The 502,500-nt window shown below is 43.6% G+C and overlaps 3 protein-coding genes and 1 long non-coding RNA gene across 6 annotated transcripts in view; 2 read left to right on the top strand and 2 right to left on the bottom strand.

Moving 5' to 3' along the window:
• Positions 1 to 62,913: 62,913 nt before the first annotated feature.
• LOC117501203 lies at positions 62,914 to 68,991 on the top strand. Its single transcript, XR_004557962.1, has 3 exons — positions 62,914 to 62,931; positions 63,172 to 63,174; positions 68,916 to 68,991. It is a non-coding gene; the product is annotated as an uncharacterized LOC117501203 (long non-coding RNA).
• A 4,279-nt stretch (positions 68,992 to 73,270) lies between these two features.
• daam1a (dishevelled associated activator of morphogenesis 1a) lies at positions 73,271 to 348,706 on the bottom strand. 2 transcript variants are annotated; one of them, XM_034159463.1, is made up of 26 exons: positions 348,418 to 348,706; positions 296,781 to 296,994; positions 296,567 to 296,656; positions 292,712 to 292,783; positions 292,531 to 292,625; positions 276,156 to 276,375; positions 274,293 to 274,406; positions 268,733 to 268,843; positions 258,344 to 258,447; positions 256,088 to 256,154; positions 233,131 to 233,248; positions 225,794 to 225,932; positions 217,484 to 217,542; positions 217,122 to 217,309; positions 179,373 to 179,606; positions 172,588 to 172,695; positions 170,687 to 170,784; positions 158,985 to 159,069; positions 147,009 to 147,115; positions 117,162 to 117,250; positions 115,676 to 115,844; positions 115,481 to 115,588; positions 108,726 to 108,786; positions 95,115 to 95,249; positions 94,219 to 94,389; positions 73,271 to 74,373 (listed from the first exon to the last, which is right to left on the bottom strand). In XM_034159463.1, the coding sequence occupies exons 2-26, from the start codon at positions 296,964 to 296,966 to the stop codon at positions 74,164 to 74,166; spliced, it is 3,138 nt and encodes a 1,045-aa protein (XP_034015354.1). In that variant the 5' UTR covers positions 296,967 to 296,994; positions 348,418 to 348,706; the 3' UTR covers positions 73,271 to 74,163. The 2 variants fall into 2 exon arrangements, with proteins under 2 accessions (XP_034015354.1, XP_034015353.1); XM_034159462.1 differs by lacking the exon at positions 348,418 to 348,706 and adding an exon at positions 338,744 to 339,005.
• A 22,084-nt stretch (positions 348,707 to 370,790) lies between these two features.
• On the bottom strand, positions 370,791 to 372,288 carry LOC117500870 (G-protein coupled receptor 135). Its single transcript, XM_034159653.1, has 2 exons — positions 372,175 to 372,288; positions 370,791 to 372,142 (listed from the first exon to the last, which is right to left on the bottom strand). The coding sequence occupies exons 1-2, from the start codon at positions 372,184 to 372,186 to the stop codon at positions 370,796 to 370,798; spliced, it is 1,359 nt and encodes a 452-aa protein (XP_034015544.1). The 5' UTR covers positions 372,187 to 372,288; the 3' UTR covers positions 370,791 to 370,795.
• Positions 372,289 to 490,896: 118,608 nt separating this feature from the next.
• jkamp (jnk1/mapk8 associated membrane protein) overlaps positions 490,897 to 502,500 on the top strand; it is a 186,456-nt gene continuing 174,852 nt past the window's right edge. For both annotated transcript variants that reach the window (XM_034195228.1, XM_034195227.1), the window contains exon 1: positions 490,897 to 491,029. The gene's annotated coding sequence lies outside the window, so the exon portion shown is untranslated. The remainder of the gene's footprint in view (positions 491,030 to 502,500) is intronic.

Raw genomic sequence — 502,500 nt, 5'->3', positions numbered from 1 at the left:
TGCAACAGCTGCTTAGTCTCACCTATGTAGTGTTCATTACAGTTTTCCTGACATCTGAGAGAATACACTACATTGCTCTGTTTGTAACTAGGGCTCCTGTCCTTAGCATGAACTAATTTCTGTCTCAAGGTGTTAACCGGTTTAAAGTAAACTGAGATTTTGTGCAGTCTGAAGATCCTCTGTAGTTTTTCCCCTATTCTTGCTAAATAAGGGAGAGTTTTCAAAATCATTGTTAATCAATCATCTAATTATTGATCATCACTTAGATATGATTGGGCTAAGTGAAACCTGGCTTAAACCTACAGCTGTCCTCCCCTTAATGAGGCCTGCCCACCAGCATATACATTTAGTCACGTCCCTCATGATGCGAAGCAAGGCGGGGGTGTTGCTCTTATTTATAAATCTAGGTTTAGCTTATTAGCTGTTGGGGGTTACAAATATCACTCATTTGAGCATCTGATTCTCCGCTCTGCTCAGGATATTATACATTGCCAAGGTCAGAAGAATAAAAATCAGTCGTATTACTTTGTCACTGTATATAGGCCTACTGGCACATATTCTGAATTCTTAGATGAATTTGGTGCATTCATCTCTAACTTGTCAACTAGTGTAGATAACATTCTGATCATTGGTGACTTTAACATTCATATAAATAAGCCTTCTGATCCCCTCTGCAAATCATTTATGGAAATTGTGGATGCATTAGGATTTCGGCAATGCATTCGAGATTCGACGCACATTAGTGGAAGTACCTTGGATCTGGTTCTCGCACGTGGTATTGCTGTTGCGAATATTGACATCATGCCTCTTACATCAGTGGTGTCTGATCACTCACTTATTAAGTTTACAGTTTCGCTGCCATGTTTAGTGGAACACAACCTTATATATCATTACGGCGATGCCATCAACTCCTCAACTAAGACTGAACTCGAAGCTAGACTGCCTGATGTCTGAGCTTCACATTTGACAAATACCCAGTCAGTAGACAGACTTGTGGATAGTTTAAACTCAGTACTCAAAACTACACTCGACATGATTGCACCACCTGTGTTAAAACCATGCTCCCCCAAATCACAGTCACCTTGGTTCAATGATTATCTGCGTGACCTCAAGCATAAAGCAAGAGGTCTAGAACGGAAATGGCGTCGTTCAAAATTAGAAGTATTTCACCTTGTGTGGTGTGATGCTATCTTAGACTATAGACTATAAGCATGCATTATTGGCTACAAAGCAGACTTACTATTCTGATTTGATCAACAAAAACAAGCATAACTCAAAGTTCTTGTTCGACACGGTGGCAGCACTTTTGCATGGACAACCACCTGTAGTTCAGTCTCCTTTTACAGCACAAGATTTCCTGGATGACTTTGGGAAGAAAATAGAAGACATCAGGTTAAACATATCCTGGCATGCCTTAATCCAGCCACTACACCCTGCTATTGAGGTGGGTGCCACTACTGAGGTATTACCTAGATTTACAGAATTTGACAGTATCTCACTAGGCATGCTGACAAAACTCATAATGTCAACAAAAAGCACAACCTGTTTATTTGATCCTATACCAACAAAACTGTTTAAGGACCTGTGGCCCACTCTTGGGCCGAATGTGCTGGAAATTATTAATCTGTCTTTAACTTCTGGATCTGTTCCTAAATGTTTCAAATCTGCAGTGATTAAACCATTACTTAAGAAACCTAATCTTGACCCTAGTGTATTGACAAACTATCGGCCGATATCAAATCTACCATTTTTCTCTAAAATTCTGGAAAAAGTGGTGTCACGGCAGCTCGTAGACTATCTTACTGAGAATAATCTCTTTGAGCCACTGCAGTCTGCTTTTAGAAAATATCATTCAACAGATACCACTCTCACCAAAGTGGTGAATGATCTTCTGCTTACAATGGATTCGGACACCACTATGGTTCTGTTGCTGTTAGATCTCAGTGCTGCATTTGATACAGTGGATCATCATATTCTACTTGATAGGCTGGAAAATCATTTTGGGATTACTGGGAGTGCCCATGCATGGCTGACGTCATACTTGACCAGTCGTTCTCACTGTGCTTTGTCCAGTAATACTACCTCTAACCTTAGTGACATGAAATTTGGGGTTCCACAGGGGTCTGTCTTAGGCCCCCTGCTTTTCTCCCTTTATATAGCACCCCTTGGGCACATATTGCGGCGTTTTGGGATTACCTTTCACTGCTATGCAGATGATACTCAGTATACATGCCAATAACTGCTGGTAATCTCGTTCACATAAAATCCTTAGAAGATTGCCTTGCAGGAGTGAGAAGTTGGATGTCTATAAACGTCCTACTTTTAAACTCTGATAAGACTGAAATGATGGTTCTTGGTCCAGTGAGACATTGGCATCAATTTGACCAGTTAACACTCAGCCTCAGCTCGTGTGTCATACATCACACTGACAAAGTGAGGAACCTTGGGGTAATTTTGATCCTTTGTTGTCTTTTGGCCTCCACATTAGAAATATTACTAGGACTGCTTTCTTCCACCTGCGAAATACAGCGAAGATTCATCCCATCCTGTCTATGGCTGATGCTGAGACCCTGATCCATGCGTTTATCTCTTCCAGATTGGACTACTGCAGTGTTCTATTTTCTGGTTTACCACAGTCCAGCATTAGTGGTCTCCAATTGGTTCAAAGTGCTGGTGTCAGACTTTTGACACGAAGCAGAAAGTTTGACCAGATTACACCCATTTTGGCATCTCTTCACTGGCTTCCTGTCCCAGTGAGATCAGATTTTAAGGTTCTGCTACTAACCTATAAAATTATTCATGGACTGGCACCTCCATACCTAGCTGACCTAATTAAACTTTACGTACCAGCCCGGGCTTTACGTTCTCAGGGTGCAGGACTACTTTGTGTCCCTAAGGTGAATAAGAAGTCTGCAGGTCACAGAGCTTTCTCTTATCGTGCCCCTGTTCTGTGGAATGATCTCCCTGCGTCAATAAACAGTCAGATTCTGTGGAGACTTTCAAGTCCAGACTTAAGACGCACTTATGCCTTATCCCTTTCGCACTTATCCCTTTCATATGGCTAGCATACTGGTACAGTTTTGTTTTACGCTTTTTACTCTTTTAATTCATTTTATTAGTAATTGGAGCGGGCCGCGGCCTCAACTTTACCTAAATTGTGGGTCTTTTAGTGAAGTTTAGGGATAGTGGCCGGCGATCACCTTAGTATTTCTCTGTTTTTCTTGTTGTTTAATGCTGACAAATTATACAATATTTCTTGTCTTTCTGATGCCTAATTCTGTTTTTTCTCTCTGTTTAAGGTACAGCTCCATCCAGAGATGGGAGTTGTATTCGTGTTGGCAATCCTCCTGTCCTGTGCGCCAACTGCATTTCTTGTATATTCGTCCGTGAATTGTTCTGTGAATTGTTCTGTAATTTATGTTTTGTAGTATGGCCCAAGCAGAGGGTCACCCCTTTGAGTCTGGTCTGCTTGAGGTTTCTTCTTCAGAGGGAGTTTTTCCTTACCACTGTTGCTCTGGGGGTTGGTAAGGTTAGACCTTACCTGTGTGAAGCGCTTTGAGGCAACTATACAAATGAAAATAAATTGAAATTGAAGATGTGTCAGGCAGCCTCACTATAATCACATTTCCACATACTATACGGGTGGTGATTGAGACGTTTTGAGCCTGACTCAGAAAAATATGTGATAGTTCTCCACCTTTTGCTTTCTGAGAAACCAACATTTCTCAAGAACATGTGACATTTTATCTCACTGGGTGCAATGTTGAGAAATGCTGGTGAAGAGCAGGCACAGATGGTGGGGTAAGCAACCAAATAAACCTGGAAAAAGAAGAGAAATTATGAGAGTTCCTCAGGAGCATTTGGTGGAAGAACCTGTCCAGATAGCCTTTATCTCACATCTCCAAAAGAACATATATATCCCACAGGAGGTTGGGGACTTTGAAATGTAGCAGCCCATGTTCAAGGCCTCCTTTGCCAAGTTGAGCGGTGGCCAGACATTTGTTGGCAGTTGTCATGGTGGCAACTCAAGAATCCGCTGGTGGACACCAGCGGTGACAGAAGCAGTCAGGGTGAAGAAGGAGGCCTTTCGTGTCTGGTTGGCACAGAGATCTCTGGAGTCAGCAAATGGGTACCGGGAACCCAGAAGAACTGCAGCTTCAGTGATGGCTGAGGCAAACGCTCCGGTGTGGGAGGAGTTTTAAGACGGCATGGAGAATGTCTTTCGGTCAACCCCAAACTGGTTTTGGAAAACTGTCAGGCGACTCAGAAAAAGGAGGGTGTTCTTAGCCCAGGTTGTGTTCAGCGAGGGAGGCGAGTTGCTAAACTGGACTGGGGATCATGCGGTGGCAGGATATGCCATCCTTTGAGGAGACAGGGATGGCAGAGTCAGGCCTGATCTGGTGCCATCTCCCTAGGGGAAGTCATTGAGGTCGTCAAAAACCCCTTAGTGGAAAGTCACTAGGAATGGACAAGACTCACCCCGAGACACTGAAGTCTCTGGATGTTGTTGGGCTGTCATGGCTGACATGTCTATACAATGTTACATGGAAGTCGGGACAGTACCTCTGGACTGACAAACTGGGGGAGTGGTCCCCATCTTAAAACTAAGGGGACTGGAGAGTGTGCATTGTGGTCTGTCCTTTGTCCATGCATTTTGTCCCATCTACTCATTGCTGTGGCTTCTCTGAGTTTGTTTTCTTTTTTTCATACTTTAGCCCTGGTGTGCCCAACCAGTCGATCGTGATCAACCGGTTGATCATGGGCTGGGTTGTATTTTTTTCTGTGAAGACTCTCAGTTGTCCAGGTGGTTTCCATAGGAGAGAAGCTTGAATCTTTGACTGGACTGGGTTGCTTGACGTGAGGACGTTTCACTTCTAATCACATAAGCTTCCTCAGCTAAAATTCTTGCTCTGGTAGTCTAACTTCTGTCTTGACTCTTGTAGAGAAGAACAACAGAAGCCCGTAAAGCTGGAGTTTTAAACCTAACCAGACCGCTCCTACTGAGAGGCAGACTGCTAATGGCTAGTGACTAACAATTGCTCTAATTAGCACCAGTTGTGCTCTAGTTAGCACCTTCCTAATGACAGGGTAGCTGTCCCTCCTTACGATGGGACTGACACCTCTCCTGATGACATGAATGACTCATTACCATGAACAAAAGACTGAAACTGCTTTGACCTGAATACCCCATTGTAAACAGGGGACAAAGCGTGTCTCAGGCCCAATCTCCGGTTAAGGCTGGGTTTCAGCTGTTTCACATACAATGCTTCCTTCACTCTCCTCTCAAACCATTTCGTTTCTCTGGCTGATTTTATCTTCCTTGTCCCCAAACATGTGGCTAGTATCTTTGAGGAGGAGATGAACTGCAGACTGAGGTCCACCGGTGCTCTCTCTGCGGTGCTGGTATAGCCTTTTGTGCAACGTCTCCTCACCCATTGAGGATACCGATACCAACTCTCTTGGATCTAGCAGACTGGTTGGAATACGAGCTCCAGGTCCAGAAAGACATGTCACATTACGGGTCTCGCACCAAGAGGAACATATCTAAAGGAAGCGACCTTAAGAGGGGAACCAAGCCACCTGCCAAGGCATCAGTCCTTCTCCTCAGTATTGAAGCCAAGCCCACAGGGGAAGCAGTCTAAGCTACAGTTCCTACCCCACCTCTGAAGAACTTCTGTCAATTCTGTGACAACAATAAACACTCCCTCAATAATTGCTCCAACTTTAAGATTCTCAACACTGCCCAAAAGCGCACTTGGATTCAAGACAAGAGATGTTGGCGGTGTGGCAGGAATCATAGGTCTATCGACTGTGATTTAAAAATGTGCTGCAAGACATGCAACAATCAGCACCTAATCACCCTTCATGGGATTGGAGAAAAGGCCTCCATCAAAACTGACAACGCTGGTCACCTTGAGTCTGCAACGTATGGCAAGCCAATGTCACCTCATGAGGGAGAAGAGGTTCTCTACATTGGTAAGCCACCTCAAGGGCACTGTGTCCTTCTGAAGGTCAGAAATGTGATCCTCAGAAATGGAGCTCGAAGTCTGGAGACCTTTCCTATTCTGGATGATGATTCAATCAATCAATCAATCAATTTTTTTATATAGCGCCAAATCACAACAAACAGTTGCCCCAAGGCGCTTTATATTGTAAGGCAAGGCCATACAATAATTATGTAAAACCCCAACGGTCAAAACGACCCCCTGTGAGCAAGCACTTGGCTACAGTGGGAAGGAAAAACTCCCTTTTAACAGGAAGAAACCTCCAGCAGAACCAGGCTCAGGGAGGGGCAGTCTTCTGTTGGGACTGGTTGGGGCTGAGGGAGAGAACCAGGAAAAAGACATGCTGTGGAGGGGAGCAGAGATTGATCACTAATGATTAAATGCAGAGTGGTGCATACAGAGCAAAAAGAGAAAGAAACAGTGCATCATGGGAACCCCCCAGCAGTCTACGTCTATAGCAGCATAACTAAGGGATGGTTCAGGGTCACCTGATCCAGCCCTAACTATAAGCTTTAGCAAAAAGGAAAGTTTTAAGTCTAATCTTAAAAGTAGAGAGGGTGTCTGTCTCCCTGATCTGAATTGGGAGCTGGTTCCACAGGAGAGGAGCCTGAAAGCTGAAGGCTCTGCCTCCCATTCTACTCTTACAAACCCTAGGAACTACAAGTAAGCCTGCAGTCTGAGAGCGAAGCGCTCTATTGGGGTGATATGGTACTACGAGGTCCCTAAGATAAGATGGGACCTGATTATTCAAACCCTTATAAGTAAGAAGAAGAATTTTAAATTCTATTCTAGAATTAACAGGAAGCCAATGAAGAGAGGCCAATATGGGTGAGATATGCTCTCTCCTTCTAGTCCCCATCAGTACTCTAGCTGCAGCATTTTGAATTAACTGAAGGCTTTTTAGGGAACTTTTAGGACAACCTGATAATAATGAATTACAATAGTCCAGCCTAGAGGAAATAAATGCATGAATTAGTTTTTCAGCATCACTCTGAGACAAGACCTTTCTGATTTTAGAGATATTGCGTAAATGCAAAAAAGCAGTCCTACATATTTGTTTAATATGCGCTTTGAATGACATATCCTGATCAAAAATGACTCCAAGATTTCTCACAGTATTACTAGAGGTCAGGGTAATGCCATCCAGAGTAAGGATCTGGTTAGACACCATGTTTCTAAGATTTGTGGGGCCAAGTACAATAACTTCAGTTTTATCTGAGTTTAAAAGCAGGAAATTAGAGGTCATCCATGTCTTTATGTCTGTAAGACAATCCTGCAGTTTAGCTAATTGGTGTGTGTCCTCTGGCTTCATGGATAGATAAAGCTGGGTATCATCTGCGTAACAATGAAAATTTAAGCAATACCGTCTAATAATACTGCCTAAGGGAAGCATGTATAAAGTGAATAAAATTGGTCCTAGCACAGAACCTTGTGGAACTCCATAATTAACTTTAGTCTGTGAAGAAGATTCCCCATTTACATGAACAAATTGTAATCTATTAGACAAATATGATTCAAACCACCGCAGCGCAGTGCCTTTAATACCTATGGCATGCTCTAATAGAGCATACATTGCTCCTCCAGGCTGCAGCTCAATGCCTAGGTCTTCATGGTCAGCCTGAGGATTTTCCCCTTCAGACAGTGAGACAGGAACTCAAGATGCTCCATGGGGCAACTGTCTCCTTCACAGTCTCACCAGCAAGTTCGCTGTTGGGTAATTTCGCCTCCAAACATTCTTAAAACCTTGATAAGACAAACAGAGTCAAGAAACACCAGTGAGACAGAATGTCAAATTTAGCTCGCGAGGAGTGCAGACAGTCCGTACACGTAGTACCACTGAGAGCACTCCGGACTGCTGCACGCTCACTCTTTTTATTAGGAGAAGCCCTACCCACATTGTGAAACTTGTCCTAAAGGTGGGGGGAACATCGCATGACAAGTTTCCTCCCGTAATACAAAACATCTTATGGCACGTATACCAATGATTGCAGCTGCGTGGAGAAACAGTTTCGCTTCCTTTTGTTTAGTCTTATCATTGACGGTCAGCACATCCTGTTCTCTGTGGTTGACCCAGCCGCTAGCTGGGTGTCGGCTGTACATCCTGTTCTTGCAGCTCGTCTGTTTACACTTATCATCTGTTCTGCATCTGCTTGGAGTGTCCTGTTTTGCACAGTAAGCACTTGCGCAGCATAAGGTCATAAAAGTCACCACAGTCAAAATAAACAATGTGACAGATACCACACAACAGGCCTGTACAAATAAATGAACAAAAGAGAAAGGTACAAATGTTTAACAGTGATAACGTATATACAAAATCTTTAACATTCGCCCAAACAGCACTTCAACATTATTGATGCTTTCACTGCAACAAATGTTGGTTTGGCAGAACATACCTACCATACCTACCTACCCCATAAAAGCTCTGCATCAGAAGTTCAAGTATCTAAGGGAACTGCCTATTCAACCCTTCAAAGGTGTCTGTCCTCTCCTGCTCATTGGATCCGATCACCCTCATCTCATAACACCAGCAGAGCCAGTGCATGTGGGGCAACCAGGAGCACCAGTGGCAGTTCGAACCCATCTCGGATGGACCCTCCAAGGGCCAACACCCCACCTCAAACACAATCTCCTGGAACAACAATGTCTCTTCACAGCCCACATAACTCCACCCCCAGACCTTCAACAACACACTGAGCAATTATGACAGCTGGATGTTCTTCCTTGGCACAATGAAAAGGCTAGCATGAGATCACGTCAAGATCATGAGGCTCTCAGTTGTCTAGAGGCAAAGACACATAGGGTGGAAGTCGATGGTGTTCAGCGCTATGCCACTCCACTCCTGAGGGTAAAGAACTTCCTTTCCCTTTGTGCCCCCAAGACAGCAGTTCTCTCACACCTCAGAAGCAGAGATGGCTCGCCAAATCACCTGAGGCGTCCATAGCCTACATCTCAGAAATAAACAGACTGGAGCAAGCTGGTTATGTGGTCAGATTAGAACCTGAAGCAGAAGACACATCTACCAGGTGGTACATCCCACACTATCTGGTAGAACACAATGGAAAACCTTGTGTTGTCTTCAGCTGCTCTTTCCAGTACCAGGGCATTGACCTTAACAGGCTGTTGCTTAACAAGCCCTGGGACCTTCCTTGCTTTCTGTCCTCCTGCGCTTCAGGGAACATACGGTGGCTATCAGTAGTGACAAAGACGGTATGTTCCACCAAGTATGGCTTCTACCCAAGGATCAGCCACTTCTTCACTTTCTCTGGAGAGATCTTTGATGAGAGGAACAGCCTGCAGTATATGAGTGGACAGTGCTACTGTTTGGTGCAAATAGCAGTCCCTGCTGTGCCATATATGCACTCCAGAAACATATCCTGGATCACACTCAACCAGGAGATGCTGCCAAGGAAGCTGTGTTGAAATGTTTCTACGTTGACAACTGTCTCCAGAGTGTGGCTACAGTGGAGGATGCCACAGCTTTAGTGAACACGCTTCTGGCCCAAGGTGGTTTCAAGCTGAGGCAGTGGGCAAGCAACTACCCTGACACCATTAGGTACCTACCGGCTGAAGCAAAGGCAGATAACATTGAGAAGTGGATCTCTCATAGTCAGGTGGACCAGCAGGAATCAGCCCTTGGCCTCCAGTGGCATTGTCAGGCAGACACTTTGTCCTACAAGACTCGCATTCCCCAACTGAACAAGATCATCATGCGCTCCATTTATAAAGTGTTAGCCAGTCAGTATGACCTCCTCGGATTTCTTGACCCATATATTACATGAGCCAAAGTCCTAGTGCGATGTCTGTGGGACAAGAAACGAGAGTGGGATGATCCTGCTCTACTAGAGTCTTTGCTTCAAGCTTGGAGAGAATGGGAAGATGAGCTGCCTAATCTACAAAGCATCACCCTGCCAAGATGCTACACCAGCCCCAGACCAGATTACTCTACCAGCCATCGTGAAATCCATGTGTTCTGCAATGCCTCTGAGCAAGCATATGGCTTTGTGGTAAACCTCAGAACTGTCAGTTGTAGTGGTGAGATGGAGGTAGCCTTCCTCACTACAAGGTCATGAATAGCTCCAAAGAAGCAACAGTCCATTCTGCTTCTTGAACTGTGTGCTGCTTTGACAGGGGCTCAGATGGCCAAACTCCTTAACACAGAGCTAACCCTTTCCATCCAGCAGACCGTGTTGTGAACTGATTCTACCACTGTCATCGCCTGGTTGCCATAGGTATTAAAGGCACTGCGCTGCGGTGGTTTGAATCATATTTGTCTAATAGATTACAATTTGTTCATGTAAATGGGGTCTTCTTCACAGACTAAGATTAATTATGGAGTTCCACAAGGTTCTGTGCTAGGACCAATTTTATTCACTTTATACATGCTTCCCTTAGGCAGTATTATTAGAAAGCATTGCTTAAATTTTCATTGTTACGCAGATGATACCCAGCTTTATCTATCCATGAAGCCAGAGGACACACACCAATTAGTTAAACTGCAGGATTGTCTTACAGACATAAAGACATGGATGACCTCTAATTTCCTGCTTTTAAACTCAGATAAAACTGAAGTTATTGTACTTGGCCCCACAAATCTTAGAAACATGGTGTCTAACTAGATCCTTACTCTGGATGGCATTACCCTGACCTCCAGTAATACTGTGAGAAATCGTAGAGTCATTTTTGATCAGGATATGTCCTTCAATGCGCATATTAAGCAAATATGTAGGACTGCTTTTTTGCATTTGCGCAATATCTCTAAAATTAGAAAGGTCTTGTCTCAGAGTGATGCTGAAAAACTAATTCATGCATTTATTTCTTCTAGGCTGGACTATTGTAATTCATTATTATCAGGTTGTCCTAAAAGTTCCCTGAAAAGCCTTCAGTTAATTCAAAATGCTGCAGCTAGAGTACTGACAGGGACTAGAAGGAGAAAGCATATCTCACCCATATTGGCCTCTCTTCATTGGCTTCCTGTTAATTCTAGAATAGAATTTAAAATTCTTCTTCTTACTTATAAGGTTTTGAATAATCAGGTCCCATCTTATCTTAGGGACCTCATAGTACCATATCACCCCAATAGAGCGCTTCACTCTCAGACTGCAGGCTTACTTGTAGTTCCTAGGGTTTGTAAGAGTAGAATGGGAGGCAGAGCCTTCAGCTTTCAGGCTCCTCTCCTGTGGAACCAGCTCCCAATTCAGATCAGGGAGACAGACACCCTCTCTACTTTTAAGATTAGGCTTAAAACTTTCCTTTTTGCTAAAGCTTATAGTTAGGGCTGGATCAGGTGACCCTGAACCATCCCTTAGTTATGCTGCTATAGACGTAGACTGCTGGGGGGTTCCCATGATGCACTGAGTGTTTCTTTCTCTTTTTGCTCTGTATGCACCACTCTGCATTTAATCATTAGTGATTGATCTCTGCTCTCTTCCACAGCATGTCTTTTTCATGATTCTCTCCCCTCAGCCCCAACCAGTCCCAGCAGAAGACTGCCCCTCCCTGAGCCTGGTTCTGCTGGAGGTTTCTTCCTGTTAAAAGGGAGTTTTTCCTTCCCACTGTCGCCAAGTGCTTACTCATAGGGGGTCGTTTTGACCGTTGGGGTTTTTCTGTAATTATTGTATGGCTTTTGCCTTACAATATAAAGCGCCTTGGGGCAACTGTTTGTTGTGATTTGGCACTATATAAATAAAATTGATTTGATTTGGTTGAATTCAGAATCATGCCGCTTCAAAGTGTTTGTGGCCACCAGAGTCATAGAGATCCAGGATCTTACAGTCGATGCCACCTGACGCTATGTGGAGTCTTCTTTTAATCCAGCAGATGACATCACGCGAGGAAAGCCACTTTCCTCACGAACAGAACACAGCCGCTGGAGTAGTGGTCCCCCCTTCCTGCTCCAATGTTCAACTCAACTGAGGAAGCCTACCTTTTTTGGCCTCACAGGTGTACCTCCCATACACCCTGTTTGAGATGCCACTCAGTTCACTACCTTTGAGGATCTCAAAGGAGCTACTACACAATCCTTACATAGGGCGGCCTGGGATGAGTTGATAGCAGAACACTATCATCAAGCCCAAACCTTACTCTTGTGACAGATCCAGCTTGATTGTTTCTCCACTGAGTTCAATGTCCTGAAAGCTGGAAATGCTGGGCAGTGCTCTTCAAATGCATGACTACATGTGCTGTGCACTTAGACCTCCTCTCCAGCCTTGACAGTGATGCCTTCCTAATGGCTCTAAGGCTTTTCACAGCCAGGACAGGCAAACCATTCAAACTGCTCTCTGATCAGGGAACCAACTGTAAAGGAAGTGAACGAGAACTACGAGAAGCCTTTGCTGCTCTTCAGCCAGACCTCCAAGCACTTCTTGCATCCCAACAGATCAACTGGAAGTACAACCCACCGAACGCTCCCCATTTTGGAGGTTGTTGGGAACATGAAATCCGTTCTATCAAGGAAGCCTTGCGGGTTACTAATGGTGGTCAGCTGGTGACAGAGGAGGCACTGAGAATGCACCTAATCGAGGTTGAAGGTATTCTCAATTCTAAACCTTTGGGCTACACCTCGACCGACATTGCAGACCCTGATCCAATAGCACCCAATTCCTTGCTTATTGGACACCCAGATGCCACCCTTCCACCAGTGGTATATCCTGAGTCAGAACTTCGAGGTTGCAGACGTTGGCGACATTGTCAGCTCCTTGCTGACCACTTCTGGAAGCACTTCATTAAGTTCTACCTCCCCAGCCTTCAGGCCCGCGAGAAGTGGCATACCAACCATAGTTGGTAAGACTGTCATGATCATGGACCATCGATTACCTTGTTTGTTGTGACCAGTGGGCAAGGTCATCAATGTCTCAACAGGATTAGATGGGAAAGTACGATCAGCTGACATACAAGTTGACAACCGACCTACTCCCGTCCAGTTAGTAGGCTCATCCAACTCTCATTTGTACCCAACAGATTCTGCAACCTTGCTATTATCAACATGGGCCTTTTTGGTTATAGTTCAGATTTCTTATGGGAAATCTGGGGGCGGCTGTGGAAAAGGCCCTCTCTAGTGGACATTTTGGATCTTTAACTCACCGTCATTGGGCACTCGATCTCTCTCCTCTACTGTAACTCAACCATTTGCCGTAGTCTGGAGCTCAACACGGAGCGGGGCTACAAATCACATCAATCGCCAATATCAGCCTAACCAGCCATTTTGGCAACAGTGCATACAGTGCAAGTGAGTCAGAGAATCCATTTGTCTTCCTTTGATTCTTTGATGATGTATTTGGTGTTGTTTATAAGCTGTTTAGCCTAGCACATGTGTGGTGTTGACTTAATTGCATGATAGCAGCCAATAGCCTTAGCAGGGGCTAGTTCCCCTCATGGTTTCAACTGCCAGTGTGTTCAATGGCCAGTAGATGGCAGTGTTGGTTTGGAAATGGCTGTAGGAGCACAGAAATGTATCTGACAGACTTTATCTATTTGCCATCTTTGCTGTTATAGGTTTGCCATATTTCTTAGTGTTATCTGTTAGGTACATACACCATTTCTGTATTTGATTTAACGATTACATCTCATTTGTGTTCATATATGTTTGATTCATAGAACCACATCATAAGTTGCCAGACAGATGCAATAAAGCATCTGGAAAAAAGACACTGGAGTGATTCTTACCGATCACCTGCTGAGGGTTCTAACAAACCAGATCCAGCATAAATAATCAGGGACTATTCGGCGGCCCTACAATATTGTGCACAATAAATTGTGGCTACACTGTGGTTTTCAATATGGCTTGGTAGATCTTGATACACTTTCAACTTTAAAAGTAGCTCTTGGTTAAAAAAAGTTTGGGCACTGCTTTAGCCAGTCTTGAGTCTCTCTTTAGGTTCAGTATACGTTTCTTTCATTGGATACTTATTTATGGTTTGCTATAGGTGTTTCTCATCCTGAGTTCTTTGTGGTTTGACGTTGGACTCTGTCAGTTGCTGTGTGTGTTTGTAGGTGTGGTCTGTCACTATATTCCTCACAGCTGTTTCTTGTCACAATCACCTCACCTGTTGCTTGTCAACTTGTTAAATGTCTCTATATTTGTCAGCATCACTGGTAAGAAGGTGGATCAGATGATGTAAGGAGACACAGATGAGGTCACTGAGCTAAACCTGTTCAACAGGTTTGACAGCACGGACTCTGCCAACCCTTCCCCCAGCTCCTCTCACTGCTCCCCCTCCACTGGGCACTCACCACACACCTCTCGCATAATTACCACCCCCTTCTCCCACCAACCTGCCCCCACTCCCATTACTCCACGACTTGCTCATTTTCTTTGACGCCTCCCATCATCATCACTGCAGAGGATGTAAGAAGAGAATTTAGTCACCTGTGTCCAGGAAACGCTGCAGGTCCTGAGGGCCTCAGCCCCAGAGTGCTGAAGGGATGCACTGTCCAGCTGTGTGGGATTTTCCAGCACATCTTCAACTTGAGCCTGAACCAGATGGTTGTTACTGGGTGGTGGAAAACCTCATGTCTGGTTCCTGTGCCCAAGAAGTAGAACCCCAACACACTTAATGACAGACCTGTGGCCCTAACATCACATGTTATGAAGTTACTGGAGAGGCTCACCCTGAGGCTCCTCCACACAGTCACTAGATCCCCTGCAGTTTACGGACCAACCGAACAGGGGAGTGGAGGATGCTATCATCTTCATGCTGCACAGAGCTTATTCTCACCTGAAAGAGGCAGGCTGCACTGTGAGAGTCATGTTCTTTGAGTCCTTCAGTGCTTGCAATACCATCTGGCCTGACCTGCTCAGTGATAAGCTACAGGACATGAAGGTGGACGTTCTACCGGTGGCCCGATTACATCTACCTCATGGGCTGCCCACAGTATGTGATACTTCAGGACATTATGTCGGACACCATCGGGAGAACCACAGGGGATGGTCCTGTCTCCCTTTCTGTTCACACTCTACACCTCAGACTTCAGGTTCTGGTCACAGTCCTGCCGTCTGCAGAAGTTTTTGGACGACTCTGCCATTGTGGGCTGCATCGGCAGTGACCAGGAGGCTGAGTACAGGAGTGTGGTGGACAGGTTTGTGGAGTGGTGTAGACTCAACCACCTGCAGCTCAATGTATCTAAGACAAAAGAGCTGTTGGTGGACTTCAGAAGACGAAAGACCCGTCCAAACCCAGTTACCATTAATGGAACTGAAGTGGACATTATGGACTACTACAAGTACCTGGGTGTCCACATAGACAACAAACTGCACTGGACTGTAAACACGGATGTGTATAAGAAAAGTCAGAGCCAAGTGTACTTCCTTGGGAGGCTCAGATCTTTCAATATCTGCAGAAATATGTTGCAGATGTTTTGTCACTCAGTGGTCTCCAGCGTCATCTGTAGTGTGGTGGAGCAGCAGGCTGAAGGCAGCTGACATGAACAAACTCAACAAGCTCATCAGGAGAGCTGGCTCTGTCCTGGGGTGGAGCTGGAGTCTGTGGTGGAGGTGTCAGAGAAGAAGATGCTGAGGAAACTGCTCACCAACCTGGACAACACCTCCCACCCCCTGCATGCTACACTGATGTCCTGTCAGAGCACCTTCAGCCACAGACTGACACCACCGAGGTGCACCACAGAAGGTCCTTCCTACCTGTGGCAATTAAACTGTATAACTCCTCCCACCTCTGCAGGATGAACACAACGATCAGAGTTATTCAGTTAGTCAGAATTATTTATGTGCAATGTTCTTGAACATCTTGTGCAAATGTCTTAAAAAAACATTCACTGTTTCAGTATTCTGGCAAAATAACTTCCTTCTGGATGAATAAAGTTGATCTTATTCTTATTCTTTTTGTGGATGATGTGGTTCTGTTGGTTTCTGCAGGCAGTGACCTCTGATTAGCACAGAGCAGGTTTGAGGCAGAGTGTGAAGTGACTGGGAGGAGAACAGGGATGGTATCGAGAACCGGTTCCTTTCGGGTATCGTTAAGAAATTATTCGATCCACTGACATCGATAACTTTTTTGCTCAACGATTTCCTTATCAGTCCTTCAGAGTGGCCATTGTTTGGAAAATGATAATTTCTCTACATTGATTACAGACCCTGCAGCGGGTCTGTAATCAGCTTTTCTGCAGCGCGGCTTTGCTTTGAACCTTGAACCAATCGAAGCAGTGATTCGCAGATCGACCTACTGCTTTGTTGATTCATTGTTTTCTTTCGCTTTATCTTAATTTTCCCCACTAAAACCCTAAAGAGCATATGTCTGTGAGTAATAGTTACATTTTTTAATGTTAAACCAACCTGTTGTGTTCTTCTGAAACAGTTGATAGATGTATTTTATAACTTAAAAACAGGGCTGATGCTAAGGCATTAGCATGTCTATGACATTTTCAATGTTAAAGTTAGCATTAAGCTGTCTGCATCTCAGCATGTTTGTGTGCATGTTTTCTGTATAACAATTAATGGCTCAGCATTTGTTGTCGTTAAAGAGGCAAATGTATTACAAATTGTAATATTTTTTAAATTTATTTTTGTTTATATATTAGTAATAATAATAATAAACAACAATAATAATAATAATAACAGTAATAGTAATAATAATAGTAATAATAACTAATAATGCTACAATACAGTTTTAGAGAAAGAGACAAAAAGAACCTGATTAAAAACACAACAGAAAATATAAAAACAACCAACAATGAACATAAATAAATAAGTGTTTCCTGTGAACACCTAATGACTCTAAGGCCCCTGTACCACTGGGGAGAGGATTAATTGCACATGAATTGAGTATACAAAGTACGGGCATTCGTTGTCGTCCGCAACAAAAATGGCCAAAAATGACAAATGTCCCAGTATGAATTACGGATATATTAATAATATACAGCGAATATATGATGAACAATCATGGTTATATAACGCATGTAGTGAGGAAACCGATCCGACACATTGAGATTATCACAGCAGTATTACGGGTGTATTATGATGCATCGCGCACGTGTTGCGTGTGCACGGCATCTGCATTACGGTCATAAAAGAAGCGCACTCGGGCCGTTGGCATCACTATTCACACCAACAATACAGCCTCTGGAGCATTTGCTGGACTTGGACAAGTTGATCACAGAGTTAATATTCATGTTGTCATGCGAGGGTTAACTGTTCTCATGAGTTTGGGGAGCGGGAGGGGGGAAGCTTCTCGGTGTGAGACGTTTTTTTTTTTTTTGAGAGTGTCACAGAAAACAGACGGCAGTGTGAGTTGTGGCTAAACAGCAACTCTTCCTTTTGTTGGTGTTAAATAAAAGTCCTGGAGGAGACCCGATTGCAGCAGCTACATCTTTGTGGATCTACACAGCTGGACCAGCACTGACTGGCTGGTATGTCACTTTCTGCCAAATATAGTATTTTGGGTTTATGTGACGTGTTTGTTATGCATTCACAGATTGTCCACAAATCAGATGCAAAGCTGATGTAATACAAACGCTTTATTTGTGGCCAATCTGTATGCAGTCGCTACAACTTATTTTAGTTTGTGATGTGGACATGATGGGCACGCTACATATCTGTTTTACACACTGTCCCAGTCCGCTGCCAAGCTGCAAATCCCCATCAGTTGCGAATATCAGCGGTTAATGGCAGATATACAGCACATAGAGTGAGTATGTATTGTGTATGTAAGGCAGATGTCATCCACAAGCAAAATTTTGTGCAGCTCAAAAATCCTGGAAATGGAAAAACGTGCCTCTGCAGATAATTGCGGATGTGTGCGGGTGTGGGCCGACTCATACAAGCATGTTTCACGCATATTGTGGTTGTTTAGCGAATATGAGCCAATTTTGTGCGCAATCCATACGCAAATCCTCCTAAACGCCAGTGGAACAGGGCTCTTACACCTCCACTTCATCCCTGTCTTATTTAAGTTTAATGACATTTTGTTTCAGTCAAACCATATTTTCAGTTTGTTAATTTCTTCAGTGATTTCCTCCAGAACTTTCTGCCAAACTAGAAAACTGCTGCATCCTAGTAAGAGCAGAATACTACTGGAATGAATCTGAATGAGGAAAGTTGAGTTTTTTCTCACTAAATGGATGCTGCACTCACTGCAGTTTATTGTCTGGAATAGTCCCAGTTTGCATTTCAGAGCTTCTAGAATTCAAACATTTTCGTGCAGGTGGTGTTGGGGGTTAATTTTGGGTTTCAGCGTTTTTTGTTTTTCACCACTTTCATCCCTGAATATGTGAAACCGTGAGTCACTTTTGTGCAGATTAAAGTTACTAACTGGGACTCCTGTCTTGTTGGGAGAAAGAAACGAGAATCATCCTCCGTTCTGTTCACACAGCTCCAAACGCTGTGCGGCTCTCTGACGAGTCAAGTTAGAACGATAGAGTCCAGTCGGAATTAATAACTTCAAAGCAAAACACCGTTTAAATCAAATGACACCTCTTTCCAAATGTCGTAATACAAATAAACTGCAAATTGATCAAAACTTTTTTTTTTCCTCCCAAAATGAGACGTCCTGTGCTGACATGCAGCAGCCGGCTGAGCTCACCTCAGAGGTATGGAGAGACATTATGCCAAAATGTCTGAAAGGAAATGCTTTTGGCAAAAACTGCAAATTTTGTTTATTTTTATTTTTGTCCAGAGATCAAGGATCCAGTGACCAATTTCAGATTTATTTACGTTAAGACTCAATAAAATACATAGAAAACCTGTAAAGCCTACTTTTAGTACACAGAAAATTCACAAGAGGCATCGATAAGGAATCATATCGATAAAATCTTAGCAGTACACATCCCTAGAGGAGAATCAGCACCTCCAAATCTGAGGTCATGGTCCTCTGTCAGAAAACAGTGGATTGGCCCCTCTGGGTCAGGGGTGAGCTACTGCCCCAATTAGACAAGTTTAAGTATCGCTGGGTCTTGTTCAGGAGTGGGGGCAAGTTGGAAAATGAGATCCACAGATGGAATGGGGGGTGGGGGTGGGGGGTCTGATGTTTAACAGATGCTTTTTTGGCCAAACGTGGTGAAGGCGAAGCTTTCAGCTTACCAGTCAATTTATGCTCCTATCCTCACCTATGGTCATGAAATTTGGGTAAAGACTGAACGAACAAGATCACAGACACAAGCAGCAGAAATGGGATTCCTCCATCAACTACGAGTATCTGGGCTTACACTCCGGGACAGAGTGAGAAGTTTGTCTACCTCGAAGGGACTCCAAGTAGAACATTGTAAGGAGCCAGCTGAGGTGATTCAGGCATGTGGTGAAGATGCTCCCTGGCGGGTTCCCGAGGAAGGTCTTCCAGGTATGGTCAATTGGGAGGAAGCCCCAGACATAGATGGCTTGGGAAGGCCTTGGGATCCCACAGGAAGCATTACAGGACTTGGCTGAGAATAGGCGTGTGTGTCCAAACATCTGACTGGTTCTGTTGTGTGTGTGTGTGTGTGTGTGTGTGTGTGTGTGTGTGTGTATATATATATATATATATATATATATATATATATATATATATATATACACACACACTCACCTAGATTTGCTCTTTCAGTCTTTAAAGTTAATTTTCATGTCTCCCTCACAGAGCATGTTTCTGGATATTTCTTCGATCATGAAGAAGTGAAGCATTTGGCGCTAACAGACACAGCAGCTGTGCAGATGACCCAACTGTCAACATCTCACTCTGGGGCTAGAACCAGTCCAGCACGATCTGTGGTGAGGCAGCAGATCCAGTAACAAAGTCCAGCACATTCTGGATTATAAGCTCCTTGCAAACGGGAACGGACACAAACAGGCTTGTATCGTCTTGTTTTTCTTCAACTGTGGACATCTTTCAAAGCCTCAACTTGTTTTTTACGGTGATGCAGGAACAACACCGTGGACTCAGACAATCGGTTCCCTTTTACAGTGGACTTAACTCATCATTCAGATCTTAGAAACTATTTTTCTAGTGTTTGTATATGTGTGTAGTTATTTCATTGTATTATATTCAAATTAAAAGCTTCTTAATAAAACAGCAAACATGAGAGATTTAATGAAAACCCACCGACATAAAACTGTCAGACTTTCATTTAAACAAATATGGTCTCGACAAAGTGCTATTTTTCTTACTAAATAAAGCATACTAATGACAAAAACAAAACATAAGGCCATTTTCACCTAAAAAGAAGAAAAATATTCCAGAGGCTCATCTGCATATAACAGTCATGGTTCATGTACTCAAAAAAGAAAATGTTTAAAAAAAAAAAAATCACCAAAATCTAATCAGAAGTACAAACTTTCAAACTGCACATCAACACGTCTCCATTATCCTCACAAATCACCATGGAAATGTGTTCAACTATGGAAATGTGTTCAACTATTCAAAAGTTCAAAGCGAAATTCTAAATCCCACTTTGGGCGAAATCGATAACGACCAATCAGAAACATTCCACTGATGCTGCCATTTAAAATTATAGTTGGAACCTTCTTAGTTCCCATGACATTAACTATGTTTTGTGTGAAATACTGATCTTTTGAACAACTTCCTCTGATGGTGCACTGAACCCTAACTCTAACCCTAACCCAAACGCTAACCCGAACCTAACCTCACCCTAACTCTAACTTACCCTAACTCTAACCTAACCCTAACTTCACCTAACCCAAACGCTAACCCAAACCTAACCTCACCCTAACTCTAACTTACCCTAACTCTAACCTAACCCTAACTTCACCTAACCCAAACGCTAAACTAACTTAATGCTAACGTCACCCTAACTATACACTAACGCTAACCCTTAAGGTCCTGTCACACCTTGATGATTTAGCCAGTGTATGCCAACTCTATTAATAAAAATGCCGGCATAAGTACAATAAGTTAAGGGTAAGTTTTTGATAAGTTAAGAGCACATTGACGCAGGTTGAAACACATTGAAGCTCACCGATGTACATCCTGATAAGCTGAGCTCCTCCAAAATTTTTGGAGGAGCTCTGCTTATCAGTGCCAGCATGTGACTCACACGTTCTGCACATGCTGGACATAAGTTGTAGGTACGTTATGTGATTGTTGGCACATGTTTCTTGTAATTTGCTCATAAGTCTAAATTTGTCCATCAATGCTGGCCACTTAGTCATTCACCATCACAGATGGACATGAATCCACATAAAGCTCCTGATTTTTCAAAATGGTGTCTGAAAATACGTTAACTCATGGCTAGAAATGTCATGTTTTAAAGCAAGTCCCTCTGTGATTTTTCTGCTGCAGGTACGTTTCTCATGCCATTGTCATGCTCTGATCACACAGAAGCACTGTCATGATTTAAACTTTTAAAGCACCGTCGCTGTGGTGTGATCATCAGACAACCTAATCGATCAATCAATGAGTGCGGATAACATTCTGATTATTGGTGACTTTAACATTAATATAAATAAGCCTTCTATAATAATAATAATCCAGGAAATCTTGTGCTGTAAAAGGAACCCGAACTACAGGTGGTTGTCCATGAATAAGTGTTGCCACTGTGTCGAACAAGAACTTTGAGTTATGCTTGTTTTTGTTGATCAAATCAGAGTAATGGGTCCACTTTGTAGCCAGTAACGCATGATTATAGTCTAAGATAGCATCACGCCACGCAAGGTGGAATACTTCTAATTTAATAATAATGATTTAGCATTTGTTTGTCCTCATTGAATAAACTTGTTATTAGAAAAAAAAAACTTGTGTAGTTCATGCAGTTTCTCTTTATAAATACATTTGCTGAAGATCTAAGGGTTTAACCCTCTGGGGCCGATGCCGTCGTAGATGACGGCTGAGACCAAGCTTTGCGAAATTATAAATAACTTTTTAATGATATGAGATAGAAACTTACTTTTTTTTGCTGAAAAGTTAACGCCACAGACTTTCGAGCCACCGTCCACCATCTTTGTACTCCTCATAGAAGCTGTGTGATGACGTGAGCAATGTGAGTGTCCAATCGGAATTGGCTCACCATCACATGGTTTTCCAAAATCCAATCGTAGTGCAGATTCACCTCACATGACACACCAAAGATTGTTTTTAGGAGTGATGTGTTACTAGTTTATTATATTTTGCCGTGTGTTTTGAATAAATGTGTGTGGGAAATAATTCCGCTTTACTTATTCTTTTCTTATTTCTGATTGTAAACCTTTATTACACTTATAAAACACAACTATAGCATATATATTTTGAAAGTACAGGTTGTCCTGAAAAAAAAAGAGACATAAAACTTGATTGTGGGATGCAGGGAGAGCTGTTAACAGCAATAATAAAACATTTATGCCAGGCGAGTGAACTGTCCAAAAAATGCCCTCGGACCTCATAGGGTTAACCACTGAATCTGAAACATGATGACAGGTGCGTGAAACAATGTGGAATAAGTCTCTTTGCCAAAGGGTGTTCTATGTGACGTCAGTGACCCTATGGCCTTGGCGGAGGTTTGCGCTCTCCGAGTGCTTCTAGTTTACCTGTTGCTCCACTCTCCCCTCAAAAATGTAATGTCAACCCAACATTATGAAAAACCTCTCAAGGACACTCAATTTTCAAGAGTCCACACTTGGTCTCCAAGCATTCCATGTGTGTTGTGATTTAAAACACTCAAGAACAAGGTTGGACCCCACAATGCAAGGCAGCGGACACAGGAGGACTGAAGAACTCAGGGCTTTATTCTACCCAGGTGATTAGGAGAGTTTGAAGTAAACACAATCCAATGGCAAAATCTGAAGTGCCAACTACGAGGTCTGTCCATAAAGTAATGGACCTTTTTATTTTTTTCAAAAACTATATGGATTTGAATCACGTGTGATTGCATGAGCCAAGCTTGAACCTTCGTGCGCATGTGTGAGTTTTTCCACGCCTGTCGGTTGCGTCATTCACCTGTGGGCAGGCTTTGAGTGAGCACTGGTCCACCCCTCCTGTCGGATTTCTTTTGTCTGAGAACTTGCTGAGAGACTGCCGCTTTGCTCCATGAAATTTTTTTCAGAAACTGTTAGAGACAGGCAGTTGGAAACCATTCGATAGATTCAGTTGGATATTGGTGAAGATTCTGTCGGCGTCACGCGGATTATGGACTGTTAAAACCTTTTTAAAGATGGCCCACAGTGGCGGAGGGCGCGCGGCGCGCCGAGCGGCCATCGACAGGCTGGAACAACCAGATCATTTCTAAACTGAACGCTGTGTTGATCCGGGACATCATGTGACTACCACAGAAATGGCAAGAGAGCTGGACATAGCACTTTTGCAGCACATTCCATTGTTACAGGAGATTTTGTAATGAAAGACGTGCGGAAGATTTCGCACGTCGGCACGAAGCAGCTCAGGACGCGCAGCAAAAAAAACACCTCCGTCTTGAAAGTCTCACAGGACATGTTGGGGCATGCCCAGCTGTTAAACAATTTCTCGGATACTCACTCAACTGAAAAGCCATCAAAAGCCATCTGAATCTTCTGAATGGTTTCCAACATGGAGGTGTTTTTTTTTTTTTTTTTTGCTGTGTGTCCTGAGCTGCTTCGTGCCGACGAGCGAAATCCTTCGCATGTCTTTCATTACAAAATCTCCTGTAACAGTGGAATGTGCCGCAAAATTGCTATGTCCAGCTCTCCTGCCATTTCTGTGGTAGTCACACGATGTCCCAGATCAGCACAGCCTTCAGTTTAGAAATTATCTGGTCGTTCCAGCCTGTCGATGGCCGCTCGGCGCGCCGCGCGCCCTCCGCTGCTGTGGGCCGTCTTTAAAAAGGTTTTAACAAGTCCATAATCCGCGTGACGCCGACAGAATCTTCACCGATATCCAACTGAATCTATCGAATGGTTTATAACTGGCTGTCTCTAACAGTTTCTGAAAAAAATTTCATGGAGCAAAGCGGCAGTCTCTCAGCAAGTTCTCAGACAAAAGAAATCTGACGGGAGGGATGGACCAGTGCTCACTCAAAGCCTGCCCACAGGCGAATGACACAACCGACAGGCGTGGAAAAACTCACGCATGCGCACGAAGGTTCAAGCTTGGCTCATGCAATCACACGTGATTCAAATCCATATAGTTTTTGAAAAAAATAAAAAGGTACGTTACTTTATGGACAGACCTCATAAAACAATAATTGCAACAAAAGTCTTTAGTCGAGAAACAAAAATCCAAAGTGATAACTAAAATAGTTAATCCAACAAAAGACTTTTGTCGAGAAACAAAAATCCAGTGATCAAATTCACAAGACAGTCAAAATGAAACAAACACTCAAAATGATGACCCAAAACAATCATCAACACTACGAGAGAGGACGTAACTTAAATAGACTGCATTTATATAGCGCTTTTCCATCTGCATCACGGTGGACAGTTGTAAGGTCATGTGCTTCAAAACACTGTACGTGTTCCCCAGCTGTTTTGGTGTTATGTGGTCATTCATTTTAGCTATTTGTTATGTAATTGTGTATGCAGTTATTGTAGGAATTATTTATATACCTGTCCTGGCTGTGGTCTCTGTGTTTTTAATGTGACACGTCGTGTGCACTGAGCTGTCATTTCCAGCTGTCTGAGTCTCAGCTGAGATGCACCTTGCCATGCTGTGTGCGCTCAGACGTGGCTGACTGGTCCTCATCTGTATGTACATACATATCAGCATTTCATGCAAATGCCCCCCCACATGCCACATGTGTTGCCAGGGGATGGGGGGGCGACACGCGCGATAACATGTACGCCACATGTGTTGAGGGGGGAGCTGACACTCTGGCATGCCACATGTGTGTTGCTTGCTAACGCCACACTCGTGGGATAATTAAACAAATTTCACAGCCAGGTCAAAAGTAGTCGCCAGCTCTCGTTTTTCATGTTGACTGCGGCGAATGGCACCACATTTTCTATGTGCTCCGCAAGTGCTATTGAATGTTCATGCGTGGCAACTGGAATTTGGCCTGCCAAGAGAGGGGTCAAATAGGCACTGACAGGGCATTCGCTGTATTTTGGCCACTTGTGTGTGTGAATGGTTGTAGCAACAGGTGTACGAGGCGGCTCTGATTTTTCACGAATGGCATGCAATTCCTCCTTCATGCATTAGTCGGCTTCAGTCGTGTTATGTGTGAAGGGGTCCTTACAGATGAAGTGTATAGTGGACGTGTCTGGCAGATGTGAACAATGGATTTATTCAGGAAGCCCTCGGTTGTGGTGCATAACATAAGGACAGCTAAATTACAAAAGACTGACAAATGTGTGATGACACCTGTTACTTGACACAGTTTGGACAAAAAAAAAAAAAAAATTGTCACATGACCCAAAGTCTGTTGTAGCGTACTTTTATTATTACACTTGTTCTTTTATTATTGCTTTGATTTCTGGGAAAGCTCTGTTTGAATTATTATCATTGTTATGAATGTGGAATTTTTCTGGTATACAAGTGGCACATAGGATCGTGGTCGTAGGATATTGCAGTGAAAGTCAGAGCACGTGTTCACATGAACGCAGTGTGTTAAAAGCATATATCTGCAGTCTGACACATGCTGCCGGCTTCTATTCCGCTCAGACCACAAAGAATGACTGCCATCACTCAGGAACCGAGAACGGAGGGAATGTGCAGCTTTTATCATTTGTGGTTTTCTTCATGCTGCCTCAGTTCAATAAGCCAAGCGTGGGTGGTGCTCTGGTGTCATATCTGGAAGACTCCAAGTGCAACCAGGCTCAGCAATCAGCTGAAGTGCAAAACTATGGGTTAGTCACAGCCCACGGCTGCACTGGCAGCTGCCGCCAGGCCCCGGGCTGCAGCATCAGCTGCCAGTTCGTCAGCCCTGTCGGGAAGCTGGGACTTCACACGCTAAGCTAACAGCAAGCTTTGTGGTAAGCTTTCGGTGTTTGGGGCTGTAGTAGTGAGATTTGCTTTTAATAGAGATCTACTGTGTCCTGAAAATAACACGACTTTAAAAATCCTTCAAAAAGACATGGAGGAATTACAGGAGCTCATGAATATGATGTCTATGGAAGCGGCGTCTTTGACAAAACAAAGCCACATCATCACAGAGCTGCTTGGACAAATCAAACAGCTAAAATGACAGAAACCTGAACAAGAACAGAAAATGTTATATCTGGAAAATCGGGTGTCTGACTTGGAACAGTATTCTCGGATGAACGATGTCAGCATCTCTGGACTAACCATCAAACCAAGGAAAATACAGAGGAACAGGTGATTCCTTCATAGTAAACACACTGACATTAAGAAACCAGATCTGTCTGACTCTGTGCAATTTCAATAAATTGTCTTTTCTGTATTTAAAGTATAGCTCCCTGGGCCATTTGTCCGGGACAGTTACACTAAAGAGCTGGGTCATTACAGGCTGACGATCATGATTATGTTGCCATCACTGAAATAAATACACCTCCAAGACCAGACTTGCAACAAACACTAACTGAAAATGCACAGGATTCTATGCACTGACTGTTCTTCTTGCAGACGCAGCAATGTAAGCATCTGGCTGGTTATGCAGTTGTAAATGGTTGGAAAGTGCTAGACGCAGGAGCTTTACCCGCTGGTCCTGTGTTCTTGCTGCAGGGAAAATAGCAAACATTTATGCTGATTCCAGATATGCATTTGGCCAGCCACAGAGAAATGAGAAGGTTTCTTATTTCCTCTGGAAAACCTATTCAACATCATACTTTGGTAGCTGAACAGCCATTATGTTACCATCACAAACAGCAATTGCCAAATGTGCTGCTCATTCTTCAGGTTCTGATCCCGTTTTAAAGGGAAATGCACTGGAAGACCCAGCTGCCACACAAGCAGTGCCTTCCTCTTCCCCCATGGAGCCGCAGCCGTGTTCTGTCCACACTACATGCAGATCCAAAAGATGTTCCTTCTTTTTATGATGTCATGGAAATGCAAGACTGCATTGACAATCACTATAGTGCCATGAGGGTGTGCACATGACTCGAAGTCTTGTGGCTTCAACCTGATGGTCATCCTGTCTGCCCATGTTCTGTACTACTCCATGTGTTGGCCCATGTTGCACACAGATGTTCACATGTAGGAATGGGGGGTGGGGGGGGGAGTGAGATAATTCCTTCGCAATGAATTCATTTGCAATAATTTGCGTGAGGCATCTCAAAAGCTTCACAAACACTTGTAGAAAGATGCATGACATGCCAACAAAACAGAAAAAGTATGATTGCTTGGAACCAACCATCGGGTCCTTTTATAAACATACGAGGTCTGTTAGAAAAGTATCCGACCTTTTTATTTTTTTCAAAAACCATATGGATTTGAATCACATGTGATTGCATCAGCCAAGCTTGAATCTTCGTGCACATGCGTGAGTTTTTTCACGCCTGTCGGTGCGTCATTAGCCTGTGAGCAGGCTTTGTGTGAGCAGTGGTCCACCCCTCTCGTTGTTTTTTTATTGCGAATAAATGTCTGAACGATTCGGAGCTTTGCTGTATCAAATTTTTTCCAGAAACTGTGAGAGACCTCCAGGTGGACACCGTTCGGAAAATTAATATGGCTTTCAGGGACGATTTTATGGGGATTACACAGATTAAGGAGTGATCCAGACGGTTTAAAGACCCGCCCACAACTGCTGAGAGCGCGCCGCGCTCCGAGCGCCGATCGACAGGTTCACACCTTGCTGAAACAATCAGATCATTTCCAACGTGAAGCCTTTGTTGATCCAGGACGTCGTCTGACTTTCACAAAAAGGCAGAAGGCGTGGACATCAGCACTTTTTTGGCACATTCCACTGTTACAGGAGTGTTTTCATGGAAAGAAAAGCGGAGGGACGCGCCACGGAGCCATTCATTACGCGGCACAAAACCACCTCCGTGTTGGTCTCACAGGACGGCTTTCAGGTGGATTTCAGACGGCTGTCGGTTGCTTTTCAGTCGTGTGATTATCCGAGAAATTGAGCATGAGCTGGACATGCCCCAACATGTCCTGTGAGGCTTCATCACGGCATTGCTTTGTGCCATGCGGCTCCACCACGACGCGTGGAATTCCGCTCCTCTTTCCATGACAAAAACTCCTGTAACAGTGGAATGTGCTGTTCATTTCTAAACTGGATGCTGTCTTGATCCGGTATGTCGTCTGACTAGCACAGGAATTGTGAAAAGACGTGGACATCAGCACTTTTTTCGGCACATTGAGACAGACGTGCGGAGGAGTTCCGCGCGTCGTGGTGGAGCCGCATGGCGCAAAGCAACACAATCTAATTATGACGACATTCAATTAACAATGATTATATGATGTTCTAATAGTTTGGTTTCGTAGCGGGAGTTTTGGAATAAAATTCGTCCTAATTTAACATGTAGTTTACTTTCGTATTTGTCAACCTGAGAGAGAGTTAATGATTTTGAATAGAGTTAAATAAAGCCACTCTGTTTATCTGACAACATAGCCCAGAGTCTTACTTTGTGCCGTCTCCGTGAGGTCCGATGCTGGAATCGTCTGGTTCAGTCGACGCTCTGTCCACCACACAGCTTCGTCAGGGACCTTGACAAAGGCTCTGCTGGTCCGACCCGCTCAGTCTCATCAGCAGCGGGGATCAATTCTGTTATTGCTGTGATTTTGCGGTGGCAGTTCAAGTCGATTTGGACGTCTCAGCTGACCTGGATGTTTTCTTCTGCAGCACTCTAGTGTATGGCTCATCAGAATAAAAGTTTGAGCGTCTTTATTCTCTATCAAAAATCAAAAATTCGTCTTTCGTCGTCGTCTTTTGGAAACTTGGTCGAATCAGAATTCAATGTAAAAATAGCTGACTTTAGAAGAAAAGGTTCGTGAAAGGAATTTGGAGTTTAAAAAAGAAAAAAAGGTTTTAATCTGAAAATTCGACAAGGGAAGTTAAATGCGCCCAGCGCATTTAACTTGACAAAGGTTGCAAAATTTATCTGTCGGAAAAACAAAGTAAATTCTTGTCAGTATGCCAAACAAGAATTAGTCTTAAGTAGCACATGGCTTCAGACAAAGGGTCATAAAATCTGGACGGCGAGGCGCGTCCTTAAACCCAAGGAAAAGAAGAGAGAACGGTAAGGAGCGTAAGAGGTAAGCGTAAGAGAGCGAATTCCCGGGCGCGAGCTCTTTTTAAAAGGGTTAATAAGCTCCACCCCCAAGAACTCTGGGTAACGTCGTTTCTGGAGTTCCTTTGTCTAGTTTTTATATATATAAATCAGCGAGGTTCCAACATTCCGCTTTGAAACCAAACCAAGTCCTGCAGAATAAATCTTGTAACTGGTTTACCTGGAATTATAAACCACACGGTTCTGGGACCTATTTTATTTCTTTTGTATATCATCCCTCTTGGCAAGTTGATCCAGCAGTTTTGTGACGTATCCTATCATCTCTATGCTGATGACCTGCAGCTGTACTGCTCCTTTAAAACAACTGAGACCCAGAAACTCAATTCTTTAACCAGTTGTCTCACCAAAGTTAAGGAATGGCTCAGTGAAAACAGCTTGCAGCTGAACTCTGATAAGACTGAAACATCGATTGTTGCTCCGGCTAGTGCCGTGCCTGCTATTAGGCTGCACCTTGGTGAACTGAATAGTTCAGTTAAGGGCAGCCTGCGCAATCTTGGCATTATCTTGGATAAAGTGATGTCTCTGGAACATCATACGAAACAGTTAGTTAGGAATTGTTTTTTCCAGATCCGGAATATCTCTAAACTTCGAAAAATGGTGTCTTTTCAATCAACTCAATCAACTTTCTTCTTATATAGCGCCAAATCACAACAAACAGTTGTCCCAAGGCGCTAATCATCTCTAACTCTTTTGAAGAGTTAGAGATGATTGTACATGCTTTTATATCTTTGCGACTGGATTACTGTAACAGCCTGTTCACGTGTCTTAATAAGAAAGAACTGGCTCGTTTGCAGGTTGTGCAAAACTCCGCTGCACGGCTTCTGACCTGCACCCACAGGAGAGCCCATATTAGCCCAATACTCAAGTCCCTGCATTGGCTCCCTGTCTCGTTTAGGACAAATTATAAGTTCCTGGTGCTTACATTTAGAGCTCTGCATGGGCAGGCTCCGGAATACATCAAGGAACTGATCCAACCGTATGTGTCCACCAGGGGCCTGAGGTCCTCCAACCTGAACCTGCTGATGGTTCCCCGTACCTGTTTTAAAACTCAAGGGGACAGATCTTTTAAAGCCGTGGCACCGCGCCTTTGGAATGAGCTTCCCTGCTCCCTTCGCTCGATAGACTCTGTCGATGTTTTTAAAAAGCAACTTAAGACTCACCTTTTTAAAATAGCATTTTAGCTTGATTTTCTTTTAAATGTTTGTATGTGTTATTTGTATTATTGATTTTATCATGTGAAGCACTTTGTGACCCTGGTCTGTGAAAAGTGCTATATAAATAAAGTTTACTTACTTACTTACTTACTTACTTACACACACACATATATAACACACACACACACACACACACACACACACACACACACACATATATATATATATATATATATATATATATTATATATGCTGCAGCTAGAGTACTGACGGGGACTAGAAGGAGAGAGCATATCTCACCCATATTGGCCTCTCTTCATTGGCTTCCTGTTAATTCTAGAATAGAATTTAAAAATTCTTCTTCTTACTTATAAGGTTTTGAATAATCAGGTCCCATCTTGTCTTAGGGACCTCGTAGTACCATATCACCCCAATATAGCGCTTCGCTCTCAGACTGCAGGCTTACTTGTAGTTCCTAGGGTTTTGTAAGAGTAGAATGGGAGGCAGAGCCTTCAGCTTTCAGGCTCCTCTCCTGTGGAACCAGCTCCCAATTCAGATCAGGGAGACAGACACCCTCTCGTACTTTTAAGATTAGGCTTAAAACTTTCCTTTTTGCTAAAGCTTATAGTTAGGGCTGGATCAGGTGACCCTGAACCATCCCTTAGTTATGCTGCTATAGACGTAGACTGCTGGGGGGTTCCCATGATGCACTGTTTCTTTCTCTTTTGCTCTGTATGCACCACTCTGCATTTAATCATTAGTGATTGATCTCTGCTCCCCTCCACAAGCATGTCTTTTTCCTGGTTCCTCCCTCAGCCCCAACCAGTCCCAGCAGAAGACTGCCCCTCCCTGAGCCTGGTTCTGCTGGAGGTTTCTTCCTGTTAAAAGGGAGTTTTTCCTTCCCACTTTTATATATATATATATATATATATATATATATATATATATATATATATATATATCAAAGAGAACGCATTAAGTAAACATTTCCCAATGAGCAAAGTATAACACAAATATAAAACTTTCATGCATGCATAAAGAAAAGAGTGACATGTTTACTTTTCTTCTTTTTTTTTTGTTCTTTTGTCACGACAACACAATGAATTTTCCTTTCTTTAAAATGTAGTCAGACGATTAAAGTTTGCAGGATGTCCATAACCTGCCCTTTCCAAATCGTTCCACAGGGGTCGCTCTTGTTCCATGGTCAGAAATGGCATTTATCTAATTGTGATATAAAATTTGTAATTTGGGTCAATTTCAACCACAAAACCTTTGAAATGATTGTCCCATTGAGGGTAATCTTTAAGTGAGCTGTTTCTTTTGGGTTTAGTGTGGAAAACCTCTTTTTCAGGATTTTTTGTTGAGAAAGGTGTCTTTCTGTGAAGGCCTTTTTATGTGAGAGGGGAGTTGAGTCACATCTGGTCTGGAGTGCTGATAAGCATTCACGGCTCCTTGTGGAATGCTTTCTTGGTGATCTTAAATCCTTAAAGTGTTGGGGGGTTTGTTGACAGATCCAAGCCGTGCCGGGCTTAAAAGTCTCTTCTTTGACACCTGGAGATATACCAGGCCTTGTTGTATGGAGCTTATGTTTGTTTAAAGGAATTCAAGGGCCCCATATTAATGCAAGCTGAAGATGGTGGTTGTTTGATCACAGCTTTCCGCTACATTCCCCCACTCGATTCGACTTTGGGTCTCCAAAGGAAGGCTGTGATGGTTGGTGGGTGATGTCTTCCACTGGTGGTGAGGCTGAGGAGGGTTAGTGTCAGACTAGCAGAGTGGTTACTACATGCTAAAGTGGTCCAACTGTGGTACTACATCCTACATTTGCCTAATTATTTACATTATTCACCACTGGTTTGGCTAATCCAAATCAGTTCAGATACCTGGTCGGTTTCGGATTCTTGGTCCAAATTTGGGTTAGCTTCAATATCTTGAGACGGTTCGGCCGCATGTCGTTTTCTTCGGGCTAGTCTGGCAAGGGCTCGAGAACACCTGGTTATACATTCTGAAGAGTATTGGCATATCTGCGCGCCCATAGAGCTAAGCCGAGGGTGGTCAAGTAACTGACGATTGTGGCTACAAACAACAATGTGTCAGGTGTAGACCAAGCATACGAGTAGGGCTTGGTAGGGTTTGAGATCTTGATTTTGAATCTATTTCAATGTTTTATCTATTGGGCCACGTCGATGACTTGAGAGCCCTCCTACTGGATTTTCTCCAGAGTCTATTGGTCTATTTCGATAGCGGTTTGATTGTAAAAGTCGGACACTTCGATGGCTCCTTCGTATTGGTCAGGATGCAGGCGATAGAGAGATACCTCACCAATACAGAGCAGGGTGTTTTCGGGTACCATGACTCACAAGGTTTTACGCGGAAGTTCGATGCGAGTTAACGTGTCATGACGGTCGTACACTAGCAGGGCTGATTTTTCGGGGGTGTTGACGAACCAGCATTCCTACTATTTACCTGAGTGTCCGTGACTTGGCGGAATGGCGTGATGGTCGTTGGACAACGATTTGTCCCAGTGAGTGTTTTGAGACCGCAGATGCCGGCAGTGTCATCTCGGATGAACGGTTTGCAAGTGGTGTGTGGATCTTAAGGTGATTGTCTCCTTGCCAGAGACCTACGTTCATGACACTTTGAGCCTATAGATGTTTTCTGTAGTGACAATCGGTAAGTTAATTAGAAACGCCATTTCAAGATCCTCCGGGTCTACATAGATTGGGATTGAGCTTCCCAATGCGTACGCGAGGTGAGCTTGTAATGGCATAACTAGACTATGAGTTGCGGACTCGAGAATTTGGTGGACCAGGGTTAAAGGGACAATGTAGGGTGGAATCCTACCGATGGCGAGGCTGTCAATGGAAGATCCGACGTCCCTGGTCATGTCTGCCATGAGCATATTCAACCTGTGTGGGGGTTCCCATGATCACTGAGTGTTTCTTTCTCTTTTTTGCTCTGTATTGCACCACTCTGCATTTATCATTAGTGATTGATCTCTGCTCTCTTCCACAGCATGTCTTTTTCATGATTCTCTCCCCCTCAGCCCCAACCAGTCCCAGCAGAAGACTGCCCCTGCCCTGAGCCTGGTTCTGCTGAGGTTTCTTCTTCCTGTGTAAAGGGAGTTTTTTCCTTCCTCCCACTGTCGCCAATGTGCTTACTCATAGGGGGTCGTTTTGACCGTTGGGGTTTTTTCTGTAATTATTGTATGGGCTTTTGCCTTACAATATAAACGCCTTGGGCAACTGTTTGTTGTGATTTGGCACTATAAATAAATAAATTGATTTGATTTGGTTGAATTCAGAATCATGCCGCTTAAAGTGTTTGTGGCCACCAGAGTCCATAGAGATCCAGGATCTTACCGTCGATGCCACCTGACGCTATGTGGATCCTTCTTTTAATCCACAGATGACATCACGCGGGAAAGCCACTTTCCTCACGAACGAACACGCCGCGGAGTAGTTGGTCCCCCCTTCCTGCTCCAATGTTCAACTCAACTGAGGAAGCCTACCTTTTTTGGCCTCACAGGTGTACCTCCCATACACCCTGTTTGAGATGCCACTCAGTTCACTACCTTTGAGGATCTCAAGGAGCTACTACACAATCCTTACATAGGGCGGCCTGGGATGATTGATAGCAGAACACTATCAAGCCCAAACCTTACTCTTGTGACAGATCCAGCTTGATTGTTCTCCCACTGAGTTCAATGTCCTGAAAGCTGAAATGCTGGGCAGTGCTCTTCATGCATGACTACATGTGCTGTGCACTTAGACCTCCTCTCCAGCCTTGACAGTGATGCCTTCCTAATGGCTCTAAGGCTTTTCACAGCCAGGACAGGCAAACCATTCAAACTGCTCTCTGATCAGGGAACCAACTGTAAGGAAGTGAACGAGAACTACGATAGAAGCCTTTGCTGCTCTTCAGCCAGACCTCCAAGCACTTCTTGCATCCCAACAATCAACTGGAGTACAACCCACCGAACGCTCCCCATTTTGGAGGTTGTTGGGAACATGAAATCCGTTCTATCAAGGAACCTTGCGGGTTACTAATGGTGGTCAGCTGGTGACAGAGGGCACTGAGAATGCACCTAATCGAGGTTGAAGGTATTCTCAATTCTAAACCTTTGGGCTACACCTCGACCGACTTGCAGACCCTGATCCAATAGCACCCAATTCCTTGCTTATTGGACACCCAATGCCACCCTTCCACCAGTGGTATATCCTGAGTCAGAACTTCGAGGTTGCAGACTTTGGCGACATTGTCAGCTCCTTGCTGACCACTTCTGGAAGCACTTCATTAAGTTCTACCTCCCCAGCCTTCAGGCCCGCGAGAAGTGGCATACCAACCATAGTTGGTAAGACTGTCATGATCATGGACCATCGATTACCTTGTTTGTTGTGACCAGTGGGCAAGGTCATCAATGTCTCAACAGGATTAGATGGGAAAGTACGATCAGCTGACATACAAGTTGACAACCGACCTACTCCCGTCCAGTTAGTAGGCTCATCCAACTCTCATTTGTACCCAACAGATTCTGCAACCTTGCTATTATCAACATGGGCCTTTTTGGTTATAGTCAGATTTCTTATGGGAATCTGGGGGCGGCTGTGGAAAAGGCCCTCTCTAGGGACATTTTGGATCTTTAACTCACCGTCATTGGGCACTCGATCTCTCTCCTCTACTGTAACTCAACCATTTGCCGTAGTCTGGAGCTCAACACGGAGCGGGGCTACAAATCACATCAATCGCCAATATCAGCCTAACCAGCCATTTTGGCAACAGTGCATACAGTGCAAGTGAGTCAGAGAATCCATTTGTCTTCCTTTGATTCTTTGATGATGTATTTGGTGTTGTTTATAAGCTGTTTAGCCTAGCACATGTGTGGTGTTGACTTAATGCATGATAGCAGCCAATAGCCTTAGCAGGGGCTAGTTCCCCTCATGGTTTCAACTGCCAGTGTGTTCAATGGCCAGTAGATGGCAGTGTTGGTTTGGAAATGGCTGTAGGAGCACAGAAATGTATCTGACAGACTTTATCTATTTGCCATCTTTGCTGTTATAGGTTTGCCATATTTCTTAGTGTTATCTGTTAGGTACATACACCATTTCTGTATTTGATTTAACGATTACATTCATTTGTGTTATATGTTTGATTCATAGAACCACATCATAAGTTGCCAGACAGATGCAATAAAGCATCTGGAAAAAAGACACTGGAGTGATTCTTACCGATCACCTGCTGAGGGTTCTAACAAACCAGATCCAGCATAAATAATCAGGGACTATTCGGCGGCCCTACAATATTGTGCACAATAAATTGTGGCTACACTGTGGTTTTCAATATGGCTTGGTAGATCTTGATACACTTTCAACTTTAAAAGTAGCTCTTGGTTAAAAAAAGTTTGGGCACTGCTTTAGCCAGTCTTGAGTCTCTCTTTAGGTTCAGTATACGTTTCTTTCATTGGATACTTATTTATGGTTTGCTATGGTGTTTCTCATCCTGAGTTCTTTGTGGTTTGACGTTGGACTCTGTCAGTTGCTGTGTGGTTTGTAGGTGTGGTCTGTCACTATATTCCTCACAGCTGTTTCTTGTCACAATCACCTCACCTGTTGCTTGTCAACTTGTTAAATGTCTCTATATTTGTCAGCATCACTGGTAAGAAGGTGGATCAGATGATGTAAGGAGACACAGATGAGGTCACTGAGCTAAACCTGTTCAACAGGTTTGACAGCACGGACTCTGCCAACCCTTCCCCCAGCTCCTCTCACTGCTCCCCCTCCACTGGGCACTCACCACACACCTCTCGCATAATTACCACCCCTTCTCCCACCAACCTGCCCCCACTCCCATTACTCCACGACTTGCTCATTTTCTTTGACGCCTCCCATCATCATCACTGCAGAGGATGTAAGAAGAGAATTTAGTCACCTGTGTCCAGGAAACGCTGCAGGTCCTGAGGGCCTCAGCCCCAGAGTGCTGAAGGGATGCACTGTCCAGCTGTGTGGGATTTTCCAGCACATCTTCAACTTGAGCCTGAACCAGATGGTTGTTACTGGGTGGTGGAAAACCTCATGTCTGGTTCCTGTGCCCAGAAGTAGAACCAACAATCAACTGACGAGTGGCCCTAACATCACATGTTATGAAGTTACTGGAGAGGCTCACCCTGAGGCTCCTCCACACAGTCACTAGATCCCCTGCAGTTTACGGACCCACCGAACAGGGAGTGGAGGATGCTATCATCTTCATGCTGCACAGAGCTTATTCTCACCTGAAAGAGGCAGGCTGCACTGTGAGAGTCATGTTCTTTGAGTCCTTCAGTGCTTGCATACCATCTGGCCTGGACCTGCTCAGTGATAAGCTACAGGACATGAGGGTGACGTTCTACCGGTGGCCGATTACATCTACCTCATGGGCTGCCCACAGTATGTGATACGTCAGGACCTCTATGTCGGACACCATCGGGAGAACCACAGGGATGGTCCTGCTATCCTTTCTGTTCACACTTACACCTCGACTTTCAGGTTCTGGTCACACGTCTCCTGCCGTCTGCAGAAGTTTTTTGGACGACTCTGCCATTGTGGCTGCATCGGCAGTGACCAGGAGGCTGAGTACAAGGAGTGTGGTGGACAGGTTTGTGGAGTGGTGTAGACTCAACCACCTGCAGCTCAATGTATCTAAGACAAAAGAGCTGTTGTGGACTCAGAAGACGAAAGACCCGTCCCAAACCCAGTTACCATTAATGGAACTGAAGTGGACATTATGGACTACTACAAGTTACCTGGGTGTCCACATAGACAACAAACTTGCACTGGACTGTAACACGGATGTGTATAAGAAAAGTCGAGCCAAGTGTACTTCCTTGGAGGGCTCAGATCTTTCAATATCTGCAGAAATATGTTGCAGATGTTTTGTCACTCAGTGGTCTCCAGCGTCATCTGTAGTGTGGTGGAGCAGCAGGCTGAAGGCAGCTGACAGAACAAACTCAACAAGCTCATCTAGGCAGAGCTGGCTCTGTTCCTGGGTGGAGCTGGAGTCTGTGGTGGAGGTGTCAGAGAAGAAGATGCTGATGGCAACGCTTCCACCAACCTGGACCAACACCTCCCACCCCCTGCATGCTACACTGATGTCCTGTCAGAGCCACCTTCAGCCACAGACTGACACCACCGAGGTGCAACCCACAGAAGGTCCTTCCTACCTGTGGCAATTAAACTGTATAACCTCCTCCCACCTCTGCAGGATTGAACACAACGATCAGAGTTATTCAGTTAGTCAGAATTATTTATGTGCAATGTTCTTGAACATCTTGTGCAAATGTCTTAAAAAAACATTCACTGTTTCAGTATTCTGGCAAAATAACTTCCTTCTGGATGAATAAAGTGACTTATTCTTATTCTTTTTGTGGATGATGTGGTTTCTGCTTGGTTTCTGCAGGCAGTGACCTCTGATTAGCACAGAGCAGGTTTGAGGCAGAGTGTGAAGTGACGGGAGGAGAACAGGATGGTATTCGAGAACCGGTTCCTTCGGGTATGCGTTAAGAAATTATCGATCCACTGACATCGATAACTTTTTTGCTCAACGATTTCCTTATCAGTCCTTCAGAGTGGCCCATTGTTTGGAAAATGATAATTTCTCTACATTGATTACAGACCCTGCAGCGGGTCTGTAATCAGCTTTTCTGCAGCGCGGCTTTGCTTTGAACCTTGAACCCATCGAAGCAGTGATTCGCAGATCGACCTACTGCTTTGTTGATTCATTGTTTTCTTTCGCTTTATCTTAATTTTCCCCACTAAAACCCTAAAGAGCATATGTCTGTGAGTATAGTTACATTTTTAATGTTAAACCAACCTGTTGTGTTCTTCTGAAACAGTTGATAGATGTATTTTATAACTTAAAAACAGGGCTGATGCTAAGGCATTAGCATGTCTATGACATTTCAATGTTAAAGTTAGCATTAAGCTGTCTGCATCTCAGCATGTTGTGTGCATGTTTTCTGTATAACAATTAATGGCTCAGCATTTGTTGTCGTTAAAGAGGCAAATGTATTACAAATTGTAATATTTTTTAAATTTATTTTGTTTATATATTAGTAATAATAATAATATAACAACAATAATAATAATAATAACAGTAATAGTAATAATAATAGTAATAATAACTAATAATGCTACAATACAGTTTAGAGAAAGAGACAAAAAGAACCTGATTAAAAACCAACAGAAAATATAAAACAACCAACAATGAACATAAATAAATAAGTGTTTCCTGTGAACACCTAATGACTCTAAGGCCCCTGTACCACTGGGGAGAGGATTAATTGCACATGAATTGAGTATACAAAGTACGTGCATTCGTGTCGTCCGCAACACAAATGGCCAAAAATGACAAATGTCCCAGTATGAATTACGGATATATTAATAATATACAGCGAATATATGATGAACAATCATGGTTATATAACGCATGTAGTGAGGAAAACCGTATCCGACACATTGAGATTATCACAGCAGTATTACGGGTGTATTATGATGCATCGCGCACGGTTGCTGTGTGCACGGCATCTGCATACGGTCATAAAAGAAGGCACTCGGGCCGTTGGCATCACTATTCACACCAACAATACAGCCTCTGGAGCATTTGCTGGACTTGGACAAGTTGATCACAGAGTTAATATTCATGTTGTCATGCGAGGTTAACTGTTCTCATGAGTTTGGGGAGCGGGAGGGGGGAAGCTTCTCGGTGTGAGACGTTTTTTTTTTTTTTTTGAGAGTGTCACAGAAAAACAGACGGCAGTGTGAGGTTGTGGCTAAACAGCAACTCTTCCTTTTGTTGGTGTTAAATAAAAGTCCTGGAGGAGACCCGATTGCAGCAGCTACATCTTTGTGGATCTACACAGCTGGACCAGCACTGACTGGCTGGTATGTCACTTTCTGCCAAAATATAGTATTTGGGTTATGTGACGTGTTTGTTATGCATTCACAGATTGTCCACAAATCAGATGCAAAGCTGATGTAATACAAACGCTTTATTTGTGGCCAATCTGTATGCAGTCGCTACAACTTATTTTAGTTTGTGATGTGGACATGATGGGCACGCTACATATCTGTTTTACACACTGTCCCAGTCCGCTGCCAAGCTGCAATCCCCATCAGTTGCGAATATCAGCGGTTAATGGCAGATATACAGCACATAGAGTGAGTATGTATTGTGTATGTAAGGCAGAATGTCATCCACAAGCAAAATTTGTGGCAGCTCAAAAATCCTGGAAATGGAAAAACGTGCCTCTGCAGATAATTGCGGATGTGTGCGGGTGTGGGCCGACTCATACAAGCATGTTTCACGCATATTGTGGGTTGTTTAGCGAATATGAGCCAATTTTGTGCGCAATCCATACGCAAATCCTCCTAAACGCCAGTGGAACAGGGCTCTTACACCTCCACTTCATCCTGTCTTATTTAAGTTTAATGACATTTGTTTCAGTCAAACCATATTTCAGTTTGTTAATTTCTTCAGTGATTTCCTCCAGAACTTTCTGCCAAACTAGAAAACTGCTGCATCCTAGTAAGAGCAGAATACTACTGGAATGAATCTGAATGAGGAAAGTTGAGTTTTTTCTCACTAAATGGATGCTGCACTCACTGCAGTTTATTGTCTGGAATAGTCCCAGTTTGCATTTCAGAGCTTCTAGAATTCAAACATTTTCGTGCAGGGTGGTGTTGGGGGTTAATTTTGGGTTTCAGCGTTTTTGTTTTTCACCACTTTCATCCCTGAATATGTGAAACCGTGAGTCACTTTTGTGCAGATTAAAGTTACTAACTGGGACTCCTGTCTTGTTGGGAGAAAGAAACGAGAATCATCCTCCGTTCTGTTCACACAGCTCCAAACGCTGTGCGGCTCTCTGACGAGTCAAGTTAGAACGATAGAGTCCAGTCGGAATTAATAACTTCAAAGCAAAACACCGTTTAAATCAAATGACACCTCTTTCCAAATGTCGTAATACAAATAAACTGCAAATTGATCAAAACTTTTTTTTTTTCCTCCCAAAATGAGACGTCCTGTGCTGACATGCAGCAGCCGGCTGAGCTCACCTCAGAGGTATGAGAGACATTATGCCAAAATGTCTGAAAGGAAATGCTTTTGGCAAAAACTGCAAATTTTGTTTATTTTTATTTTTGTCCAGAGATCAAGGATCCAGTGACCAATTTCAGATGTATTACGTTAAGACTCAATAAAATACATAGAAAACCTGTAAGCCTACTTTTAGTACACAGAAAATTCACAAGAGGCATCGATAAGGAATCATATCGATAAAATCTTAGCAGTACACATCCCTAGAGGAGAATCAGCACCTCCAAATCTGAGGTCATGGTCCTCTGTCAGAAACAGTGGATTGGCCCCCTCTGGGTCAGGGGTGAGCTACTGCCCCAATTAGACAAGTTTAAGTATCGCTGGGTCTTGTTCAGGAGTGGGGGCAAGTTGGAAAATGAGATCCACAGATGGAATGGGGGGTGGGGGTGGGGGGTCTGATGTTTAACAGATGCTTTTTTGGCCAAACGTGGTGAAGGCGAAGCTTTCAGCTTACCAGTCAATTTATGCTCCTATCCTCACCTATGGTCATGAAATTGGGTAAAGACTGAACGAACAAGATCACAGACACAAGCAGCAGAAATGGGATTCCTCCATCAACTACGAGTATCTGGGCTTACACTCCGGGACAGAGTGAGAAGTTTGTCTACCTCGAAGGGACTCCAAGTAGAACATTGTAAGGAGCCAGCTGAGGTGATTCAGGCATGTGGTGAAGATGCTCCCTGGCGGGTTCCCGAGGAAGGTCTTCCAGGTATGGTCAATTGGGAGGAAGCCCCAGACATAGATGGCTTGGGAAGGCCTTGGGATCCCACAGGAAGCATTACAGGACTTGGCTGAGAATAGGCGTGTGTGTCCAAACATCTGACTGGTTCTGTTGTGTGTGTGTGTGTGTGTGTGTGTGTGTGTGTGTGTGTGTATATATATATATATATATATATATATATATATATATATATTATATATACACACACACTCACCTAGATTTGCTCTTTCAGTCTTTAAAGTTAATTTTCATGTCTCCCTCACAGAGCATGTTTCTGGATATTTCTTCGATCATGAAGAAGTGAAGCATTTGGCGCTAACAGACACAGCAGCTGTGCAGATGACCCAACTGTCAACATCTCACTCTGGGGCTAGAACCAGTCCAGCACGATCTGTGGTGAGGCAGCAGATCCAGTAACAAAGTCCAGCACATTCTGGATTATAAGCTCCTTGCAAACGGGAACGGACACAAACAGGCTTGTATCGTCTTGTTTTTCTTCAACTGTGGACATCTTTCAAAGCCTCAACTTGTTTTTTACGGTGATGCAGGAACAACACCGTGGACTCAGACAATCGGTTCCCTTTTACAGTGGACTTAACTCATCATTCAGATCTTAGAAACTATTTTTCTAGTGTTTGTATATGTGTGTAGTTATTTCATTGTATTATATTCAAATTAAAAGCTTCTTAATAAAACAGCAAACATGAGAGATTTAATGAAAACCCACCGACATAAAACTGTCAGACTTTCATTTAAACAAATATGGTCTCGACAAAGTGCTATTTTTCTTACTAAATAAAGCATACTAATGACAAAAACAAAACATAAGGCCATTTTCACCTAAAAAGAAGAAAAATATTCCAGAGGCTCATCTGCATATAACAGTCATGGTTCATGTACTCAAAAAAGAAAATGTTTAAAAAAAAAAAAATCACCAAAATCTAATCAGAAGTACAAACTTTCAAACTGCACATCAACACGTCTCCATTATCCTCACAATCACCATGGAAATGTGTTCAACTATGGAAATGTGTTCAACTATTCAAAAGTTCAAAGCGAAATTCTAAATCCCACTTTGGGCGAAATCGATAACGACCAATCAGAAACATTCCACTGATGCTGCCATTTAAAATTATAGTTGGAACCTTCTTAGTTCCCATGACATTAACTATGTTTTGTGTGAAATATTGATCTTTTGAACAACTTCCTCTGATGGTGCACTGAACCCTAACTCTAACCCTAACCCAAACGCTAACCCGAACCTAACCTCACCCTAACTCTAACTTACCCTAACTCTAACCTAACCCTAACTTCACCTAACCCAAACGCTAACCCAAACCTAACCTCACCCTAACTCTAACTTACCCTAACTCTAACCTAACCCTAACTTCACCTAACCCAAACGCTAAACTAACTTAATGCTAACGTCACCCTAACTATACACTAACGCTAACCCTTAAGGTCCTGTCACACCTTGATGATTTAGCCAGTGTATGCCAACTCTATTAATAAAAATGCCGGCATAAGTACAATAAGTTAAGGGTAAGTTTTTGATAAGTTAAGAGCACATTGACGCAGGTTGAAACACATTGAAGCTCACCGATGTACATCCTGATAAGCTGAGCTCCTCCAAAATTTTTGGAGGAGCTCTGCTTATCAGTGCCAGCATGTGACTCACACGTTCTGCACATGCTGGACATAAGTTGTAGGTACGTTATGTGATTGTTGGCACATGTTTCTTGTAATTTGCTCATAAGTCTAAATTTGTCCATCAATGCTGGCCACTTAGTCATTCACCATCACAGATGGACATGAATCCACATAAAGCTCCTGATTTTTCAAAATGGTGTCTGAAAATACGTTAACTCATGGCTAGAAATGTCATGTTTTAAAGCAAGTCCCTCTGTGATTTTTCTGCTGCAGGTACGTTTCTCATGCCATTGTCATGCTCTGATCACACAGAAGCACTGTCATGATTTAAACTTTTAAAGCACCGTCGCTGTGGTGTGATCATCAGACAACCTAATCGATCAATCAATGAGTGCGGATAACATTCTGATTATTGGTGACTTTAACATTAATATAAATAAGCCTTCTATAATAATAATAATCCAGGAAATCTTGTGCTGTAAAAGGAACCCGAACTACAGGTGGTTGTCCATGAATAAGTGTTGCCACTGTGTCGAACAAGAACTTTGAGTTATGCTTGTTTTTGTTGATCAAATCAGAGTAATGGGTCCACTTTGTAGCCAGTAACGCATGATTATAGTCTAAGATAGCATCACGCCACGCAAGGTGGAATACTTCTAATTTAATAATAATGATTTAGCATTTGTTTGTCCTCATTGAATAAACTTGTTATTAGAAAAAAAAAACTTGTGTAGTTCATGCAGTTTCTCTTTATAAATACATTTGCTGAAGATCTAAGGGTTTAACCCTCTGGGGCCGATGCCGTCGTAGATGACGGCTGAGACCAAGCTTTGCGAAATTATAAATAACTTTTTAATGATATGAGATAGAAACTTACTTTTTTTTGCTGAAAAGTTAACGCCACAGACTTTCGAGCCACCGTCCACCATCTTTGTACTCCTCATAGAAGCTGTGTGATGACGTGAGCAATGTGAGTGTCCAATCGGAATTGGCTCACCATCACATGGTTTTCCAAAATCCAATCGTAGTGCAGATTCACCTCACATGACACACCAAAGATTGTTTTTAGGAGTGATGTGTTACTAGTTTATTATATTTTGCCGTGTGTTTTGAATAAATGTGTGTGGGAAATAATTCCGCTTTACTTATTCTTTTCTTATTTCTGATTGTAAACCTTTATTACACTTATAAAACACAACTATAGCATATATATTTTGAAAGTACAGGTTGTCCTGAAAAAAAAAGAGACATAAACTTGATTGTGGGATGCAGGGAGAGCTGTTAACAGCAATAATAAAACATTTATGCCAGGCGAGTGAACTGTCCAAAAAATGCCCTCGGACCTCATAGGGTTAACCACTGAATCTGAAACATGATGACAGGTGCGTGAAACAATGTGGAATAAGTCTCTTTGCCAAAGGGTGTTCTATGTGACGTCAGTGACCCTATGGCCTTGGCGGAGGTTTGCGCTCTCCGAGTGCTTCTAGTTTACCTGTTGCTCCACTCTCCCCTCAAAAATGTAATGTCAACCCAACATTATGAAAAACCTCTCAAGGACACTCAATTTTCAAGAGTCCACACTTGGTCTCCAAGCATTCCATGTGTGTTGTGATTTAAAACACTCAAGAACAAGGTTGGACCCCACAATGCAAGGCAGCGGACACAGGAGGACTGAAGAACTCAGGGCTTTATTCTACCCAGGTGATTAGGAGAGTTTGAAGTAACACAATCCAATGGCAAAATCTGAAGTGCCAACTACGAGGTCTGTCCATAAAGTAATGGACCTTTTTATTTTTTTCAAAAACTATATGGATTTGAATCACGTGTGATTGCATGAGCCAAGCTTGAACCTTCGTGCGCATGTGTGAGTTTTTCCACGCCTGTCGGTTGCGTCATTCACCTGTGGGCAGGCTTTGAGTGAGCACTGGTCCACCCCTCCTGTCGGATTTCTTTTGTCTGAGAACTTGCTGAGAGACTGCCGCTTTGCTCCATGAAATTTTTTTCAGAAACTGTTAGAGACAGGCAGTTGGAAACCATTCGATAGATTCAGTTGGATATTGGTGAAGATTCTGTCGGCGTCACGCGGATTATGGACTGTTAAAACCTTTTTAAAGATGGCCCACAGTGGCGGAGGGCGCGCGGCGCGCCGAGCGGCCATCGACAGGCTGGAACAACCAGATCATTTCTAAACTGAACGCTGTGTTGATCCGGGACATCATGTGACTACCACAGAAATGGCAAGAGAGCTGGACATAGCACTTTTGCAGCACATTCCATTGTTACAGGAGATTTTGTAATGAAAGACGTGCGGAAGATTTCGCACGTCGGCACGAAGCAGCTCAGGACGCGCAGCAAAAAAACACCTCCGTCTTGAAAGTCTCACAGGACATGTTGGGGCATGCCCAGCTGTTAAACAATTTCTCGGATACTCACTCAACTGAAAAGCCATCAAAAGCCATCTGAATCTTCTGAATGGTTTCCAACATGGAGGTGTTTTTTTTTTTTTTTTTTTGCTGTGTGTCCTGAGCTGCTTCGTGCCGACGAGCGAAATCCTTCGCATGTCTTTCATTACAAAATCTCCTGTAACAGTGGAATGTGCCGCAAAATTGCTATGTCCAGCTCTCCTGCCATTTCTGTGGTAGTCACACGATGTCCCAGATCAGCACAGCCTTCAGTTTAGAAATTATCTGGTCGTTCCAGCCTGTCGATGGCCGCTCGGCGCGCCGCGCGCCCTCCGCTGCTGTGGGCCGTCTTTAAAAAGGTTTTAACAATCCATAATCCGCGTGACGCCGACAGAATCTTCACCGATATCCAACTGAATCTATCGAATGGTTTATAACTGGCTGTCTCTAACAGTTTCTGAAAAAAATTTCATGGAGCAAAGCGGCAGTCTCTCAGCAAGTTCTCAGACAAAAGAAATCTGACGGGAGGGATGGACCAGTGCTCACTCAAAGCCTGCCCACAGGCGAATGACACAACCGACAGGCGTGGAAAAACTCACGCATGCGCACGAAGGTTCAAGCTTGGCTCATGCAATCACACGTGATTCAAATCCATATAGTTTTTGAAAAAAATAAAAAGGTACGTTACTTTATGGACAGACCTCATAAAACAATAATTGCAACAAAAGTCTTTAGTCGAGAAACAAAAATCCAAAGTGATAACTAAAATAGTTAATCCAACAAAAGACTTTTGTCGAGAAACAAAAATCCAGTGATCAAATTCACAAGACAGTCAAAATGAAACAAACACTCAAAATGATGACCCAAAACAATCATCAACACTACGAGAGAGGACGTAACTTAAATAGACTGCATTTATATAGCGCTTTTCCATCTGCATCACGGTGGACAGTTGTAAGGTCATGTGCTTCAAAACACTGTACGTGTTCCCCAGCTGTTTTGGTGTTATGTGGTCATTCATTTTAGCTATTTGTTATGTAATTGTGTATGCAGTTATTGTAGGAATTATTTATATACCTGTCCTGGCTGTGGTCTCTGTGTTTTTAATGTGACACGTCGTGTGCACTGAGCTGTCATTTCCAGCTGTCTGAGTCTCAGCTGAGATGCACCTTGCCATGCTGTGTGCGCTCAGACGTGGCTGACTGGTCCTCATCTGTATGTACATACATATCAGCATTTCATGCAAATGCCCCCCCACATGCCACATGTGTTGCCAGGGGATGGGGGGGCGACACGCGCGATAACATGTACGCCACATGTGTTGAGGGGGGAGCTGACACTCTGGCATGCCACATGTGTGTTGCTTGCTAACGCCACACTCGTGGGATAATTAAACAAATTTCACAGCCAGGTCAAAAGTAGTCGCCAGCTCTCGTTTTTCATGTTGACTGCGGCGAATGGCACCACATTTTCTATGTGCTCCGCAAGTGCTATTGAATGTTCATGCGTGGCAACTGGAATTTGGCCTGCCAAGAGAGGGGTCAAATAGGCACTGACAGGGCATTCGCTGTATTTTGGCCACTTGTGTGTGTGAATGGTTGTAGCAACAGGTGTACGAGGCGGCTCTGATTTTTCACGAATGGCATGCAATTCCTCCTTCATGCATTAGTCGGCTTCAGTCGTGTTATGTGTGAAGGGGTCCTTACAGATGAAGTGTATAGTGGACGTGTCTGGCAGATGTGAACAATGGATTTATTCAGGAAGCCCTCGGTTGTGGTGCATAACATAAGGACAGCTAAATTACAAAAGACTGACAAATGTGTGATGACACCTGTTACTTGACACAGTTTGGACAAAAAAAAAAAAAAATTGTCACATGACCCAAAGTCTGTTGTAGCGTACTTTTATTATTACACTTGTTCTTTTATTATTGCTTTGATTTCTGGGAAAGCTCTGTTTGAATTATTATCATTGTTATGAATGTGGAATTTTTCTGGTATACAAGTGGCACATAGGATCGTGGTCGTAGGATATTGCAGTGAAAGTCAGAGCACGTGTTCACATGAACGCAGTGTGTTAAAAGCATATATCTGCAGTCTGACACATGCTGCCGGCTTCTATTCCGCTCAGACCACAAAGAATGACTGCCATCACTCAGGAACCGAGAACGGAGGGAATGTGCAGCTTTTATCATTTGTGGTTTTCTTCATGCTGCCTCAGTTCAATAAGCCAAGCGTGGGTGGTGCTCTGGTGTCATATCTGGAAGACTCCAAGTGCAACCAGGCTCAGCAATCAGCTGAAGTGCAAAACTATGGGTTAGTCACAGCCCACGGCTGCACTGGCAGCTGCCGCCAGGCCCCGGGCTGCAGCATCAGCTGCCAGTTCGTCAGCCCTGTCGGGAAGCTGGGACTTCACACGCTAAGCTAACAGCAAGCTTTGTGGTAAGCTTTCGGTGTTTGGGGCTGTAGTAGTGAGATTTGCTTTTAATAGAGATCTACTGTGTCCTGAAAATAACACGACTTTAAAAATCCTTCAAAAAGACATGGAGGAATTACAGGAGCTCATGAATATGATGTCTATGGAAGCGGCGTCTTTGACAAAACAAAGCCACATCATCACAGAGCTGCTTGGACAAATCAAACAGCTAAAATGACAGAAACCTGAACAAGAACAGAAAATGTTATATCTGGAAAATCGGGTGTCTGACTTGGAACAGTATTCTCGGATGAACGATGTCAGCATCTCTGGACTAACCATCAAACCAAGGAAAATACAGAGGAACAGGTGATTCCTTCATAGTAAACACACTGACATTAAGAAACCAGATCTGTCTGACTCTGTGCAATTTCAATAAATTGTCTTTTCTGTATTTAAAGTATAGCTCCCTGGGCCATTTGTCCGGGACAGTTACACTAAAGAGCTGGGTCATTACAGGCTGACGATCATGATTATGTTGCCATCACTGAAATAAATACACCTCCAAGACCAGACTTGCAACAAACACTAACTGAAAATGCACAGGATTCTATGCACTGACTGTTCTTCTTGCAGACGCAGCAATGTAAGCATCTGGCTGGTTATGCAGTTGTAAATGGTTGGAAAGTGCTAGACGCAGGAGCTTTACCCGCTGGTCCTGTGTTCTTGCTGCAGGGAAAATAGCAAACATTTATGCTGATTCCAGATATGCATTTGGCCAGCCACAGAGAAATGAGAAGGTTTCTTATTTCCTCTGGAAAACCTATTCAACATCATACTTTGGTAGCTGAACAGCCATTATGTTACCATCACAAACAGCAATTGCCAAATGTGCTGCTCATTCTTCAGGTTCTGATCCCGTTTTAAAGGGAAATGCACTGGAAGACCCAGCTGCCACACAAGCAGTGCCTTCCTCTTCCCCCATGGAGCCGCAGCCGTGTTCTGTCCACACTACATGCAGATCCAAAAGATGTTCCTTCTTTTTATGATGTCATGGAAATGCAAGACTGCATTGACAATCACTATAGTGCCATGAGGGTGTGCACATGACTCGAAGTCTTGTGGCTTCAACCTGATGGTCATCCTGTCTGCCCATGTTCTGTACTACTCCATGTGTTGGCCCATGTTGCACACAGATGTTCACATGTAGGAATGGGGGGTGGGGGGGGGAGTGAGATAATTCCTTCGCAATGAATTCATTTGCAATAATTTGCGTGAGGCATCTCAAAAGCTTCACAAACACTTGTAGAAAGATGCATGACATGCCAACAAAACAGAAAAAGTATGATTGCTTGGAACCAACCATCGGGTCCTTTTATAAACATACGAGGTCTGTTAGAAAAGTATCCGACCTTTTTATTTTTTTCAAAAACCATATGGATTTGAATCACATGTGATTGCATCAGCCAAGCTTGAATCTTCGTGCACATGCGTGAGTTTTTTCACGCCTGTCGGTTGCGTCATTAGCCTGTGAGCAGGCTTTGTGTGAGCAGTGGTCCACCCCTCTCGTTGTTTTTTTATTGCGAATAAATGTCTGAACGATTCGGAGCTTTGCTGTATCAAATTTTTTCCAGAAACTGTGAGAGACCTCCAGGTGGACACCGTTCGGAAAATTAATATGGCTTTCAGGGACGATTTTATGGGGATTACACAGATTAAGGAGTGATCCAGACGGTTTAAAGACCGCCCACAACTGCTGAGAGCGCGCCGCGCTCCGAGCGCCGATCGACAGGTTCACACCTTGCTGAAACAATCAGATCATTTCCAACGTGAAGCCTTTGTTGATCCAGGACGTCGTCTGACTTTCACAAAAAGGCAGAAGGCGTGGACATCAGCACTTTTTTGGCACATTCCACTGTTACAGGAGTGTTTTCATGGAAAGAAAAGCGGAGGGACGCGCCACGGAGCCATTCATTACGCGGCACAAAACCACCTCCGTGTTGGTCTCACAGGACGGCTTTCAGGTGGATTTCAGACGGCTGTCGGTTGCTTTTCAGTCGTGTGATTATCCGAGAAATTGAGCATGAGCTGGACATGCCCCAACATGTCCTGTGAGGCTTCATCACGGCATTGCTTTGTGCCATGCGGCTCCACCACGACGCGTGGAATTCCGCTCCTCTTTCCATGACAAAAACTCCTGTAACAGTGGAATGTGCTGTTCATTTCTAAACTGGATGCTGTCTTGATCCGGTATGTCGTCTGACTAGCACAGGAATTGTGAAAAGACGTGGACATCAGCACTTTTTCGGCACATTGAGACAGACGTGCGGAGGAGTTCCGCGCGTCGTGGTGGAGCCGCATGGCGCAAAGCAACACAATCTAATTATGACGACATTCAATTAACAATGATTATATGATGTTCTAATAGTTTGGTTTCGTAGCGGGAGTTTTGGAATAAAATTCGTCCTAATTTAACATGTAGTTTACTTTCGTATTTGTCAACCTGAGAGAGAGTTAATGATTTTGAATAGAGTTAAATAAAGCCACTCTGTTTATCTGACAACATAGCCCAGAGTCTTACTTTGTGCCGTCTCCGTGAGGTCCGATGCTGGAATCGTCTGGTTCAGTCGACGCTCTGTCCACCACACAGCTTCGTCAGGGACCTTGACAAAGGCTCTGCTGGTCCGACCCGCTCAGTCTCATCAGCAGCGGGGATCAATTCTGTTATTGCTGTGATTTTGCGGTGGCAGTTCAAGTCGATTTGGACGTCTCAGCTGACCTGGATGTTTTTCTTCTGCAGCACTCTAGTGTATGGCTCATCAGAATAAAAGTTTGAGCGTCTTTATTCTCTATCAAAAATCAAAAATTCGTCTTTCGTCGTCGTCTTTTGGAAACTTGGTCGAATCAGAATTCAATGTAAAAATAGCTGACTTTAGAAGAAAAGGTTCGTGAAAGGAATTTGGAGTTTAAAAAAGAAAAAAAGGTTTTAATCTGAAAATTCGACAAGGGAAGTTAAATGCGCCCAGCGCATTTAACTTGACAAAGGTTGCAAAATTTATCTGTCGGAAAAACAAAGTAAATTCTTGTCAGTATGCCAAACAAGAATTAGTCTTAAGTAGCACATGGCTTCAGACAAAGGGTCATAAAATCTGGACGGCGAGGCGCGTCCTTAAACCCAAGGAAAAGAAGAGAGAACGGTAAGGAGCGTAAGAGGTAAGCGTAAGAGAGCGAATTCCCGGGCGCGAGCTCTTTTTAAAAGGGTTAATAAGCTCCACCCCCAAGAACTCTGGGTAACGTCGTTTCTGGAGTTCCTTTGTCTAGTTTTTATATATATAAATCAGCGAGGTTCCAACATTCCGCTTTGAAACCAAACCAAGTCCTGCAGAATAAATCTTGTAACTGGTTTACCTGGAATTATAAACCACACGGTTCTGGGACCTATTTTATTTCTTTTGTATATCATCCCTCTTGGCAAGTTGATCCAGCAGTTTTGTGACGTATCCTATCATCTCTATGCTGATGACCTGCAGCTGTACTGCTCCTTTAAAACAACTGAGACCCAGAAACTCAATTCTTTAACCAGTTGTCTCACCAAAGTTAAGGAATGGCTCAGTGAAAACAGCTTGCAGCTGAACTCTGATAAGACTGAAACATCGATTGTTGCTCCGGCTAGTGCCGTGCCTGCTATTAGGCTGCACCTTGGTGAACTGAATAGTTCAGTTAAGGGCAGCCTGCGCAATCTTGGCATTATCTTGGATAAAGTGATGTCTCTGGAACATCATACGAAACAGTTAGTTAGGAATTGTTTTTTCCAGATCCGGAATATCTCTAAACTTCGAAAAATGGTGTCTTTTCAATCAACTCAATCAACTTTCTTCTTATATAGCGCCAAATCACAACAAACAGTTGTCCCAAGGCGCTAATCATCTCTAACTCTTTTGAAGAGTTAGAGATGATTGTACATGCTTTTATATCTTTGCGACTGGATTACTGTAACAGCCTGTTCACGTGTCTTAATAAGAAAGAACTGGCTCGTTTGCAGGTTGTGCAAAACTCCGCTGCACGGCTTCTGACCTGCACCCACAGGAGAGCCCATATTAGCCCAATACTCAAGTCCCTGCATTGGCTCCCTGTCTCGTTTAGGACAAATTATAAGTTCCTGGTGCTTACATTTAGAGCTCTGCATGGGCAGGCTCCGGAATACATCAAGGAACTGATCCAACCGTATGTGTCCACCAGGGGCCTGAGGTCCTCCAACCTGAACCTGCTGATGGTTCCCCGTACCTGTTTTAAAACTCAAGGGGACAGATCTTTTAAAGCCGTGGCACCGCGCCTTTGGAATGAGCTTCCCTGCTCCCTTCGCTCGATAGACTCTGTCGATGTTTTTAAAAAGCAACTTAAGACTCACCTTTTTAAAATAGCATTTTAGCTTGATTTTCTTTTAAATGTTTGTATGTGTTATTTTGTATTTATTGATTTTATCATGTGAAGCACTTTGTGACCCTGGTCTGTGAAAAGTGCTATATAAATAAAGTTTACTTACTTACTTACTTACTTACTTACACACACACATATATACACACACACACACACACACACACACACACACACACACACATATATATATATATATATATATATATATATATATATATATGCTGCAGCTAGAGTACTGACGGGGACTAGAAGGAGAGAGCATATCTCACCCATATTGGCCTCTCTTCATTGGCTTCCTGTTAATTCTAGAATAGAATTTAAAATTCTTCTTCTTACTTATAAGGTTTTGAATAATCAGGTCCCATCTTGTCTTAGGGACCTCGTAGTACCATATCACCCCAATAGAGCGCTTCGCTCTCAGACTGCAGGCTTACTTGTAGTTCCTAGGGTTTGTAAGAGTAGAATGGGAGGCAGAGCCTTCAGCTTTCAGGCTCCTCTCCTGTGGAACCAGCTCCCAATTCAGATCAGGGAGACAGACACCCTCTCTACTTTTAAGATTAGGCTTAAAACTTTCCTTTTTGCTAAAGCTTATAGTTAGGGCTGGATCAGGTGACCCTGAACCATCCCTTAGTTATGCTGCTATAGACGTAGACTGCTGGGGGGTTCCCATGATGCACTGTTTCTTTCTCTTTTTGCTCTGTATGCACCACTCTGCATTTAATCATTAGTGATTGATCTCTGCTCCCCTCCACAGCATGTCTTTTTCCTGGTTCTCTCCCTCAGCCCCAACCAGTCCCAGCAGAAGACTGCCCCTCCCTGAGCCTGGTTCTGCTGGAGGTTTCTTCCTGTTAAAAGGGAGTTTTTCCTTCCCACTTTTATATATATATATATATATATATATATATATATATATATATATATATATATATATCAAAGAGAACGCATTAAGTAAACATTTCCCAATGAGCAAAGTATAACACAAATATAAAACTTTCATGCATGCATAAAGAAAAGAGTGACATGTTTACTTTTCTTCTTTTTTTTTTTGTTCTTTTGTCACGACAACACAATGAATTTTCCTTTCTTTAAAATGTAGTCAGACGATTAAAGTTTGCAGGATGTCCATAACCTGCCCTTTCCAAATCGTTCCACAGGGGTCGCTCTTGTTCCATGGTCAGAAATGGCATTTATCTAATTGTGATATAAAATTTGTAATTTTGGGTCAATTTCAACCACAAAACCTTTGAAATGATTGTCCCATTGAGGGTAATCTTTAAGTGAGCTGTTTTCTTTTGGGTTTAGTGTGGAAAACCTCTTTTTCAGGATTTTTTGTTGAGAAAGGTGTCTTTCTGTGAAGGCCTTTTTTATGTGAGAGGGGAGTTGAGTCACATCTGGTCTGGAGTGCTGATAAGCATTCACGGCTCCTTGTGGAATGCTTTCTTGGTGATCTTAAATCCTTAAAGTGTTGGGGGTTTGTTGACAGATCCAAGCCGTGCCGGGCTTAAAAGTCTCTTCTTTGACACCTGGAGATATACCAGGCCTTGTTGTATGGAGCTTATGTTTGTTTAAAGGAATTCAAGGGCCCCATATTAATGCAAGCTGAAGATGGTGGTTGTTTGATCACAGCTTTCCGCTACATTCCCCCACTCGATTCGACTTTGGGTCTCCAAAGGAAGGCTGTGATGGTTGGTGGGTGATGTCTTCCACTGGTGGTGAGGCTGAGGAGGGTTAGTGTCAGACTAGCAGAGTGGTTACTACATGCTAAAGTGGTCCAACTGTGGTACTACATCCTACATTTGCCTAATTATTTACATTATTCACCACTGGTTTGGCTAATCCAAATCAGTTCAGATACCTGGTCGGTTTCGGATTCTTGGTCCAAATTTGGGTTAGCTTCAATATCTTGAGACGGTTCGGCCGCATGTCGTTTTCTTCGGGCTAGTCTGGCAAGGGCTCGAGAACACCTGGTTATACCATTCTGAAGAGTATTGGCATATCTGCGCGCCCATAGAGCTAAGCCGAGGGTGGTCAAGTAACCGACGATTGTGGCTACAAACAACAATGTGTCAGGTGTAGACCAAGCATACGATAGGGCTTGGTAGGGTTTGAGATCTTGATTTTGAATCTATTTCAATGTTTTATCTATTGGGGCCACGTCGATGACTTGAGAGCCCTCCTACTGGATTTTCTCCAGAGTCTATTGGTCTATTTCGATAGCGGTTTGATTGTAAAAGTCGGACACTTCGATGGCTCCTTCGTATTGGTCAGGATGCAGGCGATAGAGAGATACCTCACCAATACAGAGCAGGGTGTTTTCGGGTACCATGACTCACAAGGTTTTACGCGGAAGTTCGATGCGAGTTAACGTGTCATGACGGTCGTACACTAGCAGGGCTGATTTTTCGGGGGTGTTGACGAACCAGCATTCCTACTATTTCTACCTGAGTGTCCGTGACTTGGCGGAATGGCGTGATGGTCGTTGGACAACGATTTGTCCCAGTGAGTGTTTTGAGACCGCAGATGCCGGCAGTGTCATCTCGGATGAACGGTTTGCAAGTGGTGTGTGGATCTTAAGGTGATTGTCTCCTTGCCAGAGACCTACGTTCATGACACTTTGAGCCTATAGATGTTTTCTGTAGTGACAATCGGTAAGTTAATTAGAAACGCCATTTCAAGATCCTCCGGGTCTACATAGATTGGGATTGAGCTTCCCAATGCGTACGCGAGGTGAGCTTGTAATGGCATAACTAGACTATGAGTTGCGGACTCGAGAATTTGGTGGACCAGGGTTAAAGGGACAATGTAGGGTGGAATCCTACCGATGGCGAGGCTGTCAATGGAAGATCCGACGTCCCTGGTCATGTCTGCCATGAGCATATTCAACATCTGTGTGTGTTGCATAGTGTTCCTGAAACACTGACGTTAGATGGTCAATTATGCCCACGGTCTTTTTGAGCATGTTGGTATGGGTGTTAAGGATTACCACGGTGTCTCGTACAGTTTGTCCGATGGTCTCAAGACCCTCTCTCTGCGTGTTAAGCTGAGCCTGTATTTCAGGGATTACCTCTTGGAGCTCGCTAATGTGTCTCTTTACTGTTGATAGTGTGACGGTGTTAACTGCTGATAAGCCAAAACTGAAGAGGGATCCTACAGCTGAGGCTGCCATTAGCAGACCTCCAATAAACCTCTTCTCTCTTTTGTTGAGTCCACTCAGTTCTGCCTGTGTTACTGTGAACTTCTCCATCTGGCGTAGCATGTGGACTATGTCTGCCTCAGCGTGCTTCAGGACAGACTTGGTCCACCAGCTACCTGCCCAGGAGACCAGGTTCACTGTACTGCTGGTGAAGTTGGCCCTGTACACTTCTGTGGGGTCGAGTCTGACGAACACCCTCTGTGTGTGCAGGCGGCAGTTTGTTATCAATAAGCCGGGCTGGTCCTTCAGGACGATGCCCGATTCTGGTCCAAATTCAACCACGTCTGGGGAGCTGTTGGCGACGGTTGTGCTGAAGAGCAGCAGGGTCACGAGCCAGGTCATCCTGGCAAACACAACAAGCATGGTTAGAAATTTGTCTTAAAGTGGTCAGAGATTTTCTTTTGCTTTTCTGGCTTATAGCACAGAGCTTAAGCTATCTGACTGATTCTTAAATAGAGTGTTAGGCTGTCGCCTCTTTTTCTTTTTGATGTTAAGGACGGAATTCACGTGGTGGTTCACCCCCACTACGGTGGTGTTGGTGAGATCACCTGAGTTGTTTTATTTGTTCTGTTGGAAGTTAAAGTGATTTTTTTAATTTGTCTCGATCGGTATGATTTTCAGGCTCCTCTCCTGTGGAACCAGCTCCCAATTCAGATCAGGGAGACAGACACCCTCTCTACTTTTAAGATTAGGCTTAAAACTTTCCTTTTTGCTAAAGTTTATAGTTAGGGCTGGATCAGGTGACCCTGAACCATCCCTTAGTTATGCTGCTATAGACTTAGACTGCTGGGGGGTTCCCATGATGCACTGTTTCTTTCTCTTTTTGCTCTGTATGCACCACTCTGCATTTAATCATTAGTGATTGATCTCTGCTCCCCTCCACAGCATGTCTTTTTCTTGGTTCTCTCCCTCAGCCCCAACCAGTCCCAGCAGAAGACTGCCCCTCCCTGAGCCTGGTTCTGCTGGAGGTTTCTTCCTGTTAAAAGGGAGTTTTTCCTTCCCACTGTCGCCAAGTGCTTGCTCACAGGGGGTCGTTTTGACCGTTGGGGTTTTTACGTAATTATTGTATGGCCTTGCCTTGCAATATAAAGCGCCTTGGGGCAACTGTTTGTTGTGATTTGGCGCTATATAAATAAAATTGATGATGATGATGATTGTTTGGGATGCGGCAGGTGTCGATATTCCTTCTTTGCATCCTCTCGACCTAGTGAGTTGTTTTAAGTTCTATTGGCGACGGTGACGTCCCCGGCGAGTCCCATGGGGTTTTTGTGAGGCTTAATTTGGTTGCAGTGTACCCACTTGAAAACTGGTTCTCTTTGACCCTTGCTGACCTTAATTTGGTATACGACAGCGGAGAGTTTGTCAGTCACCAAATACGGTCCAGTCCAATGGGGTAGCAAATTCCGAGTTAACCTGGTTGTTTTCTGGCTGGGTTGCCCGAATGAGTAGTACCACACCTTGCCCCCACTTGTATCTCATGGTGGGACGCCTTCTGGTCATAGTAGGCTTTTCGGCCTTCTGCGCTTTTGTTCAAGTGTTTCTGAGCCAAGGAGAAGATCGCTTTCAGATATTCAGTCAGGTCGGTCATGTATTGTTGAGCTGTATACGCTGTCGCAATGTTTGCCTCACCTGGCTGATACAGCAGGTGGAGGGGGAGCGTCATTTGACGGACTGTCATCATTTGAAAAGGGGAGAACCCCGCCGATTCGTGAGGGGTTGCCCGGATGGCCATGAGGACCAGGGGAAGTTTCACATCCCAGTCTCTGTGGTTGTCTGCCACATATTTGCGCAGGATGGTCACCACAGTTCGGTTGGCCCTTTCCACCTGTCCTGACAACTGAGGGTGGTGGCTGCTGTGGAAGTTTGCCTTTACCCCCAGCACTTGCCAGAGCTGTTGCATGACTTCACTGGTGAAGTGGGTGCCTCTATCCGAGTTTATGCGGATAGGTAGTCCAAATCGCAAGAAGATGTGATTCATCAACAAATAGGCTTTCGTCAAGGCTGTATCGGTCGGAGCCGGTAGACATTCCAACCATTTGGTGAAGTCACATGTGACAGTGAGGAAATATTTGTTTCCTCTTGCAGACTTCGTGAGGGGTCCTACCCAGTCAATTTGTAGATCTGACCAAGGGAAGGAAATACCTTTTTGTAAGGGAGCTCTGTGAATCGGGTTCACAGGTTGGAATTGGCAACAGACCAAGCAGCCTTTGATGTAATCGCTTATGTCCTTCTGCATTTTTGGCCAATATGCCACCTGTCGTATCGCATTGTATGTTGCTTTCGTTCCTCTGTGACCTGTGCATGCTGAATCGTGTCCGTGCATCAACATCACCCCCCGGTGGTTGCGAGGAACCACTAACGCAGGTGAAGAGAGATCCTCAGAAGCATAGAACAAGATGCCATGGAGCACTTGTAGGTTATGGTACAGCTGTTTTAAGTCAGGGACGGAAGCAAAATCATCCTCGGTGAGTGGGTGAACCTGAGGATTAGTGAGGTGTAACACCATTTTGTTTATGGCCGGATCCAGAGCCTGGAGTGAAGCCAGGTCGGGGTCGGAGAAAGCTGGAGCGACCGAGGCTGTTGTGGGGACAGGGGCTGTGGCAGGGTCTGCAGCAGCAGTCCTGGCACGAGTCACCACTGATACAGCATGGGTGGGTGGGTGGGGCAAAAGTGCCTCATCGAATGCCCACGGCGTGCCGTCCAGAGCGCCTTGCTTGACTAGTGTGTCGGCCAAGTCATTAAATTCTTTGTCTTGGCCTGGTGTGTGGGAGTGGCCTCTGACCTTTTTCCAGTGTATCTGGAGGTCATGCGTGGTTATGAGGTGATCACAAGCAGCAAACAGCTCTTTGTGTTTGACCAATTTCTTGTTGGAGGTCATGAAACCATTGCGTTTCCAGCAGGGTAGATGGCACAAGAAGCTAAGGTGTGCATAGTTTGAATCTGTGCATAGCACAAATGTTTTGACATTTTGCGCCACAGCTAACTGGCATGTTATGAGTATGCCCGCAATTTCGGCATACTGAGAGGACTGTGGTCCCAGCTGGAATTTTTGTGGCTCATGTGCTGTGTTGTCAATCCACGCAACCCCCACTCTTGCCCAGGCGACTGTTTCATGGTGAAATGAGCAGCCGTCCATATACGCAGTGATCATGCCTTGGCAGGCATTGTGGTTGAAGTAGTGGTGATTAGTGGAGTCAGGTGGTGACACGTCTTTGTTAAACGGGTTTGCAGCCGGTGTGTCTTTGGTGCAGCACTGGCAAGCAGCTAACCCTGTGCTTAGGGGAGTTTTGTGGCCTTGTGCGTACCGCACCTCCATTTCAAAGCTTTACAGTGCCATCAACCACGGGGCAACTCGTGAGTTGGATACTACACCTTCTCGCAGTCTTTGACTGTTAAGGAATGTCACTGGTTGATGATTGGTTTCTACAATGACTTTTTGTCCGTCCAGGTAGTTGGCGAAATGCTTCACAGCCCAGACTGTTGCTAGTAGGGCTTTTTCACTGTCACTGAATTTAAGTTCTGGCGGTTGTAGCGTTTTGCTCGTGTATGCGACCACTCGCCTATCTTTGTCGTACATCTGGTACAGTCCCGCGCTTAGGCATTGATTGGAGAATCCCACCTCTAGGAGGAATTCTTTGCTACAATCAGGGTATGCTAGGCATGGGGCTGAGCAGAGTTTGTCTTTCAGAGCCTGCATGGCCTGTTCTTGGGGTTCACCCCATAGGAATGGTGTATCATTTTTGAGCAGGTCTCTCAATGGTTTTGCCAAATCTGCATAGTTTTCAATGAACTGGCGGGAGTAATTGCACACTCCCAGAAAGCTGCGCAGTTCTGTTATGTTTGTAGGCGTTTTGATGTTGGTGATGCCTTGGACTCATCCAACTTGTGGTTGCACTCCGTCTGGTCCGACAAGGAGGCCCACATAGTCGACCTTGGTCCGATACCATTGACACTTTGAAAGTGAGATTTTTGCACCAGTATTCGTGAGTTGGCTCAGGATGTGGTCTATCTCGTCCAAATGTGTGTCTAATGTTGGGTTTCACATTTGGACATTGTCAACATAGATAAGGGTGCCTCGCTCGTTTGCATCGGGGCACACCTTGTTCAAGAAGATGTTAAATTCTGCAGGTGAGTTGGCATAGCCAAATGGACACCTGGTGAAAGTGTACTGGCGGTTGGCGAAGGTGAATGCCAGTTTATGTTGATCATCTTCATGGACAGGGATTGTCCAGAACCCAGAGGTCACATCAAGCGTGGAAAAATATTCTGCGTCTTTTACCTTAGGAAGTTCCTGCTCTAACCGAGTCACTGGCCATCGAGATAGCGACACCTGTTGGTTGAGTTTGCGGTAATCGATGGTAAGTCTCCACTTACCATTTGGTTTGATTACTGGCCATACAGGGGCTGAATAGGTGCTGTTGCACGGTCTTATGATCCCTTTTTCCAATAGGTCATCTATGATTTCCTGTACAGGTTCATAGGATGCTAGAGGAATTTTGTACTGTCGCACGAAGGTGGGCGGTGCATTTGGAGGAGTTGGAATGCGCACAGAGTGGATGTGGGTGAGCCCACAATCCAACGAATCAGTAGCAAAGGACGCTCGGTATTTATAGAGTAGGTCTCTTAGACGTCCTTGTTCCTCATCATTCTTTAAGGCATCTGCTGTTGCTACGACTTGTTCTATCTGAGATGCAAATTCAGAATCAGAACCTGGGTTAAGGTTCAGAACTGGTTCAGTGTCATTTCCAGCACTCGTTTTGTTTTTAGAATTGACCGTGAGGACCGTAAGGGTCTGGAGGACCATGTGGTCAGGATCATCAAGGTCTATTCTGCTGACAGTGTCTTCCTCGGAGATGTTTGCTGGAAATACAGTGATCGCTCCTGAGGGTTTTGAAAAGGCAACCCCCCCCATTGTGAACAGGGAAGAAGCGATGGAGGGACTTGGCCAAGAACTGGGATGTTCAGCTGAAAGTCCTGGAATTCAGTGCTGATTAACCAATCCAGTGGGGTGGCTTTGGGAATCAGAATGGCTTTGCCAGTGTCGTTATGCACCATCAAGCGAGTTGTCCGACTTCCTAGACTCAGAAGTGGAGTAGCTTCCAGAGATAGTCCCAGTTTGATGAAGAGCGGGGATGGCTGGAAGACTGCCTGTGAGTGTCGGAGCCATTGTCCTGGGCGTATCACGAGGTGGAGTGGTGCATTTTTCAGGTTGGCGGGTATCGTGATGTGACCATCACTCACTACCTGACATGCATCAGGGATCAATTGTCCAGACCTTAGATACTCCGGATCGGAGTAAACGGGGTCATTGCACGCTCTGGTTACGGACCAGAGGACCTGATTGACTCTGTTAACCTGCACCTCCAAGGAGGTCACCTCCTATATAGACAAAGTGTGGTAAGTTTGGTATGACTAAGAATGAGTGGTTCAATTCTCGTCGGTTCCAATGCATTCTGAGTGTGCAGATTCCAGCTGCCTTGAGTATGGTCTGGGGTAGAGGGTCCTTTGGAAAGCGTAAAGATTTTTCCACATATAAAATGTCTGTATTGGGTTTGCTCAATGAGTCAAACAGACTTTGACTAATAACTGATCTTTCAGCCCAAAGAGCCAGAGCTACGTCAGCAGTGTGTGTGTTTTCCAAATGGAGACCATCTACTACCAGAGGGCAGTACTCACTCGCATTAGTGTCCTCTGACAGCTTAGAGAGGAAAGTGTCCTTCTCGGCCAGCAGTGCATCTGGGGACATGAAGCGTTCCGCGGGTCTACAGCAGATGGAATGTCCGCTGTGACCATGTCGCATGGAAGTTCTGCATCATTTTGGATCTCAATGGCATAACATTGGGGCTTGGCCGGTTGAGTCACCTCAGGTGGGTGAGGGTGACGGACCTGTGCCCACAGTTTTAACCATTTGAAATCGATGAGGGGTTCAAACCGGTTGAGAAAATCTTTCCCTATGAGGAAGGGAATGGTGTCAAGTGCGGATATGTACACGGGGTGTACCAGACTCATGGGTCCAACAGTGATGTTGACCAGAGCCATTGAGGACAAAGTTGTTCATGTAGGGCTGGATCTCCAACGAACACGGCGATAGTTTGAGGCTTCTGTTGGCCTGCCGTGCTGCTACCTGCAGTTGTTTAAACAGTGAAGTAGACATCAAGGTGACATCTGTAGCGGTGTCCAGAAGAGCCTCATGTCTTAGTGAGTTTTCCAGAATTAGGGACAAATAGAATTTCTTTGTAATCCCCTTCTCAGAGAGGTTGCCTAAGAATTTCCATACGGGTGGTTGTGCAGTTATAATGGACGCTGGATCAGTGCATGATCTCTGGTCCTGATCAACCTGGACTACCAAGATGGCACCGGGAGGACCAGACTTGGTCTCTCCTGGTTCTTGATCCCCATCTGAAAGGTACAGCGTCTCAGGATGTGGATCCTGAGATGGTGACGCTAACGGGTTGTCTACACTCCGGTATAGGTCTTCCTCAGACGCCTCTGGTGGAGTTTGTGAAGACACCGGGTGGGTGGTTGGAGCTATACGGTTTACACACAGCACGTTAGCTTTCTTTTTGGCCTTTTCGTCCTCAAATTCCTGGAGGAGGCCTTTCATGATCTTCCGGATTTCTTGGTGGAGACTTGAGTCTACATACATTGGACAGGTCTCTTTCTCGGAAGTCTCGATTCCAAGTGCTCTTATTATTGCATCCAGGTGGTCCCTGATGTGGGTGTCTGGAACCCTGCCATCCTTGGGATCGGTCACCTGGGTATCCACGTTTGTCATCGGGGTGATCTTCCCATGTGGTGGGCTTCTCCCACTGTCTGGGTTTGAACTTATTTCCCCGATTTTCAGCATTTTCGGAGCCCTCTCTGGTTCCAAAGTCACTTTGGTTTTGTGGGGACCACTGCGGTTTTGCTCGTGGTCCTTGGGTCGGCTTCTAACAGATGGTTTCTTCTGTCGAGAGGAGGTCGTGGCAGAGCCAGTATAAAGATTAAATGACCCCCCGGAGGTGCTTTCAAGCTCGAGGGTAGGCCTAGGTGCTTCAAGGCTGAGGATCATTTTGTCCTCGGATTTACCCTCTCTCCTAATTTGTTTAGCAAAACCTTTCGCAGCAAGGTCACGCAGGTACTGTATGGGAGCCTCATTGGGATCTCCCAGGATTCCCAGATGATGACCCGTGTTAGGGTGGAGGTTCTCAAGGAACAAGGTTTTAAAATTAAGGACCTCTGCCATACCTGGTTCATTTCGGGTGCCGAAATAGGTACAGAGAAGCCTGTTGTAATATTGTTGGGGCGGTTCACGCCTGCCTTGTTTGACAGCCATAGCGGCGGCTAGGCCTGTCCGAACGGAGTGATCTGAATATTCTTTTTCTAATGCTAAGCTAAGTTTAGCAAAGTCTTGTCGTACCTCAGCAGGTTGACGCTCAACGAACCGGCTGACCTTGCGGCTGGAAGTCCGCTTGATGAGGTAAATGTAATGTTCACCGGTAGCATGAGTGAAATCCCTGAGGTAATAGCGTATGTCGTTTAAATATGCACATGTGTCAGGGGAGCCTCCTGGAGTTGGCTCAAAACGGTTAATAAGCCGTGCAATCTTGTCCAGCTCTCTGTCATTAAGGACTGTGATAGGCCGTATCTGAGGGTGAAGGAGAGGCGGTGTCTCTCGATACCCATGATAAGGCGATTGGGACTCCTGAGGATACGGCATGGGTCCTGACAGGGGTTCAGGGTGCACTTCCTTGCGGTCTGTGGTGGTGAACGTTTGCGTTCCACTTTTCCACATGACCTTTTGTTCAGGGTCTCCCAGTGGTTGGGAGTTTAATTGTCGTTCGCGCTTTATTGATTGCTCTTCAGCATTGAGGCACTCATTTTGTTCTCGAGTATCGTCTAGAAGATTTTGTGTGTCTGTCAGACGTCTCAGCACCTCACGAGTTTTCAGCTTTTCAGACTCCAAAATGTCTTCATGCTTTCCCACATGTCTCTTTAATGTTTTAAGCTCACCATACGCCTGTTGGAGTAAATCATGAGCTTGTCCTTGTTCTCGATACGCGGCGCTAAGTTCAGTCTGTAACTCCTTAACTTCATTGTCACGTTCCTGAAGAGTTTCTTTTAGGAGTAAGGTTTGGTCTTTAGTTCCAGGATCAGATGTGGTATCTGATTCATTGGACTGATTTGGGGAAGCCTGTAGGTCTTCCAACGTTTCTTCAACAAGGGTCAAAAACTGTTGTTTTTCTTCCAATTGCTGTCTCAGGAGTTTATTCTCCTCACGGAATTCAGCATTTTGTTCTTTCTGCCTTTTTATAGAAAGAACTGATTTGTCCATGAGTGATTATGCATTTTTGAGCTTCAGGGCTGTGGCAATGGCTAGCTTGCCAAGCACTGTAGCCAGGTTTTTCTTTTCCACAGTTGCTGCTCATGTCTGACTGATGAGTTCAGACATCTCAGCAACTATGCTTTCGCGCGTGGTTTGTTGCATGTCATGCAAGTAGCCAGGCAATATTTTGGCGGTCAGGTCAGATAAGACCTCTTCTAAAAGCTCACCTGAGTCGCTACGACCTTGGCTTTCCAGGTCGGTAGAAGTTCTTGGTTTGTTGTCACTGGGCGTGGCCATGTTGGCTTTCTTGGATGACGGTTAGACGGCGTCCACCAGAAACAAATCAAATCAATTTTATTTATATAGCACCAAATCCCACCAAATTCCCAGCAGAAGACTGCCCCTCCCTGAGCCTGGTTCTGCTGGAGGTTTCTTCCTGTTAAAAGGGAGTTTTTCCTTCCCACTGTAGCCAAGTACTTGCTCACAGGGGGTCGTTTTGACCGTTGGGGTTTTACATAATTATTGTATGGCCTTGCCTTACAATATAAAGCGCCTTGGGGCAACTGTTTGTTGTGATTTGGCGCTACATAAATAAAATTGATTGATTGATTGATTGATATTGAGGAGTGTTATTTGTTGTGTTATGTACACACAAGTAGAACTTTACTTTGTTTAGTTATTGTGATGTAACACCAATGTTCTCTGTTTAGAACTGCTATGGGTTACACTTCGGTAAAGTTTCAGTGCTTTCGCTTTAAAAAGAAATCACTCCTAAAGGAGGTGTTCTTTTAATGATAAACAATAAAAAAAAAAAAAATTTTTCTTTATTGTTATTAATGATCTCCTGATTATTCCTAATTAAACAGGATTGAAACTGTAAAGTTCATTAGTTAGTTGTGAAAACAACAAGATTAAAAATATAGGTGTGTACACTTGGTTAGTATCCAGACAGTAGAATAAAAGATTAATTTTTCCAATTAGAATTGGAAAAGCGACATCAAAGAGTTTAAAAAAAATTATTATGCAAGATAAGACTTGATAATAAATGTTTCAGTTAATAGTAGTTATTCTTTTAAGTGGTAGGAAAAAGTTAAAAAGTCGCTGGAAATTATTTACATGCAGTAGTCAGGTGCTTAGCTGCGGTGGTTAGCACCTGGGTTAATTCAATGATCGGCGCCTCTGCGTTTGAGAGCGGCTAATGGCCTGTTAGCACGCTATTGCTTCCGGCTTTCCGATGGCTGATGAGTGTTCAATCCGAGTTAAGGGGCTGTTAGCACGGCTGTAGAAGCTAGTGCGTATTAGCGCTCTTTAGCAGGCCCGTACTGTCGCGCATCGCGCCGGCAGCGGAAATCGATTGAACGAAATTATACAGACTGATTAACATGCATGTTTCATGCAGTTAGTGACCGTTAGAAGCAGCTTGGTTCACCAAGTAATGCTTAATGAAAACAAATCGTTTATGATTTTCAACACCGCTCGTGGGCTGCTAAGCCATTCGGAGCGGGCGTACTAAGATGGCGATTGTTTACGTCGTGCGTTTGACATGGTGCAGTGTGAGCAAGCACTTGGCTACAGTGGGAAGGAAAAACTCCCTTTTAACAGGAAGAAACCTCCAGCAGAACCAGGCTCAGGGAGGGGCAGTCTTCTGCTGGGACTGGTTGGGGCTGAGGGAGAGAACCAGGAAAAAGACATGCTGTGGAGGGGAGCAGAGATCGATCACTAATGATTAAATGCAGAGTGGTGCATACAGAGCAAAAAGAGAAAGAAACAGTGCATCATGGGAACCCCCCAGCAGTCTACGTCTATAGCAGCATAACTAAGGGATGGTTCAGGGTCACCTGATCCAGCCCTAACTATAAGCTTTAGCAAAAAGGAAAGTTTTAAGCCTAATCTTAAAAGTAGAGAGGGTGTCTGTCTCCCTGATCTGAATTGGGAGCTGGTTCCACAGGAGAGGAGCCTGAAAGCTGAAGGCTCTGCCTCCCATTCTACTCTTACAAACCCTAGGAACTACAAGTAAGCCTGCAGTCTGAGAGCGAAGCGCTCTATTGGGGTGATATGGTACTACGAGGTCCCTAAGATAAGATGGGACCTGATTATTCAAAACCTTATAAGTAAGAAGAAGAATTTTAAATTCTATTCTAGAATTAACAGGAAGCCAATGAAGAGAGGCCAATATGGGTGAGATATGCTCTCTCCTTCTAGTCCCCGTCAGTACTCCAGCTGCAGCATTTTGAATTAACTGAAGGCTTTTTAGGGAACTTTTAGGACAACCTGATAATAATGAATTACAATAGTCCAGCCTAGAGGAAATAAATGCATGAATTAGTTTTTCAGCATCACTCTGAGACAAGACCTTTCTGATTTTAGAGATATTGCGTAAATGCAAAAAAGCAGTCCTACATATTTGTTTAATATGCGCTTTGAATGACATATCCTGATCAAAAATGACTCCAAGATTTCTCACAGTATTACTAGAGGTCAGGGTAATGCCATCCAGAGTAAGGATCTGGTTAGACACCATGTTTCTAAGATTTGTGGGGCCAAGTACAATAACTTCAGTTTTATCTGAGTTTAAAAGCAGGAAATTAGAGGTCATCCATGTCTTTATGTCTGTAAGACAATCCTGCAGTTTAGCTAATTGGTGTGTGTCCTCTGGCTTCATGGATAGATAAAGCTGGGTATCATCTGCGTAACAATGAAAATTTAAGCAATACCGTCTAATAATACTGCCTAAGGGAAGCATGTATAAAAGATGGTGGACACGGCGGTCCCCCTCCCTTTTCTCTCAAACAAGCTTTTGATCAGGACGTCTCCTGGTTAGGCAAGCTACCACTGGCAATCCATTCTGGACTATAGGCTCAGTGTAACATCAGAATCTCAGCTCACGCAAACCGTGGCTGGACACTCAGAGCACAACGTGCTGACTGACTCACAAGTTTTGTGACTGGTTAAGTAGCTAATTTAACTAGTCCCTTGGAGTCAAGAATACAGTGATTACAATAATTGGAATCTCGCAATTTTACAATATGTATCCGGGTGACCAATTTAAATCTGGAAACTCGCATAATTTAACTGTCACCGAGGCCTCACATTAAACATGAATTTCTCATGTGGAAATCACACAGCACTTTCTTTGTTTTTTCTCTCACATGCACATGCACACAGTTTGAATGAAGGACAGATTAAGTTGCTCTATATGCTTCCAACTTAATTGACTGTATTTTCTGTATGACTCACAGAGGTTCAGACCCGATAAGTGCGCCTCACACGGGTTTGCACCAATATACTGTAGAGAAGGAAAGGCTACAGGATGAATATTACAATGTTTTGGAATGTTGAAAATTATCACTGGTGGATCATTTTAATGTCGGGGCACCACCTATTTCCAAGGATAGGTCCTTCTGAGTTAAAGCATTAATTAATTGATTAGCCTCAATTTAATTAATCAGTTTCAGTTTCAAAAGGAGTAAGCTCCGCAAGTCAGATCTGACACCCTCTGTAAAACCATACAAAAATCACAGACAACTTCATAAGTTTAAGATATTTATTTAACCCTGGCAGGAGTTAAATGACAGGACATATCACAGTGAGCAATTTAATTATGACGACATTCAATTAACAATGATTATATGATGTTCTAATAGTTTGGTTTCGTAGCGGGAGTTTTGGAATAAAATTCGTCCTAATTTAACAGGTTGTTTACTTTGGTATTTGTCAACCTGAGAGAGAGTTAATGATTTTGAATAGAGTTAAATAAAGCCACTCTGTTTATCTGACAACATAGCCCAGAGTCTTACTTTGCGCCGTCTCTGTGAGGTCCGATGCTGTAATCGTCTGGTTCAGTCGATGCTCTGTCCACCACACAGCTTCGTCAGGGACCTTGACAAAGGCTCTGCCAGTCCAACCCGCTCGGTCTCGTCAGTGGCGGGGATGAATTCTGTTATTCTGTATTGCGGTGGCAGTTCAAGTCGCTTTGGATGTCTCAGCTGACCTGGATATTTTTCTTTTGCAGCGCTCTAGTGTATGGCTCGTCAGAATAAAAGTTTGAGCGTCTTTATTCTCTATCAAAAATCAAAACTTCATCTTTTGTCGTCGTCTTTTGGAAGCTTGGTCGAATCAGAATTCAATGTAAAAATAGCTGACTTTAGAAGAAAAGGTTCGTGAAAGGAATTTGGAGTTTAAAAAAGAAAAAAGGTTTTAATCTGAAAATTCGAAAAGGGAAGTTGAATGCGCCTAGCGCATTTAACTTGACAAAGGTTGCAAAAGTTATCTGTCGGAAAAATAAATTCTTGTCGGTACACCAAACAAGAATTAGTCTTAAGTAGCACGTGGCTTCAGACAAAGGGTCATAAAATCTGGACGGCAAGGCACGTCCTTAAACCCAAGGAAAAGAAGAGAAAAAGGTAAGGAGTGTAAGAGGTAAGCGTAAGAGAGCGTATTCCCGAACGCGAGCTCTTTTTAAAAGGGTTAATAAGCTCCACCCCCAAGAACTCTGGGTAACGTAGTTTCTGGAGTTCCTTTGTCTAGTTTTTATATATATAAATCAGCGAGGTTCCAACATTCTTGAAACCAAACCAAGTCCTGCAGAATAAATCTTGTAATTGGTTTACCTGGAATTTTACAATTGGACAACCTGATAATAATGAATTACAATAGTCCAGCCTAGAGGAAATAAATGCATTAATTAGTTTTTCAGCATCACTCTGAGACAAGACCTTGACACACACACACACACACACACACACACACACACACACACACACACACACACACACACACACACATATATATATATATATATATATATATATATATATATATATATATATATATATATATATAAAAGCGAACGCATTAAGTAAACATTTCTCAATGAGCAAAGTATAACACATCAAATATTTTTGTTCTTTTGTCACGACAACACAATGAATTTTCCTTTCTTTAAAATGTAGTCAGATGATTGAAGTTTGCAGGATGTCCATAACCTGCCCTTTCCAAATCATTCCACAGGGGTCGCTCTTGTTCCATGGTCAGAAATGGCTTTTAACTAATTGTGATATAAAATTGGTAATTTTGGGTCGATTTCAACCACAAAACCTTTGAAATGATTGTCCCATTGAGGGTAATCTTTCAGTGAGCTGTTTTCTTTTGGGTTTAGTGTGGAAAACCTCTTTTCAGGACTTTTTGTTGAGAAAGGTGTCTTTCTGTGAAGGCCTTTTTTATGTGAGAGGGGAGTTGAGTCACATCTGGTCTGGAGTGCTGATAAGCATTCACATCTCCTTGTGGAATGCTTTCTTGGTGATCTTAAATCCTTAAAGTGTTGGGGGTTTGTTGACAGATCCAAGCCGTGCCGGGCTTAAAAGTCTCTTCTTTGACACATGAAGATACACCAGGCCTTGCTGTATGGAGCTTATCTTTGTTTAAAGGAATTCAAGGGCCCCATCTTAACGCAAGCTGAAGATGGTGGTTGTTTGATCACAGCTTTCAGCTACAGAATTCCATAGGTGTGTATCTTGCACTGAGAGGGATGATTGGCCAAATGTTGTTTTGCACCTTCACATTTTACAGTTTTTGATTGGTTATGCTCCTTGTCATTTTCCTACAGTTATGTATCTATTTAAAACAACTTACAGAAAGGAGAATTTTATAAGCTAGAAAAAGTCAACAAACTGTTTTCCTCAATTTGGCAGTGGTGCCATTTTTGTGGCTTCTGGTTTAAAATTTTCAGCCTGAAGTATATGAAGTGCTAAAAGAGGTCATTCCTAGGTTTGGAGTTCTGGCTGGAATAAACAATATAGATACATAAATTAAGTAGAATAAGATGTTTGTGAATTCACAAATGATTTGACAGGACAAAAGACAGACTGTTAACCTGGTTGTTGGAGTTTGTGTGTTCTGTGTTCTTATTCGGTGTCTAAAGCATTCTCTGACTGTGTAATCAAATACTCATGGCTGAATATTGTAAAATGCCTAAGTGTTTGCTGTTACAGTGTGTGTGTGTGTGTGTGTGTGTGTGTGTGTGTGTGTGTGTGTGTGTGTGTGTGTGTGTGTGTGTGTGTGTGTGTGTGTGTGTGTGTGTGTGTGTGTGTGTGTGAACACTTGCTTCTGCACTTTGGAGTGTTTGGTGTCTGCAGCTCCCATCATATCAGGTTGTTTAGGAACAAAGTGTGATTAAACACTCAAGTCAGAGGGAATAGAACAGAATAAAGTCTTTATTGTCATTGCACACATACATACAACACAATTTGTCCTCTGCATTTAAACCATCCTAACTACAGTTAGACACTGACAGCTCTCTGCGCTGAAAAAAAATTAAATTTAAAGTTTACGGGAAACAATGGTTATTGTAAAGGTATCAAAAGGTATTGAGATTTGGGAAAAGCAGGTATCCATCTTTCTCTACAGTATCCTGGAAACTTTGACGGCCTTCAGATGAACCTATTCATCCATCTCCATTATGTGTTATTCAGGTCTTGTTGTATGGCTGGGGGGCCTGGCTGCCTTTTTGTTTCTGTCTTTTGTTTTTCCTTCCAGGTGGCTTGCATTTGGGACTGAGTGGCTGTGTAGCTGAGTTTATCAGGACCTCACCCTGATCACCTGCGGCTCGTCAGGACTCACAGCTGTGGTGCATCTACATGGATTGGAACATGGTGGCATTTAAGACTGGAGTACACAGTGTGTATTTGCCAGAGACTCGACCTTGTGACCAGACGGGTGAGATCGTCGTCTCGGGAGCCATCTCATCATCAGTGGATGCAGAGAACGTCCAGGTTTGATGCATGGTCTGTGAAAGAGGAGAGGGTGAGGTCTCACGCTCGTCAGCACACTTCCTGAGGTACGTTAGATTTTGTGACTAACATTTATACAGTCAGTAAATGTGGTGTCCCTCACACCTTATTATATTGAGCTGTATGTTGGTCGTTTAAATCAGCTTCCGCTGCAGTGAGTTTGTGAACTGGATGTTCCATGCCTGCAGGGTGGGAAGCTGATTAGTAATTAAGCCAGGAAGTGTTTGCTGTTTGTACACCTTTGAGCGTTCTCTCTGTGTGTTGAGTGTGGACTCACATAATGATTCCTTCTTTCACAGACTCGGTTTGTCGCGGCCACCTGGGGGGTGTCGGCGGGGTCCTTGGGTCCGAACCAGTTCTGGCTCCGGACCGTTAGCGCTGCTGGGAGCGCACCGCAATCCACCACGCCAGACCGCGCACTTTTATATTTTTCACAGCACTGTTATGTTCATTAAACTCTGTTATCCTTTGTACCGTGCTCTGCTTATTTTATACTGGGTCCTTCAAACGCTGGTCGGTTCTCCGGGCTGCGTCCGACACATAACAGGTCTCTCAACAAAGTGTCTTTGAGTCCCCGGTGAAAAGGTCCATACCAAGTTTTGGTGCTGACAAGGACCAGAATGGGTTCATGTGACAAGATGGCATCTGTCACCTCAGGCTGGCTCAAAAGCTGACACTGTTATGGTGTGGGAACAAGTAACTAATCAAAAATCAAATGTCAATATGCAGGACAGCTGGGACACAAAAGGTAAATTCCAAAAACAGTGTTTTATTAACAAAGCACTCCATCCAGGGGAGAGGAGGTCTGAACAAAAACAGCCTATATTCATTGAGGTGAAGGTTACCAAAAAAATACAGAAAGGTGAAGACTGGAGTTCAACAAAAATACAAACTCAACCCAGAAAGGGCGAGGGAAATCTGGGATGTGAGGAAGTGAGGAAAAACTCTTAAGACAACCAACAACAAAGGGGAATACAGAAATCCAGAACTCAGTCAGTACAAAAAATCCAAAAGTAACTACTCACTGATACAAGAGCACTGGAAGACACATGAGAACAAGACTGCTCAACACAACACCAACAACAATGGACCTCCAAAGACCAAGCCCAACTGTGACCTTAAATAACCAGCTGCACTGACTGAACACGAGTGTGCTGATTACATGGCACAACATGTAGTAACAAAAGAGAACACCAGAGTGCAGCAGAGATTAAGAAACAACCAAACATGAAGAAACCTCATGAAAATGTACACAGGAAAAAACCTACATAAGGGAAATGCAACGTAATGAAAATGAACATAATGAGACCTAAAGACTAGACTACACTAAAACTGAATAAGAAAAGAGTTCACCTGAAAGCGGGCACACAGACCACTGGCAGACGGAACAACAAGACAAGCATGCACACACAACGATAAAACAGCAGCACATTCATCCAAATAACGTCACACACATCCACAGATGACAGACTAAGGAAATAGACCAGACTTGATAGAAAGACAGAGGAAGACGCCCATGCCCACCACACTCACAGTGACAGAGTGGAAAAGGGACATGTAGCACAGTTCTACATGCACTGGCGTGCAAACCAGAGGTGAAACAGACATGACACAAGGACTCACAGAAAGACATGAGCGATGAGGGAACAGGACATCAGATCAGAGACGTAAGACACAGGGACAACTAAAAAAACCCCTAGCCACAGACCAAACCCCAACAGGCACAGAGGCTGTCGAAGGAGGTCCAGGGTGATCTGAACACCTTGAAGGAGGACAAGCGAGATGATGGATGCACCAACTCTGGCAGGTGATCTGACCTGTCATTCTGAGTGAACTAACACTCGCAACAAATGAACTCTGATAAAGGAGTGGCGGGCACACTAGTGCCTAGCAGTGATAATGGAACGGTGAGGTTTGGCTTCATAAACATGAAGAAAAAAAGGTTGTACAACATGTACATGCTAAACTTTGTCCTGTTCTTTGTCCCTGTCCAACTCTCCTCTGCACACTCTTCGTTCTCGCTTGACTCAGGTGACTGTCGACCTGTCACAGCTGCCACTCTGTGTAACGGTAAGAACGATTCTTTATATCCTTTGTATTTTTAATGAGGAATATCATTATTACCAAAAACATTCCAGTTAAAACCAGTTTTGGTTGGCATATGATGTCCACATCACACTTGAACCTTGTGGGATCATCTTGTGAGACGCTTGAGGGTGAGTGCTATTGATGATGGCGAAAATAGTTTTGATCAATGAATTTTTGTGTATTGCAGAGGAAATGCACCTGAGGAAGAGAGGACTCTGAGGGGCGTGGTCACGGCTTCGGAGGAGAGAGCAGTAAAGATGGAGGGCAGCAGCATGACACTGGCTACAAATGTAGCAAACCTGACTGCTGAATGTTCTTATGCTTCATCTTAAAAATCAGCAGTGAAAAATACAGTATACGAGGTCTGTCCGTAAAGTATCGTACCTTTTTATTTTTTTCAAAAACTATATGGATTTCATTCATATGTTTTTACGTCAGACATGCTTGAACCCTCATGCGCATGCGTGAGTTTTTCCACGCCTGTCGGTGACGTCATTCGCCTGTGAGCACGCCTTGTGGAAGGAGTGGTCCCGCCCCCTCGTCGGATTTTCATTGTCTGGAAATGGCGGAATGAAAAGGACTTTTTTTCCATCAGAATTTTTTCAGAAGCTGTTAGAGACTGGCACCTGGAAACCATTCGAAACATTTATCTGGCTTTCAGTGAAAATTTTACGGGCTTCACAGAGAATAAGGACTTTAACTACAGGTTTAAGGACCCCTTTAAAGGACGGTCGGTGAGCCGCGCTGCGAGCTGCGACGATGCGGCACAAACCACTGGATCATTTCTAAGCTGATGGCTCTGTGGATACGAGACCGTCGTGTGCTCTTTCTCTGGTTATCACAAGACCTGGACATCAGCCATTTTCCGGCAGATTTCACTTTTAACAAGAGATTTTGTCATGGAAAGCCGCGCGGAGGCTTCGCGCGTCACGACCGATTTGCTGATGAAGCGAGACAAAGGAACACCTCCGTTTCGGCGTGTTAGAGGACAAGTTGGGACATGTCTATCTCGGCTTTCAGTGCTTACCAGTCGAGTGAGTATAAAAGAACTTGTGGAGAGCTGGACTTACGGACAGACCTCGTACATTATGCTCAGTAATTACTAGGAAGATCAATTACAGTCTACTGCAACACAGTGTGTGTGTGTGTGTGTGTGTGTGTGTGTGTGTGTGTGTGTGTGTGTGTGTGTGTGTGTGTGTGTGTGTGTGTTACAAAACCAGGAAGTAATATTCAGAGAAAATTCTGAATTTCACAGAAATTAAAGGCATAATTGTATGAGGAAAAAAAAAAAAAAACAGAAAAATATTTTTGGTGCATCTTTGACAACCAAAGATACTGATCACACCAAAGATGGCGCCAGTAAGGAGGACGTGCAAAAGTGTCTGTGTCATAATATAATTTCATTATATAATCAAATATGGTAATAATAATGTGACAGTGTCTATGTTCCTTGGTGACAAAAACATTATTAGGGTTCTGATTTAATTTTCTTTAGTCCGTCTTAGATGTGACTGTGAAGTCTTTATTGATTTGGAGTAAATATAACGCAAATAACCACCAGGTGCTTGCAACAGTGAATGCTCGTCATCACAATGACACTGTAACAGGGGGCGGGGCCATCACAGACTTTAGGACACGCTGAGATAATCCTGATAAACCGCGAACTGTTCTCTGTGCTCTGTGTGTGTGTTTCTTCAGCTTTGTACAGAAACACACACAGTGTCATAATTCATCATGACGTGTAAATAAGTTTAACCTTGATCCAGGTGTTGTCAGGTACCACTGCAGAGCTGGTGATTTGTTGTGTGAGCAGTCTGCAGGATGCTGACAGCCACATGGAGGCGCTGTTGTCCACAGAGCCTTCTTTCAGCAGCTGAAGGTGGTGGCTGACTGTTCGCCCTCACCCTGACTGGAATGGTGTATTGGCTGCTTTCTCAGCTTCATCATGGACAGATCCTTGGTGAAGACCTCTCCAGAGCGCAGAGCAGACACCAAGTCATCGAACTCGCCACCCCCCTCTTCTCTGCCTTCATTTGCTTTGGCTTTCCTCATCTTCTGCTCCCGGTCTCGCTTCAGCTGGATGAGTGAGAGACATGGAGAAATAAATCTGCTGCTACAGCACGGTACGGACGGACCAGTGCAGGAACGTGTTCATTTCACTCAATGTGCTGAAGAAAACTGTCATTTCTGCTAAATGCATAACATGTCTTTTCAACTTGATACCAACAAAACTGTTTAAAGACCTGTGGTCCACTCTTGGGCTGACTGTGTTGAAAATTATTAATCTGTCATTAACCTCTGGGTAAATGTTTCAAATCTGCAGTGATTAAACCAGGGGTCACCAACCCTGTTCCTGAATGGCACCTGTCCTGCATGTTTTCTAACTTTCCCTGTTCCACTCCCAGGCAATTAACTCTATCAGGTGTGCTCAGCCAATCTAAAGCTGGAAGACACCACTTAAACAAAAGCAGGTGTGACTTGAGTAGGTTGATGTGGAAAACAAACAGGGCAGGGTCTCTCCAGGAACAGGGTTGGTGACCCCTGTTTTGTGACTTCATCATCAATCAATCACAAATACTGACCATTCTGAGCTTTTGTTCAAATCTGTATCTCAGGGGTCACCTACCCTGTTCCTGGAGAGCCTCTGCCCTGTTTGTTTTCCACAGCAACCTACTCAATTCACACCTGTTTTTTTTTTTTTTGTTTTGAAAGTGGTGTCTTCCAGCTCTTTATTGGCTGAGCACAACTGACAGTTAATTGCCTGGGAGTGGAACAGGGAGAGTTAGAATACGTGCAGGACAGGTGCCCTCCAGGAACAGGGTTAGCAACCCCTGGATTAAATGGACTGCATTTATATAGCGCTTTTCCATCTGCATCAGACGCTCAAAGCACTTTATAATAATGCCTCACATTCACCCCAATGTCAGTGTGCTGCCATACAAGGTGCTCACTACACACCAGGAGCAACTAGGGGATTAAGGACCTTGCCTAAGGGCCCTTAGTGATTTTCTGGTCAGGCTGGGATTTGAATCAAGGATCCTCTGAGACATGAGACACGTGTCAGAACACAAACTGGAAAATCCAGCAACAAAATGGAAAAACTATGATCATTGAAAAAGGAAAAGTTTTTCCTTTTTCCTTCCTTAAATCATTACTTAAGAAATCTAATTTTGATCCTAGTGTACTGAAAAACTATCGGCTGATATCAAATCTATCATTTTGCTCTAAAATTCTGGAAAAAGTGGTGTCACGGCAGCTCGTGGACTATCTTACTGAGAATAATCTTCCACACAGACGGCTCTCACTAAAGTGGTGAATGATCTGCTTACAATGGATTCAGACACCACTATGGTTCTGGTGTTGTTAGATCTTAGTGCTGCATTTGATACTGTGGACTTTTTTAATTTAATTAATTTTGTTTATACAGTGCCAAATCACAACAAAAGCTGCCTCAAGGTGCTTCATACAAGTAAGGTCTAACCTTACCAACCCCTAGAGCAAGCACAGGTGGCAGTGGTAAGGAAAAAACTCCCTCTGATGAAGAAACCTCAAGCAGACCATACTCAAAGGGGTGACCCTCTGCTTCAGCCATTCTAACAATTACAATGTTCTGCAAAGTTTTTCAAAACTGAAGAAACAGAAAACAGGAAATCAAAAATATTATAAAAAAGACAAGAAGTCCACACAGCCGTCAGCACCACAGGCAGGGGTCATCCAACATTTCTTATGCCATCAGTGGGCCTGTCCCCGCAACAGGGTCACCCCCGAATGCAGACTGCAGCATGCAGCACCAGCATCAGGCCTTGTAACTCATGATCAGTCCAGCCCCTTGCGGGTTTGATCTCTCAATTCTGCAATTCCACGTTATGCAGTTCATGCCTCTGACAGAGAGAAAAACAGAATCATCAGCATCATAATTCATCAGCAGTAAGCACTATATGGATTACCCCATTCTACTTGATAGCCTGGAGAATCATTTTGGAGTTACTGGGAATGTCCTTGCATGGTTGACATCATACCTAACTGCCTCTAACTTTGGTGACATGAAATATGGGGTTCCACAGGGGTCCGTCTTAGGCCCCCTACTTTTCTCACTTTATATAGCATCCCTCGGGCACATACTGCGGTGTTTTGGGATTACCTTTCATTGTTATGCTGATGATACTCAGTTGTACATGTTGTGTGTTGCCCTGGTATCTGCTCCTCTGCTCTCTCTCTCTCTCTCTCTCTCTCTCTCTTCCAGGTGGCATTCCTTGTGGGGCTGATGAGCACACCTGTCTACAATCAACCTGCCTCCATAAAAACCCTGGTCCAATGGCTCATCGGCGCCAGAAACTCAGTGTTCACAACCTGATACCTGGCCTTTCTATTTCTGAATAGAATCTACTGTTTGCATTCCGTCGCAGTTATTTCTGGACTCTCTGTTTGCTATCTGCTGGTTTTTTGACACCTGTGCTATTTTGGTTCTGAGAAGTTGTACACTGCCACCCTCATACAGTATCTCCTCCTCTGTAGTGACACCACTCTCCATCAGCTCCACTGGGGGCCACCTGGATCACGGACCACGCACAACTCCACACCTTGGAACTCCACCTGCACACTGGATCCACTTGGGCTGCGATCACCGCAATGCGGGCCGGGTCTCCACTCTGCTAAACTCCAAAGCTGTATTCACCATTCAGACTGCATTTGTTCTTGTACAATCCTTGTACAATAAATCTGGTTTTCTTTATCCATTCAGCCTCCCTGCATTGGAGTCTAACCCAGGTGTTTGGGGATCAAATCCATAACAGAAGTTTCTGGCCAACATCATGGACTCCGCAGGGTCAGACAAACTACAACAGGCCTTTTCCACCCAGGGCATCTTCCTGGGTCAGCAACAACAACATCTCGCTGCACTGTTGGATCATGTTCGGGACCTCTCCCAACAGGTTACACACACACACACACACACACACCATATTGTCCTCATTAGCCGCTACCGTTGAGAAGCTTACCTTGGTTCCACCTCCTGCTCCAGTTTCCGCTCCAGTTCAACTCATACAGGCCTCCGCATCCCCCAGTTTAGTCCCCGAACCATTTATCTGTCATCCAGAACCATATTCCGGTGATGTTGATACATGCTCTTCCTTCCTCATGCAGTGTTCCTTTGTTTTTTCCCAGCGTCCATCTCAGTATTCCACTGACCTCAGTAAGATTTATTACGTCATCAACTTGCTCCGGGGAGAGGCCCTCAAGTGGGCTACTGCCCTCTGGAGCACAGAATCCTCTCTGCTGCACTCCTTTTCACTTTTTTCCAAAGCGTTTCAGTTAGTTTTCGATCAGCCCCAACGTAGTCACTCAGTTTCCCAGCAATTATTGTCCCTGAGGCAGGAGCAGCGGAGCGCTGCGGAGTATGCAGTCGACTTTTTTAGGACTTTTTTCTGGTTCCGGAGCACAGCGGTGTTCTGCTGTATCTGTTAGCTGTTTGAACTGAGCTGTTTGAGTTCTTTGAATTAACAGTCTTTTTCAAGACTTTTTTACTTTTTTTTACTTTTTCACCGTGCTCCAACGCCTAAAGAAGACCTCTAACGGTCGAAGCATCGCGACGGAGCTCTTTTATCAGCTAACCTTCATCAGCGTTGGCAAGCTAACTAGCTTGCTAACGCTTTCGTTTTTATTTTTATTTTATTTTTTAGCACTGTTGTCGTGCTGCTCCACAGCCTGTCCAGTGGATTTTTATTTAATTTTTTAGCACTGTTGTCGTGCGTTACCTGTGCTGGTACACAGCCTGTCTAGTGGATTTTTATTTTATTTTTTCCACTGTTGTCGTGTGTTACCTGTGCTGCTCCGCAGCCTGTCTAGTGGATTTTTATTTTATTTTTAGCACTGTTGTCGTGTGTTACCTGTGCTGCTCCACAGCCTGTCTAGTGGATTTTTATTTTATTTTTACCACTGTTGTCGTGTGTTACCTGTGCTGCTCCACAGCCTGTCTAGTGGATTTTTATTTTATTTTTACCACTGTTGTCGTGTGTTACCTGTGCTGCTCCGCAGCCTGTCCAGTGGATTTTTATTTTATTATTTTAGTTTTTATTTTTTTTAGCACTGTTGCTGAGAATGACAGCCTCAACACTGCATTTAATCTATTATTAGACTCTATCGGCTTTGCTCAAAAAGTAAATGAGTCCACCCACCACTTTAATCATATTTTAGATCTTGTTCTGACTTATGGTATGGAAATAGAAGACTTAACAGTATTCCCTGAAAACTCCCTTTTGTCTGATCATTTTTTAATAACATTTACATTTACCCTGATGGACTACCCTGCAGTGGGGAATAAGTTTCATTACACTAGAAGTCTTTCAGAAAGCGCTGTAACTAGGTTTAAGGATATGATTCCTTCTTTATGTTCTCTAATGTCATATACCAACACAGAGCAGAGTAGCTACCTAAACTCTGTAAGGGAGTTAGAGTATCTTGTCAATAGTTTTACATCCTCATTGAAGACAACTTTGGATGCTGTAGCTCCTCTGAAAAAGAGAGCTTTAAATCAGAAGTGTCTGACTCCGTGGTATAACTCACAAACTCGTAGCTTAAAGCAGATAACCCATAAGTTGGAGAGGAAATGGCGTCTCACTAATTTAGAAGATCTTCACTTAGCCTGGAAAAAGAGTTTGTTGCTCTATAAGAAAGCCCTTCGTGAAGCTAGGACATCTTTCTACTCATCACTAATTGAAGAAAATAAGAACAACCCCAGGTTTCTTTTCAGCACTGTAGCCAGGCTGACAAAGAGTCAGAGCTCTATTGAGCTGAGTATTCCATTAACTTTAACTAGTAATGACTTCATGACTTTCTTTGCTAACAAAATTTTGACTATTAGAGAAAAAATTACTCATAACCATCCCAAAGATGTATCGTTATCTTTGGCTGCTTTCAGTGATGCCGGTATTTGGTTAGACTCTTTCTCTCCGATTGTTCTGTCTGAGTTATTTTCATTAGTTACTTCATCCAAACCATCAACATGCTTATTAGACCCCATTCCTGCCAGGCTGCTCAAGGAAGTCCTACCATTATTTAATGCTTCAATCTTAAATATGATCAATCTATCTTTGTTAGTTGGTTATGTACCACAGGCCTTTAAGGTGGCAGTAATTAAACCATTACTTAAAAAGCCATCACTTGACCCAGCTATCTTAGCTAATTATAGGCCAATCTCCAACCTTCCTTTTCTCTCAAAGATTCTTGAGAGGGTAGTTGTAAAACAGCTAACTGATCACCTGCAGAGGAATGGTCTATTTGAAGAGTTTCAGTCAGGTTTTAGAATTCATCATAGTACAGAAACAGCATTAGTGAAGGTTACAAATGATCTTCTTATGGCTTCGGACAGTGGACTTATCTCTGTGCTTGTTCTGTTGGACCTCAGTGCTGCTTTTGATACTGTTGACCATAAAATTTTATTACAGAGATTAGAGCATGTCATAGGTATTAAAGGCATTGCGCTGCGGTGGTTTGAATCATATTTGTCTAATAGATTACAGTTTGTTCATGTAAATGGGGAATCTTCTTCACAGACTAAAGTTAATTATGGAGTTCCACAAGGTTCTGTGCTAGGACCAATTTTATTCACTTTATACATGCTTCCCTTGGGCAGTATGATTAGACGGTATTGCTTAAATTTTCATTGTTACGCAGATGATACCCAGCTTTATCTATCCATGATGCCAGAGGATACGCACCAATTAGCTAAACTGCAGGATTGTCTTACAGACATAAAGACATGGATGACCTCTAATTTCCTGCTTTTAAACTCAGATAAAACTGAAGTTATTGTACTTGGCCCCACAAATCTTAGAAGCATGGTGTCTAACCAGATCGTTACTCTGGATGGCATTTCCCTGATCTCTAGTAATACTGTGAGAAATCTTGGAGTTATTTTTGATCAGGATATGTCATTCAAAGCGCATATTAAACAAATATGTAGGACTGCCTTTTTGCATTTACGCAATATCTCTAAAATCAGAAAGGTCTTGTCTCAGAGTGATGCTGAAAAACTAATTCATGCATTTGTTTCCTCTAGGCTGGACTATTGTAATTCATTATTATCAGGTTGTCCTAAAAGTTCCCTAAAAAGCCTTCAGTTGGTTCAGAATGCTGCAGCTAGAGTACTGACGGGGACTAGCAGGAGAGAGCATATCTCACCCGTGTTGGCCTCCCTTCATTGGCTTCCTGTTAATGCTAGAATAGAATTTAAAATTCTTCTTCTTACTTATAAGGTTTTGAATAATCAGGTCCCATCTTATCTTAGGGACCTCGTAGTACCATATTACCCCATTAGAGCGCTTCGCTCTCAGACTGCGGGCTTACTTGTAGTTCCTAGGGTTTGTAAGAGTAGAATGGGAGGCAGAGCCTTCAGCTTTCAGGCTCCTCTCCTGTGGAACCAGCTCCCAATTCAGATCAGGGAGACAGATACCCTCTCTACTTTTAAGATTAGGCTTAAAACTTTCCTTTTCGCTAAGGCTTATAGTTAGGGCTGGATCGGGTGACCCTGGACCATCCCTTGGTTATGTTGCTTTAGACGTAGACTGTGTTTCATAATTATTGTATGGCCTTGCCTTGCAATGTGGAGCGCCTTGGGGCAACTGTTTGTTGTGATTTGGCGCTATACAAGAAAAAAGTTGATTGATTGATTGATTGACTTCCCGGTTCTCACTGCGGAGGCCAGCTGGGACTCTCTGGTGCTGCAAAGCGTATTCGTTAACGGTCTATCGGAGGCATTAAAGGACGAACTGGTGGTCCATGATTCACCAGAATCAATGGACCAATGAATCTCATTAGCCATCCGTAGTGATAACCAGCTGAGGGAGTGTCAGCGGGAGAAAAGCCGGAAGGCTGACCGGAGTGCTGCCGCTCGGATCCCTCCATGGTCTGGACCGGGCCCTTCTTTCCCAAGCTCCACTGCTGTGTCTATTCCCAGACCTCCAGCTCCCCCTGCTGATGAGCCAATGCAACTCGGCAGGGCCAAATTATCACCACAGGAGCGCCAGTGGAGACTGGAGGCTGGGGAATGTTTATATTGTGCTGCCACTGGCCACATCCGCAGTTCTTGTCCCATGCGGCCAAAAACCAATGCTCATCCTTAGACTCCGGGCTAAGGATGAGCGTAAGATAACATTCACGGGTGTTCAATCCGGATGCACCCAAATCCCGGGTACTCTTTTGTTTAATGACTGTTCTTTATCTATTCCTGCACTAATTTACACTGGGGCAGAAGGGAATTTTTTGGATCGCAAGGTTGTAATCAATTCTTGCATCCCGGTGGTGGCACTGGACACGCCCCTTTCAGTGCATGCTTTAGACGGCACTCCCCTTCCTGCCATAACACATCAAACCAAACCGGTCACTCTAGTGGTATCTGGGAACCACCGGGAGACAATCCAGTTCTTTGTGTTTTCTTCCCTGTCCCCCCTGGTTTTAGGTAATCCTTGGGTTATCAAACACAATCCCCGGATTGACTGGTCGATCGGGTCAGTCACACAGTGGAGCGAGGCCTGCCACAGTGAGTGTCTTCGATCATCCATTCTGCCCAGTGTTAAGGTCAGGGAGGAGGTCACTTCACCTCCTGATCTGTCTGTAGTCCCCATAGAGTATCACGATCTTGCTGAGGTGTTCAGTAAGGATCATGCTCTGTCACTCCCCCAGCACCGTCCTTATGACTGCGCCATTGACTTACTTCTAGGCGCCAAGTATCCCGTCAGTCGGCTCTACAATCTGTCGCGCCTGGAACGTGAGGCAATGGAGACCTATATCCGGGACTCCTTGTCTGCTGGGCTGATACGTCACTCGTCATCCCCTCTGGGGGCAGGTTTTTTGTTTGTCGGGAAGAAGGATGGTACTCTGTGCCCCTGCATTGATTTCCGGGGCATGAATGCCATAACGGTCCGCAATCGGTACCCACTCCCCCTTTTAGATTCTGCATTCAGTCCCCTGCAGGGGGCCTCAATTTTTTCCAAATTAGACGTCAGAAACGCCTATCACCTGGTCCGGGTCAGGGAGGGTGATGAGTGGAAGACTGCCTTCAACACTCCTCTCAGACATTTTGAAGATCTGGTCATGACTTTCTGTCTCACAAACGCTCCCGCCACCTTCCAAGCTCTAGTCAACGATGTCCTTCGGGACTTCTTCAGCCGGTTTGTTTTCATCTATCTTGACGATATCCTCATTTTTTCTCCTACTCTCTGTGAACACATCAAGCACGTGCGTTTAGTACTCCAGCAGTTGTTGGAGAACCGGTTGTTTGTGAAGGCCCAGAAATGTGAATTCCATCAGTCAACTATTTCCTTCCTTGGCTTCGTTATTTCTCCCAACTCAGTTAAGCCAGATCCCAGTAAAGTCACAGCTGTAACTCAATGGCCAGTTCCGACATCCCGAAAACCGTTACAACAGTTTCTTGGTTTTGCCAATTTTTATCGCAGATTCATTCGAAACTTCAGTATTGTTGCCTCGCCTCTCACAGCACTCACTTCCCCTAAAGTCCCGTTTCAGTGGTCCGCCTCAGCTGACAGAGCCTTCCAGGACCTTAAACACCAGTTCTCCACAGCACCTATCTTGCTCCAAGCTGATCCGGACCGCCAGTTTGTTGTGGAGGTTGATGCCTCAGATTCCGGTATTGGTGCTGTCCTGTCTCAGCAGTCCGCCACAGACAACAAACTCCATCCTTTTGTTTTCTTCTCCCGCCGGCTGACCTTAGTGGAGAGGAACTATGATGTTGGGAACTGGGAACTTCTGGCTGTGAAGGAGGCTCTGGCAGAGTGGAGACACTGGCTGAAGGGGGCCGCAGTTCCATTCACTGTTTGGACAGATCACAAAAACCTGGAATACATAAAAACAGCCAAACGTCTCAATTCCCGTCAGTCCAGGTGGTCCTTGTTTTTTGGACGCTTCAACTTCAACCTTACCTACCAGCCCGGAACCAAGAACAGAAAACCTGACGCCTTATCCCACCAGTTTGAACTCACAGATCCCCCCTCCACGTCGGACCTAATTCTGCCTTGTTCCATGGTCGTGGGGGCCCTTACCTGGGGTGTTGAGAGAGTCGTCCGGGAGGCTTTGGACAGACATCCGGATCCTGGAGGAGGACCTCCCGGGCGGCTTTTCGTTCCGCCAGAAGCTCGATTGGAAGTCCTCACCTTCTGCCATGCGTCTAAGCTCACCTGCCATCCTGGGGTTTCCCGAACTGTAGACCTGTAGATCGTCACTTCTGGTGACCCTCAGTCCAGGTGGACGTGCGTGCCTATGTTCAAGCTTGTACCATCTGCGCCAGGGGCAAGTTTCTTCATCATCCACCTGCTGAGTTTCTTCAACTGCTTCCCACGCCAAGCCACCCCTGGTCCCACATCTGCCTGGACTTTGTCACAGGCCTACGTCCATCCCAGGGTAACACCGTGGTCCTCACGATTGTGGATCGGTTTTCCAAGGCGGCACACTTTGTGGCTCTGCCGGTGATTCCAACGGCCCAGGAGACTGCTGACTTCCTAGTTCACCACGTGGTGCGGTTGCATGGCATACCCTCGGATGTGGTGTCAGACCGAGGTCCCCAATTCACCTCTCAGGTCTGGAGGTGATTCTGTGCGCCGCTTGGGGCCTCCGTAAGCCTCTCCTCTGGTTACCATCCACAGAGCAATGGTCAGGCAGAACGGGCCAACCAGGACCTGGAATCCACTCTTGGGTGTGTCTCGTCCTCCCACCCGAATGAATGGAGCACCCACCTCCTTGGATTGAATATGCTCACAATTCTCAGATCTCCTCAGCGACTGGACTTGCTCCTTTTGAAGTGTCACTTGACTATCAACCTCCCCTGTTTCCGCTACAGGAAGCGGACATTGCAGTACCGTCAGTTCAGGCCCACCTCAGGCATTGCCGTTGGGTGTGGAGGACAGCCCGTTCCGCCCTTCTGTGGGCTAAGGAGAGGATGGAACGTCATGCCAACCATCACTGCGCCCCAGCCCCTGTCTACCAGCCCGGGCAGGAGGTATGGCTCTCTTCGGGGGCATTTCTCTACAGACAGAGTCCCCCAAGCTCGCTCCTCGCTACATTGGTCTGTTTGTGGTTGATCGGGTGGTCAACCCTACCTCTGTGCGTCTCCGTCTGCCTCATTCCCTGGAGATCCACCCAGTCTTCCACGTGTCCCAACTCAAGCCTGTCTGCTCCAGTCGGCTGTCTCCACCAGCTTCACCACCTCCTCCTGCCCGGATTGTCAACGGTCATCCTACCTGGATGGTCAACAAGATCTTGGATGTTCGTCGGCACGGTCAGGGTTTCCAATATCTGGTGGACTGGGACGCTCCTGGGTCAAGGGAAGCCTCATCTTGGACCCTTCCCTCCTCCGGGACTTCTACCATTAGCATCCTGATCAGCCCGGTAGGTCACCTGGGGGCTCCCATTGAGGGGGACGTACTATTGTATGTCGCCCTGGTACCTGTTCCTCTGCTCTCTCTCTCTCTATCTCTCTCTCTCTCTCTCTCTCTCTCTCTCTCTCTCTCTCTCTCTCTCTCTCTCTCTCTCGCTCGCTCTCTCTTCCAGGTGGCATTCCTTGTGCAGCTGATGAACACACCTGTCTACAATCAACCTGCCTCCATAAAAAACCCTGGTCCAATGGCTCATCGGCGCCAGAAACTCAGTGTTCACGACCTGGTACCTGGCCTCTCTATTTCTGAATAGAATCTACTGTTTGCGTTCCATCGCAGTTATTTCTGGACTCTCTGTTTGCTGTCTGCTGGTTTTTTGACACCTGTGCTATTTTGGTTCTGAGCAATTGTACACTGCCACCCTCATACAGTATCTCCTCCTCTGTAGTGACACCGCTCTCCGTCAGCTCCACTGGGGGCCACCTAGACCACAGACCATGCACAACTCCATACCTTGGAACTCCACCTGCACACCGGATCCACTTGGGCTGCGACCACCGGTTTCCACCGCAACACGGGCCGGGTCTCCACTCTGATAACTGCTGGTAATCTTGTTCACATAAAATCTTTAGAAGATTGCCCTACAGCAGTGAGAAGTTGGATGTCTAGAAACTTCCTACTTTTAAACTGAAATGATGGTTCTTGGTCCAGTGAGATATCGGCATCAATTTGACCAGTAAACACTCAGCCTGGGCTTGTGTGTCATACATCACACTGACAAAGTGAGGAACCTTGGGCTAATTTTTGATCCTTCATTGTCCTTTGGCCTCCATATTAGAAATATTACTAGGACTGCTTTCTTCCACCTGTGAAATATAGTGAAGATTCGTCCCATTCTGTCTATGGCTGATGCTGAGACCCTGATCCATGCGTTCATCTCTTCTAGATTGGACTACTGCAATGTTCTATTTTCTGGTTTACCGCAGTCTAGCATTAGGGCTCTCCAATTGGTTCAAAATGCTGCAGCTAGACTTTTGACACGAAGCAGAAAGTTCGACCACATTACACCCATTCTGGCGTCTCTTCACTGGCTTCCTGTCCCAGTGAGATCAGATTTTAAGGTTCTGCTACTAACCTATAAAATTATTCATGGACTGGCACCTCCCTACCGAGCTGACCTAATTAAATCTTATGTACCAGCCCGGGCTTTACGTTCTCAGGGTGCAGGACTATTTTGTGTCCCTAAGGTGAATAAGAAGTCTGTGGGTCACAGAGCTTTCTCTTATCGTGCCCCTGTTCTGTGGAATGGTCTCCCTGCATCAATAAAACAATCAGATTCTGTGGAGATTTTCAAGTCCAGACTTAAGACGCACTTCTTTTCCCTTTCATATGGCTAGCATACTGGTACAGTTTTGTTTTACGCCTTTTACTCTTTAAATTCATTTTTTTTGTAATTGGAGCGGGCCCCGGCCTCAACTTTACCTAAATTCTGGGTGTTTTAGTGAAGTTTAGGGCTAGCGGCCGGCGATCACCTTACTATTTCTTCTGTTTTTCTTGTTGATTAATGCTGGCAAATTATACAGTATTTTTTGTCTTTCTGATGCCTGATTCTGTTTTTTCTCTGTTTAAGGTGCAGCTCCATCCAGAGATGGGAGTTGTATTTGTGTTGGCGACCCTCCTGTCCTATGCTCCAATAGCATTTCTTGTATATTCGTCCGTGAATTGTTCTGTGAATTGTTCTGTAATTTATGTTTGTCGCATGGCCCAAGCAGAGGGTCACCCCTTTGAGTCTGGTCTGCTTGAGGTTTCTTCGTCAGAGGGAGTTTTTCCTTACCACTGTTGCTCTGGGGGTTGGTAAGGTTAGACCTTACCTGTGTGAAGCACCTTGAGGCAACTCTGTTGTGATTTGGCGCTATATAAGGGAAATAAATTGAAATTGAAAATTGCTAATCTCCAAAGCTGTATTCACCATTCACACTGCATTTGGTCTTGTACAATCCTTGTACAATAAATCTGGTTTTCTTTATCCATTCAGCCTCCCTGCATTGGAGTCTAACCCAGGTGTTTGGGGATCAAATCCATAACAGTACATGCTGATAACTGCTGGTAATCTCCTACACATAAAATCCTTAGAGAATTGCACTGCATCAGTGAAAAGCTGGATGTCCAGCAATTTATTGCTTTTAAATTCAGAGATGATGAAAATGATGGTCCTTGGTCCAGTGTGTCATTGGCATCACCTAACACTTAACTTAGAATTGTGTCATGCAGTGAGGCAAATAAGTACTTGATCCACTGACAATTTTGCAAGTTTCCCTACCTACAAAGAATGTAGAGGTCTGTAATTTTTTATCGTTGGTACACTTCAACTTTGAGAGACAGAATCCAAAAAAAACCACAAAATCACATTGTATGATTTTTAAATAATTAATTAGTATTTTATTGCATGAAATAAGTATTTGATCACCAACTAACCAGCAAGAACTTTGGCTCTTACAGACCTGTTAGTTTTTCTTTAAGAAGTCCTCTTATTCTGCACTCTTTACCTGTATTAACTGCACCTGTTTGAACTGGTTACCTGTATAAAGGACACCTGTTCACACACTCAATCAATCACACTCCAACCTGTCCACCATGGCCAAGACCAAAGAGCTGTCTAAGGACACCAGGGATAAACTGTAGACCTGCACAAGGCTGGGATGGACTACAGGACAACAAGCAAGCAGCTTGGTGAGAAGGCAACAGCTGTTGGTGTCATTATTAGAAAATGGAAGAAACACGAGATGACTGTCAAGCTTCCTCTGCCTGGGGCTCCATGCAAGATCTCACCTCGTGGGGTAAGGATGATTCTGAGAAAGCCCAGAACTACACAGGAGGACCTGGTCAATGACCTGAAGAGAACTGGGACCACAGTCACAAAGATTATATTAGTAACACATGACGCCATCATGGTTTAAAATCCTGCAGGGCAGCAGGGTCCCCCTGCTCACGCCAGCACATGTCCAGGCTGTTTGAAGTTCACCAGTGACCATCTGGATGATCCAGAGGAGGCATGGGAGAAGGTCATGTGGTCAGATGAGACCAGAATAGAGCTTTTTGGAATCAACTCCACTTACCATGTTTAGAGGATGAGAACAACCCTAAGAAAACCGTCCCAACTGTGAAGCATGGGGGTGGAAACATCATACTCTGGGGGTGCTCTTCTGCAAAGGGGACAGGACGACTGCACCGTATTGAAGGGAGGATAGATGGGGTCATGTATCGCTAGATTTTGGGAAACAACCTCCTTCCCTCAGAAGGGGAAAAAAGGGTCGTGAAGATGGGCCATGTAGATGGGTCATGAAGATGGGTCGTGAAGATGGGTTGTGAAGATGGGTTGTGAAGATGGGTCATGGCTGGGTCTTCCAGCATGACACTGATCCGACGCACACAGCCAGGGCAACTAAGGAGGGGCTCCGTAAGAAGCATTTCAAGGTCCTGGAGTGACCGAGCCAGTCTCCAAACCTGAACCCAATAGAAAATCTTTGGAGGAAGCTGAAACTCCAAACCTGAAAGATTTGGAGAAGATCTGTGTGGAGGAGTGGACCAAAATCCCTGCTGCAGTGTGCAAACTTGATCAAGTACTACAGGAAACGTCTGACCTCTGTAACTGCAAGCAAAGATTAGATTAGATTACACAGAACTCTGTTGACCCCTTGGGAAGACTCTCTCAGGGAAATTGAGGTTCCAGCAGCATTGTATAGCTGCACACAGGGTAAGAAGCACACAGAGTATCAAAAGCTGAAAACAAACAAACAAACAAAACAGTTTGCAAATATAAATACCAGACATACTGATCAATACTGGTTTACTGGCTACTACTGTTCCTCTCCTTCCCATCCTCTGTCTTCCTGTTACTCCTCCTCCTCCTGAATGAGGAGTTGTACAGTCTGTTGGTCTGAGGGTCAAAGGAGTTTTTCAGTCTGTTGGTCCTGCACTTGCAAAGGAGCAGTCTGTGGCTGAAGAGGCTCCTCTGGTTGCTGATGACGGTATGCAGAGGGTGAGTGGTATCGTCCATAATGTCCAGCAGTTTGCCAAGTGTTCTCTTCTCTGCCACCGTCACCAGCGAGTCCAGCTTCATGACAACCACTGATCAGTTTGTCCAGACTGGATGTGTCCTTCTTGGATGTGCTGCCCTCCCTCCCCCAGCATACCACAGTGTAAAATATTACACTGCCTACTATGAACTGGTATAACAGGTTTCTGTACCAAATTCTAAGGTCTGTTTTTCTATTGTATCAAATACTTATTTCATGCAGTAAAATACAAACTAATTATTTAAAAATCATACAGTGTGATTTTCTGATTTTTTTATTTTATTTTTTTATTTTTTTAGATTCTGTCTCTCACAGTTGAAGTGTACCTACAATAAAAATTATAGACCTCTCTATTCTTTGTAGGTGGGAAAACTTGCAAAATCAGCAGTGGATCTAGGTGGCTGGTGCAATTTTGTAGACAGCAAGGCTTTAGTTTTATTGATAACTGGCATTCGTTCTGGGGCCGCCATGGCTTGCTGATGCTGGACGGCCTTCACCCTACTGGGGACGGTGGTGCCATCTTGTCTGTGAACATAGATAGAGCTCTATAGGGAGGGTAACATTTGGACTTTACAGCAGGCCATGGAGCAGGTGATTAAAGACCATGCAAGGCTTATAACAAACGTGGGTGTGGGGAAATTAGTGCAGAAAATCCACTATGGTGATAGTGCAGTTCATGTGGCAGGGAGGGAAATTCATCAAGTTGAGACTGTGGCCTGTTTCCGCAGATGTGTCCATAAAAATCACAGAGGGATATGCTTTGCAAACTTAATACCCATTACTACATTGGATGACACTGAACTTGAGTATGGCTGTTCCAGCAATATTCAAATATTTTGTGTCTGATACCTACAACCCACGTGGAATGTCCCAAACCTAAACCTACTTCCAGGCATCTTATATATGCTGCTCTGGAACCACCCCTAAATCCAAACAGTCCAACTCTCAACCTCACTAAGGTCCTTAGCCTGGGTCACTGTCCTCAAAATCATTTTTGATTAATGATCTAATTATGGGTCATCACTTAGATATGATTGGGTTATGTGAAACCTGGCTTAAACCTATAGCTGTCCTCCCCTTAAATGAGGCCTGCCCACCAGCATACACTCTCTCTTCTAAGTCCCTGTTAGTAAATGATATAATAATTGATCAACATATTGATTTATTCTGCCTTACAGAAACCTGGTTACAGCAGGATGAATATGTTAGTTTAAATGAGTCAACACCCCCGAGTCACACTAACTGCCAGAATGCTCGTAGCACGGGCCGAGGCGGAGGGTTAGCAGCAATCTTCCATTCCAGCTTATTAATTAATCAAAAACCCAGACAGAGCTTTAATTCATTTGAAAGCTTGACTCTTAGTCTTGTCCATCCAAATTGGAAGTCCCAAAAACCAGTTTTATTTGTTATTATCTATCATCCTCCTGGTCGTTACTGTGAGTTTCTCTGTGAATTTTCAGACCTTCTGTCTGACTTAGTGCTTAGCTCAGATAAGATAATTATAGTGGGCGATTTTAACATCCACACAGATGCTGAGAATGACAGCCTCAACACTGCATTTAATCTATTATTAGACTCAATTGGCTTTGCTCAAAATGTAAGTGAGTCCACCCACCACTTTAATCATATCTTAGATCTTGTTCTGACTTATGGTATGGAAATTGAAGACTTAACAGTATTCCCTGAAAACTCCCTTCTGTCTGATCATTTCTTAATAACATTTACATTTACTCTGATGGACTACCCAGCAGTGGGGCATGTTTCATTACACTAGAAGTCTTTCAGAAAGCGCTGTAACTAGGTTTAAGGATATGATTCCTTCTTTATGTTCTCTAATGCCATATACCAACACAGTGCAGAGTAGCTACCTAAACTCTGTAAATGAGATAGAGTATCTCGTCAATAGTTTTACATCCTCATTGAAGACAACTTTGGATGCTGTAGCTCCTCTGAAAAAGAGAGCTTTAAATCAGAAGTGCCTGACTCCGTGGTATAACTCACAAACTCACAGCTTAAAGCAGATAACCCGTAAGTTGGAGAGGAAATGGCGTCTCACTAATTTAGAAGATCTTCACTTAGCCTGGAAAAAGAGTCTGTTGCTCTATAAAAAAGCCCTCCGTAAAGCTAGGACATCTTACTACTCATCACTAATTGAAGAAAATAAGAACAACCCCAGGTTTCTTTTCAGCACTGTAGCCAGGCTGACAAAGAGTCAGAGCTCTATTGAGCCGAGTATTCCTTTAAGTTTAACTAGTAATGACTTCATGACTTTCTTTGCTAATAAAATTTTAACTATTAGAGAAAAAATTACTCATAACCATCCCAAAGATGTATCGTTATCTTTGGCTGCTTTCAGTGATGCTGGTATTTGGTTAGACTCTTTCTCTCAGATTGTTCTGTCTGAGTTATTTTCATTAGTTACTTCATCCAAACCATCAACATGTCTATTAGACCCCACTCCTACCAGGCTGCTCAAGGAAGCCCTACCATTATTTAATGCTTCAATCTTAAATATGATCAATCTATCTTTATTAGTTGGCTATATACCACAGGCTTTTAAGGTGGCAGTAATTAAACCATTACTTAAAAAGCCATCACTTGACCCAGCTATCTTAGCTAATTACAGGCCAATCTCCAACCTTCCTTTTCTCTCAAAAATTCTTGAAAGGGTAGTTGTAAAACAGCTAACTGATCATCTGCAGAGGAATGGTCTATTTGAAGAGTTTCAGTCAGGTTTTAGAATTCATCATAGTACAGAAACAGCATTAGTGAAGGTTACAAATGATCTTATGGCCTCGGACAGTGGACTCATCTCTGTGCTTGTTCTGTTAGACCTCAGTGCTGCTTTTGATACTGTTGACCATAAAATTTTATTACAGAGATTAGAGCATGCCATAGGTATTAAAGGCACTGCGCTGCGGTGGTTTGAATCATATTTGTCTAATAGATTACAATTTGTTCATGTAAATGGGGAATCTTCGTCACAGACTAAAGTTAATTATGGAGTTCCACAAGGTTCTGTGCTAGGACCAATTTTATTCACTTTATACATGCTTCCCTTAGGCAGTATTATTAGACGGTATTGCTTAAATTTTCATTGTTACGCAGATGATACCCAGCTTTATCTATCCATGAAGCCAGAGGACACACACCAATTAGCTAAACTGCAGGATTGTCTTACAGACATAAAGACATGGATGACCTCTAATTTCCTGCTTTTAAACTCAGATAAAACTGAAGTTATTGTACTTGGCCCCACAAATCTTAGAAACATGGTGTCTAACCAGATCCTTACTCTGGATGGCATTACCCTGACCTCTAGTAATACTGTGAGAAATCTTGGAGTCATTTTTGATCAGGATATGTCATTCAAAGCGCATATTAAACAAATATGTAGGACTGCTTTTTTGCATTTACGCAATATCTCTAAAATCAGAAAGGTCTTGTCTCAGAGTGATGCTGAAAAACTAATTCATGCATTTATTTCCTCTAGGCTGGACTATTGTAATTCATTATTATTAGGTTGTCCTAAAAGTTCCCTAAAAAGCCTTCAGTTAATTCAAAATGCTGCAGCTAGAGTACTGACGGGGACTAGAAGGAGAGAGCATATCTCACCCATATTGGCCTCTCTTCATTGGCTTCCTGTTAATTCTAGAATAGAATTTAAAATTCTTCTTCTTACTTATAAGGTTTTGAATAATCAGGTCCCATCTTATCTTAGGGACCTCGTAGTACCATATCACCCAAATAGAGCGCTTCGCTCTCAGACTGCAGGCTTACTTGTAGTTCCTAGGGTTTGTAAGAGTAGAATGGGAGGCAGAGCCTTCAGCTTTCAGGCTCCTCTCCTGTGGAACCAGCTCCCAATTCATATCAGGGAGACAGACACCTTCTCTACTTTTAAGATTAGGCTTAAAACTTTCCTTTTTGCTAAAGCTTATAGTTAGGGCTGGATCAGGTGACCCTGAACCATCCCTTAGTTATGCTGCTATAGACGTAGACTGCTGGGGGGTTCCCATGATGCACTGTTTCTTTCTCTTTTTGCTCTGTATGCACCACTCTGCATTTAATCATTAGTGATCGATCTCTGCTCCCCTCCACAGCATGTCTTTTTCCTGGTTCTCTCCCTCAGCCCCAACCAGTCCCAGCAGAAGACTGCCCCTCCCTGAGCCTGGTTCTGCTGGAGGTTTCTTCCTGTTAAAAGGGAGTTTTTCCTTCCCACTGTAGCCAAGTGCTTGCTCACAGGGGGTCGTTTTGACCGTTGGGGTTTTACATAATTATTGTATGGCCTTGCCTTACAATATAAAGCGCCTTGGGGCAACTGTTTGTTGTGATTTGGCGCTATATAAAAAAATTAATTGATTGATTGATTGACTAGCGCCTCCCTACTTAGCTGACCTAATTAAACCCTACATACCGGCCCGGGCTCTGTGTTCTCAGGGTGCAGGACTACTTTGTTTCCCTAGGCTAAATAAAAAATATGAAGGCCACAGAGCCTTCTCTTATTGTGCACCTGTTTTGTGGAGTATTCTCTCTGCAGAGATCAGTCAGATTCCGTCGAGACATTCAAGTGCAGACTAAAGGTGCATCTCCCTCTCATATGACTAGCATACTGGCATAGTTTAGAATTATATTTGCTGTCCTTTACATTCATCTTATTAACAACAGAACTGGTCTTGGCCTCACTCATCTAAATTCTGGGTCTGTTAGTGAAGCTCAGTTCTACCTGCCAGCAACCACCTTAGTATTCTCTCTGTTTCTCTGCTGATTTGCTGATGATGAATTAATGCCCCAGGTACAGTTATTTCCGGCCAACAAGTTCTGCTCTTTTCTCTCTGTCTGAGGCACTGACAAGACCTTCAGTGGATCCTGGTGCTGCACCCCAGGGTGCTGGACTTACCCTGGGATGCCATGCCCATTGCACCACTGACCGGAGGTCCTGCCCTACAGCCTACTGGTACTGGACATGGATGCCTATGTATTAGAGACCCAAGATGGACTCTGCTTTATTTTCAATTAAATACACCATTTTTGTTGCTGCTCTGTTTCTTCTGTTTGTAAAGAAATTCTTCTACAATCTGTAAACTGTTAGAATGGTCTTAGCAGTGGGTCACCCCTCTGAGTCTGGTCTGCGAGGCTTCTTCCTCATTATCACCAGAGGGAGTTTTTTTCTTACCACGGTCACCTGTGTTCTTGCTCTTGGAAAGGGGTCTTGAACTCCAGTCCTTGAGGGCCCTTGGCCTGCAACTTTTAGATGTGTCATTGCTTCAACACACCTGAGTCAAGTAATGAGGAGATTAAGACCCCTGCTCTAGGGGATGTTAAGCTCAGATGTTACGCATGTGAAGCGCCTTGAGGCAGCTTTGTTGTAATTTGGCACTATACAAATAAAAGAAATTAAGTTGAATTGACACTGAAGATCCCATCAGCAGTGATAATATTGAACATAAGTGCAGTCGTCAAACCTTTGCTTCCATGAGTGCCCGTCTCTCGTCCTCCTCCTTGCGTCGGACCATGTTCACATTGTCTTGTTTGGCCTCTGAGAAGGCTGCAAAGAAAGTGTTGAAGATCTCAAAGAAGTCATCAGGCTGCAGCTTGGAAGAATCTTCTCCAAAGTGTCTGAGCGCCTGTCCAAACTGGCATCAAACAGCCAGGGTGCAGGAGAAACACCATGTATTTAATCATGGCATTGCAGAGAACAGAGGGGATGCACATTTAAATCATGTAATCAGTTTGTTCTCATGACCACAGAGACAACAACAGTTCAGTGGCATATAACGGCAGCCTGGAATATGGATAAACAACATTATCATTATTATCAGGGGTGCACATACGTAAGTGGTACTCATGGCACTCGTGCATGCTAAAAATAAATGATGACCAGTAGAACATGGAGGGAAGGCTTTTATCCTTCTCAGGGTGAAAGTGGCGATGACAGATTGTTGGAAAAGCACTTCCCTCCATGAAGGGTGCTTGTTCTGGTGAGACGCTTTATTTGGAACCTATTTTCTTGATCTCACTTGCTCACTCACTCACTCACCCAATCCGCTACCCTGTACGTACACATTATTTATAAAGAAGGCCCGAGAATCTGAGGCTGTGCACTGCTCCTTGTGTTTGTTCAGTTTTGTTCGGACAGATTTCAGTATGCATCCTGTACCTTGACCATAAAAGGGTTATCGTCTTCTTCTAATCAATCTTTGCTTGTCAATTACTCAATAAACATTGAAGCAAATTAAGTCATATTCAGGTGGATATTTGGCAAGCTGGGTGCATCCATCACATGGCCAATCAGACAGGGACATGGTGAAGTTCTAGAATATTGTTCCTGTGAAACATGTTGTCTTGTTTGTCCACTCACTAGTTGCTTTGCGTTGATGAGAGACTCCTCGACATCAGAGACAGTGAAGGATGCCACAGTGACAAACTGGCTCATCACAAGAACAAACTTGTCAGCAGAGACATGAGTGGACCTGCTTTGCTGGTACTGCAGTTCCTAGAGAGAGAGAGAGAGACGGGGGGGGGGGGGGGGGGGGGGACCATCCACAGAGCAACACTCAACCTCTCAATATGGCAGTACATCAATATGTTAAAACACCATGATGTTCACACGCCAAAGTGTCAATATGATAATACATCAATGTGTTAATATGTCAATGCATCAATTCATCAATGTGTCAATTAATCAATATGCCAATACAGCAATGCATCAATTCAATTCAATTTCAATTTATTTAATTTATATAGCGCCAAATCACAACAAAGTTGCCTGAAGGCGCTTCACACAAGTACGGTCTAACCTTATCATATGTTAGCATGCCAATTCATCTATATGTTAATACATCCATCCATCCATTTTCTTCCGCTTTATCCGGAGTCGGGTCACAGGCTAGCAGCTCAAGCAAAGCCACCCAGACCTCCCAATCCACACACACCTCCCCCAGCTCCTCCGGGGTAACCCCAAGGCGTTCCCAAGCCAGCCGAGAGATGTAGTCCCTCCAGTGTGTCCAGGGTCTTCCCCGGGGCCTCCTCCTGATGGGACGTGGCTGGAACACCTCTCCAGCGAGGCGTCCAGGGGGCATCCGGAAAAGATGCCCGAGCCACCTCAACTGGCTCCTTTCAACGTAGAGGAGCAGCGGCTCAACTCCGAGCTCCTCCCGAGTGACCGAGCTCCTCACCCTATCTCTAAGGGTTAGGGTTAGTTGTCACTTTACACTCCAACCTGTCCACCATGGCGAAGACCAAAGAGCTGTCTAAGGACATCAGGAACAAAACTGTAAACCTGCACAAGGCTGGCATGGACTACAGGACAACAGGCAAGCAGCTTGGTAGAATACAACAACTGTTATGATTATTTATTAGAAAGTGGAAGAAACACAAGATGACTGTCAATCTCCCTCAGTCTGGGATTCCATGCAAGATCTCACTTTCTGGGGTAAGGATGATTCTGAGAAAGCTCAGAACTTCACAGGAGGACCTGGTCAATGGTCAAAGAGAGCTGGGACCACAGTCACAAAGATTACATTAGTAACACATGATGCTGTCATGGTTTAAAATCCTGCAGGTCACACAAGGTCCCCCTGCTCAAGGCAGCACATGTCCAGGCCCGTTTGAAGTTCACCAGTGACCATCTGGATGATCCAGAAGAGGCATGGGAGAAGGTCATGTGGCCAAATGAGATGAGAATAGAGCTTTTTGGAATCAACTCCACTCGCCGTGTTTGGAGGATGAGAACAACCCCAAGAAAACCATCTCAACCATGAAGCATGGGGGTGGAAACATCATACTCTGGGGGTGCTCTTCTGCAAAGGGGACAGGATGACTGCACCGTATTAAAGGGAGGATGGATGGGGTCATGTATTGTGAGATTTTGGCAAACAACCTCCTTCCCTCAGTAAGAGCATTGAAGATGGGTCATGGCTGGGTCTTCCAGCATGACAGTGACCTCAAACACACAGCCAGGGCAACTACGGAGGGGCTCCATAAGAAGCATTTCAAGGTCCTGAGTGGCTAAGCTAGTCTCCAGACCTGAACTCAATAGAAAATCATTGGAGGGAGCTGAAACTCCAAACCTGAAAGATCTAGAGATGATCTGTATGGAGGAGTGGACCAAAATCCTTGTTGCAGTGTGTGAAAACCTGGTCAAGAACTACAGGAAACGTCTGACCACTGTAATGGCAGACAAAGGTTTCTGTACCAATTGTTAAGGTCTGTTTTTCTGGGGGATCAAATACTTATTTCATGCAATAAAATGCAAATTAATTATTTAAAAATCATACAATGTGATTTACTGGATTGTTTTTTTTTTTTAGATTCTGTCTCTTACCTACGATAAAAAAAATACAGACCTTTCCATTCTTTGTTGGCGGAAAAACCTGCAAAATTGACAGGGGGTCAAATACTTGTTTCCCCCACTGTATGTGGTGATATGTGAGGCAGGCAAAAAGGATGACCTGACCTACAATGGACATAAGATTCAGTTCTATGAAGATTACAGGTCTGAAGTGGTGAGAGTGCACAGAGTTCAAAGGTGCCATGTTGGAACTCTACAAGTGGGGATTCAGGCCTGCGCTGCTGTACCCGGCCAAACTGCACATTATTTTGCCATCCAGGGAGAGAAGGAGGCTGTAATCTGTATTGGATGGAGACCAGTTTGTGCAGGACTTGTGCAAAGGCTAGAGCTTTTTTGTTTTGTTTTGTTTGTTTTTCTCTCTCATTTCAATGACTGCCATCTGCACTGTTAAAGGTAAAGTGGACTGATTGTGGCCATTGCTGTATTTTTTTTTGGTTAGACTGAGTTGAGACACTTTGTGGTGTGTTCAGTGCCTTCTCATAATTACCTTTTTTAATCAGTCCTTTTTTCTCCCTGCAATATCATTCAGATAACTTTGAGCACAATAACTGCCTCTGCAGAAAATGTCCCAGTGATCACTGAAGAATGAAAATGGAAGAAGAGGGGAAAAAGGAGGAAAAAAGGAAACTGTCTCAGCCATCTCTGCCTGTCTGTTTTTCCTTCACCTGTCTGGACAATACCGCCTTCTTGTGGGAACTCAGTACAGCAGTTGCTTTGTTCTGAAGAGGTTTTTGTTGTTGTTCTTTATATTGAGACCTTTATCATCTGAGGTCAACTTTTTTGTTGTGTTTGTATAAAGTCATGAGGATAGTGTGGTTGGAGCCTGCGGCAGGAAGTCAGATGTATAGTTTAAGCTGCAGTCCTCTTCTTTTGGGGAAGGGGATCAAGAGGGTGGGGGTGTTCTGGCCTTAGTTTTTTTTTTTCCATCTCATTTTTTTTTTATACTATTTGTTTTTACGTTTGTTTATTGTGTTTTGTCTCTTTCACACTTTGGCCCACTGTTTGTATCACCCTTTTTTGTCAATGTGGGACCATACCCACCCAGTAATACTGCTGAAAAAGTGCACGTATGGTTGACTGTAGTATAATGGATTTTATCCTGGAAAATGAAGTGCAAGAATGGTCCTGTAAAAAGTTCAAGGGTTTTCATTCATTTGAAACATCTTAAAACAGAAGTGATTTTTCTCCAGGAAACTCATTTACATATTAAAGATCGTAACAGGCTTAAAAACTTGTGGGTAGGCCACATCTATCAGGCCAATGTTGACTCCAGAGCAACAGGGATTGCAATTTTAATTTGTAACAAAATACATTTCTCGCTTTTAAAAATGATCACAGACACAAATGGAAGATATTTATTGATTGTAGGGATGATCCTGCACAATCCTGTTGTTCTGGTGAATGTCTATGCTCCAAATTTTGATAATACCCAGTTTGCTGATAACCTTTTGGGGATGACTCAAATTCACACCTTCTGATTTTTGGTGGTGATCCAAATTGCATCTTTTTCAGACTACATGACTGAAACTGGACATATTGATCCATGAAGAATTCATAATCCGAAAGCCAGAGAATATTCTTTTTTTTCTGATGTTCATCACACATATTCTCACATCAATTTTTTTTTTTATTGATGACTCTTTAATTTGAAAAATTCGTAATTCTGAATATCTCTAAATTAACTCCAAAGGCTTATCTTAGAGGCTAAATTATTTCTTATTCAGAGTCAGACAAAAAGACCTTACTACAGAAATTTAAAAAAATTACCTTCACTTTGCCCAGGAACCTTCCCCAGATGTTTACAGTGCATCTTGACATGTTGATATGTCAATAAAAATAAATTATGCCCAGTCAGGTGGCCCACGAGCTGCTGTGAAACCACTATTTCAAGGATATTGGAGCAAAAGGATACATTCAGTATTGGTCTATAATTTTTCAGTAAACCCATGTTCAGGTTAGATTTCTTAAGCACTCGGTTAATTACTACAGATTTAAAACATTTAGGAAGAGATCCCAGAGTTAGTTACATATTTTCCAACACAGTAGGCCCAAGTGTAGGCTGCTGCCATGCAAGACACCTAGGGGATTAAGCACCTTGTCCAAGGGCTCTTAGTGATTTTCCAGTCAGGCCTGGGATTTGAAAGAAGGATCCCCTGGTCTTAAACCCAACACTTAGCCACTAGACCATCACCTCCCCTCCCCTTAATACCTGCTTAGACCATTTAAGGGTCACGGTAGGGGAGGGGGGGAGAGGGCTGGAACCGGTGTCGCCAAACGAACGGTCCCCTCTAAACATTGGTCTGCCTTGCCTTCACTTTGCATGCGTGATTTCGGACCACAGTAGCATGTCCAAGTCTGACTCTCTACACCCAAAGTGATCAAAGGGAATAATGTGATTATTAACCATCAGATGACAAATTAAAACCTCTTAAATCATTGTAAAGTCAGTTTAAAGCAGAAATGAGGCGATAATCTGTGGATCACTACTGATGATAAATGATGGCGACAATTATCCATGGCCAGTGAAATATAACTTTCAATGCTCTTTATCAAGGCCCATCATCATTGTAAAATGACAGATGCTTTGATCATATGCTTTATGGTGGGGAAAATGTAGTCCATTCACTGTTTTGCCAAGAACTAGGACATTGAAGAGCAAAGAGAAGAACCAGTTCATCATTACCTCTGGTGGCCAAAAAAAGGTGTTTTTATGTTTAAATTGTTATTATTTACTATGTCTGTTTGCTGTCCATATGTTACCAGAGCTGCAGGGTCTGAGAGTCTCTACCATCACTGCTAGTGACTGGGACAGTGCAGGCGAAATGTTATGTCCAACAATATAGAGTGATAGCATGACCAGGAATCAAACCTATCCATCCATCCATCCTTCCATCCATCCATTTTCTTCCGCTTTATCCGGAGTCGGGTCGTGGGGGCAGCAGCTCAAGCAAAGCCGCCCAGACCTCCCGATCCACACACACCTCCCCCAGCTCCTCAGGGGGAACCCCAAGGCGTTCCCAAGCCAGCCGAGAGATGTAGTCCCTCCAGCATGTCCTGGGTCTTCCCCGGGGCCTCCTCCCAATGGGACGTGCCCGGAACACCTCTCCAGCGAGGCGTCCAGAAAAGATGCCTGAGCCACCTCAACTGACTCCTTTCGATGTGGAGGAGCAGCGGCTCGACTCCGAGCTCCTCCCGAGTGACCGAGCTCCTCACCCTATCTCTAAGGGAGCGCCCAGCCACCCTGCGGAGGAAACTCATCTTGGCCGCTTGTACTCGCGATCTCGTTCTTTCGGTCATGAGCCAAATCTCATGACCATAGGTGAGGATCGGAACGTAGATCGATCGGTAAATAGAATCAAACCTAGGTCCACATATTGGTAGCACAGTGGTCTACCAGTGGGAAAAGCATAGCACCAGTGCACGTTCCCAGATGAGACTTGTTTGAGCTACCTGCTCGACAACAGTAATTTCTTTTGGCTTCTCTCTTTTTGCTTGGGGTCACTTGCTGTATTGGCACAAGTTTTAGGGTGAATCTTAATTCTACCCTTGGCCCTTCCCCTTACCTCTTCAATCAATCAATCAATCAATTTTATTTATATAGCGCCAAATCACAACAAACAGTTGCCCCAAGGCGCTTTATATTGTAAGGCAAGGCCATACAATAATTATGTAAAAACCCCAACGGTCAAAATGACCCCCTATGAGCAAGCAATTGGCGACAGTGGAAAGGAAAAACTCCCATTTAACAGGAAGAAACCTCCAGCAGAACCAGGCTCAGGGAGGGGCAGTCTTCTGCTGGGACTGGTTGGGGCTGAGGGAGAGAACCAGGAAAAAGACATGCTGTGGAGGGGAGCAGAGATCAATCACTAATGATTAAATGCAGAGTGGTGCATACAGAGCAAAAAGAGAAAGAAACACTCAGTGCATCATGGGAACCCCCCAGCAGTCTAAGTCTATAGCAGCATAACTAAGGGATGGTTCAGGGTCACCTGATCCAGCCCTAACTATAAGCTTTAGCAAAAAGGAAAGTTTTAAGCCTAATCTTAAAAGTAGAGAGGGTGTCTGTCTCCCTGATCTGAATTGGGAGCTGGTTCCACAGGAGAGGAGCCTGAAAGCTGAAGGCACTGCCTCCCATTCTACTCTTAAAAACCCTAGGAACTACAAGTAAGCCTGCAGTCTGAGAGCGAAGCGCTCTATTAGGGTGATATGGTACTATGAGGTCCCTAAGATAAGATGGGACCTGATTATTCAAAACCTTATAAGTAAAAAGAAGAATTTTAAATTCTATTCTAGAATTAACAGGAAGCCAATGAAGAGATGCCAATATGGGTGAAATATGCTCTCTCCTTCTAGTCCCCGTCAGTACTCTAGCTGCAGCATTTTGAATTGACTGAAGGCTTTTCAGGGAACTTTTAGGACAACCTGATAATAATGAATTACAATAGTCCAGCCTAGAGGAAATAAATGCATGAATTAGTTTTTCAGCATCACTCTGAGACAAGACCTTTCTAATTTTAGAGATATTGCGTAAATGCAAAAAAGCAGTCCTACATATTTGTTTAATATGCGCATTGAAGGACATATCCTGATCAAAAATGACTCCAAGATTTCTCACAGTATTACTAGAGGTCAGGGTAATGCCATCCAGAGTAAGGATCTGGTTAGACACCATGTTTCTAAGATTTGTGGGGCCAAGTACAATAACTTCAGTTTTATCTGAGTTTAAAAGCAGGAAATTAGAGGTCATCCATGTCTTTATGTCTGTAAGACAATCCTGCAGTTTAGCTAATTGGTGTGTGTCCTCTGGCTTCATGGATAGATAAAGCTGGGTATCATCTTCGTAACAATGAAAATTTAAGCAATGCCGTCTAATAATACTGCCTAAGGGAAGCATGTATAAAGTGAATAAAATTGGTCCTAGCACAGAACCTTGTCGAACTCCATAATTAACCTTAGTCTGTGAAGAAGATTTCCCATTTACATGAACAAATTGTAATCTATTAGACAAATATGATTCAAATCACCGCAGTGCAGTGCCTTTAATACCTATGGCATGCTCTAATCTCTGTAATAAAATTTTATGGTCAACAGTATCAAAAGCAGCACTGAGGTCTAACAGAACAAGCACAGAGATGAGTCCACTGTCTGAGGCCATAAGAAGATCATTTGTAACCTTCACTAATGCTGTTTCTGTACTATGATGAATTCTAAAACCTGACTGAAACTCTTCAAATAGACCATTCCTCTGCAGATGATCAGTTAGCTGTTTTACAACTACCCTTTCAAGAATTTTTGAGAGAAAAGATTGGCCTATAATTAGCTAAGATAGCTGGGTCAAGTGATGGCTTTTTAAGTAATGGTTTAATTACTGCCACCTTAAAAGCCTGTGGTACATAGCCAACTAATAAAGATAGATTGATCATATTTAAGATCGAAGCATTAAATAATGGTAGGGCTTCCTTGAGCAGCCTGGTAGGAATGGGGTCTAATAGACCTGTTGATGGTTTGGAGGAAGTAACTAATGAAAATAACTCAGACAGAACAATCGGAGAGAAAGAGTCTAACCAAATACCGGCATCACTGAAAGCAGCCAAAGATAACGATACGTCTTTGGGATGGTTATGAGTAATTTTTTCTCTAATAGTTAAAATTTTATTAGCAAAGAAAGTCATGAAGTCATTACTAGTTAAACTTAAAGGAATACTCGGCTCAATAGAGCTCTGACTCTTTGTCAGCCTGGCTACAGTGCTGAAAAGAAACCTGGGGTTGTTCTTATTTTCTTCAATTAGTGATGAGTAGTAAGATGTCCTAGCTTTACAGAGGGCTTTTTTTATAGAGCAACAGACTCTTTTTCCAGGCTAAGTGAAGATCTTCTAAATGAGTGAGACACCATTTCCTCTGCAACTTACGGGTTATCTGCTTTAAGCTGCGAGTTTGTGAGTTATACCACGGAGTCAGGCACTTCTGATTTAAAGCTCTCTTTTTCAGAGGAGCTACAGCATCCAAAGTTGTCTTCAATGAGGATGTAAAACTATTGACGAGATACTCTATCTCACTTACAGAGTTTAGGTAGCTACTCTGGACTGTGTTGGTATATGGCATTAGAGAACATAAAGATGGAATCATATCCTTAAACCTAGTTACAGCGCTTTCTGAAAGACTTCTAGTGTAATGAAACTTATTCCCCACTGCTGGGTAGTCCATCAGAGTAAATGTAAATGTTATTAAGAAATGATCAGACAGAAGGGAGTTTTCAGGGAATACTGTTAAGTCTTCAATTTCCATACCATAAGTCAGAACAAGATCTAAGATATGATTAAAGTGGTGGGTGGACTCATTTACATTTTGAGCAAAGCCAATTGAGTCTAATAATAGATTAAATGCAGTGTTGAGGCTGTCATTCTCAGCATCTGTGTGGATGTTAAAATTGCCCACTATAATTATCTTATCTGAGCTAAGCACTAAGTCAGACAAAAGGTCTGAAAATTCACAGAGAAACTCACAGTAGCGACCAGGTGGACGATAGATAATAACAAATAAAACTGGTTTTTGGGACTTCCAATTTGGATGGACAAGACTAAGAGTCAAGCTTTCAAATGAATTAAAGCTCTGTCTGGGTTTTTGATTAATTAATAAGCTGGAATGGAAGATTGCTGCTAATCCTCCACCTCGGCCCATGCTACGAGCGTTCTGGCAGTTAGTATGACTCGGGGGTGTTGACTCATTTAAACTAACATATTCATCCTGCTGTAACCAGGTTTCTGTAAGGCAGAATAAATCAATATGTTGATCAATTATTATATCATTTACTAACAGGGGCTTAGAAGAGAGAGACCTAATGTTTAATAGACCACATTTAACTGTTTTAGTCTGTGGTGCAGTTGAAGGTGCTATATTATTTTTTCTTTTTGAATTTTTATGCTTAAATAGATTTTTGCTGGTTATTGGTGGTCTGGGAGCAGGCACCGTCTCTACGGGGATGGGGTAATGAGGGGATGGCAGGGGGAGAGAAGCTGCAGAGAGGTGTGTAAAACTACAACTCTGCTTCCTGGTCCCAACCCTGGATAGTCACGGTTTGGAGGATTTAAGAAAATTGGCCAGATTTCTAGAAATGAGAGCTGCTCCATCCAAAGTGGGATGGATGCTGTCTCTCCTAACAAGGCCAGGTTTTCCACAGAAGCTTTGCCAATTATCTATGAAGCCCACCTCATTTTTTGGACACCACTCAGACAGCCAGCAATTCAAGGAGAACATGCGGCTAAACATGTCACTCCCGGTCCGATTGGGGAGGGGCCCAGAGAAAACTACAGAGTCCGACATTGTTTTTGCAAAGTTACACACCGATTCAATGTTAATTTTAGTGATCTCCGATTGGCGTAACCGGGTGTCATTACTGCCGACATGAATTACAATCTTACCAAATTTATGCTTAGCCTTAGCCAGCAGTTTCAAATTTCCTTCAATGTCACCTGCTCTGGCCCCCGGAAGACAATTGACTATGGTTGCTGGTGTCGCTAACTTCACATTTCTCAAAACAGAGTCGCCAATAACCAGAGTTTGATCCTCGGCGGGTGTGTCGTCGAGTGGGGAAAAACGGTTAGAAATGTGAACGGGTTGGTGGTGTACATGGGGCTTCTGTTTAGGACTACGCTTCCTCCTCACAGTCACCCAGTCGGCCTGCTTTCCCGGCTGCTCGGGATCTGCCAGAGGGAAACTAACGGCGGCTAAGCTACCTTGATCCGCACCGACTACAGGGGCCTGGCTAGCTGTAGAATTTTCCACGGTGCGGAGCCGAGTCTCCAATTCGCCCAGCCTGGCCTCCAAAGCTACGAATAAGCTACACTTATTACAAGTACCGTTACTGCTAAAGGAGGCCGAGGAATAACTAAACATTTCACACCCAGAGCAGAAAAGTGTGGGAGAGACAGGAGAAGCCGCCATGCTAAACCGGCTAAGAGCTAGTAGCTGCACTAAGCTAGCAGATTCCTAAAAACACACAAAGTGAATAATGTGTAAATAATTTAGAGGTGATTCAGCAGAGGGAGTGCTTTAGTTAAGGCACGTAAAGATTACACTGTGAAACAAATCGTAATCTAGATAACTAGATCAATCTAACTGTGCAGATTAAACAGCTAACAGATACAGAAAAACACCGCTGTGCTCCGGAACAGGAAGTGATACAATACCGCAGTGAGAGCCAACCACCAGTAGAGGCCTTCCCCTCCATTTTGCGCGGGCACGAGACAGAGGGGTGTCTCAGTTCTCTTTTTGGAGCGAGGGGGAGGAGTAGGTGGAGGGCTTCAAACCCCTTCAAATGGAGTGAATCTGGATGCACACTCCGTTTGGAGGGGTAGGAGGAGCTTACTACTGTCTCCAAAGAAACAAACATGACACTGAAAGAGCCGCACAAATGAAACGGCTTTCATTACAAATTACACTGTTTAGAAAGTTATAACTTGAACAAAAACTTTACAGGCAGTTGTCTATGACAGTAACGTGTCTGCTGCTGGATGCATGTTGTGTATATTGTCGTTCTGAAGAATATCGTAACTTCGCTCGTGCGCTGAGGCGTTATAATGCACATACACACGAACGCTATGATAAGACACTTTTATATCTCACAATGGAGAAAATCATGATAAAAGATAAGGACGTTAATTTGTATGTTCATTAATCTTTGGGTAATAGCGCCCCCTGCTGTTGGACTTCAAGGTCTGTAACGTGTGTGTATTTAGTAAACAAACAGGGAGCCCTGAACACACTCGACTCCTAATAAGAAAATGAGGCAGAAAATGAGGAGAAGTTTCATCAATGGGAACAAAAATATAAACGCAACACTTTTGGTTTTGCTCCCATTTTGTATGAGATGAACTCAAAGATCTAAAACTTTTTCCACATACACAATATCACCATTTCTCTCAAATATTGTTCACAAACCAGTCTAAATGTGTGATAGTGAACACTTCTCCTTTGCTGAGATAATCCATCCCACCTCACAGGTGTGCCATACCAAGATGCTGATTAGACACCATGATTAGTGCACAGGTGTGCCTTAGACTGCCCACAATAAAAGGCCACTCTGAAAGGTGCAGTTTTATCACACAGCACAATGCCACAGATGTCGCAAGATTTGAGGGAGCGTGCAATTGGCATGCTGACAGCAGGAATGTCAACCAGAGCTGTTGCTCGTGTATTGAATGTTCATGTCTCTACCATAAGCCATCTCCAAAGTCGTTTCAGAGAATTTGGCAGTACATCCAAGCAGCCTCACAACCACAGACCACGTGTAACCACACCAGCCCAGGACCTCCACATCCAGCATGTTCACCTCCAAGATCGTCTGAGACCAGCCACTCGGACAGCTGCTGGAACAATCGGTTTGCATAACCAAAGAATTTCTGCACAAACTGTCAGAAACCGTCTCAGGGAAGCTCATCTGCATGCTCGTCGTCCTCATCGGGGTCTCGACCTGACTCCAGTTCGTCGTCGTAACCAACTTGAGTGGGCAAATGCTCACATTCGCTGGCGTTTGGCACGTTGGAGAGGTGTTCTCTTCACGGATGATGCGAAGGAGATGTGTTGCACTGCATGAGGCAAATGGTGGTCACACCAGATACTGACTGGTATCCCCCCCAATAAAACAAAACTGCACCTTTCAGAGTGGCCTTTTATTGTGGACAGTCTAAGGCACACCTGTGCACTAATCATGGTGTCTAATCAGCATCTTGATATGGCACACCTGTGAGGTGGGATGGATTATCTCAGCAAAGGAGAAGTGCTCACTATCACAGATTTCGACTGGTTTGTCAACAATATTTGAGGGGAAATGGTGATACTGTGTATGTGGAAAAAGTTTTAGATCTTTGAGTTCATCTCATACAAAATGGGAGCAAAACCAAAAGTGTTGCATTTATATTTTTGTTGAGTATATATACAGATGCACATGTACATGTGTAACACACAACCTGATGTCCTGATATTATTTGTCAAGGAAATTTCTAAAGGAAATAGTGCTGGATGCAAAAATGGTAGAATTTGAAAAAGAAATATCAGGTTAACCAAACTAGATGCAGCCCAAAACATACATACAGGTGCTGGTCATATAATTAGAATATCATGAAAAAGTTGATTTCTTTCAGTCATTCATTCAAAAAGTCAAACTTGTATAATGTGTACATTCACTGCACACAGACTGATATATTTCAAGTGTTTATTTTAATTACTAGTTAATTAATTAATTACTAATCAATCAATTAATGATTAATCAAACAAAATTAATTATTACTATTATTGATTAATAATTATTAGTATTATTAATATAAATGAATTACTAATTAATTAATTATTGATACTATTAACTATTATTATTATTATAAATTACAAATTAATTAAATGAATTAACATGACATGATTGCGATGCGTCAAAGAAATCTGTGACTTCTTCTATTTCTTTGCATTTACGCAGAAAGGCGAGAAAATAAAAAGAGCAAACAGGCTACTGTAACAAGTTACATTTCGGTTACCATGTTAGCAAACAGTGAAGATGGCAGTTTGACACGGCAGTTTTTTTCTCCTAAGGTGGAGGGGTGTCTCAATTCTTAGGGTTAGAGGCATACCCCTTCACCTTACCCCTTGTTTTAAAGGGGTAGGGGTAGGGCCAAGGGGAAGGGGAAGGAGTACAAAAGAGAATTGAGATTGGGGGTTAGTCATGATTCCCTTCCTGATGCAAATTGAGATGTATATGTAGAATGGGCACAGGTGGTTTTAAGCTGAGGGACCCTCTGGCTTGGGAAGAAGTGCACGTGTGCCGCCGTGCTGCCTGAACTGTGAACCAATGCTTATGTTTTCTGTTCTGGCAGGATATGTTCACATCCCTAAAGCAGAGATGCCTCTGTTGGGCGTGGTTCACAGACACTGTATGCAAAATATCAGAATTCCCAAAGGCCTCCTTTGGAGACCCCACAGGGTTTCAAAGACCTAGCAACACTCTGTAAATGTGAGCTGAAAGCCACAAACATCAACAGAGACGTCTGGGAAGCCAAAAATAAAAACAAATGAAGACGAGAAGAACAGAAGTGCCAACAAAGCTTTGAAGACATGCTGGGACAAAAACACAACCAGAAGGAAACTAGTGCTGTAGCTGAAAGATCACCAACTCAGTTCTTCTGTGGGTCCAGGGTAGGACTCCAAAACCATACAAAATGCTGTTCCAGACGAGTAGGTGCTTCTACAAAGGTCCGACTACATTACACTCATTAATGACATAAACAGCTTTCAGTGTGTTTGCAGGCTGCTGTGGGCAAAAATACAGGGAACTGTCCAATCTGCAAAGAACGTCCTCACTCACCTCGCTCTGACTGTCCACTTTTACCAGAATGTTGTGGGGAATGAAAGGGGGCATGATTTGACTTTGGGGCAGACCCTCAAAATTTGATGGATCCTTTGCTAACTTGGTGATGCCATGCATCTTAAGAAGTTATTTATTGGTCCACAACTATAGCACATGGCCAAGAATATATATTTTTTTCATTTTCAGATGACTTATTTTTCACCCAGAAGAGTTCAAATGTAATTAGAACTAGTTTACACATAGTCAATGAGTCCACTGAGGTTCCTCACCGCCTCCACAGACTTCAGTCCAGATCTCAGGTTCACCGTGTCCTTGTCCAGCTCTGTCATGCTGGAGATGAAAGAAGAACAGGGACAGCATGGAACGTAAAGGCAGTGAGAATCAAAGCCACATCTTAAGATAAAAAACCCCTATACTCAGATACTCATCAATACTAAAACATAGGATCCGATTACATATTCATTTGCAGTAGTATCAATGCCAAGAGAGCGCCTTTGCCCTCCATTGGAAAAAAATGTACAATTTTTTTGTTATTCAGTTTGTATTTTTTTTATCATTTGTGGTTTTACTATTACCTCCGCTAACTAAGTTGGGCTGAGGTTATGTTTTTGCACTTTGGTTTATTTGTTTGTTTGTTTTTGAGCAACTTACAGTGTACATTTTGCAGTATATACAGACTGAAAAACAATTTCTTTCCAAGAGCCATCACGACCCTGAACTCTCACATGCAACAACCCCAGCCATCAATATAATATACAATATATGTATCACTGTCACTGTTGCTAATCTGCTTTAAACATTTATTCATCCTGTGCAATACAATCACATGTGACATATATAACCATCTGTGAGTATCAATTACCATGTGTACTATAAATATTCTGTGTATATTCAACTATCCTGTGCATTATATTTCTATAACCTATAACCTATGACCACATGACCTTCCAACCACATGAAGGAGGTTGTTTGCCAAAATCTCGCAATACATGACCCCATCCATCCTCCCTTCAATACGGTGCAGTCGTCCTGTCCCCTTTTCAGAAGAGCACCCCCAGAGTATAATGTTTCCACCCCCATGCTTCACGGTTGGGATGGTTTTCTTGGGGTTGTTCTCATCCTCTAAACATGGTAAGTGGAGTTGATACCACAAAGCTCTATTTTGGTCTCATCTGACCACATGACCTTCTCCCATGCCTCTTCTGGATCATCCAGATGGTCACTGGTGAACTTCAAACGGGCCTGGACATGTGCTGGCTTGAGCAGGGGGACCTTGTGTGACCTGCAGGATTTTAAACCATGACAGCATCATGTGTTACTAATGTAATCTTTGTGACTGTGGTCCCAGCTCTCTTCAGGTCATTGACCAGGTCCTCCTGTGTAGTTCTGGGCTTTCTCAGAATCATCCTTACCCCACAAAGTGAGATCTTGCATGGAATCCCAGACCGAGGGAGACTGACAGTCATCTTGTGTTTGTTCCACTTTCTAATAAATAATCATAACAGTTGTTGTCTTCTACCAAGCTGCTTGCCTGTTGTCCTGTAGTCCATCCCAGCCTTGTGCAGGTCTACAGTAAATGTAAACCTGATAAGTGAGTGGTCTGAGTCCATAGATGTGAGAGGCAAGATGAGGCAAGATTTGTGACAGCAAACCCACTTGCAAGAACCAGATCCAGGGTATTTCCACTAATGTGTGTTGGGTCCTGAATGCATTGCTGGAATCCTAAAGCATCCACAATTTGCATAAATGGTTTGCTAAGGGGATCAGAGGGCTTATTTATATGAATGTTAAAGTCACCAATAATCAAAATGTTATCTGCACTAGTTGACAAACTAGAGATGAACGCACCAAATTAATCTAAGAATTCAGAATATGGGCCAGGAGGCCTATAAACAGTGACAAAGTAATATAGCTGATCTCCAGTTTTATGACCCTGTCAGTACTTAGCATCACAGACATAGCGGAGAGTCAGATGCTCAAACCCCCAATGACCCCCAATACCCAATAAAGAAAACCGAGATTTATAAATAAAAGCAACACCCCCACCTTGCTTCACACGAGACACGTGACTAAATGTATACGCTGGTGGACAGGCCTCATTCAAACGAAGGAGAATTGTGGGTTTGAGCCAGGTTTCACATAAGCCAATCATATCTAAATGAGGATCCATGATTAGATCATTAATCAACAAAGATTTTGAGGACAGTGATCTGATGTTAATGAGACCCAGGGTAAGGACCTCAGTGGGGATGACAGACTGAGTGTTTGTAACCCGGCAAAGCAAGCCCAGGTTCCAAGAGCGCCGCTGGTGCACATCAATCCGGCAAAGACGTGGATGGCCGGGCCGACAGTCCTCAGAGCCAACCAGTGGCACCACACAGGCTTTGACTGGATCCACAAGGCCCAGGGCAGGACAAATCCCACCAGAATTCTGTGCACAGCTCATCCAGATGCCAAACAGCAAGCCAAACAGAGCTTCAGCTTCACCAGCTGGCCACTTCGTCTCCCGCGGTGACGACTGCGCTTTCGGCCCAAAGGCAGCGCAGGAGCCTGGCACAAAAAAAGCCAGAACGTCCGATAAAAATGGGGGCGGAAACTTCTGTCCACCCTCCAATAACCGCACCGCACCCCAAAACAGGGGCTGGAGATCCAGCAGCATTTGGCGATCATACAGTGACTCTGATTCAAAAACAGCATAAGTTAAAAACAATAAAATAACAAACAGACTGGAGAGCAGCAGACGAGCAGCCAGACACAACGGTGCCATCTTGGCACTCCCTCCACTGAATGACTGACCAAATCACTGTCACCTCCACATCAGGGATGTTACTAGGACTGCTTTTTTCCAACTGCGAAATATAGCGAGGATCCGCCCCATCCTGTCTATGGCTGATGCTGAGACCCTGATTCATGCTTTTGTTTTTCTAGACTGGATTATTGTTATGTTCTATTTTCAGGGTTACCACAGTCCAGCATTAGGGGTCTTCAGCTGGTTCAGAATGCTGCCGCCAGACTTTTGACACGTAGCAGAAGATCTGAACATATCACACCCATTTTGGCATCTTTACACTGGCTCCCTGTCTCTGTGAGAGCAGATTTTAAGGTTTTGTTATTGACTTATAAAGTTGATCATGGACTGGCACCATCTTATCTGGCTGATCTGGTGTAACCTTACATGCCGGCCGGGGCTTTGCAGTTGCAGGATGCGGGACTTCTCTGTGTTCTCAGGGTTAAGAAGAAGTCAGCGGGTCAAAGAGCTTTTTCTCATCATGCACCCACCCTGTGGAACGGTCTTCCTGCAACCATGAGGCAGTCGGAGTCCATGGACATTTTTAAGTCAAAACTTAAAGTTATCAACACCTCCGTGTTGATAACCATTCGTAAGATTCAGGTGGTTTTCGATGGCTTTCAGTCGAGTGAGTATCCGAGAAATTGTTTAACAGCTGGGCATGTTCAAACTTGTCCTGTAATGCTTTGGAGGTGTTTTGCTGTGGTGTCGCACGATGAGCGGCTGGGTGCTGACGCGCGAATCCGTCCACACATCTTTCATTACAAAATCTCCTTTAACAGTGGAATGTCCGGATAAACTGCTGATCCCAACCTCTTCTGAAACTTCTCTGTTCTCTCATGATGTCCTGGGTCAACAGAGGCTTAAATTTGGAAGTTTTCAGCTCTAAACAGGCTGACGACGGTGGCTCGGGGTGCGGCGCTGTGGGACATCCTTAAAGCGATAGTAACACTCCTTAATCTCTCATCAGCCGTTAAAATTTTCACCGAAAACCATCTGAATTTCTCAAATGGTGTCCACTTGGATGTGCCTTACAGTTTCTGAAAAAATTTTGATCAAGCAAAGCGCCAGTCTCTCAGGAAGTCAGACAAAGGAATTCCGACAAGGGGGGTGGACCAGTGCTCACTCAAAGCCTGCCCACAGGCGAATGACGCAACCGGCAGGCGTGAAAAAACTCACGCATGCGCACAAGGGTTCAACCTTGACGCAATCACACGTGATTCAAATCCATATAGTTTTTGAAAAAAAATAAAAAGGTCGGTTTCTTTTCTAATAGACCTCGTATATATATATATAAAGCCAGAGTGGATCCTTGTCATTTGATTGGTGCTTTGTATGTCACATGCAGGCTCGGACTGGTAATCTGTGATTTTGGGCATTTGCCCGGTGGGCCGCTGCATGTTTAGACGTGCATGGGCCGGCCGTCCCATAGAATCCTAGCAGTGGTTACACATTACCTCTCTCTCTCTCTTTCTCACTCACACACACACTTTGGAGACACAAAAACTTTTTTTCCGCTTGTGTGCTGCTTTTGCTTCCGTTTTGTCAGACCCGGTGCCAGAAAAAAAAAATATTAAGGGGGCGATGAGTTTATCATCACCCCCCCCACACAAAAAAAGTGCGCACCGGAGGAGACGTGCGCTCCTGTAAAGCTCGTGTATTTACGCTGCACCGTTGTAAGAGAGTGACCAAGAGTGAAGAGTGATGACAGTATTTTTTTAAATTATTATTTGAACGTATAGACCCTTGGTCAAGTGATCTCCTGCATACCACAGAGCCGGTGTTCTGTCGAGATGAGGTGCGCCAACTTTCGACACGCTGAGCTGTGACGTACCTTCGCATTGTACAATAGGAACAACGCGTCGGGCCAAAACACGGAAGACTCGTGGCAGAAACCACTGATCTCTACAAAATGGATCAGACCAATCTGATTGGTGCAGAAACCACTGATCTGTACAAAACATTAACGTGTGACAGGACTGCTCATTTAGAGAGCAGTTTTCTGAAGAAAAATCATTGGAAAATTTTTTTTGTTGTTGCTACCTCAAAATTTCTGATTACTGTTAAAAAAGTTTAGAACACTTGTAATTAAAACAGGTAAATAAATCAATAAATGGTTCTTTAGAAACCTTTCATCTGTATTAAAACCACCTGTTATTTCAGATTAGATAATTTCTTGTTTAACATAAGGAACCTCAGACATTTATTTTAGACAAATAAAATAACATGGAAACTTGTATATTTTTTGAAGTCTGGTAGATTATTTATATCTTATTTCAACCAGAAAAACAAACACTAAATAAATACAAATGTTTATTATAAATGCAAAAGGAAATAATTTAACAATGACTGCAGTGTGATTGTAAAGTAGGATTTCTGTCACATAAACCTCATGATGTGTTATATATATATATATATATATATATATATATATATATATAGTCATTTAAACTTGTAATCGTCAAAATATGTAATTGCCTTTAATGTTATCAGGACGCCCCCTCGTGGTGCCGGGTCCACGTTTTGTACTATGATCAAGGTGAAATGACAGTGAAAGTGTGTGTTTAGGTGTGTGTTCATGGTGTTTAGGTGTATAGTATTTGTTCATTGGGGGTTCAGTATGGACGGGTGGGTGTGCGTGTTTGGGGGTGGATTCGTCGGGCCAATAGTGGGCTGGTCCAGAGGAAAAATGCCAGGGCCAAAATTTGTTCCCAGTCCGACCCTGGTCACATGACATGGATTATTCATCCCATTTGTGTTGCATTGCTTTTAGAGTGCAGTTTGGTTCCATTTAGAGTGCAAATTTGGTTACGTACATTTGGTACCATTGCACTCTTCACACTCACACACACACACACACACACACACACACACTGAGGATGTACACAGTCTTTTTTTTTAGTAGTAGTACACATGTGCGTGAGACAACGACACACGCGAGACAGTGATTTGATTGAGCTAACTGATGGTGCTAATTCTTGTAACTAACACAGACACAGACACGCACACCCACACCCACCCACACCCACACACACACACACAAAATCCACTCCGCTGTAAGCCGTCTGGATGCATGAAGAGCTGTTCAGATGAAAAGCTGACGTGATTTTTGGCTGGACTGAGGGACTACACAAAGTCTTTTTTTTAATTGAAATCTGAAGTCAGTGCACAGCATCAATGGACTACACGTCACAATTTGGACTTCAGCAGCAGTGGAACACCAAAATGTAAGTCCCTTTTCTGTTGTTTATAAATTAATAAAACATCAAAAGTCAAGAATCTATTTTAGCCGTTATATAAAACAAATAATGAATGTTTTTACATCCTTTCAATGGAACTCAACGAATTCAACGAGATGAGCCAAATTAAATATTATTTGGCTCATCTCGTTGAATGGTTTGTTCCAGCTTTCACCTCATGAAATATTCATACCATTGAACTCATAAACATTCATTATTTGTACATTACGTTGTAACTTACGAAAAGTCACGTCTAACAGGACTTCCACATTGAAATTTTTTCCAAGGTAATCATTTGTGTAATTAGAAACTAGTGTTGGCAAAAGTTTGTGCTCTATAAGTGTGGCGCTCTAGTTTTCTACTGGTATAGTTCTTAACTGTGCTGTGCTGAAAATGGATCCTCAATTTTCCTGAGGGACCTTGCTTAAGGGATCAGTAAAGGTTTTATCTTTATAAAAATGAAAGCTGGCAAAGGAAATGAAGTGGAACAGTTGTCCACCTGCGTGGTTGCCGTTCAGGGACACTTGACTTGCTAAAGGAGCCGTGTCAGATTTGATAGCTTTATTTTAATGCTGCCTTTGAATGAGTCAGTAACATATTCAAACTTTGTTGTCTTTACAAGGAAAACATAAATACTTGTTAATCCAATTATGGGTCACGGGGGGGGGGGGGGGGAGTCATAGGGCCAGAGTCAGGGTTCACTGTGGACAGGACGATGGTCTGTGACAGGATCACAAACACAGACAGACACATGCACATTATCATCAGTTTAGAGTCACCAGATCACGAATCCTGCATGTTTGTAGAAGTGGGCGGAGCCAAAACGTCTGGAAGGAACCCTCGTGAACACGGGGAGAACATGTAAACTACACACAGAAAGGATCAGGCGGGAAGAGAACCCATGGCCTTCTCATGATGAAACAGTGCTATCCACTGAGACACCGCGCGCGTGTGTGTGTGTGTGTGTGTGTGTGTGTGTGTGTGTGTGTGTTCTTACTTGACTTTGGCAGCTTCAGGCACACTCTCTAGCTCTTGACTGAAGGTCAACACCTTTGGATATTTCTTCTCCAGTGTGGTGATGATGTAGTGGAGCAGCGTAATGTTTCTATAACACAAATGTTCAAACCCAGAAATCAATGCAGAATGTTGGAACCCTGCAGAAGATGGAGAAGGATCTGTCTGTTAACTGTACTTGTCGGTGCTGGACTTGGTGTCGGCCAGCTTGTTAAGACTGGACACTTTGAATCCATAAGCGTTCCCTCGCTGGCCTTTGTTCATGTAGTTCCCAAAAGCCAGAACAACTTCCAAAAGCTGACGCAAGGAGTCACTGCTCACCACCTCCCTGGATGCAGAGCACACAGCTGAAAGTAGAAAGAGCAGAACCCATGTGAGCGCCTGCACGTACAGACACAAGTTTGGACAAGCTGGACTAAAAACCTTCAAACAGACATGTTCCACCCTATCAACAAAATGTCAGTCCGAATGACTTTAATTTTCTAAAGTCATTTAAAAATAATAAGAACAAGGTGGATTTTTTTCCCCTGCACACTGGCGAAGCAGTGACAGTGAGTTATTTTCACTTAAGTGAATCTGGATTAGATATCCTGGGAAAGGTCAGACAGATTTCCTTCAAACTTAGTGGGAATATTACTTGGACAGATATCTAGAGGTGATTAGATTCAGGGGTAGTTTGGTCAAAGGTCACAGAAAACATGGTCTGAAAAAGCCAAGAAGCCAAGATGGATGATCTAAAGAAGGCATGGGTCAGCACAATATCTGTGATTGATTGGTATGAATGACTTCATATAAAGTCACGTGATGACACCACAGTCAAAAACGCAGTTATAGACAGGTGTGTATTTACTTGTATATGGTTTTGGGCAGCGTGGGGGTTCATGGAACCACCAGTGACTGTACATTCTGTTATATATACACCAAAAAAAGAAGACTGGGTCCACACAGACATTACACCACTGAGGAAGGTGGACCAAATTAATGCCCAGGAATTTATGACGTTCTGTACCAAAGCTCCAACAGAAGTTCAGGACAGCAACAAAGGAACTGACAGAGCTGGAAGTATCAGATAGAAACACAGCATCTTCAACCTGTAAAAGATGCTTTGTTTCCATGTCCTAAAAGGTTGTCTCCCAAAGAGAAGACATCAGGATGGCAACTGGACTGAAAACTCCACACTTTCCACAGTTCATGTCAACCACATAGTCTCTGAAAAGACGCATCTGAAGAACTGCTGCATCTTTAGATACATTAAAAGAATACTGGCAGTTATGCTTCCCAACTTTTGAACTGCAGGGTTTCTAAATGAAATGTTGATGTGTTTTGTGGATGATTGCTTATGTTATGGAAATAAAAAACCTGCTGATACTGATAAAAAAAATAAATAACTTTACGGCTTCTGGGGGATAATAAATTACAATGATCAATTTGCTGTTCCATGAATTGGGAGAACTCAGGCCCCGAGTTCCCCCAATTCCCCCAATTACCCAGATCCCCTGAGACTCAGGGGATCTGGGTAAACCTGGTCACTCTATTTGGAACTTGTCCAAGGTGCACTCATTTGGATGTCCAGTTCAAATTTGGTGAAAATCCAGCACATTTCCACATTACCATGTGCACACTGATCTTACGGCTGATGGAATAATAAACACTGGAGGTCATACCTTCGATTTTAGGTTTGATGTCAGCAACTCTTTCAGCAAACGTCTTTTTGAAGTGGAGAGCCTGCAGTCTCTGCTGATAGTGGTCAATTCTGGACAAGACAGAAAATAAAAATGGTTAAAACGTGTTTGAGCTGAAATACCTCTGAAGACTGTGGAAGGTTTTACTCTTCATATGCTTTTCAAGCTGAGGTGGGGCCCTTGTGGAGTGGCGTGTGGCCAATAACCTGCTGTTAAATGATGATAAATAAGGAAATGATTATTGATTGCTGATGGAATCAGATGGTCATCAGATGGTCATCTCCTCACTGGTCATAAATAATTGAACATTCAAGAACTGTGATGTTTTCAAATATTAAACATCATCAGTAAAGCTCAGCGGACACTCTTTCAAAGCTTTGGGGTAAAGCAGGAGGCAGTACAACACTTTTATAGTGCAACTACAGAGACTGTCCAAATCAGACACAGTGTGGTGCCTCTGAAAAAGAGTAGTTTGCATGGAAGATAAAATGCTCAAATGTAGTCGGCCGTCTCTCTCTCCTCCACATCACACACGTAACAGATGCAAGGCGCAGAGAAGGACTGAGCTCATTGAATTTTTAAATGCATTCCCTCAGGAACAGCACATATCCTGAGTCCATTGATCTGAACTTTAAGAGCATCAGCTTTACAGAGCATCTGCAAAGTATTCACAGAGCTTCACTTTTTCACATTTTATTATGTTACAGCCTTATTCCAAAATGGAGAAGAAAAAATTCCCCACAAAATTCTACTCACAACACCCCATAATAACAACATAAAAAGTTGTTTCTTAATTTTTTGCAAATTTATTAAAAAATAAAAAAAAATAAGAAATCACATGTCCATAAGTATTCACAGTCTTTGCTCAATACTTTGTTGATGCACCTTTGGCAGCAATTCCAGCCTCAAGTCTTCTTGAATATGATGCCAAAAGCTTGTTGCACCTATCTTTTGAGAAGTTTAGCCCATTCCTCTTTACAGCACCTCTCAAGCTCCATCAGGTTGGATGGGGAGCGCCGGTGCCAGGTCTGGGCTCTGACTGGACCACTCAAGGACATTCACAGAGTTGTCCTGAAACCACACCTTTGATATCGTGGCTGTGTGCTTAGGGTCATTGTCCTATGAAAGATGAACCGTCACCCCAGTCTGAGGTCAAGAGCACTCTGGAGCAGGTTTTCATCCAGGATGTCTCTGTACGTTGCTGCATTCATCTTTCCCTCAATCCTGACTAGTCTCCCAGTTCCTGCTGCTGAAAACATCTCAACAGCATGATGTTTCCACCACCATGCCTCACTGTAGGGATGGTGCCTGGTTTCTTCAAAAAAATAATGCCAAAGAGTTCAATCTTTGTCTCATCAGACCAGAGAATTTTGTTTCTCCTGGTCTGAGAGTCCTTCAGGTGCCTTTTGTCAAACTCCAGGTGGGCTGCCATGTGCCTTTCACTAAGGAGTGGCTTCCGTCTGGTCACTCTACCATACAGGCCTGATTGGTGGATTGCTGCAGAGATGGTTGTCCTTCTGGAAGGTTCTCCTCTCTCCACAGAGGAATGCTGGAGCTCTGACAGAGTAACCATCAGGTTCTTGGTCACCTCCCTGACTAAGGCCCTTCTCTCCCGATTGCTCAGTTTAGACGGGCGGCCAGCTCTAGGAAGAGTCCTGATGGATCTGAACTTCTTCCATTTACAGATGATGGAGGCCACTGTGCTCATTGGGACCTTCAAAGCAGTAGAAATGTTTCTGTGCCCTTCACCAGATTTGTGCCTCCAGACAATCCTGTCTCTGAGGTCTACAGACAATTCCTTTGACTTCATGCTTGGTTTGTGCTCTGACTGTCAGCTGTGGGACCTTATATGTAGACAGGTGTGTTTCTTTCTAAATTGTGTCCAATCAACTGAATTTACCCCAGGTGGACTCCAATTAAGCTGTAGAAACATCTTAAGGAGGATCAGTGGAAACGGGAGGCACCTAAATTTTAAGCTTCATGGCAAAGACTGCAAATACATGTGATTTCTTTTTTTGTTGTTGCTGTTGTTTGTTTGTTTTTTCAAAAATTTGAAAGAAATCTAAAAAAAAAACTTTTTTCACTTTGTCATTATTGGGTATTGTGTGTAGAATTTTGAGGAAAAAAATAATTTAATCTATTTTGGAATAAAGCTGTAACATAACAAAATGTGAAAAAAGTGAAGGGCTGTGAATACTTTCTGGATGATCTGTACGTAGCAGTTTTAATATTTTAATTAAAAATACAGAAACACTAGTATTTTATTAATTCTGATTTCAAATTCTCCAAATGCATGATAATTACAGGCATGAGAATGACAATGCTGAAAGTTGGCGGGGGGTCTGCGACAGACTTTAGGGGTCCAAACAGGTCCAGGATGGAGCTCTGGTGAGAGGCAAGCTCTGGACTGGTTTTTATGCAAAATTATGTTTTGACCTGAATACAGAAACAAACAAACAATAACCCAGTCTTATAACCCAGTCTTTTTTTTTTTTTTAGGTACATGGAATCTGCAGACTGCCAACAAGATGGAAATCATTTGAAAATGAGATACTGAGTTATTTGTTTTCATGAAAACACATGACTGGACAAAGTCTTCTGGCCATACATGCCAACCCCCACCGTGACTCTTAATTGGAGTAAACAGGTATATAAAATGGATGGATAATATGAGTGAAGCATTGCGCAGCGGCGTGAAGCTCACTCATGGTACAGGGCATCCTAAACAGGAAGTACCAATTTTTAAATCCACAGTAAAACAGGAAATGTTCAAATGTCAAACACTTCCTGGATTGACAGACGAGATCCCATGAAATCTCGTGGGAACTCAGTGGCAAGCTCACACTCAAACAGGAAGTGCCAATTTATCAGTCACAGTGAAACAGGAAATGTTCAAATGTCAAACACTTCCTGGCATGGGTGGAGCTAGAATGGAGGCCGGGATTTCACTGGACTCCCCTGAAATCTGATTGGACACAGATGATTGACATGTCACAGCACCACACGTCTGGTTGAAAGAGCTGCATTTTCAAATCAGTGAGTCACATTGATTGCTAGGTTCTTCCTGTCAAGTAGTTGGTGCTGTGTACCACAAAAAGTTCTAATCCACCTTAGTAGAAGAAGAAAAATGTTTGCCCCAGATTTGAACTGAACATGTCGTTTGAACTATGGACTTCTAATCACACCAAACTTATATTGGTGAGTAGACGGCCGTATTTCATGCCAGAAATGAGGTCCAGGTTGTTAAAAGCAGCATTTCTCCTTTAATTCGGGTTGCCTTATATACACATGTTTAAGCTAACAGACAGCAGCTGGTTCATGCTCTGTTGGCTTATTAGTGCAGCAGATAACTGAAACAATCCTTCAAATGGTGATACAAGCATCAAATTCAGCACAAATACAGCTGGAGCAAAATTAATGGAGCAACTTTAACTTTTGACCCCTGTACAAACTGAAACTGACCTTTGTCACCATTCTTGCTGCTTTTACCTCATAACTCCATAACATTCAGTCACAGATTGTCCAAACTATACCTTTTTTGGAATCTTTATGATCAGGCAAATAATGTGGTGTAGTTTTCTATATGATTGGAGCATCTTTTAATTTAGGCCAGGGGTGGGCAACTTGTTCCAGAAAGGGCCAAGAGGGAGCAGGTTTTCTTTGCAGCCACTGACTCCACCAGGTGATTTCACTGTGAAATCACCTGGTGGAGTCAGTGGCTGCAAAGAAAACCTGCTCCCTCTTGGCCCTTTCTGGAACAAGTTGCCCACCCCTGATTTTGACCCCTGTGTAATTCTTCAATTGACCACTAACTGGCTGCCTATTGAAAATTCAAGTGGCCAATCAGTTTTAAAAGAGTTAATGTCTGTGTGTAAGTTGTCCATGCCATGGGCACTAACACACCCCCATACCATCACAGATGTGTAAGTTGTCTATGCCATGGGCACTAACACACCCCCATACAGTCACAGATGCTGGCTTTTGAACTTTGCGCTGGTAACAATCTGGATGGTCTTTTTCCTCTTTTGTCTCGAGGACACAACGTCCATGATTTCCAAAAAGAATGTGAAATGTGGACTCATCAGACCACAGCACACTTTTCCACTTTGCGTCTGTCCATTTCAAATGAGCTCGGGCCCAGAGAAGGGGGCTGCGTTTCTGGATGTTGTTGATGTTTGGCTTTCACTTTGCATGGTAGAGTTTTAACTTGCACTTGTAGATGTAGTGACAAACTGTGTTAACTGACAATGGTTTTCTGAAGTGTTCCTGAGCCCACGTGGTAAGAGCCTTTACACAATGATGTCGGTTTTTAATGCAGTGCAGCATGAGGGATCAAAGGTCATGGGCATTCAGTTTTGGTTTTCAGCTTTGCCACTTACGTGTAGAAAGTTCTCCAGATTCTCTGAATCTTCTGATTATATTATGGACTGTAGATGATGGAATCCCTAAATTCCTTGCAACTGAACGTTGAGAAACATTGTTCTTAAACTGTTGGACAATTTTTTCACGCACTTGTTCACAAAGTGGTGATCCTCACCCCATTTTTGATGGTAAACGGTTGAGCCTTTTGGGGATGCTCCTTTAATACCCAATCATGACACTCACCTGTTTCCAATTAACCTGTTCACCTGTGGAATGTTCCAAACAGGTGTTCTTTTAGCATTTATCAACTTTTCCAGTCTTTTGTTGCCACTGTCCCAACTTTTTTGAAACATGTTGCAGGCATCCATTTCAGAATGAGTAAATATTTGCACAAAAACAATAAAGTTTATCAGTTTGAACATTAAATATCTTGTTTTTGTGGTGTATTCAATTGAATATAGGTTGAAGAGCATTTGCAAATCATTGTATTCTGATTTTATTTACATTTTACACAACGTCCCAACTTCATTGGAATTGAGGTTGTACAAGAGGAGCAAATGGTGCAGAACCCTCTTGGCCGACCATTATATGTTTTCAACTCACAGTTAGATGGTACAAGTTCAAACCTTGAAAATCTGCGGTTATACAGTTTTTCAGAAATAACTGATACTGAAGCACCAGTGTCCAACTCCATCTTGAGTTTCTGACCTTTTAAGCTACCTTCTTTGGTTTTACCCTTTGAATCTGAATTCATTCTACCCTTGGCTTTTGGTGCATTGGATGACTTCAATTGTCACTGTGGCACCCTGTGCCAGTGCCATTGTGCAGTTGCTTATGCCATGGCGTTGCATGGTCTGCAGCCATGCCTTCTGCTGGGTGTGGCCTTTTGTGGTGAAACCACTCCTTTCTGCAGTCACCACCTCTTCTCAGAAGACTTCTCCTTTCATGCTCCTGCTGCTTCTCTGGCGGGCTTTTGGTCTCTGGTTTCAGATGATTACTTTTCAGCCTGGTCATGCCCTTCTTGCCCAGTGGAGTTTGCATCCTTTCTGTCTGTCTGTTGTAACAAGCACACTGATCGTGGTCATATTTAAATGAGCGGCATTGTGCACTCTTAAAACAGCATTCATAGGATGTATGTCCACCTTTTCCACAGCAACAGAGTTGGCCTTCTTTTTCCTGACTTCCTGTTTCCTGTTAGGAAAGTTTGTTGCTGGACAATGGTGCCGGAATATCACATAAACATTGTAATATGCTCTTTTGCTGTTTTTTTCTGATGGGACTGTACAGTGGAGACACTTTGATGAAGTAAGTTCGAAAGCAGCACGGCTTTGTGGAAATGTCAGTGATGGGAGGAAAGGGTTAGCTCATGCTAACATCTTTAGCTGACTGTCAATAACATCTGGCTCCATGGGACTAAAGAAAGCCCCACAGCTGAGGAAGTCGAGAACATTAAAAGGTTGCTTGACTTTTTTGCAGAGGAAATTTCTGCTGTCAAGCTGCAGCAGGAAGGTATCCTGGAGTTGGTCGAGGAGGTGAAATTGCTCCGCATCCAGAATGCAGAGAAAGAGAAGTGGATCGTCTTTTTGGAGAGCAGGGTTGCAGAGCCGGAGCAGTACACCTGGATAACTGACGTGATCATCACAGGACTCCGGATAAAACCCCGCACGTATGCTTGGGCAGTGAGCAGCACTGCTGAGCCTGACAAGCTGGACGTCCAATCCACGGAGGAGCAAGTTGCTGCTTTTCTGGAGTCCATAGGGATCCAACTGGACTGCAACAACATTGAGGCGGGTCACCTGCTGCCCAGGAAAAGTGCCACCGACAAGCCAACTATCATCATAAGATTCGTTAACAGAAAACACAAGTTGGCGCTTCTGAAACAGGGGAGAAATTTAAAGGGAACAAATGTTTTCATGAATGACCATCTAACGAAATACAACACTGACACAGCCAGAAAAGCACGCTACCTGAGGAAGCAGAGAAAAATAATGAACACATGGACAAGCAACTGTAAAGTATTCATAAAACTGAACGGGCCACAAGACAAAGTGCTGGTCATCAGGAGGATGGAGGAGCTGGAAAAATACCAGTGATCAACATGAACTGGACCATTAGATAACAACCATGACACACCAGAGGATCTCATTCATCTTCATCTGAAAACAATATTAAGCACTTAACTATAAATGATCATCATCTGCTGGAACTGAGAACTTTTGAATTCACTGAACACTGTTGGGAAGGTGTCGTAGCACGGACCCACCTCAGGGGGCGCAAATGAACGGACAATGAATAAGCCAAAAAGTAACAATTTAATGTTGTGACAACACACAACTAAATACACAAAATTTGCAAAGTCAATTAACACCAGGTGACGTGTGGGCAGGCTCGAAGATAGAAGACCCCCGACGAGAGAGAAGCCGCGTCCCACACGGCTTCCACCACCAACGGTCTGAAGAACACCGGAGCCGCCAAGTCCCGAGTCCCCAGGTGGCCTCCGTCTTTGGCTGTCGACCCTGGTACTGCTGGCAGAAAGACAAGATGAATGAGTGTGAGTCCGCACACTCAGCAATCCACAGTCTGCACACAGTTAGGAGGGAGCACCTCCACCTCCAGTCACACACTCGTGCAGCTCCTGTTTAATCCACTTATCTGGTTTGGGGTGTGAGGCGAAGCCGTCGCTGTCACACCAAACGCCAAACCCACAGATAATGACGAACACCACAGGATAACGGCTGCAAAAGAAGTTCAGGTTATCACTCAGTTTAAATTCAGCAGAGAAATTACCTCTTCGGTAGTCGATTTCTCGGCGGGGAGGTGGAGTTGCAGTCCGGCTTATATAGTGGTGTAGAATGAGTGACAGCTGGTGCGATGAGTGACAGCTGTCACTTCTTCTGGGTCTGGCGCCCTCTCGTGCTTGGAGTCCGCACTCCAAGCAGAGCGCCCTCTGGTGGTGGTGGGCCAGCAGTACCTCCTCTTCAGCGGCCCACATAACAGGACTCCCCGCCTCAACGGGCGCCTCCTGGCGCCCGACCTGGCTTGTCCGGGTGTCTTTTGTAGAAATTGGCCAGGAGGGCCGGGTCCAGGATGAAGCTCCTCTTCACCCAGGAGCGTTCTTCAGGTCCATACCCCTCCCAGTCCACCAGATATTGGAAACCCCGGCCCTTACGACGGACGTCCAGGAGCCTGCGGACTGTCCAAGCAGGCTCCCCGTCGATGAGCCGGGCAGGAGGCGGCGTAGGTCCAGGTGCACAGAGGGGCGAGGTGTGGTGTGGCTTGATGCGGGACACATGGGCAACAGGGCAGAGCGGGCGGTCCGCCACACCCGGCGGCACCTCCTGAGGTGGGCCTGGAGCGAGGGCACACCGACCTCTGCCTCCACCAGCGGGAACAATGGGGGCTGGTACCCCAAACATGCCTCAAAAGGGGAGAGGCCGGTAGCAGACGAGACTTGGCTGTTATGGGCATACTCGATCCAGGCCAGATGGTGACTCCAGTCCGCCGGGCGCGCGGAGGTGACGCAGCAAAGGGCCTGCTCCAACTCCTGGTTAGCCCGCTCTGCCTGGCCGTTTGTCTGGGGGTGGTACCCGGACGAGAGGCTCACGGTGGCCCCCAGCTCCTTACAGAAGCTCCTCCAAACTTGCGAAGAGAACTGGGGACCACGATCTGATACGATGTCCGATGGTATCCCATGCAGCCGCATGACGTGGTGGACCAGGAGGTCTGCCGTCTCCTGGGTCGTCGGGAGCTTCGGGAGGGCCACGAAGTGGGCCGCCTTGGAGAACCGGTCCACTATCGTGAGGATGATGGTGTTGCCCTGGGACGGCGGGAGGCCCGTGATGAAGTCCAGGCCGAAGTGAGACCAGGGGCGGTGAGGCACCGACAGGGGTTGGAGGAGTCCCGAGGTCCTCCGATGGTCTGCCTTGCCCCTGGCGCAGATGGTACAGGCCTGGACGTAGTCCCGAACATCGGTTTCCAGGGACGCCCACCAGAAGCGCTGCTGGACCACTGCCACGGTCCTACGCACTCCCGGATGACAGGAGAGCTTGGATCCATGACAGAAGTCCAATACGGCAGCTCTGGCCTCTGGTGGGACGTACAGTCTGTTCTTGGGGCCGGTCCCCAGGTCTGGGCTCCTTACCAGGGCCTCCCGGACGGTCTTCTCCACGTCCCAGGTAAGGGAGGCCACGACAGTGGACTCGGGGATGATGGTCTCGGTGGGGTTCGACAGCCCTGACTTGGCTTCCTCTTTGTGCACCCGGGACAACGCATCCGATCTTGGTCCCGGGGCGGTACGTGATCCGGAAGTCAAAGCGCCCGAAGAACAGAGACCAGCGGGCTTGCCTGGGGTTCAGCTGCTTGGCGGTGCGGATGTACTCCAGGTTCCGATGGTCCGTGAAAACCGTGAAAGGCAACGACGCCCCCTCCAGTAGGCGTCTCCACTCTTCAAGAGCCTCCTTCACCGCGAGGAGCTCCCGATTGCCGACGTCATAGTTCCGTTCAGCTGGGGTCAACCTGCGGGAAAAATAGGCACAAGGATGGAGAACCTTATCAGCCTCCACGCTCTGGGACAGCACGGCTCCTATCCCTGAGTCAGAGGCGTCCACTTCCACTATGTACTGGCGATCAGGATCAGGATGCACCAGAACTGGTGCAGTCGAGAACCGGCGTTTCAACTCCTTGAACGCGGCTTCGCACCGGTCTGACCAGGTGAAGGGGACCTTGGTGGAGGTCAGGGCAGTCAGGGGGCTAACTACCTGACTGTAGCCTTTAATGAACCTCCTGTAGAAATTTGCAAAGCCGAGGAACTGCTGCAGTTTCCTGCGGCTTGTTGGTTGGGGCCAATCTCTCACCGCCGCAACCTTGGATCAGGGGCAACGGAGTTGGAGGAGATGATGAACCCCAAGAAGGACAAAGAAGTGCGGTGGAACTCGCACTTCTCGCCCTTCACAAACAGCCGGTTCTCCAACAACCGCTGTAGGTCCTGTCGTACATGCTGGACATGGGTCTCAGGGTCCGGGGAAAAGATGAGTATATCGTCCAGATATACGAAGACGAACCAATGCAGGAAGTCCCGCAAGACGTCATTTACCAAAGCTTGGAACGTCGCGGGGGTGTTAGTGAGGCCGAACGGCATGACCAGGTACTCAAAGTGACCTAACGGGGTGTTAAATGCCGTCTTCCACTCGTCTCCCTTCCGGATCCGAACCAGGTGGTACGCGTTTCTAAGATCCAATTTTGTGAAAATTTGGGCTCCATGCAGGGGCGTGAACACTGAATCCAACAGAGGTAATGGGTATCGGTTGCGAACCGTGATCTTGTTCAGCCCTCTGTAATCAATGCATGGACAGAGTCCGCCGTCCTTTTTGCCCACAAAAAAGAAACCAGCACCCATCGGGGAGGTGGAGATCCGGATCAGCCCGGCAGCTAAAGAGTCCCGGATGTAGGTCTCCATTGATTCGCGTTCCGGACGTGAGAGGTTGTACAACCTACTGGACGGGTACTCAGCGCCCGGGACCAAATCGATGGCACAATCGTACGGTCGGTGCGGGGGAAGAGTCAATCAATCAATCAATCAATTTTTTTTATATAGCGCCAAATCACAACAAACAGTTGCCCCAAGGCGCTTTATATTGTAAGGCAAGGCCATACAATAATTATGTAAAACCCCAACGGTCAAAACGACCCCCTATGAGCAAGCACTTGGCTACAGTGGGAAGGAAAAACTCCCTTTTAACAGGAAGAAACCTCCAGCAGAACCAGGCTCAGGGAGGGGCAGTCTTCTGCTGGGACTGGTTGGGGCTGAGGGAGAGAACCAGGAAAAAGACATGCTGTGGAGGGGAGCAGAGATCGATCACTAATGATTAAATGCAGAGTGGTGCATACAGAGCAAAAAGAGAAAGAAACAGTGCATCATGGGAACCCCCCAGCAGTCTACGTCTATAGCAGCATAACTAAGGGATGGTTCAGGGTCACCTGATCCAGCCCTAACTATAAGCTTTAGCAAAAAGGAAAGTTTTAAGCCTAATCTTAAAAGTAGAGAGGGTGTCTGTCTCCCTGATCTGAATTGGGAGCTGGTTCCACAGGAGAGGAGCCTGAAAGCTGAAGGCTCTGCCTCCCATTCTACTCTTACAAACCCTAGGAACTACAAGTAAGCCTGCAGTCTGAGAGCGAAGCGCTCTATTGGGGTGATATGGTACTACGAGGTCCCTAAGATAAGATGGGACCTGATTATTCAAAACCTTATAAGTAAGAAGAAGAATTTTAAATTCTATTCTAGAATTAACAGGAAGCCAATGAAGAGAGGCCAATATGGGTGAGATATGCTCTCTCCTTCTAGTCCCCGTCAGTACTCTAGCTGCAGCATTTTGAATTAACTGAAGACTTTTTAGGGAACTTTTAGGACAACCTGATAATAATGAATTACAATAGTCCAGCCTAGAGGAAATAAATGCATGAATTAGTTTTTCAGCATCACTCTGAGACAAGACCTTTCTGACTTTAGAGATATTGCGTAAATGCAAAAAAGCAGTCCTACATATTTGTTTAATATGCGCTTTGAATGACATATCCTGATCAAAAATGACTCCAAGATTTCTCACAGTATTACTAGAGGTCAGGGTAATGCCATCCACAGTAAGGATCTGGTTAGACACCATGTTTCTAAGATTTGTGGGGCCAAGTACAATAACTTCAGTTTTATCTGAGTTTAAAAGCAGGAAATTAGAGGTCATCCATGTCTTTATGTCTGTAAGACAATCCTGCAGTTTAGCTAATTGGTGTGTGTCCTCTGGCTTCATGGATAGATAAAGCTGGGTATCATCTGCGTAACAATGAAAATTTAAGCAATACCGTCTAATAATACTGCCTAAGGGAAGCATGTATAAAGTGAATAAAATTGGTCCTAGCACAGAACCTTGTGGAACTCCATAATTAACTTTAGTCTGTGAAGAAGATTCCCCATTTACATGAACAAATTGTAATCTATTAGACAAATATGATTCAAACCACCGCAGCGCAGTGCCTTTAATACCTATGGCATGCTCTAATCTCTGTAACAAAATTTTATGGTCAACAGTATCAAAAGCAGCACTGAGGTCTAACAGAACAAGCATAGAGATGAGTCCACTGTCCGAGGCCATAAGAAGATCATTTGTAACCTTCACTAATGCTGTTTCTGTACTATGATGAATTCTAAAACCTGACTGAAACTCTTCAAATAGACCATTCCTCTGCAGATGATCAGTTAGCTGTTTTACAACTACCCTTTCAAGAATTTTTGAGAGAAAAGGAAGGTTGGAGATTGGCCTATAATTAGCTAAGATAGCTGGGTCAAGTGATGGCTTTTTAAGTAATGGTTTAATTACTGCCACCTTAAAAGCCTGTGGTACATGGCCAACTAACAAAGATAGATTGATCATATTTAAGATCGAAGCATTAAATAATGGTAGGGCTTCCTTGAGCAGCCTGGTAGGAATGGGGTCTAATAAACATGTTGATGGTTTGGATGAATTAACTAATGAAAATAACTCAGACAGAACAATCAGAGAGAAAGAGTCTAACCAAATACCGGCATCACTGAAAGCAGCCAAAGATAACGATACATCTTTGGGATGGTTATGAGTAATTTTTTCTCTAATAGTTAAAATTTTGTTAGCAAAGAAAGTCATGAAGTCATTACTAGTTAAAGTTAATGGAATACTCAGCTCAATAGAGCTCTGACTCTTTGTCAGCCTGGCTACAGTGCTGAAAAGAAACCTGGGGTTGTTCTTATTTTCTTCAATTAGTGATGAGTAGAAAGATGTCCTAGCTTTACGGAGGGCTTTTTTTTTATAGAGCAACAGACTCTTTTTCCAGGCTAAGTGAAGATCTTCTAAATTAGTGAGATGCCATTTCCTCTCCAACTTACGGGTTATCTGCTTTAAGCTACGAGTTTGTGAGTTATACCACGGAGTCAGGCACTTCTGATTTAAAGCTCTCTTTTTTAGAGGAGCTACAGCATCCAAAGTTGTCTTCAATGAGGATGTAAAACTATTGACGAGATACTGTATCTCACTTACAGAGTTTAGGTAGCTACTCTGCACTGTGTTGGTATATGGCATTAGAGAACATAAAGAAGGAATCATATCCTTAAACCTAGTTACAGCGCTTTCTGAAAGACTTCTAGTGTAATGAAACTTATTCCCCACTGCTGGGTAGTCCATCAGAGTAAATGTAAATGTTATTAAGAAATGATCAGACAGAAGGGAGTTTTCAGGGAATACTGTTAAGTCTTCTATTTCCATACCATAAGTCAGAACAAGATCTAAGATATGATTAAAGTGGTGGGTGGACTCATTTACTTTTTGAGCAAAGCCAATAGAGTCTAATAATAGATTAAATGCAGTGTTGAGGCTGTCATTCTCAGCATCTGTGTGGATGTTAAAATCGCCCACTATAATTATCTTATCTGAGCTAAGCACTAAGTCAGACAAAAGGTCTGAAAATTCACAGAGAAACTCACAGTCACGACCAGGTGGACGATAGATAATAACAAATAAAACTGGTTTTTGGGACTTCCAATTTGGATGGACAAGACTAAGAGTCAAGCTTTCAAATGAATTAAAGCTCTGTCTGGGTTTTTGATTAATTAATAAGCTGGAATGGAAGATTGCTGCTAATCCTCCGCCCCAGCCCGTGCTACGAGCATTCTGACAGTTAGTGTGACTCGGGGGTGTTGACTCATTTAAACTAACATATTCATCCTGCTGTAACCAGGTTTCTGTAAGGCAGAATAAATCAATATGTTGATCAATTATTATATCATTTACTAACAGGGACTTAGAAGAGAGAGACCTAATGTTTAATAGACCACATTTAACTGTTTTAGTCTGTGGTGCAGTTGAAGGTGCTATATTATTTTTTCTTTTTGAATTTTTATGCTTAAATAGATTTTTGCTGGTTATTGGTAGTCTGGGAGCAGGCACCGTCTCTACGGGGATGGGGTAATGAGGGGATGGCAGGGGGAGAGAAGCTGCAGAGAGGTGTGTAAGACTACAACTCTGCTTCCTGGTCCCAACCCTGGATAGTCACGGTTTGGAGGATTTAAGAAAATTGGCCAGATTTCTAGAAATGAGAGCTGCTCCATCCAAAGTGGGATGGATGCCGTCTTTCCTAACAAGACCAGGTTTTCCCCAGAAGCTTTGCCAATTATCTATGAAGCCCACCTCATTTTTTGGACACCACTCAGACAGCCAGCAATTCAAGGAGTGAGCGCCAGATCTTTGCTGAAGACTTCAGCAAGATCGTGGTACTCCTTTGGCACCGCCGATAGATTGGGGGGGACTTTAACCTCCTCATTAGCCGTCGTGCCGGGAGGAACCGAGGATCCTAAACACTCCCGGTGGCAGGTTTCGCTCCACTGCGTCACAACCCCGGACGGCCAGTGTATCCGGGGATTGTGCTTCACCATCCATGGAAATCGCAAAATCACTCGGGAGGTAGAAGGTGTTACATGGAACACTATCTCCTCCCTGTGATTTCCAGACACAACCAAGGTCACTGGCTGTGTCTGATGTGTGATTAATGGAAGCAGGGTGCCATCTAGTGCTCACACCTGCAATGGTGCCGGCAGAGCCACCAGGGGGAGCCCTACTTCCTTTGCCCATCTGCTATCCAGCAGATTCCCTTCCGACCCTGTGTCTACCAGTGCTGGGGCGTGAAGGGTTAGATCCCCACAAAGGATCGTCACTGAGATTCGTGCAGATTTGCGGGATTTCCCCGCGTGCGTGTTATGACCCATCCTTAGCCCAGTTTCTAAGGACGGGCGTTGTAGTTTGACCGTTTTGGGGCAGTCCTTCTGCATATGCTCACAAGAGCCGCAGACAAAACACTCCCCGCGGGCCAGCCTCCTTTGTCTGATGTTTGTTTTTACTTTGGCCCTGCTCGTGTCCATAGCCTCCTCAGCAAGGGGAGCTGTAGCCACACGGAGCTCTCTGGCAGTGAAGCGTGGGGACGACGTCACCTTTTCGGAACCGGAAGGGGGAGGGATGGCTCGTGCCCGGTCACGCCCCCCGGCCTGCTCCCGACGATGCTCATTTAAACGGTTGTCTAAGCGTATAACCAAATCGACAAGCCCGTCAAAATCCCGCAGTTCCTCCTTAGCCAGCAGGTGCTCCTTCAGGACCGGAGACAGTCCATTTACGAAGGCGGTGCGGAGCGCAACGTTATTCCAGCCGGACCTCGCTGCCGCGATGCGGAAGTCGACTGCATACTCGGCTGCGCTGCAACGCCCCTGTCTCATTGACAGCAGCACGCTCGAAGCGGTCTCGCCTCTGTTGGGATGGTCAAACACTTGTTTGAACTCCCGTATAAACCCAGCATAAGATGTTAGGAGCCGTGAATTCTGCTCCCAAAGTGCCGTAGCCCAGGCGCGTGCCTCTCCTCGAAGCAGACTAATAACATAAGCCACCCGGCTGGCGTCTGACTCGTACATGACAGGATGCTGTGAAAAGACGAGCGAACACTGCATGAGGAAGTCTGCGCACGTCTCAACACAGCCCCCGTATGGTTCCGGAGGGCTTATGTATGCTTCAGGGGACGGTGGGGGGGTCGTTGAACGACCAGTGGAACGTCTGTTACGGGCCCAGGACCAGCAAGAGGAGTGGCTGCAGCAGCGCCCTGATCGCGCGCTTCCACCCTGGCGGTGAGAGCCTCCACCCTCCGGTTAAGGAGAACATTCTGCTCGGTCACTAAATCTAGCTGAGCCGTGAAGGCGGTTAAGATCTGCTGCAGCTCACTCAACACGCCTCCCGCTGACGCCTGCGCTCCTGGCTCTTCCATTGGCCGTTCAAGCTCGGGTTGACGCCCCTCGGAATCCATGACGAATGGCCGAGAAATCCTGTTGGGAAGGTGTCGTAGCACGGACCCACAACAGGGGGCGCAAATGAACGGACAATGAATAAGCCAAAAAGTAACAATTTAATGTTGTGACAACACACAACTAAATACACAAAATTTGCAAAGTCAATTAACACCAGGTGACGTGTGGGCAGGCTCGAAGATAGAAGACCCCCGACGAGAGAGAAGCCGCGTCCCACACGGCTTCCACCACCAACGGTCTGAAGAACACCGGAGTCGCCAAGTCCCGAGTCCCCAGGTGGCCTCCGTCTTCGGCTGTCGACCCTCGTACTGCTGGCAGAAAGCAAAGACAAGATGAATGAGTGTGAGTCCGCACACTCAGCAATCTACAGTCTGCACACAGTTAGGAGGGAGCACCTCCACCTCCAGTCACACACTCGTGCAGCTCCTGTTTAATCCACTTATCTGGTTTGGGGTGTGAGGCGAAGCCGTCGCTGTCACACCAAATGCCAATCCCACAGATAATGATGAACACCACAGGATAACGGCTGCAAAAGAAGTTCAGGTTATCACTCAGTTTAAATTCAGCAGAGAAATTACTTCTTCGGTAGTCGATTTCTCGGCGGGGAGGTGGAGTTGCAGTCCGGCTTATATAGTGGTGTAGAATGAGTGACAGCTGGTGCGATGAATGACAGCTGTCACTTCTTCTGGGTCTGGTGCCCTCTCGTGCTTGGAGCCCACACTCCAAGCAGGGCGCCCTCTGGGGGTGGTGGGCCAGCAGTACCTCCTCTTCAGCGGCCCACATAACAGAACACAATGCACAGGATTTGGAACAGAATATTGACCCAAATAATAATTTTTTCTACGGCAGTAACAACAATTGCACCTACTACAGTGATGAACAAGTCAATGGGAACATTACATCAAAGGATCGATTATCAATTATCCATTTCAACAGCAGAAGCCTCGACACCAACTTCAATAACATTAAGGAATAGTTACAAACTTTTTCACAGCCATTTAGTCTAATTGCAGTATCAGAAACCTGGATCAATACAGAAAAAGGAATGGACTTTGAGCTGGAAGGATACGAATTAATTGATTGAAAGTATGACAACTGTGGTTGATAACTTACTACAATGTATAACTATTGAAATATGTGAAGAAAAGAAAAATAATATTATTGTTAGCTGCATATACAGTGGTCCCTCGCTATAACGCGGTTCACCTTTCGCGGCCTCGGAGTTTCGTGGATTTTTTTTAGTGCAATTTTGCATGTTTTTTTTGTTTTTTTTTACAGCGCATTGTGTTCTGCATCCTGATTGGCTAACCCTAACCCTAACCCTAACCCTGACAATGTCAATCAGTCTCCTCCTTGCCGTGTCTTTTTTTTTTTTTTTTTACCGTGTCTCCTGTACAGTACAGAATGCGGTCAGCTTACTTACAAAAATCTTCGATTTCTAGCAGTGTGACTCTGAAGTGCTGTATGTTTGCAAGTTTTCTCCCCCAACAAAAACCCACATTGTCGACGAAACGTTCTGCGCCGTCAAAGGCACCTGCGGTCACACCCAAAAGGCAGAGGAAGATGCTGACCATCGCTGAAAAAGTTGCACTTCTCGACATGCTAAAGGAAGGTAGAAGTTACGCAGCTGTAGGGCGCCATTACGGAATAAATGAATCTTCGGTTCGTTACATAAAAAAGGAGGAAAATAACATAAGGAGGACAGCAGCAATAAGTTTTAACAATGATGCAAAAAGGGTTGTAACTTAACAAGACCATTGTAAGGATGGAGTCTGCTTTAGCTTTGTGGATCAGTGACTGCAGGAAAAAGAACATTACGCTAAGAACATTATACCAACATTATCCGCGCAAAAGCTAAAAAGCTTTATGAAACGTTTGCTGACAGCGATGACATCCATGACAGTGAGGAGCAGGATGATGCTGAGCCCAGGCCATCAACGAGTGCTTTTCACACAGAACCAAGCCCATTTAATGCCAGCAAGGGCTGGTTTGACAAATTTCAGAAACACTTTGGACTTAAAAGTGTTTCTCTGCATGGAGAGGCCGCCTCTGCGGATACCGCTGCGGCAGAGGCATATGCACGCAACAAATTTAAAGCAATCATCGAGGAAGGGGGATATCAGCCTGAACAAGTTTTTAATATGGATGAGACAGGCTTATTTTGGAAACAAATGCCCTCTTGCACCTTTATAATGCAGGATGAAGCCAAAGCCCCAGGATTTAAGGCCCAAAAAGATCACATCTCTGGTTATGTGTGGAAATGCCACGGGCTTTATGATAAAACCAGGGGTTATTTATAGGTCAAAAAATCCAAGAGCCCTAAAAAACAAAAATAAGAACGCATTGCCCGTTTACTGGATGCACAATGCAAAGGCTTGGATGACAAAAGCGCTCAATCTGGAATAGTTCAGTGTTTCATCCCGGAGGTCAAGTGTTATTTGAGAGGAAAAGGACTAGACTTTAAAGTGCTTCTGCTCTTAGACAATGCCGGAGGCCATACTGATGATTTGTCGTATGATGTTGTGCAAATCAAATTTCTGCTGACAAACACGACATCGCTCATTCAGCCCATGGACCAAGGCATCATCCACGCTTTCAAGGCTCTCTATGCGCACAACACCCTGCAACATCTTGTTGAGGCTATAGACTCGGATCAAGATTTCTCATTAAAGGCCTACTGGCATGAATACACCATTGCATCATGTCTCTAAAATATTCAAAGGGCCATTCAGGAGATGAAAACTGAAACTTTAAATGCCTGCTGGAAAAAACTGTGGCCAGAGGCAGTGCACAACTCTACCAGATGCTCTCCTGTTGAGATCCATCACTCTGCGTTAGATGCAGCTGTGAATCTGGCTAAACAGCTCGGCTTTAATGGCTTTAATGATATGACTCCTGATGACATAAATGCCCTGATTGATACCCACTCACAACCGCTGACTGATGAAGATCTGACAGAGATGACAAAGCCACCAGGAGAGGATGAGGGAGAAGAGGATGAAGAGGACGCAAGTGTTGATAAAGAGGAGGAGGAGGATGGACTAACACTTGATCGCTTGGCAACCATGGTGAGAATGGCCAATGAACTTCAGCTTTGATGTTTCGTTCATTACAGTTCTTAAACATAATCGAAGGTGGCATGTCTGTCTATAAGAATCTTCTCGCCCAGAAGAAAAATTACCAACAGCTCTCACCAACAATTACCAATCACTATGTTCTTCACTCGGAAAATGACACCTGCGCCTTCAGTGGAAAAAAACGCAACAGCGGAGCAGCGCCAGGACGAAGTGGCACGATCAGAGGAACTGTGAAATATTGATTAGTCACTATTAATAATTTCTTATGTGTCAGGTTGATCGATAAAATTAAATTCGTTAGTTCTAAAAGCCATCATAATTATTTATAGGAAAACGTTCTATTTTTATTTCTCAAACAAATGTTTGGGCCTGAAAACAGTTCTGATCTTTGTTTTCATTCTATAATACTGGACTTGTTTTTCTACTAAGGTTTGAACGTTGAGAGTGTTTACACAGGAGAGAAAAGTGAGAAAATTTTAATGCTTGTTTGAGAAAAGTGTATAAAGTGTGTAGTGAGGGGTTTTACAGCCTAAAAACATCTATAATAATTGTAAAGACTAACGCTGGCTACTTCGCGGATTTCACCTATTGCAGGCTATTTTTAGAACGTAACTCGCGTGATAAACGAGGGACCACTGTACAGGACACCAGGTGCAAATATTGATACTTTCAGGGAATGGATAGAGGGTACATTTGCAAAACGAAGCAACAACGTAGTTTTCATATGTGGTAATTTCAACATTGATATATTAAATCCATATAAGCATAGTACAACACATGACTTTGTCAGTGCAATGTATAGTATGAGTCTATTTCCAGAAATCACCAGACCAACCAGAATCACCTTCAATTGTGCCACCTTGACTGACAACATATACAACCCCTGGCAAAAATGATGGAATCACCGGCCTCGGAGGATGTTCATTCAGTTGTTTAATTTTGTAGAAAAAAAGCTGATCACAGACATGACACAAAACTAAAGTCATTTCAAATGGCAACTTTCTGGCTTTAAGAAACACTATAAGAAATCAAGAAAAAAAGATTGTGGCAGTCAGTAACGGTTACTTTTTTAGACCAAGCAGAGGAAAAAAATATGGAATCACTCAATTCTGAGGAATAAATTATGGAATCACCCTGTAAATTTTCATCCCCAAAACTAACACCTGCATCATATCAGATCTGCTCGTTAGTCTGCATCTAAAAAGGAGTGATCACACCTTGGAGAGCTGTTGCACCAAGTGGACTGACATGAATCATGGCTCCAACACGAGAGATGTCAATTGAAACAAAGGAGAGGATTATCAAACTCTTAAAAGAGAGTAAATCATCACGCAATGTTGCAAAAGATGTTGGTTGTTCACAGTCAGCTGTGTCTAAACTCTGGACCAAATACAAACAACATGGGAAGGTTGTTAAAGGCAAACATACTGGCAGACCAAGGAAGACATCAAAGCGTCAAGACAGAAAACTTAAAGCAATATGTCTCAAAAATCGAAAAATGTACAACAAAACAAATGAGGAACGAATGGGAGGAAACTGGAGTCAACGTCTGTGACCGAACTATAAGAAACCGCCTAAAGGAAATGGGATTTACATACAGAAAAGCTAAACGAAAGGCATCATTAACACCTAAACAGAAAAAAACAAGGTTACAATGGGCTAAGGAAAAGCAATCGTGGACTGTGGATGACTGGATGAAAGTCATATTCAGTGATGAATCTCGAATCTGCATTGGGCAAGGTGATGATGCTGGAACTTTTGTTTGGTGCCTTTCCAATGAGATTTATAAAGATGACTGCCTGAAGAGAACATGTAAATTTCCACAGTCATTGATGATATGGGGCTGCATGTCAGGTAAAGGCACTGGGGAGATGACTGTCATTACATCATCAATAAATGCACAAGTTTATGTTGATATTTTGGACAATTGAAAGGATGTTTGGGGATGATGAAATCATTTTTCAAGATGATAATGCATCTTGCCATAGAGCAAAAACTGCAAAAACATTCCTTGCAAAAAAACACATAGGGTCACTGTCATGGCATAGGGTCAATGTCAATGAGCAGATCTGATTTGATGCAGGTGTTAATTTGGGGGATGAAAATTTACAGGGTGATTCCATAATTTTTTCCTCAGAATTGAGTGATTCCATATTTTTTTCCTCTGCTTGGTCTAAAAAAGTAACCATTACTGACTGCCACAATCTTTTTTTTCTTGATTTCTTATAGTGTTTCTTAAAGCCAGAAAGTTGCCATTTGAAATGTCTTTAGTTTTGTGTCATGTCTGTGATCTGCTTTTTTTCTACAAAATTAAACAACTGAATGAACATCCTCTGAGGCCGGTGATTCCATCATTTTTGCCAGGGGTTGTACACTAATGAACTTGAGGATAAAACAATAAGTGGTGTTCTAATTAATGACATCAGTGATCATCTACCAGTCTTTATCATCTATGATTACAACCACACCAATAGAAAGAAAAATAATAAAAAAGAATATCGGAGGTCAGGGGAATCAATAAACGCATTCAGGAATGAATTATTGGCACAAAACTGGGAAGCAGTATACCAAGAAAACAATGTGGACAATGCATATGAAATATTTCTGAAGGCATTTAAGCAATTATATGACAAATGCTCTCCAATTAAAGAATACACAAGAAAACTGAAGTTTGGCAACTGTCCATGGATCACAAAATGTTTTCAAAACTCCTGCAAGAAGAAAAATGCGCTATACAGAGAATTCATAAGACTGAGAACTAAAGAGGCAGAAAATAAATATAAATGATATAGAAATAAGTTAACAAATATCATAAGGTATAGCAAAAAAGGTTATTATAGGACATTATTAGATAATAACAAACATAATATAAGGGGAATGTGGGATATACTAACAGCATTATAAGAAATAGTTCTAAAGAGTTACAATTTCCTGAGTATTTTATTGATGAGGGTAATGTAATTTGTAATAAAAATGATGTGGCTGACAATCTAAATAATTTTTTTGTAAATGTGGGACCTGATCTTGCAGGAAAAATCTCTGATCCAGGGACAGTTGGGGAAAAAACATGGATGTATTGATACAAAATTATAATTCAATGTTTCTCAAAGCGGTGGAGGAGAAAGAAATATTAGATATTGTTAAAAAAATGTAAAAACAAAACAACTGATTATAATGACACTATGACAACAGTAAAATAGGTCATTGAAGGGATCTCAAAACCTTTAACATACATCTGTAATTTATCATTTCAAACTGGTTCATTCCCAAACAAGATGAAAATAGCTAAGTCATTCCACTGTACAAAACTGGGAAGGAGCATCATTTTAACAACTACTAGCCTGTGTCTTTACTTCTGCAATTTTCCAAAATACTAGAAAAACTCTTTAATAATAGATTGGATATATTCATTGAAAAGCACAAATTACTCTCTGATAACCAATATGGTTTTCGATCAAGCGGCACAACATAATTAGCAATAATACAAGCAACTGAAGAAATCACAAATGCCATTGAACAAAAGAAATATGCATTTGGAATATTTATTGACATTAAGAAAGCTTTTGACACAATCAATCATGAAATATTGATTAGAAAACTGGAAAGATATGGAATCAGAGGTATTGTATCAGACTGGGTTAGAAGCTATTTCCAACAGAGACAGCAGTTTGTTAAGAAGGGTGATGTCAGTTCTGAATGTTTGGGCATTATTTGTGGGGTACCACAGGGGTCAGTGTTGGGGCCCAAACTATTTATATTGTATATTAATGATATTTGTAAAGTGTCACAGATACTCAAACTGGTGTTGTTTGCTGATGACACAAATATTTTCTGTTCTGGGGAGAATTTAAAAGAAGTGGTGGAGGAAATCACTGAAGAAATGAACAAATTGAAAATATGGTTTGACCGAAACAAACTGTCACTGAACTTGAATAAAACAAAACTAATATTATTTGGGAACTGCAGAGCCAATGAGAAAGTACAAATACAGATAGATGGGGTGTAGATTGAAAGGGTTGATGAAAATATAATCCTTGGGGTAATAATAGAAGAGAAAATCAGTTGGAAACCACACATCAAATTATTTCAGTGTTAAATAAACAAAGCAAAACATGTTCTGGATCATAAATCACTCTGCATCCTACACTCTTCCACCCTCTGACTGGATTTCAATGACTATGTGGAGATCCGGGGCAATAACTACATGAGTCCAATAAAATCACTAACGAGTCTTCAAAAAAGGGCAATACGGGTCATTCATAATGTCGCTATCAAGACCAGACTCACTCACTGTTCTTAAATTCAAAACTATTAAAATTAACAGACAAAGTAAAATTCCAAACAGCACAGATCTTGTACAAAGCAAAAAAAAATAATAATAATAACTTTTTACCAAAAAACATACAGAAATTGTTCAGGGATCGGGGGAGGGGGGTGGGGGTATCAATTATGTCATATGTGTTCACATGAGCACCTGAAAAAAAAACAGAAGATTGACATTTTTGTGTTTTCCAAATATACATATGCATGTAAACTGAACAGCCTGTTTTTTTTCAGACATCTGTTCATTCAAAGTAGATTAGATGTGATACAATTTATGATTACAGATGTTCTGTATGTGTATTTTAGACAGGAAAAGTCTCCATTTAGAATAAACATTTTTCTACAATATTATGCCCGATAAAATTTGACAGCAGATATAGAAGTAAAATTTTCTTTTAATTAGAAATCTTTTTTCCCATCCCATGTGGGTCTACAGCTTTTCAGATAAAGATTTGCAATCATTTGCTTTGAATAAAATGTGAAGAATTAGCAATCACAAAAAACTGACTTATAAATGATTAAATATATACAGAATGTACAGAAACCTTATTTTCAGTGATTTTAGAACAAACTCCTGAATTTAAGCACGCTGTGCTGCTGAAATAATTTTTATCATACACAAACACACCATGCCAGGAATAAATGATCATTTATAAGAAAAGGTGGTGAGTGAACAAACCATTCTGTTTTGTAAGCAGCTTACATCCGACAGTGTTATTGTTGTCAGCTGACAGCTGTGCTTCATATCCTCTTTCTGTCGCATTCGGCTGGAACATACACGGTTTGGAGCCGCTCATTATTTTCACCGTTAATCTCGTCATCAGAAAATTCCTCATCTTCTTCAAAAACAATTGATATGTCACTTAAATAATCGCTCACTTGTTATTGTTGCTATTAGTATTATTGTTGTTGTTATTATTATTATTATTATTAATATCATGATTGTCAATAGTAGTATTTTTAAGGAAACAGGGATTGATATATAAATCATTATAGAGGGAGAAGGGGTGAGATTAGATAAGTTTTGACTTCTCAGTCCTTTTTTAACTAACTTTAATTTTATGTTGTCCGTTTTATTTTTTCTTTTGTTATGTTCAAAATAAATCTTCTTCAATTCAATTCAATTTTTCTTGCTTAAAAACAGCCTTTGCCCTGCTAGGTAATTCTCCACAGCTCACTGCATTTTTCTGCACGATTTCAAAAGTCAAACTTATTTTGAGTTTGCGTGTTCTCCTGAAGTTTGCTTGGGTTTCCTCCGGATGCTCCGGTTTGAGGTCTTGGTCTCAACGGGACTAGCCTGGTTGAATTAAAACATTTCAATTTAGCAAGGCGGTCTCTTAATGTTGAATTCTTTACACCAACAACAAACTGGCCTCTTGAAAAAGTTCTGAAATTTACAAGTTGCTGCCAGTTTTCTTGAGCTGGCCAAAACGTCACTTACTGAATCATTTTCTCTCTGCTTTTGGGTGTGAAATTTATGATGTTCGGCGATGTAGTTCATCTTAGGAATAAAATGTTTCCTCAATAATTGAAACAACCTGCAGGCTTGCTGGGTCCTTTAGCAGTGCATGTGTTTTCCGACTGACCATGATTAAAAACACTGCCTTTGACTGACTGCTGTCCATCTTTAAGCCTTTTGTCAAAAAGAATTACGTCAGATGGTCTTCATAGTCCGCAAAACATTCTTCGTCTGGCTGGAACTGGAGCTCCCCTGCACCAAACCACGAGTGCATCATTGTGCTGTGTTCCACAGGCACTGCAAGTGCATCGTGCGCCATCCTCCTGTTGTCATCTATTACATCTTATACATGGAATATCCCATCCTTGTCACAAACAAATACTGTTGTGCATAACAGTACGTGTCGTGGGTCTTCCAGGAAAATGACTTGCGTTGCAACAAATGACAAATTTAAAAAATAAATAACAGAGCTCTTTTGTGTGTATATATATATATATATATATATATATATATATATATATATATATATATATAAAGGCTGGATCTACCCCTGACTGAGAGAGAGTGTCGGAGATGAGCTGATGAGCAGAACAGGTGGAGCTGTATGTGTATATATCTGTTCTGCTCATCAGCTCATCTCCGACACTCTCTCTCAGTCAGGGGTAGATCCAGCCTTTTTATATAGGGCTGAGGCCCCCTACTGGTGCCTCTGTGTGAGACACCACAGCTGTAATTGCTGCCAAAGTATTGAGCAAAGGGTGTGAGCACTCATGTACATTTCACAGTTTTTTATTTTTAATAAATTAGCAACAATTTCACGAATACTTTTTCATGTTGTCATTATAGGGTGTTGTGAGCAGACATTTGAGGGGAAAATGAATTTCATATATTTTGGAATAAGGCTGTAACATAAAATGTGCTATGAATACTTTCTGGATGTACTGTACCTCTGTTGTGAACTGAACTGTCACCTGTCTCATGCTGCAATGAATCGAGTATGGACATCTAAGAAGAAGTAGTTTCACTAAAAAAAAAAAAAAAAAAAAAAAAACTGACCACATGTATTTTTTGTGTGTTTTCTTTCAAAGTATTTCCATTTGTGTTCATTTTATATGTCTTATCATCAAGTAAAATCAAAGCATTTTACACCAAAGGACATTATTTTATGCCCACCTTGTATGTCTTATTATCAAGCATAAACCGAAGTAGAATTGAAACCTAATGACAAGACTGAACCTCGCTGTCTTTGGATTACTGTAACACAGTGGACTGTGATGAACCCTCATGGGCCACAGTAAGCTCGATGTTGTGTATGGATCCTTGTTAGTGCTAATATGGATCAATGACTCCTCACTCCTTTACCCTCTGGATCATATGGTTCTGATATGGTTATTGATGGGGTACCATGAAACAGACAGATAACGAGTGTGACCTTTTGTCACAAAGGGTAGAATGTAGTGTAAGTGTAATGTTTTCCAAAGACAATCAATGTGCTAACAACAACCATTATGACGATATGCAAATACCAGAAGATGATTACAGGTGCTGGTCATATAATTAGAATATCAAGAAAAAGTTGATTTATTTCAACAATTCCATTCAAAAAGTGAAACTTGTATATTATATTCATTCATTACAGACTGATATATTTCAAGTGTCTATTTCTTTTAATTTTGATGACTATAACTGACAACTAATGAAAATCCCAAATTCAGTATCTCAGAAAATTAGAATATTACTTAAGACTAGGGATGGGTATCGAGAACCGGTTCCTTTCGGGTATCGCTAAGAAATGATTCGATCGACCGACATCAATAAGCTTTGTGCTTAACGATTCTGTTATCAGTCCTTCAGAGTGGCTGTTGTTTTGGCGAGTGTTTGTCAGGAAAATGATAATTTCTCTACATTGATTACAGACCCTGCAGCGGGTCCTTAACTTTGGCTTTGCTTTGAACCTTGAACCAATCGAAGCAATGGTTCACAGATTGAAACAATGCTTCGATTGATTGCTTCATTTATTTCTTTCTTTTGCTTAATTTTCCCCCGCTAAAACCCTAAAGAGCATACTTCTGTGAGTATTATTTACCTTTTCTATGTTAAGCTGACCTGTTATGGTCTTGTGAAACAGTTGATAGATGTAGTTTATAACTTAAAAACGGGAGCAATGCTTACACGTTAGCATGTCTATGGCGTTTTCAATGTTAAAAGTTAGCATTTAGCAATTGCAGCCGTCGTCATGTTCAGGTGCCTTTGTTTTCAAATTGTAATATTCCTTAAATTTATTTTTGCTTATATATTAATAATCTAATGATTATTATATACAATTTTAGAGAAAGAGACAAAAAGAACCTGAATAGAAACACAACAGAAAATATATAATAGCAACTAACAATGAACATAAATAAATAAATAAATACATACATACAGAAATAAATGTTTCCTGTGAACACCTAGTGACTCTTACTCCTCCATTTCATCCCTGTTTTATTTAAGTTTAATGACAGTTTGTTTCAGTCAAACCATATTGACAATGTGTTAATTTCTTCAGTTATTTCCTCCAGAACTTTCTGCCAAACTAGAAAACTGCTGCATCCTAGTAAGAGCAGAATACTACTGGAATGAATCTGAATAAGGAAAGTTTTTTTTTTTTTCTCACCTAAATGGATGCTGCACTCACTGCAGTTTATTGTCTGGAATAGTCCCAGTTTGCATTTCAGAGCTTCTAGAATTCAAACATTCTCGTGCAGGTGGTGCTGGGGGGTAATTTTGGGTTTCAGCTTTTTTTGTTTTTCACCACTTTCATCATGAGTCACTTTTGTGCAGATTAAAGTTACTAACTGGGACTCCTGTCTTGTTGGAGAAAGAAACGAGAATCGTCCTCCGTTCTGTTCACACAGCTCCAAACGCTGCGCGGCTCTCTGACAAGTCAAGTTAGAACGATAGAATCCAGTCAGAATTAATAAATTCGAAGTGAAACACTGTTTTGTTTATTTTTATTTATGTCCAGAGATCAAGGATACAGTGACCAATTTCATATTTATTTACTTTAAGACTCAATGAAATACATAGAAAACCTGTAAAGCCTACTTTTAGTACAAAATTCAAGAGGTATCGATAAGGGAATTGACAAGGAATCGGATCGATAAGCAGAATCGATAATGGCATCGATAGAGATAAAATCTTATCAATACCCATCCCTACTTAAGACCAATACAAAAACGGGTTTCTAGAAATTTTGGCCAACTGAAAAGTATGAACATGAACAGTATGAACATGTCCAGCACTCAATATGTAGCTGGGGCTCCTTTTGCCTGAATGACTGCAGCAATGCGGCATGGCACGGAGTCGATCAGTCTGTGGCACTGCTCAGGTGGTATGAGAGCCTAGGTTGCTCTGATAGTGGCCTTCAGCTCTTCTGCATTGTTGGGTCTGACATGTGGCATCTTCCTCTTCACAGTACTGGGGTTAAAGGTCAGGTGAGTTTGCTGGTTAATTAAGAACAGGGATACCATGGTCCTTAAACCAGGTACTGGTAGCTTTGGCACTGTGTGCAGGTGCCAAGTCCTGTTGGAAAATGAAATCTGCATCTCCATAAAGTTGGTCAGCAGCAGGAAGCATGAAGTGCTCTACAACTTCCTGGAAGATGACTGCGTTGACCTTGGACCTTAGAAAACACAGTGGACCAACACCAGCAGATAACATGGCCCCAAACCATCACTGACCGTGGAAACCTTACACTGGACCTCAAGCAATGGGGATTCTGTGCCTCTCCTCTCTTCCTCCAGACTCTGGGACCTTGATTTCCAAAGGAAATGCAAAATGTACTTTAATCAGAGAACATAACTTTGGAGCACTCAGCAGCAGTCCAGAGTCCTTTTTGTCTTCAGTCTTCAGACAAGACGTCAAGTCAGCAGTGTTCCCCATGATTGTGTCGCCCACAGAACTAGACTGAGAGACCAGTTAAAGGACTTTGCAGGTGTTTGGAGTTAATCAGCTGATTAGAGTCTGACACCAGGTGTCTTCAATATTTAACCTTTTCACAATATTCTCATTTTCTGAGATACTGAATTTGGGGTTTTCATTAGTTGTCAGTTATAATCATCAAAATTAAAAGAAATAAACACTTGAAATATATCAGTCTGTGTGGAATGAATGGATATAATATACAAGTTTCACTTTTTGAATGGAATTACTAAAATAAATCAACTTTTTCATGCTATTCTAATTATATGACCAGCACCTCTATGTTGTGTATTACTGATACCATTTGACAGATGTTTAGAAGAATAAGAATTTCATCTTTTCAGCACAGAGTAGTTAGCAGCATTTAGAAAAAACACACCTGATATATTCAAATGTATGCAAAAACATATGTTCTATGAAAAATGTATGCCGTTTTTTTTTTTTTTTTTTTTTTTAAAGCCATGAGACAAGAAATTGGAAGTAAGTGTGAAATGCTGAGTAAAGCACTATTTTTTTTTTAACGCATGCTGAATTAAAATCAAACATACCAGTGGAAAATTATGAGAATTTGTTTGTTTTTTTAAAGGGTGAATGCCCATGACCCAGAGTTTAACTCTCAAGACCTGGGTACCTTCCAGAACATAATATGATCTACAGTTGTTTTTGCTGTAAGATTTGCTATATTTAGAAAAGACGTCCCTTTGGGGCGGAGAAATCGCCCTCTTTACAGTGTTTAAGATGAACACAAACCAGAGTAAATCAAAGCTGTTCTGGTGTTCTTGATGACTATGAATTTTGCTTCCTTTGCCAGCAAATAAAAACTGTTGCTTTGAGACTTTGATCTTTTTCTGACTTTTCTGGACACCTTTAAGGAGATCTGTGTAAACAACTGAGCACAGTTAAAACACTTAGACTCTCGTGTGGTGATCAAGGACTCTGTCCAAATTCTCCATGACACCTCCTCTGGCACAAGCTGAGTAATTCTTTCAGGTGTGCTGCCAACCACAAACTAACAGACACCTGAATGAGCCAATCAGGTTGTGGCAGAGCAGGGAGAAAAAGACGATGTGTTGGTTAGGTGGAACTTGAGGCTCGGTTTGAGGACCACAGCATTATACTCCATGTAAGTACCTTAAAATGACAATTACTGAAGGTTTAGTAAAATGACCTGGATGCACCAGAGAGTCCATGGACCACAGGCGACTCATCCCGCAGCGCCAGTTCTGCTTACCAAAAGTGGCCCACGAGGCGGCTTGCATTCCAGGCCTGACTGCAAGCCAGCAAGCCAGACCTCTTACCCATTTAAATTTTGAGAATAGGTTGAGATTGTTTCGGCCCCAAGGCCTCGAGTTATTCACTTTATCAAGTAAAACTGTGAGCGAGGAGTGCCAGCGGTCCTGAGAGAAACTTCGGAGGGAACCGGCTACTAGATGGTTCAATTAGTCTTTCGCCCCCATACCCAGGTCAGACAACCGATTTTCATGTCAGAACCACTGTGAGCCTCCACCAGAGTTTCCTCTAGCTTCACCCTGCCCAGGCATAATTCATCTTTCAGGTCCTACTGCCAGACTATGGCTGCCCACTGCTCCTAGTGGTTGGATTGTGACGAACTGTAACTAGGATGGTTAAATGCAGAGGAAAAGTTTCGTTGTATGTATATACATGCACAATGACAATAAAGGCTATATTCATTCATTAATTCATTCATTCATTCATTCATTCACAGAGGGTTAAACTCACTCCTGTACACTGATATGTGAATAAAGCATTATTGACTGTCATACCTGTTCATGTCAAACAGGAATCGGTCAGCTTTGGCCATGCGCTCCAGCTCATGTTTGTGCTCCTCTAAAACCTCAGTGTCACTCTTCTCAGGAACAAACTTCAGCAGCTTCATGTGCAGAGAAACACACACATACATGTCACAGTGCAAAGGTGCTCAACTGCACATCAGGAGCAAGTGGTGGCTTAAGGACCCTCCCCAAGGGCCCCCCATGCTTTTCTGATCTAGCTGGGATTTGAAATACGGATCCTAAACTCACCGCTGAACCATGAGACCATCACCTCCCAGGTTATTTCCCCAGCTTAAGCCAGTACCCATTTTTACACAAGGGTGGTCCTGGTTTGGGACAGGGGGCCAGTGCCCCTATAACACTGAGACTGGACCCTCCTGTGGCCCCAGTCCAAGCAGAGATTATACAGTAATTATTATAATTGTGATTTTTGCCGACGCAAAAGGTGGAATTAATGCATGTGGCTTAACATTGTAGTCGGATCCTTTAGTGAGTTGCACCGCTGAAACCGGCAGTCAGTTTTGTAGGTATACAGTGAAAAAGATGAGCGTGAAGTTACCGTCCACCCAACGAGAGGCAGTAAGCAGCAAGAAACAATTACCACGACAAACAATATTATGAATTATAATAGCAGCACAGGCGTTAATGTTAATGTCGTCGAAAGTCATGCAGGGCAGGTGAATTGGAAACTTTAAAAAAACTGTCCAGGTTTTCCTTGTAAAAGAGGTCTTGACCTCAATGGGACTAACCTGGTTAAATAAAGCTTCAATTAAATTGTCATCTTGGGTTGATTGCATGTTTGTCACTAACATTAGCTAACTTTACCACAGCACAAAACCAAGCAAGCCTGTTATAATAAATGTTCTGAAGTGTGTGTGTGTGTATGTGTCTGTGTGTGTGTGTGTGTGTGTGTGTGTGTGTGTGTGTGTGTGTGTGTGTGTGTGTGTGTGTGTGTGTGTGTGTATGTGTCTGTGTGTGTGTGTGTGCGTGCTTAAGCAGTGTCAGTGTAATTGCAGTTTCTATGCGGTGTCCATGCAGAATTTATTTTTATTTACATATATTGATGACCTGGGGTGTGAACTAAATCAGTTCAGAATGCTGTTAAACAGGAAAATACAGATGGGGATGCAGAGACCCTGCAGTACAGTAGAGCTGCTATAGTTCAGTGTTTTTTGAGCTCTGCAGACTCTGTAAAATAGCAGTTGCAATGCTTCTTGTGAAAGGAGTTTTTCTACACAATATAACACCTTGTTACAGATTATGTAAAAGCTAGTGAGAAATAAACACTTCTAAAACTGAAAATGCTGTTTTTGTACCCTGGTAACACTTCTGGAAGGATTTACAAGACATTTCTCGGACATCAGCATGCACACTAACTTCTGCTAACACAAAGCTAACTTCCGCTCTTGTCAAAAGCTCAGGTACACATACACGCACATACACGCACACCCTCCTGCAGATGCCATAAAAACGGAAATATTTTTTATGATTGATTGATTGATGGGTGGGGAGCTCTTGACCCTGGCTGGGGATGTTGATGGGCGGTGGAAGGAATACTTCGAAGACTTCAAAGACTGGGGACTCAGAGGCGGACTCGTCCATCACCCAGGCCGAAGTCACCGAGGTGGTCAGAAAGCTCCTTGGTGGCAAGGCTCCTGGGGTGGACAAAATCTGTCCTGAGTACCTTAAGTCTCTGGATGTTGTGGGACTGTCCTGGTTGACACGTCTCTGCAACATCGCGTGGCGGTAGGGGACAGTACCCCTGGATTGGCAGACCGGGGTGGTGGTCCCTCTGTTTAAGAAGGGGGACCGGAGGGTGTGTTCCAACGACAGGGGGATCACACTCCTCAGCCTCCCCGGTAAGGTCTATTCCAGGGTGCTGGAGAGGAGAATTCGACCGATAGTCGAATCTCGGATTCAGGAGGAGCAGTGTGGTTTTCGTCCTGGTTGTGGTACACTGGACCAGCTCTACACGCTCCATCGGGTGCTTGAGGGTTCATGGGAGTTCACCCAGCCAGTCCACATGTGCTTTGTGGATCTGGAGAAGGCGTTTGACCGTGTCCCTTGAGGCACCCTGTGGGGGGTGCTCCGGGAGTACAGGGTCCGGGGTCCTTTGCTAAGGGATATCTGGTCCCTGTACGACCGCAGCAGGAGCTTGGTTCACATTGCCAGTAGTAAGTCAAACCTGTTTCCAGTGCACGTTGGCCTCTGCCAGGGCTGCCCTTTGTCACCAGTCATGTTCATTACCTTTATGGACAGAATTTCTAGGCACAGCCAGGGTGTAGAGGGGGTCCGGTTTGGGAACCACAGAATCTCATCTCTGCTGTTTGCAGATGATGTGGTCCTGTTGGCTTCGTCAAACCAGGACCTTCAGCATGCACTGGGGCAGTTTGCAGCTGAGTGTGAAGCATCCGGGATGAAGATCAGCACCTCCAAATCTGAGGCCATGGTTCTCGACCGGAAAAAGGTGTCTTGCCCTCTTCAGGTCGGTGGAGTGTCCTTGCCTCAGATAGAGGAGTTTAAGTATCTTGGGGACTTGTTCACGAGTGAGGGACGGATGGAGCGTGAGATTGATAGACGGATCAGTGCAGCATCTGCAGTGATGCTGTAGAGACGGTGCCTGCTCCCAGACCACCAATAACCAGCAAAAATCTATTTAAGCATAAAAATTCAAAAAGAAAAAAATAATATAGCACCTTCAACTGCACCACAGACTAAAACAGTTAAATGTGGTCTATTAAACATTAGGTCTCTCTCTTCTAAGTCCCTGTTAGTAAATGATATAATAATTGATCAACATATTGATTTATTCTGCCTTACAGAAACCTGGTTACAGCAGGATGAATATGTTAGTTTAAATGAGTCAACACCCCCGAGTCACACTAACTGCCAGAATGCTCGTAGCACGGGCCGAGGCGGAGGGTTAGCAGCAATCTTCCATTCCAGCTTATTAATTAATCAAAAACCCAGACAGAGCTTTAATTCATTTGAAAGCTTGACTCTTAGTCTTGTCCATCCAAATTGGAAGTCCCAAAAAACAGTTTTATTTGTTATTATCTATCGTCCACCTGGTCGTTACTGTGAGTTTCTCTGTGAATTTTCAGACCTTTTGTCTGACTTAGTGCTTAAGTAAATAAGTCCACCCACCACTTTAATCATATCTTAGATCTTGTTCTGACTTATGGTATGGAAATAGAAGACTTAACAGTATTCCCTGAAAACTCCCTTCTGTCTGATCATTTCTTAATAACATTTACATTTACTCTGATGGACTACCCAGCAGTGGGGAATAAGTTTCATTACACTAGAAGTCTTTCAGAAAGCGCTGTAACTAGGTTTAAGGATATGATTCCTTCTTTATGTTCTCTAATGCCATATACCAACACAGTGCAGAGTAGCTACCTAAACTCTGTAAGTGAGATAGAGTATCTCGTCAATAGTTTTACATCCTCATTGAAGACAACTTTGGATGCTGTAGCTCCTCTGAAAAAGAGAGCTTTAAATCAGAAGTGCCTGACTCTGTGGTATAACTCAAACTCGCAGCTTAAAGCAGATAACCCGTAAGTTGGAGAGGAAATGGCGTCTCACTAATTTAGAAGATCTTCACTTAGCCTGGAAAAAGAGTCTGTTGCTCTATAAAAAAGCCCTCCGTAAAGCTAGGACATCTTACTACTCATCACTAATTGAAGAAAATAAGAACAACCCCAGGTTTCTTTTCAGCACTGTAGCCAGGCTGACAAAGAGTCAGAGCTCTGTTGAGCCGAGTATTCCTTTAACTTTAACTAGTAATGACTTCATGACTTTCTTTGCTAATAAAATTTTAACTATTAGAGAAAAAATTACTCATAACCATCCCAAAGACGTATCGTTATCTTTGGCTGCTTTCGGTGATGCCGGTATTTGGTTAGACTCTTTCTCTCCGATTGTTCTGTCTGAGTTATTTTCATTAGTTACTTCATCCAAACCATCAACATGTCTATTAGACCCCATTCCTACCAGGCTGCTCAAGGAAGCCCTACCATTATTTAATGCTTCGATCTTAAATATGATCAATCTATCTTTAGCCAGCTTGCACTCGACTGAGACGGACGCACTTTTCTCCTCTCCCTCCCTCCTTATCTTTCCTGCTTTTGTGGCGTGTTGTCTGTGAGGCTGCAGCTTTGCTCTTCTGGAAACGACAAAAATGGATCTGTTAAAGTGGTCTCTGAACGCAATTGACACTATTTTTTCTACAAGACATTCGGGAGCGGAGGACCCGACCTGTCCTGCTGGGACGCATGTGATGGGTTACGTGATGGACTCGTGGAGGAGATGGCAGGTCATGTGCCTTTACATGCTTTCTGTGGAGGACGTCGAAGATGTGTACATATTCGGCTTGGTGGTGACAGGCTTTCTGATGTGTGGTGCGGGCACTCTGCTGGTTTACCGGAAAATCAAGAAAGTGGAAGCAGCTTTGATTGGTCGTTCCAAACTGCCCTATATGATTGATTCGATTGGGAAGGCAGTGGCTGCACAGTCGGCGGGGGTTAACCGCGCGTTGGAAGACATCTCAAGGAAGATCGCAGCCCTGGAAACCCGCTATGACCGTCTGTGAAGACCACATTCTACATTCAGATGCATTGAGAGCCACTCTGTTCTCAGAACTGTGTAATCTTTCAGGCGTCTGTTAATCTGGCTATTCATTTGGCTTCCCCAAATACAGCTGCATTTCAAGGTCGCTGTGATAAAAACCTCCCCAGAAGATCAACACTTAAGCCTCGCTCCCTGGTCTTCCCCCCTCCCCTCAGCTTCTCCAGCTCTGACGTGAACTGTGTTAGAACTGTCCAGAACTTTCTCAGACTGCGCAGGGCTGTTCCCTTCCCCCTCCAGACTGTCGGACAACGCCGTTGACGGCGCCGAACTGGCTGCCTTCCGGAGTGTTCTGATAAACTGGTCCTTTCAAATCTCGGTTGTCGTCCTGTGTCCTTGTTTTGTCTCTGTGATTATTGTTTTTTGTGCTGATGGGATTTTTTTTTCCTCATTGCCGCTGTGTAATGCAGCAGCTATGAGGGTTTTTTTTCTTCTCCTTTTCCCTCGTGTTTTGCTTTCATATATATGTTTTATGTACCGGGCCGGCCTATGTGTTGTGTGTTGTGTGTGTTGTTTGTTATGGGTCGGTGTTGGTTTGCTCAGCCCTGCTGTTGACCAAGGCAGGGATGTACATCTGGAGCTGGTCCCCGGGTGCCTAATGGCGACCTCTGCTCCTACTGGCAAATAGGATGGGTTAAATGCAGTAGCCACATTTCATTGTGCAGGGAAGATGTTCTTCTATTCTGTGCATATGACAATAAAATTTCCTTGATTCCTTCCTTGATTCCTTGATTCCTTCCTTTATTAGTTGGCTATGTGCCACAGGCTTTTAAGGTGGCAGTAATTAAACCATTACTTAAAAAGCCATCACTTGACCCAGCTATCTTAGCTAATTATAGACCAATCTCCAACCTTCCTTTTCTCTCAAAAATTCTTGAAAGGGTAGTTGTAAAACAGCTAACTGATCATCTGCAGAGGAATGGTCTATTTGAAGAGTTTCAGTCAGGTTTTAGAATTCATCATAGTACAGAAAAAGCATTAGTGAAGGTTACAAATGATCTTCTTATGGCCTCAGACAGTGGACTCATCTCTGTGCTTGTTCTGTTAGACCTCAGTGCTGCTTTTGATACTGTTGACCATACAATTTTATTACAGAGATTAGAGTATGCCATAGGTATTAAAGGCACTGCGCTGCGGTGGTTTGAATCATATTTATCTAAAAGATTACAATTTGTTCATGTAAATGGGGAATATTCTTCACAGACTAAGGTTAATTATGGAGTTCCACAAGGTTCTGTGCTAGGACCAATTTTATTCACTTTATACATGCTTCCCTTAGGCAGTATTATTAGACGGTATTGCTTAAATTTTCATTGTTACGCAGATGATACCCAGCTTTATCTATCCATGAAGCCAGAGGACACACACCAATTAGCTAAACTGCAGGATTGTCTTACAGACATAAAGACATGGATGACCTCTAATTTCCTGCTTTTAAACTCAGATAAAACTGAAGTTATTGTACTTGGCCCCACAAATCTTAGAAACATGGTGTCTAACCAGATCCTTACTCTGGATGGCATTACCCTGACCTCTAGTAATACTGTGAGAAATCTTGGAGTCATTTTTGATCAGGATATGTCATTCAAAGCGCATATTAAACAAATATGTAGGACTGCTTTTTTGCATTTACGCAATATCTCTAAAATTAGAAAGGTCTTGTCTCAGAGTGATGCTGAAAAACTAATTCATGCATTTATTTCATCTATGCTGGACTATTGTAATTCATTATTATCAGGTTGTCCTAAAAGTTCCCTGAAAAGCCTTCAGTTAATTCAAAATGCTGCAGCTAGAGTACTGACGGGGACTAGAAGGAGAGAGCATATCTCACCCATATTGGCCTCTCTTCATTGGCTTCCTGTTAATTCTAGAATAGAATTTAAAATTCTTCTTCTTACTTATAAGGTTTTGAATAATCAGGTCCCATCTTATCTTAGGGACCTCATAGTACCATATCACCCCAATAGAGCGCTTCGCTCTCAGACTGCAGGCTTACTTGTAGATCCTAGCGTTTGTAAGAGTAGAATGGGAGGCAGAGCCTTCAGCTTTCAGGCTCCTCTCCTCTGGAACCAGCTCCCAATTCGGATCAGGGAGACAGACACCCTCTCTACTTTTAAGATTAGGCTTAAAACTTTCCTTTTTGCTAAAGCTTATAGTTAGGGCTGGATCAGGTGACCCTGAACCATCCCTTAGTTATGCTGCTATAGACTTAGACTGCTGGGGAGTTCCCATGATGCACTGAGTGTTTCTTTCTCTTTTTGCTCTGTATGCACCACTCTGCATTTAATCATTAGTGATTGATCTCTGCTCCTCTCCACAGCATGTCTTTTTCCTGGTTCTCTCCCTCAGCCCCAACCAGTCCCAGCAGAAGACTGCCCCTCCCTGAGCCCGGTTCTGCTGGAGGTTTCTTCCTGTTAAAAGGGAGTTTTTCCTTCCCACTGTCGCCAAGTGCTTGCTCACAGGGGGTCGTTTTGACCGTTGGGGTTTTTCTGTAATTATTGTATGGCCTTGCCTTGCAATATAAGGTGCGTTGGGGCAACTGTTTGTTGTGATTTGGCGGTATATAAATAAAATTGAGTGATTGATTGATTGATGCGGTCGCTGTATCGGACCGTCGTGGTGAAGATAGAGCTGAGCAGGGGGGCAAAGCTCTCGATTTACTGATCGATCTAGGTTTCGACCCTCACCTATGGTCATGAGATTTGGCTCAGGACCGAAAGAACAAGATCGCGAGTACAAGCGGCCGAGATGAGTTTCCTCCACAGGGTGGCTGGGCACTCCCTTAGAGATAGGGTGAGGAGCTCTGTCACTCGGGAGGAGCTCGGAGTCGAGCAGCTGCTCCCCCACATCGAAAGGAGCCAGCTGAGGTGGCTTGGGCATCTTTTCCGGATGCCCCCTGGAGGCCTCGCTGGAGAGGTGTTCCGGGCACGTCCCATCGGGAGGAGGCCCTGGGGAAGACCCAGATCACGCTGGAGGGACTACGTCTCTCAGCTGGCTTGGGAACGCCTCGGGGTGTGTGTGGATCGGGAGGTCTGAGCGGCTTTGCTTGAGCTGCTGCCCTCGCGACCTGACCTAGGATAAGCGGAAGAAAATGGATGGATGGATGGATTGATTGATTGATCGGGGGCTTAATTGAACATGTACAAATTGAACGTAAGACAATAGGATCTTAACAACTACAAAATATAAAGAAGACAATGTTCATATGGCCAAGGGTATTTTAGCATTGCGTTATTTTTTATATTTGTATCTCAGATGTGATATTTTGAACCATTCACTTTGGTTACAATGGTTAATTGTTGTGGTTCCACCCAGTGGCCCATTTGACTGTGGTTTTTATCATGTCTTTGTTTTTAGTAGTTTAGTTGGTGAATTTAAGTATTATAATTTGTATCTAAATCAAATCAAATCAAATCAATTTTATTTATATAGCGCCAAATCACAACAAACAGTTGCCCCAAGGCGCTTTATATTGTAAGGCAAAAGCCATACAATAATTACAGAAAAACCCCAATGGTCAAAACGACCCCCTGTGAGCAAGCACTTGGTGACAGTGGGAAGACATGATGTGGAAGAGAGCAGAGATCAATCACTAATGATTAAATGCAGAGTGCTGCATACAGAGCAAAAAGAGAAAGAAACACTCAGTGCATCATGGGAACCCCCCAGCAGTCTAAGTCTATAGCAGCATAACTAAGGGATGGTTCAGGGTCACCTGATACAGCCCTAACTATAAGCTTTAGCAAAAAGGAAAGTTTTAAGCCTAATCTTAAAAGTAGAGAGGGTGTCTGTCTCCCTGATCCAAATTGGGATCTGCTTCCAGAGGAGAGGAGCCTGAAAGCTGAAGGCTCTGCCTCCCATTCTACTCTTACAAACCCTAGGAACTACAAGTAAGCCTGCAGTCTGAGAGCGAAGCGCTCTATTGGGGTGATATGGTACTATGAGGTCCCTAAGATAAGATGGGACCTGATTATTCAAAACCTTATAAGTAAGAAGAAGAATTTTAAATTCTATTCTAGAATTAACAGGAAGCCAATGAAGAGAGGCCAATATGGGTGAGATATGCTCTCTCCTTCTAGTCCCCGTCAGTACTCTAGCTGCAGCATTTTGAATTAACTGAAGGCTTTTTAGGGAACTTTTAGGACAACCTGATAATAATGAATTACAATAGTCCAGCCTAGAGGAAATAAATGCATGAATTAGTTTTTCAGCATCACTCTGAGACAAGACCTTTGTAATTTTAGAGATATTGCGCAAATGCAAAAAAGCAGTCCTACATATTTGCTTAATATGCGCATTGAAGGACATATCCTGATCAATAATGACTCCAAGATTTCTCACAGTATTACTAGAGGTCAGGGTAATGCCATCCAGAGTAAGGATCTGGTTAGACACCATGTTTCTAAGATTTGTGGGGCCAAGTACAATAACTTCAGTTGTATCTGAATTTAAAAGCAGGAAATTAGAGGTCATCCATGTCTTTATGTCTGTAAGACAATCCTGCAGTTTAGCTAATTGGTGTGTGTCCTCTGGCTTCATGGATAGATAAAGCTGGGTATCATCTGCATAACAATGAAAATTTAAGCAATGCCGTCTAATAATACTGCCTAAGGGAAGCATGTATAAAGTGAATAAAATTGGTCCTAGCACAGAACCTTGTGGAACTCCATAATTAACCTTAGTCTGTGAAGAAGATTCCCCATTTACATGAACAAATTGTAATCTATTAGATAAATATGATTCAAACCACTGCAGCGCAGTGCCTTTAATACCTATGGCATGCTGTAATCTCTGTAATAAAATTTTATGGTCAACAGTATCAAAAGCAGCACTGAGGTCTAACAGAACATGCACAGAGATGAGTCCACTGTCTGAGGCCATAAGAAGATCATTTGTAACCTTCACTAATGCTGTTTCTGTACTATGATGAATTCTAAAACCTGACTGAAACTCTTCAAATAGACCATTCCTCTGCAGATGATCAGTTAGCTGTTTTACAACTACCCTTTCAAGAATTTTTGAGAGAAAAGGAAGGTTGGAGATTGGCCTATAATTAGCTAAGATAGCTGGGTCAAGTGATGGCTTTTTAAGTAATGGTTTAATTACTGCCACCTTAAAAGCCTGTGGTACATAGCCAACTAATAAAGATAGATTGATCATATTTAAGATCGAAGCATTAATTAATGGTAGGGCTTCCTTGAGCAGCCTGGTAGGAATGGGGTCTAATAGACATGTTGATGGTTTGGAGGAAGTAACTAATGAAAATAACTCAGACAGAACAATCTGAGAGAAAGAGTCTAACCAAATACCGGCATCACTGAAAGCATCCAAAGATAACGATACGTCTTGTCATTCTCAGCATCTGTGTGGATGTTAAAATCGCCCACTATAATTATCTTATCTGAGCTAAGCACTAAGTCAGACAAAAGGTCTGAAAATTCACAGAGAAACTCACAGTAACGACCAGGAGGACGATAGATAACAACAAATAAAACTGGTTTTTGGGACTTCCAATTTGGATGGACAAGACTAAGAGTCAAGCTTTCAAATGAATTAAAGCTCTGTCTAGGTTTTTGATTAATTAATAAGCTGGAATGGAAGATTGCTGCTAATCCTCCGCCTCGGCCCGTGCTACGAGCATTCTGGCAGTTAGTGTGACTCTGGGGTGTTGACTCATTTAAACTAACATATTCATCCTGCTGTAACCAGGTTTCTGTAAGGCAGAATAAATCAATATGTTGATCAATTATTATATCATTTACTAACAGGGACTTAGAAGAGAGAGACCTAATGTTTAATAGACCACATTTAACTGTTTTAGTCTGTAGTGCAGTTGAAGGTGCTATATTATTTTTTATTTTTGAATTTTTATGCTTAAATAGATTTTTACTGGTTATTGGTGGTCTGGGAGCAGGCACCGTCTCTACGGGGATGGGGTAATGAGGGGATGGCAGGGGGAGAGAAGCTGCAGAGAGGTGTGTAAGACTACAACTCTGCTTCCTGGTCCCAACCCTGGATAGTCACGGTTTGGAGGATTTCAGAAAATTGGCCAGATTTCTAGAAATGAGAGCTGCTCCATCCAAAGTGGGATGGATGCCGTCTCTCCTAACAAGACCAGGTTTTCCCCAGAAGCTTTGCCAATTATCTATGAAGCCCACCTCATTTTTTGGACACCACTCAGACAGCCAGCAATTCAAGGAGAACATGCGGCTAAACATGTCACTCCCGGTCCGATTGGGGAGGGGCCCAGAGAAAACTACAGAGTCCGACATTGTTTTTGCAAAGTTACACACTGATTCAATGTTAATTTTAGTGACCTCCGATTGGCGTAACCGGGTGTCATTACTGCCGACGTGAATTACAGTCTTACCAAATTTACGCTTAGCCTTAGCCAGCAGTTTCAAATTTCCTTCAATGTCACCTGCTCTGGCCCCTGGAAGACAATTGACTATGGTTGCTGGTGTCGCTAACTTCACATTTCTCAAAACAGAGTCGCCATAACCAGAGTTTGAGCCTCGGCGGGTGTGTCACCGAGTGGGGAAAAACAGTTAGAAAGGTGAACGGGTTGGCGGTGTACACGGGGCTTCTGTTTAGGGCTACGCTAACAATCTAACAATCTAGGACAATCTAACTGCGCAGATTAAACAGCTAACAGATACAGCAAAACACCGCTGTGCTCCGGAACAGGAAGTGATACAATACCGCAGTGAGAGCCAACCACCAGTAGAGGCCTCTGAAGAGAGGGGCGTGTTCAGGCTTCTTTCCGATCGTAACGCCAGCACAAATGTTTTGAAAACATTAGGCCAAACATTCTGGGAATGTTTTCAAGGAAAGTTTATTTTTGGTTATCAGAACATTCTGGTGATGTTACATAAAATCACCTAAATATATATTTCATCCAAATGTTTCCAGAACATTCTGGTAATGTTACCTGAAGTCATAGTTTAGTCACTGAAATGAATTTGGAGTAAGAAAGGCAGTGAGACTAGTATTAATATATTTGTCAAATTTCCCTCAACTATAAATGTGAACTGTCAATAAATAAAAGGAAGCAATAATGTTATGAAAATGTTCTAGCAGTTTCCGATAACCATACCATAAATATAACCTGTGTATAACGTTACCGAAACCTTATGTGTTAGCGGGGTATATAGCATGTAGGACTTTCGCCTTACATGATGGAAAAAGTTAAGCAGACTGTTAGTGGAGGACACATGACCTGAAATGACCACACTGTCTTGACCTCTTCTTTTCAGAAGAAACCTTTTGTGTAAGAGGATATGATGGCTCCATTTTAAACATAAGTCATCATTTTGGATATATTTGTGTGTGGTTTACCTGTTCCAACATGTCTTTAGGCAAATCTTCCTGTTCATCCATAGTCAGGACAGCTTGGTGGATCTCCTCATTGGTTAACTTCAGCCTGCAGTTCACAAATGACTGATTAACTTATATTCTTCAGCAGTGACTGATGAATCTCTTTGAAATTACATATAGACATCACATTAAATGCGTAATTATTGCACAAGTGTGCCTAAGACACACCTGTGCAATAATGATGTCTAATCAGCATCTTGATAAGGCACACCTGTGAGGTGGGATTGATTATCTCTGCAAAAGAGAAGTGCTCACTAACACAGATTTAGACAGATCTGTGAACAATATCTGAGAGAAACAGGTATTTTGTGTATATAGAAATGTTTTGGATATTTGAGTTCAGTTCATGAAAAATGGGAACAAAAACAAAAGTGTTGCATTCATATTTTTGTTCAGTGTATCATGTAGACCTGGTATGTTGTAGTATGGGACAACATGAGATTTCATCGTCCAAATGAATCTTATATAAACTCCATATGACGCGGTGTTCCGCGGGCCACTGCGCCTCATGCCATGTGACACGCGATCACAGTGTCCACACAGTCCATCCGTCATGTGGACATTAACTGAGAGCCAGGACACACGTGTTTAGCAGTGTGGACAGCTCATGGGACCCACATCCTGGAGGGGGAGAAAGTCATGACCCCATTCATGGGAGTGCTTTGCTGCAATGGACAGGGGTGCATGTCTATTGACATGATTACATGTGATCACATTCACTACAGTTATGCATTTGTCATGGGTTGGATGTCATTTGAAATAAAGCAGTGAGGGAGCTGACCACAACCCACAGCCAGTGACTGCATTCCTGCACCTCTTTGAGGTGCTCCACATCGCAGCTGTCACGAAGTGCGGCTGCCCGGCACCAGGAGTGGCTGGACCCGTGAAGCAGACTCCCAGACTTGGTTTAGGCGTGTGAGAAATCATGGTCTTTATTCCAGGCTCAGGTTCAGTACACAGGTGATCAGTCAGCAGAGCAGAGGCACAATACGGGTTAGGCAAAAACGCAGTCATATTCAGGCAGGGTTCAAAGGCATGAGCAAACACAGTTTTCAAGGATGAGGCAAAAAGGCGTGGTCGAGGAGGACAGAGCAAAACATAGTACACGACAAGGCAAGAAATCAGGACTAAATACAAAGGCTGGGATGTGTGCATGAAGCGACAACAAACTGGCAAAAGTGTGGTGGCCAGGAGGAGATTAAATAGGCAGGTGTTAACAAGGTGCACGTGAGGAGAAGGATGTAGAAAGGGGGCATGGCTAGTGAACAAAGAGTATGGATGGGGCAAGTGAGGAAGGGAGTGCGCAAAGTGAAGTGATGTAATAGACAAAGACACGTGAGCTGACACAAGAGCGTGAGTGAATGGAAACAAAACAGACTGAATCAAAGTGAGGGAAAAAACATAATGGTGGGTGCAGGGTGTGGATTGAACATAATTAACTGGGTGTGAGGGAAACTGAGAACTATGAAGAAAAGTAAAATAAAAACTGAAGGCAGAATAACATAACCAAGAACAGGGCATGAACATGAGAACTGAAAATGGAACATAAATACTTAAGCAAAACTAAACTAAGAAAACAAGGTGGTAAACAAGCTAAAAGAAAAATAAACTACATGAAAATGGAAAGCAAAACAAACAAGTGATAATGATGAATAATGCAAACACAAGTAACAAAGAAAAGTGACAACATAAAACATAACAGAATAAACCATGATGAAAAATAAACAACTAATAAATCAAACCTGGGGCACGTGAAGGAAAAAGAAAGAGGAAAAAACTGAATTGACGCCCAGAGCCGGCCAAAATCGTGACAGTACCCCTCCCCCATGCGGCCGACTTTCAGCGGTCGCACAAGTAACACACCTACACTGGGCATCCGGCGGGGGAAAACATAAAGTGGAGGGCAACCAGATGCCAGGGTGACAAACAGAAGGCCTATACGGCAGGGGACCCCACGGATAACCCTAACCCATTCGCACAAGGATGGAAAACCAAAGACTTAATGTAATCAGTAGAGGCTTAACTGATTCAAGTAGAGCATTACGGAGAACATCAAAAGAGGGCATAAATGATGCAGTAAGGTGCTCAATCCAAAAACATAATGAGTTCCCAGTCCCAAACCATCCCAAATACCCACTGAGAGAGAAAACCACACATGGTCTCCCAATCCCATTTCCAGATTACAAACCATTCGAACAAGTATGGGGACCCGTAATTTATGAATGCGTAAAAGGTTTTAATAATCCAACTAGAGTGCTAAGGTGAGAAGCAAAGGAGAGCTTATATGAAGCACACAGGTGTGTAATCCAAAAACTTAAAAAAAACTCCATACCCACTTACTTGATGCAAAAGACCACCAGAGATGAGGAATCTTACCAGAGACTGAACTATCCCAGAAAACCTTCTTCCTTAAAAAATGCGAAACATAACAGATTCCTCTCGAAAAAGTCAAAACGTGATCGGAACAATTTCGGAACCAATGAGAGGATTCTGCAGCTATATGGGTGAAGTTAAATCCCATTAAATCACCATCTCTTTAATTAAATAATTCTGTAGTTAATCATTAAGCACATGGTAATTGTTCAATTCAAAAAATACGCATGAGAAAACCATCTCAAGCTCTGACGTGGCGCTTGTAACAGATTACCAATGGATTCACAAGAAACCCATCTCGGGGCCAGATGAGGCACTTTTAACAGATTTCCAACAGATGTACAGGCATGAAAACAGATCAGCAAAAACCAGGTGAAAAAAGAACAGCTACTAACCGTTCCACAGTTACTGTTCTCAGAGGTTGTCTTCAGGACAAACGGTGGAGCTGGCTGAAGAAGCCTCGGGATGGCTGAACCGTTTGTCTGCGTGTGCATGTGACACGCATCCACAGGAGCCGCTGATGGCAGTGAAGCAGAGCGCGCGGAGACTCTTCCTACTGGTGTAAAAACAGCAGCGGAATGTGCAGAGGCTAACTTGATAGCAGGAGACGTCTCGGCTGGCCTCACCATAGCTGCAGAACTGAGTGACATCACCAGTGATGTCGCAGCGGCATCCACTGTAGCAGAGTCACTTGCTGATGATGTGAAGCCAGCAGTAAACAAAGGTAAAGATGAGACGATCCTGGTGTGTGCAGAGACAGAACCAGCTGGAGCTGTCGAGAGAGCAGGTCCGGGTAGCGTCGCTGAAGCAGCTGCAGTGGTACTTCCTGAGGCAGAGCCAATTGGTGAGGATGAGGCCGCTGGTCCATGAAGCACCCCCGGGGTGATCACCAACATGCTTGAGGAGGCAGGGCTGGCAGGCGTCATCGTGTACGTAGATCCAGATGATTTCACAGGAGAGGCTACAGCTGACCGCACTGAAGCCAAACTGACAGGAGCAACAGAAGATGTAGAGGCTCCCAGAGAGGATGGGATCATGGTTCTCTTGGTCGGAACCGCAGGTAATGGCTTGCACGTTCCTGAAGGCCCAACTGGCAACATTGCAAACATGGACTGTCCTAAAGGACTGATGGGTGTGGCTGCCATTGGGAAGTTGGGCAAAGCTGGTGCCTCGGAGTTCATTGACGGAGCGATCCCTGAAGCAGGAGTCGGCGATATCAGCTGAGGTGCCCATTCTTTCCGAGGCACAGGAACTGGGATGTCATGGAGCTGACGAGCTACGGTGCTTGTGACTGGGATGTGCTGCTCTGCTGGATCAGAAGGCATGACTTGAGATACCACTCGGTTTCTTTGTGAAGCAGGTTTTGGAGGAATCTAGAGTGAGGCTGGCTTCACAGGCTGCATTTCTGGAACTGACGGCAGGAGGTAAGAGATCAGGTTCTGTGTTTCTGCATGCTGATGAGGTGCTATGGCAGCATCTGAGAGTGTGATTATATGTGGTTCGTCACAGTAGGTGACAGTAATTTCAGACTCAACCAAAAAGTTCATTGGGTCTTCTATACATGGAGGCACCCAACCCTGCTGGAACTGCGTTTTAATGTCCTTCAGTTCTGGGAAAGTGGTTAACAACTCAGGCTTGGAATAAATGATCTGTTCAAGAACTGAGAGAATCTATCTGCTGTTTGCTCCACTGACTGCAGCAGTCCTGATACTCAAAAAATAAGTCCTGTATTTTAAATAATACAGTAGCCATGTCCTGGAGTGCTGTCTGCTCTGACTTAGAATTTTCATCCTTTTCCACATCAACCCAGTCAGCCTCATCATCATCAGAAGGCAGGTAGGCCTCAAGGTGCTTCATCCAATCTGGAAGTTTCTGTTCACAAAAAACATCATCCAGGCTCAGTAGCTCTGGGAAAAAGTCAAAAAGCCATGGGTGCAAATTAACCAACTGTCAGGCTTGCTCCAGATAATCAGACTTTTCTCTGGGTGCGTAACAGTCACAAAAACAGATTATAAAAATAAGAGGTCCGAAAAAATCCTCTTTTTATCCTCATGTTATAGCCAGTTTGTTCTGTCACGACAGGCGGCTGCCCAGCACCAGGAGCGGCTGAACCCGTGAAGCAGACTTCCAGACTTGGTTTAGGCATGTGAGAAATCATGGTCTTTATTCCAGGCTCAGGTTCAGTACACAGGTGATCAGTCAGTGGAGCAGAGGCACAATTAGGGTTAGGCAAAAACGCAGTCATATTCAGGAAGGGTTCAAAGGCATGAGCAAACAGTTTTCAAGAATGAGGCAAAAAGGCGTGGTCGAGGAGGACAGAGCAATACGGTACATGGCAAGGAAAGAAATCATGACTAAATACAAAGGCTGGGATGTGTGCAAGAAGTGACAACAAACTGGCAAAAGTGTGGTGGCCAGGGGGAGATTAAATAGGCAGGTGTTAACAAGGTGACCATGAAAAGGATCTAGAAAGGGGGTGTGGCTAGTAAACAGAGTATGGATGGGGCCAGATAGTGAGGAACGGAGTGCACAAAGTGAAGTGAGGTAATAGACAAAGACACTTGAGCTGTTGCAAGAATGTGAGTGAATGGAAACAAAACAGACAATCAAAGTGAGGGAAAAACATAAAGGCAGGTGCAGGGTGTGGAGTGAACATAATTAACTGGGCGTGAGGGAAACTGAGAACTATGACCAAAAGTAAAATAAAAACTGAGGGCAGAATAACATAACCAAGAACAGGGCATGAACATGAGAACTGAAAATGGAACATAAATACTTAAGCAAAACTAAACTAGGAAAACAAGGTGGTAAACAAGCTAAAAGAAAAAATAAACTACATGAAAACAGAAAGCAAAACAAACAAGTGATAAACAATGATCAATAATGCAAACACAAGTAACAAAGAAAAGTGACAACGTAAAACATAACAAAATAAACAACTAATAAATCAGCTGGGGCACGTGAAGGGAAAAGAGGAAAAAACTGAATCGACGCCCAGAGCCGGCCAAAATTGCAGCTGACCACCGTGTCAGTGCACTGCCAAGCTGAGGAACACATACTGTCACATGTGCTCCAACCAACCATGTACAAGGCATGGTGGTGCATGCACGTGTGCAAACAATGATGACATGGGGAAAAATCTAAACAAAAGAAATCTTCTTTGGATCACCCCCAGCCATGCATGGTGATGACCATGAAGCCAGGCTGGACCATCTGAAATTATCCATGTGATCTTTGTGATCAGCCAGCTGGCGAGGTTAATGGCACATCCACCACGTAAGTTATAGTCCACATGACACAGTGTCCTTCAGCACAGCACATGCCACATGGCCAGAAACAGCTGGATGCGCAGACCCTCCAAGTGACCGGCTGCTTTCACTTCCCTGTGGTTGGCTGATGTGTTCATGATGTGACTACAGGAACACCTCACGTTTGTGCGGTCAGAGCTGCTCCAGGCACAAAACCATCGTTGCGGGATCGTAGGGCATCTGTACACGGCTGTCTGACCGTCTGTCCTTCCCGACTGCAGCTCGAATTTTTCAGGTTTCACCCATTCAGTCTGTTTGAGCGTGATTTGGTCTGATTCACCCAACTTTGTGTTATGTGTGAAGGGGCCTTAAGGCACTCAAGGCGCTTCTTCCCTCAATGTCTGGCAAGGGAAGATCTTGCCTGTGATGTGAATGAGGCGTTGTGGCCAGACCCAGCTGTGCAGCAAGACACTGCCTAATTTTTCTTACCTTTTTTTCCATATCTTTTTTCTGCACATTTTTTCTGCAATTGTCTTTCAGTTTGCTATATCTTGTGAGCATATTTTTGTTCACTCCAATGTAAACATACAGTGCATCCGGGAAGTATTCATTCACAGCGTTTCATTTTTTCCATATTTTGTTATGTTACAGCCTTATTTCAAAATGGAGAAAATTCAGTTTTCCCTCAAAACACCCCATAATGACAAGATGAAAAAAGCTTTCTTTATTTTTATTTTTTGCAAATTTATTAAAATAAAAAAAACTAATAACTCACTTGGGGTATTTTTTTTTAATTCCCTTTGCAACCTCCAGCCTTGGCGCGCCTCTGTGCCGTTTGCCATTGGCGTTGCTGGGGTGGTGCAGTTCGGTTATGCTGGGCGTTTTCCAGGTAACCTCTGCACCCGGGTGGGGGGGTTTAGGGTTTTTTTTTTTTGTTGCTTCCCTGTTCCACCTCTGGCTTCAGCGCGCCTTTGAGCCGTATGCCATCGGTGTAGCTGAGGTTTGGGGCAGTGGAATATACCCGCAGCTGGTGGCTGGTTTAAAAGTCGGAGGGGTGGCACCGTTTTGTGCCGTCTGCCATTACCGCTGTTCCACTCCTCCCGGTTGACTTTTGGGGTATAGTCATGGTTGGTGACACTGGACGTACTTCCAGTTTCCACTGCGCTGAGGGGGTGGGGTTGGGGTTGTTGTTTTGTTTGTATGTTTTTTTTTGTTTTTCCCCCGGTTTCCGCCCTCAGGGTGTGACTGTGGTGTCCTCTGGGGGGGGGAAAGGACTGTGGGTCCATCTAGCTGTGGATGGCCAGGGCTGGGTCTGTTAGTCATGAGGGGGGGGCGACTCCTGGGGTTTGATGGAACGGTCCTCTGGGAGGCGCTGGGAGACCCCGTGGGTGACTTTGGGTCCCAGAGGGACCTCGGCTGTGGTTATTACTCCTGGAGCTGGCGGGATGTCCTCTGGGGGGTGTTGGTCCCTACATGTCGTCCGGGGGGGGGGGGGGGGGGGGGGGTTAGCGTTTTTTTGTTTGCAAGCTTAAGTTTGGGTTGTGTTTTTTCTTTTCTCCTCTTCCCGGGGTTTGATGGAACGGTCCTCTGGGGAGGGGGGGTTGGTATGGTTGTTTGTGTTTGTCTTTTTTTTGTTTATGACTAAGCAGACTTTAACACATAGTCGGAAGAAGGCTGAGTGCACAGGTTTAAGAACTCCTGGCCAAACTTATGCAAAGTGAACTAAAGCAAGAGTCGACAGGAATGAACGCAAAGGTGGAGACTCTAACAGGTTTGCTAAACAAAACAGAGGGCAAGACCATTCAAGTCAACAAGGGATGTCTCTGCACTGGAGTGTCAGCTGCGGAGCAGTCTGCTGCAGACAGGCTCAGGATGGGAAAGGACGGGCTCCAGGATGAGAGTGATGGTCTCGGCACGGAGTTCCCTGTTGACAGAGAAGAGGCGGCTGGGAGCGTGCGTTATCCAGCTGAGGGAAGAGCTGGAGAGGCTCAACATTGAGATGATCAATGACTGCATGAAGAGATTAACGTTGCAGGTGGAGCAGCTGATGATGGAGCTGTCATCAGAGCACAGTAACGCACAGCTCCTGGAGATGGGCCTTTCCCAGCTGGATCGTCAGCACAAGGAGCTGAAGCTGCAGGAGGTGTTTTTTGTTCCCAGCCAACTTTCCAGCCATGGTCCCTGGAGGGGGGCTTTGTTTTTCCTGGCCCAGGTCCGTGTGGTCGCCGGGAGGCTTCCCGTGAGGGTGGGGTACTGTTGTGGGCTGGGGTGTTTGGCTGGTTTGGTTTTTGTTTTCTGTTTCTCTCACCAGGTGGTATGCATTCAGGACTGAGTGGCTGAGCATCAGGACCTCACCCTGAACACCTGAGGCTTGTTATCACGTGCAGGTCATCAGGACTCACAGCTGTGGTGTATTTTGTCTTAATCAGAGATTGTTGCATTTAAACCTTGAATGCACAGTGTGTGATTGCCAGAGACTCGACCTTGTGAGCAGACGTGTGAGATCGACGTCAGGAGAGCAATCTCACCATCACGGACGCAGAGACCGCTCCAGGTTTGATGCCACAGTCTGTGAAGGAGGATTGGGTGAGGTCTCATGCTCTTCAGCACACTTCCTGAGGTAATTTGGTTTTGGTGACTTTTATGAAGTAATGACAGTGGATTAGGTGTCCCTCACACCTTGTGTTAGTGAGCTGTCACGTTATGCTAATTGTCTAATCAGCTTCTGCTGCAGTGGAGATTTGAACTGAGTTGTTCCGTGCCTGCAGGGTAAGAAGCTGATGTATAGATTTAAGCCAGGAAGTGTTTGCTGATTGCGTGCACCTTTGAGTTGTGTCTCTCTGTGTGGAGTTGGACTCACCTCATGTTTTCTTTCTTCACAGACTCAGTTTGTCGCGGCCACCTGGGGGGTGTCGGCGGGGTCCCTGGGTCCGAACTGCTGTAGCTCCGGACCGTTTGCGCTGCTGAGAGCGCGCCGTGTTTTCACCTCACCAGACCGCGGACTGTTTAGTTGTTTAGCACTGTATCACCCCACTGTTATGTTTATTAAATTCTGTTACCTTTTGAACCGTGCTCTGCTTATTTTATGCTGGGTCCTTCAAATGCTGGGTCGGTTCTCCGACCACATCCGAAACATAACACCGTCACCCCAGTCTGAGGTCAAGAGCACTCTGGAGCAGGTTTTCATCCAGGATGTCTCTGTGCATTGCTGCATTCATCTTTCCCTCAATCCTGACTAGTCTCCCAGTTCCCACTGCTGAAAAACATCCCCACAGCATGATGCTGCCACCACCATGCTTCACTGTAGGGATGGTGCCTGGTTTCCTCCAAACATGACGCCAAAGAGTTCAATCTTTGTCTCATCAGACCAGAGAATTTTGTTTCTCCTGGTCTGAGAGTCCTTCAGGTGCCTATAGTCAAACTCCAGGTGGGCTGCCATGTGCCTTTTACTAAGGAGTGGCTTCCATCTGGCCACTCTACCATACAGGCCTGATTGGTGGATTGCTGCACAGATGGTTGTCCTTCTGGAAGGTTCTCCTCTCTCCACAGAGGAATGCTGGATCTCTGACAGAGTGACCATTTGGTTCTCGGTCACCTCCCCGACTAAGGCCCTTCTCCCCAATCGCTCTGTTTAGATGGTTGGCCAGCTCTAGCTAGTTTATCTGAACTTCTTCCTTTTACAGATGATAGAGGCCACTGTGTTCATTTGGATTCTCAAAGCAGCAGAAATGTTTCTGTACCCTTCCCCATATTTGTGACTCGAGACAGTCCTGTCTCAGAGGCTCTGACATGCACAGTCAAGTGTGGGACCTTACATGTAGACAGGTGTGTGTCTTTCCTAATCATGTCCAATCAAGTGAATTTACCCCAGGTGGACTCCAATTAAACTGTAGAAACATCTTAAGAATAGAGTATAAAAATCTTAAGAACGATCAGCAGAAACAGGAGGCACCCGAGCTAAATTTAGAGCATCAGGCTGTGAATACTTTTGTATATGGGATTTATTAATTTCTTTATTTTTAACAAATTTGCAAAAATCTCAAAAACCTTTTTACATTGTCATTTTAATCCATTTTGGAATATAGCTGTAACAAAACAAAATGTGGAAAATGTCATGGTTGAGCTGGCCCCGTTCCTGCTCTTTGCTCCTCACCTGTTTCCTATTACTTCTGATCACCACCTGTATTTATGGCTCATGTTTCCCTACTGTCTTCGACAGATCATTTGTGCTTTATACCAGCGTTTCCAACCTTATTCCACAGTGTTCTTGTTTTCTTGCTCATGTCTTGCCTTGTACCAAGTGTCTGCCTTTTTGACCTCGCCTGCCGTCTCGTGTTTTGGACACTTTCTGATTTTTGTTTGCTGCCCTGTGTACAGAACCCTGCCTGGTAACCAAGTAAAGCCTTTTGAAGTTCCTATTTTGAGTCTGAGTCCTGTGATTGTGTCCAGCCTTTTCGTGTCTGAATTCCTGAGAGAACAGTCTGGCCATGACATGGACACAGCAGACTCTGGGTCATTACACTTGACACTGGGCGCAAGGACAGCAATTGCCACAGTAAGAAGACAAAGTAGCTGCACTGTGCTCTCAGCAAACTAGCTAAATGCCAAGACACATTGATGGCCACCTTCAGCTCTCAAGTCGGGTGCCTGGTTGACAAACTTAATACGGACACGCCCTCTGCAGTGCAATCCAAATCAGCTTCCAGCCAGCTGATGGGTTTGTCAGCAGGGGCTACACCCTCTGTGGGGACAATATTTGCTGCAGCCAGCTCTCCTGTCCAGAATGTTTTTGTTTTTTTTCTGGGGAATGAGGTGACATAAAGCCCTTCATCACTCAGTATGCACTGCACTTTGAACTCATGAAATCTGCTGTCCCATCAGACTGAGCGAAGATCACCTTCATGATTTCTCACCTGCAAGGACATGCGAGTGCTTGGGCTACGGCTGAGTAGAGTCACCAGTCGGCATCCTGTGAGATGCTCCACTGCTTTATCTGTGCTCAAGCAGGTATTTCAGCACACTTCTGAGAGATGCAGCAAGGTCTTTGATTAAGTTGAGACAAGGCACACAGAAGCTCTCTGACTATGCCATCGACTTCCGCATTCTCACCGCTCAGAGTGAGTGGAAGACGGCAGCCCTGACAAACATTTTGTTTTGAATTGCCTGAGGATTTGGATTCGCTCATCTCGCTGGCAATCAAGATTGACAAGTGGCTGTCTGACAGACAGTGAGTGGGGGGTGGTACCAGCGGCCAACGATCGCCAGCCCACAGGAGCAAAGTCACTTCCTCTCATCTTCCCACTTCAACCATCCCCTACAACACGGCATCCAGAATCAGCACAGACGAACCCATGTTATGCTTTTACTGTGGACAGCAGGGTCACCTGATCTCTGGATGTGCGATCAGGGGTGCCAGGATGCAGACCAAGCTGGTGTTCAGGATGAGTCAGAATCTTGTCATCAATTGTCCTGCACACAATATGACCAAGGCTGACATCACCACTAAAGTTTCATCTGTGACTGTGCCTGTTTTCATTGACTAGTTCTGACACTAACCTGCTGCATCCCTCTCTCATCACAGAACTACACCTTAAGCAGTATCATCCAAGCAACCTGTCCAATGATGTAGCAATCAAACGTGGTTGCACAAGTGTGCGGCACGCTTAACCTTCCCCTGATCAGTTGGTTGCTGCATCTCCAGGTAAACAGTCAAAGGCACAACAAGATTCACTGCAATCACCAGGTGACCACCACTTTTACCTCGGTGCAGGGACGGTGCCGTTCAGTTCTCAGTTCATCATCTGAGAATATTTTTCGTGGTGTTTACATCACCTGTTGTTCTGGAGTTATGCACCCATTCCTTCATATCTACTTGGAGTAGATGAGTTTATGACCATCAGCAGGAGTGATTGTACAAACAAACAGGAGTCACCACATAAGCTCCACCCTGAGCTGTCAGTCTGCTATGCGATGTTTGGAGCTATGCATGTGAACTCGTGAGCAGCAACACATTGACCTCTCACATTCCAAACACAGACTGACCGTGACAGCAGAATGTTACAGTTCTGTGCTCGACGACCATCGATAACAGACAGTTCTTTGACTTTCTTTGCAGTAAAGGCATCGTCCTCAGCATCCTTCTGTTAATATACAGAGACCCGTTAAAATGCAAATCAGTACAACAGCAGACATACTCAGTGCAACAAAACAATGATTATCTGGCAACACACACTTCCACTGACACCTTAATCACTTTTTAAAGCTTGTGTATAGAATTAACATGTGGTTACAGATCACAGTAAAATCACACGTACTGTGGTGACCATTTGGATTCATATCACATGTGGCACATCCCACTTTAGAACATGAAATCTCCACCCCCACTAAGAGGTGGGGGTGGAGATTGTCCATCTCGGCTTTCAGTGCTTACCAGTCCAGTAAGTATCACAGAAATTGTGGAGAACTGGACATGTCCAAACTTGTCCTCTGACATGCCGAAATGGAGGTGTTCCTTTGTCTCGCTTCCAAAGCGAATCGGTCGTGACGCACGAAGCCTCCGCGCGGCTTTCCATGACAAAATCTCTTGTTAAAAGTGAAATCTGCCAGAAAATGGCTGATGTCCAGCTCTTGTGATAACCAGAAAAAGAGCACACGACGGTCTCGTATCCACAGAGCCATCCGTTTAGAAATGGTCCGGTGGCTTGTGCCGCGTCGTCGCAGCTCGGAGCGCGGCGTGCCGAGCGTCCTTAAAGGGGTCCTTAAAGCTGTACTACCAGACCTTATTATCTGTGAAGCCCGTAAAATTTTCACCGAAAGCCAGATAAGTTTTTCGAATGGCTTCCAGGTGCCAGTTTCTAACAGCTTCTGAAAAAATTCTGATGGAAAAAAAGTCCTTTTCATTCCGCCATTTCCAGACAATGAAAATCCGACAAGGGGGCGGGACCACTCCTTCCACAAGGCGTGCTCACAGGCGAATGACGTCACCGACAGGCGTGGAAAAAGTCACGCATGCGCACGAGGGTTCAAGCATGTCTGACGTAAAAACATATGAATGAAATCCATATAGTTTTTGAAAAAAATAAAAAGGTCCGTTACTTTATTGACAGACCTCGTATATAAAACATGATAAAAATAGAAAATGGCATCAAAAACAAGTCTAGCTAGAAAATCATTGTATAAATGTCGTCTTCTTTCGGCTGCTCATTTTTCTCATTCATCAGCTCCTCAAAATATTCCCGCCACCTTCTCAACACACTCTCCTCGCTTGTCAGCACATTACCATCTGCATCTTTTACCACCCTAACCTGCTGCACATCCTTTCCAGCTCTGTCCCTTTGTCTGGTCAATCAGTACAAGTCCTTTTCTCCTTCTTTACGATTTAACTTCTTGTACAGCTTGCTAAATGCCTTTTCCTTAGCTTCTGCCACTTCTGTTTTTCCTTACACCACATCTCCTTGTACTCCTGTCTACTTTATTCATCTCTCTGACTATCCCCACCTCTTTCTCCCTATGCTTTCCTGGACATCTTTGTTCCACCACCAAGTCTCCTTGTCTTCTTTCCACTGTCCAGATGTCATACCCAGTACTGTCCTAGCTGTCTCCCTCACCACATCTGCAGTACTTTATCAGTTGTCCAAAACTGCTTCCCCTCCATCCAGTGCCTCTCTCACCTGCTCACTGAATTTCATACAACATAATAATAATATATATAAAAATTGTTGTAATTAATGCATTGATTAATGACAGAAATGCAGGAAACTTTTAATAAAGTAACAGACACACATGTATGGCTGTAGATATGGTATACATTTAAACCTACAGTGGATATATAAAGTACATATTACTGGGCTTCCATTTAGGTTTATAATTATTAGTGATGGTTAACCCCCATAATCCACTGCTTCAGTCTTTGTATTATGTTAGTGTGTATTTTGTTCTTTTACCTGTGACTTCTGGTATGCCGAGAAGGTCCTCTGGAACTCCTCTAAATCCAGAACTGTAAACACCAGAAGATCATCGATTTCTGCCCATATGGTTCCTTCTATTTTGTTCTAAAAAGATAAACATCAATAAATCAGACAATGTTGATATAAAACTCAACATATGCTGGGATGAAAGAAATTATAAAATGAAGACATGAGGCATGCTGAGGACAGGAGATAATCAGCCACAATTCTACACAGTCATGGTCAGGTTATGTTTGGTTTCACATGAAAAGACATTCAGGACAACTCATTCTTCTTTTCTGCATTGTTGCAATTCTTGAAGATTAAACAGGTTGATAAACTTCAAGAGAAAACCAAAAAGCACATCAAACATATTTCTTCAATAATAGTTATCTGGAGTCAGGCAGCTTTGCATCATTGTTGCTGACATTTAACCTCCTGTCAGCAACAACATGATTCCTTAATCATACAAATGTAAATCACAACAGCAACATCTTCCACTGAAACCTTGAGCTGTTTCTTCTGACTCCCTTGGCTCTGTGTGCCAGTCAATGAATGGTCCAAACAGGTGTTAAAAATGCTTTGATTACTTTCTGCTCTCACCCAGAGCTGTTTTCTTCCTCTCCATGCTCACTGTTGTGAATCACCATCAGCTGGGCTGGAGTCTGTATTGCATTTCTCAATCTGACTCAGTTTAACTGAACAGTCATTTTGTCTCATCAGTTCTGTGCTTCTCCTCAAAATACTCAAAACATGGGACTCCACCGATATACCGTGCATCCAGAAAGTATTCACAGCACTTCACTTTTTCCACATTTTGTTATGTTATAGCCTTATTTTAAAATGGAGAAAATTATGTTCTTCCCTCTAAATTCTACTCACAACACCCCGTAATGACAACATGAAAAAGGATTTTTTTTCACATTTTATCTGAAATTTAAAACAAAATACAACTGAATCAAATTGCACGTTTGAAGTTTTTCAGAATAAATGAAAGTCTGTCTTTGTCTGCCTCTCTCCTTCCCTTTTTTAACCTCTTGTGTATAGTTTGTCTGTTTTCTCTCCAGGGGGCGCACTTCAGAGCCGTGGAACATCTGCAGCTCATCATATCCTCGCACCTGACGAGCATGAACTCCAGATAATGAGCTGGCTACTTAAACACTGGCTCTGAGCTCAGTCTTGGCCAGAGTCTTTGTTCCGTAACCCTGACCAGCTGGATTCGGCTCTTCTGTGAGCCTTCCATGTTGAATCTGTGTCCTTGACATGCCAGATTCTACACGACGTCATTCATGCCACTTCCATGTGCTCTGATGTCTGAGCTTCCCGTGGCTCATCTAAAGGTAACCTGGCCATCTCTAATTCCCGTATTAGAGCTCGTTCATCCTTTTGTGTTTCCAGACACTTTCCTGTGTGGCTCCCACGCTGCTCTCTGCACAACGTCACTTTGGAACTCATCTGCTCCCTGCCTCTGAAGCGCACAGCTCTGCTCACGTTCAGTTAAGTTCCTGCATGTCTGTGAGATCCCGTTCTCACACTGCTCCTGTTTGTGACTGTGCATAACTAAGAACTGTTTCCAAGAACTAATTCCAAGAACTGTATGAGCTCTGATGCAAAACAGCTAAGAACTTTCAAAGTCTTTTCTAAAGTCAAGTCCTGATTAATTGGAACTGCATCACAAGACGTGCAGCACCTCACCTCTGACCTCTGAAGATAATTCATGAACTGTGAACAATTCCTGAACAGAGAACCTTATTTTCTAGACAGTGAACTTTATTACTGGACCTGAGAACATTCCTGTTTAAGCATTCAGTGAACTGTTTGTTGGTTAAGGCTTCCAAGGTTATGAGTGCAGTCACTCACCTGTGTTCTCCTCCATCCTCTTAGTTCCTCAGTTCTCTGTGTCCCACCTGGCCCCTGTTCCAACTCCATATACTCCAGAACTCCAGCTCGTTCTCAGACTCCCAAGTCTGGCCCTGTGTGCACTGCGGCTCCCGAACGTCCACCACTATGCAGTTGTATGTAAAAGTTTGGCCCCCCTGATGATTTCCATGATTTTCCTTTAGAAATCATTGGTTGTCTGGATCAGAAATTTCAGTTAAATATATCATATAGCAGAACACAGTGATATTTGAGAATTGGAATGAAGTTTATAGGATTTACAGAAAGTGTGCAATAATTCTTTAAACAAAATTAGGCAGGTCCATAAATTTGGGCACCCCAACAGAAAAAAATACATCAATATTTAGTAGATCCTCCTTTTGCAGAAATAACAGCCTCTAAATGCTTCCTATAGCTTCCAATGAGAGTCTGGATTCTGGTTGAAGGTATTTTGGACCATTCTTCTTTACAAAACATCTCAGGTTTGTTGGTTTCTGAGCATGGGTGGCCCGCTTAAAATCACACCACACATTTTCAATAATATTCAGGTCTGGAACTGAGATGGCCATTCCAGAGCATTGTACCTGTTCCTCTGCATGAATGCCTTAGTAGATTTTGAGCAGTGTTTAGGGTCATTGCCTTGTTGAAAGATCCAGCCCCGGTGCAACTTCAACTTTGTCACTGACTCTTGAACATTGTACTCAGGAATCTGCTGATATTGACTGGAATCCATGTAACCCTCAACTTTAACAAGATTCCCAGTACCTGCACTGGCCACACAGCCACACAGCATGATGGAACCACCTTTAAATTTTACTGTAGGTAGCAAGTGTTTTTCTTGGAATGCTGTGTTCTTTTTCAGCCATGCATACCGCCCCTTGTTTTGTCCAAATAACTCAATTTTAGTTTCATCAGTCCACAGCACCTTATTCCAAAATTAAGCTGGGTTGTCCAAATGCGTTTTAGCATACCTCAAGTGACTCTGTTTGTGAGGTGTACGCAGAAAAGGCTTCCTCTGCATTACAGCATCATACAGCATTTCTTTGTGCAAAGTGCACTGTATAGTTATAGTACAATGCACAGAGACACTATCTGCAGCAAGATCATGTAGATCTTTGGAGCAGGTCTGTGGGTTGACTATGACTGTTTTCACCATCCTTCGCTTCAGCTTATCTGATATTTTTCTTGGCCTGCCACTTCAGGCCTTAACTAGTACTGTGCCTGTGGTCTTCCATTTCCTCATTATGTTCCCCACAGTGGAAACTGACAGCTGAAATCTCCGGGATAGCTTTTTGTATCCTTCCCCTAAACCATGATGTTGAACAAGCTTTGTTTTCAGGTAATTTGAGAGTTGTTTAGAGGCTCCCATGTTGCCACTCATTCAGAGAGATGCAAAGAGGGCAAACATTTGCAAATGGGCACCTTAAATACCCTTTCTCATGATTGGATTCACCTGTGTAAGGAGGTCAAGAGTCAATGAATTTGAATTTATCAGGGACACGTATGCTTAACAAAATCACTCATACACACACAACAAAACTCATAGACAAAGTAGTTAAAAGAAAGAAAAGAAAAAAGAAAACAATGTACACAGTACCCAAAAGGCGCAGGCAGAAGCAACACTTATCAACACCTACACCCCTCCATACGGTAAAATTAAACCAGGCTATGTGCCTGATCATGAACGAACATTTCCAAACAAAATCTCAAGTGAAGTCACATATTTCCCAAACAGCTCCTATTACGTGCTAGTTACCACCATAAAATTTCAGTAGTAAGGATTCAAGTGTAGCAGATTCTTCATACAGCACAAAAACTTAACCTGTTTCATCAAACACATATCCAGAGAACTGTTGTGTGTTGGGGGGTTTGACTGGACATTTTGGTGCTGTTTTCTTTTCTTTGCTCTCCAGGTGGTATGCAAACTGTTTTTTTCTGTGGAGAAGGTGCTGGCGGAACCCTCATCAGAACTATTGGCTGCACCTGTGGAGGATGTTCACGTGCAGACTTAAAGACTTTCAGCTGAAGCAGATAATGAGATGGCGTTCTGCATTTAAGCCATGAGTGATTTGAGCAGACCTTGTGACGTTCGGTTGTGAGATGCTGAGGACCGCGCCAGGGTTTGACACATCATGCCTGTGAAGGAGGACGGGTGAGGGACACATGCTGTCAGCACACATCAGAGGTGATTATCGTCTGTATAATCGTTAATAGTAATTTGGCGTTTTGTTACGCAGTATATTTGAACATTGATGAGAATTGTGCAGTTTGCTTCTCACTGCCGTGGCGTACGGATTGATGATCCTCCACCTGTTGTGAGAAGCTACTCATTTACATAAAGCTTAAATTCAGACCTGAATGTGTTGCTGATAGTGTGTGCCTCTGAAGGATATTTGTTGTAGCTCTGTTGACTTACCTCACCTTTTCCGTCTTTCACAGAATCAGTTTGTCGTATCCACCTGGGGGGTGTTCGGCGGTGAATCTGAGTCCAGAAGTGCCGGGCTTTGATCCATTTGGGCGCTGGAGAGCGCGCCGTCCTTCACCTTGCCAAGACAGCTGAATATTTATGTTGTACACGAATTATTGCACATGAGGGGGAATAAATTTGTTTCTTGGAACCGCTTTCTGGTTATTTAGCGCTGGGCCATTGTCAGATGCTGGTTCGGTTCTCTGACCCGCATCAGCACATAACAAGAACACCATTTCTTTGTATAAATATTTGAACCGGTTAATATTTGGACATAGTTTGAGTTCCTCAGGTAGATTATTCCATTTTTTGGGCCACAAATGGAGACACAGAAGCATTTCCTGGTCGTCTGAGCACCCACAATTTTAAAATGGTATAAACCCCTTCGTTCTCTTTGCGTAAAAAGTTTTTTGAATTCTAAATGAGCTTACCAAACCAATTTTGTGTTCCAAGAATTACTGCTAAATGTATTCAAATTAATAAAAAGACAAGGCTGCCCAAATTTTTGCACCTTCCCAATTTTGTTTAAATAATTATTGCACACTTTCTGTAAATACTGGAAACTTCATTTCACTTCTCAAACATCAGTATTTTCATCTGCTATATGATATACTGTATTTAACTGAAATTTCTGATCCAGACAATCAATGATTTACGAGGGCTGTCAATAAAGTATAGGTCCTTTTTATTTTTTTCAAAAACTATATGGATTTCATTCATATGTTTTTACGTCAGACATGCTTGAACCCTCGTGCGCATGCGTGAGTTTTTCCACGCCTGTCGGTGACGTCATTCGCCTGTGAGCACTCCTTGTGGGAGGAGTCGTCCAGCCCCTCGTCGGAATTCCTTTGTCTGAGAAGTTGCTGAGAGACTGGCGCTTTGTTTGATCAAAATTTTTTCTAAACCTGTGAGACACATCGAAGTGGACACGGTTCGAAAAATTAAGCTGGTTTTCGGTGAAAATCTTAACGGCTGATGAGAGATTTTGAGGTGATACTGTCGCTTTAAGGACTTCCCATGGTGCGAGACGTCGCGCAGCGGCCCCAGGCGCCGTCGTCAGCCTGTTTCAAGCTGAAAACCTCCACATTTCAGGCTCTATTGATCCAGGACGTCGTGAGAGAAGAGAGAAGTTTCAGAAGAAGTCGGTTTCAGCATTTTATCCGGATATTCCACTGTTAAAGGAGATTTTTTTTAATGAAAGACGTGTGGACGGGTCCGCGCGTCGGGACGCAGCCGGCGCGGTGCGGCGGCACAGGAAAAACACCTCCGTGTTGATAACCATTTGTAAAATCCAGGCGGCTTTTGATGGCTTTCAGTGGAGTGAGTATATGAGAAATTGTTTAACAGCTGGACATGTTCCAACTTGTCCTTAAGGCTTCCAACAGAGGTGTTTTTCCTGTGGCGGAGCGTTGCGGCGGCTGCGAGCCGACGCTGCAATCCGTCCACACGTCTTTCATTAAAAAAATCTCCTTTAACAGTGGAATATCCGGATAAAATGCTGAAACCGACTTCTTCTGAAACTTCTCTGTTCTCTCACGACGTCCTGGATCAATAGAGCCTGAAATGTGGAGGTTTTCAGCTTGAAACAGGCTGACGACGGCACCTGGGAGCGCTGCACGACGTCTCACACCGTGGGAAGTCCTTAAAGCGACAGTATCACCTCAAAGTCTCTCATCAGCCGTTAAAATTTTCACCGAAAACCAGCTTAATTTTTCGAACTGTGTCCACTTCGATGTGTCTCACAGGTTTAGAAAAAATTTTGATCAAACAAAGTGCCAGTCTCTCAGCAACTTCTCAGACAAAGGAATTCCGACGAGGGGCTGGACGACTCCTCCCACAAGGAGTGCTCACAGGCGAATGACATCACCGACAGGCGTGGAAAAACTCACGCATGCGCATGAGGGTTCAAGCATGTCTGACGTAAAAACGTATGAATGAAATCCATATAGTTTTTGAAAAAAATTAAAAGGACCTATACTTTATTGACAGACCTCGTATAAAGGAAAATCATGAAAATTATCAGGGGGGCCCAAACTTTTGTATACAACTGTATGTGGGCCTGGTCTCAGCTCAGCAGGCTTCCTCCACCTCAGCACAGTACTTTAAGTTATTGAGTGTTGTAAATAAAGCTCTTTTTGTTCACAGCCTGTTCTGGTTCTTGCTTCCAGTGCTTGAGTCCAGCACCTTGTCACGGTCCAGTTCCATCCAGACCTCTAACCACAACATCATCTGTGATTTCTTTTTGAATTTGTTTTATATAAAGCTAATTTATATTTTCACAACCTGACAAACTTTGTGTGTTCGTATCATTCAAAAATTTTTAAGCAGTGATGTGATTTTGAAAGGAAGTGTTAGACTGTGATGTTGAAGAGAGTCATGCAGTAGAAATACTGTAATAGGGACAGCAGTACTGGCAGTGCTGGTACTAAAACCATACCTCAGGCATTTTGCTCCAGTTGAATGATTTCATTGGGTTCGGTGGCCGTGGAATATTCTTCTTCTGAGCAGTTCCAAATAGAGATCCAGGAAGAGGTGGAGCAAAAGGAGGCATGCCAAAGCCAATGGGTGGGCCTCCTGGAGGAGGCGGGGGCGCGAGTGGAGGCATGGGGGGGATATGGAACGGAGGACCTAAACCAGCAATGACAGGAGGTCCACCCGGAACACTGGATGTCTTAACAAAAGCAGAGAACAAAAGAAAATGATTCACCTTACGCAGCTGATCAGTGAATGAATGCAGAGTGTGGTCCAGGACAGGAATGTGCTCTGCTCCCAGACATCCCCTTGCCATGCAATTTCCAATGTCCTGATGTTCTCCTAAACTCAGTCACACCTCCCTACATCACCTGGTGTCTTCTGGAGAATCTGATGCATATACCGTACCAGTCAAATGTTTGAACATACTTTCCCACCTGGCACAGTCCTCTTTAAAATGGAAGGACAGACATCATGTGCGTTTAGCTGTGTGCCAGTATTTCCTGCCACTTAAATAAACTACTCAGACAAGCTCCAAACTGACTTGTAGTCTCTTTGCAAGTACTTTTAAACCACCATAAATTTAGGGCCCACAGTCAACAGTGTTTAACTTACACAAATTGACTATGCTATGTGATTCATGTGATTGGTCTTGGTGTGGACCAGGTCATGAAGTTCATTCAGCAGTTTGCTTGAGGTTCCTCTCATTGGTGTTAGCACAAATATTTTGAAATACCCCCTTAAAAATACAGAGATTGTTGTGTGGGCCGCTGAAGAGGAGGTACTGCTGGCCCACCACCACAAGATGGCGCCCTGCTTGAAGTGCGGGCTTCAAGCACGAGAGGGCGTCGGCTTTGCTGGAGGTGACAGCTGTCATCAATCAACACAAGCTGTCACCCATCACCACCACTACAAAGACCGGACTGCAACTCCACCTCCTCGCCGAGAAATCAACTACCATTCAGGTAATTTCTCTGCTGACTGACACTGTGTGTGTTTAACCTGAACTTCTATTTGCAGCCGTTTTCCTGGAGTGTTTCCTTATCTGGAGGATTAGCGTTTGGTGTGACAGCGACGGCTTCGCCTCACAACCCAACTCAGATAAGTGGTTGACCAGGAGCTGCACGAGTGTGTGTGATTGGAGGTGGAGGTTTTCCCTCCTTTACTTAATACAGACTGTGGGATTACTGAGTGTGCGAACTCACACTCATCTGGACTGTCTCTGTTCTCTGCCAGCAGTACCGGGTCTGACTGCTGAAGACAGCGGCCACTTGGGGCGCAGGGCTTGGCGGCTCCGGTGTTCTTCAGCTCCGTTGGTGGTGGAAGCTGTGTGGGGATCCAGCTCTTCTCTCTCCAGGCGTCTTCTATCGTCGAGCCTGCCCACACGTCACCTGGTGCATGATTGACAGTCCACCATATTGTTATTGTCTGTACGTTGTTGTGCGATTCACAACATTAAATTGTTACTTTTTGGCTTATCCATTGTCCATTCATTAACGCCCCCTGTTGTGGGTCCGTGTCACGTCACTTTCACAACAGGATTTCTCGGCCAGCGTCATGGATCCCGAGGGGCGTCAACCATCGCTTGAACAGCCAATGGGAGAGCGAGGTGCACAGGCAGGAGGCGTGTTGGGTGAGCTGCAGCACATCTTAACCGCCTTTGCCGCTCGGTTGGACTTAGTTACCGAGCAGAGCAGTGTTCTCAATCGCAGGATAGAGGCTCTCACCGCCCAGGTGGATGCGCGTGCTCAGGGCGCTGCTGCAGCACCTCCTCCTGCTGACTGTGTGCCAGAAACAGACATTCCGCTGGTCGTTCAACGACCCCCCCCCCCCCCCCACCTTCCCCTGAAGCATACATAAGCCCTCCGGAGCTGTACGGAGGCTGTGTGGAGATGTGCGCGGACTTCTTGATGCAGTGCTCACTCGTCTTTTCACAGCGTCCCGTCATGTACGCGTCAGACGCCAGCCAGGTGGCTTACGTTATAAACTTGCTTCGAGGAGATGCACGCGCCTGGGCTACGGCGCTTTGGGAGCAGAATTCACGGCTCCTAACGGTTTATACTGAGTTTGTGAGGGAGTTCCGACAGGTGTTCGACCACCCTCATAGAGGCGAGACCGCTTCAAGTGTGCTGCTGTCGTTAAGACAGGGGTGTCGGAGCGCAGCTAAGTATGCAGTCGACTTCCGCATCGCGGCAGCGCGAGCTGGCTGGAATGCTGTTGCGCTCCGCGCCGCTTTTGTAAACGGACTGTCTCTGGTCCTCAAGGAGCACCTGGTGGCGAAGGACGAGCCGCGGGATTTAGATGGGCTTATCGACCTGGTTATACGGTTAGACAACCGATTAACAGAACACCGACGGGAGCGAGACGAAGGGCGTGGTCAGGCACAAGCCGTCCCTCTTCCTCCCGGGTCTGAAAGGGAGCCGACTTCCCCACGCTCCACTGCCAGGGCTCTCCACGTGACAACAGCTCCCCCTGCTGACGTTGCTATGGAAACGAGCAGGGCCAAAAAACGATCAGATCAGAGACAAAGGAGGCTGATCCGTGGAGAGTGTTTTCTCTGCAGCTCTACTGAGCACACACAGAGAGAATGCCCCAAACAATCAAAACAGCAGCACTCGTCCTTAGAGACTGGGCTAAGGGTGGGTCACAATACCCACGCGGGGAGACCCCGTAAATCTGCACGAATCCCAGTCACGATCCTGAGTGAGGATTTAACCTTTCACGCCCCAGCACTGGTGGACACGGGGTCGGAGGGAAATCTGCTGGATAGCAGATGGGCAAAGGAGGTTGGGCTCCCTCTAGTGGCCTTACCGTCACCATTGTCGGTGCGGGCACTAGATGGCACCCTTCTTCCACTAATCACACACCAGACTCAGCCAGTGACATTGGTGGTGTCTGGGAATCACAGGGAGGAGATTGTGTTTTATGTAACACCTTCTACTTCCCAAGTGATATTGGGTTTTCCATGGGTGTTAAAACACAATCCCCGGATTGATTGGCCGTCTGGGGTTGTGGTTCAGTGGAGTGAAACCTGCCACCGGGAGTGTTTAGGATCCTCGGTTCCACCCGGTGTGACAGCTAAGGAGGAGGTTTTAGTCCCCCCCAATCTGGCAGGGGTGCCAGCCGAGTACCACGACCTTGCTGACGTCTTCAGCAAGGATCTGGCACTCACGCTGCCCCCGCACCGTCCGTACGATTGTGCCATTGATTTGATACCGGGCGCTGAGTACCCGTCCAGCAGGCTGTACAACCTCTCACGTCCGGAACGTGAATCAATGGAGACCTACATCCGGGACTCGTTAGCTGCCGGGTTGATCCGGAACTCCACCTCCCTGATGGGTGCTGGTTTCTTTTTTGTGGGCAAGAAGGACGGCGGACTCCGTCCATGCATTGATTACAGAGGGCTGAACGAGATCACGGTTCGAAACCGATACCCGTTACCTCTGTTGGATTCAGTGTTCACGCCCCTGCATGGAGCCCAAATTTTCATGAAATTGGATCTTAGGAATGCTTATCACCTGGTTCGGATCCGGGAGGGAGACGAGTGGAAGACAGCATTTAACACCCCGTTAGGTCACTTTGAGTACCTGGTCATGCCGTTCGGCCTCACCAATGCGCCCGCGACGTTCCAAGCATTGGTTAATGACGTCTTGCGGGACTTCCTGCATCGGTTTGTCTTCGTATATCTAGACGATATACTCATTTTTTCTCCGGATCCTGAGACCCATGTTAAGCATGTACGTCAGGTCCTACAGCGGTTGTTGGAGAACCGGCTGTTTGTGAAGGGCGAGAAGTGTGAGTTCCACCACACTTCTTTGTCCTTCTTGGGGTTCATAATCTCCTCCAACTCCGTCGCCCCTGATCCGGCCAAGGTTGCGGCGGTGAGAGATTGGCCCCAACCAACGAACCGTAGGAAACTACAACAGTTCCTCGGTTTTGCAAATTTCTACCAGAGGTTCATCAAGGGCTACAGTCAGGTAGTTAGCCCCCTGACAGCCCTGACCTCCACAAAAGTCCCCTTCACCTGGTCGGATCGGTGCGAAGCCGCGTTTAGGGAGTTGAAACGCCGGTTCTCAACTGCACCAGTTCTGGTGCAGCCCGATCCCAAGCGCCAGTTTGTTGTTGAAGTGGATGCCTCTGACTCAGGGATAGGAGCCGTGCTATCCCAGAGCGGGGAGTCCGACAAGGTTCTCCATCCATGTGCCTACTTTTCCCGCAGGTTGACCCCAGCTGAACGGAACTATGACGTCGGCAATCGGGAACTTCTTGCGGTGAAGGAGGCTCTTGAAGAGTGGAGACACCTGTTGGAGGGAGCATCGGTACCATTTACAGTTTTCACGGACCATCGGAACCTGGAGTACATCCGGACCGCGAAGCGTCTGAACCCCAGGCAAGCCCGCTGGTCGCTGTTATTCGGGCGTTTTGACTTCCGGATCACCTACCGCCCCGGGACAAAGAACCAACGATCTGATGCCCTGTCCCGGGTGCACGAAGAGGAGGTCAAGACTGAGCTGTCAGACCCCCCTGACACCATCATCCCCGAGTCCACTGTCGTGGCCGCCCTTACCTGGGACGTGGAGAAGACCGTCTGGGAGGCCCTGACACGGAGCCCGGACCCGGGGACCGGTCCGAAGAACAAACTGTACGTCCCACCAGAGGCCAGGGCTGCGGTCCTTGACTTCTGTCATGGTTCCAAGCTCTCCTGTCACCCAGGGGTGCGAAGAACCGTGGCAGTGGTCCGGCAGCACTTCTGGTGGGCATCTATGGAAGCCGACGTCCGGGAGTATGTCCAGGCCTGCGCCAGGGGCAAAGCTGACCATCAGAAGGCCCAAGGCCTCCTCCAGCCTCTGCCAGTGCCTCGTCGCCCCTGGTCTCATATCAGCCTGGACTTTGTCACGGGCCTCCCGCCGTCCCAGGGAAACACCACCATCCTAACGATAGTGGACCGGTTTTCCAAGGCGGCCCACTTCGTGGCCCTCCCGAAGCTCCCGACGGCCCAGGAGACTGCAGACCTCCTGGTCCACCACGTCGTGCGTCTGCATGGGATTCCATCAGACATTGTCTCGGATCATGGTCCTCAGTTCTCCTCCCAGGTCTGGAGGAGTTTCTGTAGGGAACTGGGGGCCACCGTCAGTCTCTCGTCTGGGTACCACCCCCAGACGAACGGGCAGGCAGAGCGGACAAACCAGGAACTGGAGCAGGCCCTCCGTTGCGTGACCTCCGCGCACCTGACGGCCTGGAGTGACCATCTGGCCTGGATCGAGTACGCTCATAACAGCCAAGTCTCATCTGCCACCGGCCTCTCCCCATTTGAAGTGTGTTTGGGGTACCAGCCCCCATTGTTCCCGCTAGTGGAGGGAGAGATCGGGGTGCCCTCGGTCCAGGCCCATCTGAGAAGGTGCCGCCGGGTGTGGCGTACCGCCCGCTCTGCCCTGCTCAAAGCCCGGACGAGGGCCAAGAACCATGCAGACCGCCGGCGTGCCCTGGCCCCTGCGTACCAGCCTGGGCAGGAGGTTTGGCTTTCTACAAAGGACATTCCCCTGCAAGTGGAGTCCCAAAAGTTGAAGGACAGATACATCGGACCTTTCCCTATCCTCAAGGTCCTCAGTCCAGCCGCAGTGAAGCTGGCAGCTTCAGCTTCACTGCGGATCCACCCGGTTTTCCATGTGTCCCACATCAAACCTCACCACGTGTCACCCCTCTGTACCCCCAGACCGGCGCCGCCTCCTGCCCGGATCATCGACGGGGAGCCGGCTTGGACCATGCGCCGGCTCCTGGATGTCCGTCGGAAGGGCCGGGGGTTCCAGTATTTGGTGGACTGGGAGGGGTATGGACCCGAAGAACGCTCCTGGGTGAAGAGGAGCTTCATCCTGGACCCGGCCCTCCTGGCCGACTTCTACCGGCGGCACCCGGACAAGCCTGGTTGGGCGCCAGGAGGCGCCCGTTGAGGGGGGGGTCCTGTTGTGTGGGCCGCTGAAGAGGAGGTACTGCTGGCCCACCACCACAAGATGGCGCCCTGCTTGAAGTGCGGGCTTCAAGCACGAGAGGGCGTTGGCTTTGCTGGAGGTGACAGCTGTCATCAATCAACACAAGCTGTCACCCATCACCACCACTACAAAGACCGGACTGCAACTCCACCTCCTCGCCGAGAAATCAACTACCATTCAGGTAATTTCTCTGCTGACTGACACTGTGTGTGTTTAACCTGAACTTCTATTTGCAGCCGTTTTCCTGGAGTGTTTCCTTATCTGGAGGATTGGTGTTTGGTGTGACAGCGACGGCTTCGCCTCACACCCCAACTCAGATAAGTGGTTGACCAGGAGCTGCACGAGTGTGTGTGATTGGAGGTGGAGGTTTTCCCTCCTTTACTTAATACAGACTGTGGGATTATTGAGTGTGCGAACTCACACTCATCTGGACTGTCTCTGTTCTCTGCCAGCAGTACCGGGTCTGACTGCTGAAGACAGCGGCCACCTGGGGCGCAGGGCTTGGCAGCTCCGGTGTTCTTCAGCTCCGTTGGTGGTGGAAGCTGTGTGGGGATCCAGCTCTTCTCTCTCCAGGCATCTTCTATCGTCGAGCCTGCCCACACGTCACCTGGTGTATGATTGACAGTCTATCAATCAATCAATCAATCAATTTTTTTATATAGCGCCAAATCACAACAAACAGTTGCCCCAAGGCGCTTTATATTGTAAGGCAAGGCCATACAATAATTATGTAAAACCCCAACGGTCAAAACGACCCCCTGTGAGCAAGCACTTGGCTACAGTGGGAAGGAAAAACTCCCTTTTAACAGGAAGAAACCTCCAGCAGAACCAGGCTCAGGGAGGGGCAGTCTTCTGCTGGGACTGGTTGGGGCTGAGGGAGAGAACCAGGAAAAAGACATGCTGTGGAGGGGAGCAGAGATCGATCACTAATGATTAAATGCAGAGTGGTGCATACAGAGCAAAAAGAGAAAGAAACAGTGCATCATGGGAACCCCCCAGCAGTCTACGTCTATAGCAGCATAACTAAGGGATGGTTCAGGGTCACCTGATCCAGCCCTAACTATAAGCTTTAGCAAAAAGGAAAGTTTTAAGCCTAATCTTAAAAGTAGAGAGGGTGTCTGTCTCCCTGATCTGAATTGGGAGCTGGTTCCACAGGAGAGGAGCCTGAAAGCTGAAGGCTCTGCCTCCCATTCTACTCTTACAAACCCTAGGAACTACAAGAATGCCTGCAGTCTGAGAGCGAAGTGCTCTATTGGGGTGATATGGGACCTGATTATTCAAAACCTTATAAGTAAGAAGAAGAATTTTAAATTCTATTCTAGAATTAACAGGAAGCCAATGAAGAGAGGCCAATATGGGTGAGATATGCTCTCTCCTTCTAGTCCCCGTCAGCACTCTAGCTGCAGTGAAGCTGAAGCTGCAGTCCACCATATTGTTATTGTCTGTACGTTGTTGTGCGATTCACAACATTAAATTGTTACTTTTTGGCTTATCCATTGTCCGTTCATTAATGCCCCCTGTTGTGGGTCCGTGTCACGTCACTTTCACAACAGAGATGTTATTATGCACAAGAACCGGTCATGTAGGTCATGTATGGAACAAGTAATGAATGATATAACATACCTAATGAGTGTTGGGAGAGGAAGTCTTGTGCTTTATACAAAATGGCAATGATCTTTGACAATTTAGATTTAACATAATTTATATGTGTTTTCCAACTTAGATTATCGTCAATAAAGACCCCAAGAAATTTAGTTTCATTCATGAGTTCAATTTCAACAATTTTTTTATCACACAAAAATATTACAGGAACATTGTAGATATTGAAAACACCATTTTCTTGGTGTTTCCGCCCGGTTGCCAACATACCCGGTCGCTGACAGGAGGAGGGGGACATGCCAAAGCTGTCGCGACGGCCGGTCCTTACTAGTGGGACTGAAGCAAAGACCTGGGAGGGTTCGTTCCTCGCCAGGCCGGCGATTTAGAGTCACCTCCGAATGTCAACGGCGGATTGACCGCATCCGGACCCAGACGAGTGGAACAGAGTCAGCAAAACAAGTAAGGTGTTGGATTTTTTAAGATATACAGCTGTTTTAGCATGGTCATGCTGAAATGACCCTTTGAGAATAGTGGCGCTGAAGGACCACAGTAATAGTGAATGCATTCTAGTGAAGTGTGAGTTTTGGAAATCACGTAGTTATTATGGGAAATTGTTGTTGCTCCAAGGAGGAGCCTAGACTTACAGGAGATGTGAAGTTTATGTTGTCTTTAAATCCTGATACTGTTAAGTTTTTGCCAAAGTGGAAGAGGAAATATGGTGTTTCTGGGAAGCTGAAGTTGGAAGACTGGAAGGATGTTGTGGGAAAGTTAGAAGTAAGTGTGGCAGGGAAGACAGGGAAAGTGAAGTGACAGAAAGAGGAAGAGCTGAAAGTAGCAAGGTTGTGGCTGGAACAATGTGTGAAAAGAAAGAAAGGAGTCACAGAGACTAAAGCAATGTTTGTAAGAAAGGAGGATAATGAAGGTGTGGTTGTGGTTAGAAGGAAGAAAAAAGTAAAGGTAGAGGAACCACAGACTGAACCGTCTGCTTCACAAGAACCTGAAGCAGAGACAGATAAAATGCCCACAACAGCCAAACTGTCTCCTGAACCAGATGAGATTGCCGGTACCCAAATGGTGCTACCAGACAGACAGCAAATTAAAAACCACAGCATTACCGAAGTGAATCATTTCCTCAAATCCAGGTTCCTAATCCTGATCCAGGGGAGGACCGTGAAACCATTATGTATGTTTTATGTATTTATTCATTATTTATTCATTTCATTATTTATTCATTTTATTCATTCAATTCATTTATTCATTATGTATTTATTATGTATGTATTATGTATGCATTTTCTGAGGTCACCAACAAATTGCTAACGATGCCTCAAGCCACACTGCAACAACCAGAAGACGTTATGTTGGCAGAAAAGTTACGTTACCATGTGCATCACAAAGCAGCCTGATTGTGCTTATCAAGAGAAACTGATGTCACATGACCCAGCTGCCCTCCGCATTCCTTATTTGTACACAGACAGGAAATCCACTGCGGGTACTGACACTATGTTACCTCCTGAAGTTAACCCGTTGTTTTTCATGCCGTGGAGCCCTCACGTGTCATTGTGTAAGCCTCAGGCTCTGCAGTGGAAAGATGTAGGTCAATTTGTGACCTGAGCTGTGTGTGCTTATTAAGTCTATAGCTCCAGTGCAGTTGAAACCTAAATCCGACTGGAGACCCAGAGTGCACCAATATCCACTCAAAGCAGACGCAGAAGAAGGTATTAAACCTGTGATTGATGGGTTGTTGAAAGCAGGAATTCTTAGAGAATGTCCTGATTCACCATGTAGCACTCCTATATTTCCTGTCAAAAAGGCAAATGGTGTCGACTGGCACATGGTGCAAGATCTCAGGCTCGTTAATGCAGCTGTTGAAACAAGAGCTCCATTGGTGCCAGATCCACACACACTTTTGAACTCTTTGAGACCAGATAGTGCATTTTTTACAGTGATCGATCTTAGTAATGTTTTTTTCTCAGTTCTGATTCATCCAGATTCTCAGTTTTGGTTTGCGTTCACACATGCTGGTAAACAATATACATACACCAGATTGCCCCAGGGTTTCACAGACAGCCCAGCCATCTTCACACAGGCCATTACTAGTTGTTTGTCCACATTTACATCCCCACGAGGAAGTCAAGTTCTCGTGTATGTTGATGACATTTTGATTGCATCCGACACTGCTGAGAGCTGTAAAGTTAGCTCTCTAGCCCTTTTAGCTCATTTGGCAAAAACAGGGAATAAAGTGAAAAAGGAGAAGCTGCAATGGGTGCAACCAAGGGTTGACTATTTGGGTCACACACTTACTGCCGAAGGGAGGCAAATTCAGCAGCAGAGAAAGTTGGCTATTTCAAACACTCCCAAACCTGTGACTAAGAAACAGATGATGGCTTTTTTGGGTCTCTGTAATTATTGCAGAGCTTGGATCCCATCCTATGCTGCTAAAACACAATTGCTACTAAATTTGATCTATGACACCCCCATGGGACTGTCAGATAAAAATTACGTGGACCAAAGAGGCAGAAAAACAGTTTTGTAATTTGAAAGTAGAACTAACGTCTTCTACTGTGCTGTCACTTCCTGATTACCGTTCACACAAACAGTTGACTGCAGGTCAGGTTTCATGCAATCAGTGCTTCTACAACCTCATGGAGGAAAATTGAAACCGATTGCGTTCTATTCAAAAAGATTGGATCCTGCAGCACAGGCGCTGCCCCCTTGTGTTCAAGCTGTTTGTGCTGCAGCCATGGCTATTGATTCATCAGCTGATGTTGTATTATTTCATCCAACTACACTGTTAGTACCACATGCTGTAGATGTGTTGCTGCAGGCTAAAATGAACTTTCTATCGCCAGCCAGACATTTATCTTATACTGCTACACTGTTGTCACAACCCCACGTGGTCATAAAGCGATGCACCACACTAAATCCAGCTACTCTCCTCCCCACCGAGGAGGATGGAGACCCACACAGCTGTATTGCTGTTACTGAAAGTCTCCAGCTCCCCAGAGCCGATCTGACAGATTCTCCCCTGCCTGAGGGAGAAGTCCGGTTTGTTGACAGTTCTTGTTCCAAGAATGATAAGGGAGAGACGCAGACAAGATATGCTGTAGTGACATCACAGAATGGTGTTATTGAAGCAAAACAAATAACACCTACACATTCTGCACAAGCTGCTGAACTCATTGCTCTGACTAGAGCTTGTATTTTGGCCAAAGATAAAAAAGTGACTATTTATACAGACAGCCGGTATGCGTTCTCAACAGTCTTTTTCTTCGCTAAACAATGGGAGCGAAGGGGAATGGTGACATCTACTGGCAAACCCGTAACACATGCTGCTCTTCTATAAGACCTTTTATCTGCTATTTGTTTACCCACCTCATTGGCTCTGTGCAAATGTGCAGCACACACTAAAGGCACAGATATGGTGTCTAATGGTAATAGATTTGCTGATGAAATTGCTAAAACCGCTGTCTCAGGTACATTTGGAGTGTCTGATATTTACTCAGCTGAGACTGACACATCCTTGACTGATGTTGAGGTACTGAGGAGCTGCCAACAGGGGGCTCCGCTCACAGAAAAAAGACTGAATAGACAAAGGCGCTACATTTGACAATAAACAACTCTATTGTATACGTGACATGCCGGTTTTACCTCAAAGTTTATTTAAAGCAACAGCCATTTTATTGCACGGGCCATGCCATGTGTCCACAGGAGGGATGGTAACCCTCATTAGTAAACATTTTGCAACATTTGGATTTAGTTCCTACTCCAAAAATTACTGCAGAATGTGCCCAACATGCATTCGACACAACCCACAAGGAAATGTGAGACCAAAACGTGGCCAGTTTCCACAACCATGGTATCCATTTCAAATGCTCCACATGGATTTCATTGAACTCAACCAGAGTGGACCATATAAATACTGCCCGGTCCTTATTGATGCATTTTCCAAATGGGTTGAGATCGTTCCATCCAAAAATGCGGATGCATTATCTGTAGCAAAGGCCATTTGCAAAACTATTGTACCGAATTATGGCATTCCGGAGATTATTTACAGTGATAATGGACCTCAATTTGTGAACAAAGTGATTTCACGAATGGCAGAAAATTTACAAATGGTTTTGAAAAACCATTGTGCCCACCACCCACAAAGTGCAGGGTTGGTGGAAAGAACTAATGGTACAGTTAAAGGCAGACTTAAAAAATGCATGGAAGAGATGAGGAGACCATGGCCAGAATGTTTGGAACTGGTTAAACTCTATATGCGTATCACACCTGCAGGAACAGGCCTCACACCATTTGAGGTTTTATATGGTAGACCTTATAGGTTGCCATTGTTCCCAAAAGACCTAGAAACTGCTGATGAGGAGATCACATTAGCAGACTATATGAGGAGATTGTTGCAAGAAAGAGATGTGTCAAAAACAAACTTACTGCCGTCTGATTCTTTGCCTCTACAGGTCAGTCCACTGGTTCAGCCCAGTGATTGGGTGTTCGTGAAAGTCATCAAAAGGAAGTGCTGGTCCATACCAAGTGCTGTTGACGACACCCACCGCTGTGAAAATCACCGAGCAACCCAGTTGGATCCACCTAAGCCACTGTAAGCTACAGCGTGTGCCAGACCCTCCAAAGAGTAGTGGGGAAGTCTGACTTCAAAGGGATTTCACCATCTAGAAGTGATTCGTCTCAACGTCAGTGAAGTAACCACCTGATCCCTACTCATTTAGTGTGAGGTGTTTTGGTGACACTGTAAGCTGAGCAACAATGCTACTGGAGGACGCTCTGGTGGGGCGCCATGTTCCGGCTGGACAGTGGCAGCAGGAACGGCGCTGTCACCGGCATTGCGAAGGTAGCTGTTGTGTTGTGGGCTTAGTGTGTGTGATACTGTTTGGACTCCTTATGTGGTGGCTGACCCAAGAGTGGGAGAGAAGAAGTGGGCTTCATGACAGACACCGCCGTTCTGAAGCACTTCCCAATGGCACATTGATGCATCATTACCAAGGTAACATGTGGTGGCGCTTTATCAACTACACCGCCACCTTCAACAACATGACCAACTGTTATGTCTGTGCTTGCATGCCAACATCGACATCCCACCACAGCATCTACACCACTAGTCCTAGGACTGTGGCCCCAGGATGTCTGATAGCAGCAACAACAAACCCTGGCAGGGGAAAGACAATGGCACAAACATATACGCCAATTTACCTACCAACTGGTCTGGAGTCTGCTGCTTGGTGATTTTACATCAGGCTCTGGTCTACATCCCGAAAGACCAGCTCCTCAAGCTACCAGACCGTCTCCGTCCGAGCCATCACCGGACCATGCGAGGATATGCAGAAATCCCAAACGATCAACATATCTTTTCCACAGGACGAGACATCGCCATAGCACTGTTTCCCAACTTTGGAATCTCCGATGTAAGAAGAGAAGTGGAATTCACCAGATACAAGTTCCTACAGTTCATGAACTCATCACTGACTTTTGCAAAGGCCACTTCGGAAGAACTCACCGCTCTATGATTGATGCTGCTACAGAACCGCATGGTTCTCGACCTCCTAACCGCACCACAAGGAGGTGTGTGCGTGATAGTGGGAACTGCATGCTGCACCTTTATTCCGGACAACAGTGCTGACTGCGAGGCCATTCAAAAGGCCATCGCTGAAATGACTGCTGTGCAGGCTTCCATGAATTCAAAGAGCTGGGACATTTGGTCTTGGTTCACATCTGGAACTTGGTGGCAACTCCTTTTGAAAACTTGTATTCCTCTCCTTGCTGTTGTGATTCTGTTTTGTGTTCTGATGACTCGTGTGCTTCCATGTATCCATAGCATGCTCACCCGCACGGTGAACCGTTCTTTTTTGCAGTACCAAGTCCTGATACAACAGCAGAATAGAAGCTATGAGCCTATGCGGCAACAAATTGACAATGTCAGTGCAGGATATGAGAATGTGTAATGCTTTTATGATGTGCCTATTGAAAGTGTGAAAGCAAGTGATAGGCATCTGATGTTCTGCATTCACAAATGATAAACAGGAGGGACATGTCAGAAAAATTATGCTCATACCATCATAACACTTATGTTTTTATTATCGTTTGTTCTGCATCACATATCTTATGCATGCTTATATTTTTGCACTGTGCTGTGTTGCACATCTCTGCTGGGATTGCTGGCCTTGAAACGAGGAAAGTTCTTGTGAGAAGACAGTGAAACAACAAAACTGATGAGCACCAGTAGGTTCCACATCCTGCCTGGAGACGGGTTGTTTGATGGGAAGAGTTGATGGGAAGAGAAGGGAGTACAAGCTAGCAACCAAAACAAATCCACAGATGGGACATGTAATAGATCTTTGTTCAACAGTTGCACAGGATGTTTTGCATATGTATCAACTCAAGGTACCTGACAAATTGTGAGATGCATGTGAGTTTTCAACCAATGACTATATGATCACACCCTGCTTGTACATCACACTGTTCGAGTGAATAAAAGATGCTGAGCAGAGGGAGACCGTCGAAGAGAGTCAAAAAGAGAGAGGTGGAGACTGACTGCTCTGAGACTGCTCTTCCCTTTGCATGCAAAGCTGACAGAAAAGATTTGCTGCGTCTTGTGTCCATTAATTTCTTTGGTGTCTAAAGGTGTTTGACCCTGACAGTGAAGTTTACATAATGTGAACATTTATGTCCATAATGGTCCGTTTCTGAACACATCAGTCATAGTCCATGGAAAGAGAAGCTCCTCAGCCCACAGCTAGTCAGAACTGTATCCATGGCTTGGCAAAAATCATCCAAAGTGACCTCTGCATTTGAGATAATGTTGAGGTAGAGCTTCAGATTCAGTGCATATGTGTTCATGGGGAGCTTCCTGTGGTGCTTCATGACGAGAAAGAGGTCACTTGATTTTGGCAGGGAAAGTGAGGTATCTGGAGCATAGCATAGCATGGACCTCCAGGTGGAGACGCCCCACCTTGGTATGTTCATCTATGTCAGTGGCTGCTATATTTTCTTCAAGTGCAGCAGCATCCCACTTGGAAACTCTGCCTTCACTAAGTGGTCGACACCACAAAGTGTCTTTTTGGACTGTGACTTGTAAAGGATTTATTAGCAGCCATTTTTCACTTGCTACAAGTATACAAATAACCAACATCTGAAATACAGCAATGATATACTCTTATTTTTCACTAGTTATGCCCTTTATTAAATTCTGTCACTTTTACTGAAAATGAGTTTCTAGTGACATATGGCACACATAACCATCATATTAAAATAGCCTCCTGTGCTGAAAATAATTCCAAGAGACCAAAAAAAAAAGTCATATTTTAAGCATTATGCATCTTTTTTTTTTTTTTTTTTTTGTCATTTTTAACAGTCCTGTCTTTCAGAGGGTATATACATGGGGTGAGGTTGGGTCAATTTTTTAAGACTTCATACATTCCTGTTCAGAAGTTCTATGCCCATATTTTTAAGGGGGTAATACACAGCAACGTTTAATTTCACAAAACAGTACCACCTCCTACTGCAGTCACTGTAACTTCCCTTCTGCCTGTGGATTCTATATGTCAACACATTTCTGTCCTCTGCAAAAAATCTCTCACATCATCCTTCACCTACTAATCAGCAACACACCAGCTTCCAGCACATCCTGGATCTTAAAGGATAACAACGAGACTGGATAATTTTATGGTGGCACACAAAATATGTGACTTTCTACAACCCTGTTGCACTTTAGTGGACAAAGACATGTCCTCAAAGCATTTGCACCACACAATATGAGCATATGCTTTGCACATAGCACTTAAATCGGCTGCTACTATGCACTTGCTGTCAGGTTTCAGCCCAGATCTGGAGTTTGGAGTACATGTTTGCCTCCTTTCTCTTTCTCACCTTTCTGCTCCAGCTTTGATTTACTAATTATTTTATTTTCATCATGTGTTTATTCCCTGTTCAATTTTGCTTTGACACTTTGTTTCTTTGTTACTTTTATACTTTGGCCATGGATCAGTTCCATTCTAGCTTTGTTCTGTCAGTTTGTGTATTCATTATTGATCATTAGTTTATCACTTGTTTATTTTGCTTTTCTCATTTGTGTAATCAGTTATGCTGTAATGTCGGGTTTTGTTTTCTGTTATCATGTAGTCTGTTTTTCTTATAGTTTGTTTAGCCACTTTGTTTTTTTAAAAAAAAAAAATCAAATCAATTTTATTTATATAGCGCCAAATCACAACAAACAGTTGCCCCAAGGCGCTTTATATTGTAAGGCAAAAGCCATACAATAATTACGGAAAAACCCCAACGGTCAAAACGACCCCCTGTGAGCAAGCACTTGGCGACAGTGGGAAGGAAAAACTCCCTTTTAACAGGAAGAAACCTCCAGCAGAACCAGGCTCAGGGAAGGGCAGTCTTCTGCTGGGACTGGTTGGGGCTGAGGGAGAGAACCAGGAAAAAGACATGCTGTGAAAGGAAGCAGAGATCAATCACTAATGATTAAATGCAGAGTGGTGCATACAGAGCAAAAACAGAAAGAAGGCGTACTATGATGAATTCTGAAACCTGACTGAAACTCTTCAAATAGACCATTCCTCTGCAGATGATCAGTTAGCTGTTTTACAACTACCCTTTCAAGAATTTTTGAGAGAAAAGAAAGGTTGGAGATTGGCCTATAATTAGCTAAGATAGCTGGGTCAAGTGATGGCTTTTTAAGTAATGGTTTAATTACTGCCACCTTAAAAGCCTGTGGTACATAGCCAACTAATAAAGATAGATTGATCATATTTAAGATTGAAGCATTAATTAATGGTAGGGCTTCCTTGAGCAGCCTGGTAGGAATGGGGTCTAATGGTTTGGAGGAAGTAACTAATGAAAATAACTCAGACAGAACAATCGGAGAGAAAGAGTCTAACTAAATACCGGCATCACTGAAAGCAGCCAAAGAGAACGATATGTCTTTGGGATGGTTATGAGTAATTTTTTCTCTAATAGTTAAAATTTTATTAACAAAGAAAGTTATGAAGTCATTACTAGTTAAAGTTAAAGGAATACTCGGCTCAATAGAGCTTTGACTCTTTGTCAGCCTGGCTACAGTGCTGAAAAGAAACCTGGGGTTGTTCTTATTTTCTTCAATTAGTGATGAGTAGTAAGATGTCCTAGCTTTACGGAGGGCTTTTTTATAGAGCAACAGACTCTTTTTCCAGGCTAAGTGAAGATCTTCTAAATTAGTGAGACGCCATTTCCTCTCCAACTTACGGGTTATCTGCTTTAAGCTGCGAGTTTGTGAGTTATACCACGGAGTCAGGCACTTCTGATTTAAAGCTCTCTTTTTCAGAGGAGCTACAGCACCCAAAGTTGTCTTCAATGAGGATGTAAAACTATTGACGAGATACTCTATCTCACTTACAGAGTTTAGGTAGCTACTCTGCACTGTGTTGGTATATGGCATTAGAGAACATAAAGAAGGAATCATATCTTTAAACCTAGTTACAACGCTTTCTGAAAGACTTCTAGTGTAATGAAACTTATTCCCCACTGCTGGGTAGTCCATCAGAGTAAATGTAAATGTTATTAAGAAATGATCAGACAGAAGGGAGTTTTCAGGGAATACTGTTAAGTCTTCAATTTCCATACCATAAGTCAGAACAAGATCTAAGATATCATTAAAGTGGTGGGTGGACTCTTTTACATTTTGAGCAAAGCCAATTGAGTCTAATAATGGATTAAATGCAGTGTTGAGGCTGTCATTCTCAGCATCTGTGTGGATGTTAAAATTGCCCACTATAATTATCTTATCTGAGCTAAGCACTAAGTCAGACAAAAGGTCTGAAAATTCACAGAGAAACTCACAGTAACGACCAGGAGGACGATAAATAATAACAAATAAAACTGTTTTTTGGGACTTCCAATTTGGATGGACAAGACTAAGAGTCAAGCTTTCAAATGAATTAAAGCTTTGTCTGGGTTTTTGATTAATTAATAAGCTGGAATGGAAGATTGCTGCTAACCCTCCGCCTCGGCCCGTGCTACGAGCATTCTGGCAGTTAGTGTGACTCAGGGGTGTTGACTCATTTAAACTAACATATTCATCCTGCTGTAACCAGGTTTCTGTAAGGCAGAATAAATCAATATGTTGATCAATTATTATATCATTTACTAACAGGGACTTAGAAGAGAGAGACCTAATGTTTAATAGACCACATTTAACTGTTTTAGTCTGTAGTGCAGTTGAAGGTGCTATATTAGTTTTTCTTTTTGAGTTTTTATGCTTAAATAGATTTTTGCTGGTTATTGTTGGTCTGGGAGCAGGCACTGTCTCTACGGGGATGGGGTAATGAGGGGATGGCAGGGGGAGAGAAGCTGCAGAGAGGTGTGTAAGACTACAACTCTGCTTCCTGGTCCCAACCCTGGATAGTCACGGTTTGGAGGATTTAAGAAAATTGGCCAGATTTCAAGAAATGAGAGCTGCTCCATCCAAAGTGGGATGGATGCCGTCTCTCCTAACAAGTCCAGGTTTTCCCCAGAAGCTTTGCCAATTATCTATGAAGCCCACCTCATTTTTTGGACACCACTCAGACAGACAGCAATTCAAGGAGAACATGCGGCTAAACATTTCACTCCCGGTCCGATTGGGGAGGGGCCCAGAGAAAACTACAGAGTCCGACATTGTTTTTGCAAAGTTACACACCGATTCAATGTTAATTTTAGTGACCTCCGATTGGCGTAACCGGGTGTCATTACTGCCAACGTGAATTACAATCTTACCAAATTTACGCTTAGCCTTAGCCAGCAGTTTCAAATTTCCTTCAATGTCGCCTGCTCTGGCCCCCGGAAGACAATTGACTATGGTTGCTGGTGTCACTAACTTCACATTTCTCAAAACAGAGTCGCCAATAACCAGAGTTTGATCCTCGGTGGGTGTGTTGCCGAGTGGGGAAAAACGGTTAGAAAGGTGAACGGGTTGGCGGTGTACATGGGGCTTCTGTTTAGGGCTACGCTTCCTCCTCACAGTCACCCAGTCGGCCTGCTTTCCCGGCTGCTCGGGATCTGCCAGAGGGAAACTAACGGCGGCTAAGCTACCTTGGTCCGCACCGACTACAGGGGCCTGGCTAGCTGTAGAATTTTCCACGGTGCGGAGCCGAGTCTCCAATTCGCCCAGCCTGGCCTCCAAAGCTACGAATAAGCTACACTTATTACAAGTACCATTACTGCTAAAGGAGGCCAAGGAATAACTAAACATTTCACACCCAGAGCAGAAAAGTGCGGGAGAGACAGGAGAAGCCGCCATGCTAAACTGGCTAAGAGCTAGTAGCTGTGCTAAGCTAGCGGATTCCTAAAAACACACAAAATGAATAATGTGTAAATAATTTAGAGGTGATTCAGCAGAGGGAGTGCTTTAGTTTAAGGCACGTGAAGATTACACTGTGAAGCAAATCGTTATCTAGGTAACTAGATCAATCTAACTGCACAGATTAAACAGCTAACAGATACAGCAAAACACCGCTGTGCTTCGGAACAGGAAGTGATACAATACCGCAGTGAGAGCCAACCACCAGTAGAGGCAAGCAAGAGCTTGAATTCTCAGTGTCCTTTACAACACTGTTACACTATAATTATCTTATCTGAGCTAAGCACTAAGTCAGACAAAAGGTCCGAAAATTCACAGAGAAACTCACAGTAACGACCAGGAGGACAATAGATAACAACAAATAAAACTGGTTTTTGGAACTTCCAATTTGGATGGACAAGACTAAGAGTCAAGCTTTCAAATGAATTAAAGCTCTGTTTGGGTTTTTGATTAATTAATAAGGTGGAATGGAAGATTGCTGCTAATCCTCCGCCTCGGCCCGTGCTACGAGCATTCTGGCAGTTAGTGTGACTCGGGGGTGTTGACTCATTTAAACTAACATATTCATCCTGCTGTAACCAGGTTTCTGTAAGGCAGAATAGTCAATTATTATATCATTTACTAACAGGGACTTAGAAGAGAGAGATCTAATGTTTAATAGACCACATTTAACTGTTTTTTATGCCTAAATAGTTTTTTGCTGGTTATTGGTGGTCTGGTTTTAGTCACTTCCAGTTTAGCTTTGTCTTTGCATTTATTTTCTTATTATTCTCTGATTAGTTCTCATGTCTCCCCCTCTAGCTGCCACCTTATCATGGTGGGGGAGTTTGCGTACCCAGATGATCCTAGGAGCTATGTTGTCGGGGGCTTTGTGCCCCTTGTAGGGTCTCCCAAGGCAAACAGGTCCTAGGTGACGGGTCAGACTAAGGGCAGTTCAAAACCTCCATGACCAGTAAAAAATCAAGGACCGAGACGTCACCCGGTATGGCGGAGCTGGGGCCCCACCCTGGAGCCAGGCCTGGGGTTGGGGCTCGCGCGCGAGTACCTGGTGGTCGGGCCTTAGCCCATGGGGCCCGGCCGAGCTCAGCCCGAAAGAGCGACGTGGGCCCGCCCTCCTGTGGGTTAACCACCTGCAGAGGGGGCCATGGGGGTCAGGTGCAGAGAGGATTGGGTGGCCCCTGGCTGTTGGGACATGGAATGTCACCTCGCTGGGGGGGAAGGAGCCTGAGCTTGTGCGGGAGGTTGAGAGATACCGACTAGAGATAGTTGGGCTCACCTCCACGCACAGCTTGGGCTCTGGTACCCAACTCCTGGAGAGGGGCTGGATGCTTCATTTTTCTGGTGTTGCCCATGGGGAGAGGCAGAGAGCTGGGGTAGCATTGCTTATTGTTCCCCAGCTCAGTCGCCATGTGTTGGAGTTCACTCCAGTGAATGAGAGGGTCGCGTCCCTATGCCTTCGGGTCGGGGACAGGTCTCTCACCATTGTCTCAGCCTACAAGCCGAGCGGCAGTGCAGAGTACCTGACCTTCTTGGAGTCCCTGGAAGGGGTACTAGATAGCACTCAGACTGGGGACTCCATTGTTCTCCTGGGGGATTTCAACGCCCACGTGAGACCTGGAGGGGGATGATTGGGAAGCAGGGCCTCCCCGATCTGAACCCGAGTGGTGTTCAGTTATTGGACTTCTGTGCTAGTCACAGTTTGTCCATCACGAACACCATGTTCGAACACAAGGGTGTCCATAAGTGCATGTGGCACCAGGACACCCTGAGCTGGAGGTCGATGATTGACTTTGTAGTCATATCATCTGACCTTTGGCCACATGTCTCGGACACTCGGGTGAAGAGAGGGGCAGAGCTGTTGACCAATCACAACCTGGTGGTGAGTTGGATCCGCTGGGAGGGGAGGAATCCAGTCAGACCTAGCAGACCCAAAAGTATCATGAGGGTCTGCTGGGAACAACTGGCAGAACCCTCTGTCAGCAAGGTCTTCAACTCCCACCTCCGGGAGAGCTTCTCCCAGATCCCCAGGGAGGTTGGAGACATGGAGTCCAAGTGGACCATGTTCTCCACCTCCACTGTCGATGCGGCCGCTCGTAGCTGTGGTCGCAAGGTGTCTGGTGCCTGGCGCAGTGGCAATCCCCGAACCCGGTGCTGGACGCCGGAAGTAAGGGATGCCATCAAGCTGAAGAAGGAGTCCTACTTATCTTTGTTGGTAGGTGGGACCCCAGAGGCAGCTGACAGGTACCGGCAGGCCAAGCGTGCCTCAGCCCGTGCGGTCGCAGAGGCAAAAACTTGGGTCTGGGAGGAGTTCGGGGAGGCCATTGGAGGAGGACTATCGTTCGGCCTCGAAGAAATTTTGGCAAACCGTCCGACGCCTCAGGAGGCGGAAGCAACTTTCCACCGGCACTGTTTACGGTGCGGGTGGGGAGCTGTTGACCCTGACTGGTGATGTTGTCGGGCGGTGGAAGGAGTACTTCGAGGATCTCCTCAATCCCATCATCACGTCTTCCGAAGAGGAAGCAGAGACTGGAGACTCAGAGGCAGACTCATCCATTACCCAGGCCGAAGTCACCGAGGTGGTTAGAAAGCTCCTCGGTGGCAAGGCTCCTGGGGTGGATGAAATCCATCCTGAGTACCTTAAATCTCTGGATGTTGTGGGACTGTCTTGGCTGACACGCCTCTGCAAAATCACGTGGCGATCGGGGACAGTGCCTCTGGATTGGCAGACCGGGGTGGTGGTCCCTTTGTTAAAGAAGGGGGACCGGCGGGTGTGTTCCAACTATGGGGGATCACACTCCTCAGCCTCCCCGGTAAGGTCTATTCCAGAGTACTGGAGAGGAGAATTCGACCAAAGGTTGAACCTCGGATTCAGGAGGAGCAGTGTGGCTTTTGTCCTGGTTGCGGCACACTGGACCAGCTCTACACGCTCCATCGGGTGCTCGAGGGTTCATGGGAGTTCGCCCAACCAGTCCACATGTGTTTTGTGGATCTGGAGAAGGCGTTCGACCATGTCCCTCGGGGCACCCTGTGGGGAGTGCTCCGGGAGTACGGGGTCCGGGGTCCTTTGCTAAGGGCTATCCTGCCCCTGTACGACCACAGCAGGAGCTTGGTTTGCATTGCCGGTAGTAAGTCAAACCTGTTTCCAGTGCACGTTGACCTCCGCCAGGGCTGCCCTTTGTCACCGGTTCTGTTCATTATTTTATCGACAGAATTTCTAGGCGCAGGCAGGGTGTAGAGGGGGTCTGGTTTGGGAAGCACAGAATCTCGTCTCTGCTGTTTGCGGACGATGTGGTTCTGTTGGCTTCGTCAAATCAGGACCTTCAGCGTACACTGGGGCGGTTTGCAGCCGAGTGTGAAGCGTCCGGGATGAAAATCAGCACCTCCAAATCCGAGGCCATGGTTCTCGACTGGAAAAAGGTGCTTTGCCCTCATCAGGTCGGTGAAGTGTCCTTGCCTCAAGTGGAGGAGTTTAAGTATCTCGGGGTCTTGTTCACGAGTGAGGGACGGATGGAGCGTGAGATTGTTAGACGGATCAGTGCAGCATCTGCAGTGATGCGGTCGCTGTATCCGACCATCGTGGTGAAGAGAGCGCTGAGTAGGGGGGCAAAGCTCTCGATTTACCGATCAATCTACGTTACGATCCTCACCTATGGTCATGAGATTTGGCTCATGACCGAAAGAACGAGATCGCAAGTACAAGCGCCCGAGATGAGTTTCCTCCGCAGGGTGGCTGGGCGCTCCCTTAGAGATAGGGTGAGGAGCTCCTCCACGTCGAAAGGAGTCAGTTGAGGTGGCTCGGGCATCTTTTCCGGATGACCCCTGGACACCTTGCTGGAGAGGTGTTCCGGGCACGTCCCATTGGGAGGAGGCCCCGGGGAAGACCCAGGACACGCTGGAGGGACTACATCTCTTGGCTGGCTTGGGAACGCCTTGGGGTACCCCTGGAGGAGCTGGGGGATGTGTGTGTGGATCGGGAAGTCTGGGCGGCTTTGCTTGAGCTGCTGCCCCCGCGACCCGACTCCGAATAAAGCGGAAGAAAATGGATGGATGGATAGATAGTTCTCATGTAGGTTTTTCTTCTGTGCTTATTTTTCTGCTCTCATGTTCATGCTCTGTTATGGTCCGGTTCATAGTTGTATTTTACTCTGTCCTAGGTTTCCGGTTGATCTGTGTTCTCTGTTTTTCTCATGTCCATCTGATTGTGTTCCCACTCCATATCACTGCACCTGCCATTGTGTCTTTGTCTGTCACTTTTATGCTGTCGGCCTTGTGTTTTCCTTCACTCACTCTCTTGGCACCTGTTCACGTATGTCTGACTTTTCATAACTCCACTTTGTGTTGTCCTCCCTATGTTGCACCATGGATCATCTTGGATTCACCTAGCCACTCCCCTTTCTAGAAACTTCTCCCCAAACGTGCAGCTTGTTTACCAATCACTTCCTGTTCTTAGGTCCATTGTGTTCACCTCCTCACTGCTAGTGTAAATGTACGTAAGCTGTACACTAGATGGCGCCTGCACTAAATTAATCTTTCTTTTTCACATATGGAAGTGAAGGGACGAGCCTGTGTGCTGTAATGGCTAAAGCCATGCTGTACTTTGGCTGAAGACCGAAAGCAGTAATAACTTGCAGCCCTTGGAGAGCAGAGCGAGGTGTGTGTTTAGTGTTTGTGACATGTGAACATGCAAATGTATTATATTTTGGACATTTTGGTCAAATTAATTTACCTTTGTGGTTCAAGTGCATGTGCATATGGCCAATTATTGAAGTTATTTTGTATATATTATGTGCCAATTGCATTTGTTTTTGTTTTCATTTTAGTTTTCACGGTGCCACTTGGTGCTTGGTGTTTGGTACTGATTCTCAATGATGCCAGTAAAAGAATTTTGCACCCGTCAGAAAATCTCTCTTATTTCTTCCGGGACTGCTACAGTGAAAACTCTACCGTTGACGAGTGAATACTTAGCCATTGATGAGTGAATACCCAATCCCAGAGAATGACGGTCCATTGCCCAGAGAGAAGACCCCTTCAGCCAGGATACCTGAGTGTGGCCAGTTGATCTATAAGCCAGCCAACAGAGACTACGCCGGTCAAGCTCGTTGCTAGCTTGTCGCCAGCTCGTCGCCAGCTGCCATCTTGAGTTCTGGAGTCCTACATTAAAGGCTGAGTCCAATGCTGAGACTGTTGTTAGTCATAACTTGCCCGCGTTCGTATCGAGTCAGTGCAATCTCTTAAACTGTTTAGGTCTGTCTGCTATTGCTGTTTTAAGAGCTAAAGAGCAAGCCTCAGTATTGTATCAGCAGTATTTGAGTTCACAACATTTTGCCATACATGTGTTTGCTTTACCCAGTACCAAAAAAGGTGTAAATGTCTAAGTTGAGCATTGTGTTCTGAAGTGTAAAAGGTAAAACACAAAACTCATAATAGTAAGTCAAGACTTTATACCAAAGGCAACATACAAGTTAAGAAAACAAAATGTCAATTTCTACTGAAGAAACAAATACCTCAGAGCAGCTACAGGTCAGATCCAGCAGTCGTGAACAAAACCCAACAGAAAAGGGTAAAGAGATGCAAATACAGGAAGCAAAGAAACATGAAAAGGCGTTTAATAAAGCTTATGAGTCTTGGAGAGAAGTAGCCAAAAATATAAGAACAGGGCTAAAATGTTTCTGCTCCCTTGAAGAGCTCATCAGAGTCAGTCATGACATTAGAGCAAAGCACGATACAGTAAAACTAAACTATGAGCCCATCCACCGTAACCACTGTATGACACAAGAAATAGAGATGGAAAGGATGGATGCGTGCAATGTGATTACAACTGACATATGCGAGCTCATTCAAAAATGGCAAGATACCACTGAAGAAGCCTTTAATGATTGTCTTGAAAAGGACAGAGTCAGAATGATATTAAGCAAAGAAGAGTACGGCTCAGTATTTGGCAATACTAAAACTGAAACAGCAATTTCTGTTCCCCCCACAAAGGCATCTGGTGGCTCAGGTAATCGTGTAGAGGCAAAAGCTGAACTTTCTGCCAAAGAACAGCAGGCCAGTATCTCAATGGAAATACTTGTGCAGGAAGCTAAAGTTACCAAAATGGAGTGTGAGTGGAAAATCAAAGAATCTGAAGCGCTAGCAATTATCAAAAAGGAGGAGCTTGAAACAAAAGCAAAGATAGAGGAGGAGAAAACTAAATTGCAACTACTAAAAGCAGACAGTGAGGTAAAGGTGGCAGCTGCTCGAGTCAGAGTTTATGATGCCCTAGACGGGGTTGAAAGTATTGAGCTGTCATTCTACCACCCAGATAATCCTGTAAATGGTCACACTGCTGCGCAGTCCTCCCTAAATCCTCAGGCCCCAACATTCCAGCCTCTCCCAGCCGAGCAAGAGCTCAGTATAGCTCAAGCCCTCGCAAGTTCTCTCACAATGAACCGCCTTCCCTTACCTGAGCCTGCCATCTTTAGTGGTGATCCACTCGAGTTTATGGACTGGAAAGTATCCTTTATGGCACTAATAGGCAACAAACCACTACCTGTGTGTGAGAAAATGTTGTACCTAAAGGGTTATCTCGCAGGTGAAGCAAAGAAAGCCATGGAGGGCTACTTCTATTGTAACACTGAGCAGGCATATCAAGGCATTTGGGATGTGTTACAGGAAAGATATGGCAGTCCATTCATGATTCAAAGAGCCTTTAGAGCTAAGCCTTTGAAAAGGCCAAAAATAAGTTCTAATGATCCTCTAGCTTTAAGAGAGTTTGCAGATTTCCTACGAAGCTGTGCAGAGGCTATTCCTCAAGTCGAGGGCCTAGAGATTCTAAATGATTGCGAAGAAAATCATAAGCTACTAAAGAAACTGCCTGATTGGATTGTACAAAGGTGGAGTCGTATTGTTTTGGATGAAATGGATAAAAGGCAAGAGTATCCTAGCTTTGCTCATTTTACACAGTTCATGCAAACGGAAGCCAAGGTAGCTTGCAATCCTGTTGCCTCGCCATTCTTAATTATCAATCAATCAATCAATTTTATTTATATAGCGCCAAATCACAACAAACACTTGCCCCAAGGCACTTTATATTGTAAGGCAAGGCCATACAATAATTACGGAAAAACCCCAACGGTCAAAACGACCCCCTGTGAGCAAGCACTTGGCAACAGTGGGAAGGAAAAACTCCCTTTTAACAGGAAGAAACCTCCAGCAGAACCAGGCTCAGGGAGGGGCAGTCTTCTGCTGGGACTGGTTGGGGCTGAGGGAGAGAACCAGGAAAAAGACATGACCTCCTGACTGGAAAATCACTAAGGGCCCTTGGGCAAGGCCTTTAATCCCCTATTGCTCCCGGTGTGTAGTAAGCGCCTTGTACGGCAGCACCCTGACATCGGGGTGAATGTGAGGCATTATTGTAAAGCACTTTGAGCGTCTGATACAGATGGGAAAGCGCTATATAAATGCAGTCCATTTACCATTTACATGCTGTGGAGGGGAGCAGAGATCAATCACTAATGATTAAATGCAGAGTGGTGCATACAGAGCAAAAAGAGAAAGAAACACTCAGTGCATTATAGGAACCCCCCAGCAGTCTAAGTCTATAGCAGCATAACTAAGGGATGGTTCAGGGTCACCTGATCCAGCCCTAACTATAAGCTTTAGCAAAAAGGAAAGTTTTAAGCCTAATCTTAAAAGTAGAGAGGGTGTCTGTCTCCCTGATCTGAATTGGGAGCTGGTTCCACAGGAGAGAAGCCTGAAAGCTGAAGGCTCTGCCTCCCATTCTACTCTTACAAACCCTAGGAACTACAAGTAAGCCTGCAGTCTGAGGGCGAAGCGCTCTATTGGGGTGATATGGTACTATGAGGTCCCTAAGATAAAATGGGACCTGATTATTCAAAACCTTATAAGTAAGAAGAAGAATTTTAAATTCTATTCTAGAATTAACAGGAAGCCAATGAAGAGAGGCCAATATGGGTGAGATATGCTCTCTCCTTCTAGTCCCTGTCAGTACTCTAGCTGCAGCATTTTGAATTAACTGAAGGCTTTTCAGGGAACTTTTAGGACAACCTGATAATAATGAATTACAATAGTCCAGCCTAGAGGAAATAAATGCATGAATTAGTTTTTCAGCATAACTCTGAGACAAGACCTTTCTAATTTTAGAGATATTGCGCAAATGCAAAAAAGCAGTCCTACATATTTGTTTAATATGCGCATTGAATGACATATCCTGATCAAAAATGACTCCAAGATTTCTCACAGTATTACTAGAGGTCAGGGTAATGCCATCCAGAGTAAGGATCTGGTTAGACACCATGTTTCTAAGATTTGTGGGGCCAAGTACAATAACTTCAGTTTTATCTGAGTTTAAAAGCAGGAAATTAGAGGTCATCCATGTCTTTATGTCTGTAAGACAATCCTGCAGTTTAGCTAATTGGTGTGTGTCCTCTGGCTTCATGGATAGATAAAGCTGGGTATCATCTGCGTAACAATGAAAATTTAAGTAATGCCGTCTAATAATACTGCCTAAGGGAAACATGTATAAAGTGAATAAAATTGGTCCTAGCACAGAACCTTGTGGAACTCCATAATTAACCTTAGTCTGTGAAGAAGATTCCCCATTTACATGAACAAATTGTAATCTATTAGATAAATATGATTCAAACCACTGCAGCGCAGTGCCTTTAATACCTATGGCATTGCCTAATCTCTGTAATAAAATTTTATGGTCAACAGTATCAAAAGCAGCACTGAGGTCTAACAGAACAAGCACAGAGATGAGTCCACTGTCTGAGGCCATAAGAAGATCATTTGTAACCTTCACTAATGCTGTTTCTGTACTATGATGAATTCTAAAACCTGACTGAAACTCTTCAAATAGACCATTCCTCTGCAGATGATCAGTTAGCTGTTTTACAACTACCCTTTCAAGAATTTTTGAGAGAAAAGGAAGGTTGGAGATTGGTCTATAATTAGCTAAGATAGCTGGGTCAAGTGATGGCTTTTTAAGTAATGGTTTAATTACTGCCACCTTAAAAGCCTGTGGTACATAGCCAACTAATAAAGATAGATTGATCATATTTAAGATTGAAGCATTAAATAATGGTAGGGCTTCCTTGAGCAGCCTGGTAGGAATGGGGTCTAATAGACATGTTGATGGTTTGGAGGAAGTAACTAATGAAAATAACTCAGACAGAACAATCGGAGAGAAAGAGTCTAACCAAATACCGGCATCACTGAAAGCAGCCAAAGATAACGGTACGTCTTTGGGATGGTTATGAGTGATTTTTTCTCTAATAGTTAAAATTTTATTAGCAAAGAAAGTCATGAAGTCATTACTAGTTAAAGTTAAAGGAATACTCGGCTCAATAGAGCTTTGACTCTTTGTCAGCCTGGCTACAGTGCTGAAAAGAAACCTGGGGTTGTTCTTATTTTCTTCAATTAGTGATGAGTAGTAAGATGTCCTAGCTTTACGGAGGGCTTTTTATAGAGCAACAGACTCTTTTTCCAGGCTAAGTGAAGATCTTCTAAATTAGTGAGACGCCATTTCCTCTCCAACTTACGGGTTATCTGCTTTAAGCTGCGAGTTTGTGAGTTATACCACGGAGTCAGGCACTTCTGATTTAAAGCTCTCTTTTTCAGAGGAGCTACAGCATCCAAAGTTGTCTTCAATGAGGATGTAAAACTATTGACGAGATACTGTATCTCACTTACAGAGTTTAGGTAGCTACTCTGCACTGTGTTGGTATATGGCATTAGAGAACATAAAGAAGGAATCATATCCTTAAACCTAGTTACAGCACTTTCTGAAAGACTTCTAGTGTAATGAAACTTATTCCCCACTGCTGGGTAGTCCATCAGAGTAAATGTAAATGTTATTAAGACATGATCAGACAGATGGGAGTTTTCAGGGAATACTGTTAAGTCTTCAATTTCCATACCATAAGTCAGAACAAGATCTAAGATATGATTAAAGTGGTGGGTGGACTCATTTACATTTTGAGCAAAGCCAACTGAGTCTAATAATGGATTAAATGCAGTGTTGAGGCTGTCATTCTCAGCATCTGTGTGGATGTTAAAATCGCCCACTATAATTATCTTATCTGAGCTAAGCACTAAGTCAGACAATAGGTCTGAAAATTCACAGAGAAACTCACAGTAACGACCAGGAGGACGACAGATAACAACAAATAAAACTGGTTTTTGGGACTTCCAATTTGGATGGACAAGACTAAGAGTCAAGCTTTCAAATGAATTAAAGCTCTGTTTGGGTTTTTGATTAATTAATAAGGTGGAATGGAAGATTGCTGCTAATCCTCCGCCTCGGCCCGTGCTACGAGCATTCTGGCAGTTAGTGTGACTCGGGGGTGTTGACTCATTTAAACTAACATATTCATCCTGCTGTAACCAGGTTTCTGTAAGGCAGAATAAATCAATATGTTGATCAATTATTATATCATTTACTAACAGGGACTTAGAAGAGAGAGACCTAATGTTTAATAGACCACATTTAACTGTTTTAGTCTGTGGTGCAGTTGAAGGTGCTATATTATTTTTTCTTTTTTAATTTTTATGCTTAAATAGATTTTTGCTGGTTATTGGTGGTTCCCCAGAAGCTTTGCCAATTATCTATGAAGCCCACCTCATTTTTTGGACACCACTCAGACAGCCAGCAATTCAAGGAGAACATGCGGCTAAACATGTCACTCCCGGTCCGATTGGGGAGGGGCCCAGAGAAAACTACAGAGTCCGACATTGTTTTTGCAAAGTTACACACCGATTCAATGTTCATTTTAGTGACCTCCGATTGGCGTAACCGGGTGTGATTACTGCCGAGGTGAATTACAATCTTACCAAATTTACGCTTAGCCTTAGCCAGCAGTTTCAAATTTCCTTCAATGTCGCCTGCTCTGGCCCCCGGAAGACAATTGACTATGGTTGCTGGTGTCGCTAACTTCAAATTTCTCAAAACAGAGTCGGCAATAACCAGAGTTTGATCCTCGGTGAGTGTGTCGCCGATTGGGGAAAAACGGTTAGAAATGTGAACGGGTTGGCGGTGTACACGGGGCTTCTGTTTAGGGCTACGCTTCCTCCTCACAGTCACCCAGTCGGCCTGCTTTCCCGGCTGCTCGGGATCTGCCAGAGGGAAACTAACGGCGGCTAAGCTACCTTGGTCCGCACCGACTACAGGGGCCTGGCTAGCTGTAGAATTTTCCACGGTGCGGAGCCGAGTCTCCAATTCGCCCAGCCTGGCCTCCAAAGCTACGAATAAGCTACACTTATTACAAGTACCATTACTGCTAAAGGAGGCCGAGGAATAACTAAACATTTCACACCCAGAGCAGAAAAGTGTGGGAGAGACAGGAGAAGCCGCCATGCTAAATCGGCTAAGAGCTAGTAGCTACGCTAAGCTAGCGGATTCCTAAAAACACACAAAGTGAATAATGTGTAAATAATTTAGAGGTGATTCAGCAGAGGGAGTGCTTTAGTTAAGGCACGTGAAGATTACACTGTGAAGCAAATCGTTATCTAGGTAACTAGATCAATCTAACTGCACAGATTAAACAGCTAACAGATAGAGCAAAACACCGCTGTGCTCCGGAACAGGAAGTGATACAATAATGCAGTGAGAGCCAACCACCAGTAGAGGCCTGGTGGTTGGTCCAATGAAAGGCTCATTAAAAGTCTGCTAACGAGTCTTTCATTGGATGCAGGTGTGTTGGAGCAGGGAGACAACTAAGAGTGTCAGGAATGTGGCTCCCAAGGACCGAACTTGGCCACCCCTGCGCTAAAGAATTTATCCCAGTTGACAAGTCTCATATTCCCACCAGACAAACTGCACTTCAGTGGCCTCACCTTAAAGCACTGGCTAATGAAATGAAACCACTTCAAGATTGTGATATGGGGTTATTAATTAGTTATGAGTGCCCATCAGCCCTAGCACCCCTAGAGGTAGTTGCTGGTAATGTAAACGAGCCATTTGCTCAAACGACTATACTGGGCTGGAGTATTATTGGGTCAGCAAATCCCCACTTAGACAGAAAAGGCAATCAGAGCTCTGTGCATTGTATTACGGTAAAGGAAATGCCCACACCGTCAGCTGCCGATGTGCTCAAAATCTTAGAGTCAGACTTTAATGAGAGAAACTATGAGGACAAGTATGTGTCTCAAGATGATGTTCGCTTCATACAACTTCTGAGTGTGACAATTACGCAAAGGCCAGATGGGCACTATGAAATGCCCCTCCCTTTCAAAGACAACTCCCCACCAGACCTCCCAAACAACAAGAGGCTAGCCACTGTCTTACTGCAGCACCTCAAGAAAAGATTAAAGGCTGACAAACTGTATTTTGAACATTACATAGCCTTCATGAGAGACATTATTAGTAACGGTGACGCAGAACTAGCCCGTCCTGCATCTGACAGTGAAACTGTGTGGTACATCCCACACCACGGGGTGTACCACCCGAAGAAGCGCACTAAATTGAGAGTAGGTTTTGATTGTTCAGCTAAGTTTCTTGGCATTTCACTAAATGATACACTTCTCACCGGCCCTGACATGACTAACTCACTGGTGGGAGTGCTTTGTCGCTTTAGAAGAGAGGTTGTAGCCATAATCTGTGACATCCAAAAGATGTTTCACCAGTTCTTTGTCAGTACTGACATGCGTAACTATTTGAGATTCTTGTGGAGGGAAAAGGGCCAGCTTGACACAGAACCCAAATAATATAGAATGGCTGTTCACTTGTTCGATGCTGGCTCCTCACCAGGTTGTGCAAATTTTGGTCTTAAGTATTTAGCACAACAACACAAATCTGACTTTCCAAAAGCAGCAGCCTTTGTCGAAAAGAACTTTTATGTCGATGATGGGTTAACTAGTGTCCCCTCTGTCAGTGAGGCCAAGGAGCTCATAACAGAAGCTCAACAGCTATGCATGCAAGCAGGTTTGTGTTTCCACAAGTTTAACTCAAACCACAGTGATGCTCTTTCCTATCTTGAACCCTCAGAAAGAGTCGATACCACTGAGCCTCTCAATCTCAAACCTGACACATCAGCAGAAGGACATGTGCTTGGTATCCAGTGGTCAATCGAAAATGACACTTTTAGTTTTAACATCAGCGCAAAGGAGCAAACCCCCACTCGCTGAAGCATACTATCTGTAGTCTCATCCCTGTTTGACCCACTCGGTTTCATAGCTCCCTTTATCCTGAGTGGTAAAAGCATTCTGCAGGAGTTATGCCGCAGAGGCATTGGGTGGGATGATCCCATTCCTGAAAACTTGTGCTCACGGTGGGAGGAATGGAAAGGTGGTTTGCAAATTTTAAAGACGTTAACAGTTCCCAGATGTTGTCATCCATCTGATTTTGACAACATTGTAAGAGTAGAGCTGCATCACTTTAGCGATGCCAGCAATGTAGGCTATGGTGCTTGCTCTTACTTGAGGTACAAAAATGACAAAGGTCAAGTGCATTGTAGTTTATTGATTGCCAAAGCAAGGGTCACACCCACAAAAATCACTAGCATTCCGCATTTACAGCTCTCAGCTGCAGTCACCTCAGCTAAGATAAGTGTTATGCTAAAGGCAGTGCTTGAAATGCACATTGACAAAGAATACTCGTACTTTTGAGCCGACTCCCAAGTGGCCCTTGCCTATATTAACAATGAAGCGCAAAGGTTTCACGTCTTTGTTGCAAATCGTGTCCAGTTAATTAGACAAACCACTGATCCCAAACAGTAGCATTATGTTGATACAGCACAAAACCCAGCAGATTATGCCTTTCGAAGGCTCAGTGCGGCAGATCTCATGTCAACTAGCTGGCTATCAGGCCCAAAGTTTCTGTGGGAGCCGGAAATCCCTGTCACAACAAACAACACAGCTGAATTGCTAGTTGGAGATCCAGAAGTCAAAGCAGTTAAGGTACTTGCAACCCATGCTGCAAACCAAAGTGAATTTTTAGATCGTCTCACAAATTTCTATAGTTGGTCAATGCTTCTCAAAGTGATCGCTAGAATAAAGAGACTAAGATCAAAGCAAAGTCAACATGCCAATCTCATAACTGTCAAAGAAAGAAAAGAAGCTGCTGATACAGCAATAAATCTCTTGCAGCAGCATGCCTTTCCCCAAGAGCTAGAAAAGTTGAAGGTGGGAGAAAACCTTCCAAGTTCAAGCCCCCTGTTCGCATTAGACACAGTCCCTGATCTAACACAGAAGTGTTAGATCAGATCAGATCTAACACAGAAGTGTTAGATCAGGGACTCCTCCGTGTTGGAGGCAGGTTAAAGAAATCTACTCTTGGTCAAGAACTCAAACATCTGATTATTCTCCCTAAAGACCATCACATATCTAAATTGATAATGTCACACTACCACTCCAAAATCTGACACCAGGGCAGAAGCCAAACACTGATGGAACTGAGAGCAAATGGATTTTGGATGATGGGTGGAAGTAAGGAAGTGTCAAAGTTAATTAACAAATGTGTACAATGTCGTAAGCTACGATGTCCAACTGAAGAACAATGCATGTCAGAACTTCCAAAGGAACGAACCTCTTACTCCGAATCACCTCATACTCATGAAATCCAAAGTCGCTTTGCCCCTTCCTGGGAAGTTTGTAAAAGAGGACTTGTATGCAAGGAAAAGGTGGCATAGAGTTGAATATCTCACTGAACAATTCTGGAGTAGGTGGAAAAGAGAATACCTTTTGAATATATCCACAAGACAAAAATGGCATGTACCATGTCAAAACCTAAAGGTTAATGACATCATAATTATCAAGGAAGAGATGCTTCCTAGAAGCCAATGGCAACTGGGCCGAGTTGTAGAAGCATTACAAGAAGATGATGGTTTGGTGCATAGAGTTAAACTCCAACCAGGTGATTGTAATGCACCAAATAAACAAGGCACACCACATAAGCCCCATATAATAGAGTGGCAAATCCAAAAACTAGTTGTTCTCTTAGAAAGTAACTAATCCCTTAGGTCACGGTGAACGTTCCTGTCTGATATTTTCTTGTTAGACATGATCTTTTGTTTGTTTGAGTTTCTGTAAAGTTTGGTTTACGTCCATTTGGAAAGTGGAATCGTATTTATTTACATTGTTATACGATTGGTGAGAGTGTAAATGTACATAAGCTGTCCACTAGATGGCGCATGCACTAAATTAATCTTTCTTCTTCACATACGGAAGTGAAGGGACTTTCTTTACATGCGGTCTGCAGAGCCTGTGTGCTGTAATGGCTAAAGCCACGCTGGACTTTGGCTGAAAACCGAAGGCAATAACAACTTGCAGCCCTTGTAGAGCGGAGTGAGGTGTGTGTTTAGTGTTTATGACGTGAACATGCAAATGTATTATACAAGGGTAGGCTGAAAAGTTCTAAGGCTCACTATGATACAGTTAATGCATTAACTGCATCATAGTGAGACTTAGAACTTTTCCGCCTACCCTCGTATTTTGGACATTTTGGTCGAATTAATTTACATTTGTGGTTCAAGTGCATGTGCATATGGCCAACAGTGATGCCGGTAACTCGTTACTTAGTAACACGTTACTCTAATCTGACCACTTTTTTTAGTAACGAGTAATCTAACGCGTTAATCTTTCCAAATCAGTAATCAGATTAAAGTTACTTCTCCAAGTCACTGTGCGTTACTATTATTTTTGCATTGTGGGTCGATAGCAGCATTAAACTTGGTCCATGGGCAGGGGGTCGGGTTCAACTGAACTGTCCACTTTAAGCGAGCTGTGAGCTTTTCATCCGCGGTTTTCTGCAGCAGCTACGACTCGTCCTCACCTATTAAAGCGGGGTGACAACAGCACACCTGCACTGAGCTTTACAAAGACATTTTTATGCTTTTTTCCTCCTTTATTTAGAATTCTGAGGTGAGCCGCTTCGTATCTGTTCGTTAAAAACAGCTGATCCACCGCGACACGTCAACAACTAACACTATTTTCCACTCAAATGCACCTGAACTCTCTTTCTGAGGACCACGTGATGTGAAAACGCAATAAAACTTTCTTACCTGTAAATCTGGTCATGTTTTCTGCATAAATAAATGTTATCCATTCTTTGTGCTCAAACGCCAAAGCAGGGGCGAATGCAGATGGAATGGAGGGATGTGCCCCCCCACAGCACCCCTAGATTAAAGGTCCAGTTTTGAAGCCTTTTTCTTACTACAACTACTAATACTACTTATAATAATAATAATTTCGACAAGTAAAATATTTAGAGAGAATTTAAATGTTAGAAAAATGTTAGAAAGAATTTAATAGTTACATTTATAAACAATGTAGGTTAGAAATTGCAAGTTTTACTGTTACAGTGCTGTCAACAGTTAAATATGAGGTCAAGAAAGACGTCTTTATTTTACTTTTTATAAAACAAGTATTTATTTTCATTGAAGTCAAGAAAGGGTGACTATAAAATGAGTTTTGGCAAAACAGGTATCATTGTCATGTTGAGGTGGCAGAGGGTTGTTGTCAGCAGCTGGGGAAAGTAACTAAAAAAGTAACTAGTAATCTAACTTAGTTACTTTTCCAATTGAATAATCAATAAAGTAACTAAGTTACTTTTTCAAGGAGTAATCAGTAATCAGTAATTGGCTTACTTTTTCAAAGTAACTGTAGCAACACTGATGGACAATTATTGAAGTTATTTTGTATATATTATGTGCCAATTGCATTTGTTTTTGTTTTCATTTTAGTTTTCACGGTGCCACTTGGTGCTTGGTGTTTGGGACTGATGCTCAATGATGCCAGTAAAAGAATTTTGCACCCCTCAGAAAATCTCTCTTATTTCTTCCGGGGGACTGCTACAGGTAGTTCGTTGTACTTCACCGTCTTTGTCCCAGCTCTGTTCTCTGCCTTTTGCCTGATTGCCAGCCTGTGTTTGACCCTGCCTTGTTTTTTGGACTTAGCCTTCATCTCACCCTCTGATCTCTCTGACACCAGTTTCCTGTGAACTTTGCTCATTGTTTAACCACACCCCAGCCTGTCGTTTTTCTGTACTTCTGCCACGTTGACTGCCTAACTGTGTACCATATCCCTATCTGTGATTTTTGGATAAAGCCCTTTTACTCTTACACCTGTGTCCGTGAGTCCTGCATTGGTGCCCAATCAATCAATCAATCAAGTTTTATTTCTATAGCACTTTACAACAGTTTTCACTGAACCAAAGTGCTTTCCAATAGCACCACCTAGAGATAAAATAAAAAGAAAAGTACGAAAAACACAATACAACACAATAAGAGCATCCAAAATAGAATAAAAATAGACAAAAAAAGTGTCAAAGCAATTATGTGCAAAAAGCTGCCCTGAACAAGTATGTTTTTAACTTAGCTTTAAACAGAGGCAAGCTATTAATGGACCTCAGTTCAGGAGGTAATGCATTCCACAACTTAGGACCTGCTACTGCAGGTCTAGCAGGTCCTAAGTCAGTCACCCAGTGTCTGCAGTCTTGAGACTTGCACAAACATCTGGGAGCTGAGTGAGCGCTGGAGACATCAGCATCATGATGCTGAAGGTGGAAGATCACCAATGTACAGGCTGAATAGTATGGGGACAAGTACTGAGCAACTCTGTTTCTGAGGTATAGAGGCTGACTGGATTGCCCATCACTTCAGAATGAAGCTGCGGTTGACAAACGTTTGATATGTTCGAGCTTCAGGATCAGGTGCCACACACTGTCATAAGTGGATGTAAAGTGGACCAGAATAGAGCCCACCCATCCATCCATCCATCCATCCATTTTCTTCCGCTTTATCCGGAGTCGGGTCGCGGGGGCAGCAGCTCAAGCAAAGCCACCCAGACCTCCCGATCCACACACACCTCCCCCAGCTCCTCCGGGGGAACCCCAAGGCGTTCCCAAGCCAGCCGAGAGATGTAGTCTCTCCAGCGTGTCCTGGGTCTTCCCCGGGGCCTCCTCCCAATGGGACGTGCCCGGAACACCTCTCCAGCGAGGCGTCCAGGGGGCATCCGGAAAAGATGCCCGAGCCACCTCAACTGACTCCTTTCGATATGGAGGAGCAGCGGCTCGACTCGGAGCTCCTCCCGAGTGACCGAGCTCCTCACCCTATCTCTAAGGGAGCGCCCAGCCACCCTGCGGAGGAAACTCATCTCGGCCGCTTGTACTCGCAATCTCGTTCTTTCGGTCATGAGCCAAATCTCATGACCATAGGTGAGGATCGGAACGTAGATCGATCGGTAAATCGAGAGCTTTGCCCCCCGACTCAGCTCTTGCTTCACCACGACGGTCCGATACAGCGACCGCATCACTGCAGACGCTGCACCGATCCATCTATCGATCTCACGTTCCATCCATCCCTCACTCGTGAACAAGACCCCGAGATACTTAAACTCCTCCACTTGAGGCAAGGACACTCCACCGACCTGAAGAGGGCAAAGCACCTTTTTCCGGTCGAGAACCATGGCCTCAGATTTGGAGGTGCTGATTTTCATTCCGGACGCTTCACACTCGGCTGTAAACTGCCCCACCCAATAACTGCAAAAGGTCTAACATGGGAAATAGGGCATCAGTAGCAGTGCATAAATTCTGAACATGCTGGACTTGCTGCAATGTGGTCTGATGCCATGAACACATGATCCTCTTGCAGTTACTCCATACATGCTGCAATAGAGTCTGGTCCTCCCTATGACCTGGTGCAGCATCCTGCAGCGTACTGCTGTGGACACGAAGGACATGGCCAAGGTCTCTGAATGGTGTTCACATACATGAGTGTGTTTCTTCACTGAGGAGCATCAGGGCCCATCAGAACCACAGGCACTAACCACTCCACACCAGTGTGCCAGCTCGCTGTTCTTACCGAGCCGAACTGCTGCAGCCTGGCTGAAAGTTCAGCTGCTTCTGCTTTAGCCATTCTGTGATTGCTGCTCTCTCGCTCCAGGTTCTCCTTCATTTTGTTCAACATCTCCATCATGTCTTCTTTCTCCTTTTTCTTAACATCACACTCTCTCTCTTTCACTTCAAAATGTTGCTGTAAATTCTGATACTCTGTGGACAAAAGAAAAGAAGAGAGTTCAAATGAATTGACATATTTGTCTGTTAAAGCAAAGTCTCCACTGTATCCCATGATGCTTCACCTTCAACATGTCTGCACACACACACACGCGCATGTGTGTGTGTATGTGTCTCTGTGTCTGTCTGTGTGTGTGTCTTTGTCCACACCTTTCCTCATGTTGTCTGCTTGTTCCTTCCAACGTCTGACTTCATTTTCTTTGACCAGCCTGTGGACACACAGAGAGCTGCTCAATCACTCTGGTTCTTCTTAACTACTCCGCCTCCGCTCAGTTGCTCTGTCTCCATTCAAACACTTTGTCTCAGCTCACTCCGTCTCTGCTCAAACACTCCGTTTCTGCTCAATCACTCAGTCTCTGCTCAAACACTCACCACTCAATCACACCATCTCCGATCAATCACACCGTTTCTGCTCAAATACTCTGTCTCAGCTCACTCTCTCCCTGCTGAAACACTCTGTCTCCATTCATACACTCTGCTCAATCACTCCATCTCTGCTCACTCACTCTGTCTCCACTCACTCACTCCATCTGTGCTCAATCACTCCGTCTCCGATCAATCATGCCGTTTCTACTCAAACACTCCGTCTCTGCACACTCACTCCCTCTACACTGAATCACTCCACCTCCACTCAAACACTCCATCTCTGCTTCATCACTCTGTCTCTGCTCAACCCCTCCATCTCCAATTATTCACTCCGTCTCTGCTTAATCACTCCATCTCAGCTCACTCTGTCTCTATTCACTGACTCACTCACTCCATCTATGCTCAATCACTCCGTCTCCGCTCAAACACTCTGCTGAATCATTCCATCTCTGCTCACTTACTCTGTCTCTGATCAATCACTCAGTTTCTGCTCACTTACTCTGACTCTGCTCAATCGCTCCATCTCCGCTCAATCACTCAATTTCCGCTCACTCACTCCATCTCTGCTCAATCACTCCATCTCCGATCAATCATACCGATTCTACTCAAACACTCTGTCTTTGCACAAATACTCCATGTCCGCTCAAATACTCTGTCTCTGCTCAACCCCTCCATCTCCAATTATTCACTCCGTCTCTGCTTAATCACTCCATCTCAGCTCACTCTGTCTCTATTCACTGACTCACTCACTCCATCTATGCTCAATCACTCCGTCTCCGCTCAAACACTCTGCTGAATCATTCCATCTCTGCTCACTTACTCTGTCTCTGATCAATCACTCAGTTTCTGCTCACTTACTCTGACTCTGCTCAATCGCTCCATCTCCGCTCAATCACTCAATTTCCGCTCACTCACTCCATCTCTGCTCAATCACTCCATCTCCGATCAATCATACCGATTCTACTCAAACACTCTGTCTTTGCACAAATACTCCATGTCCGCTCAAATACTCTGTCTCTGCTCACTCACTCCATCTCAACTCAAACACTTTGTCTCAGCTCACTTTCTCCCTGCTGAAACACTCTGTCTCCAATCATACACTCTGCTCAATCACTCCATCTCTGCTCATTCAGTCCATCTCTGCTCAATCACTCAGTTTCTGCTCACTTACTCTGACTTTGCTCAATCACTCCATCTCCGCTCAATCACTGAGTTTCCGCTCAGTCACTCATCTCTGCTCAAACACTCGTTCTCCGATCAATCACGCCGTTTCTACTCAAAACACTCCGTCTCTGCACAAAGACTCCGTCTCTGCTCACTCACTCTGTCTCTGCTCAACCCCTCCATCTCCAATTATTCACTCTGTCTCGGCTTAATCACTCCATCTCAGCTCACTCTGTCTCTATTCACTGACTCACTCACTCCTTCTCTGCTCAAACACTCTGTCTCTGCTCGCTCACCCCGTCTCTGCTTACTCACTCCATCCTTGCTCACTCACAATGTCTCTGCTCAATCATTCCATCCCTGCTCACTCACTCCATCGCCGCTCAAACACTCCACCTCTGCTCAAACTCTCCACCTCTGTGCAAGCACTCTGTCTATGCACAACAACTCCATCTCCACTCACTCACTCTCTCTGCTCACTCACTCCATCTCTGCTCAATTGCTCCGTCTCGACTCAAACACTTTGTCTCAGCTCACTCTCTCCCTGCTGAAACACTCTGTCTCCACTCATACACTCTGCTGAATCACTCCATCTCTGCTCACTCAGTCCGTCTCTGATCAATCACTCAGTTTCTGCTCACTTACTCTGACTCTGCTTAATCACTCCGTCTACGCTCAAACACTCCATCTCCACTCAATCATTCCATCTCCACTCAATCACTCTATCTCTGATCAATCACTCCGTTTCAACTCAAACACTGTCTCTGCACAAAGACTCCATCTCTGCTCAAACTCTCCACCTCTGCTCAAACACTCTGTCTCTTCTCGCTCACCCCGTCTCTGCTCACTCACAAAGTCTCTACTCAATCACTCAATCTCCGATCAATCACACCATTTCTACTCAAACACTCTGTCTCTGCACAAAGACTCCGACTCCGCTCAAATACTCTGTCTCTGCTCACTCACTCCATCTCTGCTCAATTGCTCCGTCTCGACTCAAACACTTTGTCTCAGCTCACTCTCTCCCTGCTGAAACACTCTGTCTCCAATAATACACTCTGCTGAATCACTCCATCTGTGCTCACTCTGTCTCTACTCACTGACTCACTCACTCCTTCTCTGCTCAAACACTCCATCCCTGCTCACTCACTCCATCTCTGCTCAAACACTCCACCTCTGTACAAACACTCTGTCTTTGCACGACTCCGTCTCCACTCGCTCACTCTGTCTCTGCTCACTCACTCTGTCACCACTCAATTGCTCCATCTCCATTCAAACACTTCGTCTCAGCTCACTGCTCAAACACTCTGACTCCAGTCTTCCACTCTGCTCAATACTCGGTCTCTGCTCACTCAGTCCATCTCTGGTCAATCACTTCTTCAGTTGCTACCTAAACTCTGTAAGTGAGATAGAGTATCTCGTCAATAGTTTTACATCCTCATTGAAGACAACTTTGGATGCTGTAGCTCCTCTAAAAAAGAGAGCTTTAAATCAGAAGTGCCTGACTCCGTGGTATAACTCACAAACTCGTAGCTTAAAGCAGATAACCCGTAAGTTGGAGAGGAAATGGCATCTCACTAATTTAGAAGATCTTCACTTAGCCTGGAAAAAGAGTCTGTTGCTCTATAAAAAAGCCCTCCGTAAAGCTAGGACATCTTTCTACTCATCACTAATTGAAGAAAATAAGAACAACCCCAGGTTTCTTTTCAGCACTGTAGCCAGGCTGACAAAGAGTCAGAGCTCTATTGAGCTGAGTATTCCATTAACTTTAACTAGTAATGACTTCATGACTTTCTTTGCTAACAAAATTTTAACTATTAGAGAAAAAATTACTCATAACCATCCCAAAGACGTATCGTTATCTTTGGCTGCTTTCAGTGATGCCGGTATTTGGTTAGACTCTTTCTCTCTGATTGTTCTGTCTGAGTTATTTTCATTAGTTACTTCATCCAAACCATCAACATGTTTATTAGACCCCATTCCTACCAGGCTGCTCAAGGAAGCCCTACCATTATTTAATGCTTCGATCTTAAATATGATCAATCTATCTTTGTTAGTTGGCTATGTACCACAGGCTTTTAAGGTGGCAGTAATTAAACCATTACTTAAAAAGCCATCACTTGACCCAGCTATCTTAGCTAATTATAGGCCAATCTCCAACCTTCCTTTTCTCTCAAAAATTCTTGAAAGGGTAGTTGTAAAACAGCTAACTGATCATCTGCAGAGGAATGGTCTATTTGAAGAGTTTCAGTCAGGTTTTAGAATTCATCATAGTACAGAAACAGTATTAGTGAAGGTTACAAATGATCTTCTTATGGCCTCAGACAGTGGACTCATCTCTGTGCTTGTTCTGTTAGACCTCAGTGCTGCTTTTGATACTGTTGACCATAAAATTTTATTACAGAGATTAGAGCATGCCATAGGTATTAAAGGCACTGCGCTGCGGTGGTTTGAATCATATTTGTCTAATAGATTACAATTTGTTCATGTAAATGGGGAATCTTCTTCACAGACTAAAGTTAATTATGGAGTTCCACAAGGTTCTGTGCTAGGACCAATTTTATTCACTTTATACATGCTTCCCTTAGGCAGTATTATTAGACGGTATTGCTTAAATTTTCATTGTTATGCAGATGATACCCAGCTTTATCTATCCATGAAGCCAGAGGACACACACCAATTAGCTAAACTGCAGGATTGTCTTACAGACATAAAGACATGGATGACCTCTAATTTCCTGCTTTTAAACTCAGATAAAACTGAAGTTATTGTACTTGGCCCCACAAATCTTAGAAACATGGTGTCTAACCAGATCCTTACTCTGGATGGCATTACCCTGACCTCTAGTAATACTGTGAGAAATCTTGGAGTCATTTTTGATCAGGATATGTCATTCAAAGCGCATATTAAACAAATATGTAGGACTGCTTTTTTGCATTTACGCAATATCTCTAAAATCAGAAAGGTCTTGTCTCAGAGTGATGCTGAAAAACTAATTCATGCATTTATTTCCTGTAGGCTGGACTATTGTAATTCATTATTATCAGGTTGTCCTAAAAGTTCCCTAAAAAGCCTTCAGTTAATTCAAAATGCTGCAGCTAGAGTACTGACGGGGACTAGAAGGAGAGAGCATATCTCACCCATATTGGCCTCTCTTCATTGGCTTCCTGTTAATTCTAGAATAGAATTTAAAATTCTTCTTCTTACTTATAAGGTTTTGAATAATCAGGTCCCATCTTATCTTAGGGACCTCGTAGTACCATATCACCCCAATAGAGCGCTTCGCTCTCAGACTGCAGGCTTACTTGTAGTTCCTAGGGTTTGTAAGAGTAGAATGGGAGGCAGAGCCTTCAGCTTTCAGGCTCCTCTCCTGTGGAACCAGCTCCCAATTCAGATCAGGGAGACAGACACCCTCTCTACTTTTAAGATTAGGCTTAAAACTTTCCTTTTTGCTAAAGCTTATAGTTAGGGCTGGATCAGGTGACCCTGAACCATCCCTTAGTTATGCTGCTATAGACGTAGACTGCTGGGGGGTTCCCATGATGCACTGTTTCTTTCTCTTTTTGCTCTGTATGCACCACTCTGCATTTAATCATTAGTGATCGATCTCTGCTCCCCTCCACAGCATGTCTTTTTCCTGGTTCTCTCCCTCAGCCCCAACCAGTCCCAGCAGAAGACTGCCCCTCCCTGAGCCTGGCTCTGCTGGAGGTTTCTTCCTGTTAAAAGGGAGTTTTTCCTTCCCACTGTAGCCAAGTGCTTGCTCACAGGGGGTCGTTTTGACCGTTGGGGTTTTACATAATTATTGTATGGCCTTGTCTTACAATATAAAGCGCCTTGGGGCAACTGTTTGTTGTGATTTGGCGCTATATAAAAAAATTGATTGATTGATTGATTGATTGACTTCATCTCTGCTCAAACACTACATCTCTGCACAATCACTCCATCTTTGCTCAATCACTCCATCTCCGCTCAATCACTCCGTCTCTGCTCAATCACCCCATCTTTGCTCAATCACTCTGTCTACACTCAATCACTCCATCCATGGTCAATCACTCCGCCTCTGCTCAGTCACTCCATCTCTGCTCAATCACTTCGTCTCTACTCAAAGACTCTGTTTCAGTTCGCTCACTCTGTCTCTGCTCATGCACTCCGTGTCTGTTAAATCACTCCGTTGCCACTCAATTGCTCTGCCTCCACTCAAACACTTCGTCTCAGCTCACTCTGTCCAGCTCACTCTGTCTCTGCTCAAACCCTCCATCTCCACTCACTCACTCCATCTCTGCTTAATCACTCCATCTCAGCTCACTCAATCAATTCAATCAATTTATTCATTTATATAGCGCCAACTCATGACAAAGTCGCCCCAAGGTGCTCCACACAATTCACAACAACACAAATTAATCTAAAATCAAAATTAAAAGCAAGAAAAGCACAATAAAAAGGTAAAACACAGTAGAATAAAAAGAAATTACAAACCAAACACAAACAGATTAAATTAGTGATAAGTGGGTCTTCAGTCTTGATTTAAAAGTCTCCACCGTGTCAGACTGCCGAATAACAGCAGGTAGATCGTTCCAAAGAGCCGGACCACGGTAGGAGAAGGCTCTATACCCCACAGACGTTTTGTTCATCCTCGGAACACACAGAAGCCCTGCGCCCTGCGAATGCAAGGGCCTCACAGGTATGTAGGGCTTAACCAAGTCCGCCAGGTAGGAAGGTGCCAGTCCATGAACAATTTTATAAACCAACAATAAAACTTTAAAATCCAATCTGGCAGAAACTGGTAGCCAATGAAGGGATGCCAGAATGGTAGTAATGTGGTCAAAGCTTCTACTTTGTGTCCAAAGTCTGGCAGCAGCATTCTGTACCAACTGAAGTCCTCGAATGCTAGACTGCGGCAGGCCAGAAAATAAAGCATTACAACAATCCAGTCTGGAAGAAATAAACGCATGTATCAAAGTCTTAGCATCAGCTGTAGACAGGATGGGACGAATCCTCACCACATTTCACAGATGAAAGAAGGCAGTCCTCATAATGTCTTTAATGTGGGGGCCAAAAGACAATGTAGGATCAAAAAGTACTCCAAGATTCCTCACTTTGTCCGTATGATGCACAACACACGAACAAAAATTAAGCGGCAACTGATCAAAATGATGCCGATGTCTGGCTGGACCAAGAACCATCATTTCAGTCTTATCAGAATTCAAGAGTAGGAAATTACTAGACAACCAACTTCTCACAGATATAAGGAAATCTTCCAAGGCTTTTATATGGGCAAGATTGCCAGCAGGTATCGGCATGTACAATTGAGTATCATCAGCATAACAATGAAAGGCAATCCCGTAATGCCACAGAATATGCCCAAGGGGCGCTATATAAAGTGAGAAAAGCAAGGGGCCTAACACAGACTCCTGTGGAACCCCAAAATTCATTTTACCAAGGCCAGAAGTAGTGTTATTAAACCGAGACTTATAAATAAAAGCAATACCCCCGCCCTGCTTCATACCACGGGAAACATGACTAAATGTGTATGCCGGTGGGCACGCTTCATTCAGGGGAAGAACAACTGTAGGTTTGAGCCAGGTTTCACACAAACCAATCATATCCAAATGGTGATCGACAATTAAATCATTGATCCACATAGATTTTGAAGACAATGATCTAACATTTATAAGACCCAAACTAAGGACCTCGGCAGAGCTGACAATTGGAATATTTGGGTTTATGGGTGGTTCCAAAATAACATTTCTAAGATACATAAAAATAGGTTTAGGCCTGACACAGTCCACACGGATCGCAGGCATCAGACATGAAATATTTAATACAGCAGGAACAATCTCACACCATCTCTGATCACTCAATCCATCTCCACTCAATCACTCCGTCTCTGCTCACTCACTCGTCTCTGCTCAATCACTCCGTCTCTGCTTGCTCACTCCATCACTGCTCAATCACTCCCTCTCCACTCAGTCACTCCATTTCTGTTCAAACATTCCATCTCCGCTCGCTCACTCTGTCTCTGCTCACTCACTCCATCTCTGCTCAATCACTCCGTCTCCACTCAATTGCTCCGTCTCGACTCAAACACTTTGTGTCAGCTCACTCTGTCTAGCTCACTCTGTCCCTGCTCAAACACTCTGTCTCCACTCATAGACTCTGCTCAATCACTCCATCTCTGCTCACTTACTCTGACTCTGCTCAATCACTCTGTCTCTGCTCAAACACTCCGTCTCCGCTCAAACACTCCGTCTATGCACAAAGACTCCGTCTCCGCTCAAACACTCCGTCTCTGCACAATCACTCTCTCTCTGCTCAATCAGTCCATCTCCACTCAATCACGCCATCTAAGCTGAATCACTCCACCTCTGCTCAAACACGCCACCTCTGCTCACTCACTCCATCTATGCAAAAGACTCCATCTCCGCTCAAACACTACGTTTCTGCTCACTCACTCCACCTCCGCTCAATCACTCTGTCTCTGCTCAAACCCTCCATCTCCACTCACTCACTCCATCTCTGCTCACTCCATCTCTGCTAACCCACTCCGTCTCTGTACAATCACTCTGTCTCCACTCATTCACTCCATCTCCGTTCAATCACTCCACCTCTGCTCAAACACTCCGTCTATGCAAAAGACTCCATCTCCGCTCAAACGCTCCGTTTCTGCTCAAACACGCAGTTCACATTGTTTGTTTTTTCACTAATTCTGGATTTGCAGGCTTGCATATTTTGCCATCATTCTGTGACATTACTGAAAAGATTGAGTCATGTTTTGATGTGTTTGAACCTCAGTGTTTGTCTCAAATGTCCACCTGTTGGTGGTTTTGGTAAAGACCTGTTGTGGACACAGATTAAATTTTTCTTATTTGTGGACTCGCTGTTATCATCTTTAGTACTAAGACTTCCCATATCTGAACCCGCTACACTTACATGTTCAGAATATTTTTAACGTTGAAGTCTTCGAGGGGAGCAACATCTGGATTTTCACCTTTTTCAGTCTGGACCACCAGCTGCTGAACAATCCGGTCCAGCAGCATCCAGTACTGAAGGGCTGCACTGTTCTGCTTATCTGGTAGCACAGAAAGACAGGGATGAGTCAGTAGATCCAGGGAACAGGTCAACCTGCATCAAACTCTGCCACATCCATCTTTACTTTTCTCAAGAGGAAACAGCCAAAATATCAAAGAACACACAACCCAGGACAAAGGAACTCTGAAGCTTCCATCAAGACAACTGTGGATGGGAGTGATACAGTTCTATGCTAAAGTTTAGGCATGCATGATAATTTTCATGATTTTCATGATCAGAAATTTCATGTTGGGAAGGTGTCGTAACACGGACCCGCAACAGGGGGCGCAAATGAACAGACAATGGATAAGACAAAGAGTAACAATTTAATGTTGTGAAACGCACAACTGGATACAGACAAAAATATATAATGCCAATTAAACACAAGGTGACGTGCGGGCAGGCTCGAAGATAGGAGACCTCTGGCGATCGAAGAGCCGGGACCCACACAGCTTCCACCACCAACGGCCTGAAGAACCCCGAGCCGCCAAGTCCTGAGTCCCCAGGTGGTCACCGTCTTCTGTTGCAGACCCTGGTACTGCTGGCAGAAGATGAAAACAGTTAATGGTGAGTGTGTATCCACACACCCAGTAATCCTTCACCCACAGGTCTTCAGGGAGGGAAAACCTCCACCTCTGATACAGAATCACCCGTGCAGCTCCTGACAGTTGCTCCTTGGATGGAGTGAGAGGCGAAGACGTCGCAGACTCTCACTGCACGCCAATCCAATTATGACAGACTTCAGGAATACGGCTGCACACAGAACAATAATTAGTCTCAAAAAGTATGACTTGCAGAGAATTACCTTAAATGGTAGCTGATTTCTCGGCGAGGAGGTGGAGTAATAATCCGGCTTTTGTAGGGAAGGTGGTGATTGGTGACAGCTGGTGTAAATGAGTGACAGCTGTCACTCTCTGTTGTCTCGGCGCCCTCTCATGCTTGAAGCCCGCACTCCAAGCAGGGCGCCGACTAGTGGTGGTGGGCCAGCAGTACCTCCTCTTCAGCGGCCCACACAACAGGACCCCCCCCTCAACGGGCGCCTCCTGGCGCCCGACCAGGCTTGTCCGGGTGTCGGCGGTAGAAATCGGCCAGGAGGGCCGGGTCCAGGATGAACCTCCTCTTCACCCAGGAGCGTTCTTCGGGTCCGTACCCCTCCCAGTCCACCAGGTATTGAAAACCCCGGCCCTTCCGACGGACGTCCAGGAGCCGACAAACAGTCCATGCCGGCTCCCCGTCGATGATACGGGCAGGAGGTGGTACGGGTCCAGGGGTGCAGAGTGGTGAGGCGTGGTATGGTTTTAATCTGGAGACGTGAAACACTGGGTGAATCCGCAGTGAAGCTGGGAGTTTCAGCTTCAGCCTGGAGCGAGGGGACCCCGACCTCTCCCTCCACAAGTGGGAACAATGGGGGCTGATACCCCAAACACGCCTCAAAAGGGGAGAGGCCGGTACCTGATAAGACTTGGCTATTGTGGGCGTACTCGATCCAGGCCAGATGGTCACTCCAAGCTGCCGGATGCGCGGAGGTTACGCAGCGGAGGGCCTGCTCCAACTCCTGGTTCGCCCACTCTGCCTGGCCGTTCGTCTGTGGGTGATACCCGGACGAGAGACTCACAGTGGCCCCCAGGTCCTTACAAAAACTCCTCCAGACCTGCGAGGAGAACTGGGGACCACGATCCGAAACGATGTCCGATGGTATCCCATGCAGACGCACGACGTGGTGGACCAGGAGGTCTGCTGTCTCCTGGGCCGTCGGGAGCTTCGGAAGGGCCACGAAGTGGGCCGCCTTGGAGAACCGGTCCACTATCATGAGGATGACGGTGTTGCCCTGGGACGGCGGGAGGCCCGTGACGAAGTCCAGGCCGATGTGAGACCAGGGGCGATGAGGCACAGGCAGGGGCTGGAGGAGGCCCCTGATCTTATGGTGATCCGCCTTGCCCCTAGCACAGGTGGTACAGGCCTGGACACAGTCCCAGACGTCGGCTTCCAGTGACGCCCACCAGAAGTGCTGCTGGACCACTGCCACGGTCCTATGCACTCCGGGATGACAGGAGAGCTTGGATCGATGGCAGAAGTCCAAGACGGCAGCCCTGGCCTCTGGTGGGACGTAGAGTCTGTTCTTAGGACCGTTCCCCGGGTCCGGGTTCCTTGCCAGGGCCTCCCGGACGGTCTTCTCCACATCCCAGGTGAGGGTGGCCACGACAGTGGACTCGGGAACGATGGTCTCGATGGGGTCTGATAACTCGGCCTTGGCTTCCTCTTCGTGCACCCGGGACAGTGCATCGGATCGTTGGTTCCTAGTCCCGGGACGGTAGGTGATCCGGAAGTCAAAGCGTCCGAAGAACAGGGACCAGCGGGCTTGCCTGGGGTTCAGCCGCTTGGCGGTCCGGATGTACTCCAGGTTCCGATGGTCTGTGAAAACCGTGAAAGGCACCGTAGCTCCCTCCAACAGGTGTCTCCACTCTTCAAGAGCCTCCTTCACCGCGAGGAGTTCCCGATTGCCCACGTCATAGTTGCGTTCAGCGGGGGTCAACCTGCGGGAAAAGTAGGCACATGGATGGAGAACCTTGTTGGACTCCCTGCTCTGGGACAGCACGGCTCCTATCCCTGAGTCAGAGGCGTCCACCTCCACTATGAACTGGCGAGTAGGATCAGGCTGCACCAGAACTGGTGCAGACGAAAACCGGCGTTTCAACTCCCTAAACGCGGCTTCGCACCGATCCGACCAGGTGAAAGGGACTTTAGTGGAGGTCAGGGCAGTCAGGGGGCTAACAACCTGACTGTAACCTTTAATGAACCTCCGGTAGAAATTTGCAAAGCCGAGGAACTGTTGCAGCTTCCTACGGCTTGTTGGTTGGGGCCAATCTCTCACCGCCGCAACCTTGGCCGGATCCGGCGTGACGGAGTTGGAGGAGATTATGAACCCCAGGAAGGACAAAGACGTGCGGTGGAACTCACACTTCTCGCCCTTCACAAACAACCGGTTCTCTAGTAACCGCTGCAGGACCTGACGTACATGCTGGACATGAGTCTCAGGGTCCGGAGAAAAGATGAGTATATCATCCAGATATACGAAGACAAACCGGTGCAGGAAGTCCCGCAAGACGTCATTAACCAATGCTTGGAACGTCGCAGGGGCATTAGTGAGGCCGAACGGCATGACCAGGTACTCAAAGTGACCTAACAGGGTGTTAAATGCCGTCTTCCATTCGTCTCCCTTCTGGATCCGAACCAGGTGGTACGCATTCCTAAGATCTAGTTTGGTGAACATTTTGGCTCCATGCAGGGGCGTGAACACCGAATCCAACAGGGGCAACGGGTATCGATTGCGAACCGTAATCTCGTTCAGCCCTCTGTAGTCAATGCATGGACGGAGTCCGCCGTCTTTTTTACCCACAAAAAAGAAACCCGCACCCATCGGGGAGGTGGAGTTCCGAATCAACCCAGCGGCTAAGGAGTCCCGGATGTAGGTCTCCATCGATTCGCGTTCCGGACGTGAGAGGTTGTACAATCTACTGGACGGGTACTCAGCGCCCGAGATCAAATCGATGGCACAATCGTACGGTCGGTGCGGGGGAAGAGTGAGTGCAAGATCTTTGCTGAAGACATCAGCAAGATCGTGGTACTCCTCGGGCACCGCCGTCAGATTGGGGGGGACTTTGACCTCCTCTTTAGCTGTGATTCCGGGTGGAACCGAGGATCCAAGACACTCCCAGTGGCAGGTTTCGCTCCACTGCGTCACCACCCTAGACGGCCAGTCAATCCGGGGATTGTGCTTCACCATCCGTGGAAATCCCAAAATCACTCGGGAGGTAGAAGGTGTCACAAAAAACACGATCTCCTCCCTGTGATTCCCAGACACAACCAAGGTCACGGGTTGTGTCTGATGTGTAATTAACGGGAGTAGAGTGCCATCTAGTGCTCGCACCTTCAATGGTGAAGGCAGAGCCACCAGAGGAAGCCCTACTTCCCTTGCCCATCTGCTATCCAGCAGATTCCCTTCTGAACCCGTGTCTACCAGTGCTGGGGCGTGAAGGGTTAAATCCCCACTCAGGATTGTTACTGGGATTCGTGCAGATTTATGGGTTTTCCCTGTGTACATATTATGGCCCACCCTTAGCCCAGTTCCTAAGGATGGGCGTTGGAGTTTGATCGTTTGGGGCAGTCTTTTAACATGTGCTCACAAGAGCCACAGAAAAAACACTCCCCGCGGGCCAGCCTCCTTTGTCTGATATTTGATTTTAATTTGGCCCTGCTCGTGTCCATAGCTTCGTCAGCAGGGGGAGCTGTTGCCACAGGGAGCCCTCTGGCAGTGGAACGTGGGGACGACGACACCCTTTCGGACCCGGAGGAAAGAGGGACAGCTTGTGCCCGACCACGCCCCCCGACCTGCTCCCGACGGTGTTCATTCAACCGGTTGTCTAAGCATATAACCAAATTGATAAGCCCGTCGAAATCTTGCGGTTCCTCCTTAGCCAGCAAATGCTCCTTCAGGACCGGAGACAGTCCGTTTACGAAGGCGGCGCGAAGCGCAACCTTATTCCAGCCGGACCTCGCAGCCGCGATGCGGAAGTCGACTGCATAATCAGCTGCGCTCCGGCGCCCCTGTCTCATTGACAGCAGCACGCTCGAGGCGGTCTCGCCTCTGTTGGGATGATCAAACACCTGTTTGAATTCCCATACAAACCCAGCGTATGACGTCAGGAGCCACGAATTCTGTTCCCAAAGCGCCGTAGCCCAGGCGCGTGCCTCACCTCGAAGCAAATTAATCACATAAGCCACCCGGCTGGCATCTGATGCATACATAACTGGACACTGTGCGAAAACGAGCGAACACTGCATTAAAAAGTATGCGCACGTTTCGACACAGCCTCCATACAGTTCTGGAGGGCTTATGTAAGCTTCAGGGGACGGTGGGGGAGTTTGTTGAACGGCCAGTGGAACGTCTGTCTGTGGCCCAGGGCCAGCAGGAGGAGTCACTGCAGCAGCGCTCGAGTCGCGCGCTTCCACTCTGGCGGTGAGAGCCTCCACCCTCCGATTGAGGACTGCATTCTGCTTGGCTACCAGATTTAACTGAGCGGTGAAAGCGGTAAGGATTTGCTGCAGATCACTTACCACGCCTCCTGCTGATGCCTGCACTCCTTGTTCTCCCATTGGCTGTTCAAGCTGTGGTTGACGCCCCTCGGGATCCATGACGAATGGCCGAGAAATCCTGTTGGGAAGGTGTCGTAACACGGACCCGCAACAGGGGGCACAAATGAACGGACAATGGATAAGACAAAGAGTAACAATTTAATGTTGTGAAACGCACAACTGGATACAGACAAAAATATATAATGCCAATTAAACACAAGGTGACGTGCGGGCAGGCTCGAAGATAGGAGACCTCTGGTGATCGAAGAGCCGGGACCCACACAGCTTCCACCACCAACGGCCTGAAGAACACCGGAGCCGCCAAGTCCTGAGTCCCCAGGTGGTCGCCGTCTTCTGTTGCAGACCCTGGTACTGCTGGCAGAAGATGAAAACAGTTAATGGTGAGTGTGTATCCACACACCCAGTAATCCTTCACCCACAGGTCTTCAGGGAGGGAAAACCTCCACCTCTGATACAGAATCACCCGTGCAGCTCCTGACAGTTGCTCTCTCATGCTTGAAGCCTGCACTCCAAGCAGGGCGCCGACTGGTGGTGGTGGGCCAGCAGTACCTCCTCTTCAGCGGCCCACACAACATTTCAGTTAAATATATCATATAGCCAACAAACACACTGATATTTGAGAAGTGAAATTAAGTTTCTCGTATTTACAGAAAGTATGCAATAATTATTTAAAGAAAATTGGGCAGGTGCATAAATTTGGGCATCCTTGTCATTTTCTTGATTTGAATACATTTAGCACTAATTATTGGAACAGAAAATTGGTTTGGTAAGCTCATTGACCCATGACCTCCTTACACAGGTGAATCCAATCACGAGAAAGGGTATTTAAGGTGGCTATTTGCAGATCTTTTAAGATAAGCTGAAGCGAAGTATTAAACAGACCTGCTCCAAAGACCTACAACATGATCTTGCTGCAGATAGTGTCTTTGTGCATCGTTCAACTATACAGCGCACTTTGCACAAAAAGATGCTGTATGATGTTGTAATGCAGAGGAAGCCTTTTCTGCATACACGCCACAAACAGAGTTGTTTGAGGTATGCTAAAACATGTTTGGACAAGCCAGCTTCATTTTGGAATGAGGTGCTGTGGACTGATGAAACTAAATTTGAGTTATTTGGACAAAACAAGGGGCGGCATGCATGGCTGAAAAAGAACTCAACAGTCCAAGAAAAACACTTGCTACCGACAGTAAAATTTGGAGGTGGTTCCATCATGCTGTGGGGCTGTGTGGCCAGTGCAGGTACTGGGAATCTTGTTAAAGATGACGGTCACATGGATGGATCTTTCAACAAGACAATAACCCTAAACACTGCTCAAAATCTGCTAAGGCATTCATGCAGAGGAACAAGTACAACGTTCTGGAATGGCGATCTCAGTCCCCAGACCTGAATATTATTGAAAATCTGTGGTGTGATTTTAAGCGGGCTGTCCATCCTTGGAAACCAACAAACCTGAGATGTTTTGTAAAGAAGAATGGTCCAAAATACCTTCAACCAGAATCCAGACTCTTACTGGAAGCTATAGGATGCATTTAGAGGCTGTTACTTCTGCAAAAGGAGGATCTACTAAATATTGATGTTTTTTTTCTGTTGGGTACCCAAATTTGTGCACCTGTCTAATTTTGTTTAAAGAATTATTGCACACTTTCTATAAATCCTATGAAATTCATTTCACTTTTCAAATATCACTGTGTTTGTCTGCTATATTATATACGAGTATTTAACTGAAATTGCTGATTCAAACAACCAATGATTTAGAAAGGAAAATCTTGGAAATCATCAGGGGTGCCCAAACTTTTACATACAACTGTACCTAACCACTGACAGTTACAGACAACTGATGGTATGTTCTGAGCAGCTTCATAGGACCTATACGAGCAAAGAAAGTTTTGCAGGATTCTTTCACAAAGAGCTGAATGTTTTCATGTGAGAGGACAAAGTGCAGTTTGTCCCTTCTGTTATTTTTCCCTATTTGGGAACAAACATTTCAAACAACACCGGTTGCGTTTCTGTGCATCCAGACAATAAAAGTTATTCTCGCTTACGTGGCATCATCAGACAGTGCTGCAGTGCAGACAGGAAGTGAGGGTACGCCTCCGTGTGACTCAGACTCCTCCTGATCAACTCAAACATCTGGCCGGCACTTTTAGTCTCCAGATGGACCTGAGAAAGTTCACCAACACACATCTTTCACATTTTACTGTCGAACCAAGCAGTCAGGTGACCGCCAACACAACACCATGTTTTGCCAGGTACATGTTATGAAAACTTTGCACATCCTCTTTCATTCATTTTCTTTCCAGTCTTATTCCAATTAAAGGTCAGAAAACTCATTTTATAATGTTTCTGTAATCCCATCTCCCAGTTGAGACACAAAACATCCTGAGACACATCTCCTTGGTTTTCTTAATTACGACATCAGGCAAGGAGCAAGAATTCACAAAAACTAAGCAAACATGCAGTAGATAAAAACAAAGTAGTTTAACACCATGGTGTTAAAAGGCAGTTTAATTAAATAAGTCTTGAACTTTGATTTCAAAAGTGCTTGGTCAGGAATAGCGCATCAATCAGGAGGTTGCTTGTTCCACAGTCTGGGTTCAGCTAATACAAAAATACGATCACCGCAGTTTGTATTTTGACTTCAGAACATCTAAGTAAAATTGACCAAACACCCATAATGTCCTGCTGTATGTGAGGAGAGTTAAAATTTCAGACAAGTAGGAAGGCACAAGAACCTTAATAGCTTTAAAAACATTAAAATCTTAAAATCAATTCTGTAACACACTCAAAGCCAGTGGAGTGAGTAAAGTACAGGTGTAATATGGTCACTTCTGGAAGTGTTTATTAAAAGACAAGCGGTAGCATTTTGCACTAGCTGGAGGTGTGCAAGAAAAGATAGGTTAACACCAGTATAATGTGCATTACAGTCATCAAGCCTGGAGCTGATGAAAGCATTAATGACCATCTGAAGATCACGTCTAATGATAATGTATAATGTCTTCAATGATGAAGCATTTTACTTTAGCCAGAAGATGTAGCTGGAAAAAAAACTTGCTTTGACAACAGTTTGTTTGTTGAGTGAACCTCAAACAGCGGTCAAATATCACTAATTAGTCAGAACACTAAAGTTTGAGGGGACAACATTTGGCATGCCAGAATGTCCAAATGCAACCGTCTCAGTTTTTACATTATTCAGGTTAAGAAAATATTGGCACAGCCACTAATTTATATCATGAATACAATTAAATAATCATGACAAAGCATCACTTCCATTGGTTTCCAAAGGCAGATAGATTTGCAGACCATCTGCATAACATTGAAAGAACGGGTTGTGCTTGGCTATAATGGCCACATGTACATTGAAAATAGGGCCAAGAATAGAAGGGTTAGGGTTATGGAGTGATTGATTAAACCACATAAGTACAGTACCGTGAATGCCAACAAGATGTTCTAACTGGGAAACAAGTACTGTGTGATCCAGTGTCAAAAAGCTGCTGTGAGGTCCAACAGAACCAGCACAGCAGGATTCCCTGCATCCACAGACAGAGTGATGTCATTATGTATTTTTAAAAGTGCTGACTCAGTGCTGTGTTGTGATCTAAACTCAAACTGGAATTTTTCAAGGATGTAACTGTTTTCTAAAAATGACTGTAACTGTATAAAAACCTTTTCTAAAACCTAATAAAGAACCAGCTGGTGTGAGACAGAACTGGAACTGGATAAAACTGATGATTCCAGGTGAGGTTTGTTAAGAAGGGGTCGAACCACAGCATTTTTAAAAGCAGCTGGAACAGACAATGAACTAAGACAACACTTGATAAAAGTTAGGAGACCCAAATCGACAGGACTAAAAACCTCCTTCAGCACCTTTGCTGGAACAACATCTAAAGGACAACCTTTAGGTTTTTGTTCCTCACTGAGGGACAAAAGAGACAGAGACTCAAACTGCTCGTGCATATTCTGCTGTGCTGTGGGACGATGACAACTGCTGGAAATAATACAAGACAGATATTGCGCCTTGGGGCAACTGTTTGTTGTGATTTGGCGCTATATAAGAAAAAAGTTGATTGATTGATTGATATTGTATTGTATTTTATAGCTGCTGCTTTTTTACCTGTTTAATACTTCTGTTAGTTTCTCAGTGTAACTGCTGTGAATTTCAATTAATTTATCTACATCTGTGTGAGCCTTAGGAGTGGTTAGTTTATCCATTATTGGTTAGCTCGTGTTTGCTTGGCTACATTTTTTAATTTCTTAGTGCACAAAGTACACTACTAATTCTACTTTACACCCTCCGTAAATCCTGCGTGATGTTGGAAGATAGGGTGGCTCTCTTAGAGAGCCGTGTTCGTAAGTTAGAGCAACTTCTTAGCGCAGTGGAGTTAGATGTTACGGGCACACCAGATGAGGTTAGTGTTGGGCCGGCTAGCGAGCCCATTAGCATCAGCTTAGAAACGCCAGCTGTGGAGGACGGCTTTCGGACTGTGGCTAGGCGGAGGAAGCCCCGTAGGGCTTGGTGCCCGGTTGTGGCACCATGATCACACTCACCAGTGCGAACTGTGAATCGGTTCTCCCCCTTGGATTTGCCAGATGTGAATTCTCTGAGCCCACGAGTGACTTCCACCCCTGTCTCCAGGCCGAAACACTGGACTTTAGTGATAGGGGATTCTATCACCTGCAAAGTCAGGTTACAGACGCCGGCTGACGTTAAATGTATTCCTGGGGCTAGAGCTCCCGACATTGCATCTCATCTTAGGGTGCTGACACTGCAAAAGGGAAGACAGATGAAGGAACATGACATGAGATATAGTCATATAGTATAGTATATATATTCACGTTGGCACCAAAGATATCAGGATGAAGCACTCAGAGGTCACAAAAATGGACATAGAAAGGACTTGTGACCTTGCCAGAAAGATGTGTCGGCATCAATTAATAGTCACTGGTCCCCTCCCCTCCTGGGGTACTGATGAGGCATTTAGCAGGCTGACATCATTAAATAGGTGGCTGGCGCAGTTTTGTAGACAGCAAGGCTTTAGCTTTATTGATAACTGGCCTTCGTTCTGGGGCCACCGTGGCTTGCTGATGCCGGACGGCCTCCACCCTACCGGGGAAGGCGCCGCCATCTTGTCTGCAAACATAAATAGAGCTCTACAGGGAGGGTAACATTAGGAGTCTACAGCAAGCCACGGAGCAGGTGATTAGAGACCATGCAAGGCTTATGACAAATGTGGGTGTGGAATCCATTAGCTTAGCGGGAAATTTAGTGCAGAAAATTCACTATGGTGATAGTGCAGTTTATTTGCCAGGGAGGGAATGTCAACAAGTTGAGACTGTGGCCTGCTTCCGTAGACGTGTCCATAAAAATCATAGAGGGATATGCTTTCCAAACGTAATACCCATTGCTATATTGGATGATGTTGAAATTGAGGATGGCCCAGTGGTTGTTCCAGCAATAGCAAAGATTTCGTGTCTGCTACCTACAACACCCGTGGAATGTCTTAAACCCAAACCTACTTCTAGGCATCTTATATATGCTACTCTGGAACCACCCCTAAACCAAAACAGTTCAGTGTCAACCCCACTGAGGTCCTTAGACTGGGTCTCATTAACATAAGATCACTGTCCTCAAAATCATTGTTGATCAATGATCTAATTATTGATCATCACTTAGATATGATTGGGCTATGTGAAACCTGGCTTAAACCTACAGCTGTCCTCCCCTTAAATGAGGCCTGTCCACCAGCATATACATTTAGTCACGGCCCTCGTGATGCGAAGCAAGGCGGGGGTGTTGCTCTTATTTATAAATCTAGGTTTAGCTTATTAGCTGTTGGGGGTTACAAATATCACTCATTTGAGCATCTGATTACACATTGGCAAGGTCAGAAGAATAAAAATCAGTCATATTACTTTGTCACTGTATATAGGTCTCCTGGCCCATATTCTGAATCCTTCGATGAATTTGGTGCGTTCATCTCTAACTTGTCAACTTGTGTAGATAACATTCTGATCATTGGTGACTTTAACATTCATATAAATAGCCTTCTGATCCCCGCTGCAAGTGATTTATGGAAATTGTGGATGCATTAGGATTTCGGCAATGCATTCGGGATTTGACGCACATTAGTGTAAATACCCTGGAGCTCGTTCTTGCACGTGGTATTGCTGTCACGAATATTGACATCATGCCGCTTACATCAGTGGTGTCTGATCACTCATTTATTAAGTTTACAGTTTCGCTGCCGTGTTTAGTGGAACAACAACTTTATATATCTTTACGGCGATGCATCAACTCCTCAACTAAGACTGAACTTGAAGCTAGACTGCCTGATGGCTTAGCTTCACATTTGACAAATACCCAGTCAGTAGACAGACTTGTGGATAGTTTAAACTCAGTGCTCAAAACTACACTCGACATGATTGCACCACCTGTGTTAAAACCGCGCACCCCCAAATCACAGTCACCTTGGTTCAGTGATTATCTGCATGACCTCAAGCATAAATCAAGAGGTCTAGAACGGAAATGGCGTCGTTCAAAATTAGAAGTATTTCACCTTGCGTGGCATGATGTTATCTTAGACTATAAGCATGTATTATTGGCTACAAAGCGGATTTATTACTCTGATTTGATCAACAAAAACAAGCATAACTCAAAGTTCTTGTTTGACACGGTGGCAACACTTTTGCATGGACAACCACCTGTAGTTCGCTTTCCTTTTACAGCACAAGATTTCCTGGATTACTTTGGGAAGAAAATAGAAGACATCAGGTTAAACATATCCCGGCATGCCTTAATCCAGCCACTACACCCTGCTATTGATGTGGGTGCCACTACTGAGGTATTACCTAGATTTACAGAATTTGATAGTATCTCACTAGGCATGCTGACAAAACTCGTAATGTCAACAAAAAGCACAACCTGTTTATTTTATCCTATACCAACAAAACTGTTTAAGGACCTGTGGCCCACTCTTGGGCCGACTGTGCTGGAAATTATTAATCTTTCTTTAATTTCTGGATCTGTTCCTAAATGTTTCAAATCTACCGTGATTAAACCATTACTTAAGAAATCTAATCTTGACCCTAGTATATTGACAAACTATCGGCCGATATTAAATCTATAATTTTTCTCTAAAATTCTGGAAAAAGTGGTGTCACAGCAGCTCGTAGACTATCTTACTGAGAATAATCTCTTTGAGCCACTGCAGTCTGCTTTTAGAAAATATCATTCCACAGAGACAGCTCTCACTAAAGTGGTGAATGATCTTCTGTTTACAATGGATTCGGACACCACTACGGTTCTGTTGCTGTTAGATCTCAGTGCTGCATTTGATACAGGCTGGAAAATCATTTTGGGATTACTGGGAGTGCCCTTGCATGGCTGACACCATACTTGACCAGTTGTTCTCACTGTGTTTTGTACAGTAACACTAGCTCTAACCTTAGTGACATGAAATTTGGGGTTCCACAGGGGTCTGTCTTAGGCCCCTGCTTTTCTCCCTTTATATAGCACCCCTTGGGCACATATTGCGGCGTTTTGGGATTACCTTTCACTGCTATGCAGATGATACTCAGTTATACATGCCAATAACTGCTGGTAATCTCGTTCAGACCGGGAGTGACATGTTTAGCCGCATGTTCTCCTTGAATTGCTGGCTGTCTGAGTGGTGTCCAAAAAATGAGGTGGGCTTCATAGATAATTGGCAAAGCTTCTGGGGAAAACCTGGTCTTGTTAGGAGAGACGGCATCCATCCCACTTTGGATGGAGCAGCTCTCATTTCTAGAAATCTAGCCAATTTTCTTAAATCCTCCAAACCGTGACTATCCAGGGTTGGTGTTGGAGTTATTCTGTAGATACACTGTTTTATTTTATCATGCATGTTTTGTGTTCTCTGCTCTGGTAGAATGTAGTTCTCTCTGCTCTGATAAAGTGTACTGTACTGATGTGATGGGTGAAGGTTACTTAAGATATGTGACATGACGTGCTTCTGCAAGTTGTGGTATCTCTGTGTGCACGCTAAGCTCTTTTTCAGGACATGTGAAGATAACCCAGGCAGAATGCAGCCATAAGCGGAGCAGTGAGATAAAGAATAGAGAATTGAATGTTCCAACCACAGTGTGATTATGATACATTAGTCCTTGTGTCAGAAGAAGTGTGATTAATCGTTAGATGTCTTAAACACATCTTAATCGAGCCCAAGATTAAAAAGGTTCTGAAAGTCCTGAATGTATTGTGCAATCAGCGGTTCTGCGGCAACAGCTCACGCGCTATCACTCCTCCCCTTAGGAGCTGTACCGCCCATGTATGTAGGGAAGTCCTAAATAAAAGAGCAGGAGCGCAGGCCAGACTTTAGTGTAGCCTTGGTGTACAGCCTGGCTGCACTCCGCGCGTGATTAATTTGACTTTCTGTCTCACTGGTGTTTCTTGACTCTGTTTGTCTTATCAAAAGTTTTAAGAATGTTTGGAGGAGAAAATACCCAACATTGACTGGGGGCTACGTCCGGGATCTCAACAACACCGGAGGTGTCCGGCGGGGGTCGCCAAGTCCAGACGTAAATCCTTGGCCAAGGTCCGATCGATTGATCGTGTCTGCAATTGTCGACCACCGTTGGCATCGTCTGGTTGACGAGATTTTCCCGAAGAAGACAGACAGGAGGTCGAGTCAGTGAGTAGAATTTCTTTGTAACAGTACTGAGTGAGTGGTGATCAGATCACATAAAACAGTTAAACTCCGTAAGTGATGGCGTGGAATCGTCTGTTAATGTAAAGCAGTTAAAATCCGCGAGGAGGGCGGACTCCTCTATGGTTGCGAGGGACGCCCGTAGTTAAATTCCGGAAGGAGGGTACGGACTCCTCTGTTTTAATACGTAAAGGAAATCCCGGGTAGAAATACGTGCACTGTAAAAAAGCAGTTAAATCTGGCAGGGACGGCGGAGTCCCCTAATGCAGGACATTAGTTAAATTTCACGGGAGGGCGAGCTCCCCTGGCCTAAGAATACGCGTACGATTATTAAAAAGTGTTTTTATGTGTAAATAGTGTTTTGTGTAAGTGTAAATAGAATAACTGTGTGAAAGTGTAATACTTTGGACAACATTAGTGACAACCGTGTGTGTGGATGCAGAGGCAAGTGATTCCGCTTCCTACGGGGAGGTGAAAGGAATCAACCACACGACGGCAAATTAATTGTCACGTCCAAAGAAAGTGTGAAAACTTCAGATTTAGAACACCCTAGGTGTGCCCCCGTCTGAAGTCCAAATTATAACAAGGGATAATAAAAATGGGGGGTAAGACGTCTAAAAATAAGGAAAATTTATCAACTGACGACTGGAAATTTATGGAAGCAAAAAATCCAAAAGCAACAAAGAAATTGGAGACCTGGATAAATAAACATGACTTTGACGGACGACTGAACCTGATCAGTATACAGAAGCTAAAGAAGGAGTTAGAACAGGAACATAAAGGTGATGAGGAAAAAGATGCAGAAAGTAGGGGCAGATTTAGTGGCATTTTGGGAGGAGGAAGCAGAGAACAGACAGAAGGGAGCAGAGAAGCGACGATTAGAGAAAGCAAGGAAAAAGAAAGCTGTAGGTAAGGCAGAAGAAGATGTGATAATTCAGCACAGAGAACCAGAACAGCCTCAACAACCACCGCCGGCTGGATCGTCGGTGACAACAACACCTTTATCTCCTCTACCAGAGGATGACGATGTACCGCCACCACAGTATGATTTGGCAGTAAAACCTAAGGTAAAAAGTGAAAAACCAGAAAAACCAGAAAAACCACAAACACGCAGTCAAGCGAAAGTGCCTACAGCCCCTCCCATGGTGGAACACAGTGACCAGGGAGGTGCCTATCCTATGATAGAAGTACCAAATCCACGTGCAGGAACAGCAGGACATCGATCAACCATGCTCGTATATCGAACATGGAATGCTGATGATATCAAAGCAGCAGTCGACATGATACCATCGCCACATGTCGATATCGAGGGATTTATGCAGGATATAGAAAACATTAGAAATTCTTACCACCTTAGTGGACCTGAAGTCCAACAGGTGTGGATGAAAGCATGTGGCCCTAAATGGAGTCAGATACGCGGAGACTGGAATCCTGCAGACCAGGATGGCGTACCGTTGCCACATGATGATCCAGTCTTGCAAACAAGAGTGGAAGCTATGATTACACGTGCAAAAGGTGTGTTAGGACCAAAGATAAATTATACTGAAATTACCAGGACAACTCAGAAAGAAGGAGAGCCATGGACAGAGTTTAGATGCAGATTTGAGAGTGTATTTAGAGTCCATAGTGGCATATTGCCAGGAACACCAGTGTATGAAAACAAATTGAAAAATATTTCACCTGTGAAGCTGACAATGACCGATTTGATTCATGATGGCAACTCAACAGCTGTCATAACAGTAACAGGTGCCACTGAAGATGTTTTAACATTGAGATTCACAGGTATGCCATTACATGTGTCACTTTGTAAGCCATATTTGACAGAATGGCAAGAATTGGGACTGACAGTCATAACAGCTTTGTCAGCCACTGATTGGAGCAGAGTTGGACCACGAACGGAGTTCAGTCCATCAACTAAATTGTATAAAGTGCCAGTTAATGTCTCATTGGTGCTGACAGCTGGAACACACATTGATGTGTCCACTTCACAATCCTGAGTGTATCAGTTGAGTCCTGAAGAGGATGATCTTCTCTCTTCTGTACCATCAGGATTGTGGACAACAGGTCCTTCAGACGTAGGACTGATAAAAAATGCACAACCTGTAGTTATAAGACCAAAAACAGAATACAGACCATGTGTAAGACAGTATCCATTGAAACCTGATGCAATTGAAGGAATCAGGCCAGTAATAGAGAATTTATTAACAGCAGGAGTAATAGTGCCATGTCCAGATTCACCATGTAACACACCCATATTTCTTGTAAAAAAGGCTCCGCCCTCAGTGGGGTGGAGAATGATTCAACATCTGCAGGCAGTAAATGCTGCTGTGATTAAAAGAGCACCATGCGTTCCGGATCCACACACCCTGTTAAATTCGCTGAGACCAAATTCTAATAGTTTCTCAGTAATTGACATAAGTAATGCATTTTTCTCTGTGCCAGTACACCCAGATAGTCAATTCTGGTTTGCTTTTACCTTTAAAGGACAACGATATACATTCACCAGATTACCGCAGGGTTACGCAGAGAGTCCAACTATTTATTCTCAAGTCATGTCAGCATGTTTAGCCAATTTTGTTCCACCGGCAGATAGCCAACTATTAGTGTATGTTGATGACATTTTGATTGCCTCTGACACACGAGAAAACTGCATAACTGACACAGTAGCATTATTATGTTTCTTATTTGATAATGGCCACAAAAGTGAGTAAAAACAAAGTTAAGTTGTGTAGGGATAAAGTAAAATATTTAGGACATGAATTATCAGCCACAGGGCGCATGATCCTGTCTGACAGGAAGGAAGCAATTTTGCACGCTCCAAAACCACAAACCAAAAAGCAGATGATGTCATTTCTTGGACTGACTAATTACTGCAGGGCATGGATTCCCTGCTATGCAGAATTGACTAGTCCACTTTCTGATTTGATGTACAAGGATGATATTTCAATGTCAACCGTGTTGGAATGGAACAAAGATGCTGAGGAAGCTTTTGTAAAAGTAAAACAAACATTAGTGTCATCCACAGTTTTGGCACTACCAGATTATAGTAAACCATTCATTCAAACAGTTGATTGTAAGAATAAGTTCATGACTAGTGTTTTGGTTCAAGTGTATGGCTCAAAATTGAGGCCAGTTGCCTACTACTCATCTAAATTGGATGCAGTGGCAAGTGCTCTACCACCATGCGTACAAGCTGTTATTGCAGCCTCTATGGCTGTTCAAAGTAGCAGTAATGTTGTTCTATTCCATCAGTTGACATTGAAAGTTCCACATGCAGTTTCTGCACTTCTGTTGCAGACAAACATGAGCCTTTTGTCCCCAGCAAGACATCTTTCGTGTATGTCCTTGCTATTATCACAACCACATCTTACGGTAGAGCGCTGTACAACATTGAATCCATCCACATTGATACCTTTACCTGAGGATGGTGAGCCGCACAATTGTCTTGATGTAGCTACAGTCTGTACGAAAGCACGCCCGGACCTCCGGGACACACCCATCCCAAACAGTACAATTGTGTATGTGGATGGTTCTTCCACTAAAAATGCTTATGGACAACCACAATCTGGATATGCTGTTGTCACAAATTCAGAGGTATTGGATTCTGCTTCATTGCCATTGTCATTTTCAGCACAAGCAGCTGAATTAGTTGCTTTAACTGCAGCTTGCTATCTGTTTAAAGGTACGGCTGTAACAATTTATACAGACAGCCAGTACGCTTTCAGCACAGTGCATGTGTTTGCAAAACTGTGGGAAGAGCGTGGAATGGTGACATCATCTGGAAAGCCAGTGACTCATGCCACTCTCCTAACTGCACTACTGAAGGCTGTGAGATTGCCTAACCAAATTGCTATATGCAAATGTGCGGCTCACACCAAAGGCTCTGACAGTATTTCAAAAGGAAATGATTTTGCTGACACAGCAGCAAAAGAGGCAGCAGCAGCTTCTTCTATTTTTGTTGTACAGGAAACCACTCCAGATTTGCATTTAGGTCATACACTGCTTGCTGACATGCAACAGCAGGCAACTGAAAGAGAAAAACAAATGTGGATAAATAAAGGAGCTACGTATGCAAATGATTTGTACGTGTGACCACAAAAGAAACCCATATTGCCAAAAAATATGTTTAAATGGGCAGCTATTATGAGCCATGGCGTGACGCATGTCTCATCAGGGGGTATGATATCGCAATTGCAATCTATTTTTTGTCTTTATGGGTTCGATGCATATGCAAAACAGCATTGTAGAGCATGCATGACATGTGCAAAACACAATTCACAAGGCAATTTGAGACCCCAAAGAGGCAAATTTCCAACACCACAATATCCCTTTCAAGTGATTCATATGGATTATATACAGCTGAGTAAACATGAAGGGAAGGAATTTTGTTTAGTCATAATTGATGCCTTCTCAAAATGGGTAGAATTGTTCCCTACAAAACATGCAGATGCACTTACAGTGGAAAGGCATTGTGCAAAGACATCATTCCACTATTTGGAATACCAGAAACAGTTTATTCAGATAATGGAGCGCATTTTGTTAATACAATAATGCAATACGTAGGAGAAGCGCTACAGGTCAATCTCAAAAATCATTGTGCTTATCATCCACACAGTGCAGGATTAGTGGAAAGGACAAAGGGCACAATAAAAATAAGATTAAGGAAATGTATAGAAGAGACAAAACGAACCTGGATTGAATGTTTGGACCTAGTAAAATTGTATATGAGAATAACACCAACACCATCAGGGTTAACACCATTTGAGATACTTTATGGACGACCATATCGTCTACCAATTTTGACATGGATACTAAAACAGCAGATGAGGAACAAACATTAGCAAATTTTATGAAAAAGACATTAACACAGAAAGAGATAACTTAAACACATTTACTGCCGAATAATTTTGATCTTCCACAGGATGGCCTTCCAGTAGTCCAGCCAGGAGACTGGGTGTTCATCAGAGTGATTAAGAGGAAGAACTGGTCCAGTCCTCGTTGGGAAGGTCTATACCAAGTGCTGTTAACAACACCAACTGCAGTAAAGATAGCGGAGAGATCAACGTGGATACATCACTGTAAGATACAGCGTGTGTTGGCTGCCTCCACAGTGTAAGGGGAAGTCTGGCTACAAAGGGAGTCTATTTAATTAGCAATAGATTGTCTCAATGCCAGTGAAGCAGGGAGATCCTTGCACTATTAGGTGAGGTGGTTAACAACACTGTATCCTAGCAATCATGACTGAACTACAGCAGACCCCGGAGCGGCGTGCTCAGCGCCGCCGCTGCCGGACTGTTGGTAGGGCAGCCGGTTGCGTTGTGATCTTAGTGTGTTTCGTGCTCCTCGGATTCCTGGCCTGGTGGTTGACCCAAGAATTGCAGCTCACTGTGGACCGAGCCAGAGAACAACGCAAGCAACGTCAGAAGAGGTTTATTCATAATGTGAATGAGACAGATGGACACCCTCATATATACCATACTAATTTGTGGTACAGAGATGTTCATTTATTGGCTATGGAATTACGTTACTAATTGTTATGTTTGTTCGCAAATACCTATATCCTCAACACACCCAGCTCTGACGGCTAAACCGTACCCTGCTAGGGTGACAGAATGTCTTATCATACGGATGCATAATCAAACTGTATTTCGGGGGCAGTTCTAACACCACTTGCCTCAGTGCAACCACTTATATGATAGGGATTTCAACAGAGGACGTACAAGCGTGCCCAAGTGCTGCTCCATTGACTAGACTGAAGGGAAACGCAAAAATATCATCACGTTAACTTGTCATCACAACGGCCATTCCCAATTTGCTTTTACGGGACAGGGAATAAAACTGTAGGTAAAATTAAGAAACGTCTGTGTACCCAAACGTATGTTTTATCAAATAATTTAAGCCTAACCAAAACATAATATGTGGATGGTACTTATCTTCTTCACATTGGACGGGGATGTAATTATACAGGCTCCTGTCCATGGGGAACGGATGAATCATGTGCTTATGTTAGTAAGTTTTTGCTACCACCTGTAAATGGTACTCCGGTGTATGATGACATCTATTGGCTTTGTGGTTCCAGACTGTACATGAGTCTCCCACCAAATTGGGGTGGTGTGTGTGCACCTACCCAGGTGACTGACCATACATATGTGGTAGTGCCAAGGACCTCCGCAGAGAAGAATGGCAGCACCAGACGGAGGAGATTGATATACCCAGATGTGTTACCACATGATCACATGTGGGGCTCGGATGTACCAAAGGACCAAAAATTGTGGTCTGTAGGAGATAAAATAGCACATTCATTGTTCCCCTGGATAGGAGTGGGAAAAAATTCATTAATGATTGAAACTCTGAATTATCGATTGGGTCTGTTCATGAATGTAACTGAAAAAATAGTAGCAGCTCAAAACACTGAAATAGATGCTTTACGTACCATGGTGATGCAAAATCGCATGGTTTTAGACTTGCTTACTGGTTCACAGGGAGGAGTTTGTGTTCTGCTGAACACAACATGCTGTACTTTCATCCCAGACTCCATTCATTCAGTGGATATGCAGGACGCATTGGAAGAGCTGAATAAACTTCATGATGCAATGCATAAAGACACCCTAGCCGTGAACCGGTGGAATCCCTGGTCCTGGTTGACTTCAGGACCATGTTGGCAGTTACTATTGAAAATGGTGACACCAGTTATTATAGTCCTAATTCTGATTGGACTTTGCATGTGTTGTGTGATCCCTTATATCAAAACAATGGTTGGCAAAATGGTGTCAAATACATTTGTACAGTGTAATCTGGCCTTCCAACAAACTATGCCAAGATATCAAGCATTGAAACAGTCAGACCTTAGTGGAGAAAACTGTAATGACTGTACTGAGAATTATGATGATATTGAAAAGCTCATAACTCCAGTTCAAGCTTGAACTGTTGACGTGATGAGTTAACACACTCTTAGCCTATGAAGCTTTAGCTGAAAATGTAGTAAGACAAGTGGTGTAGTCGAATAATACAGATAAACGGTTCATTTATACCAGTCAGCCGAAGTGGCGTGTGGTGGTGGTGTGGAGATAATAGAATTTTTGACAGATTGCCTAGGAATGTGTCAGGCTACTGTGCTTTAGTGTCCCTACTCCTCCCAGTAAAAGCCATTCCCATTTTAGCCAAGGACTTGTTGACGCACCTAAAGTCTGTGGTGCCTGAAAATTGCAGCTGAAAATCTGAATAAGAAGTGGTTGCTTAGTAACAATTGTTTACTTTTAGGTGAAGCTGTAATACCGTTGGAATGCATGATAAACAGAGGGGAATGTTGGAGTTATTCTGTAGATACACTGTTTTATTTTATCATGCATGTTTTGTGTTCTCTGCTCTGGTAGAATGTAGTTCTCTCTGCTCTGATAAAGTGTACTGTACTGATGTGATGGGTGAAGGTTACTTAAGATATGTGACATGACGTGCTTCTGCAAGTTGTGGTATCTCTGTGTGCACGCTAAGCTCTTTTTCAGGACATGTGAAGATGACCCAGGCAGAATGCAGCCATAAGCGGAGCAGTGAGATAAAGAATAGAGAATTGAATGTTCCAACCACAGTGTGATTATGATACATTAGTCCTTGTGTCAGAAGAAGTGTGATTAATCGTTAGATGTCTTAAACACATCTTAATCGAGCCCAAGATTAAAAAGGTTCTGAAAGTCCTGAATGTATTGTGCAATCAGCAGTTCTGCGGCAACAGCTCACGCGCTATCACTCCTCCCCTTAGGAGCTGTACCGCCCATGTATGTAGGGAAGTCCTAAATAAAAGAGCAGGAGCGCAGGCCAGACTTTAGTGTAGCCTTGGTGTACAGCCTGGCTGCACTCCGCGCGTGATTAATTTGACTTTCTGTCTCACTGGTGTTTCTTGACTCTGTTTGTCTTATCAAAAGTTTTAAGAATGTTTGGAGGAGAAAATACCCAACAGTTGGGACCAGGAAGCAGAGTTGTAGTCTTACACACCTCTCTGCAGCTTCTCTCCCCCTGCCATCCCCTCATTACCCCATCCCCGTAGAGACGGTGCCTGCTCCCAGACTACCAGTAACCAGCAAAAATCTATTTAAGCATAAAAACCTGGTTACAGCAGGATGAATATGTTAGTTTAAATGAGTCAACACCCCCGAGTCACACTAACTGTCAGAATACTCGTAGCACGGGCCGAGGCGGAGGATTAGCAGCAATCTTCCATTCCAGCTTATTAATTAATCAAAAACCCAGACAGAGCTTTAATTCATTTGAAAGCTTGACTCTTAGTCTTGTCCATCCAAATTGGAAGTCCCAAAAACCAGTTTTATTTGTTATTATCTATCGTCCACCTGGTCATTACTGTGAGTTTCTCTGTGAATTTTCAGACCTTTTGTCTGACTTAGTGCTTAGCTCAGATAAGATAATTATAGTGGGCGATTTTAACATCCACACAGATGCTGAGAATGACAGCCTCAACACTGCATTTAATCTATTATTAGACTCTATTGGCTTTGCTCAAAATGTAAATGAGTCCACCCACCACTTTAATCATATCTTAGATCTTGTTCTGACTTATGGTATGGAAATAGAAGACTTAACAGTATTCCCTGAAAACTCCCTTCTGTCTGATCATTTCTTAATAACATTTACATTTACTCTGATGGACTACCCAGCAGTGGGGAATAAGTTTCATTACACTAGAAGTCTTTCAGAAAGCGCTGTAACTAGGTTTAAGGATATGATTCCTTCTTTATGTTCTCTAATGCCATATACCAACACAGTGCAGAGTAGCTACCTAAACTCTGTAAGTGAGATAGAGTATCTCGTCAATAGTTTTACATCCTCATTGAAGACAACTTTGGATGCTGTAGCTCCTCTAAAAAAGAGAGCTTTAAATCAGAAGTGCCTGACTCCGTGGTATAACTCACAAACTCGTAGCTTAAAGCAGATAACCCGTAAGTTGGAGAGGAAATGACGTCTCACTAATTTAGAAGATCTTCACTTAGCCTGGAAAAAGAGTCTGTTGCTCTATAAAAAAGCCCTCCGTAAAGCTAGGACATCTTTCTACTCATCACTAATTGAAGAAAATAAGAACAACCCCAGGTTTCTTTTCAGCACTGTAGCCAGGCTGACAAAGAGTCAGAGCTCTATTGAGCTGAGTATTCCATTAACTTTAACTAGTAATGACTTCATGACTTTCTTTGCTAACAAAATTTTAACTATTAGAGAAAAAATTACTCATAACCATCCCAAAGACGTATCGTTATCTTTGGCTGCTTTCAGTGATGCCGGTATTTGGTTAGACTCTTTCTCTCCGATTGTTCTGTCTGAGTTATTTTCATTAGTTACTTCATCCAAACCATCAACATGTTTATTAGACCCCATTCCTACCAGGCTGCTCAAGGAAGCCCTACCATTATTTAATGCTTCGATCTTAAATATGATCAATCTATCTTTATTAGTTGGCCATGTACCACAGGCTTTTAAGGTGGCAGTAATTAAACCATTACTTAAAAAGCCATCACTTGACCCAGCTATCTTAGCTAATTATAGGCCAATCTCCAACCTTCCTTTTCTCTCAAAAATTCTTGAAAGGGTAGTTGTAAAACAGCTAACTGATCATCTGCAGAGGAATGGTCTATTTGAAGAGTTTCAGTCAGGTTTTAGAATTCATCATAGTACAGAAACAGCATTAGTGAAGGTTACAAATGATCTTCTTATGGCCTCGGACAGTGGACTCATCTCTGTGCTTGTTCTGTTAGACCTCAGTGCTGCTTTTGATACTGTTGACCATAAAATTTTATTACAGAGATTAGAGCATGCCATAGGTATTAAAGGCACTGCGCTGCGGTGGTTTGAATCATATTTGTCTAATAGATTACAATTTGTTCATGTAAATGGGGAATCTTCTTCACAGACTAAAGTTAATTATGGAGTTCCACAAGGTTCTGTGCTAGGACCAATTTTATTCACTTTATACATGCTTCCCTTAGGCAGTATTATTAGATGGTATTGCTTAAATTTTCATGGTTACGTAGATGATACCCAGCTTTATCTATCCATGAAGCCAGAGGACACACACCAATTAGCTAAACTGCAGGATTGTCTTACAGACATAAAGACGTGGATGACCTCTAATTTCCTGCTTTTAAACTCAGATAAAACTGAAGTTATTGTACTTGGCCCCACAAATCTTAGAAACATGGTGTCTAACCAGATCCTTACTCTGGATGGCATTACCCTGACCTCTAGTAATACTGTGAGAAATCTTGGAGTCATTTTTGATCAGGATATGTCATTCAAAGTGCATATTAAACAAATATGTAGGACTGCTTTTTTGCATTTACGCAATATCTCTAAAATCAGAAAGGTCTTGTCTCAGAGTGATGCTGAAAAACTAATTCATGCATTTATTTCCTCTAGGCTGGACTATTGTAATTCATTATTATCAGGTTGTCCTAAAAGTTCCCTAAAAAGCCTTCAGTTAATTCAAAATGCTGCAGCTAGAGTACTGACGGGGACTAGAAGGAGAGAGCATATCTCACCCATATTGGCCTCTCTTCATTGGCTTCCTGTTAATTCTAGAATAGAATTTAAAATTCTTCTTCTTACTTATAAGGTTTTGAATAATCAGGTCCCATCTTATCTTAGGGACCTCGTAGTACCATATCACCCCAATAGAGCGCTTCGCTCTCAGACTGCAGGCTTACTTGTAGTTCCTAGGGTTTGTAAGAGTAGAATGGGAGGCAGAGCCTTCAGCTTTCAGGCTCCTCTCCTGTGGAACCAGCTCCCAATTCAGATCAGGGAGACAGACACCCTCTCTACTTTTAAGATTAGGCTTAAAACTTTCCTTTTTGCTAAAGCTTATAGTTAGGGCTGGATCAGGTGACCCTGAACCATCCCTTAGTTATGCTGCTATAGACGTAGACTGCTGGGGGGTTCCCATGATGCACTGTTTCTTTCTCTTTTTGCTCTGTATGCACCACTCTGCATTTAATCATTAGTGATCGATCTCTGCTCCCCTCCACAGCATGTCTTTTTCCTGGTTCTCTCCCTCAGCCCCAACCAGTCCCAGCAGAAGACTGCCCCTCCCTGAGCCTGGTTCTGCTGGAGGTTTCTTCCTGTTAAAAGGGAGTTTTTCCTTCCCACTGTAGCCAAGTGCTTGCTCACAGGGGGTCGTTTTGACCGTTGGGGTTTTACATAATTATTGTATGGCCTTGCCTTACAATATAAAGCGCCTTGGGGCAACTGTTTGCTGTGATTTGGCGCTATATAAAAAAATTGATTGATTGATTGATTGATTGATTCACATAAAATCCTTAGAAGATTGCCTTGCAGCAGTGAGAAGTTGGATGTCGAGAAACTTCCTACTTTTAAACTCTGATAAGACTGAAATGATGGTTCTTGGTCCAGTGAGACATCGGGATCAATTTGACCAGTTAATGCTCAGCCTCGGCTCGTGTGTCATACATCACACTGACAAAGTGAGGAACCTTGGGGTAATTTTTGATCCTTCGTTGTCTTTTGGCCTCCACATTAGAAATATTACTAGGACTGCTTTCTTCCACCTGCGAAATATAGCGAAGATTCGTCCCATCCTGTCTATGGCTAATGCTGAGACCCTGATCCATGCATTTATCTCTTCTAGAATGGACTACTGCAATGTTCTATTTTCTGGTTTACCGCAGTCTAGCATTATGCTGCAGCCAGACTTTTGACGCAAAGCAGAAAGTTCTACCACATTACACCCATTTTGGCATCTCTTCACTGGCTTCCTGTCCCAGTGAGATCAGATTTTAAGGTTCTGCTACTAACCTATAAAATTATTCATGGACTGGCACCCTCCTACCTAGCTGGCCTAATTAAACCTTACGTACCGGCCCGGGCTTTACGTTCACAGGGTGCAGGACTACTTTGTGTCCCTAAGGTGAATAAGAAGTCTGCGGGTCACAGAGCTTTCTCTTCTCGTGCCCCTGTTCTGTGGAATGATCTCCCTGCATCAATAAAACAGTCAGATTCTGTGGAGACTTTCAAGTCCAGACTTAAGACACACTTATTTTCCCTTTCATATGTCTAGCATACTGGTACAGTTTTGTTTTACGCTTTTTACTCTTTTAATTCATTTTATTAGTAATTGGAGCGGGCTGCGGGCTCAACTTTACCTAAATTGTGGGTCTTTTAGTAAAGTTTAGGGCTAGTGGCCGGCGATCACCTTAGTATTTCTCTGTTTTTTTTGTTGTTTAATGTTCACAAATTATACAGTATTTTTTTTTTTTTTGTCTTTCTGATGCCTGATTCTGTTTTTTTTTTCTCTGTTTAAGGTGCAGCTCCATCCAGAGATGGGAGTTGTGTTCGTGTTAGCGATCCTCCTGTCCTGTGCGCCAATAGCATTTCTTGTATATTCGTCCGTGAATCGTTCTGTGAATTGTTCTTTAATTTATGTTTTGTAACATGGCCCAAGCAGAGGGTCACCCCTTTGAGTCTGGTCTGCTTGAGGTTTCTTCCTCAGAGGGAGTTTTTCTTTACCACTGTTGCTCTGGGGGTTGGTAAGGTTTGACCTTACCTGTGTGAAGCGTTTGAGACAACTCTGTTATGATTTGGTGCTATATAAATGAAAATAAATTGAAACTGAAAATTGAAAAATATTGAGCTTTTGTCTCCTTCACACACTATCCCTCAGAATAAACACAGACACCTGTAGTTTGTCCTTTTTCCAACTTCTTTCTACCTGTCTGCAGCATTGCCTGAGGGCACGAGTTCGGGGCGGCTCAGACGAGGCACCCTTTTCACCTGGATTCAGTCTCCGTTAACAGGAGAGAGTTCAGAGCAGGAGTGTAGAAAAAGTCATTCCGGATGAAAGTCTTACTTGTCAGTGATCTGGTGTTGATGAGCACCAGATGAACAGAGTGTCAGTCTGCTGAGAGACACGACTGAGTGGGCGGAGGTTCTCCTGCACACAGCCCCATCTGCAGAGCCTCACAGGCCGGCGATGAGAATAAATAGAAGTCACACCTTTTCCCAGAATTATCAGTTTGCTTATTTGGGACATTTGTGGGTTTATTCTTTTATTATTGTTGGACAGTATGTCTCATGGCCACTTCATATCTCTGCTGGGACACCATGATGCGTACTGTTCTTTTGCTTACCACGCTACACAAACAAAACACAGTTTTACTTTTAGACATATTGTTTTTATACAAGGGTCCAGCCCCTCTCCAGGAGTTGGGTACCAGAGCCCAAGCTGTGCGTGGAGGTGAGCCCGACTATCTCTAGTCGGTATCTCTCAACCTCCCGCACAAGCTCAGGCTCCTTCCCCCCTAGCGAGGTGACATTCCATGTCCAAACAGCCAGGGGCTGTGAGCATGGACCGAGCCACCGGGCCACAACCCCCCCCGAGACCGCCACCCAATCCTCTCTGCACCCGACCCCCATGGCCCCCTCTGCAGGTGGTGAACCCACAGGAGACTGGCGGAACCCTATGTCAGCGAGGTGTTCAACTCCCACCTCCGGGAGAGCTTCTCCCAGATCCCGGCAGAGGTTGGAGACATGGAGTCTGAGTGGACCATGTCTTCCACCTCCATTGTCGATGCGGCCGCTCGTAGCTGTGGTTGCAAGGTCTCTGGTGCCTGTCGCAGTGGCAATCCCCGAACCCAGTGGTGGACACCGGAAGTAAGGGATGTCGTCAAGCTGAAGAAGGAGTCCTACTTATCTTTGTTGGTAGGTGGGACCCCAGAGGCAGCTAACAGGTACCGGCAGGCCAAGCGTGCCACAGCCCGTGCAGTCGCAGAGGCAAAACCTCGGGTCTGGGAGGAGTTCGGGGAGGCTATGAAGGAGGACTATCGGTCAGCCTCGAAGAGATTCTGGCAAACCGTCCGACGCCTCAGGAGGCGGAAGCAGCTCTCCACCAGCACTGTTTATGGTGCAGGTGGGGAGCTGTTGACTCTGACTGGGGATGTTGTTGGGTGGTGGAAGGAGTACTTCGAGGATCTCCTCAATCCCATCGTCACGTCTTCCGAAGAGGAAGCAGAGACTGGGGACTCAGAGGCGGACTCATCCATTACCCAGGCCGAAGTCACCGAGGTGGTTGGAAAGCTCCTCGGTGGCAAGGCTCCTGGGGTGGATGAGATCCGTCCTGAGTACCTTAAGTCTCTGGATGTTGTGGGACTGTCTTGGCTGACACGCCTCTGCAACATTGCGTGGTGACTGGGGACAGTGCCTCTGGATTGGCAGACCGGTAAGGTCTATTCCAGAGTACTGGAGAGGAGAATTCGACCGATGGTCGAACCTCGGATTCAGGAGGAGCAGTGTGGTTTTCGTCCTGGTCGCAGCACACTGGACCAGCTCTACACACTCCATCGGGTGCTCGAGGGTTCATGGGAGTTCTCCCAACCAGCCCACATGTGTTTTGTGGATCTGGAGAAGGCGTTCTACTGTGTCCCTCGGAGCACCCTGTGGGGAGTGCTCCAGGAGTACGTGGTCCGGGGTCCTTTGCTAAGGGCTATCCGGTCCCTGTACAACCACAGCAGGAGCTTGGTTCGCATTGCCGGTAGTAAGTCAAACCTGTTTCCAGTGCACGTTGGCCTCCGCCAGGGCTGCCCTTTGTCACCAGTTCTGTTCATTATTTTTATGGACAGAATTTCTAGGTGCAGCCAGGGTGTAGAGGGGGTCTGGTTTGGGAACCAAAGAATCTTGTCTCTGCTGTTTGCAGACGATGTGGTTCTGTTGGCTTCGTCAAATCAGGACCTTCAGCGTGCACTGGGGCGGTCTGCAGCCGAGTGTGAAGCGTCCGGGATGAAAATCAGCACCTCCAAATCCGAGGCCATGGTTCTCGACCGGAAAAAGGTGCTTTGCCCTCTTCAGGTCGGTGGAGTGTCCTTGCCTCAAGTGGAGGAGTTTAAGTATCTCGGGGTCTTGTTCACGAGTGAGGGATGGATGGAGCGTGAGATCGATAGATGGATCACTGCAGCATCTGCAGTGATGCGATTGCTGTAACGGACCATCGTGGTGAAGAGAGAGCTGAGTAGGGGGGCAAAGCTCTTGATTTACCGATCGAGCTATGTTCCAATCCTCACCTATGGTCATGAGATTTGGCTCATGACCAAAAGAACGAGATTGCGAGTATAAGCGGCCGAGATGAGTTTCCTCCGCAGGGTGGCTGGGCGCTCCCTTAGAGATAGGGTGAGGAGCTTGGTCACTCAGGAGGAGCTCGGAGTCGAGCCGCTGTTCCTCCACGTCGAAAGGAGTCAGTTGAGGTGGTTCGGGCATCTTTTCTGGATGCCCCCTGGACGCCTCGCTGGAGAGGTGTTCCGGGCACGTCCCATTGGGAGGAGGCCCCGGGGAAGACTCGGGACACGCTGGAGGGACTACATCTCTCGGCTGGCTTGGGAACGCCTTGGGGTTCCTCCTGAGGAGCTCGGGGAGGTGTGTGTGGATCGGGAGGTCTGGGCGGCTTTGCTTGAGCTGCTGCCCCCGCGACCCGACTCCGGATAAAGCGGAAGAAAATGGATGGATGGATGGGTTTTTATACAACACGAGCACTCACAGCACATAAATGTCAAATTACTCATTTTTCAACCAATCACATAAATTTACTGATCCACACTGAGGGCAATGGCCCGCCCATCTGGGTGCAGAGCTGGAGAGCAGGTGGAAGAGGCCGGCAGAGCACCGTGTGATCAGCTTGCAAGCTGGTTGTAGCAACTTACAACATCAAAAACTGAAGCCCGTTTCCTATCAGTTTTTGAGTCTTCTGAGTTTGCTCCCCACAACTTACACATTAAGCCGTGAAAACCGGGGAAACCCACCTTAATATCGAGCTTATTTTGTTTCCTGCGTTGCACATTTTTCATTTGTCCCTGAACTAATCAGAGCAGTCAGGAGTGTTCAGTGAGTCAGCCGCTGACTGACTATTATTATCATCATCATCAAAAATGAATGGGATTTTTTTTGTTGTTGTTTTTTGGTTGACCTACCACATGAATAAAAACTGTCATACATGTTTAATCAAATTTAGATCATGATTTCACCTTGAATTTAAGGAAACATTATTTAATGATGTATTATTTACATCATAAAACAATAAATAAATGAAACTGCTCCTTTGTGTCTGTGGTTTTTAAAGGTCACTGGCCTTGGCTTGGAACCAGCAGCCCTCCAGTCTGAGATTAAATGTGGTTTAGAAGTTGTTTTTCTCTGCTGTTCATGGTGTAAACATGTATGTCAGAGGGTCTGAGGGCGCATTAAGGCAGGATGGTGTGGACAACTGTGATGTGTGGATGTTTTAAGCGTATAGCGTACAGGTCTGAACAAACATGAAGCCACTTACAGCTTCAAAGCCTTTGGACATCATGTGCTCATCTTCATTTCTCAACATCTCAAAGAAGTCCAGATGTCTGCAACACAAAAACAAAGCTTTAATGAGAATTAAACATCTTATCACAAACAAATCTTACTGCTCTTATCAGTGAAAAACCACGACATTATAACCAAGCACTTTATTATGTCCACAATGCAGCATGACAAGGTTACGTCCTGGTGCCACACTTCACCACTCGACAGTACTGCCTCCTGCCATGGATACCAAGCACCCCAGTAGGCAACTAGTCTGTGTCTTTGTCCTGTTCCAGCTACTGGGGTTCTCAGCACGGTGAAGCCTACATGTCCAGAGAAATGCTCACAAAATGTCATAGCTGATGTTCCCTCACAATGTCAGTGATTCTCCTCATATTAGTCTCTCTTAGTAACAGTCATTTGACACAAAGTCATTCCACCAGAAACCACAGATCCTCCACAGAGACCTGGAACTAAAGACATCCAGTCATCATCTTAGGTTAGTATCTAAGTCTCATAACCATATGGTAATTGGGGGAGAGTGTGTAGTGAGCGCCTTACATGCCAGAACCCTGACATCGGTGTATGAGTGTGTCTGTGTGAATGGGTAAATGTGAGGCATAATTGAAAAGCACTTTGAGCTTCTGATGCAGATGGAAAAGTGCTACATAAATTTTCCATTTACCCTTTAAGACAGGCAGCACCAGGACCTTAAAGGCTCTTCGTTCTGCTGCCAAGATATCAGTATCACCCGTGATGTCAAGGTCAGTTAACCTTTCACCTACAATAAAAGCACCCAAGTCACTGGTTGGTTTGCATAACCCAACCCAACACTCAATCCATACAAGAAGGAGCCGGGACACGAGTGAGGAATGACCATCTCTAGTCTTTGCCTCATTGTGTGCAGTGGTCACAGTGTCTGTGTCCAGGCTGGCTAAAATGTCCAGTAACTTCCTGCAATCTTTACGTTTACATTTCCAAATTTTAAAATTTTAATTCAGTCTTCTTTATATTAGAATTTTGCATTGTAAAATATAAATATATATAATAATTTTTCAGGAAGAAAACTGGTGAGAGAACTCTGAAGTAATTATAGGCTTCTGTGGCTGCAGGTGGAGAAACTGCACAAAATGTAACTTTTGATTGTTGCACTCGAGTTACTCTGTGGTTCCACCAGCCACCGAAACCAGAGCTTACCCTGGAACCAGATTAAGCAGAACCTGGATATGATCCACTGGAACAGAGAGTTGTTTCAGCTTTGATGCTTTTATTACATTTATGTTGTGTGGGCCGCTGAAGAGGAGGTACTGCTGGCCCACCACCACCAGATGGCGCCCTGCTTGGAGTGCGGGCTTCAAGCACGAGAGGGCGTCGGAGCCACTGGGAGTGACAGCTGTCACTCATCATCAGCACCAGCTGTCACTCATACAACTCATCACCATCACCATAAAGGCCGGACTGCAACTCCACCTCCTCGCCAAGAAATCAGCTACCATAAGAGGTAATTTTCTCTGCAGTAAAAGTATAGTCAGAACCGCTTTGCAGCCGTTTTCCTGTGGTGTTGCCTTATCTGAGGGATTGGCGTTAGGTGTGACCAGCGACGGCTTCGCTACACACTCCAACCAGATAAGTGGTTAGACAGGAGCTGCACAAGTGTGTGATTGGAGGTGGAGGTGCTCCCTCCAAAAAGAACACAGACTGTGGGATTACTGAGTGTGCGAACTCACACTCATCAACTCTGTTTCTGTTCTCTGCCAGCAGTACCAGGTCTGACAGCTGGAGACGGTGGCCACCTGGGGATCCAGGACTTGGCGGCTCCGGTGTTCTTCAGATCTGTTGGCGGTGGGGGCCGTGTGGGATCCGGCTCGGTTCTGGACGGACATCTCCTATCCTCAAGCCTGCCCACACGTCACTCAACATATAATTTGTCTGTAGTACCAAAAACTGTATTTGTCTGTATTCCGTTGTGCACTTCACAACATTAAATTGTTACTGTTTGGCTTATCCATTGCCCGTTCATTTAACGCCCCCTGTTGTGGGTCCGTGTTCCTACACTTTCACAACAATTTATGTCATGTCATGGACAGTCGTTGGCACTCTATAAAGAAACATGAACTCTCATTAGAAATTTGATGTCAAAACACTTATCTCAACACAGTAAAAAAACTGTCGGAACCTGATGGACGTTTGATGTGCTCCCTGAGTTATGTTCTACTTTTATTCCTGTTTCATTTATGTTGAAATTAAGTACCTGTCAAGGGTCTCATTTTCATGAGAGTGTAGTTTATCAATAACTGGCTGAATACCCAACATCAGGAACTCGTAGCGTAAATGGATACGGAACACCAGACTTTTCTGAAAATACAAGATGGCATGAGATCAAAAGAACAAATTAAGGTGACAGTCCATTTTCACAACATTCTTCTTAAAGCAAGAAAGAAATCTAGAGAATCAAGACAAGGCATCTGGAGCATAATTTTGGATCTCAACATGTTAAGTTCCTCTTCTGATGCCACCTCAAAAAAAGTACAAAATAAACAAGGTGTGGAACCATACACAGTCAATTTCAATTTATTTTGAATTTATTTCCTTTATATAGCACCAAATCACAACAGAGTTGCCTCAAGGTGCTTCACACAGGTAAGGTCTAACCTTACCAACCCCCAGAGCAACAGTGGTAAGAGGAAGAAACCTCAAGCAGACCAGACTCAAAGGGGTGACCCTCTGCCTGGGCCATGCTATAAACATAAACTCATAAGCTAAAGTCAACTCTGCAGGGTAAAGTTTACTCTGCTTGGATTACATTTGGACTCACTACAAACAGAAATATCAAAACTATCACTGGCAACAGGACTCTTAGGAGTTGAATAACTTCATTTAACTCTATGACAGTTGATTCCTACAAAAAAAGACCCTTGACTTACTGGAAGGATGTGTGCTACAGTTTCATGCCACTGTTCTGGAACTGTTTGTAGGGCCACAGGTATTTCTCAGGGCAGCACAGTGGCTTAGTGGTTAGCACTGTTGCCTCACAGCAAGGAGGTCATGGGTTCGATTCCCACCTGTGGCCTTTCTGTGTGGAGTTTGCATGTTCTCCCCATATTTGTGTGGGTTCCCTCCGAGTGCTCCGGCTTCCTCCCACATCCAAAGACACGCAAGTTAGGTGAACTGGAAACTTTAAATTGTCCATAGATGTGAATGTGGGTGTATATGTGTTTGTTTGTCTATATGTGGCCCTGTGACAGACTGGCGTCCTGTCCAGGGTGAACCCCACCTCACGCTCTATGACTGCTGGGATAGGCTCCAGCCCCCTGCAACCCTTAATTGGAGTAAGCAGTTGACGATGAGTGAGTGAATGAGGTATTTCTCGCTGACCACTTTTGTTTTTGTAAAAACGAAAACCAGAAACAGTTCGGATGGTATGGAAAATAGGAGGAAAATATCCACATTGATTCTTACATTTCCTTTGTTTTCTGTTTCACTGCAGACAGAATGAACCCAAAATATTTAAAGTCCCCTTCACACAAAGCACGAATGAGGCAGAATCCGGCCAATGGGCAAAATTGCAAAGTTTGAGTTGGGAGGAACAGACATTCGGCCAGCCATGTACAAATGCTGTCCAAATACCCAGAATGTGTGTTGAAGCCCCTTCAAATGATTTGTGCACATTCGGAATGCAGCAGCTCCAGAATCCAAGGAGACTGTTACCGGAATACAGTACAAAAAAGGAATAAATACAATAAAAAATAAAACAAAGGAAAAAAAAAAGGAAAACAGTACAAAACCCCAGAATGCAGCAGGAATATGGAGAATGCACCTCCACTGCTGTACGTGGCACCCAAAGTCTGGGTGGAAGGCAACCGGGGGGAGGGGGGCAACACAAGCACTGTGGTCCGCTCCTCGGAAGACCTGCTGTGTCCCACATTACATGTCAGTTCATGGGTTGGATGCTCCCCCATTGCATGTGTGCCCTCTCTCTCATGGAAATCAGCTGTTTACAGGGACATAGCAAAGCGTGATCCACTCACTCCCTGCTAGATTTTAAATGACATCCAAGCCATGATGTGATTACATGTCAACCAGGGTCTCCTGGCAAAGAATAACTGTAGTGGATGTGATCACGTGTGTTCATATTAATATGGCCATCACATCACCACCGTGCACTCCCACAGCTGTTATTATGGGTAATAGGCACCAGTCTGTGGTGCATCGCAGATACTCAACCCATGATCATGGGACTGTGGTTCACATACATCAATCGACGTAATCCAGAGGACAGGTAAAGCAGATCCAGTTATCAAAGCATCATAGAGGCTACACCCCCCCAGACGCATGAGCACTCTCGCACTCTCTCCATGTCACTCCCTCTCTCTCCCCTTTGTTTTTCATTTTACCCTATTTTTTCACCCCCCTCTCAGTATTTTCTTTGTTTCCTATTTTACACCTTCAGCAACATGCCCCTCTGTCCTGACAGACGGACTGTGTGGACGTTGCGATTGCACGATACGTGCCGTGACACACAACAGGCCATCGTGCTGTCTGGTGGGATAGCGCACTGGCCGCAGAATGCCGTGTCATATGGGATTTATATGTCATGGTAGACAACGCTTTTACGAGGTCTGTCCATAAAGTATCGTACCTTTTTATTTTTTTCAAAAACTATATGGATTTCATTCATATGTTTTTACGTCAGACATGCTTGAACCCTCGTGCGCATGCGTGAGTTTTTCCAGAGGACAAGTTGGGACATGTCTATCTCAGCTTTCAGTGCTTACCAGTCGAGTGAGTATAAAAGAACTTGTGGAGAGCTGGACACGTCCCAACTTGTCCTCTAACACTCTGAAACGGAGGTGTTCCTTTGTCTCGCTTCATCAGCGAATCGGTCGTGACGCGCGAAGCCTCCGCGCGGCTTTCCATGACAAAATCTCTTGTTAAAAGTGAAATCTGACAGAAAATGGCTGATGTCCAGGTCTTGTGATAACCAGAGAAAGAGCACACGACAGTCTTGTATCCACAGAGCCATCAGCTTAGAAATGATCCAGTGGTTTGTGCCGCATCATCGCAGCTCGCAGCGCGGTGCACCGACCGTCCTTAAAGGGGTCCTTAAACCTGTAGTTAAAGTCCTTATTCTCTGTGAAGCCCGTAAAATTTTCACTGAAAGCCAGATAAATTTTTCGAATGGTTTCTAGGTGCCAGTCTCTAACAGCTTCTGAAAAAATTCTGATGGAAAAAAGTCCTTTTCATTCCGCCATTTCCAGACAATGAAAATCCGACGAGGGGGCGGGACCACTCCTTCCACAAGGCGTGCTCACAGGCGAATGACGTCACCGACAGGCGTGGAAAAACTCACGCATGCGCACGAGGGTTCAAGCATGTCTGACGTAAAAACATATGAATGAAATCCATATAGTTTTAAAAAAAAAATTAAAAGGACCGTTAATTTATGGACAGACCACGTATAAGCTGATGTTGGGCGCTGACAGCAGGAATGCTGTGACTCGCACCTGGAGGCATTTCATAGTTGAGGTTTTATTTTTATTTCTGTTGAGATGGCCTGGCCATGCTGGCCTTTGCTGTGGGCCAGCAGCGTGCTGCATGCACCTGCACATTGTGTTACTGCTGTGATGATCATAATGTCTCACATACATTATGTAAACCCATGGGAGGGGATGACAATGTATTTGTTAAAATTAGGTCCATGATATCAGCCCGTTCAGATGTGCATGCTGTGCTGGACAGCGATTGCACTGCACTCCAACTGCTGTTCCAGCTTTCACCCCTTCAATTGTACCTCAATAGTAGCAGGCTGTGCTCTACATTCAGGCTGGCCGCGCGACTGGGCCCTACTGTTGAATGTGCACTGAGACTGCTGTTGGGGGTCTGTGGAGTGTGCCTTGACTTTGGCTGGGTGGAACAGCCATTTAGGTGCCATTTGCCCTCATTGGGTCTCTAGTGTGAAGGCTGGCTCGGCCGGGATATTTGGCCAGGATTCGAAGTGGCCGAACATTTCGTACAGCCCCTCGCCGTATGAATGGTTCAACTTGTGTACAACTTGCCATACAAATATTGTGACTCTATTCAGATTTTGGTACTGCTGCAACTCAACCGCCATTTGATTGTTTTCGAAGTGCAGTACAAATGTAGAGTGCATGTACTCTAGCCACACGGATGTGCGGACTGCTGTGAGACTGCTGTACGAGGTGTTCAAGTGCAATTCGAATTTGCGGAACTGTCGTCCGAATCCTCCTTCGTGTGCCATTCGGCTTCATTCGTGCTATACGAGGTCTGTCCAAAAAGTAACGTACCTTTTTATTTTTCCCAAACTATATGGATTTGAATCACGTGTGATTGCATGAGCCAAGCTTGAACCTTCGTGCGCATGTGTCAGTTTTTCTATGCCTGTCGGTTGCGTCATTCGCCTGTGGGCAGGCTTTGAGTGAGCACTGGTCCACCCCTCCCGTCGGATTTCTTTTGTCTGAGAACTTGCTGAGAGACTGCCGCTTTACTCCATGAAATTTTTCTCAGAAACTGTTAGAGACAGGCAGTTGGAAACCATTCGAAAGATTCAGTTGGATATCGGTGAAAATTCTGTTGCCGTCACGCGGATTATGGACTGTTAAAACCTTTTTAAAGACGGCCCACAGCGGCGGAGGGCGTGCGGCGCGCCAAGCGGCCATCGACAGGCTGGATCGACTGGATCATTTCTAAACTGAACACTGTGTTGATCCAGGACATCAATCAACTCAATCAATCAACTTTTTTTTTATATAGCGCCAAATCACAACAAACAGTTGCCCCAAGGCGCTTTACACTGTAAGGCAAGGCCATACAATAATTATGAAAAACCCCAACGGTCAAAACGACCCCCTGTGAGCAAGCACTTGGCTACAGTGGGAAGGAAAAACTCCCTTTTAACAGGAAGAAACCTCCAGCAGAACCAGGCTCAGGGAGGGGCAGTCTTCTGCTGAGACTGGTTGGGGGCTGAGGGAAAGAACCAGGAAAAAGACATGCTGTGGAAGGGGGCAGAGATCGATCACTAATGATTAAATGCGGAGTGATGCATACAGAGCAAAAAGAGAAAGAACAGTGCTCATGGAACCCCCCACAGTCTACGTCTAAAGCAGCATAACCAAGGGATAGTCCAGGGTCACCTGATCCAGCCCTAACTATAAGCCTTAGCGAAAAGGAACGTTTTAAGCCTAATCTTAAAAGTAGAGAGGGTATCTGTCCCCTGATCTGAATTGGGAGCTGGTTCCACAGGAGAGGAGCCTGAAAGCTGAAGGCTCTGCCTCCCATTCTACTCTTACAAACCCGAGGAACTACAAGTAAGCCTGCAGTCTGAGAGCGAAGCGCTCTAATGGGGTAATATGGTACTACGAGGTCCCTAAGATAAGATGGGACCTGATTATTCAAAACCTTATAAGTAAGAAGAAGAATTTTAAATTCTATTCTAGAATTAACAGGAAGCCAATGAAGAGAGGCCAACACGGGTGAGATATGCTCTCTCCTTCTAGTCCCCGTCAGTACTCTAGCTGCAGCATTTTGAACTAACTGAAGGCTTTTTAGGGAACTTTTAGGACAACCTGATAATAATGAATTACAATAGTCCAGCCTAGAGGAAATAAATGCATGAATTAGTTTTTCAGCATCACTCTGAGACAAGACCTTTCTGATTTTAGAGATATTGCGTAAATGCAAAAAGGCAGTCCTACATATTTGTTTAATATGCGCTTTGAATGACATATCCTGATCAAAAATGACTCCAAGATTTCTCACAGTATTACTAGAGGTCAGGGAAATGCCATCCAGAGTAAAGATCTGGTTAGAGACCATGCTTCTAAGATTTGTGGGGCCAAGTACAATAACTTCAGTTTTATCTGAGTTTAAAAGCAGGAAATTAGAGGTCATCCATGTCTTTATGTCTGTAAGACAATCCTGTAGTTTAGCTAATTGGTGTGTGTCCTCTGGTTTCATGGATAGATAAAGCTGGGTATCATCTGCGTAACAATGAAAATTTAAGCAATACCGTCTAATAATACTGCCTAAGGGAAGCATGTATAAAGTGAATAAAATTGGTCCTAGCACAGAACCTTGTGGAACTCCATAATTACTTTAGTCCGTGAAGAAGATTCCCCATTTACATGAACAAACTGTAATCTATTAGACAAATATGATTCAAACCACCGCAGCGCAGTGCCCTTAATACCTATGACATGCTCTAATCTCTGTAATAGAATTTTATGGTCAACAGTATCAAAAGCAGCACTGAGGTCCAACAGAACAAGCACAGAGATAAGTCCACTGTCCGAAAGCCATAAGAAGATCATTTGTAACCTTCACTAATGCTGTTTCTGTACTATGATGAATTCTAAAACCTGACGGAACCTCTTCAATAGACCATTCCTCTGCAGGTGATCAGTTAGCTGTTTTACAACTACCCTCTCAAGAATCTTTGAGAGAAAAGGAAGGTTGGAGATTGGCCTATAATTAGCTAAGATAGCTGGGTCAAGTGATGGCTTTTTAAGTAATGGTTTAATTACTGCCACCTTAAAAGCCTGTGGTACATAGCCAACTAACAAAGATAAGTTGATCATATTTAAGATTGAAGCATTAAATAATGGTAGGACTTCCTTGAGCAGCCTGGCAGGAATGGGGTCTAATAAACATGTTGATGGTTTGGATGAAGTAACTAATGAAAATAACTCAGACAGAACAATCGGAGAGAAAGAGTCTAACCAAATACCGGCATCACTGAAAGCAGCCAAAGATAACGATACATCTTTGGGATGATTATGAGTAATTTTTTCTCTAATAGTCAAAATTTTGTTAGCAAAGAAAGTCATGAAGTCATTACTAGTTAAAGTTAATGGAATACTCAGCTCAATAGAGCTCTGACTCTTTGTCAGCCTGGCTACAGTGCTGAAAAGAAACCTGGGTTTGTTCTTATTTTCTTCAATTAGTGATGAGTAGAAAGATGTCCTAGCTTTACGGAGGGCTTTTTTTTATAGAGCAACAAACTCTTTTTCCAGGCTAAGTGAAGATCTTCTAAATTAGTGAGACGCCATTTCCTCTCCAACTTACGGGTTATCTGCTTTAAGCTACGAGTTTGTGAGTTATACCACGGAGTCAGGCACTTCTGATTTAAAGCTCTCTTTTTCAGAGGAGCTACAGCATCCAAAGTTGTCTTCAATGAGGATGTAAAACTATTGATGAGATACTCTAACTCCCTTACAGAGTTTAGGTAGCTACTCTGCTCTGTGTTGGTATATGACATTAGAGAACACAAAGAAGGAATCATATCCTTAAACCTAGTTACAGCGCTTTCTGAAAGACCTCTAGTGTAATGAAACGTATTCCCCACTGCAGGGTAGTCCATCAGGGTAAATGTAAATGTTATTAAAAAATGATCAGACAGAAGGGAGTTTTCAGGGAATACTGTTAAGTCTTCTATTTCTATACCATAAGTCAAAACAAGATCTAAGATATGATTAAAGTGGTGGGTGGACTCATTTACTTTTTGAGCAAAGCCAATAGAGTCTAATAATAGATTAAATGCAGTGTTGAGGCTGTCATTCTCAGCATCTGTGTGGATGTTAAAATCGCCCACTATAAGTATCTTATCTGAGCTAAGCACTAAGTCAGACAGAAGGTCTGAAAATTCACAGAGAAAACTCACAGTAACGACCAGGTGGACGATAGATAATAACAATAAAACTGGTTTTTGGGACTTCCAATTTGGATGGAAAAGACTAAGAGACAAGCTTTCAAATGAATTAAAGCTCTGTCTAGGTTTTTGATTAATTAATAAGCTGGAATGGAAGATTGCTGCTAATCCTCCGCCCCGGCCCGTACTACGAGCATTCTGACAGTTAGTGTGACTCGGGGGTGTTGACTCATTTAAACTAACATATTCATCCTGCTGTAACCAGGTTTCTGTTAGGCAGAATAAATCTATACGTTGATCAATTATTATATCATTTACCAACAGGGACTTAGAAGAGAGAGACCTAATGTTTAATAGACCACATTTAACTGTTTTAGTCTGTGGTGCAGTTGAAGGTGCTATATTATTTTTTCTTTTTGAATTTTTTGCTTAATAGATTTTTGCTGGTTATTGGTGGTCTGGGAGCAGGCACCGTCTCTACGGGGAGGGGGTAATGAGGGGATGGCAGGGGGAGAGAAGCTGCAGAGAGGTGTATAAGACCACAGCTCTGCCTCCTGGTCCCAACGCTGGACAGTCACAGTTTAGAGGATCCAAGAAAATTGGCCAGATTTCTAGAAATGAGAGCTGCTCCATCTAAAGTGGGATGGATGCCGTCTCTCCTAACAAGACCAGGTTTTCCCCAGAAGCTTTGCCAATTATCTATGAAGCCCACCTCATTTTTTGGACACCACTCAGACAGCCAGCAATTCAAGGAGAACATGCGGCTAAACATGTCACTCCCGGTCTGATTGGGGAGGGGCCCAGAGAAGACAACAGAGTCCGACATTGTTTTTGCAAAGTTACATACCGATTTAATGTTAATTTTAGTGACCTCCGATTGGCGTAACCGAGTGTCATTACTGCCGACGTGAATTACAATCTTACCAAATTTACGCTTAGCCTTAGCCAGCAATTTCAAATTTCCTTCAATGTCGCTTGCTCTGGCCCCCGGAAGACAATTGACAATGGTTGCTGGTGTCGCTAACTTCACATTTCTCAAAACAGAGTCGCCAATAACCAGAGTTTGATCCTCGGCGAGTGTATCGTCGAGTGGGGAAAAACGGTTAGAGATGTGAACGGGTTGACGGTGTACACGGGGCTTCTGTTTAGGGCTACGCTTCCTCCTCACTGACATCATGTGACTACCAAAGAAATGGCAAGAGAGCTGGACATAGCACTTTTGCAGCACATTCCACTGTTACAGGAGATTTTGTAATGAAAGATGTGCGGAGGATTTCGCGCGTCGGCACGAAGCAGCTCAGGACGCGCAGCAAAAAAAACACCTCCGTCCTGGAAGTCTCACAGGACATGTTGGGGCATGCCCAGCTGTTACACAATTTCTCGGATACTCACTCGACTGAAAGCCATCGAAAGCCGTCTGAATCTTCTGAATGGTTTCCAACATGGAGGTGTTTTTTTTTTTGCTGCGCGTCCTGAGCTGCTTCGTGCCGACGCGCGAAATCCTCCGCACGTCTTTCATTACAAAATCTCCTGTAACAGTGGAATGTGCCGCAAAAGTGCTATGTCCAGCTCTGTTGCCATTTCTGTGGTAGTCACATGATGTCCCGGATCAACACAGCGTTCAGTTTAGAAATGATCTGGTTGATCCAGCCTATCGATGGCCGCTCGGCACACCGCGCGCCCTCTGCCGCTGTGGGCCGTCTTTAAAAAGGTTTTAACAGTCCACAATCCATGTGACGCCGACAGAATCTTCACCAATATCCAACTGAATCTTTTGAATGGTTTCCAACTGGCTGTCTCTAACAGTTTCTGAAAAAAATTTCATGGAGCAAAGCGGCAGTCTCTCAGCAAGTTCTCAGACAAAAGAAATCCGACGGGAGGGGTGGACCAGTGCTCACTCAAAGCCTGCCCACAGGCGAATGACGCAACCGACAGGCGTGGAAAAACTCACGCATGCGCACGAAGGTTCAAGCTTGGCTCATGCAATCACACGTGATTCAAATCCATATAGTTTTTGAAAAAAATAAAAAGGTACGATACTTTTTGGACAGACCTCGTATGTGAAAGGGCCTGAATGGTTGTTTTTGGTCAGCTTCATTTTATTTGTTAATACTCATCCATTCCTACATTTAAGGCCTGAAACACTTTCCAAAAAAGCTGGGACTTTAAAAGCATTTCTCACTTGCTCACAATGATGTCATTCTTTTGCTTAAAAACATTTTGGCATTAATAACACCAAGAGATAAAATGTTTCAGGTGTTAGTTTCTCCCATTATTCCAGCAAATACATATTAAGGTGTCCAACAGCAGAATGTTTTTTTGCATTGTCTTGTTGACAAATGCATGGATGTCCCTGGAAAAAATGTCATCTGGAAGACAGCATATGTTGTTCTGAAATGTCGATGTATTTGTCTGCATTAATATTGCCATCACAGACAATGAATAAGAAGGAAAAAAATAACAAAGAATTTGTATAAATCAGAGTCTCAGGCTCAAACGTAGTCAGATTTTTATGCAGTGGAAATGATGACTTCTGTCAGAGATCCAGGAGAACAGTTTTTTTTTTTTTAAAAAATGGAAGAAATGGACAACCTATTGAGCCTTATGTACCATTTTGTGCTACAGGGCCTGAGATAACTTTGTGTTCCTGAGGCCAAAAAGAGGTCAGTGGGTGATGGAGCTTTTCCTGTTATTATTACTCTGCTGGTGTCAGGGGACACCGGAAAATTAAACACTTTTGGATTCTTTAAGGTCAACCTCAAACTTTCTATTACAACATCATAAATTATTTTGTTATTTGAACAATTATTGCTCTTATTATTTTGTTCATATAAGTACTTTTAATCAGTTATGCTTAATTTTTTAATGATTTTTTAATGGTTTGATATTGTGGGATTTTGATATTTTGGGAACACTGTGGGATTTCTGTTCTGAAAATGCTGTATAAATAAAGTTGTCATTATTACACGTCTTCACCTCTCCTGCTCCCTGGCTGAGAACAGCATTAATAAAGGACATGATGGCAGTCTTCAGATTCACTTCATCTCTGTAATGGCCCATGGATCTGTCCAAGTCTGTCACCAGAGTCTACACAGAAAACAGAAAAAAGGAGAAAAGCATCTGAGGGCTGATGCACAGAGGCCTGCTGGCCCAACACGCCACAATATGAATGCCAAAGTAAACATTCGTACAGCTGTCTGGAACTATGAATTTGCCATGACATCAGTCATACAACTCACTCATCTTCAACCGCTTACTCCAATTAAGGGTCACGGGGGGCTGGAGCCTATCCTAGGAGTAATAGGGCATGAAGTGGGGTTCACCCTGGACAGGACACCACTCTGTCGTCAATCATACCAATAAATCACAAATATTTAGCTGATCAGGATGTTTTTCAGATCATTCATCTAAGTTTAAATCAGATCATTTATCTAAGCTTCATGGCTGTTGAGATACACAAAGAAATGTTTTTCAGGCCATGCTTTCCTTGACCTTGAGCTCTGACCAAACTACTTCAAAATCTTGTATATACACACACACACACACACACACACACACACACACACACACACACACACACACACACACAAACAAGTGAAAACAATACTCTGCTATCGTCATATGGCTATTAGTTTATGTGGACCTGTTGTCTGCCTATGTGGCTGTGATCCAGGACCCAGAGCGGTCTTGTGGTTTATCGAATATGTGGCACCAGAACATGCAGGGTGTGTGAATGACTTGGATTTTTGGGGGGATTTGGACTTTAGAACAAAATCGATGGCTGAAGAAGTAGTGGCCTGATCCAGCTCATACGAGTGGAAATGAACATGAAAAGAAGGAATGACAAGCAGCTTGTTGGAAGTGAGATGAAGTAGACATGAAGAGGAAGAATAGATATTTTTGGGGAAACTGATAAATGCAGGTGACAGTTTTCATGGATATGAGCTCATTGATTTGACCTCTGGAATGTGGAAATGTTTGGGAGACATATGAGGCTTGATATTTTGGTGGAATTAGTCACTGCTGGGGCAGAATGGTTTGTTCAAGCTGAAGAAGGAGTCCTACTTATCTTTGTTGGTAGGTGGGACCCCGGAGGCAGCTGACAGGTAGCGGCAGGCCAAGCGTGCCGGAGCCCGTGCAGTCACAGATGCAAAAACTCCGGTCTGGGAGGAGTTCGGGGAGGCCATGGAGGAGGACTATCGGTCAGCCTCAAAGAGATTCTGGCAAACCGTCCAACGCCTTGGGAGGCAGAAGCAGCTCTCCACCAGCACTGTTTACGGTGCGGGTGGGGAGCTGTTGACACTGACTGGGGATGTTGTTGGGCAGTGGAAGGAATACTTCGAGGATCTCCTCAATCCCATCATCACGTCTTCCGAAGAGGAAACAGAGACTGGGGACTCAGAGGCGGACTCATCCATTACCCAGGCCGAAGTCACCGAGGTGGTGGCTCCTGGGGTGGATGAAGTCCGTCCTGAGTACCTTAAGTCTCTGGATGTTGTGGGACTGTCTTGGCTGACATGCCTCTGCAACATCGTATGGCGATCGGGGACAGTGCCTCTGGATTGGCAGACCAGGGTGGTGGTCCCTCTGTTTAAGAAGGGGGACCGGAGGGTGTGTTCCAACTATAGGGGGATCACACTCCTCAGCCTCCCCGGTAAGGTCTATTCCAGAGTACTGGAGAGGAGAATTCGACCGATGGTCGAACCTCGGATTCAGGAGGAGCAGTGTGGTTTTCATCCTGGTCACGGCACACTGGACCAGCTCTACACACTCCATCGGGTGCTCAAGGGTTCATGGGACTTTGCCCAACCAGTCCACATGTGTTTTGTGGATAAGGAGAAGGTGTTCAACTGTGTCCCTCAGAGCACCCTGTGGGGGGTGCTCCGGGAGTATGGGGTCCAGGGTCCTTTGCTAAGGACTATCCGGTCCCTCTACAACCACAGCAGGAGCTTGGTTCGCATTGCCGGTAGTAAGTCAAACCTGTTTCCAGTGCACGTTGGCCTCCGCCAGGGCTGCCCTTTGTCACCGGTTCTGTTAATTATTTTTATGGACAGAATTTCTAGGCGCAGCCAGGGTGTAGAAGGGGTCTGGTTTGGGAACCACAGAATCTCATCTCTGCTGTTTACGGACGATGTGGTTCTGCTGGCTTCCTCAAATCAGGACCTTCAGCGTGCACTGGGGCAGTTTGCAGCCGAGTGTGAAGCGTCCGGGATGAAAATCAGCACCTCCAAATCCAAGGCCATGGTTCTCGACTGGAAAAAGGTGTCTTGCCCTCTTCAGGTTGGTGGGGTGTCCTTGCCTCAGATGGAGGAGTTTAAGTATCTTGGGGTCTTGTTCAGGAGTGAGGGACAGATGGAGAGTGAGATCGATAGACGATCGGTGCAACATCTGCAGTGATGCGGCCGCTGTATCGGACCGTTGTGGTGAAGAGAGAGCTGAGTAGGGGGGCAAAGCTCTCGATTTACCGATCGATCTACGTTCCGATCCTCACCTATGGTCATGAGATTTGGATGACGTTAACAAGATCGCGAGCACAAGCAGCCGAGATGAGTTTCCTCCGCAGGGTGGCTGGGCGCTCCCTTAGAGCTAGGGTGAGCTAGGAGCTCGGTCACTTAGGAGGAGCTCGGAGTCAAGCCGCTGCTCCCCACATCGAAAGGAGTCAGTTGAGGTGGCTCGGGCATCTTTTCCGGATGCCCCCTGGACGCCTTGCTGGAGAGGTGTTCCGGGCACCTCCCATTGTGAGGAGGCCCCGGGAAAGACCCAGGACACACTGGAGGGACTACATCTCTCGGCTAGCTTGGGAACGCCTTGGGGTTCCCCCGGAGGAGCTGGGGGAGGTGTGTGTGGATCGGGAGGTCTGGGCGGCTTTGCTTGAGCTGCTGCCCCCGTGACCCGACTCCGGATAAAGCGGAAGAAAATGGATGCATGGATGGATGGGGCAGAATGGTGGATTAGTGGTTAGCACTGTTGCCTCACAGCAAGAAGGTCATGGGTTTGATTCCTACCTGTGGCCTTTCTGTGTGGAGTTTGCGTGTTCTCCTCGTGTTTGTGTGGGTTCCCTCCGGGTGCTCTGGCTTCCTCCCACATCCAAAGACACGCAGGTTAGCTGGATTGTAAACTTTAAATTGTCCGTAGGTGTGAATGCGTTTGTTTGTCTGTATGTGTACTGCCGTCCTGTCCAGGATGTACCCCCCTCACACTCTATGACTGCTGGGATAGGCTCCAGCCCCCGTGACCCTTAACTGGAGTAAGCAGTTGAAGATGAGAGAGTGAGCAGTCACTGCTGGATGTTTATTGGGACAATCATTTATTGGGGTTTCAGAAGGTGTTAGGTAAGAGGAGGTGGACTGAGTGGTTTTTCAGGATAAAGGCTGGTGACAGGTGTCATTTCAAGCGTACCAATGCCTGTGAAAATTGCTGACATTATGGATAACCTGGATATTGTGGCATTAAGACTTTAAAGTCACAGGCATCCTGCTCTATGTGCTCCTGAGCCATCAGATCTCAGAAGTTAAGTAGAGTCGGTTCTGATTAGTACTTGACTGAAAGACCACTTGGAACTGTGTGTGCTTCAGCACGTATGACTGGGGTTGTGTCAGGAAAGGCGTCTGGTGTAAAATTTCAATCTGGAGAAATGCTGTTTATGCTATGGACACCCAAGCAACTGGCACACAGATGCACCCAGTGCAGGAAAGTAGTCCAACTTGAAGCCTGGACCAGTGGCTTGTGGCACATTCCCCAGCCCCCAGGCCAGCACAGACAAGCATGAAACCATATGATTCCATTTAAACTCTATCATACCATAAGTCTCCCCTAACCCTCCTGAGTAAGCATGGAGGTGACAGTGGTCAGGAAAAACATCATCAGGTGTTTTTGAGAAAGAATCCTCAAGTAGATAAGACTCAGAGGGAGGACCATACAGTTGTATGTAAAAGTCTGGGCACCCCTGATGATGTCCATAATTGTCCTTTATAAATCATTGGTTGTTTGGATCAGCAATTTCAGTTAAATATATCATATAGCAGACAAACAGTGATATTTGAGAGTGAAATGAAATTTATAGGATTTACAGAAAGTGTGCAATAATTCTTTAAACAAAATTAGGCAGGTGGATAAATTTGGGAACCCCAACAGAAAAAACATACATCAATATTTAGTAGATCCTCCTTTTGCAGAAATAACAGCCTCTAAATGCTTCCTATAGCTTCCAATGAGAGTCAGGATTCTGGTTGAAGGTATTTTGGACCATTCTTCTTTACAAAACATCTCAGGTTTGTTGGTTTCCAAGCATGGACAGCCCACTTAGTAGATTTTGAGCAGTGTTTAGGGTCATTGTCTTGTTGAAAGATCCAGCCCCAGCACAACATCTGTTTTGTCACTGATTCATGAACAATGTTCTCAAGAATCTGTTAATATTGACTGGAATCCATGTAACTCTCAACTTTAGCAAGATTCCCAGTACCTGCACTGGCCACACAGCATGATGGAACCACCTCCAAATTTTACTGTAGGTAGCAAGTGTTTTTTTTTTTTTTTTGGAATGCTGTGTTCTTTTTCTGCCCCTTGTTATGTAAAAATAACTCAGTTTTAGTTTCATCAGTCCACAGCGCCTCATTCCAAAATGAAGCTGGCTTGCCCAAATGTGATTTAGCATACCTCAAGTGACTCTGTTTGTGGCATGTATGCAGAAAAGGCTTCCTCTGCATTACAGCATCATACAGCATCTCCTTGTGCAAAGTGCGCTGGACAGTTGAATGATGCACAGAGACACTATCTGCAGCAAGATCATGTTGCAGGTCTTTGAAGCAGGTCTGTGGGTTGACTGACTGTTCTCATCATCCTTCGCTTCACCTTATCTGAGATTTTTCTTGGCCTGCCACTTCGGGCCTTAACTAGTACTGTGCCTGTGGTCTTCCATTTCCTCACTATGTTCCTCACAGTGGAAACTGACATCTGAAATCTCTGAGATAGTTTTTTGTATCCTTCCCCTAATCCATGATGTTGAACAATCTTTGTTTTCAGGTCATTTGAGAGTTGTTTAGAGGCTCCCATGTTGCCACTCATTAGAAGAGATGCAAAGAGGAAAAGATTTGCAAATGGCCACCTTAAATACCCTTTCTCATGTTTGGATTCACCTGTGTAAGGAGGTCAAGGATCAATGAGTTTACCAAACCAATTTTGTCTTCCAATAATTAGTGCTAAATGTATTCAAATCAATAAAATGACAAGGGTGCCCAAATTGATGCACCTGCCTAATTTTGTTTAGTGTGTTCATTTGCTATATGATATATTTAACTGAAATTTCTGATCCAGACAACGAATGATTTATAAAGGAAAATCATGAAAATTATCAGGGGGGCCCAAACTTTAGCATACAACTGTATTCTTTGGTCAAACTACCTAAAAACATCAATCAGGTGAACAACATACAACAAATGCAAACAAAAATGAACATCCTTATTGGAATTCCCTGAAAAGGAGGTTGACCCATAATTCATCTAAAAATAATATCAAAAACATACAGGTAAAGACGGACCTGAAAGCGTGTTCTCTCTGAGGCAAACGTCTGGTAGTACAGCATGGCTTCTAGGACTTTCTTGTGGCCTCCAGGCACCAAGCACACTGCACCAAGAATCTCCAACACTGCAACCTGAGGACAGAGACAAGGGTGAAACCAACATAAAAAAATGCTCTGAACTGAACCACAGCGGTCCGCACCAAAAAACAAACAACAACAAACAAAGACATCCACGTTATCGTAATGTAGTGCACGTTTTAATCAAGAGAATAATGATGTTTGAGCTATTTGTTATCATTGATAACAGTGATCAGGATAACGGAGACACGTAGTTGTGTGATTGAAGGCTGTCACGGTTCAGACTGTTGCTCCCTCACTACACTCCAAAACCATCCTGTTTGTCTTTATTCTCCTTTTACTATCACAACCTCAGAAAGTTTCTGTCACACACACGACACAACACTACTACATAAAATGTGCTGCAGACAAGTTGTTGCATGAAGTGCTCGAGAGATGACAGCAAAACCAAAGGGTCACAGACAGTTTGTCCATGAGCAGTATGTTACAATGGGAGCAATGCTAGTATCAGACCAAAGCAGTGAACTCATCTGGACACCCGCGGACATGTTTGTCTTCAAAGAAGGTGCAGTCAGCTGCTGCCATGAGGCAGTGTAAGGTGATTGTGCCATTGAGCAACAAAAACTTTGTCTGTGTAAAATACAGATATGTCTTAAAAAGCTGGCTTCATGATACACACACACACACACACACACACACACACACACACACACACACACACACACACACACACACACACACACACACACACACACACACACCCTGCTGCTGCACACAGAGAAGCACTCATCCTCCTCTTCATACTGCAAACCAAAGGGAAACTATTGTATTTTCTGGATAAGTCACGGGGTTTTTAATTATTTTTTTATTAGTTTGGAAACACAAATGCATTGAACAAGACTCACAGACTGAATGGTCAAGATTAGGACAAGAACTACCTGAAGACAGATTCTTCAAAGGTTTTGTGGAGGAATAGAGTGACTTTTGATGGATCCACGGCTGGACCACTAATGGACACACAGCATCACTTCCAGCCAGATGCCAGTAAGAAGGGGGGCTGGGATGGATGCAGCAATTAAGGATGAGCAAGTTGGACACTTTCAGGTTGAAGATGGACTTAAAATCAACTCTCATATGGTTTTTAGAAGATACTTTCTTTAAGCAGTGGTTCAGGAAAAAGTCTGCATCATTCAAGAAGGTTGTGATTTTTATCCAGGACAGAATGCTCCGTCACATGCAGCCAAGTCCTCCACTGCTTGGTAAGTAAAGTCCTCAAAGAAGACTACAAGAATAATGTCACAACCCTAACCCTATGTGTGGGTCCTTCTTCCAGGTGAGATTTACAGTGAAGGGAAACGATGCACCTCTTTGAACAGCGTTTGGGAGACTGTGGACACTGCTGCACCAAGAACTGACCATCAACAGCCGAAGACAGTGACAGAGTCCACAGATGGATGGATCACTGCAGATACTACAAAGAGCAGATATATTGGTCACTAAGTATTTTGGACTGCCAAAGGTGTTTAGTTGTTACTTTTGAGATATTTGCTATATTCACTCAAATAAATGAAAATAAGGTAAGAAGAGAAAGTTTTAGTTTTTTCATTTAGTTGCATCATAATTGTGCAGACGTGTTCCACTGAGGAAGACAAAACTCATGTTTCCTTCATCAGACATTCAGCTTTTAGCTTTGACATGTTACACTGACTGAGAGCTCTGTGTGTGTCCAACAATGAAATTAACCTGAGAAAGACAACTGTCTGAAGACGACACAGCAGTTGACGGTGTGGTGTGCAGGCGTACCTTAGTTTTGATGTTTTCACTGGCGAGGCTTTGTGCGATGATGCTGATGCTCTCGTCATGTCCGAGGACGTGCGCTCTGCTCTGCGAGTTATTCATCAGCGCTTTGATGCAGCCAATCAGCGAAGTGTGGATCTGAGATTCACGAGTCTCGAAATCCATTGATTTGAGGAAATTCAGGATACATGTCAGTCCGTCCAAATCAATGAACCGGACCACAAAGCTGTGGACGTATGGCAGCTTCAGGTTACACCAGAGACATCGTCCTCATTATGTAAATATCAATGTAAAAATTTGTGAACATTTAAAGACACTGTGTGAATGGTCTTTATTCCAGGCTTGGTTTCGGCACACATGTAGTCAGTCAGCGCAGCAGAACTACAAGCAGGATTAGGCAGAGACGCAGTCATGAATGAGCAGGGGTCAGAGGCATGAGCAAACACCAACATCTGGGATGAGGCAAGAGGCGTGGTCGAGGAAACACAAAGCAGTAGTTCAATACACGGCTTGACAAAAAAAAAACAGGACTGTAAAGGGCGCTGGAAAGTGTACTGAGACAACAATCTGGTCGGGAAGTAAAGGACTGTGGGGTTTAAATGGATGTGGATTACTTAGTGTGAAACAAGGGACAGGTGGTGTCAACGAGGTGCATGTGAGGAACAATCAGGATAAGGGGCGTGGCTCGTGAACAAAGATTATACACTGGCAAGATTGTGAGGAGGGGAGTGCACAAAGTGGAGCAGTGTTGTATAGCAATGAAGTAAAAATACTTCATTACTGTACTTAAGTACGTTCTGGGAGACTTTGTACTTTACTTGAGTTTTTTTAATTCATCTTACTTTCACTTTTACTTCACTACATTTCTGACCTTAATTGCATACTTCTACTCTGATATATTTTCTACAAAATAAAACAAAAAAAAAAACCACAAACACACACACACAAAAAAAGTCATGTTTTCACGCAGAGACACCATTGATTACTAGTGACTGCAACAAAGTCAGGCCGATTTGTCATGAGGCATGTCCAATAGGCTTTTTTGCAGTTGCGCACTTGGGGGGTGTTTGTCAGGAAAATGATAATTTCTCTACATTGATTACAGACCTGCAGTGGGTTTGTAATCAACTTTTCTGCAGCGCGGCTTTGCTTTGAACGTAGAACCAATCGAAGCAGTGATTCGCAGGTTGAAGCGGTACTTCGATCTACGATTCGTGGATTGATTGTTTTATTTTGTTTTTCCTCATTTTTCCCCTCTAAACCCTGAAGAGCATATGTCTGTGACTAACATTTAATATTTTTATGTTAAACCAACCTGTTATGGTCTTCTGAAACAGTTGATAGATGTATTTTGTAACTTAAAAACGGGACCGATGCTAATGCGTTAGCATGTCTATGGCATTTTCAATGTTAAAGTTAGCATTAAGCTGTTCGCATCAGCACATTTGTGTTGATTTGTTTTCTGTATAATTAATGGCTCAGCGTTCGTTGTCGTAAAAGAGTCAAATTGTAATTTTTTAAATTTATTTTTATTTGTATATTAATAATAATAGCAACAATAATAGTCTACATAATAGACAATAATAGTCAATAATAATAGACTAATAATGTTACAATACAGTTTTAGAGAAAGAGACAAAAAGAACCTAATGAAACAAAACACAACAGAAAAGATAAAACCATCCAACAATGAAAATAAAGAAATACATATAGAAATAAATGTGTTTCTTGTAAACACCTAGTGAGTAGCCTACTCTAGTTTAGGTTTTGAAACCTTGTTTCTGAAGTGTTTTTGTGTGATGTGCACAATTTTCAGTATTTTGACTAATACTGCTAGTCATTTACAAGCCTAGATAAACTTTGTAATATTAAAAAAATCACTCCGTTTTTGATTATTAACATTTACTTGTACTTTTACTTTCAATACTTGAGTACATTTAGTTGTACATTACTTTCATACTTAAGTACAATAAATACTAGATACTTTAATGCGTTTACTTGAGTCACATTTCAGTCGGTGACTTGAACTTCTACCAAAGTCATTTTTTTTAATGGGTATCCAATTATCTATTAAGATAATTATAGTGGGCGATTTTAACATCCACATAGATGCTGAGAATGACAGCCTCAACACTGCATTTGATCTATTATTAGATTCAGTTGGCTTCGCTCAAAATGTAAATGAGTCCACCCACCACTTTAATCATATCTTAGATCTTGTTCTGACATATGGCATAGAAATTGAAGACTTAACAGTATTCCCTGAAAACCCCTTTTTGTCTGATCATTTCTTAATAACATTTACATTTACTTTAATGGACTACCCAGCAGTGGGGAATAAGTTTCATTACAGTAGAAGTCTTTCGGAAAGCGCTGTAACTAGATTTAAGGATATGATTCCTTCTTTGTTATGTTCTCCAATGCCATATACCAACACAGTGCAGAGTAGCTACCTAAAGTCTGTGAGTGAGATAGATTATCTCATCAATAGCTTTACATCCTCATTGGGCACAACTTTGGATGCTGTAGCTCCTCTGAAAAAGAGAGCCTTAAATCAGAAGTGCCTGACTCCGTGGTATAACTCACAAACTCACAGCATAAAGCAGATAACCCGTAAGCTGGAGAGGAAATGGCATCTCACTAATTTAGAAGATCTTCATTTAGCCTGGGAAAAGAGTCTGTTGCTCTACAAAAAAGCCCTCCGTAAAGCTAGGACATCTTACTATTCATCACTAATTAAAGAAAATAATTTTCAGCACTGTAGCCAGGCTGACAAATGGTAAATGGTAAATGGACTGCATTTATATGGCGCTTTTCCATCTGCATCAGATGCTCAAAGTGCTTTATAATCATGCCTCACATTCACGCCGATGTCAGGGTGCTGCCATACAAGGTGCTCACTACACACCAGGAGCAATAGGGGATTAAAGGCCTTGCCCAAGAGCCCTTAGTGATTTTCCAGTCAGGCAGGGATTTGAAGCCATGATCTTCTGGACTCAAGCCCAACACCCTAACCACTAGACCATCACCTCCCCTCACCTTCCTTTAACTTTATCTAGTAATGACTTTATGACTTTCTTTGGAAATAAAATTTAACTATTAGAGAAAAAAATTATTCATAACCATCCCAAAGACATACATATCTTTATGTTCGACTGCTTTCAGTAATGCTGGTATTTGGTTAGACTCTTTCTCTCCGATTGTTCTGTCTGAGTTACTTTCATTAGTCACTTCCTCCAAACCATCAACATGTCTATTAGACCCCATTCCTAACAGGCTGCTCAAGTAAGCCCTACCGTTAATTAATGCTTCGATCTTAAATATGATCAATCTATCTTTATTAGTTGGCTATGTACCACAGGCTTTTAAGGTGGCAGTAATTAAATCATTACTTAAAAAGCCATCACTTGACCCAGCTATCTTAGCTAATTATATGCCAATCTCCAACCTTCCTTTTCTCTCAAAAATTCTTGAAAGGGTAGTTGTAAAACAGCTAACTGATCATCTGCAGAGGAATGGTCTATTTGAAGAGTTTCAGTCAGGTTTTAGAATTCATCAAAGTACAGAAACAGCATTAGTAAAGGTTACAAATGATCTTCTTATGGCCTCGGACAGTGGACTCATCTCTGTGCTTGTTCTGTTAGACCTCAGTGCTGCTTTTGATACTGTTGACCATAAAATTTTATTACAGAGATTAGAGCATGCCATAGGTATTAAAGGCACTGCACTGCAGTGGTTTGAATCATATTTATCTAATAGATTATAATTTGTTCATGTAAATGGGGAATCTTCTTCACAGACTAAGGTTAATTATGGAGTTCCACAAGGTTCTGTGCTAGGACCAATTTTATTCACTTTATACATGCTTCCCTTAGGCAGTATTATTAGAAAGCATTGCTTAAATTTTCATTGTTACGCAGATGATACCCAGCTTTATCTATCCATGAATCCAGAGGACACACACTAATTAGTTAAACTGCAGGAATGTCTTTCAGACATAAAGACATGGATGACCTCTAATTTCCTGCTTTTAAACTCAGATAAAACTGAAGTTATTGTACTTGGCCCCACAAATCTTAGAAACATGGTGTCTAACCAGACCCTTACTCTGGATGGCATTAGCCTGACCTCTAGTAATACTGTGAGAAATCTTGGAGTCATTTTTGATCAGGATATGTCATTCAAAGCGCATATTAAACAAATATGTAGGACTGCTTTTTTGCATTTGCGCAATATCTCTAAAATTAGAAAGGTCTTGTCTCAGAGTGATGCTGAAAAACTAATTCATGCATTTATTTCCTCTAGGCTGGACTATTGTAATTCATTATTATCAGGGTGTCCTAAAAGTTCCCTGAAAAGCCTTCATTTAATTCAAAATGCTGCAGCTAGAGTACTGACGGGGACTAAATCAAATCAAATCAAATCAATCACGTGTCTTTGTCTATTACATCACTCAACTTCAGTGTTGTATAAAGTACCGGAAAATCACACTTAAGTAAAAGTACAGGTAAATCAAATCAAATCAAATCAATTTTATTTATATAGCGCCAAATCACAACAAACAGTTGCCCCAAGGCGCTTTATACTGTAAGGCAAAAGCCATACAATAATTACAGAAAAACCCCAATGGTCAAAACGACCCCCTGTGAGCAAGCACTTGGTGACAGTGGGAAGGAAAAACTCCCTTTTAACAGGAAGAAACCTCCAGCAGAACCAGGCTCAGGGAGGGGCAGTCTTCTGCTGGGACTGGTTGGGGCTGAGGGAGAGAACCAGGAAAAAGACATGCTGTGGAGGGGAGCAGAGATTGATCACTAATGATTAAATGCAGAGTGGTGCATACAGAGCAAAAAGAGAAAGAAACACTCAGTGCATCATGGGAACCCCCCAGCAGTCTAAGTCTATAGCAGCATAACTAAGGGATGGTTCAGGGTCACCTAATCCAGCCCTAACTATAAGCTTTAGCAAAAAGGAAAGTTTTAAGCCTAATCTTAAAAGTAGAGAGGGTGTCTGTCTCCCTGATCCGAATTGGGAGCTGGTTCCACAGGAGAGGAGCCTGAAAGCTGAAGGCTCTGCCTCCCATTCTACTCTTACAAACCCTAGGAACTACAAGTAAGCCTGCAGTCTGAGAGCGAAGCGCTCTATTGGGGTGATATGGTACTATGAGGTCCCTAAGATAAGATGGGACCTGATTATACAAAACCTTATAAGTAAGAAGAAGAATTTTAAATTCTATTCTAGAATTAACAGGAAGCCAATGAAGAGAGGCCAACATGTGTGAGATATGCTCTCTCTTTCTAGTCCCTGTCAGTACTCTAGCTGCAACATTTTGAATTAACTGAAGGCTTTTCAGGGAACTTTTAGGACAACCTGATAATAATGAATTACAATAGTCCAGCCTAGAGGAAATAAATGCATGAATTAGTCATATCCTTAAACCTAGTTACAGCTCTTTCTGAAAGACTTCTACTGTAATGAAACTTATTCTTCACTGCTGGGTAGTCCATCAGAGTAAATGTAAATGTTATTAAGAAATGATCAGACAGAAGGGGGTTTTCAGGGAATACTGTTAAGTCTTCAATTTCCATACCATAAGTCAGAACGAGATCTAAGGTATGATTAAAGTGGTGGGTGGACTCATTTACATTTTGAGCAAAGCCAGTCGAGTCTAACAATAGATTAAATGCAGTGTTGAGGCTGTCATTCTCAGCATCTGTGTGGATGTTAAAATTGCCCACTATAATTATCTTATCTGGGCTAAGCACTAAGTCAGACAAAAGGTCCGAAAAGTCACAGAGAAACTCACAGTAGAAGAGAGGGAGAAGGAGAGAGCATATTTCACCCATATTGGCCACTCTTCATTGGCTTCCTGTTAATTCTAGAATAGAATTTAAAATTCTTCTTCTTACTTATAAGGTTTTGAATAATCAGGTCCCATCTTATCTTAGGGACCTCATAGTACCATATCACCCCAATAGAGCGCTTCGCTCTCAGACTGCAGGCTTACTTGTAGTTCCTAGGGTTTGTAAGAGTATAATGGGAGGCAGAGCCTTCAGCTTTCAGGCTCCTCTCCTGTGGAACCAGCTCCCAATTCAGATCAGGGAGACAGACACCCTCTCTACTTTTAAGATTAGGCTTAAAACTTTCCTTTTTGCTAAAGCTTATAGTTAGGGCTGGATCAGGTGACCCTGAACCATCCCTGCTATAGACTTAGACTGCTGGGGGGTTCCCATGATGCACTGAGTGTTTCTTTCTCTTTTTGCTCTGTATGCACCACTCTGCATTTAATCATTAGTGATCAATCTCTGCTCCCCTCCACAGCATGTCTTTTTCCTGGTTCTCTCCCTCAGCCCCAACCAGTCCCAGCAGAAGACTGCCCCTCCCTGAGCCTGGTTCTGCTGGAGGTTTCTTCCTGTTAAAAGGGAGTTTTTCCTTCCCACTGTCACCAAGTGCTTGCTCACAGGGGGTCGTTTTGACCATTGGGGTTTTTCTGTAATTATTGTATGGCTTTTGCCTTACAGTATAAAGCGCCTTGGGGCAACTGTTTGTTGTGATTTGGCGCTATATAAATAAAATTGATTTGATTTGATTTGATTTACCTGTACTTTTACTTAAGTGTGATTTTCCGGTACTTTATACAACACTGAAGTTGAGTGATGTAATAGACAAAGACACGTGAGCGGGTGCCAAGAGTGTGAGTAAAAGAACGAGACCGGTTCAGTGAACACAATCAAATATGAGTGAGGGATGAAGACATGATATGGAAGGTGCAGGGGTGTGGAGAGGAAACAAATGGCAAAAAAACAGAACAGAGCTAAAACGGAAATCAAGGGCAGAATATAATACAACGACAAACTGGGCATGAACATGAGAACTGAAAGAAAATATCACTAAGACAAAACTAAACTGGAACTGACTAAGATAACAAAGTGACTAAAGAAACTAAAAATAAAACAGAGACTGTGATTAACAAAACCTGACACTGAAGCACAACAGATCATAAAACAAATGAGAACAAAATAAACAAGTGGTAAACAATGAAAACACAAACTGGCTGAACAAAACAAGAACGGAACTAGACAATGGCGAAAGAATAAAGGTAGCAAAGAAACAAAGTGACAAAGCAAAATAGAACATAGAATAAACACATGATAAAAACAACTAATAAATCAAAGGGGGAACAGAAGATGCGGCAAAGAAAGGGGCAAAAACGGGATCAAAGCCTGGATCAGGGCCAGGCATGACAGTAAATAATTGGATAAATGGAATGTGCTCAATGATAAATTATCATAGTGCATTTTGATCTTTGTTACGATTTATGTTGGCAGTAGGGGGCAGTGTTGTTGTTGTAAGGCTATGACAAAAAACCCCAATGGAGAGAGTTTTTTTGAAAATTTTTAGGGGGCACCATTTCACTGCGACCATGTGCGCTACCCCCAAAATATCAAATTTTGGATCCGGCTGTGTCATGTACTGTGTTTTTGTCCAGTTACCTGCCATGTTTAGTTTAGGTCTTCATTTCATTTTGTTCTAATTTTGTGCTGTTTTGGTTTTGTTTTTACTGTTTTTTTAGTTTCGATTTTGGATTGTGTTGTCTGTGACTTCTCTGGCTGGGTGTTTCCTGCTTGGGCTTTATCTGTCCTCATTTCTCTTGTCTGTTTCTCTTGGAGCTTGGTGGGGTGGTGTTGCACTCTGTTTGGGCCACACCCTGTTCTGGACCTTTCCACACGTGTTTCCAATCTGCAGCTCATCACTAGGTGTATTTAAGCTCCACTGGTTGCACTGGTTTTTCGCCTGATCATTGTGCCTTGTGCCTTCGCTTCTAGCTTCTGTTTCATTGTGTTTTCAAGTCCTGCTGCCACGTTGTGTTTTGACCGCCTGCCTGTTTATACCGACCACACCCTTTACCTGATTGCCTCTCTGTGTACTGGACCCCACTGATTTATTCAGTAAATGCCTCTTTGAACCAGAGCTACTGTGTCGAGTCCTGCATTTGTCTCCAGGCTTCTCTGTTTGACAAACCTGACAGGCCGGACGACTTTGCAAAGTTTGGTGACTTTTTGAGCATTGGAAAGTGCCAAAATTGGGCCTTTCAAAGGGAATACTAATACTAATACTAATAATAAAAAACAGCACAATTACAATAGGGTCTTTGCAGAACTTTGTCCTACTCAGGCCCTAATAATAACTAGGACTGCAAGCAGTCATATACGGGCCCTCGTGTCTGCACCACCACCTCCCCGGGCCAGCGAGATTTCTGTTCAGGTGCCGAAGCTCATCACCCAGTTCAACTTTCAAACAAATCAGACAATACATGAAAGAGTTATGACAAGTTGATGTTTAACCCACTAGGCAGCGCACAGAGCACAAACAGATGGGTCAGGTGTGTATAGGGGCAGACACTCATCACACAGTTCAAGTTTCAAGCAAATCAGACAATGCATGAAGGAGTTAGGACATGTTGATTGGACATCCACTAGGAGGTACTCAGAGCACAAACAGAAGGGTGCAGTTGTGTACGGGGCAGACACGTATCACACATTTCGAGTATCAAGGAAATCAGACAATGCATTAAGGAGTGCTCCGAAACGCTCGCCAAAGTTTGATGAACCATAGCAGCCATGCCGTTTGACCTACCGAAGTTCTTTTGATACCTTTTGATCAGCATGGGGTCATGAAGATGTCTACCAAATTTGAAGGCGATTGGATGAAATCTCTAGGATGAGTTCATTCAAAAGTAAGTAGTGGAAATGTCCAAAAATGGCAAAAATTACCTCAAAATCGAAACTTAAAATCAAAATGGCTGACTTCCTGTTGACATTTCACCATGATATAGGTATGTATATATTCACATATAGGGCACAATTTTTTTCGTTTTTTTTTAAAGGCCATGAACTTAGAGCAGTGGTGTCCAAACTCCAGAAAGGGCTGAGAGGGTGCAGGTTTTCTTTGCAGCCACCGACTCTAGCAGGTGATTTCACTGATTAACATCACTTTGAGCAGGTGGGATGAGTTCATCAGTGAAATCACCTGCTGAAGTCAGTGGCTGCAAAGAAAACCTGCACCCTCTCGGCCCTTTCTGGAATAGTTTGGACACCACTGACTTAGAGGTTGAGGATGTATTCTGTGTTTCCATTTTCCTTTTTCTTCTTCTATCAATTTTTATTATTTTTATTTTAATGAGCTTTTAAGCTTTTTGATTGTCTGCTCATTATTCTACATTATGAATTACAGCACATTATTTATGAGGCATGGGGCTAGGAATCCTGGGTGCCCCTGTTAGCCCTCCCCAGTGAAGATGTGTCCTAGACACCCACATCAGGCCCCGAGGTGTGATGACCTGGGTGTTTACAGAACATATTGTTGGCAATATTTAGCTTTTTTTTATGGGAATGTAATCATACTGTAATTTGTTGTTGGATGATTGTAGCATTGCAGCATTCATTCATCCATCAGATCTATTCTTAGGTAAATTATTAGAGAGGTCATTCAATTCATATTCAATGATTCCACAAATTTAACGATCTGTAAAAATTTAACCTATTTGGATATGACACCTCAAATGGTTGTTCCCCTTCACTCCTTGGTGACCCTGCCTTGTCGGCATCCTTTATTAAGTGAGTATGGAAGGCTGGATAGTCCATGATGGGCAAGATCCCATCTTATACCCCGCAACAACCTAAGGCAGGCACAGTCACGATTACTTGACCTTGTCTCTGTGAGGCCCTGACTCACTAAGGACTGGCTATGAGAGCACAGCATGGGAGCACTATGGTGGGATAAGTTGAGGCTTGCCCATATGCCTACATGTTTGGCAGTATATTGGTTTAGTTGGAGCATTGGATCATAGACGCTGCCTTGGTCAGGGCCAGAGAAGGAGTAGACCCATGACTTAAACATGACACAATGTTTTTGATTATGCACACACCTCTCGGTGGCGACTAGCCAATGGAAATCTGGGTCCACCCATTGTCTCCGACGGTCTATAAAATATTTCTGTAAACTGTGTTCAGGGTCCTTTCTCAGGTGGAGTTCATGCATGAGCTCTACATGGTGATGACCCAGATCTTATTAACCTCACATGAAATCTAATAATGTAATTGTAATTGTAATTGTAATAACAGAGTCTCTTTGATTCAGGACAGAGACAAAAGAACCAGGTTTAATATGTGCTATATTATGAAACATTCTTTCTGCTTGTATATAGCGTAATCTGTTCTACTGTATATAGGGGAAACCAGGGCACGGTGAATCAAGGGGCACAGTGAATCAGTACCGACAGTGGTGGGCACAGCTAACCAAAAAGTTAGCTTCGATAACTGCTAATCAGCTAACTGAAAAGTTATCTTTTATAATGCTAAATTGACAAACTGCCTAAAAATTTATTGGAAGCTACAGCTAACCGATAACATTTTGTCTCCGGTACACGCTCAGCTACTAGCAAGTCGATTTTAGTTTAAACACCGCAAAAGCTTCTAACAGAATCAAAGGCGATCACAAACCCAAACACAGCCAATGAATCAGTGCTTCTGTCTTTGTGCACCCTGCCCACTGCTGTAGGGAAGCGTCATTTACCTGGACAGCATACAGTGGTCCAGCCATGAGGCAGAGGTCTTGAAAAGGAAAACAAGTTTGACTTATGGTTTTGATTTATAAATCAAATTAATTCAGATAGAATAACTACATTAATGTAAACTCTTAAAATGTACAAAATGATATACAGTTGTGCTCAAATGTTTACATACCCTGGCAAAATTTTTGCTTTTTTTGGCCATTTCTAAGAGAATATGAATGACAACACAAAAACTCAAAAACTTTTTTTTCACTCATGGTTAGTGGTTGGGTGAAGCCATTTATTGTCCAATAACTGTGTTTCCTCTTTTTAACTCAAAATGTCAACAGAACTACCCAAATGAACGTGATCAAAAGTTTACATACACCTGTACTTAATACTGTGTATTGCCCCCTTTAACATCACTGACAGCTTGGAGTCTTTTGTGGTGGTTGTGGACGAGGCTCTCTAATGGTAACGCTGCCACTGAATATGTTTCGGACTTTATTTACATTAATTACAAAGAAATACAAACAGTATGACACTTTATGGTAAATCTGCATGGAGTAGACAGTTCTCAAAAACTGAGTGACTGTGCAAGTAGGAGGAGAGTGAGGAAAACCACCAAGACACCCAGACAACCCAGGAGAAGTTATGGGCTGATGTGGCTGTGATTGGAGAAATTATGCACAGTGCAAGCTTTGCATTTTGTATCACGACTGTTAGCTTCATAGTGGAGTAGAGCAGAGAAGGATTTTCTTTCACCAAAACAGATCAAATCCAGGCTTGCATCTCAGATGTACCTTGTGGCAATTTGTAGCTAAACTTTCAGGTCTTCTTTTTAAGAAAATCCTCCTCTAGACCACTTCATCATGAAGATGGATAATTGGTGATACAAGCCACACATTCACGTAAGCCTATAACTTCTTCTGGGTTGTGTGGGTGTCTTGGTGGCTTTCCTCACTCTTCTACTTCTTGCACAGTCACACAGTTTTTGAGAACTGTCTACTCCATGCAGATTTACCATAGAGTGCCATATTGTTTGTATTTATTTGTAATTGATGTAAATAAAGTCTGAAACATATTCAGTGGCAGCTTCACCATCAGAGAGCCTCGTCCACAACCACCACAAAAGACTCCAAGCTGTCATTGATGTTAAAGGTGGCAACACACAGTATTAAGAACAGAGGTATGTAAACCTTTGATCAGGTTCATTTGGGTAGTTCTCTTGTCATTATGATTTAAAAAGAGGAAACCTGGTTGTTTGACAATAAATGGTTTCACCCAACCACTAACCATGAGTGAAAAAAAAAGTTTTTGTGTTGTCATTCATATTCTCTGAAAAATGGCCAAAAAAGCAAAAAAAAATAAAAAATAAAAAAAATCTGCCAGGGTATGTAAACTTGTGAGCACAACTGTATAACACATATCTCTTAATTTTAAAATAATGAACGAATTCTGAAGTTTTGAACATATTAACACACACAGATGCCAAACTGCATTATGGGTAAACTGAGCCTCCGTTCATACTGATTGGTTGACTAATTCATTCTGTGTAAAAACCAACACAAGTGAATCAATGTAATGTGTATTGGTGTTTACAAATAAATGTGCTTTTATAAAATATGTCTTTTTTTTTTTTTTTTTTTTTGCAAACAAAAGGCTTTTGTAAAGCCAAAAAGTCTGTTAAATTGTAATGGAGGATTTTCAAGATCCCGCTAGACAGTGTCTAAGTGCATGCGTGATGACATCACAACTGTGAAGGGAGGGTTAGGGTTAGGGTTAGGGTTACCCTAACCCTCCGGTTAGGGAGATGCGGTTTCTTTCAATAACAAGAACTGTCAAAAAACTTTCTTGTGTGTGGTTGGAGTTGTGTGGTGATAGGAATAGCCTTTTGAATGTTTGAATAACGATGTCAGTTACACAAAGAAATTAAATAATAGTGAAAACATGTTCATTGCAGCCACAATGTTGTTATTTTGGTCGCTGAACTTTGCGGTGCGGTGTCATAACAACGCATCAATCAGTCGCTCCATGAGGTGTTATAACAACGAATCTGTTAAGCCTGGTTTGTACACCAAGATAATTAGGCTGATATGGGACCCGATCTTCCCCTTCCGACAATCTTAAGGATGCCCTGACAATCGTGATGGCGCTAAAGATAATCTTATCAGATATTCCTACCGTGTGTGGTGTTTTAAGAGCGCTCTGATCTGCTCAGAAGGATGACAGGAGCGCTCCAATCGCAAATCAGGGATATTCAACATGTTGGATTGTCTTGGTCTGATATCGCAGCATGTGTGGTGTCCTCTAACTACAAACAAGCACACAGCCTGCTGAATGTGACGTGCAGCCAATCAGAAAGCAAGGTGACGGATGCACGGAGCAAAATTTTAAATCAAAATGGCTTACCAGAAAGTTTGGTGGTCGTGCTGTCTCCACTCCTTTAAAGAACGCCTTTTCTTTTTCTTTTTGTATTGTTTTTCCCCTCTGTTGTAAAAAAAAAACTATCTCCATTTGTTTACTCTGAAGTCACATTTGATCTTGAGAGATTTTGTGAGATTTCCTGTCTGACCTGGGAATGTTCGTGTGTGAAATCTGTTCGTATGTGGTGTGTTGTTTTTACTTTGTGGCTGCACACCACACACTGTACGACCAAACCTGTCAGATCTATGATTTTTTTGTCTCCACATGTGTGGTCTCAGGTGTTGGAAACCTACAGATAATTTTAACATCCTGCAGTCGACCACACTGTGATATAACGGGTCACAAGTAAATGTCAGAAGGTCAGAAGTATCGAGATCAGTCATGTTATTTTGTCACTGTTTATAGGCCTCCTGGCCCATATTCTGAATTCTTAGGTGAATTTGGTGCGTTCATCTCTAGCCTGTCAGCTAGTGTGGACAATGTTTTCATTATTGGTGACTTTAACATTCATATAAATAAGCCCTCTGATCCCCTTTGCAAATCATTTATGGAACTTGTGGATGTGTTAGGATTCCAGCAATGCATTCAGGACTCAATGCACATTAGTGGAAATACCTTTGATTTGGTTCTCATGCGTGGCCTTGCTGTCACGAACATCGACATTTTGCCTCTTGCCTCCGTGGTCTCTGACCACTCATTTATTAGGTTTACATTTACGTTGCCACATCTAGTGGAGCGAAAGCCTTGTCTACTTCTGCGGTGAAGTATTAATCCCTCAACTATGACTGAACTCGAAACAAGACTGCCTGAAATTTTGGCTTTAGGGTTGGAGAATGTTCAATCAGTGGATAGTCTTGCGGATGGCTTGAATTCAGCGCTCAAGGCTACACTGGTTAAGGCTACACCTCCTCTTTTAAGGCCACGCCTTCCCAAGGCACAGTCATCTTGGTTCAGTGGTTACTTGCGTGACCTTAGGCAGAAGGCTACAGGTATGGAACAGAAATGGCATAGTTCCAAATTAGAGGTGTTCCACCTTGCATGGTGTGATGCTATCTTAGATTATAAGCATGCACTCCTGGCTACAAAGCGTGCCTATTATTCTGATTAGATCAATAAAAACAAGCATAACGCAAAGATTTGTTTGAAACTGTTATTCACTCTCCCTTTCAGCACAGGACGTCTTGGACTATTTAGAGAAGTAAATTGAGGATATTAGGTAGAGCTTATCTCAGCAACCCTTGGTCCAACCACCGCATACCGCTATGGAGGTGGATAGTCCCACTGAGGTGTTACCCAGATTTACAGATTTTGATGGTATCTCGCTAGGCATGCTGATGAAGCTTGTGATGTCAACAAAAAGCACAACCTGCTTATTTGATCCCATACCAACAAAACTGTTTGAGGACCCATGGCCCATTCTTGGGCCGACTGTCCTGGAAATTATAAATCTCTCATTAACTTCTGGATCTGTTCCTAAATGTTTCAAGTCTGCAGTGATTAAACCATTGCTTAAGAAATCCAATCTTGACCCACATGTATTGAAAAATTATAGACCAATATCAAATCTATCATTTTCTTCTAAAATCCTGGAAAAAGTGGTTTCGCGACAGCCTCACTGAGAATAATCTTTTTGAGCCATTGCAGTCTGCTTTTAGAAAATATCACTCCACAGAGACACCACTTACTAAAGTTGTGAATGACCTTTTGCAAGCAATGGACTCGGATATCACTACAGTCTTGGTGCTGTTAGATCTCAGTGCTGCGTTTGATACTGTGGATCATCATATTTTACTCGACAGGCTGGAGAATCAATTTGGGATTACGGGAACTGCCCTTGCATGGTTGATGTCATACCTGTCTAGTCATTCTTACTGTGTGTTGTGCAATGGCACTTCTTCTGATCTTAGGGACATGAAGTTTGGGGTTCTGCAGGGATCCATTTTAGGCCACCTGCTTTTTTCCCTATATGTAGCACCCCTTGGGAATATACTGCGGCGTTTTGGGATTGCCTTTCATTGCTATGCTGATGACACCCAATTGTACATGCTGATAACTGCTGGTAATCTCATGCACATACAATCTTTGGAAGATTGCCTTGCATCAGTGAAAAGTTGGATGTCTAGTAACTCCCTACTTTTAAATTCTGATAAGACTGTTGGGAAAGTGTAGGTACACGGACCCACAACAGGGGGCGCAAATGAACGGACAATGGAGGAAGTCAAATAACAACACTTTACTGTTGTGAATGGGCACAACAAACACAACAGATTACAACAATAGACAACAAGTCAAATCACAGAAGGTGTCGTGTGGGCAGGCTCGAAGATAGAAGACGTCTGTCCAAAGCAGAACCGGAACCACACGATTTCCTCCGCCACCAGACCCCGGGAATACTGGAGCCGCCAAGTCCCGAACTCCCAGGTGGCCACTGCCTCCGCGTGTCGGACCTGGTACTGCTGGCGAGGAACAAAAAAAAACAATTAAATGTGGGCGCGTTTACACCCAGCAATCCACACGGCAGGAAAACTACCTCCACCTCTCGTTGGAAAGAGTCTGCTATATAATGCACAAAAGTCACAAAAGGTTACTGAAAAGATCTCACGGTCAGCTGAGAACGTTACCTTCCAGGTAGAACAATATCTCGGCAAAGAGGTGGAGACGTCGTCCTGCTGATGTACCCCTGCTGATCAGGTGATTGGTAACAGCTGTTGCAGGTGATGCGTGACAGCTGTCACCCTGGCTGCTCCTGTGAGGCGGCTGCGCCCTCTGGTGCCTGGAGCCCGCACTCCAGACAGGGCGCCCTCTGGTGGTGGGCCAGCAGTACCTCCTCTTCTGGCGGCCCACACAACAAAGACTGAAGTTATGGTTCTTGGTCCAGCGAGGTATTGGCATCAATAAAAAAAGTGGAGCCACTTAGGTTCCTGGTCTTGAGAACCAGGGATGGTCGGTTGAAAAGCTTTTTTATCCCATGGGAACTCTCCCTACCCACCTAAGCGGCTCAAGAATATGGACAGCAGGTATATAAGTGACATTTACATGACAATTTATATGACAATATTGAGATACGATAATTTGGCCGTATTGTACAGCCCTACTGTCAACTAGCTGAAAACTTTGAATATTAATTTACATCTACATTAAAAAAAATACTTAAAGCGGCAGGGGGTTAAGAGCGCTGTAATTAGGGGGTCAGCTGAAAAGCAAAAAAGAAAAATGCTTAAAAAGGTGGAGAGTATGGGGGGCAGAGCCCCTCCAGAAGCTGAAAGGCAAAATAAGGAAAATGCTTAAAAAGGCAGGGGGTCTGGGGAGCACTGTATTTATAGGAAGTATTTCATTGGATTATCTCCATTACCATTGGGAGTCATTGTACAGCATGCAGTGAAACAATGCAGAGTTTGAAGCCACCTGATGGGTTGTGTCCTCAGCGCCGTCTTCAGACCCTCTGTGATCTTATGTCTTCCATCGTCTTCTTCTCCCTCCGGCAACACCAGAGTCTTCCTCTAAGGTTGAAAGGATGGAAGCATCACATTATTTTAGCAATTCTAAAATGCAAGTGTAACAACTGAAAACCCTCAGCTGGACTCACAGCAGCCATCAATGTGAGGTGGTCGATATAAAATTCAGGCCAGCTGGTGGCGCCTTTGTTCTCCTCCAGCTCCTGAAATACACATTACTATTTCATTACTATTGTCCAACAAAACACACACAGGACAAACAGTTCATAGGTGTCAACCTGACTCCAGAAAGGGCAAAGAGGGGGCAGGTTGCTTTGTAACCACCAATTCCACCAGGTGATTTCACTGAATAACAGCAGACTGGATGACTTCATCAATGAAATCAGCCCCTCGTTGTCCTTTCTTTCTGACACCTATGCAAACAAAACGCACAAAAGCCCCATGTGGAGTCTGGAAAATGAGAAAACCAGAACCTGCCTCAGGTCCAAGGACTAACAGCAACTTTAAGTCAGACGGTTCTTTTTTATTTCTCTCCTCCTCTGTGTCCCTGTCCACTTTTAAACTGTTATGCTGGAAGTCGTTCCATGTCTTCAAACTCTTACAGTTGTTCAAAGGTCAGCATGACATTTGAGCAAGACTGGTCTCACAGTTAAATGTAAATTCAAAATTTTAAAACAGATTTGGTTTTTATTATAAATATTCCATGGGCCAAGCAGGTTTTCGGTACCACTTATGGTGTCCAATCAACACTTCCAGTCCAGCATCAATGCACCATGGTTGACACAAAAGGTATGGTGGCCATCCCAGGGTGGTAGCTGTAGCCAGGCAGGGGTCAAACATTTAAAATGCTCCAATCAGTTTGAAAAGAAAACCAAATCATTTGTCTGATCATAATGATTCCACAAAGGTGTCATTTGGGCTATCTGTGCCTGAACGTTCTGGAGGTATGGAGTAAAAACAGCAAAACATGTGACAAAGGTCAAGTTCAAGTTTAAATTTCTTGTTTAACGAGGGAAATGTTGTGTGTGGCCTTGGTTCCTGCTGGGTCCCCCCTCTGAGCTGATCATCACAGCTGTCACTCTTCATCAACCCCGGTTCTACACTTCTGCCTTTGCAGAAACTCAGTCCTCAACTCCAGAGATCCGGCAGCTCGCCAGCTCTGTGAACTGCCACCTGGCTTCAGACTTCATCCTCACCTTCTCATCTTAAACAAAGTCACAAATGTGATACGCATTCCGATTGTCATGGTAACCGGTCTGATATATCAGACTGGAAATCAACTTATCAGAGCACACGTAGCATTGCAGCCATATAATGAGTGAGCGCGAGGTCTGTACGGGAAAATATCAGACTGAGGTGTTGACAGTACGAAAAACACAGAGGTCTGATATTCCAGTACAGACCGAGAAAGTGAGGTTAACAATTAGTTTATTATATTGCTATTATATATATATCAACATCCGAACTTACAGTATCGCCTGAATACTAATATGTATATGTCATATGACATGAACAAGCGAAGCTTTTCAGCATCTCAACATGTCATTTAGATATTCAGACTTATTTTTCAGTAAATGCTAACACCAACCCCAGACCCCCAACTATGGCACTCTTAGCCCCCCACCATTTTAAGCATTTTTCTTACTTTGCATCTCACATGCCCAGAAAAAGTCCTCACCATTTCATTTAAGTCCATCAGACTTATTTTTCAGTAAATCCTTCGGGGCAGCATTAGCATGGCTAAAAAACATCAGCTTCTGAGGGGCTTTGCTCCCTGACCCCCAACTACAGCCCTTTTAACCCCCCGTCACTTCAATCATTTTTCTTTATTTGCATCTCAAATGCCTGGAAAGTCCTCATCACAGTGACGGCTCCAGGGATTTGTTTTTCTGTGGTGATTTGGGGTAGCTTGATATTTTTATGAGGGTGTTATGAAATAAGGGCTTGTGTGCCGTGACGGCACTCTGCAACACCTTTGTCATGTTCACGAGCATGCGTACACATACCCACATTCTGATCTGCAACAGTTACTGATGACATGCAGAATGAACAAAATCACAGACAAACCTAGGCTACTGTTCAATACAGATATCCACAGGCCTACACATGTAGCCTATAGCCTCAGTGAAAAAATGCCAACTACAGGCAGAGAGAAAATCTTTCCCTGACCAATGATGTCTTCATAACACCACAATGCGCCTGTTGTTGTGGTTAAGGTTTTCTGCCTCTATGGTGAAGACATTGTTGTATCCCCCCTCGCTGACCTCTCTTTTGTTGTTTTAACTTCCAACTTAGCTGAACACCCAGGGAGCCACGGCACTGTCAGATTATGTCCAGGACTTCACCCAGCAGGTTTCTCACACACACACCACTCTTTCATCACTGTCAGCTAAAGTCGATAAGCTTACCTCGGTGACGCCTCCAGCTCCGGTTCCCTCTCCAATTCAGCTCCTACAGGCCTACGCATCCTCCAACCTAGTCCCTGAACCGTTTATCTGTCATCCTGAACCATATCCCGGTGATGTTAATACGTGCTCCTCCTTCCTCATGCAGTGGTCTTTTGTTTTCTCCCAGCGTCCATCCCAGTACTCCTCCGATCACAGCAAAGTTTATTACGTCATCAACCTGCTTCGGGGGGAGGCTCTCAAGTGGGCTACTGCCCTCTGGACCATGGATTTGCCTCTGCTCTACTCATTTTCATTTTTTTCCCGAGAGTTTTGTTTAGTTTTTGATCACTTTTTTGATCAATGTTGTGGATTGCAAGATTGTAACCAAATCTTTCATCCCGGTGGGAGCACTAGACATGCCCCTCTCAGTGCATACTTTAAAAAAGCACTCCACTTCCAGCTATAACACACCAAATCAAACCAGTCACTTTAGTGGTGTCAGGGAACCTTGAGGAGATGATCCAGTTCTTTATTTTTTCCTCTACATCTCCCCTTGTTTTAGGTCATCCCTGGGTAGTCAAACACAATCACTGGATTGATTGGCCGACTGGAGCAGTTACACCGTGGAGCGAAGTCTGCCACCGCGAGTGTCACTGAAATGCATTTGAGTGTCTCAAATGCATTTCTACTGTCGTGAATGTACTGAGATTACCCATAATGCACCTGGACGCAGCATATCCACACTAAAACCTTCAAAATTAGTGCATTACTTTAAAACTAAAATATATATGTGATATTTTCACTTTATAAAACTTCAGATGTGAAGTTAATTTAAATAACTTGTCCAAAATTAGTTTGGTTAAAATTTTAACCATAAGTTAAAACTGTATGCCTCTGGATGACTAGAATGGGGTCAAATGAAATGAGGTTTTTTTTGTTGTTGTTTTCCTGTGAGCAGTTCTCCGTTCTCTGTGGAGGATAGCGCAGTTTCTTCTGAAACTAGCTCTCCTCTGTTTGCAGAGGATAGAAATGCCCATCTACTCCACTCAGATCTTTGATGTCAGACTTTATAAATGTTAGTGGTCTAAAAATTATCCGACCAAAGGTTATCGGAAGATAATTAGTCCGCTGATGGTTTTCAAAATTATCTGCAAAGCCAATCCGTTAATCAAAACATTAGCTTCGATAATTAGCAGTTAGCAGATTAGCAGGACTGTGCCCACCACTGGTTCTGACACCCTGCAACTACCAGCGATTTCTTTGTCTTGTTACTGAGTGAACTGTTAGCCATGGTGGGTCAGGTGTTCCTACATCTGCGCTCAAACGGTCTCTCCTCCTCTGCAGTGACACCCCCCTCCGTCAGCTCCACAGGGAGCCACCTGGCCCGCCAACAACCACCATCTCATCTCTACAACTGGCCTGGATTTATACACAGTTATATTTCCCACTGCTTAACTAGAAAAGTGCAGTAGGACATGCTCCAAGCAGGCTGACCCTCTGCATTAGTCCATTTTTCATCAACCATTAAAATAAGGCCCTGTTTGGAGTAAACCTACTGAAACACAAACTGCATCAAAAACATTATCAACACTGACTTACAATTTTCTTACTACAGTAGATCTGCCACTTTTTCTCTGCTGGCAAAGCAAACATAGCAGCTTTGTTCTCCTCAGCCAGGTCCAGTTCATCCTGCAAGGGCACCAAAAGAAAGGGGTCACAGGCAAAAGACAAAGACCAACAAAGTCATGAATAAATGTAAAGTTCTGTGCTGCAGGCAGGATTTGTTTGTCTCTTGAGTCCCATCTTGACTTACCACCAGTTCCATGAACATGGTGTCCAGCTCCTGCTGTGGGGGCATGGGCAGGCTGGGCTCTAGTCCACTCACAGTATTAATGTTATCATGGCAATAGGTGATCTCTGGTTGGTCGCTCGCTTTGAAGCAGCAAGGCAGGAGAGATGATAGGACACGCCCCTTGCGTTGTTTTTTCCTGGAAGCCATATTTGTCGACGTGGATCCAGAATCACAACTACAGAAAGAAAGTTGACAACTTGTAATGAAGAATCAGGCTGTCAGTGCGCTCACTGTGTAGAAATAATTAGCTCCAAAGGATAACAAAGTTTCTTGGTTTTTGTGTCTCCTGTTGAAATACACTAATGTGTCCCATGGTACTGTAACATAGGAAGTCCCAGAATACTATTGCATAAAGTAGATGAGTTTCTGACTCTTTTGGATGGGACACCATTCCATCACAGGTTAATTCCACAGTGAGAAGCTTTTTACTTCATATATATTTACTGTAGTTAAAACGTTATTTCAACTCAGAGACCTCATATTGCTTCACTACATTTTCATCAAATACTTGGAGTAAATACAGGTGTACAGCCAGTATATTCATGAGCGTCAGTCGCAGGTTTTTCAGATAAATGAGGAAGGTAGGAGACAGGAAATATATGGTCAAATCACAGCTACACTGGGTGTACAGACAACACATTCTGAGTGCTGGTCCCAACCCAATAAGTATGGTTGTATCAGGAAAGACATCCATTGTACAGCTTGCGAAACTAAACATGCAGGTCACAAATCAAATTCCCATACAGGATTGGTCTAGGCCTCTGTGACTAAAGACCACCAGAGGCGCTGTTTTCCAACAATCAATCAATCAATCAATTTTATTTATATAGCGCCAACGGTCAAAACGACCCCCTGTCAGCAAGCACTTGCCGACAGCGGGAAGGAAAAACTCCCTTTTAACAGGAAGAAACCTCCAGCAGAACCAGGCTCAGGGAGGGGCAGTCTTCTGCTGGGACTGGTTGGGGCTGAGGGAGAGAATCAGGAAAAAGACATGCTGTGGAGGGGAGCAGAGATCAATCACTAATGATTAAATGCAGAGTGGTGCATACAGAGCAAAAAGAGAAAGAAACACTCAGTGCATCATGGGAACCCCCCAGCAGTCTAAGTCTATAGCAGCATAACTAAGGGATGGTTCAGGGTCACCTGATCCAGCCCTAACTATAAGCTTTAGCAAAAAGGAAAGTTTTAAGCCTAATCTTAAAAGTAGAGAGGGTGTCTGTCTCCCTGATCTGAATTGGGAGCTGGTTCCACAGGAGAGGAGCCTGAAAGCTGAAGGCTCTGCCTCCCATTCTACTCTTACAAACCCTAGGAATTACAAGTAAGCCTGCAGTCTGAGGGCGAAGCGCTCTATTGGGGTGATATGGTACTATGAGGTCCCTAAGATAAAATGGGACCTGATTATTCAAAACCTTATAAGTAAGAAGAAGAATTTTAAATTCTATACTAGAATTAACAGGAAGCCAATGAAGAGAGGCCAATATGGGTGAGATATGCTCTCTCCTTCTAGTCCCTGTCAGTACTCTAGCTGCAGCATTTTGAATTAACTGAAGGCTTTTCAGGGAACTTTTAGGACAACCTGATAATAATGAATTACAATAGTCCAGCCTAGAGGAAATAAATGCATGAATTAGTTTTTCAGCATAACTCTGAGACAAGACCTTTCTAATTTTAGAGATATTACGCAAATGCAAAAAAGCAGTTCTACATATTTGTTTAATATGCGCATTGAATGACATATCCTGATCAAAAATGACTCCAAGATTTCTCACAGTATTACTAGAGGTCAGGGTAATGCCATCCAGAGTAAGGATCTGGTTAGACACCATGTTTCTAAGATTTGTGGGGCCAAGTACAATAACTTCAGTTTTATCTGAGTTTAAAAGCAGGAAATTAGAGGTCATCCATGTCTTTATGTCTGTAAGACAATCCTGCAGTTTAGCTAATTGGTGTGTGTCCTCTGGCTTCATGGATAGATAAAGCTGGGTATCATCTGCGTAACAATGAAAATTTAAGCAATGCCGTCTAATAATACTGCCTAAGGGAAACATGTATAAAGTGAATAAAATTGGTCCTAGCACAGAACCTTGTGGAACTCCATAATTAACCTTAGTCTGTGAAGAAGATTTCCCATTTACATGAACAAATTGTAATCTATTAGATAAATATGATTCAAACCACCACAGCGGAGTGCCTTTAATACCTATGGCATGCTCTAATCTCTGTAATAAAATTTTATGGTCAACAGTATCAAAAGCAGCACTGAGGTCTAACAGAACAAGCACAGAGATGAGTCCACTGTCTGAGGCCATAAGAAGATCATTTGTAACCTTCACTAATGCTGTTTCTGTACTATGATGATTTCTAAAACCTGACTGAAACTCTTCAAATAGACCATTCCTCTGCAGATGATCAGTTAGCTGTTTTACAACTACCTTTTCAAGAATTTTTGAGAGAAAAGGAAGGTTGGAGATTGGCCTATAATTAGCTAAGATAGCTGGGTCAAGTGATGGCTTTTTAAGTAATGGTTTAATTACTGCCACCTTAAAAGCCTGTGGTACATTGCCAACTAATAAAGATAGATTGATCATATTTAAGATCGAAGCATTAATTAATGGTAGGGCTTCCTTGAGTAGCCTGGTAGGAATGGGGTCTAATAGACATGTTGATGGTTTGGAGGAAGTAACTAATGAAAATAACTCAGACAGAACAATCGGAGAGAAAGAGTCTAACCAAATACCGGCATCACTGAAAGCAGCCAAAGATAACGATACGTCTTTGGGATGGTTATGAGTAATTTTTTCTCTAATAGTTAAAATTTTATTAGCAAAGAAAGTCAAGAAGTCATTACTAGTTAAAGTTAAAGGAATACTCAGCTCAATAGAGCTCTGACTCTTTGTCAGCCTGGCTACAGTGCTGAAAAGAAACCTGGGGTTGTTCTTATTTTCTTAAATTAGTGATGAGTAGAAAGATGTCCTAGCTTTACGGAGGGCTTTTTTATAGAGCAACAGACTCTTTTTCCAGGCTAAGTGAAGATCTAAATTAGTGAGACGCCATTTCCTCTCCAACGTACGGGTTATCTGCTTTAAGCTGTGAGTTTGTGAGTTATACCACAGAGTCAGGCACTTCTGATTTAAGGCTCTCTTTTTCAGAGGAGCTACAGCATCCAAAGTTGTCTTCAATGAGGATGTAAATCTATTGAAGAGATACTCTATCTCACTTACAGAGTTTAGGTAGCTACTCTGCACTGTGTTGGTATATGGCATTAGAGAACATAAAGAAGGAATCATATCCTTAAACCTAGTTACAGCGCTTTCTGAAAGACTTCTAGTGTAATGAAACTTATTCCCCACTGCTGGGTAGTCCATCAGAGTAAATGTAAATGTTATTAAGAAATGATCAGACAGATGGGAGTTTTCAGGGAATACTGTTAAGTCTTCAATTTCCATACCATAAGTCAGAACAAGATCTAAGATATGATTAAAGTGGTGGGTGGACTCATTTACATTTTGAGCAAAGCCAATTGAGTCTAATAATGGATTAAATGCAGTGTTGAGGCTGTCATTCTCAGCATCTGTGTGGATGTTAAAATCGCCCACTATAATTATCTTATCTGAGCTAAGCACTAAGTCAGACAAAAGGTCTGAAAATTCACAGAGAAACTCACAGTAATGACCAGGTGGACGATAGATAATAACAAATAAAACTGGTTTTTGAGACTTCCAATTTGGATGGACAGTTAGTGTGACTCGGGGGTGTTGACTCATTTAAACTAACATATTCATCCTGCTGTAACCAGGTTTCTGTAAGGCAGAATAAATCAATATGTTGATCAATTATTACATCATTTACTAACAGGGACTTAGAAGAGAGAGATCTAATGTTTAATAGACCACATTTAACTGTTTTAGTCTGTGGTGCAGTTGAAGGTGCTATATTATTTTTTCTTTTTGAATTTTTATGCTTAAATAGATTTTTACTGGTTGTTGGTGGTCTGGGAGCAGGCACCGTCTCTACAGGGATGGGGTAATGAGGGGATGGCAGGGGGAGAGAAGCTGCAGAGAGGTGTGTAAGACTACAACTCTGCTTCCTGGTCCCAACCCTGGATAGTCATGGTTTGTAGGATTCAAGAAAATTGGCCAGATTTCTAGAAATGAGAGCTACTCCATCCAAAGTGGGATGGATGCCGTCTCTCCTAACAAGACCAGGTTTTCCCCAGAAGCTTTGCCAATTATCAATGAAGCCCACCTCATTTTTTGGACACCACTCAGACAGCCAGCAATTCAAGGAGAACATGCGGCTAAACATGTCACTCCCGGTCTGACTGGGGAGGGGCCCAGAGAAAACTACAGAGTCCGACATTGTTTTTGCAAAGTTACACACCGATTCAATGTTAATTTTAGTGACCTCCGATTGGCGTAACCGGGTGTCATTACTGCCGACGTGAATTACAATCTTACCAAATTTACGCTTAGCCTTAGCCAGCAGTTTCAAATTTCCTTCAATGTCGCCTGCTTTGGCCCCCGGAAGACAATTGACTATGGTTGCTGGTGTCGCTAACTTCACATTTCTCAAAACAGAGTCGCCAATAACCAGAGTTTGATCCTCGGTGGGTGTGTCGCCGAGTGGGGAAAAACGGTTAGAAATGTGAACGGGTTGGCGGTGTACACGGGGCTTCTGTTTAGGACTACGCTTCCTCCTCACAGTCACCCAGTCGGCCTGCTTTCCCGGCTGATCGGGATCTGCCGGAGGGGAACTAACGGCGGCTAAGCTACCTTGGTCTGCACCAACTACAGGGGCCTGGCTAGCTGTAGGATTTTCCAAGGTGCGGAGCCGAGTCTCCAATTCGCCCAGCCTGGCCTCCAAAGCTACGAATAAGCTACACTTATTACAAGTACCATTACTGCTAAAGGAGGCCGAGGAATAACTAAACACTTCACACCCAGAGCAGAAAAGTGCGGGAGAGACAGGAGAAGCCGCCATGCTAAATTGGCTAAGAGCTAGTAGCTGCGCTAAGCTAGCGGATTCCTATAAACACACGAAGTGAATAATGTGTAAATAATTTAGAGGTGATTCAGCAGAGGGAGTGCTTTAGTTAAGGCACGTGAAGATTACACTGTGAAACAAATCGTTATCTAGTTAACTAGATCAATCTAACTGCGCAGATTAAACAGCTAACAGATACAGCAAAACACCGCTGTGCTCCGGAACAGGAAGTGATACAATACCGCAGTGAGAGCCAACCACCAGTAGAGGCAAGCAAGAGCTCAAGACTCCGTGAGCTCAGACTCGGGGAACTTTTCAAGACTCAGTTTCAAAGAAAAATGTGAAGGCAACAGGATAGATAGATAGATAGATAGATAGATAGATAGATAGATAGATAGATAGATAGATAGATAGATAGATAGATAGATAGATAGATAGATAGATAGATAGATAGATAGATAGATAGATAAGAACAATAACTGAAAAACGAGCTAAAACAATACAAGGACAAGGAGTTATTAGCTCTACAGGTCCTACTTTATTTTCCTATCTTCACATTTAACTGAACATACATAACAAACCAACAACAGAACAACAAGAGCAGCAACAACAAATACAACTTTAAATGCCCCCCCAGGCTTAGGGAGGAAAAAAAAGGGGGAGCACAAAACTGGGCAGTCTTTTTTACAATCGGGCTGTGTTTGTTGTGTGGGCTGCTGAAGAGGAGGTACTGCTGGCCCACCACCAGAGGGTGCCCTGCCTGAAGTGCGGGCTTCAGGCACAAGAGAGCGCAGTCGCCCCTCAGGATCAGCTGGGAGTGACAGCTGTCAGTCATCAGCCACAATCACCTCATCCCATAAAAGCTGGGCAGCAACTCCACCTCGCTGCCGAGAAATCTTTCTGCCCGTCAGATAAACTTCTCAGCCTGTTTGTGCCATATGAACACATTTGCTCAGCTAAGCATCAACAGTTGTAACGTCCTTGCTTCTGTGCTTGACTAATTAATTCTGAGTTTGCAGATGTACCTTTTGTACACCTCGAGTTGTAGCTGTGTTTGGGGAGTTGGCGTCTCCGCTCCTCATTCCAGACTCTGCTAAGTGTAACATTAGGATCTGCACTAGCTCCGAGAGAATTGTGATTAGGAGGTGGAGGTTTTTTCCACCAAGAGGGAACTGTGCTGACTGTTTGCTGTGTGTGCACGCACCCACCATCACCTGTCTGTTCTTCCTGCCAGCAGTACCAGATCTGACAGTCGGAGGCAGTGGCCACCTGAGGACTCGGACTTGGCGGCTCCGTTGTGCTCCAGATCCGCTGGTAGTGGAAATCGCGTGGGACCCGGCTCTTCTCTGGACAGGCGTCTTCTATCCTCGAGCCTGCCCACACATCACCTTTGTATTATTGACTATTGTTCCAAAATTGCATTTGTCTGTTTTCCGTTGTGCACATTCACAACATTAAATTGTTGTATTTTGGCTTATCCATTGTCCGTTCATTTATGCCCCCTGTTGTGGGTCCGTGTCACTACACTTTCCCAACAGGATTTCTCGGCCAATGTCATGGACTCCGAGGGGCATCATCCACCGCTTGAACAACCAATGGAAAAGCAGGGTGCACAGGCGCCAGCAGGAGGCGTGTTAGGTGAGTTGCAGCAAATCTTAACCGCCTTCACTGCTTGGTTGGACTTAGTGACCGAGCAGAGCGCAATATTCAACCGCAGGATGGAGGCTCTCACCGCACAGGTGGAAGCGCCCACACAGGGCATGGCTGCAGCACCTCCTCCTGCTGACCTGGTGCCGAATACAGATATTCCAGTGGTCGTTCAACGAACCCCCCCACCATCCCCTGAAGCATACATATGCCCCCCGGAACCGTACGGAGGTTGTGTAGAGACGTGTTCAGACTTCTTAATGCAGTGTTCGCTCGTCTTTGCACAACGTCCTGTCATGTACACGTCAGATGTTATTAATTTGCTTCGAGGAGAGGCACGCTCCTGGGCTACGGTGCTCTGGGAGCAGAACTCACGGCTTCTATCAGCATATACTGAGTTTGTGAGGGAGTTCAGACTAGTGTTCGATCACCCAAATAGAGGCGAAACCGCTTCGAGTATGCTGCTGTCTATGAGACAGGGGCGTCGGAGTGCAGCCGAGTATGCAGTCAACTTCTGCATCATGGTAGCGAGGGCCGGCTGGAATACTGTTGCACTCCGCGCCGCCTTTGTAAACGGACTGTCTCTGGTCCTTAAGGAGCACCTGGTGGCTAAGGACGAGCCGCAGGATTTAGACAGGCTTATCGACCTGGTAGTACGGTTAGACAACCGATTAGCGGAACATCGACGGGAGCGAGGCGAAGGGTGTGGTCAGGCACGAGCCATCCCTCTTCCTTCCGGGTCCGAAAGGGAGCCGTCTTCCCCACGCTCCACAGCCAGAGGGCTCCGTGTGGCAACAGCTCCCCCTGCTGACGTTGTTAGGGAGACGAGCAGGGCCAAAATAACTGAGGAAGCTGGATCGTGGGGAGTGTTTTCTCTGCAGCTCAAAGGAGCACACACAGAAAAACTGCCCCAAATGGTTAAAACAATGCCCACCCTTAGAGACTGGGCTGAGGGTGGGCCATAATACTCACGCGGGGAAACCCCGTAAATCCGCACGCATCCCAGTTACGATCCTGAGTGGGATCTAACCCGTCACACCCCAGCACTGGTGGACACGGGTCGGAGGGGAATCTGCTGGACATTAGATGGGCAAAGGAAGTTGGGCTCCCTCTAGTGGCCTTACCGTCACCATTGTCGGTACGGGCACTAGATGGCACCCTTCTCCCATTAATCACACACCAGACACAGCCAGTGACATTGGTTGTGTCTGGAAATCACAGGGAGGAGACTGTGTTTTATGTGACACCTTCTACCTCCCGAGTGATTTTGGGCTTTCCATGAATGTTAAAGCACAATCCCCGGATTGATTGGCCGTCTGGGGTTGTGACGCAGTGGAGCAAAACCTGCCACCGGGAGTGTTTAGGATCCTCGGTTCCACCTGGTGTGACAGCTAAGGAGGAGGTTCTAGTCCCCCCCAATCTGGCGGCGGTGCCAGGCGAGTACCATGACCTTGCTGACGTCTTCAGCAAGGATCTGGCACTCACGCTGCCCCCGCACCGTCCGTACGATTGTGCCATTGATTTGATACTGGGCGCTGAGTACCCGTCCAGCAGGCTATACAACCTCTCACGTCCGGAACGCGAATCAATGGAGATCTACATGCGGGATCTCGTTAGCTGCCAGGCTGATCCGGAACTCCACCTCCCCGATGGGTGCTGGTTTCTTTTTTGTGGGCAAGAAAGACGGCGGACTCCATCCATGCATTGATTACAGAGGGCTGAACGAGATCACAGTTTGCAACCGATACCAGTTACCTCTGTTAGTTTCAGTGTTCATGCCCTTGCATGGAGCCCAAATTTTCACAAAACTGGATCTTAGAAATCTGGTTTGGATGGAGGGAGACGAGTGGAAAACGGCATTTAACACCCCGTTAGGTCATTTTGAGTACCTGGTCATGCTGTTCAGCCTCACCAATGCGCCCGCGACGTTCCAAGCGTTGGTTAATGACGTCTTGCGGGACTTTCTGCATCGGTTTGTCTTTGTATACCTTGACGATATCCACATCTTCTCCCCAGATCCTGAGACTCATGTGCAGCATGTACGTCAGGTCCTGCAGCGGTTGTTGGAGAACCGGCTGTTTGTGAAGGGCGAGAAGTGTGAGTTCCACCGCACTTCTTTGTCCTTCCTGGGGTTCATAATCTCCTCCAACTCCGTCTCCCCTGATCCGGCCAAGGTTGCGGCGGTGAGAGATTTGCCCCAACCGACAAGCCGTAGGAAATTGCAGCAGTTCCTCGGCTTTGCAAATTTCTACCAGAGGTTCATAAACGGCTATAGCCAGGTAGTTAACCCCCTGACGGCCCTAACCTCCACTAAAGTCCCCTTCACCTGGTCGAATCGGTGCGAAGCTGCGTTTAGGGAGTTGAAACGCCGGTTCTCAACTGCACCAGTTCTGGTGCAGCCCGATCCCAATCGCCAGTTTGTAGTCGAAATGGATGCCTCTGACTCAGGGATAGTCCCAGAGCGGGGAGTCCGATAAGGTCCTCCACCCTTGTGCCTATTTTTCCCGCAGGTTGACCCCGGCAGAACGGAACTATGATGTCGGCAATCGGGAACTCCTAGCGGTGAAAGAGGCTCTTGAGGAGTGGAGACACCTCAGAGCAGAGTTGTAGTCTTACACACCTCTCTGCAGCTTCTCTCCCCCTGCCATCCCCTCATTACCCCATCCCCGTAGAGACGGTGCCTGCTCCCAGACTAACAATAACCAGCAAAAATCTATTTAAGCATAAAAATTCAAAAAGAAAAAATAATATAGCACCTTCAACTGCACCACAGACTAAAACAGTTAAATGTGGTCTATTAAACATTAGGTCTCTCTCTTCTAGGTCCCTGTTGGTAAATGATATAATAATTGATCAACATATTGATTTATTCTGCCTTACAGAAACCTGGTTACAGCAGGATGAATATGTTAGTTTAAATGAGTCAACACCCCCGAGTCACACTAACTGTCAGAATGCTCGTAGCACGGGCCGGGGTGGAGGATTAGCAGCAATCTTCCATTCCAGCTTATTAATTAATCAAAAACCCAGATAGAGCTTTAATTCATTTGAAAGCTTGACTCTTAGTCTTGTCCATCCAAATTGGAAGTCCCAAAAACCAGTTTTATTTGTTATTATCTATCGTCCACCTGGTCGTTACTGTGAGTTTCTCTGTGAATTTTCAGACCTTTTGTCTGACTTAGTGCTTAGCTCAGATAAGATAATTATAGTGGGCGATTTTAACATCCACACAGATGCTGAGAATGACAGCCTCAACACTGCATTTAATCTATTATTAGACTCTATTGGCTTTGCTCAAAGAGTAAATGAGTCCACCCACCACTTTAATCATATCTTAGATCTTGTTCTGACCTATGGTATGGAAATAGAAGACTTAACAGTATTCCCTGAAAACTCCCTTCTGTCTGATCATTTCTTAATAACATTTACATTTACTCTGATGGACTACCCAGCAGTGGGGAATAAGTTTCATTACACTAGAAGTCTTTCAGAAAGCGCTGTAACTAGGTTTAAGGATATGATTCCTTCTTTATGTTCTCTAATGCCATATACCAACACAGTGCAGAGTAGCTACCTAAACTCTGTAAGTGAGATAGAGTATCTCGTCAATAGTTTTACATCCTCATTGAAGACAACTTTGGATGCTGTAGCTCCTCTAAAAAAGAGAGCTTTAAATCAGAAGTGCCTGACTCCGTGGTATAACTCACAAACTTGTAGCTTAAAGCAGATAACCCGTAAGTTGGAGAGGAAATGGCGTCTCACTAATTTAGAAGATCTTCACTTAGCCTGGAAAAAGAGTCTGTTGCTCTATAAAAAAAAGCCCTCCGTAAAGCTAGGACATCTTTCTACTCATCACTAATTGAAGAAAATAAGAACAACCCCAGGTTTCTTTTCAGCACTGTAGCCAGGCTGACAAAGAGTCAGAGCTCTATTGAACTGAGTATTCCATTAACTTTAACAAGTAATGACTTCATGACTTTCTTTGCTAACAAAAGTTTAACTATTAGAGAAAAAATTACTCATAACCATCCCAAAGACGTATCGTTATCTTTGGCTGCTTTCAGTGATGCCGGTATTTGGTTAGACTCTTTCTCTCCGATTGTTCTGTCTGAGTTATTTTCATTAGTTACTTCATCCAAACCATCAACATGTTTATTAGACCCCATTCCTACCAGGCTGCTCAAGGAAGCCCTACCATTATTTAATGCTTCGATCTTAAATATGATCAATCTATCTTTGTTAGTTGGCTATGTACCACAGGCTTTTAAGGTGGCAGTAATTAAACCATTACTTAAAAAGCCATCACTTGACCCAGCTATCTTAGCTAATTATAGGCCAATCTCCAAGCTTCCTTTTCTCTCAAAAATTCTTGAAAGGGTAGTTGTAAAACAGCTAACTGATCATCTGCAGAGAAATGGTCTATTTGAAGAGTTTCAGTCAGGTTTTAGAATTCATCATAGTACAGAAACAGCATTAGTGAAGGTTACAAATGATCTTCTTATGGCCTCGGACAGTGGACTCATCTCTGTGCTTGTTCTGTTAGACCTCAGTGCTGCTTTTGATACTGTTGACCATAAAATTTTATTACAGAGATTAGAGCATGCCATAGGTATTAAAGGCACTGCGCTGCGGTGGTTTGAATCATATTTGTCTAATAGATTGCAATTTGTTCATGTAAATGGGGAATCTTCTTCACAGACTAAAGTTAATTATGGAGTTCCACAAGGTTCTGTGCTAGGACCAATTTTATTCACTTTATACATGCTTCCCTTAGGCAGTATTATTAGACGGTATTGCTTAAATTTTCATTGTTACGCAGATGATACCCAGCTTTATCTATCCATGAAGCCAGAGGACACACACCAGTTAGCTAAACTGCAGGATTGTCTTACAGACATAAAGACATGGATGACCTCTAATTTCCTGCTTTTAAACTCAGATAAAACTGAAGTTATTGTACTTGGCCCCACAAATCTTAGAAACATGGTGTCTAACCAGATCCTTACTCTGGATGGCATTACCCTGACCTCTAGTAATACTGTGAGAAATCCTGGAGTCATTTTTGATCAGGATATGTCATTCAAAGTGCATATTAAACAAATATGTAGGACTGCTTTTTTGCATTTACGCAATATCTCTAAAATCAGAAAGGTCTTGTCTCAGAGTGATGCTGAAAAACTAATTCATGCATTTATTTCCTCTAGGCTGGACTATTGTAATTCATTATTATCAGGTTGTCCTAAAAGTTCCCTAAAAAGCCTTCAGTTAATTCAAAATGCTGCAGCTAGAGTACTGACAGGGAAGGAGAGAGCATATCTCACCCATATTGGCCTCTCTTCATTGGCTTCCTGTTAATTCTAGAATAGAATTTAAAATTCTTCTTCTTACTTATAAGGTTTTGAATAATCAGGTCCCATCTTATCTTAGGGACCTCGTAGTACCATATCACCCCAATAGAGCGCTTCGCTCTCAGACTGCAGGCTTACTTGTAGTTCCTAGGGTTTGTAAGAGTAGAATGAGAGGCAGAGCCTTCAGCTTTCAGGCTCCTCTCCTGTGGAACCAGCTCCCAATTCAGATCAGGGAGACAGACACCCTCTCTACTTTTAAGATTAGGCTTAAAACTTTCCTTTTTGCTAAAGCTTATAGTTAGGGCTGGATCAGGTGACCCTGAACCATCCCTTAGTTATGCTGCTATAGATGTAGACTGCTGGGGGGTTCCCATGATGCACTGTTTCTTTCTCTTTTTGCTCTGTATGCACCACTCTGCATTTAATCATTAGTGATCGATCTCTGCTCCCCTCCACAGCATGTCTTTTTCCTGGTTCTCTCCCTCAGCCCCAACCAGTCCCAGCAGAAGACTGCCCCTCCCTGAGCCTGGTTCTGCTGGAGGTTTCTTCCTGTTAAAAGGGAGTTTTTCCTTCCCACTGTAGCCAAGTGCTTGCTCACAGGGGGTTGTTTTGACCGTTGGGGTTTTACATAATTATTGTATGGCCTTGCCTTACAATATAAAGCGCCTTGGGGCAACTGTTTGTTGTGATTTGGCGCTATATATAAAAAAAAATTGAATTGAACTGAATTATAATGCTTTAAGTATTAGTGCCAATTTCATTGTAAACTCTTTATATGCTTCAGTAGGGAAACCATCCGGGCCGGGTGCTTTGTTACTCTGCATGAATTTTATCACCTGTATCACTGTTGCTGTTGATATTTCTCTGTCCATATGCACTTGATCCTCTGGTGTTATTTCTGGAACAGCCAAGCTGTCCATAAAGCTGCTGATTTGAGATGGATCTCCGTTTGATTCTAAGCTATAAAGATTGGAATAGAATTGTTTGAACTGACTATTAATGTCATCAGGGTTGGTGGATTTTACCCCTGCTGACATGTTTATTTTGGTGATAGTATTTGTAGCTTTGGATTGTCTGATTTGGTGGGCTAATAGTTTTCCAGCTTTCTCTCCATGGTCATAGAATGTTTGTTTTGATTTTAAAAATATCTGTTCAGTTTGATTAATAGATAGGTTATCAAATTCTGTTTTTAATAATAATTTTTTCTTATAGAGCTCCGGTGTTGGAGAGTTGGCGTATAAATGATCTGTTTCAGCTATACTATGTGACAGGTCTGTTAATCATTGTTTAAGTTTCTTCCTCTGGTATGCTGAATACGAGGTCTGTTAGAAAAGTATCGGACCTTTTTTTAAAAAAAAAAACCTGATGGATTTGAATCATGTGTGCCAACCTTGAACCTTCGTGCGCATGCGTGAATTTTTTCACGCCTGTCGATTGCGTCATTTGCTGGTGAGCAGCCTTTGTGTGAGGATGTGTGTAGTGCTCTCAGATTTTCATTGCAAGGAAAAATACGGAACGACTGGAGCAGTGCTACTGCATCAAATTTTGCCCGAAACTGGGCGACAGCCAGGTGGAAACCATTCGGAAGATTCATACCATAATTCTTAGATGAATTTGGTGAGTTCATCTCTAACTTGTCATCAAACTAGTGCAGATAACATTCTGATTATTGGTGATTATGATTATTGATGAGTCGATGCACATTAGTGGAAATACCCTGGATTTGGTTCTCGATCGTGGTATTGCTGTCACGAATATTGACATCATGCCTCTTGCATCGTTGGTCTCTGATCACTCACTTATGTTTACAGTTTCGCTGCCATGTTTAGTGGAACAACAACCTTATTTATCACTGCAGCGATGCATCAACTCCTCAACTAAGACTGAACTCAAAGCTAGATTGCCTGATGTCTTAGCTTCACATCTGGAAAATGCCCAATCAATAGACAGTCTTGTGAATAAACTCAGTGCTCATAACTACACTCGACATGATTGCACCACCTTTATTAAAACCACCCCCCCCCCCCCCAAAAAAAAAACAATGGTTCAGTGATTACTTGCATGACCTCAAGCATAAGGCTAGAGGTGTAGAACGGAAATGGCATAGTTCAAAATTAGTATTCCACCTTGCGTGGTGTGATGCTATCTTAGACTATAAGCCTGCACTACTGGCTACAAAGCGGACCGATTAAATCCCTGGCAGTAGCATTTTGAACCAGTTGGAGACCCCTAATGCTGGACTGCGGTAAACCACAAAATAGAACATTGCAGTAGTCCAGTCTAGAAGAGACAAATGCATGAATCAGGATCTCAGCATCAGCCATAGACAGGATGGGATGAATCTTTGCTGTATTTCGTAGGTGGAAGAAAGCAGTTCTCGTAATATCTCTAAAGTATAGTGTAAGGGACAACATAGAATCAAAAATTACCCCAAGGTTCCTCACTTTGTCAGTGTGATGTATGACACATGAGCCTAGGCTAAGCGTTAGCTGGTCAAATTGATGCTGATGTCTCACCTGACCAAGAACCATCACTTCAGTCTTATCAGAGTTTAAAAGTAGGAAGTTGCTAGACATCCAGCTTCTCAATGATGCAAGGCAATCTTCTAAGGATTTTATGTGAATGAGATTACCAGCTGTTATCGGCATGTATGAGTATCATAAGCATAGCAATAATCCCAAACGTTGCAACATGTGCCCAAGGGGTGCTATATAATGGGAGAAGAGATTAATAATTACTAGCACAGTTGGTCCAAGAGTGGACCACAGGTCCTTAAACAGATTTGTTGGTATAGGATCAAATAAACAGGTTGTGCTTTTTGTTGACGTTACGAGTTTCATCAGCATGCCTAGTGAGATACTATCAAATTCTGTAAATCTAGGTAATACCTCAGTAGTGGCGCCCACCTCAGTAGCAGGGTGTAGTGGCTGGGTTAAGGCATGCTGGGATATGTTTAACCTAATGTCTTCTATTTTCTTCTTGAAGTAATCCAAGAAATCTTGTGCTGTAAAAGGAGAGCGACTTACAGGTGGTTGTCCATGAATAAGTGTTCTGTTGTGATTCTGCCCATCAGCCCGTTTGGTTTTTGAGTTGTCTTTATTTTTGTATTAATTGTATGTGGGTTTGATCATCTGGTTTATTGCTTTCTTGGTATTTGTTATTTGTGTTATTCTGATTTCATGTGGTTGAGTTTTCTTTTGATGGTTATGTTTTTGGGGCCTTGTTTTCCTTGCACCTTTGATTATTGTGTGATCATCATTCCATTTAGTTCTGTATCCCATTGGCCATTTAGTTTCCTTTCCAGGTGTTCTTGCCCTGTGACCCTTTTTTATTTAGCACTTCACTTGACAGTCACTTAATGTTATTAATAAATTTTCTGTACATTATTTTCACTATGTTTATTCCTGTTATTATGAGAGTTTCTATTGTATTATTTTCTGAGGGGTTCTTCCTTGGATCAGTTCTGGTTTTACACATTTCGTTCTGTAGTCTATCTGGATTTATGTCAGTTTCTGTTTCTTCTTTTACTGTGGTACTTGAGTTAGACTGACCTTGTATTTATCTTTAGGCACAGGTTTTATTTTCAGTCACCTTATGTTCAGTGTTCACATGCTTTTTGTCCTTCCTTAGTTTCCTTAGTTACCGCACCTGTGGCCCGTTTGTTATTTAAATCCTCACCTGTGCTTGGTTCCTTGCCGTCTGATTCTCTCTCTTGCTCTGAAATCTCTGCTGTTCCTGTATTTTCAGGTTTTTGAGTATTTTGTGCAGTTATTGCTTTCCCAGTGCCTTATCAAGTTTTTGTCTTTGTTCCGCTAAGTGCCTTTCCTCTGTGGGTGTTGAATGCTATTTTTTTCTCTGTGTGGATTTTTGACTACTGGATTTCACCTGTAAATAAATCAATCTGGATTGGAACTTATCCTTTGAGTTTTGCTGCCTGCATTCTGGAGCTTGTTTTCTGACTATTTACAATCATAATATGTTGTTTCTGTGTCAAACAAAACTTTGAGTTATGCTTGTTTTTGTTGATTAAATCAGAGTAATAGGTCCACTTTGTAGCCAGTAGTACAGGCTTGTAGTCTAAGATAGCATCATGCCACACAAGGTGAAATACTTCTAATTTTGAATGACACCCTTTCCATTCTAGACCTCCAGCCTTATGCTTGAGGTCACACAAGTCATCCAAGGTGACTGTGTTTTTGGGGGGCCTGGTTTTAACAAAGGTGGCACAGTCATGTCAAGTGTAGTTTTGAGTGCCGAGTTTAAACTATCCAGAGATCACCGATGCAAGAGGCATGATGTCAATATTCGTGACAGCAATACCAACTTTGAGAACCAAATCCAGGGTATTTCCACTAATGCGCATTGAGTCCTGAATGCATTGCTGAAATCCTAATGCGTCCACAATTTCTTTAAATGATTTGCTGAGGGGATCAGAAGGCTTATTTATATGAATGTTGAAGTCACCAATAATCAGAATGTTATCTGCACTAGCTGACAAGTTAGACATGAACGCACCAAATTCACTTAAGAATTCAGACTGTGGGCTAGGGAGCCTATATTCTTTCTTTCTTTCTTTCTTTCTTTCTTTCTTTCTTTATTTATTTATTTATTTATTTATTTATTTATTTATTTATTTATTTATTTTAAAACATGTTAAAATCAGCATTTTTTTTCCCAAAAGTACATTTATAAATCATGCATGTTTCAAAAAGGAGTAGGATGAAGCTTAAGCTTATCAAGCCCTACCCCTAATTTACATGTAGTCATATGGTATGTGAAAGGACATTTAAATCTAATAAGAAAACAGCATTAGTTTGATTACATTGCACATGTAATGATTAAATTACATTACTCATTTTTATATGCATCAAAAATTAATTTTTTATATTCTTTTTTGAATTGGATGTTTTTACTTTGCTTAATGTTTTCAGGCAAGCTATTCCAGAGCTTCACTCCACTGACTGTTACACTAAAACTCCTACGTGTTGTTGTTACACACTTTGTTTTCAAATTCAATTTTCCTCTTAGATTATATTTCCCATCTCTATCAGAAAACATTTTTTGTATGTGCGCTGGAAGTAACTTATTCCTTTCTCTAAAAAGTATTTGGGCAGTTCTAAAATTGATCAGATCAGCAAATTTTAGAACTTTTGACTCCAAGAATAAGCTGTGAGTGTGATCTCTGTAATGTTTGTTATTTACAACTCGTATCACTTTTTTTTTGCAGAATAGTATACACTGACAAAATGATATGGCTGATTTTTATTCTTCTGACCTTGGCAATTCGTAGCATCGTGGGCAGAGCGGAGAATCAGATGCTCAAACAAGTTATACTTGTGATTCCCCCCCCAACAGCTAATGAGCTAAACCTAGATTGATAAATATGAGCAACACCCCCTGCCTTGCTTCGCATCACAAGGGATGTGACGAAATGTATATGCTGGTGAGCAGGCCTCATTTAAGGGAAGGACAGCTGTAGGTTTAAGCCAGGTTTCACATAATCCAATCATATCTAAGTGATGATTCATAATTAGATCATTAAACAACAATGATTTTGAGGACAGTGATCTTATGTTAATGAGACCCAGACTAAGGACCTCAGTGGGGCTGACAGTTGGACTGTTTGGATTTAGGGGTGGTTCCAGAGTAGTGTATATATAAGATGCCTGGAAGTAGGTTTAGGCTTGAGGCATTCCACATGGGTTGTAGGTAGCAGACATGAAAAATATATGATATTGCTGGAACAGCCAACAAGCCATCCTCAGTTTCATCTTCCAATGTAGTAATGGGTATTAAGTTTGTAAAACATAATGGACATGGACACATCTACGGAAACAGGCCACAGTCTCAACTTGATGAATTTTCTTCCCTGAAAATCCACTATAACCATAGTGGATTTTCTGCACTAATTTCTCAACTCAGCTAATTGCCTCCACACCCACATTTGTCATATGCCTATAGCATACGGACACACAACCTATCTGCCAGCATCACGCAGGATTTACATCAAACTCTTAAGACTACCACTCCTAAGATTAGCACAAGAGTAAAGTAATAAGCTAAAATCCACAGCAGTTACACTAAGAAAACTAACAGAACTATTAAAGAAACGGGGGGGGGGGGGGGTCGATCTAGCTAACTCAAGCTAACAGCTAGCGAAATGCCAGCCACTCCTAAGATTTACACAGGAGTAAAATAATGACCTAAAATTCACAGCTGTTACACTGAAAAACAGACGTATTCGACTGGTAAAAACAGTAATAAAGGAAATGGGGGGGGGGGGTGTCGACCCAGCTGACGCAGCTAACCACTCGCGAAACCTAACTGCTAGTGATTCAAACAGGAGGACTGTAGTTAAATAGATTCAGAGTAAATACACTTAAAAACCAAAAGAAGTGTTAAACAGAAATAAAAATGAATACAACCGTACGAGGTCTGTTAGAAAACTATCCAACCTTTTTATTTTTTGCAGAAACTATATGGATTTGAATCATGTACGCTTGCATCAGCCAAGCTTGAACCTTCGTGCGCATGCGCGAGTTTTTTCACGCCTGTCGGTTGCGCCATTCGCCTGTGAGCAGGCTTTGAGTGAGCACTGGTCCACCCCCCTCGTCGGATTTTTATTGTGAGGAAAATGTCTGAATGATTTGGAGCTTTGCTGCATCAAATTTTTCCAGAAACTGTGAGAGACCTCCAGGTGGAAACCATTCGGAAGATTCAGACGGCTTTCAGGGACGATTCTATGGGGATCACACAGATTAAGGAGTGTTACAACCGGTTTAAAGACGGCGCACAATGGCGGAGGGCGCGCTGCGCTCCGAGCGGCGATCGACAGGCTGAAACGACCAGATCATTTCCAAACTGAACGCTGTGGTGATCCGGGACGTCGTCTGACTACTACAGAAGATGTAGTTCTGCAGGACATGTTGTGGCATGTCCAGCTCGTCCACAATTTCTCGGATAGTCACATGACTGAAAAGCCACCAAAAGCCATCTGAATCTTCCGAACGGTGCAAGAGCTGAGCATGTTACAACATGTCCTGTGAGACCAACACGGAGGTGCTTTTGTCCCGCGCCATTAGCGGCTCCGTGGCGAATTCCTCTGCACGTCTTTTCATGACAAAAACTCCTGTAACAGTGGAATGTGCCGAAAAAGTGGTATGTCTACCTCTTATGCCATTTCTGTAGTAGTGAGATGACGTCCCGGATCAACACAGCGTTCAGTTTGGAAATGATCTGGTTGTTTCAGCCTGTCGATCGCCGCTTGGAGCGCGGCGTGCCCTCCGCCATTGTGCGCCGTCTTTAAACCGGTTGTAACACTCCTTAATCTGTGTGATCCCCATAGAAACGTCTCTGAAAGCCGTCTGAATCTTCCGAATGGTTTCCACCTGGAGGTCTCTCACAGTTTCTGGAAAAATTTGATGCAGCAAAGCTCCAAATCGTTCAGACATTTTCCTCACAATAAAAATTTGATGAGGGGGCTGGACCACTGCTCACTCAAAGCCTGCTCACAGGCGAATGACGCAACCGACAGGCATGAAAAATCTCACGCATGCGCACGAAGGTTCAAGCTTGGCTGATGCAAGCGCACATGATTCAAATCCATATAGTTTTTACAAAAAATAAAAAGGTCGGATAGTTTTCTAACAGACCTTGTATAGATTGGAAGAGTTTGACCACATTACACCCATTTTGGTCTCTCTTCACTGGCTTCTTATCCCTGTGAGATCAAATTTCTTCTGTTTTTCTTGCTGATTAATGCTGACAAATTATACTGTATTTGTTGTCTTTCAGATACATGATTTCTCTCTCTCTCTCTCTCTCTCTCTCTCTCTCTCTCCTCTCTCTCTCTCTCTCTCTCTCTCCTCTCTCTCTCTCTCTCTCTCTCTTTCTCTCTCTGTTTGAGGCGCAGCTCCATCCAGAAATGGGAGTTGTTTCTGTAACCATCCTGTCCTGTGCACCGGCAATATTTTCTCTATATTCATTTTTGCAAATTGTGTTGTAGCATGGCCCAAACAGAGGGCCACCCCTTTGGGTCTGGTCTGCTTGAGGTTTCTTCTTCAGAGGGAGTTTTTCCTTACCACTGTCACCTGTGCACTTGTTCTGGGGGTTCGTAAGAAAATAAAGTAAAATTGAAATTGGTTTTCTTAAAGAACATCCGATTGTTCAGCTGCAATCTGCCAGAAAGTCCATCTGAGATGAAAGCCTAGACTTGATGTTTTGTTTCTGTGTAGGCTCTCAGTTGTCCAGGTGGTTTCCATAGTAGAGAAGCTTGAATCTTTAACTGGACTGGGTTGCTTGACGCGAGGACGTTTCACTTCAAATCGCAGAAGCTTCCTCAGCTAAAATTCTTGCTCTGGTAGTCTGACTTCTGTCTTGACTCTTGTAGAGAAGAAAATACAGAAGCCAACAAAAGACCCGCCCCCGGTTAAGGCTGGGTTTCAACTGTTTTACAAAGAATGCTTCCTTGACACCTCTCTCAAACCATTTCTTCTCTCTGGCTAAGATTTTAACTTCCTTGTCCTCAAACGTGTGGTTAGTGTCTTTAAGGTGGAGGTGAATCGCAGACTGAGGTCCATTTGCGCCCTCTCTGCGGTGCTGGTATAGACTTTTGTGTAAAGGTTGCTTAGTCTCACCTATGTAGTGTTCGTTACAGTTTTCCTGACATCTGATAGAATACACTACATTGCTCTGTTTGTAACTAGGGATCCTGTCCTTATGGTGAACTAATTTCTGTCTCAAGGTGTTAACCGGTTTAAAGTAAACTGGGATTTTGTGCTGTCTGAAGATCCTCTGCAGTTTTTCCCCTACTCCTGCTAAATAAGGGCTTCCGTCCCATCATTAGGAGGGACAGCTGCCCTGTCATTAGGAGGGTGCTAACTAGAGCTCAACAGATGCTAATTAGAGTTATTGTTTAGTCACTAGCCTATAGCAATCTGCCTCTCAGTAGGAGGGGTCTGGTTAGGTTAAAAAAAACTCCAGCTTTTGTTGGCTTCTGTATTTTCTTCTCTACAAGAGTCAAGACAGAAGTCAGAGTACCAGAGCAAGAATTTTAGCTGAGGAAGCTTCTGCGATTTGAAGCGAAACGTCCTCGCATTAAGCAACCCAGTCCAGTCGAAGATTTAAGCTTCTCTACTACTTGACGTTTTGGTCAAAGAAACTTTTGTATTTCTTCATAATTGATGTAAATAAAGTCCAAGACATATTCAGTGACTTGGGAATGTTCATGTTTCCATCCCCCGACTTGTCTGAAGAAAACTGGCAATAAAACTGATTTATTATTTACAGGTTTTATCAAGTTTTCGAGATTTGCTTTCAGTTTGAGTTTGAGGAAGATAATTTTAGAAATTTTTATTCTTTATATTTTTGTATTTGAAATCGCATAAACAAATGCTTGAAATTCCAAGTGTTGCAATACTTTTGGAGGGTACAGTATCCTAACATTATGATGAGTGTGGTATTATTACTGTTTTGTTTAAGAATATTTAATTTTCACTGCTGCTGCACTTTGTGTGAAGTCGGTCATATCGTATATCATACTGATATGACAATATTGAGATACGATAATTTGGCCATATTGTACAGCCCGACTGGCAACTAGCTGAAAACTTTGAATATTAATTTACATCAACATTTAAAAATGCTTAAAGTGGCAGGTGGTTAAGAGCGCGGGGGGGATCTAGGGGTGGAGCTCCCCCAGAAGCAGAAAGGTTTTAGCCATGCTAATGCTCCCCTGAAGCATTTGCTCAAAAAAACAATCTGAAGGACCTTAATGACATGGTGAGCTGCAGAAGAGCTGTACTTTTTCATGTCTGTGACATATACATATTAAAATAATAATATGAGCTTCACGGTGTCGCAGACCGAACGGTATGCCCCTAAAAATCAGTCCGCCTCTTGCATCTGCGCATGCATCATTTCAGACCACAGCATTACGTCAGCAGATTTCTGAGAGTCTTTTCACCCAAAGCAATCAAATGGATTAATGAGATTATTAACCATCAGATGATAAAGGTAAAACCTCTTAAATCATTCTAAAGTCAGCTTTAAGCAGAAACTCGAAATTCAGTGATGCTTTGAAATGACCAGTGGTGGCCACAGATAACCAAAGAAATTAACTTCGCTAACAGATAATCAGTTAACTGAAAAGTTATCTTTGATAAAGATAAACTATATGAACGATAAAACTACCCAAAAATGTATCGGAAGTTACAGATAATTGATAAATTCCAGTATTGTCTCAGGTACACTTGCAGCTACTAACAAGCTGATTTTGAGTTTTAACACCACGATCGCTTCTGGTAGCATCAAAAGCGACAACAGACCCAAACAATGAGTCAGCACTTTTGTCTTTGAGCACCCTGCCCCCTGCTGGAAGCTCCACTTTACTACATGGCTTCCAGCACAGAAGCTACTGAGGTCAACTCCACTCAATGACAACGCTCCCGTCAGGCCGAGGTCTTAGAAAATAAAGCAGTGCTGAGTTATGGTTTGGTGTATTAATAAAATGAATACTGATAGAATAACTCCATTAATGTCAATTCTGTCATTTGTACAAAGTTAAAATATAACATATATCTTTTAATGTTGAATAATGCACTAATTCTGAAGTTTTGTAACAAACACAGACAGATCACAAAGGATTCTGGGTAAAATGTGCCTCCGCTAACACTGATTTGGTTGAGTCATTCATTATGTAAACCAACACGTTAATGTGACGTGTGTCGTGTGTTGATGTTTACAGATAAATGTGCTTTTGTAAAATATTCAATTTTTTTATTTGTGAAAACAGGCATTTTCAAAAAGCAAAAGCCAAGTTGTAATTAGATAACCGTCTGATATAACCGGTGGCAACACTGCCATGATCTGCTGGTGCCAGACGTTCAGTACTTAAGCTGGGTTTACACTGTGCGAGTTTTGGCCCTTTTTCACCTGATTTGTTTCAGGTTAATCACATGTCCTGCATCGTTTAGTATACATGGAGTAACGAGCTGCATTTAACATCTCACAACCACCTCCTGATCGGCGATCGTATGGTCAGATGAAAATCAAACCTGTTTGATATTCTGGTCGGCCGTCGTGAGGGTATCCCGCTGCTGAAGCACTACAAGCGTCCAACCTCTCGCACTGTGCCTGTGCAAACACCACAGAGCTGTCTTGTAATGTTTTGTTTTTTTAACTTTGATGTCTCCCATCAAGAGTTTTTGTAAAAAATAAGAAATGTAAATTAAATTTGAAAAAAGCTTCTGTTTACATTTTGCTTCTGGAAACACGAGTCCGACGTGTGGTTTTTGAATGTACAATGTGTGTGAGAACATAAATCGTGGGCTCTGAACTTTTACACCGTGCGGTTCTGTGGTACAGTTTGAGCTGGATCTGAGTACAGTGATTGAAAATATCATACAGTGTCTGCCCAGCTTCAGTTTGAATACTGCCATGAACACTACTGGCCAGTAGATGGCAGTAGAGAGTGTAAAAACTTGCCAAAACAAAATTCCAGATAATCCGTGTCTGCTACATTTAAAATGTGTGGAATTTAATAAACGCAAACACAATAATAACGTCTATAAACCCAGAGAATATATTCACAAGAGTGTTAGGCACTAGAGTTTAATGCTGTTGTCCGTGGAGCCTGATCAGAGTGTCTGAAATGCATTTTTCCTGTCGTGAACGTAGTGAGATTACCCTATCATACCCGTAATGCACCTGGACACAGCATGTCCACACTAAAACCTTAAAAATTATTGTATTACTTTAAAACTAAAACATATATCTGCTATTTTCACTTTATAAAACTTCAGATGTGATGTTAATTTAAATAACTTGTCCGAAATTAGTTTGGTTAAAATTTGAACCATAAGTTAAAAATGTATGCCTCTGGATGACTTGGGTGATATTGCCCGCGTATCAGTATGGGTTTAAAAGAAATTTCTTTGGGGTTTTTTTGTGACCAGTTCTCCTTTGCCTGCAGAGGATAGAGTGGTTTCTTCTAGAAGCAGTTCTCCTCTGTTTGCAGTAGAACTACACATCTGTTACGAAACATTTAACAGATAGGTGCTCAACTGAGTTTAAATTTTATAAATGTTTGTAGCTGTTCAGCTTTTTTTACCACGTTATCGGTCTGAAAATTATCGGACAAAAATTTATCGCAAGATAATTAGTCCGATGATGGTTTTTAAAGTTATCTAGAAAGATAATTCGATAATGAAAAATTATTATCGGTTATCGGATTATCTGAACTGTGCCCACCACTGGAAATGACCGACACATAGTGAACGCATCAGCTAGCAGCTCATTTAGCCATGGCACTCTGATCGCTTCATGTGCCTTTTATCAAATCAAATCAATTTTATTTATATAGCGCCAAATCACAACAAACAGTTGCCCCAAGGCGCTTTATATTGTAAGGCAAAGCCATACAATAATTACGGAAAAACCCCAACAGTCAAAACGACCCCCTGTGAGCAAGCACTTGGCGACAGTGGGAAGGAAAAACTCCCTTTTAACAGGAAGAAACCTCCAGCAGAACCAGGCTCAGGGAGGGGCAGTCTTCTGCTGGAACTGGTTGGGGCTGAGGGAGAGAATCAGGAAAAAGACATACTGTGGAAGAGAGCAGAGATCAATGATTAAATGCAGAGTGGTGCATACAGAGCAAAAAGGGAAAGAAACAATCAGTGCATCATGGGAACCCCCCAGCAGTTTAAGTCTATAGCAGCATAACTAAGGGATGGTTCAGGTTCACCTGATCCAGCCCTAACTATAAGCTTTAGCAAAAAGGAAAGTTTTAAGCCTAATCTTAAAAGTAGAGAGGGTGTCTGTCTCCCTGATCTGAATTGGGAGCTGGTTCCACAGGAGAGGAGCCTGAAAGCTGAAGGCTCTGCCTCCCATTCTACTCTTACAAACCCTAGGAACTACAAGTAAGCCTGCAGTCTGAGAGCGAAGCGCTCTATTGGGGTGATATGGTACTATGAGGTCCCTAAGATAAGATGGGACCTGATTATTCAAAACCTTATAAGTAAGAAGAAGAATTTTAAATTCTATTCTAGAATTAACAGGAAGCCAATGAAGAGAGGCCAATATGGGTGAGATATGCTCTCTCCTTCTAGTCCCTGTCAGTACTCTAGCTGCAGCATTTTGAATTAACTGAAGGCTTTTTAGGGAACTTTTAGGACAACCTGATAATAATGAATTACAATAGTCCAGCCTAGAGGAAATAAATGCATGAATTAGTTTTTCAGCATCACTCTGAGACAAGACCTTTCTAATTTTAGAGATATTGCGCAAATGCAAAAAAGCAGTCCTACATATTTGTTTAATATGCGCATTGAATGACATATCCTGATCAAAAATGACTCCAAGATTTCTCACAGTATTACTAGAGGTCAGGGTAATGCCATCCAGAGTAAGGATCTGGTTAGAGACCATGTTTCTAAGATTTGTGGGGCCAAGTACAATAACTTCAGTTTTATCTGAGTTTAAAAGCAGGAAATTAGAGGTCATCCATGTCTTTATGTCTGTAAGACAATCCTGCAGTTTAGCTAATTGGTGTGTGTCCTCTGGCTTCATGGATAGATAAAGCTAGGCATCATCTGCATAACAATGAAAATTTAAGCAATACTGTCCAATAATACTGCCTAAGGAAAGCATGTATAAAGTGAATAAAATTGGTCCTAGCACAGAACCTTGTGGAACTCCATAATTAACCTTAGTCTGTGAAGAAGATTCCCCATTTACATGAACAAATTGTAATCTATTAGATAAATATGATTCAAACCACCGCAGCACAGTGCCTTTAATACCTATGGCATGCTCTAATCTCTGTAAGAAAATTTTATGGTCAACAGTATCAAAAACAGCACTGAGGTCTAACAGAACAAGCACAGAGATGAGTCCACTGTCTGAGGCCATAAGAAGATCATTTGTAACCTTCACTAATGCTGTTTGTGTACTATGATTAATTCTAAAACCTGACTGAAACTCTTCAAATAGACCATTCCTCTGCAGATGATCAGTTAGCTGTTTTACAACTACCCTTTCAAGAATTTTTGAGAGAAAAGGAAGGTTGGAGATTGGCCTATAATTAGCTAAGATAGCTGGGTCAAGTGATGGATTTTTAAGTAATGGTTTAATTACTGCCACCTTAAAAGCCTGTGGTACATTGCCAACTAATAAAGATAGATTGATCATATTTAAGATCGAAGCATTAAATAATGGTAGGGCTTCCTTGAGCAGCCTGGTAGGAATGGGGTCTAATAAACATGTTGATGGTTTGGAGGAAGTAACTAATGAAAATAACTCAGACAGAACAATCAGAGAGAAAGAGTCTAACTAAATACCGGCATCACTGAAAGCAGCCAAAGAGAACGATATGTCTTTGGGATGGTTATGAGTAATTTTTTCTCTAATAGTTAAAATTTTATTAGCAAAGAAAGTCATGAAGTCATTACTAGTTAAAGTTAAAGGAATACTCGGCTCAATAGAGCTCTGACTCTTTGTCAGCCCGGCTACAGTGCTGAAAAGAAACCTGGGGTTGTTCTTATTTTCTTCAATTAGTGATGAGTAGTAAGATGTCCTAGCTTTACGGAGGGCTTTTTTATAGAGCAACAGACTCTTTTTCCAGGCTAAGTGAAGATCTTCTAAATTAGTGAGACGCCATTTCCTCTCCAACTTACGGGTTATCTGCTTTAAGATGCGAGTTTGTGAGCTATACCACGGAGTCAGGCACTTCTGATTTAAGGCTCTCTTTTTCAGAGGAGCTACAGCATCCAAAGTTGTCCTCAATGAGGATATAAAACTATTGACGAGATAATCTATCTCACTCACAGAGTTTAGGTAGCTACTCTGCCCTGTGTTGGTATATGGCATTAGAGAACATAAAGAAGGAATCATATCCTTAAACCTGGTTACAGCATTTTCTGAAAGACTTCTACTGTAATGAAACTTATTCCCCACTGCTGGGTAGTCCATCAGAGTAAATGTAAATGTTATTAAGAAATGATCAGACAGAAGGGGGTTTTCAGGGAATAATGTTAAGTCTTCAATTTCCATACCATAAGTCAGAACAAGATGTAAGGTATGATTAAAGTGGTGGGTGGACTAATTTACATTTTGAGCAAAGCCAATTGAGTCTAATAATAGATTAAATCCAGTGTTGAGGCTGTCATTCTCAGCATCTGTGTGGATGTTAAAATCGCCCACTATAATTATCTTATCTGAGCTAAGCACTAAGTCAGACAAAAGGTCTGAAAATTCACAGAGAAGCTCACAGTAACGACCAGGTGGATGATAGATAACAACAAATAAACTGTTTTTTGAGACTTCCAATTTGGATGGACAAGACTAAGAGTCAAGCTTTCAAATGAATTAAAGCTCTGTCTGGGTTTGTGATTAATTAATAAGCTGGAATGGAAGATTGCTGCTAATCCTCCGCCTCGGCCCGTGCTACGAGCATTCTGGCAGTTAGTGTGACTCGGGGGTGTTGACTCATTTAAACTAACATATTCATCCTGCTGTAACCAGGTTTCTGTAAGGCAGAATAAATCAATATGTTGATCAATTATTATATCATTTACTAACAGGGACTTAGAAGAGAGAGACCTAATGTTTAATAGACCACATTTAACTGTTTTAGTCTGTGGTGCAGTTGAAGGTGCTATATTATTTTTTCTTTTTGAATTTTTATGCTTAAATTGATTTTTGCTGGTTATTGGTGGTCTGGGAGCAGGCACCGTCTCTACAGGGATGGGGTAAGGAGGGGATGGCAGGGGGAGAGAAGCTGCAGAGAGGTGTGTAAGACTACAACTCTGCTTCCTGGTCCCAACCCTGGATAGTCACGGTTTGGAGGATTTAAGAAAATTGGCCAGATTTCTAGAAATGAGAGCTGCTCCATCCAAAGTGGGATGGATGCCGTCTCTCCTAACAAGACCAGGTTTTCCCCAGAAGCTTTGCCAATTATCTATGAAGCCCACCTACCAACCACCAGTAGAGGCAAGCAAGAGTCCGTAGAAGCAAGTAAGAGTCAATGCAATGCAATGCAGAATTCCTTTGTAAAGGAAGTAAGTGCTGTGATCTTGGAAGTCCTTTTCTGGAAGACAGCAAGGATTTGTTAACTCTTGACAGAAAAGCTGTCACAAGCCAATCAGCTGCAGAAAGTGTCAAAGAGATGTATGAGCTAGGATGACGTCAGTTTGAGACATTCATAGCTGAACGGATCACAACTCAAGCAAAGTCAATTACTCAGCCCATCAAGAAGAACAAGTTGTTCTTCATTGTTCTCTGAAAGTCAACGTCAGTCAAAAAAGAAAAGTCAGGTATCTGCATTGAAGGATGGCTGTGTCTTATTCTCTAGACTATACATTGCCTGCCAATCTCGAGAGGGAAAACTGGAAGAGTTCTTCATATATGAGAACCAACTATGGCCACCATCTCTATCAAAGTCAGGGGAGATGAGATCAGGAAAGAAGTCTGTTGGTTCCTCTGGAAAGCCTTTCAAACTCTGACCACACAGTCCCTAAGGTTACAGCAGTCGTGCTTGATGGCGCAATGGTGGTGCACACTCTAACCCCAACAGTGTCAAAGACATTCTCAGACTATGTCACACAGGTCTTCGTGCCCCACATTGAGAACATCCTGAAGGATGTTGAAAGGGCCGATGTAGTGTTTGATGTCTACAAGCCACAGATTCTGAAGAACTCAACCAGGGAGAAAAGAGGCAATGGTGTACGCAGGAAAGTAACTCTCATCACACAAATTCCAGGAAACTGGCAGAGCTTCCTCCGGAATAATGACAACAAGACTGAGCTGTTTGTACTTCTAGCTAAACATGCTGCAGGCACAATCACATGCAAGACAGACACATTGTCTGCACTTTGAAGGAACATGTGACTTACAATACTGCTGTGACAGACACGTCAACTCTTCAGCCCTGTATGCAGGAAGAAGCAGACACGCGCATCATGTTGCATGCCAAGGATGCTTCCAACAAGGGTCACCAGAGTATCCTCATTAGAACAGCACACTGATGTTGTTGTACTAGCTGTGGCATTTTTCGACCAGTTTGCCACCTCTGAATTGTGGATATCATTTGGTACTGGAAAGTTCCAAAGATACATTGCTCAATCAACATTTCAATCAATCAACATTTATTTATAAAGCGCTTTACAGCACCGACTGGTGTCCAAAGTGCTTAACATTAAAAACACAAATTTACAAAATAAAACACATATAAAATAAAAATTTAAAACACATAAAAAAAGAACATAAAAATAACAGAACATGTCACCTCCCCACTAAGTGTTAAAAGCCAGTTTAAATAAATAATTCTTTAACTTAGATTTAAAAAGTGCTAGGTCAGGAATAGTACGTAACTCAAGAGGTAGCTCATTCCACAGTCTGGGGCCAGCTACCGCGAAAGCATGATCACCCCAGCGTTTATATCTTGACCTTGGAACATCTAAGTAAAGCTGGCCAGATGCCCTTAACGTCCTACTGTAGGTGCGCAAAGTTAAAATTTCAGACAAGTAGGGAGGTGCAAGGCCATAAATAGCTTTAAAAACAAACATTAAATTTTTAAAATCAATTCTAAAACTCATGCTGTACATGAGATTGCCACTGCCCTGCCATCAACCAAAGGAAAGGCTCTGCCATTTTTCCATGCACTAACTGGCTGTGATGTAACATCTTTCTTTGCTGGAAGAGGCAAGAAGAGTGCATGGGAAATTTGGATTGCATTTTCAGAGGTCACAGATGCTTTCTTGTCCCTTGCAAATCCACAACTTCAGTTGACAGATGATCTACTGGCTCTTATTCAGAGATTTGTTGCGCTGTGGTATGACCGCACTGCTGACACCTCCAGTGTCAACGAAGCACGTCAGCACATGTTCTCAAAGAAATCAAAGTCTATAGAAGGCATTCTTCCCACAGAAGCTACACTCAAACAGCATACCTTGAGAGCAGTCTTCCAAGCTGCACATGTGCGGGGTCAGTCATTGCAGCTGGATGCAAAACTGCCGAGCCCTTCTGACTTTGGCTGGGAATGGGATGCACTCTCATCTCAGTGGTTGCCAAAATGGACCACCTTTCAACAGGCCCATGAAATGTGCTATGAGCTGATACATTGCAATTGTAAGAAATCATGCCGTAGCATGTGTACATGCAGCAAAGCAAAGTTCAAATGCACATCACTCTGCCAGTGTGAACAGAGCTGTTTTCAAACATAGATCACTTGCAAACATTCCCAAAGAGTTTGTTTCGGTTTAAGCTAGTTCACCTTTACTTCATTCTCTTTTCTACAATTTGCTTTTCATCCAGTATTGTAAAGTTTACACTTTCATATAATACACAATGGACGAGACGGTTTCATATCACACTATGGACCAACGACACCAGCACTGCTTACATATCTGGTCACCAGGGGGCTCTTATGAAATTTTTAATGCTTTTATTATATTTTCCCTGTTCTCCTTTCAAAATTTGCCAAGTTTCCTGATTCTATATTAAGAAATGTAAACGTTATCCCAATATTAGGATGTGTTCATGAATACGGTTAGTTGGCAAAACATTAGTTCCCAAAGACACCACCAGGGGGCTCTGCCAACTTGTTTCCATATCCAGAAATGCTCACCTGGGGTCACTCTACAAGTGTGCCTATAAGGCTAACATCGTGCATTTTTGGTATGAAAACATACCAAAAATGCACGATGTTAGCCTTATATCCTCCGCTATAAAGAACTACCTGAGGAACAGCAGTGGGGACAACAAACCAGTGACCCAGCATCACTCCTGGCATTTAACCCTCAGAGAACACGGGCCCACACGGGTCATTGATGCTTTTGCTCTTAACCACAACAACAGGCACATTGTGCTGTTCTGAAGACATCAGTAGTCGGGGAAAGATTTTCTCTCTGCCTGCTGTTGCCATTTTTTCCCTGAGGCTGTAGACAACATGGGTAGGTCTAGACTGGTGTGTGTGATTTTGGTCATTCTGTATGTCATTAGTGACTGTGGCAGATCAGAACGTGGCTGTGTTGCCTGTGAACGTACACACAGACATTGATACACAAACATTGATACACACACACACACACTGATACACATACAGACACACAAATACAAACAGACACACACAGAAAAAACACACACATTGATACACACACACACAGACCCACCAGATTGATACACAAACACACGATACACATACAGACACACAGATACAGACACACAGACAAACACACTGAAACACACACTGATACGCACACACGACACACACATCAATGCACACACACATCGATATGGATGGATGGATGAGATTTATTGTCATTGTCATTACAAGTGCAACAACAACAAGATTACGTCCACACTCACATTTCCACAGACAAGATACAGCAATTAATCCACAATTATTACTTGTTTACTGTAATAATGGTACACATCAGAATTAAGACAACACATATACATTTGACATTGTTTATGTGCACTAAAGTTTTAATAATCTGTTTTCCAAATTGAGGCGATGTGAGTGTGTGGTAGCTGCTGCAACAGGAGTTGTGGCACGGGGACCTGCCACAGCTAAAACCGCGCAGCCCCTGGAGGGGAGAAGGGGTGGCGTGAGCAGTGGTCGGGATGGGGTGTGTGATGAGGGCAGGAGGGGAGGTAGGAGGGAAAGTGGAGCATGCTTAAGTCTTTGTCCATGTGTGAGTCTGTCCTTGTACTGGAGTCAGAGAGATAAAGAGGCAGCCAATGTTACCCAAGGCCATAGAAATTCTTCTGGAGGAAAACAGCGGGGCATTTTGTCCTTCAGAGGCTGATAAGCCTGCCATGTTTGTGGTTGAGCAGTGAAAACACTTTTACAGCTTCACATGAACAAACCAGATTCCAAATTATGAATACGAGGTCTGTTAGAAAAGTAACAGACCTTTTTATTTTTTGCAAAAACTATATGGATTTGAATCATGTGTGATTGCATCAGCCAAGCTTGAACCTTCGTGCGCATGCGTGAGTTTTTTTTCCACACCTGTCCGTTGCATCATTCGCCTGTGAGCACAGCTTGTGGGAGGAGTGGTTCAGCCTCCTCGTCGGATTTTCATTGTCAGGAAATTGGCTGATCGACTGCCGCTTTGCTTCATCAACATTTTTTTCAGAAAGTGTGAGAGACAGCCAAGTGGAAACCATTTGGAAAATTCAGATGGCTTTCGGTGAAGATCTTATGGGGATCACAGAGATTAAGGACAATTACAACTGGATTAAAGACGGCCCACAGCAGTGGATGGCGCGCCGCGCACCAAGCGGCGATCGACAGGCTCAAACGACCAGATCATTTCCAAAGTGAACACTTTGTTGATCCGGGATGTCGTCTGACTACCAGAGAAATGGCAAGACAGCTGGACATAGCACTTTTTCAGCGCATTCTACAGTTACAGGAGCTTTTGTAATGGAAAGAGGAGCGGAGAAATTCACCACGGAGCCGCTCATGGCGCGGAACGAAAGCACCTCTGTGTTGGTCTCACAGGACAAGCCCTATCATGCCCAGCTCTTGCACCATTCGGAAAATTCAGACGGCTTTTGGTGGCTTTTCAGAAGTGTGACTATCCGAGAAATTGTAGACGAGCTGGACATGCCACAACATGTCCTGTGAGGCTTCATCACAACATTGCTTTTTGTTCTGTGCCCTGTGCCTCCGTTCCGACGCGCGAATTCCTCCGCACGTCTTTTCATGACAAAGAACTCCTGTAACAGTGGAATGTGGCGTTCATTTCCAAAGTAAATGCTTTGTTGATCCGGGACGTCGTCTTACTACCACAGAAATGGCAGAAGAGTTTGACATCAGCACTTTTACTGCATGAAAAGATGTGCAGAGGGATTCGCACGTCGGGACGGAGGCGCAGAGCACAGAACAAAAAGCAACGCAGTGATGAAGCCTCACAGGACATGTTGTGGCATGTCCAGCTCATCCACAATTTCTCGGATAGTCACACGACTGAAAAGCCACCGAAAGCCATCTGAATTTTCCAAATGGTGCAAGAGCTGGGCATGTTAAGGCTTGTCCTGTGAGACCAACACGGAGGTGCTTTCGTCCCGCGCCATATACTCTCTCCTTCTAGTCGCCGTCAGTACTCTAGCTGCAGCATTTTGAATTATCTGAAGGCTTTTCAGGGAACTTTTAGGACAACCTGATAATAATGAATTACAATAGTCCAGCCTAGAGGAAATAAATGCATGAATTAGTTTTTCAGCATCACTCTGAGACAATACCTTTCTAATTTTAGAGATATGAGAAATAATGAAAACACACCCTGGCAGAACAAACGATACGCAAACTGAGACAAAACAAAACCGGTGACTATGGAATCGTGCAATTAATAAAACAACATAGCTGATAAACTGAGAATGGAAAAAAATGACAAAGGGAGCATAATCCAGTGAGCCATTTTCTCTGCCTTTCGGCTGCTCCCTTTAGGGGTCGCCACAGCAGATCAATTGTTCCCATTTCGCCCTGTCCTCTGTATCTTCCTCTGTCACACCAACCACTGCATGTCTTCCCTCAGCACATCCATAAACCTCCTCTTTGGCCTCCCTCTTCTCTTTTTGCCTCGTGGCTCCATTCTCAGCTTCCTTCTCCCTATATATACCCTGGGTCCCTCCTCTGCACATGTCCAAACCATCTCAATCTCGCCTCTCAGACTTTGTCTCCAAACCGTCCCACCTGAGCTGTCCCTCTGATATGTTCATTCCTAATCTTGTGCATTTTCGTCACTCCCAAAGAGAATCTCAACATCTTCAGCTCTGCCACCTCCAGCTCTGCCTCTTGTCTTTTTGTTAGTGCCACCGTCTCTAAACTGTACAACATAGCTGGTCTCACTAATGTCTTGTAAACCTATCCCTTACACTGGGCTCCCTCCCATTCACACACATGTACTCAGTCTTACTTCTACTGACTTTCATTCCCCTTCTCTCCAAAGCATATCTCCACCTCTCCAGACTAGACTCAACTTGCTCTCTACTCTCACTACAGATCACAATGTCATCTGAAAACATCATAGTCCATGGAGACTCCTGTCTGATCTTATCCGTCAACCTGTCCACCACCATTGCAAACAAGAAAGGACTCAGAGCTTATCCTTGGTGTAATCCCACCTCCACCTTGAATGAGTCTGTCATTCCTATTGCGCATCTCACTGCTGTCACACTATTCTTGCACATGTCCTGCACTACCCTAACATACTTCTCTGCCACTCCAGACTTTGTCATACAATACCACAGCTCTTCTCTTGCCACTCTATCATAATCATAAGTCCACAAACACACAATGTAACTCTTTCTGGCCTTCTCTGTACTTCTCCAACAATATTCTCAGAGCAAACATTGCATCTGTAGTGCTCTTTCTCGGCTTGAAACCATATTGCTGCTCACAGATCTTCAACTGTTTTCTAAGCCTTGCTTCTACTACTCTTTCCCATAACTTCATGCTGTGGCTGATCAACTTTATGCCTCTGTAGATACTGCAGCTCTCCACATCACCATTCTTCTTGAAAATAGGAGCCAGCACACTTCGTCTCCACTCCTCAGGCATCCTTTCACTTTCCAAGATTTTATTAAACAATCTGGATAGAAACTCCACTGCCATTTCTCCTAGACATTTCCATGCCTCCACTGGAATGTCATCTGGACCAACTGCCTTTCCACTCTTCATCCTCTTCATAGCAGCCCTCACTTCTTCCTTACTAATCTCTTGTACTTCCTGATTTACTCTCACCACATCATCCAGCCTTTACTCTCGCTCATTTTCTTTATTCATCAGCTCTTCAAAATATTCCCTCCACCTTCTCAGCACACACTCCTCACTTGTCAGCACATTACCATGTGCATCTTTTACCATCATAACCTGCTGCACATCCTTTCCAGCTCTGTCCCTTTGTCTGGCCAATCAGTACAAGTCCTTTTCTCCTTCCTTACTGTTCAACTTCTTGTACAGCTCGCAATATGCCTTTTCCTTCGCTTTTGCCACGTCTCTTCTCGCCTTATGCCGCATCTCCTTGTACTCCTGTTTACTTTCTTCATCTCTCCGACTATCCCAAAACTTTTTCACCAACCTCTTTCTCCTTATGCTTTCCTGGACCTCTTCATTCCACCACCAAGTCTCCTTGTCTTCCTTCCACTGTCCAGATGTCACACCCAGTACTGTCCTAGCTGTCTCCCTCACCACATCTGCAGTACTTTTCCAGTTCTCCAAAATTGCTTCCCTTCCAATCAGTGCTTCTCTCACCTGCTCGCTAAATTTCACACAACAGTCTTCCTCCTTCAGCTTCCACCATCTGATCCTTTGTTGAACTCTCACTTTCTTCTTCTTCTTTACCTCTAAAGTCATCCTACAAACAACCATGCTATGTTGTCTAACGACACTCTCTCCTGCCACCACCTTACAGTCTCTGATTTCTTTTAGCTTGCATCTCCTATAAAGAATGTAGTCCACCTGTGTGCACCTTCCTCCACTCTTATATGTTACCCTGTGCTCCTCCCTTTTCTTAAAGTAGGTATTCACCACAGCCATTTCCATCCTCTTTGCAAAATCAACTACCATCTGTCCTTCCCCATTCCTGTCCTTGCTACCATATCTACTCATTACTTTCTCATCACCTCTGTTCCCTTCACCAACATGCCCATTGAAGTCTGCTCCTGTCACCACTCTTTCATGCCTGGGCACACTCTCCACCACCTCATCTAACACACTCCAGAAATCTTCTTTCTCCTTCATCTCACAACCTACCTGTGGGGCATATGCACTGATGATATTCATCATCACCCCTTCAATTTCCAACTTCACACTCATCACCCTGTCAGACACTCGCTGAACCTCCAGCACACTTTTAACATAATTTTCCTTTTAAATTACCCCAACCCCATTTCTCTTCCTGTTCTCACATGATACAACCACTTGAACCCACTGCCGATGCTCCTGCTCTTACTTCCCTTCCACTTGGTCTCTTGCACACACAATATGTCTACCTTTCTCCTCTCCATCATATCAGCAATCCAGTGAGTAATACTGAAGATAAATAATAACAAAAGCATGTGACTAAGCATAATACAAACAAATGTGATTAACATAATAAAACTAAAACTAACGAAACTTAAAGCACGAGTGAACAAATACAAAAACAAACTACACAATAAATAATAAACAAAGAATGAACCAGTGACAAAAGTGTAACATAAGCAAAACCAGCGAAAAACTGAATGACTGAAAACTAAATGATGAGGTGCTGATTGAAACCAGTGACTAAATAGTAAACAAAGCAAAACAATAAACAGAACCAAACTGAGACTAACATGATAAAGTATGAACTAAAGAAAAGTAGAACCAGAAAATCACAAAGGAAATCTACCAAGGGCTCAGACCTAAACCCCGAGCTGGGGCCGAGCATGACACATTTTTTGCGTCCAGCACAACTTCCTTTAGAAATGTCCTTGACAAATAATATCAGTCTATTAGGATGTCAGGTTATGTGTTACACATGTACATGTGTGTGTAGATATTTTCCAACTTACTCCAATTGGTGAAACTTCTTCTCATTTCTGCCTCATTTTCTTATTAGGAGTCCGAGTGTGTTCAGGCTCCCCTGTTTGTTTACTAAATACAACACACGTGTTACCAGACCTTAAAATCCAACAGCAGGGGGCGCTAATATCCAAGATTTATGAACATACAAATTAACCTGCTTATCCTTCATCGTGATTTTCTCCATTGTGAGATATAAAAGTGTCTTATCGTAGCGTTCGTGTGTATGTGCATTATAACGCCTCAGCACACGAGTGAAGATACGATATTCTTCAGAACAACAATATACGCAACATGCATCCAGCAGCAGACACGTTACTGTCATAGACAACTGGCTGTAAAGTTTTTGTTCAAGTTATAACTTTCTAAACAGTGTAATTTGTAATGAAAGCCACTTACATTTGTGTGGCTCTTTTGGCGTCATATTTGTGTCTGTGGAGACAGCAGTAAGCTCCTCCTACCCCTCCAAACAGAGCGTACATCCAGATTCACTCCATTTGAAGGGGTTTGAAGCCCTCCGCCTAACCCTCCGCCTCACTCCAAAAAGAGAATTGAGACACCCCTCTGTCCCTCGTGCCCACGCAAAACGGAGGGGAAGGGGAAGGGCCGAGGGGTAGAATTGAGATTCAGCCATGGTAGACAACAGTGGCAACAATATAAGTATTTACAACGTAAAATAACTCTCTAATCAAAAGCCAAGAAAACAAATATGTTTTAAGGCGAGATTTAAAGACTAGAGGTGAATCCGCCTGCCTAATACAGAGAGGCAGGTCATTCCACAATCTGGGACCAGCAACAGAAAAAGCTCTATTACCTCTAAGTCTGAGCTTGGTCTGAGGAACTACAAGCAGAGCTTGAGCTCATGACCTGACAGAATGTGATGGAGAATAAGATATGAGCAGGTCAGACAGATAACGTGGGACAAGATCACTGAGACATTTAAAAACAAACAATAAAATTTTAAAATGAATACGATATCAAACTGGCAACCAGTGAAGGGAAGAAATAACAGGTTAAATACGGTCATGCTTCCAGGATCCAGTTAACCCTCTGGGGTCCGAGGGCATTTTTTGGACAGTTCACTCGCCTGGCATAAATGTTTTATTATTGCTGTTAACAGCTCTCCCTGCATCCCACAATCAAGTGTTATGTCTCTTTTTTTTCAGGACAACCTGTGCTTTCAGAATTTATACGGTACAGTGGTGTTTTCTAAGTGTAATAAAGGTTTACAATCAGAAATGAGAAAGGTAAAAGTAAAGCAACAACTGTTTTGACACTTTATAAAGGTAATTTGAGGTCTTGTGTGAAGGACTGTACAATATAAATGTTCTAACAATAAACACAAATGCACAAGTTCATGTGTAGACCGCAGGGGTCCCAGAATAATCTTATTATGCAGTTGACCAATCCCAGGTACAGTTCTGTCAGATACCAATCCCATATGTGGAAATACTGTTATTTGTGCCTTTTATAGAATGTGTATGCACTTTTTTTTAAATGGCATCTTTTATTGCTCCTATTTCTTAGATGCCTTTTATTGAACTTTTATTGATGCCTTTTATTGAAACAATTTCTGTCTGCTATTACATAAAGCTCACATCACAAATTTATACTTCTATGAAGTTGACTGTGTGTTTGCTCTCTCTCAAAGCACTTTTCACACTTCCAGGCTTATTTATACTCTGAGGAGCGGCCCCTCCCCCTCACTCCATTGATATGGTAAAGGTGCTTTACGCAGAGGGAGAGACCTGGCCACAGACTGATCCAGTAACATTCACAGCCAAGTTAGTGGAGTAATCTTTATACTCAGACACTCTTTGTTTGAGCATGTGAGATTGTATGAGAAGCTCTCTGTCTGCTCCATCTGCTCACTTTCAGTGATCGCTGTGCGTAATGGTGCAGGGCGCATTGGAGAGAGCAGCCAGGAGGCTATTCAAACAGCATTTACAGGCAAACTAGTAAGACATCTGTGAAAAAAACAATCTTTGGTTTAGCACGTGAGGTAAATCTGCTTATGATTGGATTTTGGAAAACCCATGTGACGGTGAACCAATTCCAATTGGACACTCACTTTCCGCATGTCATCACACAGCTTCTATGGGGAGTACCAAGATGGCGGATGCTGGCTCAAAAGTCCAGAGTTAACTTTTCAGCAAAAAAAAAAAAAAAAAAAGTAAGTTTCTATCTCTTATCATTAAAAAGTTATTTATAATTTAGTAAAGCTTGGTCCCAGCCATCGTATATGATGGTGTCGGCCCCAGAGGGTTAAAAGACGGGCTGCAGCGTTCTGAACCAGCTGCAGCCATGCAAGCGAGGCCTGGCTAATACCGGTGTACAACACATTACAGTAGTCCAGACGAGTCATGACAAAAGCATGAATTAAGATCTCTAAGTGATGCCTTGAAAGTGAGGGCTTTATCTTAGCTAGCTGCCTCAAGTGAAAGAAACATGCCTTCACAACAGCACTGATTTGTTTATTAAGTTTAAAATCTCCATGTATTTTCACAGCAAGGTTACAAACAGTAGATTTAATAAACTGTGCAATGGTCCAAGGTTTATTGAACCAGAACTACCTGATTTACTTGGCCCGGCCAAAAGAACTTCAGTTTTGTTTTAATTAAAGAGTAGAAAGTTTGTGGACATCCAGTCTTTAATGTTCTCAATGCACTCTAGAAGTTGATTTGCACCAAATGCATTCTCACGCTTTAGGGGCACATAGATTTGGCTATAATAGGCATAGAGGTGAAATGACACCCCAAATCTATGAAAAACTGATCCCAGCAGAAGCAAATACAATGAAAAAAGAAGTGGCCCAAGAATGGACCCTTGTGATACACCACATGACAGGGGAGCTGTGGAGGAAACAAAATCTCCACGTCTTATACAAAAACTCCTATCCGTTAAGTAGGATCGGAACCATTCTAGAGCATAGCCCTGAATGCCGACCACATTCTTAAGGCAATCCAGGAGGATCTCATGATCCACTGTGTCGAACGCAGCGGTCAGATACAACAACAACAAAACAACAATGTGACCAGAATCAGTAGACACCAGCATATCATTAAAAACCCTCATCAAAGCTGACTCAGTACTGTAAAAATTCTTAAAACCAGATTGAAAGACCTCGGGGATCTCATGCTCATCTAAGAATGATTTCAGCTGATTAAAAACAATTTTCTCCAACACTTTTGACAGAAATGGTAGTTTGGAAATAGGGTAAAAGTTGGATAGATCACTAGGATCAAGACCAGCCTTCTTTATTAACGGCTGAACAACTGCATGCTTCAGGCAAGCAGGCACTACCCCATTTATCAAGCTTCCATTGACACAGTGTAGGACAGAGGAAGCCATTGTGGGAAACACTTCTTTGAACAGACGCGGAGGAATAGGATCATTGGGTGAGCCAGCAGGCTTCATCTGACACAATACTTTTTCTAAACAGGAGAGTGTCACAGGCTCAGACTGATACAACACGCCACAGAGAACTGGGCAGTAGTGGTTGAATTAATTACGTGACAGCAGTGCGCACAGTGTTGTATAAATAAGGCACATCAAAAAGAATCGGCACATGGTCAGAAAAGACAGCACCACAGACTTCTAAATTACACACGGAAATGCCATAAGTTAAAACAAGGTCCAGTGTATGTCTGTGTACTTGTGTGGGTCCAGAAACACACTGCACAAAGTTAAAAGAGTCAATAGGATCCAAAAGGTTTTTTGCCATAGGATTATCAGCACAACATACATGAACATTAAAGTCACCCACAATCAATATACGGTCAAACTGAGGCATGATTTCAGCCAAGAAGTTAGAAAAATCATTTAAGAAGTCTTTGTTGTATTTAGGTGGCCTGTAAACAACAGCACACAGCACGGGTTAGGGTTAGCACAAACACGCACGGCACAAACACACACACACATCGATACACTCACATACACACAGACTGACACATCGATGTAATGTTTTTGTTTTTTTCGCTGTATTCACCAAAGCAGTTGCGAAAAGTGCAGTTTTTTTCAGTTCACAGTGGAGAAGGAAAGCCAAGGCAAATGGGAGGTCGTGTCCATAAGTGTCAGCCTACACAGCTAACACTTCCTGTTACTGATCACTTAAGCCTGGTTCACACGGCAGGATGGTAAAATTGTCTGTAAGTTTCCAAAACCTGAGAGACTACACACGTGGAGATAAAAATCATAAATCTAACAGTGTTGGTCATCCAGTGTGTGGTGTTCAGCCACACAGTAACAACACCACACACAACAGATTTCACACACATTCCCAGGTCAGATAGGAAATCTGCAAAATCTCAAGATTAAACGTGACTTCAGAGTAAACAAATGGAGATACTTTGTGGACTATTTACAATGGAGGAAAAAAAAAACGTACAAAAGAAAAGGCGTTCTTTAAAAGGAGTGGAGGCAGTGCGACCACCGGACTTCTGGTGCGCCATAACAGCTGTTTTGATTTTAGATTCCGCTCTGTGCGTCCATCACCTCGCTTTCTGATTGGCTGCATGTCACATTCAGCAGGCTGTGTGCTCATTTGTGGTCGGAGGACACAACACACACTGCGATATCGGACCTAGACCAATCCAACATGTTGAATATCCCTGATTTTGCAATCGGAGCATTCCTGGCGTCTTTCCGAGCAGATCAGAGCGCTCTGAACACACCACACACAGCAGGAATATCTGATAAGATTATCTTTTGCGTCATCACGATTGTCAGGCGTCCTATGCCGGATTGTCGGAAGGGGAAGATCGGGTCTGATATTGGCCTAATTATCCTGCCATGTGAACTGGGCTTTAGCTGTGGTCTCTCGCCTGCACAACCGCCTCAACATGTTTGAGCTCCGGGTCATAAACAACCGCAACACATGTCCACTTTTCACCGCATTGTCACTTTTTCTTTGCATTTTCACTTTGCCATGTAATTGCCCAAAAACTCAAAGAAAGTGTCATGTTTCTGATGGGGACGGGCGAGAGCTGTCCTGGAAGTAGAAAATTTGTATCATATACATCATATTTTACCCCTTTAGTGCCACCCTCAAATGACACTGCACTGCCAATTGGAATTCATTTGGTTTCATGTTGTGATTCTTGGGAAGCCAGATATAAATATTTGTTATTATTTATTTATTTATTAGGAAGATATGATTTTCAGTTTATATCTTGCTCCAAGGTACAAGTTGCACAACCTCTGAAACAAGTAAAAAAACAAACAAACCTGGGACTAATCCTCTAGACAACACGGGACCACAAACCTCTCAAACATGTTTATAAGAGTCACAAAACTGCTTCTTGCTCTGTGACAGAAATCCTTCTGAGAGCGACTGTACGATGAATAAACACAAAACACAGACCTGGAAAATATATGTGGAAACACATTCTTACCTTTGTGGAGTATTAAGCTGCCATATCCAGGTCTAAGTGTGACCCAGGGAACCATCAGGACTCTCAGATGGAAAAAGTCAGTGACACAAACATCCACAGACCGACAGAAAGACCTGTCTGCCCACAGAAGGAAAAAAATGAAATAAAACAGACCTGAACGTGGAATTCAACTCATGAACAAAGTCCGCAATTTCAGTGAAAATTCTTGGGATGGATTAAAAAACTTCCAGGACAAAAGTTTTACTCAAAAATCATATTCTTATATTTCTGCCACTCTGTCACAGTCACCTGGAGAGGAAACTCTGCAGAGACAAATGAGTCATCGTGGGAGTGTTCAGAACACACACAACTGCATTCCTGGTGCGGCGTCACACTCAAACCTCACCCAGCGTTCAGTCACTCAAACCTCACTCAGCGTTCAGTCACTCAAACCTCACTCAGCATTCAGTCACTCAAACCTCACTCAGCGTTCAGTCACTCAAACCTCACCCAGGGTTCACTCGTTCAAACCTCACCCAGGGTTCACTCGCTCAGACCTCACTCAGTGTTCAGTCACTCAAACCTCACCCAGCGTTCAGTCACTCAAACCTCACTCAGCGTTCAGTTGCTCAGACCTTAACAGCGTTCAGTCACTCGAATCTCACCCAGGGTTCACTTGTTCAAACCTCACCAGGGCTCACCTCGCTCAGACCTCACTCAGCGTTCAGTTACTCAAACCTCACCCAGCGTTCAGTCACTCAAACCTCACCCAGTGTTCAGTCACTCAAACCTCACTCAGCTTTCAGTTACTCAAACCTCACCCAGCATTCAGTTACTCAACCTCACCCATGTGTCATTCACATCAAACCTCACTCAGCTTTCAGTTACTCAACCTCACCCAGCATTCAGTCACTCAAACCTCACCCAGCGTTCATTCACTCAAAACCTCACTCAGCTTCAGTTACTCAAACCTCACTCAGCATTCAGTTATTCAACCTCACCCAGGGTTTCACTCGTTCAAACCTCACCCACGGTTCACTCGTTCAAACCTCACCCAGGGTTCACTCGCTCAGACCTCACTCAGCGTTCAGTCACTCAACCTCACTCAGTGTTCAGGTTATTCAAACTCACCCAGGGTTCACTCGTTCAAACCTCACCCAGGGTTCACTCGCTCAGACCTCACTCAGCGTTCAGTCACTCAGACCTCACTTCAGCATTCAGTCATTCAAACCTCACCCAGTGTTCACTCCTTCAAACCTCACCCAGGGTTCACTCGCTCAGACCTCACTCAGCGTTCAGTCACTCAAACCTCACTCAGCGTTCAGTCACTCAGACCTCATTCAGCATTCAGTCACTCAAACCTCACCCAGCGTTCAGTCACTCAATCCTCACTCAGCTTTCAGTTACTCAAACCTCACTCAGCTTTCAGTTACTCAAACCTCACTCAGCGTTCAGTCACTCAGACCTCACTCAGCATTCAGTCACTCAAACCTCACCCAGGGTTCACTCGTTCAAACCTCACAAAGGGTTCACTCGCTCAGGGCCTCACTCAGCATTCAGTCACTCAAATCTCACCCAGCATTCTGTCACTCAAACATCAACTCAGCATTCAGTCACTCAAACCTCACCCAGGGTTCACTCCTTCAAACCTCAATCAGGGTTCACTCGCTCAGACCTCACTTAGGGTTCACCCGTTCAAACCTCACCCAGGGTTCACTCGCTCAGACCTCACTCAGCGTTCAGTCACTCAAACTCAATCACCGTTCAGTCACTCAAACCTCACCCAGGGTTCACTCCTTCAAACCTCACCCAGGGTTCACTCGCTCAGACCTCACTCAGCGTTCAGTCACTCAAACATCACTCAGCATTCAGTCACTCAAACCTCACTCAGCGTTCAGTCACTCAAACCTCACCCAGGGTTCACTCGTTCAAACCTCACCCAGGGTTCACTTGCTCAGACCTCACTCTGTTCAGTCACTCAAACCTCACCCAGCATTCAGTCACTCAAACCTCACTCAGCGTTCAGTCACTCAGACCTCACTCAGCATTCAGTCAGTCAAACCTCACCCAGGGTTCGCTCGTTCAAACCTCACCCAGGGTTCACTCGCTCTGACCTCACTCAGCGTTCAGTCACTCAAACCTCACTCGGCATTCAGTCATTCAAACCTCACCCAGCGTTCACTCCTTCAAACCTCACCCAGGGTTCACTCGCTCAGACCTCACTCAGCGTTCAGTCACTCAAACCTCACCCAGGGTTCACATCGCTCAGACCCTCACTTAGGGTTCACTCTTTCAACCTCACCCATGGTTCACTTGCTCAGACCTCAACTCAGGGTTCACTCGCTCAGACCTCACCAGGGTTCACTCGCTCAGGCCTCACTCAGCGTTCAGTCACTCAAACCTCACTCAGCATTCAGTCACTCAAACCTCACTCAGCGTTCAGTCACTCAAACCTCACCCAGGGTTCACCTCGTTCAAACCTCACCCAGGGTTCACTCGCCTCAGACCTCACTCTGTTCAGTCACTCAAACCTCACCCAGCATTCAGTCACTCAAACCTCACTCAGTGTTCAGTCACTCAGACCTCACTCAGCATTCAGTCAGTCAAACCTCACCCAGGGGTTCGCTCGTTCAAACCTCACCCAGGGTCACATCGCTCAGACCTCACTCAGCGTTCAGTCCACTCAAACCTCACTCAGTGTTCAGTTATTCAAACCTCACCCAGGGTTCACATCGTTCAAACCTCACCCAGGGTTCACTCACTCAGACCTCACTCAGCGTTCAGTCACTCAGACCTCACTCGGCATTCAGTCATTCAAACCTCACCCAGCGTTCACTCCTTCAAACCTCACCCATCGTTCACCGCTCAGACCTCACTCAGCGTTCAGTCACTCAAATCTCACCCAGGGTTCACTCACTCAGACCTCACTTAGGGTTCACATCGTTCAAACCTCACCCAGGGTTCACTCGCCTCAGACCTCACTTAGGGTTCACATCGTTCAAACCTCACCCAGGGTTCACTTCACTCAGACCTCACTCAGGGTCACTCGCTCATACCTTACTTAGGGGTTTACTCGTTCAAACCTCACCCAGGGTTCACTAGCTCAAACCTCACTCAGCGTTCAGTCACTCTAAGTCACCCAGCGTTCAGTCACTCAAACCTCACTCAGTGTTCAGTCACTCAGACCTCACCCAGATTCTGCCAGAAGAATCTCAGATCGGAGAATCTACTAGTAGAGTTTCCATTAATTACAAGTTCTTACTTTGTTACTGTGATCACTCAGCATGGTGTGGCTTGTAATGTTAAGTTGATATGACAGATAGTGTTCTAATTTCCACACTAAGGTATTGCTGTCATTCTATATTGAAATATCATCTTGTCATGGTAATGAATGGCTTGGTAGAATCGGAGTCTCTACCAGTAGTGTCTCCATTCGGAGACTCTACTGGTACCAGTAGAGACTCCGTGTAGGTTATGTCGCTTTGTGTCCATGTTGTTGAGCTGCCTTCTTGGCCAGGTCACTCTTGGAAAACAGATGTTTAATCTCATTGAGGCTTTTACCTGGTTAAATAAAGGAGATATGTATTTAAATAAAACATACCTGGCTGAGGAGCCAAATGATAGTCATGATCTGTCATTGCGGCCAAAACTGCCGGGTTCTCCACTTGTCCCTCACACAGCAGCAATGCCACAGTCAGAGCTGAGCAATCGTCATGGTCTAAGCTCTAACCCATTTCTTTTGGAGACTTTAGTCACTCGGGAATGAGTGAAAGCTGAGGTACGGCCGTGTTTGTTTAGTGGAATTAGCACGGCATGGAGCAGTGACACCATGAAGCTGCTTCAGCCATTGCTGACAACTGACCGGAAGTCCAGATGCACAGCTAAATTTTACTTCCGCATAAGAAACCCGGAAGTGTGAAAATCCCCCACAGTCACACCTGACGTTACGTCAGTTCGTGGTGTGGCAGCCGCATCATGATAACATGATATGGGGAAGTCCCTGCTCTTTTAGTCGTACCAGACCTGAGAATGCAGAGGTCATCTGTCCCGGTGTGTCTGATAACACACTGTGGGTGTCCCAGAACATCCGTCCTCAGGCCCTGCTGGACCTGTTTCATGGTGTTACCTTGTCAATGTGGGTCCAGTAACCACCTGTTGGAGCCCATTAGGTATTATGATATTATGATATGCTGATACCCATTATGATATGCTGGCTCTGTTTTTTCCTGTTCAGCTGATCCAGGGTCCGAGGATGAAGATGGCAGAGGCACAGATAGAGGAGGACAGAGTTTGAAAGGGTAAGAATATGCTGGATGGTCTCTGTCTTTCCATCTGTCTCTTCTTGTTGCAAATAGGAAATATATAAAAATGTTTAAATCACAAACATAAATTTAAAAACACTTGCAATGCACCAGCTGCACCAACATTTTGATCACATCTAGAACACCACAGAACTGTCCTAGATCCTGGATGGCAACCACCCAGGCAGACAACTGGTCCAATCTGACACCTGTAAAACAACGTTGACCGGCTGCTGGCGGGCAGGACGCAGCTCATGAGAAAATGGTAAGGAGGCTACTGTGACGGTATTCACTGTTTCCATGGCAACCGTCTGTGTCGAAGCAGCTGAGTGGTTGTCAAAGAGCTGTGATGTCATCACTTTGGAGCTCTATGCTACCGCTTCAGAAAACAGCAGGGGGCGCTGGAAAGGCCAGAAGGCTGAGTGTCATTTAAGTTTTCAACACTGCTGAAAAAAAGTTTTTTGTTGTTGTTAACAGGTGATAAAAATAGAACTTACAAACTGTCGATCAGGTTCTGACACATTCCAGAGCTGTTTGAGGAAAAGCACCCAGAGCCTGTTGGACAGGATTTTCACTCTTTGCACGTGGTGCTCCGGGTGGTGCAGGTAAACTAGTCAGTTGAAAGATGAGGACTTCACTCAGAATGAAAGAGGCTTGATGGGCCATCGACCCATCTCTCTTTCTCTTGTTGGAAAGCTGACATCCAGAATATCTGGACATGCGTGTGCTGGTGACCCTCAAAAGAACTTCAACCATTCACATTCACACTCATACATATATGCTCGCACACTTCCCAAGTCCTAGATTGGTTGTCTGGATCAGTAATTTCAGTTAAATATATCATATAGCAGGCGAACACACTGATATTTGACAAAGTGAAATGAAGTTTCTAGTATTTACAGAAAGTGTGCAATAATTATTTAAACAAAATTAGGCAAGTGCATAAATTTGGGCACCCTTGTCATTTATTTATTTGAATACATTTAGCACTAATTGTGGTTTGGTAAGCTCATTGACCCTTAACCTCCTTACACAGGTGAATCCAATCATGAGAAAGGATATTTAAGGTGGCCATTTGCAAATGTTTCCCCTCTTTGCATCTCGTCTAATGAGCGGCAACATGGGAGCCTCTAAACAACTCTCAAATGACCTGAAAACAAAGATTGTTCAACAGCATGGTTTAAGGGAAGAATACAAAAGCTATCTCAGAGATTTCAGCTGTCAGTTTCCACTGTGAGGAACATAGTGAGTGTGGCATGTTGGTGCACAGGGTACCTTTAAGGTGAATGTGGGCAGCGCCAACGGGGCCTTTAAAGTGTGCAGGGCACGCTCATAGAGATATACCACCTGGAGTGGGCTTGTGGTGGCGGCGTGCTACGGGTTCTGTGCCGATTTGTTTGGGCACATTTGCATCGGACTCTGAGGATTCCAGTCCTTCTTACAGGGCAGCAGCCTGGCTGGGATGTGTGTTTGTTTGATTCCTGGTTGTTGGGAGTGCGTGCTATCGGGCACGCGTCGTGGGCTCGGGGCTCTCTCCTGTGGCAAGCTCGTTCATGGTCTTGCTGGCTTTGTGTGCTGTGCCACAGCTAATGTCAAATTCTGCTTCAGAGCCTGAGTTGTTGTGGGCTCTTTCCCCCTCCTCCTCCTGCTGTCCGCAGGTGCGTGTGCCTACACTGGCAGGTAAGATTTCAACTACACAGGCTGAGTTAATATGGTTGTTTGTTTTTCTAATTATCCCCGTGTCTCTTATTTAGGCACAGGAACCACGGTGCGCGTAGTGTACGTTTCAGTCGCCACCTCCTATTAAAGGGCCGTTGTTTCGTCCACATTTCGTTGGCTGCCAACAGCTGTGTACATTGCATTGCAGAGGGAACCATCTGCGGGTGCTGTTTGGCGCACTGCATGGGATTGATTTCACCTGCTGTGATTAAGATGGTGGGGTGAGGGGTTAATCCTCCTTGGCCGCGTTTTGCCTAATTTTATGCATGTTTGGTGCTTTTTGTGTTGGTTTGTTGTTTATGTGTTGGTTTGCAGTGGGTTTTTTTGTATTTAATTTGTTTTGTTTTTTTTTGTCTGAGCTGGACCCTTGCTCACCCAACATTAATCTGGTTGAAGGTGAATAATTTAAGTGCAATATAAGATCTGGTTGAAAACTGAACAGTTTAACTCTGTGTTAAATGCGATATAAGGTCTGGGTGAAAACTGAATAAGGTAATTCTGTGCCATATAAGGTGAATGTGAAAAGCAGTACCATGAAATGTGAAATGTGTAATGTTTTATTATATTTTTAAATTAATTGACAGAATAAATAAACCTCTCTGTTTCCCGTACCTTGCGCAGCCTTTTGTTACAAATTGGGCTTTGATTGGTCTCGGGGGCCGTATCCCTAGGTGGCTTGGTCGGTCCTTCTTTTTAAAATTGAAATTAAATTACAGTGTCTTTTAATTAGATAAACAAACAAATAACCCTAGCCCAGGAGCGAGACTCCACTTCGCTGCATGAGGAAATGGAAGACCACAGGCACAGTACTAGTTAAGGCCCAAAGTGGCAGGCCAAGAAAAATCTTGGATAAGCTGAAGCGAAGGATGGTGAGAACAGTCATAGTCAACCCACAGACCTGCTCCAAAGACCTACATGATCTTGCTGCAGATAGTGTCTCTGTGCACTTTGCTCAAAGATATGCTGTATAATGCTGTAATGCAGAGGAAGCCTTTTCTGCATACACACCACAAACAGAGTCACTTGAGGTATGCTAAAACACATTTGGACAAGCCAGCTTCATTTTGGAATAAGGTGCTGTGGACTGACAAAACTAAAATTGAGTTATTTGGACATAACAAGGGGCAGTATACATGGCTGAAAAAGAACACAGCATTCCAAGAAAAACACTTGCTACCTACAGTAAAATTTGGAGGTGGTTCCATCATGCTGTGTGGCCAGTGCAGGTACTGGGAATGTTGTTAAAGTTGATGGTCTAAAGTTGACAGATTCCAGTCAATATCAGGAGATTCTTGAGAACAATGTTCATGAATCAGTTACAAAGTTGAAGTTGCGCCGGGGCTGGATCTTTCAACAAGACAACGACCCTCAACACTGCTCAAAATCTACTAAGGCATTCATGTAGAGGAACAAGTACAACGTTCTGGAATGGCGATCCTCCTGTCCTGTGCGCCAATTGCATTTCTTGTATATTCATCTGTGAATTGTTCTGTAATTTATGTTTTGTAGCATGGCCCGGGCAGAGGGTCACCCCTTTGAGTCTGGTCTGCTTGGGGTTTCTCCTCAGAGGGAGTTTTTTTCCTTACCACTGTTGCTCTGGGGGTTGGTAAGGTTAGACCTTACCTGTGTGAAGCGCTTTGAGGCAACTCTGTTGTGATTTGGCACTATATAAATGAAAATAAAGCTTCATCTGACACAATACTTTTTCTAAACAGGAGAGTGTCACAGGCTCAGACTGATACAACACGCCACAGAGAACTGGGCAGTAGTGGTTGAATTAATTACGTGACAGCAGTGCGCACAGTGTTGTATAAATAAGGCACATCAAAAAGAATCGGCACATGGTCAGAAAAGACAGCACCACAGACTTCTAAATTACACACGGAAATGCCATAAGTTAAAACAAGGTCCAGTGTATGTCTGTGTACTTGTGTGGGTCCAGAAACACACTGCACAAAGTTAAAAGAGTCAATAGGATCCAAAAGGTTTTTTGCCATAGGATTATCAGCACAACATACATGAACATTAAAGTCACCCACAATCAATATACGGTCAAACTGAGGCATGATTTCAGCCAAGAAGTTAGAAAAATCATTTAAGAAGTCTTTGTTGTATTTAGGTGGCCTGTAAACAACAGCACACAGCACGGGTTAGGGTTAGCACAAACACGCACGGCACAAACACACACACACATCGATACACTCACATACACACAGACTGACACATCGATGTAATGTTTTGTTTTTTCGCTGTATTCACCAAAGCAGTTGCGAAAAGTGCAGTTTTTTTCAGTTCACAGTGGAGAAGGAAAGCCAAGGCAAATGGGAGGTCGTGTCCATAAGTGTCAGCCTACACAGCTAACACTTCCTGTTACTGATCACTTAAGCCTGGTTCACACGGCAGGATGGTAAAATTGTCTGTAAGTTTCCAAAACCTGAGAGACTACACACGTGGAGATAAAAATCATAAATCTAACAGTGTTGGTCATCCAGTGTGTGGTGTTCAGCCACACAGTAACAACACCACACACAAACAGATTTCACACACATTCCCAGGTCAGATAGGAAATCTTGCAAAATCTCTCAAGATTAAACGTGACTTCAGAGTAAACAAATGGAGATACTTTGTGGACTATTTACAATGGAGGAAAAAAAAAAACGATACAAAAAGAAAAGGCGTTCTTTAAAAGGAGTGGAGGCAGTGCGACCACCGGACTTCTGGTGCGCCATAACAGCTGTTTTGATTTTAGATTCCGCTCTGTGCGTCCATCACCTCGCTTTCTGATTGGCTGCATGTCACATTCAGCAGGCTGTGTGCTCATTTGTGGTCGGAGGACACAACACACACTGCGATATCGGACCTAGACAATCCAACATGTTGAATATCCCTGATTTGCAATCGGAGCATTCCTGGCGTCTTTCCGAGCAGATCAGAGCGCTCTGAACACACCACACACAGCAGGAATATCTGATAAGATTATCTTTTGCGTCATCACGATTGTCAGGCGTCCTATGCCGGATTGTCGGAAGGGGAAGATCGGGTCTGATATTGGCCTAATTATCCTGCCATGTGAACTGGGCTTTAGCTGTGGTCTCTCGCCTGCACAACCGCCTCAACATGTTTGAGCTCCGGGTCATAAACAAACCGCAACACATGTCCACTTTTCACCGCATTGTCACTTTTTCTTTGCATTTTCACTTTGCCATGTAATTTGCCCAAAAACTCAAAGAAAGTGTCATGTTTCTGATGGGGACGGGCGAGAGCTGTCCCTGGAAGTAGAAAATTTGTATCATATACATCATATTTTACCCCTTTAGTGCCCACCCTCAAATGACACTGCACTGCCCAATTGGAATTCATTTGGTTTCATGTTGTGATTCTTGGGAAGCCAGATATAAATATTTGTTATTATTTATTTATTTATTAGGAAGATATGATTTTCAGTTTATATCTTGCTCCAAGGTACAAGTTGCACAACCTCTGAAACAAGTAAAAAAACAAACAAACCTGGGACTAATCCTCTAGACAACACGGGACCACAAAACCTCTCAAACATGTTTATAAGAGTCACAAAACTGCTTCTTGCTCTGTGACAGAAATCCTTCTGAGAGCGACTGTACGATGAATAAACACAAAACACAGACCTGGAAAATATATGTGGAAACACATTCTTACCTTTGTGGAGTATTAAGCTGCCATATCCAGGTCTAAGTGTGACCCAGGAACCATCAGGACTCTCAGATGGAAAAAGTCAGTGACACAAACATCCACAGACCGACAGAAAGACCTGTCTGCCCACAGAAGGAAAAAAATGAAATAAAACAGACCTGAACGTGGAATTCAACTCATGAACAAAGTCCGCAATTTCAGTGAAAATTCTTGGGATGGATTAAAAAACTTCCACGACAAAAGTTTTACTCAAAAATCATATTCTTATATTTCTGCCACTCTGTCACAGTCACCTGGAGAGGAAACTCTGCAGAGACAAATGAGTCATCGTGGGAGTGTTCAGAACACACACAACTGCATTCCTGGTGGCGGCGGTCACACTCAAACCTCACCCAGGGTTCAGTCACTCAAACCTCACTCAGCGTTCAGTCACTCAAACCTCACTCAGCATTCAGTCACTCAAACCTCACTCAGCGTTCAGTCACTCAAACCTCACCCAGGGTTCACTCGTTCAAACCTCACCCAGGGTTCACTCGCTCAGACCTCACTCAGCGTTCAGTCACTCAAACCTCACTCAGTGTTCAGTTATTCAAACCTCACCCAGGGTTCACTCGTTCAAACCTCACCCAGGGTTCACTCGCTCAGACCTCACTCAGCGTTCAGTCACTCAGACCTCACTCAGCATTCAGTCATTCAAACCTCACCCAGTGTTCACTCCTTCAAACCTCACCCAGGGTTCACTCGCTCAGACCTCACTCAGCGTTCAGTCACTCAAACCTCACTCAGCGTTCAGTCACTCAGACCTCATTCAGCATTCAGTCACTCAAACCTCACCCAGCGTTCAGTCACTCAAACCTCACTCAGCTTTCAGTTACTCAAACCTCACTCAGCTTTCAGTTACTCAAACCTCACTCAGCGTTCAGTCACTCAGACCTCACTCAGCATTCAGTCACTCAAACCTCACCCAGGGTTCACTCGTTCAAACCTCACAAAGGGTTCACTCGCTCAGGCCTCACTCAGCATTCAGTCACTCAAATCTCACCCAGCATTCTGTCACTCAAACATCACTCAGCATTCAGTCACTCAAACCTCACCCAGGGTTCACTCCTTCAAACCTCACTCAGGGTTCACTCGCTCAGACCTCACTTAGGGTTCACCCGTTCAAACCTCACCCAGGGTTCACTCGCTCAGACCTCACTCAGCGTTCAGTCACTCAAACTCAATCACCGTTCAGTCACTCAAACCTCACCCAGGGTTCACTCCTTCAAACCTCACCCAGGGTTCACTCGCTCAGACCTCACTCAGCGTTCAGTCACTCAAACATCACTCAGCATTCAGTCACTCAAACCTCACTCAGCGTTCAGTCACTCAAATCTCACCCAGGGTTCACTCGTTCAAACCTCACCCAGGGTTCACTTGCTCAGACCTCACTCTGTTCAGTCACTCAAACCTCACCCAGCATTCAGTCACTCAAACCTCACTCAGCGTTCAGTCACTCAGACCTCACTCAGCATTCAGTCAGTCAAACCTCACCCAGGGTTCGCTCGTTCAAACCTCACCCAGGGTTCACTCGCTCTGACCTCACTCAGCGTTCAGTCACTCAAACCTCACTCGGCATTCAGTCATTCAAACCTCACCCAGCGTTCACTCCTTCAAACCTCACCCAGGGTTCACTCGCTCAGACCTCACTCAGCGTTCAGTCACTCAAACCTCACCCAGGGTTCACTCGCTCAGACCTCACTTAGGGTTCACTCTTTCAAACCTCACCCATGGTTCACTTGCTCAGACCTCACTCAGGGTTCACTCGCTCAGACCTCACCCAGGGTTCACTCGCTCAGGCCTCACTCAGCGTTCAGTCACTCAAACCTCACTCAGCATTCAGTCACTCAAACCTCACTCATCGTTCAGTCACTCAAACCTCACCCAGGGTTCACTCGTTCAAACCTCACCCAGGGTTCACCCGCTCAGACCTCACTCTGTTCAGTCACTCAAACCTCACCCAGCATTCAGTCACTCAAACCTCACTCAGTGTTCAGTCACTCAGACCTCACTCAGCATTCAGTCAGTCAAACCTCACCCAGGGTTCGCTCGTTCAAACCTCACCCAGGGTTCACTCGCTCAGACCTCACTCAGCGTTCAGTCACTCAAACCTCACTCAGTGTTCAGTTATTCAAACCTCACCCAGGGTTCACTCGTTCAAACCTCACCCAGGGTTCACTCACTCAGACCTCACTCAGCGTTCAGTCACTCAGACCTCACTCGGCATTCAGTCATTCAAACCTCACCCAGCGTTCACTCCTTCAAACCTCACCCATCGTTCACTCGCTCAGACCTCACTCAGCGTTCAGTCACTCAAACCTCACCCAGGGTTCACTCACTCAGACCTCACTTAGGGTTCACTCGTTCAAACCTCACCCAGGGTTCACTCGCTCAGACCTCACTTAGGGTTCACTCGTTCAAACCTCACCCAGGGTTCACTCACTCAGACCTCACTCAGGGTTCACTCGCTCATACCTTACTTAGGGGTTTACTCGTTCAAACCTCACCCAGGGTTCACTAGCTCAAACCTCACTCAGCGTTCAGTCACTCTAAGTCACCCAGCGTTCAGTCACTCAAACCTCACTCAGTGTTCAGTCACTCAGACCTCACCCAGATTCTGCCAGAAGAATCTCAGATCGGAGAATCTACTAGTAGAGTTTCCATTAATTACAAGTTCTTACTTTGTTACTGTGATCACTTCAGCATGGTGTGGCTGTAATGTTAAGTTGATATGACAGATAGTGTTCTAATTTCCACACTAAGGTATTGCTGTCATTCTATATTGAAATATCATCTTGTCATGGTAATGAATGGCTTGGTAGAATCGGAGTCTCTACCAGTAGTGTCTCCATTCGGAGACTCTACTGGTACCAGTAGAGACTCCGTGTAGGTTATGTCGCTTTGTGTCCATGTTGTTGAGCTTCCTTCTTGGCCAGGTCACTCTTGGAAAACAGATGTTTAATCTCATTGAGGCTTTTACCTGGTTAAATAAAGGAGATATGTATTTAAATAAAACATACCTGGCTGAGGAGCCAAATGATAGTCATGATCTGTCATTGCGGCCAAAACTGCCGGGTTCTCCACTTGTCCTCACACAGCAGCAATGCCACAGTCAGAGCTGAGCAATCGTCATGGTCTAAGCTCTAACCCATTTCTTTTGGAGACTTTAGTCACTCGGGAATGAGTGAAAGCTGAGGTACGGCCGTGTTTGTTTAGTGGAATTAGCACGGCATGGAGCAGTGACACCATGAAGCTGCTTCAGCCATTGCTGACAACTGACCGGAAGTCCAGATGCACAGCTAAATTTTACTTCCGCATAAGAAACCCGGAAGTGTGAAAATCCCCCACAGTCAACACCTGACGTTACGTCAGTTCGTGGTGTGGCAGCCGCATCATGATAACATGATATGGGGAAGTCCCTGCTCTTTTAGTCGTACCAGACCTGAGAATGCAGAGGTCATCTGTCCCGGTGTGTCTGATAACACACTGTGGGTGTCCCAGAACATCCGTCCTCAGGACCTGCTGGACCTGTTTCATGGTGTTACCTTGTCAATGTGGGTCCAGTAACCACCTGTTGGAGCCCATTAGGTATTATGATATTATGATATGCTGATACCCATTATGATATGCTGGCTCTGTTTTTCCTGTTCAGCTGATCCAGGGTCCGAGGATGAAGATGGCAGAGGCACAGATAGAGGAGGACAGAGTTTGAAAGGGTAAGATATGCTGGAGGGTCTCTGTCTTTCCATCTGTCTCTCTTGTTGCAAATAGGAAATATATAAAAATGTTTAAATCACAAACATAAATTTAAAAACAACTTGCAATGCACCAGCTGCACACAACATTTTGATCACATCTAGAACACCACAGAACTGTCCTAGATCCTGGATGGCAACCACCCAGGCAGACAACTGGTCCAATCTGACACCTGTAAAACAACGTTGACCGGCTGCTGGCGGGCAGGACGCAGCTCATGAGAAAATGGTAAGGAGGCTACTGTGACGGTATTCACTGTTTCCATGGCAACCGTCTGTGTCGAAGCAGCTGGGTGGTTGTCAAAGAGCTGTGATGTCATCACTTTGGAGCTCTATGCTACCGCTTCAGAAAACAGCAGGGGGCGCTGGAAAGGCCAGAAGGCTGAGTGTCATTTAAGTTTTCAACACTGCTGAAAAAAGTTTTTTGTTGTTGTTAACAGGTGATAAAAATAGAACTTACAAACTGTCGATCAGGTTCTGACACATTCCAGAGCTGTTTGAGGAAAAGCACCCAGAGCCAGGACAGGATTTTCACTCTTTGCACGTGGTGCTCCGGGTGGTGCAGGTAAACTAGTCAGTTGAAAGATGAGGACTTCACTCAGAATGAAAGAGGCTTGATGGGCCATCGACCCATCTCTCTTTCTCTTGTTGGAAAGCTGACATCCAGAATATCTGGACATGCGTGTGCTGGTGACCCTCAAAAGAACTTCAACCATTCACATTCACACTCATACATATATGCTCGCACACTTCCCAAGTCCTAGATTGGTTGTCTGGATCAGTAATTTCAGTTAAATATATCATATAGCAGGCGAACACACTGATATTTGAAAAGTGAAATGAAGTTTCTAGTATTTACAGAAAGTGTGCAATAATTATTTAAACAAAATTAGGCAAGTGCATAAATTTGGGCACCCTTGTCATTTATTTATTTGAATACATTTAGCACTAATTGTGGTTTGGTAAGCTCATTGACCCTTGACCTCCTTACACAGGTGAATCCAATCATGAGAAAGGATATTTAAGGTGGCCATTTGCAAATGTTTCCCCTCTTTGCATCTCGTCTAATGAGCGGCAACATGGGAGCCTCTAAACAACTCTCAAATGACCTGAAAACAAAGCTTGTTCAACATCATGGTTTAAGGGAAGAATACAAAAAGCTATCTCAGAGATTTCAGCTGTCAGTTTCCACTGTGAGGAACATAGTGAGTGTGGCATGTTGGTGCACAGGGTACCTTTAAGGTGAATGTGGGCAGCGCCAACGGGGCCTTTAAAGTGTGCAGGGCACGCTCATAGAGATATACCACCTGGAGTGGGCTTGTGGTGGCGGCGTGCTACGGGTTCTGTGCCGATTTGTTTGGGCACATTTGCATCGGACTCTGAGGATTCCAGTCCTTCTTACAGGGCAGCAGCCTGGCTGGGATGTGTGTTTGTTTGATTCCTGGTTGTTGGGAGTGCGTGCTGTCGGGCACGCGTCGTGGGCTCGGGGCTCTCTCCTGTGGCAAGCTCGTTCACGGTCTTGCTGGCTTTGTGTGCTGTGCCACAGCTAATGTCAAATTCTGCTTCAGAGCCTGAGTTGTTGTGGGCTCTTTCCCCCTCCTCCTCCTGCTGTCCGCAGGTGCGTGTGCCTACACTGGCAGGTAAGATTTCAACTACACAGGCTGAGTTAATATGGTTGTTTGTTTTTTCTAATTATCCCCGTGTCTCTTATTTAGGCACAAGGAACCACGGTGCGCGTAGTGTACGTTTCAGTCGCCACCTCCTATTAAAGGGCCGTTGTTTCGTCCACATTTCGTTGGCTGCCAACAGCTGTGTACATTGCATTGCAGAGGGAACCATCTGCGGGTGCTGTTTGGCGCACTGCATGGGATTGATTTCACCTGCTGTGATTAAGATGGTGGGGTGAGGGGTTTAATCCTCCTTGGCCGCGTTTTGCCTAATTTTATGCATGTTTGGTTGCTTTTTGTGTTGGTTTGTTGTTTATGTGTTGGTTTGCAGTGGGTTTTTTTGTATTTAATTTGTTTTGTTTTTTTTTGTCTGAGCTGGACCCTTGCTCACCCAACATTAATCTGGTTGAAGGTGAATAATTTAAGTGCAATATAAGATCTGGTTGAAAACTGAACAGTTTAACTCTGTGTTAAATGCGATATAAGGTCTGGGTGAAAACTGAATAAGGTAATTCTGTGCCATATAAGGTGAATGTGAAAAGCAGTACCATGAAATGTGAAATGTGTAATGTTTTATTTATATTTTTAAATTAATTTGACAGAATAAATAAACCTCTCTGTTTCCCGTACCTTGCGCAGCCTTTTGTTACAAATTGGGCTTTGATTGGTCTCGGGGCCGTATCCCTAGGTGGCTTGGTCGGTCCTTCTTTTTAAAATTGAAATTAAATTACAGTGTCTTTTTAATTAGGATAAACAAACAAATAACCCTAGCCCAGGAGCGAGACTCCACTTCGCTGCATGAGGAAATGGAAGACCACAGGCACAGTACTAGTTAAGGCCCAAAGTGGCAGGCCAAGAAAAATCTTGGATAAGCTGAAGCGAAGGATGGTGAGAACAGTCATAGTCAACCCACAGACCTGCTCCAAAGACCTACATGATCTTGCTGCAGATAGTGTCTCTGTGCACTTTGCTCAAAGATATGCTGTAATGCAGAGGAAGCCTTTTCTGCATACACACCACAAACAGAGTCACTTGAGGTATGCTAAAACACATTTGGACAAGCCAGCTTCATTTTGGAATAAGGTGCTGTGGACTGACAAAACTAAAATTGAGTTATTTGGACATAACAAGGGGCAGTATACATGGCTGAAAAAGAACACAGCATTCCAAGAAAAACACTTGCTACCTACAGTAAAATTTGGAGGTGGTTCCATCATGCTGTGTGGCCAGTGCAGGTACTGGGAATGTTGTTAAAGTTGATGGTCTAAAGTTGACAGATTCCAGTCAATATCAGGAGATTCTTGAGAACAATGTTCATGAATCAGTTACAAAGTTGAAGTTGCGCCGGGGCTGGATCTTTCAACAAGACAACGACCCTCAACACTGCTCAAAATCTACTAAGGCATTCATGTAGAGGAACAAGTACAACGTTCTGGAATGGCGATCCTCCTGTCCTGTGCGCCAATTGCATTTCTTGTATATTCATCTGTGAATTGTTCTGTAATTTGTTTTGTAGCATGGCCCGGGCAGAGGGTCACCCCTTTGAGTCTGGTCTGCTTGGGGTTTCTTCCTCAGAGGGAGTTTTTTCCTTACCACTGTTGCTCTGGGGGTTGGTAAGGTTAGACCTTACCTGTGTGAAGCGCTTTGAGGCAACTCTGTTGTGATTTAGCGCTATATAAATGAAAATAAGTTGAAGTTGAAGGTGCTGTGTATAAGAAATGTCAGAGTTGACTGTACGTCCTCAGGAGGCTCAGGACGTAACGATGTGCTGTTATGCACAATAGCGCAGAACAGTGCGGAACATTAATTCTTGACCATGCGTAATGGTTCCTGATAATTGTCCAGCAACACATGCCATTCATCGTAACAGGTGGTAACAGGGTGCAGCAGTTCCTGAGGACACCTGACGCCTCTGCCTCAAATCATCACATTAGTGATCAGTGGCCAAGAATGTGTACTTCGTGGCATTTGTGACTTGTCGTAATGTGTAAACGCAGAGGTGTTTATGTTGTGGCTGGCGTGCCTGGCTGGCTTTTGTTGGCCTTCTGTTTGTCTTTTGGTTTTCCTTCCAGGTGGCGCGCATTTGGGACTGAGTGGCTGTGTGGCTGAGTTATCAGGACCTCACCCTGATCACCTGCGGCTCATCAGGACTCACAGCTGTGGTGCATCTACATGGATTGGAACATGGTGGCATTTAAGTCTGGAGTACACAGTGCGTATTTGCCAGAGACTCGACCTTGTGACCAGACGGGTGAGATCGTCGTCTCGAGAGCCATCTCATCATCAGTGGATGCAGAGAACGTCCAGGTTTGATGCATGGTCTGTGAAAGAGGAGAGGGTGAGGTCTCATGCTCGTCAGCACACTTCCTGAGGTACGTTAGGTTTTGTGACTAACATTTGTACAGTCAGTAAATGTGGTGTCCCTCACACCTTATTATATTGAGCTGTTATGTTAGTCGTTTTAATCAGCTTCCACTGCAGTGAGTTTGTGAACAGGATGTTCCATGCCTGCAGGGTGGGAAGCTGATTAGTAATTAAGCCAGGAAGTGTTTGCTGTTTGTACACCTTTGAGCGGTCTCTCTGTGTGTGGAGTGTGGACTCACATGATGATTTCTTTATTCACAGACTCGGTTTGTCGCGGCCACCTGGGGGGTGTCGGTGGGGTCCTTGGGTCCGAACTGGTTCTGGCTCCGGACCGTTAGCGCTGCTGGGAGCGCACCGCAATCCACCACGCCAGACCGCGCACTTTTATATTTATCACATCACTGTTATGTTTATTAAACTCTGTTATCCTTTGTACCGTGCTCTGCTTATTTTATACTGGGTCCTTCAAACGCTGGTCGGTTCTCCGGGCTGCGTCCGACACATAACAGTTTAGGCTGAAATAAGACATGTCTTTCCTAAAAAAATCAAAGTTCAAACAAGAAGAGAAAAAACAACAGGGAAAGAAAACTAAATGAGGGAAAACAGCTGCTAACCAAATTCTTTGAGAAGAGAGGTAAGCTCGAAAACTATCTTAACGCACACACAAGAAACTTGCTAATATCAGCACTGAGGACATATGAACTTCACAGTTTAAAAGGGAAAGACACAATAAACCCACGCCAGTTTTGGTGGCAAAATAAAACGTAAAATGAATGTCAACAAGCAGCTGCAGCTCTGCTCATCTCTCCTCTGTCCCCACGGGAACCACAGTCCGCACGGGAGGGAGAAAGGGAGGGAGGGGGACACAGAGCAGCACGCGGCGGCTGCTGTGAGGACCCACAGCCCACCCGGAAGCGAACATTTGCAAACATCAAAGAAATGTTCATAGAATGTTTGTTTACTGTTCAGCAAGTTTGTGAACATTCATGTAATGTTTGTGATGTTTGTCTAATGTTTGCATGGAGGCAAAAATTTGCGAACATCAACTGAACGTTCATAGAATGTTCATTTACTGTTCAGCAAGTTTGCGAACGTTCATGGGTGATTCTTAGACTTCGGGCACTTATGTCCTTTGATCATATTGTATGAAAAACAGACAAAAGGGGAAATTTCACACTTTTATAGTTATCTTTACAATGAAAGTGTTTTAAGAAATTTGTTCTAGTAGTCTATGATGACTTTTTCACCTTTTTTCAGCATCATTATATGCAAATATTGCCGTTTTGTGCTTGTCCCACACCCAGACTTTTGATCTTCAATGATAAAAATGAATGGTAAAGAAACATTTTTTCTAATGTTTTAAAATATCTCTGAATAAAATATCAGTAAAATAATCAAAACATAATTGGGGTATTCAATGTCATACAACTGTTGTGATTTTTTTTTAAACAAAATGTAGTTGTCCCACACTATTGCCGTAATTTCCACCACAACACTGTAATGTCCCTTTAAACAGTTTGTATGAAAGATTGTTTGGGTAGTTTCTATGGAGATAAACAGTGACATCAGAGCACATGTATATAGCGCCAAATCACAACAAACAGTTGCCCCAAGGCGCTTTATATTGTAAGGCAATGGTGTGGTGGAAATTACATTTACAAGGCCAATAGTGCCCGTAGTTAAAGAATCACCCTCATATAATGTTTGTGATGTTTGTCTAATGTTTGCATGGAAGCAAACATTAGACACACATGTAAGGAAACATTTGCAAAAATCAATCAAATGTTCATAGAATGTATTCTTAATGTTCAACATTACATAATGTTCATGTTGTATGTGTAAAGCTTGCCTCTAAATAAAAGTGTGTATGTGTGTGTGAGTGTACTCCCATTTTGCTCCCATTTTGTATGAGATGAACTCAAAGATCTATAACTTTTTCCACATACACAATATCACCATTTCCCTCAAATATTGTTCACAAACCAGTCTAAATCTGTGATAGTGAGCACTTCTCCTTTGCTGAGATAATCCATCCCACCTCACAGGTGTGCCATATCAAGATGCTGATTAGACACCATGATTAGTGCACAGGTGTGCCTTAGACTGCCTACAATAAAAGGCCACTCTGAAAGGTGCAGTTTTATCACACAGCACAATGCCACAGATGTCGCAAGATTTGAGGGAGCGTGCAATTGGCATGCTGACAGCAGGAATGTCAACCAGAGCTGTTGCTCGTGTATTGAATGTTCATTTCTCTACCATAAGCCGTCTCCAAAGGCGTTTCAGAGAATTTGGCAGTACATCCAACCATCCTCACAACCGCAGACCACGTGTAACCACACCAGCCCAGGACCTCCACATCCAGCATGTTCACCTCCAAGATCGTCTGAGACCAGCCACTCGGACAGCTGCTGAAACAATCGGTTTGAATAACCAAAGAATTTCTGCACAAACTGTCAGAAACCGTCTCAGGGAAGCTCATCTGCATGCTCGTCGTCCTCATCGGGGTCTCGACCTGACTCCAGTTCGTCGTCGTAACCGACTTGAGTGGGCAAATGCTCACATTCGCTGGTGTTTGGCACATTGGAGAGGTGTTCTCTTCACGGATGAATCCCGGTTCACACTGTCCAGGGCAGATGGCAGACAGCGTGTGTGGCGTCGTGTGGGTGAGCGGTTTTCTGATGTCAGTGTTGTGGATCGAGTGGCCCATGGTGGCGGTGGGGTTATGGTATGGGCAGGCGTCTGTTATGGATGAAGAACACAGGTGCATTTTATTGATGGCATTTTGAATGCACAGAGATACCGTGAGGAGATCCTGAGGCCCATTGTTGTGCCATACATCCAAGAACATCACCTCATGTTGCAGCAGGATAATGCACGGCCCCATATTGCAAGGATCTGTACACAATTCTTTGAAGCTGAAAATGTCCCAGTTCTTGCATGGCCGGCATACTCACCGGACATGTCACCCATTGAGCATGTTTGGGATGCTCTGGACCGGCGTATACGACAGCGTGTACCAGTTCCTGCCAATATCCAGCAACTTCGCACAGCCATTGAAGAGGAGTGCACCAACATTCCACAGGCCACAATTGACAACCTGATCATCTCTATGTGAAGGAGATGTGTTGCACTGCATGAGGCAAATGGTGGTCACACCAGATACTGACTGGTATCCCCCCCCCAATAAAACAAAACTGCACCTTTCAGAGTGGCCTTTTATTGTGGGCAGTCTAAGGCACACCTGTGCACTAATCATGGTGTCTAATCAGCATCTTGATATGGCACACCTGTGAGGTGGGATGGATTATCTCAGCAAAGGAGAAGTGCTCACTATCACAGATTTAGACTGGTTTGTGAACAATATTTGAGGGAAATGGTGATATTGTGTATGTGGAAAAAGTTTTAGATCTTTGAGTTCATCTCATACAAAATGGGAGCAAAACCAAAAGTGTTGCGTTTATATTTTTGTTGAGTATGTATGTATATATATATATGTAAAATTTCACATTATAGGAAAACATTAAATGTCATTTACGGCATACAGAAAGTTAATGTTGGACTCCATTTAAATTATGTGTGCAAACATAGGTAGAATGAACAATAGGAAATAATTTAAGCACTCTACCATAACCAAGAATTTGTCGATTTATGATTTATTCAGGCCTACTGAATATACTGTATAATTTCAAGATTACTGTGCTAAACTGACAGAGCTAACTCCGAAACATGTCTTGATGCAACTTGCATAAACATGCACTCTGTTAATTGGAATATTCATTTTCAAAATACTGCTACCAAAATATGTTTTTTATGGAAACAGATTGCAATGGCAGCTTATTATCCAGACGTCCCACAGACCTGAGTTACATACATTTTGCCAAATTTAAAAAAAGCCTATCTTTAGCATTTTTGTAAATAAGGAAAAATACATTATTAAAAAGTTATTAAAAGTTGACTTACAAAATAATGTTTTCAACATACATGAGCAGGAAGCATTGACATTTAAATAAAACAGCTCACAGACAAATAATATTTTTTACTGGTCACTTCACAACTTGCAGTTCAAACATGTTTTTAAACAAACATGTTTGAACATGAGATGAATATAACAGTCACACATGTTACAGTGGCAGAAATCAACTAGATTTAACATGTCCAGAATGAACATTTGTCCAGAGTTTAGTGTTTCACTCAGGCCTCATTTGAGGATGACTTCATGTCACAGTCGAACAGTGTTTGGTTTAAACTGTTACCACATAATTGTTACAACATATTTCTTACTTTCTGATTCCTTTAATATCAGCTGCTTAATTCATGTTTGCAGTGAGACATGATATTATAATTATCCAGGGTAAAACATGTACATTGTACACAATATAATTGTAAGACCTGGATACAATCATTTCTGTATGTAAAATGCAACATTCTCATTCTGGTAAAAATAAAAAAATAAATTAAAAAAGCATCAGTGATCATTGTGTATAATTTCCTGTAATCACATTATACATTCAATTGGGTCAGAACGTCTGAAACACTATAGTGCTTTATTTTAAAACAGGTTTGACCAACATTATCAGAGGATACAATTCAAATGAATTCATTTTATTTAAAGTAGTTTGTGTACATAGATCTGTTTACTATTAAATTATTTTGTTAACAATATACTTGCTGCTTCACAGTTGCTTGCAGTGCTGCTCACGCACCAGTTGGTGGCAGTAGTGCACCGAGTTGGGTTAAAACTCGCTGTTTAACAGAGCAGAAGAAGAAGACTTAGCTGAGTTACAGCACTCAACTCTGTTCTGTTTTAGCAAATAGAGTTTGTGTTCCACAAGTTAATTTGTTTGTTCAGTTTCTATACTGTGATTAAGAGACCACTGAGAGCAGAAGAGGAGACTAACGCTGGACGCTCGTCGACTGGGATTCCTCACAAAGAACCACCACATAGCTACCCACGAGTTAGCAGCTAGCTTCAAATGGCGGGGCCTTTGTACCGTGATATAGACGCTGTCATTATCAAAAGAAGGTAACGGAACCTGAATTTGTTTTAGCCAGAAATAACAAAACTTGCTTGAAGCTTGGTTATGCCAGCGATGGATTAATGGGAACCAAACGAACACATTTTTGACTAGCATGGAGCTAACGTTAGCCACAGAGAGGCACAGGCCTAATTAATATTTTGACTAAAATATATACTCTTTTATTAGGTGTTGACGCATTTGTAATTTAAGTAATGTCAGTGCCCAGAAAGAGACTTTATGAAGATAAGCTTGTGATAATATTTTTGGATTATTGCTTGTTTCCCCCCAACAGCAACCACGCCGGCTGCCATAAGAGTTGTTGAATCAGTGAATCCTCCATCTGATCAGTGGGTTGAGTGTTTGCCTGCAGTTGATTCACATCAGTCCGATTATCCCGAGGTTTGTACTATAATGGTTAAATAAGATTGTATAGTGTCTTGTGCCAGTAGATTCTAAAATTCATGTTCAGCAAGCAAAATATTAAAAGATTTCTGGCAAGAAATACTCTGTTCTATTTGGGATATAATTTGAAAATAGAGTAAAATCTGTCAGTAATGAAGTTGTATATGCTAACTTTCCTTTCTTAAATAAATAATTTACAGGCCCTGTTTCTCAAACATATTTATTTATTTATTGCTGATATAAAATTTCAGAATTTCTTATCTAAAAAAAAATCTGTGTCCCTTGCATAATGTTTCATTTGCATGGTGTGTGCATACTGTCTATGGTACCATACACTTGAAACAGAAGGACTTCTATGCTGTACTACTGAGGTTTACCACCTTATCTGGGGTGGAAAAACTGACCTGTGCCAACAAAAAAATAAATTTTTGTAGATTCTTTTGGAATAGACCTGAATAAGCACCAGAATGCATTTGAGATTTCACATTTTTCTGGGGGACAACCACCAGACCCCACCAGGGCCTTTTCAAGATCTTTCAAGTTTTTTTTTCCATAGCTCACTTTCATCACTGAGTTCATTCACAGATTTGTCCGTGCTCATGATGAAAGGTCAACAGCATTGGCTTAATCATTTGTGAAGCATAGGATTTAATAAAAAAGTGAGAACTTCTGTATTAAGGTTGTAACATGTGGATCTATATACATTTTGTGTTCCAGGAGAAGCAGAATGACATCATTCACAGTATCAAACAGCTAAATGACAAAGTTGATGCACTACATCTTTGGACCATCCCTGAAAGTGTCGGTTCCCAAACATACCAGGAGAGAGAACAATGTGGACGCTGCTGACACGATTATCCGAATGTTGACCAGCTAAACCAGAAGTGTGTGCTTGAGCCAATTACAAGCAGTGCCTGGAAGTAATGGGGGCTTCCAGTAAAGTCTCTCAAAGAAGTGAGTTAATGTGTTTTCTGTTTGTTAGATCCTCTTCACTTCAGTAAAGTTTTGTCTTTTTTACACAGTGTATTATAAACATGCTGTATTTATGGAAACTAGTAACTAAAGGGCCTTTCACACTGCATGCTTTATACGCGTCAGGCAACAACTCCCAATGTGTCGTCAGTCATGTTGTGTCAACGCCTCCCTACACCCTGACGCGACACATGCAGCAGGGGGGTGGAGATTTTCACTCTGATTTTTTTTTCCAGAGGAAAGCTGAATGATCGCCATGTTGTATATGTGTCGATGAACCAAGAAAAAGCTTTAATATAGCAATTTGATTTCACAATCAAATTAAATTTTGGGTTAAAAAAACATTTGCAAGGATTTTTCTTCAGAAAACTGCTCTGTAAAAATGAGCAGTCCTGTGACACGTTTCTGTTTTGTAGAGATCAGTGGTTTCTTCCACGTGTCTTCCATGTTGGGACCCAACACGTTTCTATTGGACAGTGCAAAGCTTTGTCACAGTTCAGAGCGCCAAAAGTTGGATTGGGTTGAACTTTGAACGTCATTCTGTTGACAAGCAGGAATGCGCACACTCCTGGTAGAAGCATCTGTTTAGCTCAGCTTTTGACGCGACACTTCTAACGCCTGTAAAAAGCTACTTGTTTCATTGAAAATAATGCTTTTTAGACTGATTTGTGATGCCTCTGACACTTCCAAGCATGCGGTGTGAAAGGCCCTTTACACAAATAGCGGTGGGTGCAGAGGATTAATCATTTTTGTCTGATCTGCTTTTACCTGTGTAGTATACCTCGCTGATAACTAACCTGAGAAAAATTCTGCAAGCTGCAAAAATTCTTATTGGACATTGGGCCTGTCCAATAAGGAGTTGAGTTGAATACCAGTTATGACCATGCCGCTCAAATTATACAGTATCTGAACAGGAAAGTATATATAATTGCTTATGACTAACAATGGAAATGTTCAACTTGCAGCTCAAGAGTGCTAATGACAGACTTGAAGGCGAGGACAAGTGAACCAGGCACCAGAGGAATGCCCTAATCAATGCCTTGACTGCATACACCCCTGGAATGGAACAAGGGAAGAATACGGTAACGAGCATTGTCAGGGGCGGCTTGTACGCTACGGCTCCCGTTTATCTTTGGCAGTGCTTCAGCAGTCAGGGCAAGTCAGGAACCGTCAAAGGCAGCCTTGCCAGGGACGTGCCACAAATTTAGTTGTTATGGAGGCTGCAATAAATATCACAATTATCATTTCTACAATTGTGCGATAATCCGAAGATGTCCAGTTTCGCTCTTAAAAATGTGTTCAGCAAGTTGCATTGTCGTATCTGACTGTCATACTGAGTCTTCAAATCTGTGATTAAAAACTTTATATTAATATTTTCTCAGATTTTTTAAGATTTATTCTTTTGGAGTAGTGTCGGTGGTATGCCATGTAAGAAATCTTTTGTAAAGTTGAAAATTTTTCATTTTATGTTCTTTTTTATTTTTGAGCCTGATGTTTAATTCTGTAAAGATGAATTCCATCATTAAATCTGTAAGTGATTTCAAAAGTTTCTGCATTATTGATTTTATATGTGAATTCCATGAATACATTGCAATTTACTATTTGAATAAAACCTGTTGAATTTTAAAACATTTCTAAAGTTTGTTTTACGTCATTTTTAGTTCTCAATAGGAAAAATCACAAAAAGATGTAGATATATTGAGCAGGAACATTGCACGAACATCATATGAACAAAGAATGAGGACAGGTAATGTTAGCATTCAAACATTCTACAAATGTTCATTTAATGTTCTGGTTCAACTGTTCACATGATGTTTGTGAACGTTTCTATAATGTTCATTGAATGTTTGCATGCAAACATTACCTGTCCTCATTCTTTGTTCATATGATGTTCATCCAATGTTCATGCCATGTTTGCAAACGTTCAATGAACATTCAAAGAATGTTCAGTTTCCAGGTGGGAGGACAGGAGCAGGACAGCTCGCTTCTGCTGCAAGAAAATCAAATGTCTTGACCCAGTCTCCCCTGACTTGCCACTGGTTGTTAGCACATTTATGGCAAATTAATTACGCAAATGCTAAAAATAAGTGCCTGCATTTAGCGCTGTCCTTTTCATTATATATGCACAGATTTGGAAAAGTCTGTTTTATTGCAAGGACAGGACGGCTTTGAGATGGCGTTCAGACAGCTGTCGGTGGTTTTTCCATCGAGTGATTATCCGCGAAATTGTGGATGTGCCTGGACATGCCAGAACATGTCCCTTGAGGCTTCATCACGGCGTTGCTTAGCGCCGTGCGGCACCGCCGCGATGCGCAGAATTCCTCCGCACGTCTGTCTCAATGTGCCGAAAAAGTGCTGATGTCCACGTCTTTTCATAATTCCTGTGCTAGTCAGACGACGTCCCCGATAAAACACAGCGTCCAGTTTGGAAATGAACGGCACATTCCACTGTTACAGGAGTTTTTGTCATGGAAAGAGGAGCGGAGGCTTCGCGCGTCGCCATCTCAAAGCCGTCCTGTGAGACCAAAACGGAGGTGTTCCTTTGTCTCGCTCCATCAGCAAATCGGTCGTGACGCGCGAAGCCTCCGCTCAGCTTTCCATGACAAAATCTCTTGTTAAAAGTGAAATCTGCCGGAAAATGGCTGATGTCCAGCTCTTGTGATAACCAGAGAAAGTGCACACGACGGTCTCGGATCCACAGAGCCATCCGTTTAGAAATGATCGGGTGGTTTGTGGCTCTCGATGGCGGTACGGAGCGCGGCACGCTGAGCGTCCTTAAAGCCGTCCTTAAAGCTGTAGTAACAGTCCTTATTCTCTATGAAGCCCGTAAAATTTTCACCGAAAGCCAAATACATTTTTCTAATGGTTTCCAGCTGCCAGTCTCTAACAGTTTCTGAAAAAAGTCTGATGGAAAAAAAGCCCAAATCATTCCGCCATTTCCTGACAATGAAAATCCGCCGAGGGGGCTGGACCACTCCTCACTCAAAGCCTGCTCACAGGCGAATGACGCAACCGGCAGGTGTGGAAAAACTCACGCATGCGCACGAGGGTTCAAGCTTGTCTGACGTAAAAACATATGAATCAAATCCATATGGTTTTTGAAAAAAATAATAAGGTCGGCTACTTTTCTAATAGACCACGTATATAGAATAAGAATAGGGCTATTAAGGTATATATGTAGAGAGTATATAATATGAATTAACATTTTTCCTTATCGAGAGCAAAGCTCGTAGATCGATTTACCGATTGATCTACGTTCCGATCCTCACCTATGGTCATGAGATTTGGCTCATGACCGAAAGAACGAGATCGCGAGTACAAGCGGCCGAGATGAGTTTCTTCTGCAGGGTGGCTGGGCGCACCCTTAGAGATAGGTTGAGGAGCTCGGTCACTCGGTAGGAGCTCGGGCATCTTTTCCGGATGCCCCCTGGACGCCTTGCTGGAGAGGTGTTCCGGGCACGTCCCATTGGGAGGAGGCCCCGGGGAAGACCCAGGACACGCTGGAGGGACTACATCTCTCGGCTGGCTTGGGAACGCCTTGGGGTTCCCCCGGAGGAGCTGGGGGAGGTGTGTGTTGGTCGGGAGGTCTGGGCGGCTTTGCTTGAGCTGCTGCCCCCGCGACCCGACTCCGGATAAAGCAGAAGAAAATGGATGGATGGATGGATTTTTCCTTATTTTAGCAAACAAAATATATTGCATTGATTTATTCAGTCTAATATGGTTAAGAAATAACAGGAATTACCTACTTTTTTCAAATACAAGGTTATAAAATATGTCATTTTTATTATTATTTTATATTACCTTATAAAACATTACAGTAATTCCTTAACCTACAAGTTGTAGGGTAAGGAAGTAATATTCTGAAATTCTGTGTGTTATTAATACAGACTGTTTACTGAATGACATTTGACTATAAGATGGGTAATCTGTTCTTTAATGTTTTGTAGAATTGTAGAATATTGTATTATGTATTTTTTTTTCCTTCACAAAGGGAATTACACACTGTTAAGCCATGAATTACACTTGCTTACTTTTGACCTGAAGCCTGTGGTAACAGACGCACAGTGACTCTTTCAACTTGAGGCGCAAACTGCGGTTCATGGAGGGCAGCAGAGGCTCCAAACGCAGCACCACAGACACCCAAGAAACGGATTACACATGTAGCAGACCAAGCCGGTGTCCCATCAGCCTGGAGAGCCACACCAGGGCCTGAAACCCAACAACCTGATGGACAACTTCCACCGCTGAAACCGTGACCTGAGTTCTGACGGAGAAACTTGTGCAAAGTGCCGATGTCACAGAGGAACCTTTTTTTCAGCCACACGAGGAATTAAAGTATTTTCAGATGTTCTTTTTATTGATAAGGTTTCATCAGTCAGACAGAACACTGATCAGAGCTGTAATGTTGAGTTGTCTGCTCCTCGTGCACATTCTGCTGTGCTCGAACAGTTTGAGCCCATTTCTTTTGCATCTCTCACTGATCCAGTGAGAGATGCGAGATCCAGCTAAGGTGCTGAAGGAGGCTTTTAATACTGTTGGGGCGGGTCTCCTAACTTTTATCAATGCTTGCCTTAGATCAGGGTCTGTTCCAGCTGCTTTTAAACATGCTGTGGTTCGACCTCTTCTTAAAAAACCTCACCTGGACTCATCAGTTTTATCTAATTTTAGACCTGTGTCTCATCTGCCATTTCTATCTAAGGTTTTAGAAAAGGTTGTCTTTTTACAGTTACAATCATTTTTAGAAGACAATCTCATCCTTGAAAAATTCCAGTCTGGGTTTAGATCGCGACACAGCACTGAGTCAGCACTTTTAAAAGTTCATAATGATATTACTCTGTCGGTGGATGCAGGGAATCCTGCTGTGCTGGTTCTGTTGGACCTCACAGCAGCCTTTGATACTGTGGATCACACAGTACTTGTTTCCCGGTTGGAACATTTTATTGGCATTCATGGTATTGCACTTGAGTGGTTTAGATCATATTTGGCTGAAAGGAGCTTTTCTGTCATGATTGGGGACTTTTCCTCATCAACTGCTCCTCTGTGCTGTGGAGTGCCGCAGGGTTCTGTCCTTGGGCCGATTCTATTTTCTTTGTACATTCTGCCATTGGGGTCAATTATAATCCAGCACAACCTGTCCTTTCATTGTTATGCAGATGATCTGCAAATCTATCTGCCTGTGAGGACTAATGGGAGTGATGCTTTGTCATCATTATTTAATTGTATTTGTGATGTAAAGCAGTGGCTGTCCCAAAACTTCCTTTACCTGAATGATGGTAAAACTGAGATCATGGTGTTTGAGCGCACTGGCATACCAAATGTGGTAACACCAAATTTTGGTGCTTTGGCTAACTATGTAAAACCAGCTGTCAAGAATTTGGGAGTGATATTTGACAGCTGTCTGAGGTTCGATCAACAGATAAATTCTGTTGTCAAAGCTAGTTTTTTCCAACTTCGCCTTTTGGCTAAAATAAAGCACTTTCTCAGTAGACGTGATCTTGAGACGCCATTCATGCTTTCATCAGCTCCAGACTTCATTATTGTAATGCACTTTATTCGGGCATTAATCAGTCGTCTCTTGCACGTCTCCAGTTGGTGCAGAATGCTGCTGCTCGTCTTTTGACAAACACTTCTAGACGTGAGCATATTACGCCCGTCCTGTACTCACTCCACTGGCTTCCAGTTCGTTTTAGAATTGATTTTAAAATTTTAATGTTTGTTTTTAAAGCTATTTATGGCCTTGCACCTCCCTACTTGTCTGAAATTTTAACTTTGCGCACCTACAGCAGGACATTAAGGGCGTCTGGCCAGCTTTACTTAGATGTTCCAAGGTCAAGATATAAACGCTGGGGTGATCATGCTTTCACGGTAGCTGGACCGAGACTGTGGAACGAGCTACCTCTTGAGTTACGTACTATTCCTGACCTAGCACTTTTTAAATCTAAGTTAAAGACTTATTTATTTAAACTGGCTTTTAACACTTAGTGGGGAGGTGACATTCTGTTTTTTATGTTCTTTTTTATGTGTTGTTTTAAAATTTTATATGTGTTTTATTTTTGTAAATTTGTGTTTTTAATGTTAAGCACTTTGGACACCAGTCGGTGCTGTAAAGTGCTTTATAAATAAATGTTGATTGATTGATTGATTGTTTTCCAAACTCAGGAGGCTGTATGTGGACAGTTCTTCAAGATCATGTGATGAATTCCACTGAAACAGGTAAGACTTTATTATTTAGTTTGTGTGTGAATTTACTCCACAAGATGGACTGCGGCTTTCAGCCAATCAATGGACAGCATTGATGGACGTATTTCGATATATGAGTAAATTACATGAAAGCCTGTGAAAATCCATCAATTTTCTCATCATTGTTTAAGCCGCAGTGTTAAAAATTTATGAAAAAAGTAGCAGCTTGTAGTCCAGAAATTATGTAACGTGTACATGAAAATCCCACATTGAGAGGCTGACATCACATTGCTGTAAAGGGGTATCGGGTGACGTAGTGTCAGAGAAGTTTTATGATTACAAGTACGAGTAAATGAACACAGGATCGGGCCGATACTTGGTGCATCCGTAATTCCTGCATTTCAGGCCTGAAACCCATTTGAAAAAAGCTGGGACACGAAAGCACTTTCCACTTTGTAATTCCTTCTCACAACAGTTAAAAGACGTTTTGGCATAGTGGAATGTGTTTCAGGCCTTAAATGCAGGAACAGATGAAGATTAACACATGAAATAAAGTTGACCAGAAAAAATAAGAAAACACGAACTATCTTTTGTTTAATTAAACAGAAGTCAAAGTAAATGTAAGAATCCCAGTGGGGAGTTTTAAATGTACGTATTATTTATGTATATTTTTGCATTTTCCATCCTGTCCTACTGTTTCTGACTTGAGGAGAGCCTTTAATTATTTAAAGGCTTCTGTGGCTGTGATTGGAGGGTCGTCACAACTACAATACCTCTGCTGGCCTAGAAATACTGGCTGTGAGTTTTCTCATTTCCTTGCATTCATGTTTTTGCTTCAGCTCTCTGTCCATAGTCAGAAAGGTGTTCCCTTTTGTGGCGCGTTTTCTCTCTCTCTCTCTCGCTCACTCATCCCAGCCACTTGATAAACATACACACAGCTCTTATTTGTTATTGATTGATTTGGGATCTATTCCATGTCTCTTTGTGATGCTGCATCATGTGATAATAATTAATAATTTATAATTTATTTCATTTATATAGTGCCAAATCACAACAAAGTTGCCTCAAGGCACGTCACACAAGTAAGGTCTAACCTTACCAACCTGTGTTTAAGTGCACGATGGTAACTCTGAAGGCCCAGGTGTAAAATGCACGTCCTGTCACTGGTGCACAGCACAACTTTTCTCTCTTGCATCAGTAGTTGTACAGCTTCATGGAGAAGTGGCACACAGAAGGACGTCCTTAAAACAAGACTTGAAAATTCAGCTTGACTGTGAAAAGATGCATGTGACACAAAGCCAGATTTGATTGTGTTTTCTTATAGGAAAATCCTTCTCTGTTCTACTCCAACGTAAAGCTGTGAAACAACAGACAAAAGCTGTCGCAGTGTCTTGGTGGCTTCCCTGACTATTCAGTCACTCCACACAGATTTACTGTACAGTACCATACTGTTTGTATTTCATAATGATTGATGTAAATGAAGTCCAGAACATATTCACTGACTTTGAAATGTTCCTGTACTCAGTCACTGCCTTGTCTAAAAAAAACAAACTGGCTATAAAAATGGTGATTTTTATTTGTAATAATCCTGATATTTTGTTCTTCTGAAAATGTAGGGACTTTAATTCGTAAATGATTAATGTGATATTTTTGTTAAGAACCTTGAATTATAACAGAAAGTCGACATTACACAAACATCTTGAGTGTTTTACACGATTAATATTGTAGTGATGTGTGTAGGTGTCCACTGACTTATGGACCTGATTGTAAGTCAATCAAACTTGTTTTTTCAGTTGATCTGGTGCATCAGAGTAAAATAATAATAAAAATGTAATTACTTCACTGTCATTATATGCCCTTTTCATTTGGAGACTGGTAAGGTGGCCTTATTGTTTTTGAGCTGGACTCACTCATTGCATTTTACAGGGTTCCTGCCTAGGCTTCAGCCGCAACCTAGGATCAGCCATCGACTAATTTCACAGTGTCACAGGCTGGTGTCAGCAGTCTTCACTTTTGGACAGGTGAAAGAGTGATGGAGCGTTCTAGTGTTGGGTTGTGCATCTCTACAAAAAAACACTGCAGGATTTTTGCAAGCCCACGTTGCCACCTCGGCCCCACCTCCTTTTTCTGTACTTGAGCCAGACAAGCGAGTGTTATGTACTCCAACTCGACTCACGTAGCGATCCCTCACCCTCCCTGCTTGATTAAGGTTTATGTCACAGCTCTGGCTTTGGCTGGACAAGAATGCAGCAATATTTCGAGTTCGATAGCCCTCCTCTCGGCTGCACCATAGTAACATAGATATATTAGGATTTTGTAGTGCGTAGATTAGCGGGTTGATGGCTCCGTTTGCCCATGCTAGCCAGATGGCCACTGTGTCCAGGACAGGGCTGAAGGTGTAGTCCCCCACTGCTTTAACTAACCCCATTAAACAGTACGGTCCCCAACAAAAAATGATGAAGACAATCATAATCAGGACTGTGGTGGCTGTTCGCATCTCACTGTAGAACCGAAGTAGGTAGGCATATGTAGTCACCGGTCTGACTCGGATTTCAGAGAGTCGAACCGTTTTGCAGATGTTATAATGACAAAAACACATGAGAGAAAATGGTAGTAAATAACAAACAATAATTAGGGAAATGGTGTAAGCTGTGCCCATGCGAGAGCTTCCAGAGTGGAACACGTACATGCAGTGGTAGAAACCTCGCTTATGGATTTCCCAAGGTGTTCCAAAGAGCAGGTCCCATGGCAGAGAGAAAGCGACGGCAGTGAACCACACAGTTATCAGCAACTGCGTGGCTTTCTGCCGCCCTATTTTAGCCTGTGGCTGCCAAACAATGGCATAGTATCTATCAAATGAGATCAGCGTCATGGTGAGAGTGGAGATGATGCCAAAGCAGGTGGTGAAAAATCCATTGGCCACACACAAGCGGTCACCAAACATCCAGGCGCCGTCTTTACTGAAGAGCATGACGAAGGAGAAAGGCAGACACAGAACAGCTGTGAGGAAGTCAGACAGCGACAGAGACATGATGAAAGCATTGGTCACTGTTCGGAGCTGCCGATGTTTGATGATGACAATGGTGACCGCCAAATTCCCAAGACTGGACAGGAGGAAAATGGAGAGTAGGACCAGGGCCTGAGCAGCCACTGTGAAACCCCGCAGGACTAAGTCGCTCTCAGTGGCATTTAGCACAGGCAGAGTTGATGGCTGATGGATCAGGCTCAACTCAAATCTTTCATCTTCCTTGAAATCTGTGAGGTTGATGGTTGTTTCAACTGTTGTCTCGGCCAAGAGGTTCGTCACAATGGCAACAACCCTGGAGAGGCAAGAATCAAGAATTTGTTATTCAGGCATTTTCTGATGAAGTACATCTTATGTCATGTTCCCACAACCAACAATCCACTTCCAACATTTTGCACAGAAAATGACAAACATGATAGTTTTAATCCATATCATAGGGTTCCAGATGAACCACTTGACTTATCATTACTACCTCCCTTTCGACACTTATCTGTCAGGGTCCTGACTGTGATCTGTCTGTTATCAGGTTTTAGTTGGTTTAGTCTGTCTTTTTGTCATCCTCTGCTTATCCTAATCTACAACTCCAATTCCAATGAAGTTGGGACGTTGTGTAAAATGTAAATAAAAACAGAATACAATGATTTTCAAATCCTCTTCAACCTATATTCAATTGAATACACCACAAAGACACGATATTTAATGTTCAAACTGATAAACTTTATTGTTTTTGTGCAAATATTTGCTCATTTTGAAATGGATGCCTGCAACACGTTTCAAAAAAGCTGGGACAGTGGTATGTTTCCCACTGTGTTACATCACCTTTCCTTCTAACAACACTCAATAAGCGTTTGGGAACTGAGGACACTAATTGTTGAAGCTTTGTAGGTGGAATTCTTTCCCATTCTTGCTTGATGTACGACTTCAGTTGTTCAACAGTCCGGGGTCTCTGTTGTCGTATTTTGCGCTTCATAATGTGCCACACATTTTCACTGGGCGACAGGTCTGGACTGCAGGCAGGCCAGTCTAGTACCCGCACTCTTTTACTATGAAGCCACGCTGTTGGAACACGTGCAGAATGTGGCTTGGCATTGTCTTGCTGAAATAAGCAGGGACGTCCCTGAAAAAGACGTTGCTTGGATGGCAGCATGTGTTGCTCCAAAACGTGGATGGACCTTTCAGCATTGATGGTGCCATCACAGATGTGTAAGTTGTCCATGCCATGGGCACTAACACACCCCCATACCATCACAGATGCTGGCTTTTGAACTTTGTGCTGGTAACAATCAGGATGGTCTTTTTCCTCTTTTGTCCAGAGGACACGACAACCATGATTTCCAAAAACAATTTCAAATGTGGACTCAGACCACAGCACACTTTTCCACTTTGCATCTGTCCATTTCAAATGATCTTGGGCACAGAGAAGGCGGCGGTGTTTCTGGATGTTGTTGATGTATGGCTTTTGCTTTGCATGGTAGAGTTTTAACTTGCACTTGTGCTAACTGACAATGGTTTTCTGAAGTGTTCCTGAGCCCAAGTGGTAAGATCCTTTACATAATCATGTTGGTTTTAATGCAGTGCTGCCTGAGGGGTCGAAGGTCAAGGGCATTCAGTGTTGGTTTTTGGCCTTGCCGTTTACTTGTGGAAAGTTCTGCAGAGTCTCTGAATTGTCTGATTATATTATGGACTGTAGACGATGGAATCCCTAAATTCCTTGCAATTGAACATTGAGAAATAAACTGTTGGACTATTTTTTCATGCAATTGTTCACAAAGAGGTGATTCTCGCCCCATCTTTGCTTATAAACAGCTGAGCCTTTTGGGGATGCTCCTTATATACCCAATCATTACACTAACCTGTTTCCAGTTAACCTGTTCACCTGTGGAATGTTCCAAACAGGTGTTCTTTGAGCATTCATCAACTTTCCCAGTCTTTTGTTGCCCCGTCCCAACTTTTTGGAAACCTGTTGCAGGCATCCATTTCAAAATGAGCAAATATTTGCACAAAAACAATGAAGTTTATCAGTTTGAACATTAAATATCTTGTCTTTGTGGTGTATTCAATTGAACATATGTTGAAGAGGATTTGTAAATAATTGTATTCTGTTTTTATTTACATTTCACACAATGTCCCAACTTAATTGGAATTGGGGTTGTATTTTCTGGGGGAGGTGATGGTTTAGTGGTTAAAGCGTTGGGCTTCAGACCAGAGGATCCTCGCTTCAAAACCCAGCCAGACCGGAAAAATCACTAAGGGCCCTTGGACAAGGTCCTTATCCCTAGTTGCTCCCAGTGTGTAGTGAGCGCCTTGCATTGTAGCACCCTGACATCACTGTGTGAGTGTGTCTGTGTGAATGGGTAAATGTGAGGCATAATTGTAAAGTGCTTTGAGCTTTTGATGCAAATGGAAACGCGCTATATAAATGCAGTCCATTTACCATTCTCTGCTCTCTGTTCCACTGTCTGTCTTAGTCTGTTTCTGTGTTTCACTCTGTCTTCTGCCCTGATCTCCTGTGTCTGCCTCAGCCCCTGCTTCCTCTGCTTCTTTCTTCTTGTGGATTCCTTACACATTTAATTTCAATTTTCAAATTATTTTCATTTATATAGCGCCAAATCACAACAGAGTTGCCTCAAAGCATTTCACACAGGTAAGGTCTAACCTTACCAACCCCCAGAGCAACAGTGGTAAGGAAAAACTCCCTCTGAGGAAGAAACCTCAAGCAGAACAGACTCAAAGGGGTGACCCTCTGCTTGGGCCATGATACAGACACAAATTACAGAAGAATTCACAGAACAAATATACAAGAAATGCTATTGGCGCACAGGACAGGAGGGTCGCCAACACAAACACAACTCCCATCTCTGGATGGAGCTGCACCTTTAAACAGAGAGAAAAAACAGAATCAGGCATCAGAAAGGCAAAAAAATACTGTATAATTTGTCAGCATTAAACAAGAAAAACAGAGAAATACTAAGGTGATCGCCAGCCACTAGCCCTAAACTTCACTAAAAAACCCACAATTTAGGTAAAGTTGAGGCCGCAGCCCGCTCCAATTACTAATAAATGAATTAAAAGAGTAAAAAGCGTAAAACAAAACTGTACCAGTATGCTAGCCATATGAAAGGGAAAATAAGTGCGTCTTAAGTCTGGACTTGAAAATCTCCACAGAATCTGACTGTTTTATTGACGCAGGGAGATCATTCCACAGAACAGGGGCACGATAAGAGAAAGCTCTGTGACCCACAGACATCTTATTCACCCTAGGGATACAAAGTAGTCCTGCACCCTGAGAACGTAAAGCCCGGGCTGGTACGTAAGGTTTAATTAGGTCAGCTAGGTAGGGAGGTGCCAGTCCGTGAATAATTTTATAGGTTAGTAGCAGAACCTTAAAATCTGATCTCACTGGGACAGGAAGCCAGTGAAGGGACACCAAAATGGGTGTAATGTGGTCAAACTTTCTGCTTCGTGTCAAAAGTCTGGCTGCAGCATTTTGAACCAATTGGAGACCCCTAATGCTAGACTGCGGTAAACCAGAAAATAGAACATTGCAGTAGTCCAATCTAGAAGAGATAAATGCATGGTTCAGGGTCTCAGCATCAGCCATAGACAGGATGGGATGAATCTTCGCTATATTTTGCAGGTGGAAGAAAGCAGTCCTAGTAATATTTCTAATGTGGAGGCCAAAGGACAATGAAGGATCAAAAATGACCCCAAGGTTCCTCACTTTGTCAGTGTGATGTATGACACACGAGCCGAGGCTAAGTGTTAACTGGTCAAATTGATGCCGATGTCTCACTGGACCAAGAACCATCATTTCAGTCTTATCAGAGTTTAAAAGTAGGAAGTTTCTAGACATCCAACTTCTCACTGCTGCAAGGCAATGTTCTAAGGATTTTATGTGAACGAGATTACCAGCAGTTATCGGCATGTATAACTGAGTATCATCAGCATAGCAGTGAAAGGTAATCCCAAAACGCCGCAATATGTGCCCAAGGGGTGCTATATAAAGGGAGAAAAGCAGGGGGCCTAAGACGGACCCCTGTGAAACCCCAAATTTCATGTCACTAAGGTTAGAGGTAGTGTTACTGTACAAAACACAGTGAGAACAACAGGTCAATTATGACGTCAGCCATGCAAGGGCATGCCCAGTAATCCCAAAACACATCAGTTTCTCTCTGCCTCCCTCTGGAGTTCTTCAGGGTTCATTACACGTCCTTGGGCTTTGAACATCTATAGGAGTCCACACCTGCCCCTAATCAATCTCTAATCAATTGTGTTATTTCATTCACTGTCTGTCTTCCTTCAGGTGGCTGGTCCATTGCTATATTCACATGGTGGTTGGTTTTCTTATGGCATCCTGCTCATTACAAAGTCCCTGCAATTTCTCTTCTTGGCTTGCCATGTTGTAAGTACACAATTTGGCTTTGCTCTTTAATTCCTGCCGAGTCTACTTCTTGGAGAAGATTTATGTTTTGCAGTTGTTAAGGATTTTATATATATATATATGTTATCACTGTTAAACATTTGTACCTTTTGTCTTCTTTCTGATGAGAACGGTGTTGTGCTGTTTGCACTTAAACCCGAGAATGTACGTGTTATTCAACCTTGTTGGAGCTGGATGTACTTATTATTATTATTACACAACTTGTTTTCGTAGCCGCTAACGACTGGGAGTAAAAGAACTGAAGGTTGAATTTTGACTGATTGTGATGTGATGCTTAGTGTTCCAGGCAGATGCAGAACAGCTGATAACTGCAACAGACGAACGAGATGTGCTGACCTCCGACGATAAGAGTAAAGAAAGAAACTGTTTTTCCTTACAGCTGCGCTTATTGACGTATGTGTTTATGTTACGGGAAGAAACTTGTCTCGCGTTGTCCCCCCCCCCTTAGGACAAGTTTTATGATGTGATGAGGGATTCACTAATAAAAAGAGCGAAGCGCAGGCCAGACTTTAGTGTAGCTTTGGTGTACAGCCTGGCCGCACTCCGCGCGTAAAATTTGACTTTCTGTCTCACTGGTGTTTCTTGACTCTGTTTGTCTTATCAAAGGTTTTAAGAATGTTTGGAGGAGAAAATACCCAACAGCAGTCTCCTCTATTGAGGTAGTAGTTGGACTTTGCTCTTCTGAATGTTTGTGTCCCAGAAGGCTAAGTGTCTGTTTAGTTAATACACTCTTCCTGACATGAGCATTTTGGTGTTTGGATGAACTATCCTTTGAGGAAGAAGTTCCTCAGCCTGTCTGCACCAATACCAAAGGACAATATTTGAGTTTTTGTCTGTACTTGAGAGAAGTACCAGAGTTAGTCTGCACCGATACCAAAATACGATATTTGAGTTTTTGTCTACCCTTGAAAGCAGAAGTTACCTGAACTGTTCTGCACTGATACCAAGAGACAGTATTTGAATTTTCATCTGATATCTAAGTTTCATCAGCACTGATACTAAGGACAATTCTGGAGTTCCCGTTTGCACTGCAACTCCTGAGTTTGGTCTGCACCGATACAGTAGAAAATGCCTGAGTTGTTTACTGCACCTTAAGAGAATACCTTAGTTCCTTTGCACTACTGACAAAGAAGAGGAGTCTGTTCCCATTTCAATAAGACATTATGACAAATGGCAATACAATACAATAACAAGTTTAATGGTGGTTGGCAAACCTGTTGGTGCATTACTGCCATCAACTGAAAGGGGTGTGTGCCACCAGACTGGTACCATTTTGGAAAATGGCCCAATTTAGAATAATATCCATTAATGGATTGAGATTACTGATGCATTCCATTTCTGTTATGCTGCAGCTAGTACATGGAGCAGAAGCTCAATGGGCTATGACAGTATGCTAACAGTATGCAGATTTGAGCATGATTTATGCGGACTCCACCTGCTCCCAGATGACCAGACTAACCTGCATTTGGTATTTGACAACTGCTATCAGATGTACTCAAGAGCTGAAACTAGAAGCTCTCCACCAAGATGGACCATTTTTATCTTACACCCCCATCACACTAGAGGCTGAATGAGCCCGAATCGAAAATTCGACCCACATTCAGGGAGTGTCGAGGTGCATTTGAAAACGTCAGACAGCGTTCTCAGAGCAGTCTAAAGAGTCGGGCACAGTCGTGCGGCTGCCTCAAATGTTTTGCACATGTCCGAAACAGTCGTGGCGCAGTCGAGGTGGAAAAACTATCGAACGGCAGTCAAAGTGCCATCCGACTGCATTGTAAACAATTGTAGGGCGTGAAAATGGTATCATGATATTCTGATTGTGTTTGGAGGGATGTTCGGCATATTTCCGCCACGTCCAATGGTGGCCGAATGTCCCAAATGTGCCTGAATGCACAACGAGTGCACCTCGAGCACTGCTGGATTATATTTTGCCAAACTGCCATTGTACAGCTTGTAAGTACATTCTTATTATTTTTACTGCAGTCTGGCAGCTGTCCAGGTACTCTTACTGTGTTCCACATACATTTGCACCGACTTCGGGGGCTCATGTGCATGGCATATATACGAATCAGTCGGATCGCAGTCTGGGTGTTCGGACAGCTGTCTATTCCTTCCCAGGAATGTTAGAATGCACTGCAAAGCCCAACAGGTTGAATAAACTTAAAATATATGATGAAACTGATTACTTCAAAATATGCTTAAAATCTTTAAGGACAAGGATAAAATTAAAAAGAATAATGTCAGAAATGCATGTATTCAGTAATTACTACATTATTCACACAAGTTCTTTAGATATTTGAGAAAATGAACAATAAAACAAATAATTTCAACAAACAAACATTTTAAGCAATTACTACTCAAAACTAGACAAGTTATTCACATTCTATTTTTTGAGGAAGCGATGAACTGAAAGATAACAGTTTGACAAACCGACATTTTACGTAATCACAACTTAAAATTTGGATAAGTTCAATGAACCTGATCATTTTGAAACCATATTCCAAATTAACTAAATTGACACGGAATAGAGTTGATCTTTTTAAAGTTATCACTCCTAATAATATATTCATGTTATAAACATGACTCATTCAATTTTTCAGGCCGAAACGTTGTCAATTCAGCCTCTTATATTTTTAACTTGACTTAATCTATTGAAACACATTGACTGTTTATATTTACTATTTGCCTCAAAATCAAATATTATTTGTATGAATCAAGTAAAAAACCTATATTCAGAAGACAATTTAACCTCAGATTCCATTTATTTAAGAATTGCTTTTGAATTCTAACAGAACACCACCCCAGCAATGATTACATAAAAATTACAATGAATGCATAAAATCAAAGAAATAACGTGTCACCATCTCTTCTAATACATTAAAATAACAGGCCAACATAACAGACCAATCCAAAAACAATAGGCCAACTTCAATAAAAAGCAACAAACAATAAGCGATGGTACTCTGCTACCCCCCCACCACCACCACCACCACACACACATACACACACACACACACACACACACACACACACACACTTACACACTTGAATTCTTGAGTTTCCTTTCTTACCCAAATATCATCAGCCATTCACTTTTGAAAAGGTGCACTGACACGAGCACGCCTGTGACTCATGCAATAGCATGAACGTCGTTGTGATGATCCCACCCGCGGTGTTCACAGCTGGATGCCATTCTTTGTTCCACCGGCTGCCACGCGCTCTGCGCTGGACACTGTGTATATCAAATAATTATTTCGTGGTGGATTAATCATTTTTTTCTGCAAACTGTCCGTTGAAAATGGCTCTAATCACTTCCTGAATCACAGAGGAGGCTGCAGCCGGAGCCGTTCCCACGCGCATGCACCTAACTACCTGCAGAAAGGTAATTATTTGTCTTGTTTACATTGTCATGGCTTGATAAAACAGTTGTGTGTTCTTTCCTTCTTGTGTGCAGCTGTTAAAGTATGTTTATAACCAAGGTTGGGTAGGATTACTTTGACAGAATACATGTAGATTACATGTATGTATGTACATACATTTGGATTACTTGTAATCTGATTACTTTTGGATTACATTTCAAAGTAATCCTACCCAACCCTGTTTATAACAGATTTAACTTAACTTCTATAATCGTTGAGACGAGCTGCACTCTGATGCGATCCGCTGACGTCACCACTCACTCTGTTCACTTCTTTACTCCACTTGATGAGCTGCATGTAGTGTTGGAGATTAGATCACGCCACATAGCATGACATTTGTGCGTGAAAGATTTTTTGAACATTTCAAAAGTCTCTGTGTGCAATAGCACGCATCGGTGCTCCTCTTGCATCCTGTCTGCACCCGCTAAAGATGAGTTTGGAATGAAATGAGATTTATTATCATTGTCAACAACAACGAAATTACTTTTACACTCCAATTACCTCAGACAAAATACAGCAATAAATCCACAATTATTACTTGTTTACCGTAATAATGGCACACATCAAAATTAAAGACAACACATACATTTAACATTGTTTATGTGTTCTAAACTTGAAGCAGTCCGTCATCTGAATTGAGGCAAAGTGGGTGAGAGCTGCAGTAAACATGAGTCGCGCCGCCACCAGTTTACTCTCCAGCACGACACAGCACAACCTGTGTCATGAATCAAAGGTATGCTTGTGTCAGTGGGCCTTAAGCAGTCTAGGAGGTAACCGCTTCAGGTGATCCAAACCAATTATAATTTTATTAGTGAAATTAAATGTATATAACAATTGCTTTGGATAATCAAGATGAAATGCATAAATAAGGCCAAACAGCAAAATGAACGCCTTTGTCAAATCTGCTCACGTCTCCCTCAACAACTATAGAATGGATAGCAGGGCCAAACTTCACAAGGGGGTCTGTGTCACTTGAGCTGGTACAGCTGTATCTGGAAGATCTGGCAGGTCAACTTCTTCTGCCTGAAAAACATGACAGCAATTAGTATTTAGTATTATTGATAGAAATATCAATGAATGCAAAGTTCAGGTAAAATTCCCAATTATGACGTTCTTGGTGGGTTGCCATAGTATGATTTAGTTGCTATTCTGGTGGCTAGGAAGATAGCTGTGGTTGTTTTTGGTTGCAAGGTAGTATCACAGACAGTTAAGTAGAAATAGAGATATAGAGAGAAGACAAAGTCAGACAAAAAAGAAACAGTGAAAGGACACACAAATCAAAAACTTCCCACAGGAAAATGGGAAGGGTCCACAGAGCAATTGCCCATCTGCTGTTGACATTGACAGTAACATCTTCCTAGAAAGACAGAGGGAAGCACAATCAGCAGAACAATAAAAATAATACTACAGTATAAATTATCATGAGGGAGGAAATGTTACATACAAGGATATCATAGGTCCTGAAGATATTTCTTAGCAATTGAGAAGTTTTGTCAGTGCGGGCATCTTTTTCACGGTACATTGTCATCAAATGCAGAATGAAATGTATTGTTTCAATTTTTACTTGTTACTAGATGGAATTTTGCACAAATCTGAAAATGCAAAAAGATAAATGATCAAGATGACATGAACTTGAATATTGCTGCAGCATGGCTTCAGTGCCCCCTACAGGTCAAATTACGTAAAAATCATTGTGCTTCTTCACAACAGTGTGTGTGTGTGTGTGTGTGTGTGTGTGTGTGTGTGTGTGTGTGTGTGTGTGTGTGTGTGTGTGTGTGTGTGTGTGTGTGTGTCAAATTTGGATTTTAATCAAATCAAGAAATTAGACTATTTCCTGATAGTTGCCTTTACTGTTAAATTTGATTGGCCGTAGCAAATGCATGATTTTGATGACAGAAACTGCTACAGATAGCCTAACTTTATGGCCCCTTCACACATAGTGCGAAGTTTGCATGGTGTTTGGACGAAAATGGTGAAACAGCAAAACAGTTTGAAATTAGCGCGCGAAACATCGCGCCGACAGGCAAGCATGCACGAACCCGGTGTGAAAGTTCGTGCATGCGCCGGTGTCCGTCAAGCAGGAACAGTGGCAGGTGCACCACGGGGCACTACTTATGTGGAAGAAATAGAAAAATAAAAACCAGCCGGTACCTGTGGGACCACATCGCGCCGCTCATGTGGAATAATTAAAGAAAAATACACGTACACACCATGCACTCACTTACTCACACACACTCATGCCTTTCAAAACCTCTGATACCCATTCAGAAACTTTACCACTGAGCTATGGAGCTGTTCTTTGAAAGCTGCGTGAAGCTGCCTCATATCAGGAAGGAAGTAATAATTAAAATCCTACACCATATAAAAACACCGCATTTATCAAGTAAGCAATAAGCAACAAATAAGCAGTAAGCAACAAATATGATCCATCTGTTCCTCTGGTGATGACCCCATGGTCACAGACATACAGTCATGAAATGACATGAATGAGAAGCAGTGTGCTCTGATCATGTCCACATCTACTGGTCAGGTGCGTCCAGTCGGCCGCGCATGTGTTCTGCCCGACATGCATGTCTTGTGGACGGCACGCCACAGCACAGACACCGAGTCATGTGGAACAGAACTCACGTGGGTGATATGACGGTCAGATCGCCCGCTGCGTGTTCTGAACTGACGGTCCGTTTCAACCTGGGGGACTGTCAGTGTCCGCTCCGTGCACGTGCTCGCTTGCTGCAGCTTGTCACCACGGCGACATATGTTTTTATTTATGTCCACGTAAATACAGCAATCAGCCCTCACAGTGGACAGTTGTTAGTCCATGACTGTCCAAACACAGTAGGTGTTGTGTAGCTGGGAAGTTCAGAATGACAGATCACCACAGCTGCTTCTGTCAGAAGCCACACCTCCCATGAGTGAAGCGCACACACCCATGTATCAGTGTGTGTGTTTGCAAAGTCACACTTGTGGAGAACTTAGATCAATTTCACAGCAGTATAACAGTCACTGTCTGCAGTCTGTTGTCATGCCAAGAGTGCAACTGGCCACAAATTTTCTAAGCGCCATACAAAGACCCCCTGATAGGACTGCATGCCTTTGATTCACGCACTAGCATGACCTGTGTCATGCTGGAGAGTAAACCCATCTTTAATGGGTGCAGACTGAACGCGAGAGGAGTACCGGCACATGCTATTGCGCACACAGAATTTTGAAATGTTCCAAAAATCTTTGACACACAAATGTCGTGCTACGTGGCGCGATCTAGTCGCCAACATGATGTGCAACTCATCAAGTGGAGTAAAAAAGAAGTGAACAGATTGAGTGGTGACGTCACTGGATCGAATCAGAGCGCAGCTCGTCTGAGCGATTATAACAAAAAGTTAAATCTATCATAAACATACTTTAACAGCTGCACGCAAGAAGAAAAGAACACACAAGTGCTTTAAGGTGCGTTTACACATAACCAAGACGCGTTACGAATGTCATTTTTCTGTCATTCGTGACACATTCCTGACATTCTTAATGTGACTTAATGCATCAGAATAGGTTTCTTAATAGTGCGTGTTGGTGCGTGATATTCTTGATATTCGTGGAGCATGTTTTTGTCTGTCAAAAAATCTTCTACAAATGTCACACACCACCCTCATTTCGTCTCACGTTGTGGAGGTCGCAACTGAGCGTATTGATCCGTCTTGATGAGTATTGATCCTTAATAGAACGTGACAACGTTCATAGTGGTTCCTGTGATGGTTCTTGGAGCCCAAACTGTCACGCGTTATTACGAAGTGACACAGAAACTGTCAAGTTTTGACACGACTTGTAACGCGGCATCACATTTCACTGTGCGCCATGATGGATCAGTTTTCTGTCACGTGCGCACAATTAAACTCGGCTCCAAGTGTCGTTCCACAGTTCCTGCTGAAGCTCCTCAGGACGCTCCTGCAGATGTTCCACCTGCTGTTGTAACCGATGAGCGGGAAAACGAGTCTGAGCAACCAGAGGAGCGAGAGGAGACTCACGTGCAGCCAGACATCTCTGCACCTCCTCCAGTCCGGCGAAGGAAGAAGCGCGCGCACAATTAAACCCTGCTGCACCACATTCAGTTTGATTGCTGACACCAAGTCGGCTAAAAGACTCATTTCAGTGCTCTTCAGCGCGCTCCTGCAGGTGTTCCACCTGCTGCATGTGCCTGATGTTTGGGAAAATGCGCGAGAGCCGCATGAAGCCACACATCTGGCTCTGTCCTCCTCCTCCTCTCTGTGCCACTCCATGGCACAGAGCCCAACTACGCATGCAGTCACAAAGTTCTTCTGAAAAACTGGAGCGATCTGAATTCTGTTGGATAAATATGGGTGTGAGTGTGGAGACAATTCATCTCGTTCACAACGTGACAGAACTTGATGCGCTGTTACACTCAATAGTGCGCAATAGTGCGCAACAACACGGAACACTATTCTTGACCATGCGTAATGGTTCCTGATAATTCTCCAGCAACATGTGTCATTAATCATAACGTGTGGTAACAGGTTGCAGCAGTTCCTGAGGACACCTGATGCCTCTGCCCCAAATCATCACATTCATGATCAGCGGCCAAGAATGTGTACTTCGTGGCATTCGTGACTTGTCGTCATTATGTGTAAACGCAGCATTACCAAGCCATGACAATGTAAACATGATGTGTAATGCTGGCAGCTGCAGGTTTGGTGATTAAAACAGCCGCCGTTTTTCTCTTTTCTGCAAATATAGGTACTTATGTCTCCATATACATTTCTGCGCGCTTTACTTTTTCTTGTTCCCCCCTTTTTAATATTATTATATTTAAGTAAATATTGGAGGAGTGGGATACAATTACTTATACCTAACAGCTAACATTAGCTTATCTAGCCAGCTATAGCAACGTTCATTGTAGCTTACAAAATACTCGTAGTTGGTTCGTTTGTGTTTGATAACCCACATTAATTCATACTTTTGTCCACATTTATTTTATATGTATTTGTTAATACTGTTACTGTTGTGTGGGCCGCCAGAAGAGGAGGTACTGCTGGCCCACCACCAGAGGGCGCCCTGCCTGAAGTGCGGGCTTCAGGCACCAGAGGGCGCTGCCGCCACGGACACAGCCGGGAGTGACAGCTGTCACTCATTCTTCATCATCTCACTCCATAAAACCCAGACGTCATCTCCACCTCATCGCCGAGATATCGTACTTCTATGGAGGTAACTTTCTCTGCCTGTATTGAATGATTCCAAGAGATATTGTGTTGCAGCTGTCTAACCAGAGGACCGGCGTGGGTCGCGACTGTTTCGTCCTACTTCCCATCAGATAAGTGGTTACACAGACGCTGCACGAGTGTGTATTAGAGGTGGAGGTGGCATTCCCACCGTTGTTGTTACGGGGTGTACACACACCCACACTTGACTGTCTTTGCTCTTCGCCAGCAGTACCAGATCCGACAGTCGGGGATGGTGATCACCTGGGAATTCGGGACTTGGCGGCTCCAGTATTCACCAGGTTCGGTGGCGGTGGAAATCGTGTGGTTCCGGCTCTTTTCAGGACAGACGTCTTCTATCCTCGAGCCTGCCCACACGTCACCTTTGTTTATTGACTGTTATCAGATTCTGAGATTGTTTGTATATTCATTGTGCACCTTCACAATATTAAATTTTTACTTTTTTGGCTCATCTATTGACCATTCATTTGCGCCCCCTGTTGTGGGTCCGTGTCACTACACTTTCACAACAGTTACTGTAGGTTTAACTACGCTATTATACTTTATACACTTTTTATACACTAATTACCATTTTTGTTTATGGTGTTAGCTTGCTGGGTACGGTTGGCTTATTAACGGCTAATTTAGCTCTTCTACTATAACTAGCTTATTTTTGCTATTTACAATTTTATTTTACATGGTGTAGATTTTTAATGATTCATCAGTTTATGTGTTCCTTTAAAGATATCAACATATAGTACCTAAGTTCTTAGGTTTCCATTTGATAGCATAATGATTATACTTTTTATTTTCCTATAGTATGCTAATAGAGTTACTTTAGATAGATACCTGTACACTCACACACTCACAGCTTCTGTTTTTATAATAAAATACCAAATTTATAGCTTAGCCTACTAACTATATTTCATTTTACTCCTAGTCTACATACGAAATTACCTATATGACAATCTTCTCCTGTGATGTCTTATCCTTCTTATGTCTTATTACTTATTATATTATATATACCTTTTTCTTGAGCTGCTTGGGTGGGTAGGGAGAGTTCCCATGGGATAAAAAAAACTTTTCAACCTACCATCCCTGGTTCTCAAGACCAGGCACCTAAGTGGCTCTACTCTACTCTTTTCTACTCTCCTATTTTACTCTTCCTTTTTAGATATTTAGATATACCTTTATATACTAGCATAGTTCCACCTTAGAATTGGAATATAATATAAATCAAATCAAATCAATTTTATTTATATAGCACCAAATCACAACAAATAGTTGCCCCAAGGCGCTTTATATTGTAAGGCAAGGCCATACTGTTGTGTGTTGGGGGGTGTGGCTGGATATTTTGGTGTTTTTTTCTTTTCTTTGCTCTCCAGGTGGCATGAGAACTGATTTGTCTGTGGAGAAGGTGCTGGCTGAAGAATCCTTCACCCTCATCAACATCATGTGTAGCACCTGTGAATGGTGCTCACATGCAACCTTAAAGACTTTCAGCTGAAGCAGATAATTGGATGGCGTTCTGCATTTAAGTCGTGTGATTCAAGCAGAACTGCCGGGAACTCGACCTTGTGATGTTCGTTTGTGAGACGCTGAGGACCGCGCCTGGGTTTGACACATCGAGCCCGTGAAGCAAGGAAGGGTGAGGGACACATGCTGTCAGCACACATCAAAGGTGATTAAGTGTTTGACTAATTGTTGATAGTAACTTGGTATTTTGTTACGCAGTAAACTTGAATTGTGATGAGGATTGTGCAGCTCGCTTCTCACTGCCATGGCATGCGGACAAGTGGTCCTCCACCTGTTGTGAGAAGCTGCTCATTTGCATAAAGCTTAAAATACAGACCTGTATGTGTTGCTGATAGTGTGTGTCTTTTGAAGGATATTAGTTGTAACTGCTAACTTACCTCACCTCTTCTATGCTTCGCAGAGAGTCGGTTTGTCGTGTCCACCTGGGGGGTGTTTGGCGGTGGTAGTGGGTCCAGGAGCGCCGGGCTTCGATCCTTTTGGGCGCTGGAGAGCGTGCCAGCCTTCACTCCACCAGAAGGACGCTATTTCTGTTTTTTACACTTTTTATGCACTAGTGGGTGAATTAAATATATTGTTTTTGGAACCGCTCTTCTGGTTATTTGTAGCGCTGGGTTCCGTCTGACGCAGGTCCGCTCCTCAACCCACGTCGACACATAACACATACAATAATTACGGAAAAACCCCAACGGTCAAAACGACCCCCTGTGACCAAGCACTTGGCGACAGTGGGAAGGAAAAACTCCCTTTTAACAGTAAGAAACCTCCAGCAGAACCAGGCTCAGGGAGGGGCAGTCTTCTGCTGGGACTGGTTGGGGCTGAGGGAGAGAATCAGGAAAAAGACATACTGTGGAGGGGAGCAGAGATCAATCACTAATGATTAAATGCAGAGTGGTGCATACAGAGCAAAAAGAGAAAGAAACAGTGCATCATGGGAACCCCCCAGCAGTCTAAGTCTATAGCAGCATAACTAAGGGATGGTTCAGGGTCACCTGATCCAGCCCTAACTAAAAGCTTTAGCAAAAAGGAAAGTTTTAAGCCTAATCTTAAAAGTAGAGAAGGTGTCTGTCTCCCTGATCTGAATTGGGAGCTGGTTCCACAGGAGAGGAGCCTGAAAGCTGAAGGCTCTGCCTCCCATTCTACTCTTACAAACCCTAGGAACTACAAGTAAGCCTGCAGTCTGAGAGCGAAGCGCTCTATTGGGGTGATATGGTACTATGAGGTCCCTAAGATAAGATGGGACCTGATTATTCAAAAGAAGAATTTTAAATTCTATTCTAGAATTAACAGGAAGCCAATGAAGAGAGGCCAATATGGGTGAGATATGCTCTCTCCTTCTAGTCCCTGTCAGTACTCTAGCTGCAGCATTTTGAATTAACTGAAGGCTTTTCACGGAACTTTTAGGACAACCTGATAATAATGAATTACAATAGTCCAGCCTAGAGGAAATAAATGCATGAATTAGTTTTTCAGCATCACTCTGAGACAAGACCTTTCTGATTTTAGAGATATTGCATAAATGCAAAAAAGCAGTGCTACATATTTGTTTAATATGCGCTTTGAATGACATATCCTGATCAAAAATGACTCCAAGATTTCTCACAGTATTACTAGAGGTCAGGGTAATGCCATCCAGAGTACGGATGTGGTTAGACACCATGTTTCTAAGATTTGTGGGGCCAAGTACAATAACTTCAGTTTTGTATAAGATAGTATAAGATATAACATATAAGACAGTATAAGATATACCTTATTGAATTTTCATGACAAACATGACCTTTTTAGACAACTCCAAATGCTTTCTGCAGCTTGTTAGGCGTGCGAACACCTGAAGCTGGAGCGGTCCTCTGTGATTCAGGAAGTGATTGCAGCCATTTTCAACAGCCAATTTGCTGAGAAAATAATTATTTTATATACGCAGCATCAAGCGCAGAGCAACGATGTGCGTGCTAGTGCGTGAATCAAAGACATGCTCATGTCAGGGGGCCTTAACTCTGACATCTCTGTCAAGATGCAGTGTTCCCCATCAAAATCTGGATCTTCATATTGAAGAGTAAATTGGCTGTCTAAGTTGAATCTCTCTTTCAGAAATTGAAGGAATTCATCTAGTGTGGATGGTTTGGTTGGTAAGATGACCTTGTGAGCTGTGTCTGCATTAATATAGACTCTTAGCAACAAACAAGGGGGTTGTGCCATCTATAAAATTAACAACAAAAAAAAAAAAGTAAATTTAATTTGTAATTCTCAATTACCAAAACACGTGTAATATTTATGTGCAAAATACAGTACTTTTGTTCTTGCTTAGGTGAATGTCTTTCTACGTGAGATAAATCAGCTTGGTGTCAAGAACACTGTTCCTGAAACCTTGTAGGCAGAAAGAGGACACCAGTCATTGAAGTCATGCACAGTGTGCACAGAGATGTTACCTGGGCATAACTCATATGATCTTAATAGAAATCCCAAGGTTTTACCCCTGCTACCATCCCAGAGGACAGCCAAAAGGCTGTTAGGTTTAAAATGAACAACTCAACGGCCTATAATTGGCCACTTTTCTTTTATAAATGCAGCCATTACCTGGCAGATTAGCGGTTCACAGACATGACACGCCCATTTACATAACAGAAGTAGAGAGATGGAATGCCAACTCCAGATCTCGGAGGCTGAGGTTGTGCCGCACATGTGCAAGAGGAGTTTGGGTTCTTCACTTCCGGTCTTTTGCTCTGCAGCCAGCGCTTCATTCACAGGTATTATAAACTCAAATTTCTGCTGGGAATCGACGATAACAAACATCATAAAATAAGGTTAAAGGTTTTGATCAATTAATCAGAGTAATTTATCCAGCCTTACATTTTGTAGCTGCCCTGATTATTGTTCACAAAGTCATGTTGCTCTCAAAATAAAAATGTGTCAGTGCCACGCTGTTATTGCTGCTAAAGTTTCGAAACAACCAGTTAGGTAAAATATATCTTATATAAAATATAGATCTTGCATTCGAGTAGCAACAGGCAAGTTTTAAAAGACAGCTGAAGTTGACTTTCCAAGATAGCGGCATAAGGAGTGGTCAGTATCGCTTCACTGCGCACCACATTTCTTTTATTTGAGCATAACCTGACGCTCCCCCCGGTGCTCTCTGATTTTCCTTGATACTATGAGTATTGAGGGATATTTTTGGAATCGACCCAGCACGATGCCGCCTAAAAGCGCCAAGAAAAATGTGAAAACAACTGAAGCCGAGACAGCTGCCACCACGGTGGCTAGCATTAGCATGGATGCTAACACAGAGTCAACTTCAGAGCCACCAGCTGAGCCTGGCCCGGTCGGCACGCTTGACCCTGCCCTTTGTCAAGTTATTGAAGAAGTTACTAACAACATAACAGCTGTCGTCACCCAAAAAATAGACGCGATGTCTGAAATGTTTAAGACCCAATACGGGGAAATCAAGGAGCTGAGTAAATGCACTACTGAAGCGGAGGACAGAATCGCAGCCCAGGAAGACGAGCTGGAGCAAGCCACGGATTGCATCCAAATTCTGGAGAACAAGGTCCTCTCCATAACACAGCGCATTGACAATTTTGAGGACAGAGGCAGGAGGAAAAATGTTCGTGTGATCGGGCTGCCTGAATCTTCAGAAGGATCACACGCTGTGCACTTTTTTTGAGAAATGGCTGCCAGAGTTCCTGCAAATCGAGGCTAAAGGCGGGCGCATAAAGATTGAACGAGCACACCGTACACTGGCACAGCGGCCTGAGACCGGATCAACGCATCAGCCCCCGAGACCTGTGCTCATATGGTTCCATAACTTCAGAGACAAACAACAAGTGCTGGAGGCATCATGGAGGAGCGGCACCACCGACAAGACGTATAAAGGCTCCAGGATCATGTTCTTCCAAGATTTCTCAGCTGACACAACACGGAAACGGAGGAGATTTGATGCTGCGTGATGCGGGAATCCAATACTCTCTTCTCTATCCTGCGAGACTGAGAGTCACTCATGAAGGGTCAATTACAGTTTTTGACTCTCCAGAAAAGGCATCAGCGTTTGTGGACAGTCTGAAATGAAGACCCCGAGATTTGCTTCAATGGGACAAATTGATTTGAGTTGGATTGTATACCACGGACGTAGGTTTTTTTTTTCTTTTCTTTTTATATTTTTAGCTACTGTTTTGGACTAAAGAGATGTGAGTATACTTATTATATATAATTAGCTCTCTCTATTTGCTCATTCTGTATAGTGGTGCGTGGTGGCGATGAACAGAATGTTAGTTGGGAAAAGCTGATCTCCAAGTGGACGGAGGAATGCTTCTGGAAAGCTAAAATGTTTGTTTTTGTTTTTGTTCATGTTCATTTAGTTATGCAGTGCTGTTTCCTGCAAACGTGTTTTTGTTATGGTTTTAGCTCAGCACACTATTATTCAGACTGCAGGGGTGGTGGCCAAGTGGTTAATGCGCTTGGTTTCAGTTCGGAAGGTTCTGGGTTCAAATCCCACCCCTGCCACATTTCTCCATGTAATGTGGAGTTGCGTCAGGAAGGGCATCCGGCGTAAAACCTGTGCCAAATCAACATGCAGATCCACCTTGGATTTGCTGTGGCGACCCCGAGTGCAAACAAGGGAGCAGCCGAAGGGACTTACTTACTTACACTATTATTCAGACTCATCATCGACACTGGAGCATAAGTATATGAATATATGGTCATGGCTGTAAACACCTTTAAACTCTGTACTTGGAATATTAAGGGGAGTCATTCACCAATTAATCAATTTCAATCAATTTTATTTATATAGCGCCAAATCACAACAAACAGTTGCCCCAAGGCGCTTTATATTGTAAGGCAAGGCCATACAATAATTACGGAAAAACCCCAACGGTCAAAACGACCCCCTGTGAGCAAGCACTTGGCGACAGTGGGAAGGAAAAACTCCCTTTTAACAGGAAGAAACCTCCAGCAGAACCAGGCTCAGGGAGGGGCAGTCTTCTGCTGGGATTGGTTGGGGCTGAGGGAGAGAACCAGGAAAAAGACATGCTGTGGAGGGGCGCAGAGATCAATCACTAATGATTAAATGCAGAGTGGTGCATACAGAGCAAAAAGAGAAAGAAACACTCAGTGCATCATGGGAACCCCCCAGCAGTCTAAGTCTATAGCAGCATAACTAAGGGATGGTTCAGGGTCACCTGATCCAGCCCTAACTATAAGCTTTAGCAAAAACGAAAGTTTTAAGCCTAATCTTAAAAGTGCCATCCCATTCAAAACCTTATAAGTTAGAAGAAGAATTAACAGGAAGCCAATGAAGAGAGGCCAATATGGGTGAGATATGCTCTCTCCTTCTAGTCCCCGTCAGTACTCTAGCTGCAGCATTTTGAATTAACTGAAGGCTTTTCAGGGAACTTTTAGGACAACCTGATAATAATGAATTACAATAGTCCAGCCTAGAGGAAATAAATGCATGAATTAGTTTTTCAGCATCACTCTGAGACAAGACCTTTCTAATTTTAGAGATATTGCGTAAATGTAAAAAAGCAGTCCTACATATTTGTTTAATATGCGCTTTGAATGAAAATTTAAGCAATACCGTCTAATAATACTGCCTAAGGGAAGCATGCATAAAGTGAATAAAATTGGTCCTAGCACAGAACCTTGTGGAACTCCATAATTAACTTTAGTCTGTGAAGAAGATTCCCCATTTACATGAACAAATTGTAATCTATTAGATAAATATGATTCAAACCACCGCAGCGCAGTGCCTTTAATACCTATGGCATGCTCTAATCTCTGTAATAAAATTTTATGGTCAACAGTATCAAAAGCAGCACTGAGGTCTAACAGGACAAGCACAGAGATGAGTCCACTGTCTGAGGCCATAAGAAGATCATTTGTAACCTTCACTAATGCTGTTTCTGTACTATGATGGATTCTAAAACCTGACTGAAACTCTTCAAATAGACCATTCCTCTGCAGATGATCAGTTAGCTGTTTTACAACTACCCTTTCAAGAATTTTTGAGAGAAAAGGAAGGTTGGAGATTGGCCTATAATTAGCTAAGATAGCTGGGTCAAGTGATGGCTTTTTAAGTAATGGTTTAATTACTGCCACCTTAAAAGCCTGTGGTACATAGCCAACTAATAAAGATAGATTGATCATATTTAAGATCAAAGCATTAAATAATGGTAGGGCTTCCTTGAGCAGCCTGGTAGGAATGGGGTCTAATAGACATGTTGATGGTTTGGATGAAGTAACTAATGAAAATAACTCAGACAGAACAATCGGAGAGAAAGAGTCTAACCAAATACCAGCATCACTGAAAGCAGCCAAAGATAACGATACGTCTTTGGGATGGTTATGAGTAATTTTTTCTCTAATAGTTAAAATTGTATTAGCAAAGAAAGTCATGAAGTCATTACTAGTTAAAGTTAAAGGAATACTCGGCTCAATAGAGCTCTGACTCTTTGTCAGCCTGGCTACAGTGCTGAAAAGAAACCTGGGGTTGTTCTTATTTTCTTCAATTAGTGATGAGTAGTAAGATGTCCTAGCTTTACGGAGGGCTTTTTTATAGAGCAACAGACTCTTTTTCCAGGCTAAGTGAAGATCTTCTAAATTAGTGAGACGCCATTTCCTCTCCAACTTACGGGTTATCTGCTTTAAGCTGCGAGTTTGTGAGTTATACCACGGAGTCAGGCACTTCTGATTTAAAGCTCTCTTTTTCAGAGGAGCTACAGCATCCAAAGTTGTCTTCAATGAGGATGTAAAACTATTGACGAGATACTCTATCTCACTTACAGAGTTTAGGTAGCTACTCTGCACTGTTTTGGTATATGGCATTAGAGAACATAAAGAAGGAATCATATCCTTAAACCTAGTTACAGTGCTTTCTGAAAGACTTCTAGTGTAATGAAACTTATTCCCCACTGCTGGGTAGTCCATCAGCGTAAATGTAAATGTTATTAAGAAATGATCAGACAGAAGGGAGTTTTCAGGGAATACTGTTAAGTCTTCAATTTCCATACCATAAGTCAGAACAAGATCTAAGATATGATTAAAGTGGTGGGTGGACTCATTTACATTTTGAGCAAAGCCAGTTGTGTTGTGTGTTGGGGGGGGTGTGGCTGGACATTTTGGTGTTCTTTTCTTTTCTTTGCTCTCCAGGTGGTATGAAAACTGATTTGTCTGTGGAGAAGGTGCTGGCTGAAGAGTCCTTCACCCTCATCAACATCATGTGCAGCACCTGTGGATGGTGCTCACATGCAACCTTAAAGACTTTCAGCTGAAGCAGATAATTGGATGGCGTTCTGCATTTAAGCCATGTGTGATTCAAGCAGAATTGCCGGGAACTCAACCTTGTGATGTTCGTTTGTGAGACGCTGAGGACCGCGCCTGGGTTTGACACATCGTGCCTGTGAAGCAGGAAGGGTGAGGGACACATGCTGTCAGCACACATCAGAGGTGATTAATTGTTTGACTACTTGTTGATAGTAACTTGGTATTTTGTTACGCAGTAGATTTGAATTGTGATGAGAATTGTGCAGCTCACTTCTCACTGCTGTGGCGTGCGGACAAGTGATCCTCCACCTGTTGTGAGAGGCTGTTCATTTGCATAAAGCTTAAAATACAGACCTGAATGTGTTGCTGATGGTGTGTCTTTTGAAGGATATTGGTTGTAACTGCTGACTTACCTCACCTCTTCTATCCTTCACAGAGAGTCGGTTTGTCGTGTCCACCTGGGGGGTGTTTGGCGGTAACAGTGAGTCCAGAAGCGCCGGGCTTCGATCCTTTTGGGCGCTGGAGAGCGTGCCAGCCTTCACTCCGCCAGAATGACGCTGTTTTAGTTTCTACACTTTGTTTAGCACCAGAGGGTGACTCAATAAATTGTTTTTGTTATTGGAACCGATTTCTGGTTATTTTAGCGCTGGGTTCCGTCAAACGCAGGTCCGCTCCTCAACCCGCGTCGACACATAACAAGTTGAGTCTAATAATAGATTAAATGCAGTGTTGAGGCTGTCATTCTCAGCATCTGTGTGGATGTTAAAATCGCCCACTATAATTATCTTATCTGAGCTAAGCACTAAGTCAGACAAAAGGTCTGAAAATTCACAGAGAAACTCTCAGTAACAACCAGGTGGACGATAGATCATAACAAATAAAACTGTTTTTTGGGACTTCCAGTTTGGATGGACAAGACTAAGAGTCAAGCTTTCAAATGAATTAAAGCTCTGTCTGGGTTTGTGATTAATTAATAAGCTGGAATGGAAGATTGCTGCTAATCCTCCACCTCGGCCCGTGCTACGAGCATTCTGGCAGTTAGTGTGACTCGGGGGTGTTGACTCATTTAAACTAACATATTCATCCTGCTGTAACCAGGTTTCTGTAAGGCAGAATAAATCAATATGTTGATCAATTATTATATCATTTACTAACAGGGACTTAGAAGAGAGAGACCTAATGTTTAATAGACCACATTTAACTGTTTTAGTCTGTGGTGCAGTTGAAGGTGCTATATTATTTTTTCTTTTTGAATTTTTATGCTTAAATAGATTTTTGCTGGTTATTGGTGGTCTGGGAGCAGGCACCGTCTCTACGTGGATGGGCTAATGAGGGGATGGCAGGGGGAGAGAAGCTGCAGAGAGGTGTGTAAGACTACAACTCTGCTTCCTGGTCCCAACCCTGGATAGTCATGGCTTGGAGGATTTAAGAAAATTGGCCAGATTTCTAGAAATGAGAGCTGCTCCATCCAAAGTGGGATGGATGCCGTCTCTCCTAACAAGACCAGGTTTTCCCCAGAAGCTTTGCCAATTATCTATGAAGCCCACCTCATTTTTTGGACACCACTCAGACAGCCAGCAATTCAAGAACATGCGGCTAAACATGTCACTCCCGGTCCGATTGGGGAGGGGCCCAGAGAAAACTACAGAGTCTGACATTGTTTTTGCAAAGTTACACACCGATTCAATGTTAATTTTAGTGACCTCCGATTGGCGTAACCGGGTGTCATTACTGCCGACGTGAATTACAATCTTACCAAATTTACGCTTAGCCTTAGCCAGCAGTTTCAAATTTCCTTCAATGTCACCTGCTCTGGCCCCCGGAAGACAACTGACTATGGTTGCTGGTGTCACTAACTTCACATTTCTCAAAACAGAGTCGCCAATAACCAGAGTTTGATCCTCAGCGGGTGTGTCGCTGAGTGGGGAAAAATGGTTAGAAATGTGAACAGGTTGACGGCGTACACGGGGCTTCTGTTTAGAACTACGCTTCCTCCTCACAGTCACCCAGTCGGCCTGCTTTCCCGGCTGCTCGGGATCTGCCAGAGGGAAACTAACGGCGGCTAAGCTACCTTGGTCCGCACCGACTACAGGGGCCTGGCTAGCTGTAGAATTTTCCACGGTGCGGAGCCGAGTCTCCAATTTGCCCAGCCTGGCCACCAAAGCTACGAATAAGCTACACTTATTACAAGTACTGTTACTGCTAAAGGAGGCCGAGGAATAACTAAACATTTCACACCCAGAGCAGAAAAGTGCAGGAGAGACAGGAGAAGCCGCCATGCTAAACCGGCTAAGAGCTAGTAGCTGGGCTAAGCTAGCGGATTCCTAAAAACACACAAAGTGAATAATGTGTAAATAATATAGAGGTGATTCAGCAGAGGGAGTGCTTTAGTTAAGGCACATGAAGATTACACTGTGAAACAAATCGTTATCTAGTTAACTAGATCAATCTAACTGCGCAGATTAAACAGCTAACAGATACAGCAAAACACCGCTGTGCTCCGGAACAGGAAGTGATACAATACCGCAGTGAGAGCCAACCTCAAGAAAGAAATTTAAAAAACCAATTAAAAGAAAGAAAGTTCTTCTATCTTTAAAGAAGGAAAGGGTTGACATAGCGTTATTACAAGAAACGCACTTAAATGACACAGAGCATTTAAAGCTGCAAATGTGTGGTATTGCTCAGGTTTTCTTTTCTTCGTTTACAAGTAATAGTCGAAGGGTTGCGATCCTTTTTAGAAATTCTCTGCCCTTTAAGCTCTTAGAATGCCATAAAGATTCCAATGGAAGATATGTACTAATTAAAGCAGTTATACTGTTGTATGGCTGGGGGGCCTGGCTGCCTTTTTGTTTCTGTCTTTTGTTTTTCCTTCCAGGTGGCTTGCATTTGGGACTGAGTGGCTGTGTTGCTGAGGTTATCAGGACCTCACCCTGATCACCTGCGGCTCGTCAGGACTCACAGCTGAGGTGCATCTATATGGATTGGAACATGGTGGCATTTAAGACTGGAGTATACAGTGTGTATTTGCCAGAGACTCGACCTTGTGACCAGATGGGTGAGATCGTCGTCTCGGGAGCCATCTCATCATCAGTGGATGCAGAGAACGTCCAGGGTTTGATGCACGGTCTGTGAAAGAGGAGGGGGTGAGGTCTCACGCTCGTCAGCACACTTCCTGAGGTACGTTAGATTTGTGACTAACATTTATACAGTCAGTAAATGTGGTGTCCCTCACACCTTTTTATATTGAGCTGTATGTTAGTCATGTATCGGCTTCCACTGCAGTGGAGTTTTGTGAACTGGATGTTCCATGCCTGCAGGTTGAGAAGCTGATTAGTAATCAAGCCAGGAAGTGTTTGCTGTTTGTACACCTTTAAGTGTTCTCTCTGTGTGTAGAGTGTGGACTCACATAATGGTTCCTTCTTTCACAGACTCGGTTTGTTGCGGCCACCTGGGGGGTGTCGGCGGGGTCCTTGGGTCCGAACAGCTTCTGGCTCCGGACCGTTAGCGCTGCTGGGAGCGCACCACGCCAGACCGCACTTTCTTTTGTTATTTTTTGTATCACTGTTATGTGTCGGACGCAGCTCGGAGAACTGACCAGCGTTTGAAGGACCCAGTATGAAATAAGCAGAGCACGGTACAAAGGCTAACTGAATTTAATACATAACAGTGATACAAAAAATAACAAAAGAAAGTGCGGTCTGGCGTGGTGCGCTCCCAGCAGCGCTAACGGTCCGGAGCCAGAAGCTGTTCGGACCCAAGGACCCCGCCGACACCCCCCAGGTGGCCGCAACAAACCGAGTCTGTGAAAGAAGGAACCATTATGTGAGTCCACACTCTACACACAGAGAGAACACTTAAAGGTGTACAAACAGTAAACACTTCCTGGCTTGATTACTAATCAGCTTCCCAACCTGCAGGCATGGAACATCCAGTTCACAAAACTCCACTGCAGTGGAAGCCGATACATGACTAACATACAGCTCAATATAAAAAGGTGTGAGGGACACCACATTTACTGACTGTATAAATGTTAGTCACAAAATCTAACGTACCTCAGGAAGTGTGCTGACGAGCGTGAGACCTCACCCCCTCCTCTTTCACAGACCGTGCATCAAACCCTGGATGTTCTCTGCATCCACTGATGATGAGATGGCTCCCGAGACGACGATCTCACCCGTCTGGTCACAAGGTCGAGTCTCTGGCAAATACACACTGTATACTCCAGTCTTAAATGCCACCATGTTCCAATCCATATAGATGCACCTCAGCTGTGAGTCCTGACGAGCCGCAGGTGATCAGGGTGAGGTCCTGATAACCTCAGCAACACAGCCACTCAGTCCCAAATGCAAGCCACCTGGAAGGAAAAACAAAAGACAGAAACAAAAAGGCAGCCAGGCCCCCCAGCCATACAACATATACATGGTGAAGAATTTGCTATACTTAATGTTTATCTCCCACCTGGCCACCCTATTACATTTCTGACTGAAATCGTCACAAAACTTTCAGGTTTTCCAATTGAGAACACCATTATTGCTGGTGATTTTAACTGTCTTATGAATCCGTTGACTGACCGGCTCCCCGTTGGCTCTCCCTCTATCCCAAAACAAGCAAAACAAGTATCAAACCTTATGGAAGAAGTAGGTTTTGTGGATGTGTGGAGGAGACTCCACCCTGCTGGAAAGGAGTACACCTTTTATTCTAACCCACAGAAATACCACACACGTATTGATTACTTCTTTCTTCCTAAAACTGTCTTAAAGCAGTGATTTCTTGCACAATTGGACATATAGTTATATCTGATCATGCAGCTGTTTATTTGAATTTTGCCCCCAAAAATGCAGACAAAACTTCCAACTACTGGAACATGAATCCTACTATTTTGAAAGATTCTAAGTTCGTGGAATATTTTTCAACAGAATTTAAGCACTTTCTAACTATTAATTCACCCATGGCTAGTAGTCCTTCTCTTCTCTGGGAGACTATTAAAGCCTACAGTAGAGGACTGATTCTGTCTTACACGGCCAGTAAGAAGCGTAAAATCACAGAGCAGCAAAACATTTTAGAAAGAAGACTTAGTTTTGGGGAAAAAGAGTATATTAAAAGACCCACATCGTCTAAATTGAAGGAACTTAATGCCATTCGATTTTCACTCAATACTTTACTAACCAAAAATGCAACAGATAAAATAAAATTTGCCAAACAAAAATTATTTGAACATGGAGATAAACCAGGAAGATACCTTGCGTACCTTACTAAATCCCGAATTGCTTCCCGAACAATAGCCTCCATCACTGATAGGAATGGCTCCTACTCCACTGACCCTGGGGTCATTAATGCAACATTTTCTGAATTTTATAGCAACTTATATAAGTCTGAGCAATCCGAAAATTCCCAATCTAAGATGGAAGCTTTCTTTTCTAAAATTAATCTTCCCACTGTTTCAAAAGACAAAAAAAACAATACTAAATGCAGATATTTCAGAGTTGGAGATACACAGAGCTATTAAGTCCCTTCGGAGTGGGAAGGCACTGGGTACAGATGGATTAACATCTGAATTTTATAAAGAATTCAAGGATTTATTAACCAAACCATATATGGAAATGCTGAATGACTCGTTTGGGGCAGGTGTCCTCCCCCCTTCTCTTAGGGAAGCAAATATATCCTTAATTCTCAAAAAGGGCAAAGCTCCTGAAAATTGTGGCTCTTATAGGCCTATTTCATTACTTAATGTAGATCTTAAAATATTGTCTAAAATTCTCTCGGTACGGCTCGAAGGTGTCTTACCTCAGTTAATAAAGAATGATCAAACCGGTTTTATAAAGGGTCGCAACTTGGGTAATAATGTTAGGCGTCTTCTTAATGTAGTCCAATTGTGTCAGCAACTTGCAGTTGACGGCATGGTAGTTTCCCTTGACGCGGAGAAGGCGTTCGACCGTGTTGAGTGGTCATATTTATTTTATTCTCTGCAGAAGTTTGGGCTAGGTCCTAAATTTATCAAATGGATTGAAGTTTTGTATCAGGATCCCAGAGCAGCAGTTATTACAAACAGACTCAGATCCAAAAAATTTTGGTGGGGAGGGGCAACAGACAAGGCCTTTCGCCCCTTCTGTTTACCCTCGCCATCGAACCCTTGGCTGAAGCAGTTAGATGTGATCATGCAGTGTGTGGCATTTTAGTTAAAAATGCAGTTCACAAAATTTCGTTATATGCAGACGATGTTTTATTATTTCTGTCTAACCCATCTACATCAGTCCACAGGGTCATAACCATTATTAACAATTTTAGTTTATTTTCTGGTTATAAAATTAATTTCTCAAAGTCTGAGGCGATGCCTCTAGGTAATCAACAGCCCATTTCCACATCTCCCTTCAAATGGTCTCCTGCAGGATTCACATATCTGGGTATTTTTATTACACCTAATTTTGACCAAATGTTCAAAGAAAATTTTGTCCCACTACTAGATAGAATCAAACTGGATTTGGAAAGGTGGCACTGCCTCCCTATATCATGGATTGGTAGGATTTCCCTTCTTAAAATGAATATTCTCCCTCGCTTACTCTATCCGATGAGAATGATCCCTGTTTTATTTTCACACAAATTAATCCAAAAAATAAAAGGGTGGTTTAGTTCATTTATATGGAGCAAAAGAAGGGCGCTCATTAAAATGTCTACTCTGCAGGTCCCTACCCACAGTGGAGGTTTGGATCTCCCAGATTTGAAAAAGTATCAATTGAGTTCTCTCCTAATGTATGCACGAGAGTGGATCTGTAGGAGCTCTTCAGCCATTTGGTTAGATGTGGAGGCCTCCCTGTGTGAATGCCCACTTAAAAGCTTACTCTTTTTAAGAAGTATGAAAACAGTTACTAAATACTGCAATAACCCAGTTATTATAAATACAGTGCGGGCATGGAGAGCCGTATGATATGTTGAAGGGAGAGCTGGAATTACATCATCATTTTCACCTATTGTTAATAACCCAGACTTTCCTCCTGGCATAATGGATCTGGGTTTCAGGGACTGGGAATCTGTGGGAATCTCTACCCTTGGTTGTTTATTCAAAGAAGGAACACATATGTCCTTCACACAAGTTATGGAGGAGTTTAATATCGGGAGGAACAACCTTTTTAGATTCTTCCAAATAAGAGACTTTATTAAAAAAGGCACCTCTCTTTTGAGGGACACTAGGGTTTCAGATGTAGAAAGGCTGTTCTTTGGATCAAAAGATGTGTCACTTAGCATGTACTACAAAACATTAAAAGACTGTCAGACTGTTGCTCCTGTCGTAGCTCAGACATGGGGAAGAGATTTAGAGATTGACATAACCGACTATTTGAGCTTAAAGGGCAGAGAATTTCTAATAAGGATCGCAACCCCTCAACTATACTATTTGTAATCGTTCTTGGGCTCTTCAGTTAAAAGTGTTGCATAGATCACACATGGCCCCGAACAGGCTGTCCAAATTCAAAACAAGCTCCTCTTCACTATGTCCAAAATGTGCATTGCGAGAAGGAACTCTCACACACTGTTTCTGGTTGTGCCCTAGAATCCTGAAATATTGGAAAGATATTAATACTGAAATTCAAAAGATTATTAAAATTAATTTGGAACTTGATCCTTTATCTCTTCTCCTTGGTCTACCTAATAAATGCATCAAAAATAAACACAACAGTAAATTGTATAATATTTTAACTTATTGTGCCAGGAAAAATATTCTCCTTCAATGGATATCTCCACGACGTCCCACTATTTCTGGGTGGAAAAAGTTCATTCTGGAGCATATTCCACTTGTTTTTCTGACAGCTTTGAGCCATGCCAAGACTGACACATTTTATCTCATATGGAAACCCCTTTTAGATTATTTTGAGGGAAATGTCTCTTCTATTTTGTCCCGCGCTCTTGTCTAATGTTTTATGTATTGATGGGTTTGAGATGCCATCTCAACATCCCATGGGCCAGTGCTGTGCTGTTTGGTACCGATGATGTTGTTGTTTGCATATGGCTATATGTGCAGTTGTTGGTGTGTTGCTGAGCAGATGTGTGTTTTGTTTTGTGTTGAATTTGTTGTATTAAGAGAAAATTGAATAAACATAATAATAATAAAAAAAAAGACAGCTGAAGTTAAGTTTATTCAGTCAGCTAAGGGAAGAGGATCGTGCCACCTTTTTATTTATTTATATTTTTCAATGTGATTTCTGGTCCAAAAACGAGCTTATTGTCTAGTCCATTATTTTCTTGTCCAAAATGTTGTGCTAAATTTGTTGTTGTTGAGAAATTGTGGAAGAGGTGGGCATCATTTTTCAGAGTCCAGCATGTCCTGTGAGACTTCAACACAAAGGTGCTTTTGCTCCACCGTCAGCAGCTTCGGCATGAATTTCGCCGCCACTCTTTTCATGGCCAAATCTTCTGTCACAGTGGAATGTGCCGAAAAAGTGCTGATGTCCATCTCTTCTGCAATTTCTCGGAAATTCCGCAAATTCAACAGTCCCGCATCACCACAGTGTTCACTTTGGAAATGATCTGGTCATTTCAGCATGTTGATGGCCGACCGGAGCATGGCTCGCTCTCCACCGTTGTGTGGACATCTTTAAACCGGTTGTACCGCTCCTTAATCTGTGTGATGCCCATAGTGATGTCCATGTGAGGTTAAAACTCGACAACGCTGAGGATCTCAATAAACATGCAAAGACATTATTCATTCATCTTCCACCGCTTAGTCCATTTAAGGGTCGCGTGGGGCTGGAGCCTATCCCAGCAGCCATAGAGTGCGAGGCAGGGTACACCCAGGACAGGACACCAGTCTGTCGCAGGGCCACAAACAAACAAACACAGACACACCCACACACACACACACATGGACAATTTAAAGATTCCAATCCACCTAACCCGCATGTGTTAGGATGTGAGAGGAAACCAGAGCACCCGGAGGAAACCCACACAAACATGGAGAGAACATGCAAACTCCACACAGAAAGGCCACGGGAATTGAACCCATGACCTTCTCGCTGTGAGGCAACAGTGCTAACCACTAAGCAACCATGCTGCCCTCTTTGTTGACTTTTATTATGCAATTTATGAGTTTTACACGGTTATATTTGTGAGTTAATCAATAATATTAGCACATTTTGTTCTGAATACGATTTAAAATCAACAACTTCATTCAAGCTTCACTTTGAACATACTTCAAGGGGATAACTTGCTGAAGCCACGACAGAAAACGCAAGAAAACACACAGAAACTGTCCTTTACAAGCGCATCTGGTGTTATTGTAGCAGATGACCAGAAGTGAATGACCCCAACTCTTGCGACTGAGTGGCTGAAATCTCGGGGTCGCAAGCTCACAAACAGAACTTGATGGAACGAGATCTTGAGTTGCCATTCCAGTCTCTCTACTTCTATGTTTCCATGAGCATGCCTTTGCTTCACGCACCAGCATGACGTGTGTCGTGGCAATCCCACCCGCTGTGTTCACAGCTGGATGCCGTTCTCTGTTCTACCGGCTAACACGTGCTCTGCGCTGGACGTATATAAAACAATTATTTTGTGGTGCAGTAATCATTTTTTTCTGTAAATTGGTCGTATTGAGATATCCCATAATCCTTTGCACGCCTGAGAGTTGTTGCAGCCTCATGCAGCAGCTAAAGAGATAAAAATGTACATTTTGGTTGTATAATGTTCATTTACAATTGTCGCCGTGGATTCTGTTGTTTAAACCGCAGCAACTCTCTGGCACGCTAAAAAAAATAAAAAACAAAAACTGGTACGCAAAGGATTATGGATAAGGGTCTGAGCATCTGGGCACCAGTAGATGGCAGTATTCTATGCATTTTGACCCTGCTTATATCAGGTGGTAATCACAACTTGACTTTTGGCTTTGCAAATTGCTTGTTTTTTACACATGAATAAAATAGCATATTTTACAAAAGCACATTTATATGTAAATACCAACACACACGTCATGTCACATCAATTCAGGTTAATTTATTCCACACATGTCAGAAACTGTATGAACAAAACATTATAAATGCACCCACATCTACAAATCTTTAACACCAAAGAGATTTAAATATATCAAATCAAATCAATTTTATTTATATAATCACAACAAACAGTTGCCCCAAGGCGCTTTATATTGTAAGGCAAAAGCCATACAATAATTACAGAAAAACCCCAACGGTCAAAACGACCCCCTATGAGGAAGCACTTGGCGACAGTGGGAAGGAAAAACTCCCTTTTAACAGGAAGAAACCTCCAGCAGAACCAGGCTCAGGGAGGGGCAGTCTTCTGCTGGGACTGGTTGAGGCTGAGGGGAGAGAACCAGGAAAAAGACATGCTGTGGAGGGGAGCAGAGATCAATCACTAATGATTAAATGCACAGTGGTGCATACAGAGCAAAAAGAGAAAGAAACACTCAGTGCATCATGGGAACCCCCCAGCAGTCTACGTCTATAGCAGCATAACTAAGGGATGGTTCAGGGTCACCTGATCCAGCCCTAACTATAAGCTTTAGCAAAAAGGAAAGTTTTAAGCCTAATCTTAAAAGTAGAGAGGGTGTCTGTCTCCCTGATCTGACTTGGGAGCTGGTTCCACAGGAGAGGAGCCTGAAAGCTGAAGGCTCTGCCTCCCATTCTACTCTTACAAACCCTAGGAACTACAAGTAAGCCTGCAGTCTGAGAGCGAAGCGCTCTATTGGGGTGATATGGTACTACGAGGTCCCTAAGATAAGATGGGACCTGATTATTCAAAACCTTATAAGTAAGAAGAAGAATTTTAAATTTTAGGGTGTGCAGTGCGCTCATATACATACATACATATTTACATATACACATACTCAATTTTTTTTTAAAATTCTACCTTCATGTTTCCTTTTTTGTGAATATTTACAAATAAAATAAATAAAGGTAATCAATAGTAAATTAAATTGCTAACTAGCGAGCTAGCTAACTCCGTGCTCCGCTTTAAAGTATTAACTTCTGACAGAAAAACACCTAAAGTCAGCAAGACAACAAACGTGTACATTTGACTCATTTGGTGCCATTACTGTGATGTGTGTGTGTGTGTGTGTGTGTGTGGTTTTTTGACATGTTGCCATTTTGTGTTTTTGTTGAAGAATCCAGTTCCATAAGCGAGGAGGGTTCGAACACCAGCTTCAACATCTGTATCAACGTCCAGCACTACACAGGAACGTGTCTTCACAGGTAAGAATAACGTGTCTCACATCACCTTAACTTTCCCAAATACCATATATATATACAGGGTGACCCCCCCTTCACCAAAAAAAAAAAAGAAAAAACCCAGAACCCATAAATATTGTCATAAATCCCACAAAATTTGCTGGACCTTCCCAAAGTTTCAGTTATCTTTATCGCTTTGCATAAAAGTCATGTTCTTTCAAAATGATGCTCCAAATGATCTGATTTGTTGGAGGATAAGTTTGAAACAATATAATTTTTATGCAAAGTGACCAAGATAACTGAAACTCTGGGGAATGATCATACAGAGACTGAAGGGTTTATTTATTTATTTATTTTTTTACTTTCTTTCCCATTTCTACCTTCATTATTGTCCAGGCAAGAGATAAAGGGAGCCTGTTCCAGCAGGAGAATCTGACCATCTTGAGTGACGTTGAGGCTTAAGCTGAACTGGGTTCAGTGTGATCGACACATCCGACTGATCCTTGAGGAAGCAACGGTGGTGGAAGCTGCATTTAATCAGGTATATCTTGGTGTGCTGGGTGACCTTGTGCACGCGATGCGTGACCAGGGCATGTGACCTGCGCCCCCAACCCAGACTACAGACACATGAAGCTTTTGTATAGTTTGTTTGTTTTTTTGTTTTTTTGTATTTGCTCTTTTTTGTTGCAGTAAACAATTTGACTTATGTGACTGTATCATAATTTGTCAATTCATTCTGAGTCAACAGTAAAAAACATTTTGTCATTGATGTTTTGGTGCAATGAAGGTTCATTTCTAAGACTTTTTAATTTGGGTTTTAGCCTCTCCAGAAGACACTGCACACTACACCTGACTGGATCTTTACACAGATGCTGGAATAATCATGTCTAAACTGAGATTTTACCAAATGGTATTAAACATAAACAAAAAGGTTTAGTCACTTCAGTGAAGGCACCATTACATCAAGGAATTTAACAACCAGTTTTTACTACTGGATTTATGCTTAAACAGCTGTTAGCCTTTAAATCAGTAAACCTTGGTAACTTTTACAAATCAAACTGATGTTACACAAAAGTGGAGACATTTTAGCAAAAAGTACAAAAATTTATTGAAAATTCATAGTGAAGCATATAGACATCCCATTCCGTGGCATGAACCTTTGCAGTGGTGACTCTGAGAAAACATCTGAAACACACACACACACACACACACACACAGCATACATATTTTAATTAGTGCTGTCAGGCTATTAAAAAAAAATAATGTAATTGATTACCGGGTTTGTGATTAGTTAATCTAAATGAATCATTTAATTGCAGGTATATTAAAAAAAAACTCAGATCTGTGTGTGTTTGGGGCATTTAATAATCAGGTAAAAAATGATCAGGGTTATTTTTGTTACATATCAAGGAGGTATTAAACAAGCTGTAAATTGGTCTTAAATTGGGAGAACTGTCTAAGTGTAATTTGGATGGGTTAAATGCAGGCAAATTTCATTGTATTTATGTGTACAATGACAATAAAAGGCTATATTATAAAGAATGTCTATAAAAACAGAATTGTGGGAGTTTGGAGGCTGATTCTTTCTGCACAATATGACTCATTTAATAATTATCTTATTAGATTTCATACTTTAAATTTGTCCATTGAACATTAAAATCTGGATGAAAAACAGTTTTTAATGTGTTTTAAGCCTGTTCGAGTTTAGTGACGACGTTAATTAACGGTCATTAAAACCGAATCAACATTTTGTGTGTGAACGTCAGTAAACACACAAACTCCCACATTTGAGATTTAACAATAAGTTATCAAAGCAAGTTACTTTGGTAAAAAAAAGTATTGACATTAACATGTTTATTGCTCAGAAACACGTCTTTATTCACAGACCAAGTCACTGACGTCAAAACAAAATGGAGTGTGACTGAAGGCCTGATAGGTGCTGTAATTAAATTAACACTTTATTTTGACAGCCACAATTTTAATAGTTAATAGTGACAGCCTGCAGTTATTACTTATTTACAAGCTACTTAGGAAACTAACGATTAGCTTACCGTCATGCTTTCCCTCTTCATCTCTAGCAGCTTGTATCTTCTCATCTTCATATGAATTCCCAAAGTTTTCTGTACGTCTCAAGCGTGTTTTTCTCGCCGCCATCAACTTTCTCTTAAAAACTCACAGCAGTAAACACACGGAGTTCGCCATTGTTTATGCTTGTGTCACGTATAAAACAACGTCACTGCAGTTCCGCCCACGTTGACGAGGTACTATTTGCAGTAGAAAAGGATGCGCTTGGAACCAAACCGAGTAGAGCCGAGTAGTGCTGGAGCTTCGTAGTAGAAAAGCGCCTTAAGGTTAGTGGTAGTGTTACTGTACAAAACACAATGAGAACGACTGGTCAGGTATGATGTCAACCATGCAAGGACATTCCCAGTTTCACATTCCCACATTCAGTAGTTCAGTGCAGTTGGAACCAAAATGGAGCCATGTTCTGAGTTGACACCACTCTCCAATCAAGGCACTCTACCACACACCGATGTCAAGCTCCTGCTATGGAAGGCGCTCAGTACACACCAAGAATAACTCAGGGATTAAGGAACTTAGCCAAGGGCTCCTCGTGATTTTCCAGTTTGGAAGGTGTTTGAACAGACGATCCTATAGTCTCAACATTTAACCACTTGACCATTACCTCCACAATTAGCACAGACACCTGTAATACTGTTTAAAGTTTTAATATTATTCATGTCCCGCCTGCTGGGAATGGATCCTATTTGGTCTGAGTTCATCAGATTTGCAATACTTTTTTTGTTGTTCAGTTGTTTCTTTGTGGCAAAATGCTGGTCAACAGTTTCTGGTTTAATGGGTTGATGTCGCTCACAAAGAGCTGTGTTGGGTATTTTCTCCTCCAAACATTCTTAAAACCTTTAACAAGACAAACAGAGTCAAGAAACATCAGTGAGACAGAAAGTCAAATATTACGTGCGGAGTGCGGCCAGGCTGTACACCAAGGCTACACTAAAGTCTGGCCTGCTTTTCCGCTCTTTTTATTAAGAGACGCCCTCATCACATAAACAAGAAACTTGTCCTAAGGGTGGGGGTAATGACGCAAGACAAGTTTCTTCCCATAACATAAACGCATACGTCAATAAGTGCAGCTGTAAGGAAGAACACTTCAGGTCAGCACATCTCGTTCGTCTGTTGCAGGTATCAGCTGTTCTGCATCTGCCTGAAGTGTCCTGTCTTCCACACTCCTTCACACTAAACACCACATCACAAACGTCAAAACAAAATTGAATTCTCAGGATTGCATTAAGACAGGTGCAAAACAGCACATCTCCGTTCTCATGAGAAAGAAGACAAAGCTAAACAAGGTTGAATAACACGTACGTTCTCAGGGTGAAGTGCAAAACAGCACAACACTGTTCTCATGAGAAAGAAGACAAAGCTAAACAAGGTTGAATAACACGTACGTTCTCAGGGTGAAGTGCAAAACAGCACAACACCGTTCTCATGAGAAAGAAGGCAAATGTACAAACGTTTAACAGTGATAACATATATACAAAATCTTTAACATTCCCCTCCTGTTTATCGCCTGTTAAAACATACAGTAGGCATCACTCAGCTTAGCACTTCTTTTTGAGATTTTCACTAAGAGGTTCATCATGGTATGTTTTCTCTAGGCTTACACCCCAGAGGTGATGTCATCATTGTCACCATCATCGGTGTCTGGGTCATCATACTTCCATTGGTCTGGGTACAGGTCAGGAGAGCCATCGTCCTCCTTGTCGTCATCTGTCCCCAGAAGTGGATATGATGCTGGACCCCCTCCTGGTCCTGGACTTATTGCTGTGGTTATCATTCTATTTACAAGGCCTCGGAGACATTGAATACAACAACATCCACACAATGTTAGAATTGCAGCAAATACTGCTATAGACACTAATAGTGAAGAAATCAAAGACCTCCATTTTCCCATCCCTTCCAGCCACCAATCCCAGCCTTCGGTGTTTACTCCACTGTGCTCTTTCATCTTCCTGTTCAACGTCCTCAGCCCGTCAATGGCTTGAGTGAGACTGCCGTCTGCAGCTGTGTTGTTGGGAATGAATGTGCAGCATTGTTCTCCGAACATGGCACAAACACCTCCTTTCTCTGCCAACAACATATCCAGAGCAATGCGATTCTGGAAGGCCATAAGGGACGTGGCTTCTAACTGTGAATGGACAGCCTTAAATCCTTCCTCAGTCCAATTTCCTAATTTCTGTACATTGTAGTGGATGTAGTTTATTCTGTCCATGTTTTTATTAATTGAGCACCACCAACAGATGGAAGATTCGAATCCAGCTGCTATTTGATTAACCAGTTTATACTCGTCAGGCACTCCCCTGGGGACTCCTATTGCGTCAATATATGTTGGATTTCCCACTCCTTTCCAATCTCTTTTCACTCTATGTCTGGCTACGCCTTTCTGCCAATCTTCAGGAATAAGAGAGGCTGCATATGTCGTAACGTCTTCAGGGGTCATGGGTATGGCTTCAACTGGTAACAATAATGATATTAATGCACAATAACCTGACACATTTCGTGGCAGTCTGTCAAAGATTCTGTTATCCCCACACCACCACCATACGTCACTCCTCCCAACAGGTTTGAATGTGGGAGTACTATGGACCACATTCTTACACCAGGCGGTGTGGTTTAAGCTACCCAAAGTCTTACTTGTCCCTGTCAAGTGTACACATGTATGGTTAGCATGCCCAACTTTGCTTGAGAATAAAGGTTTGATCTTAGTTAATTTGGTCACTGGATAGATCTTGTCCCACTTAAAACATTTGTTGTTTACCGCAATGTATGTCTGTGTCATAGCAGTCAGTAGACAGTCTTTGGGTAATGCTGCCGGTATTACCTGTAATACAGGTCTGGGTCCCATACACACAACACAGTCCTTCTTTGCTGCTAGTCCTGCTTGTTCTGCCATTAAAAGCCAATTGTTATTTTGTCCACTAATTCCTGTAGTTACTAGGAACCAGTCATCTGCCTTCATGTCTTTTGTGCCTTGTACAGACACCCCCTTTGCTTGTATGGACACCCCCTTTGACGTACTTAATTCGGTCAATATTGGTTGCTGTACTCTATCTGTCTCACAGAGGAAGAAATGGAAATACGGGTCTTTTCCTTGTTTGTATACCCAAAGGAGGAACAACCAACAGTCTCCCTCTATATCAGGTGGGAATATGGTTCCTTTTTCTGTGGTATTCACCACTATAGACAGCTTATCATCTGTTTGATACATTTTGAGACTTTGACTCTGGTACTTAGCCCACTCGGTTTGTGCCCATCTTGGTGTCCATCTACTCCATTCATCGGCTACCAACGTTTCCCATCTCCTATCTTGTTGATCGTTGGTCATATACCATGAGAAACTATTTCCGTAATTAGTCCCTCTGTCACCATCCGGCATTCCATGGGTAAGAGCACTATATGGTACAGAGATGATCACAGAAGTATTTCTAGGAATGCAGGCCTGTACACCAAATCGGTACGCGTTATTCCCATCACAGCTATGTACTGTGGCATTGATTATCGGACTGGGGTCTTTGTTACTTCTTTTTGGTCTCTGCAATCTGCGGATGTGATCCTTATTATCATGTCCCGTGCTCATGGCTTTTAATAATACTCCCAATTCAAAAAAGAAAAGTAGCATAACAAGGACTGTCCGTGGGGTCCAGAAACCCCCGTTCTTTTTATTTTTTTCTTTCGCCATTTCTGCACACTACAGCACACCTATGTTCAGAACAGTGGCTTCTTAATGTCTTCTGCTAGCTTTCGTGTCTAACCTGGATCTTAACACCAAGCTCACACACTATTACTAGTCTTGTCCTACTGTTCTTACTGTTTGTCTGTGTCTGCAGAAATGACTTTCTTACAGTGAGTTAAATGAATCCATGTACTTCTTTCCCCAATTTTCAAAGCTGTGGGTGTTGTGAGTAGTACTTGATAGGGCCCTTCCCATTTAGGTGAATGCCAGTGTTTTCTCTTGATGCTTCTTATCAACACCCAGTCTCCAGGTACCACTTTAGGGTCCTCCTGTGGAGAAATGGGATCATCAGTGTTTGGAACTCTCCCTCGTTGTCCTTCTAACATTTTTCTCATGTAATCCGCCAAATTGGCTTCCTCAGGTACATCCCAAATTTGTCCATAATATGGCAGTCGATATTTTCTGCCAAACAATGTTTCATACGGTGTCAACCGTTTATATACATTTTTACCAAATCTACACAATGCGTCCATGGTCTGCCTGTTTCCTCCATTGTCTTTCTAAGTCTGTTTTTTACTGTTCCATTCATCCTTTCCACTAATCCGGCGCTTTGTGGATGATAAGAACAATGATTTTTGAGATTAACCTGTAGTGCTTCTCCCACGTATTGCACTATTGCATTAACAAAATGCGCTCCGTTATCTGAATAGACTGTTTCTGGTATTCCAAATCGTGGGATGATGTCTTTGCATAATGCTTTAGCCACTGTAAGTGAATCTGCATGTTTTGTAGGGAACAATTCTACCCATTTTGAGAAGGCATCAATTATGACTAAACAAAATTCCTTCCCTTCATGTTTACTCAGCTGTATATAATCCATATGAATCACTTGAAAGGGATATTGTGGTGTTGGAAATTTACCTCTTTGGGGTCTCAAATTGCCTTGTGAGTTGTGTTTTGCACATATCATGCATGCTCTACAATGCTGTTTTGCATATGCTTCGAACCCATAAAGACAAAAAATAGATTGCAATTGCGATATCATACCCCCTGATGAGACATGCGTCACGCCATGGCTCATAATAGCTGCCCATTTAAACATATTTTTTGGCAATATGGGTTTCTTTTGTGGTCATACGTACAAGTCATTTGCATACGTAGCGCCTTTAGCTATCCACATTTGTTTCTCTCTGTCAGTTGCCTGCTGTTGCATGTCAGCAAGCAGTGTATGACCTAAATGCAAATCTGGAGTAGTTTCCTGTACAACACAAATAGAAGAAGCTGCTGCTGCCTCTTTTGCTGCTCTGTCAGCAAAATCATTTCCTTTTGAAACACTGTCAGAGCCATTGGTGTGAGCCGCACATTTGCATATAGCAATTTGTTGAGGCAACTTCACAGCTTGCAGTAGGGCAGTTAGGAGAGTGGCATGAGTCACTGGCTTTCCAGACGATGTCACCATTCCACGCTCCTCCCACAGTTTTGCAAACACATGCACTGTGCTGAAAGCGTACTGGCTGTCTGTATAAATTGTTACAGCCGTACCTTTAAACAGATAGCAAGCTGCAGTTAAAGCAACTAATTCAGCTGCTTGTGCTGAAAATGACGATGGCAATGAAGCAGAATCTAATACTTCTGAATTTGTGACGACAGCATATCCAGATTGCGTTTGTCCATAAGCATTTTTGGTGGAAGAACCATCCACATACACGATTGTACTGTTTGGGATGGGTGTGTCCCGGAGGTCTGGGCGTGCTTTTGTACAAACTGTTGCTACATCAAGACAATTGTGCGGCTCACCATCCTCAGGTAAAGGTATCAATGTGGAGGGATTCAATGTTGTACATCGCTCTATCGTAAGGTGTGGCTGTGATAATAGCAAGGACATGCACGAAAGATGTCTTGCTGGGGACAAAAGGCTCATGTTTGTCTGCAACAAAAGTGCAGAAACTGCATGTGGAACTTTCAATGTCAACTGATGGAATAGAACAACATTACTGCTACTTTGAACAGCCATAGAGGCCGCAACAACAGCCTGTACGCATGGTGGTAAAGCACTTGCTACTGCATCCAATTTAGATGAGTAGTAGGCAACTGGCCTCAATTTTGAGCCATACACTTGAACCAAAACACTAGTCATGAACTTATTCTTACAATCAACTGTTTGAATGAATGGTTTATTATAATCTGGTAGTGCCAAAACTGTGGATGACACTAATGTTTGTTTTACTTTTACAAAGGCTTCCTCAGCATCTTTGTTCCATTCCAACACGGTTGACATTGAAATATCATCTTTGTACATCAAATCAGAAAGTGGACTAGTCAACTCTGCATAGCAAGGAATCCATGCCCTGCAGTAATTTGTCAATCCAAGAAATGACATCATCTGCTTTTTGGTTTGTGGTTTTGGAGCGTGCAAAATTGCTTCCTTCCTGTCAGACAGGATCGTGCGCCCTGTGGCTGATAACTCATGTCCTAAATATTTTACTTTATCCCTACACAACTGAACTTTGTTTCTACTCACTCTGTGGCCATTGTCAAATAAGAAACATAATAATGCTACTGTGTCAGTTATGCAGTTTTCTCGTGTGTCAGAGGCAATCAAAATGTCATCAACATACACTAATAGTTGGCTATCTGCCGGTGGAACGAAATTGGCTAAACATGCTGACATGACTTGAGAATAAATAGTTGGGCTCTCTGCGTAACCCTGCGGTAATCTGGTGAATGTATATCGTTGTCCTTTAAAGGTAAAAGCAAACCAGAATTGACTATCTGGATGCACTGGCACAGAGAAAAATGCATTACTTATGTCAATTACTGAGAAACTATTAGAATTTGGTCTCAGCGAATTTAACAAGGTATGTGGATCTGGGACACATGGTGCTCTTTTAATCACAGCAGCATTTACTGCCTGCAGATCTTGAATCATTCTCCACCCCACTGAGGGCGGAGCCTTTTTCACAGGAAATATGGGTGTGTTACATGGTGAATCTGGACATGGCACTATTACTCCTGCTGTTAATAAATCCTCTATTACTGGCCTGATTCCGTCAATTGCATCAGGTTTCAATGGATACTGTCTTACACATGGTCTGTATTCTGTTTTTGGCCTTATAACTACAGGTTGTGCATTTTTAATCAGTCCTACGTCTGAAGGACCTGTTGTCCACAATCCTGACGGTACTGAAGAGAGAAGAGCATCCTCTTCAGGACTCAACTGAAACACTCAGGATTGTGAAGTGGACGCATCAATGTGTGTTCCAGCTGTCAGCACCAATGAGACATTAACTGGCACTTTATACAACTTGGTTGATGGACTGAACTCCGTTCGTGGGCCAACTCTACTCCAATCAGAGGCTGACAAAGCTGTTATGACTGTCAGTCCCAATTCTTGCCATTCTGTCAAATATGGCTTACAAAGTGACATATGTAATGGCATACCTGTGAATCTCAATTTTGATACATCTTCAGTGGCGCCTGTTACTGTTATGACGGCTATTGAGTTGCCATCATGAATCAAATCGGTCATTGTCAGCTTCACAGGTGAAACATTTTTCAATTTAGTTTCATAGTCACCATCCGGACCTGGAGGATCTTTATGCCACATTGTGACATGCAGGTCAGGTGGTGACATCTGTTGTTCAGGATTTTTTAGTAGGGCTGTCGCTTGCAAGACGACATCTTTACCCCATCCTGCAGCATCTTCTTCTGAGATGTCAAATGTATAGTAATAGTGGAATGTGGGGTCAGCGCTTTCTTCTCTTACCATGTTAACGCCTCCTGTGCGTTCAACAACTAATTTCCCTTGTTCCACAATTATGGACAAGCCCAATGCAGTCAATCCGTCTCGTCCTAGGAGGTTAACTGGACATTGTGGCATGCTCAACACTGACATAGTACACGTCAGGCCAAATGGATCTGTCAACGTTATGGGTTTGGTGATAGGGACGTCTGATGTTTGTCCATTTGCAGAGCGAACCCTAAAGAGTTCGTTGCTTAATTGATGGACAGGTATGTTGTCATTACATGTGGTTCTACATGCTCCTGTATCACAAAGGAATGTCACTGGTCGTCCATTTACCAACAAAGTCACTTCTGGTTTTGGTACCGGATTTCCCAGCAAGGCACACAGATCCATACATACAGATTCAGACTGCCTATCTGATATGGAATCATGGATTATGGATTCTAGTCATTGTGGATACTGTGGCTGCGGAGGATTATTCCGTTGTGGAATTCTCCCTGCTGCTCCCTCAGTAGGTGGATTTGGACAATTTCTATACATATGTCCCTCTCTTCCACAGTTCCAACAAATCAGGGGACCACGTGGTGGCCCTCCCTGCTGTTGTGGTTGCCATGGTCCTTGACGTTGTGGCTGTCCACCTTGTCTATTTTGCCATGGCTTTTTGGGGCGTTTGCACTGCTTCTGCTGTCTTAAGTTGCCCTGCTGGTAATATATTTCATCATCTCCATGTGCTACATACACTCCTTTGTCACTGTTTCTTGTCTTTTTCTGTTTTAAGACTTCTTCTGCATGACAGCAGTGTGTATGTGTGTCTTCCAATGTGCCTGTAGGCAATCCAATCCAATGTTTCTGTATCCAAGCTTTTATATCCTTATTGGAATGTTGGATCAGAGCGTTTTTCAATTGTTGTTCATACACAGGTGTTTCTGGCAATATGCCACTATGGACCCTAAACACATTCTCAAATCTGCACCTAAACTCTGTCCATGGCTCTCCTTCTTTCTGAGTTGTCCTGGTAATTTCAGTATAATTTATCTTTGGTCCTAACACTCCTTTTGCACGTGTAATCATAGCTTCCACTCTTGTTTTCAAGACTAGATCATCATGTGTCAGTGGTACGCCTTGTTGATCTGCAGGATTCCAGTCTCCGCGTACCTGACTCCATTTAGGGCCACATGCTTTCATCCACACCTGTTGGACTTCAGGTCCATTAAGGTGGTAAGATGTTCTAATGTTTTCTATATCCTGCATAAATCCCTCAATATCGACATGTGGCGATGGTATCATGTCGACTGCTGCTTTGATATCATCAGCATTCCATGTCCGATAAACGAGCATGGTTGGTAGCTGTCCTGCTGTTCCTGCACGAGGATTTGGTACTTCTATCATAGGATAGGCACCTCCCTGATCACTATGTTCCACCATGGGAGGGGCTGTAGGCACTTTCGCTTGACTGCGTGTTTGTGGTTTTTCTGGTTTTTCTCTTTTTACCTTAGGTTTTACTGCCAAATCATACTGTGGTGGCGGTACATCGTCATCCTCTGGTAGAGGAGATAAAGGTCTCTTTGTCACCGACGATCCAGCCGGCGGTGATTGTTGAGGCTGTTCTGGCTCTCTGTGCTGAATTATCACATCTTCTTCTGCCTTACCTACAGCTTTCTTTTTCCTTGCTTTCTCTAATCGTCGCTTCTCTGCTCCTTTCTGTCTGTTCTCTGCTTCTTCCTCCCAAAATGCCACTAAATCTGCCCCTACTTTCTGCATCTTTTTCTCATCACCTTTATGTTCCCGTTCTAACTCCTTCTTCAGCTTTTGTATGCTGATCAGGTTCAGTCGTCCGTCAAAGTCATGTTTAGTTATCCAGGTCTCCAATTTCTTTGTTGCTTTTGGATTTTTTGCCTCCATAACTTTCCAGTCGTCAGTTGATAAATTTTCCTTATTTTTAGACGTCTTACCCCCCATTTTTATTATATTTTTTTATCCCTTGTTATAATTTGGACTTCAGACGGGGGCACACCTAGGGTGTTCTAAATCTGAAGTTTCACACTTTCTTTGGACGTGACAATTAATTTGCCGTCGTGTGGTTGATTCCTTTCACCTCCCCGTAGGAAGCGGAATCACTTGCCTGCTGCTTCCACACGCACGGTTGTCACTAACGTTGTCCAAAGTATTACACTTTCACACAGTTATTTACACTTGCGCAAAACACTATTTACACATAGAAACACTCCTAATAATCGTACGCGTATTCTTATGTCAGGGGAGCTCGCCCTCCCGTGAAATTTAACTAATGTCCTGCCTTAGGGGACTCCGCCGTCCCTGCCAAATTTAACTGCTTTTTTACAGTGCACATATTTCTACCCGGGATTTCCTGTACGTATTAAAACAGAGGAGTCCGTATCCTCCTTCCGGAATTTAACTACTTGCGTCCCTCGCAACCGTAGAGGAGTCCGCCCTCCTTACAGAGTTTAACTGTGTTTCATTAACAGACGATTCTGTATCATCGCTTACGGAGTTTAACTGTTTTATGTGATCACTTTTATCCCCTACCGGTACGCGTATATAAACAGAGGAGTCCGCACCCTCCTTACAGAGTTTAACTGCTTTGCATTAACAGGCGATTCTGTATCATCGCTTGCGGAATTTAACTGTTTTATGTGATCTGATCACCACTCACTCAGTACTGTTTACAAAGAAATTTTACTCACTGACTCGACTTCCTGTCTGTCTTCTTCGGGAAAATCTCGTCAACCAGACGATGCCAGCGGTGGTCGACAATTGCAGACACGATCAATCGATCGATCAGACCTTGGCCAAGGATTTACGTCTGGACTTGACGACCTCCGCCGGACACCTCCGGTGTTGTTGAGATCCCGGACGAGCCCCCAGTCAATGTTGGGTATTTTCTCCTCCAAACATTCTTAAAACCTTTAACAAGACAAACAGAGTCAAGAAACACCAGTGAGACAGAAAGTCAAATATTACGCGTGGAGTGCGGCCAGGCTGTACACCAAGGCTACACTAAAGTCTGGCCTGCTTTTCCGCTCTTTTTATTAAGAGACGCCCTCATCACATAAACAAGAAACTTGTCCTAAGGGTGGGGGTAATGACGCAAGACAAGTTTCTTCCCATAACATAAACGCATACGTCAATAAGTGCAGCTGTAAGGAAGAACACTTCAGGTCAGCACATCTCGTTCGTCTGTTGCAGGTATCAGCTGTTCTGCACAAACGTCAAAACAAAATTGAATTCTCAGGATTGCATTAAGACAGGTGCAAAACAGCACATCTCCGTTCTCATGAGAAAGAAGACAAAGCTAAACAAGGTTGAATAACACGTACGTTCTCAGGGTGAAGTGCAAAACAGCACAACACCGTTCTCATGAGAAAGAAGACAAAGCTAAACAAGGTTGAATAACACGTACGTTCTCAGGGTGAAGTGCAAAACAGCACAACACCGTTCTCATGAGAAAGAAGGCAAATGTACAAACGTTTAACAGTGATAACATATATACAAAATCTTTAACAAGCTGGGTCCCACAGACCATGTCCCTGCTGGGTTATGCATAGAAGGAGAGCATTTAAAAATCAAGGTGTCTAAACACTGGTGAAACAAAAGCGTCTGATATTTCTATTGATACAATACTGTTCTTCCCAACATCAGTGGACAACTTTACAAACTGTGCAGCTGGCCTGAATCTTTGACAAGCTCGGAGGTACTCTGTTCGCCGTCTCACAGTATTTTTGTTCGGCGACTCTCAGGATTCCCTCTGCTTTGAATAAGTGATTTTCTTGTTTCTCTGAGTTCTGCTGCAAAACTGGGATTTCTTGTAGTCTCGTGCTCTTTTTCTGGGAACTTCATTTTATTTTCTAGTCAGTCTCTGTTTCTTTCGTCTTGATGACATCTGATTCCCTCCCGTAGATTTGATAGATTAACTGCTCCGGAATGATTTGTCTGCCATCTTAACTCCTCCACCACTGTGTTGGTCAATAGTGACACATTTACTCTTCAAAATCTAAAGGAGGAACATGTGCCGAAACCCATCTGCCATGTACTGTGCATCCGGAAAGTATTCACAGCACTTCACTTTCTCTACATTTTGCTATGGTACAACCATATTCACAAATCACAACAAACAGTTGCCTAACTGTTTGTTGTGATTTGGCGCTATATAAAAAAAAATTGATTGATTGATTGACAAATAGAGGAAATTCAATTTTTTCTCAAAATTCTACACACAGTACCCCATAATGAAAATATGAAAAAGTTGTTTTTTTGTTTGTTTTTTTTAGATTTTTGCAAATTTATTAAAATTAAAAAAAAAAACTAAGAAATCACATGCACACAAGTATTCACAGTCTTTGCTGTGAAGCTTAAAATTGAGCTCAGGTGCTTCCTGTTTCCACTGATCATGTTGTGGTTTGCCCCTGGTCTGGTGGCTTCTGTTGTTGTCTCTGTGTTTTCAGGTGAAGTTGAGATGGAGCTGCTGGGTGAAGTTGCTGGTGGCTCAGTGCGTCTGCTTTGTGTGACGTCAGGGCTCTGCTCCCGGCTGTCAATCTGCACTTAGGCTCCGCCCCATCTGTCAAGACAGCATGTGGCATTGTTTGAGCAGCGTCTCATGGCTGATCAGGATTTCTGCTGAGTGGATGTTCTCAGCTGATGTTCATTTCGTCTCATTACCCTTCCAGATTTAACCCCGGACCTGTCATGGGTTTGGGGCCAGAATCTACTGCTTAACACAGTTTACAACTGCATCTTTCCTCCTGCCGGACCTCCGGTGTCCCTCTGGGTTGAAACCGGGTTGCCTCGGGTTTCCAGCTGTGCCTTTCCATTGCACCCAGCCAGTAACCTGGTCTTACATGTTGTCTCAGTGTTCGTTTGGCACCCCGTCACCACGGATGTAGCAAATATCACTTCCCAAGTTTTTCCGCTGTGAGCATCCGAGCTCATTAACATTTCCTGCTGTGTTTTTCCAGACTGAAGCCTCCGTACTTCTGTCGTAACTTTTCCGCTGTGAGCTCCCATGTTCAGGAATGTTGCTTCCAGGAACAGTATGTAACCTGCCGTGTGTTTTCTTCTCGGGATTTTCCAGGCTTTAGTGAGTTACCTGTCGAGTGGAGCTTCCTTGCCTTGAACTTAATTAAAGGTGATTTTTCCTGTTAAGCTCTCTGGTTTATTTTACAGTGTTTATTTCCTCTGTGAGTATTCCTGGTTCAGACATAACTGCCCGTGTGTTTCTGTGTAAGCTTTTGGGCTGTAATGATAAAGTCATCTATCGCAATTTGCTCTGTAAGTTCCAGCTCTAAATATTATTCCACATTATCATTCATGCGTATTCCACAGTCACACCCACCTGCCTTCTGCTTAAACTCTGACGTAATCTGTTGGCGGCCTGCCGGTCTTTTCACCCACAGCATCTCGCATTAATCAGCTCCTATTATCAGAGTCCGTTCTGCTTAGTGGCCAGCGGTTATTCAGTGATCAAAGTGTGTGTGCGTCTGCACTGTTTCAGGAACAGTGTGCACAGTAATCCAGTTTTTCTACTGACTGAACTGTTAAGTTACTTTGTGATGTAATCTGATGATAGTCTGGAGTGATCCACACGCAGCTGCTAAGTTCCTGAGTTAATGTAACTGTGGTTTTCTCTGAGTGCACCAAAGCCTCGAACTTGGGGGCTGTCACCTGACTCCGCCTGTCTGCCACATGTGCCCACCTTTAGGGTGTGTCATGTAGAACTGAATTCCTGTATGAACAAAGACTTCAATCCTGAACTTTGAGCTGAACTGGACTTTGATCTAAACTCCAATCCAGAATGAACTGAGATTTTGATTCTGAACTGAATACCTGAATGAACTATTGAGTTTAGCTTTGACTTTTCATTTCCAGATGTGTGCCCAAATGCACATTCACTATCGCACCTGCCCTCTCATTCTCCCCCACAGTTTATCCAGTACCAGCAGCTCCACAGGCTCGCTTCCCTGGTTCCAGTCCCTGTCTCGTTGCCCTGTCTGTCCCATCATTCAAGTCCTCATGGTCCATCCTCCTTTAGTCCTTCCACTGTGCAGTCCTTTGTTGTTTAATAAACTCTTGTTTAAACCTCTTTGCCTGCCTTACTGCTCCTGCATTTGGCTCAAGCATCCAAACCTGGTTCTCCAACCGTAACAGATCATCCTTGAGATCGTTCTACAGTTTAATTGGAGTCCACCTGGGGTAAATTCAGTTGACTGGACATGATTTGTAAAGACACACACCTGTCTACATATAAGGTCCCACAGTTGACAGTCAGAGCACAAACCAAGTATGAAGTCAAAGGAATTGTCTGTAGACCTCTGAGACAGGATTGTCGGGAGGCACAAATCTGGGGAAGGGTACAGATCCACCAGGACTCTTCCTAGAGCTGGATGTCCATCTAAATTGAGCGATTGGGGGAGAAGGGCCTTAGTCGGGGAGGTGACCGATGGTCACTCTGTCAGAGCTCCAGCATTCCTCTGTGGAGAGAGGAGAACTTTTCAGAAGGACAACCATCTTTGAAGCAATCCACCAATCAGGTCTGTATGGTAGAGTGGCCAGACGAAAGCCACTCCTTAGTGAAAGGCACATGGCAACCCTCGTGGAGTTTGACAAAAAAACACCTGAAGGACTCTCAGACCAGGAGAAACAAAATTCTCTGGCCTGATGAGACAAAGATTGAACTCTTTGGCGTTATGTTTGGAGGAAACCAGGCACCATCCCTACAGTGAAGCATGGTGGTGGCAGCATCATGCTGTGGGGATGTCATATGTGTCAACCTGACTCCAGAAAGGGCAAAGAGGGTGCAGGTTTCTTTGTAACCACCAACTCAACCAGGTGATTTCATTGATGTACTCATCTCGTCTGCTGTTAACCAGTAAAATCAAGCTTGTGGCATCATATTCAAGAAGACTTGAGGCTGAAATTGTTGCCAAAGATGCATCAACAAAGTATTGAGCAAAGGCTGTGTAAATATTTATGTACACGTGATTTCTTGTTTTTTGTTTTAGTTTAAATAAATTCATTTAAAAAATCATGTTGTCATTATGGGTATTGTGAGTAGAAGTTTGAGGGGAAAAATTAATAAACTCCATTCTGAAATAACATAACAAAATGTGGAAAAAGTGAAGCACTGCGAATACTTTTCAGATGCACAGTAGATATGAAGGCCTCATTCTATGCTGAGGAAAGCACATCAACACCTCATCATAGGTTAGTTTTACATGAAACAGAAGACTATAACTGCTGTGTTCCACATCTGTGAATAAATGTCCTTAAATTCTACATACTGACTGCTCCGTTACTCACATCATTCACCCGTTCATGTGGTTTGTACGGATGAAAATGAATAAAATGTGCATGGAGAGGTGGATGACTTACCGTGGCACAACGGGTGAAGCGGTGGGCTGATAGCTGAAGCTCAGCCCAGAGGTGTTGCTGCCCTGCAGCACTGTGCTAATGGGCAATTCCATGGATAAGCACAAAAACACCAAGGCCGAGGTCATCCCGGGGGTCACACACTCCTGGAATCTTTAAAGATTTACAGTGGCTTGAACTGAAACATGACTATGTTCAGCTCTGCCTGATCCTCAAGGAAACCTCTATTTGAATTGTTGTGTCATCATCAATCAAGAAAGCCTTGAAGGCAGATTTAAAGTAGTCATCGTGCAATAACTGATTTAAACATGAGCAAATTCAATTCAAGCAGCAAATTAAGTGAAAACTAAAAAAATGAGTTACAATGTAAACATTTTTAAGGTGTTTAAAATTTGAAATGAAAGTTCATCAGCTGCCTTGAAAAGTTGATGCACACGTTCATGACTAAAAAAGATTACTTTAAGTATAACTGATCAAATCTGATCAATCTGATTCCTACATCTGAAACTTATGGTAATAATTACAACTAAAGAAAGATTCACATAATAGCACCACTTTTTAATTAATGCAACAGGTGAGAATATTCATTTTGACATTTAGCAAATAGAACAGCTCTTTTACTGACATTTTATGGACCAAACAACTTATCTAGAAAATAATCAACTGAATCAATTATGAAAATAATTGTGAGCTGAATTAATGATTTTTTTTTTTTTTCTTGTCCACGAACATCCCATTACAGGAAAAAAAAGAAGAAAGGTTAAAGGTTGAAACAACTAGATAGCAAAGTTAATGATTAGTTTGTGTCTGTTCTGACGTTAACATTAATCATCGTTTATTCCTGGTGACGGTGTTCGTACGTTGATTTGCAGTATCGGTTTGTCCGACGGGAATCTGAACCCAAACGCATCAGATCAAACGCTCATTTTCTCATCTCCTTGTCACGCAGCAGAGTCCACGTCCACGCCGTCGGAGAAAGCTGTCAGTTGGTACAACGTCTCCAAACCTTCCGATCGGAAAATAAAGTCCAGATTTATTGGCACACGGTTAAAAAAAAAAGGCGTCACGCGCAGAAAGCCGGAAATACTCCGTCGTCCTTTGAGTCCAACTGCTGATATTTTGCCTCTTGTTCTTCTGAAAGGACAAACTGATAACAGACGACATGTTTGGAATAAATCGCGGATGTGCTCTCACCCTTTCTCTCTCCCTCTCTCTCTCTCTCTCTCCCCTTTCTCTCTGTCTCTCTCCCCCTTTCTCTCTGTCTCCACTCTCTCTCTCTGTCTCCCCTTTCTCTCTCTGTCTCTCTCCCCCTTTCTCTCTCTCTCTCTCTCTCTCTCTCCCCTTTCTCTCTCCCTCTGTCTGTCTCTATCCCCCTTCCTCTCTTTCTCTGTCTCTCTTTCTCCCCCTTTCTCTCTGTCTCCCCTTTCTCTCTCTGTCTCTCTCCCCCTTTCTCTCTCTCTCTCTCTCTCTCCCCTTTCTCTCTCCCTCTGTCTGTCTCTATCCCCCTTCCTCTCTTTCTCTGTCTCTCTTTCTCCCCCTTTCTCTCTGTCTCCCCTTTCTCTCTCTGTCTCTCTCCCCTTTCTCTCTCTCTCTCTCTCTCTCCCCTTTCTCTCTTTCTCTGTCTCTCTTTCTCCCCCTTTCTCTCTGTCTCCCCTCTCTCTCTCTGTCTCTCCCCCTTTCTCTCTTTTTCTGTCTCTCTCTTTCTCCCCCTTTCTCTCTCTCCCTCTGTCTGTCTCTATCCCCCTTCCTCTCTTTCTCCCCCTTTCTCTCTTTCTCCCCCTTTCTCTCTGTCTCCCCTTTCTCTCTCTCTCTCTCTCTCCCCCTTTCTCTCTCTCTCTCTCTCTCCCCTTTCTCTCTTTCTCTGTCTCTCTTTCTCCCCCTTTCTCTCTGTCTCCCCTCTCTCTTTCTCCCCCCTTCTCTCTCTCTCTCTCTCTCCCCCTTTCTCTCTCTCTCTCTCTCTCTTCTCCCCCTTTCTGTCTCTGTCTTTCTCCCCCTTTCTGTCTCTCTCTTTCTCCCCCTTTCTCTTTCTCTCTCTCCCCCTTCCTCTGTCTGTCTCTATCCCCCTTTCTCTCTTTCTCTGTCTCTCTCTTTCTCCCCCTTTCTCTCTCTCCCCCTCCCTCTGTCTCTCTCTCTCTGTCTCTCTCTCTCTGTTTAATTTCAGTGGAGCTTTATTGACACAGGAAACACACGTTTTCATTATTTTTTTTCGCTGGGCCCCTCCCCAATCAGACCGGGAGTGACATGTTTAGCCGCATGTTCTCCTTGAATTACTGGCTGTCTGAGTGGTGTCCAAAAAATGAGGTGGGCTTCATAGATAATTGGCAAAGCTTCTGGGGAAAACCTGGTCTTGTTAGGAGAGACGGCATCCATCCCACTTTGGATGGAGCAGCTCTCATTTCTAGAAATCTGGCCAATTTTCTTAAATCCTCCAAACCGTGACTATCCAGGGTTGGGACCAGGAAGCAGAGTTGTAGTCTTACACACCTCTCTGCAGCTTCTCTCCCCCTGTCATCCCCTCATTACCCCATCCCCGTAGAGACGGTGCCTGCTCCCAGACCACCAATAACCAGTAAAAATCTATTTAAGCATAAAAATTCAAAAAGAAAAAATAATATAGCACCTTCAACTGCACCACAGACTAAAACAGTTAAATGTGGTCTATTAAACATTAGGTCTCTCTCTTCTAAGTCCCTGTTAGTAAATGATATAATAATTGATCAACGTATTGATTTATTCTGCCTTACAGAAACCTGGTTACAGCAGGATGAATATGTTAGTTTAAATGAGTCAACACCCCCGAGTCACACTAACTGTCAGAATGCTCATAGCACGGGCCGAGGAGGAGGATTAGCAGCAATCTTCCATTCCAGCTTATTAATTAATCAAAAACCCAGACAGAGCTTTAATTCATTTGAAAGCTTGACTCTTAGTCTTGTCCATCCAAATTGGAAGTCCCAAAAACCAGTTTTATTTGTTGTTATCTATCGTCCACCTGGTCGTTACTGAGAGTTTCTTTGTGATGTTTCAGACCTTTTGTCTGACTTAGTGCTTAGCTCAGATAAGATAATTATAGTGGGCGATTTTAACATCCACACAGATGCTGAGAATGACAGCCTCAACACTGCATTTAATCTATTATTAGACTCAATTGGCTTTGCTCAAAATGTAAATGAGTCCACCCACCACTTTAATCATATCTTAGATCTTGTTCTGACTTATGGTATGGAAATTGAAGACTTAACAGTATTCCCTGAAAACTCCCTTCTGTCTGATCATTTCTTAATAACATTTACATTTACTCTGATGGACTACCCAGCAGTGGGGAATAAGTTTCATTACACTAGAAGTCTTTCAGAAAGCGCTGTAACTATGTTTAAGGATATGATTCCTTCTTTATGTTCTCCAATGCCATATACCAACACAGGGCAGAGTAGCTACCTAAACTCTGTGAGTGAGATAGATTATCTCGTCAACAGTTTTATATCCTCTTTGAGGACAACTTTGGATGCTGTAGCTCCTCTGAAAAAGAGAACCTTAAATCAGAAGTGCCTGACTCCGTGGTATAACTCACAAACTCCCAGCTTAAAGCAGATAACCCATAAGTTGGAGAGGAAATGGCGTCTCACTAATTTAGAAGATCTTCACTTAGCCTGGAAAAAGAGTCTGTTGCTCTATAAAAAAAAGCCCTGCGTAAAGCTAGGACATCTTACTACTCATCACTAATTGAAGAAAATAAGAACAACCCCAGGTTTCTTTTCAGCACTGTAGCCAGGCTGACAAAGAGTCAGAGCTCTATTGAGCCGAGTATTCCTTTAACTTTAACTAGTAATGACTTCATGACTTTCTTTGCTAATAAAATTTTAACTATTAGAGAAAAAATTACTTAGAACCATCCCAAAGACATATCGTTCTCTTTGGCTGCTTTCAGTGATGCCGGTATTTGTGTTGTGTGTTGGGGGGGGCGTGGCTGGATGTTTTGGTGTTCTTCTCTTTTCTTTGCTCTCCAGGTGACATGAGGGCTGATTTGTCTGTGAAGAAGGTGCTGGCTGAAGAGTCTTCACCCTCATTAACATCATGGAAAGCACCTGTGAGTGGTGCTCACGTGCAACCTGGACGACTTGCAGCTGAAGCGGATAGTTGGATGGCGTTCTGCATTTGGGTCATGTGTGATTCAGGCAGGGCTGCCGGGAACTCGACCTTGTGACGTTAGTTTGTGAGACGCTGAGGACCGCACCTGGGTTTTGACACATCGAGCCTGTGAAGCGGGGAGGGGTGAGGACACATGCTGTCAGCACACACAAAGGTAATTGAGTGTTTGAGTAGTTGTTGATAGTGGCTTGGTGTTTTGTTGCACAGTATACTGGAATTGTGAAGAGAATTGTGCAGTTTGCTTCTCACTGCTGTGGCGTGAAGGATGGGTGATCCTCCACTTGTTGTGGGGGGCTGCTCATTTGCATAAAGTAAAAAAAAGGACACTGACCTGAGTGTGTTGCTGATAGCGTGTGTTTATTGGAAGATATAGTTGTATCTGTTGCCTTACCTCACCTTCTCTTTGCTTCACAGAGAATCAGTTTGTCGTGTCCACCTGGGGGGTGTTTGGCGGTGGTAGGAAGTCCAGGAGCGCCGGCTTTACTCCTTGCGGGCGCTGGAGAGCGAGCCACGAATCACTCCACCAGAGGGACGTTGTTTTTATGTTTTTACACTTTTAAGCACAGGTGAATAATAAATAGTTTCTGTTTGGAACCTCTCTCTGGTTATTTTTAGCGCTGGGTCCTGTCTGACGCAGGTCCGCTCCTCAACCCGCGTCGACACATAACAGTAGTTCCCGGCCATTCCATAATGGACCCAGCGGCAGAGGCGGTTCCTTTTGCCGAAAAGATTCAAGAACACTTGGAGAAAATATGGGAGCAATTACAGCATCTCGCAAATCAAATTAAACAAACAGACGCCCATGTTACGGAGCTTGCAGCTCAAGCCGTTCCGCTTCCTGCAGCGCCAGCTGCGGCATCATCGATACCAGGGCAGATAACTCCGTCACCCAGAGATTCGGTGTTTGAACCGATCATTTGTCAACCGGAGCCTTATGCGGGAGACGTCGAAGCTTGTGCTTCATTTCTGATGCAATGTTCTCTGGTTTTTGCTCAGCGACCGGCTTCCTTCTCTTCTGATGGAAGCCGTGTTTCGTATGTGACAAATTTGCTCCGAGGTGACGCCTTAGCTTGGGTCACAGCGTTGTGGAGTAACAACTCGCCATTGTTAGGGTCATTTAAGGATTTCTCCCGGGAGTTCCGACTGGTTTTTGACCATCCGGTGAAAACGAATACCGTTGCTCAACGGTTGCTGAATCTCAGGCAGGAGAGGCGGAGTGCGGCGGAATATTCCGTGGACTTCCGGATTTTTTCTGCTCAATCAGGTTGGAATGCCGCAGCATTACGGGGCGTGTTTGTAGACGGGTTAAATGAGTCATTAAAAGACGAGCTGGCGGTCCGTGATGAGCCAAACGATTTAGACGAGCTAATATCGTTGGTGATTCGTCTAGATGATCGGATGAAGGAGCGTGGACGCGAGAGAGGACGCCCATCAGAGCGTTTTTTTTTTTTGTCTCGGGGCTTTCCCCGACACAAAGCTGGGCCGCCTCTTCTTCGCCCCACTGAGGCTCCTCCGACGGGACCTCCGGCTCCTCCTATTGACGAGCCCATGCAGCTCGGACGAGTCGAGATTCCTGTATTGCCCCGACACGTAAGCGTCAAGAGAAATAACGGTGACGTAACAAAAGAACCCACATAAAAAAAACATAAAAATTCTAGCACAAGTAAATGTTTTGTTTTCTTTAATCAGGGGTTATACTTGTTTGGGGAGGTAGGGGCGTATCTGGTGGAGTGATAGGCGGTTAGAAGCCCGCCTGGGCTCACTTACTTGTCAATTTTGTATGTGTTTTTAGGTATTTTCTGTTTGGGTTGTTGGGTCGTTTTGTTTTGTTGCTTTTATTTCTCTACATTCCTAACCCCAACCTCACTTGCCCTTAGACCGCTTGTCTTGTGGGTTGTGGGGTGGTGCAGGTTGGTCACGCTGGGCATTCTCAGAAGACCTCTGCACCTAGGGGGGGGGTGTTAGAGGCGTTCTTTTTAGTTTGGTTAGGGCCCGGTTCCACTCCAGCCTCGGTGAGCCTTTGTACCGATTGTCATGGGTGTTGCCGGGGTGTGGTGCAGCGGAGACATGCCTCAGTCGGAGGGGTGGGCCGATCTGTTGCCGTTGCCATTTCGGTAGTTCCACCCCTCCCGAGTGGCTGGGGTATGGTCGAGTTGGGGCACCGGACGTATTTCCGGTTCTCCGCTGCGCCTTGGGGTTGGAGCTGGGTTACTTTTTACCTGTTCCCTTCTCCGGCTTAATATTTTGAGCCGTTCGCCAAAATAGAGCCGCCGAGGGGCTCTGGGAGGGACCTGGGGTCTTTCGGGGTGCCGGGGAGGGTAACAGGGTTTATGGTCGTTTTATATCCCCCCGGGGTTGTTTTTGGTTGTCCTCCGGGGTTTGGTTTTTGGTTTTATTTTGTTTCCTTCCGGGTTCCGCCTCCAGGGTTGATGGGACGGTCCTCTGGGGGGGAATTGGCTTGGGATGGACCGGCCAAGTGTGACCGGATCTGGGGTTCCGGGGTTGTGGGGAGGGTACCTCCTGGGGTTGATGATACGGTCCCCTGGGGGGCACCGTTTTATTCCATGTAGACCTGGGGACCTTTGTGGGATTACGGTTTTGGCTGTTCCTCCTGGAACTGGCAATGAAGGCCTTCTGAGGGGGGGTTGGGCTCTGCAGGTCATTCTGGGGGGATTGTTTGTTATTTTTCTTTTATGCATTTACGTTTGTACTGTGTTTGTGGGACTGTGTTGGGTTTTTGTGTTTGGGAGTTTTTCTTTTCCTCCCGGGGTTTGATGGGACGGTCCCCTGGGGAGGTTTTGGGTGGGTTTTATGTTTTTTTTGTGTGAGTGGACTTGTTCTGGGGACTGTTTTGGGGCTTTTGTTGATTCCAGCCGGCCTTCCAGCTGCGGTGCCTGTCTTACCGTCTGCTTCCTGACGTGGACCCCGGAGGGAGGTGCTGTTCTCGGGCCTGGTCTGTTTGGTTGCCGGGAGGCTTCCCGTTGATGGGGGGGTACTGTTGTGTGTTGGGGGGGCGTGGCTGGATGTTTTGGTGTTCTTTTCTTTTCTTTGCTCTCCAGGTGGCATGAGGGCTGATTTGTCTGTGAAGAAGGTGCTGGCTGAAGAGTCTTCACCCTCATTAACATCATGGAAAGCACCTGTGAGTGGTGCTCACGTGCAACCTGGACGACTTGCAGCTGAAGCGGATAGTTGGATGGCGTTCTGCATTTGGGTCATGTGTGATTCAGGCAGGGCTGCCGGGAACTCGACCTTGTGACATTCGTTTGTGAGACGCTGAGGACTGCGCCTGGGTTTTGACACATCGAGCCCGTGAAGCGGGGAGGGCGGACTCCTCTACGGTTGCGAGGGACGCACGTAGTTAAATTCCGGAAGGAGGATACGGACTCCTCTGTTTTAATACGTAAAGGAAATCCCGGGTAGAAATACGTGCACTGTAAAAAAGCAGTTAAATCTGGCAGGGACGGCGGAGTCCCCTAATGCAGGACATTAGTTAAATTTCACAGGAGGGCGAGCTCCCCTGGCATAAGAATACGCGTACGATTATTAAAAGTGTTTCTATGTGTAAATAGTGTTTTGTGTAAGTGTAAATAACTGTGTGAAAGTGTAATACTTTGGACAACGTTAGTGACAACCGTGCGTGTGGAAGCAGAGGCAAGTGATTCCGCTTCCTACGGGGAGGTGAAAGGAATCAACCACACGACGGCAAATTAATTGTCACGTCCAAAGAAAGTGAAAACTTCAGATTTAGAACACCCTAGGTGTGCCCCCGTCTGAAGTCCAAATTATAACAAGGGATAATAAAAATGGGGGGTAAGACGTCTATAAATAAGGGAAATTTATCAACTGACGACTGGAAATTTATGGAAGCAAAAAATCCAAAAGCAACAAAGAAATTGGAGACCTGGATAAATAAACATGACTTTGACGGACGACTGAACCTGATCAGTATACAGAAGCTGAAGAAGGAGTTAGAACAGCAACATAAAGGTGATGAGAAAAAGATGCAGAAAGTAGGGGCAGAGAAGATGTGATAATTCAGCACAGAGAACCAGAACAACCTCAGCAACCACCGCCGGCTGGATCGTCTGTGACAACAACACCTTTATCTCCTCTACCAGAGGATGACGATGTACCGCCACCACAGTATGATTTAGCAGTAAAACCTAAGGTAAAAAGTGAAAAACCAGAAAAACCAGAAAAACCACAAACACGCAGTCAAGCGAAAGTGCCTACAGCCCCTCCCATGGTGGAACACAGTGACCAGGGAGGTGCCTATCCTATGATAGAAGTACCAAATCCTCGTGCAGGAACAGCAGGATATCGATCAACCATGCTCGTATATCGAACATGGAATGCTGATGATATCAAAGCAGCAGTCGACATGATACCATCGCCACATGTCGATATTGAGGGATTTATGCAGGATATAGGAAACATTAGAAGTTCTTACCACCTTAGTGGACCTGAAGTCCAACAGGTGTGGATGAAAGCATGTGGCCCTAAATGGAGTCAGGTACGCGGAGACTGGAATCCTGCAGATCAACAAGGCGTACCACGGACACATGATGATCTAGTCTTAGAAACAAGAGTGGAAGCTATGATTACACGGGCAAAAGGTGTGTTAGGGCCAAAAATAAATTACACTGAAATTACCAGGACAGCTCAGAAAGAAGGAGAGCCATGGATAGAGTTTAGATGCAGATTTGAGAGTGTATTTAGAGTCCATAGTGGCATATTGCCAGGAACACCAGTGTATGAAAACAAATTGAAAAATATTTCACCTGTGAAGCTGACAATGACCGATTTGATTCATGATGGCAACTCAACAGCTGTCATAACAGTAACAGGTGCCACTGAAGATGTTTTAAAATTGAGATTCACAGGTATGCCATTACATGTGTCACTTTGTAAACCATATTTGACAGAATGGCAAGAATTGGGACTGACAGTCATAACAGCTTTGTCAGCCACTGATTGGAGCAGAGTTGGACCAGGAATGGAGTTCAGTCCATCAACTAAATTGTATAAAGTGCCAGTGGGGTGGAGAATGATTCAAGATCTGCAGGCAGTAAATGCTGCTGTAGTAAAAAGAGCTCCATGTGTACCAGATCCGCACACACTGTTAAGCTCATTGAGATTAAATTCTAGTTGTTTTTCTGTAATAGATATCAGTAATGCATTTTTTTTTTTTCTGTACCAGTACACCCAGATAGTCAATTCTGGTTTGCTTTTACCTTTAAAGGACAACGATATACATTTACCAGATTACCGCAGGGTTACGCAGAGAGCCCAACTATTTATTCTCAAGTCATGTCAGCATGTTTAGCCAATTTTGTTCCACCGGCAGATAGCCAACTATTAGTGTATGTTGATGACATTCTGATTGCCTCTGACACACGAGAAAACTGCATAACTGACACAGTAGCATTATTATGTTTCTTATTTGATAATGGCCACAAAGCGAGTAAAAACAAAGTTCAGTTGTGTAGGGATAAAGTAAAATATTTAGGACATGAATTATCAGCCACAGGGCGCACGATCCTGTCTGACAGGAAGGTCAGCGCCGCCGCTGCCGGACTGTTGGTAGGGCAGCCGGTTGCGTTGTGATCTTAGTGTGTTTCGTGCTCCTCGGATTCCTGGCCTGGTGGTTGACCCAAGAATTGCAGCTCACTGTGGACCAAGCCAGAGAACAACGCAAGCAACGTCAGAAGAGGTTTATTCATAATGTGAATGAGACAGATGGACACCCTCATATATACCATACTAATATGTGGTACAGATATATTCATTTATTGGCTATGGAATTACGTTACTAATTGTTATGTTTGTTCGCAAATACCTATATCCTCAACACACCCAGCTCTGACGGCTAAACCGTACCCTGCTAGGGTGACAGAATGTCTTATCATACGGATGCATAATCAAACTGTATTTCGGGGGCAGCAGTTCTCAGCAAATCTGATAAGATGTAACACCACTTGCCTCAGTGCAACCACTTATATGATAGGGATTTCAACAGAGGACGTACAAGCGTGCCCAAGTGCTGCTCCATTGACTAGACTGAAGGGAAACGCAAAAATATCATCACGTTAAATTGTCATCACAACGGCCATTCCCAATTTGCTTTTACGGGACAGGGAATAAAAATGTAGGTAAAATTAAGAAACGTCTGTGTACCCAAACGTATGTTTTATCAAATAATTTAAGCCTAACCAAAACATAATATGTGGATGGTACTTATCTTCATCACATTGGACGGGGATGTAATTATACAGGCTCCTGTCCATGGGGAACGGATGAATCATGTGCTTATGTTAGTAAGTTTTTGCTACCACCTGTAAATGGTATTCCGGTGTATGATGACATCTATTGGCTTTATGGTTCCAGACTGTACATGAGTCTCCCACCAAATTGGGGTGGTGTGTGTGCACCTACCCAGGTGACTGACCATACATATGTGGTAGGACCTCCACAGAGAAGAATGGCAGCACCAGACGGAGGAGATTGATATACCCAGATGTGTTACCACATAATCACATGTGGGGCTCGGATGTACTAAAGGACCAAAAAATTGTGGTCTGTAGGAGATAAAATAGCACATTCATTGTTCCCCTGGATAGGAGTGGAAAAAAATTCATTAATGATTGAAACTCTGAATTATCGATTGGGTCTGTTCATGAATGTAACTAAAAAAATAGTAGCAGCTCAAAACACTGAAATAGATGCTTTACGTACCATGGTGATGCAAAATCGTATGGTTTTAGACTTGCTTACTGGTTCACAGGGAGGAGTTTGTGTTCTGCTGAACACAACATGCTGTACTTTCATCCCAGACTCCATTCATTCAGTGGATATGCAGGACGCATTGGAAGAGCTGAATAAACTTCGTGATGCAATGCATAAAGACACCCTAGCCGTGAACCGGTGGAATCCCTGGTCCTGGTTGACTTCAGGACCATGTTGGCAGTTACTATTGAAAATGGTGACACCAGTTATTATAGTCCTAATTCTGATTGGACTTTGCATGTGTTGTGTGATCCCTTATATCAAAACAATGGTTGGCAAAATGGTGTCAAATACATTTGTACAGTGTAATCTGGCCTTCCAACAAACTATGCCAAAATATCAAGCATTGAAACAGTCAGACCTTAGTGGAGAAAACTGTAATGACTGTACTGAGAATTATGATGATATTGAAAAGCTCACAACTCCAGTTCAAGCTTGAACTGTTGACGTGATGAGTTAACACACTCTTAGCCTATGAAGCTTTAGCTGAAAAAGTAATAAGACAAGTGGTGTAGTCGAATAATACAGAAAAATGGTTCATTTATACCAGTCGGTAGGAGTGATGTATGGTAGTGGTGTGGTGATAACAGAATCTTTGACAGACTGCCACGAAATGTGTCAGGTTATTGTGCATTAATATCATTATTGTTACCCATGACCCCTGAAGACGTTACGACATATGCAGCCTCTCTTATTCCTGAAGATTGGCAGAAAGGCATAGCCAGACATAGAGTAAAAAGAGAGTGGAAAGGAGTAGGAAATCCAACATATATTGACGCAATAGGAGTCCCCAGAGGAGTGCCTGACGAGTATAAACTGGTTGATCAAATAGCAGCTGGATTCAAATCTTCCATCTGTTGGTGGTGTTCAATTAATAAAAACGTGGACAGAATAGATTAAGTTAATAAACTAACTAACTAAGCTGGGTGATGCCTACTGTATGTTTAACAGGTGATAAACAGGTGGGAAATGTTAAGGATTTTATATATATATATATATGTTATCACTGTTAAACATTTGTACCTTTTGTCTTCTCTCTGATGAGAACGGTGTTGTGCTGTTTGCACCTAACCCCGAGAATGTATGTGTTATTCAACCTTGTTTTAGCATGCTGGGGTCAATCTGAACTGGGAATGAGAAGCTGGATGTACTTATTATTATTCTGATGGTGATGTGATGCTTAGTGTTCCAGGCAGATGCAGAACAGCTGATAACTGCGAACGAGATGTGCTGACCTTTGACGATAAGAGTAAAAGAAAGAAACTGTTTTGCTTACAGCTGCACTTATTGACGTGTGTGTTTATGTTACGGGAAGAAACTTGTCTTGCGTCATTCCCCCCACCCTTAGGACAAGTTTTTGTTTATGTGATGAGGGATTCACTAATAAAAAGAGCGAAGCGCAGGCCAGACTTTAGTGTAGCTTTGGTGTACAGCCTGGCCGCACTCCGCGCGTAAAATTTGACTTTCTGTCTCACTGGTGGTTCTTGACTCTGTTTGTCTTATCAAGGTTTTAAGAATGTTTGGAGGAGAAAATACCCAACAGACACATGCTGTCAGCACACACGAAAGGTAATTGAGTGTTTGAGTAGTTGTTGATAGTGGCTTGGTGTTTTGTTGCACAGTATACTGGAATTGTGAAGAGAATTGTGCAGTTTGCTTCTCACTGCTGTGGCGTGAAGGATGGTGATCCTCCACTTGTTGTGGGGGGCTGCTCATTTGCATAAAGTAAAAAAAAGGACACTGACCTGAGTGTATTGCTGATAGCGTGTGTTTATTGGAAGATATAGTTGTATCTGTTGCCTTACCTCACCTTCTCTTTGCTTCACAGAGAATCAGTTTGTCGTGTCCACCTGGGGGGTGTTTGGCGGTGGTAGGAAGTCCAGGAGCGCCGGCTTTAATCCTTGCGGGCGCTGGAGAGCGAGCCACGAATCACTCCACCAGAGGGACGTTGTTTTTATGTTTTTACACTTTTAAGCACAGGTGAATAATAAATAGTTTCTGTTTGGAACCGCTCTCTGGTTATTTTTAGCGCTGGGTCCTGTCTGACGCAGGTCCGCTCCTCAACCCGCGTCGACACATAACAATTTGGTTAGACTCTTTCTCTCCGATTGTTCTGTCTGAGTTATTTTTATTAGTTACTTCCTCCAAACCATCAACATGTCTATTAGACCCCATTCCTACCAGGGTGCTCAAGGAAGCCCTACCATTAATTAATGCTTCGGTCTTAAATATGATCAATCTATCTTTATTAGTTGGCTATGTACCACAGGCTTTTAAGGTGGCAGTAATTAAACCATTACTTAAAAAGCCATCACTTGACCCAGCTATCTTAGCTAATTATAGGCCAATCTCCAACCTTCCTTTTCTCTCAAAAATTCTTGAAAGGGTAGTTGTAAAACAGCTAACTGATCATTTGCAGAGGAATGGTCTATTTGAAGAGTTTCAGTCAGGGTTTAGAATTCATCATAGTACAGAAACAGCATTAGTGAAGGTTACAAATGATCTTCTTATGGCCTCGGACAGTGGACTCATCTCTGTACTTGTTCTGTTAGACCTTAGTGCTGCTTTTGATACTGTTGACCATAAAATTTTATTTCAGAGATTAGAGCATGCCATAGGTAATAAAGGCACTGCGCTGCGGTGGTTTGAATCATATTTATCTAATAGATTACAATTTGTTCATGTAAATGGGGAATCTTCTTCACAGACTAAGGTTAATTATGGAGTTCCACAAGGTTCTGTGCTAGGACCAATTTTATTCACTTTATACATGCTTCCCTTAGGCAGTATTATTAGACAGCATTGCTTAAATTTTCACTGTTATGCAGATGATACCCAGCTTTATCTATCCATGAAGCCAGAGGACACACACCAATTAGCTAAACTGCAGGATTGTCTTACAGACAAAGACATGGATGACCTCTAATTTCCTGCTTTTAAACTCAGATAAAACTGAAGTTATTGTACTTGGCCCCACAAATCTTAGAAACATGGTGTCTAACCAGATCCCTACTCTGGATGGCATTACCCTGACCTCTAGTAATACTGTGAGAAATCTTGGAGTCATTTTTGATCAGGATATGTCATTCAATGCGCATATTAAACAAATATGTAGGACTGCTTTTTTGCATTTGCGCAATATCTCTAAAATTAGAAAGGTCTTGTCTCAGAGTGATGCTGAAAAACTAATTCATGCATTTATTTCCTCTAGGCTGGACTACTGTAATTCATTATTATCAGGTTGTCCTAAAAGTTCCCTGAAAAGCCTTCAGTTAATTCAAAATGCTGCAGCTAGAGTACTGACAGGGACTAGAAGGAGAGAGCATATTTCACCCATATTGGCTTCTCTTCATTGGCTTCCTGTTAATTCTAGAATAGAATTTAAAATTCTTCTTCTTACTTATAAGGTTTTGAATAATCAGGTCCCATCTTATCTTAGGGACCTCATAGTACCATATCACCCCCATAGAGCGCTTCGCTCTCAGACTGCAGGCTTACTTGTAGTTCCTAGGGTTTTTAAGAGTAGAATGGGAGGCAGAGCCTTCAGCTTTCAGGCTCCTCTCCTGTGGAACCAGGTCCCAATTCGGATCAGGGAGACAAACACCCTCTCTACTTTTAAGATTAGGCTTAAAACTTTCCTTTTTGCTAAAGCTTATAGTTAGGGCTGGATCAGGTGACCCTGAACCATCCCTTAGTTATGCTGCTATAGACTTAGACTGCTGGGGGGTTCCCATGATGCACTGAGTGTTTCTTTCTCTTTTTGCTCTGTATGCACCACTCTGCATTTAATCATTAGTGATTGATCTCTGCTCCCCTCCACAGCATGTCTTTTTCCTGGTTCTCTCCCTCAGCCCCAACCAGTCCCAGCAGAAGACTGCCCCTCCCTGAGCCTGGTTCTGCTGGAGGTTTCTTACTGTTAAAAGGGAGTTTTTCCTTCCCACTGTCGCCAAGTGCTTGCTCACAGGGGGTCGTTTTGACCGTTGGGGTTTTTACGTAATTATTGTATGGCTTTGCCTTGCAATATAAAGCACCTTGGGGTAACTGTTTGTTGTGATTTGGCCTTATATAAATAAAATTGATTTGATTTGATTTGATTATCAAACCAAGTGTTTTTCATAGAGCAAAGAATAAAAAATTAAGAAGATGTACATGTTATGTGTCGGACGCAGCCCGGAGAACCGACCAGCGTTTGAAGGACCCAGTATAAAATAAGCAGAGCATGGTACAAAGGATAACAGAGTTTAATAAACATAACAGTGATGTGATAAATATAACAAAAGAGTGCGCGGTCTGGCATGGTGGATTACGGTGCGCTCCCAGCAGCACTAACGGTCCGGAACCAGAACCAGTTCGGACTCAAGGACCCCACTGACACCCCCAGGTGGCCGCGACAAACCGAGTCTGTGAATGAACAAATCATCATGTGAGTCCACACTCCACACACAGAGAGACCGCTCAAAGGTGTACAAACAGCAAACACTTCCTGGCTTAATTACTAATCAGCTTCCCACCCTGCAGGCATGGAACACCCTGTTCACAAAATCACTGCAGTGGAAGCTGATTAAAACGACTAACATAACAGCTCAATATAATAAGGTGTGAGGGACACCACATTTACTGACTGTACAAATGTTAGTCACAAAACCTGACGTACCTCAGGAAGTGTGCTGACGAGTGTGAGACCTCACCCTCTCCTCTTTCACAGACCATGCATCAAACCTGGACGTTCTCTGCATCCACTGATGATGAGGTGGCTCTCGAGACGACGATCTCACCCGTCTGGTCACAAGGTCGAGTCTCTGGCAAATACACACTGTGCACTCCAGACTTAAATGCCACCATGTTCCAATCCGTGTAGATGCACCACAGCTGTGAGTCCTGACGAGCCTCAGGTGATCAGGGTGAGGTCGTAATAACTCAGCCACACAGCCACTCAGTCCTAAACGCGCACCACCTGGAAGGAAAACCAAAAGACAAACAGAAGACAAACAAAAGCCAGCCAGGCACGCCAGCCACAACAGTACATACAGTTAATGATATTCTACAGTAAATAAATGTGGAAACAGGAGATGTGGGATTGAAATAATAAAAACTGTGTTTTCGGTGTAAAAATATTCTATCCTATAAACTGTGTTATATTATACGTAGATAAAGTGACGTAGCAGTTTAATGTCCTGTTTTGGGTTTACGGTGGTTTGTGTCCATTGTTCTTTTCTTTTTTCGTGTCTCAAACCTTGCTGCTGTGTTTGTTGTCCTTCAGCCAACAGATAGTGAAGTTTGTCAATGTTGCTCTCAGAGTCTGTTTGGGTGTTTGTGATCTGTGTCTCTGTTTGTGTCTCTGATGTCTTGGTGCAGGTGGTCAGGAAGTGCAGCTCGCTCTCCACCTGGTGTTGTGAGCAGTGGGTCTTCTCTGGGGAGCCAGGTCTATCTGTGGCGGCCTTTCTCCACAGCCAGGCTGTGCTCACTGAGTCTGTACGTGGTCAAGGACTTCCTGAGCTTTGGGTTGGTCACGGTGCTCAGGTATTCTGCCGCTGAGTTCTGTCTGTTTAGGGACAAACAGCATTCCAGTTTACTGTGGTTTTTGATTTATTTTTTTCCAATGCGTTTTCTTTGTGTTTTCTTATAATTTGGTTTAGTCTAACAGGGTTTGTGTTTGGGGGCTCTGCTTGTGTTTGTGTAGAGCCCCATAACCAGCTGGCTGAGGGGGCATCCTCTAGAGTCTCTCTGTGCATCAGGGCTTTGTTATGGAACATATTTGGGTCGCTATTTTTTCATATCGTCTTAAAATTTAATTGCTTTCTTTTGAACTTTAATAATTAGTGGGTATCATCCTAATTCTGCTCTGCATGTGTTGTTTGGTGCAGAGTCTAAATTTGGTGTTTGTCCTATTTTCAGAATAAAATTTTTTGCCAAGTAAGTTCTCACATGCAAGGAATTTGATCTGGTGTCATTGGTGCATAAACAACAATAAAAGAAAATACTTTTGTAAGAAGTAATAGGTGCACAAACAACAGTAAAAAGAAAAGGCAAAAAAAATACTTCTGTAAGAAGTAAAGGATTCAAATAGACAAATGGCCAAAACTGTCAGGGTCTGACATTTTGTCTGGGTTTCTGTTTTATGTTTTGTCCGTGTTTTGTTATTTTTCTTTTTGCTCATGCATTGGGGGTTTTTCTGCTTGGGTCTGTCTGCTGCGATCTCTGTTGTTTGTCTCTCTGGCCATGCCCTGTTTCTGGTACTTTCCATGCACAGCTGTTCTTGATTTGCTGATTGACACTTGGTGTTATAAGCTCACTGGTTGTGCTTGTTCCTCGCCAGATTGATGCACCTTGTGCCTTCTCTCCAGCTCTTGTTCACATGTTCCATAGTCCTACCTGCCTCATTGTGTTCTCAGCCTCCTGCCTGTTTGTTCTGACCTTGCCTAGCCTGATGATCATTGTATTGCTGCTGTGTTTTTTTGACTGACTCCCTGTGTACCAACCGTTGCTTTCCTCACCACTAAAGCCTTTTTGCAACCAGAGCTGTTTGTGTGAGCCTCGCATTTGTGTCCTAGCAAACCGGCCTGTCAAAAACTAAGTTTACTGTCAGATAGATATAGTGGAATGGGCCTGTGCAGGCATGCAGATGAACAGTTAGGGATGATTAGTCTGTACTTTGTGGGAGTGGCAGGGGGGCAGGGTAAATGGAGGTCTCTGGCATTATTTATAAGTCTAGCTGTTTCGCTATCTTATTGGTTTTGGTTTCGCTAGCTTGTTGGACCAGCTTACTCTGGTCTCTGCAGACATAGGAGGGATTTCTAAATGGGACATAATTCAGGACACTACTATAGGTTGGTAGCAATCATTACCCCATTGTTTGTGAAATAGGACTGGGTACAGTCCAGCTTGAGGAGGCAAATTTTCCCAAATGGAAATTAAGAAAAGCAAATTGGGCAGCATACAATACCATTTGTAGTGTGAGGTTGGAGCATTTAAGCCTGGATAATTTTGATAATGCAGATGATTTTAATAGTAAAATTACAGAAATAATGCATCTACTGCAGTAGAAATAAGTGGTAAAGGGAAAGGTACTAGAAAATGCAAAATGGTTCCCTGGTGATAAGTGTAAAAACACAGTGCAGGCAAGAAACAAAGCTTTTAAAAAAGTTTAAAAGCCTCTTTTTCTTTTACTGATCTTATGGAATATCAAAGAGCACAACCAAACGAGACCAGTGGCAGATGTTCTACACTATTATTGGAAGAGACAAAGATTAGTGATTTGTGGGGTCTGATCAGGAAGATGGGTGGTATAAGGAGGGAATATACTTTACCAGCTGTCAGATGTAATAATGATATTATGAGGAGTCATGAAGACAAGGCAGAAGCTTTGGCATAAATATTTGTCAGAGTTCATAGTTCTGATAACCTGACTCCAGAAGCACAGGCCTGGCGAGATGAAATGTTGAGGGCACATTCCAGTATCTTAGAGAAGAAGAATGATTTTGATACAGCATTAAATATTTCCTTCTCTATGTTTGAGTTGAAACAAGTGTTAGATGGAGTCAGACCTACATCCCCTGGTAAAGATGAGATTTTTACAAGATGGTGGAGGATTTGTCTCCTCAAGCACAGATGGTGATCTTACAGCTGTATAATAAAGTCTGAAAATCTGGGACACTTCCATTAGCATGGTAGAGAAGCTTGAATCTTCGACTGGACTGGGTTGCTTGACGCGAGGACGTTCTGACATTCTTCTCTACAAGGGTCAAGACAGAAGTCAGACTACCAGAGCAAGAATTTTAGCTGAGGAAGATTCTGCGATTTGAAGCGAAACGTCCTGGCGTCAAGCAACCCAGTCCAGTCGAAGATTCAAGCTTCTCTACTATGGAAACCACCTGGACAACTGAGAGCCTACACAGAAACATTCCATTAGCATGGAAACACTCTGTTGCTGTCCCAACTGGAAAATGATGGAAAGCTGGAACATACCATCCAACTCGGCTTCGCCTCGTTGAGTGGTATGTTCCAGCTTTCACCTCATGAAATATTTGTTCCATTGAAAGAATGTAATACATTAATAATTATTTGTTTTATATAATGGCTAAAATAGATCCTTGTCATTTGATATTTTATTAATTTATAAACAACAGAAAAGGGACTTACATTTTGGTGTTCCACTGTAACGTGTAGTCCAGTGATGCTATGCACTGACGTCGGACTTCCATAAAAAAAAAAAGACTGTGTAGTTCCTCAGTCCAGCCAAAAATCACATCACCGTTTAATGTGAACAGGTTTTCATGCATCCAGACAGCTTACAGCGGAGTGGATTTTGTGTGTACGAGGTCTGTCAATAAAGTAACGGTCCATTTTTTTTTTATTATTATTATATGGATTTGAATCACGTGCGATTGCATCAGACAAGGTTGAACCCTCGTGCACATGCGTGAGTTTTTCCATGCCTGTCGGTGACGTCATTTGCCTGTGAGCACGGCTTGTGGGAGGAGCGCTCCACCCCTCTCGTCGGATTTTTTCCTGAGAGAAAATGGCCGAACGCTTGGAGCAGCGCTACTGCATTAAATTCTGCCAGAAACTTGGCGACAGCCAGGCAGAAACGATTCGAAAAATCCAAACGGCTTTCGGAGATGAAGCCATGAGCAGCACACGGATTAAGGAGTGGTACAACCGGTTTAAAGACGGGCGCGTAATGGTGGAGAGCGAGCCGCGCTCCGGTCGGCCATCAACGAGCCAAAATGACAAGATCGTTTCCAAAGTGCACGCTGTGGTTATGCAGGATCGTCGTGTGACTGTCCGAGAAATTGTGGAGGAAGTGGACATTAACAGGACTTCGGCACATTCCATCATGACGGAAGATCTGGGCATGAAACGAGTGGCGGCGAAGTTCGTGCCAAAATTGCTGACGGCGGAGCAAAAGCAACATCGTGTTGAAGTCTCACAGGACATGCTGGACTCCATTCACACTGATCCCAGCTTTATGGACACTATAATCACCAGAGATGAGTCCTGGGTGTACGGGTACGATCCGGAAATGAAATTCCAGTCGTCACAGTGGAAGCATTCTATGTCGCCAAGACCAAAGAAGTCGCGCCAAGTGCGCAGCAAGATCAAGGTAATGCTGACTGTTTTTTTTACTCCCGTGGTGTGGTACACCACGAGTACGCACCACAGGGTCAAACAATAACAAAGGAGTATTACAGGGATGTCCTCCGTCGTCTACGTGATGGTGTGCGGCACAAGAGACCGGAGTTGTGGGCCAGAGGAAATTGGCGCCTCCACCACGACAATGCGCCAGCTCATTCCTCTCATTTAATTCAGACTTATTTGACCAAAAACCAGACTCCGGTGGTTCAACAGGCACCTTACTCCCCTGACATGGCCCCTTGCGACTTCTGGCTCTTCCCAAAACTTAAAATACCATTAAAAGGAACCCGATTTGAGACAAGAGAGGACATCATGGCTGCGACGACGGCGGAGCTGCGCGCCATCCCGAAAAAGGCATTTTTGGAATGCTTCCCACAGTGGCGACACCGCTGGGAGAAGTGTGTGGAGTCCCAAGGAGAGTACTTCGAGGGTGATTAGGTTTCCAACCCTCCAGGTAAGCCAGTTTTTTTTTCCCAGCCAATGGTCCGATACTTTATTGACAGACCTTGTATGTGTGTATGTTACAAGCAGCATCAGTTAGCTCAATTAAATCATTGTGTCGTTGTCCTCCGCTCGTGTGCACACACACACACACACACACGCAACCGGGTTGGTCGATTATGTATGTCCTCAGTGCAGCAAAAAAAATTAAAAATAAAAAATCACGTCAGAAATTAGTCCAGCTTTTCTTTCTTTCTCTCTTCCTGCTGACAGACAGCACAGTGGATTTGTTTTGTGTGTGTGTGTGTGTGTGTGTATCTTACAAGAATTAGCAGCATCTGTTAGCAAATTATCAGTCAATCAAATTGTCTCTGGTGACTTGTTGTCCCCCATGCATGCGTGCACACATGCAACCTGGTCAGCACTTGTGTATGCATGTACTACCAAAAAAAAATATATCCTAGTATATCCTCAGTGCAGGGAAAAAAAAATCACATCAGAAATGAGCCCAGCTTTTCTTCTCTCTTCCTGCTAACAGCCTCCAGGCAGCACAGTGGATTTGTTTTGTGTGCGCATGTTCATGCGCACAAGCTCACATGCTCACATTGGAAGAGACAAAGATTAGTGATTTGTGGGGTCTGATCAAGAAGATGGGTGGTATAAGGAGGGAATATACTTTACCAGCTGTCAGATGTAATAATGATATTATGAGGAGTCATGAAGACAAGGCAGAAGCTTTGGCATAAATATTTGTCAGAGTTCATAGTTCTGATAACCTGACTCCAGAAGCACAGGCCTGGCGAGATGAAATGTTGAGGGCACATTCCAGTATCTTAGAGAAGAAGAATGATTTTGATACAGCATTAAATATTTCCTTCTCTATGTTTGAGTTGAAACAAGTGTTAGATGGAGTCAGACCTACATCCCCTGGTAAAGATGAGATTTTTACAAGATGGTGGAGGATTTGTCTCCTCAAGCACAGATGGTGATCTTACAGCTGTATAATAAAGTCTGAAAATCTGGGACACTTCCATTAGCATGGTAGAGAAGCTTGAATCTTCGACTGGACTGGGTTGCTTGACGCGAGGACGTTCTGACATTCTTCTCTACAAGGGTCACGAGCTCACATGCACACGATCACGTGTGTGCACACATGTGCACGCGTGCGTGTGTAGAGTGCAATGGTACCAAACATATGGAACCAAATTTGCACTCTAAATGGAACCAAGCCACACTCTAAATGCAATGCAACACAAATGGGATGAATTAATCCATGTCATGTGACATACAAAGCACCAACCAAATGGCAAGGATCCACTCAGCTGTTATATAATATACAAATAATGAATGTTTATGAGTTCAATGGTATGAATATTTCATGAGGGGAAAGCTGGAACATACCATTCAATGAGGCGAAGCCGAGTTAAATGGTTTATTCCAGCTTTCACCAAATTAAATATTTGTTCCATTGAAAGAATGTAAAAATATTCATTATTTGTTTTATATAACAGCTGAACAGCTCTTCATGCATCCAGACGGCTTACAGCGGAGTGTATTTTGTGTGTGTGTTTGTATGTGTTACAAGAATTAGCAGCGCCAGTTACCTCAATCAAATCAGGCCTTGGTAGAGTCATTGTCCCTCCCCCCCAATGCAACCGGGTCGGCGCTTGTGTGCGCGTGTACTACTACTAAAAAAAGACTGTGTACATCCTCAGTGCAGCGAAAAAAAATCACGTCAGAAATTAGTGCAGTTTTTCATTCTTTCTTCCTGCTAACAGCCTCCAGACAGCACAGTAGATTTGTTTTGCGTGTGCATGTGCGTGCGTGCGTTTTGTGTGTGTGTGTGTGTGTGTGTGTGTGTGTGTGTGTGTGTGTGTGTGTGTGTGTGTGTGTGTGTGTGTGTGTGTGCGTGCGTGTGCGTGCAGGAGCACATTCCTGTCTGCATGCATGTGTGTGTGCGTGTGCGTGCACGTGTGCAGACTGCAATGGTACCAAACATATGGAACCAAATTTGCACTCTAAATGGAACCAAGTCGCACTCTAAATGCAAAGCACCACAAATGGAACAAATTAATCCATGTCATGTGACATACCATGTATGTCATGTGACATACCATGTGACATACCATGACATACCATAGGTATTAAAGGCACTGCGCTGCGGTGGTTTGAATCATATTTGTCTAATAGATTACAATTTGTTCATGTAAATGGGGAATCTTCTTCACAGACTAAAGTTAATTATGGAGTTCCACAAGGTTCTGTGCTAGGACCAATTTTATTCACTTTATACATGCTTCCCTTAGGCAGTATTATTAGATGGTATTGCTTAAATTTTCATTGTTACGCAGATGATACCCAGCTTTATCTATCCATGAAGCCAGAGGACACACACCAATTAGCTAAACTGCAGGATTGTCTTACAGACATAAAGACATGGATGACCTCTAATTTCCTGCTTTTAAACTCAGATAAAACTGAAGTTATTGTACTTGGCCCCACAAATCTTAGAAACATGGTGTCTAACCAGATCCTTACTCTGGATGGCATTACCCTGACCTCTAGTAATACTGTGAGAAATCTTGGAGTCATTTTTGATCAGGATATGTCATTCAAAGCGCATATTAAACAAATATGTAGGACTGCTTTTTTGCATTTACGCAATATCTCTAAAATCAGAAAGGTCTTGTCTCAGAGTGATGCTGAAAAACTAATTCATGCATTTATTTCCTCTAGGCTGGACTATTGTAATTCATTATTATCAGGTTGTCCTAAAAGTTCCCTAAAAAGCCTTCAGTTAATTTAAAATGCTGCAGCTAGAGTACTAACGGGGACTAGAAGGAGAGAGCATATCTCACCCATATTGGCCTCTCTTCATTGGCTTCCTGTTAATTCTAGAACAGAATTTAAAATTCTTCTTCTTACTTATAAGGTTTTGAATAATCAGGTCCCATCTTATCTTAGGGACCTCGTAGTACCATATCACCCCAATAGAGCGCTTCGCTCTCAGACTGCAGGCTTACTTGTAGTTCCTAGGGTTTGTAAGAGTAGAATGGGAGGCAGAGCCTTCAGCTTTCAGGCTCCTCTCCTGTGGAACCAGCTCCCAATTCAGATCAGGGAGACAGACACCCTCTCTACTTTTAAGATTAGGCTTAAAACTTTCCTTTTTGCTAAAGCTTATAGTTAGGGCTGGATCAGGTGACCCTGAACCATCCCTTAGTTATGCTGCTATAGAGGTAGACTGCTGGGGGGTTCCCATGATGCACTGTTTCTTTCTCTTTTTGCTCTGTATGCACCACTCTGCATTTAATCATTAGTGATCGATCTCTGCTCCCCTCCACAGCATGTCTTTTTCCTGGTTCTCTCCCTCAGCCCCAACCAGTCCCAGCAGAAGACTGCCCCTCCCTGAGCCTGGTTCTGCTGGAGGTTTCTTCCTGTTAAAAGGGAGTTTTTCCTTCCCACTGTAGCCAAGTGCTTGCTCACAGGGGGTCGTTTTGACCGTTGGGGTTTTACATAATTATTGTATGGCCTTGCCTTACAATATAAAGCGCCTTGGGGCAACTGTTTGTTGTGATTTGGCGCTATATAAAAAATTGATTGATTGATTGATTGATACAAAGCACCAATCAAATGAAAAGGATCCACTCAGCCGTCATATAATATACAAATAATGAATGTTTATGAGTTCACTGGTACAAATATTTCATGAGGTGAAAGATGCAATGTTGCATTCAATGAGGTGAAGCCGAGTTGAACGGTACATTCCAGCTTTCACTGAATTAAATGTCAGGATTTCCCTCAGAGCCTGGTTTTTAACTCTGTTTTTACCATTGCCATGTGTTAGTTTTTCCACTAGATGGTGCCCTCAGTTTTGTTTCACACCTGGATCAGATGAGTGACTGATTATTGATAGTTTCTGTGTAGGCTCTCAGTTGTCCAGGTGGTTTCCATAGTAGAGAAGCTTGAATCTTCGACTGAACTGGGTTGCTTGACGTGAGGACGTTTCGCTTCAAATCACAGAAGCTTCCTCAGCTAAAATTCTTGCTCTGGTAGTCTGACTTCTGTCTTGACTCTTGTAGAGTAAAACCCCCTACCACCCACCTCATTTTGGCTTGTCAGTATCTCACAAATAAAAAGTGAAATTTCCCATCAATGGGATATACAGGCTTAGAAGGGGTTAAACCCTGACTTTCTGTTCATGCTCTCAGATAGCTTGGGACTCTGACGAGGGCGGTCGCATCTCCTCCACTCTCCCTTATCTCTCTGCTTTTAACCTTCAAGTCCCTACTTCACCAGACTGTGAATTCCTCAAAACTATATTGGATTCTGGATCTAATGGACTACTATTGGATTAACCATGGAATTGATCAGCTGGTCTCTGAATGTTATTGACACCATTTTTTTCTACAAGAAGGTCAGGACCGGGGGATCCTCCCTGCCCAGATGGAACGTATCCTGCGGGCTATGTCTTCGACTCCTGGAGTTCCTGGCATGTGGCATGCTTGGCACCTTTCTCTGTTGAGGATGTCGAGGATTTCTTCATTTTTGGTCTCATGGCAGCAGGGCTGGTACTTTTTGGCTTATGTGCTGCCCTGATCTACCAGAAAATTGGCAAGTAGGCGGCATCAAGAACCATGGGCCCTCGCTTGTCCATCATGATTAACGAGTTTGGCAAGGCAGTGCATTCTCAGACTGTGTTGACTCGAACTCAGACGCAAATTGGATGACACCTTGGAGCTGATGCGTGCCTTGCAGTTGAAGCTGAAGGTTTTGGAGGCCTGTGAATATTCTTAATTCATAATTGGTATTTGGCTGTTCAAGTGGGAACTGTTAAAAGTGTTTTTCACTGCTCGGCTGCAACACTACAGGCTATCTAGCCTCAAGGTCATTTGCCCACTGTTTACCTCCAGAGGAATTTATTCAGGCTCTGGTGAGATTATTCGGCTCCATTCTTATCTCTACTCAAAAGGACAATAAACTGACAGACTTACACATGGACCGAAGCATGCTCCAGTTTTCTCCTCTTACCTCTTGTCCTGCCCCTCCCTCCCTGCGGCAGGCCTCCGTCTTCCCAAGCTGGTCAGGTGGTGCGACTTGACAGTTGCAGTGGCTACAAACACACTCACATCGCCTCAATTTGAAAACGGACTGTTTCAAGTTTATTGCACATAAACAATGTCAAATGTATATGTGTTGTCTTAATTCTGATGTGTGCCATTATTACGGTAAACAAGTAATAATTGTAGATCAATTGCTGTTTGTATGTGGAATGTGAGTGCGGAAATCTCGTTGTTGTAATGACAATAAAAGCTATCTATCTATCTATCTATCTATCTATCTATCTATCTATCTATCTATTGCCAGATACATGGGGAGGTGATGGTCTAGTGGTTAAGGTGTTGGGCTTGAGACCAGAAGATCCTTGGTTCAAATCCCCGCCTGACTAGAAAATCACTAAGGGTCCTTGAGCAAGGCCTTTAATCCCCTATTGCTCCCAGTCTGTAGTGAGCGCCTTGTATGGCAGCACCCTGACATCGGGGTGAATGTGAGGCATAATTGTAAAGCGCTTTGAGCATCTGATGCAGATGGAAAAGCGCTATATAAATGCAGTCCATTTACCATTTTACATGTTTGCCGTGTTTGTCTGTTGCCTTGCTTGCCTCATTTTGCCCCGCCAGCTTCCAGAGCCACCTTTGATGATCCAGGCAGTCTCCAAGAGGATCAAACCTGAATGCCGCCCTTTGACCTTAACTGCGTCTTCCACCTTTGCGCATAAGACGCCAAAGTGTCCCGCAGCAAAAGCTCAGGTAGTCTGGCCTCACCTCTAATTCCTGTATTAGAGCAAACTGCCTTTTCCTGATGTTCCAGACGATTCCGGTACGGCTCCCAAGTGGACCTGGATCCTGGCTCTGACTACCTACAGAGCAACGTCACTTTGGAACTCCTTGGCTCTTGGTGCAGAGTGCGTCTTGACTATACGCCAGTTAAGTTCCTCCTCTTCTCAGTGAGATCCCGTTCTCACTTGTTCCTGTTTGTGACTATGCGATGATAAAGAACTCTTCCAAGAACTCTTCCTAAGAACTGCATGAATTCTGATATCAAGCAATTGAGAACCCAGCTGTATCAAGTCCTGCTTAATTGGAACTGCATTACAACAGGCAGCACTTGACCTCTGTCCTTTGGATACAACATATGAAACATGAACAATTCCTGAATAATGAACTTTTTTCTTAACAAGTGAACTTTATTTGCTTCTTCTTCTTCTTCTTCTTTGTCTTTTGGCTGTTCCCGTTAAGGGTCACCGAATCAATCGTTTCCATCTCACCCTGTCCTCTGTATCTTCCTCTGTCACACCAACCACCTGCATGTCCTCCCTCAGCACATCCATAAACCTCCTTTTGGCCTCCTTCTTCTCCTTCTGCCTGGTGGCTCCATCCTCAGCATCCTTTTCCCTATATACCCTGGGTCCCTCCTCTGCACATGTCCAAACCATCTGAATCTCGCCTCTCTGACTTTGTCTCCAAACCATCCCACCTGAGCTGTCCCTCTGATATATTCATTCCTAATCTTGTCCATTCTCGTCACTCCCAAAGAGACTCTCAACATCTTCAGCTCTGCCACCTCCAGCTCTGATCACAATGTCATCTGCAAACATCATAGTCCATGGGGACTCCTGTCTGATCTCATCCATCAACCTGTCCATCACTACTGCAAACAAGAAAGGACTCAGAGCTGATCCTTGGTGTAATCCCACCTCCACCTTGAATGAGTCTGTTATTCCAACTCCGCATCTCACTGCCGTCACACTATTCTTGTACATGTCCTGCACTACCCTAACATACTTCCCTGCCACTCCAGACTTCCTCATACAATACCACAGCTCTTTTCTTGGCACCCTATCATAAGCTTTTTCTAAGTCCACAAACACACAATGTAATACTTTCTGGCCTTCTCTGTACTTCTCCAACAGTATTCTCAGAGCAAACATTGCATCTGTAGTGCTCTTTCTCGGCATGAAACCATATTGCTGCTCACAGATCTTCACCTGTTTTCTAAACCTAGCTTCTACTACTCTTTCCCATAACTTCATGCTGTGGCTGATCAACTGTATGCCTCTGTAGTTACTGCAGCTCTGCACAACATCCTTGTTCTTGAAAACAGGAACCAGCACACTTCATCTCCACTCCTCAGGCATCCTCTCACTTTCCAAGATTTTCTTAAACAATCTGGTTAGTAACTCTGCTGCCATCTCTCCTAGACATTTCCATTTCTTCACAGCAGCCCTCACTTCTTTCTTACTAATCTTGTACTTGTTATGATTTGAAGCCAGGATCTGAACAAAGACTGAGATTTCCCAAATGCAGAGCAGTCACGACAAAAGGTTGAATTTTTAAAGAATACCAGGTTTAATGCTGGACTGGTGACAAGATCAATCAATCAATCAATTTTTTTATATAGCGCCAAATCACAACAAACAGGAACAGGAACAACCAAAATACAAAATTCACCCACTCAGGTTGTGGGGAGATCCAGGGCGTGAGGAGACAAAGCAAAACTTAAGTTGACAATCTTCCAGGGAGTGCAAAAACCAGAACTGAGTACTTACAAAAAGGGAGCAGTGGAGAACACAGGACATCAGAAAAGGTGAGCAGTCACTTTAACAACAGAATGATAAGTAGCATGCTGCATGGACAAAGACGAAAAGCAGCACAGGAATCAGCTACGACAGGAAAACAGCTACAATGGACCAGCATGGGACATGAACACAGGTGAGGTTAAATACAGAGTCTGATGAGTGAATTAATTCCAGCTGGAAACTCAGAAGACGTGTGAAGACTAATTTAAGACACTAGATGGCGGCAGAGAACAGAACATACATGACTGAAGAGTGCAAACATGAAGTGACCCAACATACTAATAAGCCTAATGACATAGAAAGGAACAATGACAAACACACAGTGGAAAGACCAAGACACAAGCAACCACAGGAGTGTAGGACAAACTTGGTTGGAAAGAAAGATGAGAGAACAGACAAAACATAATGTAAACAAAGGGCGGGGTCTAACCAGACCGACAGCACTGCACGCTCAGTGAGAAGTACCCAGACACAGAGTGCGCACATGCACCAGGAACAACACAGAGGAAAGAGGGATAATATGCACACATATGCAGCAAGACAGAAGAGGGCCAGCATACATGTCAATGTGGACTAGGAGGGGGGCGTGCCAGGACACATGCGCATATAGCTGAGCACACTAACCAGACGTGCACATACACCTACACACACACACACACACACCTGACTCCAACTCCTTCATCCAAATGACAAACCCACAGATTCACAAAGACAGAAATCATGGACAGAGCAAATACAACAGAAACTTGGACACTGACCATTCAGAAGACAGGACAGACAGACAAGGAAGAAGACAAAATACAAGACCTCAAAAACAACCTGAAGGGACCCTAACAGTACTTCCTGATTTAGAGCATATTTAGAGCATATTTCACCCATATTGGCCTCTCTTCATTGGCTTCCTGTTAATTCTAGAATAGAATTTAAAATTCTTCTCCTTACCTATAAGGTTTTGAATAATCAGGTCCCATCTTATCTTAGGGACTTCATAGTACCATATCACCCCAATAGAGTGCTTCGCTCTCAGACTGCAGGCTTACTTGTAGTTCCTAGGGTTTTTAAGAGTAGAATGGGAGGCAGAGCCTTCAGCTTTCAGGCTCCTCTCCTGTGGAACCAGCTCCCGATTCAGATTAGGGAGACAGACACCCTCTCTACTTTTAAGATTAGGCTTAAAACTTTCCTTTTTGCTAAAGCTTATACAACCCCTGGCAAAAATTATGGAATCACCGGCCTCGGAGGATGTTCATTCAGTTGTTTAATTTTGTAGAAAAAAAAGCAGATCACAGACATGACACAAAACTAGAGTCATTTCAAATGGCAACTTTCTGGCTTTAAGAAACACTATAAGAAATCAAGAAAAAAACATTGTGGCAGTCAGTAACAGTTATTAGTAGACTGATCATATTTAAGATCAAAGCATTAATTAATGGTAGGGCTTCCTTGAGCAGCCTGGTAGGAATGGGGTCTAATAGACATGTTGATGGTTTGGAGGAAGTAACGAATGAAAATAACTCAGACAGAACAATCGGAGAGAAAGTCTAACCAAATACCGGCATCACTGAAAGCAGCCAAAGAGAACGATATGTCTTTGGGATGGTTATGAGTAATTTTTTCTCTAATAGTTAAAATTTTATTAGCAAAGAAAGTCATGAAGTCATTACTAGTTAAAGTTAAAGGAATACTCTGCTCAACAGAGCTCTGATTGACATATTCAGGGATGAAAGTGGTGAAAAACAAAAAAAGCTGAAACCCAAAATTATCCCCCAACACCACCTGCACGAAAATGTTTCAATTCTACAACCCCTGGCAAAAATTATGGAATCACCGGCCTCGGAGGATGTTCATTCAGTTGTTTAATTTTGTAGAAAAAAAGCAGATCACAGACATGACACAAAACTAAAGTCATTTCAAATGGCAACTTTCTGGCTTTAAGAAACACTATAAGAAATCAAGAAAAAAAGATTGTGGCAGTCAGTAACGGTTACTTTTTTAGACCAAGCAGAGGAAAAAAATATGGAATCACTCAATTCTGAGGAAAAAATTATGGAATCACCCTGTAAATTTTCATCCCCAAAACTAACACCTGCATCATATCAGATCTGCTCGTTAGTCTGCATCTAAAAAGGAGTGAACATACCTTGGAGAGCTGTTGCACCAAGTGGACTGACATGAATCATGGCTCCAACACGAGAGATGTCAATTGAAACAAAGGAGAGGATTATCAAACTCTTAAAAGAGAGTAAATCATCACGCAATGTTGCAAAAGATGTTGGTTGTTCAGTCAGCTGTGTCTAAACTCTGAACCAAATACAAACAACATGGGAAGGTTGTTAAAGGCAAACATACTGGTAGACCAAGGAAGACATCAAAGCGTCAAGACAGAAAACTTAAAGCAATATGTCTCAAAAATAGAAAAATGTACAACAAAACAAATGAGGAACGAATGGGAGGAAACTGGAGTCAACGTCTGTGACTGAACTGTAAGAAACCGCCTAAAGGAAATGGGATTTACATACAGAAAAGCTAAACGAAAGGCATCATTAACACCTAAACAGAAAAAAACAAGGTTACAATGGGCTAAGGAAAAGCAATTGTGGACTGTGGATGACTGGATGAAAGTCATATTCAGTGATGAATCTCGAATCTGCATTGGGCAAGGTGATGATGCTGGAACTTTTGTTTGGTGCCTTTCCAATGAGATTTATAAAGATGACTGCCTGAAGAGAACATGTAAATTTCCACAGTCATTGATGATATGGGGCAGCATGTCAGGTAAAGGCACTGGGGAGATGGCTGTCATTACATCATCAATAAATGCACAAGTTTATGTTGATATTTTGGACAATTGAAAGGATGTTTGGGGATGATGAAATCATTTTTCAAGATGATAATGCATCTTGCCATAGAGCAAAAACTGCAAAAACATTCCTTGCAAAAAGACACATAGGGTCAATGTCAATGAGCAGATCTGATTTGATGCAGGTGTTAATTTGGGGGATGAAAATTTACAGGGTGATTCCATAATTTTTTCCTCAGAATTGAGTGATTCCATATTTTTTTCCTCTGCTTGGTCTAAAAAAGTAACCGTTACTGACTGCCACAATCTTTTTTTCTTGATTTCTTATAGTGTTTCTTAAAGCCAGAAAGTTGCCATTTGAAATGACTTTAGTTTTGTGTCATGTCTGTGATCTGCTTTTTTTCTACAAAATTAAACAACTGAATGAACATCCTCCGAGGCCGGTGATTCCATAATTTTTGCCAGGGGTTGTAGTTAGGGCTGGATCAGGTGACCCTGAACCATCCCTTAGTTATGCTGCTATAGACTTAGACTGCTGGGGGGTTCCCATGATGCACTGAGTGTTTCTTTCTCTTTTTGCTCTGTATGCACCACTCTGCATTTAATCATTAGTGACTGATCTCTGCTCTCTTCCACAGCATGTCTTTTTCCTGATTCTCTCCCCTCAGCCCCAACCAGTCCCAGCAGAAGACTGCCCCTCCCTGAGCCTGGTTCTGCTGGAGGTTTCTTCCTGTTAAAAGGGAGTTTTTCCTTCCCACTGTTGCCAAGTGCTTGCTCACAGGGGGTCGTTGTGAATTGGGGTTTTTCCGTAATTATTGTATGGCTTTTGCCTTACAATATAAAGCGCCTTGGGGCAACTGTTTGTTGTGATTTGGCGCTATATAAATAAAATTGATTTGATTTGATTTGATTTGATTTACTCTCACCACATCATCCAGCCTTTTCTCTCGCTCATTTTCTTCATTCATCAGCGCTTCAAAATATTTCCTCCACCTTCTCAGCACACACTCCTCACTTGTCAGCACATTACCATGTGCATCTTTTACCACCCTAACCTGATGCACATCCGTTCCAGCTCTGTCCCTTTGTCTGGCCAATCGGTACAAGTCCTTTTCTCCTTCCTTACTATTCAGCTTCTTGTACAGCTTGCAATATGCCTTTTCCTTCGCTTTTGCCACTTCTCTTTTTGCCTTACACCACATCTCCTTGAGATATACTTTATTGATCTCACAGTGGATAAATTAAATCAGAATTAAAGCCAGCACATACACATTTGACATTGTTTATGTGCCCTAAGTTTGAAGAAGTCCATTATCCAAATTGAGGTAAGTGGGTGAAGGCCACGCAACAACCCTGAGATGCTCCACCATCGGCTTGGGGGGAGTAACGGGTGCTGCAGCTAAAAGTGCACCGCCCCCGCAGAAGGAGAAAGGAGTGACATGAGCAGGCACCGGTGTGGGGAGTATTGATGGGGGGGAGGGAATGGACCATGCTTCAGTCCTGTGAAAAGCAGTTTATTGTCTTTGTGAGTTGAGATAAGAAACAGCCAAATGATCCCCAGGCCGAATAAATTCCTCTGGAGGAAAACAGTCGGGCAATTTGACCTTCAGGCTTGATAAGCCTGTAATGTTATGGTTTGAGCAGTGAAAAACACTTTTTAACAGTTCCACTTGAACAACGAAATCCCAATTATGAATTAAGAATATTCCCAATTATGAATTAAGAATATTCACTGGCCTCTGAAATCTTCAACTTCAACTACAAGGCACGCATCTGCTCCAAGATGTCATCTAATTTGTGTCTGAGTTCAAGAGTCAACGCAGTCTGAGAATGCACTGCCTTGCCAACCTCGTTAATCATGACGGACAAGCGAGGGGCCGTGGTTCTTGATGCCGCCATCTTGCCAATTTTCTGGTAGATCGGGGCAGCACATAAGCCAAAAAGTACCAGCCCTGCTACCATAAGACCAAAAATGAAGAAATCCTTGACATCCTCAATGGAGAAAGGTGCCAAGCATGCCACACGCCAGGAACTCCAGCAGTCGAGAACATAGCCCGCACCATCTGGGCAGGTAGGATCCCCTGGTCCTGACCTTCTTGTAGAGAAAATGGTGTCAGTGGCATTCAGAGACCAGCTGATCAATTCCATGGTTAATCCAATAGTAGTCCAATAGATCCAGAATCCAATATAATTTTAGGAATTCACAGTCTGGTGAAGTAGGGACTTGAAGGTTAAAGCAGAAAATAGAGATAAGGGAGAGTGGAGGAGATGCGACCGCCCTTGTCGGAGTCCCAGGCTGAAGATCCTTGTACTCCTGTCTACTTTCTTCATCTCTCCGACTATCCCAAAACTTTTTCGCCAACCTCTTTCTCCTTATGCTTTCCTGGACCTCTTCATTCCACCACCAAGTCTCCTTGTCTTCCTTCCACTGTCCAGATGTCATACCCAGTACTGTCCTAGCTATCTCTCTCACCACATCTGCAGTACTTTTACAGTTGTCCAAAATTGCTTCCCCTCCAACCAGTGCTTCTCTCACCTGCTCCCTAAATTTCACACAACAGTCTTCCTCCTTCAGCTTCCACCATCTGATCCTTTGTTGAGTTCTCACTCTCACCCTCTAAAGTCATCCTACAAACAACCATGCTATGTTGTCTAACGACGCTCTCTCCTGCCAACACCTTACAGTCTCTGATTTCTTTTAGCTTGCATCTCCTATAAAGAATGTAGTCCACCTGTGTGCACCTTCCTCCACTCTTATATGTCACCCTGCGCTCCTCCATTTTCTTAAAGTAGGTATTCACCACAGCCATTTCCATCCTTTTTGCAAAATCAACTACTATCTGTCCTTCCCAATTCCTGTCTTTGATACCATATCTACCCATTACTTCCTCATCACCTCTGTTCCCTTCACCAACATGCCCATTGAAGTCCACTCCTATCACCATTCTTTCATGTTTGGGCACACTCTCCACCACCTCATGTAACACCAGAAATCTTCTTTCTCCTTCATCTCACAACCTACCTGTGGGGCATATGCACTGATGATATTCATCATCACCCCTTCAATTTCCAACTTCACACTCATCACCCTGTCAGACACTTGCTTAACCTCCAACACATTTTTAACATACTATTTCTTTTAAATGACCCCAACACCATTTCTCTTCCTGTCCTCACCATGGTTCAACAACTTGTACCCACTGCCAATGTTCCTGCTCTTACTTCCCTTCCACTTGGTCTCTTGCACACACAATATATCTAACTTTCTCCTCTCCATCATATCAGCCAGCTCTCTCCCTTTACCAGTCATACTACCAACATTCAAAGTCCCCACTCTCATTTCCACCCTTCTAGTTTTCTTCTTCTCCCGCTGTTTGTGGAAATGTTCTCCTCCTCTTCTTCGTCGTCTTCACCCAGCAGTAGCCCAATTTCCACCGGCACCCTGTTGGGCAACAGCACCGGTGGCGGCGGTTGTTAACATGGGCCCCGACCGATCCGGTATGGAAATTCGATTCTTAGTCTGCATAGTTTGGGTTGGCTTGTTTTACGCCGGATACCCTTCCTGATGCAATCCTCCTCATTTATCCGGGCTTGGGACCGGCACTCAGAATGTGCTGGCTGCACACCCCATGTGGCTGAGTTATTTGCTGACCTCTGAAAAAAACCTGCGTTAAACCTTTTATGAACTGTGACTGTTTTGAGGCTCCAGCGTTATGAGTGCATTCACTCACCCTGTGTGTCTTTGTTCCCCATAGTTCCTGGTCTCAGAGACAAGTGTTCCACTTAGTCCTGAACCCTGAAACCTTAGTTGATATTATTCTTCATGACAGGCTCAGGATCCTGCAGCTCCCTCATTTCACCGCCAGGAGGCGGGCCATTTCTTCACACTGCAGGCACCCCAGTGCAGCACCTTTACTTTATTTATAATAAATAAATATATTTTCCTTGTACTCTTCTCTGTGTCCAGCTCCCTGCATGTGGGTCCATTGCCTGCAACGGTTCGGTTACACCCAAACCTCTAACCATAACAGAAGTATCTGGACATAAGATGGATCCAGCAGGAGATCCCATCCAGCAGGCACTCAATCATCAAGAACAATTCCTGGTAAAGATTCAACAAACCGTGAATGCCATGGGAACCCAAGTCCAGACACTTTCAGCTCATGTCTCACACTCTGACACTCTGGTATCTCAGCTTGCAGCTCAGGTCACGCACGCCGACACTCAGATATCTCAGCTTGCTGCCCAGCTCACATAGCTAGCTGCATAACGCAGCGATTCTTCAGCCAATACAGCCGCAATAGATTCTTCCGTGCCGCAAATACTTCCTTCTTCCATGAGCTTCCTCTTCCTCTAATTTCCTGCTTTTAAATTCAGATAAAACTGAAGTTATTGTACTTGGCCCCACAAATCTTAGAAACATGGTGTCTAATCAGATCCTTACTCTGGATGGCATTACCCTGACCTCCAGTAATACTGTGAGAAATCTTGGAGTCATTTTTGATCAGGATATGTCCTTCAATGCGCATATTAAGCAAATATGTAGGATTGCTTTTTTGCATTTGCGCAATATCTCTAAAATTAAAAAGGTCTTGTCTCAGAGTGATGCTGAAAAAATAATTCATGCATTTATTTCCTCTAGGCTGGACTATTGTAATTCATTATTATCAGGTTGTCCTAAAAGTTCCCTGAAAAGCCTTCAGTTAATTCAAAATGCTGCAGCTAGAGTACTAATGTGGACTAGAAGGAGAGAGCATATCTCACCCATATTGGCCTCTCTTCCTTGGCTTCCTGTTAATTCTAGAATAGAATTTAAAATTCTTCTTCTTACTTATAAGGTTTTGAATAATCAGGTCCCATCTTATCTTAGGGACCTCATAGTACCATATCACCCCAATAGAGCGCTTCGCTCTCAGACTGCAGGCTTACTTGTAGTTCCTAGGGTTTGTAAGAGTAGAATGGGAGGCAGAGCCTTCAGCTTTCAGGCTCCTCTCCTGTGGAACCAGCTCCCAATTCAGATCAGGGAGACAGACACCCTCTCTACTTTTAAGATTAGGCTTAAAACTTTCCTTTTTGCTAAAGCTTATAGTTAGGGCTGGATCAGGTGACCCTGAACCATCCCTTAGTTATGCTGCTATAGACTTAGACTGCTGGGGGCTTCCAATGATGCACTGAGTGTTTCTTTCTCTTTTTGCTCTGTATGCACCACTCTGCATTTAATCATTAGTGATTGATCTCTGCTCTCTTCCACAGCATGTCTTTTTCCTGATTCTCTCCCTCAGCCCCAACCAGTCCCAGCAGAAGACTGCCCCTCCCTGAGCCTGGTTCTGCTGGAGGTTTCTTCCTGTTAAAAGGGAGTTTTTCCTTCCCACTGTCGCCAGGTGCTTGCTCACAGGGGGTCGTTTTGACCGTTGGGGTTTTTCTGTAATTATTGTATGGCTTTTGCCTTACAATATAAAGCGCCTTGGGACAACTGTTTGTGGTGATTTGATTGATTTGATGAGCGTAGTTTTGGCTCCAGAGCCATTCATTTGTCATCCAGAACCATTCATGGGCTGTGTTGAAATGTGTTTGTTGTGATTTGGCGCTATATAAATAAAATTGATTTGATTTGATTCGAAATCTGTGCCGCCTTTATGGTGCAGGGTTTGCTAGTGTTGTCTCAGCGACCCTTGCAATACGCCTCAGACAGCAGCTGAATCTCTTATGTGACGAATCTGCTGTGTGGTGATGCTTGTGCTTGGGCCACTGTTCTGTGGAGCAGCAAATCTCCAGTTTTTGAAAATTTCTTTGAATTCTCTTGTGAGTACTGTCTCATATTTGACCATCCCACCAAAGCGTATACCGTGAGTGGGTTATCTGGTTGTACCCAACTCCCGGCGATGATCCTGTTTGGGACCTCATCTGTTTCTTTTCCTGCACTTGTGGACACCAGGGCCGGAGGCAACTTCCTTAGTGATAAAGTCATTGCTAAGACCTGTATCCCCACTCTGACTGAACCTTTGTCTGTCTCATCTCTCGACGGAACCCTACTTCCATCTATCACTCATCAGACCAAACTGGTCACCCTGATTGTATCTGGTAACCATGGAGAAAAGATCCAGTTCTTTATAATAAAACCTCACCTGTGGTTCTGGGACACCCTTGGATAGTTGAGCACAATCCCCAGATTGATTGGCCGTCCAGGTCAGTTACTCAATGGAGCGAAGCATGCTACCACAGGTGTCTATGTTCCTCAATTCCACCCAACGTTTTCACCAGTGGGGTGGCCCATAGTCCTCAAGACCTGTCTTTGGTTCCACCTGAGTATCACGATCTATCAGAAGTGTTCAGCAAAGATCATGCTCTCTTGCTTCCTCCTCACCATCCTTATCCAGTTGAGACTGTGGCTTGTTTCCGCAGACGTGTCCATAAACATCATAGAGGGATATGCTTTGCAAACTTAATACCCATTACTACACTGGATGACATTGAAACTGAGGATGGCCTGCTGGCTGTTCCAGCAATATCAAATATTTTGTGTCTGCTAAATACAACCCGTGTGGAATGTCACAAACCTAAACCTACTTCTAGGCATCTTGTATATGCTACTCTGGAACCACCCCTAAATCCAAACAGTCCAACTGTCAACCCCACTGAGGTCCTTAGTCTGGGTCTCATTAACATAAGATCACTGTCCTCAAAATTACTCAACTCAACTGAAGCTTTATTGTCATATGCACAGTAAAGAAACACATTTCCCTGCACAAAGAAATTCTTACTTTGCCACCCTACACTGAATGCCAAAAAGAAAGAAAGCGATGTCAATAAAATAAATAAATCTAAGACTCAGGATAGAACATGTACATGAAAGATAAATAAGCAATGTACATAAACATAACTGCGGTGCACTACATTTGCAAAATTAAATCCTATGTAAAATATTCTGGGCAATGGAATAAAATAAAATGATCATGATCAGGAAATCTCTCTATATCAATAGTGTTCATTCATTAAAGTGGGGGGCTCTCAGAACAACTGTTTAAAAGTCTGATAGCTACAGGGAAAAAAAAGAGTTCTTGAGTCTGGTGGTCCTGCATCTCACACTCTTGTATCTCCTGCTTGATGGGAGAAGTGAGAACAGTACATGCTGGGGGTGTGTAGAGTCTCTGATAATGGAAGCAGCTCTCCTGTGGACTCTGTGGTGGTAAATGCTCTGCAGAGAGGGTTGCGGTATCCTGATGATCTTAGACGCAGTTTTTACCACTCTCTGCAGGTGTTTGCGGTCCTTCACAGTTGAGATGCCGTACCACACAGTGATGCAGGTGGTAAGGACGGACTCAATAATGCAGCTGTAGAAGTTGCCAAGGATCTTGGGTGACATGCCGAATTTCCTCAGTCTCCTCAGAAAGTACAGCCACTGCTGAACCCTCCTCACCACCTGTGTGGTGTTCAGTGTCCAAGTGAGGTCATCACTGATGTGGACCCCCAAGTATTTAAAGATGCTCACCCTCTCCACTTCAAGGTCTCGGATAAACAGCGGCTGATGAGGTCCCCTATTCTTTGTCATATCCACTATCATCTCCTTGGTCTTGTCTGTGTTGATTACTGCTGATTAATGATCTTATTATGGATCACCACTTAGATGTGATTGGGTTAATATGAAGCCTGGCTTAAACGTACTGCTGTCCTCCCCTTAAATGAAGCCTGTCCATCGGCGTACACATTTAGTCACATCTCTCGTGATGCAACGCATAGCGGGGGTGTTGCTCTTATTTATAAATCTTGGTTTAGTTTATTAGCTAATGGGAGTCATAAATCTAATTTATTTGAACATCAGATTCTCTGCTCTACCCACGATGCTACGTATTACCAAGGTCATAAGAATAAAAATTCGTGTTACTTTGTCACTGTTTATAGGCCCCCTGGCACATACTGTGAATTTTTAGATGATTTTGGTGAGTTTATCTCTAATTTGTCAATAGTGCAGATAACATTCTGAATATTAGTGACTTCAACATTCATATAAATAAGCCATCTGACCGCCTCTGCAAATCATTTATGGGAATTGTGGATGCATTAGCATTTCAGCAATGCATTCAGGATTCGATGCATATTAGTGTAAATACTCTGGATTTGGTTCTCACACGTGGTATTGCTGTCACAAATATTGACATCATGCCTCTTGCATCAGTTGTCTCTGATCATACACTTATTAAGTTTACAGTTTTACTGCTGTGTTTAGTGGAACAACAATCTTATTTATCATTGCAGCGACACAACTCCTCAACTATGACTGAACTCGAAGCTAGATTTCCTGATATCTTAGCTTCAAGTTTTAAAAATGCCCAATGGGTAGACAGTCTTGTGACAGTTTAAACTCAGTGCTCAAAACTACACTTGACATGATTGTGCCACCTATATTAAAACCATGCCCTCCCAAAACACAGTCACCTTGGTTCAATGATTACTTGCGTGACCTCAAGCATAAGGCTAGAGGTCTAGATCGAAGTGGCGTAGTTAAAAATTAGAAGTATTCCACCTTGTGTGGCGTGATGCTATCTTAGGCTGTAAGCATGCACTGCTGGCTACAAAGTGGACCTATTACTCTGATTTGATCAACAAAAACAAGCATAACTCAAAGTTCTTGTTTGACACGGTGGCAACACTTATTCATGGACAATCACCTGTAAGTCGCTCTCCTTTCACAGCACAAGATTTCTTAGATTACCTTGAGAAGAAAATAGACAACATTAGGTTAAAACTTAGGTGTAATTTCCCCCACTTTTTTTTAACTCCCCTCCCTTCTTTGCTATACAGGTGCTGGTCATATAATTAGAATATCATGAAAAAGTTGATTTATTTCAGTAATTCCATTCAAAAAGTGAAACTTGTATATTATATCCATTCATTACACACAGACTGATATATTTCAAGTGTTTATTTCTTTTAATTTTGATGATTATAACTGACAACTAATGAAAACCCCAAATTCAGTATCTCAGAAAATTAGAATATTACTTAAGACCAATACAAAAAAGGGTTTCTAGAAATATTGGCTAACTGAAAAGTATGAACATGAAAAGTATGAGCATGTACAGCACTCAATACATAGTTGGGGCTCCTTTTGCCTGAATTACTGCAGCAATGCGGTGTGGCATGGAGTCGATCAGTCTGTGGCACTGCTCAGGTGGGTTAGGCGAGTTTGCTGGCCAATTAAGAACAGGGATACCATGGTCCTTAAACCAGATACTGGTAGCTTTGGCACTGTGTGCAGGTGCCAAGTCCTGTTGGAAAATGAAATCTTCACCTCCATAAAGTTGGTCAGCAGCAGGAAGCATGAAGTGCTCTACAACTTCCTGGTAGATGACTGCGTTGACCTTGGTCCTCAGAAAATACAGTGGACCAACACCAGCAGATGACATGGCACCCCAAACCATCACTGACTGTGGAAACTTTACAGTGGACCTCAAGCAACATGGCAACATCGATTCTGTCTCTCCTCTCTTCCTCCAGACTCTGGGACCTTGATTTCAACAAGAAATGCAAAATGTACTTCAGTACTGTGCTATCAGTCTGTACTATCTGTACTACTATGTACTATCAGTCTGTGTGGAATGAATGTATACATTATACAAGTTTCACTTTTTGAATGGAATTACTGAAATAAATCAACTTTTTCATGATATTCTAATTATATGACCAGCACTTGTCGACTCCATTGATGGCCGAGGCGGGGTGAGCTGGCTGGAGTTCTCAACTTTTTGATTTTGGAGAGTGTGGAGTTTGCAAATGTCTTACCCAAATTTGTCACCCTGGGATTTATCAGGTATGAGGTCAGAGGATTTGTTCCGTTGCCTCTTAGATGCCAGCATGGTGGCTTAGTGGTTAGCACTGTTGCCTCACAGCGAGAAGGTCATGGGTTCAATTCCCGTAGCCTTTCTGTGTGGAGTTTGCATGTTCTCCCCGTGTTTGCGTGGGTTTCCTCCGGGTGCTCCGGTTTCCTCCCACATCCAAAGACATGCAGGTTAGGTGGATTGGAATCTTTAAAACTGTCCTTAGGTGTGCGTGTGGGTGTGTCTGTTTGTTTGTCTATTTGTGGCCCTGCGACAGACTGGCGTCCTGTCCTGGGTGTACCCCGCCTCACGCCCTATGACTGCTGGGATAGGCTCCAGCCCCCCGCAACCCTTAATTGGACTAAGCGGTAGAAGATGGATGGATGGATGGGCCTCTTAGATGCTTTAAATGTCAAAGATTTGGCCATACTGCTGTGCAATGCAAAGGAAGGGTAAGATGTGCCCAGTGTGGGGGAGAACATGAATATGGAAACTGTGGAAGAGAAACTAAGATTAAATGCTGTAATTGTGGTGGAGGCCATAGTGCAGCTTATGGGGGTTGTCCAGTCCATGTTCAAGCAAGGGAGGTCATGAAGTATAAGCAGTGATGCCGGTAACGCGTTACTTAGTAATGCGTTACTCTAATTTAACCACTTTTTTTAGTAATGAGTAATCTAACACGTTAATCTTTCCAAATTAATAATCATTAAAGTTACTTCTCCAAGTCACTGTGCGTTACTATTATTTTTGCATTGTGGGTCGATAGCAGCATTAAACTTGGTCTGTGGGCAGGGAGTCGGGGTTCGACTGCACTGCCCACTTTAAGCGAGCTGTGAGCTTTTCATACGACTCGTCCTCACCTCTTAAAGCGCGGTGACAACAGCACACCTGCATTGAGCTTGACAAAGACATTTTTATGCTTTTTTTTCTCCTTTATTTAGAATTCTGAGCTGAGCCGCTCCGTATCGTCTCGTTAAAAACAGCTGATCCCCCACGACGCGTCAACAACTAACACTATTTTCCACTCAAATGCACCTAAACTCTCTATATGAGGAGCACATGAAGTGAAAACAGAATAAACTTTCTTACCTGTAAATCTGGTCATGTTTTCTGCATAAATCAAATCAAATCAATTTTATTTATATAGCACCAAATCACAACAAGCAGTTGCCCCAAGGCGCTTTATATTGTAAGGCAAAAGCCATACAATAATTACAGAAAAACCCCAACGGTCAAAACAACCCCCTGTGAGCAAGCACTTGGCGACAGTGGGAAGGAAAAACTCCCTTTTAACAGGAAGAAACCTCCAGCAGAACCAGGCTCAGGGAGGGGCAGTCTTCTGCTGGGACTGGCTGGGGCTGAGGGGAGAGAATCAGGGAAAAGACATGCTGTGGAAGAGAGAAAGTAGATAATAGTTGTTGGGAAAGTGTAGTGACACGGACCCACAACAGGGGGCATAAAGGAACCGGACAATGGATGAGCCAATAAATAACAATTTACTGTTGTAAATGTGCACAACGGAATACAGACAGAACCAGAATTTGGATTACAGACAATTACACGAAGGTGACGTGTGGGCAGGCTCGAGGATAGGAGAGCACCGTCCAGAGAAGAGCCGGACCCCACACGATTTCCACTGCCACTGTCTGGAAACACACTGGAGACGCCAAGTCCTGAGTCCCCAGGTGGCCACCGTCTTCAGCTGCCGGATCTGGTACTGCTGGCAGGATACAGAGAAAACAGCTTGAGGTGAGTGTGTGAACACACACCCAGTAAAAAGTCAGCACACAAAAATATTTCTCTCCAGGTGGGCACGACACCTCCACCTTCAACACAGTAAGAGACTGAGGACTACTTAGTTTGATGTGCGTCACTCGTCACGTTTCCCCAAACTTAGCGTCCCGCTATCAGTAGGCTCCTCAGGAACTCCTGCAACAACTCAGAGAATTACGTGTTTTCTTTAACAGAACAACAACGGCTGAGAGTTTACCTCTAGGTAGACGATATCTCGGCAGTGAGGTGGAGATGATGTCTGGCTTTTATGGGATGGTTGATGATGATGATGAGTGGTGATGAGCTGGTAAGGGTGGTGAATGACAGCTGTCACTCCGGTGGCTCCTGTGTGGCGGCAGCGCCCTCTCGTGCCCGAAGACCGCACTTCAGGCAGGGTGCCCTCTGGTGGTGGGCCAGCAGTACCTCCTCTTCTGGTGGCCCACACAACAATAGTAGTAATAATAAACAAAACATTATCCATTCATTGTGCTCAAACACCAATGCAGGGGCGAATCCAGATGGAATGGGGATGTGGGGCAAAGATGTGCTCCCCCCCACAACACCCCTAGATTAAAGGTCCAGTTTTGAAGCCTTTTTTTTACTACAACCACTAATACTACTTATAATAATAATAATTTTGACAGGTAAAATGTTTAGAGAGAATTTAAATGTTAGAAAAATGTTAGAAATAATTTAATAGTTACATTTATAAACAATGTAGGTTAGAAATTGCAAGTTTTACTGTTACAGTGCTGTCAACAGTTAAATATGAGGTCAAGAAAGAGGTCTTTATTTTACTTTTTATAAAACAAGTATTTTCATTGAAGTCAAGAAAGGGTGACTATAAAGTGAGTTTTGGCAAAACAAGTATTGTCATGTTGAGGTGGCAGAGGGTTGTTGTCGACAGCTGGGGAAAGTAAATAAAAAGTAACTAGCAATCTAACTTAGTTACTTTTACAATTGAGTAATCAGTAAAATAACTAAGTTACTTTTTCAAGGAGTAATCAGTAATCAGTAATTGGATTACTTTTTCAAAGTAACTGTGGCAACACTGAGTATAAGGTAACTAACCAAGTATCCTATGCAGATAGTAGCCCCCTCTACTCCTCCTTCAATGTCAAGCTCCTGGCCCACTCCCAGGCCCCATACTGAAAGTTCGGTTCCCCTTCCCAGTCAGAGGGTGCACCAACTGGAGCAAGGTCTACAGAGAATTAACAAAGATACACTGATATTAGACAAGATTAGCCTCCTTGCCTTTATGTGTCAAGTAATTGATGTGGCGGTAAGGAGAGAAAAGACTGAAGACAGAATTAAGAGTGTTGTGGAAGCAGCAATTAAATTCTTGGCTATTCAAGTTGATGATCTTAAAAAGATTCAAGATCTTATTAAACCAAAGGATGGTAATTTGGTATCAATTTTGGATTAATATAACAATGGTTTTCCAAATACTACAATGGAATGCTAGGAGTTTAATTGCAAACGAACAAGAATTTAAGAAAGTTGTTTCTGAAATGGAACAGAGCCCTGAGATTATTTGTATTCAGGAAACATCAAATCAAAATCAAATCAATTTTATTTATATAGCGCCAAATCACAACAAACAGTTGCCCCAAGGTGCTTTATATTGTAAGGCAAAGCCATACAATAATTACAGAAAAACCCCAACGGTCAAAACGACCCCCTGTGAGCAAGCACTTGGCGACAGTGGGAAGGAAAAACTCCCTTTTAACAGGAAGAAACCTCCAGCAGAACCAGGCTCAGGGAGGGGCAGTCTTCTGCTGGGACTGGTTGGGGCTGAGGGGAGAGAATCAGGAAAAAGACATGCTGTGGAGGGGAGCAGAGATCAATCACTAATGATTAAATGCAGAGTGGTGCATACAGAGCAAAAAGAGAAAGAAACACTCAGTGCATCATGGGAACCCCCCAGCAGTCTACGTCTATAGCAGCATAACTAAGGGATGGTTCAGGGTCGCCTGATCCAGCCCTAACTATAAGCTTTAGCAAAAAGGAAAGTTTTAAGCCTAATCTTAAAAGTAGAGAGGGTGTCTGTCTCCCTGATCTGAATTGGGAGCTGGTTCCACAGGAGAGGAGCCTGAAAGCTGAAGGCTCTGCCTCCCATTCTACTCTTACAAACCCTAGGAACTACAAGTAAGCCTGCAGTCTGAGAGCGAAGCGCTCTATTGGGGTGATATGGTACTACGAGGTCCCTAAGATAAGATGGGACCTGATTATTCAAAACCTTATAAGTAAGAAGAAGAATTTTAAATTCTATTCTCGAATTAACAGGGAGCCAATGAAGAGAAGCCAATATGGGTGAAATATGCTCTCTCCTTCTAGTCCCCGTCAGTACTCTAGCTGCAGCATTTTGAATTAACTGAAGGCTTTTCAGGGAACTTTTAGGACAACTTGATAATAATGAATTACAATAGTCCAGCCTAGAGGAAATAAATGCATGAATTAGTTTTTCAGCATCACTCTGAGACAAGACCTTTCTAATTTTAGAGATATTGCGCAAATGCAAAAAAGCAGTCCTACATATTTGCTTAATATGCACATTGAAGGACATATCCTGATCAAAAATGACTCCAAGATTTCTTACAGTATTACTGGAGGTCAGGGTAATGCCATCCAGAGTACGGATCTGGTTAGACACCATGTTTCTAAGATTTGTGGGGCCAAGTACAATAACTTCAGTTTTATCTGAATTTAAAAGCAGGAAATTAGAGGTCATCCATGTCTTTATGTCTGAAAGACATTCCTGCAGTTTAACTAATTGGTGTGTGTCCTCTGGCTTCATGGATACATAAAGCTGGGTATCATCTGCGTAACAATGAAAATTTAAGCAATGCTTTCTAATAATACTGCCTAAGGGAAGCATGTATAAAGTGAATAAAATCGGTCCTAGCACAGAACCTTGTGGAACTCCATAATTAACCTTAGTCTGTGAAGAAGACTCCCCATTTACATGAACAAATTGTAATCTATTAGATAAATATGATTCAAACCACTGCAGCGCAGTGCCTTTAATACCTATGGCATGCTCTAATCTCTGTAATAAAATTTTATGGTCAACAGTATCAAAAGCTGCACTGAGGTCTAACAGGACGAGCACAGAGATGAGTCCACTGTCTGAGGCCATAAGAAGATCATTTGTAACCTTCACTAATGCTGTTTCTGTACTATGATGAATTCTAAAACCTGACTGAAACTCTTCAAATAGACCATTCCTCTGCAGATGATCAGTTAGCTGTTTTACAACTACCCTTTCAAGAATTTTTGAGAGAAAAGGAAGGTTGGAGATTGGCCTATAATTAGCTAAGATAGCTGGGTCAAGTGATGGCTTTTTAAGTAATGGTTTAATTACTGCCACCTTAAAAGCCTGTGGTACATAGCCAACTAATAAAGATAGATTGATCATAGCCAACTAATAAAGATAGATTGATCATATTTAAGATCGAAGCATTAATTAATGGTAGGGCTTCCTTGAGCAGCCATGTAGTCAGGCACTTCTGATTTAAGGCTCTCTTTTTCAGAGGAGCTACAGCATCCAAAGTTGTGCTCAATGAGGATGTAAAGCTATTGACGAGATAATCTATCTCACTCACAGAGTTTAGGTAGTTATTCTGCACTGTGTTGGTATATGGCTTTGAAGAACATAACAAAGAAGGAATCATTGTTGTGTGGGCCGCTGAAGAGGAGGTACTGCTGGCCCACCACCACCAGATGGCGCCCTGCTTGGAGTGCGGGCTCCAAGCACGAGAGGGCGTCGGAGCCGCTGGAGGTGACAGCTGTCATCTATCAACACCAGCTGTCACCCATCACCACCACTATAAAGACCGGACTGCAACTCCACCTCCTCGCCGAGAAATCTTCTACCATACAGGTAATTCTCTGCTAAACCTTAAAATTCGAGTATTAGTCTGATCTCTTTTTGCAGCCGTTTTCCTGGGACGGATACCCTGTCTGCGGAGTTGGCGTTTGGTGTGGACTGCGACGGCTTCGATTCACACCCCACCCAGATAAGTGGTTATCTCAGGAGCTGCACGAATGTGTGATTGGAGGTGAAGGTTCTCCTTCCTTACTGAACACAGACTGTGGGATTACTGAGTGTGCGAACTCACACTCATCCAGAACTGTTTCTGTTTTCTGCCAGCAGTACCGGGTCTGACTGCTGAAGACAGTGGCCACCTGGGGCGCAGGGCTTGGCGGCTCCGGTGTTCTTCAGGTCCGTTGGTGGTGAGGCTTGTGTGGGTTCCGGCTTTTCTCTCACCGGACGTCTCCTATCTTCGAGCCTGCCACACGTCACCTTTTTGTCGGATTGATATAACACATATTTGTATCTGTCTGTATTACGTTGTGCACCTTCACAACATTAAATTGTTACTTTTTGGCTATTCCATTGTCCCTTCATTAACGCCCCCTGTTGTGGGTCCGTGTCACGACACTTCCCCAACAGGATTTCTCGGCCAGCGTCATGGATCCCGAGGGGCGTCAACTCGAGCCTGAACGGCCAATGGAAGAGCAAGGTGCACAGGCACCAGCAGGAGGCGTGTTAGGGGAGCTGCAGCAAATACTGACCGCTTTCACTGCTCGGTTGGATCTGGTCACCGAGCAGAACGTTATCCTCAATCGGAGGATGGAGGCTCTCACCGCCAGGGTGGAGGCGCGCGATCAAGGCGCTGCTGCAGCACCTCCTCCTGCTGGTCCTTTGTCAGACACAAACGTTCCACTGGTCGTTCAACGACCCTCCCCACCATCCCCTGAAGCATACATAAGCCCTCCGGAGCCGTACGGAGGTTGTGTTGAGACATGCGCGGACTTCCTGATGCAGTGCTCGCTCGTCTTTGCACAGCGTCCCGTCATGTACGCGTCAGACGCTAGCCGGGTGGCTTATGTCATTAATTTGCTTCGAGGAGAGGCACGCGCCTGGGCTACGGCGCTCTGGGAGCAGAACTCACGGCTCCTAACATCATACGCTGGGTTTGTAAGGGAGTTCAAACAGGTTTTTGATCATCCCAACAGAGGCGAGACCGCTTCGAGCGTGCTACTGTCAATGCGACAGGGGCGCCGGAGTTCAGCCGAGTATGCAGTCGACTTCCGCATCGCGGCTGCGAGGTCCGGCTGGAATACCGTTGCACTCCGCGCCGCCTTCATAAACGGACTGTCTCCGGTCCTGAAGGAGCACCTGCTGGCTAAGGAGGAACCGCAGGATTTTGACGGGCTTGTCGACCTGGTTATACGCTTAGACAACCGGTTAGAGGAACACCGTCAGGAGCAGGGCGGGGGACGTGACCGGGCACGGGCCGTCCCTCTTCCTTCCGGGTCCGAAAGGGTGCCGTCGTCCCCACGCTCCACAGCCAGAGGGCCCCGTGTGGCTACAGCTCCCCCTGCTGACGAAGCTATGGACACGAGCAGGGCCAAAATGAAATCAAAGGACAGACAAGGGAGGCAGGCCCTCGGGGAGTGTTTTTTCTGTGGGTCTAAAAGTCACATACAGAGGAACTGTCCCAAACGGTCAAACTACAACGCCCGTCCTTAGAAACTGGGCTAAGGGTGGGCCATAACACGCACGCGGGGGAACCCCGAAAATCAGCACGAATCCCAGTCACAATCCTTTGTGAGGATTTAACCCTTCACGCCCCAGCACTTATAGACACGGGGTCAGAAGGGAATCTGCTGGACAGCAGATGGGCAAAGGAAGTAGGGCTCCCTCTGGTGGCTCTGCCTTCCCCTGTGAAGGTACGAGCACTAGATGGCACTCTTCTTCCATTAATCACACACCAGACACAGCCAGTGACTTTGGTGGTGTCTGGGAATCACAGGGAGGAGATAGTGTTTTTTGTAACACCTTCTACCTCCCGAGTGATTTTGGGTTTTCCATGGGTGTTGAAACACAATCCCTGGATTGATTGGCCGTCTGGGGTTGTGACGCAGTGGAGCGAAACCTGCCACCGGGAGTGTTTAGGATCCTCGGTTCCACCCGGTGAGATAGCTAAGGAGGAGGTCAAAGTCCCGCCCAATCTGACGGCGGTGCCATGTGAGTACCACGATCTTGCTGACGTCTTCAGCAAAGATCTGGCACTCGCCCTTCCCCCGCACCGACTGTACGATTGTGCCATCGATTTGATTCCGGGCGCTGAGTACCCGTCCAGCAGGCTATACAACCTCTCACGTCCGGAACGCGAATCAATGGAGACCTACATCTGGGACTCGTTAGCTGCCGGGTTGATCCGGAACTCCACCTCCCCGATGGGTGCTGGTTTCTTTTTTGTGGGTAAAAAGGACGGCGGACTCCGTCCATGCATCGATTACAGAGGGCTGAACGACATTACGGTTCGCAACCGATACCCGTTACCTCTGTTGGATTCGGTGTTCACGCCCCTGCATGGAGCCCAAGTATTCACCAAACTCGATCTTAGGAATGCGTACCACCTGGTTCGGATCCGGAAGGGAGACGAGTGGAAGACGGCATTTAACACCCCCTTAGGTCACTTTGAGTACCTGGTCATGCCGTTCGGCCTCACAAACGCCCCTGCGACGTTCCAAGCTTTGGTTAATGACGTCTTGCGGGACTTCCTGCACCGGTTTGTCTTCGTGTATCTAGACGACATCCTCATCTTTTCTCCGGACCCTGAGACTCATGTCAAGCATGTACGTCAGGTCCTGCAGCGGTTGTTGGAGAACCGGCTGTTTGTGAAGGGCGAGAAGTGCGAGTTCCACCGCACTTCTTTGTCCTTCCTGGGGTTCATAATCTCCTCCAACTCCGTCGCCCCTAATCAATCAATCAATCAATCAACTTTTTTCTTATATAGCGCCAAATCACAACAAACAGTTGCCCCAAGGCGCTCCATATTGTAAGGCAAGGCCATACAATAATTATGAAAAACCCCAACGGTCAAAACGACCCCCTATGAGCAAGCACTTGGCAACAGTGGGAAGGAAAAACTCCCTTTTAACAGGAAGAAACCTCCAGCAGAACCAGGCTCAGGGAGGGGCAGTCTTCTGCTGAGACTGGTTGGGGCTGAGGGAAAAAACCAGGAAAAAGACATGCCGTGAAGGGGGGCAGAGATCGATCACTAATGATTAAATACAGAGTGATACATACGGAGCAAAAAGAGAAAGAAACAGTGCATCATGGGAACCCCCCCACAATCTACGTCTAAAGCAGCATAACCAAGGGATGGCCCAGGGTCACCCGATCCAGCCCTAACTATAAGCCTTAGCGAAAAGGAAAGTTTTAAGCCTAATCTTAAAAGTAGAGAGGGTATCTGTCTCCCTGATCTGAATTGGGAGCTGGTTCCACAGGAGAGGAGCCTGAAAGCTGAAGGCTCTGCCTCCCATTCTACTCTTACAAACCCTAGGAACTACAAGTAAGCCCGCAGTCTGAGAGCGAAGCGCTCTAATGGGGTAATATGGTACTACGAGGTCCCTAAGATAAGATGGGACCTGATTATTCAAAACCTTATAAGTAAGAAGAAGAATTTTAAATTCTATTCTAGAATTAACAGGAAGCCAATGAAGAGAGGCCAACACGGGTGAGATATGCTCTCTCCTGCTAGTCCCCGTCAGTACTCTAGCTGCAGCATTCTGAACCAACTGAAGGCTTTTTAGGGAACTTTTAGGACAACCTGATAATAATGAATTACAATAGTCCAGCCTAGAGGAAATAAATGCATGAATTAGTTTTTCAGCATCACTCTGAGACAAGACCTTTCTGATTTTAGAGATATTGCGTAAATGCAAAAAGGCAGTCCTACATATTTGTTTAATATGCGCGTTGAATGACATATCCTGATCAAAAATGACTCCAAGATTTCTCACAGTATTACTAGAGACCAGGGAAATGCCATCCAGAGTAACGATCTGGTTAGACACCATGCTTCTAAGATTTGTGGGGCCAAGTACAATAACTTCAGTTTTATCTGAGTTTAAAAGCGGGAAATTAGAGGTCATCCATGTCTTTATGTCTGTAAGACAATCCTGCAGTTTAGCTAATTGGTGTGTATCCTCTGGCTTCATGGATAGATAAAGCTGGGTATCATCTGCGTAACAATGAAAATTTAAGCAATACCGTCTAATAATACTGCCTAAGGGAAGCATGTATAAAGTGAATAAAATTGGTCCTAGCACAGAACCTTGTGGAACTCCATAATTAACTTTAGTCTGTGAAGAAGATTCCCCATTTACATGAACAAACTGTAATCTATTAGACAAATATGATTCAAACCACCGCAGCGCAGTGCCTTTAATACCTATGACATGCTCTAATCTCTGTAATAAAATTTTATGGTCAACAGTATCAAAAGCAGCACTGAGGTCCAACAGAACAAGCACAGAGATAAGTCCACTGTCCGAAGCCATAAGAAGATCATTTGTAACCTTCACTAATGCTGTTTCTGTACTATGATGAATTCTAAAACCTGACTGAAACTCTTCAAATAGACCATTCCTCTGCAGGTGATCAGTTAACTGTTTTACAACTACCCTCTCAAGAATCTTTGAGAGAAAAGGAAGGTTGGAAATTGGCCTATAATTAGCTAATCCAGCCAAGGTTGCGGCGGTGAGAGACTGGCCCCACCCAACAAGCCGTAGGAAACTGCAACAGTTCCTCGGCTTTGCACATTTCTACAGGAGGTTCATTAAGGGCTACAGTCAGGTAGTTAGCCCCCTGACAGCCCTGACCTCCACTAAAGTCCCCTTCACCTGGTCGGATCGGTGCGAAGCCGCGTTTAGGGAGTTGAAACGCCGGTTCTCGACTGCGCCAGTTCTGGTGCAGCCCGATCCTACTCGCCAGTTCACAGTGGAAGTGGATGCCTCTGACTCGGGGATAGGAGCCGTGCTGTCCCAGAGCGGGGAGTCCGATAAGATCCTCCACCCTTGTGCCTATTTTTCCCGCAGGTTGACCCCGGCTGAGAGGAATTATGACGTCGGCAATCGGGAACTCTTGGCGGTGAAGGAGGCTCTTGAAGAGTGGAGACACCTGTTGGAGGGAGCGACGGTGCCCTTCACGGTTTTCACGGACCATCGGAACTTTGAGTACATCCAGACCGCCAAGCGGTTGAACCCCAGGCAAGCCCACTGGTCACTGTTCTTCGGGCGCTTTGACTTCCAGATTACGTACCACCCCGGGACCAAGAACCAACGGTCGGATGCCCTGTCCCGGGTGCATGAAGAGGAAGCCAGGGCCGAGCTGTCAGACCCCCCAGAAACCATCATCCCCGAGTCCACTGTCGTGGCCACCCTCACCTGGGACGTGGAGAAGACCGTCCGGGAGGCCCTGGCACGGAACACAGACCCGGGGACCGGCCCGAAGAACAAGCTGTACATCCCACCAGAGGCCAGAGTTGCGGTTTTGGACTTCTGCCATGGGTCCAAACTCTCCTGTCATCCTGGAGTGCGCAGGACCATGGCGGTAGTCCAGCAGCGCTTCTGGTGGGCGTCTATGGAAGCCGACGTCCGGGACTACGTCCAGGCCTGCACCACCTGCGCCAGGGGCAAGGCGGACCATAAGAGGACCTCAGGACTCCTCCGACCCCTACCAGTGCCTCATCGCCCCTGGTCCCACATCGGCCTGGACTTTGTCATGGGCCTCCCGCCGTCCCAGGGCCACACCACCATCTTGACGATAGTGGACTGGTTCTCCAAGGCGGCCCACTTCATGGCCCTCCCAAAGCTCCCTACGGCCCAGGAGACAGCAGACCTTCTGGTCCACCACGTCGTGCGTCTGCATGGGATACCAGCGGACATCGTCTCAGACCGTGGCCCTCAGTTCTCCTCTCAGGTCTGGCGGAGTTTTTGCAAGGAACTGGGGGCCACCGTGAGTCTCTCGTCCGGGTATCACCCCCAGACGAACGGACAGGCAGAGCGGGCCAACCAGGAGTTGGAGCAGGCCCTCCGTTGCGTTAACTCCGCGCACCCGACGGCCTGGAGCACCCATCTGGCCTGGATCGAGTACGCCCACAACAGCCAAGTGTCATCTGCCACCGGCCTCTCCCCGTTCGAGGTGTGTTTGGGGTACCAGCCCCCATTGTTCCCGCTTGTGGAGGGTGAGGTCGGTGTGCCCTCGGTCCAGGCCCACCTCAGGAGGTGCCGCCGGGTGTGGCGGACCACCCGTTCTGCCCTGTTGAAGGCCCGGACGAGGGCCAAGGCACATGCAGACCGCTGGCGTTCCCCAGCCCCTGCATACCAGCCTGGGCAGGAGGTATGGTTATCGACAAAGGACATTCCCCTCCAAGTGGAATCACAGAAACTGAAGGACAGATATATCGGACCCTTTCCCATCACCAAGGTCCTCAGTGAAGCTACGGCTGCCAGCTTCACTGTGGATCCATCCTGTTTTCCACGTGTCCCGGATCAAACCATACCACACCTCACCGCTCTGCACCCCTGGACCTGCACCACCTCCTGCCCGGATCATCGACGGGGAGCTGGCGTGGACCGTGCGTCGGCTTCTGGACGTCCGTCGCAAGGGTCGGGGCTTCCAGTATCTGGTGGACTGGGAGGGGTATGGTCCTGAGGAACGCTCCTGGGTGAAAAGGAGCTTCATCCTGGACCCGGCCCTCCTGGCCGACTTCTACGCCCGGCACCCGGCTAAACCTGGTCGGGCGCCAGGAGGCGCCCGTTGAGGGGGGGGTCCTGTTGTGTGGGCCGCTGAAGAGGAGGTACTGCTGGCCCACCACCACCAGATGGCACCCTGCTTGGAGTGCGGGCTCCAAGCACAAGAGGGCGTCGGAGCCGCTGGAGGTGACAGCTGTCATCTATCAATACCAGCTGTCACCCATCACCACCACTATAAAGACCGGACTGCAACTCCACCTCCTCGCCGAGAAATCTTCTACCATACAGGTAATTCTCTGCTAAACCTTAAAATTCGAGTATTAATCTGATCTCTTTTTGCAGCCGTTTTCCTGGGACGGATACCCTGTCTGCGGAGTTGGCGTTTGGTGTGGACTGCGACGGCTTCGATTCACACCCCACCCAGATAAGTGGTTATCTCAGGAGCTGCACGAGTGTGTGATTGGAGGTGGAGGTTCTCCCTCCTTACTGAACACAGACTGTGGGATTACTGAGTGTGCAAACTCACACTCATCCAGAACTGTTTCTGTTTTCTGCCAGCAGTACCGGGTCTGACTGCTGAAGACAGTGGCCACCTGGGGCGCAGGGCTTGGCGGCTCCGGTGTTCTTCAGGTCCGTTGGTGGTGAGGCTTGTGTGGGTTCCGGCTTTTCTCTCACCGGATGTCTCCTATCTTCGAGCCTGCCACACGTCACCTTTTTGTCGGATTGATATAACACATATTTGTATCTGTCTGTATTACGTTGTGCACCTTCACAACATTAAATTGTTACTTTTTGGCTATTCCATTGTCCCTTCATTAATGCCCCCTGTTGTGGGTCCGTGTCACGACACTTCCCCAACAATCATATCCTTAAACCTAGTTACAGCGCTTTCTGAAAGACTTCTCGTGTAATGAAACTTATTCCCCACTGCTGGGTAGTCCATTAAAGTAAATGTAAATGTTATTAAGAAATGATCAGACAAAAAGGGGTTTTCAGGGAATACTGTTAAGTCTTCAATTTCTATGCCATATGTCAGAACAAGATCTAAAGTGTGGCTAAAGTGGTGGGTGGACATTTACATTTTGAGCGAAGCCAATTGAGTCTAATAATAGATTAAATGCAGTGTTGAGGCTGTCATTCTCAGCATCTATGTGGATGTTAAAATCGCCCACTATAATTATCTTATCTGAGCTAAGCACTAAGTCAGACAAAAGGTCTGAAAAATCACAAAGAAACTCACAGTAACGACTTCCAATTTGGATGGACAAGACTAAGAGTCAAGCTTTCAAATGAATTAAAGCTGTCTGGGTCTTTTCTGGGTCTTTGATTAATTAATAAGCTGGAGTGGAAGATTGCTGCTAATCCTCCCCCTCGGCCCGTGCTTCGAGCATTCTGGCAGTTAGTGTGACTCGGGGGTGTTGACTCATTTAAACTAACATATTCATCCTGCTGTAACCAGGTTTCCGTAAGGCAGAATAAATCAATATGTTGATCAATTATTATATCATTTACTAACAGGGACTTAGAAGAGAGAGACCTAATATTTAATAAACCACATTTAACTGTTTTAGTCTGTGGTGCAGTTGAAGGTGCTATATTATTTTTTCTTTTTGAATTTTTATGCTTAAATAGATTTTTACTGGTTGTTGGTAGTCTGGGAGCAGGCACCGTCTCTACGGGGATGGGGTAATGAGGGGATGGCAGGGGGAGAGAAGCTGCAGAGAGGTGTGTAAGACTACAACTCTGCTTCCTGGTCCCAACCCTGGATAGTCACAATTTGGAGGGTTTAATAAAATTGGCCAGATTTCTAGAAATGAGAGCTGCTCCATCCAAAGTGGGATGGATGCCGTCTCTCCTAATAAGACCAGGTTTTCCCCAGAAGCTTTGCCAATTATCTATGAAGCCCACCTCATTTTTTGGACACCACGCAGACAGCCAGCAATTCAAAGAGAACATGTGGCTAAACATGTCACTCCCGGTCCGATTGGGGAGGGGCCCAGAGAAAACTACAGAGTCCGACATTGTTTTTACAAAGTTACACACCTATTCAATATTAATTTTAGTGACCTCTGATTGGCGTAACCGGGTGTCATTACTGCCGACGTGAATTACAATCTTACCAAATTTACGCTTAGCCTTAGCCAGCAGTTTCAAATTTCCTTCATTGTCACCTGCTCTGGCCCCCGGAAGACATTTGACTATGGTTGCTGGTGTCGCTAACTTCACATTTCTCAAAACAGAGTCGCCAATAACCAGAGTTCATTCCTCAGCGGGTGTGTCGCTGAGTGGGGAAAAACGGTTAGAAATGTGAACGGGTTGGTGGTGTACAGGGGGCTTCTGTTTAGAACTACACTTCTTCCTCACAGTCACCCAGTCGGCCTGCTTTCCCAGCTGCTCGGGATCGGCTGGGGGACAGCTAACGGCGGCTAAGCTACCTTGGTCCGCACCAACTACAGGGGCCTGGCTAGCTGTAGGATTTTCCAAGGTGTGGAGCCGAGTCTCCAATTCGCCCAGCCTGGCCTCCAAAGCTATGAACAATCTACACTTATTACAAGTACCGTTACTGCTAAAGGAGGTTGAGGAATAACTAAACATTTCACACCCAGCACAGAAAAGTGCGGGAGAGACAGGAGAAGCCGCCATGCTAAACCGGCTAAGAGCTAATAGCTGCGCTAAGCTAGCGGATTCCTAAAAACACACAAAGTGAATAATGTGAAAATAATTTAGAGGTGATTCAGCAGAGAGAGTGCTTTAGTTAAGGCACATGAAGATTACACTGTGAAATAAATCGTTATCTAGTTAACTAGATCAATCTAACTGCGCAGATTAAACAGCTAACAGATACAGCAAAACACCGCTGTGCTCCGGAACAGGAAGTGATACAATACCGCAGTGAGAGCCAACCACCAGTAGACGTCACCAGTGAAGAAACATGGCTTAAACCACATTTGGATTTTGTTTTGCCAGGCTTTACATCTGTCAGGTATGACAGGAAAGACATCCAGGGTGGGGTGGGGGGTGTAACATTCATCAAAAATTCAGTGGCATTTAGAAGGGACTCTGTGTCTAGTGAATGTGAGTGGGTCATTATTACTATATGTAGCCCTAGGGGTGACATCAAGCTTGTGAATTTGTATAATCCGTGTAAGAGGTTGACACCGCAAACCTTTTCTGATTTATTGGCTTCAGTAGACAGGAGAGAAATCTGTTGTGGTGACTTTAATGCCCAAAATACTATCTGGGGAAGCGAGTATACAGATTTAAATGGGAAAGCAGTTGAAGACATGATGGAGGAAAGGTCACTTGTTTGCCTTAATGATGGTACACCTACAACAGCTGACATAAGAAATTGGGAATCGTGTTTAGATCTGATGTTAGTGTCTGGAACCTTAAGCAATTTGGGTGGCTGGACCGTTATGTGTGGTAATATTGGCGGTGATCATTTACCTATTATTTTTTCTGTGAATTTTGAAGTCTTTATTCAGGAAGGGTTTGTCTTGGATAGATGGTGTTTTTCCAAAGCGGACTGGGGAAAGTTCCAGACGACCAGCTTGGAAGTCTGTGAGAGTCTAGAATTGCCGGAGGATGTGGAAGAATGTAACACAATAGTCACCAGTATGATCTTTAATGCTGCCTCTCTGTACATTCCTAGGAAGTCAGGAGGTGGAAAACGGAAGGTAGTTCCATGGTGGTCCGACGAATGTACAGCGGCCATCAAAGATAGGAATTGTGCGCAACAGAATTTAAGAAAGTGTTGCAATCAAGACAACATAACTGCCTATCAAAGAAAAGTGGCACTTGCAAGAAGAGTTATTAAATCTTCCAAAAGGAATGTGTGGAGACAGTTTTGTTCGACTATTGGTGGCAACACTCAGCTGAATGATGTGTGGGTGATGATAAAGAAAATGACAGGAAAGAAACGGTGTAATAATATCCCTGTGCTTGTGGATGGAGAATCTCACGCCATTACAAACAAAAAAAAAGGCAGATTTATTGGGTAAAAAATTTGCTAATATACACAGTGGTAGTCATTTAGATGATACGTATAGAATACGAAAGGAAGAAATACTTCGAAGTAATCCAGAGATAACATTGAAGAAGTTCAGAGAGGTTACATCTTTGGATGTGGATTTTTCGATGGATGAGATGAAAAGAGCGTTGATTGGAAGTGGTTTCTCAGCTCCAGGGCAAGATCTTTTTTGTTATGTAATGTTTAGACACCTTCCGGATGAAGCTTTGAGAGTTGTTCTCCATCTATTCAATAAAATCTGGGAAGCAGGGAAACTGCCTGCAAGCTGGAAGTGCTCAATCATACTTCCATTTGGCAAACCGGGGAAAGATCCAGCAGATGAGGGTAATTACTGACCTATAGCTCTCACATCTCATTTAGTAAAATGGATGGAGAAAATTATTGTTGATCGGTTATCATACTACTTGGAGCAGAAAGGTTTATTTCATCCATGTCAATGTGGATTTAGGAAAGGACAGGGTACAATGGATGCTCTTGTTAAAGTCAGTAATTTTCATTTTCATTTATTTCATTCATTTAAAAGAAAATAAAAAAACAGAAAAGCAGAATCAACAAAACACCACAAACCACTGAATGAAAAGGAGCAGTTTAGAAGAACAAGTCTTATATACTCTGCCCCCTTTTTTACAATACAATCTCACAAAGCATCATCAATTGACACACGAATAATTACATTTCTATGATTTTGTCACATGCCACCAACTTATTTCCTAATTTTAACCATTATTTATAAGATTACACCCCTAACAGATTACATTTTAAACTTCAAACATTCTAAACATTATTAACAGCTTACATTTTAACTTTGTCACTGTCCACTGACCTATTTCATAGTTTCATACTTTTGAAATACATTAAGTTTAATACGTTTTTAAATAATTTAAGCGACCTTGATTCTTTGATTTCTTTGCTGAGGTTGTTCCATAATTTTACACCATTCACTGCAATATGGCGGGTGGCAGTGTGTCGGGAGAATCCACTGCCTGCCTTAGTGCTAATCCTGAAGTTTTTAAAAATCAATTTGGAAAGATTATTGTCGTGGATGAGTTCTTGAACTTCATTTCTGACAAAATGAGGACTCTTGACCACAATGAAATCGTTCTGTTGGCTACAAACAATTTTTCATTGGAATGGATTGCAAAATCAAAGGATTTCCTGTTTGAGGTATGTCCGACAACAACACAATGGAAAATGAATTATATGGGAAAAGACAAGGACGTTAAAAACGTGAAGGCATGCTTGAGATTGTTTAATGAGTTTGGAGAAGATATGCCTATGTTTGTCTCGCACCATTTGGACAAACTTCCACCTGTTGGTTTTGGCAGTATCGATGCCTCAGCCCTGCTTAGAAGAATAGAGCAACTAAGCAATGAAGTTTCTGCGTTGCGCAGGACCATTGAAGCACAGGCGGATGTGAATGAGAATCTGATGGCAGCTACTGTGGCTCTGAATCGCCGGGTGAAGGCGATGGAGCAGAGCTGCACTCTTAACCTGGACTGCAGGGCCGCTGCTGTGGCTGCTGCAGGGGAGGTGGAGGTGCAGAGGAAGACAGGCTCTGCTCAGCAGGCAGAGATGGTGTTATCGTCTCCCCATGCTGCGGCTACAGAGAACGTTCAGCCTCACACATCAGGTATGTCACCGCCGTGGAGTTTTGTTGTGAGCAATGGACGTAAAAAGTCAGACATTAATGTCACACCTAAGAGGTGACCCATATCCACTCAGGGGAAACGTGAGCGAAGGAATAGGCCTCCCGGAATTATTGGCACTGGCACAGAGAGCCACATTCCTGTGATTACAACTAAGAGAGTGAGTATATTTGCCACCAAATGTTCTCCAGATGTGGATGCTGAGACTTTGCGCAGCTATCTATCTGAGAAACTGGTCAATAAGTCTGTGACATGTAGGAAGATAGAATCGCATGGGAGCAGATTCGGCTCCTTTCATGTCACTGCAGATTGTAAGGAGGTGGCTGACATGTACAGTTCCCATATCTGGCCAGCTGGGGTGTATGTGAGGAGGTATTTTGAACCCCGTGGGCACAGAGGCTCTGCTGGCAATATTCCTGTGGGGAGAAATGAACTGCTGCAGTCAGAGAATAATGAAACTGTGGCTACTTCCTCCTAAACTGTGATGCAGGTTGTCTCTTATAACTGTCGTGGACTGCGTGTAGGTAACAGCGCTGGGGACAGAGCCCGACGTGTTGTGGTGGATAAAATACTTCAAAGTTGTGACATTCTGTGTTTACAGGAGACTTTCCTTTCCAAACAGGATTTGGGAGGGTTGAATTCTGTTCATGATGACTTTCACGGTGCTGGGGAGTCAACTACAGATCTCTCTCAGTGCATTATTAGGGGGAGAATCCCTGGGGATGTGGCCATCCTGTGGCATAAAAGGTTTGATTCTGTGATTAATGTTGTTCGAGTGGAAACTGACTGGTGTATTGGGGTTCATGTCAGGATGAGTAACACAGAATTTATCATTCTGAATGTCTACACACCATATGAGTCGAGACATAATGATGATGAATATGTGAATAGGTTGGCATTTATTGACTCTTTTATTGTTGATAATTGCTGTACAACCGTTTATGTTGTTGGAGACATGAACGCAGATATCTCTGATAATGCTTCTTCTTTTGCTAAGCATATGATCAGGATGTGTGAAGACAATAATTTGGTTCTATCTAGTCAGGTGCTTCTACCTGCAGACAGTTTTACCTACTATAGTGAAGCCCATAGAACAACTAGCTGGCTTGATCATCTGATATGTACTGCAGATGCTCATGCAACGCTTGGGCCTATGAAAGTACTATATGAGGTGACCACAGCTGATCATTTTCCTATTGAGTTCATACTTAACACTGTGTGTCTCCCTGAGATAATGAGGGAGGATAACATCATAAGTGAGGCTAAGATAGACTGGACTAAACTGTCCTCAGAGGATGTATTGTTTTATTGTGGGAGATCAGATGCACTTTTGAGAAAAATACATTTACCTATGCATGTCATTCGATGTTTGAATGTTAACTGTAGTGACACGTCTCACTGTGATGACCTCTGTGAAATGTATAATTGTATTGTGTTTGCCTTATCAGAAGCCAGAAGACCTCTACTCACTCTCCCTAATAAAGCTGTAATGCTCAGCCTGGGTGGAATAGGTATGTCGCTGGCCCCCATGCAGAAGCTAAGGCAGCCCATAAAGCCTGGGTAATTGCTGGTAGACCTAGGCAGGGGCCGGTTCATGAGCATAAAAAGGTAACCAATACTAGATACAAATATGCAGTACGCTTTGTTCGCAAGCATGAGCAAGCCTTGAGAGCTGACTCTATGGCTGGAAAACTGCTTGACAGCAATGTCACTGGCTTCTGGAAAGAAGTGAAGAATATAAACAGGGTTAAAACAGCACTGCCATGTAACATTGAGGGTGTATTTGGTGGAGAAAATATAACTGAACTATGGAGGCAGCATTATGCTGCTCTGTTCAACTGTGTCAGAAGTGAGCCCTACTGTACAGGTAATATAGAGGAGGAAGTGGTACACATCAGCCCCTATGAAATCTCCCAAGCCATAAGGCAACTGGCTGATAACAAGGCATGTGGCATGGATAATATCACTGCAGAGCACCTGAAGCTTGCCAGCTCTAGGGTTGCTGTGTTGCTGGCTATTTGTTTTACAGGGTTGGTAATGCATGGTATTCTGCCAGATGCTATGTTGACAGTTATTTTAGTACCTGTTATCAAAGACAAGGCTGGGAAGGTAGGGAGTATGGATAACTATTGGCCTATTGCCCTAGCCAGCGTACTGTCAAAGGTGCTAGAAAGTGTCATATTTGACAGAATTGGGGATTTTATTTGTACCACAGATAATCAATTTGGCTTTAAGAGTAAGCATAGTACTGATTTGTGTATTTATGCATTAAAAGAAGTAGTAGAAAAGTACAGAGGGCATGGCTCAACAGTGTTGGTGGGCTTTATTGATGCCTCTAAGGCATTTGACAGAGTTAACCATCACAAGCTCTTCGCCAAGTTGAAGTATAGGGGTGTTCCGGGTAGCATCATACGTATCCTGGCATATTGGTACGACCGACAGACTATGCAGGTGAAATGGGGGAGTTTTTTATCTTCTCCCTTCAGAGTTGGCAATGGGGTACGGCAGGGTGGGCTTTTATCCCCAAGCCTATTCAGCCTGTACATGGATGAACTGTCAAGGCACTTGGGAGATTGTAGAACAGGGTGTATTGTGGGCAACACCTTAATCAATCACTTGATGTACGCTGATGATTTGGCCATTATATCTCCCAGCAGTGCAGGGTTCCAACAGCTTCTTAATATATGTTCTGACTAGCGGGTCAGGTTTGACATCAAGTATAATGCCAAAAAGAGCATGATAATGATATGTAGGACCAAGGAGGATCAACATCTTAACTTCCCAGGTTTCTATTTGTCTGGTCAAACACTGTCTGTGTGCACCAATGTAAAATATCTAGGACACATTGTTAACGATAAGATGGAGGATGATGCTGACATGCTCAGACAGAGAAGAATGCTGTATGTCCAAGCCAATGTGTTAGTGAGAAAATTTCATTACTGCTCTGATGAAGTGAAGGTGAACTTGTTTAGAGCTTACTGTACCCCTATGTACACGGCCCCCCTCTGGGTGAGGTAGAAGAAGGAGAGTTTGCAAAAACTTCAGGTTGCGTATAATGACTGTCTCAGAATCCTGCTCAAAAAGCCCAGGGGTAGTAGTGCCAGCAAGCTCTTTTGTGATTTAGGGTTAAACACCTTCCAGGCTACCCTGAGAAGACTGATGTACAAGTTTATATGTAGACTGCAGGGGTCCGGGAATAATCTCATTATGCAGTTGACCAATCCCAGGTGCAGTTCTGTTAGATACCAATCCTATATGTGGAAACACTGGTATTTGTACCTTTTATAGAATGTGTATGCACTTTTTTTTTTATGGCATTTTTTTTACTGCTTCTATTTATTAGATGCCTTTTTATTGAATTTGCATAAGCACTTTTTTATGTATGTATGTATGTATGTGTATGGGTGTGTACATGTGTATGGGTGTATGTATGTTTGTATATATGTATATATATTGTATATGTGTGTATATATATATATATATATATATATATATATATATATATATATATATATATATATATATATATATATATATATATATATATATTTATTTATTTGTTTTCTTTTTTTAACATTATGTGATATATACACTTTTTCTTATACTACATATTTGTTTTATGTTTTGTATGTGATGGTATGTCTATTTGGACATTGGAGTCTGCAATAAAGTTTGACAATACTCCGTTCCTTTATCTTGGTTCTGTATCTTGGTTTCTTGAAGACTTCTATGCCCTTCAAATTATAACTACTTATTCTTTTTTCAAACATATTTTGAATGTTTATTGGTAAGGTATTGTTATTCGCTTTGTACATTGTTTGTAATAATTTCAAATCAACTAAATCATGAAATTTAAGTACCCTATACTTAACGAACAATGGATTAGATGGATCTCTAAATCGACTGTTGCTAATCACTTTTAAAGCTCTTTTCTGCAAAATAAATAAAGGTTGTGTATAAGTTATACATGTTGATCCCCAGATTTCTACACAATAAGTCAAATATGGAACAATCAATGAATTGTACAATGTTAATAATCCATAATTATTTAATTAATATTTAACTTTATGCAAAACAGCAATGGCTTTCGCTATCTTTCCTTTTATGTAGTTTATATGTGACTTCCATGCAAAATCCTCATCAATCATAACTCCTAAAAATTTAGTTTCTTTTACCCTTTGAATGTCCATTCCATCTATTTTTATTGACACCTCATTTTTTTTTTACTCTGTCATTAAACAATATGAAGTTTGTTTTATTAAGATTAAGTGACAATCTGTTTGTATCAAACCAATATTTAACTTTTTCCAACTCTGTATTTATCACCTGTACTACTTCCTGTATATCTGATCCAGAGTAAAATAATGTTGTATCGTCAGCAAATAAAATGCTACCAAGTACCTTTGACACATTCACAAAATCATTAATATACAAAATGAACAGTTTAGGTCCAAGTACCGATCCTTGTGGTACTCCACACATAATATTACACAATTCTGATTTAGTATCATTTATCTGAACAAACTGTTTTCTATTTTCTAAATAGCTTTTTACCCATTGATGTGCAATCCCTCTTATTCCATATTGTTGTAACTTATGAAGCAATCTTGAATGATCGATAACATCAAAAGCTTTTTTCAAATCAATAAAAACACTTACAAAATAATCCTTATTATCTATTGCTGTTGATATTTTCTGTGTTAATTCCATAATTGCCATAGCTGTTGAATGTTTTGTTCTAAATCCATACTGAGCATTCTTTAAAATATGATGTTTCTCAATGAATTTATCCAACCTTGTCACAAAATCCTTTTCCATAATTTTAGAAAACTGTGGAAGCAATGACACTGGCCTGTAATTTGAAATGTTATGTTTTTCTCCATTTTTATATAATGGGACTACCTTAGCAATTTTCATTTCTTCTGGAAAAATTCCTGTTGACAGAGACAGATTACAAATGTAAGTGAATGGTTCAGTAACAGTTTCTATTATACTTTTTACAGTCATCATGTCTAAATCTTCATAGTCAGTTGATCTTTTGCTTACACAGTTTTTTTTACAATATTCCTTATTTCATCTTTTTCCACATTGTCAAGGAAAATACTATTGACCGTATTTACAATAGTATTTAATTTATCTTCTACTATTGGTTTATTTCCCACCAGATTTGATCCCACCTTCGAAAAATAATCATTAAACTCATTTACAACTTCTTTTATGTCATATATCTCTTTATTTTCCTTGACAAGGTAGTTCAGAAAAGTTGATTTCACTCCATCACTTTCCATCACCCTTTTTATAATTCCCCATGTTACCCTCATATTATCTTTAGTCTTATTTAATTGTTCACTATAATAATCTCTTTTTTGTTTCCTAATTATTGTCAATAGTTTATTTTTATATTTTTTGTATCTGTATTCTGTTTCCTTTGTTTGCATTTTTAAAAAGCACCTGTATAAATAGTTTTTCTTTACACAAGTGCTTTTTATTCCCTTGGTCAGCCATGGTTTATCTACTCTTTTCTTACTAGTTTTTATTAATTTACCATTTTTATTATATGATTTCATCAATATTTTCATAAATGAACTATATGCTACATTAACATCACCGACATAAACTTCTTCCCAATTTTGATTATTAAGGTCATAATTTAATGCCTCTAAGGCTTTTAATGACTTATCTCTTTTAAAGTTTATATCAGTTTTTTATGCCTATTTTTATATTTAAATATTGAAAAAAACTGGTAAATAATCACTGAGATCTGTCATCAATATCCCATTCTTAATAATTTCATCTGTTCTATTTGTGAATATATTATCAATTACAGTTGCACTTGGTGATGTAATTCTGGTTGGTTTTGTTATCAAAGGGAATAAGCCCAAGCTGTTCATTGAATTCACAAAATCACTTACTCTTTGGCAAGTGGAACTTTCCACATTAACATTAAAGTCTCCCTTCATTTATTTAATGAAGTATGAATGAATTAATGAAGCAGAATAAGCTTCGAAAAGGCATACGATTCCATGTGGAGAGAAGGTCTGTTAATCAAACTGCAAAACATGGGTGTTAGAGGCAGATTGTATAACTGGGTGCTTGACTTTATGTCTGACCGTACCTTTAAAGCGAGGGTTGGGGATGCAGTCTCAGCTGACTATAGGATGTAGACTGGACTCCCACAAGGTAGCTCCGTAAGTCCGATACTGTTCAATATCAATCAATCAATCAACTTTTTTCTTATATAGCGCCAAATCACAACAAACAGTTGCCCCAAGGCGCTTTATATTGTAAGGCAAGGCCATACAATAATTATGTAAAACCCCAACGGTCAAAACGACCCCCTGTGAGCAAGCACTTGGCTACAGTGGGAAGGAAAAACTCCCTTTAAACAGGAAGAAACCTCCAGCAGAACCAGGCTCAGGGAGGGGCAGTCTTCTGCTGGGACTGGTTGGGGCTGAGGGAGAGAACCAGGAAAAAGACATGCTGTTGAGCGGAGCAGAGATCGATCACTAATGATTAAATGCAGAGTGGTGCATACAGAGCAAAAAGAGAAAGAAACAGTGCATCATGGGAACCCCCCAGCAGTCTACGTCTATAGCAGCATAACTAAGGGATGGTTCAGGGTCACCTGATCCAGCCCTAACTATAAGCTTTAGCAAAAAGGAAAGTTTTAAGCCTAATCTTAAAAGTAGAGAGGGTGTCTGTCTCCCTGATCTGAATTGGGAGCTGGTTCCACAGGAGAGGAGCCTGAAAGCTGAAGGCTCTGCCTCCCATTCTACTCTTACAAACCCTAGGAACTACAAGTAAGCCTGCAGTCTGAGAGCGAAGCGCTCTATTGGGGTGATATGGTACTACGAGGTCCCTAAGATAAGATGGGACCTGATTATTCAAAACCTTATAAGTAAGAAGAAGAATTTTAAATTCTATTCTAGAATTAACAGGAAGCCAATGAAGAGAGGCCAATATGGGTGAGATATGCTCTCTCCTTCTAGTCCCCGTCAGTACTCTAGCTGCAGCATTTTGAATTAACTGAAGGCTTTTTAGGGAACTTTTAGGACAACCTGATAATAATGAATTACAATAGTCCAGCCTAGAGGAAATAAATGCATTAATTAGTTTTTCAGCATCACTCTGAGACAAGACCTTTCTGATTTTAGAGATATTGCGTAAATGCAAAAAAGCAGTCCTACATATTTGTTTAATATGCGCTTTGAATGACATATCCTGATCAAAAATGACTCCAAGATTTCTCACAGTATTACTAGAGGTCAGGGTAATGCCATCCAGAGTAAGGATCTGGTTAGACACCATGTTTCTAAGATTTGTGGGGCCAAGTACAATAACTTCAGTTTTATCTGAGTTTAAAAGCAGGAAATTAGAGGTCATCCATGTCTTTATGTCTGTAAGACAATCCTGCAGTTTAGCTAATTGGTGTGTGTCCTCTGGCTTCATGGATAGATAAAGCTGGGTATCATCTGCGTAACAATGAAAATTTAAGCAATACCGTCTAATAATACTGCCTAAGGGAAGCATGTATAAAGTGAATAAAATTGGTCCTAGCACAGAACCTTGTTGAACTCCATAATTAACTTTAGTCTGTGAAGAAGATTCCCCATTTACATGAACAAATTGTAATCTATTAGACAAATATGATTCAAACCACCGCAGCGCAGTGCCTTTAATACCTATGGCATGCTCTAATCTCTGTAATAAAATTTTATGGTCAACAGTATCAAAAGCAGCACTGAGGTCTAACAGAACAAGCACAGAGATGAGTCCACTGTCCGAGGCCATAAGAAGATCATTTGTAACCTTCACTAATGCTGTTTCTGTACTATGATGAATTCTAAAACCTGACTGAAACTCTTCAAATAGACCATTCCTCTGCAGATGATCAGTTAGCTGTTTTACAACTACCCTTTCAAGAATTTTTGAGAGAAAAGGAAGGTTGGAGATTGGCCTATAATTAGCTAAGATAGCTGGGTCAAGTGATGGCTTTTTAAGTAATGGTTTAATTACTGCCACCTTAAAAGCCTGTGGTACATAGCCAACTAACAAAGATAGATTGATCATATTTAAGATCGAAGCATTAAATAATGGTAGGGCTTCCTTGAGCAGCCTAGTAGGAATGGGGTCTAATAAACACGTTGATGGTTTGGATGAAGTAACTAATGAAAATAACTCAGACAGAACAATCGGAGAGAAAGAGTCTAACCAAATACCGGCATCACTGAAAGCAGCCAAAGATAACGATACGTCTTTGGGATGGTTATGAGTAATTTTTTCTCTAATAGTTAAAATTTTGTTAGCAAAGAAAGTCATGAAGTCATTACTAGTTAAAGTTAATGGAATACTCAGCTCAATAGAGCTCTGACTCTTTGTCAGCCTGGCTACAGTGCTGAAAAGAAACCTGGGGTTGTTCTTATTTTCTTCAATTAGTGATGAGTAGAAAGATGTCCTAGCTTTACGGAGGGCTTTTTTATAGAGCAACAGACTCTTTTTCCAGGCTAAGTGAAGATCTTCTAAATTAGTGAGACGCCATTTCCTCTCCAATTTACGGGTTATCTGCTTTAAGCTACGAGTTTGTGAGTTATACCACGGAGTCAGACACTTCTGATTTAAAGCTCTCTTTTTCAGAGGAGCTACAGCATCCAAAGTTGTCTTCAATGAGGATGTAAAACTATTGACGAGATACTCTATCTCCCTTACAGAGTTTAGGTAGCTACTCTGCACTGTGTTGGTATATGGCATTAGAGAACATAAAGAAGGAATCATATCCTTAAACCTAGTTACAGTGCTTTCTGAAAGACTTCTAGTGTAATGAAACTTATTCCCCACTGCTGGGTAGTCCATCAGAGTAAATGTAAATGTTATTAAGAAATGATCAGACAGAAGGGAGTTTTCAGGGAATACTGTTAAGTCTTCTATTTCCATACCATAAGTCAGAACAAGATCTAAGATATGATTAAAGTGGTGGGTGGACTCATTTACTTTTTGAGCAAAGCCAATAGAGTCTAATAATAGATTAAATGCAGTGTTGAGGCTGTCATTCTCAGCATCTGTGTGGATGTTAAAATCGCCCACTATAATTATCTTATCTGAGCTAAGCACTAAGTCAGACAAAAGGTCTGAAAATTCACAGGGAAACTCACAGTAACGACCAGGTGGACGATAGATAATAACAAATAAAACTGGTTTTTGGGACTTCCAATTTGGATGGACAAGACTAAGAGACAAGCTTTCAAATGAATTAAAGCTCTGTCTGGGTTTTTGATTAATTAATAAGCTGGAATGGAAGATTGCTGCTAATCCTCCGCCCCGGCCCGTGCTACGAGCATTCTGACAGTTAGTGTGACTCGGGGGTGTTGACTCATTTAAACTAACATATTCATCCTGCTGTAACCAGGTTTCTGTTAGGCAGAATAAATCAATATGTTGATCAATTATTATATCATTTACCAACAGGGACTTAGAAGAGAGAGACCTAATGTTTAATAGACCACATTTAACTGTTTTAGTCTGTGGTGCAGTTGAAGGTGCTATATTATTTTTTCTTTTTGAATTTTTATGCTTAAATAGATTTTTGCTGGTTATTGGTAGTCTGGGAGCAGGCACCGTCTCTACGGGGATGGGGTAATGAGGGGATGGCAGGGGGAGAGAAGCTGCAGAGAGGTGTGTAAGACTACAACTCTGCTTCCTGGTCCCAACCCTGGATAGTCACGGTTTGGAGGATTTAAGAAAATTGGCCAAATTTCTAGAAATGAGAGCTGCTCCATCCAAAGTGGGATGGATGCCGTCTCTCCTAACAAGACCAGGTTTTCCCCAGAAGCTTTGCCAATTATCTATGAAGCCCACCTCATTTTTTGGACACCACTCAGACAGCCAGCAATTCAAGGAGAACATGCGGCTAAACATGTCACTCCCGGTCTGATGGGGAAAGTAGAGTCAGATCTTTGTGATGAATGCAGAGTTACGGAGTGTGCGGCATCTGTTACTAGAGTGTAAGAAATATGAGGCACAGAGAAGGATATTGAAGGCTCGGCTGTATGAACTGGAGAGAGGATGGGATGTGCAGGGCATTCAGGGTAAAGGTGATAGAAAATGTTTAAGGACTCTTATGGGCTTATGGGCTCTCTGAAGGAAACGGGGCTTTATGATAAAGTGTAGGCGTTGTTCATCTGGCTAGGTACATCCAACTTTGGTTCTCCTTTTATTATTATCATTATTATTTTTGTTTTATTATTATTTTGCACTTAACATAAACCAGAATGTAACCTGGTGTCTATACAGCCATTGACACATCCGGTACAGTAGGTGGCGGTATGGACCTAAGTTGTTGGTTGCCATCCGCCAGTCAAAGGAGGAAAGAAGAAGAAGACCCCATGACGCTCCGTAGCCCAACACTCGGCCCATAAATTCGACAGAAGAAGAATATGATGCTAACATTAACGTCATCGCAGTTACGAGTGTTAAAAACGAAATAATTAGCGAATTTCACAGTGAAACTGCTGACGTCTGTCTCACAGTGGGTAAGTTCAAGGTGCTGCGGTCTTTCTCATCATCTGATGGTAACTACGCTGTCCGGTGTCGCTAGTTGTGGGCTAAACTTCCTACTGATTAACCTGTGACTAGTTAAAGACCGAGTCCATAACCAGCAGGTTAACCGCTGATGTGTGACGTGAATTTGGTGTCACTACACAAAGGAAAGGAGGCGATTTATGGACCTACACAACATCCTAAAACCTAAAATTGACAGAATATGTGAGATAATTCTGTCAGCCATTAATAATATTATGTAAATTACAATATACATACAAAATAGTACAATTTTGTGTATATTATTATAAACGGAGTGGTTATACGCCCAACCATTGGTTCAATAAAGTAAATACGCGAGCATATATGCGCATTTTCACAGGTGTTCTGTCGGATGTGCCGCATCTCACGGACCCCTGCCGTGAAATGCATTCCCTTCGGGGGAACGCGCATTTGAACCTCGTCGCCTTTAAACTCACATTTAACATAACAAATACACAGTTTGCGCAGACAAAAATGTACACAAATCAATATGATCCTTATTCTATCTCCAGATATGTGGGAGTGAACAGAATATGTTCATATTTACGAGCACTAATTGGGGTGCTTTGTTTAGTCGGAATGAAGCGTCTCTATTTTCATGTTTATTTCATGACGTTTCATCACAAGATGGTGTTTGTTTTAGTGTTTATTTGTATAAATGATTTTAAATGACTGAATATGCAGCTTGAATCACTGTGGAATGTTTGAGGACCCTGTTGAAATTAGCGTCCATTCCTATTGTCTGTATAAGTATTACGTCTGTATATAATAATTTATTCAGAGTATCCTCATCATCATCAGAATTATTATTATTATTATTATTATTATAATTATAATTATAAAAATGTACACAAAACAATGGTTATGATTCCATGTCATTTAATTTCCAAATACAACACAAAAGTGAAAAGAACATGTATTTTTTTGTTATTTTCTCCAATGCCATATACCAACACAGTGCAGAGTAGCTACCTAAACTCTGTGAGTGAGATAGATTATCTCGTCAATAGTTTTACATCCTCATTGAGCATTGGCTGCTTTCAGTAATGCTGGTATTTGGTTAGACTCTTTCTCTCCAATTGTTCTGTCTGAGTTATTTTCATTAGTCACTTCCTCCAAATCATCAACATGTCTATTAGACCCCATTCCTACCAGGCTGCTCAAGGAAGCCCTACCATTAATTCATGCTTCGATCTTAAATATGATCAATCTATCTTTGTTAGTTGGCTATGTACTACAGGCTTTTAAGGTGGCAGTAATTAAACCATTACTTAAAAAGCCATCACTTGACCCAGCTATCTTAGCTAATTATAGGCCAATCTCCAACCTTCCTTTTCTCTCAAAAATTCTTGAAAGGGTAGTTGTAAAACAGCTAACTGATCATCTGCAGAGGAATGGTCTATTTGAAGAGTTTCAGTCAGGTTTCAGAATTCATCATAGTACAGAAACAGCATTAGTGAAGGTTACAAATGATCTTCTTATGGCCTCAGACAGTGGACTCATCTCTGTGCTCGTCCTGTTAGACCTCAGTGCTGCTTTTGATACTGTTGACCATAAAATTTTATTACAGAGATTAAAGCATGCCATAGGTATTAAACGCACTGCGCTGCAGTGGTTTGAATCATATTTATCTAATAGATTACAATGTGTTCATGTAAATGGGGAGTCTTCTTTATACATGCTTCCCTTAGGCAGTATTATTAGAAAGCATTGCTTAAATTTTCATTGTTATGCAGATGATACCCAGCTTTATCTATCCATGAAGCCAGAGGACACACACCAATTAGTTAAACTGCAGGAATGTCTTTCAGACATAAAGACATGGATGACCTCTAATTTCCTGCTTTTAAATTCAGATAAAACTGAAGTTATTGTACTTGGCCCCACAAATCTTAGAAACATGGTGTCTAACCAGATCCTTACTCTGGATGGCATTACCCTGACCTCTAGTAATACTGTGAGAAATCTTGGAGTCATTTTTGATCAGGATATGTCCTTCAATGCACATATTAAGCAAATATGTAGGACTGCTTTTTTACATTTGCGCAATATTTCTAAAATTAGAAAGGTCTTGTCTCAGAGTGATGCTGAAAAACTAATTCATGCATTTATTTCCTCTAGGCTGGACTATTGTAATTCATTATTATCAGGTTGTCCTAAAAGTTCCCTGAAAAGCCTTCAGTTAATTCAAAATGCTGCAGCTAGAGTACTGACAGGGACTAGAAGGAGAGAGCATATTTCACCCATATTGGCCTCTCTTCATTGGCTTCCTGTTTAATTCTAGAATAGAATTTAAAATTCTTCTTCTTACTTATAAGGTTTTGAATAATCAGGTCCCATCTTATCTTAGGGACCTCATAGTACCATATCACCCCAATAGAGCGCTTCACTCTCAGACTGCAGGCTTACTTGTAGTTCCTAGGGTTTGTAAGAGTAGAATGGGAGGCAGAGCCTTCAGCTTTCAGGCTCCTCTCCTCTGGAACCAGCTCCCAATTCGGATCAGGGAGACAGACACCCTCTCTACTTTTAAGATTAGGCTTAAAACTTTCCTTTTTGCTAAAGCTTATAGTTAGGGCTGGATCAGGTGACCCTGAACCATCCCTTAGTTATGCTGCTATATACTTAGACTGCTGGGGGGTTCCCATGATGCACTGAGTGTTTCTTTCTCTTTTTGCTCTGTATGCACCACTCTGCATTTAATCATTAGTGATTGATCTCTGCTCCCCTCCACAGCATGTCTTTTTCCTGGTTCTCTCCCTCAGCCCCAACCAGTCCCAGCAGAAGACTGCCCCTCCCTGAACCTGGTTCTGCTGGAGGTTTCTTCCTGTTAAAAGGGAGTTTTTCCTTCCCACTGTCGCCAAGTGCTTGCTCACAGGGGGTCGTTTTGACCGTTGGGGTTTTTCCGTAATTATTGTATGGCTTTTGCCTTACAATATAAAGCGCCTTGGGGCAACTGTTTGTTGTGATTTGGCGCTATATAAATAAAATTGATTTGATTTGATTTGAATCATGAGTCATGTTTGTGCGGATTAAAGTTACTAACTGGGACTCCTGTCTTGTTGCGAGAAAGAAATGAGAATCGTCCTCCGTTCTGTTCACACAGCTCCAAACGCTGAGCGGCTCTCTGATGAGTCAAGTTAGAATGATAGAGTCCAGTCTAAATTAAAAACTTCAAAGTGAAACACCGTTTTGTTTATTTTTGTTTTTGACGTAAACTCATTTTGACTTCTGATATGAGCTGGACGGACAAGGAGCGCAGTCGCCATCATCTAATGTAGTCCATGTCTGTCCAGCTCATATCAGAAGTCAAAATGAGTGAAATGGCTCTGACAGATCTAAATAGACTGCTGTGTAATGAATGGAACCACACTGCCATCTAGTGGATATCCAGTGTGCGTGAGTGTGTATTTGTGAATCAGTAGGCATTTGTTTGTGGATCTGTGGATTTCGCGAAAAGAATGTCTCAAAATTACATCACAGAGGAAAGCGATGAATGCATGTAATTGGTGATCCACAAATGCTGAAACTCAACTCACAAATACAATTTCCAGCTTTACAAATGTAATTTTTTTTTTTACAAATTAAGTTTTATATTTGCATATACAACATTATTTGCAAAGACCAATTTACAAGTTACAAATATGAAATCTGCATTTGCAAATCAATGATTATTTGTAGATCACCCTGTGTGCATTTACAAATATTAATGAGACAATTTTAACCCCATAGAATGAGGGCTGTATTTTACATTCTCAACGTTCTGTAGGCTGTAACCTGAGCAACATGAAACATGGAAAAAAAAGATTGCTGGTAGAACAAAGTCAATGTAATAAAACAAAAGTTGGCAGTTTATTCTAGTGTCTTTATTTGAATGAATGTTTTTTGTTTTCATCATTAAGTTTTAATGCAAAAATAGTCCTATACATTACACCTATATTCTTATTTTGGGCATGATCCAAATATGTACTTGATCGGTATCGGCCGATCAAAATTTCAGTGATCGGCGATAGGCCTAAAAAATCCTGATCGGTGCACCTCTAAAAAAAAAATACTGTTTATATTATATTGACTACCCGCCCCCACCCTCTCTCAGTGAAACATAAGACACAAACTGCAAACTTACCGACAGAAACATGGTAGACACTGTTACTTTATGAGACAATGACAGCTTGATATAAGTAATTTTAGCCACAAAATGCTCATAATCATCAAAACCTAAAAAAAAAAAAAAAAAATCACAGAAAACCAGCGTAGCTATACTTTGAGGCCTAAGTCGGGGTACGAGGAGTAGCTAGCTAGTAGCATTCAGAGTTAGCACAGCTGAAGTTACCAATAACTACGTAAAACAAGAAAACAAATCTGACTTACCAAACACTTTAACAAAAGTTTTCTTGCAAACTGGAATCTTCTTGGGGTGTTCTGTCTCAGAGAGAAGTGTGTACTTCACAGTAACATCCTTGTGTTTTCGAACATTTTCATCTCGTACTCGCCGGCGTTTTGTTTCGGAAATGTCCATCAAACTCAGAATAAAGGCATCCTGGACTACCTTACTGGGATTGTCATAGAATTTGGCGTGATTTAGAGCCAAGTCTGCATCCGTAATGAGATCAGCATGACATAGGTGAGGATTTTCTCGGGCATTGTGAGCGCAGTAAATCTGGGGGATTTTTCCGCCACCAGAATGCCTGATTCTGCGCTTTTTCTCGCATTCATGGTACTCCGTAGATCGCTTCCGTGGACGAGGAGCGAGTACTACTGGTTCTTCTAGGCCGTCAAACGCATTCATTCTCACTTTTGAGCCAGTTTTGTGCACTTTCGGGAGCGAAGCAGCGAGCGAGTGCATAGCCATCTTGGTTTCGGCATCAGACCAACATGCGCGCTGATTGGCTGAGAGGATACATCGCAGTTTGTGTGGAAATGTTAATGCCTGTATCGCATTTTGCAAGGAGAGCGTGTTTTAGAGCCTGCATGGCTAAGGATTTTAACTGGGTTTGCTGAAAAACGATTCAGCACCCACATTGCCCTCCCCATCAGCAATGACGAGTAGTTCTAAAATTCAAATTTGGCGCATATCGCGTTTTGCGATGAAACTCTTCATTTGTTTGTCTAAGGACCCCGGAAAATGGCGCCAGCGAAGAGACATGCTTACGAGGCACAATTCAAACTGCAGGCTATCAGTTAAGCAGTTGTTCATGGGAATAGAGCAGCTGTGAGAGGAAACAAGAAAATGAACTGCGCCAAGTTAAAAAGACCAAACGGAGTTTCTGCGGAAACAAAGCGAGGTGGCCACAGCTAGAAGACCAACTCGAGCAATGGGTCATTGAACAAAGAACAGCCTGGAGAAGCATCTCTACAGTCACCATTCGGCTGAAGGCAAAAACAATAGCGATGATTAGCGGGTACCTGGTGTGTTTGATGGCGAAATTGCCCAGCTGTTTAATTCAGACACAGAAGATGAGGACTTCGATGGATTTGTGACAGAACCGTAATAAAAAACAATGTGAGTACCATATTGTTAAATACGGTAGTTCAAAGTTGTTAAAAAGTTAAAATAAACTCACCGTTTTGCTTCCGTGACCCTTTTTTTTTTTTTTTTTTTTTTTGTAGACTATATGTTTTAGCGTGCGCCTTTTCTGAGGGTTAAGTACCCGCTAATTGAGGATACGTCTTATAATCCGGTGCGCCTTATGGTGCAGAAAATACGGTACTCAGTCTTGCTTCTACTGACTTTCATTCTCCTTCTCTCCAAAGCATATCTCCACTTCTCCAGACTAGACTCAACTTGCTCTCTACTCTCACTACAGATCACAATGTCATCTGCAAACATTATAGTCCATGGGTACTCCTGTCTGATCTCATCCGTCAACCTGTCCATCACCACTGCAAACAAGAAAGGACTCAGAGCTGATCCTTGGTGTAATCCCACCTCCACCTTGAATGAGTCTGTCATTCCGACTGCGCATCTCACCACTGTCACACTATTCTTGTACATGTCCTGCACTACCCTAACATACTTCCCTGCCACTCCAGACATCCTCATACAATACCACAACTCTTCTCTTGGCACCCTATCATAAGCTTTTTCTAAGTCCACAAACACACAATGTAACTCTTTCTGTCCTTCCCTGTACTTCTTCAACAGTATTCTCAGAGCAAACATTGCATCTGTAGTGCTCTTTCTTGGCATGAAAACATATTGCTGCTCACAGATCTTCACCTGTTTTTTAAGCCTAGCTTCTACTACTCTTTCCCATAACTTCATGCTGTGGCTGATCAGCTTTATGCCTCTGTAGTTACTGCAGCTCTGCACATCACCCTTGTTCTTGAAGATAGGAACCAGCACACTTCATCTCCACTCCTCAGGCATCCTCTCACTTTCCAAGATTTTATTAAACAATCTGGTTAGAAACTCCACTGCCATCGCTCCTAGACATTTCCATGCCTCCACTGGAATGTCATCTGGACCAACTGCCTTTCCACTCTTCATCCTCTTCATAGCAGCCCTCACTTCTTCCTTGCTAATCTCTTGTACTTCCTGATTTACTCTCACTCATTTTCTTTATTCATCAGCTCTTCAAAATATTCCCTCCACCTTCTCAGCACACACTCCTCACTTGTCAGCACATTACCATGTGCATCTTTTACCACCCTAACCTGCTGCACATCCTTTCCAGCTCTGTCCCTTTGGCTGGCCAATCAGTACAAGTCCTTTTCTCCTTCCTTACTATTCAACTTCTTGTACAGCTCGCAATATGCCTTTTCCTTTGCTTTTGCCACTTCTCTTTTTGCCTTACGCCGCATCTCCTTGTACTCTTGTCTACTTTCTTCATCTCTCCGACTATCCGAAAACGTTTTTGCCAACCTCTTTCTCCTTATGCTTTCCCGGACCTCTTCATTCCACCACCAAGTCTCCTTGTCTTCCTTCCACTGTCCAGATGTCATACCCAGTACTGTCCTAGCTGTCTCCCTCACCACATCTGCAGTACTTTTCCAGTTGTCCAAAATTGCTTCCCCTCCAACCAGTGCTTCTCTCACCTGCTCGCTAAATTTCACACAACAGTCTTCCTCCTTCAGCTTCCACCATCTGATCCTTTGTTGAGCTCTCACTCTCTTCTTCTTCTTTACCTCTAAAGTCATCCTATAAACAACCATCCTATGCTGTCTAGTGACACTCTCTGCTGCCACCACCTTACGGTCTCTGATTTCTTTTAGCTTGCATCTCCTATAAAGAATGTAGTCCACCTGTGTGCACCTTCCTCAACTCTTATGTTACCCTGTGCTCCTCCCTTTTCTTAAAGTAGGTATTCACCACAGCCATTTCCATCCTTTTTGCCAAATCAACTACCATCTGTCCTTCCCCATTCCTATCCTTGATACCATATCTACCCATTACTTCCTCATCACCTCTGTTCTCTTCACCAACATGCCCATTGAAGTCCGCTCCTATCACCACTCTTTCATGCTTGGGCACACTCTCCACCACCTCATCTAACACACTCCAGAAATCTTCTTTCTCCTTCATCTCACAACCTACCCGTGGGGCATATGCACTGATGATATTCATCATCACCCCTTCAATTTCTAACTTCACACTCATCACCCTGTCAGACACTCGCTTAACCTCCAACACACTTTTAACATACTCTTCCTTTAAAATGACCCCAACACCATTTCTCTTCCTGTCCTCACCATGGTAAAACAACTTGTACCCACCGCCGATGCTCCTGCTCTCACTTCCCTTCCACTTGGTCTCTTGCACACACAATATGTCTACCTTTCTCCTCTCCATCATATCAGCCAGCTCTCTCCCTTTACCAGTCATACTACCAACATTCAGAGTCCCCACTCTCATTTCCACCCTTCTAGTTTTCTTCTTCTCCCGCTGTTTGTGGCAACGTTTTCCTCCTTTTCTTCGTCGTCTTCACCCAGCAGTAGCCCAATTTCCACCGGCACCCTGTTGGGCAACAGCACCGGTGATGGATGTTGTTAACCCGGGCCGCGACCGATCCGGTATGGGAATTCGATTCTTAGTCTGCATAGTTGGGTTAGCTTGTTTTACGCCGGATGCCCTTCCTGACGCAACCCTCCTCATTTATCCGGGCTTGGGACCGGCACTCAGAATGTACTGGCTGCACACCCCATGTGGCTGAGTTTTTTTTTTTCTCCATTAAATAAATTAAATAAACCAGTTAATTATGAAGATAAGCCTCATTTTAAATGTCATTATTTTTATTATTAGTATTATCATTATTATTATTATTACTATTTTGTCAGTCTTTGGCCTCCTCTGTCAAATTGACCATGGATTTTAGCATCCTTAAAGTATATAAAACATAAAGAGTAGGTGTCATGGAGGATATTTTTTATGGGGGTGTTTTTTACAGCAAGCCAGTCTGCCACGAAATGCACCCCCTCCTATCTCCCGCCTGGAAGGTGTCACATTGATGAAATTTTCTGTATCTATCAGTATCTGTGCTATGAGTGTACTCTTAAAAGCATTTCATACTAAGACTAACAGAAGGATATTTTTATGGGGGTGCATTTTATGGCAAGCCTGTCTGCCACGAAATGCACCCCCTCCTATCTCCCCCCTGGAAGGTGTCACATTGATGAAATTTGCTGTATCTATCAGTATATCAGTTCCCACGTAAGGGGTACATTTCACGGCAGGGGTGCTATTCAGGGTGCATTTCACGGCAGGGGAGCACCCCTTTCGCGGGAACGCACATTTGAACCTCGTCGCCTTTAAACTCACATTTAGATACACAGTTTGCGCAGACAAAAATGTACACAAATCAGTATGATTCTTATTCTATCTCACATTGTCTCCAAATATGTGGGAGTGAACAGAATATGTTCAGATTTACGAGCTCTGATTGGCTGCTTTTGTTCACTAGGAACGAAGCATAATATTTTCATGTTTATGATGTTTCATCACACGATGGTGTTTTAGTGTTTATTTGTTAAAATGATTTTAATTTTATTCATTGACGTTATAAATGAATATACAGCTTGAATCACTGTGGAACGTTTGAGGACCCTGTTGAAATTAGTGTCCATTCCTATTTTCTGTATATGTATTATGTCTGTATATGTTACTATATTCAGAGTATCCTAATCAGCATCAGCATCATAATTATTAGTGTGATGAAACTATTATTTTTGTTGTGATTAAAAAAAAGGTACAACACAAAAGTGAAAAGAACATGTATTTTTGGAAGTGTGTGTTGAATATATTTTCTGCATACACTGAACAAAAATATAAATGCAACACTTGTTTTTGCTCTGTTTTCATGAACTGAACTTAACATTTAAAACATTTTCTATATGCACAAAAGACCCATTTCTCTCAAATATTGTTCACAAATCTGTTAGTGAGCACTTCTTCTTTGCCAAGATCATCCATCCCACCTCACAGGTGGGAATCAATCCCACAGCCTTCTGGCTGTGAGGTAACAGCCATAACCACAAAGCCACATGCTGCCCATAAATGAATACTCCTATAGTAAACTGTTTTATTTTCTATATGTATTGCTGTTTTATTATAATTATGGGTCCAAGCGAGAAGTGCTGGAGCCCTCTTGAAATTTGCAGCATTATTCTTGTTATTATCTACTACCTATTAGTATCTGCATTGTGAATATACTTCCAAAATACCCCCCAAATTTTTCCCCATTTCCCACTCAGTGTAAATTGAATGATATTTTCCCTAATTAGTGAAATAAATTTGCTGCAGTTAGCTATAATTAGTTATTTTGCCAAATACAAAGAAAAACTAACTGTACTATATAAGGAATATAAACACTTTGAGTTAAAACACTACAACACTTGATATTAAAAAACAATATTTAGATAAATATTTTAGTAGTATAATTTAAGCAAATAAACGTAAAGCCTCAGTCCCACCGAATAATGAAGGCTGAAAAAGGAGCCACGCATGGGTGTGGGGTGATTATTTGAAGAATGACCCACGTTTTCATCTATGACGTATCCACTATGAAGGTGCCACTATGTGCCTCTCTGTACCCCGCATGTGCCGCGTAGCAGCCTCTAGTGAGCCACGACCACCTGTCATTACAGCCTCGAATGGCTCGCATCAGCCACACTAAGCCACGTAGTGCCATGATAGCGCCATGATAACGCCATGTTGGTGCATGTTTAGGCATGAGTTTGGTCCAAACCTCCAGCCCTCCCACACCTGGTCCCTTTAAAGTCTGGGTTTTCAATTCACAGATTCACAGCAGCATTTAAAGATGTCCCTTTTTTTTTTTTTTTACGCAGTCCAAAAATAGACACTCCATCACAGTTCCGCAGTTGTGCGCTGTGCGCCAGGCTGCTGTCCACCTGTAATGCACCAGACCAGCTAGACCCAAACCACGACTTCCTGGAGAGCCGCCTCTGTGCTCCTCACTGGCTCCGCGGCTCTCTGGCTTTTTTTTTGCGGCTTAAAACACACAAAACTTTATGTTTGTCCGTTTATTTCTGCAGAATCGCTGTTTTGCACGTGCGCTGCTGTTGTCCTTTCATGGACAGCCGCCTATATATATATATATATATATATATATATATATATACATACATATACACGAGGGCTGTCAATAAAGTAACGGTCCTTTTTATTTTTTTCAAAAACTATATGGATTTCATTCATATGTTTTTACGTCAGACATGCTTGAACGCTCGTGCGCATGCGTGAGTTTTTCCACGCCTGTCGGTGACGTCATTCGCCTGTGAGCACTCCTTGTGGGAGGAGTCGTCCAGCCCCTCGTCGGAATGCCTTTGTCTGAGAAGTTGCTGAGACTGGCACGTTGTTTGATCAAAATTTTTTCTAAACCTGTGAGACACATCGAAGTGGACACGGTTCGAAAAATTAAGCTGGTTTTCAGTGAAAATTTTAACGGCTGATGAGAGATTTTGAGGTGATTCTGTCGCTTTAAGGACTTCCCACGGTGCGAGACGTCGCTCAGCGCTCTCAGCTGCCGTCGTCAGCCTGTTCAAGCTGAAAACCTCCACATTTCAGGCTCTATTGATCCAGGACGTCGTGAGAGAACAGAGAAGTTTCAGAAGAAGTCGGTTTCAGCATTTTATCCGGATATTCCACTGTTACAGGAGATTTTTTTAATGAAAGACGTGCGGACGGATCCGCGCGTCGGGACGCAGCCGATGCGGTGCGGCGGCACAGGAAAAACACCTCCGTGTTGATAACCATTTGTAAAATCCAGGCGGCTTTTGATGGCTTTCAGTGGAGTGAGTATATGAGAAATTGTTTAACAGGCAGGACATGTTCCAACTTGTCCTTAAGGCTTTCAACAGAGGTGTTTTTCCTGTGGCGGAGCATCGCGGCGGCTGCATCGCGGCGGCTGCGTCGCGGCGGCTGCGTCCCGACGCGCGGACCCATCCGCACATCTTTCATTAAAAAAAT

The sequence above is a fragment of the Thalassophryne amazonica genome, chromosome 19 (assembly GCF_902500255.1).
Source record: "Thalassophryne amazonica chromosome 19, fThaAma1.1, whole genome shotgun sequence".
Classification (NCBI taxonomy): Eukaryota; Metazoa; Chordata; class Actinopteri; order Batrachoidiformes; family Batrachoididae; genus Thalassophryne; species Thalassophryne amazonica.
Note: the sequence above shows the minus strand (reverse complement) of the source record. Positions and strands in the feature narration are given on the sequence as shown.

What these genes read in the sequence shown, in the direction of transcription:
- daam1a (XM_034159463.1), bottom strand. Translation starts at nt 296,966, where the DNA reads ATGGCTTCCAGGAAAAAACAACGCAAGGGGCGTGTCCTATCATCTCTC. An exon ending in GTGAAAACATCAAAACTAAG is followed by an intron (nt 274,407 to 276,155) that starts GTACGCCTGCAC and finishes CTCTGTCCTCAG; the next exon opens with GTTGCAGTGTTGGAGATTCT. An exon ending in GGGCACTCATGGAAGCAAAG is followed by an intron (nt 74,374 to 94,218) that starts GTTTGACGACTG and finishes TCACTCATCCAG; the next exon opens with CTGAAGCGAGACCGGGAGCA.